Source organism: Stegodyphus dumicola, chromosome X2, assembly GCF_044657685.1.
Source record: "Stegodyphus dumicola isolate Sdum_Otavi_A_Nest chromosome X2, ASM4465768v1".
NCBI classification, from domain to species: Eukaryota; Metazoa; Arthropoda; class Arachnida; order Araneae; family Eresidae; genus Stegodyphus; species Stegodyphus dumicola.
The window spans coordinates 161,556,941-162,133,656 of record NC_140781.1 but is presented as its reverse complement, the minus strand read 5'-3'; the positions used below and the strand labels follow the sequence as shown (position 1 = coordinate 162,133,656).

The 576,716-nt window shown below is 32.3% G+C and overlaps 1 protein-coding gene and 1 non-coding gene across 4 annotated transcripts; both read left to right on the top strand.

The window, feature by feature from the left end:
• Window positions 1–163,546: 163,546 nt before the first annotated feature.
• LOC118184174 (neuroligin-4, X-linked-like) lies at window positions 163,547–478,160 on the top strand. Of its 3 annotated transcripts, none has more exons than XM_085809801.1 (8): window positions 163,547–164,884; window positions 373,959–374,108; window positions 419,729–419,914; window positions 420,986–421,775; window positions 443,398–443,519; window positions 447,226–447,734; window positions 475,794–475,919; window positions 477,110–478,160. In XM_085809801.1, exons 1-8 carry the CDS (start codon window positions 164,443–164,445, stop codon window positions 477,425–477,427), a joined length of 2,643 nt encoding a protein of 880 aa, XP_085665927.1. In that variant the 5' UTR covers window positions 163,547–164,442; the 3' UTR covers window positions 477,428–478,160. The 3 variants fall into 3 exon arrangements, with proteins under 3 accessions (XP_085665927.1, XP_085665926.1, XP_085665928.1); XM_085809800.1 differs by having other exon boundaries at window positions 475,695–475,919; XM_085809802.1 differs by lacking the exon at window positions 475,794–475,919.
• On the top strand, window positions 381,703–381,775 carry TRNAI-UAU (transfer RNA isoleucine (anticodon UAU)). The gene has a single exon. It is a non-coding gene; the product is annotated as a tRNA-Ile (tRNA).
• Window positions 478,161–576,716: the final 98,556 nt, after the last annotated feature.

Sequence of the window (576,716 nt, the reverse complement as noted above, 5' to 3'; positions counted from 1 at the left end):
CTTCTATTTGTCATCTAGACATACTAAACAGCTTGAATTACAAACTCTTATGAAAACGACATGCAATAATTCCTTGCAACTCGATTAATTTAATTTAAATTTTTGCCTCTGCATAATCATCTCTGTATTAGCCATAAAATTATCCATTAATAAAAGCTAATTAAACAAAGAAGCTTCCTGAAACTCTTGTGACATTTCTATAATGGTGTAATGAACTTTCTTTGAAAGAGATATTAGTAATTTAATATAAAAGTAACAATAATTTCCTTTATTTCTGAAAATGAATTTTAGGTTTTAATTACAAAAACAAAATGTAGCAGAAACAAGTTTGACTTGTAAAAATAGCATATATAAACTGGTGTGCAAAAATTAAGAACGAGACGGTTTTTTTCAATATAACTTTGTACAAAAGCTTTCCAAATCAACACATTTAATACCGTAAAATCCCCAGTACGTAAGGACATGAGTAATGTAAGCAACACTTACTAAAAGAGAAATCAGAGGGATAAAAAGAAGCTTTATTGAAAACGTAGCATGGAGCGCAATGCGACTGATGGCCGAAACATCCCTGTGATGGATGTCCAGCAAAAAACATCCGGTCTTTAATAGGGAATATGATCTCCCCTGACTGCTAGGCAGGTTTCACAGCGTCTGCCCATGCTGAGAATGAGGGTGTCAATGAGTTGTTGAGGCTTTGCTGCCCATTCGTCTTACAGCGGCAATCGAAGCTCCGGAATCGTTATTGGTGGTAAGGTACGAGCTGCCAAGCGTCTGCCTAGTAATCCCATACATGCTCGATGGGATTGAGATCTGGAGATCGTGCCGGCCAATCCATACGTTCAATATCCTCACTCTCTAAGAGCTGTTCGGCAATTACTGTGCGATGACATGGTACATTGTCGTCCATGAAAAGGAACTGCGGACCCATAGCGCCTCTAAAAAGACGCACATATGAAAGAAGAATCTCGTTACAATAACGGGTCCCGTTGACTGAACCTGCGTCGAAGATGTGAAGGTCTGTACGACTACCAAGTATGATGCCTCCCCAAACGAGAACACCGCCACCTCCATACCTGTCCCTTTCAATGATGTTCGAGGGATGATTGCGGCTTCCCCGGTCTCTCAAGATGAGTATGCGATGAGAATCGCTACTCAGACTGAATCTGCTCTCATCTGTAAAGAGTACTCGTTCCCATTCATTGTCTCTCCAATTCCGGTGTTCCCGGCACCACAGAAAACGCCTTCTCCGATGGGCAGGTGTTAGAGGTACACACCGTACAGGGCGTCGTGCAAACAGACCACCACCGTGCAGTCTTCTGGCCACGGTAAAACGCGATATCGGTCGTCCAGTCGCCTGTGTCGTGTGTCTAGCGATTTCTCCCGCGGTCTGCCGCCTTTTTTTTCTGGCCTGCGGTCATCTGCGGTCATCATACCGGTCATCTGCGGCGGTGGTTCTTCGTGGACGACCTCTACTAAAACCCCGGATAGCTGTTCCTGTAGTTTGAAATTGTCTCCAAAGTCGTGAAACGATGCTGTGAGCAATTCCGAACTCTGCAGCCACACTTGTCACACTGCGGGCTTCCTCCACCTTCCCAATGATTCGACCTCAGGTAAAAGCATCCAGATATCGTCTAACAGATTGATTATTCGCCATTTCTCGCTGAGGCAGCAACTCGGTGTGATTTTAACTGCTATACGGCGTGCAATCTCTTTGCCAGAAATACTGATCTTACACCGACAACATGCTTTATACTACTCAGACACTCCCCCATTACGTCTACCTGCATATCTGCGCATGTGCTACCGTACATCATCTTACTTTATCTCCTGATTGGTCTTTCTGTCTGCTCTGCCTCTTCATTCAGCTGATATGCTAATTTTTCGACTTCGTCCTTAATTTTTGCACACCAGTGTATAGCAGAAGAAAATTTATATCAGAAATAAATATAATGTAAAATGTCAGTGCATAGCCAAGAAATGGCATAACTTGCAAACGTATATCTTTCTTCAGAAGAATGTATACCATATACTTATTTGGCCGTTGAACAACAGGCAATAATCACAGTTTATTATTCTAAATAGCTTTTAGCAGTTTGATTCTCTTCCAATATTCACATATAATAAATACGCTTTTAACATTCTTTTGTTTTTAACTGTAGGATTCGAAATCTTAAAACTTTGCCTCGAATTTTTACTTACTACAATTTTATAACTAAGAAGCTTAAAACTAGCAATTTGTTCCTTAATACCTTATGAATTGAATAACTCCATCACTTGAATTAGTGCAGGTAAATCCATTTCACTGTTAGTTCAGTGAAAAAAAAACTAGCAATTTGTTCCTTAATACCTTATGAATTGAATAACTCCATCACTTGAATTAGTCAGGTAAATCCATTTCAGAGTTAATTCAGTGAAATATTAACCTGTTTTGCACTAAAAATGTCTTTCTTTTTCTCCTTGCAGATTTTAGAGGATTTTCTCATAAGTTTCAAATCTTTGAATCATAGTTTATGATGAAGTGATCAGTTATTTTTCAAAAATGCACATCGCATTAAATTATAACAATATTCGAATAAGACTACATGCAGTCTTATAAGTGAAGTCACAATCTTTAGGTCAGCACATATTTGGTTGTGTCAAAATTATCATATGCCTCTTATATTTTTGCAGCTAAGGTTGATGAAATAAAAGGATATTCATTTACATTAGAACGTTAGGTTTCTTCTTCTTTTGAAAGATGCGAATTAAAGACTTGAAGGTTTGAGTGCATGGCCAGCTTATATTTTTTCTTTCCTTCGTGATGCCATTGGAAGCACGCTCGACGCGTATTTGAGGGTGTCCGCCGATAACATCGCGGACGAAATCGTCGCGGAAAAAACAACACAAGGTGAAAACGTCATGCTGCAAAACATCGTGGGAGATATTATCGCAGATGTCCAGGTTTCGAGTCCCGGCGAGAGGCACAGCACATTTTCACGTCTCCTGCTTCAAAAAAACTAATAGCTCTACAAGCTTACCTGACCATCCAGACAAAATTAGTTTCACTCACATTTAGTATACAGTAATGTTTTTACTTCTCACATGTGCTATATTTCTCGCGTTTTGTATAGATAATTACAAATGATAGCTTGACATTTTACCTATGCCGATATGTTTTACTTCAATAACTGTCCTGTTTCTGCTTGAAATTCCATTTTAGAGGGAAAATGTTATTTTACAGAAATCAGAAGCCTTAAAGTATTTTTGAGACCACATTCATAGTAGTAGATTTTAATTTATACTGAATATTCATTTGTTTTAAAGGAATTATACCTCTTCAGATCAATATTACATTATTATAAAACTGGTTGAAATGGAACTAGTTAATAAAATGGTCTATTAGGAAATAGAGAACATGTTTTACCAGGAGATAATTTTATCCTCACATATATAGAATTTGTATGCATGAGTGCATCTTTGACCTAGATTTTCAGTCTGTATGTACATCTGTAATTTGGAATTCGAATGTCCGTACAAGATGGTGATAAAATATCTTTCTCGATATATGTTAACCTAGCGGCCTATCCTCTCAACCAATCGAAATGAAATTATAAATATTACTTTTGGAATGTATGCCCTCGAGATTATGGTGACTTAACACAATAGAGCTATCACATTTAAGGTTACAGTGAAAGCATTTTGAAAGTTTTGAAAGGAAACGCCAATGGTTTTACCTACGCAAATAGACTAGAACAGCGGTTCTCAACCTCTTGAACAACGCGTACTATCTAAACAAAAATTGAAAACCTTTAGTACCGCTATTACAAAGTACTACTACCATCACCACCACCACTCTTAAACAAAGCTCAGAACGCATAAATTTACGAGTGTTAGAAAAAAACTTATTCAGGATGTTGGGGTTTTGAAGTTAAAAATACTTTGCTTCTTTGCGTACCACCTATTTTTCTCTTGCGTACCACCTGTTGAGAACCCATAGACTAGCGCATTGAAAAACCATGAATGGAGTTCCAAAAGTACACATATGACCTAAATTGACCATTTCCAAAGAAAATCATTGTAAAAAGCCAATGGCAACACCGGGAGGAGGTGCACTGACGCACATTGCACATCCAGATGTTGCTACCTGGATATGAGCAACGGCTTGCCTACTTACGTAGCCTGGAGACGAGCAACACCGAATTAACCTGGAAACGCGCCGACTTAGCGAATATTTTCCTCATCTGATATGATGAAGAGAGCAGGCTGGCCATATTATGAACGGGTGAAGCATATTTCTTCTTAACTGAAAACGTAAATTTCAAGAACTACTTTCACTGGACTGACGAAAATCCACACGATGTGGCATCAGCGCCTTTACACGAAGCTTAAGTGACTGTGTGGAGCACATTTGTTCTCGGTCCGTACTTCTTCGAAGATGTCACTTCCATAGTTATGAAAAAGTGCTTGATCATAAATGCTTGATGTACAACAATGTTGCAGAATTACCTAATTACAGAACTGCAGCAGGGAAATGTCGTTAATGGTATTATATGGATGCAAGAGGTGCTCCTCCATAGCTGGCTACGTGTGTTCGGCAGTGTTTCAACAGCACTTTGGATATAGTGTTATCTCTTGTAAATTTTTAATTTCGTGGTCACCGAAATTCACCGGCACCAATCCGATGAATTTCTGGTTCTTTATAATCTGAAATATAAGGTGTATACATCAAATCCACCAGATCTGACAGAACTTAAAAATACCATGCAACGTGAAGTTATACAGATTCCTCCTGCAATGTTACATTCGTCATTGTTGTCAATAATATCCCACATGCAATGCATTATCATCTGAAAATGTGGGCAAGCTGAAAACTTGTAATTCTAACAAAGGATTATTCTCTCTCCTCTCTTATGTTGTCATTGTTCCTTTACAAATAGTTTACGCCTGCAGTTTTTGTCGTACGTATATCACTTCAACGCAGTTTATGGATTTTCAATTCACTGATCAATTTGCCCAGGAAAAAAACAGTGGGTGTTTCTATTCGAAAATTTCGAAATATTTTAGCTCTAACCGTAACAGGCTCAGCTCTCTCTTTTTTTAATCATCGCAATCTGTAGAGTGTACCTTCAAATAACAATACCTGAAATTTCATTCCGATTGATTGAACGGATAGCCCGCGAAGCTTTCATACGAAACGGTTTTTTTATAAACTCCCTGATTAACATCTTGATAGTTCGAATTATTATGTAAAACTGCTTATTACAAGAACATTTCAGTGGAATGTTTTTCTTTAGAGATTGGAATAATATTTCTCCAATTACCGTTGTAAAGTAAATATTTAAAATAGTTCGAAGTGAATTTTTTATACTTTTATAATCGCTATAATAATGGTCTTGGGAAAACAGATCTTCGTAAGCTATTAGAGCTTTTTTAAAACGTCAATATTATTTAATTAAATTCATTAATGGGCATTTTAGATATAATGCCACTACCTGCGTTATTCCGGAAGCATAATTACCTTTAATTTCCTCACAAATGCGCCAATTTATGTGGCGTAATTGAGGAATTTAATTATTGTTATGGAAGGTATATTAACTTAACGCGAGCAGTTTTCTGAAATAATTGTTGACATTTGTGCCAATCGTAGGAGTATCCGAGTTTAAGAGCGAAATTATACGTTCGTTTGTTATATATTTCTTGTCTTAGACTTTCATTTTAATGCAATTTTATTAAATAAATTAGTTCTTAAGAAAAATAACTGCGTCAGAAATTAATAGCGTGTGTGTGATTATGGCGAAGCCTCGAGGGCTATCTGCTTAAGGGAAGGGATGCCTTCGTGGAGGACGTTCTAAGGGAAACTGGCTCGCATACACGTTACACATGGGGAAAACCACGAAAACGCCCATGCAGCCAGCCCGTTCGCGGGATTCGAACCTCGGACTTAACTACCAGTGTTCAGGGACTTTACCGCTCGGCCGCTGGTGGGCCCCAGAAATTAATAGATTTTCAGACTAAAACCTGGACAATTCAGGGTAACGCTCTTCAGTTTACTTTTATTAGCATGTTCAGTAGTAAAAACATATTCACACTTACTGGTTTTAGAGTTTGGTAATTTCAGTGCATTGTTTTAAATGCTCTTACACGCGAGTCCGGTGTTCTCTTTTAATACGGTCTGTAACCGTGATAATTGAAATTGCTAATTTCACAGATTTTGAATTCGCAGTTCGATTAATTAATGTCGTCTTAGAAACTATATGCAGTTTGTGGAGGCTGACTGTTATCGTGGTATACCTCGTCAACCCTGCACATGATAATGAGTGTAGTTGTGAATACCGAACAAGACTGTTGTGTTTGCGTTGAATGACAAAGATCTGTCTATACCCAAGTCCCCTCAAGTAGGTGTCGATGAATAAAGATGTGTATGAGATCATTGAATTAGATACCCTGAGGATCTCTCAGTCAAACCTATGGTGGATTTTTGGCAAATATCACTCTTATGCTTTACCTCAATTAAATAATTAATCTTTTAAGAAATAGATTTAAATCTGTCATAATTTCTTTGTGCTTCAATTGGATATGAGGAAATAACGAACCTAGGGGGATAGGCTTTATTGGACTGCTTCCGATGGGACATTGGCTTATATTCGTATTGCCTATTAAAGAAAATTCCATCCATAGATTGGTTTATTTGATTAAGGTAAAACACATGAGGTCTAATCGTATCTGCCTAAGGATAGGGATGTCTTCATCTAGAACTTTGTAAGGGACACACGCTCGTATCCAAGTTAGGCACTGGGAAAACCTCGAAAACGCCTATGCAGCCAGCCTTGTTAATTTGAAATGAAACTCAGGTCGAACTACAGTGTTTAGTGCCTTAATGCGTCAGCAATTACCAGTGTTTAGTGGATGCTCGGCCGCTGCTAACCTCTCTCAGACAATAACCCCGTTTACAGGAAACTGAAAGCGGGCGAATTATTATTGCTTTTTCACACAGTCACTTGCAGGCACCGCGTGTCATTTGAATTAAATTCGTTGGCAAAATTAGTTTACCCTATAATTTATTCTTATTTTCTTGTAATCTTAAACATTAAAATTTTTAATTATGTTGATTCACCGTAAAGAAGGAGAATGACATGACACTAAAACTAACTTTAAAGATTTATTTTATTTTATTGTCTATGCTCTGAAACGATTGCGTTTATCAATTATGACATTTATAAAGCGCTTAAAAGCATAAATTCATAACTTGTATTGGGTTAATTTCGAAGTCCGAAAAGTCATTTCAGAAGGGACAATAGTCTGATGCATTACGTATGCTTTGCCATTAAAATGTATCGTCTTGGATAACATTTCCTTCTCTGTTTGAACAATAAAAGCCAGTCCTAGTTTAAACTAAGAAAACACATTAAACTGTGTCAACTGGTTGTTTCAGGTAATATAGTAATTTTATTCTTAGATTATATTCTTGGATGAGGGAATACATATGATTTATTGATCATTTCAGATTTTTTCATGTGCGTAACGTAAAACTGAGCCCATTTCCTTTAAAAATTATCCAAAGCATCTTTCTCTCTACAAAGGTACCTTTCAAATGATTTTACTTTATTTGCAAAGTACATTTTGGAGGGCATTTAGGTTCTTTTTAATTCTTTTCGATTTTGGGTATGATAAGCTTTTTTCTACTGATATTTTTATTTTATTATTGCGATTATTCATTCAGAATATGAAATAAATATTCCGAATAACGTTATTATGGAGTTATTGAATTCACCTTAAGCGTTAATTCAACTGTAAATTTCTTACGAAAAAACTTTTATGTCTCTTCTTTTACTTTAGATTTTTATCTTTGTTAAATTGTCCAATAAACTCTGAATGCATTTGGGTAATGGGTAAAGCAATAAATTCTTGCCTTCTGTGAATTACTACACATATAATTTCCTCTGAGGCGTGAATTAGTTTCAAGATACATGATTGCAAGAGATTCAGATCGTATACGTAACATGCCACTTCTCTTATTCGGTCTTAATGAATGAGATGTGAAAACATTGCTCTGAATTCAGGAACTCTTGCATTTGGTGTTATGTATGTGTTGTGACTTCGAACGGACAGAAATATATGTTTTCTTTAGGTTAACAGAGTCAAAGACTATTAAACCAATTTTTAAGGGGACAGTGGACGTTCAAATACTTTTTTTTTAATTATTGTCATAGAGATATCAAACTTTGATTGCATATATATTTTACTTTAGTTATATCAAATATCTTTGAAAAACATTTCTGGAACATTTGATTTTAATTGAAAAACATTCAAAAACATTTAATTTTTTTATCGTTTTAATTGAAAAACATTGAAAAACAATTTGTTTTTTTTATCGTTTTAATTTAAAATTTTTTTTTCAAAATTCTCCATGCGATTTAATTTTTTTCTGTTTCTTGTAATTTTTGCTTTATTTTTTATTGAAAATGCATTACAAACCCAACTTAGTATCAATTAGTGAATTGCATAAAATCTTAGTTTTTAATTAATATTTCTTTCACATATACCTAAATTTTGGACAAAGTTTCCCACTTTAATACACTTTAATTGGAATTTTGTCCTCTTAATGAACTTTTTTCAATTTCGAATCTCGACCTTCTTTTAAGGCTCACGGGTAGCGAAAATTCGAGAACTCGAATGTTCCATCCCCAATAAAATGTGTAATATTCCTATGTCAAATATATCCTAACATTTAAACAAAAGTACAAAATAAATCTATGGTATTCTTTGATTATATCGTTTATGATTTACCATTAAAGGTTTCGTTAGGTTTTTAAAATTGTTTTCAAAAATATGTATTTCTGAAGTCATGGAATTAGCGTTATTGGTACTTCATTATGTTCGAAAATTGCTTGGCTGAATCTAGATTATAAAAAGAGCGAGAAATTCTTTGCAACTTTTTGCATGATAGTAAACGATGAAATGCACTCGTCATACAAGAAAACCAAGGCAGACTACGTATCACGGGTTTATATTTAAGGATATAAAAATTTCCCAATATCGACACACGGGTTTTCTTGGAGCTTGCGATTCTGCTGGCAAAAATCAGAATAAAATATTTTAATGGTATATAATGCTATAGAATTTTATATATGGTATGAAATGAAAATCATTTAGAGTATAATGGTATAAAATTAACCAGAACAGTTATTTGAAATAATTTATATAAAGGTATAGAATTTTATGGTGAAGAATTGTATAAAGGTATAGAATTTAATATATGATATAAAATGAAAATCGTTTATAAAATGAAAATCATTTATAAAATGGTATAAAATGGAAATCATTTATAGAAATCTATAAAATGAAAATCGTTTGTAAAATGAACTAGAAGAGTTATTTGAAATAAGTTATAAAATGAAATAATTTTATATAATGGTGTAAAATGAAAATCATGTCAAGATGTCAAGTTTTAACACTAAAATAGCTTACATTTTCCTCTTTCTGTGATAAATGTACAAATCCTTTCATCAGATAATTTACAATTAACAACTTTTAAAAGCGCTACTGCTGCCGAGAGCTAAAATGCATAAATAAAATATTAGACATGTGTAATACGTTAATGGTAAATGTATGTAGAAATAGATACGTCATAATGTCAGACTTTATAATGACGGAAGAAGGGAAGATTGTCACAGTCAACTTGATCGCATGTAAAAACTTTTGTTTTTTAGTATAAAAATGAGAAAATTGTTTTCTAAAATTTCTGAAATGATTTAGTATAAGTATAAAGAAAAGCATTCAATAAAAGATCTGCTACATAAAGAATTTCCTTCATTCTTATACTTCGTAATAGTTTTTTAATAATTAGTACTAATTTAATTGCTATACAGGTATAGGAGACATATACACATTTTGTATATTTCAAGAACGGACTTAAATGAACGCATTAAAAACATTTCAGATCCCAATTAGCAGCTTTAAAGATCTTGAAGCTTTTAAAATGAAATGTAAAATTACAAAACTAAAAGAAAGCAATAATAGAAAATTTAAGAAAGAGGCGCTATACTTCTTAAGCAGAGGAAAATACCTTTAGAAATGCCTTGATATAAATTTCTGTTTTTTGAAATATAAGTTTTTATGCTGTTGTATTTTTACATCTATTTAAGACAGCCTAAATTATGCTTTGAATAAATTATTGCCTTAGTTCAGATCAGAGCACTAATAAGGTGATATACAGCAAAATTTTTAAGTATAAAACTGCAGTTCTCATTTTTAGGAATGTATTTTTATTTGCCTGAACGCTTTCAAACCTGCAATCAATAAATAAATTTACTGCATAATTACGAGAGTACAAACGTAATTTCGTTATTAATTAAATTGAATTTTCATTCTCTATAATCAGATTGTACCTTTTTCGACATAGCTAGGTATATGTTACACTTCTTACATATTTCGTGTTTTATTTCTGCAGTTTGGGCATATGGTCGGAACGGTTTTTAACAATTATTAATTGCATCTTGCTAAAATATGCAACTGGATGTCAGCCTTGCATAAACACGGCTCTTAAACCTAACGCATGATCAAAATCCTACACATCCGTTAAAATTTCTAATTTGTCGTCCACTTCAGGGAATTTTAAGACGGGAGCTTACATTAATGCTACTTTTCGTCTCCTAAAAGCCGTATTTATTTCGTCCACCAGGAGAAACATTTTTTTTTTTTTTTGTTTAATAGTGGCTCTGCTATATGAGCAAAATCTCTGATAAAAGCTCTAAGTAGTTGGCTTTCTTTATTGCTATGATTTTAGAATATTCTATCTCGATTGCCTTTTGAGATATGTTATAGCCTAAGTAACGAAGTTCTGTGGTCGCAAATTTTAGCCGCATTTATTTTTAACACTGCTTCTTTGATGCGAAAACTCTTCGTGTAAATACCAACTATGTTTATCAATTGCGTCGCTAGTAAATATTATATCACCTAAGTAAATGAAAGCAGATTTCCCGAAGACAGGTCTCAGAATAATATCCATACCTCCAAATGGGAGTTCACAGAGTTTGCCCTAAGCGGTAATAAGTCTCGTCCCTTCAACACCAAACACTCTGTACCATTTAAAGTTTTTTCAAAAATCAGTTCCTGCCAATAAATTATTTTGCGCCCGTGTATCCAATAATGCATCTATTGGAACATTGTTTAATAAAATTTGCAGCACTGGCAGGGACAAATTTTTTACACACACTGTGTTTAATTTAATCTCAGTGGGATTTGTTACATTCTGGAATGACTGCAACCTCTTTCGCGATCGGTATCGTCGGGTGAAAATGTTTTTGTTTTGTCAAAACGTATATTGCCATCAAACCGTGGGCTTTCTTCCACTATAGATATACGAAAATGTCTACTGCACCCCGATGTACAGTGCGCAGAAAAAAAAAAAAAAAAAAGGGGGGGGGAGGGACATTTTGATATCTCCCGTTCTACTGGGCCGATTGACGAAATTCAAATTGCGTTCTTCATGTCTCGAAAGCGCGACTTAGAATATATATTACATTTATATATAGCTCTATTCTAACATAGTTACTTTGACACAAAATTTGACTTTTTCTGAAATAACATATCAGTATTTTTCCACATTTCGATTCTACGGCTCAAATTATGCCTAAAAATGTAATTTTGTAAAATTTGGTGCGAAATTTACGGAGAGATTCACAAATTTACCTTGGCACTTTTTTTTCAGTTTGCGCCAAAAATAGCTCACTTGGCGAACTTCTTAATATATGGCAACCTATATTCCTTTTCCATGAGCGGGGGGAAAAATCAAACATTCTTTCTTTCAAACAATGTTCTTTATATTATATTTTTATGCTATTATTTTATTTTTTTTTCTTTTTCGAATTTCATTTTAGTTGTTTAAGTTGCATGGTATCTTTCGAATAACTCTTTTAAAAATTTCTCTTTACCCATTCGAACTGCGTAGTTTAAATAAAAGGTGCATCGCTTATTTTTTTTTCAAATAGAATTCTTTATAATTTATGTTTTTCCACAGTTATTATTTTAGTTAATATTTAAACTTTTAGACTTTTTTTATTGTTTGTGTTGCATTATCTCTTCAAATTTCCTATTTTTTCATTCGAACTCAGCATTTTAAATATATTTATTAATATACATTTTCCAGGATTTTATTTATTTAAATTGCTTTTCTTTCGGAAGAATACTTTGTGCCCCAGACTACGATGCATCTGAAAACTGAATATATTAAAAGAGAAAATACAGTAAGGCACACTTAACACGCCTTTCAATGTTCCGTTCAGTAAAGATATATAAATGAGAAAGCTGTGTAACCGACATTTTAACTCAGGATGGTGATGATGTATTTAATCATGGCAAAGCACATCTGCCTGGGCTATCTGCCTAAGGGGAAGGTTGCCTTCGTGGAGGACTTTCTAAGGGTAACTGGCTCGTATACACGCTACACATGGGGAAAGCCACGGAAACGCCCATGCAGCCAGCCCGTTCGCGGGATTCGAACCTCGAACCGAACTACCTGTGTTCAGCGACTTTACCGCTCGGCCGCTGGTGAGCCCTTTTAACTTAAAATGACTTGCATATATTGCTTTAAATAGCTTTACTATTGTGCTCATTTCGTTACACAATTTTATCATCCTACATTTAGTTTCTTAAAATGTTATTAGTATTTTAGTCAAATATTTTATTTTTGAAATCGCAAGAATAAAATATCATGAGATTAAAATTTTTAAATTTAAAAAATAATAAATTTTATGCAAAAATTAATTATTTTTCTTCTTAATGGCTTACTCTTTTTCTTAAGGCATTCTGCAAGTATATTAAAAAGCATCCAAGTTTTCGAAACATCTTGGTATTTTTGGCATTCATTTTAAATAAATTTATCGCCTTCCATTCCATTCAAGCCAGCAACGGCCGAGCAGTAAAATCGCTGAACACTGGTAGTTCGCTCTGGGGTTCAAAAATGGGCTGTTTGCATGGGCATTTTCGTGGTTTTTCTCAGTGTTACGTGTATGCCAGCTGGTTTCCCTTAGAAAGTTCTTTACGAAGGCGTTTTAGGGCAGATAGCCCTGCTTTGCCGTAACTTAATAATCCAATTCAATCCATTTCATCAGTACTTGGACTGAGCCTTTATCAGTCTTTAGAGGCTAAGCATTTTAAGGCATTAGATGAAAGAAAAGACTGGTTTCAACAAGAGGGAAAACGTCTTTAGGTGACATCCACATACATCACTGGATAAATTCATTAATATTTAAATAATTTGACTAAGAAATCATGGGATTCTCTGTTTATGATGATATGATATTCTATAACGTAATTTAAATTTATACAACTGTTTAGTCGAAAACCAGTCGCTTTTCACTTTAATCTGCAATGATATTGTTTTTGTCTTTTCCGTTAGCACAAGCTCAATTGAATGTATTTTGCTGGTGTACACTCAAAGTGTTTTCTCTTTAAATACCCAAATTCCATGAAGTATTCTGAAAGTATTTATTCAGAAGTCAAACAACAAAAATCAGCGTTAATTTACAAAATTTTCACAGGACTAGTTTCGATGGTTTTACCGAACCATCATCTTCAGCTGCAAAACCGCAAATGAACAAGATAGGAAATAATGTTTAGATAAGATAAGAAAGCCTGGACAAGAATAAGCAAGTGGCGCCATCTGTTGGCGAAACCAGAACTAAAACATAATTTCTCTAAAAGCCGAAGGCAAATTTGGATTGGAATTAGGATCGTTAACTAGAACAGAAAGATTTTTATGAATGTGAAATGCCTCTAGAAAATCCAGTTCTCCAATGGAAGATGTTTTTTGAATAATTTTGGCAGCAGAAAAATTGAAAGTGTGATTTTCGGACGAACAATGTTGAGCAACAGAAGACTTCTGTGTTTCCTTTTTTCTAACATATGCCTCATGTTCTTTGACGCGAAATTTTAAGGCTCTCTTAGTTTGGCCAATATAAATTAAACCGCACTGGCAAGGAATCCTATAAATACCCCAGTAATTCATATCCGGAATGGGGTCCTTGAGTATAGAAGTTGGAATTTTATTGATGGGAGAGTAAACAACCCGAAAGCTAAATTTCTGCAAAATATGTGCAACTTTATAGCTAATTGATGGAAAGAAGGGAATGACAACAGAATTTTTATAATCTCCTAAAATAAGAGTGTGGCTTTTAGTGTGTTGAGATGAGAATTTTTTAACTGCTTGATTAATAATGTTGGGTGAAAAGCCCCTGTCAATAGCTATTGCTTTTAAATAATTTAGTTCTTCATCAAGGGCTAGTTTGGAGGAGCAAACTTGAAGAGCACGGAAAACATAGGAATAAAATGAAGCTAACTTTTGTTTAGTCGGATGACATGATTTAAAGTGTGGTGGAAGGCAAACCGATGAAGGTTTACGGTAAACTGTAGTACTGAAGTTGGATGTGTTACGTGTGACCAGAATGTCGAGAAACGGAAGAGAATTGCAAGTCTCAAGTTCAAAAGTGAACTGAATAGCAGGATCAATAGAATTCATTGTTGAAAGAACTCTATTTAAATCATCTTTATTACCTTCAAACAGGGTAAAAGTATCGTCTACGTTGCGGAACCATGCCGGGAAGTTTAAAGTTTCAAATAATTTTGATTCATAATAATGCATGTAGATATCAGCCAGGATGGGACTGAGGGGGCTTCCCATGGCTAATCCCTCAGTTTGCTTGTAATATTTATTTTGGAAAACAAAATGTGTTTGTTTCAAACAGAGTTGAGTGAGAGAAATTAGCTCATCAATTTCGATGCAAGAGAAATGAAATTCGCGAAGTCTGGTTTCTAGACATCTTAATGCACCCTCCACTGGGACATTGGTGAATAATGATTTTACATCAAAAGAAACCATGAGTAAATTACGAGGAGAAATGGTTTTAACCTTTTTTAAAAACTCTATTGAATATTTTATGGTGTAAATGTTATTGTCTAATAGAGTGGAAAATCTAGAAACTAAATATTTAGCTAATGGATACGAGGCAGTACCTAAATTTGATTAATCAAATTGAGTTATTAGCGGCGTCATCCGAATCGCAGTGTCTGTTCTGCGGGAACACAAATCATAAATCTGCGGATTGCGAAATTTTAAGTGTAGAAAAGAAAAAGGAGATCTTAAAAAGTGAATCGCGGTGTTTTTTATGTTTGGGTCGGTTTCACCGGATCCAAAATTGTAAACAAAAAATAAACTCTGCCTTCTGCTTTAATAAACACTCGAAAGCCATTTGTTATTCATTCCATCAGAAAAAAGATAATGAAAAACCTGAAAAGAAAACGTCGGATTCGAGCGTTATTTCCGCTGTTTCGTCATATAATTCCGATGTAAATAGATCTAATAAAATATTATTACAAACGGCTTCTGCATTGATCCGAAATAATGATAAATCTGAAAATGTCAGAATTCTTTTTGATAATGGCTCAATGAGATCTTTCATAACTAAAGATGTATCTACTAAAATGGAACTTCCGATTGTTAGAAAAGAATCACTTTCTGTTTATTCCTTTGGTGATAAAAGTGCGTTAGAAAAAACCTTTAATGTTGTTAGAGCAAAACTAGAAAATGTAAACGATCCTAATCTTAATATATATATTGAGCTTCTTGAAACCGAAAATATATCCAATACTGTTATCTCTCCTCCAGATTTTAACTTTGCTAAGAAAAATAAAATTTTACAAAATCTACAATTAGCAGATTGTTGTAGAAAAAGTGACAAAATTGATATTCTCATAGGGGTAGATTTCTACTATTCTATAATTACTGGTAAAATTAAAAGAATTTCAAGAAATGTAGTAGCCACAGAATCTTTATTTGGGTGGTGTTTGCAGGGTAAAGTAAATAATGATCATAGTGAATTATTAACTATGAAAGTAATTGTAAATGAAAACTTGATATCAGATCAGTTACAACAGTTTTGGAAGCTAGAAAACTTGGCTTTGGAAAGTGATACTCAAAACGACAAAACTGTTGATTTAGAAATTATGAAATCTTTCGAATCTGATATCAGGTATAAGAACAGCAGATACCAAGTAAAATTACCTTGGAAACCGAATTCAAAACATTTAATGGAAGATAATAGGGATATAGCACTTGAAAGATTTAAGAAATTGAGTAACAAATTTAAAATTGATAACTCTTTGTTTGTTCAATACACAGAGGTTTTAAAGGATTACGAGTTAAAACATATTATTGAACCAGTTCAAGAAGACAATCAAAATGATAAGACCCTATTTTATTTACCTCATAGAGCAGTCATCAGAAATGATAGAGCAACAAGCAAACTAAGAATAGTTTATGATGCTTCAGCCCATAAACCAAAAACACTCTCTCTAAATGACTGTTTATATACTGGTCCGAACCTATATCCTGATATTTTTGATTTATTGATAAAATTTAGACAAAATTCGATAGCCTTTACAGCGGACATTACACAAGCATTCTTACAGATAGAGTTAAATGAAGAAGACAGGGACGTTACACGACTCTTTTGGAAAGATGATCCTAATGATAACAATGAGAGTTTGAAAACCTTTAGATTTACAAGAGTTTTGTTTGGAGTAAAATCTAGTCCCTTTCTCCTAGTTGCTACTATTAAGCATCACCTTAAAAAATATTCAGAAATATATCCTGAAACAGTAGAACTCTTAAAGAACTGCCTGTATGTTGATGACATTATTGATGGTCAACAAAATTTAGAACAAGCCCTGAAAACAAGTTTAGAAATTGTGAACATTTTTAATGAAGCTAGCATGTCACTACATAAGTGGCATACTAATTCCAAAGAACTCAAAGATATTTGGCATCGCAAAGAATTTTCGATGCAAGAATCTCCTGAAGTTGTCCCGATCAAAGTGTTAGGAATTAACTGCGATACGGATAATGATAATTTTTATTTTGACACTCAGCACTTGACAAATTTTATTTCCTCGTCAATCAACTCAAAACGTTTTCTATTGCAAACCGCAGGCCGTATTTTTGACCCTTTTGGATTTTACGGCCCTTTCACTATAAGAATAAAGTGTCTGATTCAGGAAATCTGGTCTGCCAAAATTGATTGGGACGATGAACTGCCACCTGATCTTAGTTATAAATGGAAAGCCTGGTACGAGGAAATTGAAGAACTGAACCACCTCAGAATTCCCCGCTACTATTTAGAAGGAATATTAGATGCAGATGTGAAACAAATAGAACTCCATAGCTTTTCTGATGCTAGTTTGAAAGCTTATGGATGCGTGGTATATCTGAGAATAGTTTTGAACAATGAAACTTTTCAAACAGTTTTTGTTGCTTCCAAGAGTAGAGTTGCACCTCTGAAATCCCTTACACTTCCTAGATTGGAGCATTTGGGTGCGCTTTTATCCGCTAGATTGAGTGATAAAATAGCAAAATCTTTAAAATACGAAGTAATCCCCTTCCACTGGACTGATTCTCAAATAACGTATTTTTGGATTCAGGGATCTCCCGAAAGATTTAAATCTTTCATCAAAAACAGAGTTTATGAAATTCAGAAACTAACTGAAAGCAATAATTGGCATTATTGCCGTGGGAAAGATAACCCCTCCGACATCATATCACGAGGAACTACTGTTGCTAATTTAAGAAATTGTTCACTTTGGTGGTTTGGACCAGAATGGTTGCAAAACAAACGTATAGACTGGCCAGTTCAACCGAAGTTTGACGTGGTAAGATATCTGTTTATGACGTTGTTGTGAAAAGAGATGATCAACTATTGGATATAACAAAATTCAGTAATGTGCTGAAATATCTCAGAATTATGGCATGGGTTAGACGTTTCGTTGCTAAGGCAAGAAAACTGCCTGCTAATAGTGGAACATTAAGTGCTTCTGAAATTCAGGACACTGAAATTTTTTGTGTTCGTAAAGCCCAGATGGATTTCTTCACACCTGAAATTAAGGCTCTTCAATCTAACAAGTCAATTTCTCTAAGCTCTGATATATTCAGCTTGGCACCGTTTCTTGATGAAAATAAAATTCTTCGAATTAAGGGAAGATTAGAAGAAACCGAATATACAGTTGACGAGAAGCATCCAGTTCTTCTTCCTAAAGATTCCAAATTTACTGAATTAATTGTAAAAAGGGAACATAATAACGTTCTGCATGCGGGAGTTGCAGCAACTTTAGCCAAACTAAGACAGAAATTTTGGATTCCCAAAGGCCGTCAGTTGGTAACGAAAGTCTTAGGGAACTGTTTAATTTGTCGGAAATACGCAGTAAAACCAGCGAAACAAATGACAGCTCAGTTACCTAAAGATCGAATTCTTGAAACTCCACCTTTCTATGTTACAGACGTGGATTTCACAGGTCCAGTTTACATCAGGTCTGGAAACGACATTCAGAAATCATACATCGTATTGTTTACGTGCGCTGTTATACGAGCGTTACATCTAGAACTCATTTCCAATATGTCTGCAAACAAATTCATTTTGGCTCTCAGACGTTTCATTTCGAGAAGAGGAAACTGTCGCACCTTTTATTCAGATAACGCGAAAACTTTCAAATATGCTGCCAAAGATTTACAGTATTTTTACAGCATAATTAAAGGTACAGACTTTCAAAATTTTCTAGCAAATGAAGGCTTGACTTGGAAATTTATCGTCGAGCTTGCTCCATGGTGGGGAGCTTTTTATGAACGCCTTATGAAAACCATAAAGGAACCATTGAAAAAGATATTAGGCAGAGCTCAATTGAATTTTGAAGAATTTATGACTGTGTTGACAGAGGTCGAAAATATTGTGAATAGACGTCCTTTGACCTACGTTTACAACGATTTACATGAACCTGAACCGCTTGCACCAGCTGATTTTCTATTGATCGGACATAAGGATGAATATCCATACAACTTTGCTGAGATCCTGAATAACTCTCCAACAAGAAAGAGTCTAATAAAACGAAAAGAATATCAGACAACACTTATAAAACAGTTCTGGAAAAAATGGAAAAATCAGTATCTTCTTGAGTTAAGAAATGCTCACTTCTTCGGTACACCAGAAGCCAAGAAAAATCTTAAAATTGGTGATATAGTTTTACTTGAAGGAACAACTAAATCTAAGTTCCTCTGGGATTTAGGTCGAGTAATTCAAGTCTTCAAAGGACGTGATGGTCTTGTACGATCATGTGTGGTAAAAACTAAAAAAGGGGACCTTAAGAGACCTGTACAATTGATATACCCCCTTGAACTATCAGACTGAAAATGAACTAATTTTGTAACCTTTTAATTTTACTTCTTATATTTCATGTTCACTAACATTAATTTTATATAGTTAGTTTAGTTATTACTAATAATTTACTGTTTGTAATTTGAATTAATATTTACGTATTGAGTAACATTTGAGTTGATGCAGTTAACTATATTTGTTTATTTTATAGAATTTTCTTTTGCAGTTTATATTTACATCAGTTGAATGTATTTGATATGTAAGTTGCTTTCTTATATTTTATTATTTGTATGCTGAAATAGTGATAATTTTTGCAGAAATTATCAGGTGGGGAGTGTGGAAAAATTCCCCAAATGATTTATGTATCGCCGTTAGAGGGCGCTTCGCTTCTGAAAAGGAATGTTAGTTTTTAGTTTGCGACGTAGTTAGTTAGCAGTGAACCTTCGATGCAACGAAAGTTGCTTTGTAAATAAAATGATTATTTTTGTAGATTGTTGAAGTATTTCACTTCATTTAGAATTAGAATCACCTTTCGCATTACACCTTGGTATTTATGACAACCAAATTTCTCTTCAAATTTTTGCTTACTTTTCTCCCTAATTTTCTTCTTTCCTTCTACATTTATTTTCAGTGCTCACCACAAGAAAATTAAGATTTTTAGATTGTTACACTTCCATAAATTTTGGATTCTTGTCATTTTTTTAAAATATCAATTACATCAACTGTGCTTCAGTTGAACACAACTTTTCATTTTCTAGTCATTTTAACTATAAATAAAGTTTAAAGCAAAGTCCAAAGGATAAATATTTTAATTAAGAGATTTTTTTAGTAAATGATAAAGAAATAAAACAGTCCAGCAATGTTTATTCTGTACCACTGAGTAACACGATTATTATATCGGCTACAAACAATCTAAATCATATTTAAGATTATGTTTTTATACAATCTATAACACAAGAGAAAATTAGCTACTTAAAACATTCTTTCGAAGAGGATTAATGTAAAAATTTATCCTTATATATATAATTTTTAAAGCTGGGACATGACCCAAACTATCAGCGTCCTGTTTGCTTAAAAACATTGTGAAAATAAACATAAAACGAACTTTCTCAGTTTTAGACAATTCAGTTTAAATGCAGTCCAAGTAAAGTAGCAGACGATAACACGGCGAAGGTAAAAATTTACTCTTACAAATACTTTAAAAAGTTAAAATTTGAATAATATCATCTATAATTTAAAAAATAATAGCTTTTCATATAGTATTAATAAATACTTATTACGCATCATTGAGGGAAATAATTTCATAATTAATTCTCCCTAAAAATTTATTTGAAATCCAAGTTTAAAAATAGTTGTGGCAAGTCAGTGTCACAAAACTCATAAACCACATTTGGCGTTATTATCGCTCAAAAAAAAAAAAAAAAAAAAAAAAAGATGCCAAATTTCAAAAGGCGAAAATATGTAAATTCGTGTATATCTTAGAAAATTTTGAATAAAAAACACTTAAGTTTTTGCAGGTATGCTTAGAAATACGTCTACTTTAAGATGATGGTAAAAATGTTATAGGTTATGATTTAAAAATTTTTTCGAAAATTTTATAAAAATTATTTAAAAATATAAATTTTAAAAATAAAACACAAAAATGGCTGAATTTTATTGAGAATGAATCTAAATTTCGTAATATGAAAGGAAAAATAAAAAAAATATGTATATTAATAAATATATGCCAAATTCAATTCACATTGAGGAGCTAAAATTTTGAGAGCTAATTTTTTAAAAACTACTCCTACGATTTTTACAAAACTTGCAGTCTGGCATAATGTCAGTCGTAGAATCAAAATATATAAAAAACATTGGTACGTTATTTCAGAAAGAGTCCGATTTTGTGTCAAAATACCTATGCTAGAATAGTGCTATATATAAATCTAATATATATCCTAAGTCGCGCTTTCGAGACATGAAAAACGCAATTTGAATTTTGTCAATCGGCCCGGTAGAACGGAAGATATAGAACTGTCCCATTTTTTTTTTTCGCACTGCACATGTAGTACTCAGTGATAAAAGCTTTCATTCAAACTTAACCGTGAGTTCAAATACCTGTTCTAATGTACTTGGATTTCGTAATTCAACAAAATCCTGAATTTGGTACTCCGAAACTGAGGCAGGATTATTTAAATAACCTCTGTATTGGGTTTTTTCCAATAATAGGTTTACGACTACTATTTTCCTTAATCTGAACCTGTCAACTCTTCGACATTAGTGTTGTATCTTCCAAGCTGTTCCCCTCCTAATTTCGCAGTATATTTTACCGCAGGGAGGTTTTTAAATACATCATACTTTTAATTCTCACTCGTTGGTTTACAAAACACAAATTTAGGGATCTATTTGTACCAGTTCGATGCCTATCCTCTAAGTTCCGCTGTTGTTATCGTGATACTCTGTACTTCTGCAACTCCATAAAGCAGAAACTGAGACTCTTATTGCTCCAAAAAAGTCATTACTAAACTTCTTCCCGTTGTGGATTTCATTAACACTCGCATCGTATCTTCAGCGGGTCCCCAAACCTTCAGAGTTCCTGGTGCCGGTAGAGTCTGGAATCTTAGAAGGCAGTCAGACTAAATGTTGCCTTATCCATTAGATGATCCGTAATTTATTCGGTTGCCCTTACAGGGTTTTCTTTGATCTGGTAAAAGCTAATTAGTTACAAAACCCTAACATACGTGAACCGAATTATCCATGTGTCTGAAAATGAAATGTATGAAAGGTATGCATCAATAGTGTCTACGCATGTGAATCCAGAGTTTCGAGCACTCAGAATGTCACTAAAACAATAGAGCTGAGAATTGTAAGATATATAAAACCAAGGATTTTTAACTTTTAACGATGAGATTTAGTTTAACACCTTAATTGCCGCGTGATTGTGGATCATGATAGGTCTTTTGGGGTCTCTTGATTCACCGGTGGGTCACAGCAGCGTTCGCGTTTATGGCCACATGCATGACTGGTGAGTCACCTTTTCTGCAATTTTACATGGGAATATAAATCTGTGTGGCCTCCAAATCACGCTGCTCAAATTTATCCCACATTAAAACATGTATAGTTTATTAAACTTATTTCTTTATTACTCGTAAAAATCCAGAAAATTCTAAAATTTTAGAAATAGCATTCATTTTGTTTTCTTACAATTTGATCTTTAAAATATATGCATAATATGCTGCAAATTTTTGAAAAACATAAAGTATTACTCAAAAGTAATTAAAATTTATATAAAATACTATGTTGCGTTCTATGCATAATAACGTGCAGTTAATTGTTTTCAAATTTATGCTATAAATTAAAAGCATATTTAGGTCATGCAGTTGCATATGCTATAAATTAAAAACATACCGCTCATGCTGCTTAACCTTATGCGTGTCGGCAGTCAGTGTGTTAAAAAGGAAGACTTATGGACAATGGAAAACGAAGAAATAACGAAACATAATTGTATCTTATTTAGCTGTTATTGAAAGCATGTCGAAATTAAAATTGTTCACCAATTTTCGTTTTTACCTAGCCAACGTTGGGGTTGCTGTAGTAACAGTCCAAATGAGTTAACCAAAATGCTTATAATTCAATTCACTTCTTTAAACTGTCTTTTAATTACTTCACATAAAAAAGAATTCTGTTTTTCGTTTTATTCAAGAGGTTAGGTTATTTAATTACGGCAAAGCCTCGAGAGCTATCTGCCTAAGAGGAGGGATGCCTTCGTGGAGGACTTTCTAAGGGAAACTGGCTCGTATACACGTTACACATGGGGGAAAACCACGAAAACACCCATGCAGTCAGCCCGTTCTCGGGATTCGAACCTTGGACCGAACTACCAGTGTTCAGCGACTTTACCGCTCGGCCGCTGGTGGGCTTTTATTCAAGACAGCTTTGCTTATTGTGAATAACGATGGCACAAACGTAATTTCTGGATGGAACTGCAGACACCCATTTGGCGGGTTTTAAAAACTAGAGCGAAAACTGTATTGTTGTTTAGAATAAGCTACATCTGTCATCGTACCTAATTACCTGATAAAGTGGATATCGACCGTCAACCCGACAGGTCTTTTGAGATTGCTCCGCCATTTCAAAAATTATATTCAAATAAATGGACTCTAAAACTGTTTCATATTTTCTTGATAACGTGAAATATTACTTTGTATAGATGATCGAGTAAGTGAAAACGAGAAAAGTACATGCTTGGTTAATGAGTTATCCTACATTTGTTTATATTGCCTAGTGCCATTTTGAGCCTTCTCTTCTTTTGTTAAATTCTATAAAAAATAATTCATGTTTAACCTTCCAGCACGCGCGTATGTGCAAAATTTACGACAAATTCAGTTTTGCATTGCATTTCCATCTCACTAACATAATAACTTTTACTTATATTTGAATGCGATATCATTTGTATTTTGCAGTAATAAGATTAATACAAGTATTTTATTTCTTAACAAATTTATTATCAATATTCACTCATTTCTGTCGTTTTTCGTGCCCAAAACGGTAAAATAACGGATACCGTAAAAAATACGACGCGCGCGTGCTCATGTAAAATTGCCGAGCGCGCGTGCTGGAAGTATAATATTGTGAGCTCGTGTAATTGAAGTCAAGAATATAATTAGTAAACAGTTAAACTATATTTACTATTAAATAGTAAAAACGTAGGTGCTGATTTGGGATATAACTAAATATTTGACACGAAATTAATAATTACAGATTTGACACGAAGTTCGAGTTTAAATTTTCGCCATAGAATTTGTCTCCTGTAGATCTCAAATTTTGTTTTTATTTTTAAGCATATCAGAAATTCATTATAAAATGTATTGCTATTTTATAAAGCAATACTAGTTTCAATAACATATTTGCGCTAGTTTCTTAATTTTTAGAAAGTCCCTGATTTTATATATTTGCTTACCTTAGCAAGCGTCTATTCTACAAAATAATTCAGCATTGGTATTCCATTCCGTCAAAGAAAAAATAAAATGCTTCCTCATCCGTATCAGACAATCGAAAACTTTAAGCGAAAGCGTTGATTTCGAAGCCAGATATTCTACAAACCAAACCAAACTCCCAATGCAACGTAATAAAACGCAGAGGACAAGGAGCTTTAAGGGAAAAGGATAGTATGGCTTGACGCTACTTTCTCAGAGTCTGTCCCTCAATGCGCCTCTCTACGAATGTCTCTGGTACCCTCTTGAAAGCCTGGTGAATCGCTAAAACCAAGAGTGATGACCCTTGGCCTTAATGAACAGAATGAAAGGAAGCTTCCTAACTTTCTAAAGAGCAATTCCACATTTGTTTTTCTATTTCTGCTCTTCGCATTACGGCGAAATGCTAATAAAATATCTAGGGAAAAAAAATTAAATTCTTCTAGACTTCGCATATGGGCTTTGCATACGATCACTGATAAATTATAATTAAAATAAACTTATTATGCTCTTTTAATCGTTTGCTTAATAATGCAAAAGACTAAATGTTCTATTATCTTCTTTATTTTTTTTAATTTGCTACTGTGTCTGATGCGAGTTCAGTTGAAACAAGAAGTTTAATGCTTTAATTGGCTTACATTTCATGTAAACTGGATTGAATACATTTCTGTTAACACGCCGTGGTAAAAATTCTGTGATTAGAGAAATCAATAAACGTATCAGAGTAATCAGATTTTCCGATTAGATTAATCAGTAGATCATGTCCTGAAGTAAATTTTTCAACTATATTTATTTTATATTATTAGTATTATAATCAAAGACATGATTTTTTTATACATTTGTAACCGTCTCTTAATTCTCTTTGTCAGACGCTTAAAGAAATCTTGTTTAAATCTAAATTTTAGGAAAAGATATTTTATTTAAATTTATTTGAATATTTAAGATTCGAGACTTACGTCTCCACCCTAAATGCACTCATTATTATTCAAAACCGTGTGTGATGTAAGTATTTGTTGCATTTTTCAAATTACAAAGCAGCATTTTGCGGAATAAATGATGTGAAAAATTGCGTATGAAATATCGAAGCTGTATATTTCTAGTGAAGTGTAAAAACTATAATTTTATTTGTCTCTCTTTAAAGAAAGTGATAAAATTTTCATGATCACATAAATTTGGCTTAGACGTTTAAAATAGCTGCTATGTCATAAATACGTAAGAAAATTGCCTCATCAAGTGATGCATGTTTTGACATGATATGGGACATAAAATGTTTCTTTGATAATGTTATTACCAACATTTCCTTCAACATTTTTGGTTTACTGCTGCAAATTTGTTTTCTTAAATGGCTGTTATGGCAAAGGTCTGAATCTATGTCTAAAGACCTTTAGAGAAAAATTAAAATAATTTTTCTTTTCCTGTGGAGACATAATCTATGACTGAAAATTTCTTTGTCAAGAATTTTCGATTTTGCTGTATTTGCATACTGTAAACCAAATGATAATAAAAAATTTCTCGAGCTTTTCACTTGAAAGGTATGAGCAGAAATATTTCAAACGCTGTAGAACAAAAATATACTAACAGCGAACTTTCTATTGCTTAACATTAAACCTATTATAAAATATTTCAATGGTTATATTATTTAAACTTAGCAATAAACGTAAATAATTTGGCAGAAATTTCGTTAATTTTTTAATATACTGCTAGTAGAAATAATAATATTCGTTTAAATTTTAGTTTTATACTGCAGTATTAAGATTTGGGAAGTCCAACGTCATCATTTATCCCATTACCTTGGATAGTTTAATAAGATTTTAAACCCCGGTATTTACAAGTATATATTTCCATTTTCACTCATTCAAAACTATAAATTTATTCATTTTTATTAACTTGCTGCTCCTAAGATTTTTAATTCTACGTATTCAACTGAAATAATTTTCGAACAAGATTTCTATGTTAGCTCTTTCGCTTCCTTGTTAAGAAGTTCAAAAAGCGTGTAATTCTCAAGCGTATCATAAGCTGGCATTCAATCCAATTGCAATCAAGAGATATTTGGTCTCATATGAGATTCGTTTGTATGTTTGAGAATCATTAATTCTCTTTTTCCCTTGGCGCCAAATATTTATAAACTTGGGCGGTTCGCATAAAATAAATGATTATTATAGGAGCGTAAGAAATAAATATTGAATACATTCAGTAGGGAAAACTAAAATGAATCCTTTTATAGACCAGGAGCCATCGATCATTGCTCCAACAATGATACGCTTTCCTACATCAACTTTATTTAATTCTTTACAGATGAAATAGAGCGACAAAAGCTGGAGGAAGACAAAAATTACAATAATAAACGATATATAGTAAACACAATAACAAAACATGCGTTCTTTCAAGAAATTTGGGAACTAAATACAAATGCAATCGAGTCTTTCTTAGATCTCCAGTTACTGCAGGCTTTTCGAAACTGAGTAGACTTGAAAGTAAGTACAGCAAATTATTCGTCAGTTTTTCTGCTTTATATTGATTGACATTCCGTAATCAAACTAAGCAATTTTTTTGTGAAAACGGACTTCACTTGAAAGTTGCATACAAACATTATTTCTCGAAGTCTTTTCCACAGTTGTACTGCCAATTGTTACCGAATTTATTCTGTAAATTTGTGATTTCTGTCTGAACTCCTTTGAAAGCACTGGAGCTTTACTCTTTTCTGAAATAATAAATCATTACGGAAGGCTATGAATTCATTTTGATACTTGGTAACAGAACAATGTTTATATATTCTACAGATTGACCAGAAATATCTTAATATGTAAAAATATTTCTTGTAATGTCACATAACTATTTAGACAGATAATAAGAGAGTTTGCGCTGAAATTTTAGATTAACTTTGTTGTGTAAAATTTTATTCATCTTTTATAAAAGGCGTCTAGTGCAAGGTCTCATTTTGAGACCAGGTCTAATTTGAAATTGAAACCTGGTTTTATTGAAATTTTCCTTATGCATATGTTTTTATATCAGTGTTTCTTATGCGGTTAGAATCAGAATACCTTATTATTAAAACGATTTTGAATTAACATGCATGTTATGCTATGTCCTGTTATTTCCTGCACGAGATAATTTAGAAGCAGAATTAATGTGAAGTTATATATTATTTCATACATGGAACAAATATATTGTTGTAACTGATTTGGTTTTGGCTTAGTTGATTATGGCGAGGCACAGTAAAGCTATCAGGCTAAGGATGTGGATGCCTTCATTGAGCAATTTCTAGGGGAAACTGGCTCGTATATATGGTAAACATGAGAAAAATCCACGAAAACGCCCACGCAGTCGGCCCGTTCTCCTGAAATCGAACCCAGGTCGGAACACCAGTGTTCAGCGATTGTGCTGCTCCGTCACTGGTGGGTGTAATTATTATAAGTGATTAGAAATAATGAGGTCTTAAAATTTCCCTTTCTAATTGTGTATATTCATGAGTAGCCAACAGAAATACAAGTTTTCTTCAATTACATTAATGACAGTTTGTATAGGCTTAATGTTTTATGCAACTGAAATAAAAACCTTTTCGTTTATTATGCAGGTATAATGATGTTATACGCTTAGCAATTTATGCTACTGAAATGAAAACCTCTTTGTTTATTATGCATGTGGGCCCACCAGCGGCCGAGCGGTAAAGTCGCTGAACACTGGTAGTTCGGTCCGAGGTTCGAATCCCGCGAACGGCCTGGCTGCATGGGCGTTTTCGTGGTTTTCCCCATGTGTAACGTGTATACGAGCCTGTTTCCCTTAGAAAGTCCTCCACGAAGGCATCCCTCCCCTTAGGCAGATAGCCCTCGAGGCTTTGCTATAATCACACACACACTCTTATTATGCATGTGTTACGTAGAAAAAACAATTACTTTTACACGCATTTATTTAATCTTTTAAACTGACTTCTTAACTAATTTTCTCTTTGGTGCCGCGACAAAAAAAAAAAAAAAAAAAAAAAAAAAAAAATAACTCAAGCTAAAACTGAGTTAAGTACTTACTTGCTACGTACTCTCAGATTCAAAGACTTAAACTTTATAGTTTAAATCAAAGAAATAAAGGAAAATATCCTCCCTGGTGTTTTGGTAAAAGCAAAGATTATTTATCAAAACCAAAATGCGAAAAGGCATTTCCACAACAAAATCATTAACACGCTATCTGTCACTAAAATAACACTAAATCAGATCTCACCTGAAAACACATAAATTTTAACACAAAACTCTAGAGATAACCCTGAAACACATTACATTTAAAAAGCAACACAGAACTCTTCAAAACACCAGAGAAGGATAAATCTCACATTTAAGAAGTCTAGTCATCAAATCGAAATATATTAAGTAAGCCGATCGTATAGTCACAACGCTCAAAACTGATTTTTTCTCTACTACCGCAATATGGTTACTCAGGCTCGATTGAATAACCATGTTCTGTAAGGATCATATCGGTGATCTACAGTAGACCACAATTGATACTCAAAATCAAAATACAATAATTAAATCAATAAACACATTTATTAAATATTCCAAATATTATAATTTTAGATAGTTGATCAGACTATCCCTACAAAACATACTCTTACAATGTACTCATTATTTCAGTCTGATAGTTAACATTATTCAAATTATACTAAATCATATTGGTGAGGTGTTGGTATATTTAATTATGGCAAAGCACACTAGGGCTATCTGCCTAAGGGGAGGGATGCCTTCATGGAGAATTTTCTAAGGGAAACTGGCTTGTGTACACGTTACACATGGGGAAAACTACGAAAAAGCCCATGCAGCCAGCCCTTTCGCGGGATTCGAACCTCGGACCGAGCTACCAGTGTTCAGGGACTTTACCGCTCTGCGCTGGTGGGCTCTAAATCATATTGAAACACGTCTTAGTTCTTAATCTTTTTAAACAGGAACTCAAGAAATTTAAACTCGTTTATAAAAGCTAAATTAGAATAAATCATCTTTCTTTCAACTGTGACACATCAGTATATTCATCCTCGGTCTATTGAAATTAGATGAATATAGCACTTAAACATTAAAACAAAAATTCACTTCCTCCAATTAGTTCAATTAACTTTAGACAACTGAACATTAAGCTAGAAATTTAGTAACAATAAATATTCAATTTTCATCTACTTAAACATGACAGCTCCAGTATTAAACATTTCCAAATTTATAAAGATTAATTATCAAAAGGAAAGCACCAATGAAGATATAAAGTCACTCACGAAATCCTCGTACACACTTAGGGGCTCGGGGAACTGCCCGGATCCAGTCACAAAACGTCGAAACAGTAACTGCCAAATGTTCATCGTTTTCAGGAACCGATACTGAAGTCTGTTCAACGGGAAGCACAAGGGAAATTTTTCATAGTTCCAGCACTAACCTCCGTCAAGCAGCATTTTAAATCAATAAAATCAACTTCCCTAAAATTTCGAAGTTCCACTGAAGATAACAGAAGGAGGTCGAGACTTGAGGCAACAAACCAAAGCAGACCTCAAGAGATGACAACTTCCCCCTTCCCATATTTTCCAAGCAAAACAGGAACTCCAGCACGAGCAGTTCAGACTCTTCCACAACTGGAAAAAATATCAGCGACGAAATCGAAAATAATAGGCTGCAGGACAGGAATCGCTGCCGTCCAACACGAAGAGCACCCATACTATCTCGGATAGGTCTCCGCAACCAAAATCTGTACAGCTTTAACTGTAAACCGAGGAATCAAACCTGCTAAGAGTCTGAAAAATCTGCTATACAAAAAAATCTGTCAAAATCTGCTAAAAATCTCTCGTGCCACGGCTTAAGAAAACTCGGTTGACACTCACAAAGAAACGCCTCTAATTCAGCATTGACTCAAATAATAATAAGATTAAAATTTAACCAACCTTAAACAAAACTTGAACTCTCTCTAGTTAACTAGAACAAAGGTAATAAATAGCCTCAAGAATTCGTAGAAATTCAGAACTCTCTACAAGATGACAGATGCTTTCTTTTCCACGCAAAGAGGAGTGTTACCAACCTATAACTGTGTCAAAAATCGCCGCCCTTTAGAACTATTCGCCTCTGAACGAGCAAACCACGTGTGTTCAACCCCCACGAAAAAGGAAATTTCAGCTGGCCGCAACTGACCGCTTCGTGGGAAACGGAAGTAACAAGCCTCACTCTTTTTCCTGAATCATATCTTCAGCTAAACTTAAAGCAACTTTGCCGTAATTTAGTTTAAACAATACTAAATACTATGCATTAATTCTTAAATACGAACATTACAAATTAATTGTTCACAGAAAAATGATATAATTACTAAATACCTTATGCACAGTAAAATAATACATAATAATTGTACACAACAAATAATTCATAACAATTTCCCATAACACATGTATACAGGTATACAGGTCTAAAAGAGCTTTTCTAATAACTAAACGGAATGCATTTTTTTTTAAAGAAAAATCCACAAATATTTTTAGCCATAAAACTGCCTTTCGCTGTTTAATTCACAAGGTTTGATAGAGTTAAGGGTAGGTAACTTTCTATGTTTTAAGTTTCATCAGAACTTTGGCTATTTTAGTTAAATAGAGATTAATTTTTCTGCTTTAAACAGTGATTAATTTTGCATTATTTGAATTTTCTCCCGCAGTACTTTTCTAGTACATTCGTCTGGACAACTTAACAACTGTTTTGCAGTATAGGTTGTATTCATTTGCTTTCTTCAGTGCGAAATATATATACGCCTTCATTTCCTTATGAGCTAAATCAGAGCACAAAATATAGACCTTGAATATGAAGATTACTCATATGGTTAGAATGTGGATATTCTAAAGTTATAAAATTTTGGGGAACAAATGGCAAATATAATATCTCATGTCAATCCAATAAAATATTAGAGCTATAGCGCCTCAAAGTAATACTCTAAGTATGGCGCCTGTGATTCTCAAAACAGCTAAAATCGTTTACTATATTTATCATTACTATATTTACAGAAAAAGCTTAAAAATAAACCTTAAATATTCACTATAAAGTCAGTGCATAAAAAATTTAACAATGAGGACATTTCATTTCTCTTCCTAATTTAGGCTAATCTTTGGAATATGGTAACGGGTAGTTTGGCGACATTTCGGTAGGCGATAAAGGTTACTACCTAGGACTTTGGGAATAATGTGAGAAGTACTCAGTTCCGATTACACATTATTTTGTGTGAGGGAAATGAGAGATCATGAGATAAATCATGTGACATTAATGGACGGATTACAGTTCTTTAATCGAAAAAGGGGGAAAATTTGGAAAAATATCCGCAGTACTTTATAGCATTTTGTATTTAGCTTCATTCTGTGTTGTGTGAAACAGTGTTGGTTAATTTTTGGATTCCATGGCCCTATCTAAAGTGAATTCGAAATGGGTATTTAGTGGGATTGAAAGAGGTAGTAATAAGTGTTTTTTTAAGGTTGTGCGAAATAGAAGTAAAGATTGCTTATTAAGTTTTATTAAGCAGTATATTCTACCTGGTACAATTCTACCTGGTACAATTCTACCTGGTCTGATTGCTGGAAGTCATATGTCTGTTTGGAGGATGAAGGTTTTCAACATACTGCTGTGAACCATAAGTATGATTTTAAAGATTCTGAAACAGGCGCACATACGAATACAATAGAGGGCACGTGGAGTGCTATGAAAAGCGCCATTCAGAAGCATTATGATAAAGAGAATTTTGCTTTTTATTTAGCGGAGGAAATAAGAAAAGTTTATCCGCCACGTAATCAAGATTCTGAAGGAGATTAGGTAAGTTAGTATTTTTAATTATTTGAGGATATTACTCGTATTTTTATGCATTGTTCTAAATGTAAGGAGTAAATAAATTAATATGTTATTATTGGAAAATTGTTTTTAAGCAATGATTTTGTTTAAAGTAATTAGGATTGTAAGCTAATATTTATTAATTTAATGTATGTGCTTATTTATATTTTAAGTAGTGTTTTTTAATTTATTTATATTTTAATTAAATGATAATTATTTTGTGAAGTATATGTTTGTATCAATTTGGTATACGTTTCAGTGGATGTAAACGTGCATGGAAATAATTTAAATATTTTACACTAAGTATTTGCAACCATTTTTAATGTTTGCGTTATAAATTCGTTGGTGACGTTTATAATAGATAATTTAGAGGTAAAAGTTTTTGGATATTTTATTTATTTTATACGTGCAAATGTTCATCCTTGGAAAGGGTATATACTTTTTCGCGATCAGGTAATTTCATATATGTCCTTTTTACCGAATTTAAAGATTCACAAAATTTTCATGCATTTTCGTGAAATTTTTCTGATTTATGAGAAAAAAGCAGTGTACATGCATATAGTGAAGAGTGTGCGCAGTGCCATTTTTGTGCAATTCTGGGATGTTTTTTTAAGTAAAAATAAGTCGACGTGTACATGGTTACTGTGTATGTGCGATTCTGAAAAACGCGGCAAGGAGTTTGCGACTCTGCACTTTTTCCCAATTTTGCAGTTAATATTTGTCATGATTAAGCAGTTTTGTTCCATAAAATTTCTAGCATAAGTGTAATTCGGCTAGCAGATTGTTGGAAAAAGTGTTGAGTAAATAAAAAGAAAAGAAACATGTCTTTACTTCGTGAAGACAAAATGGCGGCGAAAAAAAAAATAGAGGGTTGCTGTAGCAGAGTTTGTAGCTGTAGCAAATTTTAGCCAAAAAATCGCCAAGTTACCATAATCCAAAGATTAACCCTAATTTATTTTACATATTGCGTGTACAAGTAAGTTTTGAGCTTTTTCTTTTTTGTATCTTTGAAGCTTTATTCAGAGAAATTGGAATAATGTATTTTATTCAATATATTCTCCATCGTTAACTATGACTTTTCCCCATCTTTAGGTAGCATATGGATTCCGCGTTTAAAATATTCCTCGTCTTTTGAGGCGATCCAAGAACCGACTAAATTTTTTGGCTTTTTCGTATGAAGTGAAGTGCTGCTCGGACAAATCATGAGTCATCGATCAAAAGAAGTAGAAGTCGGAAAGAGCAATATCTGTTGAATACGGCGGGTGGGGTAGGACATTCCATTGAAGCACCTCCTGAGGTTCGAATCCCTCGAATGGGCTGGCTGCACGGGCGTTTTCGTGGTTTTTCCAATGTGTAACGTGTATACGAGCCAGTATCCCTTAGAACGTTCTCCACAAAGGCATCCCTTCCTTTAGGCAGATAGCCCTAGTGTGCTTTGCATAATTAAATAAACCAAACCAAACCTATTGAAGCACCTCCAAAGTTTCCTTGACGACTTTTCAGCATGTGGGCGAGCGTTGTAGTGCTGAAAGATCACTTTTTCATATCTTTTGGCACACTGGGGGCATTTGAGCTTCAATGTTCGGCCCAGTTGCATCAATTGTCGTTTGTAAAGCATCCCGGTGATAATCACTCCGAGCTGATCCTACCCAGATGCACAGCATTAGCTTTTTCCCATGGATATTCGGTTTGGCCGTTGAAGTTGATGCATGGCCGGGCTTACCCCACGATTTTCTGAGCTTTGGTTTGTCGTAGTAGGTCCATTTATCATCCCCTGTCACGATGCAAAAACCCTTCGAATTTTTCCCTTTGGAGCAGTTGTTCGCAAATGGAAAAAAAAAAAAAAAAAAAAAAAGTCTTTCGATGTTTTTTCGCTTGAGCTCATATGGAACCCAGTTTCCTTCTTTTCACACCATACCCATGGCCTTGAGACGCTTTGAAATCGCTTGTTGAGTTGTAATGATTTTAAGTTTTACTAAAGATTATTTTATTTTAAAACTTTGCTATTCTCTCTGATTTTCCATTTCCTACCAGAATAAGCGCGAGTAGGAATTTTATGTTATTGAGTTGCAAATTGTAAAGGTATTTAAGAAGTGGTTTTTAGCCAAGACGAGAGGGAGTCATGTTGCTGCCCTGACACGCGCGTGCTTTTCTGTCAGTTCATGTCTGACTTTGAGGGCCAGAACTTAGTTCCTGCTGATATACTAAAACGTATTGTAATATTTTGCATTTCCCTCACGACATACGTATTGTCAAAAGGCTAATCTTCGCGTTAATAGTCTCTGTGCAGAATTTAAGTTTAATTCTTATTTAGTTAGTTCTTATTTTCTACGTTTTAGACCAAAGTGTTGGTCTCTATATTCTGAAGTGCGGGAGCGGCTGTACGCTGTGAGAAATAAAGGGTAAAGTTAACCCTTCTTACTTGTGTTGTTTGTTCTACGCAAACACGAGCATAGTTTGAGTAAGCTCCCTGCTCCCATTCAGGATTACTAAATGTTCCCCAAGGCATTTGGAAGAAATAGCAGTCCTGACAGGGTCATTCCCAAGTTTTGGCGAGCTCCTCTTGAGTTTAGCATGAATCTTGGTCCAATAACCCCTACAACTCAGCGTCTTCAAACTTTACTGGTGACATTTTTTTATTGATGGAGCAGGCGATTGCATTTATTAGCTCTATATTGAAAAAATATTCATAATCTGATAAATAACGTTTGATTATAATTAGTAGTTATTTGATTTAATAAGTACTAGTTTGTAATTTATTCTGAATTTTAATAACTGTTTTGTAGGCTTTATAATGTTTTACAAGCATTAGTACTTCATGCATTATGCAATATATTGCATTATGGATTCATGAACCTTACATGCCTTTCTACAGGCATTATAAAAAAGCGTAATTCTGAAGGTTTTTTCTTTAGGTATTAATCTTGTGTTATGCTGCTATTCGCGGAAGATCTTGTCCTTAAACATAATAAAAATAAAGCATTTTAAAGTATAAGTCAAATATTTTACGATTAGAACTGCAGTTAATGAACTGAAAAAATGTAGTTTGTCTCTCGCAAAATTTCTAATAAATATTTTTGTTTGCTTTGTGTGACACAGATGTTTATCCTGATTTATTGTGAAAAACCCATGTAATCAAGCTGTTAATTTCGCTAAATAAAGTATCATACCATATCTCCGCAAATACTGTTTTTCTTTTATTTGTAAATGGTACCTTTTATTAAAAAAGTGTTAGAAAGTACCGTATTATTTTCAAATGTTATGAAATTCGACTTCATTTTGTCACATTATTTCACACTATGTTCAGACAAGGGCTGTAAAAAGTGTCAAAGATTTGAGATTCTCTTAATTAAAAATGCTTAATGTTTGTTTTGTCATGAAAGCATAACCGAAATACTGAATATTATAGCTGCAACTACCGTTTTCAAAATTCTGAAAGAAGTTTCGTAAACCCGCGTAACATGCGTTCTTCTTAAAACACTTTCCTTTTTTAGCTAACATCAAAATACAGATTTTCAGGTAATGCTTTTTTCCATTGTCATATATTCGGTGAGTGAAGTGAGTAATGAAATAAAGCATTTTATTTGATACAAGATTTTAAACAAAACTGTAGACATTCAGCATAAATTCTGAAATGTCAGTTCCTTGTAAAGCAAACATGTCATAGATATATGCACTATATATTTTTCCCTCCATCACCCATTTCTTTCTGAGACGTTTGTTTTATTTAAACACATGATCTGGACAAGAGGTTGACAGCCTGTGGCATTCATATTTCATGGGCTTTTTATTTGTAGTATTATTCATGGCTAAAGGTGGAGAATCTGTGACCCTTTTATTTCATGTCTTTTATACACCATTTGCCTTTTATTTCATGGCGCACCAAAAAGTCTTATATTTTTAATTTAAAAAAAAAAAAAAAAAAAAAAAAAAAAAAGAAAGAACGAAAGAAAGAAAGCTGTGTAGAAGGGAGAAAATGCAATGTTGGACTTGAAGTACAAAGACGTGTCATACGCTTGTCTGTTTATAATATGTGTGTATATATCAAAATATTTTGCCGATTTGCAACAATTTTGAAAATTACCAGATAAAACCTTGTACTACCATATGATGAAGCCAGATCAGCTAAGAAATTTAAATTTAATAAAACGTTAGTACAAAATCATTTTAAAATTTCCAGTTGCACATCAGAAAGTAACAGAAATATAAACATATCTATATAAAGGTATAAACTTAGGATTAAAACGTAGAGGATATCATAAAACTAACTGCGGGATTATATTTATGATTTTGTAAAAACTTAGCCATCCCATTTAAGCACTACTTTATATATCTTGAATACTTATTTAATATAATCCTACTGCTAATGTTTGCCTGAAGAGTGTTTCAGTGCTGGAACAAAAGTATTTTCCATGGTTCTTGGCTATTTGTACAGTATTTAGAATACGAAAGCGTTAAATACCACAATAAGCTCCATAAAAAGCAATTTTAATATGCTTGAACTGCTCTCAAAAAGCACAGAAAATCCATGAACATTTGAATAAAATGTTTAACTCTTTGATATGCATTGTAATAAAATTCAACTCAACATTATGAATATTAATACAGTAAATCATAAAAGTGTTTTATTGACTGTGATTATTAATTAGCCTGCAAACCAGGCTACGGCAAAGCCGTTATATCAACAGCAAAATAGCTTGGTCTTGCAGTACAATTGTTAACCAATTGTTTTTATATCAATATATGAAACTGTTGAATTCAGAATTAACACTATCTTTTCAGTTTTAATTTCTAATATTATGTTATTATTTTTAGTATTATGTTCAACATGAACAGTGTTCTGTAATGCAATAATCATGTATTAACGAGCAAACAACTCCATTTATCTTATAAGAACACGGAGGAAAGTTACAGAATCAACAAATACACTACGTACTGTAGATACATATTTTCTTCATTATGATTGTTCTGAAAGATTTCCTCTTCTCTTTCTTTTATAAGTTATAATAATGACATAATATACAGCGTACGAAATGTGTGTTATATCACTTAAATGTGAGAAAGCCTTAATGCCTAACAGTAGCGATGCGTTTTCGAAGACTTTATGCGAGAAACTGGCTGATATTCACGTTACACTCGTGGAAAAGCACGAACACCAACCATATAGCTAACCTTTTTGCCTTTTTTTGGTTGGAACCCAAGGTATGTTTAACTGCTAGTATTCAACGGTTTGAAGCACTCGGCCACTAGTAGGCCAAAAATCGTGTGCTGATAGATAAGGTTTGTGCTCTCGGTAAGGTTTCTCGAATATTACTCGTTACATATCTAGAGAGACAAATAATATAGCCTGATTTACAACTGTGCGCCTAACCACCTCGCAATTCAAAGATAAACTCTAGATGAAAGTTAATAACGTTTTTCTCTTAAGTCGCATAAGAGATCATAGAATAATCAACTAGAACAAGATTTTCTCAATAAGTAATTTCTCAGTTTGTTATGAAATAAGAGCGCATGGAAGGAATGTCATGGTTCTTAGCACTTTCCCAGCAGCCGAGGCAGCAGGAATTTTGCGGTTGATCAATAATTGACTATACTCTTTCCTTAAACATGCTTTTCTGTGAACAAGGTTTGACATAAACGTATCATAACTCTTCTCGAGCTTGAGACTTCAGGATCATAGGATTGATAAGCTAGACCTACAAGCATATGAGACAAATAGTTTTTGTAAATACCTGTATTGCATTTTGCATGATCTCAGAAAAGGTAATGTGAAGACTTTCTGAAATTAATACAGGCATCGAAACAAGGCTAATACGTTAATTAGTAAAATGTTAGCATGTGAAGCATATCTCAACGAAAAGCAATCTATATTTCTTACGGAATTCCTAAGCTGAAATAAGAGAGAGAGAGAGAAATAACACTTTGAATTAATCGAAGTTTAATTTTTGGAATTTAAGCAGTTTTCCCTCAGAAAGACATTCAGTGTTTAATTATGAAACAATTATTAATTACTTACCATATATCTATATCTATTTATCTATATTGACAGGAGTACATTACATTATAATTATTTAAATTATTATCGTTATTATAGATGTATTATTATTATTTAAATGAAATACGTCTTCACAAAATAAAAAAAAAATGTTTCGGATCATTGGTTTTTTACGAAGATATATTTTATGTAAATACACAATTTGGAACAGAATTAATTACCTTTCACTATAACCTATTGCTAAATAGTTAATTTAATACCTTTCATCATATTTGCAAACAAAATCTATGATGCACGGATCACGGAAAAAAATTACGTGATTTTTGTATTTTAATTGCTCAGCAAGTATGGCATTCTTACAGTTCACTTAAAAAAAACAAGCATTTTGCTTTTTATCTGTATAGGTTAGTATTGCAGCTTCAGCAATATATTAACAATGCAGCATTAAATTAAAAAGTCAGACTCTATGTTTCTTTTATAAGCGAAGTAATTAAAGCAACAGTAAGTTGCACGGCTGATTAAGATCTTTGAATTGAAAAGGAAATCTATTCTTCCCTTCTCATGTCCAGGATCTATTTTTAGAAATCAGTGCAAGTACAAAATTACAAATACTACAAACAATGAAATAAGCACTTCATATTGTTCAACCGAATATATTTTTGCCGGTCCACTTCGACAAATTTTTATTGACGAAAACTATCGGAAAACTGCATGCAAGTAATTTTAAACGATGGTGATAAGAGGATGTTCACCTTTCGAATGGCAAAGTGTAGACTCAAATACCTTTTAAAATATAGATGTTATTATATCATAAGTCAGACAGTAGCAATAATGAGCAATAAACATAATATTTTCTTATAAAAGCTGGAACTAAAAAGGAAATAGCCACTCTTGTATTTACTTAAGAACTTGACCTGGTACTAGAAAGCTTGTCAATTTGTTTGTTTTAAGGAAAAATTAAGCGAATATGTTTCATGGAAAGGGGAAATAATGTACTTAGGTATAAATCAGCATTTGCATCTTTGGCTCGACACGTATGATTAATGATGATTGAAAATCTGAAAGATTATTTCTCTTCTCGAAGCATTCATATATGTATCATGAGGAGTATAATGAGGTGGTTGAATAATTACTTGAAATGTTAATACCTGCAATTACCGGTCCTTTGAAATGCTTGACTCCAAAAGACCGGTAATTGCAGGCATTAGCTTTAAAAAAAGAATTAATTTCTTAGCAATTTGGGGAGAAAATGTATGACAACTTGATGAGATGGGAAGAAAATACTTAAATTTATGTTGAGTACGTAGTTGCAATCAATTATACTCGTACATGGATATGCCTATGTTAGAATGTTCAACTATTTAAACGATATCTGAAGATGCATGAACCGAAGATGTTGATTAATCAGTAGTAGTGAATATTTATGAGATGATTTGAGAAGAACTGCAACGTTCAGGCCTGTTCTATAACTAACCGAATTTCGGAAGGATATTACAGCCTAATAATATAACCATTAAAGTTCTTGGAATATCTTTCAGGCAACAAAGATGTCTCCAAATGGCGGTACTGCAACAAAGAGAGGCTGCTTTCCTCATTATTATATTTAAATAGCTTCATTTCTCTACGTGCATTTTTAAACATTTCTAGCTGAGACTTCTTTCATGTTCGCACTGAAAATTGTATCCGCATTCTCTCAGTCATTTTCTCAAAATGGTTTCTGTATTATGTGAACAGCTCTGGGAGGTAAACTTCTATCTTCTATAAAATAATATCAGGTGGTTCGCTTATAAAATTTACTTACTTTATACATCTACACGGCTTTCCTTTCCTTTCTTTTCTTTTTTGCTATTAGAATTCAAGATTCTTAGGTTGTAGAGATATTAGGTATTTTTTTGCCAGCAGGAAAGTTGAAAAATTATCAATTCCTTCGCCGGGAATCGAACCACGGATCTCTGAAATACGCGCCCAGCGTACAGACCACCACATCACGAAGGAATGCGAAGAAGGCGAGAGAAATGAAGTTATGAATCATTCCATATTGGCTTTGTATTTTTTCCTAAATGCGGAATATTTACTTAGTTTTCGTAATAACGTAATACAATTTATTTTTTTTTATGTTTGGATGTAAAAATAAGAAGAAAACGTATTGCTCTTTACTTCGTACTGCTTATGTGGAGCTCAATAAAATAATAAAATATTCCTCCTGTGTATTATTATGTGTGAGTGTATTATGTGTATGTGTTAAGTATTTTGTGCCCTTCTATTTTAGATAATAGTGATAATATAAAACGGCGAGAATATAAAATAACCCAACAATATGATAGTTTCATTCAGAGATTACAATATATATGCATGAAAACATTTTTCTATTAATACGAAACCTGCGTCATAAAGAAATACAAAAATAGTATTGAGAAAATCGTTGTGAGTGAACATAAAAATGTTGGCCATGAAATGTTGCCAAGAAATTTTACAAATGATGAAAGCGTGGAATCATTAATTTTGTTCTTTGTATGACGTTTTTGAGAAGGTTTAAAATTCATTTAAAGATATAAGGATTTCCTGTTAATTTTTTTTTGATATTGTCATACCATATTTTTTGTGGTCTCTTTTGAATTTACACCAGCCAAATTTGCCGCTCTCTCAAACTATATTTATATAGTTTTATTTCTAAGTATATACTTCTTTATTCAATATGTCAAAAGTTTTATTCAATAATATCATTGCAGAGGCATTAGAATTTTTCGATGTCAGGAACCTGAAGAAATGCGCAAATTCTCTCCGAGATTTAACTCTGGACCTCTCGAGTCAGCGTCCAGAGTGCTTTCAGTTACGAAGGCATGCGGAAAGGAGGTAAAAGATACCTTACAGCATGTTTTCCACTTAATGGGAAGCTACTGAATAAAGATATATATCTAAGTATATGTGTTCTTAAACTTAATATGTTTCACAAACAATAATCAATCAACAAATGGACAGTATTCCTACACTTTTATTTGATTACACTAATTATAAATAATATGTCAGCGATGCGAAATAATTGATACAAAATAAGCGAGCCATTCTACATGGCTGTCACAAACACAATTCTATCAATCAATTATTTTGTTGCCACACATAAAGTTCAAAACTAAAGGAAGAAAGACAAAAGGAATTTACGCTATTTGCAACAATAAAATGAAGCAAACGATACTCACATAAACATCTTGGCCCTCGTTGAAATCCCATGGGATTTCAACAGTTGGAGCATTTTGAAACTTCTTAGTCTCTAATAAAAGATAAACATAAGAAAAATAATACAAAATATTATATGCGAAGCAGTTCATAGTTTTTTAGTCTGAATAGGAAGAGAACACAATTTCACGACTGGTCGTTTTATGACACCATGACCAGTTTTAATACTAACAACTCTGACTCTATGATCTGAGCCCGGATGAACAGCAATTATTCTCCCTAACCTCCATTTAAGAGGCGGAAGGTTGTCTTCTTTGATGAGGACTAAGTCATTGACTTCTAAATTGTTTTGACTTTTTTGCCATTTAGGTCTTTGCTGAAGCTGAGACAGGTATTCTCGACTCCATCTTTTCCAGAAGTGTTGAAAAATAAACTGTCTCACATGCGATTTGTCAATGTGATTGAAGGAACTATAATTTAGGTCTGGTTCAGGTATGGCAGTTAAAGACGTTCCTATTAGGAAATGACCAGGTGTTAATGCACTTAAATCATTTGGATCAGCCGATGTTGGACACAATGGCCTAGAGTTGAGACAAGCCTCAACCTGCGCTATCAAGGTCTGAAATTCCGGATAGGTCAGCACAGTATCACCAACAGTCCTTTTTAGATGTAATTTCATTGACTTTACTGCCGATTCCCACAGTCCACCAAAATGGGGAGATGATGGCGGGTTGAATATCCCTTTTATTTCCTCTAAAGACAAAAATTTGTGAATTTCTTGATTTTGCTTACATTGCAAAAAACATTTTCTGATTTCTTTGTCTGCACCTTTAAAGTTAGTACCGCAGTCACTATAAATCTCAAATGGTTTCCCTCTTCTTGCAATAAATCGTTTCAATGCACTTAAAAATTCCTTTGTTGACAAATCTTCTGCCACTTCAAGATGTACTGCCTTGATTATAAAACACACAAATAAGCATACGTAACATTTAAATGATTTTTGTCCTCGTCCTGCACGATGGTTAATCATGAACGGTCCAGAAAAATCTATTCCAGTTCGATGAAATGGTCGCAGTTTTAGCTCTAAGTTTGCAACACGTGATACAATATCTTACTACTTTTCGGATAGCAGATCTAGCAGCTATGATCCAAAATTGTTGTCTAATTAAAGATAGAAGAAGTTCCGGTGCTGCATGCAGATATTTGACATGAAAGTGTCTAATTATGATTTCTGTCAGATTGTGTTTTGAAGGTAATAAGATTGGATGTTTTTCATTTTCTGATAGTTGCGCATTTTTCAGTCTTCCTCCTACATGTAACACTTTGTTGTCATCTAAAATTGGACACAAGCTAAGGAGGTTGCTGTTTGTAGGTAAGTCCTTTCCCAACTCCAAACATTGAATTTCTGTAAAAAAGTGAAATCGCTGTATTATTCGGACAATACAGAAAGTTGCAGCTCGAATTTCATTACTAGATAAAAAAGACGTATTTCTTTCTAGATATGCTACTTTAGAATTCGATATGAATCTTAATATCCAAGCAAATATGCGTTGTAACTTTGGAAATGAAGATATATTTCATATAATAGCAAGTTCCTGTACAGGTTCAGAAACTACAAATGAGACTGTTTTACGTGCATCTGGTAATGCCTCTTCACCTACAAGAATATTTTTAGACAAGGCAATCTCATTGCACTTTAACCAAGAAGGACCATTCCACCACAATTGATGAGATAATAGTTCTGCAGGAAATAACCCACGTGAAGCACAATCAGCTGGATTTTCCTTTCCATCAACATGACTCCAGTTCTCAGGTGGTAAGATGAATTGTATTTCAGAAACTCTATTGGATACGAATACTTGCCATTTTTTAGGATCTGACCTTAGCCATGACAACACGATTTGTGAATCACTCCAAGCTTGCACTAAATCAAAATTTCTAACTAATGCAGCTTTTACAGACTGAATCAAGCGTGCCAATAACACTGCTGCACATAATTCCAAATTATCTTGTTGCCACACATTAAGTTCAAAACTAAAAAAAGAAAAACAAAAGGAATTTTCGCTGTTTGCAACAATAAAATGAAGCAAACGATACTCACATAAACAATATGGGTATAAAGAAATTCAGTATTTTCCCATAAAATTAAAAATCTGTACAACAATAATGATATGATAAAAGTATATTAACTTTAATGATTTGAATTATAAGTACGTACACTATTATAATTAACTATCTGTTCAAGCAAATGTATTCACAATTAACAAAGCCATTACAATTGCAGATCCACACCACATGTATTTAGTTAAAATCTCACCGTAATTTCAGTTGCAATAGTAGTCCACGAGCGGCCGAGCAGGAAAGTCGCTGAACACTGGTAGTTTGGTCCGAGGTTCGAATCCCGCGAACGGGCTGGCTGCATGGGCGTTTTCGTGGTTTTCCCCATGTGTAACGTGTATACGAGCCAGTTACCCTTAGAAAGTCCTCCACGAAGGCATCCCTCCCCTTAGGCAGATAGCCCTAGTGTGCTTTGCCATAATTAAAAAAACCAAACCAATCAGTTGCAATATTATTGCAATATCCGTAATACACTACGTATAATTACGTAATCTCAGCTGCAATATATTTACATATACTGCAGTCAGAACTACATTATACTTGCACTTACAGTGTATTTATTTATTGCAAAAATTGCACTGCAAATGATCAATGTTCAACTATGTCCATTGCAAAAATTGCACTACAAATGATCAATGCTAAACTATGTCCATTGCAATAAATTTTTCTAATATTGCTGTTCAAAGTTACAAGTCTAAACTATAAATTACGTTTAAACTATGAATTACTAAACTAAACGTTACTAAACTATCAATTACGAAAATGTTTTGTTCTTAGATATATGCCAGTCGTTGCAATACACTTTAGTCCTATTTAATTACAATCTGCTACCAATATGGATTCACTATATACTTTCGTTTCGGTCTATCATAAGTATTTTCAAATCATTTTCTATTTAACAAAATTCCTAATATTTTATATTTTAGCTCTGGCAATGTTACAGATGTGAATAAAATGTCAACTACCCTATTTCTCAACAATGATAATATTCTCTGAAAACTGACCTCTTTTATTTATCATTAGGATATTGTGAAAGGATCCAGCTGTCAAGCACACTTTGAGACGTTGACTGATGCGTTGATTTAAGGTCTCCATAAACATATCATAGAAAACATAAATGATCAGTACATTACTATTTCGTATAAGAGGTTGAGTAGAAACATTTCAAAGCAGGAAATTTACTAGATCCTTTCTTACTTACTTTGACAAACTGGGGATCCATTTTCTGGAATGGAGTAATGAATTGTCTTAGAATTTAGTCGGAGGCATTCTCGTGGCAGCTTTTCATCTATCATAGCTTGATAAATTATTTTTCTTAGCAGAACTTACCCTTCTGAGAACTAAATGGTCTTTGGTACAACTGTAAGGCAAAACTGGATTGAATGTCAAGCTTATATTTAAAGAAGAGATTTGTTCTTATTCCAAAATTAAAGATAATGTATAAAGCGTTTTTCTACACTTTTATTTTACAAACTGTGCAAGTATTCTTGTGTTAAATAATTAAACACATTGTATAAATAATTGCTTAATTCTCAAAGCGACACTGATATGTACCATCTGAATGATGGATGAAGTTCAAGAAGTAACAGAAAAATTTATAATCGCCTGATTTGTCATCTCTAATCTGTAAATGTGTAGGAATTGTATAAAATGCTTTTCTTGTGAAATCAGATGAGGTCACCCCAGAAAGTACTCTTCGTCAAGAAATTAATTTTGTTATTTATGCAACGATAATAAGAGCGCAGTCATTACACTTAATTTAGGTACTACAGGGTGGTCATAAAAAACCCTTTCCTGAACCCTAGCGACCTATCCGCTCAACCAATAGAAACGAAATTTCAGATATTGTCATTTGAACTTAGGAGACTGCACTCGTAAGAAAGAGAATATATTACTCGAGATTGCAATGATTTAAAAAAAATAAAGCTGTCACGGTTACGGTTGTGAAAATATTTCGAAATTTTCGTAAAGCAACACAGATTTTTTCCCTGCCCACACTGAACAGCGCATTAAAAAACCATAAATGGCGTTGGAACTAAACTAGTATGGGGTAAATTGCTGGCGTGAAACTTTTTCAGAAAAGATATTACCATCTTTGCTCAGGAGGTATGATGAAGATAGCAGGTGGCAGTTCCGGATATTATGAACGGGTGAGGCGCATTTGGCCTTAACTGGAAATGTTAACCTTCACTAGCCTGACGAAAATATTCATGATGTGATACTAGCGCTTTTAAACGAAGCTAAAGTGACTGTGCGCTGCGACATCCCAAGCACATATGTTCTTAGTCCCTACTTCTTCGAGAAAACTACTTCCACATGTATGAAAACCTGCTCCATCATAAGCGATCGGTGTACAAAAATGTTGCAGAATGACGTAATTCCAGAATTGCAGTAGCGAAATGTTAAAGACAATGTATGGGTGCAATATGGTGCTCGTCCTAGCGTCGCCACATGGGTTCCGGAAGTGTTGCAACGGCATTTTGGAGTTATCTCTCGTAACTTTGCAGTTTCGTGCTGTCAAGAATCTCCCGCATGCAATGAACTATCGTCTGCGAAGATAAGCACATTGAAAACTTTTGATTCCAAGAAATGTCTCCCCCTCTATCCTCTCTTTTGTTATCGTTGGTCCTTTAAAATGCCGTTCTTTGCAAATGCTTGACGCCGGCAATTTTCGTTATATCTGTATCACTCCAACGCCATTTATGTTTTCATGTTTTTTTCAATACTCTGATCAGTTTGCTCAGGAAAAAAGTAGGTGTTGCCATTGGAAAATTTCGAACGTTCTTTACTACAACCTTAACAGTGAGAACTATGGTTTTACATTATCACAATCTTGAGTGCATACCTTCAAATAATAATATCTGAAATTTCATTTCAACTGGTTGAGCGGAAAGGCCGGTAATGATATTCATATATCGGAGAAGATTTTTCTATGCCCACCCTGTATACAATAGCCCATTTTATTATTATGAATTCTGCAGGTTATGTTGTTTAAACTCAAAAACGTAAATCAAAATTTTCACGAACAAATTTATAATACAAATATATTGATTTTAAGCCCTTTTAATCCCTTTGCGACTAAACTCGTATGAAAGAGCTATAACTCTCATATGAAATGATATATGAAAGCATTGCTATAAGCTTATTTCATTCAAAAAGTGCCATCTGAAGATACATTCCGTTTTCAGAAACTCACTTGCCTTTCATGTAAAAGGAAAGGAATATATAGTATTTTAATGGACATATGATTTGAATAATCAAACAAAAGCTCATTATTATTATAAAGTACAGTTTTAAGCCAGATTTCAGTGATGCATTCATAATTTCGTATAGGTGATTAATTAGATAACATGTTTTATTTCTTCTCATGAATGTAATCGGGGTGAAGATTTATATTTCAATTACAGTCTAAAAGTTTTAAATGAAGTGAGATATGAACTATTACTTTTATATCGTACACTACTTTTCATCTAACATAAAAGGCATCTGAATTCATTTCATATGAAATTAATTTTTTTCGACTTATTTTAAAACATATGTATCAATATCTACATGAAATTAAGTCACACGTATTTTTCTTAGAATGTAATATTTCATCCCCAAAGTCCTTTATAATTCTTGTGTGTGCGAAGTATTCAGGGTTATTCATAAAAATTCTCAAATGATTATATGTTTGAAGTTTTCAATGCAAAATATTTAACGTTACATTTTACAAAAGAGAAAATAACTAAGATTCCTTTACTTCTCTCTTTATAAGTGTTCTATACAACTACGACTTCCAGTAGTTACACGATCAGAGAAGAGGAGACATTCAAATCCATTGCTAAATGGCTTTAACGAATCCTTTGTAACGGACTTACTAACAGTTCACAACGTTACTTTTGATCTAATCCAATGTTTTACGTAACATTCAGCAGTTCGCCTGTCAGTTTCTAACAACCATCGATACGCTTATAAATCGTCAGTTTATTACTCGGGTTATTTGATAATTCTTTTGGTAACGCCCTCTAGGAGTCCTATATAAAGAAAGGGAGACATTCGTGGGGAACTTACTAAGTAACACTAATTGATATTCACGATATACATGCGAAAAACAGCGAAAACAACTTAGCAGCCTATACATTCCCAGGTATTTAAATCTGGGTCTAGTTACATCTGACGACATTAATGTCTTTACCGAATGCTTAAGAATTCGGTAGACAGCAGAAGAGGTTCATTTTCATTCTTGTGGGTCAGTGACAAAGGACTAACTGGGAAGATTTGGAAGATGCATTCGATAAACGCCTCAACGCTTATTTGAAAAATGTGGAATATTATGCAGAGCTTTTGAAAAGGCAAAACTTGCAGAATTCTTCTTTTACTTCATTCAGTACTCTTCGTTCGTAAACTTCCAAGATATTCTCATTTGAAAATGGACGTAACATTCGAAATGACCTTTCATATGGAAAATTATTTTGAATTTTCTTGTACTGCACCTGAATTACTCTGCATAAAAGATGAAAAAATTAATATGAAATTCAACCATTCTCAAAGCTGATTATTTTATTTGCAACCCTATTTTACAATTATTGTTTTTAACAACAGGAAACAACAGGAAGATTTGTTAACTCTTTAACCGATAAGTGTTACTATAATCTTATTTTGAATCTGTGAAAAAATTCTAAGAATGAAAAGTATAGCTTTAATTCTCGTATTTTTTGTGGAAATGTGAAATTTATTGCTATGATTTTTGCTGAGTACTTGATTTATGAAATCAGTAAATGTAGTTTGCAAACCAGACGATTATTCAATGTACTTATTTTATAATTTAACTTCAAGTTATAAAAATACATTTTAATCCTTTTCCTGTTCTAAAAATGTATCCTATTTGTAAAGATGATTGCATATTGAAAAATTTCGACATTTAATGATGCATTTTGAAGAGGTGGGTAATAAGGTTAGATGGTTTTGTCTCTTAAATGTTAAAAGACGGTCAATTGTGATGTTGTAATTTGTTTAAAAAGAGTAACTTAAATTTAAGATTTAAGTATTAGAAGATTTAAATTAGAAGATTTAAATTAGAAGATTTCAGGATTTATCATAGTTTTCGCTGAATTCTCAGTTCATTATTAACTTTTCATGTTGACAAAATAAATGTAATTTTAATACAGAAACGTACAAAATTTCTTTAAATTATTTTATTAAACTTTAAATAAATGCACGCTTGACGGTACTTCAACAACAAATATTTCCAAATGAAGTAAAATGACCAATCTAAGTTCAGTTTTCCAATACGGAGTAAAAACGTGCAACAAATACAAACGCTCTCAGAAAGACTAAAAAATTGGAACGTCTTCCCAATCGATCTCCAATTTCTTTAACTGAGTCACTTGAATCTGCGTTGTGGTAAAGCACACAGTTAAAAAAATGTCTTCATTATCAGCGAACCATGAGAGGCAAAGATGAAGTCTAAAAGAGAAGCAGATATCAGAGTGAAAGGATCGCGGTAGTTCGAGTGCCATTATCGTAGAGACGACTGGTTTCCGCAGTGAATAGAAAGCAGTTGTAGTGCCTGTCAGTAGTAGCTTAGCCTTAGAAGTATTATTGGGATTTTCTTTCCTTGGATTTCACGGCAGAATAAGCACGCTTACTTAGGGCAAAATGAACTAACTTTATGGAAGCGCTGAAGTTAGTATAAAGACAGGATTTTATCTTCCGTGTCAATATTTACAGCATGTATTTGCAAAGACCCAAGCATAAGCTGACAAACAAATCAATAAAGGATTTTATCTGAAATGTACATCTGTGTTAATGGAATAGTTTTTTCACATTCATGTCAGTCAAATTTGCAGGACTGTTAACATTCATGAGATAATATGTATCCCTTCTTTTTATTATTTTTCATGATATGGAATGTGGATATGTATCGATACTTGCTCTTTTAGCTCTATTTCTTTCTCTATAACTTACTTAGCTTTATCTGCTTACCGATTTGGCCACATCTTTAGGTATGTAATTGTTTTTCCAGTCGTGTGTGCAGGTAGTAGAAATTTTCAGAAACAACAAACTTAATTTAAGGAGATAAAGCAAACTTAATTTAAGGATATAAAGCTGTTGTTACTTAAGGGTTGGATGTAAAATAAATAATCTGTTACATGTAACATCGAAAGATGTGTTACTGCCCCACCATTTCAAAAATGTTCGTGCAAAAAAGCATCATTTTCTAAAAAGCAAGGAAAAGCAGTAAATCTGTAAGCCGAAATAATTTCATAATCAAGAGTATTTCAGATGCTAAAAAAATGAAAGTACAAACGACAAGTAACCAATTAACATTCAAATAAAAATAAATATCCAAAACTTAAGATAAATGTCTTCTAAAATATAAAACATAAGAATAAAAACATTTCAAAATATATTTAACTATTGGTGCGCTATATTTTACAAGGAAACAGAAATGTAGGCTTTAATTATCAGGAAATATTTAAAATGACTATATATGGAGCCAAAATAATTAGAAAAATAATCGGAATTATTATTAATTTAACTTCAAATTGCGTGTTAATAGGCGAGTAAATTATGTAATGACACTATTTTCTAAAACAAGTGTGCAAATGTCTTTTCATTGTGAAGACAGGCACCCAAAAGAAAACTTCCCCGCTGCGTTACCATAGAATTACAGAGGCAATGAATACTGCAATCTAAGTTTTAAGAAGAGGTATATAGTGCTTGCAATTAATTTCTTTTAATCAGGAAAGCATGCTTTACGGTAAATCAGTTTTAAGTCAAATGAAAAGCATTTTACTCAAACAGATAAATAACAGATATCATGCAATGTTTTTAATCAACCATGAATTTACTACTTTTTTCTAACTGAAGTTACTAGATGAACTAATGAAGGCCAGAGTTAACTGATGAAGATAGAAATATTCACAAATTCCAAGAAACAGTAAAAGTAACTAGTGAAATAAAGCATAAACAATTCAATTATTTAGCCTTTGCTAAATAGTAGTAGAAGAGAAAAAGTCAAAATAAGTATGTTATATTATAATAATGTAACCACTTGAGTTTAATGTTGCAATATTAATTTTTTTTCTATTTTTCAAAGGAAAGGGCATGAGACCGTGAAAGAAAGGTAACATTGTTATACAAAAGTGATCCTTAAAAGATAAAAGTAAAACTTCAGACTCTTAAATATCATCTTCATAAAAAATGACTGGTGTCACGTAAGGTAATGGATTGTTTCATTAAGCGGATTTAACAATCTGGGGCGCATTTGAGAAACATTTGATCTAGATATGGCTCCCAAAGGAAGCAGAAAGCCTTTTTGACACACAAAAAATTGAACGTGCCATCTTTTTGGTAGCAAGAAAAAAAGATCATAATAGAAATTCATTAATTAATGCAAGCGAGGTACACTAAAGTTCATAAATTGTGGAAAATTCTGTAAAATAATTTAAAATTGCTTTATGTATCATTATAAGTTTCTAATAATACAATTGAATGACCTATCTCAGCGCATTGACTTCGTTTTGTAATTTGGCCCAGTGGTGGAAGTTGCTGAACACAGGTAGTTCAGTCTGAGTTCGATTCCAGTCGTATAGGCTAGCTGGATGGGCGTTTTCGTGTTTTGCTCCGTGTATAATGTTGGATACAACCCAGTATTCCTTGGAAATATCTCCGCGAAGGAATTCTTAACTTAAGCTGGCATCTTTAGTGTTCTTTGCCTAATCAAATAAACCAAACAAAACAAAACCATTTTGCGGCACTCCACAGAATATACAAGGGATGATCAAATGAAAAGGTACGAAACGACACGGTGGGTACAAATGTAGACTTTATTCAAAATATACACCATAGGCCTGAGCACAAAGATCCCACTGATGAACAAGCCGCAGGATTCCTTGTTCCCAGAATTCCTGTGGCCGTGACGACACAGCGTCCTTGAGTACATCGTCCGTGTTGAAGCACTTCCATTTCAGATGTTTCTTCAGTGTACCAGCATGGAAATCGCAGGGCGACATGTCCGGACTGTAGGGCGGATGGTCCAAAGTCTCTCACTTGAAGTTGGCCAGTTCCATGTGTGTGACTCTGGAGACCTGTGGACGCGCGTTGTCATGGAGCAGAACCACACCCTTCGTGAGCAGCCCCGGTCTTTTATTCTTGATGGACCTGCGTAGGCGTCGAAGTGTCTCACAGTACACATCGGAGTTAATGATATTTTGTGCTCGAGGAATTTCACAAGTAGCGGACCTTGAACGTTGAAAAAGACGGTGAGCAACACCTTATCTGCTGACGGCACAGCTTTGAACTTTTTAGGGGGAGGTGACGACGCATACATGCTGTCCCGCTTTGTCTCTGTCTCGTAGTGATGGCACCAGGTCTCATCACCTGTGATGATCCGCTCCATGAAAGCGAGGTCTTCCTGATACCAAAACAAATGTTGCAGTGCTAGCCCCATACGCAGTTTCTTTTGCTGGTGGGTGAGCTGCTTCGGAACCCAAGCGGCACACACCTTCCGATATCGCAACCTGTCGTGAACAATTGCCCACACGGTTCCATAGCTGACATCCAACTTCACCATTCGCAATGTGACACGCCGATCACTTCTCACTAGGTCGTCCACCTTGTCAAAATCGCTCGTGATGACAGTGTTTGCCTTGCCTTGTCTCGGGTCATCACCCACACTCTCACGGCCTGCACGAAAACGAGCACTCCATTTTCTGACAGACTTGTCACTGCCGCATCATTTGGACGCCGCTTTTGATAAGAGCTCTGCTCTCTCCTGCGCATGCGGGCGCCAGCGCATACTCTGATCCCATTCAGATATTCCAATCACATTCCAAGATGTCTTGCTACGTTCTCCCATGGCAGAATATGCAAATATTTAACTATTACGTTTTTACGTCGTTTCGTACCTTTTCATTTGATTACCCCCTTGTAATTTGATAGCTAAAGAAATTAACATTAGTTGAGCAAATGTAGTTTTCTTTCTTCTAAATGAATATACCTGCTTAGAAAATATATTCTTAGTTCTATAATTTAGAAACACAATTAACAATATTTGGTTTACCAGCTGTGACTTCATTTTGATTCATTGGTATCACTCTAAATTTGGTCTTATATTTTCAGAGAAGCCACCTTTCAGTTTGCAATGAATCTTCAATGAATGAATCGTATTTTATGGATCCTTTCTTTGGAAATTTCACTTTAACTTCACAAGGGATAATACTTTAAAATTTTAATCTTTACATTACATAAATGTAGGAAAATTATCACTAATAAATATTACAAATAATCATTGCTAAGACTGATCGAGTTATTACTAATTTATGATTTATTTACACAAATTAAAAATTAGGAAAAAAGAGAAAAGAGCAGTTGCTACATCCCGCGTCAGCATTCATCATCGTTAATGTCTCCTTTGCTCTCTGATTTAGATGGTGCGTGTCCGTATCTATAAAAATGTCACTCGTAAAATAACCTATTTCTTTAATTTTGTCATTATCGAAGCCAGTTAATATATTGTCACAGATTTTCGCATTTAAATTGCTATTTTTAGTAGAATTTTAATTAAAATTGCTTTTTATCCCTGTACAATGCAGCACGAGATTTCGTTTAAGAGAAAGCTACGCCGGAAAAGTAAAAATACAGGAGCACGCTCATTTAGCATTTAATAAATAGATATCGCGTAATTTATATTTAAATTAAAATAATGCAATTTTGTGTTAGCTTTAAGTGTAATTCTACTCTTTTGCTTTCAAGAAAACTCGGGAAATTACAAGAAGCTTCTCATGACTGATTAAAAAGCTTATAAAAGCCGGCGAACAACAACTCAGTTCAGTTGTTTACATATTTGTTATTCTTGACGGTAGCGAATTCGTGGTGAGATCGAATTAGCTTTCTCTGCACTTTGAATTGTGTTCTGTTTAACATTTTGGTAGTTTAAACTATAACTACTGTGTGATATTGCACGAATATATGTGAGGAAAAATTTCATCACGTTGTTTTATTTCTTGTGATAAGAATAAATTTTGTTGACCTTTCATCGGACTTGTGCATTCAATCTATTACGAACCCGTACGTACGCAACAACATTATGAAATGCAATTAAAAAAGGATTTCCTATTTGTTTACTAATCCTACATCAATTCTTTAAATTAGTTTAGTCGTATTGCTTCTTTCAGTAATACGTTTTCGTTTGACCTTTTAAAATTTTATTCAGAAGCCATGGTTTACACCTTAAACAATTTTGCATTCAAATCGGAAGTTTTAAAAGTAAAAAGGTCACCTGTAATCCTGTTGAAAATGGCTGAAAAATGCTAATCCACGTGCGATGGTAATATGAATTCGATCAGGATCCGTTGATAATAAGAACGGTACATAATTCATGAAATCGAAAGGAACTTTTTTATCGGGCAGGAACTTTAACACTTCTGGCACCAAATTTATGTAGAAAAACATCACTAATAACTATCATTAATAATCAACACTAAAACTCATCAAGTTATTGCTAAATTACGATTTATTTAAATGAATTAAAAATAAAAAACGATGAAAAAATAGTCATTACATCAGGCGGCAGCATTCTTCTTAACGTCTCTTATACGCGCTCATTTGCGCAGACAAACAGACAGACGAAGTAGACAGATGTCTTGTTTTGCTTCCGCTAAGTCTTTCTGCACACGTCACACAGTTTCAGTTACAGTTGCATGGTCATTTTTCACATATACGCCTCTGTTCTGTCTTAAAACGGGACGGTGCGTCTTAATCAAAGGCAAAAGGTAAAATTTAACATAACTCACATATTTTTTTAAGAATAACCATTGCATCTAGATTATCCAAGTGGCTACATATAACTTTGCTATGTGTTAAAAATTATTACATATAATTGAAATGGATTGGAATAATTTGAAAAGCCTATTTTGCCAAGCTCTGGGAAATAAAGCCTTGAATCATACTACTTAATTACACACAAAATATTTTGTATGTCTTTAAATCAAAACATGATCTGCAAACGTTTAAGGTCAAATTCAACGCATTAATACCATTATTTGCCTAAACTATAATCTTTAATTTAATTTAGTTTTAAAAAGTCTTAAAGTTATTTAATGCTAATTTTTCCATGAAATTTTACTGACAAAAATTTTTATTTAACGTATTTTCGCAATTATAGTTAATTTAAATTATTGCATTAATTTTTATATGTGCTAAAAGTGAAGGCTGTATCTGAAACGTTTTAACAGTATCACGCGCATGTACGTATCATTCTGAAACAAAGTGTTTTGAGAAACAAGGTCGTTTAATGTTAAAAGTTCATTTTTGAAATATTAATTTAAATTCAATAACGAAAGAATCACTTTGTTTATGATAATTTAACACCTAAAGATAATACATACTCAACGATATTAGGGTGGTAAATGGGAAATACGTTTTAAAATAACACAAAGTGGGTTACCAAACTACAAAAACCATTAATTATTAACAAAAGACATACATACCTATCATTGAATAATTATCGTAATAATGAAAAACACCCGCCATATTGTATAACGTAGCTGTCCATAATGCTTGTGATAGTACTGACAAATAAATGTTTGAAATTTTACATACAAGTATTTGTGTACATTTTGATAAAACATTTTCATAGAAACTTAATTTACTTTTTAACAGTTTAAAATTTTCCATCTCCACAAACAACTCCTGCTTATTCTTGTAATATTTCTAATCAAGAAGTATTATGTAAATATACTTATTCGAATAGCCAAATTGAATTTAAGAGAATTTTTATAGTCTCAGATACTCATTGTAGTTCACGCTATTTTGCTGCTCCTCAAGAATGCTTTCTAACCCTAAAAACAAATTTTGAGTGATCTGTAGTCTTCCATTCATCACTTTTATTAAGTGATACAACCGCTTCATTTACAGCTGTAACATCAGTTATTTTAGTTATAAGCTTGTTTGGGAAAAGAGTTTGCATACATTATAATTTACACAACGTTCATTGGGATTCTGTGTTCCAACATCAAGGCATTTTTTAAACCAATAGGCATAAAAAATCTAATTGTTTTTAAATTAGACTTAAAAATGTGCACTAGATAAAACATAAGGCTGCAATGAAAACTAAAAATATGAAAATGCAACGTGATTTCAAAGTGTAAATGAACTGACATTGCCAGCAGACGAACGGCATCTAAATCCGAAATCATGAAATGCGATTCTTTATTTCCTTTTATAACTTGATAAATAGTTTTCGAGGAAAAAAATTTATTAATATATTTAGAATAAAATTCTCTATCTAATCACATAAACTTCTAAAAATAGGTCTTTTAGCGATTTTTTTACAGATGCATTGTCCCATACCTTAACAGTGATTCTGAAGGAATAGCTAAGCAACAAATTCGCTTCAAATCCGACATCTAAAGATTAAAATTTGTAAAACAAACACAACTGATTGTTGTGTAGAGAATTTGTCTGATAGCGTTATAAAAACTAGGTGAATGATTTTCTGATTTATGGAAATCTTAATTTTATTTGATTCTGAATTATTTATTTTAAGGCTTTAATTTTGGGGAAAAACAGATGCTTCTGGGAATATTATTTAGTTTAAAAGAATATTATTTATTTTCTTTTATTTGCAAATTTTGTACAAGCTTTGATTCATTGTGAAAAGAAGCAGGGAAAGGGAAGCAATTTTTTGCTAAGTCATGATTTCGCGCTCTTTGTCCTTTAGAATGTTCTAGAAGTAATTTCATTGTGTAGTTGACCTTAAGAGAGGAAGTACGTGACAGAAAGGTCAAAGGTTGCTACTTGACTTTCGATGTAAGTCATTCAGGTTTTTGGCGATTGAGGGTCCGGTTGTTGGCTAAGTGAAGAAGGGCGCGCATGCGCGATCAACCTTATTTCCGCATTCAGGGGTTGAAAACGCAAATTTTGCCAAAATTAAGGGGGCGATAATTGAAGCCATAGTGGGAGCCCGCGTTTGTGAAGAAGACGAAGGAAATTCGAGTTGGAATCACTTTCTGACTGGCTTGCTGAACTTACTTTTGGAGGTTACTCTTGAAACTTGCTTGAAAAAGATGTAATTTACGAAGAGAGATGCTTCCCTGCCGCGTTCTGGTTAAAAGGCGAAATTGAACCGGGCGAGTGACTTAAGACTTTCAAGACCAGGCGGATAGCCGTGCTGGGCAGCAGTGCACCTGTTTTCTGTTTTCCAGAAAAAAAGTAGCTTCGTCGTTACGAAAACCAGTTACCTGCGTGTGTGTTTCGCCAATAGTGCTAGGACAGGACGATGTCTTCTGAAACTTCCATTTGTGACCGTAAAAATGAGCCCCGCCGACGTCAACGCTTATTAGGATACGAGTCCTCCACTTCAAGACCAGATAATTCAATTTTTTTTTGTGTTTGAACTTCAAGTAAGGTTTCAACGATTTTCCTTGGAATGTAAATAACAACGTTGAATTTTAATTTAATTCACAGGCTTTCAATTGTTTCCCTTTCCCCTTCTAAATTACCAAGACAAACCTTAAGGTTCTTATATGAATTTAAATGTAAAAAAAAAAAAAGTAAATGACAAATTGAAGAATTCCCCTTAAACTCTCTGATGAGGATAAGGTTTTATTTTTTTGTGATGAAATTGAATAAACTGATATTTAATCTGGAAACCTATTACAGTATGTTTTCTTTATATATTTAATATGTTTTTCCTATATATCTTGTATATGTTTTCAAGGATCGAATCAGTAACTGATTTTTTTTTTGAATTTATTTATTTTGTATAACTTACTGTTTTAAGAAGGTGTTAAATTTTATGTGTGAGGACTAATTAAGGTTTTGATTTGAATTATGTTTGCTTACTGGTTACTGCGGGATATTAATTCTGTAATTTAATTTAAGAATTGAATTTAAGGTTAGGTAAACTGTTTTGGTATAATATTAACCAAAAAGATAGTGTTTTAGTACGTGTGATTCGATGATTTCATACTGTGCATGTTAGGTTGTTTACTAGTACAAAAGTATTAGGTTTTAAGAAGGTTTGTGAATTTCAAATTTTGAGGCTTTCGAAATACTCAGTATATTTTAGATGTAATGATCGATACTTATGTTTTCTGTAAAAGTACCGGAGTTGTCAATGAGTGGAGGTTTTTTTAAGTTTTGCGCGTAACTGGCAGCTGATTAAATTAGCTTGACAATTTGGAAACTTTTTGAATGATTCAAAACTATTAGAGGGCGATATGTCGAAGAAAACGCGCCGTTCTACTAGACAGCCTGACCCATCAGTAGAGATGTTGGAAGAGACAGCCCCGGGCGTAAAGTTTACTTCAGTTTTTGGCTTGGACCCACTGGAGTCAGTTCCTATTTTTACGGGAGGAGAAAATAGCATTAGCCTAGCTGATTTTTTAGATAGACTCGAACTGATAGCATCACATGTAGGATGGACGGAGTCAGATAAAGTTACGGTAATTCGGGTTAAACTTGGGGGGAAAGCCGCGGAATTTGTTAGGAATAATCCGCGTTTGAGGAGCGAAGCAGGTTTTTCCTACCTGGTAGGTGCCTTGAAGGACAGGTTTACAACAGTTCAAAGTCTACATTCCCATATTCGCTCCCTTATACAGGCATTTCAAAAGCCGCGGGAGTCAGTCAGACAATTCGCTGCGCGTATCGAGGCTTTATCTTATAAAACAGTGCCAGTAGAAAGGATGGGCGATCCGGCAGCAGAGACTCAGAGACAGGAATTGCTATTATCTGTTTTTCTAGAAGGATTGCATTTGCACCTTAGACGTCTGCTTTTGCCCCATAATCATAAATCATTTGTAGCAGCGAAAAACCACGCAGTTTTGGAGGAAGAGATGTGGATAAAAAACCATGCTGAGGCAGATCTTCAGTCAGCTGAAGTTAAGGCGGTCCATACTACGGGTACGGTAAATTCCAAGGACACTCTTTGCGTTTCGGGTGAAAATGTAGAGCTTGTAGAGGCTATTAGATTGCAACAACAGAACTTAACCTAGTTGACACAGATGATGAATACTTTGCAGAGCCAAATGTAATTTTTGATGGTGCATAATCCTCGGTCGAGATCCTTACAGCCTAGATGTTTCCGTTGTAACCGCGTAGGACACATAAGCAGAAATTGTTATGTAAATGGCAGGTCTAATAACGAGCAGGGCAGATCAGATCACAGATTTCGACAAAGAGAGGCAGGAACGGCGAATACACTTAATTCTCATATGGCACCCGAACATTTGGCGGTAGCATCTCAGGATCGAGGTGCAACTGGTAGCAAATTGAATCACCAAGCTCAGACATTTAATTTAAACTAGAAAAGGGTGGATAGAAACACACTTCCATTTCATCCTCGAATGCCCTTTTGGAGGTGCCATCCGTCTTTGTAGTCACTACAGGAGAATCTTCATTACCAACAGTAGAGGGTTCTATATTACAGACAGAAATTAAATTTTTGATAGATTCGGGGGCAACGGTTAATATTATAGAGGAAAAAATTATTGCAGGGTTAGGGAATAAAGTTTCATTTTCTCCTTGTAAACTTTATTTAAAAGGAATTTCTAATCAGAATGTTCTAATCACACGAAAAGTTTCACTTCCCGTAGTATTGCAAGGCAGGATTTTTCCTGTTGAATTTCTCATTAAGGACAAGGATTTTTCTTTGCACTATGGTGCCATTTTAGGAACACAGTTTTTACTTGATAATGCACTCATTCTGGATTTTAGCACTAAACAATTACTTGGGCAAAATTTTGCTTTACGTTGGTGTGACAGTTCAAATTGTCTCTTTCCGAGACCGATAGATTCCTTGGATTATTGCTATGCAGTTCGTAAACATAAACTTTTGCCGTTTTCTGAGAATATAGTAAAGGTAATTGCTCCTACGTTTAATGATTCGCATGACACAGTCCTATTAGAGCCGATTGATAAAAACTCTCATAGTAAATTCTCTGTGGCAAGATCAGTTAATTTAAATAATGATTCTAAGACATTTAACGTTAAGATAGCAAATTTTACTCCACAGACTATTCATATTAACAAAAGAACTAAGTTAGCATCTATTCTTCCTGTTACTGTGTCTTCAATAGAAACTGCTTGCGTGAATAACACGACGACCATGGAGAAAGGAGAGGATTTTGAGTCTTGGGGGGGGGAGAATTTGACCTTTCTCACTTGTCACCGGATCAGCAGCAGCACCTGACTAAGCTTTTAAGCCATTACAATGACATTTTCACTTCTTCTGTAACTCAGCTAACGGGGTGCGATACAATTCTACACAATATTAACCTTAAGGATAGTATTCCGGTTCGACAAAAGCCATACAAAGTGCCTTTTCATCTTCGCGAGGAATTAAATAGGCAAATAACAGAATTATTGGATTCCAATATTATTCAAGAAAGCGATAGTCCATATAGTGCGCCGGTTCTTTTTGTAAAGAAAGCTGATAATACTTATAGATTAGTGACGGATTTTCGGAAACTTAATGAAAAAACTGTTGAAGATTCATTTCCTCTTCCTAATATGCTCGAGCTTGTGGAACAATTGGGTGATGCGAATTTTTTTTCTAGGTTGGACTTAACTTCGGGATTTTTCCAAATGAAGATCCACCCAGATGACACATTTAAAAGTGGTTTTTCGACCCCTTCCGGGCATTACGAATGGCTTCGGACACCTTTCGGTATGCGCAATGCACCCAGTTCCTTCCAAAGGCTCATGTCTGTTGTCTTAGCCAATCTGTCCCCGTTAAAAATAGGCATATACATAGATGACATTGTGATAGCTTCGAGTACTTTTGACGAACACCTTGAAAAGCTTAAAATAGTTTTTGACAGACTCAGAAATCATAATCTTAAGTTGAAACCGTCCAAGTGTCATTTTCTCAAAAGCCAAATAACTTATCTAGGATTTAAGGTATCAAAAGGTATCTTACAACCAGATGACAGAAATTTAAAAGTTGTACAAGCATTTGTTCCTCCTCGGAATGGAAAAGAAGTTAGAAGGTTTCTCGGGCTTGTAGGTTTTTATAGAAGATTTATACCTAATTTCGCACAGAAGGCTCTTCCTCTTACACAGCTAACAAAAGAAAAAGTTGTATTTAAATGGACCAATGAAGCTCAAAATTCCTTTGACACTCTTAAAAATGAACTTTTAAAGGAACCTATTTTAACTCTACCCAATTTTTCCAAACCGTTTTCGCTTTGTACGGACGCTTCCAATTTAGCCTTAGGAGCTGTTCTTTGTCAGGAGGATGATACTGGGTTCTTGCATCCAATTTGTTACGCAAGCCGGAAGTTAAAAGATCCGGAGACCAGATACAGTACAGTTGAAAGGGAAGTTTTAGCAGTAGTTTGGGCAACTGCCTTTTTTCGCCAGTACCTTTTAGGGAAAAGGTTCACAATTTATTCAGATCAAGCGTCGCTGTCCCACGTACTAAAATTGAAGGATCCCACTTCCCGGATAGCTAGGTGGATTATGGGCTTATCCCAATTTGACTATACAATAATACATAAACCAGGGAAATTGAACGTAACAGCTGATTTCTTGTCTAGAGCAGTAAATGTAACGCATCTTGTTCAAAATTCTGTCAGTCCAGACTTATTACAGCCGTTCAAAGAAGAGCAGGGTTCAGATATGCAGTGTAAGCAGATTATTTCAGATATAAAAAAAATTGACTCCTAGTCCTCGTTTTTTGAAATTTTTTATGCGTAATGGCATTTTATATTGTGAATATGCTAAGCAACGTACCCGTTGGCAAAAACTGCACAGGTTGGTTGTTCCACGATCTTTAGTTTCACGTATTCTGCAAGAGCACCACGATTCGCCGGTGGCGGCTCATTCCGGGTTCCATCGCACACTGCAACGTATTCAAAAATCCTTTTATTGGAAAGGCATGTATAGGGAGGGACATTCATAATTATGTAAAATCGTGTCATTCCTGTATCGGAAGGAGGGGTCACCGGCCTTCTCACAAGGCTCCTCTTCTGAGAATGCCTGTGGCTTCTCGTCCGATAGAAAGAATAGCCATGGACATTGTTGGTCCCTTACCCATTACTTTACAGGGAAATAAATACATCTTAGTTATCACTGATTATTTTACGAGGTGGCCCGAGGCTTATCCTTTGAAAGACTTTACTTCTGAATCTATCATAGAAAAACTGGAACTTTTTATTTCGGCTCACGGTGTGCCTTTACACGTAGTTACTGACAGGGGCTCGAATTTTATTTCACATGCAATAAAAGAAGTATATCAGAAATTAGGCATCGATAAGCACACCACCACCAGTTACCACCCGCAGTCTGACGGAGTCGTTGAACGCTTAAATGCTACTCTAATAAATTCTCTCAGCCACCTTGTGAGCGAGACGCAGGAAGATTGGGACAGACATTTGCCTTTCGCACTTTTAGCGCACAGAACTGGAAGGCATAGCGCATTACTGGACTGCCCAGCATTTTTTCTTTATGGAATAGATTTAAATTTACCTATTGATTTGTTGACACAAACAGACTTTAAGACTTATCGTGACACAGACACTTATTCAAGGGATTTAAATTTAAGACTCCGCAGGGTTTTCTCTTTAGTAAATAAAATCTTAACGGAGGCGGCTGAAAGACAGGAAAAGATTAGAGATAAGGTTGTTTTTTCAAAAGATATTAAAATAGGGGATATGGTGCACTTTATACTCCTGTGTTGCGGCATGGATTGACTAAGAAATTTGCGAAGTTTAATAAAGGTCCATTTAGAGTGGTCGAACAGGTCACCAAAGTGAATTTTAAAATTGAGTCAGTTACGAGCCCACAGCAGTCGCAGGTAGTACATGTGGATAGACTGACAAAGGTACCTGAACGTATAAACTTTCCTTCATTGCAGGCGTGCAAATCTGATGCTCCAGAGAGAATTCATAATCAAGGTGCTGATATTCCTTATAACCTGAGACGTAGGGATTCGCAGGGTTTTGTTGCTTACTAATGTAGGGCTTTGCAAACATTTATTTTTGGACTCAGTAAATCAATATTTAGTGAAATATATATATATATATTGTATATAGTTTGATTTTTTCAGTTTGGCCAAACGTTATTTTGTATATGCATTGGGTTGTATTAGTATTATTTTTGTGTGTTTTGGATAAAATTCTAATTGGTATTTGCACAGCGTATTCGTTATGCTATTTTCGGAATTGATTTTGGTTGAATTGAATTTTTGGACAATCACGTTTTCCTTCTTTCTGATTTTTTGTGTGGGGTATTTTCGGCTGGTTCCGAGGTTCCTTGTGTTGTAACGTTCTTTTCTTTTCTAATGCTGGGCCCTGATCAGGCCGCTTCTGTTCTTAGACGTGATTGTTTGAGATTCATTCTTGGAAGTTATTCAATTTCGTAGTACTTAGGGGTCTTTACTCCTAATTTGAATACGTTCATGTGACATATTTTATTTGGAATTGTTTGAATTATTAGTGTGTTTATTTTCCCGGGAATGTATTTTATGTATCTGCGGCGCGTTAATTATCTTACTTTTATTTATTTCATTTTTTTGGTGTGAACAATTGGATTAGATTATTTCTTTCTTCGGGTGTGTGTATCCGAACACATTCAGTGGCTTATCTATCGTAAGGGAAAAATTGACAGATAAAGTCTTCTTCAACTTTGAAAGAGTGATTGTTCTTCCTTGGTCGAAGGTGAGACGTAGGGGGGTGAAATCTGGTTTCTTTTAAGGTCAAGTTTCTTGACTTGTATTCTACTAAACGGTCAGTCAGCTGTTTGTTTTTCGAGCATTGTGATCCTCTACTAAAGCTATTGTGGTGCTGAGTTCTTACATTACGGGGTTGTTGCTTTCACTTTCTCGCGTTGAAGGCTGCAGGGGGGAGTTGCTAACACAATGATTTCTAACTACAGGGTTTTCCCTCGCTTGCATTGACAACTCCGTACTCATTTAATGTACTCCATGATTGTGCTCAGCAGAAATTGTCACAATAGTAAAATGTTCGACCTCAGGTGAAATTGTTTACATTAATGGACTGAAAGGAAAGAATGAATGGATAAATAAACTTTCAGAAATGTGGCCACACAGGGACTGCAAAACTAGTGTGATGTAATTAACTGAAAAAAAAAGAAAGGAGAAATTCTTTTTGTCATAAAATTATGGATTCATCTTAGACATATTTTGTTTGTGATTAACGCCTTATTTTTTATTTATATTTTTGTATGTGTTCTTAGTATTTCTAGGTTTAATTAATTAAGTGATTTAATTGATGTTTATGGATTAATTGTTTTTGATGATCTTCCTTGAGTATTTTTATTAGTAATTGCTTTGATTAATCTTTTTGTTTTCCTTGCACATTTTGGACTTGAAATTTAATGTGTCAGTAACGTCACTGTTACCAAGGAGTAGTGTGAAATATTGTTACATTATGTTATCCTTTAGCCTTATTGCACAGTATGAGTCATGGTATTTCAAGAAGTGTCTGTCTTCTAAATTTTGGTACACCAAAATTTAATTCCTTAGGGGAAAGGAAAATGTTGTGTAGAGAATTTGTCTGATAGCGTTATAAAAACTAGGTGAATGATTTTCTGATTTATGGAAATCTTAATTTTATTTGGTTCTGAAATTTTTTTTAAGGCTTTAATTTTGGGGGAAAATGAATAATATTCCCAGATGCTTCTGGGAATATTATTTAGTTTAAAAGAATATTATTTATTTTCTTTTATTTGCAAATTTTGTACAAGCTTTGATTGATTGTGAAAAGAAGCAGGGAAAGGGAAGCAATTTTTTGCTAGGTCATGATTTCGCGCGCTTTGTCCTTTAGAATGTTCTAGAAGGAATTTCATTGTGTAGTTGACCTTAAGAGGGGAAGTACGTGACAGAAAGGTCGAAGGTTGCTACTTGACTTTCGATATAAGTCATTCAGGTTTTTGGCGATTGAGGGTCCGGTTGTTGGCTAAGTGAAGAAGGGCGCGCATGCGCGATCACACTTATTTCCGCATTCAGGGGTTGAAAACGCAAATTTTGCCAAAATTAAAGGGGCGATAATTGAAGCCATAGTGGGAGCCCGCGTTTGTGAAGGAGACGAAGGAAATTCGAGTTGGAATCACTTTCTGACTGGCTTGCTGAACTTACTTTTGGAGGTTACTCTTGAAACTTGCTTGAAAAAGATGTAATTTACGAAGAGAGATGCTTCCCTGCCGCGTTCTGGTTAAAAGTCGAAATTGAACCGGGCGAGTAACTTAAGACTTTCAAGACCAGGCGGATAGCCGTGCTGGGCAGCAGTGCACCTGTTTTCTGTTTTCCAGAAAAAAAGTAGCTTCGTCGTTACGGAAACCAGTTACCTGCGTGTGTGTTTCGCCAATAGTGCCAGGACAGGACGATGTCTTCTGAAACTTCCATTTGTGACCGTAAAAATGAGCCCCGCCGACGTCAACGCTTATTAGGATACGAGTCCTCCACTTCAAGACCAGATAATTCAATTTTTTTTTGTGTTTGAACTTCAAGTAAAGTTTCAACGATTTTCCTTGGAATGTAAATAACAACGTTGAACCTTAATTTAATTCACAGGCTTTCAATTGTTTCCCTTTCCCCTTCTAAATTACCAAGACAAACCTTAAGGTTCTTATATGAATTTAAATGTAAAAAAAAAAAAAAAAAGTAAATGACAAATTGAAGAATTCCCCTTAGACTCTCTGATGAGGATAAGATTTTATTTTTTTGTGATGAAATTGAATAAACTGATATTTAATCTGGAAACCTATTACAGTATGTTTTCTTTATATATTTAATATGTTTTTCCTGTATATCTTGTATATGGTTTCTTATGTTACGATCCTCTCACGGCGCGGTCCCGGGATGCCATTTTTACAACGTAATGCATTAAAAATTCACTATACGATCACTAAAAGTTTGGTAATTAGCAAAAATTCTTAAGAGTTTAGTTTCCTCCCTAAGAGGAAGAAGAGACCTCTCACGGCAAGTAGTTTCTTATTTAACAATGGTGCCGTGAAATAAAATTCATAACATGATCGTCGGTTATTAATAGTGTACATAAAGCTAAAATTTTAAAGTTAATTTCCTACATTTGAAAACTATTTTTTCCAAATTTAGGTTTCTTTATGGATAATAATTTTCTTCGACTAAGGAAACAGTATTCGTTTGTGTTAAAAAATGTTTATCTGAAGTGGTTAAAGAACAAAAAATGAAGTTTATTTAAAATTTTTTGTCCATATTTTAATGAAATTACAAAATTCCAAATTTTGCGGTAATGAGTGTACATTTTAACCTGAGGAATAAGTAATATTATGCATTGTTATAACAGCCATTCAAATCCTAATACTAGTGTCCCAACAGACACATTAAATTAGTTTCTGTTTTCAGATTACAGTAATAAATATTTAACTCTCTGTATGTCTGCTATCACCCAATTTGTGCGCCATTACGCCTGTGGTAATTACTGAGCAACAAAATACCTGTGTATCTTATTTCCGCTTGTAAATATAGAAAACTAAACTCAGTTGTGCAAGAGCCCTAGTAGGCCAATGCCTGCAGTGCCCTTTTTCTGCTTTCTTGACCTTTGGGCCCCGGGGTGCATCAGCATATGCCCTGGGCAAGTGGTCAGCTTGTCGCAGGATCCCCCGGTGTTTAGTCCAAGTTTGCTTGGTACTCATTTTATCAACCCACTTAAGGGATGAAAGGCTGAGTCAACCCTGCCCGGGCCCGTGGTGCAGCTGCGACGCCCTAGCCCCTTCGCCCTGTAAATATAGTAAATCTGCTTAAATTTACATGCTTCTCTCTTAACTTAGAAATCTTACTACTTTCATTTTCTCTTGTGCTTTATCAATATCTTTAATTATGAAACCGGGAACTCTGGAGAAAATTAGAAAAATATATACATATTTGGATTAGTATTTATTTAAAATGTTTCCATGCCTGAACTACTCATTATAAATTTTAGTATTGTAACTAAATCCTTTACGTTTACAAATAATACTAGTGTGCATGCCCTATAGTCATTGTTTTGTTGTATCGAGAGACTTTCTTTAAGTCGTGGAATAATGTGATGATTAATATCACATTTTAACATGCATTCACACGAAACAATTGGTAACATTATGGGGTTTCCATTAGTTCAATTAACCAATGGTTCAAATTTTTGTTATCTTTTCTGAACTTTTCAACTTCCCTTCGCATTTCCTCTCCAGGATGCAAATTTCAAGGTAAGTGAGGTGAGTATTTAAAAGTGTGAATCTTGGAGTTTATTCAGAGCCTATTTTCGCTAGCCAGCACAAGTTACGAGTCTGTTCTTGCTCATACTCCTTTTTGGCTATTTAAATATTTATCACGCCAGGTAGGTTGTTGAGTCAACCTAGCTAGCTTTAACTTAAAGTGTTAATTCAGCGCTACTCTTTAGCCTTGAATTTATTGTGTAACGATTCTGCAGTTCCACCGCAAGTTGTCAGTGTTATTGTAAGCACAAAGTACGTGCCTATTCTGTTCAGAGCTTCAATAATAATAAAGGTTATTTTTACCCTTATCCTGTGCTGGTATCATTTATGCCTGTGCGAGAAGTCGCCGGGTTCCTTAGTAGGATCTAGTAGAGTTTGTTACCAAACAGAACGGGATCCTACAACATAAATCTATTGCCGCGTCATTGGGTTTGCCCATAGATTATTCTTGAGTAAAATATTACGTTATTAGACGAACCGACATAAACTTTGGCATTCTGATATTGTGAATAATAATGAATACAGCGACAAATTTCTTTTAAATATGAGGCATTTCGAAGAATATCGAATTTAATTTTAGACTGTGCTTTAATAATTATTTAAATTCAGGACTGGTTTCCATACTTTTATATTTACAAACGATTATATTTGCTCATATTTATTCAGAGTATATTATTTATCTTCGTTGCTTATGAATATTGTGATGCATGCAGTTTGCTGTTACAACTTCTGACCATGTGCGTATCATCTTCGCTCAGCATTGAATGCACTTCGTTCAAAATTCTGTATAATACTTTCAAACATTTGAAGAAAGACCTGAATAATAAAATAAATTCAAAATTTTCAATAACACAAAAGTAAAAATAATTTATTCAATCTTCTGAGTTTGTAAGACGGCTTGAAGGCATTCAAGCTTCTGCATTCATAGCAGCTTTCAAATTGCATAAATCTACAAATTACATATTTCGATGTAACGTTGTCAAGTTAAAATTACGAAAGTACTTACTGACTTCAGACAACGTCAAACAGCACGAAAGTTTTGACGGATCTATTGTCCTTACTTTCCAAATTTATGGAAAACATTTGACATAGCTTGTTTTATTACATAAATTAATTTTAATTAAAGCTTATCTTCTCATAGTACTTTAACTGGGAATTAATCTGCAATTTTAGCTGAAATTTTAACTGAGAATGCACTTACACTAAAATTTATAAATGAAAAAAAAGGATAAGGTATTCTGAAGGGGAAAATGTGTTAAAAATATTGTTCAGGTGACACTTTATGATAAAATACAAATAAGGCATATCTATTAAATAAATTAAGCGAAGTTCAAAATTTTAAACATTTATCGCATTATCTTACCAACATTATGAATGAAGCCAGAAAGTGTTTAAGACACTACGTGAGGCCCAGTATCTGCATATGCTGACTGGAGAATGATTAGGCATTTGAAAAAGACTGAAAAATTAAGAGTTTAAAATGGCACAAAGCCTTAATAAATCAGTATACAGTTTGTTGAAGAATGTTGCAATAGCTGCTGTCGAACAATGAATGTCGTATTATTCTACTTTTTAGATTTCAGATTTTCTACTTTTCAGTGTTTCAGATTTCCTTAACCAATAAAAGAATCTAAACTTATCATTCTTGCTCGAGTTTTTAAGGCTGCTGGCTTTACGATGTATTCCGTAACCTTAACCAAATACTATAACATGCCATATATGTTTGCAATGAATGCAATGAAGGAAGCTAACGTCTATCATCTTAAAGCAAATTATCCGTTTTCACTGAGCAACATTACTGCTCACTGAGCAACATTATTGTAGATTAAAGGGGGGAAATTCAAGAATGGCTCATTGCATCAATTTTATTTGAGGATATACTGTAGTTTTGCACCCCATTTTTATACATAAGCCTATTATTAGACTGTCTGGTCACACCGTAGACCGAATCTCAATCCCTGCGATCTCCCGCCATGACACCGACTGGAAGACTTATTGAGGAAGAGTAGAAACATTGCCAGAATTTTATTAACTTATTTGTCTGCATCTGTTAATTATCGGATATACTTAGTTACAATGAACTGCAAAACACACTGTTAATCGCCTTCAAGTTGTCCACATTCAATTTGAGGAACACATTAAACATATTCTCTTAGAGCAGAGGTTCTCAAACATTTTTGCTTCATGCACTCCTTTTCACAACTGATAGAAGATCATTCCCCCTTCCTTTCTATAAATCCAAAAATACATGTACATTTATTTTGATTTAGATAATTTTAAAGCCACACTGGAAAGTAGGGGGAGTCATGCTGACCGCATTCCCTCCCTGAAACTATAAAATCCCTGAAACTCTGGATGGAATTCCCACCCCTCTGCCTGACATCCCCTGCTCTAGACGGTCCTGAATTAGCAGAAGTGTAATTGATTATGCGAATCACACGTTGTTCTCTGCAATTCATGAGTTTTATGCAAATCAGATATCTTTTTTCTTTGATTTTTGTGCTCAATGAGGCATTTCATTGACTGTATTTGCAATGCTTGTAAATGCTATAATAAATATTTAAAATAGTTTTGTGGTTTGCTTCATTTACTAAATCGATTTCTTTTTTTTATTTTATTGTTTCTTTAATCTTTTTTCTCTTGAAGAATTCTTTTATGCACCCTTTGAATAGAGCGTGTAAAATAGTTCAACTGCCTTTCTAAATATATAGTTTCAGTTTATTTAATGATAATAGCTCTGGATGTTAGATGCCTGAGTTTTATTATAATTCTAGAAGAAAAATAAAGAAAAACTTCAAAGTAAATACTAAATTTGTATAAATAAAATAAATTTCTTTGTGCCTATCGAAAGCGCAGCAATTTTGAAAACATGTTGCTAAATAAATGTAAACTTTTTCGATTATTGATATAATTCAGGATTTCGATGCTCCCTTTTAAGATAATAGAAAAGATTTTTAGTTTGCATCTTATGCGTAGCATTTGATCTTTGATATTAATATGTTAATTGAACAAAACCAAGTGCAAAAGTAAATGAGCTAAATTAAAAAAAAAATATTGAACACAAAGGGTTACTAAACATCGCTGAATAAGTGAATAAAAGTACAAACCTTGATGTTAAGGAAAAAACAAACCGACTGGACATTTTTTTTTATTTTAATCCTTCATACATTTTAATGTATAATATATTGTACCACCTGTATATATTCATCAAAATATAACCAAGTCGATTGGTAGAATAAAGGGGAGGGGAAATGTGCATAATCCAAAGAAATCAAAGAATGGCTAAAATGCTGAAAATCGCGAGAAAAAAGGAGAATCGCGATGTAAAAAATATAGAAAAAAAAAAAGAAATTCATAGAATTTTAAAATAAAATATTTAGCTTGCCTTATAGGAAATATACGAAATTAAGAGCTTTCTAGCTTTTGTTCATAATGACTTATGTTATCGCAGCTAATATTATTTACTGCACTTTATGTGCATGACAGTTAGTGTTATACACATAAATAGTAGCGAATGCTCAACTTTTTCCCATATACGGCATGTCTCAATAAGATGTACATGAGTATGCCAATAATATGCCAATAATTGCCTGTAAATATTATAGTAAGTGCTTAGCTTGAAAATGTATTAAAAATACCAACAGCGTAAATTTTCATACTCTATTTGTGTTCAATTTCGAATTATTAGTAGTGATTACGCATATTTCAGAAATCTCCTCTCGTTATACTTACTACGTACTCTAGGAATAAAAATATTTGCCAGTATTCTGTTTCGGGAAATTGTGTTCATCTTCGGTGACATTTTCATGCGCATTTCAAACAAAGTGAACGACGATGAGGAGAAACAGAACAGTACTGCGCCATGAAATTCTCACAATAGCAGGTTTTTACTTCTTTAGAAGCAAATTAAAAGCTAAAATACCTACAAAACAACATCATAAACAGTTATGCATGATAGCAGCCAATCGTCATTTTGAGCACAGTTGTGAGAAGGATATATCGCCATGTAAAGTGTATATATTGAAAATCATGGTTTTTGCTTTCAGCATCTTCTGAAAAAAGGACATTTTATATTCCTTCTTATATATTATATATTTTATTAGTTCAACTGGCTAATATTGCACACTGAAAATAAAAGAAATCGTCAGTAAGATGTTGTGAAATATCTAGATTAAAATAGAGAACTATTGAACCGCAATCTATGTTCTTTTATGATTAATAATTTAAGTTAAACTGAAATTACTGACACTGTAGATGAGTTTCCAAACTAATATAAATCTGTTTGTTGATCCGGAAATACCGAAGACTAGATAAGACGCTAACCGTATTGCTTAAACCTTTTAGCGCTGCGCATAAGAAGGCATAAAAGAAAGTGCACAGTTCGTTAGCGTTTTCCCCTTCTTTAATTCATACCTGTCCGTGTGTCCATTCTTTATAGCTCTTACTAATGATATAAAAAGATCAGTAACCATCTCCTCAAGTTGCTAACGCACTATTGTCTCTCACACTTTGCGAAAAGGCTTGTTATTTCTCCGCTTCATAGAAAAAATCGATCTCTCTTATTTCTTTCACAAAATTCAAGTCTTTCGCCAAACTACTTAAGGTTTTGTATTTGTTTGGCTTGGCGTTATACTGTCTAAAGTCCTTTCGTCCAGATTTAAGAATTTTATAATGAGATCAGAATGTAACTTTCTTTGTTTTTTAGGTAATTAAGAGGTACTTCTCGTGTTATTGTTTCTTTATATACTTTTGATACCATTTTCTGCCATTTGAGTTTAAGGCTAAATCTTCACTCCTTGCGCACTTTATTTTCCCAGCTCAGTTTGAAAAATTCCCTTCTTAGATAAATTACCGTAGCTAAAATGATTTCAATAAAGAGCAGTAAAGCACGATTTAATTAAAAGCAATTTTGAATGTGGAAAATCTTCACTAATATTATACAGATTTTGTAAACCTGAATTTACACTTTTTCCCATCATCAATTGCTAAAGTCAATTAAACAATTTACATTCATCTTAATACTACAGGAAACGTTATCTCAACTCATATGCAGAGGCGAAATACTTGGCTAGTACAATTAATTGTTCCAACTAGGAATTATTAATGTAAAAATTAAATTTTTCAGAATTATCTTTATAAAACCAAATTAAAAAATATTTAATAGCAACATAGAACTTTTTAGTGGTCTGTTGTAACTATAATGCAAAATAAAGGAATAATCTTATTTAAATTTAGCATTATTTAATGTTGTTTTAATGCACATCTATCTTAATTTAATATATAGATATTTAAATTCTCTCAGACCTTATAGTTATCGATATATTATAAAATTTCTTTCAGATTTAGAGCAGGTAGTGCATTTAAACTAAATATGTATTTATTTATTATTTTATTCTCTCAGAAATTACCAGTGGAATTAAGTCCCACACAGATGGAATTACGTAATTTCGCCTATTATATTTTAGCATTTCTGGAGTAAAATACCCATGGACATTCATTTAACCAGCATGATGCTTCTGAAGAATTTTGTCGCACGCCTTTTTAATATTGATTTGAGACGTGTTAATAAACTGTTTGATTCGTTATTCAATTGTGAAAAGCAAGCGAAATCGCTCTGCCTAAGGAAAGAAAAGTTATCGCGCAGGATTTTCCAAAGAAACGTGGCCCATAGTCAAGTTACTGATATGAAAAACACGAAAACGCCTCTGTCCGATTGCCAGGAATACAGCAGTAGAATTACTAACACAGATAGAATTAACACAGATAGAATTACTAGTAACAGCAGTCTTGTAGTGTCATTAGGTTTTTATGAAGCATGAAAAGTGTGCAGTGCCCTTACCGGGACTCGAATCCTGGATCTCTCGAATCCACGTCGAATATGTTTCCAATTGGATCTCGAAGGCATGTGGAAAGAAAGCAGAAAATACCCTATAGCCTTTTCTAACTAAAAAACTACCTAAAACACATAATTAGGTCTTGCTCCCTGATTAATCTTTCGGTGAGTAATTGCTTTTGACAGATTCTTAATGAATTTTATGATAAAATTTGTGTAGTCGCAAAGCTAAAGGCAAAACACTGCTAGTTCATTTCCAGTGGTTGGATGAATCAGTAGAACTTTCCATGTTTTATCTAATAAAGAATGTATTTTAAGTTAAATTTTAATTTAAAAGACCTTTAAGAACTCATAATTTTTCTTAGGGAGATAGCGTCTGAGCTGTCTACCTAAGGTTCTGTATATTGTTAATTCAGTCCAATATTAACGCACATATATTATGGCGGGAGGGGGGAGATTTCGATTGACAAACTAAAGAAATAAGAAATCAGCACCTACCACTTTGCACTGATAGTGCAAACAGGACAAATTAATTGACTTAAATTCAGGTAACTAAAACCTAGCTACCTCTGACCTTCATTTTTCAATATTAATTAAATTAATTTTATACCACATACTACGACGAAGGATAACTTTTTGATAAATTAGTAAGGGTTGCTATTAGAATCAAAACATGTTGGAAGATGGATCGGAGAGCAAACAAACATTCTCCTCTAGATAAACCAAGCAATAATTTGGGCATAATTTCATATTTTCTGAACGGTTCTTAAATTCAACTGCTTATTTGTTGAAATTGGGAGCAAAAAGGTGAAATGAAATATCGGGAAAATAAACTAAATATATAAAACGGTTTAAACCTAACAGTGTCGTTGCATATATCACTTGACTGCCTATAAGGGTTAAATTGAACAAATTTCTAATATCGTACATGTTTTAGGTAATGCTGTAGAGTCATTAAGTTGATTGGAAGCAGAAAAGATGAAAAATATGCAACTGCCTTCGCCGAGAATCGAACCACGGACCTGTGGAATACCAGCCCTGCGTGTTACCGTTACACCACGAAGGCACGCTAGGGAAGTGGGAGAAATACCTTATAATGTATATTGAGCTTGAGTCATTATTTAAAACATTTATCAGTTACAAATACGTTATTAACTGAGAATCAAAACTTTAACATCAGAACATTTCAGCAAAGGCGGTTTAAGAATAAGGTTAAAAAAGAAAACCCATTGAATTTTCAAAACAGAGTTACACACTACAAACACAAATGTTCAGAGTTACTGTGTACATGTGATCGTACGCATTTTGTTTACAATTATAGCCTAAAAGTGGTGCTTGATTTGTTATGACCTACCACTCTGCAATGAAAAAGCATTTTCAAGCCGAAATTGAGCTTTATTGAGATATCTCTGAAAAACTCATCTTTCATACTCATCAAACAGTCCCACGTGGAAGGGTAGTTCGACATCAGAATTAATGAAAGCTTACTTTTCCATTTCAGATACTCTTCCATTCGGTCAGATAACTTAAGATGAGAGACCAGTGTTTTTAAAAATTTAACTGCAATCGTTGATCAGATATATTTTTATTCTAATTTCTTATCATCTTCTTCCATCTTGCAATATTCATGTATCTTTTACTATGTCTCGGATCTTTCAGCCAACGAAAATTTCAGAGCTTGTTCTTTTAAAACTTACCATGAATGATTTATCAGATATTCCGACAGAGCACCATCTGCTGTTTACAATTGTATCTAAAGCATATGCGCTATATATATTCCGAACAGAAACCCACAATTTAATACATATATGCACTAACAGCGTTAGTATACACTAAAAATAAACAAAAATTGAATTTGTTTCAGAGTTTAAACTTTTGGATCATTTGGCTACTTCATACACATTACATCATTTATTTGTTTCGAAATTGCTATCGGTGCTTTAAGCCGATTAAAATGTTTTTGAAGTAATTCTAATAACAAACGTCTATAGACAATACGTGCGTGATAAGTAGAGAAAGATATCATGGCTTAGCAAATGATATTTCCTTCTTTTTCATTTCAAGGAGAGTACTTTTTTTATGTAATTTTCGATATAGATCCCTCGATTCTTCATCCAATACCTTCTTTCGCATTTCCGTTTCTGACAACATATTTTGTCTTTCATTTTCTGTTTCGTGTTTTCTTTTCTAACCCGCATATGTCTAAGAGCGCTGGAGGCTGAGAAGGCGTGGACGAAGTGACCATCGGAAGGTCATTAGTCTCTTTGGTCAAGATCCAAAAAGGCGGTCGTAACGGCCCATCCAACTATCTGCGTTGGAGCGTTAGGGCGTCCGTCTGTCTTTCGCACACAAATGGACGCCTTCGAAATTGATTTCATTCGGCTTTTTGTGCCCAGTTCACTTTAATTGGAGAAGATTTTCATCCGATGTTTCAAATATCTTTTTGTTTTCATTTCTGCTTAAATCTGTTTTTTAACTTGCACTTACGACTCTTGCAAAAATGTTTAACATTTTAAAATTTTAATTATCTTGCAGAAACTATTAAACAAATTCTCTTGCTATTCGTTAAATACATGGGCAATGAGTGTTTGTAGAACTACATGGCGATAGTAATTGTATTTCTGATGGAATTGTATTTCTGATTGCGAAAGTAATTGTATTTCTGATTGCGAAAGTAATTGTATTTCTGATTGCGAAAGTAATTGTATTTCTGATTGTACGTTCGAAAATAATGTAGTAAAAAGATTAATAATATTTGAGTAATAATTATGGTAAATATGCATAGCGAAAACAATGTAGAAATTAAATCTTACGTGATTCTTTTATCAACTTTATACTGGTGCTAACTGGAAATGAACGAATGTTGGTACTGAATCAAAAACATCAGCTCAGCATTTACATCCTACAGAGAAAGAATTAAGTATATATGTTCTCAAATATCAGACACATAATAAGCAGCAGAAAATGCCGTTCCAAGCAATTTTAATTTGCTTATGTGACTTTTAAGTAAGTATATGTAATGACTACTTCGTCTGATGTACATTTGAAATAGAAAAATAGAAACATTAATTGTGTTTTACACATTGCTAATTTTAGGCGTTACTATTTTTTGTACTTGTCTAGTTAACAGCGTAAAACGTTAAGAAGAAATATTACTAAAATTCTTATCAAGCAGTAAGATTAGGCACCTTTGCAACAAGACAACAAGAGCTAAACAACAAGAATAAGCTTAAGGAAGCTTAATTCAGATACGTATTTTTACTTTTTAATTAGCTGGAAATTGATAATAAACTGCAACAGGCGAGTGCAAATATTTAATAACACATATTAGACGGTTACTGTTATCTTTTCGTTTTATATCAATTGGTAATATTAATCCACAGTTGATGCAAGAGTTTATCCACAGTTGATGCAAGATTACTTTTATTTTAAGCAAATAAAAAATAATTTTTAATAGCAAAAACAAAACAAGTCTATTATGTTCAGTTTTAAGTAAACAAAAACATTTCAATGTTTTATTTTAGCTGAAAAATAAATAGGTTGTGTGTCTAGGCAAGTAAAAATAACCCAGTTGTTTAATTTTCTCAAATAAATCGTATTTCATAGTTTATTTTACACAAATAAAGAATAAGTATTTAATTTAGCTGTGCAATCAATCTTCGTAAAAATATAAAATATAAATGAAAAAATACAATTCCCTGATTTGCAATAGCGTAAGCAAGTATTAACCTATATTTAAAAGAAAATGCAGCTAACCGGATACTTTTAAATTTTTACATCGATAATGATCTCATTTGTTCATATATTTGGATTTCTACTACATTTCCATATTTTATACTAGTGATCTTGTTATTGAGGTATTTTAATATATTGATTTTCAGATTTACAATAAAGTATCTACCGTAACGATTGCCTCATTTAATATAATCTTGGTTTCATAATAAAGTGAAAAGTCGGTGTCTTTAATCTAGTGCTAAAAAGCAGTTTTTTTAGAACTTAAATTGCAATAAATAGGGCATTTTCCATATTAAAATTATGTCTAATACATTTTACCGTACGTTACCTGCAATTTTACGTGGACTTATTTCTATAAGAATAATGTCAGTCAAATTCAAAAGAAACAGGTAATAACAAGCTTTAGTAATTTTAAAAGTAAGCAGAAAACAATCTTTATATGGCATAGATTTTCAATAAAATATCGATTTCAAGGGCTATCACACGCATTCATCTTTTTCAGGTGCAAAATGAATTTTGTTTTAGTTATTTACGTTTTTATCCCTGAAGAAAGGGACCTCTGTTTGATCGCCTTCAAAATCGATACATTTTTGTTCAAGATCTACACCAAACTAAGGCAATTTTTGGATCAAATTTCAAATTTTACACTGGGGCATTTCTTAAAAATTATCAAGCTTAAATACCTTTAAGAAAAATTCTAATATCTCCTTTCTCGTCAAAACTACTGTACAAAAATGATACTCATTAGTAACTATTATATTTTCGTGGTTCTAATATCTGATGCAATTCTATTATTAAGAACGCAGATTAATAGGATTCCTATTTCAATAGTTCGTAATTAACCTCCAAAAATACTTCATATCTTTTTCTTGGCCGAAACACAAATTCCTCTTCTCGTGCTTTGAAAGGTTTTATAGGGATTTCCTTTATCTTCCTAACTTTTATTATTTCGTTAATTTATAACTCACAATAAACTTTTAGCTTAATCGAAGGCCAGTTTTCTATACACTTAAGTATTTTGCTAATTTTCGCTCGAGTGATATGTAGCGCACGTAAGGAAACCATACATTTGCCCAAGAAATGAGAACTGACTGTTTGTTGCTCCGAAAGGAGCTCTATAGAGGAATATCTATTTTTCTCATGAAGTAAGAATAACTGGATTTCGTGATTTTTGTGACCTTGAAAATCAGATGGATGGAAGTGTTTATACTAAACTTCTTATTACCGGTAGGAAAAAATCGTGTTTTTACGGAAATCAGCTCAATTTTCTCTCTCATTCAGAGTAGTATCCAGGTTTCGTTCATACCAACATTCAGTAAAGCATTTGAAAATCATAGCAAGAAATTCTAAAGTCATGTTTTAAGGATGACGGTGTACTAGAAATACATATACATACATACATATACAGTAACAAATACACGCGGTAGTGAATGCCGTATATATATACTCTTGAGAATAGTCATCAGTGAAGCTTTAACAATTAAACAAGAATCTGCGCGTTAGCTGTTGGATTGTAAAAAGATAAAAATCAAAAAGTAAAGGTCGGAACGACAATGAATAAAATTCTGTTCCAGAAAAATGAAGGTGTTATAAGGTATTTCTCCCGCCTTCCTAGCGTGCCTTCGTGGTGTAGTGGTTCTGCACACTGGGCTGGTATTCCAGAGGTCCGTGGTTCGATTCCCGGCGAAGGCGAATGCTCATTTTTCATCTTGCCTGCTTCCAAAAAATACCTAATGTCTCTACAGCGGCGCCCGAACTAAAAGGGTGTTGGATGATGATTCTCCTCACCCAGGATTTCGCGCTTGGGTCCCCTAAACACCCCAGTCGCCCTTTAAAAGGGGGAGTATATAAGGTATTTCTCCCGCCTTCCTAGCGTGACTTCGTGATGTAGTGGTTCTGCACGCTGGGCTGGTATTCCAGAGGTCCGTGTTTCCGATTCCCGGCGAAGGCGATTGCTCATTTTTCATCTTACCTGCTTACAAAAGATACCTAATGTCTCTACAGTGGAACCTTCTCCCTCCGGCTAAAAGTTACCAAGCCGAATAAATGTAAATTAAAGAAACGTTAAAAATGAGAATCGTAAAACGAAAATTAAAAATTAAAATGGATTTTTTTAAAATACAGATGATACATAACAAAACAAACAGCACACTAATTTTGCTCCAAAAATGATTTTTATTAATCGTCTCTGTTTAACACTTCAAACAGAACTTGTTAAGGGAAAAGGGTTTTGAAGCCTTAAACCAAGTTGATTAATGAGTTACCAACACATGTTTCGTTCCTCTGAATCATTTGGGGCTTAAAACCGCTTTTCATTGCTAAACCACCATTTTGAAACAAATTTTTAATTAGTTTCAAATTTATATTTTATAGAGTTATATTTTCAATTTTTCCAAATTTTATATTTTATAGAGTTATATTTTCAATTTTTCACTGTGAAAATTTGAAAATATAACGCTGATTTTTGTTGTTTGACTTCTAAATTAAACCATTCGTAATTCATCGTTCGTTGCAATTAGATAATGATTTAGTGTTGTTAAATTGCTACGGAAAAGTTACTTAAACAAAATCCTGTTTTCAAACTTCAACAAAAACTGCTATTAAATCAATTTTGGGATGAGTTCAGTCGCTTTCACTTTTCGTACATGTTTCATGTTATGCAGATTTTATTCGGCATGAGGATCTAAACAGACATAGTCGATCGTTAACATCCATGATGACTCGTTATAAGCAATGGCTTACGGCGAAGATGCAGGAAGCAGGATTTTTCTAAATAACTTAAGAAACAGAATAAGGAAATGCCGAATGATATCCTTTTGTTTGACAATCACATGAAACACAACATAAATATCTTTTCCCTAGAACATAATGAAATTTTACTCCCTTTAGAAAATCTTTACTCTCAAAATTCGATCAACTGATCAGCGGATTTTCAAAGCTATGAAAGAATATTACTTGTGTTAGAGAAATATGAATTTAACTGCAAAGAGATTAACAAGTTGAACTAACTTTATTGAAACTGAATGTATTCCACCACGTTATCTCAAAAAGAAAAATTAAAAAACAGTTTTTAATAAATGCAGCATGGCAGTTTTTTAATAAATGTGAGAATTGTTTAAGATAAAGGAGAAAATGCGTCATTATCAAACAGCGTGAGTTGTGCCGCAATTTGAAACTTGAATGCATGTTGATGACAGATCACAAAACTACCATTGACGTTAGAGAAAGACAGCTCCCAGTCGCTAAGTGAGGTATTTTGTCTCTTTACCGCTTGCCTTCGTGGGGTAATTGGAAGTCTGTCCTGCGAGAAATCGGGAGGTCTGGAGCTCAAACCCCCTGCGAGTATATAACAGATTTCTCGTACTTCCTGCTCTAAAAACATTTCTATAAATGACTTTAAAGTGGAGCCCGAACTAAAAGGTGACGAACGACAAGTCGTCATCATCACGGTTTGACCACTGGGTCATTTCCTTCTCAGTCACTCTTAAAGGGGAAAGAATGTAAGATATTTTTTCTCTCCTTACCATGTGCCTACACGGTGTAATCTGAACTGTAACCCAGCTAGCAAATTGGAGGTACGGAATTTGAACTCCAGAAAAGCACTGACGATTTCTCACATATCCAGCTTTAAAAATCGAGAAATAACTCTAGCTCACGATTGCCTCTCACTTAATAATGATATGAGACACTTCTGTTTCAATCAGTTTGGACAAGCATATGTGCATAAATGCAGTGATAAAGAGAGACAGCTATATACATCACAACTGAAGACGCCCATGCGTGTTGAAGCTTGAAATAGCATTATCGGGCAGAAATTTCTGGTAGACCATGTACATATTTTCAAGAATTTACTTTCTTGTTGCTTAATGCTATGAAAATAGTCGAGACAAACGTTATCACATTAAGTGATAACTTCCTGTAACATCATTTCTTTTATGTGTGTTCCCATTTGAAAGCACCTTTAACTAATGTACGTACATTCTTCCTTTAATGAATACAGTTATACTGAAGATAATCAAGCTAGTCACTGTGCGCTAGAGTATTTATTAAGTGATTCCTTCTTAGATGATTTCTAAATCAAGAAATTGAAAAAATCAGAAGTGTCACAAAGTTGTTCTCTATAATAAAAAAAATTAAATGATAATTTATAATAATAAAAAATTAAATGATAATTTTTTTCAGTAAACCATTTTGCTTTAAAGACTGTTTCGTTCAAATTAATAAATTAAATATATTGTAGTACCACTGAGCAAAATTTAAAAGATAATGAGTTTAAATATTTTACATGTTTTTATAATTAGAAACATGGAGAGGTAAATAGTTAAATGTTTTTATACTTCCTTGACATAGAAATATGCTACTTTTGATTTCAAGCATTTAAACAGCATGTTAAAACATGCTATTTTTGAGAATTATTATTCTTATTATTATTGTAGACTAGACAAATTTTCTAAGAAATTGTAGAAAGGAAATGTCATGTCACTAATGTAACTTTCTATTCGAATTTATAGATCTGAATGCCATTTTAAAATTTGATTGGAGAGTCTTGATCAGGCATTTTAAAGCATTAGTATATTTAATTGCTGTCTGATCGTTTTGAGTTGATTTTCTTATATTGTAAATCCTAATTTTGGTAACTTAATTCGGTAATTAACCCTAATTCGGAAGTATTTATAGTTCTTCTTTAAAACTACTACGGCTTCTTTAATTAAATATTCCTTACAGTGAATTCCTTTCTTTAAATTAATCCAATAATAATTGCTCTATTTCCTGCAAAAATAAGCAGAAAAAGTAGTCAGTTAATTATGAAAGATACTAAGACCGATAAATAAATTTATAGAATTCTCATACTTTGAAAAAGAAATTTTACTCATCGTCCATTAATAAATTATCATTAACTCCATTTTCGGATGCAAATAAGTAAACGGTCGTATCTTGAGGAAGTAGGTCCTTTGTAATCAATTGCAACTAAAATGTATGAAAAACTATTTCTAGTAATCAGTTCAACTATCATGCTTAATCCGCTTCTGCGATTTCCGTTAGAATATGAAAGAGATTGTATTCCCTTATTGTCAGGAGAGATTTTATCATTAATATAATTATTTCTCTGGCATATGACACCCGTCACAAGATATTCATTAACTAAAATTTTGCTATCTGACCAAAATGCTGCCAACATTATTCTCTTTAGTGTCTTTTTAACCCGTATTCCTTCATCCATACATGATTCAATTCGCTGAATTCAGTCAACCGGAGGTTCTTTCAAGCGATTGGTTTGAGTTCAAAAGAATGTTACTACGCTCTGTAGCGAAACAGTACTTTAACAGCTTGCCGATTACTTAGTTATGAAGGCGACTGCTCATTAGTAAAATATAGTCAGCAGCCACTTAAATAGACCCAAGCTTGTAAAATTAGATAAATTTCTTTTGACGTTTAGAGTACTTTTTACTCTCTTGAAGTAATAAGACCAAGAGGCAAGTAACTGAAAATTAAGGTAAACAAACTCATAATAATCTGAGCATATTTAGTAACATGCTTTCCATATCTTAGCAGAATGTTTTCATGAGATAGTGAAAATTAATCTAATATACTTGCAAAAGTATTTCATGTATAATTTAACACAATATTCAGTTCCAGAAAGCAGTACTCAAGTTTTTTTTAGGATATTTCAAAATTTTTCAAGTGCCTTTAAATTCACATGAAGAATTTTGCAATAACGAGGAACTGAGAAAATCAAGTGTTTATTTTTACGAAATATACTTACTATTAATTTACTTGGCTACAAATTTATTGCCTATAACTTTATTTTTATAATAATTAATTTTCTGTTGATTTATTTCATCTTGAGTTAAATTATTATTTCATCAAACAAACCAAAAATTATATTACGAAGCGTTAAACACTCTAACTAACAATGAAAATGAATAATAATCACATATAAATTTAATGCAGATATACACTAAATGAGACAATGCAATATGTCACAGCATTAGTATAGGCTTAGATATATTTCTGAAGATATAATTTACAAAAACCTAAATCTGTGATCTCTAGGTCTGGAGAAAGAGGCTCAAGCGTCCTTGAATTTCTTCTGTTGGTGGTGGTCTTTTCGTTCCTCCTACTGTCTTTTTGTTCTCGTGAACGGCGGCATTGTTTGCTCCTGACTATCTGGCCCTGGAAGTGGTTTTCTCGATGCATAATTTCTACTGCGGTGCGTTGTAACTGGTCTTTTCCTCTTTACCAAAGATTCTTTACACGGCGGCTTTGCTTTCTTGTATTTCTTAAATGCTGCAGTCTGAACATTTTCCTTTCTTCTTTTCGGTACCGTCGCATGACTTGTAGAAGGGCTAGGTTCCTCTTCTCTTCTCTGCTTCTTGGGTCGTGGAGCGGGTGACGTTATTTCTGGACCTTCCACTTCTTTTGTGCTTGAGTCCTGCAAGAAACTTTTAAGGATTTCAAAATCATTTTGATTATAATATTTTTTCACCTGGTCGGGACTTCCTTTACAGATTTCCCCTCTCTCGTTCTTAAGGTACAATACGACTCCCTTGGTTTCCTGAATTACATAGGGGCCTTCAAATTCTGGAGCTAACTTTGCAGAAAAATTGTCTGGGGCACTTGATAAAGAAAATTTCCGCTTCAACACTTTATCCCCAACTTTAAAATCTGCTTCACGGCGTTTTATATCATAGTACAATTTCTGTCTATTTCTTGCCGTATCCGAGCTTTTAACCGCCTGATCAATGATTTTTTGTACATCTTTTTGTTTGAACTCTTGCTCTCTTTGTTGCACAAAGAATAATTTATCTAGTGGCGTAATTAACTTCCGTCCTAAAAATAATTCTGCTGGAGTTTTCCCCGTAGTATCGTAATTTGCTGTTCTTAAAGCATAAGCTAACTCATTTATGTAGCCATCCCAGCGCTTGTGATGTGTGCTAACATAACTTCGAATTATTTTTACAATATTTTTATTAACTCTTTCTTCTATGTTTGCCTGTGGTCTATACGGAACCATTTTGATATGGCGTATGCCAAGTCCAGTGCAAATGTTTTCAAATATTTGGCTAACGAATTGTTTACCGTTATCGCTAATGACTTTTATCGGTGCACCGTATTTTAAAATGTATCTGTGTAAGAATGCATCTGCGACTGTTTTGGCTGACGCGCGTTTAAGTGGAACGATTTCTGTCCATTTTGAAAAATGATCTACAATTACTAAAAGAAAACGATTTTTATTTAACTCACTCTGGGGGAAACTACCAAGAAGATCTATGCCTAAAATTTCATTCGGAAATGTAGCGCGAATGCTATTTAAGTACCCGGCCGGGCTGTAATTAATATAATTTATTAACTGATATTGATTGCAGGACCTGACATACGCAGTTACTATTTTGTATAATTGCGGGAAATATACCGCCTCGAATACCCTTTTTAAAGTCTTTCTGACCCCTAAATGACGCGCTGTTTTCGCGTCGTGTAATTCCTTCAAAATGCTTAATCGAAGCGAGGCTGGGATGACTGGTTTGTATTCGAAATTTTCGTTTGTTGTTTTCGTATAAAATAATAAATTATCTATTATTTCATAGTTTTCTGCTCTATTTCTTATCGCATTGATATCTGTGTGTTCAAAGCTTTCGGGGTCTTTCAAATACGCATAGATACTTCCAAATTCAGGATCAGCTTTCAATTCAGCAATAATTATTTCTCTAGGATCTTAAATTTTTGAAGTCAACACAGCGCATTTGAGTAGGTTGCCTTCATCGTCCAGTTTTGTACGAGAAAGTGCGTCAGCTACATTGTTTTCCTTACCCGGTTTATATTTAACTATGAGGTTATACTCTTGAAGTTTTAAGGCCCATCTTATTAACCTGGGCGTTAGATTTTTCCCCGAGTAAAGTCTACCAGCAGCCGCATGATCCGAAAAGACTGTTACTGGCGCTTTGCCGAAATAAACTCGAAATTTGTGTACAGCCATTAATACGGCTAATGTTTCTCTCTCTGTAGCTGTATAATTCCTTTGCGTAGGGTTCAAAGTTTTACTAAAAAATGCCAAAGGATGGCGATTTTGCATGAGAACAGCACCTACAGCATAGTCCGACGCATCTGCTGCAATTTCCAGGTTTTCGTCCCCTTCCGGGAATTTCAAAACAGGGGCATTGCTAAGCGCTTCTTTTAACCTTTCAAATGCAGTATTTGCTTCTGCTGTCCACGTGAATTTACTTTTCTTTCTTTTAATTACTAATAAGGGTTCAACAATATTCGCAAAATCTTCTATGAACGAACGATAATAAGAACATAACCCAAGGAAAGAAGAAAGTTTCTTGCCGGTGTTGGGAGGTGGGAAATTCTTGATGGCTTTTACTTTTGAATCCTGAGTTTCTATACCCTTTTGCGAAATTTTATAACACAGATATTTAAGTTATTTAGTTGCGAACTTGCATTTTGATGCGTTAATTATAAGACCGGCCTCTTTTAATAATTTAAAAACTTCTTCTAAGTCTTTAATATGTTGTTCCAACGTACTACTCGTTATAATTATATCATCTAGATAGATTAAAGTCGATTTTCCTAGGACAGGCTTTAGAGCAATGTCCATAGCTCTCTGGAATGTTGACGGGGCCCCACACAACCCAAAGGGCATGCGTAAAAATGCATAAGTGCCCGATTTTGTTATAAACGCGGTTTTATGTATGTCTTCGGATCTCATAGCTATTTGATAGTAGCCAGACGTTAAGTCCAAAGTAGTCATCTATCTCGTAGACTTAATCTTTCGAATAATTTCCTCTATAACCGGCAAAGGGTAAACTGGGAATTTAGTAACACTATTAAGCTTTCTGTAATCGATAGCAAACCTCCAAGCCCTTTTATTCGAAGGAGGAAACTCATTCCTTTTCCTACATAATACGACTGGACCTCGCGTACTCACTATTTATGGGCGTTATTATCAGGTTCCTTAACATTTCCTGAATGTGTTCTTCGATGATTTGCTCTTTCTGCTTATCATACCGGTAAGGTTTAGTCCCACAGGGTTTGTCGGCAGTTAACTGTATATCATGTGTAACAATTTGACAGTTACCAGGCCGTTCTGAAAATAAGTTCGAAAAAGTACTCACTACTTGTTGGATGGCTTGACTTTCATGGTCATTCAAATGGCTAAGGTCGACTTGCGGTTGTTCCACTGGCTGCACCACCCTCCGATCCATCTCCAGCACAATAGAACTTTCCTGAAAATTCAGTTTGGCCTTCGCGGCTTTTAAAAACTCCATACCTAAAATAAGTGGACTTTGCAAATTTTTTACTACAAAAATTAATACTTTAAGGCTTTCGTTTTTAACCTATATTTGTAATGATAATTTGCCAATACATTGACAAGTTTGTCCTTGCGCTGCTATGATTTCTGTGTTTTTATTTTTAAATAATCGTAACCTATTAAAATTCTTCTTAAAAAAAGTATCACACATAAAATTACCTTCTGCTCCTGTATCGATGAGGGCTTCTACTGGTACATCGCCAACCAGGATTTGTATAATCGGTAATTGTGAGTTTTTTACGACGACCGTATTTAAGTATCTTCTTGAGAGTTTTTTCGAAACTTCCGGGGTCTGGACCCTCGCTTTTACAGGCCCCTCTACTCGTTTAAAGCTTTCCTTTCAACTTCTGCCTTCTGGGTACGCGGACGGTTGTATTCAAATTTCCTTTTTGGGCCTTGACCTTCGAGCTTCGATGAGTTAGCTTGATAGCTCTTTCCCCCATAAGAGCGATTTGTGTTTCTGGCCTGTTCAGTTGAAGGTTGCCTTCGGAGACCTTGAGAATACGATTCCCCTCTAGCTTTTTCCGCTATTCTGCGATTTTGGAACTTGACCGCCAACTCGAAGAGTTCCTTCAATGTGCTTGGGTTTGGGGTGCTTGGGCTTGAACAGCAGGTAACAATCTTGGTAAGATTATTTCAATAATCTCCGCGTCGGGTTTCTTCCCATTCAGCATATCCGTCAGTTTAATTTTTCGCAGAATTAAGTCCGTCAACTCTGCTATATTCCGTTGATAAAAACTATATAGTTCGGCTTCTAGCTTTGCTCGGTCTTTCACTATGGGAAAGGCCTTTAATAATGATTTTTTGAAATTTTCAAAGGTATATGTTTGGCCTCCGAATTCCCCTAATAAAAATTTACCTATATTCTTCCACCATAGCGAGGCCTGTCCTCTTAGTGCAGATGTGGCAATGACAACTTTTTGTCTTTCAGGCAGAGGGTAGAGCTGGAAATGGTTTTCGAGACCTTCTAAGAATATTGCCACCAAATGTTTTCCGTCGAAATTGACGTTTGGCTTGATTGATGCTCTCATCGTCTGGACCAGGTATCCAAATCCTTCCAATTGGCTCGCCATTTCTTGTTGTTGGACTTGTCCAGGAGCTGCCATCCAGTTTTCGGCCATTACAGTTCGAAAAAGTGTTCGGGCGCCAATGTGGTGTTGCGCGGCCCCAACCTGCACGCAACAATAATAGTGACTGCTATGAACTGGAAAGTACGCAAACTCTTAAGAAGAGTTTAACTCCCTTTTTATTCCACTTTAGAAGTTACAGATGCGTGCACTTGACGCTCACAAACTACGCCGACCCGGCGGTAAAATAAAAATAAGAAACTAAAAATGAATGATAACAAGTTACTACCTACGAGGCTCTCTAAGCGTAACTAACCTAACCGCGTTCTAAGCTACAGCTGATATTTCAGCAAACTTTCTGAATATTAAGTTGAAAGATTCAACTATCTGCCGAGGCAAACACACAGGCCGAAACGCGCGGTTCTTAAATTTCTACCTAGCAACCTTCACGCTCGTGAATCAAGAAAGCACACTTACGAACTCGTTTCCCTTCTATTTAACTCAAAATACTTCTGCTAAAAATTTGAATACTTTGCGCGTTCTACTAAAATTTACATACTCTGGCATTGGCAATTCCAGGGGAAAGTAAGGCTTGACAGGAAAGATAGCTTAAACTTAAAATAAATGTTAATTAAAATAAATATAAACCCTAGAGTACATTTTCCCAAGATATTAGGTTACAGTTTTGCGTATCATTTATGTAGGAACTGACAAAGAATTAAATAATTAGCTTAGCATATAAATCAGAGGAATATGTAATTTTAATATATTTAGACTTATTAAGAATGCTTTCTTAGTGTTGGCAACAAGATATAAATTCAAAGCTAGATGTAAGATGTCAACAGTTTTCTATTAGTATCTTGCATTTTGTATTTTGTATGCCGTATGCGTATTTAGTGTGTGTTCTGGTCCATTAAAATGTCTTTCTAAATCAAAACGCCTCATAGATTTAACTTGACTCACATGGATTCTACAAATTATCAAAAGTGTGATATACAAGTCTACAAATTATCAGAAGTGGGATTTACAAGTCTACATATATCTAAATAGAAATAATTTATCGTTTTAACTCCGTAGATCTTGCACTGTAGTAACTATAGCAGTCTTTTATTTCCAAATGAATTTTCTAGCCTTCAATTTTGTGCACTGCAGCATTCACGTGTAAATTAAATTAAGGGTAATCATTACGTTCTTGCAAATAAATAATTGAAATAAGGCATAGTGTATAATTAACACTGTAATTAGAAATATATATTTTATAACATGTACTGTTAAATCAATCGGATATATAATTGAATGGTATAATAATTAATCGCAGAGTTTCTTAAGAACTGCTCTGTAACTTCTTGATTGCAATAGACAGTAGCTGTAAGTAACAGGCAATATCCATAAGACAAATATTTAAACCAGTATTATTTTTAAAATATTATTTGAATGAAGTGAAAATAACATAAATCGAAAAGAAAACTACTCTTCTCCACACATAATGATGATACATAATATGGACTCTGATAGATAATGATGTAAATTGCTTTATTAAAATAAATATTAGCATATTTAATCATATTTTCAAATTGTTTCATAGTTAACTTAAAGGAGTTTTATTTATTACTTTATATTTAGTTTCAAATAGCAGCAAATTAATGGTAAATAGAAATTCAGATATGTTAAAATAAATGTATTTTATACAGATAGAATGCGCTGAAAATAAAACTTTTCAAGCAAAATCCTGAACATAAATTAATGAAGTCTCATCCATTAAAATGGAATCCTTAAAATGAAATTTTTCAAGCAAAATTACGAATATAAGCTAATGAGGTATCAATCTGTTCCGCCCATTAATTCCATTGCACTTTTATTTTGTTTCCTACTAATACTGTGTTGCTATAAAGTCCTGAAAATCTCCCTATCCTGACATTAAATATAGTCTGACCTCCAAGTAAATGTCCTTTACTTTCTATCCTACACCTTTACAAGTTTTTGCGAGCTGAAATCCCTATATTATTTCTTCAGTGAATTAAATGGTTTTCGGAGGACTTACAAAAAAGAAAGGGAACTCAAACGCTTTCAGGAAAAGGACATCTTAATCTTTTATCAACGTGATTATCTTTTAAGAGAGGACAACATTATTAGCAGCTGAAACTTCGCCTTTGGAACACACCTCAAGTGACTTTCAAAAAACGCATGCAATGCCAGTGTTGGAAAAAGGAAACATTTGTGTAAAAAATCTTAGGCCTAGCAACAGTTACAATTTGGATTCTTAGGAAGTTTCTGGAAAGTGTCATTTCTCTAATAAATCTGTTTAAACGATTTAACGTTTCCTGCTTTTCATGACATATAAATTAGCATCAGATTTTTTTCTATGGTTTCTCATTTCAGGTATTTACGGAGATCATGTTTTGGTCATAAATCAAAAGGAAACAATTTTGAAAAAAGGCTTTCTATCAGTTATTATTTTATGAATCTGTGTGCACATCAAAGTACTTCAACGGATTTACAGCTACAATAGCTGTAAGTTAAATCCGACATCTTAAACTTTAATCTATTAAATGAAACCCTGCACTTGTCTTATGGAACCTTAAAAACGATCTGGACTATGATTGTTTATGAATACATTTCGAAACAGATATACGAAATGTACGAAACGTCTGTAATACGATTATGAGATTATTTTGGAAGTGTGAATCTCTTCTCTTTACTGTTCTAAATGTTAAATACTAAAAAAATACTACAAACTGTGCATTCTTCAAGTATTTACTTTTTACCAAACAGGAGGGCAAGTTTATCTTTGTTGCTTTCTTTGCAATGAAAAGTACGAAGGTTTAATGAAAGTAATTCATCATACGTTCAAAAAAGCAATATAATAAAATTTAGAAGAACACTTAATAATTTTTGCTTGCATCAGTGTTATATTTTATGGCCACATAAGAAATGGTGCAACTTACGAATCGCTTTTCTAACTATACCAACAAATTCTGTTGCTTTTCGCGTAAATTCTGAGAGATTATTTGAAAATAGTTCTATCGAACATATGTGTTATAGCGAAATTTTTTGAAGTAGCTTTATTAAATAACACAAAAATTTTTATTTTTCAACATTGAAAAAGAAATTTAATCACAAGCGTTTAGAACATGTGGTATGCCAGAAAAGCGTCAACTTTGCAGAATTGTATTACATACTGATGGTAAATGAAATCCCAACATCAAGAAGGAGTTATGCTAGATGAACAAAATTTGGGAGGCATGCCTGAAGGATGACATCTATTCCGATTTTGTTGTCGACGAATACATGTGGTTGGTGCTAGTAGCGTCACTGTGAACTGTCGCGTTTGCTTTAAATACGTGCTTCGTGTGCTTTATTCAGATTCTGGATTGGGAGCTGTGAGAGATATTTGAATCAAGAATTCATTTGAGGAGACGGAGAAGCACTACCAGCAGCTCGCTTAGTCTCAGTCAGACCGTTTAACAGGGCAACGAGATGGTGGATTTTTCAATATTCATGAAAGGCTTTTCAGAAATGCATCCACTATGCATGCGTGTTTGCAGCAGCTGTCGTGGGAAGGAACTATATCAAGAAGGCTGGGGTCCGGTCGCACTTGTGTCACCATTCAAAGGGAAGACCGTCATATTCACAGCATGACAGTGACGCGTCGCGCTGCATTTGCAGCAGACATTTGAACTTTTGTTGGCAGTACAGTGACACAATAAATTCTAATAAATCAATTACTTGAAAGACAGCTTCCACCTAGACGCCATTTTGCAGCCATACCACTAACTCCAAATCACTGCCTTATATGTCTTCGCTACTAGAACTCATAGAAAGGCGTATTGAAGATCTTTGCGTTCTCAGATGAGAGCCGTTTCTGTCTTAGGGACAGTTATGACAGTATGCTGGTCAGAGGGAGGCCAGATAGGTGCTTAGAACTAAACTGTCTGCGGGGTAGACACATTAGACCTACACCAGGAATTATGATCTGGGTAGCAAATTCCTTTGGTAGCAGAAGCACTCTCGTCGCTATCCACCATACCTTGAAAGCAAATGTTTACATGCTGCTGTTAATTAACAATATTCCGGAAGCGTTTTGCAACAGGATAACTCTCGTCTTCATACCTAACCTTTCACCCGAACGTGCTCTACAGGATATCTACATGTTGCCTTGGCATGCGAGATTACCCAATGTTTCTCCCATGGAACACGTGTGGGGCATTATTGGATACCAAATCCAACATCATCCACAACCAGCATGAACCGTTGTTGATTCGACTGACCAAATGCAGCAGGCATGGAACTCAATCGCACAAAAGGACATGAAGCTCCTGCACGAAGTAAATTTATACGCGTTTGCAAGCATGTATTCAACTTCGTGGAAACTACAGCGGTTACCAGTGTACCACCATTTTACATCTGAAATGGCTCTCCTAGCGCATATATTAATGTGTGACATTGTAACATTGATCAAATAAAAATTTCACCTTGGCAAATGCTTTACCTATACTTCATTATTCTAAAATGATTTCTTGTGTTTAGGATTTCATTTTCCATTAGTGTATTATGTTTTTTTAATTCTATAACGTACTTCTCATTTTGCAATCACATGAATAATGTGTAACAGGGAGAAGGCAGCCATCAAGGAATACATTTGTTCCGGGTTTACTATGTCATACGAATTCTAGGATATATAATATCCAATGTCAGAAACAATGTCCTTCATAATACGATAATTCAATTCATAGAGCTATTGTATTTCATTAAACTTAAAATTTAAATACTTATCCCTTGAGTGATTTGTGACTCGAATTATTCGTCTTTCATTTTCAGCATAAGAGCGTAAATTAGAGACTTAATCTTTAACCCGTTGTGCGGAAATGTAACCTTATACATTTTAGTAAGTTCTTTTAATTATTTAAAGATATATTTTGGATATTTTTATTTACATTAACTTTGCATTTTTGAGCAGCTATTCCTGTTAACCATATATCATCAGAGTAGGGGATATAATTGATGTATTGAAACTTTATTTAAATTTGGTTGTTTACAAATAAACTTAAAATATACTCTGGCTTAAAATATACCCTAAAACATACTTTTAAAATAAACACAAGGTATGAAAAACATTCTCTAAATACCAGTATAATGTATATAACATTAAATTCTAATCTTTAATATGTATGTGAAAGTACATCTAAATATGTGCTGTAAGAGCTTTTTTATCACACTGCATAAAAAGTGAATAAATGAGTTAAGCTATGAGGATACCATGCAGTGAATCATGCCGCAGAAAATGTATATGAAACTGTCTAGTAATAAAATTTACATTAATTTAAGTATTTGCCGGGATAAGTAAGGCATAATAATTACCAATTGTCGGTTGAAGGAATTTGTGTTGGTGCAAATATTTTTATTCAGTGGCAGAAATATTCTTTTGCTTCATTCTGTTATTATTGATAAATAACTAAAAACGCCGTTAAGTCACTACGTTAAAAAAATACGGCATCGATATCGAACTAAATTTGGTATTCTTTTAGATGTCTGGGTATATTTAAATGACTCGAAATAAAAATGTACGACTAGAGAAAGAACTGTGAAATGAAGCAGTTTTCGGAAGGGAAGAAGGAAACAACGAGAGTAATAAAGATAAATGAGAATCCTATGTCCTTCGATGCATCTTTCTCAATTATTCATCCTGGTTTTTGAAGGGGAGCTAATGCTGTCATCCAGTTTCTCTCACTGCACGGATGGCGTTTCCTTATTTTCCTTTTCAGATTTCTAAATGCGAAAATCTTAATGTAGTTCACTCTAAGTCTTTAATGATCCCAATGCATAGATAGTTACTGTTGAATATTTAACTGTATAGTTACATATTATTTTCGGATCCTAACGCTCAATGTGTATATCAATTTATTTAAAAATTAATGTCTGCTTTGAGAATTATGAAAAGATAGCGAATTTATTATCAAGAGGCTTTTTAACGAATAATCACTACATAAAGTTGTTCGGTAGCATTTCCCTTTTCCTTTCTGCATGTGTAACGTGTATATGAGCCAGTTTCCCTTAGAAAGTTCTCCACGAAGGCATCCCTCCCTTTAGGCAGATAGCCCTAGTGTGCTTGGCCATAATTGAGTAATCTCAATCCCAATCCCTTTTCCTTTCCGTACAGTCGCTGGGAAAATAATATTCTCAGGCGGTTTGGGAAGAATGTCGTATCACCATATCTTGGACACCCTGAAGTGTATAAAAGATACGTTAATCAACAATCAATTCTTTGTTGATTTAAGATATCTTGTATCTTAGACATTTTTATGTTCAGATCAAATTGCTTGAAAATTATTAAACAAGCACATATGCAAATATTCGACTCAATCAATCAATAAGGCAAAAAGATAGAAAAATATAATTTGAAAGGCTTGGGTGAATATTTTTGGACAAGCTGTGAATCATTCGAAAGAAGCTTTAAAAAGGTATAATGAAATACATTAAATGTACTTATACTTAATAGATAAAATACATTTAGAATATAAAAAAATTAATAATTTGGGTTAATAATCCAAACATGTACCCAATACCCTTTGATGTAAATATCGCTGTTATATCTCTTTTATTGCAGCTCTGTTCCTTTGCTTGCAAAAGAGCCTTGTCAAAAGTGACATAATTTATAAAAGTAAACTGCAGTTTAATGCTAATATTCGTGTTAAAATAATTTTAGAAATTTAAAAAAGTTTAATACTAGTTTAATTTTGCCTAAAATCATGCGGTTAATGTTGAAAATAGACGAAAACGCGGAAATGATGAATACGTTTAAGTGTATTCATCATTAGTTGTAATTTACTGGCTAAATATTTAACTCGGAAGCAAGATTTATGTCAAAGAAATAATATCTGCAGAGAATAATTATATTCTAGCATGTTTATTTAATGTTATGTTGGTCGGTATTACAACTTTTAGAGATGCGTAGAAAACATGAATAATAAGACGTGTAGTCACCTCAGAAGGAAATGCAAGCTGTATAGCGATTTTCCATGCTGTGTATTAGAATGCCCACACGTTTCTACGGTATTCTCCATGAACAGCATTTTGAAGCTCCTAAATTCTGATAGGTGATGGCTGCAGTGAGGCAAGTTGGCGTTCTGGGTGTGTTCCAGACATGTTTTTTTGGATGCGGGTCACTTCATCTTCAAGCGGATCCCTTTGCCTTCAAGCTAATAGGTCTCTAGTACACCACGATGGAAACGACCATGTCACATAAATCTTATTCAGAGACATGAAGATGCAGATTTCATTAATTTTATTTGTACTGGACAATAAAGAATTAAGCTCCGTTGCCAGTTTTTTGCATTAAGAATAATCGCTTTGTTTGAGAATACATTAATATGTGAACAACTTTTCTCAGAGTTGAAAATTAAAAAGAAAAGCAACCGTCTGACCGATGAACATCTACTATCCGTGATGAAGATAAGTCTTGTGCTTTCTTTCCAGGGCTACAAAATTTATCAGAATCAAAAAGCTATACAAAATGAGGAAATTTCTAATTATTCGCATAAAAGCATGTATAATTTATATATGCATCTAAAGAAAGTTTATTAAGTAAGGAAAGGAAACTAGTTCGTTATTATTTATCTCCAAATTTTGTTCCTCTTCGTAAATTTTTCCTGTAAACTTAGAAAGTTTTCATGATTTGTCTATTCTTAGTTTAAATTAAAGTAAGTTACTTAATGGCTTTTTTAACATGTTAGAATTATTAGAAAGAAATGTCAGTTTAATAATTTAATATTTAGCTGTCAATATATTTGAATTACAAAATGAAACCAACAAAAATTTCTTACATGTACCAGAAAGTTTAGATTTTTATATAGAAAATACATATGAATTGGAATTTTATCCCTTAGGAATATTAGTATTATTTTTGTTAATGTATTTTTTGATCAATATTTATCGAGAGAAATTTTAAATTTAAATAAAATATTTATTTATTTTGTTAGGAAAAATTTTCATTTTGTTAAAAAACGTATGGCTTGTCAACTATTTTCAAATTGTGAAATCGACTTGCATGAAATTTGAGTTTAAGACCACTGACATACCTAATGTACCAAATGATTCTCGATGTCTTCTAATTCAAAGCATTTTTACTCAGTGCTTGAGAAATCAGATTCACGGTTTTTTTTATGTTTAGTTTTCGTCTAATTTACTCAAGTGCTCATAATATTCTTTCTGCGTTTAGAAAAAAAGATTAATTCTTCTTCAGCTTCACTGAAAAGTTAGTGGTTTTTTAGCTTATTTTACATATGATCAAATATATTTCATGTACACCGCTCAAAAAAAGTGGGACAGTTCTATATATCCCGTTCTACTGGTCCGAGTAACGAAATTCAACTTTCGTTTTTCATGTCTCGAAAGCGCGAGTTAAGATATGAATTATATTTATATATGGCATTGTCCTAATACAGGTATTCTGACAAAAAATCGGACTTTTTCTGAAATAACATACCAATATTTTTCCATATTTCGATTCTACGACTCAAATTACGCCAAACTACCAAGTTTTGTAAAAATCGCACGAGTAGTTTTTAAAAAATTAGCTCTCAACATTTTAGCTCCTCAATGTTAATTGAGTTTGGTTTATATTCATTAATCTCTCTTTTTTTATTAAACTTATTTAATTCTTCCTTTCACATTTAGATATTTAGGTTCATTCCAAATAAATTTCACCTTTTTTATGATTTATGTTTAAAATTTATATTTTTAAATAATTCTTATAAATTTTTCAAAATAAATTTTGAATTATAATCTATCACTTTTTACTATCATTTCAATGTAGATGTATTTCTAAACATACCGACAAAAAATTACAGTTTTTTATTGAAAATTTCCGAATATATACGTAAATTTATATATTGACGCGTTTTGAAATTTGGCATATTTGTTGAAAACGATAAACATCAAATCTGGTTTATAAGCTTTGCTAAAATTATTTGGAAGTAGAACGATGTCTCTTTTTTCCGGTCATGCACAATGTTAAAAAGTAGGAACGAGGTACCTGTCCTGCATAATGGAAGGGAAAGAAAAATTGGTTGCCGAAAAAATTGTGCCAATATAAATTTTTGAATTTCTCCGTTAAATTTCGCACCAAATTTTGCAAAATTTAATATCTAGGAATAATTTGAGTCGTAGAATTGAAAAATGGAAAACAATTTGTATGTTATTTCAGAAAAAGCCCGATTTTGTGTCAAAATACCTATGTTAGAACAATGCCACATATAAATCTGATATATATCTTAAGTCGCGCTTTCGAGATATGGAAAACACAATTTGAATTTTGTCAATCGGTCCAGTAGAACGGGAGATATAGAACTGTTCCTTTTTTTTCGCAGTGTACAAGTAAATAAATTAAATTCATGAAAGTGACGGTTAGAGTATACGAAGATTTTTAATCCGAGATGCCAGATTTAAAGCTGTAAAATTATTTAAAATTTAAATGCAATGGCAGAACTTGCAATGGTACTTGTTGAAATTCTTAATTAATGCTAGATACTCTCTATATTACCTTTTGTATGCTGCTAAATTAGAAAATAACCATACCGAAGCCCTTCTTCCACCACGAGGACAGAAATCAAATACGAAATCACCACTGTCCATTCCCTTGACAAGTGACTGAATTTAACTTGCTGACATAATTAAACCAGTACTTCAGATAATTAGTCATCAAATGATGTCACAATCGCCCACTAGTGCGAAATACTAGCGTCCTTTTTAGGCGGTCGATGCTGTGAGGTTTTCTGTCGTTCGTACAAATTTTGCTATATCTTCACATGTAGAATATTGTTTCTTTCTAGAGCTGTTAGGTTTTCAAGACTTATATCATTGTAGTTTTATGATGATGATTTCTAGAGCTGTTAGGTTTTTCAAGAGAAAAGTCTGACGGATCAGGTACATACTCACCTGGATTTAAAACACGTATCTTCCGATAGTTATCCAGCCGTTCTATTGGTTAAACTTCGAAAGCACGCATTAGGGAAGACGATAATGCCTTATAAGCTTAAGGAGTTTTACTTTTCGGTCCGTGTTTCCTTAAGAAAATCGGATGAGAAATAAGATATTTTTAATTCTTAAGGATTTCATTAATAATTAATTAAATTTCAATAAAGTTTATTACTTTCTAATGTTATTTTAGTTTTCTTCAATTTTAAGCCACTTGTGCAATAGTAGGGGCGGTAGCGATGAAGATACAAAATTCCGTGAAATTTAAATTTATATAATGACAGATATTTATAAATTATTAATAAAAATAAATTAAATGCTTGTATTTCATAATTTCTTCCCTGAAAGTATTTGCCTTTGTACTGAGTTACTGCGGCACTGGTGGCTGTAACGAAATTTTATCTTTAATAAAAGTTTAAAACTGGGCAACTATATTAAAATACTGAAAGTCCCTAATTTAAATATTTTAATTTCAAATAAATAGTTCAAATATTAATAACTAACGTTAATTTACTAACGTTGTAATTTCGCATTCATAATTTATTCATACTGGGTTATGTATTAATTTATGGTATAATAACTGAAAATTAATATTGAAAAATTTTACATATATTCAGTTCGGCACTTTTAATGCATTTAATCTTAGTAAAATGAAAGCTACATGAAGTATTACAACTAAATTTACACATCGCATTCAAAGTGTTTGAGTTCAACTTTAATAACCTTACAATTAACTATCAAAATGATAAAGAACGTAGTTAGATTTTCAAGCATTTTTATGGCCAGTTTTATGTCATTTTAATTTTTACTTTTATTACTCATTTATTTATTTATTAAAATATCAAAATCAGTGGTAAACGAAGAAGGAAAATACGTTCTAAAGTATAACAGTTTTTAAGGGCTGTAATTCTTTCTTATATATAGAAAAGCAGTACTATTTACACCTTAATCCATCATGACTCTCCGCACCACTCTCATTTTAGATTCTCAATCCATCATAAATACACATAATGCATGCGAGATTTTATACATTCCAGAACAAAAAATGTGACGTTGCATGCACTGGAACTATTTACCACTGATAAATTTAAGCATTGCGGAATATAAATCTACCCTTTTTACGTGAGACAAAGTTTTCGTACTTCATTGTTAACATTATACTACAAAGTTATAAAAAATAATATTTCAAGCAATGTTTCAGCTTAAGGCTATTACTTAGTTTCTTTTCATTCTACTGAAAATGTTAATAATTATATATTCTGCTACAGTTCAAGTACATATCTTGAACAAAAAATATGTGGAAGACAGAGGCTGAATATACTAAATTAAACTAGTGAATCTTCAGTTTATAATTATAGATTCTTGTCTGAGAATGCAAATCAATGATTTGTTTAAGTAATGCTCAAGGAAGATTAAGCGAAAGCTCTCATTTAACAATTTACCTCTTTAAGGAGGATTTGAATTATTGTGGTTCTCCCAAGCAACATGATGTGTTGCTTCACCGAAGGAAGTGGAATGCCGCGTTAGGTTAATTATCTTGGTGTCTTCAGGGAAATGCTTCTCTCCATACATTTATAGTTATAAGCAGATTTGGAATTCAAGCTCTCACTTCAAGTCATTCCAACCTCAGATACTTGATTGCTAAACATGTCTTAAACTCGGATAGAGTAAATGCAAATGATCATGCGTTTACAAATCGAAGTAGGATCATTTTCAGACGCATTTAGAAATACATCCCATTCAGAATAATAATTCAAATTTGAAATTAATGTCATGATCTATTGCAATACTTTATAGCATCCTTCGAAAAATAATGTCATTGAACGTGAACACAAAATTGTGATGTAATCAAAAATTTAAATTGTAATAAAACAGTTCTAAAAACAAGTAAACACAACTGTTACATAAATGTTATTGTTAATAACAACTACTATCAATCCAAAGCAGTAATGTTTGACGAAACAATCTCCTTCTTTCTAGTACTTACGCTGTTGAAAGATATAGACTGTAAATAATCAATTCATTATACTTTCTGCTTTTACGATTTTTGAAAAAAAAAAAAAATCATAAATATATTTAGAACTGCGTAAAATTAAGCAAAATCATAAACTTTATTTTGGATCAGTTTTCAATAATCCTTTACACGATTTTCACTTTAGCCATGTTAATTCCCGATTAAGTTTTACATTAGCATGTTACTTTTAATATTTGGAACAACTGGTTATTATAAAAATTAAGGCAAACTGAATTTTCTGTTTAAAAAGATATTTTGCATTTTTAATGTTTTTATTACTTTATTTTCGTTAGGCAATTTCATTCCCCTTTGTGTCTGCTGAGTGCTAAAGAAGATAAGTATTATATAATTCCGTGGTAAAAATTAAGAAATGTGTGAAGACTGTGTATCGTCCCGATTTACGTAGCATGGACGTGTGCCATTCTGGATATCGACGAGGCCAACAGCCATGATTCTGCCCAGCTTGATGCGGCGATTTGATACATGGAATCCTGGAGTATAACTGTCGTAGACTACAATGGGACTAGTAATTTAACAAAGTGTCCCGGACAGCAATTACTATGAAGTAACTCATGGTATTGCAGCCATGAAACTGCCGAACTAATGTAATGGGCAAGTAGACCCTACTCATCTAACGCAACTGTTTATACCAGTCAAGTTAATTACCTATTATTCATCTTATGTTTTTACATCATATGTCAGAAGCCGACATTCCCTACTCATTTATTTTGTAAAGCTCAAGAGAAAAAACCCATTAAAATCCTTTGATTTCACTTACACTAAATATGCTTCTTTGGTTTTAGACATCCATATTTTCTACTACGTATTACTCTCAAAAACACTAAAAAACAAACAACAATAATGAAAAAAAAAAACAATAAAAATTATTTGACTTTTATCAAAGATATCTATTTATTAAATTATTTAATGTTATAGTTTAAGTATATCTCTTTTAAGATAAATATACAAATAACATGAAATATGATTTTTAGTTACCTCTTGAATGTTTTGGGAGAACTAATGCTGTCAAACTGAAGATGGCGGCAAATGCAGTTCTTCCTATTCTAGAATTACGCTCTTGTTAGTAACAAAGGTAAACAAAATTAATATCAGAACAGAAATATCAAAAGGCAGAATTGCAAAGAGTTTTAACTAAAAAGTGTTTGAAATAGGATAATTAACGCATTTTGACCTTGTGAAACTTATCGATGATCAGCATATAATAGTAATACTTCTCCAAGAAATGATTTCCTGATATCAGTAATTTCATTCTGCATTCGTTTCCTCTTTATTGTTATTACTATTGCAATTAATGGAAAAGGAAGGTAGGAAGCTTAAATGCCAAAACAAAACTTGAGTGAGAAAATGAATGATGTTAGAAAGAGAAGAGCAGGCCTCACTATACGAAATGTTCAGCTTATAAAACAGTTTAACATTACGTAAATGTTTCTTTGTATTTATGTATGTATACATATTTTCTAAAAAGAAAAATTACTTTGAAACATTAAAGTAGCGTATATATTGAACTATTTGGTTTAATTTACTGAAGAAAAAGTATATTTTCTTCAAAAGTGTATTGTTCAACATGCATATTTTCTTTCATTATATGCAATACGTTTTTATGTTTCATATAACATCATTAATTTGAAATCAATCTTTAAATATGTTTCCTTACTCTTCAGTACTCTTTTACCCTCTTTTTAGTTTAAATATATAAATTTTCATTTCAAAGCAAGCTTTATGTGCAAGTGTTTTAAATATTGTATATTTTGGTATGTTAATGTCTTTAGTATTAACGAGCTTATCTGCTGCATTTTACATTTCCAGAAAGTGGCTTTGAGAATACGTTACTGAGTTCACAATAATTAAGATTACTGGCAGTTCTCACAAAATGATACAGGTTCAGAAGAAAGAAAGGTTTTGCATTTAGTTTTCCATTTCCTATAAAAGAAAACTTCGAATTAAAAAAAAGAAAGCTATGTCCGATGCAAAAGCATTTGGCAATATTTCATTTGCGATTAAAATTTTCAACAGAAACTAGAGCACTGAGTTTTAATCTGTGGCAGAAGCGTTCTCTAATCCAATTAGTGTATATTAAGATTCTTGGGAGATTTAGCCTTTTTCGATACTACAAAAGGCATAAGTTAACTTCATCTCCACCAAAAACAGCCATACGTGTTCAAGTTCAATAGTGTGCTCAATACTCTTCAACATACCGCCTTCTACCCATGAAATGAAACTTGACTGAATATGAAAGGTGGGCACAGGTTGTCCTTCAGTGTAAAGGAAAAATCAATCTGTTGCGGTTAAAATTAAAAAAAAAATATGAGTTTTATTATTTAGATTCCTTAACATTGCTAGCATTCGTTTTTTCTAACTACATTACTATTCAGTATGCTTCTGGAATTCAGAATTTAGGATTTTGGCTCCTAAATTCTGAATTCCATCAGCACGAGCTGTTGCGAATTAAATTTATCGATCCTTAACCATCTCGAAATGATTTATATTTTGCTATTGCTGAACGGAAAGAACTTAACTGTTCGAACCGACAGTCATGTGACTTAATGCGCAGTTTGTATTTGTAATCTATAAATTTTAATTTTTAGTGAAGACTTGATAATAACATGTTTCGTGTAAAGTCTGACCAGACTCATATTAGCAGTTTGGTTTGGTTTGGTTCATTTAATTACGGCAAAGCATTCGAGAGCTACCTGCCAAAGGGTAGATACCTTCGTGGAGGACATTTTAAAAAAACTGGCTCGTATGCACATTACACATAAGGAAAACGTTCTTGCAGCCAGCCCTTGCGCCGGAATTCGAAGTACCAGTTGTCCGTCACTCCACTGCTTAGCCGCAGTTGGGCTCTTCTCATTTTAACAGAATTCCCTAAATGACGTTAATTGGATAACCATTTTGAATTTTTCCTTTTCTAAATACTAAACGTTTTCTGTAATTTACTTATTGAATAATTACTTGAGTCAACGCAATTCTAAATGTTCTTGAATCTGAATTTTAATATGCTCCCGAATCTCTCTTGAGACCATCATATAAGAATAATTAGAAGCAAGAAAGATCGGTGCTTATATTATCCTGTCGAACATGAACGCTTGATGCCAACAGATCTTGAAAGTTAATTCTGCCATAATTCAGTCAGTCTTTCCAGCGTAATTGTGAAAGCTTTCGTCGATGTTTACTATTTTGCTAGGTCCTCCGCTGTGAACGCTGTGGATAAAATGTTTTTGCAGGTAACTGTATCTTTAAGTGTTTTGTCGGCCACATTCAGTTGACCGTATCGTATACATTGATGCAAACACTTTTAGATGGTACGATATCATAACTTTGAATAGAATAAACTGTTTGCTATTTTGTACAAGGTAGGTCTCCAAATTTCAGTCAGTGTTTTTAAAACAACGGGGAAATACAGCAACGATAGTTAATTTAAATAACTGTTCATAAAAATAAAACGTGCCTTATCTAGAATCAATCGGGTTTAAATCTAACGAAAGGGCAGGATGTTGTGACGTAACGTTTAAACATAATTAGCGTTAAAGCGCGCTGCTTGGCGACAGTTTCATGGTGGAAGGGATAATACGTAAGTGCCAGAAAAACATCACACTTCAGGTTCAGGATGGGATCGGATCGGATTATTCAATTACTGCAAAGCACACGAGGGCTATCTGCCTAAAGGGAGGGATGCCTTCGTGGAGGACTTTCTAAAGGAAACTGGCTCGTATACACGTTACACATGGGGAAAACCACGAAAACGCCCATGCAGCCAGCCCGTTCGCGAGATTCGAACCTCGGACCGAACTACCAGTGTTCAGCGTCTTTACCGCTCGGCCGCTGGTGGGCCCACTTCAGGTTCAATTCAGACTTTTAGTTAAAGTAGAATTTGAAGTTTATAGTTAATGAAAAATACATTTAAGAATGCAGTTGTCAAAAATGCATCTGTATTTATTAAAATACAAAGTAAGTTTAATAATGAAGTGCATAATTTAAACTTTTGAATCTTGAAGTAGTTTGTACATACTATGGCAGGACTTGCTAGAACAGGTGTTCTCAGCTATGGGGAATCCCATAGTTTCGGGAGGAAATGCTGTCAGCCTTCTATTCACCCGTTAAATATTGTTGTGTATAAGCGTACAACATATTCAGATATCATTAAAACAAGTGAGCAAAAGCCAAACTATATCTAGTTGTTCAAATCAAAATAAGAATTAAAGTTTCCGAAAATTTCGACTGAATTAGCTAGCTAGAATACTGAAACAGTATATCACTCAAAGTAGTCAGGAAATAATACTGGTGATTTAACCCTCCAAGGGTTATAGACGCAAAATTCCGCATAAAAGCATGGCTTTCCATTTCATTCCATACAAAAATTTCTACAAATTCCTTATGAATTCGATTTCGGGTTTGATGTATATTCGAAGAAAAGGAATGAAAGTACTAAACGAGAAGGTAATTTTTGAATTATTAATAAAGGAAATACCACTTGTTGATGACATTTTGGAGAACTTTACGGTTACAGGGAAAACCCGTAACGTCACCTCTGAACATTATACGCTTGTATCGCTTTTTTATTTAACTAATTTATTGGACGTCAATAACTGCGAGTTATAAATATCTGAGTTGAAACGTTTAACAGATCCTTTAGAATAAGATTCTAAAAAGAAAATGCGCGAAGGTTTAAGTTTTCGAATATCGACTTGTATTTAGTATCGAATATCCTACCTATAATGAATAGGAGATATCCCATCCTTAACGTTAATGATATTAAGAACTTACTTCGTATTGTACTTGTATGGTGCTCAACGTTCTTGCCAACGACAAGCGCAACCTTGCATTCCTTGCCACAATGGATTTCGTGGATTTGTTCTGATGTTACTGCGAGGCAAGTGATATACGTCACAAAGCACCAGAACTTACTTAATGGACTGAATAACTTTTAGCAGTCGAAATGCTAAATTATATTATGGTATGGTCTCATGGTATGCTTGAGCTTTTTGTTTTTTATTATTGGGGGACTAAATAGTCAAGCATCATGAAAGAAAACATTAACAAATGAAATAAATACCCGAAAAATAGAAAGATAACGTAATTTTAAGAATAATATTTGTAAACTTTTACCACTGAAAATCTCTAGATTCATAATATGTTGTTAGAACCCAATTAATTTGGCTATTACGTATATTTCATTCTAATTTGTTTCTCTTACGAAAGTCCCTTTTATAACCATTTTACGAAAGTCCATTTTGTGTCACGATTTGCTGAAAATGACACACCAATTGTTATTATATCCATCATCCAATACGGAGTTATGAGAAATGTTATTAAATAACTGCGGTAGAATGTTTCCTTAAATGGTACTTAAAATACTCTTTTACTTTCGTTTTCAGGTAAAATCTCGACAATTCAAAGGAAACAGTAATCTCTAACTTCCTTTAACTATATAAAAAACCAAAAAAATTGTCTCTACAGTTGAATGCACTAAAATTTTATTTTATCTGGCAAAATAGAAAATAACAATTGCGTTGAAATGAAAGTGCATTAGGTTTTGAAGCGATAACAATGAGAAAATAAAATTTTCTAGATGGTAAGAAAGAAAGCTCTCTACCTTTCCACTTCTTCCAACAAAAGTTGTGTTAGGAGGCCCCTGGTCTCTCTTCGGAATCTACTACAAACATTTACACGAAATTTAAAGCCTCGGAAATTGATTTCTCGCTAAGTATTGCTTATGGAGAGACGTCCTTAATATTTTTCTCGAACTCAGAGGTATCTGAGGGAGAACTCAGAGTATAGGATGAAGAAATCACTTCGCATTTGCAAAGCGTTATCGTATTCGGAAACTGATTCTCACGAGACTTTATATATGCTGAAAATATAAGAAGCCGTTGAAATAACAAGGAGAATTCTAATTTTAAGAAGTACTTTGAATGGGAAAATTTATTTAATGATGTGAAAGAATGCAGTGGGGAAGAAAATAGCATAGATGCGTAAATAATTTTACTAACAATCGTGGAACGAAGAAAAAGAACCAAAATAATGCGAAGACGCTAAAGGAATTCAAAACGTCACTAAAAGAAGAAAAAAATATTGTTAATGCGTATAAACTTCCAATTAGATAAAAAAAAATACGGGCTATTTAAAGATTTCCACAACTCATGCCCTAATTTACTGAAACTGCTTTTATTCAAAATAAATTTTGGCATTTATAAGAAAGTAATTATTATCACTTAAAATATTCTTATATTGCTCTGTGTAGCATTATTAGATTTTAGTTAGGTAACAGGTTTGTGAACAATAGCGGTATAATTGGATCACTGGGAGGAACAAATCTGATTTCATTATCACTCTGGATATAGAAATAATGAGACATTGTTAAAATTAAAAATAATTTGATTTTAGAATAGCTACTGAACCACTCTTTCGCGCAAGTTTCTTCATTAGCTGTCGGGATACGGCCAGACATAGTAAAAAATAATCTACAAATTTTAAAAGGACTTCCTGAATCATCCTACTCTTGTTATTCATCACTGTACTCATGTTAAATTGTTTAAATAATTGTTGCTTGGTTTTTAAAATTGCGCATATATTCTGCTATAAATCTGTAATTAATCCTACTTGTTTATATTAAATTGAAAACACTGCATTTGCAATTTAAAATTTAACTTTCTAATAAAAATGACATAAAATGAATTCCTTTCTACACCGTTGTCTTCTTTAACGAGATCTTCATCAGGTATGGAAATACAGCTGTATAATTATTAACTAAATTTTGAAATTAAACTCAATAATATGTATTTGACTTATCTAAAAGTGCTCATCAGAGCTTCAGAGCTATGTTTTGGGCATTTGCTAATCCAGTTTTCTACAATCAGATTGAATGCTGTTTCTCATAAAGAATTATGTATAGATACGACATATCTATTGTGTCCATAATGTCATATATGCATTATTTGTGTTATATCGTTATAAGCAACACAAGCCCATTCCGTAAACAAAACGTATTGTTACGAATTTGGTATTTAAAAAGCTAATGTTAATTCAATTATAAATTAAATGGTTTTATTTCTCGCGCAGTGCAGCGCGTGACGAATATTAAAAGAAAGCTAAGCCGGAAAAATTAAAAATACAAGAGCGCGTGCGTTAAATAAATAAATATCTCTTTTTGATTTCGAGAAAGTGCTGGAAAATTCTAGCGCGTGATTTTAAAATGTTATAAAAGGAGGAAAACATCTCAGTTTGTAGTAGTTGCTTAGTTTGTTGTTGTTTAGAAAACTGCTCTTGTTGATTGTAGCGAATTCGCGGATTAGCGTTCTTTAGCTGTTTTGAATGACGTTCTATTGGACATTTGAGTAGTTAAAAGATAACTACTGTGAGATATTGTAATACTGCATGATAATTTGAGAAAATTTAAGCATTTTTGTTGTGATAATAATAAATTTTTGTTCATTTTTCATCGGACTTGTGCATTCATTTCATAACGAACCCGTACGCACGCAACAGTATTGTTTCACTCGTTTTCACTGCCTTTCAGCATCCTATGAAATGATGTTACTTCATGAATTGATTTAGGACTTAATTTACACAAATTAGTGATTGTGTAGTCTGTGCGCATTTCACCTGTCACCAGTAACTGCAGCTAATCTCTTCTCAGTCTTTAGAGACTGCAAATTCCATTTACTAGGTAAAGTGTAGTTTCTTTTCTATTCCCAACCTGATATTTTCTTTCAATTAAGCTTTGGGGATTCTGTTTTGAGCTTGATATATATATATGACGAAGCATATTCTTTAATCGTACCGGCACTTTCTTTTTTCCTATCAATTCTTTTTAGAAATAATACCATAAAATGTGATTTTATTCCTTAAGCATTTCCGCCTTCCTTATTTGTGCAGCGGAAGAAACTCTTATCAAGGCCAACTGCATAGCAATTTTATAGTTATATTTTATGATAGATTACTAAGATCTCTACAGTATCATACTCAGTTTGCGCTGAAATGTATCGAAGACATTAACATTAGCATAACATAAAGTCTAATAACAATTTTAACTTCACCTAGGTAAGTAACATTCAAAATCAGCGTAGCTGGCAATAGTATAACATGCTTGATGAAGCTGATGAGATATATAACACATATACAGTGTCTCAAAAAAGTGATGGGACACTTGTGCTTTACAAAAGGAAACTGTAGTAAAATAAATTTAAAAAACAATAAAAATTTTTTGTGGGTGTGTTTCATATTTAAATTTAGTAACAATTATTACATAACATACATTTTCTCAAAATATTAAAATATTAATTTAATAAAAATGCAATTATTTAGAACGGAGCAAAAAATGGCACACATAAGTGATGGGACACTTACTTTTCCATCAAATATTTATCCAAAAATTTTACTTTTTAAAAGGTACAATATTTTGTTGGATTTCCTTTTCCTTTTAAAACATGATTTAATATTCTTGGGATGGATTCCACTAATTTTTTTGTGATTTCTGGAGTGATTTTATCCCATTCTTCTTGAAGCACCGATTTTAATTGTTGTTTTGAAGAAATGGTGTGTTTGCGAATTCTTGATTCCAATTCTTGCCAAATATTCTCTATGGGATTTAAGTCTGGAGATTGTGGTGGTGTTTTTATTATTTCAGGACAGTTATACAGCAGCCAGAGTCTAACGTTCAAAGCAGTGTTCTTAGGGTCATTGTACTGGTAGAATTTAAAATTGTTATGAAAGTTGAATTTTCGTGCTGAAGATTTCAAATTTTGATTTAAAATGTCAATATACTTGTACTGATCCATTATACTGTCAATAAAAACAAGATTATCAACTCCAGCGGACGACATACACCCCCATACCATAACTCCTCCTCCACCATGTTTTACTGTTGGCACCAAGTTCTGTTTGCGAAATTCTTCCCTGGGTTTTCTCCACACCAAGATTCTACCGTCAGAACCAAATATATTAAATTTACTCTCATCAGCAAATATAACTTCATTCCAGTAATCAGAATTCTTATTTATGTTGGATTTTGCGAAAGCGAGTCTGAGTTTTCTATTCTTTTCACTTACGAAGAATTTTTTCCTGGCTGCTCTACCGTGATATCCAGCAAATCGAATTACTTTTCTAATAGTCTCAGGATTAATAATTACTCCATATAATGCTTGTAAATCAGCAGCAATTTTAGGAGCACTCATTCTTGGATTTTTTTTTAATATTTCGAACGATAATTCGCTTTATTCCATTGGATAGTTTTGATGGTCGGCCAGGTCTTCTTTTATCCTGGATCATATGATTCTTTTTATATCGTTTAATGATATTGAAATCTGTTGAAGGACTCAAGTTAACTGTTTCAGCTGTTTCTCTAATAGATTTTCCACGTTCAATATGCAAATTAATAACTAATTTTCGAATTTCAAGCAAAGTTTCTTTTCGTTTAGCATTCATGGCTGCACAGAGCTAAAAAACACAAAAATTACAAAACAAACCGGAGAAAAATACTGCAGATGATTTTATAAATTATTGCCAATTGCTTTTGAGTAAAAATAAGTACCCCAAAAGATATTTTTACTTCTTACTTCAGACGATTTTTGTTGCATAGTACGTAGTGTGCCATCACTTATGTGAGCTATTTTTTGCTCCGTTCTAAACAATTGTATTTTTATTAAATTAATATTTTAATATTTTGAAAAAATGTATGTTATGTAATAATTGTTACTAAATTTAAGTATGAAACACACCCACAAAAAATTTTTACATGTTTTTTTTTAATTTATTTTATTACAGTTTCTTTTTGTAAAGCACAAGTGTCCCATCACTTTTTTGAGACACTGTAGGTCGTTTGCCAAATCATATAGTCACACACCCTAAACAAATATGGCCACCGTAAAATAAATATGTCCCCTGTAGTGAAATTAAAATGATCCTAACCCACATTTTAATGTAAACAATAAAAACTGAGATTCAATTCTATAAAAAATGGAATTAGAAAATGGAATCATTGAAAATAATTTGTAATATCACACTCATATATTTCATATCTCCTTTTTGGTTTCTTATATATTAATTTTTCGCTGAATGTATAAGGATTTTAAGTTTTACTAACGTCTATTTTATTTTAAAACTTTGCTATCCTCTCTTATTCTATAATATCCTTTAAATAAAACTGACTAGAAGACTTTGCCGTTACCTAAAGTATTCTTAATCAGGTTAGTGAAATTATTTGTCATCCGTTGCAGTTACTATCCTTGGTAGTTTGCTCCAAGTCTGTTAATCTAGTAAATGAAACCTCTACACTTTTTAATGCTTATGGAAGTTGCCTAATAATTTTATAATTGTTTCTAGTTTCAAAACTGTTCATTTTCAAACGTACAACTCGCTTTAATCGATATTTTGCTTACTGCTTCACTTGCTGAATAACTTTCACTGCCGAATCTTAAAAAAAGAAATTTAAATTTTAAAGTTTTAAAGTTTGAGTTTGTTACTCTAGTTTGGTGTGTAAATTTAATAAATTTCTTTTGTATAATTTTTACCCCTCTTTCTGGTAAAATTATGAACCATATTTTCTGACTCAGGTGGTAATTTCGATTAATGTAATGAAGAAACTTTATTAATAGAAATGAATACTTTTCTGAATAATTGTGTATCTATATTATTTCAGTTATAATGAAAATATATGTATTTAATTGCTCAGGGAGCATTGGGCAGCAGTCATAATATCCTTATTTTAATGGTCGGCACGAGACATCATGATGCAAGTTATTCTCTTCCGTGATTCAGGTGGGTTCCAGTCATCCATTCTTTCTGACATCTTGTATATGAATGAAGAAGGGTCGAAACTTTTAAATGACGAAAAGTGTGTGTCAATACCTCCAACCTACGGAAAAATATTATCAATTATAAATATGTCAAATTATCTCGAACACCCTGTATGTATACTCGTACACCTTATTCAGTATATATTGTATATGTCTTGATAGTTTTGTTGAGTATATTATCACATTTATTTATGGCGCCAGTAATATTCATAAGCAGCATTGTATTTAACATACTTATAAGCATGCATGCTCTCTCCGGGATTCAAAACCGACCCCAAGAATTTGGCAGTCAGCCTTCCGACAAACATGCCAATAGGGCAGCTTATGTTGCTATGATTGATCCTTTAAATTCATAACTTACGAGTATTAAGGCCAGCTTGTTTACAGATCTTTTTGCTTACAAACATCTTCTACTTTTTAGAACATTAAAAAACTTTAAAAGTATGTTGTAACATACTTCTTAATGACGTATTACCTTATTAGAAATGTGTTATCTGCTTTAAAATGAATTATTATATAAAGCATGCTATAATGCACGCAATAGTTTGGAAACAAAGCAATTCATACCCCGTTTTGCAAAAAAACTGAAAATCCTTTCTTTAATGCTTGATTAAAGATAAAAAAGATAAAGAAAAAGATAATACAGATCCATTTGAGAGAATAAAAAGATAATGATTTTTTCGAATGCTTCAAAAATGATTCAAATTTAATAGAATAATACTTCGACCTTTCAGTAAATTACTGAAATGAGGAAGAAATCAAAGTTCCTATCTCACTAACAGCGTTTATTTAAATTCCTTTTCAATAAAATATCTTTAGAAATTTGTCTACATAATTCATAAAGTCAAGTATTAAATCAGAATTTTATTCTTAATGTTTTTAGCTATTTTTTTTTTTTCCGATTCTAGAAGATCGAAAAATGTGTTAAACTTCGTACATTTATTTCAGTCTGGGAAACTGACTACACCTGTACATCAACGATGAATATAATTCTTTTAATCCAATATCATTTTATTATACGTCTACATGATAAACATAAATTTGCATGAACAAGTCCTTAACGAAAAGCATAGCTTTCCAAATAAGGTAGCGAAAAACTTTTATTGTTTTTTTTCAACATATCCTTATTTCGATTCTATCACGAGACATGCAGGTACAAGCAGAAGCCAGGTCAGCACTTTCGTACTACCATAGGTAATTGAGATTTTGCTGAATCTAGCTGATTGTTAAGCTTCCGCCGCAAATGTAGGGAAAAACAACCCGTTAGGGCGATCCGAGAGTCTTCCATATGTCTTCCCTTACCAACAACCTCTCGAGAGGACTTTCGAGTGGCCTTGTACTTTAAGTGCCCCCATGTCGCACAGACACCATACCTACGGAATACCTTACAAACATCCTTACAAACCACCATACCTTACAAACATCCATACCTTACACCATACCTTACAAACATCCATGCCTTCTCCGGCATTCGAACCCGGGCCCACAGATACGGCAACCAGAGTCATCAACCACTATTTCGGCTGGGCGGCAGCGTGAGAATCTTTGCGGTTGAATTTGCAACATTCTATTCACATCACTTATTGTCTGTTTCTGATTGTGCTCTATTATAACCATTCGCTTAATTTTCCATCTTTCGATTGGGATTTTCTTGTTGTCACAGTTATTATATTTGGTAGAGATCTCTACCAATATTTTGCAATTGTTTTATTATTTTGCTTATGTTTTCCCTTGGTCGTTTTGTTTTAATTAAACCCTTTTAAAAGACAAGAAGTAAGCATCAGTGTAGAGGACTTCACAACTGAAATATAGTGTATCTAGTTTTCTTATATTTGACAATCGTAATAAGGCCCACCAGCGGCCGAGCGTTAAAATCGTTGAACACTGGTAGTTCGGTCCTCGATTCGAAGACTGCGAATGGTGTTTTCATGGTTTTCTCCATTAACGTGCGAGCCATTACATGCGAACCAGTTTTCCTTAGAATGGCCTCCACGGAGGCATCCCTCTCCTTAGGCAGATAGCCCTCGAGGCTTTGCCATAATCACATAAACCAAACCAAAACGTAGTTAGATATGTTTTGAAATACACTTTTATTTTAAAATGCACACATATTTTAAATTATTCTGTAAAATAAAATGAACGAAATCTTAACGTTAATTAAAAATACATGTTTAATTTGGTATTAACAATTAAGGCTATAAAACACTTATGAAATAAAAAATAAAATTGCCGTTATCTGTTAAATAATAACTGCTCGTTGGATAACATCGAATACAACATGCATGAATTTTCTAGCTTGATCTTAGAATTTTTTAATCCGAAGCTTAGATAATTTTGTCATAGCATGATGTCTCATATTGCTTGTACGAGCTTTCTTAGAACGCAGCTTGGTGTTGTTAGATTAAAGCTTTCTAATATGATTTATTTACCGTTGATATTATTTTTTTGCAATTGAATTATTTCTCTGTTCTCTCCAATTTGTCATAACTAACTTCGAAACTGCAGTTCTTTAATACATACGCCAGCCATATGAAGGCTATGCGGGAATTTCTCTATTGTTTTTCTCATTACATTTCAAAACACAGTTAAAAATTGCTTTAAAATGAATCTCTGAAAATCTAAAGCAGAGACTAGCAGTTTTTAACACTGGAAGGGCATATTTCAGAAATGCTAGAGCTCGATGGGTACCTACAATAACAATAGAAATAAACGTAAAATGATAATAATACAAAATTTGAAAGGTTTCAGATTTCAAATTACGTCCAAAGGGGCGCTTTTTTAACGTCTTTTGTGCTACCTTTATTTATTAAATATCATGTTCTTTGCACTTAAACTATAAAATTCAGTTCAACAGCAATGTCGCAAAATAAATTTAAAGTGAGCATATCTTTAAAACTTCCGATGCACAGTTCCGCGCGCTGGAGATAAAAAGTGTTTTTTTCCCTCGTAGTGTTGCCATTGCTCTCTTTTAAATCGTTGAGTTTGTTAATCAAAAATTCGTTAAAGTTTTACAAAATATGAAATCAATAATAAAACGAATTCGAAATTTGAAATTTGGGCTTTCAGATGCCCACATTCGCATTAGGATTACGTCATTCAAAATTGGATGGCTCTAGGTACCGGTGTGTTATCACAATGCGAGAAACATACATACATTTATGCAGATTTTTCATTATTTAATTTCTTCAAATATAACACAGGGTGATCGTATTTGGTGGCAACGATTTGAAAAGTGATACGGCATTTATAGGGTTCCGACGCAAAATCGCAAAACGGAAACAATAGACCTTCAGAGACAAAACCCCTTTGGACTAATAAAAATATCTAGAGAGAGTTAATATATAGTTAATTTATATGAATTGTAAAAAATTATAATGTTCTAACAATTCGTTTTGTTATTACGAAAACGTTCGTATTATGAAAAAATATTGCTATAGGATGTTGTTCATAAACGCTGCTAACTAAGCAAGAAAACTGCAAACTGTTGTTATTATATAAATCAAAATATTTTCTTAGTACCAACTAATGCAAAAACAATGTTGTCTGTATCTTTTCATTATCTTTTAATTCGAAGGGAGGAGCGTGTACTCTTCTTAAAACTTGAAACTCAAATTCATGAAATGATAGATTTATGGATGAACAAAGGTTACGGATAAGCATATCACGCCATGGTTAGATAAACTGTACAAGGTCTATGGGGAACGAAAATAATTCACTGTAGGCGGAATCAAGACATATCTAGCAGTCGAAAGAGAATGTTTAATAAAATTATTAATTGAAATTACGTTGTGCAAACATCTAAAAGTTCGATTCGATGTTTGAACGGTGGACATTTTGAAATTACTTCGCGTGCTCTTTGGTGCCTAAGTTTAAAGTTTTCGGGAAACTAATTAAAAAATACGGCTTTTGTAGATGAGGTTTATTTTTATTTAGTCTCAGTCTCAAATATCTAAAAGAAAAATCGTACGAGGAGATTTTTTTTGAAGACTTTTAAGAAATTGTTCTCTCTTCCCACCCTCAAGAACATTCTTAAATGCAATGTTTGATTCCCGAATAACATGATGGATTTCTAACTAATTTGGAATTGATTTAATTAGTTTTCTACAAAAAAGTGTTACTGAGCTGTAAAACAAGTCAAAACGAATAAAATAAGTGACTTAATTGTTCAGAAGTTTTTACGGTTACTGGAATTTAAATGCAGCAGGAAATGATTTGATGCATACTTTGTGACTAAAGCAGGAACGTTTTGTTTCTTTCTTAACCCAATTGAATATTTTTGGTAAAAACGGAACATTTGCTTTCACTCTGGCATATAAAACTGCAATTCTGAGGCATTTCCTTACTTTAGTTAAAAATGATATTAAAATATTTTATCACTTTAAATTAAAAAATTAATCTATCTATTTTTTTATTCAGTGGTTTATGTTTCTATTCATTCAGCTCAGAAATCCGTGTTTCTCTTTGATTCTTTTTTAAGGAATGTTCGCATAAATATACTTTTTTGTTAATGAAACAAAAATGTAAGGAAAATCCTCAAATCATAAAAGCTACACAATTCAGTTTGACCCACTAATATGGTAGTATATATTTACCTCAGCATTAGGTAACTAAGCATAAATATCATTAAGTTAATTCATCACATAAAAATTGATATTACAGCTCTTTTAATGGATGCTTGAAAGTTTTATATAATTACTCTCATTTTCATATAGCCATTTGCTTAACAGTCAGGATTCTAATGGAATGGAAATTATTCATAAAATCTACCAAATTGTTCACAGTAATTTTAACTGCAACAGTAATTTTATACTGCAATCTTTAGAGATTAACACGAGTTTGCGTATAAAAATCGCATGTGTTTTCATATTCTTCTGCACGTTCCTTCTATTAGATATTGATTTTTGAGAGTTCTTAAAAGTTTTATCAGTTTTTATTATCTATTTGAAGTTTAGTGCGTGGTGACGGCAAGTTTTGTTTTCATTGACAAGCCAGCTCACATAAATTTAATAGTAAATGATACAGACCTTATTAAAAGGGCCCACAGTCTTATTTTGAATCAACTATTAACGCATATTAATGTCATTCATACAAAGTCCAAACTTTTCCTAAAACAGACTGTGTAAGAGTTTCTAGATTTAGTCTTGAAAATATACATAATCTGGAACGTAGTTACTTCAGAAACGCATGAAAACATTAACAATTAACGCATATATGCTATTTTCACAAATTTCAGTCCATTAACTTTGCAAAACGTTGATGACAGCAAAGAGGAAAAAAATAACCTTTTCCTATTTTTCCCATGCTAAAATAGGTTTGGTATAAATGAAAGAAGTATTTAAAATTTAGAGAATAATTTCAGTCTTCTTCTTGCACACGAAATGAGTTTTTTCAATCACACATAATTCTTAGCAGTTTTAAATAATTCCAGCCTAAAATACTGAAGTTCACATCATCAAACGTGACGGGGAACTTAATATTTAGATCAATTTGACTAGATTAAAGAAATAAATTACACCATCACTTTTTATAAAATTTAAGTTAGCTCAAGTTAGGAACACTAGAAAATTATTTGCCGTGTTATTCAGTTTTTATTTTCATTGGAAAACCGTATAGCAAGCATTTAACATTTATCAGTGGACTCTTACAGAATCATCCAGTTTCTAAATCGCTAAAAAACGACCCTTCAGTATACACCGAATTTTAAGAAATATCTGGAACAGCTAGCTTGGATTAAGAACCAAAAAATCTTCTCACCCCTCTTTAGATTTATCCTTAGTACTAAAATGGATACTCCCAGCAACATAATCGTAAATCTTCGCATATCCTTGCATATCCAAAAAACACGACCAGCCATAACTGTAAACGGCTTTCGTATTTGTGGATAAATATAGATGTATCCGGATAAGGAAGGCTTTGCGCAACCAATATCCTCTCCTTTTCAAAATATGGGATGTAGTAGCGGCGCATAACCCGCTTTTATCACGCATATATCCATTTGATGGCGCGTAACATGGAAATTATGCCTAAAGCGCTTGGTTGCAGAAGACTGAATTCGCTCGCTCAAAAGATCCGCAAACAAACACTGCTCCTTTTGAAAGGGTGTGAAAAGAAACGAGGTTTTCCCGTTTTCTTTTTGCTATAAAATATCCAGCAAGAGGTGGTTTTTGCGCTTAGGAATCTCTAACTTCCACCACAGATTAAAGGATCTAAGATTTTGCGGCGTTTAAATCCTATTTTAAAGATATTATGCACATTCCACGGTAAGTTTAAACTCGTCTACGTCGCTGTGATAAATTTGGATGTCGTAAAGTTTTATTTTCAGCTTTAAAATATGTTTATAGCCGGGCTTAAAAAATTATTTGGTTAGAAGAGTTTGGCAATAGTTACCACAATGCCGCACAGCACACTTACTTTCGTCTATTTTATAGAATTACAAATATACATCAAACTAGTTTATTTAGTCTGAAGTAATACTTATGCTTTAAGGATGAATTATGAATAGTTCAGTTAAACTAATTAATGAATTTCTGCATTTGAGTAACTTATTTCAATATATATTTTTGAAAATTTGCATCTGTTAGCCATAGTTAAAATCATAATTTACCTACCATAATTTTAGTAATTAATTTGGAAGTTAAATGTTGCAGGGATCTTAGAACGACGAGAATATTTAGGATAGTTATCTATTTTATGCAACAATGTGTTTAATACGAGTATTTTTACTTCTCCCTATCATGGCTTATTGTTGGCCTGTAGTTGGGTTTATACTAGCACGTTTCATTGAGGATGTTTTGAACTGGTATTAAGCCGGAAATAAACAGCATTTCGAATATTGGCGCGACTATAAAAGGCTGTTTATAATTAAATCTCCTTCTCAAAACCATTACTGTGGTTAAAAATATAAAACAAATTTAAGAACATTTACTAATTGCCTCTAAAATATTTTGTTAAAAAGTTTGAATTTAAAATTTTGCTTCCAAACTGTTTATGTTCCTTATAGAAAACATTCAATGAGATCGTATTAGCTAGACTATTTTCTGTCAACCCTGTTTTCATATTGTAGAACAATTTCAAAAAGGAAAGTTTCTTTTATTTAATTAACCATCTGAATTAGAGCAAATAGGAATTTAAATAATCATCTGAACTAGAGTTTATAGGATTTTTGATCATTCATAAAAATTTCAGAGTTCTGTTACTAATAACTTACGATATATCATTTTCATTTTTAAGTAAATACTGAACAGCAGATTTTTGGTTTAGAAAAACATTTCATTAATTCTTAGATACTTTTATAAGGCTGTTTTTGACTAAGCAATGAAAGCTTTTTTTATCGAGATTCCATTGATGCTAATAGCCAATGTCACAAGCGCATATCAATTGTTTTCCTTAAGCTGAATTACCAGTCATTTTGGATCACTGAAAAGATTTTTTATCAACAAAATTATTAAACGCAGAGACAAATCAAACTAGCTTAAAAACAAGGAAATTAACTCCATAATTGGCATCTTTTTCTCTTGCGTATCTTGAAGAATCGATGTAAATATGAATTGTTGCTAATAAAAAAAAATTACGCGAAGTAATGGCGTCTCTGTCTATCTAAAATTAATCACTCTATCTCATAGAAGAGTACACCTTGGGAACGCAAATAACTGCTATGTTTTATGTGAATAAAGTAGTAAAAATAAAAGGAACAAGCGATACATTTACGGATTTTTTTTTAATGGAGGCTTTGCCTAGTGAAATTAAAGATACGGTTTCTGAATCCTTAAGACTTCTTCAGAAAATGTAACTAATCCTTTTCCACGTTTAACTGGGCTTCATGAAAAGTTTATTACGAACAGTAGATAGAAGAATGTACTTGTACTTTTTTGTCTTCCGAGAATAAAATTTCCAATCATTACTCAAAATTACGGAAGGCATTTTTTTGTCTGCTCCTAAATTGCGGGACAATTGAAAAAATCTGATTTTCAAGAATCATTGAATACGAATCAAGAGTCTGAACTGTGAAATGAATTTTGGTGTCACAAATAACGAGTATGAAGAACAGTTTTCATCAGGATATATATTTAGCGCAGATAAGTTACGCAGAAAAAAAATTGTCTCAAAATGTTAGTTAGTTAATGTTGAAGGCTGATTTAAGGGATGTACTAGGGGGCAAACTATTAAAAAAATTGTACTATAATTGCATTTTAAGGTAATTATCACTATTATGAATAAAAAAATTAAGGTATCAGTGGTTTTGTTTAGAAGATATAAAGATCGATTGTTGAAAACAATACCTGATAGGAAGAACTGATACTAAAATAAAAAAATTAGCTCCAAAAATTGTGGTTGCTTTTCCCTTTCGTCTGCGCAAATCTCGCCAAGCAGACTTTATTGGCGACAATATACAGTATACACATAAAAAGTGTTGACAAATGTTAGTTCTAAGAATTTTTAATTTTAAAGGTATTAACATTTTAATGTCGTTTAAAATTTTGTGAAAAAGACAATAAATTTGTAAAAAGACATTAATTTAAAAATTTACTATGCTTTCATAGTACAACATTCTGATTCGCCGGTTTATATCACGTGACCCCAAGTGATCTCATCTCACGTAAACTATACTACAAAAATTTAATTCTCTCAGTAATTATCTACATTAATTTCAAGTTAAATCTTAATTTGGAATACAAGTTTAAACGCAATAATTATTTCAATTCGTACGAATAGTTTACTCAGAAATTATATAAAACCGCAGTGCTTTACTTCGCTAGTGCATTCTCATTAGAATTGATGAATTTAACCCTTGACTTTTCTATATTTTCGCCTTCGGGTGAGCTATGTGATTGCATCCTAATTGACTTAATTACCGTGAATGGTCTTAGGGCATAAAATTTAACTATCTTTTAAAATTTCTATGTAATTGTATGCCAGTATTGATAGAAACAATCAATCTGATTAAGAAATGCCTGCGACTTGTTTTGAAAATGAGGAGTAAAAGGTTACCAGCGAGGATATTCCGTTTGACATCGGTTGTACAATTATTCGCGACGTTATCGTCTGCGCCGGCAAAACGGAAAAGTACCAAATTGTTAAATCCAGCGTTTGAAATATCTGCAGCAAAATATATGTCTTAGCGTTTACCAGTGTAGTAAGCAAATATAATATGGTCATATGCTTCTGATAAGTTATGAAATGCAAGGTTTTCAAAAATACTCCACGCAAAACAACATACTGGCTATTATTTATGAAGCATTTGACATCAAATCTTACAGATTCAAAGAAAGAGGAAAGAAAACTATTTATGTATATCTGAGGTAAGCTAATGCTTATCTCAGATTTTGAACTGAGATTAGAAAGATCATTTTCCTTTATTTCAAGCATTTTCAACATCTGAATGTTTAAAGAGAGCAAACATTGTACGATGTTTTATATTCTAAAATTTCATTTACAAGAATCAATAATAAAATGTCAAAATTGGTTAATTTTATTTCACAAGATAACAAACATTATATTGCTAACTTCCAAAAATACCAATGGTGTAATAACGTTTCCTTTGAAATTTAACATTTCCTATTTTGAATTAATTGATCTGAATTATTTTGGCTCTTGAAGGAGAAGAACCTGTGGCTGATCGCCTTGGAAATAATTAACATTTTATTCAATATCTATAATAGTCGTAAGATGTCGTACTCGTTTGAATCGTTAATAATCTCTCGTAATCTTTTGAGTTATTTCTGATATATCTATATCACAATTATATTTTACAGGAGCTCTTTTAAGCATCCTTTCTGTATTTCATCTTCTATTTAGAAATGATAGCATTAAAGAAAAAGCCTAAGTAGAAGAACATTTGCAGTATGCAACATATTAAAATAAATTTGCTTAATTTACAAAATATTGTAGTCTCATGTATATTTGACTTTTTGTTTCACAAACACAGCATTTAACTCACATAAAATGTAATGTTATTAGAACCAAGTCTTATTTCAAGAAGGATTTAATGTAAAGTAATTTGAAACACAGTTTTTTTTTTATTTAAAATAATCTTAGATATGTTCATTAAAGAAGAGCAATAACGATTAACTGAGCAAGACGATTAGCAGCGTTCAGCAAGACGAGAAGACGATTAGCAGCGTTGAAAAAGACGATAAGCAAGTTGAGCAAGACGAGAAGACGAGAAGCAAGTTGAGCAAGACGAGACGATTAGCAGCGTTGAGCAAGACGAGAAGAATTAATTGAGCAAGACGAGAGCAAGACAATTAATACATTTAGAAACAAAAGAAACTATCAGAGTTGTTGAAAGTTGGACGAAGCCTTACCAACTGATTATGTTTCTTATTTCAAACTAAGAATATGCTACTAACTTGATAAATTTTACTGCGAATTATCCCAGAAGGGCTATTAATTTTGTTTTGACATTTTGCGTTGGTTCACGATAAATGTCGGTTCCGTTTTCAAACTGTTGCCACCAAATATAACAGTCCTGTATTACATTAAAAAAAATTAAATAATGAAGAATCGGCAAAAGTGTATGAATATTTCTCGCATTGCGATAAAACAACGGTACCTAGAGACATCAAATTTTGAATAATGTACGTTTCCACCCGAATATGGGCATCTGGAAGCCTAAATTTGGAGCCTAAATTATGTAGCTTGATCTAAAATAGCTAGTTAAAAAACTAACTTTTTGTGGATCAGCTTTTTAACAGCTAGTTAAAAAATAGTTTTATTATGCTGCATACTGACCAAAAATTGAGTAGGAACTAGACCATCGATTGTTGTTGTTTTGCTGATTTCATTAAAAAAAAATTATAACAATTTTATGGATATCAAACATGAAGATGATGTTATGAATATTAATATTATAGGCATAGCGACATAATGAGTTAAGTTAATATAAAGGGAGAAAATGAATTTAATAATAATTTTGTTAAAAGCAAAAATAATTCTTAGAAGTTAGCCTGAGTATTCATCCAAAACCGATTAAAATATCTCACATTATTTTCATGGAAATAAGCAGCTCACTTAAAAGAAAATTTATGGAGCTCTAAAAGGGATATGTAAAGATACAAATTAGTTTTATATTTCTGATATCTTGGAAATATAAAAATACAAGTTAATGGGTCAAGATATAAAGGTTACTTTTTAAACGAAAGGGATTACAGAACGATGGAATAGAAACATTGATTTTTTTAATAGTATTATTAATTGCAGCGCTAAAAAAATAAATATCATAAATTTACTTTTCAAACTTGCGTTGATTAATCTAAATAAACTAGCGGTATAAAATTAGTTATTACCATAATAAACATCATTTACTTCTAGAAAATTTATTCATTTAATTTATGTTAATAAAAGTATTTATTTAACAAAAATGTTACCGTAATAGCGTCATTATGTAAGTAATTAAATCTATACAAGGGAAAACCATTTTATTAAACTAGTTTGCAATCAATTCAAAGTGGCTTATTTAAGTAGTCAATGAATAGAAGACTTTATCAAATAATGGCTTTTTGGTGGCACACGAAAGTAATCTTCGAGACAGTGACTTCTGGATGCCATACGATTATTTAAGTGACTTAAGGAACGCAGCTAAAGGTTAAGCACGTCTGGAATGTTCTTCGACAACAAATTGCGCATCTCACTTTAGTTTCGTGCTGCAGAACACCATGAGTCAAAGCAAAGTATTTTAATTGACAATATTTTGATCGGTCGGATGTAGCCTATTTATTCATATAGCATGAAGTTTCAAGCTTTATTAAATCATGTTAGTTTCATCTATTCATTTCTAATAATAAATTTTGCTCATCACTCAGACTTTTCTACACTAATATGCATTTTAATCTGCCTATCGTTTACTTATTAGCTATTAAAAGCTCATTGCTCTTTTTCACGTAAAACATAAATACATTTCATAGCGTCGCATAATATTCGTTTAACTATTCTTCCTTTTAATATTATGTATATTTTGAACACTTGCACCATGTGTTGTATGTATATATGTATATCATGTAAGCAAAAATTTAGTGACACTTCGCAGAAACTAAAGGTCCTGATCGGAACGTCTGTGGAAATGATTGCAATACTAGAAATAGCTGACCTGACAACTTAAATGAAGATCAGTCATTGCAAAGTATATCTTGCAGAATTCAGTGACTTTGCGTATGCGGTGTTCATGGGATTTCGGGATTATAAAATTTCCCCAAGTCACGTGGGTAATGAAAAATAGCAAAATGCAAATGAAACAGAGAACTTAATATGAGATAACCGATATTAAGTAACACATTCTGGGCATTATTGTTATATAGAAAATTTTTATTTTGGTGTTTAAATACCTTTAAACTTTAAACTTTGCTGCCGGACAAAACTAACTAAAATTAAAATAATTCAAAGCATTCTCATTCATGATCTATTTCATAATATTCATATATCATTTCGACATTCTTATAAATATTCGTATAGTAAATCTACCTTGTCGCACAAAATTCTCACAAAACAAATTGCCACAAAATTCTCATAACTCACAATTCTAAAATTGTCTTAAAACACTACACTTCTACTGTTTAACCATTTCTCACCAACAGTAATCACTAATCATCAAACTACAAAACTCAGAAATTAGGTGGAATCTCAATTACTACTTGTACAACTCATTAAGCCAAACCACAACCACAGAATAATTGAACACACAAAAAGCTAAACAACTTCACTCAAGCTGATAATCTAAACATTTCCCTAAAATCTAAAAAAAAATCAGTCAAATATCTCAACAGACTTGGATTAGAAATGTGGATTTTATTTTGAGTAATTGAGTTGCTTTCTTAACTTTAATGCGCGTTAGTTTTTTAAAGTTGCGAGGGACCAGTACGATTGATTGATTGATAGATATGATATACGATTGATTGATAGATATGATATACGATTGATTGATAGATTTACTATACGAATATTTATAAGAATGTCGAAATGATATATGAATATTCTGAATTAGTTTTTGAATGTATTTGTTATTTAATTTTTTTTTTGTTAATTTTGTCCGGCACCTTGCAGCAAAGTTTAAAGTTTAAAGGTATTTAAACACCAAATAAAATTTTCTATATAACATTATTACACCATAGTATATCTACAGAAATAGCAATCAAAGGAAATATTCTGTAGGAAAACAGCTTATTTCTACAGTTTGCCATAATGTATTAAGAAACAAAATTCAGAAATGTCTGATAAGTGATAATACTTCCAAATAAAGATACATGGTTGCCCTGCAGAATATTGCCTTGAAGCTAATTTTATTTCAGGAAAGGGGATAAAATGCCTTTATATGCATTTTTTAATTCTTATTTAGCAAGCATAAGTTATATTCAGTTGTTTAAAAATACGTATTAATGTCTTGTATTAATTTAATTAATTTTGTACTTCAGATTTCCGTGAAAAGAGTGTAAGGTATATCCTAATTTTATAACAATTATTTTAAGTTTATAGCACTTTCCTATATCTTTTAGCTTCAGCTTACAATACCTTACCAAAATGAGGTTTTAGATCGCGTTAAATGCAAATGAGAAGCATAGTTGTATTTAATTCAAAGTTCCGCTGACTTCGATAGAGAGAATTAGGATTCCCGAACAGCGCGCATTTGCCTTTTGGCTACGATTCTCTAAATTTTACTACGCTCGGCCGTATTACGTGCCTTTGGATAGCTTCATTAGCTAATTTATTATTACGGGCCAACTAGTTTGTAATTTGTGTTTGCTTCGGCTAAATCTCTTTAGCTAGTCATTAGTTAGGTCTTATTTCTTACATTTTTAAGCCCAAGTGGAGACTTATTTGCATGCCCCGAGAAAGGAGCCATTTGTGAATCTTTATTTTGAGCAATAAAGTGTAATTAACACTTCTTGGGTTTACGTTTCTGTTCTTGCGAACTACTAAGTGGTTATTCTCTTAGTATTTCACTAGGTTCTTCAACAATTAGCTAATAGATAAAAGAGAAGAACATTACAAGTGAAAGAAATCATCAACGATGGTTTATGGAGCGTGCTGTGTTTTCCGTATGGCAAGATTCACTGTTAGTTATTTTATAGTCGCCTCAACATCCTCTTCTTCTATTAAATATCTTTTTAGCTGTGACATTATTTGTTGAAATACATAATGTTCCGGTCTCGTATGTGTACATTGATATGCAGATAGAGCATAGTTTTGCAAACTGTTCTTGACACTGAATTCCAGTGAATTCCACCTTCCAGCGAATAGAAAATTCCAGACAATAGGGGTGCATTCCAGCGGAGATCCAGATAGACGAAGTTTGTAGAGTGAAGAAATGAAAGGGAGGTTGAGCATCAGACTCGATAGATTTAGCTGCGTAACAGGTTGCGATTCTCCCCGTTAAAGTTGAGAAGTGAACCTTTATTAATATGTCTTCCGTTTTATACACAATTACAATATACAGTCTCATAAACCTTTTTTTGAAGTATATTTTTCAAAATCTACATTATGATCTAAGTTGATGGCGGTATTTTTGTTAACGAATTATATAAAAAGAAAGCTTTGGGAAACAAACTCGACAAGTTTTAAAACTTGTATGTTTTAACAACTAATTGAACATAATAATATTTCACTCGGTTTTAAATTCGGCAGCTTATCTGAATACATCACCGTTGTCATTCTATATCTTCTTTAGGTCTTAGCGAGTTTGCTTGCCTTGCAGAATTATGCTGTCGGTATTACTTGCTCTGGGATAGCTCTATAAACGGCTACATGAAACTCCTTATTTATACTAGAAGACCAATTTTACATGAATAGAGAAATATCCCCAAAGCAGCACGTATCGCTACCCCTGTTTCAGAAGGGCATCTGGTATTTCGAATTAAATCTGGAAATTCAAAATCATCTGACATAATGGATGCCGTCAGTAAAAGTCATCTCATTTCTTATTCAATGTGTCTGTTTCATAGTCTTTAATCCACAATAATCTTGCTTTTTGTGAAACCTTTTTTAAAAATTTCATTTTTCGATACTCAAGAGAACTAATGACAGGTTTCGTCTAATATCTTGCGTTGGAAACAAAACTTTAAGATCATTTTCGCTCTCCAGTTCTCGTTGAACATCGACGATAGCCTTACGACCAGATGAATGTCTTTTTTTTTTTTTTTTTTTTTTGTTTAATCTATGAAATAGGTAATACGATTGATTGCTCTTGCTTCCATGTGATTCTCTTTATTTACATACTGCATTTTCGGTATGAGTGACCGTGATTCTTGTGATTGTGGATAACTACGTCTCTTCCTTTGTTGTGAAAATCAGCTTTAAATGACATAAAAAATGGAAATCCAAAACCAATATTAAATTGATTAAAAAATACTGATGTATATTCAGTGTCTTTATCGGCCTGTGATCCGATATTTTTCGTTGAAGTTTTGTGCAGGGGTTTCGAAACTTGAAGAAATTACCTATATAATTTTGACATACGTTTTGTGACTGCTGCACAAACGTATTTTGAGCAATAACTTCATTAATATTCATACTTGTGTGCTGCAGGAGAGGTGTCACGTTATGATAAGCGTCAATGTTTTCGGTATAACTGAAACGTGCGTCTAAAGTACAGGTGGCTAGTTTTTAGCTATTGAGAAAAAAAGGCTTTGGGTTGCAGAGAAGACTCTCAAATTTCCTATGTGCAGTTTATAAAATTTATATTGAGATATGGAATAGCAATATAGAATTGCACATAACAACACCGAAAAGATCTTTGTTATAAGTCAGCTTCAAGCGTTAACAAAACAGCATATCTAGAAATACAAACATACTTCTAAGTACCTCCTTAACGTATGCAAGGGAACAGTATTTTTATCTTCTAAACCTGAATTTGAATTTGGAAACATTCAAGCGAGTTTCCTTCGAATGTCGCGCTATTTAATTAATTACTAATATAATTCATTTAATTGCGACAGAGTGGAAATTTTGTTTTCTTCTTACAGTATCTCTGTACCATGTTGTCAGTCAATGTAGGTGTCATTTATCTTGTCGTAATTAACGATAAATAGCAAGCATCATTATTTCACAGTCGTTTGGGCCCTGCGCAACAACAGTGAAGGATATAAACGACCTATGACGAAATAGCAAATAGTATTTAAAACTGGTTCTTATAGCATAGCCTACTTGATAGAAAGTTAGTAAGAAAACAGAGAATCTTTAGTCCAAATCAGTTTCTTTTCTGACTTATTCGTATGATACCCCGCAGAGAAACCATGACCGTGCTAATATTATTGGTTTCAAAACCTTCTTTAATTATAATATGGTGAATGTGTTACACGTCTTCGGTGATTCTTCATCACCCATTTGGTATTTGGACATGTTCCAAAGAATCCGACATGCCTGAAAAAAAATCAAATATCATAATATCGGTTATGCAAAGCGAGAAATGTTGTCATGCGTAAAGCATAGATAGAAATTAAATAGTTAATTGAGAATAAAAATAAATTTTGCTTTATACGGAGAGATAAGCTTAAACGTTAGTTTAAATTAGTAACATAGAGAACATTGCATTTTCTGGTATGTATAAAGCTGTGCAAAAGTATTAGAATAGTTTAACATTGTTATATTTATTTATTGTTACTACAGTTATTATAATATTCTTTCTTATTCTGAACAAAACCCATCTGAGTATCTAGCCTATTTCTGTGCAGACATTGACAGTCCAAAATAAATGTAAAATAAAAATAAATAACAATCTTTTTTTTCATCATTTTTAAATGTTTAATTTTACGCAACTTTATTGCTTTCTTAATCCCAATTGATTCTGCAGTCTGCTTTGTTGAACGGGAGGACTTCTATTTAGATTGTTTGCTTATGTTTCTATTTAATATTTAAAATTCTGATTCGTGTTTAGTTATGCCGTGAGGGCAAAGAAAGATTTTGTATTTTGGTGCATGAGCTACAACTAAGCATTTTTAAAATGCCGATTATTATTTCTAACTTTTCAGTGTAAAACCTTTCGAAATAATTCAATAATTTCATAAAAAATGTCTGGAAGCATAATAAAAGAGTTGGTAGATTTTTGCTAGAAAGTGAAGAAAATTGTAGATGATGTGAAATACTCATAATATGCTGTATGTAATTATTCATTTCACTCAGAGAACCTATGAACTTTCAAACAAGAAAAAAAAGATAGCAAAGAAATAACTATGTTCAGTAGATTCGAAAAATACGCTTACAAAACGAAACTAAAACAAACTACGAATTAATTCATTTTATTAACATATTTCTTCCCGTAAACATTTAATGCAAAACATTGGAAACTGTGTAATTTCCACACCTCCTATTTCTAGGAGATCTATGAAAATGAAATGTTGGAAGTGTCACTAACCTAAAAATTCTTATACGAAAGCTTAAGAAGAAGAGGGGAAAGTATCTTGAAGTTATATAGATTAGACAATTGAATAATGGATGAATACATTTCCTATAGATGGAGTCGAATCTGAAAAAGTTTAGTTCAAAATTGAAGCAATATTTTAAACGAAGATCAAATGAAAAGAACAGTCAAGAGTGCATAAACCCCTATGAAATATGTATGCTCATGTGTTTTTGTTGAGAGGTGAGCAAAGAAATTAAAGATATTCACAAAATTTACTATAAAATGGATTACAAATGTATCGTTACTCTCACAGCTTTTTTATTGCTCAGTCTTTAATAAAAGGGATGTATCAGGTTTTTGCTTTAACAAAAATGACCCCAGGTGTCTGTCCAAGCTTTTCAAAAATTCTCTAGGAAAACGAACAGACGCTTGCTGTATTTCACATAGCCGCTTACCAGCGAGAACAGACCTCAAACTCAAGATGCTGAAAAATATGAACTTATATTAAAGGCAAACATTTGGGACAATTATATGAAATTTGAGGAAGGCTAAACGAAAAAGGCAGTTGATTTTTTTTGGATTTACCCCCCCCCATGGCGGGTACTTCCCTATAACGGCATTGGCCACTACTAAGGTCAGAAGTAGTGGCTATTTTATCGTGCAGGTACCTAATAGACGGCCGCCGCTACCACCTGTGAAGGGACAGACAAGTTTGCATTCATGTCTTCTCCGGAATTCGAACTTGGGCCCCTTGGTATCACGGGCAGGGTCCCCTACCCACTATACCTTCTGGGAGGCTTTCTCTGAAGGTTACTAAATTGAAATTGATTTCATATAAAACGCTAATTTTCCTTGTTTTACTCTGAATAGTTCAGTGTATATAGCGATGCTGTTTAAATTCTGAAAAAACGTCCTTATTTATGACCGCATATGTTTCGTCAAAGACAAACGTGTTCCAATTTATGATGGCATATGTTCCTCGTTAGTCTTCGTATATACTCCTAAGAAATGAAAAACGTGACTTTGTTTTGTTCATGTAAGGAAAAGATTTGCTGCTTTGAAAGCTCGGATTTATGTTTCAGTTCTTCTTTAAAAACAAAGTCCACTGTTTCCCATTCCTTATAAATTTTATTTATTTATTATTTTTCTCCAAGTGAACTTTATCAAAATATTCTGTAAACAGAAGTTATAAAACCGAAAGCAAATACTCATGATAGAGAAAGAAGCTTATAGGAAATCTAGTACGCGTCTCATTTACTGAGGTTTTCAAGAATAATTTAGAAATAAGAAAGACGGACAGAAGTGTATTTGTTTCCGACATAGCTTTCTAAAAAAGTAATTTATATTATTTTCAAGTGATTGATTGTGTTTTAGTAACTCTCTAAGAATGTGATACTTTTACATTTTACCGTCTTTAAATGGGTGTTTCCCCCATAAATTCTCCGAAGTCTAACTATTAACCTAACATGATGTAGTAATTATTTATATGATTTCTTAGATATTTCTTCGAACGCTTCATAATTTTGGCATCTGGAACGCAAACGAATGTTTATTGAAATGTTTCGTAATTTATTGTAATGTTCGTAGCCTGTTAAATTTGAAATCCGTTGCAAATTAGTTATAATATGGAATAAAAGTATCATCAAACTATACACTGTTTTTTTTTTTTTGAATTAAATATCGTCCAACTATACACTGTTTTTTGGAATTAAATATCGTCAAACTATACACTGCTTTTTTTTCGAATTAAATATCGTCAAACTATACACTGCTTTTTTTTGGAATTAAATATCGTCAAACTATACACTGCTTTTTTTTTGGAATTAAATATCGTCAAACTATACACTGTTTTTTTGAAATTAAATATCGCCAAACTATACACTACTTTCTAAAAGTTAAAAAAAGGGATGAAAATTTTGAGCTTCGAAACGAGTGCTTCAATTTTATATGGTTACGCCAAATTCAATTGTGGAATACGAAAATAAAATACGATGAGATGAAATTGGGATTGACATTTCACAAATATACAAATTATTCGTTATTCGATGACTTAGCCTTTCTGATTTCCTGTATTTTTGAACTCCTTTCTTAATTATGATTACTTGTAGATTAAGCAAAATCAGTTATGGATAAAAAAAACCGGATCCTTCTCTACCCTGGAGTTCTATCTACTGGTCTGTAGCAGGAAAGCATAATACAAATGTCGCTGTTTTCTTCCATGTTAACTACGAAGCAACCATTCACATTTGGAAACACTTTCAAACGAGTAGATTAGCTGTCCGGAGACATGTTACTTGTCCTCTACTGATTACATTACCCTCTAAGGGAACGTGTATGTATTATTAGTTAAGCGCAATTGCTGAGAGACCACGTCACCTGTAAGAGCAATGGAAGGTTAACTGAATGGATGGTTTTGATGGTTTTCTCAATATGTAACGTAAATTCAAGCCAATTTCCCTCAGAAATACTTCCTTCTATTAGACATATAGCTCTTGTGACTTTGCCATATTCAAATGACCTAACTTAACCTAAGACCATTGACTACTACAAAAATCGGACAAAAATCGGAAGATGCTAAGATTACACTTGGAAGAAATATATGCCCAGATATCGTGAGTACATTTAAGTATCGAAGTGAGAGTTCTAAGTTAAAATTTGAGAACTAAGCATGCAAAACACCAAGCAACAAGTGGGTTTTTGATGAATCACCAATTTCCATGAATACAGCAATAAGTGTGTGTCGATCTATTGGAGTGATTAGATAAAACGGAGAGAAGGAAAAAAATTAACAGTGTTATCATTTAATACCATGTCTTTCAGTGCTATCAGTGTAATTCTGGGGGCTTTGAGGTATAGCACCAACTTGAACGACTTTACAGGAGATACTATGATGGTTCGAGCTTATCGGAAGTAAAGTCTTGACTCCGCTGGAACATTCTGTGTGGTACAGCGATCAGTACAATATTTATGTTTACACACAATAATGCACGTCCAGATACCGAGATCCTGATGGATATGTATCTCAAGAGGAAAGGCATGGTTTGCGAGCAGTGGAGGACTCAATATTAACCGAATTTTGATCTTATAGGATATCTTTGCATTTGCTAGCACTGCCCTTGAACACGGTGATTATATTTCATCTGTTACATTTTTATATCTTTTTTGGAATGCATAAGGTGTGACGTACAAATTATTAATGAATACAAACGCATCTAAATATAATTTACTTTCTACAATTTTTAATCATTAATATTAATCGAACTATCCACCATCTTGCATAAATTGTAGTTAATCAATGCATGACTTTTTCAATTATAATTCAAAATATTATTTTCAAAATAATTTAATATTTAGATCAGTTTTATCACATATACACCGTAACCTTGTTCATAGGTTATTATTTTAAATGATAAATAAATATGCAAAGTGGATTCATTTCTTCACTATGGTTCGTCTTTAGATCGCTGCCCTCAATTCTTGCCCGGTTTCTTTTTCAGAACGGAGTCAAGAAAAGAATGGAAATAATGTAAAAAGTAACTTTGCAAGGAAATATTACATATAACACAGATTTCGCATAACAATTAAACGGAATACTCTGAGCTAATTTGCTAATGAAAATGTTTGCTAATGCATCTGCAAATGGGTTACAAAATAATATCACTGTATACCGCAGAATAACAAAACATTACCTACTAAACGTAAAACTAAGGCTATAGCCTTCATAATCATGCATCGAAACAGCATTAAATCTAGAATGACGGGGACAAACTTCTAGCTCTTGACAGATTCTCTCAAAGATTAAGCTTTAATCAAACTAAATCTTATTCCGAGTAAATCAAACTTCACACCGGACCTTTAGTTGCAGCAGCTAATTAATCCTTCACAGGTAATCTTTTTTGCGCAAGAAGAGCAAATCTATTTAGGCTTTGCTGTTCTGTCTGCCGCCTTCATTATGTACGGCTTTACTTACCGCTTGATTCAAGTACGCTTGAGGCATTTTGGAGGCTTTGAGAAGAAATACTATACGAGTTATTGCATAAGATTAAGCAAATTTAAAAAATAAATAAAGGTTACCACGACAGTAGTTCGAACTGAGGGTAGAAACGCTCGCTTTTCTTTATATAGGGAACTTCAGAGTTTACAGAGCGTTAGTAAAATCATCCCACAAAACAACAACTGATTTTTATTCATTATTCCCTACGCCAAATAGTACTTAACTATTTACAGTTACAACTATTTACAAATATTTTAAAAATGTCTGAACACTACTTTTGTCAAATAACGTTTCCACTGCGCCTCACATTCTTGTAAGAGGTGTTAGAAGAAGAGGTGCCTGTTAATCGTTGTGGTATATACAGCAGTTTTTTTGAGATCTTTGAATTAAATATTGTAGCACAATATATTCAAAATTTCACTTCTTGGGGAATGTAAGTCGGTATTCCAGTTATCCCCACATCTTATTCAACACTTACGCTGTAACAGTTTACATAACATATATTATTTTACTTTTGAAAATATCAATGTCTCGAACTGCTAGGACAAAGTCTCGGTTCTAGTTATGCCCTCTATCCGACTCATAAACGTTCTCGACAATATCATTACTTACAGCAGGCCTGTGATTTCTTCGAGCGTAATTATTGCTACCAATTTCTTTAAACCTTTTCATATCAAATCCTGCAGTAGAGGACTTCGTAGAGGACTTGTAGAGGACTTCGTTCATACAAAGTTCTAAGTCACCACTGGAGAGTAATTTAGATTCATGTTAGTACAAAATAGGCTTAGTCGTTTCTTTTAACAAAGGAATTTCGTTACTAACCATTTATTTCTTGTCTTCTATATTAACTATAGAACAATATAACACTATACATTAATCATTTAACATTTGTAACATTACGTGATTTTAAACATGTATGGTGTGGTAGTAGTTAAAAAAGTAGCTATTTTATATGCAAATAATAACACATGTCAATAATAACACATACTGTAAACTGGTGAATTGCTATGGGTAAATATGTTCAAATTCAGTACAACATTTCTAAGAGAGCATGGTAGTATAACATGCAAGAAATGAGGTGTGCTACAAAACATATAACAATTCAAAATTTCAAATACAAAAATATCTAGTGTCTGCGTTGTTTTGTTAACACTAGGGCAAAAACTCATTCATAAATTCTATGGTCCAGTGACAAAATTAATTAAAATTAAAACAATACAAAGAAGAAAACAATCTAACGTTTATTTTGTGACATCAAAAGTTTAAGGTTGCATTTTAAATTGGTGGGGGCTGGTCATCTAAGTATTTGAAGAAACAACGGGAAAAAATTGCAAAAATATACCTTTAACATATATAAAATTACACAATTCGAAGATACCACCCTCCTCTAATAAAATATTTGATTAGCACAAAGCATCAAAATATTGAAAACATTTAAAATAGTAAAATAATTAAATAAATGAAAATAAAAAATATAAAATAAACAGAATTAATCAAAATTTTCTTAAAACGACAAGATCTTGCATGGCAAGGTGTAATATGTATTCTACCAAACACCTGAAGAGATTTAACGAGATAATGTTGTGTCATCTGTTGTGAAATATCTGGAAAGTTATGTTTCTGAACTACGTTTTGAAAACTTAAATATTGCCATAATTGAAATTCAAATCAACACATTTCTACAATTTTGCATATAAAATAGCTACTTTTTTAACTACTACCACACCATACATGTTTAAAATCACGTAATGTTACAAATTTGACCTAAATATCAATTTAAACAAATTAATCCTGGAAATAATAAAAGTGTTACAAAGAAAAAATAATGAATGAAATAAAAGCAACAAAACAATTAAAATAATCAAATCAAACTGACGTGATTTCGGAAATTGTAATCATCATGAAGATAATCCAAATATAAATAGCAAATTTAATGAAATATGAATTCAAAGATTAAATAAACGGGCTTATTGCAAACTGAGGGAAATTTCGATCATCCAGTTTTAGTATTTAAGATGGTAAAGTGACAAAAAGATGTAAAGTATATGTATATATACTGTTTATTTAAAATTTATTATTTATTTTCGAAAATTATAAAATCAATGATTAAGTTATATCACATTATAATTTCCTTTTATAGGAATTATTACAATACGCAGCAGTGGCGACAATATTAGTAATACTGGAGTACAATTACTCAAAAATAGGATTTTAATGTTTAATAAATGAGGGGATCAAGCTGGGTGGATTGTTAATAGGTTTTCAATATTAGGCTTTAAATTTGTTTATATAAATCATAAAATATAATCTCAGCGATCTGGTAGAGATTGGTTTACTTAGCAAAAGCTGACACCATGTGATGTCGCTACTGACAGGACTTTTTTGACGTCTTGCAGCCTATATTCACGCTAACTTATTCAGCGCGTAAGAGTAAAAAGGAATGCAAGTTTAAAAACCTTTCTAGTTATAGTCTGATTAGCCAACACCCGTTGCCACAGTTGAAATGAAATTTGGAATGAAAAATGTGAGGGAGTATCTTCACAGGAGTATCTTACCAAACCAGTGTTCTAAGGAATAAGTCGTACATTTACTGCACAGTAGAAAAAAATAATTTCTTTGCCTGAAGACCAAAAATGGTACACCGTTATACTCCATTGAAAAGGGGAACATTAAAGCAAAATGTGTTGTCTTTAAACTTTTGCCTTTAAGATAACGTTTTGAAAGATGAACTGAAGGAAAGAGTAAATGTTTTGATCAACCGCATTATTTCGTTTAGGCAAAATGTAAAATTAATACATGCGTGCGTATGTGTAACTTATTGGTTATATTATATTTTTTGAAATCATATAATAGGATAAATGGTATTACCAAAATATTAATAAACACCCTGACTCAAAGCAGGCTGTCAACCAAAGAGTCACACACAATTTTTAGCATTCATGAATTCAGTTGATAAACTTACCAAGCTAGTAGACAGCAGCTTTATCAGTTTCATTTGCTTCCACGTAGGTTCAGGAAATACACGCATGTTAATCTAGATTTTCTGTTTGGGTCAAAGTTTCTAACCTGAAGCAGTTGCATAGGATTTATTAAATACGTCTACTAGAAGGGCAGGCAATAAGTAAACTTCTATAAATGCACTCTGTTAAATACTAAAAAGGCTGATATACACTAGATAAATGGAGACAGACATAACATGCAATTGCTTATATTGATAATATCAGCATAGAAGAGAATGAAATATAGATAAATAAAACGTAAAAGCATTTCAAAAGAAAATAAATGATAAAATGTAATTATGAGTAGAAAAAAGAAATTTAAAAGTGGACCAGATATTCTCTTACGAACAAAAAATAAGCTTCTCTTGACAGTTCAAAATGTAGTTAAGAAAGAGTTTTAGAGTAACACACATGAATTGCGGCAGTACAAATTACCTCATAGTCTGTTCTTCTCTAATCGAATTTTTAAAATAGAGAAATTCTAATTTAAATAGCTAAAAAATTATCGAGTTTCGATTCCAGTAACACCAGAGGCCGCTGTCGTACTCAGCTTAAAAAGGCTTTAAATTCAACCAGCCATAATTGCAACTGAACTAAAATACTTAATTTTAAATAAGGAACTTTTCTATATTATTTTTCTTCTGCTTGTCTACTTCCCATTGGGATACAAGTAAGAGGGAAAATGGTTTCTTACACGGGCTTGCAAAACTATGAATTATATATAAATACCAAACCATTTTGATAATTAACCAGACTATCATTGAAAATAAAACAAAATTCTTTTATCATTGAAAACATAAACAAAATGAAACGGAAGGTTTATTTTGGCAAATTTATACATAAGTATATATGCACATGATATTATAATAAACATTGTCCATTTATATAAAGTTTGACGATATGTATTTTTAAGCCTTGTCGAGTTTGAAACTAAAATTTTTACAACTTGTTCATCTGAAATGTTATCCTGTGTGTCACTGATGCTTCAAGATTCAGTATCAAAAGTTACCGAAATCGAGCAGATAAATGGTGAAGAAAAAAGTTTGTAGTCAGATATTTTGTAACGGGTTTATTAATATACCGATATTATTAAGTTATAGTAAAATCAAGAAGAGGGCTTTGGATAGGGAATTAAAGTTGACGATAAATGAGCAAATTATTTAGGAATATTTAAAACGCATTTCTTTCAATACCCACAATGAGATAAAATGTTTAATTTTGTCAAATTTATTTATTTTTATAATTGCTGCTAAAATTGGGGCATAATTTTTTCAGAAATATTTGGGCAATATGTGATTGACAAATTCACGACCAAGAAATTACGAATTGAAAAAAATGCACTCAATTTACAGGATAATTAGAACTAAACAAAAAAGGCATTTAATATAGCAAACATATATTTATACCCACCTCGTCCAAAAATTCCTTTTGCACCTTTTTTTGTTGCAGTTCTTCCAAGCATAAAGATGCTTTTAATAATGCGAATATTTTTATTTTATCAATTTAAAAAAAATAAATGTTGTAAAAATTACGAAATCTCACTTTTGATACGGTTTCCCACTTTCTATAATAATATTTAGAGAAATTTTATACTCATTATAAAAAAATAAGCCACTAAATATTTCTGCATGACAAAAGATAATAATTATTTAATTCAAAAATATGGGATTATTGACATTTTCAACTTGGCTTGAGCGTTAGTTAAATAAATTAAAATAATTTCAGGTTAAAGTTTTCGCCTTATTAGTTCACTCACTGATATTCTTTAGTGATTTACTACTGTGTACCTTTCTTAAGTTTATAAATTTGTTATGTGTATGCCAAAGAAATTTTCATACAAATAATTTATGTTATCAAATGTTAAAAATACATTATTAATATTGTCGTATAAATTTTATTACTTTAGAAAAACAATATAAAAATTATACAAAAAATTATTAAACTAAAAATTTTTATAATTTTAGATTTATGCAAATAATGATACAAGTTGGCAGTGGGCCTATACTAAAGCTTGCCTGTGTTTTTTAGAAGAACGAATTCTAAAAGATTCTTTGAGTAAGACTTCCTGTTTGGAAAGTAAGTAACAAATAAGCAAGAGTTTATATATTAGGAATTAAGATCATAAACTACTAAAGTCGGGAAATATGCTGCGAAATTTATTAACTGATCAAGATATATTAATTCAGAAGTCAAACAACAAAAATCAGCGTTATATTTTCAAAATTTTTACAGGACTAATTTCGATGGTTTTATTCAACCACCATCCTCAGCTGCAAAACCGCAAATGAACAAGATAGGAAATAATGATTAGATAAGATAAGAAATCCTGAACAAGAATAAGCAAGTGGCGCCATCTGTTGATGAAACCAGAGCTGAAACATAATTTCTTTAAAGGCCGAAGGCAAATATGGATTGGAATTAGGATCGTTAACTAGAACAGAAAGATTTTTTTTGAATGTGAAATGTTTTTCTAATCATTATTTCATATCTTGTTCATTTGCGGTTTTGCAGCTGAGGATGGTGGTTCAGTAAAACCATCGAAGCTAGTCCTGTGAAAATTTTGAAAATATAATGCTGATTTTTCTTGTTTAGCTTCTGAATTAATATTTGTTCGGCGTGTTATTGTGTCTTAATGATCAAGATATAATTATTAAATAGTTAAATCATAATTTCGGTGGTTAGCAGTCTAACCGGAAGAATGTACATGAAATTTGGAAAAAAAATAGAACAAATAAAAAATTATAATGAAAATAGTGTAATAAAACAAATAGTTGAATGTTGATTGGTCTTTTCTAAGGAGCAGCAGAAAAAGTGTCAGTGTCACGTTTCTGAATCATAAATCTGAAATAAGTGCAAAATAAAAAAAAATAAGTTAAATAAATAATGTTAAGTCCATTAATTTTTTTAATAATGTAAAATTGAATGCATTAAAATAAAGTAATAAATTTGCTTTTAATCTTTTTAATAAGTTATTAAGATATAATAATCTGCTTCGACATGACCCCAAACAGAAAATGCTGTATAAAGTTTTAACGGTATGGCATAAGAACATGAGAAAGTAGAAACCAGGTAAAAAATTGGTTAAATTAGGAGCAAGAATCTAAATTAATATTTCTCAAAGCTTCTGAAACATTGTTACAAATTTTAAAAATATTAATTTTTTAAATATTTAATGAAATGCTAATAGCCTAAATTGTGAAATATTTCAACAAGCTAGAGGAAAATCAGGAAAAGGAATTAATTTAATAATAAATTACAATTTTTTTCGAGAAATTAATGACTAAAGAAAGTTTTATAAGATCTCAGAATCCATCCATATGACGTTGAACAAATTAAATGCAATAAGCCAAATTAATATTTTTCAAAATTTGTAGAAACTAAGAAATGGCTAAACAGCTAAGAAACTGTTAAAAAAAGTAATAAAAGTAAAAGAAACCTAAGGAAATGAAGCAAAGTTACTTTTGTCGAAAATGCAAAGCGACAGCCTAACATAGGAAATATTTTCAATGATAAAAGGCCAAAAATTATAATAAAGAATAAGTTTATTAAAGCCGCCCAAACGGGAAAGTTGTTAGTCACTATCACTGCCGAACCGACTGGCTCGGGTCGAATCCCGGAGAACGAATGGTTATAATTATTTCGTCTTTTCGTAGTAGGCAACGGTGGCTCACTTATTAGGTGCCTCCATAATAAAGAGACCACCGTTTCAAGCCTTTGTAGTGGCCAACGCCTACAAATGACTAGAGCCCGCCATTGGGGCAGAAACAAATATTAAGAATTTCAGTTATTTAATAAATTAATTGAACGGAAAAGGAAAAGGTAAATTAAAAATCTGTGATAAAGTTATTATACCTTGGTATCACTGGGCGTATTCCATGTGACTAAAAAGAGAAAATAACTGACATTAAGTGTTGAATCGAGCTGAATAGTCGGATGGCAGTTTGATAAATCTTGAAAAATAAAATTCGGAGATCTGAGTTGTGTAATTAAAAAGTCGTCATCTGCAAAAACGAAAAATAAAAATGGTGAGAGTCCAGTGAAAAAATTGGCAGATTTCATTACTGAAATGAAATGTTTTAAATTTATTAAAATTATGAAAAGTTAAAAATTAAAATAAAACTGATTAAAATTTTAATTAAAAGAATTTTTAAATAAATTTTAATTGTGTGGTAAAAGAACTAGATTTCTTAGAAGTGCTTTGTATCTACAGTAATCGTTCAGTTCTAATCAAGCCTCTGACCGGGGTTTCGCTAAGAAATGACAAATTTCCAAAAACATTCATGAGAAAGAAGTATTTTTTTATTTTAATGCCAAAGTGTCTCTAGTACTATATATCTAAATTTATGTGTATTCTATATATTGCCTTTATTTCTTGGTCATACTTCAAGATGCACGTATATTTACTTTCTTAAAGACACCAAAAAATATTCTACACCGTATTTATACTGCTTTTCCTGTTTAAGTATTTCAATTCTAACTAGTCTTTAAAGAATGTATTTCATAACTGTTTTCGTTTCTAGTCAATAGATGAAACCAGTAGCTTCGTTCCTTTCCTCAGCTCGATTTCTCTCGAATTTTCTGTTTATATTTATCGCGTGAACTCAAACTGATGTTTCGTCATTTTCACTCTTGCAGCTGAGGAAGTTCTTATGAACCTTCAAACCTAGTCACATAAACTTATCCAAATTAAGCTGAATCTTGTTGCAATGGCATTTTCAACATTTGTTGTTTGACGTGTTATTTTAGTTAATGTTATTTAAACGTACTACTTTTCGCATTTAACATGATAATTAATACTAATTAGTAACATTAATCAATTGTACTAAGAAAGGCATAGTTTCATATTACCAGAATTTAACTTTCATTATAAGTTATTGCTTAAAGTAAACTAGCAGTTCTGTATTTCAAAGGGTTATTGAAAATTAAAGAACAGTTTCTCTGCTATTGTATACACCATTTCACATTTTATCAAGTTTACTTTAACTGGAAATGATACTCCATAAGTTTTCTGGAGTGAATAGGAAGGCTAAAGCTGCACTAATAAAAATTAAATCAAAAGAAATGAAAACATTATGTTGAAAATATTAGATTTGAAAATACAGAAATTTAAAATGCTACCGTTAAATTAATTCAATGAATTAATACTCATTCTAAGAAGAACTTTTAATATTGATTGTTTAGGAAATAATAGCTAAACAAAAAATAATTACAATTCAGTGATAAGTAAATTAATATGGGTTATTTTTGAAATTATCATGCCTTTTGTTACATGCATCTAAGAATCTGCTTTATCCCTTAAGGTTTTTCACATTTGATGTCAAATATATAACTTTCAGCATTAAATCCATAAATCATTATTATTTTCAGCATTAAAGTCTTAGAAATCTGAAACTTTTTGAAACGACAGTCGTGTCAGTCTGTATGCAAACGAGCGAAAATGGAATCCAAGTATTCAAATCATCTCGTTTCATTCTGTATGAAATATGAACTACATGTGCAGAAATATATGCCTTAACAAGCCTTGGAATACTATGAATGAAATAATTAAACATATTCTGAAGAATGATTTGCTATTCTGTGAGAACTTAGTTTTGTAAAGCTTTAAGACTGGTAACTGGTGTTTCCCTCTGCAAGATTACAGGAGTCGATCCACCATGCATTAAAATGAAAAAAAAAATATTATTCCATGATGAGTGTCGGTATGATAGTCTCTCGTGGAGGTTTATAGTTGGCGATGAACATGTGGTCTCAAGAGAGATTTCCCAATCATCACTACTCCTGTAACAGAAGCGATACACATTGCTCAAGAGAATAGTCCTTTGTTCTTGTCTCTATTTCTAGTCGGATGATAACAATCACTCCTACAAGAAGTGGTACCTAGGAATCAATCGAAAACCTATCGTAGGTAGTTTGGCTTGCAGCCTAATACAATGCATAAACTTTTTGATGGTTTATGTAAACATTGATGTATTTTCTGACCTTAATATGTGATGCTTACTCGCAGTAGAGTAAGAATCACTACCAGCCAAATTTCTAATCCATTAATCTATCCAAACAGTAGCTTGCCTTTGGTCCCCGCTTCCTGATTTCTAAGTTTATCTTTGTTCTGGAAGTCAGGAAAACACTCAATATTACTGACATTTTGACCTAAAATTCTAGTGATTTGCGGGATTGATAAACCAATAACTCTGGGTTAAAGATTCTATCTCTTTTCGTTTGGGACAGATGATAATAAATGGCACGTTTAAGAAGTCAAACAGTCTCATTATAAAATCACAAGATTTAATCCTCTTTCTAAAAGTCTCATGTGGCAGGAAAAATGTGCATCCAGTCAGGCTTTTAAGCCTACATATACTGCTGATTGAAGGCAAGCATTTAAAAGTGTGATTATTTGCGTGTCCGAGCTGCACTCACATTATCTAATATGCACAACCTTAAGACTTTTTCTTCTTCTTGTTGCAGTTTCGTACATGTTTAGGGTGCTAAAATTATGTTCATTTGAAGATGCTTTGTTCATCATAACAAAGATGCTTTAATTTTACATTTTTATTATTGAATATTAAGTATTTAACACGCAAAACGTAAACTTATGCAGCCGTATTAAAGATAACTTGTCTTTTGACATTTCTACAACGTAATATTTTATCGATAACTACGGTATCATCGCAGTATATTGTTAACTCCGGATTAAATTCGTTTATGTGCCACATCTCAAGAAATTTTCAAACTATATTAATACTTAACCAGTAAATTTTTTTTTAAATGTTCAACTGTTTAAAATTTGAAAACTTTTGCGTTTACTGCGAATTAAGTAAAGTGATTTGTTTTACATGTGCATTTTCCTATACCAGTTATGTGTTATATCATAAAATGTAGATAAAATATAAATCATAAGCAGCGCTTCGATAAATTATCGAATTTATTCGATCTAGTGACAAACAATTTCATGGTGCTAATTAAAATAAGTAAATTATTAAAAAGATCATAAAATAAATTTTCATCAAGACACAGAATGTTCATACTTATGCATATATTTACATGCTTAAGCATATACATAAAGCATCTTATTATTATAACTTTAATTTATAGCTAAACAATAAAAGTAATTTGCTTGTTGATCGTCTGAAATCCACTTAAGAAAGAGATCAAGTGGTGATTCTTACTCTGTTTTTAATTTTGGTGGTACTTGATGTGGTGATTACAGAAGCATTTTAATTGATGCGCCCTAATTTAATTTTTAACAACATTTCAAGTACACTAAACCACTGAAAGAGATATTATTGTGGAAATATTACCTCGCGAACATTCACTTTTTATACTGTCACGTATGTTTCAAACGCTTGCTGTTTTATTTAGTACTTTCTTCCTTTATTTCTCTCAGTTAATTACTCGGCAAAATTTAAATTAATAATTACTGAAAATTATTTAAAATACTGAACTTACCTCTTGATGCCCTTCAAATGTACAAAGTAATGAATATCCTGATAACATTAATTATCACACTAAACTTCTCCATTAATTAGCACCATATTTTATTCACTAAACACAAAATTCTCATGCTTACAAACAACGAAATAATTAACATTTTGTTACTCATTAATTAATACATTAATTCTAACTTATGCATGACGCTGATATTCATTCAGCAAATTAAAATATCTGAAAACTGTATGGTTAATTGGTCTTTCAAGGAACTCTACGAATTAGTATCATAGCTCTCCCATTATGACCCAAATCCTCATACAAAAGTATAATCTTTCGGACCATAACTGGTAACATCTCATTGTTAACAAGAAGCGTTATTGATAGCTTAAGATGTCGCTTAGCACAAATTATGTGTATTTACCTCTAGTAGATTCTGTACTTCTTGCAAGACAGAAACAAAATTAGTACTAATGAGGAAGGTCTTTCAACAATGGAATCCCACGTAGATACTCTACTTTTTGAAAGAGAGAAACGAAATTTTTACTGACGAAGATGGCCTTTCAATCCTGAACTCCTAATTCTTCCAGGAAATATACACTGGTGTGCAAAAATTAAGGACGAAGTCGAAAAATTAGCATATCAGCTGAACGAAGAGGCAGAGCGGACAGAAAGACCAATCAGGAGATTAAGTAAGGTGATGTACGGTAGCACATGCGCAGATATGCAGGTAGACGTAATGGGGGAGTGTCTGAGTAGTATAAAGCATGTTGTCGATGTGAGATCAGTATTTCTGGCAAAGAGATTGCACGCCGTATAGCAGTTAAAATCACACCGAGTTGCTGCCTCAGAGAGAAATGGCGTATAATCAATCTGTTAGACGACATCTGGATGCTTTTACCTGAGGTCGAATCATTGGGAAGTTGGAGGAAGGCCGCAGTGTGACAAGTGTGGCTGCAGAGGTCGGAATTGCTCACAGCATCGTTTCAAGATTTTGAAGACAATTTCAAATTACAGGAACAGCTATCCGGGGGTTTAGTAGTGGTCGTCCACGAGGAACCACACCCGCAGATGACCGGTATATTGCCTTACAGGCCAAAAGAAACAGGCGGCAGACAGCGGGAGAAATCGCTAGACACACAACACAGGCGACTGGACGACCGATATCGCGTTTTACCGTGGCCAGAAGACTGCACGGTGGTGGTCTGTTTGCACGATGCCCTGTACGGTGTGTACCTCTAACGCCTGCCCATCGGAGAAGGCGTTCTCTGTGGAGCCGGGAACAACGGAATTGGAGAGACAATGAATGGGGACGAGTACTCTTTACAAATGAGAGCAGATTCAGTCTGAGTAGCGATTCTCATCGCATACCCATCTTGAGAGAGCGGGGAAGCCGCAATCATCCCTCGAACATCATTGAAAGGGACAGGTATGGAGGTGGCGGTGTTCTCGTTTGGGGAGGCATCATGCTTGGTAGTCGTACAGACCTTCACATCTTCGACGCAGGTTCAGTCAACGGGACCCGTTATTGTAACGAGATTCTTCTTCCATTGTAAGGATCTTAAGTTTTACTAACGTTTATTTTATTTTAAATCTTTACTATCACTTCTTATTTTCTACTTCCGGCCAGAATTATAAGCGTGAAGGAGTTTATGCAAAGTTGTCTGGCGAACGCCAAGTATTTAAGTGTGGCCTTTTTGCCAAGCAGAGAGAGGAAGCAGTGAGTTCGAAGCAGGCCGCTTACCTTAGAAGTTACGCAGTTGCTATTTGCCTTCCAGGCCAGAGGTTTTAATCCTCTTGATAAATTAAACGTATTGTAGTGTTCACAGTCTCTGTGCTACATACGCTTCCTGTTATTATAAGGCCAATCTTATTCTAAAGTTAAATTAGAGTTTAGTTTTATTTTTATACCTTTTACGTTAGACCCCGAGTGGAGGGTCATTGTATTCCGAAGTACGGAAGTCATTGTATATAAAGAAAAAATAAAGGGTTTTGTATACCCTTCGTCTGTATCCTGTCTACTTACTACAATTAGTGAACATAGCTTTAGTAAGCTCTCTGTTCCTAGTCAGGTCCGAATGTATGTTTCCGAAGAAGGTTAGAAGAAACATTGAACCTGATAGTGGCGCCCGACGAAGAATAACCATGGCCGAATTTCAAGAAGAACCTGTGCAGCCTGCAGAAACGGCTCAGAATCCAGAAATGCCAGCTGCCGCTCTGGAAGGATTTGGGTACATCGTCCAGACCATGCGCGCTTCGATGAAACCAGAAGCAACGTTTAATGGAAACTCACAGGTAACCAGTTTTTTGGAAAAATTGGATGACCACTTCATGCTCTACCCCGTGCACGAGTTTCAAAAAGTTACCTTAGCTACCAGCGCTTTGAGGGACCAAGCGCTTAACTGGTTCAAATGTATCGGCAGAAGTCTCTTGGGTCAAGCAGGAAGTCCCACCTATACTTACGAAAATTTCAAGACTGCCCTACTAAAAGCCTTCCCTGTTGTAAGGGATCGTGCGAAATTAGAAACAGAACTTTTCAGTATATATCAACAAAGAATGGAAAACCTCTCGAGCTTTATTTTAAGAAAAATTCACGTTTTCAAGCTCTTGTATGGAAACCGTCCGGATCCTGAAATAATTCAAGTGATTTTGCCGAGGTTACTACCCCAAGTGCAAGACTTTATTGAATTACGAAATCCGACTACACTGGAAAAGTTATTTGAGCTAGCAATGCAGTTTGAAAGTAGAAGAACGGCGGACGTCGAAAGAAGACGCCAATATCAACAGCGAAACCAATTTGGTACGCCAAGACTACAGCAAACTCAAGCACATGGCTACGGAGAAAAAGCGAATCAGTGGGCAAGGAAACCCGAGCATTCAAAAACAGCCGCCGAACGTCGACAGTTCAATAGCAACCCAGGAAAAAAGTCTCAAGGCCAGTGGAGAAAGAAGGAAAGCACCGAAAGGAAAAATAATTTAAACTAAAACGGATTTCTGCTGACGAGAGGGTGCGGAAATCTGAAGGCCACGAAAACCCCTCTTCCTACAAGTTAAATACAGTAATGGTGAAAAATTTAACTCTTCCGAAGATTGAAGTCTTGGTAAATAATATCCCGGCCACCGCACTCCTGGATACCGGCGCGCAGTGTTCCTGTGTGGCAGAAGTCTTTTTTAGAAAGTATTTTCGCAAATACCGCATATATAATGCGGATAATACAACAGTATTAGCGGCTCAAGGAGAACAATGTAAGTGCGTAGGTAAAGTACCTTTGTACATCCGTATCAAGGACGAACAAGTAAAGGTGATGTTTTTTATAGTAAAGAATTTGCAAGCAAATTTAATCCTAGGAATAGACTTTCATTCAGACGCACAAGCTACACTGGATTTCAATGCAGCGTCCCTTAAGCTGACGATGAAACCAGTGCGTGTAGAAAAGTTTGAACCGCCAAGGCTAAATCTTGACCACCTGCCTAAGGACGAGCAAGATAGAATCCGACAAGTGGTAAGTGAATTTGCTTCCTTATTTAGTGATATTCCAGGATTTACTCAGGTTACTAACCATAGTATTGACACCGGAGATGCATTGCCGGTTCGTCAAAAACCATACCGGTATGATAAGAATAAGGAAAAAATTATAGAATGGCATTTTACCGATATGCTACGTAAAAAGATCATAACGCCTATCTCAAGTAGTCCTGCTAGTCCGGTGGTTTTATGTAAGAAAAATAATGATTATCCTTTGGAGCATCCAAAAAGGTGGAGATTCGCTATTGATTACCGTAAATTAAATTCCATAACGAAATATCCGGTATATCCGTTACCGATCATAGAAGAAATTTTAAGGAACATAAAATCAACCAAATTTATGACGACTTTAGACTTAACGAATGGTTATTTTCAAATAGGGGTCAGGCCTGAGGACGTGCCTAAGACTGCTTTTATAACCAAGTCTGGCACTTATGCATTTTTGCGTATGCCGTTTGGCCTTTCAGGCGCCCCAGCAACATTTCAACGATGCATGGACATTGTGTTAAGACCTGTTCTTGGAAAGTCCACATTTATCTATTTAGACGATATCATTATTCCTAGTGATAATCTCGACCAACATATACAGGATTTAAGACAGGTGTTTTCTTTATTAAATGAGGCCGGTCTAAAAGTTAATGTCGAAAAGTGCAAATTTGCAGCCCCTGAATTAAAATATTTAGGTTACAAAATATCGCAAAGAGGGATCGAGACAGATGAATCAAAAATAATCGCTGTACAAAAGTATCCGACTCCAAACACGGCAACGAAGCTCTCTTCTTTTCTAGGACTTTGTTCATATTATAGGTCCTTTATAAAAGATTTTGCGGCTATCGCTGAGCCATTGTTAAAATTAAAAAGGAAAAAGGAAAGATTCTCGTGGACGGCTGAAGGCAATAGTGCTTTCGAAAAATTAAAACAAGCATTAACGCAAGCCCCTGTGTTGAAATTTCCTGAAAAGGATGAAAATTTAGAAATTTCAGCGGATGCTTCGGATTATGCGGTAGGAGCGGTACTTTCGCAAAATCAGCAGCCCGTGGCATTTTTTAGCCGAACTTTAAATCAAACACAAAGAAACTATTCCGCGACCGAGAGAGAGGCACTTGCAGTTCTGTTAGCAGTGCAAAAGTTCCGAGTCTATTTTGGAAAGGCGCCGATAACAGTATATTCTGATCATGCGGCGGTAACTAGATTGTACTCAGGGAAAAATTTATCCCCAAGGTTAATAAGATGGGCACTCAAGCTGCAAGAATATAATCTGGTAATCAAGCATACCCCCGGAAAGGAAAATATCGTAGCAGATGCCCTATCACGAATTAAATTAGACGAACAGGGTAATACCGTAAAAGTTGCAATGCTGACAGCGTGTACAATAAATTCCCGAGAAACTGTAATAACCGAACTGGGTAAGGATCCTGAGTTTGGAAGTATTTATGAGTATTTGAAGGATCCTGAAAATTTTAGCCACCAAGATATTGTGGCGATAAGAAATAGGGCGGCCCATTACGAACTAATAGATGGTCTATTATTCTACACAAAAACTACGAATTCCAACAACGAATTTCGACCTGTTATCCCAGCTAGTCTTAGATTAAATATCCTGCAAGAGCTCCATGACAGGCCTTTAGCTTCTCATGCTGGTATTCGAAAAACTATCCAACGCGTACGCGAGGCAGTCTACTTTCCTGAACTGCAAAAGTTAACAAGTGCGTATGTCCAGTCCTGCCCAACATGTCAAGCCGTTAATTATATTAATTTCCGCCCGGCCGGGTTTCTAAAGAGTATTAAATCCGAATTTCCAAATGAAATAATCGGCATCGATTTATTGGGCCCTTTCCCAAAAAGTCAGTTAAACAAAAGTCGCTATCTCCTTGTTATGGTTGATCATTTTAGTAAATGGACCGAAATTGTTCCCTTATAACGAGCCTCCGCGAAATTAGTTACTGATTCTATTTTAAATAAATATATTTTAAAATATGGGGCGCCCCTAAAAGTTATATCGGATAATGGTCCTCAATTTGTAAGTAATATATTTGAAGACATGTGCGGAAAACTGGGCATACGTCATTTAAAAATGGTCCCGTATCGGCCGCAATCAAATATAGCGGAACGGGTCAACAGAAATATAGTGAAAATTATCCGTAGTTATGTTAAAAATTTTCATAAAAGCTGGGATAACTATGTCAATGAATTTGCTTTCGCCCTTAGGACCGCAAAACATGATACAACGGGAAAAACTCCTGCTGAGTTATTTCTAGGCAGAAAGGTTATAACACCGTTAGATAAACTATTTTATGTGCAACAAAGAGCCCCAGAATTTAAAATGGGTGATATAAAAAAACTAATAAAAGAAGCAAAAAAGAATACGGAAGTAGCACAAAGAAAACAGAAGTTATACTATGATCTGAAACGACGGGGAGTAACTTATAAAGTAGGGGATGAAGTTTTAAAAATCAAGCATTCACTTTCTTCAGCACCAGAAGATAAAACTGCCAAATTTTTTCCACGCTTTGAAGGACCATATTTTATAGAAAAAATAACTCACGCTGTTGTAGTGTTAAAGGCAAGAAATGGTGAAACCTGTTCCGCAAATATTGATCAAATTAAACCCTACTTCGATCGTAATAAAATGAAAATCTTTTCAGATCTTTTGCAGGATCCGGTACGGCAGACACCGCAGGTACAAGTTCCAGAGGTGGGAAAACGACAAGTACAAGGGCAAGCCAATGAGAGACAGAAGCAAGTGAAAAGAAAATTGCCCCGCGGAAAAACTGAAGGTAAAAAGAAAAAGAAGCTGTTCCACCGTCCAGAAAACAGAGTGCACGAACACCCCCAGAATGAAGAAGGGAGAAGGACGACGTATGTGGAAAGGACCGGGAGAAAGGACGGCAACTATAACCCGGCTGTGAAACGGAAGATTGACTCATCCGACAGAACTCTCCGCAGCAAAAGTCGCCGAACTGCGGAAGGGCCATCAGCGGCGGAGGAAAAAGTACAAGAAAAATTTGAACGGCCAACAACGAGGTCCAAGCAGGATCACGACAGAAGTTTCCCGGTTCCACCAAGACCAGCTGCCTTCAAACGGCCAAGACCACAAGCAGAGCACAAAAGGAAGGTGTTCAAGGGTGGCCGTACTGGTGAAAAACGGAAGCTTCCAGAGGAAAGCACTGAAGGGCGAGCCCGTACAAGAAGGAGGATCAACCAAGCTACTATCAGCTATACCTTTAAAGACTGGGCCCAGAAAAGGATGTCTGAATATTACAAAGATAAGTAAAATTTTATGTTACTTTACAAACTTAAGTTAATCTTTCATTCTTACTGCAAATGGCAGATTTCAAGAAGTTTTACCTCATGCGAGGTCTACCTTTATCGCCAAAAGGGCGAGAAATGAGTTGTGACCGATTTTCTTATTATGTTTTTCAATTACTCGCGCGTAAAACTAAAGTTGATGTATAATAGCGTTGTGTAAAGACTTAAATATTGTAAAAAGTTATTGTATAAATTTTATTTAAAACATTCTAGCAAGAAAGAAGTTTTAGTCTGAAAGACTTTTTGAAATGTAGTATTATTTCAATGTAGAAAGAATTGGCACTTGCTTTGAAAAGAATAGAAGTTAACAATGTACTACTAATGTATGTTTTCAAATGTGTAAAATTAACGGCATGTTGTTATGTTCTTATATACATGTGAACTGTTATTTTAAATGTTAAGAAATACCGTGATATGGTAAAAGTGAAAGTAATGTTAAAAATTTGTTATTCGTGTGACTGTAAAGATTAAATCATGACGAATATATGTTAAAGGTTGAATGATGTAGTTAGGCTCTCTGACGCTACACTTTAGAGTTAGCCACTTTTAGAATAGTACCTCAGGGTTTAGAGTTGAAAAGTAGGGTGTGTTAAGAGGTCTCGTATGTTGAATTTTAACACGTTAGTGTTTTGATTGTAGGAGGAAGTGTGGCACACGTAGACAGAAACACATTCGTGTTTGGTGTTTTTACAACACATGTCAGAGAGCACGGGGAGAGATAATTAAAATAGTCATGAATGAAATAAGAATGTTAAGAGAAGTATATTCTATATGTTATTTGCAATGTCATTCTGTAACATTTCATTAAACTAGTTTTCCTTCCAGATCTCTGGAAGGAACCAGAATTGAATAAAGCTCCTGTTTAGATGCAGTACAGATGAAAAAAAAAAAAGAGAGATTGTTGTATATTCCGGGAGCTGCTATTGTAACAAATTTCTTTCTTTTAAATTTTCTAGTTTCTAGCTAAGTTATGATTGTAAAAGGTTGGCCTCGCGTTAGTTTCTAGAGCTAAAAGTTTTCAACAAGGTCGTTTTAGACCTCAGTTTCAAACTAATTAACTCTGGCGGGAAGTATGTAAGGATCTTAAGTTTTACTAACGTTTATTTTATTTTAAATCTTTACTATCACTTCTTATTTTCTACTTCCGGCCAGAATTATAAGCGTGAAGGAGTTTATGCAAAGTTGTCTGGCGAACGCCAAGTATTTAAGTGTGGCCTTTTTGCCAAGCAGAGAGAGGAAGCAGTGAGTTCGAAGCAGGCCGCTTACCTTAGAAGTTACGCAGTTGCTATTTGCCTTCCAGGCCAGAGGTTTTAATCCTCTTGATAAATTAAACGTATTGTAGTGTTCACAGTCTCTGTGCTACATACGCTTCCTGTTATTATAAGGCCAATCTTATTCTAAAGTTAAATTAGAGTTTAGTTTTATTTTTATACCTTTTACGTTAGACCCCGAGTGGAGGGTCATTGTATTCCGAAGTACGGAAGTCATTGTATATAAAGAAAAATAAAGGGTCTTGTATACCCTTCGTCTGTATCCTGTCTACTTACTACAATTAGTGAACATAGCTTTAGTAAGCTCTCTGTTCCTAGTCAGGTCATTGTATGTTTCCGAAGAAGGTTAGAAGAAACATTGAACCTGATACCATATATGCGTCTTTTTAGAGTTGCTATGGGTCCGCAGTTCCTTTTCATGGACGACAATGCACCACGTCATCGCACAGTAGCTGCCGAACAGCTGTTAGAGAGTGAGGATATTGAACGTATGGATTGGCCGGCACGACCTCCGGATCTCAATCCCATCGAGTATGTATGGGATTTTCTAGGCAGACGCTTGGCAGCTTGTACCTTAAAACCAGTAACGATTCCGGAGCTTCGATTGGCGCTGTAAGACGAATGGGCAGCAATGCCTCAACAACTCATTGACACCCTCATTCTCAGCATGGGCAGACGCTGTGAAACCTGCCTAGCAGTCAGGGGAGATCATATTCCCTATTAAAGACCGGATGTTTCTTGCTGGACACCCATCACAAGGATGTTTCGGCCTTCAGTCGCATTGCGTTCCATGCTGCGTTTTCAATAAAGCTTCTTTTTATCCCTCTGATTTCTCTTTTAGTAAGTGTTGCTTACATTACTCATGTCCTTGCGTATTGGGGATCTTACGGTATTAAATGTGTTGATTTGGAAAGCTTTTGTACAAAGTTATATTGAAAAAACCGTCTCGTCCTTAATTTTTGCACACCAGTGTATGTATATATATACGTGTGGGTGTATAAACCAATAAATCATAATAATTTACAATAAGGAAACTTTCCATATACCATCTCCAAGGGACACAAATTCAAAAATTCAAATTAAAACAACGAATCCAAAACCTTTTTTCCTATATATATATGTGTATATAATATATATGTATATGTATTATATGTATGTATATATATATATAGTCACACATTTTTGTAACGATTTTGAAAAGATTTATGTATAAACAAACCAAAGAATTTTATTTTCTGATATGTTAGTCTGATAGTCCTTTTGTTAAACTATACTATTACATCTTGATTTCCAATATAAAAGTCCTTTTCTTAAAACATCCAGGTTGATTTTATTCCACTCCTTCTTCACAATCTTCCATAGTCCATGCAATGTTTTGGAATGCCGCTTATAAAGAGCTTGTTTTCAAAGTCGAAATGTACAGTAATCTATGAGAGACACATCAGGGGATTTGGGTGGGATGCATTTAAAGGGAATAGCTTCAATTTCGGTTTCACTATCAGGTTCAATGCTCCGCTTTAGTTTCTTTGGGAACATGCAAAGACCCTGACTCGGAACAGGGAGCTTACTAAAGCTATGCTCAATAAATGTGAGAAGTAGACAGGATACACAGGAAGGGTATACAAAACCCTTTATTTTTCACTCTTTACAATAATTTCCGTACTTCGGAATACAGAGACCAACTACTTGTGGTCTGAATGTAAAAATATAAAAATATTTAACTAAACTCTAACTTAACTTTGGAATAATAAACAAGGAAGATTGGCCGTATATTAACAGGAAGCCGTATGTAGTACAGAGAACTGTTAACACTACAATACGTTTAAAATTATCACGAGGATTAAACCTCTGGCCTGGAAGGCAAACAGCAACCGAGTAAAACTTCTAAGGCAAGCGGCCTGCTTCGACTAACTCCTTCCTCTCTCTCGCTTGGCAAAAAGACACAACTTAAGTACTTGGCGTTCGCCAGACAAATTTTGCATAAATAAGTTAACGCTTTTAATTCTGGCCGGAAGTAGAAAATAAGAAGTGATAGTAAAGATTTAAAATAAAATAAACGTTAGTAAAACTTAAGATCCTTACATACTTCCCGCCAGAGTTAAATAGTTTGAAACTGAGGTCTAAAACGACCTTGTTGAAAACATTTAGCTCTAGAATATAACGCGAGGCCAATCTTTTACAAACATTTCTGACTAGAAACTAGAAATTTAAAAAAAAAAAATTGTTTTTACAATAGCAGCTCCATGGACAACCAATTTTTCATCTGTACTGCATCTAAACAGGAGCTTTTATTCAAATCTGGTTCCTTCCAGAGATCTGGAAGGAAAACTAGTTTAATGAAATGTTTTACAATGAAATGGCAAGTAACATGCATATTTATATTTCTCTTAACATTCTTATTTCATTCATGACTATTTTAATTATCTCTCCCCGTGCTCTCTGACATGTGTTGTAAAAGAACACCAAACACGAATGTGTTTATGTATACGTGTTCAACAGTGTCTCCTACAATCAAAACACTAACGTGTTAAAATTCAACATAACCAGACCTCGTAACACACCCTATCTTCAACTCTAAGCCCTGAGGTACTATTCTGAAAGTGGCTAACTCTGAAGTGTAGCGTCAGAGAGCCTAACTAGTACATTCATTCAACCTTTAACACATATTCACCATAATTTAGTCTTTTTTACAGTCACACGAATAAGTTTAAAATTTTTGGCATTACTTTCACTTTTACCATATTATAGTATTTCTTAACATTTAAAATAACAGTTCACATTGTATATAAGAACATATTAACATGCCGTTAATTTTACGCATTTTAAAACATACATTAGTAGCACATTGTTAACTTCTATTCTTTTCCAAGCAAGTGCCAATTCTTCTACATTGAAATACTACATTTCAAAAAGTCTTTCAGACTAAAACTTCTTTCTTGCCAGAATGTTTTTAAATAAAATTTATACAATAACTTTGACAATATTTAAGTATTTACACATTCCTATTATACATCAACTTTAGTTTTACGCGCGAGTAATTGAAAAACATAATACCAAAATCGGTAACAACTCATTTCTCGCCTTTTTGGCGATAAAGGTAGACCTCACATGAGGTAAAACTTCTTGAAATCTGCCATTTGCAGTAAGAATGAAAGATTAACTTAAGTTTGCAAAGTAACATAAAATTTTACTTATCTTTGTGATATTCGGACATTCTTTTCTGAGCCCAGTCCTGGAAGGTAGCGAAGATTCTCGTTTGATTTATCCTCATTCTTGTGCGGGCTCGCCCTTCAGTTTCTTGCTCTAGAAGCTTTCCTTTTCCTCCAGTTCGGTCACCCTTGAATACCTTCTTTTTCGCCGCTGCCTGTGGTCTTGGCCGTTTGATGGCAGCTGGTCTTGGCGGAACCGGGACCCTTCTTTCTCGTTCCTGCTTGGACCTCGTTGCTGGCCGTTCAAATTTTCCTTGTATCTTTTCCTCGGCAGCTAGTGGCCCTTCCGCAGTTCGGCGACATTTGCTGCGGAGAGTCCTGTCCGTTGAGTCGATCTTCCGTTTGGGAGCCGGGTTATGTGTTCGTGAGCTCTCTTTTCTGGACGGTGGAACGGCTTCTTTTTCTTGTTACCTTCAATTTTCCAACGGGGAAACTTTCTTTTCAATTGCTCCTGCCTCCTAATGGCTTGTCCTTGTGCTTGACGTTGTTCCACCTCTGGAGCTTGTGCCTGCCGTGTCTGCCGTGCCGGATCCTGCAAAAGATCTTTGAAAATTTGCATTTTATTACGATCATAGTAGGGTTATATTTGATCAATGTTTGCGGAGCATGTTTCACCATTCCTGGCTTTTAACACCACTACAGCGTGAGTTATTTTTTCTATGACATATGGTCCTTCAAATCGTGGAAAAATTTGGCAGTTTTATCTTCTGGTGCTGAAGAAAGTGAACGCTTAATTTTTAACACTTCATCCCCTACTTTATACTCCCGTCGTTTCATATCATAATAAAGCTTCTGTTTTCTCTGTGCTACTTCAGTATTCTTTTTTGCTTCTTTAATTAATTTTTCTATATCACCCATTTTAAATTCTGGGGCTCTTTGTTGCACATAAAATAATTTATCTAACGGCGTTATAATCTTTCTGCCTAAAGATAACTCAGCAGGAGTTTTGCCCGTTGTATCATGTTTTGCGGTCCTAAGGGCGAAAGCAAATTCATTGACATAGTTATCCCAGCTTTTATGAAAATTTTTAACATAACTACGGATAATTTTCACTATATTTCTATTGACCCGTTCCGCTATATTTGATTGCGGCCGATACGGGACCATTTTTAAATGACGTATGCCCAGTTTTTGGCACATGTCTTCAAATACATTACTTACAAATTGAGGACCATTATCCGATATAACTTTTAGGGGCGTCCCGTATTTTAAAATATATTTATTTAAAATAGAATCAGTAACTAATTTCTCGGAGGCTCGTTTTAAGGGAACAATTTCGGTCCACTTACTAAAATGATCAACCATAACAAGGAGATAGCGACTTTTATTTAACTGACTTTTTGGGAAAGGGCCCAATAAATCGATGCCAATTATTTCATTTGGAAATTCGGATTTAATACTATTTAGAAACCCGGCCGGGCGGAAATTAATATAATTAACTGCTTGACATGTTGGGCAGGACTGGACATACGCCCTTGTTAACTTTTGCAGTTCAGGAAAATAGACTGCCTCGCGTACGCGTTGTATAGTTTTTCGAATACCAGCATGAGAAGCTAAAGGGCTGTCATGGAGCTCCTGCAGGATATTTAATCTAAGACTAGCTGGGATAACAGGTCGAAATTCGTTGTTGGAATTCGTAGTTTTTGTATAAAATAATAGACCATCTATTAGTTCGTAATAGGCCGCCCTATTTCTTATCGCCACAATATCTTGGTGGCTAAAATTTTCAGGATCATTTAAATACTCATAAATGCTTCCAAACTCAGGATCCTTACCCAGTTCGGTTATTACAGTTTCTCGGGAATTTATTGTACATGCTGTGAGCATTGCCACCTTTACAGTATTACCTTCTTCATCTATTTTAATTCTGGATAGGGCATCTGCTACGATATTTTCCCTTCCGGGGGTATGCTTGATTACCAGATTATATTCTTGTAGCTTGAGTGCCCATCTTATTAACGTTGGGGATAAATTTTTCCCTGAGTACAATCAAGTTACCGCCGCATGATCAGGGTACACTGTTATTGGCGCCTTTCCAAAATAGACTCGGAACTTTTGCACTGCTAACAGAACTGCAAGTGCCTCTCTCTCGGTCGCGGAATAGTTTCTTTGTGTTTGATTTAAAGTTCGGCTAAAAAATGCCACGGGCTGCTGATTTTGTTAAAGTACCGCTCCTACCGCATAATCAGAAGCATCCGGTGAAATTTCTAAATTCTCATCCTTTGCAGGAAATTTCAACACAGGGGCTTGCGTTAATGCTTGCTTTAATTTTTCGAACGCACTATTGGCTTCGGCCGTCCACGAGAATCTTGCCTTTTTCCTTTTTAATTTTAACAATGGTTCAGCAATAGCTGCAAAATCTTTTATAAAGGACCTATAATATGAACAAAGTAAGTCCTAGAAAAGAAGAGAGCTTCTTCGCCGTGTTTGGAGTCGGATACTTTTATACAGCAATTATTTTTGATTCGTCTGTCTCGATTCCTTTCTGAGATATTTTGTAACCTAAATATTTTAATTCAGGGGCTGCAAATTTGCACTTTTCGACATTAACTTTTAGACCGGCCTCATTTAATAAAGAAAACACCTGTCTTAAATCCTGTACATGTTGGTCGAGATTATCACTAGTAATAATGATATCGTCTAAATAGATAAATGTGGACTTTCCAAGAACAGGTCTTAACACAATGTCCATACATCGCTGAAATGTTGCCGGGGCCCCTGAAAGGCCAAACGGCATACGCAAAAATGCATAAGTGGCAGACTTGGTTATAAAAGCAGTCTTAGGCACGTCCTCAGGCCTAACCCCTATTTGAAAATAACCAGTCGTTAAGTCTAAAGTCGTCATATATTTGGTCGATGTTATGTTCCTTAGAATTTCTTCAAAAATAGGTAACGGATATACCGGATATTTAGTTATGGAGTTTAATTTACAGTTGTCAATCGCGAATCGCCACCTTTTTGGATGTGTCAATGGATAGTCATTATTTTTCTTACATAAAACCACCGGGCTAGCATAACTACTTGAGATGGGCGTTATGATTTTTTTACGTAGCATATCGGTGATATGCCATTCTATAATTTTTTCCTTATTCTTATCATACCGGTATGCTTTGTGGCGAACTGGCATTGAATCTCCGGTGTCAATACTATGGTTAGTAACCTGAGTAAATCCTGGAATATCACTAAATAACGAAGCAAATTCACTTACCACTTGTCGGATTCTTCGTTGCTCTTCATTAGGCAGGTGGTCAAGGTTTAACATCGGCGGTTCAGCCTTTTCTTCTCGAACTGGTTTCATCGTTAGCTTAAGGGACGCTTCATTAAAATCCAGCGTTGCTTGTGCCTCTGAAAGAAAATCTATTCCTAAGATAATATGTGCTTGCAGATTCTTTACTATGAAAAACATAACCTTTACTTGTTCGTCCTTGATACGGATGTATAGCGGTAATTTACCTATGCACTTACATCTTTCTCCTTGCGCAGCTAACACTGTCGTATTATCCAAATTATATATGCGATATTTACGAAAATACTTCCTAAAAAAATCTTCTGCCACACAGGAACACTGCGCGCCTGTATGCAGGAGTGCGGTGGTTGGGATATTATTCACCAATACTTCAATCTTCGGAAGAGTCAAATTTTTCACCATTACTGTATTTAACTTGAAGGAAGAGGGGTTTTCTTGGCCTTCGGATTTCCGCACTTCCCGTCAGCAGAAATCCGTTTTAGTTTAAATCATTTTTCATTTCCATGCTTTCCTTCTTTTTCCACTGGCCTTGAGACTTTTTTCCTGGATTGCTACTGAACTGTCGACGTTCGCCGGCTGTTTTTGAATGCTCGGGTTTCCTTGCCCACTGATTCGCTTTGCTTCCGTAGCCGTGTGCTTGACTTTGCTGTGGTCTTGGCGCACCAAATTGGTTTCGTTGTTGATATTAGCGTCTTCTTTCAATGTCCGCCGTTCTTCTACTTTCAAACTGGATTGCTAGCTCAAATAACTTTTCCAGTGTAGTCGGATTTCTTAATTCAATAAAGTCTTGCACTTGGGGAAGTAACCTCGGCAAAATCACTTGAATTATCTCAGGATCCGGACGGTTTCCATACAAGAGTTTGAAGACGTGAATTTTTCTTAAAATAAAGCTTGAGAGATTTTCGATTCTTTGCTGATATATGCTGAAAAGTTCCGTTTCTAATTTCGCACGATCCCTTACGACAGGGAAGGCTTTTACTAGGGCAGTCTTGAAATTCTCGTAAGTATAGGTGGGACTTCCTGCTTGACCCAAGAGACTTCTGCCTATACATTTGAACCAATTAAGCGCTTGGCCCCTCAAAGCGCTGGTAGCTAAGGTAATTTTTTGAAACTCGTGCACGGGGTAGAGCATGAAGTGGTCATCCAATTTTTCCAAAAAAACTGGTTACCGGTGAGTTTTCATTAAATATTGCTTCTGGTTTCATTGAAGCGCGCATGGTCTGGACGATGTAACCAAATCCTTCCAGGGCGGCAGCTGGCATTTCTGGATTCTGAGCCGCTTCTGCAGGCAGCACAGGTTCTTCTTGAAACTCGGCCATGGTTATTCTTCTTCGTTGGGCGCCACTATCAGGTTCTTTGTTCCGCCTTACTTTCTTTGGGAACATGCAAAGACCCTGACTCGGAACAGGGAGCTTACTAAAGCTATGTTCAATAAATGTGGGAAGTAGACAGGATACACAGGAAGGGTATACAAAACCCTTTATTTTTCACTCTTTACAATAATTTCCGTACTTCGGAATACAGAGACCTTTGATGTTACTTGTGGTCTGAACGTAAGAATATAAAAATATTTAACTAAACTCTAACTTAACTTTGGAATAATAAACAAGGAAGATTGGCCGTATATTAACAGGAAGCCGTATGTAGTACAGAGAACTGTTAACACTACAATACGTTTAAAATTATCACGAGGATTAAACCTCTGGCCTGGAAGGCAAACAGCAACCGAGTAAAACTTCTAAGGCAAACGGCCTGCTTCGACTAACTCCTTCCTCTCTCTCGCTTGGCAAAAAGCCGCAACTTAAGTACTTGGCGTTCGCCACACAAATTTTGCATAAATAAGTTAACGCTTTTAATTCTGGCCGGAAGTAAAAAATAAGAAGTGATAGTAAAGATTTAAAATAAAATAAACGTTAGTAAAACTTAAGATCCTTACATCATTTTTATTTTTTTTCAAAAAATAGAGCAGTAGATTTAGAGGTATAGCTTGGAGCCTTATCCTGATGGAACTTAACACAACGAAGATGGTTTGGATAAAGAGATCGAAATTCTTCTTTAAAAATAGGTGTTAAAACATATTTCTGATAGTAATCCGAATTAATTTTGTCATTTTTTTATACTTTCCTTATTTTAAGTTTTCCGTTGTAAGAGAATTCAGTAATAATTATAAAACCTTTAGAAAAACGTTCCTTGTTTTTTCTGAACCAACATATTAAGTCCTTTTCTTCTCTTTTTCGGAAGTAAATCGATCTTTTTCTATAGCAATCAGATATGTATATCCAAGCTTTTTCAATTATAACTATATATTTCCATTTTTCACCCCGGCCAAATAATTTTCATACAGCAAACTGCACATAGTCTTAGGCTGAGAAACATGTTTCGGCGTTAGGCGATAAATATCATGTTTTTTAATTAGCTTGTAGAAACATTAAATTTTTGAAAGCAGGAATGATGAAAAATGAGCATCGCTTTTGCCGGGAATCCAACCACGGACCTCTGGAATATGCGCCCAGCATGCAGACCGCTAAACTACGAAGCCACGCTAAGAAGGCGGGAGAAATACCTAAAAAGCATTTAATCAGACTTTATAAATTTGTTCTCAGTTCTTACAGAGATATTTTAAGATTTTGGGATAGCTCTTTGGAGGGTTGGATTTTTCTTTAAAACATGAAATGCGACTTTAGATTTGATAAGAGCTCTAACTACCTTTGCTGGGTATGCATTTTTTGTCTTTTCCCCAGTCAGATGTAAACTTTGATGTTTCTTTCCTTTTATATTAATAAAGTCACTTGTACGTGTAGAAATATGAAAGCCATGCTTTTTATTTCTTTTTTTAATAACTGAATAAGAGTATTTCTCCTCTGTTCAGCGCAAGAATATATCCTTTGATTCATTGTTTATTTTTCAGCGACATTTTAAAGAAAATAATATTTTTAATGCTTCGTACCATAAGTAAACGTTATCCCGATTTGATGCTAGCCACGTTTCTATTTTAAAATTAATATTTGAATTAATGGAGAAAATCAAATTCGTTACAAAAATGTCTGAACTCCCTCTTTATATACATATATGTATGGGCTTATTTATCTAGACGTGTATAAGTGTGAAACTTTATCTGATTATGTTTTATAGACATGACCATGGGCTTAATATGTAGCACAGATGAAATGCAGTAAAGGAATTTATCAAGGCAGTAATGCGTGCTGCCCTAGGTGCAGTTGTGAAGTGTTTACATTAAGAGCTGTTATTAACAACTGTGAATAGGATTATGAGTTTCAGAACTGCAAAACCATCGCGGTAAAAACTATGAACACAGGAAGTTCGATGAGGATTAAACTCCTTGTGAAAGTTATACCCCTATAGGAACGTAAACTGAAGCCAGATTCGCTTAAGAAGGTCCTCCTTTTTTTTATGTTCTGTCTGCAATTGCTAGACATTTGGAGCTCTTTACCGCTGTAATAAAAAAGCAGTAAATTTTTCATATGACTAAATTTATTTTGGCTTACATTGCAAGTTACATTTATTTTGTTTCATGTTATGCCAAAGGTTTACATTTTCTTGTTATTCTCTGATAAAATTTTGAAGCTTTCATTGTTTTTAGATTCATTACCTGAAAATTGTCCAGTGAAATTAATTTTCACATTTACTCTCTATTTCATTTTAAGGGTCACTTTCTTCAATTGGCTAGGATTTCTTTTATTACTTCGAGAATCATAATTTCTTTTGGAATTTCTTATTTATTCCAAATCTACGAAATCAGAATTTTTAGTTTAATATCATCTTCGACAAGGTCTGTTAATTTTAAATCCCTGACAGTAGAGTCTTGGAACGACATCCAGATCAGGTTTTGTATATTTATACATCTGAAAAAGTCAGAGTTTTAAATTAAAAGAATATATAATGTGTCATTGATTGTTATACCTTGGCAGTCAGCCTGACTTTGATTTGATTGCTAGATTTTGAAAGTCAACAACTACCAAGGTTCTAACCCAAGAGAATGGGCTATTTTACAACGGTCTTCTCAGTTGTAATATGAATACTAGCTAGTTTTCTTTAGAAAGGCCTCTCGCAAAGTCATCCCTACCCTTGGACAGATAGCTTTCGTGTCCATTCATATAATGGAATAACCTTGTACATGAAATGTGTTTGTAAATTTATGTATTATAACATAAGTAAAACGAAAGAACTTCGGTTATAATTGACTTCAAAGAATTGACTGGAGTGTTTTGAAATGTAAATTTTGTTCGAATATTTTGGAAAAAAAAAAGGATTCTTAAAGAGCGGCATGAAGAAAAGCTAGCTTTTGGTGGCTAAGGAAATTTTGTTTGACTATTTTCGTTTCATCTATAAAGAATTTAGCATTTAATTTTAACTTCATAGCTTCCTGTTTGATTTTTTTCAACTGAATCCCCCTGTTTAATGTTAAAATTTTGTAATGCCCAGTTCCTTTAATGTTAAAAAAAGATAGAAACTGTATGTTTATTAAAAGAACATTAAAAAATTCAAATATTACAAATAACATAACACAGTACATAAAAATTGCACTTAGAAGTAAATGACACTAAAAAAAAATGTGATAACTGCTAAATGAGAGGAAAGAGTAAATTTAAAACACCCCAAATCTAATATGTATTTTGCGACCCAAAGTTGTTGTGTGATTTCATGACGTTAGAAATTTTGCCACTTGCAATCTAAAATTTAAAATGTAACATTTCTTTTGATTAAGAGTAGAGTATTCGCATGTAACGCTTTTACAAACGTCTATTTCTAGACGAAGAGATTCATATATATATATATTATTATATGCATATATTATATGTATCTATACTTCTCATATATATATATATATATATATATATATATATATATATAATGATTTTAAAACAGCTTAGATACTGCGTAGATGACCGAGAAAACTGTAGTGGCTTTAAGGTGGCAGAGTGAAAAGCATAATGAAGCAATTTAGCACAACGTATCTTGAAAAATCACAATCTTTACTTTTTTTACGTATATCAAACCATCATTTTGCAAATAATATGTTTCCTAATTATATATGAATACAGTAAGTTCCAATTTGAAGTACGACGTCATCTTAAGCAAGTAAGCAGCAGCATGGATTAAAGCGTCTTATCAGCAGGCGAGCTTATGCGAAAAAAGGGAGAGTGTCATAACACTTCAAGAGGAAGAAGTTTGGGAAGCCGAAAAGTTTCAGTTCAGAGTTTTGGTTTACAATTAATTTGATTGGACAAAAGGAATCTGCATTAAAACATTACGTAAGATAGAAAAATCTGGAACCTGTGAGAAGAGATGAATTTAGGATGAATTTAGGGGCAGATCATCTCATTTAGAATGTTAATTTTGAGGTCGCCAATTACTTTTTTGAAACAGCTATCATATTTTCTTATATCTTACCTATATACCTATATATATCGTACTAATTAAATTTCTGTTCCTTGGAGATAATATACGAATAAAACCTTTTCTAATATATATATATATATTAAAAATATTTGAGATTTCGAGATTGAAAGATTTTCCTTAAAAGAAAATAACAAGGAAGTAAGAACACATTTATAGAACTGTATTGTGCTTAATGAATACCTAAATTTATATTTTCTAATTGCATGATGAGTCATCTGTCTGTTCGTTCAACAGTAGTGTCTTATATGGTACAAAATACTGTTGACGCTGTGCTTAGTACTAACGCTAGTTAGCGTTAGTAATATATATTTAATAATAAAATATTTCAAGGTTAGGTTTGTGTATATTTAATGTAAGGGTAGATGACAAAAGAATTGCCCCGCCATGTAAATAAACAAGATGTTTTTATCTATTTTTTAAATTTATTTTCTTTTTAAAATTTAATTTAAAATGACTTTGGAAATAAGAATCGAAATGGAAAACGATCTTTTGATATGTAGAATAGTTACTTACGTACTGTGTTATGACATTTCTCTCAGCGAGTCTTCATTTCACCCTCTTTTGTAAGTCTAGCTTGCATGTGAAAATGTCAGATTCAATCAATGTTCTCGTTGTATGCGAAATCAGCACTGCTGTTAGATTTCTTCAGATTGAAAGTGAAAGTACAGTTGAAATTCATCGAAGAATGTCTACAAAAAAAAAATGTTTGAGTGTTATGAGTAATTTGTATCAGAGTTTTCAAGATGACGACCAGATAAAAAGTTGTCGAGATAGAAGCCTGCAATGCCTGAAGAATTCTCTAAAAATATGTGATTGGTTGTCACGAGAAACAAGGTTGCAATTTTATGAGATAAAAGCGCGCAAGAACAACTGAGAGTTTGAACAAATGGTTTAATTGAGAAGACAGACGATTAAAAAGATAACATAATTATATGCGTCACGTTTGCTGAAGTAAAATATTTTTAACATTCCCATTTTTTCCAAGCTTATCGAAACAAATTAATTAAAGAAAAATACTCGCATTTTGAGCAGCCAAGATATGCTATATTAAGATTCCTAAGCTAAGCGGTTCACCGCAGAATTTTTAAACTGTAGAAAATTTTTAATTAAAAAAATAAGCATACTTAACGAGGAAAATCCCCTTAAAACTGGAGTCATACCTACATCCGTATTTTTCAAGAGACAGCCACATAAAGGAAATAACAATATGGGTGATATGAGACAGTTAAATTTAATTTCACGTGAAAGAAGTATACATTGTAATGTATTTTTATAGTTATTAAAACACCGGTCGCTCAGTAAGAACTACTTCCATAATCCTACACGGAAAAATAACTAAATACCTTTTATAAATCGTCTTTGGAGTCACAATGTTTTAGAGCAACAAGAATTTGTGACCAGATTCTCCCTTCTGCTCTTACACATAACTCCCTCGCTGAGCTATCGAAACTGGCAATCAGCTTCGACACATTTCTAATTAACGATGGTAGTCACCCGATTCCTTTCTTGAAATTTGATTTATCCATGTGTACCTTTGACATTGTGGCATAACATTCTGGAAAATAATTATTTTAATAATAAAAGTTCTAATGTAAACTCAACAATAAAAATTCCTTATTTATTGAAAAATTATATCTCTTGAAACAAATAGAATCTTTATACACAGTGATGCTAAATAATGCATATGAGGATTTCTATATATCCGATGGTCAAGGATTATCTATTGGAGTGCAATATGATTAGAAAAATATTTCATTTTTCATTCAAATGATTAGAAGAAAAATTTGAAAATTGCAGAAAAAAGAACTAAGTCGTATTGCGTCTCATACGTGCAATTTCTTACGAAGCCTCACATGCACTTTTAGCTAGCATTAAGCTTGCACAGTTTTGAAAAGTAATATTTTAATTAGTATCCTACTGTGATGATTAAAAAAGGTTGTACCATACTTTAATGCAACATATTCCTTTTGAAAGTGATGAAATATCTCTTTTTTACATTGAATTTATTAATAATTATGTATAAACAATCCTACACATTTCTTAAAGTATTTATTGTATGTTTGGATTTCTCGCTTAAATGAATTTATTTTTAGAGCACACAACTTATAAATGTTAATAAAGATTTTAATAAATATAAACTGCAGCTAGACATACGTTTTTTTTTTCCTATTCCGTACTCAAACTTTCGGAAAAATTTGCGCATTCATACCTCTGGAAGAATAAATTTTTTAAATTAATAATAAAGCAGAGAAAGTTTACATGTATATGGTGCATGAAACTTTATTTCATTTCCTTATCTCTTGAGAAGAAATACACGAGAAACGACAGGTAACGATTTCGAGTTCTATAAAGGCCCGCAAACAGTCCGCTAACTCTCAAAAGTTTATACATCCCACGAACAGATTTGATATGTAAGCTGCATGCAGTAACTCGAAAATTTAAGTGACGAGAAGTGAATTTTTATCACTATATTTGGGATTCATATTTGCATAATTTAGTTATCAGATATGTGGATTTCATAAGCTCATTTAGTAAAAGAACTTATCAGTGCATCCAGGGCCAGCTTCTCCTTACCCTCATACCAGTGGTCCGCTCCTGAGGTTTCCCGTGCACATGCGCTAACGGACCGCCCCACCAGCAGCGTTTGCGCTGCAATAGATGTGTTCCGATTCTTCGTCGATCATCCACACGTAAGAACCTTTCTCTCCCTGTTGCCCAAACCTGCGGACAAGTAAAGCTATTTCTGCTCTCTGTACGCACTTTCTCCTTTAGTTGGAGTAGCGCGAGTTCGGAGAAGTTTTGGAAGGAGTGGGCTTCCGAGTCAAATGACTCAGGGGTTTACATGAGCGTAACTGAAGTGTGAAATCTTTGCGGGGTTCAAATAAAGACAGTTTTAATTTCATCTCATCAAAACGAAGAAGTGAAAAGTTTATTTGAATGATAAATTATCATTCACTAAGCTCTTGTCTTCGTTACAGTATCTTGGATCATTTGCTATTAACTAGTTAAAAACTAAGGGAAAAAACATCAAAATATGTGCTATTCTCAATGAAAATCATTAGGAATAATATTATTATTATGTGGTATACAAATGTAATCTGAAAAAAGTTTGCATTTACTTTTTTCTTTTTTCGGCCTAAATGACTAGATAAACCTTGAATCAAAGTACTTAAAATTAAGTTTTTTAGAAGAATTGACATCTATCACAGCAGGAGAAAAGTTTCCATCTGTTATATCTGCTGGTGTGAAAAAGTTTTGGCGGTTCCGTTTTAAGTAGATAAAAAACTATCATTACGAAATCCGTTATAATTTCTAGTTGAAGCCAAAAAACTTTTCCTTTTGAGTAATTTGTTCTTCAGAATATATAAACATACTTTTTCATCGGTTATGTGACCAGCGAATGGCAGTGATTTCATACAGTTACACTGGCATCTATCAAAATTACGCTGAGATTATTAAACAGTTCACATCTTTGGAAATAAAAGTTGTAAAACTTTTTGTAAGAAAACTATCCATTATATAGGCAGCGATATTCATTATTATAAGGAAAAGGGATGTAAAAGTATCATGCATCCCAAGATGTCAACGATTCGAATACTCCTACGACTGATTTTAATGGTCAGCGTAGTAAATGCGTCATCAGTGGAAGCCCGAAAGCAATCATTTCGAGTGGTGACCACTAAGTATGGATCTTTGCGTGGTCTTGTAACCACACTTCCAAATCGACAATGGCGACCCGTGGAGATATACTTGGGTGTGCCTTATGCGAGTCCTCCAATAGGTTCATTGAGGTTTATGCCCCCAGTTACTCCTGCCCATTGGAGAGGGGTCCGAATGGCAGATCGCTTTAGCGCCGTTTGCCCCCAGAAGTTTCCTGACATCAAAAATGAAACTGAAGCTTTGAAACGAATGCCATCAGGAAGGTTAGAATACCTTAGAAGACTACTCCCACTTTTACAAAATCAGAGTGAAGACTGCTTGTACCTCAACATATATGCGCCAGCCTTAGGTAAGCTTCTTTTGAAAATTTTGAATTCTCTAAAGCATGGATGTTCATACATACTTTTTATAGTCAATTATTTGTATAAAATTAAAACCATAAATGTACCAGAAATAGCAAACATGTTAACTCAATCATCTCTTGCTCCCGAGAAAACTCTCCCCTCCTCTCGCACTCTTACATATAGGTATTTGTAATTTAATTTTTTATGCATACAACAATAATAGCAACAATAGCAAAATACTTCTCATTAGCTCGGACGCTGCAGCTCCTTTTAGTTGGCTAAAAGCTCATTTTAAGACATTAAACCTTAGACAGAATAGTTCAGTGAGAGGAAGATGAGCTTCACTTTGATAAAAATTCTTATTTTTCTCTTTTATAATCCAGTTACGAAACCATTTCCAAGCAGTTTAATCAAGTATAAAAACAGATACCTTTATCTATATCAAATGTTTTTGAGAGTTTTATAGAAATTTTTCCTGTTTGTGTATCATGAAACTTGAAAGTTATTGTTAATATAGAGAAATACTAGTTTCAAACCATGAATCGAGTAATAATGTTTCCACAAATAATAATTTTTCATGTATTTCTAATTTTATTTTGACATTCATAAAATCAAATGCGTTAGTAACTTTCATTATAATATTCGAATCTCGCAACATTGTAATTTAAGCCAACAACTAGAAAGTATTTTTCAGATGTTTTTCTTTGAGTTACGAAATTAAGATTCAACAATATTTTACTTCCTGTCAAGTTTTATCTAAAATTATATTTAAAAAAAACTTCAATTCATATTTGGGTATATAAATAAATCACTTTAACATGTTTATATGCAGCAGAAAGCAAATTAAAGTTTTACTACATATTAACATAGGGATATAAATTTTCTTAACATGTTTTTTGTCTTATTCCTTTGTTTAAAGTACTTAATTTGCAAGAAAATGTTTACAATAAATGTAGTACATGAAATATTAAAAGCAAAGTAGTATCCGACTAATTATATATAGATGTTTCTTCACATATAAAAAAAAAATGTCAATAACAGATTCCAAAACATTAAATTCATATGTGCTTACATTTATATCGTTTATTACGTTTATCATTATTACGTTTTTATCCTACAAAATAATTCGCCTATATTAGTTATAGTGTAATTTCAGTCTTAATTATATATACGCATAATTTTCAAAGCACTAATTGTATCTATTCTTTAGAACAACAGCGGTTAGTTTTAATAATACACCTATAAATTGTTTTTAGCCCACTGTGATAATTTAACAGTCTCTAAATAAATGAATAAAAGCATAATCTACTTTCAAAAACAGCATTGACACTTGAAAACTAAATGCCTAGTACAAAAGAAAGCTTATGAGGAGGTAATTATACGCAAGTTTTAAGGTGAATCAATAATGTTATTGTTTTTTCAAATTTAATGGTTATGAAACCCATATTTTGGAAATCCATGCTTTAAAGAATGAATAAAATATGATATGTACGCAAATGCGTCTCATGGAACTGCAGATTATCATCTAAAGGTAACAATAAATAAAGCTAGAGCAGCTTAGATGAATTTCTTAATTATTTATATTAAGTGGGAGAATTTTAGAATATATATATATATATTCAGTTAAAAAACCCATATTAGTTTTTAGCCGAAATATGCAAATTTAATGAGTTAAAAGAAAACATTTATTATACAGCATAGTTTTTATCTAAGACTAATTTCAAAATTTATTTAAAAAATTAATTTCTAAATTTAAAAGTCACTTTGTTCATTTTCCAGATATATTATTTAGGCAAATATTTTTGCTTCCCAGAGCAACCGAATAAATGTAACATTCCGTTAAAATGTCTTTAAAGCACACACTGCAATTTATTTGTTTAACTAACTGCATAAGTAATAAGTCTCTCTTTTTACTGTTTTCATTCGAGAAAACAGTAATAAGTCTCTCTTTTTATTGTTTTCGTTAGAGAAAAACCAAGCCTCAAGGGGCATTTTGAAAAACGAGGTCTATAACAGCTAAGTAAAAATTTACAATGCCTTTAAATTTGTTAACGCTAATAAAACACGTTTAAGGATTTATGATTATCAAATGCTAAATGTTTGCTTCATAAATTTATTTAATTTCTAATCTTAGTGCTTATATTTCAGTAGAACCCTTGCTTATAATGAAATTATGCAATTTTATACATAATGGAGACTGAAAAAAATTATATTTCGCTGTTTCAAAGATTTTAAAAATAAAATAATTATTTACGTATGTTTGTAATCAATTATGTATAATACCTAGAAGTCTAAAGATAAAAGTAAAGCAGAGGCAATTTATTTCCAAATATCATAAGTTTTCTTTCTTCATATTCCTTATATTTATGAAATGCCATTCCCTATACTAAGTGGTTTCTCTTTTTCTTTGTTTCAAAATTTAGTTTTAAGATGTAAGCTACCTGTCCAGTTCATAGTTCGAAGTTGTAGTGTACATTTCAGTTTTTTATAAACTGTTTAGATATTAAGAATACAAGCAGAATTTCTTAGTTGTGTACAATAAGTAGGATATTTTGTTGTGTAAAAAACAAATGTGATAAAGCTCTTAAAATGAATAGAATAGCAGTTAGCTCCAAGCCACTGGTTTTAGTTTTAGACATGAATCAAGTAAGATATGTTTTAATGGATGACTACTTTGGTCACGTGATACATATTAGTTTTTTAAAAATACAAAATTTTAAATTCATGGAAAGGAAAGCAATGGAGAAAATAATATATTCTCGTACAGGTTTGACTATGGTGAGACAATATTTTGAGTTTTAATATTTTGGAATTATCCAAATATTCAGAGCCAACAGAAATATTGCCAACAGAAAAATTGGCTTAAAATTTCTATTAAGAATTTTTTCTGTATCACTCTAACTTCGACGCAAAAACTATAGTTATTTGAAAATATAAACCTTAATATCAGATAATATACTGCCTTAATTGTACGGAATTAAACTCTTTTCGTAAGTAATTCGGCTATGGAAAACATTTCTGTCATTGACTTTACACCTGTTCAGAAATTTTATTTTAATGTATTTTTATTGAAGCGTGTAACGTGACCAAGAGTTCTGGGATTTGTAAAACTTATTTGATACATTTCTTAAATTGAGATCATGGTTTACACGACTAGCCCTCCAAGAGATATTGAATTGTCCAATTATTTTTAAAAAGTTGTGTATTCTATGGTACACCGCAGACTTCGTTCCTTAAATGCGGTTCGCGTTATAACAAAAAGCAGTCTTGCGAAATATAATTTGAAAGAGAAACTATTTTATGATACATCTTTTTATCAATTCGTAATTCAATTTTTAAAATTACATTTTATGGTGAATAACTTTAAGCAATTTCTTACTGCTTGTTGCGTGCTTATTTTCAAATTAGTAAAATAAGTAAAAATTATTTCATTTCCGTCTAGTTGTTGTAAAGATGTTTCTTTTATAAAATATAGTGGTCATCGAGACAAATGAAAAGGCAAATACATTGGCAACAGCATTATAAAGGTACTATATATAAGTATATATAGTTGGAAGTGCGAATATGTATAGTTTCTTTCACTGGAAAAAATTATTAGTCCAATCTGCTTACATAATTTACATCTTATAACTTAATTAAATGATTAACGCTAGATCTCATCTCCATACATTTGTCTTCACGGAAAACTAAAGTTATATTTTGAGTGAAGCAGCAAATGTTTGATGAAGTATTTTCATTTCTAAACCTGGTAAAATTAAAGATCATTTAAAAATATCTTTAGCATCTCCTCGCAGCAAGCACAATCTCGTTTCATTATTTTCTTTATTTTTTTCCCTAGAAAAGGAGTGAGTATGGATGAAGAACAAAAATTGGTAGTTTTAATGTTTCAAAATACTGCATTGTTCCACAGTCGTATGAAAATACATTTACAAAAAATCATGTGAAATCCTTGTTTATTTTTTAATTTGAAACTGTTTTACTCTTTTTAAAACCATAAAAATATCCAATTCAGCTCCTGAAATGCTCTCTAATTCCTACATGCAGCTTCTTCTGCAAAGTTTGGCCTACTCTTGTATAGTAGATATGTATTACATTCATGATTATACATTGAAATTATATCTGTGGAAATTATATCTGCAGTTCGCCCAAAACGTATAGAATATCCGTAAAATATAACGAAAGTCTGCGGCGAAAGCAATATTTGTCAAGAAGGTTATTTCTACTTTAAGTGTGATATATGCTTTTTATGACAGTGAAACATGTATTTAATCATACGCACGTATGTATGTGCGTATGTATACGAGTCAGATAAGAAAATAAGTGGTTTTATTAATAAAAAATTACCTAAATTTGAAACTTAATATTATAAACGCTGATATTATAAAAGCTTTTCTTATAAAGTAAAGCATTATTGTAGCTGCTAGATGTTAGTCAACAACTAACATTAATTTCATACGTTGGTTAGGCTACTCTCATTTGCAATTTATTAGATGATAAAAGGCATGGATTGGTTGTTCTAAAACGCATTTATTTATATTTCTGTACTAATGATGCCTATTTTAGTGTGAAAAGGAAAATATGTGAGAAAGGTATTTATTGAAATTAAATAAAAGAAACAAACCATGAGTATAAGGACTTGCGTATTTCTTCTCAGTGTTATAGTTTAAAATAAAATGCATTAAAGCCAGGTGGAATGTCAAATGCTTTTACAAAATAAGAAAAACTTCTAATAAATGAAGCACAAACAAACCATATTACTACAGGAATTGGTTGAGATGTTTTCAAATTTTTTTAGAAAATATTTCTAAAATCATATAAGTTTTCCATTGCATATAGTAGAAATTGCATTCACGACCTGGGTTTTGAATATAACAGCTTTTAGCAAAATCAGAGTTGCCTAATATAATTTCGAAAACCCTTAATTTTAAATAAGCATGCACAGAATCAGAATGCTCCATAATGCAAAAGAATTTCTTTTATTAGCAAAGCACATAATTTACTCTTTAAAACCAGTTACTTGATAATAGGTTTTTTTTATGATTTAGTAATTTTGCAGTGTTATAATACTTTAAATATTAAATATTAATAATACTTTAAATTTTACGCAACTTTCCCTCATCAACTCAATCGCAAAAATCTGGTAGCGAAACGGATGAAATTACAAAACGTTGGCATTTTTCAGCACTTTTTAGTAAATATCCTGAAAATATTTATTAAATATTAAACAGTACAGATCTTCCTTAAAATACGACTTAAATATTAAATACTAAGCCAGAACTAAACATAAATTTCAGAAAACAAATTAAACCTTTTAAGGCCAACAGTTCATTCATCGAAAGTGTAATAAATTTTAATCTTTTTAAGCTCCACATATTTATCGAGATAAATGTGACCAAGAAAACTAACAACTTGATACCTGCCTAACAACTTGATACTGCATCCTCATATTTTGAAGTGTTCTGGCTTTCCAATAATCCAAAAATGAGTGTGAGGTTATTTTTGTAATGCGCAAAAAGTAGAGCTTAGAAATTATTTTTATAGGCTTTAATTTTTCATATCAAATTTAAATATTTAGTCTTAAAAGGTATGACATAAGCTTTAATTATACATAAAGGTGTTTTAAACGTATTTAGTTGTATGAAATGTAATTCCGAGCTCTCTGAGTTAAAAAATGACATAGTAAATTGTGTATCGCGTACTATTTGTTTATGAACTATCCCCATGATATTCCAACGGTAATTAGGATGCTTAGTTTCAAGTGATCATACACATTTGATAAAACAAAATAAAAAAATTAACCATGGACTTGAATTTTTGCTGTATTTCAAATACTTCAACTTATCAAATTTTAAGTTTTTTTTCTAATTTTTAAAGTTACTTTTGTAAGATAAGATTTGAAGTTGCTTTTTTTTTTTTCTACTTTCTATCTTCTGACTAATCTATACAAGTCCAAGAAAGTTTAAATATCAGAAATCATTCCTTATGCATGCAAAGCCCAATGACGAAACTGTGATTTGTAAAGACGGCTGCATATCTATACAAGGCTGCCATGTAAATGAGAGAATACAGCAGAAAGTCCAAGCTGGTCTCTAAGAAAATCTGGAAATTTTAACCTGGAAATAAAATATTGAGCTTCAAAACTTGGTGAACAAAGGGAAAACATTTTTTCCGTCGGTTTAGATAAAAACTATGTGTTATGGGCGATGTGTGAAGGTATTCACAAAAGGTGGTAAATTCTTTCAGTATCTCTGAAATGTTCCTTTTGTTGACGGACGCTAAACTGAAGCCGCTTCGTTAAACTAGTGAATATATAAGCGGAATAAAGCAAAAAGTATCGACATTAAGAGCAAAAATACTAGCTACTTAGAAATTTTCTTTAACTAATGTATCGAAAACATTTCATATCAACCCTAGTTATTAAACAATCTTTTTTAAGATTGCTTTAGATAAAAGTGGGTCTTATTAAAAAGCATGTGAAGGTATTGATAAAAAAGAAATAGTCACTTTTAGTACCTCTGTCTCTTAGAAACGTAATTTCATATGAAAATTTCGAAAGTTTCGTGAATGGAGTTTAAGCTAAAGTTTCGAATGCCATAAACAGTGCTGTTGCTGACATGGGCAGCACACGGTCTTGTATTTTCCAATCTTTCGACAGAAATAGAGAGCCCTAAAATGAGTACACCATTTTTGCTAGTGCTTACTACTCATTCCTGCTTAGCAAACAAAGAAATAAAGTCTAAAATACTAAGCAACTCTTATATTGCTTTAATTCATTAAACTGCCGAACATTGAAATGTGTAGAATACTTGTATTCTTCATTGGAAATCACCTACTCCATTATTTTCTGTCCCATCTCACATGTTCTCCTACCAAACATAACTAAACTGTCTTATTTTATAATATCATAGAATACACAAAGAAAGGCTTCTCGCAAAATACCGTTGTAGCTTTCGTTTCACAGCTGAAGCAAGTATCCATCTTCTGCTTACTATATAATATTCGTCAACAAGTATAAATGTAGCTGAGCTTCTTTTTCTTCTGGCCCTTTGAATTCCAAAGGCATCATTACAAGAAGACCTGATTATCTAATCAAGGGCTGAATATTATCAACTAACTCCAACTTCCGCTGTATGCCGAAGATTAGAATGAATGAATGAATGATTAGAATGAATGAATGTGTTCCGAGATTAGAATGAAACGTTCATGCTGTTTTCGGGGTGTCATATGTTCGTGTCCCATAGAAGGGCGCTTCAGGTAAAATGAGCGAAGCACAGTAAATCCAGGAGGATAGGATAGAAGACGCCGAAGGGGAAAAAACTGCTATCCTGATACTCGATATTTCCCCCTAATAATTAAGATAATTAACTTGTAATCATTTGCGGGGTTGCGACCTTGCCAACCAAAGATGTGAATTTGAGTGTTTGCCATCAAAGTCTGAGCTTGAATTAACATTCGAACTCCAAGTTTTCAGTTTCATCCGTTTCGAGCACTCTCTCTGAGTTTTTCACTAAACTGATTGTGAAACTTTTGTCTCGTTCATTTGCTCTCCCGACACTGTTGTAAGTTCAGGTTGGAATTCCAATATCTCTCTTTTCTGTCTTTCAAAGTGGAATGCGACCCTATGTTCTATTGCAATTATTGCTCATCTGGATGAGTACTATCACCCATCCTAATTTGTAAAAACAATTTAGAATCACTCAGTATAGTTATTTTCACTTTCACTACTTTAAAGCATTTTTCCGAGCGAATTCTCTGTACAGAAAAAATAAAATAAATGATAAAGGGTTACATGCGCCAGAAATGGGTGTAGTTACGTGAGCCCTATATGTGTCATTTGTAATAATTCTATATTTTCCATTCATCAATTAGGCTTCCAGAAAACTAATGAATTCAAATAAAATATATTTTATCTGAGAACTGTATGCGTTCACAAAAGCATCGTTTCTAAGGTTCCTTATATCTGTGATCTTGAATGAAATTCATCTGCTTGGCTATAAAGTAAGTACCTCTTAAGTAGGGCGTTCTATCTTTTAGGTGCTAGGTATTAATAAGGACACTGAGAATGCCGCGATATCTGATGCTATAATACAAAAGTAAAGATCTTTATGTTGTTCAGTGAGCAAAAATCTTTACCCTTTCAATTTCCTTAAACATTTCTTTGTAACATCTTGGCGCAGAAAGAAAGGAGAACGCGAAACACTTCCAGCAAGTCATTAAAAAAACGCAAAAGGTTAGTAGGCTATGCATAGCATTATATATTTAAATATGCAAAATATTTTATTGAAGTCATTTTATTCGTCTTTTTTCATTATTCAGTACATAAGATTGTAATGACCCACGGGTAGCTAATAGGTAATTAAGACAAGGCTCATATCTCGGCCATTTGGATGATCTCAGCCATTTGGAGCCGTCAGAGTCTTGGTGGATATTTCCATTGGTAGCATAAATGGGTATCAGTTTCCCTTAGAATATCCTCAACGAAGGTATTTCTTTCCATAGCCAGATAGCCCTAGAGTGTCTTTCCGTAATCCAATTAATCCAATGCAATCTAATCCTTAGGGTTACTCAAATGTGACATCAAGAAAGGATGTACACAAATTGCAATAAAATTGTAAGTGAATAAAAAAATAAAGGCCATTTTTAGAATTCAAATTAAACCCAAAAAATTTTTACCAAAAATCTTTAATATAAATTTTTCATGCACTTGTCATCAGATCTGCGTGAATTTGAAGACTAACTCCTTTCTTGTTATTGATTCTGAAAAACTTATTTTTTCAGTGCCGAGATGAACATACTTCTTCCTAGCATGTTTACACATTGTGTATAATTTTGTCACTTCAAGCATTTCAAGAAATATTTAAATACATATTCATTTTGCCGTTTTGATTGCTAGGAGAGGTGTTTCTGTTTTAAATGCATTTCTTTCAATTGAATCAAAAATGATTATTCCGCAACTTCCTATCCAGAAAACACGAAAGATGCGTGTAAAAAGTGTTCTATGATTGTTCTTTATGTTTAAAAACAGTTCCCGCTGTATCAAAAAGTCAAAGTTCATTTTAGCGTAAGCGAAAACAGGATTGAGGCTGCAGTACATATTTCAGTGAATTATAAACTGCGGCTTTCCAATTATTATTTTATATATAATCAGAGATTAGTGGTATGGTTAAATCAAAAACTAAATTAAAATAAAGAAATAAAAAATATGATTAGAAGTTGAAATTTTTATACTCTTATAAATGTGTTTTTATTCCATACAGTCTTAATTCTCACACATATACTCAGGTTGCATTCGCGAGTTAATAATGACTTAGAAACAAAGAGGACTTGTCGCTCACCAGAGGCTTGAGCACATTATAAATGATAGTACGACTTTTGTCCAGCTCCGTCTTTATGCTGCTGGAGGTACTTATCCAAGGGTTTTTCGCCATATTCTCAATTTCTTGAAGGATTTTTCAGTTAAATTATATTTTAAGTGCCACCCATGCCATTACAAAATTATATATTTACTAAGATTTCTTCTTCGAGATTCGATCTCAAGACAAACTATATAGCAGAACATCTCTAACCAACATATCGAAATAGTCGGCTTTATAAACGTAAGTTTGGTTAGTATAATTTTATCTCTCTAACAAATCAAAGTTTAATATTTATCAAAAAGTATAATCACTCATATAAAAAATGCAATATTTTTCTTATTTTTCAATAAGGTAAATTTATTTAAATTTGTTATATTGAGGATTGTGATTAAAACACACACACATTTAAAAGCATGTAGGAGACGGCTATTTTTATATATATAAATATAAGATGCTATAACAAACAAACTCCGAATTATGCAAAATACGCCGGTGGTACTCAAATCAATATTAGTATGCTTAAGTTTGTAAATATTACGCAATTTTGTTATATTATAAATCATTCAATTTCCATAAATTGTCGTTGCATTTTATGATGATTTAATCGTCACTGGTGGTTGAATAGATGTTGCATGTTAAGATCGTTATTTCAGATAAATCAAGTTGTTAACAGCATTCATAAAATTATTATTAAGCAAAAGCAACAGTGTATCCGCAGAACTACGATTGTTTCCTGAAAATGTAGCCTCAATATATGAAACATAGATTTCTTCAGCATTCTTCCACTGAAATCTTGTTCACTTTAGCTTTGGAAATGCATAGTTGAGAAGTCATATGTTCGTGACACTATTTATAAATATAATGCTTTTTTGATATTATGAATTCCTGATGTTGAACTAAGATATTAGTTGAAACAAGTCTGATTTATTGGGTTTATATAGTGAAATTCTCTTATTTTTTCGCATTCTGATGAAAGAACAAATGATGATCCTTTTCTTTCCCAATGCTCGCATTGTCTTTGTTGCCCTTACGTCTTTGCAACAGTGTGAATATTATCCATTGAACAAGTCAGTCACCTCTTGACTTGCTTCATATTGGTCTTCGATGCCCTTCGTAGTCTTGGTTATAACAGAGTGCTTCCAAAATAAAAATTCGTTAGCATTAGATGCAATCTCATAAATGTGTATTGGATTACGCTTAAAATAACAATGAAAATAATAGCTGTAATATTTTATAGCAGACGTAGGCAAGAACCTTTATAAAATGAAGTTATACACACTCAAAATATTGATTTCTTTAGAGATAACTTGACTGAAAAGCTTTTCTTTCTGTAACTTGGTGGACCATCTGACAATATGAATGATATCAACACCGTAAATGCTGTTGCTACAAATGCTTTTTTCCATACTGCTCTCTTGAGAAAAGATGAAACTTAGCATATAATATATGCTTGTACTATGTGCTGAATATGCCTCTTATCACGAAGTCAGTTCTATCCCGAAGTAAGGTAAAATTATTTACCCTATAACAAATGAAATTTGAAGTCTCATGTGTAACGTCGTGAATTCTTGAAAGGCTTATTTTTTGTAATAACTTGTTTAAAACATGTTTGCAAAACCATATTTTACAGTTATAAAATTTTCAAGTTTACCTTTATGCTCTATTTTATTTAAACATTCATATTTTGTCTGCTTTATATCTGTATTGCATTAGAAGATTTTCGAAGAACATGGGGTTAAACTGTCAGATATCAAGGGGTAAAAGTTGACAGCACAATTTATTTGAGCCTAGGGAAGTTTTAAAGAACCTAGAAGTGAAATGTCAAACTCTGACTTCGTTTACCACCTTTCTTAAATTCTTTTACGATTTTGGAGGCGTTTGAAGATCTAAAGTTTTACGATTAATAGAGTTTGAGTCATACTTCAGCTCAGACATTGAAATTATTGAAATACCTATTCAGGTATGTGATGTAAACGTAAAATAAAGTAAAATAATATGCGTCAAGTACATACATACATACATACACACACACACACACATATATATATATATATATATATATATACATATATATTATACACACAGACACAGAGAGAGAGATGAATAGATAGACACACATTATTTACGTATGCGTTTCTGTTATTAAATGTTCGTCTAGTATTGCTAATATTATTGCAAAGTACATATGGTTAACTTAAAAAAGAGATAAATACGCTATCAATGTTTATATAAAGATATTTCTTGCTATCATTGCTGCGAATGAAATAACTTCAACTAATTTTAAAACTTCATATAGGAGTTTGAAATTCTGCTGACGGTAGTATACGTCTTTCATGCAAGGTATAAATAGCTCTTGACAGTTTACAGTCTGTCCTATTTTAGCTTTAATTTCCCTTTATATTCTTAGATGGTAGAATGATTGAAATGACGTCAAAGATTTTGAATATATAAGCGGAAAGAGGACATATAACAGATTCGTTTTTTAATCAAAAAACTAAGTTAACACTATAAATATATATATATATATATATATATATATTCAAACAGAATCGATATTAATATTGACCAAACGCAGAAGGGAAAATAATAAGTGCAAAAAACCGTACAAATCAAAACTTAGTGTAAGTAATAATGAAAAATTAAATGTCAAGAATTCACATCTCTCGGCTTATCATCGTCAGGGAGTAAATAGATCGAGAGAACTAAATGGGGCAGCCTTGTTCTGAACTGGCAATGACACAAATTTACGAATTAAAACTTAAGACCATTTGTGTCTTTATCTGTCCAACTGTTAGAGGCTGAGATATGTAAAGTGTAATAGCCAAATTTTCCACGAATCCTCAAAGTACAAATAATTGTAAAGAAAAGCATCAGAATAATTTAGTTGGTTAAATATAAAACATACCGCGTAGACTGAGTCTAAATGTAAGTAAACTGCACAGGGAACACTAAACATAGAGAAGAGTCAACTTGACTGAAAAGCTTTTCTTTCTGTAACCTCGTGCACCATCTGGCAATCTGAATGCAATATTTTTCATATACTGCAGCAATTCAGTCAAATGAAGGAAGCAACTATTGTGTCGATTATTAAATATAAAGTAAATTCGAAAAAGCAAACTATAAAATATTGCGAATAATAAATCTTTGCATAAAAATGTGCTGGGTAGAAATAACCCTATAATGGGCTGTGATGAGCAATAAAAAATCTAATTTAACTGTAAAATTAACGTTAAACGTCTCTCTGAATTAAAAATAATCTTAATGAGGTGAAGTGAAAAATAAAATTCTAAATAGAAAAGGAAACTAGTGAGTTACCTTAGTTTTCACTGCACTACAGCTGGAAGAGTGGAATTCCAAACACTGTTTTCATCCTGCCTAACTATTCATCTCAAACGTTAAAGCAGAAGTTCTCTAAAAGGAAGGAATTTTTGGAGTGTTTAGTTTCAAAATTAATTTTAAAAAGCGATTTGAAACGTTATGTGATACGTAAATAAAAAGTATTTTAAGAAAAAATAGAGTATGACAAGTAAATTTAATGTTATAAAAGAAAGTGAGCAAAACTTTCAGAAGCAGGTTAAACTTAGAAAAGTTAAGCGAGGATTTCTCCCCAACACTACAATTCATTTGGGAAGTTGTAATCAACCTTAACACTGACACTGTTTCATTTTCGAACGGAAGGTGTGATGCAGAACAAGGTATTGTTTTACTAAAGAATTTTTCCCCCGGAATTTGAACCATAAACTCAAAACAGAAAGTCCTTTGAAATCCAAAGCGGCGTACTTGATGAAATATTTTCTTATTTATAAAACGCTTCATTGGGATACTTGAATTCCCACAAATCACTTTTCTCTTACCAAAAGTAGTTCGTCCGCTTATTTCTCGCAAGTGAAGAGGAAGTGTAGCAAATAATTTGCTGAAATAATTTCGTTTTTCCACGTTGTACCATCAATTGCTGTTTCTTGACCTTTTAATTCATTTTCTCTAATTTACGTGCGTTTTGTTACTGGATTGTGGCTTGCTCCACGCGTTTTTTTTTTTTTTTTTTTTTCTAATTTTTGTACCACTACCACTTTCTCATCCTTGCCTAAATTAATGCTTAAAATTAAATCTTAACCTGCACAGCTTTCTTTTGCTAGAATTTAACATTTTGTATCAGTGCAATATGGAGATGATGAAAGAATGTAGAGACCAGATGGTGAAATATTATGGCAATTGTCTTTTGAAAAAATAATAGAAACAGCCATTTGATGAATAAGATTCACTTGTTGTAGCAGGAATAATTCAATCTTCATCAGATGAAATAGTGTAGATTCTTGTATTTGATTCTTCATCAGAACAAATATCTTAAAGAGAAATATGCAGATTCGGTGATTGCCAATGTGTTATGCAATGGACGCATTCTGGAATTCCTCTCTGTAGTGTTGTTTAAAGTGAGTGTGGTTTTTGAGAGTGATCAGTAATCTGTAGTATTGTCTCAAAGGCGTCATTTAGGTGAGAGTAAAAAATGGCGAATAATTGGTATAATCTAGGGAGGTCAAACACAAATGGAGTTCTTCCAAGATTTGAATATCCCTCGAAGTGTCACATCAAAAGTTAGGAGGCCACGTTTCAAACACTGGATCAGTTGATAAAATGGTTTATTTGTCGTGTCGGCTTGAAGAAACTGCAAAACGACAGCAAAAGATTTATTTTAGACTTTCTGGCTATCACAGGAACTAGAATTAGCCGTTTTGTTGTTGCACGAAAGTTTAACGCGATTGGACTGCATGAGAGAAAACCAATGGTTTGTGTCCCACTTATTCCAACTTGAAGAGGGGAGCATGTAAACTGGTGCCGTCGTCATGTTCAATGGATCCAAGACGACTGTGCCCGAGTATTGGTTACTGATGAGTCCCGATACAGACTGAACAGTGATTTTTGACGTGTTCTGATATGGTAAGAGGAAGGAACACGCAACCTGCCTTCCCGTGTTCAAGGAATATCCTGTTTCCGTGACTTTGGTATAATGGCTTGGGAAGGAATCATGATAAATGGCTGCACCGACCTGCATATCTTTCAATTGGGTTCTGTAACTGCTTGGAGGTATATGGAGGAGCTATTGAAACCACAAGTTAAACTATTTAGGGGTGTTGTTGTCCCAGAGGGTTTGCTGATGCATGACAATTCTCAGCCTCATCGGGCATATGTGGTGTCAGAATACTTGCAGACAGAAGATATCACTCGAATGGATTGACCACCTTACTAATCCGATTTGAACCCGATTGAGCATGTGTGAGATGTCTTAGAACGCCGAATTTCAGCGCGCTAAATTCCTCCTGAGACCTTCCAGGAGCCGAAAGGTGCACGTTTAGAATAATGGTGTGCAATTCCACAAACTTGATCAACACTTTGGTTTTGTCTATGAAATCAAGATGTGACGTGTGCATATCTGTCCGACGTAATCATACACCATATTGCAGAAAATGTTTTTTGCAAGAGGTGAATTAATTCTTGCCTCATTTTCCACTTCCCATAAATTTGGTTTAATTTCAATATTTTGGGAATAATCAGCTGCCAATAATGTAATCTTAATTTATGATTGATTTTGTACAAATATCTATTAATAATATTTTTATTACGTATCAGTTACGTTTCATTTCTGATATTATCTTTTAATACTGATGTCCAGTGTACTGTATTTATTATAATTATATATTCATAATAAAATCTATGCAATATATTGTAATTTATATATATACATAAATTACAATAAGTAATATACGAACTCTTGCTAGATGTTGGTGTCTTCCGCGTTTAAATACCGCGCTTGCTAGAAAGCAAGAAAACAGTTTAAATTGAACCACTGTAAAGAGGGAAGCGAACTAAATTGCATCTTTCCGTTTTGTGGGTCCTAAATGGAAGAGAGGTACAGGACGTAGCAGAGAGCTGAAAACAAGTATGAAAAAGTATGAAAAGCTCTCATTTTCAAAATCGGTTTAAATTCATCTAGTGACAGTTTCAGAAAAACGACTGGATTCAGATTTGATAATGGCACCAAATTCTGACAAAGATGTTATCTGATTTAATCTAATTTATTCGCATAAATTTCTTTGCGTTTTTTGTTCACTTTCATATTCATGCACAGTTTAATTCGCTTCCGTTTTGTCTAGAATATTTTGATTATTAGTTGCGTTTTTGAGTGATGTTGATTTTTTTAATTAGTAAGATTTCACATGAGGTTATTTGAAAGATTTTTAATAACTTTTGTTTAATAAGTTACATACCATGTTTGCTGCATGCTATAATTGAGCATGTAAGTTTGTAAATATTACCTGTTTTTAATATTTTATGCCTTGATTATTTTTATTATATATATTTATATATATATATACATACAGTTATGTGCGATACCCGAATTCTCACTTTGCCAAAACATAGATATACAATTAAACATCGTACCTATGTAAATAAATACATATGCATATATATATATATGTAATGATATTTTTAAAGCAATTGATTAAATTAAATTCTATTAATATTGCTTAATAATGTGTTGGCGATTCTCTACCTAAATTGCATCCCTGTTCCTAAATTTTGGCGAAATCCTTTCTTTAGTATAAAATATATTAACCTGTTGGCGCCCGCCAAATCGCCAAACTCATAAATCTGTCATATTACATAAAGTACTTAAGAACACTCCTGATGAGAAGACAGCGTCACCTCGTGATTTCAATTAATATCGCTGATTGGAGGAGCTTCGTGACGTACACATATGTATAAGTAGGGCTTCTGCTCAAGGTACGAGGAGAACGCTTACAAGATGGATGCTGAAATAAACCTACCACTTTATATTCCAAAATTTGTCTCATTCCTGTTGCCCCGGCTGCACAAAACAAATAATGTATGAGAAATTACATTTCATATATATATATAGTTAGGCGTGTATATATATATATATATATATATACCCATATGCCCCCCCATATGCACATGTATTTATTTACATAGGTATGATGTTTGAAGGTATATCTGTATTTTTGGCCAAGTGAGAATTCGAGTATCGCATATAACTGATTTTCATATAATGAAAGTGATATAGCATTTCCATTTGACAAACATAGTTTTAGGATAAATAATAAACTACAGTTTTATTTCGCTTCAAGCACAGTGAATATCAAACAAAATAATTCTAAGTATTCTTGAGAATAACATGTTTCATTACGGCACACTTCTTTCGTCATACAATCCTATCTAATTTAAGAACTTATTTACAGTTTTAAACAGACTGGTTTATAGACCTCTTTTATTCCTTAGGATATCCTCTTCCCATACACTGCACGTCATTTCTAGAAATATATTCTCTTTTCAGGATAACACGCAAGGAATAAGAATGTAAATTTAGGGGTATCGTGCGATAAGATTGAACCCTTCTCCATTATGTCAAAGGAAAATCGGTAACAGCTTGACGCCTAGAGAGACGCGGGTCTTCAGGTGCGTCCCACGGGATATTACGTTCGGAAAGCTCCATGCCCTCGGGCATTTCCTCTATGTCATTCTTAATTATGCGCAGGATTCGACTTCTGCTGATTGCGTCAGACTAAGATTAAAGAATGTGATTAAACATATAACGGTTGAGGTAAAGGGAATGCAGCGGAATTCATCTTAAGCGCTTCATTTCGGTTTCTCTCAACAGTTGCCTGAAGCCAATGTTATTTAATCTTTTAGAAATTGTTATATTACTTGGTTTCTTTAATTCATGTGCACTTAATTATTTTGCTCTTAACGAAGAATGATTTTTAGAGGTAGAAGAACATGCTGATGCATTAGCCTGTTTAAAAAGTTCCAAAGTCAGCAGTCAATTGAAAAAAAAAAAAAAATGACTTTTGAGTAATAGCTTGAGAATTTTATAAAGTCGCATATGAATTAATTCAAAATTCTTTCAAGAGCACAACTGAGATCATAAAAGCCTTTGCATGTTATTAGTTTTAGCGGGTCATTTCAGGGAATGATATCTAGGATGATAAAATTCAAAGAAATTTGTAGAATACAAATAGTAACTCTTTAACGATATCCTAGAATACAACTCGGTTTTTGAGATGAACATAAATGATAAGTTAGCAGTACGTAAGCAATTAGTTTTATAGATTCTACGGAATGTTATTTTAGATACTTGATGGTCGATCCCAACACAGAATTATTACATTTAGTTATTTGCTAATACTTTGCATGTTAAGAAAACTTGAGCAAGGAGTATATATACACATTTTAAATAAACTCCGATAATATGCTATTACAAAATTCAGTACAATATTGGAGGAATTAAGGAGCTTCTAATATGATTCTAATTATTAAAGCTTGCAGAGTAAAATTCTCTAACCTCTAGCAACATTCAGGATCATATGTCAGTTGTCGATTAGAAGTCTGTACAACTGACTGTTTGTCTATACGAATACATGACTAACTATGCTATTGATTGAAAAGCTAATAATGTCGGTGACTATCGAAATAAGCAAATGTCGTTCAATGGTTGAAGTCTTCACAAAATCATCCACACTGGCGAATATTAATGAATGTAAAGGTTGCAATATCTAGTAATGCTACACTTGGCAGCGTCATAAAAGAAAGAGAGCTGCAATGTTTAAACAAGGAAATGCATCACTTGAAAATGATCTTGACAATCGAACAGAACGGAGCAGGCTGGCAAAGGAATGTATACGAAAGTCGAAGAAAATGTAAGGAAAAATCAGTGTGTGACAGTTTCTCAGATTATGATGTAAATAGGCATCAGTGTTGGATCGGTGAGGAAAAACTGCATGAGGGGTGGATATGTCAAGGGTAGACTCTGGAGATGTGTTTTGAATGCTGGTTACGGAAAAAGGTAATCTGCATTGAATCTTCTCGATAATTGATCTTTATTATAAACAAAGATAATTTTTTGTCTACTAATTGTAACGTATCAGTGAAGGATTTATGAACTGGTGTTTCCTCCTCACTTGCAATATTTTTTTAGTGGCGTGGATGATCTTAAGACACACGATATTGTTTGCTACTTTTTAATTAATTATCCCAAATTAAATTACTTTATCCCCTTAATCAAGTATTTAGAAATTTACTTTATCGTAACTATTATAAACTTTAAATTATAATTTACAGACGCAATGTAATTTACAAGAATTTCCTCCGGGCCCAAATCGTAGTAAACTTGTCAATGATTTCATTAAAATTCGCATTATTCAAGGCTTTATTATTTATGTATAGTATTTTCTACCTAATTACCAGAAACTCGTTTTTAAAAACTCCTCGAGTGCGGCTGAAACCATCGGTCATTTAGCTGTTTGCTCATCAAGAACGTTGCCTAACTGCATCCCAGGGTGCAACTTACATGAAGAGGAGGGAGGAATGACATGTTTTACGCGAAAGTGAAATCCACACCCTTCGATAAAAAACAGTAGTTAGATTCCTAAGCACCATCATCCAAGGCTTCCTACCGAACAAACTTGCAAAGATTGTTTGATGAAGTATTGATAGTAAGTAGATTTTTAACTCTTTCAAGACCACTAAACAATCTTTCTCCACTCATATTAATATGTTAGTAAGAAAAGAGTAAGGAAAAGATAGTTAAAAAAGTTTGAAAATGATCTGCCTATTCGAAATTCCCTTCCGATCCATTGCATGCAGCTTGTAACATTTTTTCCGGCCGGGCATAAGATTAATGTTTTCCATAAAGCTCATAAAATGTCAGAATAGCAGTAACTCGTCAGGGAAAAGTTTTCCATATATGTTACCGAAATATATTTTGGATATATTACTAAAATTCTTTTTTGTAGAATGAGAGGGGTCAACAGCAAAAACATTTTCAAAAAATGACGTGCGCTTTCTAATTTGCTTTTTCCTTTTTTCCTGTTCAATTTTAAACTGTCATAAATAATAATCAAAACATTTTCTCGAGTTCAGTTACTTCCAGGGGGATGCGTTTCATCATTAATACTTTCAAGGACTGACACCAAAAATTTTCATCCTATTTTTATATCTACGTTCTGAAGGCAACAAATTTCATTGCCTATGAATTTCAATTGATGCATTTAATAATGAAACCAACAGCTGAACTTAGAATAGATTAGAACGAAGAAATGACAAAGTTACTAACATTTCTTTGAGATTCATTACAGTAATCCAGAACATAATTTGTTTTGTTTCTAATTAATATGTGTAATGATAATACGCAATGATAATCATACTAAGTTTACTGAAGTCAATGGGAAGAACTGATTTCTTATTAAATCTTGAATTTTTTATGTACTCTTTTATTGGACGGTAATGAAAGTTGCTTAAAATACACTTTAAACTAAACTCACATGATACGACAACAAGAATATCCTTCTACTAATAATTTTCTTAACCATCAATATTATTAATTCCTTTTAAATTTCGCTTTCTCCCTAGAATATTAAAGATTATTGCCACCTGCGTTAATAACTTTCTAGTTTGAAATTCATGAATTCTGCTGCATAGCATTAGATTTGGGTAACTAACATTTACAGGAAGCTTTGGATTTATTTTTTTCATCTCTAACCACGCCTATATAATTGGCTGTCAAAAGTGAAAGTGAATATTTTCTACATGATTATATAGAAAACAGTCCTACCCGAATACATCATGATTAATTTATACAGAATATAAAGCCGTTGGTTTACAACGTGAAGCCCATTTGCTTCCACATAATTCATAATTTGAAAATATCAAAAAACAATATGGTTTCGTACTGCACAGGCTGCCAACGAATTCTTTAAAGGTTTTCATGTCTGCAGAAATTCGTCAGCTTCTTGCTGGAATCTGAAACATATATTACTTCTGAAAGAGAAAGAAACCATGAAGGTCATCATTTGCCTCGAGGAGTTTCCACCAGCTTTATTTTCTTCGCTGGAATGAATAGGATTTATTGCCACAAGACCTCCAGACAACACATAAATGGTATGATTAGTTCTTCTTATTATTGTTAGTTACGTGGGATAGTCACACGTCATAATACATCTATTCAGTTCGCAAGCCCATATCTAAAGAATCTAAATATTTTTGTGCAATTTTTCTTACAGTGATGCTTATATGTTGAACTCCTGCTTTATACCGTAGATTCATTTATACTACATAAAACTACTAAAAACTGTAGTGTAAAAACAGAACTAAACACTTTCGTTTGAGTTTGCATTAGAAAAAATCTTGGGTAGTACTTATGAGCATGCAAACAAATGCATTCTTTACTTGTTCCAGGAGAACAAGCTTTAAAGTTTCACTGCAAATAGATATATCAAATCTTTATACATTGAAACTACTTTAAATTTTCAGAGATTTTTGTAAATTAATTATTGCTTTTCTTGCTATTCTTATTCTCTTCAGTTTAATGCACCACCACCTTAACACTCTAATATTACATTTTATGATACTTTATAAGATATTATTTTATGAAAATAATTCTTCACTCATAATTTCATAAAATGCTCTATTTTGCAATTAATCTTTTCATTATTTGTTTTTTACTCCTTGACAGTAATTACTAATTTTTTAAATTTTAAATAATTTGCTTAGGCTTGCTATGAATTAAATGTTAAATGGTTTTATCGTATCCTTATAAAATCTTAGATAATTAGATTTCAGTTTTTTTCTTAATATATATGATGAAAAACATTTATTAAAAAGGAATAGGATAAGATCAATCTGCTTGCAGAGGTTTTGAAAGAAATCTGATTGCCTAAAATTAAGTTACACAACGTGTAACATTCATAAATTATGCCCATTGGCTTTTACGGAGATTAAAAGGGATTCTAAAAGATGAAAAATAACATGACATTTACCAGTTTTTTACAACACGCTGAAAAACTGAAACGACGCACGAGTTGTTTTTGTCATATCGTTAATTTATTTTGATTGCTTTTGGCGTGAATTGCTTTCATCTCGAAAACAAATGCATTCTCATAAGAGCAATGGTGTACTAACATTCAAACCGAGCATCGTTTGGATTTCTTTTTTTTTTTTTTTTTTTTTTTTTTTAAATGTGAATCGCTGAAGCTTGGATAATAATGGCTTTCTTTTACGAAATTCTCTAATGTCTGTCATTATTCTTTTTACAGTGTTATAATAGCAAAAAAAAGAATGATATTATACCACGAGAGTTCTCATTAACAGTTTTAGCTCCTTCAGTTGCTCGAGTTCTATGGGAACTCAGGATCTCTTTTGGTTAGTTTTCCTGACAAAACGCAATTTTTACCTTATCCTCCTCGAAATACAAAAGCTATGCAAATAAAAAGAAAGTTGTTGAGCTTCGTGAATAATTAAGGTACTTCGCAACAACTTGCAGTTATTCCTTTTCCCTTTTCAAGAATCCTTGGGAGCCGCAAAGAATAAAATAAGAAACAATAAATGAATATTTTATATTCAATAAGTCTTTTTCAGTGCCTTAAATAAGGTTGGATAAGACACTTGCATAAAGCAAACGGTAGATTGTAGCAACTCTCTCCATTCGAAATATCTATATTTTCAAAGCAACAAATGTCACTGTGTATGATTTCAGCTGATGTGCTAAAATGAAAAAGTTACTAACATTTCTTTGAGATTCATTGCAATATTGTAACATAGAATGATTTTTGTTTATGGTTAATATTTGTTAAGATAATACGCAATGGTCACAGCAATTATTTTACTTTTATGGCACTCAGTACTATGACAAATGAGAGTTATTTCAATATACTATCTTAGCATTTGTTCTTATTACATTATTCTCTTTAATGTTAAACTTTCATTATCATCGAGTCCTCGTTAGAAGCAATAATAAATAATATTTAATAAATAATACATCTGCAGCTAAATGAAAAGTATATAAATACATGTACAAATTTAACAGTTAAATAGTAACCAGTTTCATTAGTTATCGTATGATAATGTTTAAACTTCTTTAGGTGACAGTTTCATTATCAAAAAGTATTTCAAAACACTCTACCGGGGATTTTCCCCTGAGTTTTCTAATGATATCATTTCGCCTTGTCTCTATAACGTCAGAATTTTCATATAGTTTCGAGTAATTAGGTTGCTTCTTTTTCCAATTGGAAGTCAATACTTCTTTTCTCTTTTTAGCAGGTGGTAAGCCGGTACCTTTTGTTACTTTATTTGCTGAAGATTCAGTTGCATTCACTAAAACATTTTCCTCAAATTCTGCCACACGGTGAATTTCAACACACACGGGAACATCAAGTGGTTCTTCAATCAATTACGTTGTCATCCATGTCCTCATTATTTGAAATCTCATCAACCCGCTCTGGTGGAATTTCAACAATATCTATGGGGTTATTACCGTCGTCATCGTCAGATACCAAAAAATCATCAGAATTTACAATTTTTTCTATTTCTTTTAAAGAAAGATATCTTTTACTCGACATTTCCTGGAAAAAAAAAAAAAAAAAAAAAAAAAAAAAAAAACATTTTTTTAAAAATTTTTTTAGTCAGTATCAGCCATCATTCCCAAATGGGGATCGATATATCTAGGTTCATTGTACCCATCCAAATTACAGTATGAGGATAAATAATATATAAATACATTAATTACTTACCAATGATCAAGGGAAATTCAGTACAACAAAAAGTAATTGTTCCTAAGTAACTTTTTTGTGCTTTGAAAATAACCGTATTATTTTCTCGTGTTTGTTTAAGATTTCTACCCATAGTTGCAATATTCAGGAAAGCATGACCACCCGTAAGGGACCACCCAGGTGCAGCATGACGTCACAATGTATACAAATGTAGGCGATCCCCATGTGGGGATCATGGCAGGGAATGGGTTAATCAGATAACGTTTTGTGTAGGTCAAATAGAGACCAATTCATATGAGTGAATTTAGCTACATTTTATAGCCGCAAGCTATACAAGTTATAGCTAATAAGTAGCTAAAATATTACAGTTCGTTACACCATCTCAGTAACTGGCATATCAGATATGCTTTTGAAATGAGAATAATATTGCCTATAAGCCGAATCAGTGACAAAAAATTATTAAATTGATGCTTGTTTGTACTTGAAGTGAGAGTTAACCTGATTAGTTCCTTTTTGTTGCGGTTTAATTTAAAACTATCTATTTGTCTAAATATATGAATAAGTATGTGTTGCCTTTAAGTTGTTTCTTTTCAGCTTGAGTTACCATCTTAGAATACATTATATCATAGGCACATGTAATGATTTATGTTGAAATTTATAATTTTAGTTGACAAATCAGTAATTAGTGTTTAGTGTTACAACCACCTCTGAAACATCGTATGTTTGCATCTAGAGAAGAATTCTGTTACCATAGATGTTTCATGAAGTAAAACATTATTTCCAAATTTAAGACAATTATTTTCAAATTTGCTATTTTTGTTACTGAAGTCCATAAACGTAGACAAGAATTTCTTTCCGAGGGAAGCGATCTCTCCAAAGCAAATTACTGTTTATATCATTTAATAGTTTTAATACCTTTCAAAATCTAAGTTGGAGATTGAAAAGTATTACGTATTAGCTGTAATTAATGTGGAATGATCCACTCAGAATCCAAATTCCTTTGGCTTAAATGAGGTGGTTTCAAGTTAATATTAAGACGGAAATATATAACGCTTAAAGCTGAACGTTACTTATCAGTTTAAAAACATTAAGCGAAATGTAAAAGATAGTCTTGCTTTTATATAATCCAAAAGAGAATAACATTTAGCCAAATAAATGTTTTTAATTCTCTTTAATAGCACTGCCACTGTAACTTTTAAGGCAATTAAGGGGTATCTCAGCATTTGCTCTTAATTCATCCTTTATTAATTCATAATAATTTTCTATACCTAATTTGAATAGCAATAAGAGCCAATAAGTAATTCATGTTTTCATGCAAATGGTCATAAAATATTTTTTCACACTCGAATTTATAAACTGCATTCATGCTTCAAATACAGAAACGCTTACTCTTTTAATGAAGACATTATTAATTACACGCTGTAGGTTTCAAACGCTTTGATAGACCAAAATTTTGTCCCGATCTCTAAAGAGTATTCTAAAAATACTCGGTGATGAATAGTACTCCGCATAGTTTTTCGAATATTAATGAAATGAATGCATACGTTTTAATGCATCTTGTCTTAATTGACCCATCAAAACTATTTAAAGTGTACCTAATAAATAACTCAAGTATTAATACTTAGTAAAATGTTGGTTTTTATTTCAACTTTATTTGCTTATTCAGTTTTCCAAAAATATATTTAAAATACTCTATATAGGAACAAGAACTTCATGTATGAATTTGGCAGAGCGTCATGAGAAGGAATTATGAGAAAAACGCTAAAAATGTAATTTTATCCACCGTTTTCTATTAGTTTGCCTTCTATCGAAACTATAAAAATCTAACAATTTACCAGAAAAAATAAAAAATATGTGATACACGGTTGCCCTTTCCTTTTTTTTTCTAGAATAAATACTATATTTTAACTATATTCGATGCACCTAGAGGAAAATACAATCTGTAAAAATGTTTGTAGTGTTACTGCATTTTTTATTTTTATTCATTTATAGAAAGATTTAAATTTATTCATTAAAATTTAAAAATATCAATTTATTCATTTACAGAACAATTTGTTTTGCTGTTTTACGTACATTTTAGAACAGATTAGAATGATTTGGACAGATTAGAGCATTTTAGAATCATACAGATTACTAATGATATGAAAAAGGTGCTAAATTCAATCAAATGATATTTGCTAAACTGTAGGGAATAAAACAGATATGTATGGATCACAAACAAAGCACGAAACTGCAATACAAAGACCATTGCAATGTCTGTTCCTGGCGTTTCTATTACTACGTCTTGATATTAGGGGACATTTAACCAGGAGTTGAAATTGGTGTAAACTTTCACCACTTCAGGCGACACAAACAAATTGCTTTATGCTTCGAAAATGGCGGTTTGGATTTTTATCATCTAATAAAACAGTATTTCAACGCGTCCGGAGTATTTCCACTCACAGCACTCTGAGTGCAAAGTGAGAAGAGAATGTAGGTAGAGATCCTTTCATTTTCCTCCAAAATAGCTGCATAAGTAGGAAAATAAAGGCAAAATAACGTCCTTTGATAAAGTAATTGAAACGCAGAATGCGCAACTCCATCTGGGCATTTAGGCGAAAAGGCGCCATGTAGGCGCTCCAAATGAGCCATCCAAAGAAAATTTTCGATTTACAGTGTGCTTTCACTAGTGGCCCTTTGAGGGCACCGTAAAGAGAATGTGTGTTAAATATTTTTCTCTTGATGAACAAGAATATCTTGGCTGGAGCCTGAAATATAAATGGGCTGGAATGTTAATCAAGCTGTCAACTGAGCCGATCATCAAGGGCCTTTCTCCCTTTTTACGGCAAATTTATTCGACCTTTTACGACCGAAAAATGTGTAACATGATATATTTGGAGACTGAAAATTATGTAGCATTAAAACTAATTTTTGTTGCTTCACTTAAATTTATTTTTCATCCGTTACTTATCCATATAGTTACTTTTATAAAATCCATGTACATGTGTTATTCGGGCCCACCAGCGGCCGAGCGGTAAAGTCGCTGAACACTGGTAGTTCGGTCTGAGGTTCGAATCCCGCGAACGGGCTGGCTGCATGGGCGTTTTCGTGGTTTTCCCCATGTGTAACGTGTATACGAGCCAGTTTCCCTTAGAAAGTCCTCCACGAAGGCATCCCTCCTCTTAGGCAGATAGCCCTCGAGGCTTTGCCATACTCACACACACACACACACACACACTATACATGTGTTATTCTTGTAATACACAGTACATTTTCAGTGAGACTAAGAAAAAACTCGTCCTTCTGAATAATTTTCATATTTCTTTAACTGCTTCGGTTTAAATCGAGAACAAATATGCGCTCAAGATTAGCTTAGCAAGAGTTTATTTATAGTCCATAATTAAGAGTACAGTGATTTGCTACAAAGATAGTTTTTGTCTCGCTCATTTAAACATATAGTCTGAGCAAATGTATAATCTTGCTATTACCTTTCACAATTTTTTATCAGTTACAGTCCCTGATTATTAAATTCTGATATGTGACGACCAAATTAAATAATATCTTTTTCTGTAACGTTTTTGGTATTTCTTTTTTCCCTTCAACGATTTTCCTGATGAAGCATTATATTTGATGTATTTGTTTTTAGAAGAATTGTATTTCTATTAATTTTGATTAATTTTTTTAACCATCATAATAAAAGAGAAAAAATGCCACATTAGTTGATTAGCTAACCATATCTTATTTGCAGTATTTTTAAATGATCTATTGTTGTTTCTTCACACCATGTCAAGGTGCAATACTTGGGAAATTATTTTTATTTTAGCATTCAGCAGATTTCTTTTGCGCCTCATTTTTATACTCCTTAATTAATTCATTTTTTATTGAATTTCTCTGCTTTCAGTGTCTTTTTATGCCATTAGAGAGCTTCTTCTTGAGCGATGCCTTTGAGTAATGCTTTAAGATTTTGGAGATTGAAAAAAACATGAAAGGAGAGCATTTGTTCTAAAAATAATACTCTTAAGCTTGTCAGTAAGAAAGTATTTGTTCACATAAGGGTACATTCTATTTTTGTATTACTTAGGTTTAATTTAAAGCAATCAAATGTTACAATTATATTTTAGCATCAGGAGTATTTGAAAAAGAAATTATGCTACTTAATTCTGAATTGAATTAACTGAGTGGAAGAAAATCGCATCTGCTAGAACGTGATACACCTATTTTGGCTAATGTTTTTGATCTACATATGTATATATGTTCATATTATCGTTTTATTCTTTTTAAATGATCTGAAGTATGACATGATAAAGTTAAAATACGATCCTAGTCAGTATGGTGGTTAGTGGTGCTGGCTTCCATTGCGATGGTATCGGGTTCAAGCTCGGAAAAGGCTTAAACGTTTGTAATGCATAGTAATATAACCTGCTGTGAGGTTTACTATTTGTAGTAAACTTTACTGTGGATACTATACGTCAATTTTATGTTTTCACAATACTAATAAAATACAGAAGTTCTAAGAAATTAATTTTAAAGTAATAAATTCTTACAACTAAGACATTTTAGCTAGTATGGCAGCCTGTTGTTGGATTAAATCTTTTTCCAGAAAGGCTAAGCCATCATTGCTGAAACTTTTAGAATGGGAACGAGGGGAATACGCTAATAGCATCAGCGTGAGGTGCATTGGTCAATCCAAAGTATCGCATCAATCGTAAGTCTTAGCCCGCATGTGGCAAAATATTTGCAGATGACCTTATAATTAGAATATGGAACTCTTATTTTTTTCATTTTTCAAAATATTTTCTCCAGTTAGTTAGTACTTCTTATTCCAAAGAGTAATAGAAGACATTAGTGACTAATTAATCAAGAAAATAATAAAAGAATTAAAAATTTGAAGACTTTCGATTTGGTTACAATGACACTTAATTAATGATATACGTTATGATTAATATACTGGAATAGCCACCGCAAATGTTGATACCAATGCGCAGGCTCAGATTTTTTTCAGAATTCTTGTCTTCGTAAAAGGAAGAAAGTTTTCGAAGCTTCATTTAAGGTATATTCTTTGAGTCAAGAATTCGAGGATCAAAGAATAGAAATATTTTTTTGAATTTTAGTTTTAGTTTAGTTTAGAGTCTAGGTACAAGCAAGCCGGCAGCTATCTCACTTCGCTCGAAATTTAGAGTTTATTCGTTTCCTCCAAAACTAGTTGCAGCATAAAAATACTTCCTCGTTTTTTATTCTAGCTTATTTTATGTGTAAAACAAAATACGAATTGGTAAATGACAGACAGCCCAGTGAGCCAATTTAAAGTGGTAATAATTTTTGTTACTTTGCTCATTTCTTGGAAGTAAATACTTGGCCTCAGCTGTGGCCGAGATTTAAGACCGCTGAATAGCGGGTGTTCGACTTGGGTTTGATCTCAGGTGAATCTACATGGCTTATTTCTGTGGCGCTCCGTAAATGCGAGCCAGTTGCCTTGGAAAATCCTCCACGAATGTATTTCTTCCCTTAGCCCGATAGCTCTCATGTGTTTTGTCTTCTAATAACCTAACTTTAATAAAGAACTGGCAACTGACTTTCGACAAAGAAAATAGTACAAAAGTCATTAAAATGCTACAAATTTCCATTTCCTTCTTACTGTCTATTTACATTTCTAACTTGCCGCGGCGCTGAGAGTTGATGTTATGAATCTTTACTATATAAGCGAGTATGACTTTAAGGCTAATGAATCTTTACTATATAAGCGAGTATGATTTTAAAGCTAATGAATCTTTATAAGCGAGTATATAAGCGATATATATAAGTCATGAATCTTTACTATGTATTCCAGGCACTTAGTATAATTCAGGTTCTTCTGCCTTTCTGTTCGATTTTATGGTGTCTCCGGCTTTCCTGTTCGATGCTTCAGTAACCTCCGTTCATGCGGTGTTTGCACAGTTTCTGTACCGATCAACCAAAGCTGCTACATCGTCCCAGTAATAACGTATATGCTGTTACCTGGAATTATTTGGACAGCAGAAAGCAGAATCGATGTTCAGAGCTTAAGAGTTCAAGTAGCGACAACTATTTCGTGTGTTGAATTCAACAAAAAGCGTATTCTTTCTAACAGAAAGTGAGGACATGAACTGTTTGTTCTATTAGGGATTATCTTATGTTATAAACAACTGCTTTTTAATTCTCTTCTCTAGCATTAAGCTTCTAATATGAAAGAGTACTAGACAAATATTCTTTCACACTTCGTTTCAGTCGGGAAACGCTTTTGTGAAACCGTGCCAAAATGTGTAGTACTTAAATATGTTAAACGCTTTATAAAATGCTGAAAACTTATAATTATTTCTCAAAGATATTATAACGTTGTCAATTTGTACAACTAACGAAAACTATCAACTTACCGATGTGATTTATTTTCAAAATATATCCAAATTACGTTACATGGCATATGTTTATTCTGACGTTGTTATGTACTTAGAATTATTTTATTTATTTTTATAAGGGTTAAATAACGTAATTTCTCATTAAAAGTGAAATGCTAAAGCAAAGATTATTTTTTAAAGCAAATGTTTTAAAAGGTGGTCTGTCTATTCAAAACTGTTGCAAGAATATACATCGGTTTGTTTCTAAATTTTTTATTTGTAGAGCAAATGTACATGATAGCTGTCTATTTCTTGGAAATAGTGTTTACATTCCTGGAAAGATTACATTGGGAGATTTTTTTTTTACACACAAAAAAAAAAAAAAAAAAACTCCGAATGTATGTTTGCTTTTGTAAAGCAAATAAATTACTCTGTTTCAATTAAGCAATCTCGGTGTTTGTGCTGACTTTAATTTAACGTCAGAAAAAATGAATATTTCTTGTTGAAATACGTATTTTGCTTACATGCTTTTACATATGCAATTTGAAGCGTGTTAGGATATTAAAAAATGTAGTAAAATGGATCGCTCTTCTCCTACTATCAGATTATAGAGTTTCGTCTAACTCATTTCCTACTCACAGAAATTTAAATATGGAATTATATTACTTAAACTAATTTTTAAACGTGAGCATTCAGAGCTTCGTATCAAGTGTCATCACAAATTCAATGTTTCAATCAATGAAGTTCTTGTTAAGAGGTTCACTCGTATTACATGAAGGACTTCTGTAACATCCTTTCATAAACTGTTCGCAGTTTATGAATATCTTTCATTAGAGAATACGGAAATAACATAATAATAAAGTGCTGTATTGGTGAAAATCAAATTTCAGTTTTAATTTATTGAATTTTTATACTTTCGTTCGCAATGAACTAAGATTTCAAAATGTTGTGTATACATACGGATACACAACTATTAGCTCCCTCTCAAAAGTATTTTTTGCACTGAAACTAAGTAGTTTATTTTAAATGATAAAAGAAGAGCACAACATTTTGAGAAAAAACAGTTAAGAGTAATTGTGCTTAAAATGCTTGCGTTTTCAGCCTGAGTTAATCGGCAACCAACCCCAACAGAAAATGAGCATTCAACCAACGGAAGCTCTTAGCTTAGTTATAGTGTCAGAAGTTATGAAACCACCTTGACCCTTATTGATAACTGTAATGCTAGAACTTGGAAAAAATAATTCAAAATAATGTAAAATTTTTCAAATCTTGATTAATGCTGAAAAAGTGACTAAATTTTTTTTTATCTAATTTCTTAGTTTCATAAAATTTAAATAACGTAAATAAATGAGTTTATGGTTTATGAGCAAAATGTTTAACCTTTCATGAAACTTATGTTTAAATGAAACACAAGATAAATATTTTCAGTTTATGAGTGTTAAAGACACGGGTTTTGACATTATAGTTTAACTGCTTGGTATAATTCATACTTGCAATATTTAGAAGTGCCTAATGAGAACACTTAGCGTGTAAAATAATTTTATCTCATTAAGTTTTATGATTTTGTAATAAAAAAGCGAGGAATCTTTGGAAATGATGATAGCTTAATTGGTATTTTTAATTCTTATAAGTTGACATCCGTAGCATATCACTCCCTTTTTATTTTCAAACAATAAATATTTCTTGATAGAATATTAAAATAAGCGTATTTGGTAGAGTGGACCTGAATTTTATTGTAACATTTGTGAATTTGCCAATATGAACGGCATTAAAAATTAAAATCCATCTACAGTCAAGATATTAAGTAAAATTTAGGGTCTTTATGTCATTATTAGTTTTTTTAAATATTGTGCATGAATAGAAATCTGGGAAATCAACACTACGTTTACCTCAGACCTAAAACTTCAGAATTTGCCCCGAGCAACACACCGCAATAACACTTTCGAGAAATGCCTTTAAATTTTTACAAAATTGATAACTTGTGAAATAAAATAAATGCATAATCCCTCATTTGCAGGGTACTCAGGTAACGTAGTCTAGTTGTATTCAGGTATATGATGTAGTTTAGGGTTGTAGAATACTATTTAGCATGCTACACTTAATACATGAAATCATCATTCAAAGACGCAAGCTGTTGGTGAAAGATTAGACTGCGGGAAAGTGTTGGTAAAATTATGAAAGACTACTAACAAATGATGTTTGATATAAAAATTTAAAACACTGCTGCCAACAATTCTTTAATTCAAATTTTTGTCTGATAAGGTGAATTGAATTAATTACGACGCTCTGCAAATTTTAATCCAAGAAAATGTTTTCAGAATGTGCACAGTAGTTTTCAAAATGTCGTACCTCGGAGTAGTTTTCAAACTTCTTTCTGTTGAGATTAATGCCAAGGGTTACAGTTATTTTTACTTGAAGTCCAATTCTAAATACATTAACGTCTTCGCAAACAATTTAAAATTCCTTTACTACTTTGTCTCATCACGGTTTTTCTTTTCGTTGTTTTAGTTATGCTTTGGGGACTAGAAAATTTACAGAAAGAACTATTTCGTAAATGTATAACGGAATAAAGCTCCGTAAATATGTAACATAAAAAGTCTAGTTGTGATTTCAGCATTTTAAGTTTTTAGGATCCTTCTGTTTACTTTTTGTGATTAAAAAACCTATGGCATTTTCTTCTTACCAAAACTGCTAAAATGCTCCCTGATCTTGCATTTAATATATTTTAAATTTTGCTGCTTTCTTTCATAAAAGCATAAATAATATTTTAGCAGTGTAACAAAAGATAATTTTTTTTAAATAAAGAATATATGTCTGAAGCCAAGTATTTAGGTGCAAATCAAATACTGAGCAGTATAACATGATCATTAATGTTTAATGTAGGTCAGGATTTACCCTACGTTTTGGTTTAAAATATAAATCCATAGACAGCTAATAATTTTGTATTTCCTTTACAATAATTAGTTTTTTTGTGTTATGCAGGCAGGAAATGGATTAATTTAAGAGACGAAGTAGGAAATTATTTCACTGCAGGTCAGGCAGGAAGAATAAACCCATGTCTTCCTAACTTGCCCTAAAGTAAAATAATTTGACTGGAAGCAGTACTTCATCAATGGGTTTACATGAACAATCTCACCGCATGGTTTTCTTGGAACAGGAGACTCAAGTTTTCAGGTATAATAGAGAGTGTCGGAGATAAACACAAAGCAGTCATTTAGGATTTTCTCCATTTACTTTTGAGAGACTGTTTTTCCACCGAAAAAAAATCCTTTTCATTGTAGATATTATTTTGTTTCTTGTTTGTGGGACTTTGAACAATGTTTTACAGAACCTAGGAGGCAGTGGTCTAGGAGCCTTGCATTTTATTTCCTTTATAAGAGGACAATGGCAAACATTGTGTTCAAGGAGCACTTCTTTTCCCAAACCAGCACAGATCTGTTGAAGTCAAATTTCGTTAAAATAATGTATAAGGAAGGAGGCCTTGTCTTGTGGTTAATTAGTTCACAAAAACATTCATCTAAATTGCTTTATATGAGACCTTGTTACGGAGTTATGTATCAAATTTTCGTAATAATCTTTTAAGAATATTTTCAGAAATTTGATGTTTTTTTCAGGGATTAACTTTGTGTGTTTTGCTTAATTTTCCAATATGTCAGTCATTATATTCTCCTTTATCTTACACAAGCTTTTACTTGAAGCAGATTAACAGTAACTGCTAATTTTGTGTTAGGATAACAAAACTCTGTTGGACGATGTTTGAACTATTGTAGTAAGTTGAGTGTTTAAATATTTAATTGTAAAATTAATAAAGACTTATAAAAATGTTAATTAAATATTCTCTTTGTAAACTTACATTTTCGGAAAACTAAAAATAATCATCTATTACCATGCGGTTTTAATATCCTCTACCGTTTTGTAACTTAAAAAAAAAAATATCTTCGAAGATGCAAAAGTTCGTGCAACGTGATAGATTTAAATCTCTGTGGCACATGAATAGATTTCTAAAATAAAGTACGTTAAATTAAAAAAAAATCAGAGACTTAAACTTGTAGAAAGAGAAATCTTAAAAAAGAATCTTTTTATTAGTAATTTTTCCTTTAAAAATCATAGTTTGTACTCATGATTTTTTTCGCATCTCGTAGAAAACTAAAACATAAATATTTGTGTAAGTGCTCTAGAGTAATGCCATTCAAAGAAATTTAGAAAGTTTAAATAAGGTGTTTTCCATGTTTTTTTAAGATAAATTCGAAATAAATCGAAAGAAACAAGTTATTTAAAAACATTTTTAAAACGTATTGGAGAAAATTGGTTTAAATGCAAATTGTGCAAATATTTTTTTTTTTTTTCATTTCGGTAAACGATTATTGCAATTAATCCTAACTGTGCTTTTACAATTTAATAGCAGTATATCTATTGCCTAAATTTTAACACTTATTATAGATATATAGATAAGCGTAGATTTTTATCCAATTTCAAACTCTTGTTACTCGAATTTCAGTTCTCCAATACGAGGTGTGATTTTAACCCATCATGTCTAATGTTACCTGATTTACAAACGTCAGGATTTTGTATCTTTTCTTTCGTGAAATCACTTTCACTATGATTTTTATAAGCAATCATGCAAATGTGCCTTGCAAATGTATTTGCCTTTCCTCAGTAAAAGAAAAACTAATAGTTCTTAGCTGACATTCTTTAATTAATAAATTAAATTATTAGTTTTTTACTAATTTTATTGTTAAACTAATATTCTTTTGTATTTGGTGTATTTAATTATGGCCAAGCACACTAGGGCTATCTGCCTAATGGGAGAGATGCCTTCGTGGAGGACTTTTTAAGGAAAACTGGCTCTTATACACGTTACACATGGGGAAAACCACAAAAACACCCATGCAGCCAGCCCGTTCGCGGGATTCGAACCTCGGACCGAACTACCAGTGTTCAGCGACTTTACCGCTCGGCCGCTGATGGTTAATATTCTTTCGTATAGCACGTTTATTTACATTAATGATATATGATGTACAAAATGACATTAATTTTTAATAGAATCTAATTGCATTTCTTTGGTATTGTACCATATCTCTAATTATTTTATTATATAATACATTAACGAAGTATATATGAAATTATTATCAGTAACTGGGTGAGTATTATAATTAATAATCACTGAAATTTCATGATAAAAACTCATTAACATGCGTTGTTAACAGACATGCAGAATGGCTTTATCTTTAATAAACAAAATGTGTAGTTTTAGAATCCCCTTTGTTTTTTTATCAATTTGATTGCAGTCGAATTCAGAGTGGTTTATGTTATATTCGGTTTTTAAAGAAAATGCATAACTTTAGAATCCTTTCTTTTTTTTATCATTTTGATTCCAATCGAATTCAGAAATATTTCTATTATATTATTTTTACAGATTATCTACATCTAGACTACCCCTAGAATTTATCAGCATGTTCATTATATGAACTTACATATTGATTTTATAATGTTCAAAATTATGCTGCATTTAAAATAGTTTATTAACAAAGTTCTAGCATGTTAAAAGAAAGACAGCAGTTTTTCTCTAACGCTATCTGTTAATGCAGTTTAGAAAACTATGTTAAACAATTTATTTATAAGAGCATGAAAAATTGCTTTGCGTTAAAAACGAATACCTGTTTTTTCAAGTCTATAAATGTATAAATTATGAATCTGAAAATATTTGATATAATCAATGGTTTATAAAAATAACTGGTTACTACTATCCGCAAATAAAGTCCATGCATTTGAATAAAATCTGTGCCATAAGATTAAAAATATTGAATACTATTTTCATACTTCTAAAGTCATTTCTTCAAGAAAAGAAAATAAAACTGACACACGCACGCGTCGTTATTGCATATTGTTATTTTTGGCAAAATAATATTTTCTTGTGAATGGTTTATAATAACTCACTGAAGAAAATATTTTCCTGAACGTCGCGTTTTACAGTAGCATTCAGGACGTTTCATAGTAAATTATAGAGTTTTTATCTCTTTTTGATTAATATCTTAAGACTATTTCCTACTCTGCTAGAACCTTATGAATATTTTAGAATTCTACTGCTTGTGAAATAAGTCTCCTTTACTATTTAGGCTTTATGGAATTAAAATATTGAAACTGTGCGACATATTTACATGTATGATACTTAAACTTTGCTTTTTTACAGATTCACTAACATTTTCCAGATGAAAACTTCCACACATTTAAAGATTTATTTTTTGGAATGATAGATGAATCATTGCAGCAAATAATTAATTAAATGTTTCTTTTCACCTCAGCTGTGATGGTCTTCTAATTAGTATGTTTGCAAATATATATTATATTTTATATTTTCTATTATAATATAATTATATTGCTTTGCAAAGTTTATGCTAAACAATTAAAATCAAATAATTAATAGGCATAAATGAAGTAATTTTTAAAAAATTCGTAGCTTTTTTATAGACGAGAAGTTTCTTTAAAAGCAAGACATTTCCCCACTAGCCACTTTTAAGTAATTCTTTAGAGATCACTAACTTGATGGCTTAGAGACCATTAACTTAACCATATACACGCTTTAAAAACCAACTACACTCTTTAAAAAGAAAACAAAAACGCTTTTGATTCATAGGAAATTCTTTATGTGGTAAATACTCAAAAATCGATCACCGTTTTGTTATTAAAACTATCATATTAATAGAAGTTTCAAAATCAAGGTTCATGGTGGCCCGCCATAAAGTATGAAAACGTCCATTGAAAAAGATATACCGAGATTAGAGCTTGAAGGATCTTGATTGCAGTTAAAATTGTATGAGTATATTCATTTGCTAAACCACCTTAGAAAAACGTTTTCGTATTTGCCCACAGAAGCAAAGACGCCTATTGATAAAGGCTACATCATCGAGTTAAGAAACCCATTGGGAGTACATCTTTCTGTTACCAGATATATTTGAAGCAATTTAAACTGAAATGATGTACGCGCTGTTGAGATTGGAATCCCCAGTCTTGGTACAAGAGCTCCTTTGACGCTTAGGGAAAGGACAATATGTGTTTAATCAGCTCTTGTAGAAAGTGCGAGAGCAATATCTGCCATTTATGTTTTTATCATCCGGGGTTATAAAATTTCCATAGTATTCCAATTTATCGTACACATTATGTTATAGACACAGCATCCACACGCCATTTTGGTTTTTGGAACGATAATGATCTGCAAGACACGCTAGAATTCTCCCAGCATTGTTTATCGCCATCCTCCCGTAGATATTCCTAATGTACAGTCCTTCCTGATCGAACATATTTTGCAGTTGATTAGGATCAGAAACCTTTTAACAGAATGTAGAGCACACAGTTTATCCATGTCTGTGGTGAATTATACGCAGGACATCTATTCAAAATTCTATGCATCTATGGTAAATTTGTAACCGATACAAAGGTCGCACAATAACATATTGCCTCTTTTGTAATTCTGTAGCTGATTCATCTGAATAATGAGCGACATTGCTCTGGGATTCAAATGTCTTTTTTATGTGCACTGAACATACCGATTTTCAGCGATTTTGGTTAACTGCTTTCAAGTGCTTGTGTGTGCTTTTTTTGTTAAAGAAGATAGTATGATTTTCATTATCATCACAGTGTAGAGTCATTAGGATTTTTTTTGAAGCAGGAGACATAAAAAATGAGCAATGCTCTTGCCTGAACTCGAGCCTGGACCTCTCGAATACGCCCTGAGTGTGTTGCAATTAGACCACGAAGGCATGAGGGAAGGAGGGAGAAAATACCTTACAAGAGTTTCACTGTTATATTTGTTATTATCTGATTGCTATTGTAAACAAAATAAAAATCTAATTATTGATGTAATAATATTTGATTCTGCGCCTTATTAAAGATATTTAAATCCTTATAAAGGACTGACGTAATTATTGATCTTTTAAATATTGATATCATAAAATCTTCTTTCGGAATGAAATAAAAACTGCATTTTTATTTCCAGTGTAAATTAGCTGCAGTACATAAAATTTCCAATGTTTTAATTTAACTGCTTTAATTCACATCAATGAAATTATACCTTTGCAAATTATCGCTCTGAATTAGTTTTGCTGCTTCTTTTTTATATTATTACCTAGGTACTTCGTTTATGACGAACGAATTCTTGTTTTACGGAACTTCCTGTGTACCTTAAAAAATACATTTGTAACTAATAATAGCTGAAATACTAACTAGCAATTGGTAGCTCATAGTTTTGCAAATAAACTAATGACATTTAAAGGTCTTTATGCTGCGTGCAGTTTGACAAGTACTGTTTGCTTACATTGCATTTGAAGTAATATGAATTATAAGTGATATCACAAAATTTTAGAACTCAAAATCAATTTAAGTTTTAACAGCGGCGTCGGTCAAAAAAAGCACTTTCCAGTCTCATAAAAAGATCGATGGAGATTACCCCTACATGCTTCTTTACGTGTTAGCATATCTCTAATTGCTTTGCATTTCCTGATCTAAGTAAATAATTAGAATGTACTTCACTGTGCTGAATTACTTAATCTGGTGCCAAACGGCCTGAAAAGCAAGGCTATGTAATTCAATGTCAATGGATTAGTGCTTTATAAGTTACTTGTCCACTAAACTGAAAAGTAAGCCAAATTTGAACTTAAATAAATTTAACATAATTTTTTCCTGATTACAGTGTGTTGTAAGACATGTATATCAAAGTATTAAACTGAAATTAAGAAGCTCTTCTTATAATTAAAACTGCTTGTTATCAAATCAAACAGCTAACCTTAAGAAATTAAATGTAATTGCTTGTGAGTTACTGCCTCTCATATTGTTTACTATGAAATGTATTATACAACTTAAACATGAAATTTATTATCGAATTTTACTTTCCACCATTTGGTTATTAAGAGCAGCAACAAAATACACTTAATGGCAGCAACAAAATAAATAATGCGATATCTCTTCGATTATCAACTGCACCCAGTGGCTTATTGAACTATAGTTATTGATGAAATTGCGGTTCTAAAAACCTGTTCAGAGTTACAACAAGAACGGATCGGATGGAAAAACCAAACCACCTTTCAAACATTTTGCTAGAGAATTTGACTGGAAATTCATACACGTTCTCTGTTTACTGCATTTGGCTAACGTGGGACGCTTTAACATCTGCCCTGTGGGAGATTCTTCGCTGGAAACAGCAATAAGACAGCGATAGTTCTACTGAGATACCGATTAACTTACACCCTAGTTTAACCTGCGCCGCTTATCCTGCAGTCTGCAGCGAGTCTGCAGCAAAGCAAGTAGGAAATGAATTAACATAAAGCTAACTGTTATTAAAATTTAAACCATACGAGTCACTAATTTAAAGTTAACATAAACTTGCTTGTGATACACAGTACAATGCAGATTGCAATGAAAATTACTTTTATTTGCCAGTATAGGAGGACCTACAGTCCCAGAACTAGGTGTCTTTCACCAAAGCTATTAAACAGAAATCTATAACTTACCGTTTTATTGTCTCCTTAAATCAACTTTTCTCTCTTAATTAGTAGCCAGGATATAAAAAACGGTAATTTTAGCTGGTATCAGTTCAGAAAACAATAATTAATTAACATGTTTCAGATATGAATTTGGACCAGTATACAGCGAAAGATTCTAAAGTAGCGAAGCATTGATAGATCATCATATATAAATACAGTAGCCTGTGTGGAGGTTTAGCAATTTTTTCCTTGCATGATGTAATCCAAAATATTTTCACTTAGGAATTCCTCCATGAAAGTCTTTTACCACTGACCAAGAGATGAATTGTGTTTTGCCACAATTAAATAATAAAATCCAATTAGATTCAGACACAAAATATAACAAAAGAAATAAAAATGTATTATATGTTTCGAAAGCTTGAAATGCTTAGAAGGTTGAATAAAAGTAAATTAAAGGGACATGTAACAATTTAAACTTTATTTATGAGGCAATTTCTCCCTCCTTTTGGCATACTTTGGTAGCGTAACTGGAAGCACGCTCTTCGTATATTTGGACGGTCTAAAGTTCGAATCCAGGTGAAGGCACTTCACTTTCTTCACGTCAATTTCTTGACATTAAAAAATATATAAATGGAGTCCGAACTAAAACGTGGTACAGGATAATTCTTCATCACCGGGATTTGTCGATTGGGTCTTCTCATCCTCAGTTGCCCTTTAAATGAGGGATTTAAATTAAAGTAAGGAAACATGCTCGCCATGTATTTGGGATTTCGAATCCCGTTGAGGGCATTGCAGATTTTGTTTTACATTCCTGTATCGATGAAATTTAATAACTCTACATATTAATTTACCGCATTTGATTTTCGCAATTAATATGTTAACCCCTATGAACTGCAATTTAAATTATTTTGGGTATAGTCTAACAGTTAATAATTTACAAATTACATTCCGTACTATATTGAATAATTATGATAAGATTTTCTCTTCTAAAGGGAACACCATTCTGCTTCGTCAGAGCTGGGTGACACCAGGTTATATGAATATAATTTAATATAATTAATAATTAGAGTCATAGTACTAGAAAAAATCTGCAAAATAAGATTTTAACAGACTACAGTATGGAAATTTTACATCGGTATTTTGTTTGATCTCTAGCTCTTTAAAAATTATGCATTGATCCTTACGTACCATAAATAAAATCGTATAGGAGCACATAGTAAAACTTTTATTCTATTCTCAACGAAAATACTCATCATCAAGAAATGAAACAGATTCTATCCATTGAAGAAACAGTGAAGCAAGCTTTGAATTCTTTTATATAAAAGTATTTGGCCATGTATTTGATTCCTATGCATTTTTGAATAATATTTCGACAGGTTTGTGTCAAGACTTGGATACAATACCACTTGGGAGCATCCATTTCGCTTCATCATTCCATGCTTCTTTTTTCCCCGTGTCTGTTCCATAGGCAACAAATGATCGTCCGGATGATAGTGATGAAGAACTTGGAACAGTCTGTGCTGTTGTTCCCGCTGTCATGATTGATGGTGAAATGAACATCGCTACCGTACAGATGGAACATCTTACTTTTGTAACAGGACAGTGGCATCCGGTCGAAAATTTATTATTCTTTCTGTTGAGGAAGGCATGAATGGAAATTAAGGTTTTGCCATCCATGCGCCGCGTGATTTGACGGTAATGCATTGAAATCATTTTTATAACAAAATATTCACAATCCTCTTGACATCATTTCGTTTTCCGCGGAAATGAGTTGGTGATTAACAGAATAGAAGAGGTGCTTCTAAAGTAAAATTTAATACTTTCAAGGTTAATAAAATACCGTAGGATTATATAACATCCTATTTCTTACAGCTATTCATGTAAAAATCCAAGTCTTTTTATTTTTCCATCTGGGAATAAATTAAGCACATTTTTTTCCAACTAATGTATATATTTAGGTACATATGTAGATACTCCCTTAGGTTTTGTTTTGAAATTGAAATTTAGAAAAAAAATGGATACATATATGTAATTATTATTAGTATTTATTAGAAAATTAATTCTAGATTGGAAATAATGAATGATATGTATTACGTATCTTTAATCATCTTTATTATTTTATTCTATCTAAATGTTTCTCTTTTCTGAAGCTTTTAGAATTCATTCCTAACTGAATTTTCGTTAGAAAATAAAGAAATTTTATTTTCTAACGACTGTTCTGAAGGATGATAAAAATTCTTTGCTCTGTAACGGAATTAGATTATATTCTATCCCACATTCTTTAATATATTTTTCAAATCATAAATTACATAAAAAATTTTTATCATTTTTAGCATTTCTTTAAATGTTATTTTTTGGATAAATAATAAAAGAAGCTAACGGATTTCATCTTTTTGACAGAAATAATTACAAGAAGCAGCATAAATGCAAAGGAAATGTATTTCCCATACAGTACGATAAATATCACGCTTTACAAGACTAATAACAAAATTGGTAGTTTCCGTTTAATATCACGTTTTGCTCAGGAATAAAGTGACGAGAGAATTCAGAAAATTCTTAACTACACATTACTTACATGTTCATTATATTCAGAATTCACGAATGAATTTGCGTGAAATTGTTAGATAATATCTACTTGAAGAAGCATTTAAGATTCTGCATTTTTTTATTCTTTTGTCACATAATGTAAATACGTGTAAGATTGCTTTTACGATACATTCGTATGTAGTGCTTTTTAATCTTCCGTATGTGACAAAACTAAGTTTTTTTCAGCTTCATGAAATTGAGATAAGATGTATTGCGTTAATCAAGGTAAAACATTTTAGGTGGATTTTCAAATTTACAATAACAAAAGAAAAAGTGAAAATGATTTTCTTTTTATTCGTCTATCTTTTAAATTACAGAAAGTTAGAGTATAGGAGGATTCGGAAAAAGTTTTATATGTTTAGGCATCAGAATTGCAGTTATGTCTTCCCACTGAATTATGGGAAGCATAAGGTTCAAAATTCATTATTATAAATAATAACGAAGTGAATGGAAGAAAACTTTTAAGCTCAAAAGAAAGCACTCGACCAAGAGAAAAACTTGAAAAGAAACCACTTAAAAATAATTGCTGCCGCTTTCAATATCGCGAAGTCAAATTTCAGAGGAAAACGAAACAATAAACCCCAGAGATGCTAACAACAACAGAAATGAAAATATCTTGTTTTCTTTGCTACCCGTTTAATAAAATGACTGCTGCTATGTAGTTTGTTTGATTTAATAAATTCTTTAGCATCATATTTGGAAGCGGGATTAAGTGTTTTATATGAAGAACGTTGAGATTTGGTTTGCCGCTTGAGCTCGTCCCCAGAAACAAAAGTTTAGTATGAAATAATTCTGTGAAAAATATATAAATTTTCTCTTATGTTTGTGATTTCCAATTTTAAGATCAAAGAAGATGCATCTTAGTCATTAATCAGAATATTCTTAAAATGTGAAGACCTTATTTAAATTAATTGAATTATACTCTTACGTATATTTACTGAAAACTCACCAGGTAATGCAGTTTAAGGGAATTTAATTTATTACTTTTCAAGATTAAAATATCTTCAGTCACTGTCTCATTTCAGACTAAGGTATAGCAGCAAAGCAATTAAAGCTAGATTGTGCAACATAATATGATGCGCGAAGTTGAATTTTATTCTCCTTTGGCATCTGACGTCTTCGTACGAAAATGAAAATATTTATTTAAATAATGTTTAATTTAGAAACTCAAGCTACAATGCTGTAACGCAAGTAACATATCGATTAAATAAGTAAGTTATTGGAAATATATATAAAGGAATTTTGTGTACACGTAATTCTGATTTTGAAATTTAATATATTGCTACAAGTCAGAGTAAGTAAATGAATCAAAGGTAAATAAATTATGAGAGTTTGTGATAAATGGATTACATCCTATTGTCACCATTCCAATGTTATTTAATCTAATAATTATACTAATCCCTTATTAAATAGAAAATAACTTCCATCATGAAGAGTTTATGATTAAAACAGCGGTAAACAAAGCTATTGTAATTCCCAGTATCATTTGCCTAGAAAACTCGCTTGATAAAAAGAACTAACAAGATTTGTAAACACAGACTCGGACTTAAACCTTCTTCATGGTTTCAGGCATAAGTCTCCTCACAGATGAATGGCTTTCCAGTTCCTTACGCAAGAAAATATTTGCCAGAACTTGATAGATACGATTTGACATTGGATGCATTTTTGAAGAAAAAGAGGCAAGGTACAAAGTGAGAAGGAAATATAATCAAGAAAATATAATTTATTCATTTTATTTTGGAGAGTTTTAGTGTTTCAGGGCAAAAGCCTTGACACATGGAAGGGTTAAATGATACACAGCTGAATTTGTACTACTAATTTAAAAGATTAATCTTTCTTTTATATGTAAAATGTAAATTTTAATTTAGTGCACAAACAATATCATAAGACAGAATTATGATTCCTATATACTATGGGCGACAGATCCCATGTGAATTGTGAGAATTCGATTTTCAGGGATTATCAGATTGCCGCATAGTAAGCTGATATGATCTGAAAATTCATGAGACACTTCCTGCATTATAATGCATAAGCTAATTCCTAAACAACTCTAAATGAATCTAATCGAATTCAAATACGTTGCGTGAAATTAATATATTTCAGTCTTCTGTTAAAATTGCTGAAAGGAAGCCATTTGCATTGAGGCGTATCTGGGAGGAAATTGATCTCAGTAATATAACAGATCCAGCTATTGTATCCAAATCTATTTGTTCGAAATGTGAGTATTATGCTTAAATAATTTTAATACATATTTCAAGTCCAAGTATACTTTATACTTGTCTAAATATTATGAGTTATATTAACCTATTATCTTATTTTAAGGTGAGATCACAAAGGCTAATTGCTTAGAAATAATTAAACCTTTTATACTCAGAATTATTGATTTGTTCTTACATGTAAATGTAACAAGAGAGACATTGCCATGAGATTCTGTAAATTGTCTTGAAATAACACTGAAATACTTTAACTAATAAGAGAATTTTATTAAGAATCGTAAGAAATATTTTTGGCTCTAATCAATATTAAATAATGTCAAATTTATTGCTTTATTTGAAAAAGAATTTATAAGCGTTTTAATTGGCTGGTTACTTGATTTTCGGTCTTCTTTTTGTTTATTTAGACCAATCTACTTCCTTAGATAAAATGTTTCCATTTATTTTTTCACAAGTTCTGACTAAATCTCAGTTCCAGTTGTTTTTATTAAAACCCATATTATATAATATATGTTGTTATGACTATCTTTCGGCAAACAGAAATACTGTAAAAGCATAAGGAATTTGCACAAAGTAAGGCAGAATATGTGTTTTAAGTAAGATGCTATAGAATATGTATTTGTAAAATACTGAATCGAAAGACCAAAACTGAAACTATATGAAAATATTACTTAACTGCTTGAAAGAAGGAATGAAACAAACATGTCGCGATAAGGTATATATAGATGTACGGGCTGTGTTTTGAATAAGGAAAACCGAGACATTGAAAAATAAATTTGAGTACATTTCCAAGTAATATTAAAGACGTCCAAGAATATCTATTATGTTATGAAACCAATAGAATATATTATGTCTTAAAACGTTTTGATTATGCGCAATAAGTCCGTTGTGTTAAACATTAATCTGTGTGTTTAAGAAGATATGTTGCACAATTAATAGTTGAATCCATAGCACTTTGCAAGAAAAATTAAAAATAATAACAGAATTTACTGTAATTCTTGTTTTATCGCAGGAAAACATAAGCCTTAGCTTGATAATTACGTATGGTGCTTCCATGCAGTAACGTGGTGTGGTGTATTTAATTATGGCAAAGCACACTAGGACTATCTCCCTAAGAGGAGGACTTTCTATGGGAAACTGGCTCGTATACACGTTCCACATGGGGAAAACCATGAAAAAATCCATGCAGCCAGCCCGTTCGCGGGATTCGAACCTCGGAGCGAACTGCCAGTGTTCAGCGATTTTACCGCTCGGCCGTTGGTGGGCCCATGCAGTAAGGAATAAATGGAAAGCGCATGAATAATCGATATTGCAGCAATATGACAACTACTATGAAAGAGTTTATTGTTCACTAGTGTATATTTAAATGGTAAATGATGTAGGTGTCGATGGATGCCTATTGAAACACTTAATACCTTAGTTGAGTACCAGAATAAGCCTTTGGTGGTTAATAGCCTTTGGTGGTTAATACCTTGAGGCGAAGATTTGTTTCGAGCATACTATATGCATAAAATCTAGAAAGCAAAATTTCTAGGGAGATCACAATGTTAAATTTTCACGCATCCAAACTTTGTTCGGTGCATTTCATTACGCATACTTTATTCAAATCATTGCAATATCAAAGCTCTAGGATTTGTTATCGTACTAATAACTAACAATTTTGTATATATTTAAGGGGTGTTCATATGAAAAGGTACGAAATTACACTATGGGTCTAATTGAAGTCTTTATTCACAAGTAATCTCTCTAGGCAAGACCACAAATATACCACTGTTTAGGTGCCGAAGGATTTCCTGTTCCTAGAATTCCTGTGGCTGTGACAGGAACCAGACTTCCACTGTGTCCTTCAGTCCGTAGTCCGAGTTGAAGCGCTTCTCTTTGAGATGTGTTTTTAGCAGACCAAACACATGGAAATCGCAGGGCGACATGTCCGGGCTTATGCTCAAGCTGTTCCCACTTGAACTTGGCTATTTCCCTTTGTGTTACCTTGTAGACGTATGGACGCGCCTATCGTAGAGCAGAATGACTCCCGTCGTGAACAGCACAGGCCGTTTGCTCTTGATAGACTTGCGTAGGTTACTGAGTGCCTCACAGTACATTTCACTGTTAATGTTTATTCCGTGCTCGAGGAATTTGATGAGTATCGGACGACGGACTTCCAAAAGGACGGTGAGCATCATTGGTGCTGAGGGCACAGCTTTCAAATTTTTAGGGGGAGGTGACGACGTATGCTGTCCCGCTTTGTCTCTGGCTCGAAGTTATAGCACCAATTCTAGTCGCCTGCAACGGTCCGCTCCTCGAAAGCTGGCTCTTTATGATAGCGGAACAGCTGTTGCAGTGCTAGCTATATTCCCAGTTCCTTTTGCGATTCGCTGAGCTTCTTCGGAACCCACTGCGCGCACACCTTCCAGTAACCCAAACTGTAGTGCACAATTGTTCACACTGTTCCAACGCTGCCTCCCCACCATCACATCCAACATTCGCATTGGGACACGCCTATCATTTCTCTCCAGGTCGTTTACCTTGTTGATGAGTTCAGCTATGATTACCGTATTTGCTTGGCCTGGTCTTGGGACATCCTTCAAACACTCCCGGCTTTCACGAAAACGGGCACTCCACTTTCTTACTGACTTCTCGGACACTCAGTATCCCCCGTATACGGCCACCATCCACTGGTTAAATCCACTGGTTACGAAAACGGGCACTCCAATTTCTTACTGACTTCTCGGACACTCAGTATCCCCCGTATACAGCCACCATCCACTGGTTAAATCCACTGGTTAAATAACCACTGGTTTAAATCCATCAACTGTCAGAAATCTGATAACATCTCGCTCTTCCTCGCAGTCGTAGAAATTTGCAATGCGAACGCCATGATATCCTCACATGCACTGCCGCATCAATTGGACGAAACACACAAGTGCTTGCTTATCTCCTGCGCCATGCCCGCGCATGCGCGCAACCATGACGGACACTACATTTGCGTCCCTAGATGTTTCACTACGTTATCACAAAGCGGCATATCCAAATTTCAAACGTCCTGTTTGTTATAACCTTTCGTACCTTTTCATTTGAACAATCCTCATAATTCTAATAATACTCTCAATAACACGTCAGTTCTGATCTGTAACGATAAACTAGAGGAGCAAACCTAGACAACCATCGTGAAAAAGTAATCTCAGGCAGCGTACTTCATAGAAATTGCAGTGAGCTATTTGTTGTTTCAGTTTCTGCAGCATGTTAAAACTCCTTATTTGTTTTTACTTTTCGATTATGTATAAAAGTTCGCTGAGAAAATTCAAAACTCTGATACTTTACAAGTGTTAATGGTTTAATTTTTAAAGGCCCAGCTTCATCTTAAAACATTAATTAGTTTGATATTTTAAATCCAAAGAATTCTTTGTAAGAGATTTTACTGTGTGGTTAAAATAAATATTTTAATTCTTCTAAACAACTGCGTTAAATAGCTTCAGAAATATTGACTTAAAAAGGTGAGAGTGGAAATATAAGGTTTAAAAATGGAGAATCCGAAATTAAGATAACCATTTGTATACATGCTTTGCTTTTTTTTAAAATGCAAATTCAGTTTTTATGAATCCTGCAGACACAAATAAAATTTTCGGAAGCCTAGCTCTTAATACGACTATTATTTGTTATTGCGAGTACTATTTCCTGAAACTAAAGTTAAAAGCCAAAAATGTCAAGGTTTACTTTAAATATCCAAATTGGCATCTGGGATGGAACATAACAATATTGATAAAATATTCACATGCCAGAGACCAGGTAGAGAGTTTGGCATGTTATGCATATATATTACGTATGGCTAGTTACGGTTTTTTATTTCTGTGTTACTAGAGGCATATTCAGCATTCTGTTTTACGTGTTGCCTTTTTCTTTAATCTGATAGTTTTGAGCGTACTCAGATACGAAATGCTTAGAAAACAAAACGAAACGAAAACCACCTTATCTCTTCAAGCTGTGAAAGAGGAAGTTCCCGACTTTTGATTTTTTTCTTTAAATCTTCAAACATCTTCCATTTTTGAAGGTTTCGCAGCAGGGACGTTATCTTAGAGTTCTCAAAGATGATCAAAACTCCCATCTCTTGCGAAACGCTAAGGGGAGATAAAGAGGTATGGCAACGTAATAGAGCTCTGGGGGAAATGTGAAAATAAATCATAGGTATTGAAGCTCATTAAAATAAGCAAGAAAAAGGCGCATAAAATTTGAATATTGAGATAAAACTGCAGTGTAATTAAACTATTAGCCTTATAGACTCAGCGCTTTTTTAAATAGGCACTTCAGCTACTCAATATTATAGCTTCTAAAAATAAAATATGTTTTATAAAGTTTATTTTACATTTTACAGTTCTATAACACAATGTATTCCAATACTGAAAGAAAATTGTAAATTTTTCTATCACAATGTGAATCAGGTTTTATGTTAATGAAGTTGACATTTTTTTAAAAGTGTCTAGAATGAGAAAATTATTGTGTGCATTGCCTATACTAGCGATGTTTAGCTGCTGTTACTGTATACATGAGTTTTACTGATAGAATCATCTAATGTATTAATCGTAATGCTGTTGATATAAACGCATAGTTTGTATTTGATACTATAGCTTTATTTTTATTAAACAAGTTACATACAAAAGATATGTAGCTCGCTTCTGTGTGCGCAATGATATCAAGTGTGTGGATGGCTAATTTGGTGAGCTGCGCATAAAACTAAAAAAGTGCCCTATCAGTCCAAACTAATGATTCAATTTGTTAGTAGCCAGTTGCTGTTGCTTTTCTTGGCTGCAATTTGTTGCGCAGTCCTGTTAGACATTCGTTTGCTGTTATTTAGCTAGTTTTTTAATCTTTTCGTATGAATTTAAGTAAATGTAATTCGCTCTGAGGAAAAACCTCCCCTTTAACACAAATACAAAGTAGCAACTTGATCAGGAGGTAGGTTCTCTGTCTTTTTTTTTTTTTTTTTTTTTTGTAAAATAGTACAAAACCTTAGCCAGTTTCGGATGAATTTCGAAAGCAATGCATAAAACTCTAGCAGGAAGCAAACCATAATCCTCAAATTACTTTTACAGAGCAGTTTTAAAATTTAACGAACAAAGCAATATCATTGAAAAGAGACAGAAATGCAAAAGCTCTGAAATGTTAAGAAACGAAAAATGTGTGAGAAATGGACAATATCGTGACTATAATTCAAAAAGCGTTTAAAAATTAAATTAATATAAGTGATTCAGTTACAAGCTGAGGCGTAATGTAATATAAACGCAACAAAAGTTTTCAGAGCATAATTTTAAATTAAATATATAGGGCTAATTTCCTAAATCTTGCATTACAATTACTTCTAAAATAAAAGGTACTACTGATTTCACAGAATGCTGCTAATTTAACACAGAAGTTTAAAATGCCTTATAATTTGAGTCCATACACATATTTTAATAATTATTAGATTGTGACTTTTTGTAATGTTACATTCAAATGCTACATTGCTTATTGACATCAATAAAATAAAACTAGAGGAAATTAGAATGCCAGTTTTGTTTTTGCAGTTTACGAGCTATCGTAATATCAGTTACAAATACCGTTATTTGTTCGCTCTACTTAATGGCATAGTTCCTAGTTGAAATGTTCGTTTGTTTGTATGTATTTTCTTTAAGTTACACTAATTGCATTGGTAAGTTCTTTTTTGGTGCTTTATAATAGTTCGTAGCAGACTTGGGACGTTCTTCTCAGTACTTCATGATAGATCATAATAGACTTGCTGGAAGATAGTATTTACTAGTGTTGAAAAGGCCAAGGTGCTCATGGTGTATGAGAAATGTTAGAAAGTGCATTTCTTTCTTGTAGCTTTTATGTTGAAATATATCCCAACAGACGTAAACCGTCTCAACAACTATTTGTGAACCTTCTTAACCATTTAAGGAAAATTGGAAGCATAACATTTAGAAAGGCTACAGAAATAAGCAAGTGTTTGCAGAAGTGTAAAGAAATTAATATTCTAGCTATTGTTGCTGTAGATTTGTGAGCTAGTCCCTGCAATACCGCAAGAAAAAGTGGCATTAATAATTCAAATGTGATAAGTATTTTCCACTATCATAATCTCAATCCATTTCATGTTGCTCTTCATCAAGAGTGCATCGAGACAATTTTCAAACTGAAGTTTTGTACTTGGGCATTAGGACTTAATACACCAGACTTGGCATACATCTTACTGATGAAGCAAATTTAACACAAAGCCCGTCTACTTCAGCCGTAGAAACATGTACTATTGGTCAATACATAATCCTCATTAGTTTCGCCAAGTACAGGCTCAGTGTCCATCGGGGGTACATGCTGTGGTGTAAAATCATTAGCCAACATCATCTCAAATCCTTTTTCATTGAACTGGTAAGGTTAAATAGAATTTACCATGTACTGCTTTGATCTGTGTTTGGAAATGCGTCCTAAAGCGTTGGCTTTTAATTTAAATTTAAGAGCGTGATGCGCACTCGCCGATTAATCGAAAAAATGGATAGCTATGCCACTATCTGGTGATACAAAGATGTTCGGTTTAGGTTTAGCTGATTACGACAAAGCACACTGTGCTGTCGGTCTAAGGGAAATGATGTCTTTGTAGAAGACTTTCTAAGAGATGCTGATATACACGTTAGACATGGGGAAGAACACAAAAACCCTATGTAGCCAGCTCGTTCGCCTGGCATGACACAGGGAAACTTTTAAATTCCATTGATTCGACACTACTCCTGAAAAATAAAAATAAAAATTCTTGGTTAAAAATCAGGATATTAGTACATAAAATTACGTAACCACCTGGAAAGACGAAATGCTAAGTTGGAGAGTTAAATCATCAAAATGTTAAAAAAGAGGGGATCTAGGTTTAGAAGGCGCAAGCTAGTCACCTGCAGGAAGAAAGTTTCGCTTTTAACTACTATTCTAAATCTTCGCTGCTTCAGAAGACTGGAAAAGCAAAGTCACCTATCAATCTGACGTGAAATGTAGAATGCATTATATAGTGATTTTATATTATTATTATTACATTATTTGACCGAGAATTTCTACCATTTTTATTGCCATATAAAACTTTGATTCTAATGTATTTGCAAATTTAAAGTCCTTTTCTATACTGAGTACTTTCTCAACAGAGACTACGATGTATTTTCTTTAGAAAAAAGAGGAAGTATGATTGTCATTATGTTTTACCTTGTCGCTGTAGCATCCTTGTCTCTCCAATGGATTTTCTTTTGTGAACCTAGATTTCATTATGTGGATTTTTGGTGATTTTCAGAGCAAGAAAATTCGTGTCTTTATACTTTGCTGGGATTTTTGCATATCTTGCTTCTGCTTTCTGGTTAGGGCGGTGAGTTGTTCTATTCATCAGTTTCGCTTCGTATCTCTTGTATGCTTCACAACCACGACAAGAAGAGCGTAGGTGTTTTCTTTTCTTTCTTTCGAGAAGTTGCATTCATAACTTTTGCGGTTTGAGCTCCACGTCACACACTTAGGTTCGTTGAAACGTAGAGGTCTATAAATGCCCGTGTTGTAAACAGCAGCAACGTTGCGTTTGTTTCTTGGGCGGCTCAAATTTGTCTACGTTGATACGAATGATCATGATTTAGGTAGTAAATGAATTTGACTTTTTTTTGTTGGAACAAGCTCCAGAAAAAAATTATGGTGGTGTCGCGATCATTTCTTCTGCTTGGTTAGAGAATTGCTTCGCTTTCAGTATTGGGTAGTTATATTAAAAAAATTCATTTTTATCTCTTCTTCTATTTTATTCGCGGTGCAATTTCTAATTACTACACCAATGTTCTTTTCTGATGGATGCACGTACATATGGAAGGATATCTTCTATTCGAACAGTTATCTTGAAGCGCTTGCATATGATTCTTCACTATTTAGATAAATAAGGATGACGTTTTCATCACTCTTGCTTCGTTATCAGCTACGAAGATGACGATGACAACTTATGGAAATTCTGGCCAGCCTTGATGGTGTCATCAAGGCTGGCCTCTTGATCAAGGTGTACTACTTGATGGTGTCATCAAGAAGTACAACTGGTCGTGTCTGCTCCGAATTTTCTTCTTTTCCCTTGAATACGCTATTTTTGCAGTTCTTCTGAGCTTTTGGTTTGCTAGGTATTGGTGAGTTTTCCATTTTCTCGTTTCTCATTGTGAGGGATGGGAATCTGTTTCCGTCGTCTACCTCGAAAATATCTTGCTTCAACTGAGTCATTGGTGTCTGTTGCAGGGCAGTACAGTTCTCTGTTTCCCGAATTGGCGCACAAGGGTCTTTCATCTGAAATATAGTATCTTTTATATTTTACTTCCTTTAATTAACATCAGTCTTCCCTCCGTAGACATCAGGGATAGATATTGAATTTATATTTGTCTCACGGTGATTCCCATGAGCCTCTCATTGCATGATCTTGGGTTCCTACTTCGGGCATTTTCATTACATCTTCGTAGAACCTTGTTTTCTCGCCCAGTATCTGGTGCTGAGCATTTTTGGCGATGCACCTTGAAAAGACTTTTGTCATGGAGCCTGGAATCGAGGAGTCAGATATTCCATGAGTTTTTGGTATGTATCCGTGCTCATTTTTCCTCATATTCTCTTGCGTTATTGTTTTCGCAATTTGGTAGTGATTTTCTTAGATAAGCAGCCGTATCGTCATCTGCATCATCAGTTATTAGGCTCTCTAAATGGAGCCATTCTGTAACAAACATACTAGCCAAGGGCTAGAAAACAATTTCAGATCTGTACCAACTACTGTCATACATCAGAGTGGAAAATGAGCCTGTTGATTGGCCGTCCCATCCATCAGATTTGACTGCGTTAGAATTTTTCTGTAGGGAAAACTAAAAGTCTCTGTCTGCAAAGACACATCGACTACAACAGAAGATATGAAACGAAGTATTACTTCTGCATGTTCTGAAAATTCGGCTGAAATACTACATCGTATGCAGCAATCTTTACCTGATAGACTAGAGGCTGTAGAGTGGGACTTGTAGCTGGTGGTCATCATTCTACCTGTGAATAACAGAATTCTTTAGAATCTTCCCAATTTGTTCTTCACATCTATATATTTTACTAAAGTGCTCATCCATGGTACCTGAGAAAAATTACAAATTGTAAGTGTTTTATTGCAAAATCAGCAGCACATACACTCAAACACAAAATCATACATACAAATATACCCGTAACTACGCCGTTAAATGGAGCAGACATTTGTCTGTATTTACAGTTTTGATACTACGAAAGCTTATAATCTACTTGCGCTGGAAATCTGCATAAAAGCTTCATTGAAATTCTTTACTATAAGCTTATTTATGTAAATATTCAACTCTATATTTAAAAAATGTAATCTTGTTTAAAACATACACAATCTAATAATTATTTAATTCCGTGTTCGAGTTGAAATTATGGCCCATTGCTTAAACTTTCATTCTGTAAAATTAGCACATTAATAGTACTTTTTATTTCAAAATTGCTCGCAAGTTTTAGGTGATTCAAACTGCTCGCAAGTTTTAGGTGATTCATCCAATGTATCATGTACAAAGCTTTGATTTCTCGAACTTCGATAAGTCAAACTGAACTTCGAAAGAAAGTATTCGAAACTGGTGTTAACATTTCTATAGATCGAGAGAAGTTTCAATTATTAATTTATTTTCTACTTTATTTATCATTAGCTTACAGAAGTATGTATATTTGTATGGATATTTGGGCACGAAATATTTGTATTATATATGTGAATTAGGGATTAAAATTTATTTCTCTAAAACTGTGATACATTAAAAATGCTAGAAATCTGTTTTAGGGTATTACTGAATATACTTTTCAGAGATTCTGACAGAAATGTACAGATGTTAATAGCATATTTTACAACATGAGGAACTGAATACAGTGGCTTATTTGGATAATTTAGATGAGGTAATATTAATGCACAGCAAATAGATTACATTATATGCATACGGCTATTGTAAGGTAGAATTATGAATGCAGAAATACTACGGCTGACTTAAATAAAGTGTTTTCATTGGAAGAACGAATTAAAGTTCATGGCTATTGTAGTTTAGGCTTATATTAAAAACAACTGTTTTGCTAGATAACTAAAAACTAACCTTTATTTATTTTTTTTAAACTAACAAATCGCAGAAAATTACTTCACCAACACTTTTTGAAATTTATGCATTATCGCACCACACAGTGTATTACATTGTTCAGCATTTATTTTAATTTTCAATTATAGCAGATGTGAAAATAATTTTAATCAGGTAAAATAGAAGGTGAAAAAGAGTTAATTTGCTTAACAAATATTTTAAAACAGATCAAAGAGAACGAATTCATTAATATAAGAAACTTAGAATTAATTTCTTTACACAATAGAGGGAAAATTTGGAAAAGTAATATGAGTGTATTTTCTAATATGCAAAAATTTAATTAGAAATTGTAAAGGTGGTAACCTTTAAAAGAAAATTTTGTACATTTTTATATCAAGTCTATTGCAGAACTCTTAATATTAATTAATATTTCAATACGAAAAAGTCTTAATGCTGAGTTACTCTATTAATCAAAATGTCTGCGAATTTAATAGAGAATACTTCTGCAGATGACATCAGAGATCGTGATTTTACTTACATGAAGTAACCAAGATCCATCTTAAACGGTGAATTTAGGAAACGCGTTTGCTGAGTAGCTGATACAGTTAAAAACTGTGTTATGGATACCTCTGATTTTTTAACTTTTCTTTATTTCAAAAATAAGCCATTAATTTTTTTTCCCAGAATGCAAGCAACTTTTCTGCTGAATATTATCTTACTATTATTCTCAGAAAAGGTGGACTGAAATTCATCTCTTTAGTCTAAGCAAAAGGATTGCATGTATATTCTGCTGTTTTATGGCATGATTTATGAAAACTCAATAACTCCAGAAATGCCAAATGCGTTTTCTCTGACTGGTTCCAATTGTTCTTATGGCTCATGGAACATGAAAGATCTGTCTCGTAAAATGTTCAGTCCGCAGATTGTGGCCAGAGTTCAAAATAAAGCTACATATACTTCGCGATGTAAACAAAGACAGATTTTGAGCAGATCAGATAAAACTAAAACTAGTGTCCCTTGCTATGGTAAAAATTACATTACACAGAAATAATCTGATAAAATTCAACTACGTCAAAACCAAAAAAGGGATGATTTATTAGCTTGAAATAAGAACCATGTTCTTGGATATAATTGAAATATTTAAAATTTTGGAATGGATGTTTTCTAAATAACTAAATCATGAAAGTTATTATTTTGCCTAAATTAGATAACAACATACTCAAATTATTTGCAGAAAATAAAAAGTAAATGAACGTTTTTTTTTCAATTATTAGGCGACAGGATATAGTTCCTTAATCCCTACTATGTTTTGATGCATTAATAACGTGCATTAATGTGACAATATAAATCTTATTTCCATATAATTGCATTTTTCTTCGTTCAAGATATTTCCGTAAATCTATCAGCTCTGTATCTTTATAAAACATAAAATATGTCATTTATAAAAAAAATCGCAGAAAACACGTTATTAAAATGGCATCATCTACAAAAAATTATATATGTACATTCATTACATTATAACGTTGCGCGCCTCTAACTAGCACGCAACCAAGAGGTGACTGTGAAAGCTTGTATAAACCACAGAGTCTTATAAAGGGTTTAAGTCCCTTTTTATTCAACGTACTAAATTACAATTGCGTCCTCTTGACGCTTACAACTGTGCCAACTAGGCAGTCAAATAAAAATAAAAACCTGAGAAGAAAGTAAAGACAATATTCTAACTACGAGGCTCTCTAAAATAACTAACTCACCGCGTTTTACAAATACCGCAGCTAATTCAGCAGACTTGAAGCTCACTGGAACAATTGCAACTACTTCCCGCCAAGCACATAGGCCGCAACGCGGGGTTCCTTAATTCTCGATTTCTACCTCCGCGCTCGCGAAGTAAGAATAACTCTCTCACCGAACTTGTTTCCTTCTATTTAAATCATACTACTTCCGCTGATAATTTGAATGCTTGCGCGTTCTACTCAAATTTACATATTCTGGCATTGGCAGTTCCAGGGGAAAGTAAGGCTTGACAGGAAAGATAGTTTAAACTTAAAATAAATGTTAGTTAAAATAAATATAAACCCTACAACATTTATGAAGGTATAATTTATATTCTTCCTTCTTCCAGCATGCCTTCGGTGTGTAACAGTAGCTCACACGACGCGTATTCGACATGTTCAGGTTCAAGTTCCGACAAGGGCATTGCATATTTTTCATTTCTCCTACTTAAAATAACCTAAACCTTAAAATAACCTTAAAATAACCTACTAAAATAACCACAAGTGGCTCCCAAACTAAAATGCATGGTGAACGATTATTCATTACCACCAGGATTTTGCGACTGAGTCCCCTAATTCCTAGTCGCCCTTTAAAAGGGGAAGTATATAAGGTATTTTCTTCCTCCTTTCCGCATGCCTTCGTGGTATAATTGGAAGCATACTCGACGCATATTCGAGAAATCCAACGTTCCAGTCCCAACGAGAGAATTGCGCATTTTTCATGTCTCCTGCTTCATATTAACCTAATGACTCTACAAAGGCATTACCATTTTCGTCTTCTCTATTAATTCTTTTAATAGAAGATATTATTTCAGATATGAGCCGACACATAAAGTCTTGTTATTTCTTTACAATATCTATTTTTGCAACTTTTTTAAGAGAAAGCACTTTCATGTTTTTCCACTCTGTAAAGTTACCTTCATTATAGTCTTAAGTAAAGTTGTGAGGAAATAAGCCTATTTCACAGTCTGTTTGTGAATCATTCAGTTCCACAATTCTGTCACTAAAATGTTTACTGTATCAACAAAAGAATTATATTCTGCTTCTCTTTTATGAAACTCATTTTGTAGTCATCTTAGTATTTCCTGTGTTTATAAAAATTTAAATTATGACAAAAATGGTTTACAAAATCAATATTACTGTCATCGTCACTGTCATTTCAAGACTCGACTTCAGTTAAATAAGAAAAATAAAATGGCGTTTAATTTTGTGAAAATATGAGATCATTTTGTGTAAAGATATAAGAGCACTGGTTGACACATCCTACGTTCACAAACTTAGTCTAAAAAAATTTCTGATTTTTTAACTTTTTTCAACAGCTTTGATGTTAAAAAGACTAAATTTTTGCAACAGCTTTTGTGTTAAAAAATGCTGATTTTTTTTAACTTTTCGCAACAGTATGGAATTAATTTAAACATATAACCAACGAATTACATTAGAAACTATTTTTATTTAATTTCACCTTGATTTCATTTTTAATATGTCTTTTTTAATCTTTATTCCATTAATATTTATTAGTTCGAAGAAGAAATGCATCTATTATAGAGAAGGGAGTTTTACGGAAACCTTTACCATCCTCCCATTTGGAAATGCATAATATTTAACTAATGAATTCTTATGCATTACTCAGGCATAAACATAATTTACCGAGTATCGTTAAGTAATATGAAATTAAAACTATACTATCTTTAGAGTAAGTCTTTCAAATTCCTATGGCTTCTACATCAAAATACTCAAACGAGATAAGAGATATCCTCAAATGAATATTTAAAATAACAAACAAAAAACAAGCATGGGATTTTACTGAAGCAAATTATTTTAAAAAGCCATTTTCACTTAATTAATATATGAAATATATGTAAGATCTAAATTATTTCTCAAAACGTTTCCAATTAAGAGCACTTGTATGTAAATGGTTAGTAAACTGCTTGATTATGCTCATATATGTCTCTCTTGTGTTTTAATTTGCATCTTTACATTTTAAGAAATGCGAATTAAATTTAATTTTTAAGGCTAATTACTGTGTAGTCAACAGTAAATTTGGAAAATTTAATTACACATTAAAATTAACTGAAACAGTATCAATATCTTTAGCAAAAAAACAAATATAAAAGAAGCAGAAAATTGCAAGAGCAATTAATTTGTGTGGAAAATGAAAATAGGCGAGTCGTGCTTAATTAAAAAGACAGAAACAGAAAGCCAAATAATTTTTACTTAATTCTAACATGCATAAATAAAAGACATAGAACAAACTGAATTGTAGATTATTTAATGCATCATATAAAGAGAAAAGCAGTCATTTTTATCAAGTAAATTAATAAGTGTTTCCCCTTTTCCTGCATTAATATTTATACAAGATTCTCTCTTTCACAGTAATTTTTATATTAAGTCAAAGGGAAATCTTTATTTTAAGCCATATTTTAAAGTATAAATGCATTTTTAACTGCTATACTATACATGTTCATGAGTTGACTACTATCTTGTGCACTTCTTGTACATTAGTTAGTACCTTGTTTAACTAGAAGATAAGTTTTCAGTCATCGAAATTGCTATTTCCTTCCTTCTCTCCGCGTGCCTTAGTGGTGTAATTGGAAGCATACTTGACGCGTATTCGAGAGGTCTAGGGTTTAAGTCCCACCGAGGGCAATGCAGTATTTTCACGTTCCCTGCTTCAGTATCGCTCTATAAGGTATTTCTCCCGCTTTCCTAGCGAGCCTTCGTGGTGTAGTGGTTTGCACACTGGGCTGGTATTCCAGAGGTCCACGGTTCGATTCCCGGCGAAGGCGTTGCTAATTTTTCATCTTTCCTGCTTCCAAAAAAAAAAAAAATCCTAATGTCACTGTAAGCTATGGCTATTTATTTTGCTAATTGCAACTGGTTATTTTCCAAAAAGCTAATTCTATTAGTAGATTTATGGGGGATTTCTTATTATATAATAAAGGATAATACATTTCCGTAAAGGAATGAGTTACTGTTTCAATATTTTTAAACTTCAGAATGTAGCTTCAAATTTCTATATCTTTCCGTCTATCTGTTTATAATTTCTTAACACGTATTTCACATGCTATGGTGTTATTAACATAATGTTCTAGGAAGACCAGATCATAACAAAACAAAAAATGTTATTTTATTTACTATGATGCAGCTGGTGTTAGGCATACAGATTTTCGTTTGAATGCAACTGACTAATTAATATGTTATGCTACTCAACCTTTCCCTTCTTGATTTTCTCGGATTTATACTTTTGACTTCAGAAATATGAAAATTAAATTTGTGAAAAAGAAGAGATGAAACTCGGTTAAGAGATTTAGTAGTCTGAGTATCTTGTAGGTGTGGTTTGCTTTCAGCTTGCTACATAACTGCTACTATTGCTTTTTAACAATGTATACTCACTTTCATATCTTGTTAGTAGTTTAAAATATTACGTTGCCATTAAGTAAACGGATGTAATTTTTGTTTAGCTTTTGCAAACTTTAGCGACAGTTGCTTTTGCCCAGCAACTGATAGGTCTTAGGTCTTGGATTGCAAATAATTCCTTGTGTCTCGGCAAGTAGTAAAACATTTTAAGAGTCATAATACTTTTAATTACTATTACATAGGTGCAAGTCATCAATAAATGCTTTTCTCATAGATAGATTTATATTTATATTTCTGCTTAAGATTTAAATTTTTTATGACAAAATCTCACGGGTACAATGAGACGTTAGCTAAAGAAATGCTATAATTAAAGGGACATAATTAAAGACTATACTTAATTTACTAAATGCTTAGAACTGGGGATGTTTCTTGAATCGCTTGTGTAATAGTTGTATGTGTAATATTTGAATGTGTAATAGTTTCGTAAAAATAAGAACTAGCAGTGTCCATTTTTGCATTCATACAGAGCTTGCTTTAATTTTTCTTGTCTTTTAACCAAATATTGAAATTTCTCCAGCTGTATACTACTTACATGAGAAGTAAACTTTTGCTATCATGTAGTTTTGATCAGATGCAAGAGAGCTAACATTTAACTATTGTGAATTAAGATCATTTAAGTTTTCCCTTGAATTTCTTTACATCTGTTCAAATGCCGTAAGAATTTATGCCTTACCTTCTTCCGATATGTGAATCTTCTAAAGTGTCAGCGAAGTAAATTTACTAGTAAAAAAATTTTGCGTTGTCAGCGCTCTTCTTTCAGCTTCACCTAACAGAAAGTCATTTATTAGCTTCAGTTTATGCTTGCGAGAAATCGAACGTAAGATTGCTCTTCCAATCCCTAAAATGAAGAATTACTTCACCTTCGCTACCTTGACCTACATTTTTCGTGATAGTGGAATAATTATGGGCAGTATCCGCTGAACTAAGTTGTTCTTCTATACATTAAGATATTATAGAAAAAAAACTAGTGTTATATTTTATCGATAGAAGTAACTTAAAAATATTGTTTAAGAAATTCTTATGAATAAAAACCGTAAAGACAATATTTTATATACATCTTGTTACCCGAAACTGAAATTTTCTGGACTGAACCAGAACTTGAGCAGGGTTCTACTTTAGTTCTTGTAGAATAGTAAGGCGGAATTCCAGTCAACCAGATTTCACTTATCCGGAACTTAAAAGCATTTTAATTGTGATAGATTAATATTATGATTAAATTTTATGAAAATGGCTTAGCTTAATAAGGAAATAATGTCTTAGCTTAATTATTAGTAATACGAGTATATTAAATTAGACATGTATTAGGTGTTTTTCTCTGCTCATATAAAATTACTGGATTTTATATTTTTAAGGGGAGAAACAAATATTTAATTTAAGATCCTATGCAAAAAATCATCATTTTATTTTAGAAGAAATAAAAACAAGTTACGTGATTTTTCAAAAAATATTAATTTCACCGTTTAATATTGTTGAAAGAAATAAGTGTACTTTTAACGAAATAAAAATATTTTCTCCTATAATCTTTATTTAAATAAGATACAATTAAAATTATCTCATATGTATTTTAGTGAATATGCATTTAGCTTACACAGGAAAGGCCATCTGCATTTGCCGATCATCCATTTGGATTATGGTCCAAAAAGGTCTGAGTGATTCAAATTACTTATTTTAGTATGTGAATAAAAAACGTACTCCAGAAAAAAATAGTTTTTTTTTGTATGTAAATTGACTGCAATGATTAAAATAAAAACTTTAATTAATTATTACAAAGAAAATGAAGAAATCAGAAAAAAATGTACGTATATTATTTTTCGTCGTAGTCCCCATGACGTGCAATGTACGAATTCCAGCCCTCCAGAACTACATGTGCGTCACCAGTGGCCAAATAGTTAAGAACTTTGGGCTATTCAAATAACCTATGGGAAAGGCATGGATAACTCGGGAGAGGAATTATTTTGGTGGATACACGGCCGTTTTCGTCTTTTCTAAAATACTTGCCAGTATGCGGTCCAACACTGTGATGCACAATAATACAACTGGAGTCTGAAATATATCAGCTGCTCTTGATTGCAAGGCGAAGGTGATTTTGGAGCAGATCTGCTCCGAATACACAGTACAGATTACTATTATCCAGGGTTCGGTACAGATCACTTGCATATGTGACCACAGACTATTATTACGCAATACAGATCACTATTTGGAGCAGATGTGCTGTAAATAAGTAGTACTTACTACTAGTACCCCTTTTTCGATGTAACGTTTCAAAATTATCTCATTTGAATACGAGAAGAGCCGTGAGCATGCCTTATTTTGTTAATGGGACGAGCAGAACTGGCCCGCTTTTAAGCTTCCTACATCGTTGGTACATTTGTTGATGGGACACATAGAAATCATCATACTGCACTTTCATCCTGCCATGTATTTCAATTGGTTCAACATCTTCCTTTCTCAAAAAAGCATAATTCATTGCGGCTCTAACGCATGTATGTTCACAATGGGATAGACATCTTTGCACTAATGCTGTTTTTTTCTTCAGTGATACAGTATCATACTATCATCGGTCGGTCATTCATTGAGCCACAAGAATTCATTCCCTTCTCTTTGGCAGATTATGCTCGTATGATTTTCTGTAATCAAAATAAGCTAGCCTAATTTTTTGCTCTTGAACCATGATCTTAAAGGTATTAATAAATTTTACAACGAGTTACCCTGATTAATACAAAATATATTTGGAGTAACATTTTGGCTCATTCTTTAGCTCTCTAGATTTTGACAACAACAACAAAAATAAAAACTGATAACTGAAGGAATTTTACTCTCTAGCCTTCTCATGTTTTGCATATACATATATGTAAACACAAGCATATATTCATATATGTGTATGTAATATAATGTGAAAACAAAGGTGAATGAAAGAACAACAAAAGAAGCCTTTTTGTCATACAGGCTGTTAAAAATAAAATTATCATGTGATCAGACGGCGTGATTAACGGTCGTCTGAATTCTTTTCCCAGCAGGCCTTGCGGCAAATGTTTATGAAAATAAGATTTGGAATTTGGGTGTAACAATATTTCTTGCTTACTAGGCTAGTTTTTTTCTGTTCTCGGATTAATTACGCATTATTGTTAATCTTAGATTAATTACTCTTCTAGGATTAATTACGCTTGGATTTTTCAGTCTAATATGCTTTTTGTGTGTGATGTGAATAAAAATCAGAAAAAACTAGACAACATGATCTTCATTCAAGAATCTCGTTCAATTTTCTAGTGATGATATTGTGATTTTTTTCACAGGCTTTTTTCATTAAGCTTTCTGTATACAGTTTGCGATTATACAATTGTCCCAGTGGCAGTTGCAAGCTCTGAACTTAATTACTAAGAAGTAGAGTTCCTGTTTCTTCAAGAGATATTACCAAATATCGTTTTTGAGAATCAGCTGTGATTCTTTTATGACTTGTAAAGGTTTCTTCAATAACTGCAATACTGAAATTGTTTTCTTGGTGTGGAGACTGTTTTCAAATATTCGTACATTTCATTGCTTCCGTTATTGTCTGCGTTGCTTCTAAATGGATTATGATTCCAAACTTCTCAGATTCTTCCAGTTGATACTTCGTAGTTAAACCGCTTGGGTAATTACATACTAAAATCAAATGCTATATTTTGAAATTTCAGTCAGATATTCACTTTGCCCAAAGCTCTTGACTCACACACAGATGACCTAATGCTTTGTTTTTTATATCAGAAAATTTTTAATCGCTTTTGATTTGGTAACGCTAATTAGGCTCCTCTTTCACATATTCCCTGCAAAAATAAATTATATCGATTGGATATTTCACGCAATATCATTATTTATGGATATGTAAAGCCAAATTTGTACATATGTACAGATAATTTAAAAAAAAGTAGTCAAAAGCTACAAATGCATTCATAATAGAAATTTTCTATTATAAGCCATCAAAATGGGGGTGGGGCACAACACACAAGATATATTCAACCATTACTAACCATGTTTCTGAGAGTACATCTTCAACCATATGTATTTTGGTAAATTTAGATACAAAAAGTAAAATAATCAGGGTGTAGAGACATTAACATTTTTTGGAACAAGAGAGATTGAAAAATTAGCAATCGCCTTCGCCGGGAATCGAACCACGGACCTCTGGAAGACCGGCCCAGCGTGCAGGACCACTACACCACGAAAGCATGCTAGGAAGGCGGGAGAAATACGTTATAAGGAAATAAATTTTAATATAATAAACAGCTTCCAATTTTATTCTGATATCTATATTGATTATGAAGAAATCTCAATGTAATTGGTATGTATAAAATGTGCCTTGCATTTTTGAAATCTTAGTTTTCTTTTACATGCTGTTTGCATTCTGTGAAAGGTAATTAACTGGATATATAAATACATTGCATGCGAATTTACAAACTATTTCTTTTGATGTTTTATAAATTATTTCTTTATTATTATTTGCATACTATTGTTTATATTTTTAATCAAAATTTTCAGGAAAAAATATCAGATTTAAAATTTAAGTTAATTATTTCATTAAATGATATGAGGCGAAAAAATGTCTTTAAGGTGATATTCAACTCTTTGTCCAAACGTTTACTAGCAATAAAGAAGACAAAATCCAGGTCAGATGAATTCCTTCTCCTTACTTCAAAATATCCATTGAGGATGCCTTAAGAATAATCAAATAATGAAACTGCCACATACAATAAACGCTAAAATCTTATATAACGAAACTCTCTATAACAAGTGACGAAACTACTAACTGTCAAAGTTTCAAAATTGCACGCACATCTTCATTTTATGAGCACTATTCACTGGGCCAAAATATTGTTAAAATGGTTAAGGCTATCCATAAAAAAGAAGAATGTGGTAGAAGGAAATGCGCATTAAAACTTAAGTTAGTTTATTTATTAATTCTTCGCATAGCGAATTACCGGTGCATTGTTGCATTTAACGTCTTGCATAATGCAATTACAGTTCCATTAATTTGTGACTTTTCCTGAGAGACAATGCTGACCTTTTTGTTTGGGTATACGAAAGGAGATACAGTGAAATAAATTTTAACAGAGCTTTTATTTATGTAGGTAGATTAAAGGAGTGTCATTTTCTTACCTTAGCTTTCTCAAGTTTTCTGTACCCTATATGCAGTTTCTTACTACAATCTAGACCAACTGACTTTCGCACTCATATATCGAGGATTTTCATGCTTGCCATTCATCCGTAATCATGTGTTTCACACGGAACCCGAAATGATAAGAACTTTGAGAACAATAAATAAGGATTCCAGGCGAAGGCAGTAAGTCATGGTATCGGAAAGAACACCACGACATGGTATCAAGAAGTTTTTTTTTTTTCCATCCAACAATTCTTCTTTTCTCTTGGAGCCAGTGGTGTTTTTCTTTCGTTTAGAAGTATCACGCTTTTTAAAAAGACATTTGCACCTTCTTTTTATCTCAATTGTAGGGAATAAAGGTTGCTGGCAAGAAGCCCCACTTTGCTTTTTACCTTCATGTTTAGCTTCAAATTTAGTGCCTCTCTAATGAGAACACTTAGTCTTAAAGGGCGTTTTTGAAAAAGGGGAATAGGAATAGCATTTCGTTTTACTCTGAAAATATAAAGATACTCAATAAAAGCTTCTTCTTTAAAGTAATTATATTTAAAAAGACAATTTTGCTTCCAAAACATTCTTTTATCTTTTTTCTTTAGGCATAATTCAAATGAAAATATTTTTGCTACGAAAAACCTTGTAAGTTATGGCACTTTTTATGATTATCTGTTTTTCGAATATCTTAAGCATTAAAAAGAAGAAAAAATAATTTTTACTTTTCGGAAAAGGGAAATTTTAGGCATGTTAATGGGCATTTATTTTGATCTTTAAGAAACTTTCAGCTTTTAGGGGCGCCAGCAAATCACTTGTTAGTAAACACTATGAACTGCATAAAATAACGCGCCAGATATAGTTACACGGTTTTGTTTTCACAAGGTTATATGCTTGCAAAATTAATTATTACTTTGAAACTGCTCTGTATAAGTTTAGAACTTGAGCATTGAAGTTAATTAGAGTATTACTTGAAGCAAAGTTCAAAACACAGCTAATATTCATGCCTTAATTAGGACTCCAGTATGGCTTTTGTAGAGGGAAAATCCTCAATATTGAGGGAAATATTTCCCACTCACGTAAACGTGAAACTATATAATCTATTATGAAGCGCGCTGTTATCAAATCATATTTATACATTTACCTAATTCGTATTTAAAGTAGTGTTAAGACTTTTAAATATAGTTAACTTTGGAATGCCTAGGTTTTGTCAAATTGAGTTGCACAGATAATGGTAAATATAGTTCTTATGCAATTATTCTTTACGTTATTTAAAGAACTGCTATAAACGTTGAACGCCTAAAATACATTAGTCTTAACTCTGTTTAAAAAGAAGTGTAAGAGAAGTAAATTTTCAAAGAAAATTTGACAGATCACTAAGATATCTAAACATAAACGAAAGAAATAAAAATCCTTAGATTGAATTACAAAATCTTGAAATGTTTTCCGCTCCCAAGAAGAAAGACCTATATCACCTCTAAAGTTGGTAGAGTTTTATTAAGTATATACTTTAAAATATGGTTGTTTGTTCGTCTAGTTTTACATCATTTACTGGCGTGCTTTTCCTCCATATAGATTTTAAGAGATGTTGTGATAGATTCTTTATAAGACAAATTATACTTAAGCTAATTGGCTTTTAATGCATGGAAGGCAAAACTAACAGTATTCAATGGTCTTCAGTATTCGGCTAATAGTGGCCATGCAGAGTTTTACACAACATGTGTATCAGCAGAAAAATTAGCAGAGAAATGAAAGACTGATATTGATGGCATGGCGTAAAATAGCTCGTCGTATAAACAGAAGACCTTAGTTTAATTGTAGAATTAGTAAGACGAATATGTATAAACTTTTTTTTTTTAAATTTTTCTTTATTTTTTTCTCCTAACACAACTCTGGGAATATACGTATGTATAAATATGGAACAAATTGTGAAAGGTCGTTTTTTGAAATCGTAATGCTTGCTGCTTTTCTCTGCATCGCCTTCATACCAATCCAATGGAAAAAAATCAAAACATCGAATGCTTTAATTTACAATGGAAGTTGCCCTCCAGCTCTTTAATCCAAACATTCTCACGTTCGCACACGTCTTCAGGCTCCGAACCTTGTGCAGAGGGCACAAAACCTGGGTTGAATAATATGATATGCTTCAAATATAATATCAAATAATAGTAATTTATAAACTAATGTTTTACATATAAACACACATAGCAGCCAAACAAAGTAATCTAATGTCTAATTATTGGGAATTATTTCAATTAAATAATTAATTTTCTGCCACAAACTATTGAAATACAAAAATTTATTAAACTGCATTTCACAATTTCTTTAATTTAAAGAAAGGCTTGAGAACATCTGTGCCTTCAGGATTTATAATTACCATCTACATTCGTTCTAATGCTTGATAGCAATTCTATGTTAAGCTTTGTAATGCATGTACTATCAACAATTTAGATACAAAAACAGAAAGCGTAAAACTCAAATAAAAATTCCCCAAATTGCAACTAATAAATAACTTTATTTAAAAATTGAGCTTGTATAATGTATCTATACTGGAAGGCTTAAATTCTTTTACAATTATTGGATTTCAGGATCAGCACAGTCCTTAAATGAATTAAATAAAACCAATTATTCCAGTTAACCAATTTCCTTTCGTTTCATCAAAAGCCTTCCCTAGAAGCTTTTATTTCTTTAAAAACAAATTTTAATTAAAATGCGACTCTGCGAACATATTTGTACAGTAAATTCTGAAGTACTCGCGTTCTTCTAAAAAAAAGTCTCTTTAAATTCAAATAAATGCAATTATATGTTAAAATTTTTGCAATACTTTAGTTTGTTGATCCCGGGTTTAAAAAGGTTTTCTACTGCGAATCGTGTTGTCTATTAATTTCCGCGAAACGATTCCAAGACACAAATCGATTGGCATGCAGGGATAAATCTTTTACTTCATCATAGAAAAATATAAATACTTATTTATTCAGTAATGTATAAAATGTCGCAATATACTTAATTTGCAGTCGCACTATACACAACACATATTTATTTTTTAAAAATATTATTTTACGTAAAATCTCAGCTAAATCTAAATTTCATTTATTTCTTACTTTGCAATGCTAATAAATAAACTACAGCATTACACACAGACTCTGCGTACTTATTTCATCGAAAGTGCAGCAATATTCAACGCAGCAAGAATGTATCAGTAGTAAATCATAGTTACTGCCCTCTTAAATCTTGGTCACGTTGCAGTACAAACGCTGTTTGCGTCTGCTTTTTCTTTCACAATCGTATACTATACATAAATCATAATTAGTGCTTCTAATTGATCGATGCTTTTGTAATTATGAAAATGACAGCATTAAGAAACGGATTTTAGATTTTAGATTACTGCAAATAGCATCAGATATATCAGCCTGATTGTATTGACTTTTTTGAACAGGGCTCTTATTCACGTTGCACATGGGCGAAACAACGAAAACCAAAGATTTTTGTGAAGTTTTCAAACATAAGAATAAATTTCACATCTTAATTGACTTTCGAAATTTTAAGAAATTTGTCGTTGGTTTCTGTATAGCAATTGTAGCATAAATCGCAATGAAATTCCTGGTTGGAGTACCAGATGCAGTCACATATTTAATACCATTTAAAATAAATTAACAAACATATGTAAACATTTGAAGCGAACGTCCTCTTTGTATGGTAATGCGCGAGCCGGCTGCCATAACCATGTCCTCAGCCTAGAATAGCGGAGAAGGCATGGATTTTGCGGGTGTATGCGTGCACAGGACACTTAAAATACTGTCGAATCATGAACAGCCAGCACGATCGCCTGGCTTGGAACCCGGATCAAGCTACCAGTACTCAGAGATCTTAACCGCTTGGCTATGGTTGGGAGAAAATCAGTTTTTAACTCAGTAAATTCAAGCATTTTAAACAGTCAAATTAAATTAGAAAGCAATATAATATCTCAATATAGTTAAGTATGTCAAAATGATGCACGTGGTAAAACGATATAAATTTTACTTTATATAGTTAAGTATATTTGCAAAATCAATGTTAGAGATTTGCTTCTCGTTCCTGCTCCCTCTCTTTTCACAAAATCATTCTAATATTGAAATCCAGCAGAGAATGTTTTGATCATTATCCAGTTCCTCGATATAAATGGTTGTAGTGCGACATTGCATAGAAGGCTAAGAGTTAAAGACTATCCTCACAGAAGAATAAAAGTGCAAATACGCAAAGGAAACAAGCAAATCAACAAATGGGAAATTAAGAATGACTAATGGGAAAATGATGAACGTGCAAAGAGAGGAAACAATGAAAAAGTCAATAAACCAGACTTATATCGAGAGGATGAGAATGAGCTTCTTCATATTACTCATTTTACATTACAGACATTTCGTTGGATATTTTGAAGTTTTTATAATTCTTTATTTAGTAAATGAACTTCTGATACTTCAACGGGTATGTGCAAAAATTATTTATTCCAAACATTTTCTGATTAATATTACACAGAGGAAGATACCAGAAATTTCGGAAGAGATATCCACATAATTTGATTGACAGAGGTTTCTCCAGTTTTGTCTATATTGACCATCCATTTGGTTTCTTCGCATTTTGCGTCGTTGTTTGTATTGCAAGATTTCACCTTAATTACTTTCAAATAACCGTTTTACGATTCCATTTTATCTGTAATACGATACATTAAATTCTAGTACATGCTTTTTTATATCAAACCTACAAATAAATTAAGTGATAGTCAAGGGAAATACCTTAGACATCAAAATATACATTACGTAAGAATGAGGATTACTGCTGTTTATCTCTTCCACCCTTTACCTTTATAATAGGACCTACTGTCCCTAGTAATTAATTTTTTGTGAATTAATTCTGAGACGCAAGCTAAGAGTGCTTTCATTTCTCTGTGTATTATGTAAGATAAATTTAAATTAATGTTTAACTCCGAGAATAGAAAAGATATCAGATATAAGAATATTTTCAATACAAAAGCTCCTATTGGGCTTGAGCTATTTTTTTGTTGATTCGTATTCTCAATATTTGTCTGTGCGATTGTCAACTTGCGGGCAGTAAAGCTGTCGTTTGTAAATTACCATTCATTTACGTAACCGTCAGGACTTAGGTATACGTAGCCATTAGCCGCTTCGCTTTTTGGTTGTTTTTTGTACAGTTTAAGTTAGTGCTGTCAAGCTGGTAACTCACTACATGAAAGAGTGTCCATTAAAGTTTTAGTAATAGAAAGAGTGAGGACCAAACTAGAGTGTAGGATACAATTGCGTTGTGTAAGCAAGGAATTTCTTTGCAGAGCCCTCCACTAATTCATCGAAATCGATGTCACTAAATCCTAAGGCAAATACGTATTCCTGCACTTGTTTAAATATTGGGGATTAACGAGATAAGGGAGCATTCGAGATGTAACACGCATTATCACTGATCTCTCTGTTACGTATTTAGGTTATATGCACAACCACGTATCATAGGGAAAAGCTAACGTTAGGAATCTTGTTGGAAATCCTTCTATCTTATTTATCTTGTGATACTATAGATAGTTCTGTGAGAATATTTATTTGCGTACCAGCAAACGATGGGTTCTTCTTATGATTATAAACATAGGATTACACGTTGCATATACCGCCTTGGCACCATTTCACCACGTAAGTTTTAGTTGCTGGATTTTTTTCTTTTTATAAGAGTGAAAAAATAAGATTTCTTTCATATTCATGTTCCAATATATTCTTGTACGCAGTAATCTTTCTAGAAAGACATCTTATATTTGAGTGAACGGATTATAGGTGAATTAACTAATGAAAAAACCCTGTTCATTTCGAAGAGATTTATAGCAAACGTTATTCATATCTACCGTTTTCTTCATTGCCGTTTTATGATTTTATTAGCTGTAACCTTCATCTGACAAGTATTAGTGTAATTCGTTCTAAGTACATTTGAAGTATCACATCCAGATATTTGCTATATATTCTAAAATATTTGGAATATTTCTCAGGAATCCTTTATTAAGTACTGAATAAATGTGATCTAGCTTACACTTTAGGAAATTCTTTCATCTTCTAATATCATAATTATTAAACGGATAAAAAAAAAGATTTTGAGTTTTTAAATATAACAACTGCATGATTATTATTTCAGAAATTACAAACAAAATACGTATGATTACATATGCAAACATATGTATTTGTAAACTAATTGTTTTAAAGAAACTAACCTTTTTTAGTTACTATTCTATCAGACATATTTCTTAATTATTTTTTCTTAATTCTAATTTCTATTTAGTATTCTATTACTCATATTTCTTATATTCTTGTAACTATGCTATCAGTCATAATTAATTATATATGAAAGAGATGAAATCTACTCCAAACACAGGAAAAAGAGATGGGGTTTTCTAAAGGTCGCTACGCTTTCCTTACTATTTCTGTTAGTACAAGAGACATTTAAAAACACTTATAGCCCAAAAAAAAAGTTCTTTCCTCGAACTTTGGAAATTTATGCTTTACTAAACCACTATAATATATTACTTCTTGTTTAAATTCGAATACAAAAAAAAAACTCCTTTCTTCCTCAACACTACCGCAAAGTTACACTTAGAGACAATATAGAATCAAAAGCAGTACAGTACTGATATTTATACAATTCTAAGCAAATATGGGATTTAGTAGTTTAGGATAAGTATTATAATAATTAGTTTTATTTTTGGGATCTTGGTTAAGTGTTATGATGATGCCAATCATGAGGATTAATATCAAAATTTAACTGGATACACAGTTTTATTTAAAATTTTACGGACACAGATATTGATAAAGCAATATATATAATGAAACTTATGAAGATAAATTTGCTTAGAACGTAAACGCATCTTTAACAACTTGCTCTCGAATATTTTTCAGGTTGAGAGATGCTAAAGCTCATTTCATATTCTAAGTGTCTACTCTAAAGAAATAGTATCTATTTTTTCCAGTACTATCCATTTATTATAGAAATAAAACTGTTTTATGCTACATAGGTTTAGTTGTTTTCTTGACAAGACACGATTTACTGACTCTTCCCGAAATATTTCCCGATGATTTAATCTCCAAATGTATGTGAGATTTTTCAACGATCTTCACACACTTCAATGGAGTTTTCACTGAGCGAGAGAATTGAAGTGTTAATTATAGTAATTTGGACTAATGAACTGGAAGTTGTTATTACACTGAAACGATATTTTGTAGTGTTGCTTTTTTTCAGTGCATTTCTGAAATTTTTTTCAGTACACTAACGATTCAAGCAAAATTATTCTTTCAGCGAATTTTCCAGTTTTGTTTAGTATCTATACATATGTGCTTGGCCCAATTAAAATTCTTATTGCTAAGTGACGAGATTTAAAGTTAAACGATTAAGAGATTGTTAGAAATTAGGGATTAAGAAATGACTACTTGAATAGTGAAAACTTAATGAGAAATGTGATGTCAAAAATATAATACGGTAGTTAAAATGTGTTTTACGCGTAAATGTGTTTTACATTTATTGAACTCATTCCGCAAACTTAGTACTATAAGCTTCGGTAATATCACTAGGAATGCCTTTTAGCATTTTTCCCTGTGAAATATTTCTTATTTGTTGTATTAATTTTGAAAAGATTTTATGAAGGGTTAAAGGAGCAAAACTCAGTTAAGATTATTGAAATACTTCCTGAGAAATCAGCTCTAGAACCTCATTAATGGGATAATTTTATGGCGCTTCTTTCTCGGGAGAAAGAAAAATGCTGTCATGGGTGCCATTTTTCAATATTGAAACTAAAACTCAAAAATGCAAAGAAACTTTCCCAATCTGAAGACGTCTTCCCCTCTTCCCCTAATTTCTCTTCTTCGGAGATGTGCTAAAAAATTAAACTAGTCCAATCATGCTCAAAACATAAAAATGGAAAATGCCATCAGTAATGATAATATTTCATTAAGGATAATTAATAGAATATTTGTGGGGTCAAGTTTGATGAGTTGCGTAATAAGCATTCAATGTTACAGAACGGGTCGATATATCATTAACGTTGTATGAAGAAGTTTTTCATTTTATCCAAACTAAGGCTAGTTTAATGTCCATAAACGATATTTAAAAAAATGTTAACTTTGCCGATGATGAGGAAAAAAATGTTCAATAATTGAAGAAAAAAACCTAAAAAGTTATGCTCCGTTCAAAAGCTTTTGGCACAAATCATTAGAAGAGCATTAAAAAATAATAAAGTTAATTTAGCTCATATATACCAATTGATTATGACTGGAGATTTCCATCGATTTCTTGACAAGAAAAATGCAGTAATCATTTCCAGTAAAAAGAAAATGACTGCGTTATTTATAGGCTCAAGAAAGGCAACAGATTTATTGCTATCTACATTACATTAAAATAATGTTTCGGAGATTCATGCTTAATTTAACATCTGATATTTTCGCTCGGATTAGGAAATAAAATATATGCTTTCTCTACAGAATGACAAAAGAATGGTTATGAGGCTGCTTTATAGAAGGATGTCGTGTATCGTATATCATAGTTATGCGAATAGGAGAAATATCAACAGAAATTAAGCCGCGTTAAGAATTCCAACACACATAATACACATTAAAGTTATACGACACACATTAATGTTTCAACACACATTAAAGTTATACGACAATCAATATGTTTAGTTATTTATAGGAAGAATAATCAGATTTATATAGCAATTCCATATTTAAAACATAGTTTAATCTTCTTTCTTGTAAAATACAGTTTTAAACTTATTTCGTCAAACGAACACAATTTTTTCCATTTCAGTTTTTTGTATTTCACTCAGAACAAATGTGATAGATCACGATAAACAGCACTTCTGGTTAATCGGAGCAGCTATTTATTTGAGACAAATTTTAAAGAAAATACACTGACAGCTAAATTTACCAAGATTTTCTTTGCTTATGTGAGCCATAAACTACGATGGGGAAATATCTCACATTAAATGTTTTGCAAATCATAAAACATTTAATTGCGTTGCCTAATACTAATCGTGTGTTTACAAAAGTTAGTAAAATACTATCCGAACGTTTACTCTGTCAAAATGGTTTTCGTTGCCATTTAATCAAAAACTGATGATGATGCATTTGAACTTGGATGAGTGATTTCAAAGGATGCAAGAAAATCTATCGATCATTGCTGTTGCAATTTATGCAGGACGACAATGAGTGTGGCTATTTCTTCCACTTCATAGACATTTTGTTTACTCAATAGATGGCACATAGCAGAGTATTCCAAAAAATTGGCAATAAATCGTGAAAAGATCTCTAAAATACATATATGATAAGTTTGAGCAAATTAAGCGCTTATAAGAACCGATTTATTTATAAAATTATGTGTTTTTTATTATAGTGCGATTTATACTCGAAGTTATTTTAACAATCCATTCCGCATACCTTCGTGGTGCACCTGGAAGCAATCTCGAAGCGTATTCTGGAGGTCTGAAAATCAATTCTCGGCTAGGGTATTGTGGATTTCTTCAGTTTCCAGACATGGAAAATTTCTGTAAAGAGTTTATAGTGACGCTCGAACTAAAGGTCGTGGATGATACTTCGTCACCACCAGAATTTGGCTACTAGGGTCCGCAATCCTCATTTGTCGTTTAAAAGGGGAAGTCTATAGGGTATTTTCTCCCTCCTTTTGCTCATGCCTTCGCGGTGTTACTAGAAGCATTCTCGGCGCATATTCGAGTAGTCCAGAGTTCGAATCGTGTTGAAGGCATAGAGCACTTTTCACGTTCCTGCATCGATACAACTCAATAACTCTGCAATGTATTTTAAAGAGGAAAACATGAAAGAATTTTGCATATACTTGTATGGAAAACGAATGTACTAGTACTAAAAGAAATACACATATAAATATTTTTTCAGCTTTTGACAAATATTAAATGCTGAATGAGTCAGTGCTAATCATAAACTTGAAAAATGAATTAGCAAAAGAAAATTTTACATGTAGTTGATTATTAAAAATACAAAAAAAAAAGGAAATCGAAGGTTATTTTGAATATTATTCAGTTGTATCGCCAGGGCTGTTGCATGTTAACAGGTGAAATTTTTGTTATCGTTTTTGAAGACCGTTATTATAAAAAATAATTAAATAACATTTCACATTATCAAATTATCTGACGAGAATTTTCGACACAAAAATCTCCCTACTCTGTTTAGCTTTTCTCTTTAAATACTACATTAACAGATAATAGTATGTTAAGGATGTTTTGTGATGTCATCATTTGAATCTTAAAACCTTCCGTATTAGATGATGTGTATCTATATCGATATTATTCTTAATAAGATAGGGTTTTACAAAAGTTTGGAAACTGCGTATATGTTAATGTGGTATTCTATGATAATGTATAAGACACAACTAACAGCGAGTATTTATTTTTCACCAAAATGTCATACAATTGGTCTCTTTACTAGTATAGCTACACTCTTGAAGCGTCATTAGGCTATTTTGAAACAGGACACGTGGTACATGGGCATTGCAATCGGCGGCACTTGAACTCTGGAACTCTGGGTCACGCATCGGGAATACTTCAGTTACAACACGAAGACATGCGGAAAGGAGAGAGAAAACATTATATTGTTAATTTAGTAAAGTTGATGAGTAACTGTCTAAAATATGTTTACTTGCTTTAGGAACCTCGTGTTGACTAAACAAGTATTTCCTTACATGCTATAGGAAGTGAACTGCAATAAAGACTTGCAGACAGGAAATTCATGATAAAACACAGTTTTACAGTAGAATTTACGGCTACAAAACACAATTATTTCAAGTTGCTCATTTTCTGATAAGCGACTAATTTCAATTAAGTGGCTTTCGTAACCTCATAGATGTCAGAAAAAAATAAATTTTACATACGAGGCTTTTTTTAATTTAGTAAAACAGAGATAGTAAAAAACGTACTACCCTGTAGTGTACAGGACAGAACTATACTCCAAGGGAAAATAATAATTTATAAAAACAGAGTCATAAAACTTATTTTTAAAAAAGAAGATTATAAATTTTAAAGTAAATTTGCATACAATGCATTAATTTGATATCTTTTAACTTTTCTTTGTGTTCCATCAGAGTAAGTTTTCGTTAATAACTTTCTCGGGAAAACTCAAAATGGAAGTACCCTCAGCTCGTTCATCCTATTTCTGGCTGCCTCGAATATGTCCCCAGGTATTTCTGGAACACTATTCATTGGAATGATGTGTGAAAATCTGTCTACCGATCTAAAAAAAGGGAAAAACTCAGCTCCACATATCCTCCCGAGGGAAAAATTAAATTCCTTAAACTCACACCCCGCAGAGCAATCGTGAATTCAACGGTATAATTTATTTGCTAGAACATCGCGTCCCAAGGGTTTCATTATTTAAGTTTTCAGAAAAAGAAGGTGTGAGCTCTTATTACTGCTTTGTTTAAACATATCGACCATTTTCATCTGGGAGTCACTGAAATTGTTAATGTCAGTTTACTTCAAATGCTTTCGTATCCACAGGAGGGTTTAATCTCGAGTAGTTGAGCTTCCTTCTAAAATCGAGGTAAAGTTTGATTGGGTTATTCGTTCAAATCATTACTGTCTTAAAACAGAGCATATATTTTATTTGGAAATAAAACAAATGCAAACTGTATTTGCTACCTATCCTTATTTATAAACTTCCGATATCATCAAATTTTACTAAAGTTTGTAATTTTAATATTAAAGATTATTACATTTTGCATTGGTTCGCTTTTCAATACAAGCCAGATGAAGCAATTCCATGAAAAAAAGCCTTTCGTTCTGATAGAAAGCTGAAAATTGACGTTTAGTGGATTTCTTAATATTTCTTGAGGAATGACAGTTCTTCACCTAAACGGTTACTGTTAAGGAGTAAATAAATGTCATTGAGTTACCTATAAAGCTCGCCGTCGAGTGTCGGTGGTCATTTGAAATCTTCCTGTGGCGCATTCACGGGCTATGACTGACAAGGAAAATTTGCAAAAAATCATTGAATCTAATTGAAGCAAAATGGAAGACTTTGTTCTCTGAAAACGATGAAAATGTACAAGCGGGAGACATTTGATTTATCTGAAATGAGAGCATGACAATATTAAAATCCGCGCCATCCTCTTTCCGGAGGGTTATGACTAACAAGAAAAATTTACTAAAACATTGGAAAGTCATTGAAGCAAGATGGAAGATTTTGATCTCTAAAAAAATGAAAATGTTCAAACGGCAAACATTTCATCCAGTGTCTTCATTAAACTTCATCATCTTCTTAAAAAACCTAAATTAGAAAAATACGGGTTGGACCAATTAGAAACAAAATGGAAAATTATTTGCTTTGGGAAAGTTTATAAACATAATAATAATATTCTGCTTCTTGCAAATTTAAACTAGCTGTGTCAAATAAAAAGAAAATTTTTAAATGCAGCATAGAGATAGCAAAAATTAATAACGTTAATAACTAGGAATGTTAAATACAATTTAGTCCGCTAACAAAACTGGGTCTTGATCTGGAGTTGATTTCCAAAAGCATTCCAATAGCAAAGACAATTACTTTCTTCGGTTTAATTCCTCCAAGAAATTACTACGCAGAGTGATGCAGTTCAAACTTAAAACAAAAATTATACGGTATTTCTCCTGCTTTCCTAGCGTGCCTTCGTGGTGTCGTGGTTCTGCACGCTGGGCCGGTATTCCAGAGGTCCGTGGTTCCATTCCCGGCGAAGGCGGTTGCTAATGTTTCATCTCTCTGGCTTTTTCAATTAACCTATTGTGTCTACAGTGTCGCCCAAACTAAAAGGGTGTTGGATGAGGATCCTCCACACCCAGGATTTGGCGATTGGGTTTCCTAAAGACCCCAGTCGCCTTTAAAAAAGGGCAGTATATAAGATATTTCTCCCGCTTTCCTAGCGTGCCTTTGTGGTGTAGTGGTTCTGCACGCTGGGCCGGTATTCCCAAGGTCCGTGGTTCGATTCCCGGCGAAGGCGGCTGCTAATTTTTCATCTCTCTGGCTTTTCCAATTAAACTAATGTCTCTACAAAATGATAACATTCTTCTCATCACTAAACACTGCTGGTCTCACAAAACATTTTATTCTATAGTTGCTTTTTAAACCCTCCAAATGATTCTAGAGGATGGAGAACTAGATTATGCTACAGCTATTTAAATGTATAAAGATCTGCTAGCATTAATCAACTAATTTGTTTCTACCAAGAATTCTCTCCAACCTTGTTTGCCTCTCATGTCTAATAAGATTGCTTTGCTTTTTCTCTTTCAGCTTAATTCAATAAATACCCCTACTCATTCATTAGGTAGTTAGCTAGCAATGACCATAGCTGTGGATTAAAAGAGCCTTATCTCACAAACTAGTTTGTTTATTAAGAAAGGGTGGAACATTTTCAATAAAAAGCCATCAAAATAAAGAAAAATTCCTACGGAAGAATTCCCCCCCCCCGAAAAAAGCCAGGTTTTACAGATGACGTCAATGTAACTTAAGACGCTTTTTATCCACAATAGTACGTAATTTAATTGTGCATAAGCTGGAATAAATTATCACGATAAAATATTCATTAAAATACATTGCTAAATCGTAAAAATTAATAAACGCACAGCCATTAATCTTTTGTTTCCCGTTGACTACTATCGAAATACAAGAGTAACATAATCAGAAACAATTTTCTTTCTGTTTTTAGCTATGCTTTGGTTTTAATGCTGATTAAACTTACGTAACTTAATGAAATTATTTTCCAAATTAAACTGCTTAAAAATACAGGAAAATGGTTAATTATATTTTTCTATTAATTGTAATCTGAGAAATTCCTCTATCTTATGTTTATATTAAGCAAGGGGTGGATTACCCAGGATCTCGGGCTAAACGTGGACTTCATGCCACGTTATCCCTAGTCAATCAAGAGTCTACTGTATTTTAAGCGGAAGAAAACCTGAACAAAATAATATGCTTCCAAAAGATTGCGTCAAATTAATTTTTCAGTGAGTCATATCCTTAGAAATCATGTTCCCTGTATAAGGTTAAATTTCGTTATATCTAATTAATATGTTGCATCTAATTATTATCTTTAATTATTTAAGTATTTTTTCTCTCAGAAAAACGAAAGCATGATTCTATATAGATTATGTTCCGCTAAATATGTTAGGGAATATTTGAATTTTGCATAACATTAACATATAAGTTTCTATTCAAGTAGCTAGTTGATTCTAGAGCATTTACTACATTAACATAAAAGAAGATGAAGTAATTTCTAATTATATGATAGAGTATTCCTGGGTTCCATGCATTAATTTATATTTTGTGATACAAAGTTTAGAACTCCAGCAACTTATTTTCATAAATATTCTATATATACATCATAAGGTATTTTATGTTAGTTAACTAACTTTTATGATTTAAATCTTTACTATAATTTCTCTTTTCCATTAGCTTACATCAGGATGCAGATATGATTGAAGTGTATTTAATGCTAGGATTTTGAATGTTTTAGAGGGATAGCTTTTATCAGCGAGAGTTGCAGCTTATTTTCGTACGCTCCGCTCTGTCTGTTAGTGTTCTGCTTTCGACTCTTTGCCAGCTGACGTTAAAACACGCCCTTAAAGTTTTGAGTGAGCTTTGTTAGGGCAAATGTGTCTAGTCTCCAACTACCATACTTCTTAATTTGTAATATCAATTTTTGTTGTTCTTCTACTCGCAAATCACGGAGTTTAGTTTGTACGTAGAAGTGGTCTCTTCTGTTTAAAGTAAAATAACAAAAATAGTCATTTAAAATCTCCATGTGACTTCGTTGTATTCACATGTCAATATACTAGGGTCTAAAAAACAACTGAATATTACACGTTTACAGCCCAATAATATAAAGGATATTTGACTGTTTTCAATTAACTCCGATTTCTGTCCATGTTGCTATGTGAAACCCTTGAAGAACTCTGTTAACTCATGCCTCAAGTTCTTCCTGCAACCAATGTAACATTACTTTGCACACCGCAATTAAATCCACATTTTAATTTTCTTGCATTCAAAAGCATGTACTGAATAGGCTTCCTTGGAGTACCGCAAATTTCTACTTAAAATTTGCTGTAGTCAAATTCTGCTGCGTACTACATAAATTTCCAAAAACTTTGCATTTATTCTGAATTGCAGAGCTTGGATTTAATATGTGTATGCACAAGTATATCAAGACCATATCAATAGTCTTTCCACTTACAAATATGTCTTAAATGACGCAAATGATCATGCTGTGCCTTCATAAATTTAAAGAAATGGGCTTTATAAGAATTATGAAATGTAACTGTTTATACGTTCCTTGGCTCTCTGTACTCATATTTAGAGATGGTTGACTCAATATCAAAAGAATAAAATACAAAATGTTTGATGCCCGTATAATAAAAATTGACTTAATATTAAAATCTGAAATTTGCGATTTGTGATGTCATTTTCAGTTTGAGATATAGTACTAGAAAAACTTCATGACTGCCACGGTTTATGGTTCTGAACGAAGCACCTAGGCGTTATAGAAACTAAGACATCATGTTAATAGGGATGGAAGCAGATATTAACATCATGTTAATAACATCATGTTAATATCTGCTTACCAACTGCGAATGCATCTAAAACTGGAACTCATATACTGCATGTTATACTTAGTTAATAGCAGATTGTATTTATCCTTATAGTGCAGATATATCTTATTCAAAATAAAGACGAGTTTCTTTAAATTTAGACTAAAACCAACCTTTTAAATCAATTTTGTTCTTAATAAATTATTCATAACGCGTTAACGACAATTTGAAAGAGTGCATTCTTGCGTTTAGATATTCCTAACTTCTAAAATTCACTGGAAAACTTCATTGTGACAAAATAACCAATTTAAATAATGCGAAAAAACCTTTATCGTATATTTATTCAGATACAGATCATTAGATCCTTCTAGAGTATCTCATCAAGCTCTTTCTGTTGGTACTGGCTTTCTGCTGCTTTGCATTTTGGATAATATTGTGATTTGCTAATATACGCTTTACTTTTACGGCAAATCCACAGGTATGTTATACAAATAATTTAGATGGCACTTTTACGTAGATCTCTGCATATTTCTAAGTGACAACACAAACTGAAAGAGCAACTGTGATTTGAAATTAAATTGCACTTGAATAACTCAATCCGTTTTCGAGTTTGGTTCGCCTGCCCAGCCACGCGTATGCAAGATGCAGATTTAAGATACGAACTATAAGACACGATCTCTAATGTCAACGGTTTAACGTACGCTGACTGAATAATACAAATGTGCATGAATGAAAAGCATTCGCTTCTAACAGGCCGTCGGTTTACCAGTCCACATGAATAAACTTCGCAATAACCAATCCTCTTCCTTATTTAAATGGTTATTTCCAATCAAATATGAGACAGCTGAATGAAGCATTCAAATATACTTGCATATATATGTATTTATGTCTTTCCCTATTCTAGCTGAGAATAGCAGTACTGTTAGAGGTAATACTATTTAGATCACGTGCTAACTGGGCCATCGATGTTAGAATTTGAGCTGCTGTTGGCAAGAATACTATTCGCAATCAATATGCCTTATTTGTATCAAATTCTTAAATATTTACATTAAAATAACAATACGGAAAACAGAATATAAAATAGAATGAGAAAGTTTGATGCGGAATTGAATTAAGTGAAACTAGACTTCAAACGAGAAGTTTTTATTACAGCAAAATGGCGTCATATGTAAAAAGAAATAGCTTTCGTATTTCTTGGTATTTTTTAGTTATGCGCTAGCACAGCTGATATTCTTCTCTTTGGGCTTAACAAATTTAAGCACAAATTTTGTGCTTAACAAATTTAAGCACAAAAATTTAAGCACAAAGATATAAGTGAAATGGTTTCGAAAACCTCTTTTTAAAGCCCTGATAATTTTCTGCCCATTCGTAAATATAACACGAATATGAAAATCTGAAATTTAGTTGTTCAAAGTGATTTTAATTTGTCTTCATGTAGACGACGAAAATATGTTACTTTAAACAGACACATGTTTCCAAATAGGATGTTGAACTGAAACGCTTGAAAATTCAAATGAACCTTCAGCATTTCTCGGTAGGATATTTTTAAATAAGTTTGCTTATTTTGAATATTTAATGTAATTCAGTTTACTTTTTGTGCTTAAATTCGTTAAATCCAAACTTGTACATTACAAAAACTCTCTCTCTCTCAAAAACGTAAATAAAAAATAAGTATAACGACGAATAACTGAATATTCTGAACATGTTTTCGTTACGTTATAATTCGATATGTATTAGCAGGGAGTTAGTTAAAATTCATCACTTGGAATTATGCTAGATACACGAAAATTCGTAGGCATATTTATACATTTGAAAGATGATAACTATTCAAGTTTCGGGGTAGGCAAATAAATTAGGCGCTAGTAGGACCACTATGAACATGAAAATCAGGTTTACTTTAAATACGAGCTGCAAAGCTCGTTAGCGTTATTTATTGTTTAGATCTGATGTAGTGAGTTGATATATTAGTTAAGAATAGCTTTAAAAAGACGAAGAACCCATTATCAACAGCTCAATGAATTTGAACGAGGTCGTGTAATACGGCTGAGAGAAGGTGGATTTTATTTTCGCGATATTGCAAAAGGACTTGGCAAGAATGTATCGACTGTGTATGTTTGTTGGCAGCAGTGATCAAGGGTAGGTACTGGCTCAAGAAGATCGGGTTCCGGACTGCCAGGTGGCACTACTGAGAGGAAAGACCGCTGTGTTCTGCGCATCGTACGGCGTCTCAACAGAAATTCGAGCCTCAGTGAGCACCACAGTGACACAACGAACTTTTACACACCGGTTAATTGAAGGAAAAAGCCGAACCAGACGCTCTGTAGCGTGTATTCCACTGACTCCAAACCACTCGTTTTCGACGTCAGTGATGGCAAGCCGACGGAGCTCATTGGAGGACGTAGTGGATATCTGTTGTATTTTCTGATGAAAGCCGATTTTACCTTGGTGCCAGTGATGGCTGTGTGTTGGTTAGATGGAGACCAGGTGAGCACCTGCAACCAACCTGTCTGTGGCCTAGACACACTGGATCTACACCTGCAGTTATGGTTTGGGGAGCAATTTCGTATGACTCTCGTGGTTATCCCACCCACAATGAGCGCAAATTATTGCGTCAGTGTAGTGAGTGAACAGGGTTAGTGTAGTTCTGCTGCCATTTATGAACAGCATTCAAGAGAGTGTTTTACAACAGAATAACGCTCGCCCTCATACAGCTGTTGTAACCTAGCATGCTATACAGAGTGTTGACATGTTGCTCTCGCCTGCTAGATCACCAGATCTTTCTCGGGACATGTGGGATATCACTGGACGACAGCTCTAGCGTCATCCAAAACCAGCATTATCCGTCCCTGTATTGACCGACTAAATGCAAGAGGAATGGAACTCCATCCCAAAACCTGACATCCGGCACCTGCATGACACAATGCTTTCAGGTTTGCATGTTTGCATTCAATAATTATTACACCAATTATTAATGTACCAGCATTTCACATTTGAAATTGCTCTTTTCGCGCTTGTTGAGACTTGAAAATTTAATCAATTAAATATGTTATCTATACAAATGTATTGCCAAAATTCATTACTCTACAATAATTTTTTTTTAGTGTTGGGATTTTTTTCCGTCAGTGTATTTTTATGTTGTTGCTGTTGTTTCTGACCCTATTAATCTGAACTAATAGCCAGATCAGGTGAAAGAATTTTGACTCGGAAAGGGTTATGCAGATCTTTGGTTTAGACATTGGAAATCTTGTAGGTAACAGCAAAATTTTATCCAGCTTCTTCCTTAGCTTGTAGAGAATCCACCGGTGTATAGACCTGAGGGATTCCTATCTCTCTTCCTTTTTCACCAATTTCTGAAGAGGACTTTCATTTCAATAGCATTTTCAGTAGCTACATTTCGCAAAGACTCTGTACTCTTACAATCATCAGTTCCTTCTCCGGATAGCTCGAGCTAAAGGTTATGAAAATTGGTTTATGAAGAAAATTCCACCTCTATGCCGGGAGGGGGAAATATTTTAATTTTAGTAATCAATGCAAAATGGAAAACTCTTCAAATTATTTGAGAAAATTTTACGTATATTGTTCATAAAATATTACTTCAAAGTTTTCAAACAATTTGGACAGCACAATCACAGCATGTATCTTCGAAAATAACAAAAGCGTTTTCTGCGATGCAAAATTTCTAACAAACCTCATTTCGGAAGCTGACAATGCTAATTAAATCAGAAAATTCAGAAATTGGAAAATGATCCATTATTGCAAATTAATTAATTTAGAGCAATTTAAATGTGTCTTTTTTCCTCAAAGAGATTAAATCCTTGTTTTGAGAACAATCTTAGATTTGATTAGTTTATTTAATTGTGGCAAAGCCCTCGAAGGCTATGTGCCTAAGAGGTTGGTTTGGTTTGATTTGTATGATTGCCTAAGTCGAAAGGGGAGGGATGTCTTCATGGAGGACTTTCTAAGGGAAGCTGGCTCGTATACACGTTACATCTGGAAAAATCTGCGCTTTCAAATTTAACACAAGTGCACAAGTAAAATTTTTGAATTTAAAGACGGCATTGCTTTCATAAGGTAGAAATCTGAAGACTTCAAGATCTGCGGATTTACCTTATTTTCTGTTACATTCTTTTCAATTAAATACTTGTTTTTTCCTTGCTTTACTTGCATCTAACACACCTGGTAAGATTACAATTGAAACATTTCATGAAAATGAATTAGTTAACCAGAAACAAACGTGTATTATCTTGAAATGGAAACTTCTTTCCCACACCTCGAAAGCTCAGTAAGGTCTATCTGTTCAGCTTAAAGTTTGTTGGTATATATAATATTATTTAAAGGTCAAGATTCTTTTTGAAATTAAAGTATTTCAGCATATACCACTGGCTATCTTGTCTGAGATTCAAATAATAGAAGGATCAAATATAAGCCAAAAAAGGAATAAATTCTATTGCTGGGCTAGACAATGGTATTCTAACACGGAGAGAAAATTTTCGCAAGTGCACTACATAGCATTAAATTTAGATATGAGCCACTATTGCTAACAAGACCATCGACTAATTTTAGAAATATGTTATATAAAGCTGCCTGAAACTACAGTGGTAGAGTTTCTTGAATGTAGAAGTATTTTCAAAAATAAATCGCATGGAATAACTTCATTTATAACAAATTTTCTGAAAATAAGATCCGGATATTTTACATTCCCGAAATCTTGAAAAATAAATTGCATCACTTGAATACAATCAAGCTCATAGGATATTTACTAAATGTTGCCCTTAAAAGAGCTAAAATTTTCCATTTCTTAAAAAAAAAAAAAAAAAAAAAAAGCATTTGTAAGAGCTAAGCATTTTGGAAATACCTGCAGCTCAAACATCGCTGAGTGAAAAGGATAACTTTGCAGTAAATGTCGTATGACAAAGAAAGAGCAAACACTTCTATCATAAGAAAGCTTCCGAAGCACCATACAAGTTTAAATTACTGAATGTAACCTTGTATGCAACATTTAGTTAAAGTTGTCATACACAGGTATCACATTTAGGGAAAATTTTAACTACTCTCATTAGTGCAGGAAAGAAAAATAGATTTCTCATTGATTTTAAAATAACTGGTAAACTTCCTAGTTAAGATAAAAGCTGTATTTTGAGTTTTAATAGTCTTTTAGATGTGTTAATTGCATGAATTTTAAATTGATGTTCCTCCTTTCGTTCAAAATTAATGAACAGCCTTTCATTCAGATTTTTCTTGAAAATTCTTATTCAAAATAACTTTTAGTCTCTTAAATGAAGTACACGATTCAAAAAGTGTAAATTGCAATAGATCATGACATTTAAAAACGAAATAATGTAATCTTCAAAATCTTATGCAGTATTTAAGGAATGCAATTTGTCCCTGATAGTGCCTGGCCAAAGGAAACGGGGAATGTCAATTCTCATTCAAACATCCGGTGAATGTTTCCCACATATCCCTTAGAAAGAAACAAATATTATTTAGAAGAATAAATTTCTCAAGCAAATTGTACCAGATCTCTCTAAATATTTAGCATTCAAAATAAAATGAGAATCCATCAGTTATTTTTAGATTCTGAAATCCCTTTGTGCATTTGCAGTCGATATAAACTAAAACAAATTCAATCGTTTTTATGCAAATTCATTCTCAATAGGTAATTTAAATTTACTGGAAACAAAATATCGAAACAAAACGTTGCATTTTATTTCCGCAATCAAGCATTTTAATGCAGTTTGAGATTTCGAATGAAAATTTAATGATCAAAATTTTCTCTCTATCCTTCTTTTTTTAACTCTGGTTCTGCCGTTCAAATCAGTAAAGTTTAATTTTTTTCGAATAGTCTATTTTCTTCATAAAGCTGGCATGTAATTATGTTTTTCTTATTCAAAAATCCCTTTATTGCAGTCTCATTTTAATGGTTGAATTAATGTGGTGGTGTATCAACTAATAAATTTCATTAAGAATCTGATGAAACTGAATATTTCGCTTTCGCGTGCTTCATAAAATGATGAAAATGTTTACGGGGTATCAGAAGATGGTAATTCAGTTATATAAATGTTGTGTTAAGTTATATCGCATGTAGGTGCTTATAGATTTAGTTATGTGTTCTGGAGTACTTTGAAAGAACTTATTGTATTTTGTACGTAAGGCATATCATAAATTGCGTTTTTTTCCATAAACATTTTTAAGACCCAGAAAAATATGAAAATTTTTGGAGTTATCTATAGAAGTTCATGTAAGTATAAAGACCAATTTTTGTAGAAGGACATGCACTTGAATACTAAGCAGCCACATACATTTAACTACCGTTGAATTTAAAATGCATTTTATATCTTTTTAGTCTCAGCTGCTTGCTGACATATTAAGTTGTTCAAATAGGTGGTGAGAAGGAAATAATGGAGATTTTGGTTCCAGTAAATAACAATATATATGTATATATATAGATAAATTTTCTGAGGCATTTTTATTTTTCACAAACCAAGAATATTCAAAAATCCTCTCACCTTATCTTTCAAAAGGTCATAGAAGCGCTGAAGGACATTTTAGCAATTGCATAAAATGTGTTAAAGCCTTTGTTTTCCAGAACGTTGGATGAATGAAACCGACCCATTCCTCACCATACTCAAAGTTTACCATACATAATTCCTCTTCAACTCAAAACACATTTTCAGATCAAAGATTCGAAAGAAAAGAAACAACGCAGCAATGACATGGTTTAGGTTTTGAAACTCTTGTTTGTGTGCTTATTAAAGGTGAGTATTCCCCCTGTGCGTGTGTCACGCTGGATATGGACCACTCATAGAAAATCTATAAGACATTTCAGAATCTGTTTGCAAAAAACTCAAAAATATCTCTGTAATATATTGCGAAATATATGTTACTTTATATAACAGTAACAGAGCCCATTAGCTTTCCCCATTTTATAGCGTTGCGTTTCCTACGGGTTCGTGGATTTGGATTAATTGACGACAACACTTGATGGAATATCAGAACACAATTTTTTAGCCAGTATTACTCAGTACAGCTCCAAAAACACGTTTACAGTCGTCGGAAAACTACGATAAACACGCTGAAACAATCAGCAAAATCTTTAACCTATCAGGTTATAACGGGGAAGAAAGCTTCACGACAAAGCACTACTAGAGTACAGCTCCCGCATCGGTTCTGTCTTTCTCGGAACTCAACATACTCTCGAGACTCTCCACGGTACAACTCGCGATGCACTCGACGATACACTCGATAGCCTCAACGATGCACTAGATGAACAACTCGACACTAGATTAGACTGCTACTCCGCGTACAAGCAGGGTTTATATAGCATTTTGGCTTGCCTTCGAGAACATTCTGGGTCACCGCTAAGAATTTGTTCTAGAATATTCTTCATCCATCTATGACATATCGCCAATTTTGTCGCCAAATGTGCGATTTAACGCCAAGTCTAGCAACCCTGCCTTCTCTTGGAATTTTCTGGCAATCCTAAAACCACCTTGCGGGGGAAGCTATTTTACCGCAGCTGGACATTTTGTAACACTATTTATGCAAATAATAATGATTGCGTTCGGAGCAGTCATAGATGTTTACCATCTCCTAATTTAAAAATTACATAAACGAGAAACGAGAACTTTATATAAAGCTAGTGTGACATCCTTTGAAATTTACCTTTGAATGTTTAGAGCCTTACATATGTTGTAATAGAGCGTACAATTATATCAATTAAGTCCCACTAGTTTCGAATACACTCTAGCTGCGGTTATTAAATCATATTACGGGTTCGCTTATATACCTACAATCAATTAATATTCCATTACAAATTGCATTATGCATGTATAATTCCTGAAGCTGCAACATAATTTGATTTGTTCTGATTTAAGTTCTGTAATACAAATATTAATTTTGAGATTGCCTTGTTATACTGTTTACGGATTAAAAATGCGCTTCTGTTTCCTAGATTAATCTTTATTTCCGATACAAAAAAGACATGTTCTTTGACACGTTGAGTGCCATACGAATAAGGAAATTCTCGTCGGGACACTCGCGCTGCTTAGGAGTTCTCGGGCATTAATAATTCGGAGCGTTTAGCATAGCTATGCTAAACGCTCTTATGAGGTTGTTAGTTAAGGTTAGAAATTTTGTTACGTTTATATTCATTCATTTCTCTGTGGATATAAAAATCTTTCTTGAGCCTGGAACGTGAAAATGTCAATTGCATGTTGGGGGGACAAAGACATTCCATCTAACAATATTGCAACTACTACTAAAAACATCTCCAAACAACCCAAAGATATTGTAAATTATGATATGAAGAAAATGCGGCACAATTTAGTAGAGAAATGACCAGAAAATTGACTAAACAAGTTGCCACATTTTGCAATATCTGCTTTTTATTTTATATCTTATATATCACTATCAATCACGGGCGATTGTCGTGGTCTGAACGGAAAGTTTGGTGTCAGTCACCGGCGAATGACGCGGCATGAACAGAAAATTTAATGTCACCCGTGACTGACGTGGCACTCAACGTGTATAAATGGTCATAATTTCACATTTCTTCAAAAGAATTGAGCAAAATAACATGTGAGATATTTTTAAATATTCGTCTCTCACATCACTTGAAAATGAAATTTGTTATAAAAGGTATTATACATCAAATACCTAGACAGAATTTAGAACTTGAAATGTGCCTTCATTTCATTATAATTACTATCATTTCATTATGTTTTATGCATTCATAATTCATTTCATTACTTCAAAGTTCATCTGAATTATAGTTCAGAGAAGCAGCACTGTATTGATATACCTGGCTTTTAATTCAGTCTTCCAAAAAGTATGCTTTAAAGCACATTTCTGTGAGAAAGGAAATTTCTCACACCACGCAGTTCATAAATCATATGGTCCAGTTGGACTAGGTGGATTGGGTCTCCCACGTATTTCGACCACGCAGTTCATCATCATCGTAACATTAATCGTAATCGCAGAACTGCACGTGCATATATAAACACCGGTCAAACGGGTTCTTCCCTTCTTAAAAAATATGTAAAAATAAAAATAAAAGAAAAAAATGTGTATTAGAAATCTTGCGCATAATTTTAGTTTGCATTCTGTTGGAACTAGCGTATTTTCGATCGATTGGGGGTAGTGTCCTTTGACCTAGACACCCCGGTGGTACACCATCACTCGTTGCGTACATGTTTTTCCCTTCTCTCTCGCTCTTGGCTGACGTCGTGGTCGCATGGAGTACCAATTTCTCGATCATGGAGTGTCGTCGTTCTTTTGCATGGAAAAGAAGCAATAGCTAAAAGATGGCAAAAATTAGATGAAAATGTTTAGGTTGAAAATTAATCTGTCTTGATGCCGTACTAAAATTTTAATGAAACATCCTGAAGTAAATTATTAATGTGTATTCGCATCAAGAAAGTGCATTGTCATCGATGTGTCTTCATTTGGTGATTTTCGTGTGCCAAACAGAATGTGTGAAAAAACGATCTTGCCCGTGTGTGAAGTGATGTTGGTATTGTACGTAATTAATGTGAAAAGCATAAATGAACGATGCGAACAGATTGTGAGTTTGTGTTATAATCTTCAGTTAGACGGCGCCATTTTCCCATTGTGCTTATTTCCCATTATGCTTATTTTCGCCATTATGCAACGTTTCTTGTGATATTATTTTTTGTATGCTGTGTTGATATATTTAATCCAGAAAATGTTTTTGATGAAATAAATATGAGTTAGATGAAAGAAGTTGTCTCTGAGGTATTTATGCAAGCTATGTGGGTAAGTCAAGCATTTTATTATTCTTGATATTAGGTTTCATGACGCAATGTACTCATTTTAGATTCCAGGCCAGCAAATATTAGGCACGTGAAAATTGATTGAATACTTTTAGGTATCTAGTTAGGTAGATTGTCACACTACAACACCACAATTTCTTAAACATAAATTCACGACCATGTTCCTATTTTGCTTCATAATTTGAGTTCTCACCACCAGACTAGCAGCTAAAATACTGAACATAGGTAGTTAGACTCACATTCACATCACCCTTAAAGGGCTGTGCAGGAGTTTTCGTGATTTTTTCCATGTTAACATGAATACGAGAGAGATTCCCTTAAAATGTCCTTAACGAAGGTATACCTTCCACTAGGCAGATGACGCTCTTGTGTTTTGATAAAATCTAATATCGAATTCAAACGTTAATTTTGATTCCACGTAAATATTTTATCTAGCACCTTATTAAGTATTATTTATCTATTAGTTAAGTCAAAAGATTTTTTTGCGTGGCATGTTGCTGACGCGTTATGTCAAAACAAACAACTCATAGTCGGCCTTTCTTATTAATAATTTCTTTTATTATATGCCTAATTTATGCTGAATTTTATTTGTGATTCTGTAAATACACTCGAGGAAAACTAAAACACTTAACAATTTAGGAAAAATTAAAAACAATTTACAATCGCTTAATATCGATCTAAAATATGAATTAATATAATAAAGCCATAAATACATTAACTTTGTTCCATCTTAGCTGCTAGGTTGGTTTCACTTCTGCAACATCGTAATCCAGAAAGTCCCTAAACTTCTGCTATACACAAAGCTTCCATAAATCATCATTGAAACGTATCAAATAGAGAGGTTTCATTATGGCTGTCCGATGCTGTTATCGGAAATATTATTTCCTATTATTAATCATATCATTGGATCATCATTCTGTGAAGCATCAAATTCAATTCCATGGCGCATGAACTTATTCTGTTCCTCAGAATATAACGTTCTCTGTACTGATTCTTTCGGCTAAAAAATAGGAACCAGTTATTGCTAGACATTAGATACTTAACACATAGACAAATGTAAGAAACTCATTAATAGTGACTTTGCTTTAGTTAATCAAAATATTTTTAATAACTGAAATATTTTTTGTGTGTAAAAGCACTTTTACAAGTTACAGGTATTTTATTAATGAAAGAACGATATTTTCTAACATAAACTCTACTCGCTTTTATCATAATTCTATACAATTTATTATATAATCCGATTTATTGTCCTTACCCTTAAGTTATATATTATGTTGGTACTCTCTCTGTATACATATATAGAAATATATACAAAGAGTTACAGAAGTTATATTATATATACAAAGAGTTACAGAAGTTATATTATATATACAAAGAGTTACAGAAGTTATATTATATATACAAAGAGTTACAGAAGTTACACATATATATATATAGTACTTCAAATCTAACGAATAACCACGCACTTATCAGTTTAGACTGCAAAAACATTTCGTTATGACATAAAAATTCGAAACTACCCCCAGATATAAAAATCATATAAATTTACACATTCAAAGCTTTTTTAATTATCATATTGGCAAAATTAAGAATGCCCTTTTCTATAAAAATTACATTTAGTTTTGGCTGGTTATGTTAATGACTATTTTCTTTAATTTTCAACTCATGAACGAATAGTAATCAAAACTATTTCAAGAGTATTGCGATATAGAATTAATAAAAGTATTCATGCCATTTTATGAATGTCGGTTTCTAGTTAAATCTAAAAATGCCTACTAATATGTTTCCTACTTGCAGATGATAAAATTAAAATTAAAGGATACATTAGTGCCTTATAGAAAAAGAATCAATATCTATTTCGTAATTTTTGCAAGATGTTCTTTCGATTTTGACAAGATTTGAATCACAGGCACAAAATTAAGAGAAATATTTCTCCAACTTTGAATTGTTTCCTTATTAAAAACGATAGCTTTCAGAAGTTCACCGAACAAAGAAATGGTAAACGAGTTCAATACTTTTTTGTGTCTGCAGATTTACTAGCGTATGCAAAAGAATGATTGTCTAGGTGCATATTTATTAAAAATAGGACTTCATCTGAATATGGTGTTTGATGAGTATAATACATTATTATAACTAAACTCTCAACTAATGGCGTTGCGTTTCTTAGAGAACCATGGCCGCCAGTGCCCTGATATCTGCTTTCTTAACCGTGGGTTCCGAGGTGCATGAGCATATATTCTGGACAAGTGGTCAGCTAGTCGCAGGATTTCCGGTGTTTAGTCCCCAAGCGAAATTGGTACTCATTTTATCGACCCACTCAAGGGATGAAGGGCTGAGTCAACCTTGCCCAGCCCGGGGATTCGAACTCCGGACCTGCGACGCTGCTGTGCGACTCGCTAGCCGCTGCGCCACTAAGCCTCTATAATACATTATTGGTCATATTTAATCCTACGGACTTTATCTCATATCTCTCACTTTTTACATTTTCATGAAATTTATGATATTTACAATTTGCTTTTCATTGCACATGTTTATGTTATTTAATTTCATCATCGTTTTTTTTCCCTAGTACAGCATTCAATTCGTATACATCTGCTTCAATTTGAGATTTTTAATCAGAAAATAATGTCAGTAATTCACAATTTTTTACTGATTCTCTGAATAGAGTATTTATCAGTAGGACCCAAAGGAAAACAGTTTAATCTTGCGAAGTGTCTTCGCAAGTGTAGGGGAAGTATATTTATTTGGTGCATGTTAAATTGAAACCATACCTAGCTGAGAGATTTGCATGCATGTACTTAATGAACTGTTCCTCGGGCTCTGTATAACTTACATGGATTTGGGTAACCAACTACCCATTTATCGTTGGTTATCCGGAATACTCCTTTCATTATACCTAAACAGGAACATTGTCGGATTCATATGCTTCTCGTATCTTTCTTGAAAAATGATATCTCTTACGAATCCGGTCGTTTTACGGACTTATAGATTAAAATATATTATGCTCTTTCTCTAGTTTTGAATAACATTTTATGGTCGATAAAATTTTTTAAATAAAAAAAAATCTGGTTAATAAATATAACTTAATGTATGCTTAAAATGATATAAATTAAAATCTAAAATTCGCTTCCTAAAAATAGCTTTATATTTTCAGACATGTTAAAAGAATCCTTGAAAGTTTACGAGAATATTTATGAGCAAATTATTCAACTTCCCTCAGATGATTCAACTGGCTTGCGTTTTACGTCATTTTTGTACTGTATCTTAATCAATAGCTTAGATTTTTAAATGCATAATATTAAATATCTCATGCAACTCAAATTTTGAAAGTTTAATAACTTAACACTTTATATGACTAACATGCTGAAGATATGACACTGGAAAAACATTCAAAGGAGCTTCATTTAACGGAAAGGAATTCACTTTATAGCTAATGTAGTTTGTCGGATTTTATTTTATTTCTTAATAAACGTACATTCGTGTATCCAAATTTTAAGTTCTTCAATATCAACAATTAATTTGCCAAGCAACATTCATGAACATGATTAGGATGATGGCATTTGTATTAAAGCTTAGTGCTCGATTTCGAAGTAACTTCCGCTTCTCCTTTTGCAGTAAACTAAGTTATTGAATTAACAGTTGCTTTTGTTGCTTATTTGCAAGTCTTGATTAATGCTTAGGCCACGACGCCCTAGCTTAGACACACAAATCACTATTTAACGTTTCATAACCCTGTTTTTCCCTCATAAAATTAAGGACAGTGAACTTTAAGAGGGGATGGTCTTGAAAGAACCGCTTGAAAGAACTCTATGCTTAGGATTATAAGATTTCCTTAATCGGAGCCTACTTATTCCGATTCCTGCCATTAAATTCATGAGACTATCAAGAGTAGTGCATTGAGACTATCAAGGAATTGCCTCCGCAACCAGCAAATGTTTCTGGAAAGGCGTATTGATAGCTAAGCTCACAAAAACCACTAGTTCCTTTAAAAAAAAAATCTCAATGGATCTTATGCGCTGCTCATGTGTTTCCGCTTAGTAGTATAAAGTTTAATAAGTAATTTCAGAATAATATTATAAAATTTATAAGATCTAAACAGCAACTGTACGTAATTTCTACTGGACTATATATTACACTGAAAAAAAAAATTAACGAATCTCTAAATAATGTTTCATCATACCTTATTCAAATTTTATGCAATGTTTCGGTTCCTTATAAGTTTTAAGACTTAGAGAAGTTACTTTTGAATATCTTGGATAAGCTTAATAAAATACTGGATTATTTAGAGAAAAAAGTGATCATATCAGAATAGTGAATTTCACCTTAAGTTTGATTAGGTTTTCGAAATAACCAAGTAAATATATTTTTACGGTTGATGGCTTTTAACGTTATAAGGTTTTTAGCGCCTTTTTTTAATTAAAATATTTTAAGGTTTACCAAAAACGAAGATATCAAGAATAGCTAAATCTTAAATGTGATTTTGAATGTTAAAATTTATCTTAATGGATTACGTGTTTCATTTTTCAATAAAACGCTCTTTCCAATTTTGCGCAAGTCACTTTTTTTCCACTTTCCGCGCAGATATTAATATTAATTACCTCATGTTCCGCGCCTTAAGAAATGCAGATTATTCACATTTTTCCTTAAACCAGAAAATAAGGATGCGTTTTCATGTGAAATAAGATAATCCTACGGCATTTACATGCATTAATTTAATATGTTTCAAGCTTCCGAAAGTTCATTAAAAAATAATTTAAAGAGAAACTGATACATTAAAATTTTAAGCAATACGGATATGTTTTTCGTTACTATTTCCTTTTCTTTTCAAAGTAAGCATATGATGTGTCATTTGGTTTTAAGCACCTGACACTTTGATATATTTTCAGTTGGGAAGTTCAAGATTATCATTTTATTATTGATAATTTTTTTAAATTTCAAAATTAATCAAATTCACTACGAATACGTTTTAGTACGTGGCATAATTTCAAACCTATTTTTTGAAAAAAATATTTAATCTCTGCAGTTAAAATTTAGCAAAAGCATGTGATTAAAATTTCATAAAACATATAGCTATTTATTATCTGTACCGTCTCCAGACTAAAACGAGCAATGTTTATCCACCCTCACTCACTTTCAACAAAAGAAAAAGAAATTGTACTAGTTTTTCACAGTTTATTTTATTACATAAATGAGCATCTTCTTCCACTTTCTTGCAATATTACATTATACGAAATTTTCCTACATTTCATTTAAACATATTGAATTAACAGTTAACGAATTTTAATCGAATTAAATCCACTTCGTCGATAGCGCATAAACCACTGTAGAAAAAAATGCACTCTTTAAAGTTCACTATATTTATTTGCCATAGCGATACTTCGGCGGTAGGTTCACTTAACAGTGTTACATCTCATTCATTTTATAACTCAGAGTGCACAAAAATTATATCATCTGAAGAATTACCACATGTTCTATTCAAATACTTTAACAAATCTAAAACGATGTATAAAAGAAATTAAACAAATTAAAAAAATAGTTTTTCACAGACGATTCAGACCCGCTTACCTAATGCGCATGCGCTACTAATTAATTCAGTTCTCACTTCGCGGCAAGGCAAAAATGCACAAAAATTCAAAGTATTTTCATTAAAAATTGAAAGATATAGAAAAAGATAAAATACCAAGTACAGTTAAGACAATTGAAGACAATTTTTAAAATTAAAATTATAGTTTCTACGCAAAAACAAGCTAATAACTTAAATGATAATTCCAGAATGAATTAAGCATATTTTAATTCTCAATTATTTTGTTGTTGCGAAGCTTAATTTCTCTAGATTGGCAACAAATCTACTATTCTGCTAAGTTTCAGATGCAAACAAATATGGTTGCGATGCTAATCAAAAATTAGGCTTAACCGCAGTTAAAACACTTTTAAATTGTTGATAGTTCCACAATTATTGCATGCAGGTTAACTAAAAGCATAAAACCCATAACCGGAAGATAAGAACAACATAATTCAATCATTTTTAAAGGAAAAATGCTCAATTTACAAACATATAAGAATAAAGAAACTGAGCTGAGTAACAGAGTGGATATAACTGAATATGCTTATGTTGGAGTTTTTTTGGAGCCACAGCTTTTGATAACTTTTTGGCGAGCTTACTAAATTTATCTTCTAATATTTACATATATTTATATACCTTTGGTGCAGCCGATTGCAACCAAACTGGGATATACATCTACATGCTGTAGCAGTCCTTATATACAGAATTCCAACGTTCTGAGGCTACTCATTTTTGAGTTATGCGAGATGCATACGTACGTACGTACAGACGCCACGAAAAAAATCTCTTCAGAATTCATTTTAAATCAGTTTTATATTTTTTTGGGGGGAAAAGAGTCCTTTATTCTGTCTTTACGTTCGGGTGTCATGCAAAAACATCGTTAAATTGCATTCGATAGCGGTCAAAATGGATATTTTCGTTGAAATATGTTTCCCGAAATTTTTCGCGATTACAATACTTCCTTTTTACTTCGTGCAAAAAGTAAAAAAGCAGAGAGATACATTTCATCATAGTCTGTTCATAAATACTTCTGTAAACACAGAAATTAAATTGATGCCGTTAATCTAAATACATTAAGCCTGTGCTGTCTAGATACGTTATTGACAGAACGATAGCATTAAATTAGCAAAGTAATTACAAAACAGGAAACCTTATTAAAACTTTTGATATAGTTGCAAATTGTAATCTCTAGGAATGACATGAAACGCATTTGCTTCAACAGATCTTAATCACTGTTTACATTGCTTCAACATTCAAACTATGTCTTTAATTTCATTCTCTAAATGAAACTGTATACGGATATATTTAAGGACGTGAAAGTAATACTCATCGCTTATCTGTTTATACTTCTCTTTCAAATTTAAGCAAGCAACATTTCATCCAAGCATCTAATAGTCTTATACCTAGCAATCAGACAGCGTATGTTACGTTTCTATGTCGATATATAGCTCAACAAGTTTCCAATGTAAGTTTTATATATGTGTTGAGGAAATGTATCATATTTTTACACCGTTTTAACTTGGAACTAGTCTCTGAAGTATTTTAATAGACTAGTATACATTATTTATTTCAGTAAAAGGCAATTTTGATTTCTTTCTCTAATTAATCGTGACACGTTTTCTACGTTGCAAAGGAAAAGTCATTCTTAAAAATATAAAGTTATTAGCAAAACTGTTACCAAAGCTACTCATAGCGAATACTGAGGAGATATACTTCAATGAGACAAATAAGTTTGATCTAACAATCATTCATCTATCAAATAATCTATGAAAATATAAAACTCAAAATATAAATATTGTTTTATGATTTAGTAGTTTTGATAGAGCGATATATTTTAAAAGGTGTGTTATAATATATTTAAAAGATTTTTGTACTGTTTACATGCAGATGTGATGCAATAAGTTATTCAGTTAAGCGATCTTTGTCGTGATTTCATGCTTGATAGCAACTCTACATAAAAGTTAATTTACGCAATTAATAACTTAATAAGTGTTGTAGCTTCTAGTATATTAAAAACATCACACATTGGCTTTTGCTTTCAAAATGCGATTCATTCTAAATTAAAAATTTATTTGAAAACATGTAGAAAGCAAAAAATATCGTTTTACAGAAGAAGCATGTTAAATATCAGAAAGATTTATAATTCAACTTACGAATTTCAGCTTTTTTTGCAGATGACAAACCACTATTATATCCTGTGAAAGCTACATCACCTTCAGTACCACTAATTTCCGATAGAATAAAAAATCTTTTAATTAAATATAAGACTCAAAACACTTTTAGTAATAGTAATTAAACCTGAGTAAATTTAAGCCGAAAGCAGCGGAGTAGTTTCGCTTTCATTCATTTCTCTTTTGATTAATCAAATACGACACCCAATTACACAAACAGAAGATTCTGGAGATTGCAATGAAAAGGAGTTATCAGGAATCTTAATAACACTATTTTACTACATTTCAATGCTCTAAGATCCAGAATTTTGTGAATTTTAATTAGAAAGGATTTCCTTTGCTTTAACATTCAAACTATTTAATATAAGCTCGAAACACTTATTTGTGACACCTAATATAACATCAAGATAAGCTTAATTAGAAAAATAAAGAAAAATAAAGATGGTGCACGAGCGTAAAACTTGATTAAATTACTATAATAATCAAATATTCATATGAAAGTGCTGAATTACAAAAAAATGATAAATAACCTCTGTCCACCAATGAAACAAATAAATAAATCTCCTTTATTAATTCTGCTATTCAGGAAAATAGTATAATTTACCATTTTCAGTATACGTTTAGCCTTTTTTAGATTAATATTTGTGTCACTGTGTATCATAATAATTTAAAAACAATCACAATTGAATTTATATGAATCATGGTATCCAGAGTTTTACTTAATCAGATTTTTTTTTATTTACGTGATGGATAATATAATAACACTGTATGAGGTTTAAGTGAAATGATAATATGCCCAGCAGGAAAAAATTCGAAAGAAAGTAATTAACGATACCTCTTTTTCAAATGTATAATTTGCTCAAAAATGCAATTGCTTTACATAATTTTATCAAAGAAGACTTCAGGGTAATTGTCAAAAATATTAGTGGAGATAATTTATAAGTATTTTGAAATCATCAACTGCAGGAAATAACAGGAAAGTGACGTTTCGTGTTATTTCCCGCTGTTAAAAAGGAGGAAGGCATTTGTATTTCATCGAGTTCAATTTCTCCCTCTTCGAGGTGATTTATTACTCCTGTGGGAAAACTGAGTGATTTTTCTCCTTCTGTAAATGTGGACTAGGGTCATCCAATAACGTCCGGAAGTTCCTTTTAACAAACCGCTGCTTCCTTCGCTCTTTCCTATCCTCAAAGAGAACAAACAGAACCTATTGACATAGTGTAGAACAATACTGATATCCCTCGTCAGTGATGAAACCATTTAGGATTCGCCTCTTTCTTTAAATTTAATGCCGCTGGAATTGTATACAATAACACACTCAGAGCTTTCGTGTGTATGTAATAAGCTGAAAATAAAGTTACTATAAATAAGATTAATTTTTCAACCCATTTTAATGAACAGCAGTATATTAATATTGTTGCCTCTTTAATTCGTATATTATATTTCCAGCAGTCTGCAATGTATTTTCTTAATGCTGGTACATAGATTTTGAACTGAATTAAAGAGCTTATAATTCGATGTTGCTCTGACATTTCAGTTTTGATGACTTTGAGTTATCACCCATTTCAGGAGCATGCAAGATAGACGCAGACTAATTAAGGGCTACGACAGTTAGTTATTTGTAGCTAGTGTCTGCTACCAACTAACTAACGAATGCTGGATACTTTGCAAATGTCTTGCTGTTTGGAGTTAAAATTTAGGCTTAAGCAGATGGAGCTTTCTTGTTGGTGGGATTTTTTTTTTTTTTTCGACATTAAGCTTTAAAATTTAAGACAAGAGTTAATTTTACGCTGCAACAAGCGGTTAATAATTCAAAACTAGTGTTTGTTAAAATGAAAATAGTAGAATCTTTATAACTGTCCTTAAGTTTACTCATGACGTTACAAGTAACACGTATCAATATATGTTTAAGTTAATGTTACATGTGTGGTAATATGATCAAATTTCAGTTTTAAATTGTGTTATTGTGAAGAGGGGCCTGATATATGCAACCGAGAATAGTAGAACATGGTGATGGCAACCTAGAATAGTAACAGAGTTATACCTTTAAATTTTTAAAAACGACTACAAATTAGTAACACTTTGTTTATTAAAATTCGCCTGTATTTATTAAAAATATAATTTCTTTCAATCACTGAACTGATATGATATTAATATTCCTAATCTTCTTTACTCTTAAACTTTCTTATATTACAACGATTGATTGGTAATGTAATTGGTATGCTGCCTTACACGCATCTAACTTCTTTCACAGATGATGCATGAAAGATGTTAAAAATTTCCTTTTTATTAGCTTGCCTAAAGACGTTAATAACACACTTGTTATATTCATTTATCAAGATGATATTACGAAGATGGTAATTTGTATCAAAGCGACAAAGTAATTTATGATTATTACGCTTCACTGGAAAAAATGCTGAGAATCTGCATTGAATGCTAATAATGGTAAGAATCTACAGTGAAAATAATACTGAGTATTAAAATGCAATAAGACGAAATACGATGTTTTGATAACATGAAAATTCTCCCAAAATTTACTATTACAGTACAACTTTACCTTCCCATGGCGTAATACTTTTAAATTGTTATATTTTGCAGTTAGAAAAGATAATAGCACTGCTTATACCTTCAAGTTGTAGAAACTAAGCATTCGTCATGAAACAAAACGTAGTTTTCTTTTCTGACATTCAGCCAACATTTTTTTTAATTCAAAAGATATGAAAAAAAGTACAGCACAGTTTAGTTTTTGCTAAAAATGGTATCTCGATGAAAATAAGCTATAAGATGACAAAATGAAGGAATAACATTGAAATCTTAATGTATTTCTGAAATTTACGAGTTGCACATGTATCATGAAAACTTATGAAACTCCTTCAAATTTTAATGCAGACATTAAAGATAGAATGTAGATTATAGAAATCTACGAAGTTAATTTTAAATCGATAAAAGATTCATATTATTTAAATGAAACCCCCAAACAGGTAGCACTAGGATTCTATGTAACATCAAATGACGGTTTTCTCTGGATGGAAATATTTTTCGAGTACATTGGTGATGCAAGACCGAATTTAACTCCACGGTATTTACAAATGCATTTAAGTATCAGCCAGTTTATCTCAGTTTCTGTACGTGGTATATGTTTTTGACACGAGTACATCTATCTTTATTGATATCCTAACGTTATTTTGTTGGTACTTGTCCTTAACCACTACAGATACAAGTATACAAAGCTTCAGTATGAAGTTTTCTATCTTAAAAATGTTCAATATACAGAATTAGATTCGAGTTATGTTATCAGTTTCATTTATTTTGTGACATTTTATTTGATTTTAAATAACAGTTAAAAGTTACATTAAATATTTACTTCTTTCTTTCTTTTGTTTTACTAATTTGTTACTTTTTTCACATTGGGAAATGAACAATGTGCACAAAATTGAGTCAAAGGTTGTTTCTAAGTTAGTAACAAATAAATTATTGCATTAGGGTTGGGATGACTGAACAAAAAACAAAAATCGGAAAATTTTAAGGCGATTCCTTTATTTTGTAAAACTAAAGAAATGTGGAGGACGGACTCATTATAAATGAATTTGTTTGTAAATATGTGAGGTGGTACAGTGGTAATAAAATCATATACCAATAGATATGCATTCATATGAAATAAACATTCTAAAATTTCCTTTGATTTAAATACTTTAGATTTGTTTATATTTGTTTAAAAGCTTTATTTTAAGCTTACGATATAGTTCTTTAAATGCATTTAATGAGTAAATGTATCCTGCGTATATTTTGCTGCTTTAAACTGGTTGTTCATTCTGAAAGCATTTAAAAAGGTTCGTTTTGACATCTGCATCAAGTTAATTTTTATTTTAATAATTAAATATCATATCATAAAATAAACTATGTGCTGGATATGTTTCTTAAATAAACATAAAGACAGTTATAAACCTCTAATAAAAATCATCCGCAAAACTACATGTATTTTTCTTAGGAAAAAAAATATCTAGAAAACGCACTTCTTGGTAGTCACTAAAAGTCTTATTCGCATAAGGTGCATGTCAGTTTCTACTCTTTCTCAATCAGTATTCCGTCTTTCTAAGAGTTTTAATTTTAATTATCTGTGAAGATTCTATTTTAAAGTACGATTGATACGTTTTTAAAAAAGCGTCGAATACATTTAGGCTTATAAAAATACAGAAGTCTAAACGGTGACTCGGTATACATTTACATAACTGCTTGTTAGTTAATAATATCTTCACTAAATAGTTCGGTTTGGCGGGAGATATCCCGATGACTTAACAAAAAAATGAATGAAATATACTAACTTTGAGCTTTCAGTTCCATTTCTTTTTCTCTTTAAAGATGAAACGAAATACTTGACTAAGAATTTTAATATTCTCAGCGTACTACTTTTTAAAAGCTTACGTTTCATTTTAAAATGCATTTCTCAGATTTAATCTTACAAAGATATACGTCTTCATGGATTAAATCTGATAAATAGACGATTTATCTATGTCTGATTAAATAACTTGTTAAAATGCTGAAGATCTTTAATTCGTGACTGTGCTTGTTAAATACAATTCAATAATATAAAATGCCCGTAGGTGCATTATAAAAAGCCCAACACTGATGAAATTTATTTTCTTTGCACCAGTAGTTGGCCCGAAAAAAAATTAATACCTTAATTCATTTTGCTTCAAAGTTATTTTTGATTGTCTGTTGAAAATCAAGTCATGGAAAGAAAATTATAAAAAAAGTCAAGATAAATGAAACACAAAAATAAGAAATCAAGAAATACACAGCTGCTTCCTTACAATCTGGTGAGAATCAGAAATAATACTCTGATTTTGATCAATGCAATGAAAAAACGAGTTTCAAATTTCTAAGAAAAACATTAGAGGCCAAATTTAAGAGGAAAGAAATAAGGAAACTGTGCAAGGGTCGTAAGTGAATGTTTTACAAATTGATAATTTCTAAACAATTCTTTTCGTAATATATATAAATATATATATGTGTGTGTGCTTGTATGTATGTATATTTGAACACACGAAGCACATCAAACTGAAGAAATCAAAAGATTTGTATTTAATAACACAAGTACTTGGAAAATTCGCGAACGATTAAATCAGGGTAAATATAAAAATTCGAATGGAAAAAGAAACACTTTAGAGTTAAATTAACGATTAGAAAAAATACCTTATTTTTATGTAGATTTCGAAAATGCCTCAATCGATTTTGGGCCCGATTAGACAAGTTTCCTTTACGTCGAGAGCAAAATCCATGTTGCCAAAATTCAATTAAGGAAAGGTATTTAAATAAATATAGTCAGTAATAGGCATCACAATAAAATTGTTTCTAACATTTTAAACTAATACTAATCTGAGAGAGAACAAAAGAGAGCGAGAGAAATCCTTAATATTTTCAAACAAATGGTGCCTCCATGATACCTACCTGAAAACTTAAGTAATATTTAGATGACACTTACAACAGAAAATTGAAGAAATACATCCCGTAATATCCGAGAATGAGGATGACCAATATGTTTTCCTTTTCCTTTTCCTTTGTTCTATGTGTAAGTTTTATGTAACGTGATGCTTGTTCATAGCAGCAGGGTTTCGGTACGAAAAGTGAAAGACGTAAGTCAGTGGCCTTAGTAAATTTTCTCTTCATAAAAAGAAGAAGTGTAAGAACAGAAAAGAAACGTTAGCTCTTTGTATATACCTTTAAAAGAACCTAATCTGATTAAGTTAAAACAGTAGTATAAAAGCGTGCAATGTTTCGTAAATGAAAATTATCGCAAGCAGAACTTCTGAAATTCCTAAATATGTGTTATGCTCTTATATCCCTTATTTTACAAAATATAGAAGTGAGCTGAATACCTGCAGCTTGTATACATAGAAAAGACATAAAAAGTGAAGCATGTATCAGTATAGTTGCATATATTTGCTTTCAGTGCAACCATAGACCAATTATTTCTTAATAATTTTATTTATAAGGAGAGAAGAAGTAAGCTTTGGTAAAATATTCGGGCATATTTTAACTCAATAATTTTTTCCCTCACCAAACTTAATAAGGTTTGTACTATAAGCTGAGAATGTATCCAAAAATACATTACAAGTATATGGAAAATGAAAGGGATAACCAGAACTAATAGGAACATAAACGCGAAAATAAAGTAAACATTTTATCTGCTCCAAGCTGCGCTGCAGGATGGCTCTTATATCCTCGATTTTCTCTCATTTCGTTTAGAAATATAATATTTTGCAACCTGTATGACACAAATGGGAAGATTTAAGATCTTTTAACCATTGCAATGGTAATATCAGAAGCAGTCTTACCAGAAATTTTACGAAAACTTTTATTTAATCGTTACTATAATTTCCTGAAATCATACCATACACAATTTCCAGAAATTATATTTTGGTAATTTCCAGAAATTAAATTTATTTCCAAAAATCATACCAAACTAATACAGTCGAGTGTAAATAATGTAGTAGTTTTCGATGCGTAATCTACTGAATTTGTTTAATGCGAGGAAGGAACATCTTTCCATCTCAAATTGGAAAAAAAGTAGCAGAAATCTTAATATGGAAGAATTCGCGAATAAAGCAACTGCGTCACACAGTATTTTGAAAGGCCTTTCACCTTGTTACACCGAAGAGCAATGGACATATAATTGAAATAAAACGCGTTTTAAACTTTTCTTTCATACATGATTCATACAATATTTCAAATTGTATGAATGTCCTTTCAATCTTTGTGACTTTACTTAAAGAAAAGTAATTTTGAATTTTTTTTCCCTTTTTGAAGCAATAGAGTATTAAAAGACATCATCTTATAGTTAGAAAATTATGTGATGGTTGAACAATTAAACGGAAATTTTCATTACACGCAATAGGTACAATAGTAATAAAAAGTGCCTATAGAAGAAAAAAACTCCTAGGCATTAATACAGCTTAATTTATTACAAAAATTAAATGCAGCTAAGCCGAACTAATTTATAGGTATTTTCCTCATAAATATAACTCGATGGAAAAACAATGCAAGGCAAAGACAATTTCTGCTTTCCTCAACAAATAACGGAATGAAAAATGTAGCACATTCTTAAAAATCTTCAAAATTATATCTTTCACGCAGTAGATTTTCTTTTATATTTAATCTCTCATCCACAAAGAAACTTTAAATGCTAAACTAGATATATATAAAATATTTAGCATTCATCAAATTTGCTGCATTTAACCAAATTTCATCTTAACTGACATTTTTTCCCTATTTTCTTTTTTTCATTCGATTTGTGTTAAATATGTTGACCTTATACGTCCGTTCACATTTAAAACAGTTTAACAATATCACATGGAAATAATACTTGAACCTGATGTCTCGAAATGCACGGAATCTATTCTTTCGAAATCGAAGTCAAATAAAGTCTAATTTTGATCAGGATTTTGAATTAAATTTGTTTCGCAAGCGAAAGCAGCTCAACTTCTACCAGGATACGCTTATTGTGTTGCATTCGCTTATTGTGTTGCAAAATACGATTTAAGTTTTAATTTAAATCTGCATTAAATCCATTTCATGCGTACAAAATGCACTGTAAAGTATATTTTAAAGCCATTAAATTATAAATTTATTAATTTGAACATTATTTAACTAAATATTTATATTTAATGAAACATGCGAAATCAGCACTGCAAATCGTTCTTTTTATATTACATTCTTCATATATATATGTATATTTATTATATATATACATTTACGCATTCAATTTTCAAAAGTTTTCAAATCTTTTAGACAGACGATGTAATTAAATTTTAAAATTTTAATAGAAAATTAATAGCTTATAGGAACATTACCTGTAAATAAAACAATATCTACAGATTCTCTGAAAGAATTTCCTGTTCTTGGTTTCAACGTCTAAGGCAACGCTAGCTAGAAATCCCTTTAAAGTAATAACAAATTATTAAAAAATAACTGAAAACGAAACATCTGTACTTTAGAATATTAATAAAATGAAGGATCTCATTACCATAACTCTATTTAATAGCGGCTTTTATGAATTTAAAATGCAGTGTTATTAAAATTTCCGTATTTAAAAAATGGGAATTTGAAATCATAAATGTTTCTAATGAAGGAAAATGCGTGCTAGAAAGAGAGAAAAATATTATTTGTCGGAGAAAATGATACATTATTTTTATCCTTCTCCAAATATGACTACTTAGTGTAATAATAATCTCATAATGGAAGTTAATATGGTTAAACATTAATTTTGAGGGAAAAAATGCATTTAGAACGTAAGAATCGTAAAATTTACTGTGGTCTTGCGGAGTTTAGTTCGGATCTTTTGAATAACAGAATGATGTACTGACCGTTTCATCAGAAAAGCTCATGGAGGATGGATGTCTTGTATTCTTTAGAATATCTCTAGTCTGAAAGTGACTGAGGCCAAAATGACCTCCGACCTACATATCTATTTTTGGTGACAACTTATGAGGCACCAATTTGCTATGAAAGCCAAATGTGCAGAAGAATCGATCTTGTGAACTCGAAATATTGAAATATTGATTGTACCATTTCCCGAAGTTCAGTCTGATGCATTTGCTACCAGACTGATGTTGGAGACTACTCAAAACTTCACACTGGAGAACTATATCAACTGATTTTAGAACGCCTAATTGCACATATGTATACAAATAATAATTTTGCAAGCAGATCATCTTTTAAAGCGTCAGTTTCATATCATAGCAAAGCATTACACTATAGTCTATAACTCCTTATATTGCTACAGGAAAAGAATAATAACAATATAGTATAACCATAAGTGCAGTCTTTGAACGGTCTGTTTTGTATATCAAACATTTATACGATTCCAAATCAGTCGTCGTACAATCTCTTTACACCATGTATAAAATTACTTAGAGACCTGTGCAGAAGAATTTTATATCTTCACAGCAGACGTCAAATGTTTCTGTGAAAATTAATTTTAAGTTGCATTAATTCATGTGCACTTCTGTTACAGATGGCATAGCTATAGTGACCCTAATTTCCATTTTATAAGTTCATTTTTAAATTTTTACTAGAGAAATGCTTTCTAGTCTTACTAAATTACCATTGCAGTATGAAATCTTTTTAACTTTTCATGCATGAAACAGCAAAACACGACAAAAGTGTGCTGCGTAGATATAAATGTCGAATTTTTTTATATTGGTTTTCAGTAGATAAAATGAAACACTACCAGGGGCCTCGATAGTGTGCTATCAGTTATTCAATACTACCTGACAATATAAATCAATATGCAGTCTGCTTGAGGTTTTCAATAAAAATGTTTTGCTTGAAATCATGTAAATGATAGCTTTGAAATTTTACTTTCGAACTTTCACGTCAAGATTTTCTTTCTAATGCACTTCATCTGCTGCTTCTTTTTACGTTTCAACCATTCAAATACTGTACTTAAGATTTGAAAATCTGAAATCTTAAGCTGTCATTCCATTTGATATTTTGATTATAATACTTAAAAATAAAATTCATATTAAGGTTTTTATACTAGAACTCTACCATTAAGTATTCCATACTGATCTTAGCTTCAATAATTAGATTTACCAACTCATTATTTTTTAATTTCGCCCATAAATTGTCTCTTCCCCCAGTATATATTTTTTTCTGTTTTTTCATGAGAATTTCTGTTACTGCTTTCGCGGGATTTATCCAAGTTGTTCTAAGTATCTACATGCATTATTCATTCAAGCAAACCTCTTTAATTGAAGGCATTAGTTAAGGTTAATTGAAGCCTTTAGAGACTGACACTTTCTGTTACTTAGCTCTCTATAAGATTTCTGCCTGGATTATTCGCAATACAGGTACAAATAAAAAATGAAATGTTCTGATATAATATCTAAATATAATTTATTTTGTAAAATATATCATTTCCTTTGACGTTTCGTGAAAGGGAATGAGAACTTGATATTCAACCATAAGTGTGTGTTCTGCTTTTCGAATGTGGGATTAATTAACATACTTTTACTCACATTTAGAAGGAAATCGGCAGTGTTTAGCCTAATTATAAATAAATGCTTATTAGTTGATTATAGGATGAAATTTGGTAAGACATATAATGAAATTATCAGCCACTTATGATCCCAGAGCAGCACTGCCAAGAATGCCCACTGGAAGAATACCAAAAGGCAGACTAAAACTAATGTGAGGGGGGAAGGCAAACCTAGATAGCATGGCTGAAATAAGTTCGAAAATCAACAATATATACGAGGAACAGAAATATGCATGGATTAGAATTAATAAAAATTAATTCGAATATAGGATGTTGAAGCCAGTTGATAAGCAATTTATAAATATGATTTAACTACATTAATATATTATAAATAAATTATGTACAAATTTCAATCTATAATTGAGGAGAAGCCGAGATTCTTTCCTTTGGGATGATTGTTAAATGCAAAATGTTCTTGGCAAGAGGATGGAATTAAAACAATATTTCGTGTAAAATTGAGGAATACCTAAGTACCACATTTGGTGAATGTTTATCAAATGTGGCATTTAGACAGGTTAGAAAGTGTCAAAATAAAGCATTTGAAAACGTTTATCTGCACGCTGTCGGATAAGTTAAGATGCTACGCAATGCAAAATAGTTTAAGTTTGCACTGAAATTTATTTTAGGTAAAAAACTGAATTAAATATCAATAGGAAATTTAAATACTGTTGTACTAAATGCACAAATTTTGAGCCTGTTTTAAAAGCATACAAATTATATAAAAGAATTTCCATCTGGAAACTAATTATACACATGAATCTGTACTTAATTTTAAGAGGTAATGTTACTTTAGTGTTTTATAAATATAAATATAAATTTTAACTATGCTTTATTATTTGTTACCTTTAGCATAAGAAGGCTAATAATAGTCTGACAGATGTAATTATTTGTCTGCCAAACTATTATCAGGCTTGAATCGTTAAATATTCTATTATTGGACTTAAAATGTCAAAGTCCCAAATTTCTGCATAGCCTTTTCATTCAACCTGAATTATGTAGTAATACACAGCTTAAATATTAAGCTTGAGTATTAAGTTCATTTAACGCCCATTCATCATGTGGTCAGCTTTTCGTGATACCCGTGTTACTGAATTACGGAGTTCACGCTAATAATTCATTATTGATTATTGATGTTTACTTTGTTGATTTCCTTACATAGCTCTGAAACTTAGAGTTTTGAGACATTTATTCATTGTTTCTGTTTAAAATAGAGTGCAATTTTTGTAGCTTTGAATTTGAAATTATTGTTGGTGTAATTTTTAACTCTTAATTTCGAATAATTTCTCGAAGTTTTTCTAAACAGTAGTCTTTTAAAGACTAGAAATATGCTTCTATTTAAAAAATTTTGTTGATAATTATTAATAATTTTGAAATTGAAATTGAATAAGATAATGCAATAAATTTCTATAATTGCAAAAATTTTAATACTTTTTATAATTAATAACATACAAAATATTTCTAAGCTCAGTTTATAAGGTATTTCTCCCGCCTTCTTAACATGCCTTCGTAGTTTAGTGGTCTGCAAGCTCGGCGCATATTCGAGAGGTCTGTGGTTCGATTCCCGGCGAAGGCATTGCTCATTTTTCATCTCTTTTGCTTCGAAATATCCCAAGTCTCTACTGGGGCGCCCGAACTAAAAGGGTGGTGGATGATGATTCTCCACCCCCAGGATTTGGCGATTGGGTCCCCTAATCCCTAGTCGCCCTTTAAAAGGGGGCATATAAGGTATTCCTCCTTCTTAGCATGCATTCGTAGTGTAGAGGTCAGCACGCTCGGTGCGTATTCGAGAGGCCCGTGGTTCGAGTCCCGGCGAGGGCATTGCTCATTTTTCACCTCTCCTGGTCCGGAATAACCTAATGTCTCTACATGTTTAATACGTTTTCTTTCAAAACTTCCAATGTTGACAGCAATTTGCTTAAACATCAGTTGTTAGAATCTGTTTCAGTATAATCTTTTAATTTTTATAGGAAAAACAATGCATCAAAAATATTAAACTTACTGAATTTAATATTCGCTTTTAAGCATAAGTAAAACAAAAAAATCTTAAGATAGCAACTTTTATTACAGCTGCGTCGAAGTACAAACGGCCATGAAAAAAATTTGAGTACACTAACTATCAAAATTACATTGATTTTGACTGAAAATTTGAAAAATTTTCGGAAAAATTACTTTGGACATAGATTCCGATAAGGCCAGAAGATCCTCCAGATCAGCAACATAAACATGTCAATATAAACATCCATCCCGTTTATTTAATATTTTAACAAATTATCGAAAATCAAAAATCGTCAAAATGCAAACAGATCTATTTACTCTGTTTACATTTATTACTTACTTTTCGAAGGGATATTCCATAGCTCCAAATCTTAAGTAGCACACTGCATAACTCTCCCGAATGCACGCGAAAGATGAACATAAATCGTACATATATAAAACATAAATCTTACATATATAAAAAAACATATAAAAATGAACGAAAGCTCACTTTTAAATTTATGAAACATAGTGGAATAGTTAAAAGATCCATTTACGGGGGTTCAGGCCATAATGAATTTACTGAATTGTTGCAAAGCACGTTTAGGCTATCAGGGTAAGGGGATGGGTTGAATACCCTAGACTGTTTGTAAGTCTAGGGTTATCAACCCTAGACTTACAAGCAGTATAAGGTTATCAACCCTAGCAACCAGTTTAGGGTTATCAACCCTAGACTTACAAGCTTAACAACAAAATTAGGTTTGTTTAAGCAGGTAACATGAAAAATGCTCAATGTCCTCACCAGGATTCGGAATCCGCACCTTCCGGCTGCTAGCCGGATGAATTCCAATTACATTACGAAGGCTTGCCGTAAGGAGGGAGAAAATTCCTTACACATTTAGTATGGGGATGCCTTCTTGGAGGACCTCTCTAAAGAAATTTGGTTTGTGTCCAGGCTGTGCATGCAATAAATCACAAAAACGCGCAGGTGGTGATCCCGTTTGTCATATTTTAAACCTGAGTCAAACTACCAGTATTCAGCATTCTTAGCCACTCGCTTATTGCTTCACGGGTTTTGGTTATATACATAAAAGATCTAAAGAACTCTTCATTAAGAACATAGCAAATATGAATTCAACAAATTCAGTAAGACACTGGGGATTAAATATAATATTTTTCGTATGAATTAGAAAGCAGTCTTAAAAATTACGTCTTTTACTTATTAGTTTTAATAAACTTAAAATTCATTTAATTTCCAAATTCAAATCTATTTAATTTTAGTGACTAAAAATTCAAAAGAAGGGAACAGAAATAAAATTATTTTGTTACATATTTTTATGCATAAACCAGTCAACATTTCTTTTCTTATAGTTAACTTAGTTGTTAGAAACTTGCTAGAATTATACTTAAAATTATTATGTATTTGTGCAGTACACATTTCTAAAGCATTCAGGCATTATTACTTAAGTAACGTTCTGAATCTAGACTATACATAATATGAAAATTATTTAAAACTGTACAAGGGAATATTTTAGAATTTTTGACTTCATATTACCGAAAGTTTTTGCTGTTTTTACTTTCAGTATTTACACGATATAATGTATTGAAGTTATTAAATTAACCTTGGGGGCTTTAATCCTCTTGAGGTATCTTTATGAGTTTAGATACAAAATTTCTTCTGAACAGAAAATTTAAGAAACGCCACCAATCGTGAAATGCTCCTGCCGTCAAAGCTTGTAATTTAACAAAAGGGATAATTTACGGTAGAAAGATAGCCACATGAAGTGATTACTTAAGAACTTTTCCGCTCTTTTTCATGGTTTTAAAATACCTTAAAGAGCTTTGTAGGAAACACTACACTCTTCTTTAACGGATTTTGTACCGGATAAGGAATTCATTGCAGCAAAAATAGAAGTAAACACTTTCCATTCACGCGAAGCCATTTCTTTTAGAGGGTTACAGTTTAGCAAAGGTTTCTCCGCAGGTTTAAGCGTCGTTGAATTCTTAATGATGCCTTCGAGGTTAAGTTTGCTTTTATTTTAGTTTTTGTTTTGTCCCATGAAGGGCGGGACATCAAATTTTATAGCCAAGTTCTGAAGGACATTTACTTCCCGAATACCTAAATACGGTTCGCTTTCTCCCGACCAGGTCATTCAGAAACCAATCATTGAGCCCGTCTAACTGCAGCTCTTCAAATAGCACCTGCGTCCCTCCCTCACTCATTTCCATTCTGCCTTTTCTTTTCTTTCACCCTAGATTTCTTTTCCCAGTTCTTTAAGTTTCTCTTTGTTCTCAGAAATACCCACAGTTACATTATTCTTTGGGCATTCTATTTTTTAAATGAAAAAAAAATGAAAATTTCGTTGTATGCTTATGTATGTCTTTAAGGATCTGGCTGTCTTAGAAAGAATTCATTAACTTTACACATTTTCCAATTCAAAAATTTAGTGAGCAGCTGAGATTTATAGAAATCGGATCCTTTAAATAACTATAATTGCCGCCTCTGTTGTAGAATTCGAGAGTTTTTATCGACCTTCACATTTGAAGTAAAATTTTAAGTTAAATAATACACGAAAAGCTGGAAAATGTACTTGTGTAAACATGCTGAAATATGATAATGATAAATTAAATTACTGTTTAGTTGGTTGCCAATTTTAATGTGTTAGTTATGTGACAGTTGATATCTGACATTAATTTTGAAATGCCTCTATAGAGCACTGGACATCGACATTTGGTACTGTAACGACTGACATTTTGTTGAAGGTTTAGTTATAAATTTCTACCTTTTCCGGAATGAATTCCACAGTATTTTACCTTATAGAATTTTGTAAGTGAAATTCTGTATGCAAAGCACTATTACTGTTCCATTAAAAAGGCAACTATACATTTATTTCATTTTAAGAATATTATTCTTTGACTTAGGCAGTTTCGATGATATATTATCGTAGAAAACAAATAGGTTTGATAGTTAAGGTAAAATAACACGGCGAACAAATATTAATTTAAAAGTCAACAACAAACATCAGCGCTATGTTTCCAAATTTTCACAGTTGCGATGGTTTTACCTAACCATCAAAACTAGTCCTGTGAAAATTTGCAAATATAACGCAGATTTTTGTTGTTTGACTTTTAAATTAAAATTTGGTAGTGCTGATGAGTTTGAGTGTTTTTCACAGCTATTTTAGATTATATTTTAGGGCTTTAATTCTCATAATGGGGTATCTTCTTTTAAATAATTACTGATGGTAAAGAGCAAACATTTCATCCGATCTCGTTACGGCTTTCAAAATATATTATTTTTTAGGAAATGAAAGACCTCCTTTCATGTGATTTGTGAAATGATCATCAAATTCAGTTTAAATTGGAAGATATTAAGCTCCATTTGTTGCCTGAGCATCATTTATTTTCGGAAATTCCTATTTATAGAAAACCTATGCTCACAAGTACCATAAATTTCTATTTGCAGCGAAACTTAAATAGCATGTTTCACCTAAAGAAGAATAAATGCAATTCATTTCATATATGCAAGCAGAACATTTTTGGATTGAAAACAGAATATCTTTGCGTGGTGTTCATGAGAAGAAGTTGTACTCCTATAAGGTTCTTCTAACATTTGCAGAAATTTAATAGCAGCCCAACGCTTTACTGAATAGTAAAAAAGAATCTCGCCTGTAACAGAAACTTAACAGACTTAAATACCAAAAACAAGAGAGTTTCCTTAGCAATTCCTGCATCCTAAATAAACTTACTATAACTAAAAGAAAACAAACCCGAAAAAAGTTCCGTACTTGAATAAAATAGGAAATGGTGCTACACGCGAATTCTTCCGCTCTTAGATGGATTTAACTTTAAGTGATTATCACGTCTGTATTCAAACACATAGCAAAAGGGAATTAGTTTAACTCATTAGTGAGTAATCCAGGCCATATCAGCTTTAAAAATGCAGTACATCTATTCAATTACTAAATATTAAGATAAATAGGCCAGTGGGAGGACACGTAATTTAAGGTTTGTTTGTTTTGTTTTTTGTTTTGTGTGATTATGGCAAAGCCTCGAGGGCTATCTGCCTAAGGGGAGGGATGCCTTCGTGGAGGACTTTCTAAGGAAACCTCGCTCGTATACACGTTACACATGGGGAAAACCACGAAAACGCCCATGCAGCCAGCCCGTTCGCGGGATTCGAAACTGGGAGCGATCTACCAGTGTTCAGCGACTTTACCGCTCGGCCGCTGGTGGGCCCTCGTAATTTAAGGACTGCGAGGAATGTTTTCGGGGAATTTTTAAGCGCTTCTTATCTAGCTACATACTCTTATTTTTTACGGGACAACAGCGTATGAGGATTTTCGGTGTAAGAGAGTTATTTATGTGAAAGAATTCAAGAAAGGAGCTCGACAGCAAAAATAATAGTAGTTGTAGTATATTTTTTATGCCTCATATAGAAGCTTATCAAGGGATGGAATTTCTATATGTGTATCTACTGAATTAAACTTTTTATTACATTACAATTAATTTCGCAAAAAGGCGGTCCTGATCCTGAAGGGCAAATACAAAATAAAAAATATATATTTAAGCAAAAACTCTTTAAATACAGACGTTGAACAAAAGCATAAATTCTAACTAACTTTTCTATGAATCGATCCTTATTTGGGCATTTGTGAAGCTTTGGAAATGACCTATATAGTTAAAATTAGTTGTGAACATTTCATATTTTTAATTTAAACATTTTTTTACGGCAAAGGCCATGAGATGAAATTAACAAGCTAAAGGTACTATCAAACTCTGTTTAAAACTGCAGTTAGGTTAAAAAATTGGAACACGGTAAAACTGGAACACGATAAAACGCGCGAGGGCTTTCTGCTAAGAGAAGACGTACATTTATGATATATGCAAAACTCATTTTTGGTTAAATTAGCATTTAAAATACTACACTCTGTCTGATGTATGTTCAAATTTTGTTTTGTGCTGTGCGTCTAGATTATAATTTAAGTACTGAAGGGAGTTCTCAAAAACTTACCAGATAAACATCAAAACACTTCATTAATAAAGTAAACTTTATTCTCAAATAAAGTAGGCCATATTAGTTCTTTGTAGATTAAATTTCTGCAAATATATTCTCGCCATTTTAGAGCTCCATTGGCTGAGCAGTCAAGGTCTTTGAATACTGCGTTTCGAAGTATGTTCAGATATTATCAAACGGTTTGTCTTTATGCATATTTTCACAGTTCTTGCTGGTAAGCATTTCTCTTCTTATTCAAGGCATAGCAAGATATTCTTAGCAAATTCCAACCCTACAGAGCACATTCCGAATGAGAAATCCACTACAAAACTTTTCTTTTATGCAGTGCTTTAGATGTCGTTTCTCTCTTCTGCGTCGTCTAAATGCGCTGAAATACTAATCATTTGCATATCCCAACTTCTTCCTTTCACGTGATTTTGGCGTTCGTCAGATTATTCCTTCCAGGTGTCGCAATTTTGAGGTCCAGCAGTGTATTATAGAAACTGACAAACTCAGCAATAATTAGTATTACCAAAAAATATTACATGTAGAAAAACTCTGAAAAAAGATACATTAGTTATCAAAATAGTGGACTTATTAAAATATTGACAAAATAATATACTTTCTAGAATTTGGATTAAACATACTTTTAACAAAATTTTCAGTTACAAGTTAAACAGTTGTAATACTAAGCGTTAAAAATCGAAACCGGATTATAATTTAGATATGATCAAGATTATATGAGACATAATTTACCGCAACCAAATATTATTGCAGGAATTGCATGTGTTAACTCTCACAATTACAAAAGAATAATATGCAATGAGTATTTCTGATATGAATGTTCATGATAAAACCGGTTATACAGGGAGACGGTGAATAAATTTCAAATTTTATTTAACTATCCACTATTTTACCATCAATTACCTAAGACCTTGATCTACCATTTAGGCACTAATCTAAGTTTTACTACTTCGCTGGTGGAGACCTTTTATTTCAGTAGCCACATCAAGACATCCATCGATACATCAGATGACCAAATTTCTAAAATGGAAGGTAAGTTAAATAATATGAGTTTTTCCCTTTATTTCCGAGGAATCTTTAGACGGCGTGCTTTCTTTCATCAGTCGTTTTACAGTGGCCGCTTTCATCTTCTTTCTCTTCCTCCCCGTGTGAAGAACAGCACTTTCCCTTCTCACTTCTCAGTTTTGATTCTCGGCGAGAAACTTCCCACTTTCTCATCCAGCAAATCCAAGAGGGTCGCCAACCACTAACAACATTAGTAGAGCCTTGACTGAGGGTCTACCAGAAGTTGGTAAACATCGCTTTTACTTCCTCCTCCGCAATCTAAGGACTCCAGACAACCTGACCATCTCCTCCCGTCACGTAGGCTCCCAACTTTCCCGCATTTTCAAAAACAAGACATTCCGATAACTAGCCTCTACACCAGTGCCCATTTTCAGGAACGCTGAAAATCCCAATTTTCGTCCGCAACCGAGGTCATGTTGCAGAATAAAAGTATACAAATTTCTACCTCTCGGCAGAGTCTCATTTCTACTAAACAACATGCTTTTCAAATCTGTAAACCATACAAAATCAGCTTGAAGAGAAAACTACCCTTCCAACTGATGACAGACCAGGTATTCAGATCCTGCTTACAGTTTAGATAAAAACGTACTTTTGAACAATTCTAAATACCAAATTCTCTATAACATAAAAGTTTTACGAACTTACAAAAGATCGAAAAATACCACCTGAGTCAGTAAATAATGATGCAATAGTTTTACAGGCAGGATGGATAAAATTTTGAAGTACACATTAAATTAGCGAAACAATTAAGTTTAAACACCATTCAGTGTAACAAAAAATCAAAATTTAAAATTAATAATTCTTAAAGGTCATATCAAACAAAACAACAATTAAATCAAAAAGAATAAACCCAAACTTAAATTAAGTTTTTCAAACTGTAAATAAATATAAGTTCTCCTTAAAATTTTAATAAGATTAATCATTACTAAATTACAGCTCAAATCATTTAGATCTCAAATCAAAAGTTTTAATAACCACTTTAAAAAAATAATCAATCACCAACAAATAAAAAATAAACAATAATTAAATTAGCTAACAAGTTACACAAACACGTCTAAAGTATGGAATCTTGGTTTAGATTACTAACACTTAAGTCTCATAGCTACAGTTCTGAAGCCACTTAGTCTAGATTACCAAAATTAATGTATGAAATGTATGAAAAGTTTGATAATTATTTGCTCCAGTTTTGAACCTAAGCAGAGAGGGATAAATTTTGAAGTGTTATTACCGATTTTTAGTTACAATAAGAGCCTTGTAATTTTCCGTTGTTTAAAACTGAAACTTGTAATAATATGAAAATGCGTAAATAAAATAAAAATAACTACAGTAATAATAATTTACATTTATTCTTTAATTTTGATTAAAGCAAATTCTGCATCTCAGGTTTTAACCATTTAACTGTTGCCTTATGAAGACTGGAAACTTGAAACATAATAAAATACACTATTCATAAATTCAGTTACGCATGTATACTACATTTAATCCCAAATCAAATTCTTTTGGATCAAAATATTATGTAACATGAGCATTTTAAAATTGTGAAAGTATAGCATCATGAAACAGCTCAATTTTTTAAGCCAAATTGCCTTCCAAAAGACTTAATTGCTAAAAGCATATACATTTTACTTTTTTATTATTTTGATTAAAAGTGAGAATAATTTTAAATATTTTTCTGCGATGGTGGTAACTGCAGCACTCACTTTCAAGGAATACATTAATTATATTTAGAATTAACTACATAGCATTAATTTAAAAATTACGAACGACAGAATTATATTAATAGAATGAAGGTTGATTTGAGATTCTCTTAATGCCGAGACCAGTGTTGACAAAGTATAAACAGAGTTTTAATTATAAAAGAGTATTTTTATTTGAAAGAATGTTACTTTAATGATTATATAGATTAGGATATGCATTTGACTATCCTTTATAAATATTTAATCTAATTGCACTGGAAAGCATTCGAGATACTAATTGCCGAAAACAATGTAAAGATTATTTTATACAGTTACTGCTCATCGACTCATTCATTCCACTTGGGTACCATGTTAAATCAGTTGACAATAGACTCTTCCAGAGATTTGTTTTTACAAAGAGACATTTCTACTCTGTATTTCAGATGTGTCATATAAACTTTTCTTATTCCACTGCTGATTATTATGTATAGCGGTTTTGAAAATGTTTCATTACAATGGATTCCATTCAAATTACATGTACTCGAACAAATCATATTAAATTTCCAAATCGAAGTTATTAGTTCTTCGCTAGTACTATGGGAAAAATGCATGCTTATTGGAAAATTATTAAGGCATGAATCGCTAGGTAAGGAAACAAATCCATATATTTCATTATTCTAATATTATTAGGTGAAAAATTTATATATTAAGGTGTATAATAAAGTGTCGAAATTTTTGAGTGTTTTTTATAAATGAGACCTCTTGCGTTTGAAAGGCTGTAATTCGTAACCACTCATTTTAAAACAAGGGAAAATACTTATTTCCGAATGAGTGGTCTCTATTTTACATTATGTTGCATTCAATTTATTCACACAGACTTTATAAAAAATGTGATTACGTTAATTTCGTTTATGTAACTGCATTTAATAAACGTTAGTTATAAGACGGGTCACCTAACAGTTTTGGAAGACAGCATACTGAATACATCTCTTTTATTCATTTTTAGCTGTTTTGTCGCTAACTATTAACCCATTTTACGTATTATTCTTCAAATTATGCGAAAGTCTCTGAATCATCAACCACTACCTTAGTTCTCAGAGGTGTTATAATCTCTTATCCAAGTGTTTCGGGATGATAAGAGTTGAGTCCAATATGTCTACGACGTCGACGTGGCATCGTTACATCCTTCAATGTCACCTCTGCCGCCACGGCAATTTTCTTCTTTCTTGCTCATCGGGAGAGTTTTAAAGGGAGGAAACTGTTCTTCTGACAGCCTAATGCCAAGCTTATAGATCGAATTTTTCATCGTAAATTTCATTCTTCAGCAATTATTTTTTTTTTCTCAGGAAGACATTCCTGATTATAAACTGGAAATTTAAACTACCTGTTATAAATCTGTAAAGACATAAATCTTACAATGTAACTACTATTCCACTAAATTTTAGTAATTACTTAGGTTCCAGTTTCGTTGTTTCATTAATTTTTAAGATGTGTTTTTAGAAATTTATCTTTTGCCTTATTTTAAAATGTCTATTACCATGTTAAAAGCTTTCAAACAGCCTATTACGTTTGGAGCTAGTATGAATTAATTTAATTTGCCTAATTGTTTGGAAAATACAGTTTATTTAAAAAGCACATTAGAGGACTCCAGCATTGGTTTAAAATATGCATTTGTACCTACATAAAGTTTGTGAAACTAAAGAACACAAGCAAAAATATAACTATCTATGTATCCATTGTTAGATAATAATAATAAAAACAAAAAGAAATTTTTACTTTTTCCATTTACAGAATTTTGTAGTCTTTGATTTGTAAACGTAAAATTAATTTTGAATCATAAAACGGTTATTCTTTGGTAGAAAGTATATATTCATAGTGTGAAATTTTCTGACGCTTAAAATGTTATTACTTGCTAAACAACTTGCATGCAATTTGAATAAGTCAAAAGATTTTATTTACAAATTAAGTATCTTAATTTTATTTTCGAATAAAGAAATCATACGTACATATATACCATACAAATACTACGCAAGAGCCTTAATTATTTTTTTTTCAATTTATTCCTGCTGCTTTCAATACTAAAATGACTTCTGATGCTTATTGTAAAATTTGAAAGTACCGGTCGAAATATTATCACTGCTACAGCTCAGAGAAACCCGATTTTATTTCTTTCTCTTTCTACTGGCCTAAGAAATCTATCTCATGTCTTTCCTCTCTCTCCTAGAGGACCAATAAATCAAAGAAATGACCATGCCAAAAAGACCAGAATAGCCCCGATAAGACAAATCCATGATTATTCTCTCTCGTTCTCTCTATTTTCTTTGCCTTAAAACCGATAACTTCCAAATTAATCAAACCTTTTTTTTTCTTATGTTGTTTCGTGAATATTTAGAGCTGTGTTTTATTGATTTTCACATCTGTCTACAGGAGCCGCTTAAAAGCTGATGGATTTTACATGTTCATTTTTTGGTAACTACTCACATATTAGAATACCCTGAGATAAAAAAATATTAATCCTCATTATATGCTCATGCGTTTATGAATATTTTCCATAATGTGGCCTGCAAGCATTTCGCTAAATAATACTTTACACAGATGTAACATAAGTCACTCAATTACTAAAAACTGATATAAATATTAAATGCATTTTTACAAATTGTTTTTGATTTAATATGTTTATTCCCTAATCTGAGCAAACAAAGTTTATTGAAAAAAGTAGTGTATCTATTAACCTTAAACATTAGACATGTTTATGATAGATTTCAGAGAGAGAGAGAATTAATATACCATCACGTTTATTAGATTTCTAGCAAAAATTATGGAAAATCTATGTATCTACTCTGAATATCGTGGATATTGATGCAGATGATATAATTGCAACGAATACATTTTTCTAAATAATTACAATTTTTAATTTGAAAGATATATTTGCTTCATATAATCAGAATATTACCGACTGCAAGTTCAGCATGTTTTGATCATGTTTCTCAGTATGTAGCTCTTGCCTTTCAGTATGCATTGTTTTATTCTCGAGTGAAAATACGTTTAAAAATAATTGTCGCCATTCATTTCTGATACATTTTTGTTTTAGTTTTGAACAATCCAATTAGAATTTCACAAATAAATGTAATTTTTATTTCTCTAGTTGTTAATAGTTTATTATTAAATATAGTAAAATCTGATTAGGGAAATAATTATTCCGATTTTAGTCAATGATGTTTTTGAATTTTAAAATTTTACATACATATAAAGATACGATATTAACTATTTTAGCTAAAAGTATGTACTTCTTTAGCATTTATGTTGGATTTCAATTTATGTTGGATTTCAGTCTATGCTAGACTGTTCTGAAAGTCATAAAAAGGAATAAAACATAGATTCTACAAATATTTTGAATTCTCTTTAGATACAAATCATATGTAAACACAAAAATAGGCTTTTCATATTTGTTGCATTAACTTCTTTCCGCGTACATAAAAGGTTTCTATTAGAAGGCTCGCGATTATGATATGGAGGGAGTTTAAGGATTATGCATTTATTTACTGATAATATTTCTCTCAGATAATTTTCTAAAATTGCCTTGAAATATATAAACACAAATTTTCACCAAAATCAGTAAAATGTGCTTTGAAACATATAAACAAAAATGTGCACAGAAATCAGTAAAATGTGCTTTGAAACATATAAACAAAAATGTGCACAGAAATCAGTGGCTTGACATAGTTATCATCAGATAAGGATACATATCTTTGTCTAAGTATATGCAGTTATTCACATTGAGATACTTAAAGAAGTGGTTGTAATCGTAGTGGCCGATTTAATAATTCTTCATTTTAATTTTCAAACATTTTTCAGTTAACATACATAAATTGGTGCTGTAAGCTCTCTCATTCTTGAATCGATTATACGCGTTTAAAATCTGAAGTGAAGCTGCTGTGATGCGGCAGGTTGCCAGACCGGAAGCGAGAGAGAGAGAGAGAATGAGACGTGTTCATGATGAAATTCTGGTTCATAATGATTTGATTTAGGTTTAGCTGTATATTGATTCGTTAATGATATATTACTAAAACAAAATTAAGGAAGACTTATTTAAGTATCTGTGTCATTAGAATTATTCAAGAGCCATACGATTCATTTTGAAATAACGCAATTCTTAAAGATTTATTATATGTAGTTGTTGCTATTTTTAGGACAGTAAGGAGAAAAAAATGAAACTAAAATGGACAGGAGCCATTGCAAAGGTTGAAAATTTCGTTCTTATATAGATATATAAGACTGAAACTCCTAACTTTATATATATATATACATACCATTCCAATGTATTTTTTAATGTTATCAATTCACCCGAAAACTCTGCTCCTCCCTTGATCAAGGAAAAATAAAGCAAAAATAGAAAGTAAAATCATAACTGAAGATTTTCCCTGAATTCAAAATGAAACTTTCTAAAATTTGGAAACTTACCCATAATACGTAGAAAAAAGTGGAAATATCAAATACCATCACTGAAGAAATTCCTTAAGATTATAAAATAACACACACATACACAACGTAGCAAAAATTTAACGCAAAACTGCAAGAACCTTCTATTAAACACCAATTCGAAGGAATGAAAATTACCGTTAGAATCTAAGATGCCTATGGTTGCCAGTTCGGCCTCTTTGGCGAAATTAGAAACTGCAGTCGAAAAGGCCATCTCCCACAAGGTAAATTTAAAGCTACAAAGCAAAGAATTTTGAATTTAAAAGCAAACCCTTTTATAATTAAAATCTTGAAAAAGCAAAAATTTTAAATTAAAAATAAATTCGAAAATTAACTGAATATATATAATAAAACTAATGAAATGAAAATGTCACCTAATAAAAGTGCAACTTAGCCATAAACTAGGAATTTCAATTTGAATTCAACATCAATCCCAGTCAACTATGCAATTTAAGTAACCATTCCAAAAGTTCGAAATTAAAAGTAAATTTAAAATACTTTTAAAAGACAATTTAATAAATTTCTTAAAAATAACTTAAAAGGAAATAATATATATATATATATATAATGAAATTCCAGAAATATTTTAAATGCCTAAGCAAATTTGGAAGAGCTACTTGTTAATTTGTTACGATAATTGTTCTCTCAAACTGCAAATGAGCCTTAGATTAAATTAACGGCATTGTCATTCGTAATAGGAAAGCAAATTAATACTTCAGGCGTCACTCAACGCGACAGTGGAATAACTATTTTGAAAATGCTACTAGTTAATGAATACAATTTGGTATCTCAGTGTCTCATTTTGTAATATTGACAAATTGCTGCGATAAATAGCGTAAATTATACATTTTTCAAATTTAATAGTTCTTATTCGTTGACTGTTCTCATTTTATATCACTCAATGTTGAAAACAAATAGCCTGGAGAAACAGACTGGGAATAAACAGTGTGGAGTACGAATTTCAGTAACAGCATATATATCATATATGAAGACGTATCATTTAAATATAGTAACTTTGAAATAACGAGAATGAGGAAATAAAATTAATGCACTAATAATTAATATACATTATAATGTACATTTATCACAGCTGCCTTTCGAATATAATGCATAAAACTTAGCAGAGATTAATTTTAAGTTGGTTTGGTTTTATAGAATATTCTATAAAATATTAACTTGTTAAGGTTTAATAATGCAATTGATGCTACGGTTCCTTAGAACAAGGGCCAACCTCCGCTTATATTTTGCAAATTTTATATTTGATATAAATTCGTATCTTTATACAAATGTTAAACATAATAAGAATTTTCTAAAAACTTGGAAGCAATTTCAGGATTTAGAAAATGACTGTGCCACTAAACATAAAATGCATTTTGCAAAATGTAATCACACATTTTATACCAAAATAGAACTTAGAATCTTCCATGACTCTTGAACACAGCACAAACGCGTAAGAGATACTTGTCCGAAAAGAAATTCTGATATGAGGAAAGAATCAAAAACCTGAGTACCTTGTAAAATGAAAAAAACAAAATCCTGAAAGAACTGTAATACAGAGAAAGCGAAGAAACAAAAGGGAAAAGAAGTAATACATATACGTGTAACTAAATCGTAATATTGTTGTAGTTTCTAAATTTTAACTTTATCTTTAATGCAATATTTTTTAAAATTTAAATATCACTTTGCTATTCTTGTTCCGCCTTGTATCATATTTTGAAGATCACTTTTCTGTGTAAATAAACAAAACATAAATAAATAATATAAATTATTTTTGAATGATGTACATAAAAAAATAAATGACGAGTTGGGAGCGTTTTACAGCAAATGTAACTTAAAATTAGCCACTGGATAATGGAAGATATGCCTCAAGTAGCACATTTCGAAAGCCTTAACTAGCGTATTTTGAAACACAGTTTCTTAAATAGAATACCAGTTGCATTTACTAAACATCCGTGCAACAGTACTGTGAATAAGTTTTTTTTATTTTTTATTTTAGGAGCTTAAATCATATGTTTACTTTAAATATGAGGTAAATTAATTAAAGAAAATCTGAAAATGCTGAGATATTCTGATGTGAATTTAATATTTTTATTACATTCACACAGAATCAACATTTACCATTTTGGTAAATACTGTTTTGTTTTACCCGTTTTAAGTAATCAAACAAATCAAAATGACGTATTGATTTCAGAGATGCAGTGTCTTTTAATGATTGTTTGGGTACTCATATGTGTGGAAATGAATTTATTACTTGAAATTAAAAGAAAATGTTTAATGAAGCGGATTAAATTGACATGTTTGGGTTATGATTTGTACGGCAGCTATCCCCTATAGAAAACTAGCTGCTTTTGTTCTCACATTCAGAGTTTTAGATCTCAGAATTCAATGCAAGCCCATTGATGATAAGCGACATCTTTAGAAAAAGAAGTCTGAGAGTAACTTCTCACCTAAAAAATTTAATCAACGGAGGCAGTGGGGAGGACACATTACACAGATGACATCGATCTCCTTCCCGCTGGGTCGAATTTCCCATCCTCCAATGAAGGGTTACTGCCCGATTATATTAGGGTTTAATTATAATAAGGAAATTCGAAGTATTTCTTTTGTCAAGAAAAACATCTTTTTGAGATTTTATCTCTCCGAATAGGCAATCTCCTGTCCCATATTAACTAGATGTTAAAAACCACTGTTTAATTATTTTTACCGACTGTCGTGTTAATTTAATGACGGTTTTTAGGAACAGTGGGTTACTTCAATGAGGCATGTACTTTAAACAGGAAATATGACCATTAAAAATAAGGGAGGAATAATACTTAAATATTAATAACTAAATTCATTAAATAAATTAAAATAAGGCGGCACCGTTACATTTGCACTACTATGCGTATTTCTAGACCCCTTTTTGCAATAAATACATATTATATTTGCTTTTTAATAGTTTACTAATTAGCATCACCTATCTTAACGCGCCCAACGGGATAGCGATTAGTGATTCTGACTACCGTACCGAAGGCCTCAGGTCGAATCCTGGAGAGCGAGCCGAACGTCTTCTCGTGGGTTTGGTGCATGAAGTTAAGAATAAAAGGAGGGGCCAACCCCCACTACGACTGAAGCAGTGATCCCGGCTTTTGTCTCCAGATGGGGGGTTTTGTTTACATCCAGAGCTTCCTTGACAGCGCTTTGATAGTATTTCTACCCACGGCAGTTCAATAGTTTAGAGACATTTACGCAAAATTCACATCTTGGTTATTTTTCGATAACTTGCAGTCTTGCAACAGCGATTTAGCGGTACCTTTAAAATTATATACGTCTTTCGATATCCTTGATAAAGTATTCACTACTTTTATTTTATGTTCCAAAACACCAAAATGTGTTTAATAAAATTCATGAATTGTCATCCACAAATATCATTTCATTTTTATATAACTGAAAAATAATCATTTTTGGGTTTACACTTGGGTTAACTAAAAAATGAAAAAAAAAATAAGTTCTGTCTCTCTTTTTTTAAATTTTATTTAGCAAAATGTTTAATTAATTGATAAGTAAATGTAATACAGAATTATGAATGAAAAATCTTTATTATTCAATACGTATACTTGAGTGTTGGTTTGCTATTTTTGAAAGAGTTTCAAGACATTAAAAACGCATCATCAGTGTTAATAATCGGTATATTAATACACTTATATTGTTAACTTCTGGATTACCTCGCAGTATGAAAATTTCAGGTATTTGTGAATTTATATCAATTAGTCGTTTTAACTGTTTTAAAAAATAAAGCAACATTACGCAGAGTAAGGCAATCAAGATTGCTATTTGATGACAGTGAGGTTAATGTTTAATGCAAAATGGATAGTTATTATTTATTATATTATTAAAAACTATTAAACTGGGTAAAATCTCTAAAAGAGGTATTGAATGTTCTGCCAAAATATATTTATTAGAAAATTTGAATTTGTTAATGAATGTATCCTAAAATGTGTTTTAAGTCAAAAGTTTGAAACTTTATGGCGAAACGTAAATATAAAATTATGCATGTTAAAATATTGTAATTAGGAAATGGGTGAGGTTAAGTTTCTATTAAATAAGGTAAGGCATATAAGGGCTTTCAGCGTAAAGGGAGAGATGCCATCGTGGAGGAATTTCGAAGGAAATTTGATTTAGATGTATTAAAAATAAGGTAGAGGTATTAAAAATTAGGTATTAAAAAGGGTATTAAAAGAGAGGGTATTAGAAATAAAGCATGCAATTTTCATTCAAATTATATTTCTACATATTTCTTACGTAAAATATTCTGGTATATGCTAAATTATTGTAAATTGCTTTACTTGAAAAAAATAGTGAATGCACAGAAATGAAAGATTTGCACATGCGAAAATGAAAAATATTAAATACATGTGAGTATTTATGCATAGGCTTGCAAAAAACATGTATCTGCCTTTAACAATTTTATTAAATTGTATATTAAATTGTTATTATATATATATATATAAAATTTTTGTTGTTACATTTTTTATAAATGTATTTGGAAATGAAGGATTTATTCATTCATAAACTCCTGTGAAAGTTACTGCGAAGAAATCTCATTATTAAATATATCTAAATGTATAATGTTTATAAATATTATCTAAATATATAATAACCTTAACATTTAATTGTAAACATAAATTGAAATTCTGTTGAAAAATACCTTTAAAAACTAGTTAAGCAAGAATTGTTCCTACTGGAAAGCAAATAAATATGTATTGTTGAAAATAAGGGTAAAAAAAATCTGATTAGTATTGAAAGCATTATTTCCTTACATATTATAATAACTCAGTTACAAGTTTTGAATAATATTAAAAAAAAAAAAAAGCATTTTCTTTTTATTCTCTTTCAAAAATACTCATAGAAAGTTAAGTACATGGAAATTAACACCAATATTTAACGTATTTTACTATTAAAATAAAAGGTGCTCTAATTTGAAATTAACAAAACAGAGCATTAATTATTCATTCACTCAGATTTCTGATTTAAAAGATGCCTCAGAAGTTAAAAAATCGTTTCATATTTGGTAAAGTAATTTAGGAAGAAGCTCTGTAAATAGAAAAGAAATAATGTGTAATTTTAACATAATATAATAAACTTCGATCTTAAATTTTTGTAATCCTGAAACGAATAAACTCGAATTACCTTAATTTTTTTCTAATGTAATTAACGAAAACTTGTAACAAAATTTTCTTTCAAATTAAACTGTTCTGGGAAAAGTATAGCGTTTCATTCCGTTCAGACTGAAATGTTGGTTAAAACTACATTCCTTTCACATACTTAGGACTCTGAAATATTCGCATTTATACGTATATTTACGACGTAATTAACAAATGTTTACATCCAATAATTTCAAAGTGAATTTTAAGTCACTGAATGTTTTGGTCTCCGGGAGGGGATTGCCACTGCTTCAAAGCAGTGAATGGGAAAAACTTATTAGGGCCTCTCCTCTTACTTCCTACTTCCATGGGTTTTGATGGAACGGGAGGAGGAGTGGGAGAGCCTGGAGTCGACACTCGCAGGGTGCTCTCCCTCAAAATTGGCGTGAAACTAGGCAAACTCGTACTTTCGTCTAGATAATGCGCAAGGCTCTTGCCAACGACAAACGCAATCTTGTACTCTTTATCACGATAAAATTCGTGAGCTTCTTCTGATTGCATGAGCAACAACAACAACAACATAAACAATAATAACATATCTTAGAACTTTATTCAAAAGTAATAATATGCAAAATAATAAGGGAAAATATACATGAAACGTAAACGTAATGAATTCTGTCTGAATTTTAAAACTATCTACATGTATATTTATGTATGGCTGTCTGCGCGCGTGCATATATATATTTATATACACATTGTCTTCACAAATGTCATTATGTGGCTTTATTTTAGTAAGCATTGGTCGTAGGCCTATACTTCCAGTTACAAAAATGTTTCAAATGAAGCAAATATTCATGTTTCGACATTGTTTACTTTATAAAAACATGTTTGTGAAAGTTAACAAATCCAACTTTTTGATAATTTCGTGGCCCTTGTAGTTATATTTAGTAAAATTTATTAACATTATAAAAAATATATGTCACTTAAGGAAAGCCATTTTTCTAATTAAAAAGTTGAATATTATATGATTTGTATTTATTTATTTATTTATTTATGATTTAGGCTCTGATTATTTCTGTCGTTTATAACGTTTTCTCTACATCAAATTTCTGTTTTAATGAAACTATGATCAAAGAGCTTCTCGTTTAGCATATTTTGTAACATCAAATAGCTCCTGATATTGATATCAGGATAACTTAAAGTTGGCTAAAATAAAATATTAAAAATACAAAGATTCTTCTATATCCTAGCATTTTGTGCCTTTCAAGATGTGTGAAAGATGACAACTTAAACAAACAAGTTCACAGGTTCACGAAGTTAGTCTATCCCGTGCTAAAAGTAACAAGATTCATCAGAACTGAAAGAAATTAGCTGAGAACCTTCCTTTCGTTTCTCCTTAAATTAGGAAACCAAGAACAATTTACTGCAATTTTTCCTAACTCCTCTCACGTTGATTAAATGCATTAGTTATTATGTCTGGAATAATGAAACTTTAAGCGAAAGCAACATGTTAGAACAAAAGCGAAACTTTATTATATTATGCATTTCTTCAAGGGGAAAATATCAAGGGAATATTAAAATACTTCTTTTTGTGGCGAGAAAAGGAATAAATTTAGGGTGAAGATATGGTAAAGAAGGATGATGCATAAATAATAATGCATCCAAACGAATATATTTTTAATTACAAAATAGGGAAAAGTGAAAAGGATTTTCCCCCTCAGTACGTTCGCTCTCTTTTTCTAATAGAAGCACTTAAAGTCAAGCCGAAAGATAATAACAAACCTCTTAGTTTCATATTATTATCTTTAAAAATCATAATTACTTAAGTTTCTTATTTTTAACTTAGAAAAAACTTAGATTAAATTTATTTTTACTTTTCATTACCTTATATTATTCCTCTAGTAAATTTATTTTTAATTTAAATTGCAGGAAAATTCACTTTGATACATCTCGCAGAAACTTTTAATGTGAATTTCGCCCTAAAAGCAATTAAGTACCCTAAGATTAGAAAAAAGAAAGAAAAATGTTTAGTTTTCAATTAAATAGTATAGCATATTAATTAAATCATACAGATTTCTTTGCTGTGAAATTTCAGGACACTTACAATTTGAGATAAGTGAAGTAGGTAAATGTGATGTATTTTTAGATGGAAAAAAGGGTCAAAGAAACATAAATGCAAAGATAGAATTTTTTACGAAAATAAACAGTATTTTTGCTGTATATCATATGATGTAAATTGCAGTATGTAAATATTGGGTAGAAAGATCTTATATCAAATTAATCAAAGCTAGTAAAATGCAGTAATAGCGTCAAATTAAAAAAATCCCAAAATGATGAATGTGTTTAACACGTAGTGTCTAGTTCCTTCATTCTAATGAATGTTTAAATACATTATGGCGCTCTAAACTCATTTTGTTAAGCTGATATTTTTTGAAGTGTAAATAGTTAAGAAACAAAGAATAGAATTTCAGATCATTTTTATTCTAGAAATGGTAATTATTTTTATCCTCAGTTCAGTATTTCTTAAGAATTTATTTATAAAAGTTGATCTTACATTACAGCTGGAATAGTTAAATCTTAGAAACCATTTTATTGAAGATTTTAGATAAATAAAAAAGCTGATTTTTGAAAGTTATACAAAAAATGGCGTATTTTCTACACTGAACTTTAACATAAGATATAACAAATGCTAAATGATCCTGAAGTTACACTTGACAAGCAATCCTGCTATTCAACGTTAATGCTTAAGTTTCTAATTGTATTATATTATTATAATAGAATTACTCTTATGCTTGAGTATTTTAGTCTTAATAAATATTTTCATTTTGAATATAAATTTTAATGTGGCAAGTTTCTTCATCTGTTACAACCAGAATAAGTAAATCATTAATACTAAGCTTGTCAGTCTTAAGGATCTAGTATATTAACTACTACATCTTAAGCTAATAGGGGACTGATAGTTTTACATTTTTTACCTTAATTAAAAAAATAACTTAAGCAACTATATTTTAATATTTTCTCCATTAGGACCAATTGTTTATTAAATACGTGTTTGACGAAAATAAAACTCTGAGAAAAGAGGCTAATTAAAGAAAATTTTCTCATAATAACAGATACTGATAGATCTAATTATGTGGTTTATTTTCTCAATCCTTCGCTGAGAATATTATTGGCATCATCATCATCATGAATAATTTGACTAATTATGTTTTATAGCATAAATAATGATATCAGTCTTTCTAGTTATTATCAATATAATAATTTTTCTGATAGAATTTATAGGAATATCATAAGCTGACATTGTATTTTCAATGAATGGAATTTAGTTAATCAATGTTTTTATGCTTTTGACGAATTCCCCTAATTGAAATTTACTTATTTCACGGCAGCTCTTATGTGCTGTATTTTTTGTAAAAACTTAGAAACATAATAAAGCTATTCTGTATAAATATTTGGTATGTGTTTAGTTTTTAATGATTATTTTCTAATGTTTAAAGTTTGTTCCTTCTGTCTTCTTTCATGAATGAGATTGGTCATTGCGATTCGAAAATTAAAGCTAAACTCGATAACACGAAAGAAGTTAGATCATATAGAAAGAAAAAATATTGATTAATGGGTAAGTAGATAATGTGTACAAACGGTTATGTAATATATAAAGAAATAAATTTTTCCTTTAAAGAGTAAATGAATAATTTATAGAGCCCTTTGATTAATTTATAACACTCCACATTTTCCTTATTTATTAATTATTTTAATTGCTCTCAATAGTACGCATATAGCATGGATAGACTAGAAAGGTCCTAAACTTAATTTAAAATCTGAAACGGTGGACATAAATATAAAGAATTAAATTAAATTATGAATATATATGAAAATTAGAAAATCAACTCAAAGAACTGGGGTTCATCAATGAAATTCCAGCCAAGGCTTCCATCACTGTAAGGAGTTGCTTTACCGAAATGGAAAAATTATCCTTTTCATTAATAGAGCTGAGCACTTGCAAAAACTAAAAAAACAGTAGCTGACTCTTTCCGAAATTCTGCTTGAAATTTCATGCATCTCGCTTATGATCATCAGTTAACCATAATAACGCTTCCATTTGGGTTACTTTGATCAGCAGTGAAAGATTACAAAATTTGTTCATTGTGACACATGGTGACAAACGACTGACGAAGTACTTTAGTTTAAAGTACAGTACATTTAAAACTATAGAATTTTTGCTGATCATAAGTGAACGAATACAAAATTTGTCCAGTGTGACTTGGTGATAAACGATTGATGAAATATTGTAGTAAAGTGTACAGTGCATTTAAAATTACGGAATCTATGATAAAATAGTTTAATAATTACAATTTTGATAATTGCAATTGTTAGAATACTTAATGCGGCTTATTATAACAAACGAGTTTATCAATAGTGTTTTATTAAAATATCATTTGGAATAATTTTAAAGGATTCCTTCTTTAAACTTTAGAAATTATTTTCTTTGTGACCTCCCATATAATAAAAGGAAAATGGTCAGATAAGAAAATTAGTTTTAATTTAAATATCTTAAAGGTTTGTTTAAAATTATTGCAGAATAAAACATAAATTTGCAAACGCATTATTGTATCATAGTAGCTAATATGATTTATACAAGCAAAAAGGTGTAAGGAAAGAAATTATTTTCAAATGGAGAAATCATCTGCTTCTGTATGATTCCTGATCTTCAAATTCTTGCAATGTATAAGGACATATAAAAGTAGCAAGTATCATATTTCACTTTTATTCCTTCTTCTTGTTAAGATTTGTAACAAATAAAACTGAAACGTGTTCCACAGGCAGCATTTATAATGTGAGAACATTCACATTGACCCTGTCGCCTCATCGATTTTTGGTTCTTGATCCAATGCATTCATGTAAATGGGTTGGATGATGTCTCACTTTACCCTGAAGAAGTAATTTGTAAGCAGGGAAATTTCTGCTTATAGAGCTATTCCCTGTAAGGGTCATTTCCTCATTATGGGCTCAGCTGTTTCACTATTGTTTTTACTAGAACCTCTTACGGTGAAAACGTTTTCTCATGTTCCTTCGTTAGACGACCTCAAGGGTTATTTATCTTGGTTTCTTCTCATTTCTTTTACTATTGTTTTTGGCTTTAACCCTCGTCTTTCTTAAGAGACCTGCTCAGCACGATTTTCAAAAGCGGAGATGTAAACTTAAAAAGGACGTCCATAAATGAAATAACTACTTATCACCTTACGTTTCAGCTGCGAACTACTAAATTAAATTTCCAAAGAACTTTATGCAATTTATCAGATATTTAGGAGTGTTAGGAAAATAAATTTATATAAATGTGCATATTATAAGCTCATTTGAAATGCTTTACTTAAACGAGTTGTATTAAACAAATTATTTAATTTACTACAATCGACGTTCACAATAGCTATCATTCGTTATGATAGCAACCATTTCTTTACAACGTTCGGTATAAGAAGTTTTCTATTTATAAGAGGACATTAAATAGATTTTAGCTAGAGATATCACTCATTATAACGAGTTATATCTGCAGTACTTAAGAAGCCGTTATAATGACTGCCGTAAGAGAATAACAGTTATTTGGGTAAAATAAAAGCATACAATATTAATTTGTCAGAATAATAATGTTTGAAATAAAAGTTTCTAGGAAAACAATTTTTAGATTTATTTCTTTTAATAAAAAGTAATAAATTATAAGGCATTTTCTCCCTCCTTTCTGTATGCCTTCGAGGTGTAACATTAGCACACTCGGCACGTATTCGAAGGTTCCAGGTTCGAGTCCCGGCAAGAGCATTGCTCCGTTTTCATGTTTCGTGCTTCAAAATCCTAATGAATCTAAAAAATAATAAAAGTTAAAATAATGAAAGTTCCTAGGAGGAAAAAGCTTTAAAGTTTTAAATTTGATTTTTGAACTTATTTGGTTTTGTTATATTTCAGTAAAACACATCAGACCTTTGTCAAAATTTAAAATATTTATATCTAAATCCGAAAAAACAACTTATGATCACAAACTTTTATTGAAAGCGAGATTTAGTGGCACGCATGTATATAAGTTTGCGTTTAATTTAAATTCCTAGGAATTAACAAAATTCGAATTATGAAGTATTCTGATAATAATTTCATCCAATGGAGATTTTAGTAACGTCAGTTCTTGCGCTATTTTGCCGAAATCTCAAATTAATGAAAGTTAACAGTACTTATAATGTAGTAAGAAATAAATAAGTGTTCCACGAATATATTGTGATATTTTACATCTTCTTCAACATCAGAGAAAGTTAAATTGTTTTAATTTAAAGAAATTTTAGTTGAAAATTAGACAAAGCTACCATGTTGACATGTTCCATATAAAATGACGTCTACATCATGAGGTCTTTTTCAGAATTTTATTAATGTTGTATATTTTTATCCCAGACTCCATTTAGATGCTTTACAAAATACTTATCAGAATTTGAAATTTACAATCATAATATTTTGACAGATATTTGAAATAATTAAGCCCTTTTATAAATTATGTTTCCTAAAATATAATACTAAATCTGTTTCACTTAAATACAAAAGACATTCCAAATTTATTTTTAAGTTGAATTAACCTAATTTCAGAATTGCATGTATGTCCCTTCTATCAGCAAGGAAGTCGTAAAGTTAAAATACATATCTCTTTACATGTATATATATATTGGCATTCAGAACGGATTCAGGAGAAGGTATTTGATATGGATCATACGTGAAGAAATCTCGTATTTTTTTATTTGATCAGTTTCTCTTCTTGTAACCTAAGAAGAACGACTAACATATACTCAAAAAAAAAAAAAAAAAAAAAAAAACACCTTTAAAATAAAACCAAACTATGAGACTACAATAAGAAGGAGAAAAGAAAAATTTGAGATGAATGAAGAAACCCCATGGTAGAAGACTTTAAACATGCCGACTAAGGAAAGTAAGAATACTAAGATAGAAAAGGCCTTACATTTCAAAATTGAGGGATCGAGTAACTACTAATGTAATTGGAAAAGCTTGGGAGGTTCTTGGCTACCACAAGAGAATATAGATCTGGAAGTGGGTTATTTATTTTTGACTCAAATTTTGTTAAAATAGATATTATTACAAAATTGAGAAGATATATTCCGATGTCAAAATTAGGATGCGTTGCAGTAATTCTTTGAAGAGAAATATTTGTCATCTGCGAGAGAATATTGGAAAATTATTATTAAAAGGAAAACAAGAAAAGGAAAAACGTAAAAATAGGTGTCTGACTCTTACATACTTCAATTAATTGTCTAAATACCAGGTTTCTGAATCTGAACTTAAAAGGAAATGCTTTCACTTTAAGAATATATATATGAAAATTTTCTAACATATCACAGAGAAAACCCGGAAAGTAATATAAAAATGGGCATGTTTTTATAGGTAAACATTTCTCACGTTCATAGCCTTAATGAATTTAATATGTTTCATGAACGTTATATTCATATTTAATATACGTGTTGCTGATCCTTGTATAATTGTTGAATATTAAGAAATATTCCACTAATTTTAAATTTTTAATTACACACTTAAAGACATATGTACATTTTATTTCGTAGTCCAACCTTAGCCAAGTAGTTAGAACCATCTGATCAGCTGAAATGTCATTTTGATTGTCAACAACGTACAATCTGGATGTACTGAACTTGAATTTTCTGAATTTATATGGTTGGGTGATTGTTTCTTTGAACTAGGCAAAACATTCTAGAGCTAAGAAAAGAAATACTTTCGTAAAGGATGATTTTATGCTAACTGGGTTATTACATGCACATAGGAAAAACAACGAAAACACCCACGCAATCAGCTTATTCGTCAGGATATGAAACCGGGCCAAACTATCAGCGTCCAGCGGTCTTAACAACTCGAGAGCCAGTGGACCCCACGTATAAGATATCACCCAGTTTCCCTTAAGCCATGTGTAAAGGCATTCTTCTAGGCAAATACCATATATTTTTATCTTACGTCTCACTGTTGTGCATACTTAATTAAGATAATGGGGTATTCAAAACATATGCTATTTGGGTAATATTATCTACCTTCCATCTCTCTCTCTCGAGCATAATTCTTTAATTAAGAGAATTCTGTATTCAAAGTACATGAAATATGGAGAATGTAAATACATTTCAATTTAAAATAACTTGCAATTTCTAAAGTTCGTTTAATTTGAGTACCTTAACTGCATGTAATGCAGGAATAAAATTTTAGTTTACATAAGCTTGGTGATTTCCTAAGATGAGTACCTGCTTTTTGTCTTAATACATGAACTGAAAATGTCAGGGAAGTTCTTAAATATCGGATTCTAAAATATGCATTATTTAATAAGTTATTTCATCATTTAAAAATCTATTCATTGGTGGTAAAAGCAAATAATTGTGATGACTGTCTGGGAATATTTTTTGCTATCTCAAAAACTCGCTTAAGGACATAGGCGATTTAAAATACAATGTCAAGACAGTCATTAATATTCATAAGTTAAAGGAAAAAATAAAATTAAGCTTATTACAATTTTCCATTGGTTTAGTTTTCTTTTAATTTCGAATTCCTTGGTAGCGAATAATTGTTCGGTTTCTCAATCAACAACTTTTCCCATTCAAATAGCTTGTCTCTCTTTAACGCAATGCTTTCAGCGTGGCATTTAATTCAAATGGAAAAAAAAATGTTACGGGAGAGAAAAAGTTGTTAAATAAAATTAAATAAAACTTCAAATTCTCACTGCGTAATCTAAAAAATATTTAAAAGAAGTGGAAAGGCAGTTTTTTGGGGAGAAAAGAGCAAACTATTTCATTTTCTAAGATGTGAAGTATACGTTCTACTCTCCTGAATAGTTTTTATTTATTTAAATTATGGAAGTTTGAGTGTTAAATACAAGAATATTTTTTGAGGAAGGGTGTCAGATGTGATATAGTAATATACTTAATTGGCCACAGAATTATACATCATTAAAAAAATAAGAATTAAAATTTCCAATAGCTCAAATTTATGGAATTTGTTACACATGAAATGAAATTTTCAGCATTGCATGAATAAAGTAACTGTGACTTATAAAAGTGAAATTTATTAACTTCTCGGTAAAATGTTGTAGATATCACACGAATTTTGAAGCGGGGTTTGTTTTCAAAGACACTATTGTACTTTAACCTAGAAATGAACCTGATAATTCAGATGTCACTACTAATATACTGAGTATTTCTTGATAATATTCAAATATATGCAAGATAAAAAAAGCAAATCAAAATTATAATTTTAAATGCCTCTTTCTTGCTCATTTTTATTTTGGGTGCTTTCTGTCTAGTAATAACTTTCTCTAAACTGCGTCATATCTCAAAACTAATTCCGCATTATGTCATCTTAAACTTCTGCATTGCCTATAAGTTTTAGCCAATCAGATTATCGAAATCTTTTACCATAAATACCGTTGAAACCCAATTACCCTCCCTCTTTCTCTGCCCATGCTTGCTAGCTAAAGGCCATCTCTTGCTTGGCTGGTTTTGTTAAAAGTGTAATGCGTCATTATCAAAATTGTGGGGTGCAGATTGGCTCTTTTGGGAAGTGCAACAAGTAATCAAGATATTTGGAATATCAAGTGATTTTGTGATTCTTGAAACGTTCCCGGCATCTTTTGCTACCCGGCATATATATATATAAGGTAAAAAGAAAATTATATATATATATATATATATATATACTGCTCAAATGTATATTTGCATTCATAATCCATTTTAATGTTCCTTTAAATTTGTTGTTAACAAGCAATTTTAGTCAAGATAGGCAAAGTGGCACGACAAGCGTGCCTGTTGTAGAAATTTTAATATTTTTGAAGACAGTAGGCAGCAACAAGTTAACCGTAAGATAAGATAAGATACAGGCATTCCACACTCCGCGAGACTTAACCGCTTTATGAGTCCCTTCGCCCGTTAGAACGAGGCACAAAGGTTCAGCCTCCGCCCTCGCACCTTGGAGAGAAAGACGCATCGCTTTTGCGACACCAGTCGTTGACTATGATTTGCAACCTGCCAGTCCCTCGGGCTGCCCGTTACAGAAGGACATTACCCAGTGTCCCCGGGCGCCACCCTGGGTTACTAGAGCCATCTACTCTAGGACTTGCCGCGGGCCGGCCAATAAGTGATCTTTCCGAAGCCTCCAGAACCACTAGGTGAATAAATTTTATACCCCGTGGCCGAGACTGCCTAGGTCAGATCTTATCCAGTATCTTCGCAGAGTTCTCTACGTCGACCCCCGGGGGGGATAAAAGTTGACCGTCAGGAAGCGGAAAAGCAAATGCGCTGCGTTCAAGATGAAAACCTTGCTCAGAATGATTTAGTATCAGTTCTGATGGCTAATAATTAATTTCCATAATTATTATTTCCCAAGATCTTTATGTAAGTACCTACGTCATTAGTTATATGGAAGAATCCTATTACAGTTGCTAGTTTTAAAATGACGCATTTGAAAATGGTTTATTATAATCTGCTACCATTTTTAAAATGCAAAGGTGGCACACCCAAATTTAAAAAAAAAAAAAATTAAGGGACTATTTCAAATTAAAGATAGAACCTGTTGTTAAGCATAAATTCATCAAAAATAACAGCAAAACGTAACATATGTCAACGAAGGAAAAGGCGCATTAGTCTTATTGTTATACTTTCAATTAATTAATCGTTACATTGCAATAACTTATTGAATTCACATAGCTTGGCTTAGGTAATCTGGTTTGCTAAAACGCAGCAGCCCAGATGCTTCTGATTATGGGTAGCATGAAATAACAGAATTTATACCTATAAAAGAATTATGAGATATATATATTTATCGTTCGTTTTATAACCATATAAGGTATTTTCCCGCCTTTTCAGAGAGCCTTCGTGGTGTAGAGGTCTGCACGCTTAGTGTGTAATTGAGAGGTCCGCGATTGGATTCCCGGCGAAGGCGTTGCATATTTTTCAGCTTGCCTGCTTCCAAAAAATACCTAATGTCTCTACAACCATGGTATGCGCACTAAGGATTAAACCTTTATGCACTATACCAGAACACGATTCAAAATTACCGATATATGAAGCATTGTAAGCTCTTCTGTAACTGAGTTTTCTTTTTCCTCCGTGATAAGTACTTATTTATATTTATGCCAAAAAAAAATTATTTTTTATTTTACTTTATTTTATTTCAAAATATTATATGGTAAAAAATATTTTATGGTTAAAAATATTTTTTTTTTTTTCGTGATACAAAATAAAAGTACTCTTCCCGCCGAATAGAGCAATGAAATTATCAGTTAATTCTGCTAAGCCCTATTTCCTATTTTCACTAAAATAAAACAAGGAAAATAATGCTTTCTCATGTAGGCCTTAAAACTAAACTCACAATTTAATCTATATTAGAAGCTCTAAAATTAGGCAATTTTTTAAAATTTCTATTCATGTAAAGCAAGACGCATATAATATTTCTATTCAGTTAAAATTAAAACAAGGCGCAACTGTTATTAATGCCAAATAGCAAAACGAAATCGCTTGAAGAGTAAGCCTGCGCATATATGCAGACATTTCTCTTTCACTAATGCTGTGGGTTGCGTATTTATCGAATATCTTAAGCCAGTCAACGTTTCATACACATTCATCTGGATTAATTTAATAGCTTGTTTATAAAATGCGTACTGTAATATGTTATCTGTTTTATTATATAAATTAAGGAGAATTTTTAAGTGAAAACAAATATCAATAATTTATTTTTTTTATCCAAAGCTAAAAAATGAAAGATCATGATAAAGAAATTCAGGATATATGTTCTGTGGATAATTTTAGATAACATACTATAATTTGATTTACTTCAACATTCATTCGTTCATTGCACGACATTATATTCTGTGAAGGTCAATATAACAAAGCTGAGGAGAATATCTTTTCCATCTTTCTGAAACACGCATTTCTCGTCGAAGTGTTTTACCGCCCGATTAACAAATGAGAAAACTCTACCAAAACATATCTTCATACTTTATTGTCTTACCGAAAGCTTTCCATGTATTAAAGAGCCCACTAATGTTTCTAGCGCTGTGGTTAGAACGAGAAATTCTAATGAAATGTTTGTTATCTTTTAGCACCAAAACCTCGTTATCAAATGGAAATAATGCATTGCGTTCGTCAAATGTTTCCTGAGCGTTCAAGCAATAGTCGAAAACCGAATATTTGTCACGCGATCTGAAGATACTGTGCTCCCTGGAGTAGCAGTACGGGTATTTTCGAAGTGTTAGGTGATAACTCAGAATATGCCTCATGACATTTAATTATACTTTGCTCGTTAGTTTTCCAGGTCCAGTAAGGAACAGCGGAAACAAGATGTATTCTGGAAACATGCGCTGCAAATTAAGCACTCCAAGATATCTAGCAATTAGTGGATATTTTAGGTGTCCCTCTCCGAATATGATCTTTAACTCCAGTATCATATATGTATACATACACACACACACATATATATATAGTGAGATAAAAATGGTTAAAACGGTTTCTAGATTTAACACGTAGATAAATTTATCCGCTGCGATATTTTGCACAGAACTTCCAATATCACCTTTTTATCTTTGTGCATTACTTGGATTAAATATTTGCATTGAATAATTCAACAAGTTCCAAACAATCAGTTTCATCTCTTTGTGTCACAAAAGCATGTTTATTCTGAGTGTTTCTGAAGAATCGTATTAATGCCAGAGAAATATGCATCAATATAGTTACATTAGACTAATTTTATCAACATGCTTCACATAAGTATTGTATCAGCTTATACTAAGGAATTATTTCTAATAAATCTAAAGTAAATATACTTAAGTAAATGACATTCGATTACTACACTAATATTTGTGTATTAAATCAATTACTAAAAGCAGGATAATTAATGACAAACGGTAAATATTTGTATAGAATTTTCCACTGGTGTGGAACAACAGCACAATCCTGAAACGCCTACCACGTTCTAATATGCTGTACAAAAATAAATCTGAGCTCCTCTGCTTCAATTCTCCTCTCCTTCCTTAAATTCCAAATACACGGCATTTCCTAACTTTTAGAAAAACATTTACAATATGTTACTGAATGAATGATGTAATTAATACGGCTCTCATACTTCTACTATTTTCGTAGGAAATTGTTTAAAGCTTCTTTAGATTTCCGAATAATTGCATACTTCTGATTTTGATTTCCTGGCGACAATTACATAAATTAAAGTATAAAGTACCAACTTCTGAATGTTGCTAAATATGTTACATAAGTGTATTTGTAAGACCCGTGACTATGCATATGTAGTTTAATTCCTTATTGAGTTTCAACTAAAATAATGCATACAGGCGAAAGTAAACATAAAGACTGATGTGCAAACCTTAAGCAACAACTTCAGTTTTCAACATGCAAACATGAAACTGTCCAAACGGTTTTTTTTTGTAATAAGTACAATAAAAAGCCAACTCAGTCAGAAGGTGGTTCATGTGATATATATTATTTATTTTTATTAGTATTTCTGCACTGCATAACTATATTTTGAGCGGTTGCTGCTGAAAGAAACTTTTCATGCGCCATCAAACATTTGCTTTTCAGATATATTATGTTTCATTATAGTTTCATTTACCGCAGCATATTCCAAATTTCAGTTAGTGAAACAATCTTCTAGTATGTATAGCTTATATTTCAGCACCACGCATCTGTATTTTGCTTGGTTCTGCTGAAGACGTATTGCAAGCAATACTCTTCATGCACAACCCAAATTCAAAGCTTGCCGATGCATCATGTTATCCCATCATTTCTTGCTAGAAATTTTTACTTCAAATTTTAGAAGCATTATGTTACTCGTATAAGATCGAATGTCAGTTTATTATGTGCTAGAAATAAAAAGTTTTGCATATACAATGATACTTTAAGTGTAAGTGTTATTTTAACCTTTTCAGTACACTCATGTATTGACAAATCGATAGAGTTGACAGCATAAAGAAACATAAAACACATTTCAAAATGAACTATTTCATAACAACACATTTATGCTGCTGGTGACAGTATTTTGATATCTATTTAAAACTTCTAGTAAGCATAAACAGAAAATCTATTCTTTTTTCCTTTTAATTAGTGAGTAGGAATAATATATAAAACCTTAATAATGGAAACCAAACGCTAAATTGATGGCTCTTATGTGGTTAAATTAGGAAAGAAGAGAGGAGAAAAATTATATCATTGAGCAAATCTCTAAAGGATAGTTGATATATGGCCTTAATTGTTGATTCAAGCTTGTAAGTGGACATCATGTACGTGGAATATTTATGAACGGTAGAGTATATCCGCGCTGGGATTTCAGGACATTTGATTCAAAAGAGTATAAAAGGAGTTATACTTTTTTTTTCGCGCTAAATGATGTTTTCTTTTTTTTTTTTTTCTTAGATTTTCATAGGCTGTATTTGGTACTCTTACTCTAATAAGCGACTGGAAAACTTTATTTTGAGTTCTAGTTTTTTTATGTTTGTTTGACAATTTTGTTTATTTTCTTTGATAAAAGCAATGTTAAAATGTCTTCTAAAGAATGTAAAAGTAATGTTATTGATGTAAGTTTTAATTTCAATTAACCATAAGCTGTATCATGAACGCATAGCTATGTTTTCTAAATGTTGAAGATGATTTGTTTCTTTAAACTTTAATTCCCTCATCACATATTTTTAACGGTTGACCATTTATTTACCTTTCCTCAACATTTTTATGATACGAACGTGGGCAAATTCTGCTGTTGCAAGTTTCAGTTTCCAGTTTAGAAGGAAAAATTAATTCAGATAAAAGAGAGTATAATTTATTTTTTGAGTTTCAGTGAGTTAAAATTAATAAAACATATTTGAATCTGCTTAAACATTTATTATTGGAAATCTATATTGATATTTTAGTAAAAAATAATTTATTTAATTTAAAGCCTAAAAATGAAAACGTGTTACATGTTGAAAGGTGTTTATAGAAGCGAAATATCCTAAATTTTGTTTTATAAAAGTTTTTGTTTATTTGGCTTCTACCAGTAAAACATTTGCTTAAATTTTAACTAGGCAACGATAGACAGCTTGAATATATTTCAGATACGTCAATGCTAAGCAGTGGAGATTCATATCAAACAAAATTTAGAGACTAGGTGAAAGCGGGAAAACCCTTTTAATGTAAGCGGCATGCTTTTACATTAGAGCAATTGTTTCCCTTACTTAGAATGTGTATATAACAGACTTAGAATGTTTATATAACGATAATCCTTTATTTATCTTTGCTACATAGCTATTTAAATGTGATATCATTTAAGATATAATTTAACTGAGTTTTAATATTATATTTATATATACAATTTTTTAATATATATATCAATCAGAGATTTATTCCATGTTATATCTAAATTTATATTCTGTAATATTTTTCCAAAGACGTTCGTACCAAAGCTTGATCTATAGGTAGCGAAAACGTAAGAAGTTTACTTTCTTGAAAATATCTATCACTTTTGCAGCCTTAATGGTCAGATAAAAGATACTACTTTTTTATTTTTGTAGAAGGTACTGGCTATATTTTAAAATTTATAGGGCAATTTTGTTAACTGCTCCTTTTCTAGAGCACTAGAGTTTTGATATATTTTTAAATGAAAGAAATTTTGTGGCAGTTTTATTAACACAACATAAGCCTCGTTAGCTGCAAATGCTATTTTTCCCTCTCTTAGCTTTTACTAGCCTTTAAAAGATTCAATTAACTTTACGTTTCACTAACTGCCTAGAATTATAATAATAAAAACAAAACTCTTTGAGCAGCACATCTTAATTTTTTTCTCTTTTCGTCTGTGTGTAGTCTAACTGTACTTAATTGTCGTACCTTAGACATATCGAACAGATTTTCAGAAAGATTTGCTAGCAAGATATATCTTAATTTGCGGAAACATTAGAGAGAAATATATAACTTTACTTTTTATTAACTGCCTAGAATTTTAATAATAAAAACGACTTTGAGTTGCTCATTTTTTAATCAATTTTTTTAAAGTGTCGACAATTAGAATATAAGCATAATATAATGGCATCACAGCGACAAATCAATTGCATTTTCAACAGTTTTTTCGTGAATATTTCACATTTAATTAATGGGGATTATTCTTAATTGAAGATCTGTTAAAAACCCGCATGGGTTTCAGATATTTCGTTTATTAATTCTCCACGCAGTGTGAACCGTGCATGAATTAGGGTTAAAATTACTCATTTATAGTGGTTCGTAATTACTAAACTATTGAAGACTAATTAGTCTCTGTGAGGAAATGTAATCAACCTAGAACGAATGATTTGCTTCACTGTAACACGGGAAGCGAAAGTCTTTTAAAAAGCTTTGTTTATTTCCAGTTATGTTTTAAGAATTCTGGACGCATTTTGGATTTAAATTTTAATTATGGACTCGTTGAGCAGCATCAGAGATATATGTTTTTGACATACGTGTTCAAAAAGTTACTCACACCGAGAACAAGCTACAAACATAGGAATATCACATATAACTCTGTAGAAAATTTTATGAATTTAAGGAATAAAATTCTCGTAATCTGAATCGAGGTCCTTCAACAATAATACACAATCTACCAAAACTGTGACAGTTGCAACGTAATATGGTACGTTACTTAACCACGTACAGGAGTTAATTTATATTAGACGTATTTTTATTGGTTTTTATACAGATTAAAAGAACAGAACAAAATATAGTTCACCAACACGGGAGTGTGATGATTCAAAATATAGAAACAATTTCAAATCTGAATTGAAATCACATTTGAGTGATTCAGAAAACTGTCTCATACTTCAAAAAACAATCGAGTCTTCCAAAAATACTCTACGTTTACGAAAATGTAGTTCTACTTTATTTCCGAAATTGTTTACATCTTTCAGCGAAACAATATCGCATTCATTTTAAGATGTTTTCCCAATTCTGTATCAATGAAATTTGAGATGCGAGTGCCATGCCAACAGTATTTCATTCTTTCAACTCCGAGGTAAGTAAAATAGGCATTTTCTCAATAGTCTACTGGTAGCATCAGCACCTGTGGGCTCTTTACATATATTTTCTGGAATTCCCACAGGAAAAGGGAAACAGGAAAAACAAAATAGAGCGAAGTCATCTTGGAGCCGTCACTCACGTAGAGTGGAATAGAAAGAATAGACATTTTTATAGTTCGCTCGGACGTACGTAGCATCTTTGTCCCTGAATATTTCATATACTTCCCAGGTTGGGAAATGTTCCAATTTTGTAAAATGTCAACAACTTTAAGATTTTTTTGTTTTATTATTCTTTTTTTATTATTAGAGGTTTGCATCTGAGACAGATTTTCTGATATTGACATGCCTCGGTTTAAAATCGAAGAAGTTATTTTCGATGAAATTCCTCTCGAAGTGAAGTACACGTGTTGAAAGGTCCCCATTATGTTTTTAAATAAATGATATACGAGACTGTAGAAAACTTAACCAACGATATCAATGTTCAAATGATTCATCTGGGACTTCATTTCATGAGAAGAACAATTTTTATCGCTTGAGTGATTTTTATTCGTCAGTGGCTGCGGAAGATAACATTATGAGATGTCTGCTTATCAAGAAAATGCTGTCACTGCATCCCGAATGAGTGTTACAAGGAATTTATTTGTGCGAAAAATTAGTGACTGTATTCTACTTCTAAGGCGAAAAAGGTTGATTTATTTTATATCACTAACCATGGTTTATTATTGGTGTTCTTTTGAATTTTGTTTTCGCTATACAGTATTTACTTATGGATGCTTAGGTAAAAGTCAATGATTTGAAAAATCTCTTAATGATTGCAAATGTGTGACATCTCTTTGAACAAAAGAATTAAAATTCAGATTTTTGCTACTATCAGTTAAGTGTTAAAGATTTAGGTACAGAAATCAACAGTATTTAATTTTTCCATAGTTACAACCTCTGAGTCACTTTAAATACTTTTCCCAATTGGAAAATGGCATACGTTGTTCGATGAACAAATTCATGATTTCTTGTAAATGCATTTATTTTCTCATAAATTGATTTCTCTTGTACCTGCAGATGTGATCCTACCTTGCACTGAAATTCTACTTACTCGTTCTCCACCTAAGCTAGGTAAAACATTTTTTTTTCTTCTGAATTTTTTCCAGATTGTGAAGTAGCGAGGAATTTCACTACTGCAGTTTCGATACTTCAACTCAGATATTTGAAATTATAGAGCAAAATAAAATAAACCCTTTCAATGACTAAACTGTATTAAGTTGCTCGTCGATATAAACTGAAGATATCAGATATTTTGTTAACAATGATGTGTAGTTATCTATAGCAGGAAATTAAACAAAAATGACAGCGCAATTATACGCTTGGTGTAAAATTGAATAATTTCTATACTAGTATTTCTAAATCTAGATGTTTACATTTTTAGTTTCAATTGCAATAAAAATTCGTTGATGCCATAATGATGGTTCTAAGAATTAGCAGATATTGCGTATTATTACAAATGTCTGTTGAAAATTCTGATCTTAATTGGCATTGACCATTCAAAAACCAGCAGTTTTTCTCCATGAAGTCTTTCTAGGTAAACGCATGTAAATGGTAAGCTTCTTGCTTCAATCCTGAGCCATTAAGTACAAAGAGAGCGAAATCGGAAAACGATAATTCAGATAAATAATGTGTCGGAAAACGGCAGTCCAAAGACAGATAAATAATGTGTAACTGATATGAGAATAACGAGTTTTGTAAATATAAATTGGTCAAACATCTTGCATCTGTATATTTCAAGCTTGAATCTTCGTTGGAATTTTCAAGCAAATGTAAATGTGAGAAAGAGAAGTAGCAGAGCACGATCAAATAATTATTAAAGATATAATCATTTTGTTCATAGGGAGAAAACTCTAATTTTTTCACCTAATTTTCAGCTACGCTAAAGAATTGTGAAATTCTGCCAATTTGAAATAAAAATAATCTTCTTTAGTATGAACAAGGTAAAATTTTTCCTCGATTTCAGCACTGCTAAACATAAAGTTACTTCTCAATTCATAAATTTTCTTGTGTAATTCGTATTTTAAAGTTAATATCTATAAATCAGTGAAGGACTGTTTCCCAAGTGTTGGAATTACTCTCGTCAAATTTTGACTTAGATACGTCTAATTTTGAAAAATACTCAGCTTTCACTTTATTGAATTTAACATCAACAGTAAGTTTAATTTTACCATTTACTAATACATAGGGTTGCTCTTAGGTTCACACAATTTGTGGGAAATGTGTAAGAAAACAAATTCAATTATTTGTATACATTCATATTTTTCTAGTTCTGTAACAGATTAATTCGTTTCCCATTTGCAATATGAGTTAAATTTTTATTATCCTATACTTTTACAGTTTCTCTGATGGCAAATATTAAATTCTTAAATCCAAACTTGGTGCTATTTTGGAAAACTTTTACTGGAAATTTAAAAAAAAAGGAAGACAGACTATACATCCCTTTACTTCTTCACTAATTTTCAATACTCGAATTAAAACACAAATGCCTTTTATATACGGTTTTTATAAAATGCAAAACTCTCTAATAATATGAATTTTCTTAAATTATTAATGTAGTCCAAGAAATGAAAAGAACTTCAAGTATAAATTCTTTCTGAGGATTATATGTTCAACTGAATGTTTATCATCATTCATCCATGGATATATATTTCTAGTCAGAAATGGACATTTATTGTGCAATTAAAATCTATGAAATTTTAATTTCATCTCTGTTTCGTTACTGCATGCCTTGTACCCTTATGCAAGTACACATACAAAATTTTTGAAGAGCAAAATATTCGTTCATCTCTGCATGCTACTATTCTGAGACTTATATTTCCAATGTGCTTAGGTACCATCAGCCAAGATAGGGAGAAATCATTATTAGCATATGCATTAAAAGTACCGTTCAGAAATCTACACTCATTGTATTTCTCGGTCTCATATCAGGTAATCTGAGCGGAACCTCGGCCTTGTCATGCATGTGCGCCTCAAAACATTAACTCTCGTCATATTCTTCTGCTTGAAAATGCTGCTGATTTAGTGTTACATTTAATCTGCATTTCCGACTGATTCTTTGTAAAAACATGAAAAAAGATCTTGTTCGAAACCAGTGCATTTAAATCATAGACGCACCTTGCTCGCATCTTGCTTGTCAAATATATATTACTTTTGTGCTTTGACAGTACCATGTTGTATAGAGTCTGGCAGGAACTGGTTTATCGCATTGATGTACACCGTATAACCAAGGGTTCATACACAGAACATACGTAAGGCCTGGAAATAAAAAATTAATTGTTTCTATATTTCTTTCAATGTTCTTTTTTTTTGTTGTATTCGTCTTAGAATTTTTACCATAGACATTCTGAAACTCCGGACGAAATTATAAATAACTCAGTAGTTGTAGAATTATCACTAACTTAAAAATTTAAGTGGCGTTAGGCGTAAAGAGGCAGCCATTTGTTTGCATTTGAAAGTTCTAAAGTAGAATATGAGTGAAGAACTAGAATGGTGAACTCAGTTAGTGCACCCACTTCAATGTCTTTTTGCCTTGTGGGGCCAAAAGTTAACTTTCAAATTTGTGCACCTAAAATTGTCTATTTCTGCCCGTTGTTCGAATTGCTTGTTCTGACACAGAAATATGACTTATAAAAACTACATTTTAACAGTTTTAAGGATTTTTCTGTATTTTACAGTTTTTAATGAAGACGTTTTGAGTTTTTATGTATTTTTGACTTGCTACGAAGTGAGATTGAATTTACTGAACAAGTAACATATCTCTTATGAAATAAGTTAAAATGAAGTCCAGCAAAAAATGTGTATAATTAAACAGACCGTGCGAGGAAGTAATGTGGTGCCCGAATCAGATTTTTTAACAAAGAGTTGAGGTAATAAAGTTTTCATTCGTTTCGGAACATCAAAATAATTTGGCATGATATCAAGGCGTTGTTGTTTAGTACTCTGTTCATACAAAAATTTGCACTATAATATATTATATGAACGAAGAAAAATGGAGGATTTCAGATTTTTACACTAAAAACCGACAGCTTCAAATTTTCTTCTATCTACATAGAATACAGTAGCAATTATCCGAATTAAGGTGACTAAATTTTGGGAAACACTTTTTTGGATGACCCTTTTGTCCGGCTCATTTTCATAAAAAACGGAAAATGATGTGTTTTGCATGCAACATATTCAACAATATTATTATTACTGAATACATTTAGAAAAGACTAAAATTAAAAAATTGCATTTTAAATGCATTTTTTATTTTAGTTAGTTTACTCCAACTTCTTATTGAAATGGGTTGTGCTTAGCAAAGGTTTTGATATGTAATAGAAAGAAATTCGCCATGTGTACATAAATGCGAATCACTTTCCTTATAAAGTAATTCACGAAGGTTTCCGTTTTCTTAAGCAGATAGGTATCGCATCACAAACCAGCAGTTTGATCATAAAACCAACTACAGGAATGAGAACAATAATGAAATGAACTTACTATTAAAAACCAAAATTCCTTTTATAAAATTCCAATTACTCAGCTATAATTTTGCAGGGTTCATTCCTATAATATGTTTACCATAATGCAAGACCACATTAAAACAAGAATCATTTAAATCATTTCCATTACACATTTAAGAGCCAGTGCCCTTTCACATAAATACTGCCGCGGTAATTGATAGAGAAACGTTGAGTTATGAGTTGTGAAATAACTTATAATATAACAAAGCATTTGAATTAACGTGTAAAACATACGATTCCTAAATGCGAATGAATTTACGCTTGAGTTCGTAATACACATTGTCCTGTCAGAACTGCACAAGCAATTTACATTTAGATTTAGATCGCATCTGAAATGATTGGTACTGCTACTTCGAGAATGATTGTAATTTGTCCTAAAATCACCTGTTTCATGCATTGTGTAAGGGAATAGATTCACAAGTCTCCAAGTAACAGTCGTGACATGTATAAATTGCTTCTGCAATCGCACTGTATTCATTCCGTCAAAGATATCCAAACTGTAACATGTTAAGTTCGTCGCACCATTAATATAAAATGCACTTCACTAATTTTCCTTGTACGAAGGCTCTTTGACTCTTTCTTTATTTTTAGCTGAGTACATGCATGTACCTGCATCGAGCCGCTGTAAAATGTGGACTTAACAATGCAATGAAGCATTACAATACGTCATGAATTTAGAATCAGCCCCATATACTTAACACTTTAAAATCTTGAGTTGCTTCAGTTTGTGTTTCATCAGGCCCTAATAGGGATATTTTGGAATATTATGTAATTGTAAAAGTTTAAAGACATCATGCCAAAGTTTTAAGACCAGTCTTAAGATTTCAGTGTTGAAGTTATTCTTCCCCACTTGTTTCCCCATTGTTTTAGTTTTCATTAGCTCTGAAACTAAATTTATAGATCAGAGAGACCACACGCTAAAATGTCAGTGAGTTAGTGTTCTAGATATGTAATGCGTGCAATATTTTATCTCACTCAGAAAAATTCTTTATTTTCAAAGAAAATGCACTAGTTTGGCAGTTTGCCAAAAGGTAAAGTTGCTTAAAGTTGTAACATTTGTTGATACTAGGGCAATTTAACAGAACGCACGCTGTAGCAAAAGCTTTTAACAATTGAGAACTAAACTTGAAATGTACGTGGGAGCTCTAAGTGATAAATCTAATGTACACCTTTCTGTTCGTTCTCAGTAGTTTATATGACACTCACCTCCCTCCCCGTTCAAAACTTTAAAGCTTGACTTTATTCCATTGAAATACGGAAGCATAAATTTGAAATGATTTTAAAATGTATTTCTTATATACATATTCAAATTTACAGAACTTTGATAAACACAAAGAGTTTTCAAACGTATGTTAACAATACGTTAACTTTATTTTTACTTTCTGCTACGAAGTAAAGGAAGTTTTGTAACCGCGAAAAATTTCAGGTTTCATATCTCAACGGAAATATCCATTTTGACTTTTCTTGAATCCATTTGGATGGTTAATTTGATTGAAGTTTGTACGAATGCACAGGGTAAAGGATTCCCCTTTTCCAAAACGAGTTGTAAAATGGATTTGGTAAAGGATTCCCCTTTCCCTAAACGAGTTGTAAAATGGATTTAAAATGGATTCAAAACCGATTTTTTCATGATGTCTGTACGTGCATACGCATGCTCTTATGTATGCATGAATGTATCTTGCATAACTAAAAAAAGATTAACGTTGAAATTTGATATACGAGACTGGTATAATATGTGGTTGTGCGTCTGTTTTTTCTATTATAATCCCAGCAGTACCAAACCTTATATATGTGCCCATCTCCTTACTCGGTTTAAAAATCCTTACCCGGTCTTTATTTTCTCAATCGTTGGTCGTAGTCATATACGTTCATTTACAGAAGTGTTTTTAATGACGAAAATAGTCACAACTTGGCAACAGCAAATTAAAAAAATAATTTTCGAAAGCTAATAAAAAGTAACATTTAATTCGGTCTCATTGTTCCTAGTCTTATTTTTCTAAAAGTTTTATATTCGTTAGGAAAAAATAAATTATAAGAAGTTGGGCTCCCTTACGGCAAGGATTAACCGAGATATTTAATTTCGAAATTCGCAGCTTCTGATGTCATTTTCATCTTTCCTTGAGAGATCGGTTAAACAGGTCAGAATAATTTTAAAAAAATAAGTGTAAATGAAGTGGAGCAAAAAAAAATGTGTATAAATTAATGGCCAGTAGAAGGAAGTCATGTGATGTCCACATCATATACTTTAAAATGTTTAAATGTTTAATTATTACTTAATTTTGTAATTAAATTATTAAGTTCTTTAAAATCCACACCGGATACTTGAAACCTTTGGATTTGACGTTATGACGTTGAATATGTTACAAAAATTCGTTTTCTTAAACTAGAAGAACTAAGATCATCACTTTATAGAATAATTTGTGTTATCACTGTATAGGAAATTTTAGAATATCATCTTTCTCGAAAATTGGAAGTATATGAGATCAGTTTTGTGTTAATGTTGCTTATGCAAGTTCTCTTAAGCGAATTTAAAATGGCAGTTCACAAAAATTTTATTTTTAGTGTTCAGCTGTGTTTTACAGTGATTGGTAAGCTCAACTGGTATACTTTTCATTTGCAGAACAATTTAATAAGTAATTCTTATGTTAGCTTAAGCCGACGGTGTAAAGAAAAAAGGGGCAAAAATACAAGATCAATTATAAATCACTGTTCCATTCCTATTGCTTAATATTTTTTCTGTTCCATTTTTTGATATTCATTAATTAAAAGCTATCATTAAATGTTAAGCAAAGAAAATAAACGAAAATATTATCATTCCAGTAATATAAACAAAATCATGCACTGCATTTTTCTTGCATGAATATTTTATTATCATTTCTCTCTCTATATATATTTGTTATAACTCGGCAGACATTGTGTATTTTACAATTTGAAGCGAAATATTTATGCTTATTGACGAAGTGAAACTGTGCATTGTTTCATTACAGGCTGAAATATGGACATTTAAGGCATAAACCATTCTATAGTATCAATAATGTATACATTGTAATGTCCTTCGCAACCTTCAATTAATTCCTAGTCTAAATTTCAAATCCTACTTCTAAAGAATTCCACTTTACAATAAGATAGTTTTCTATCCTGTAAAGCAATAACATAGTTCGACTCAGTAATTTAATTTTCGATGCAATTTCAGAAGCGCAAAAGAATGAAGTGTAATTCCCATTGTTTAAAGCTCCGTACTCTATCTTATCTCTATCCGTACTTTATCTTGTGAGCTCAAACTTATTCTAAAAGCAGCCAATATACACAATTTTACGATTTGCTTTCAAACGCATTCAATAATGTCACTTTTCTAGAAGGAATGTGTTTTAATACACAGTAAAATGAATGGACATTCTTCAGGTAAATATATACAATATCGAAGATTTAGGTCTGCTTTTCTTAAAATAAGTCTCTACAAATCACATTTCTAAATTTTCATCTCAGAACAAAATTAGTAGTTAATTGCTGAATGGTTTTGGAGTTTTCTAGTGTAACAATTCTAGCAACGTATGCTTTCATATACACGTTTTTCTTAGTTAATTGCTGAATAAAACCTATCGTCTATTTCCTTGCAAGACAACATCAGATTTCTGTTTGAACAATCCTTTTTGAATATCAGTTGCAGATGAAATCACAAGCATGCTTCTGCAAGGGTAAACACACAATACTTTCTGCTTAAAGTATTTTATTCTCCCATTTTATGTGCGCACGGATAATCCAATCCAAGATTGCGACAGATATTTTACGTCGTTTGAAAGATGTTCCTGGAAACTATTTCGCTTGGGAGCGTTTAACATTTATAAATATCTAGAGTGCTTTGCCAGCAAAGTTTTCATTTTGTTGTTCGACACATTAAAGTAAGGAACGTCGCTAGCTAGCTTTTGTACTCAGGTGCCAACACCATCTGCAGAGGTATTGATTTTGCATCAAAACGTTGTGAAAGTATTGAAGCGATGTTGAAAAAGTTCAAATACAACTTCTTTTAAACAAATTTAACGACCAACGCTTTTCTGTCATTTATTTATCCGTAAAGCCGTTGTGAGCAGAAATTTTATGAGTCATGTTCTTAGATGAGAAAGCTGCAGAAAAACATATTCAATGGGCTCAGTTCATAATATTATGATGCAATCCAAAGCGAACTAGTCATCATTCGACTGATGAAAATCCTTTCTATCAAATGTTTGTGATGTGCTTCTTAGATATATGCTTGATAAATGTATTCTTTCCTCAAGTTCCCTACTCAGAAAAGAATAATAAGTATAAGCTGCTAGATTATTTCGAAACTTTATATTTGTTATTTAAATGCCGTGAGAATTCGAGTGCGTTTTTGATTAAATAATTTTAGCGTTGAGAAATTTATGCTGTTGGTAATTTTTTAACTTCCACTTATAAATATGAGGTCTCCTAAGTTTCCTCAGAAGGCATCCAGTTTGAATTTTCACTGACTGATATTTCTGCATTTCCTTTTGTTGAAGGCATGTGCATTGTTTCAAGGAAACGTGAAATTCAATAGACAAGAAGATACATTAATCTTATAGTTATGAATATTTGATGAAATGTAATAGCATTTGATCAAAGAGCAAAATTAGCTCAATCAGCATCGCTAGGAATTTACGTTTTTAATAATGTTCAGTAAATTAGCGGATATTACTGCATCAGTAACACTTTACGTTTTTGATATAGCGGATTTTGCTGTAAAAGTAACAATTTAATTTTTTGATAATGTTTAGTTAGTTATCGGATTTGATAATGTTTAGTAATGCTATTAAATTCTCAATTTCGATAAATAATTTTAATTCAACATTTAATTCTTATAAACACCCACTTTCTCTAGCATTCTGTCTAACTTTTCCTCTTCATTTTTTTCATCAATTGATGAAATTTCATTGCTACGTTACCAAAATGAATATCGAATAAGAAATGTATAAGTCTTCGTGTTTAAAACGATATTCACTTGAAGATTATCGCACTGAAAACGCCTTAGTTTTGTAAATTTGAAAAATAAATAGTTTTCGTATTCGACCAAAATGGTGAATGTTTTTAATAAACCATCACTACAAACAAAATGGTGTCAGGAGGTAGCTGCTGGGACCGTAATTATGAAGCCAGTCTTCATATTTCTCTGAAAGTATTTCATCTTGTTACTAAACTCAAGTAATATTAAGATGTTGTAAAGCTGAGTTTTTATATTAAAGTGTCAAATTGATTAACAAGATTAAAGCGGTTTTCTTTTTAAAATTGAACTTTTGAAATAGAGTGGCAAATTTATAACGCAATAATGGAAAATTTAGATTTAAAAATTTGAGCTCTTGTATTAGAAGTATATCGTTGTGTGAATAAATTGCAGCTCTTGTATTAGAGGGGAAATTTATTCTGCAATATTCAAAGATTTCCGTTTTGAAATTTGAGACCTTGTATTAAAGTCCCAAATCAAGGATTTTGTTGCGTGAATCAAGGCTTGTAAGCTTTTAAAGTTTTCAAGCCTTTCAAGCCTTAATAAAATAAAAATCTAATAAAATTCTTAGATTTTTATTTTCAATAAAAATCTAAGAATTTTATTAGATTATTTTCAATAAAAATCTAAGAATGCTTTTAATAAAGAAATTATAGAAAAATTTATAGAAATTTATTCTATAATTTCTTTATTAAAAGCATTCTTAGATTTTTATTGAACAGAAAGCAAATATTTTATTGCACTGGGTGTTTTCTTTGAATTAAAAGAATTTGTGTTATATTTGAATTTTTAATTATATAGCAAAGAAACAAATTGTTAGAATGAGGTAGTTGATTTGAATTTTTGAATATTGGCTAAAATGCTTTTCAAATTAATTGTTGTACGCTATCCAAGTATTTTTTATTTGAACAATTTCTTTTCTCCCCAACGGTAGAAAGCAAAGTTTAGAAGTAGTCGAAGAAAAAGGTCAGGATGTGTCGCTCTCTAGTAACGTCACAAAAATTAACAGATTATCATTGGAAGTCAAATATATAATGAAGAGAAAGTTAATTCTAAACCGAGTAATTGCTGATTGAGAAGCTAAAGCACAGGAAACGAAAGAAGCAAGAGCACAAGAATTAGCAATAAAGAAGGTTGAACTGAAAAATCAAGAAATACGAGCCAGAGAATTTTCAACGAATATAGTAGAATCCAGCAATAAAATCTATTTACCACAAATCACTCCAGAGTTTAATGAAAAATGGTTGCAATACGATATATTTTACAAATTTCGAGAGAATAGCTGAAATGGCTCAGGTTCGTAAGAAACATTGCCAGTCTTTTGGGTGTTTTACCTACAAAAGTCTCCAATATATTAACCAAAGAACCGTCTGAAGATGGAAGCAATTATTATGATGTGAAAAATTTAATGTTAAAAAGATATAAACTTAATAGAGAAAAGTTGAAATAGTTCTTTTATCTACATCAAAAGAAACTGTTGAAGAAATTAGTCTCATGAACTTACAGTTATTTTTGAAGTGAATCGAAGATTTAGAAATTAAAGGATTTAAAAAACTAAAAGACGTAATAGTTGCTGAGCAAATTAAATATCGAGTTCTAGTAGAAGTTAGAGATCATTTTACTCATACATGGATGAAACTAAAAACTCCATATGACCTAGCAGAAAAATTACACGAGTATGAGAGTATTAAACAAAACTTTAAGAAGAAAAGAATTAAGAAATTCCTCTCTCTCTCTCTCTCCATCATTCGTATCTCTAACTGTAAGGCTGCCTAAGTTGCGCCAGGTCTGGGTGCACTGTATCTATAAGTATAAATGAATGTATACTTCTCCATGATAAGATTCATTCTATGGATGTATCAGAAAGGTATGTAGATAATTTTGTGACGCGAAGAAATAACTGCTTTAGAACTTTTGTGTGAAAATGGAAGTGTGTCTAATGAAATTTAAGACTTTGAAAAGCCCTTTTTTTAGATGGCAATGCACAAAATTCTGCAAAACAGTCCATATAAAGATGAACCGAATCTTGATGAAAATGATATGAAACAGAATTTGATCCTGAACCCATGATAAGAAAATAAAAGTGCTTTCTAATGATGATTACTATGCTATTCAAGAATAAGAATGTTATAAATTTTCTTAATGAGACCTTTGGACTGGACCAAGTAAAAGTGAGATAAAGAACAATTTGAAGAAAATGCTTCTGAAGAATTGGATGTTGAAATTACAAATTCAAAAGCGATTTTAAATCAGAATTTGAGAAATAAATGATTTAGTCAACTCATACAGGAAGGAAAAGTATTAGAAGGAAATACTGGTTTGTCAAAATAATTTTTAAACATAAACCACTTTTGGTTTCGGATGACAAGACGTTAAAAGAGTATTTTAGATCAGATTCAAATATGGAAAGGTGGTGCTACATGACTTTGACATATGATGAAATAAGTTCCGAAACTAACAAAAGTACTAGGAAGAAAGCGAAAATAATAAAAAAAAGTGTGTAATTAAAATAAATCACAAAAAAAGCTGAAGCTGTTCCTGATACATTAAATAAAAAATAAGAGGAATAAGAGGAAACTTCATTTGAAAACAGGAACTTAAATGATGAGAAAACTCAGAGTAGCACAAAATCATCGAAACGAAAACGAAAGAACAGTTTACATCACCAGTCGTATCAATTTAACCGAACACTTCTCAAATAAATAATTCACTTCTTCTAATAAAAGAGACATTTTGAGCTGCCTGTAGGAGACAAATGATTTGCTTTCTGTGATGAAACGTTAACTGCATGTGGTATTAATCCAAACAAAAGAGCAAAATAATATATTCCCAAAAAAAGGTTCCATTAATAATTTCTTTTATTCATAAAAAAATTTCTTTGAAAAGTTTCCTGCGAGGGAAGGATTTTAAAACTGTAATTTCTTTGCGTTGCTACAGTAACAAAATAAATATCGAGTGAGAAATGTGAAAGTCCTGGCGTTTGAAAAAGATGCTCGTTTGAAGATGTGTTGAAGTTCTTCGTGCTGAAAATGTCTTAGTTTTGTAAGTTTGAAAAATAAATAGTTTTGATGTTCAACCGAAATTTTGAATTTTAAAACATCTCACTACAATATGTACAAACTATATTTAATTCCAACTAAACTGTCAGAGTAAAGGAAATGCGTTAGTGAAGTGATATAGTGTAATGAATTAACATATCCTGTTATGCATGTTCTGGCGGTATAAATGCATGTCAGGCTAGCATGTAGTTTGGACCTCAGCGATGACGCTGCTGATTTTTCACTTTTATCCCTCCAAAATTTAAATAGACTACTGTAGAGCTTATAAATGTGTTGGACGTTATCACCCGGATTTGGTCTGTAAGAGTCTCGCTCCTCTCCGAGTCATATTTGATTGGAGGAGAATGTAATAAATTATCGCAGTGTCTCATGCGTGCTTTCGTTGTGTAAGTGTATGTAGGTACATTAGAATTTTTGGGAGCAGCAGACTTGAAAACTGACCTGCGCCCTAGCCGGTAATCGAACCACGGACCTCTGGAATACGCGCCAAGCGTGCAGACCACTACACCACGAAGGCATGCTAAGAAGGCGGGAGAAATACCTTATATATTCCCCCTTTTAAAGGGCGACTGTGGTTTTAGGAGACCCATTCGTCAAATCCTGGGAGTGCAGAATCATCATCCGCTATCCTTTTAGTTCGGGCACCACTGTAGAGACATTAGGTATTTTTTTGGAAGCAGGCCAGATGAAAAATAAGCAACGCACTTTCCGGGAATCGAACCACGGACCTCTGGAATACGCGCCCAGCTTTCAGACCACTGCACCATGAAGGCACGCTAAGAAAGCGGGAGAAATACCTTACAGGTATACTATGTCCAGCTAGCAAGTGAAAGGTCCATATTTGAAGTCCGAGAGAGGCCAAAGTGAACTCTCATGTTTCGATCTCCAAAAATTGAGTAGTATCTACTCATTTTCGCGTGATCATTTCATCTGTGCTTGCAAAAGTTTTGCTTGAGACTCAACATTTTACTGAAATAAGAATATCTCTTCGGTTATGTTGTGGAATTCGGTTTTATGCTCATAGTTAAAGTTTCAAATTCATAGAGGGAACTTCGTTGATTTATTTCATTTTGCTGGTATTAGGGTCTTAATTTCAATAGTTTTGTTAGTGGCAAATTCGATTTTAACGCTAGAATTATTCTCAAAGAAATTTTCCATTAACGTCGGTTGATTACATTTTGGTAGTTATTAATAGACAATCTATATAGCCTGTTTCTCTGAGAATAATTTATTATATGTAGAAAGGCCTTCAACTTTCTTTCATTATTTAATTCTACAAGGATTAATAAACTTATTGTTGATTATTATGACTTAATTCAAGCCGCACAGAATACGTTATCTGTAAACGGGGACTTTATTATAACCTTTTTATTAGGTAGTTCAAATAGAATATAAATATTTAATATATATCTTTAATTGTTATTCGGATGTGATAACGCGCAGGTGGCATAAAAACTGAAGCAGTCTTCTTTGATACGGTAAAAAGGCTGATCCTGGGGTAGATGTCACAAATGCTGCAATAAAACCACTAAGTGTACAAGTTTATGTATGTTATAGTTTCAAAGCAGTGTTCTTCACAAAAACATGCATTTCCTTTAAAAAGTCCCAGATGGAAAGCATCTCTCGCTAATACATTTTTACGCATCCCGATAATTTATTAACTGCACTTTAAAAAATAACAAATTATATACTGTTTAAACTAATTTAAATATAAGTATACTATTAACATAAACATTTTAGAGTTTTATAAAAGGTAGTTTTTATTACATAGTACCCAATAAAGAAGTACTTGGAATCTGAAATTTCAGACTAACTCTTAATGAGACTCTGCAGAAAACAGTGAAAAACAGATAACTCAATTGCGAAGCAATTTAAATAAGATTTCTCGGAGTCTTGTTCTAGTTTTGCCAAATTTAAATGTTCTATTCTTAGAATATTGCATTATATATTCGGACTGAACATAAATAGTCAAATTCTAAGGCAAGAAATAAAAACGAAGCTAGGTATATTGTTAATAAAATGTGGCAGAAACTAATTTTGTTTTCTTTAAAGAATTTATACAATCTAGCTTTTAAATACCTAAAAAACGATCTATTTATTTACTAAACTTGAAAGATTACGCTATAATTTAAGCTTTGATTTAGCTTAAACTACCAGTAATATATTTTTATGTAAGAAACATATTTCTTTTTTATTCTCTTACAAATCGAAAATTCATGGTATCATGAAAACTAAAAAAAAGTTGCTGCATTTCATTATCAGGTAATTCGTATATCAAGCGCATCAAAAAAGAATGAAAAGAAAAGAAATGTATTTATATAGATTATTTTCGCAGCTAATACGAGTCAATATATGTTAGACATACATTGTTCAATAAATATTTAATAAGACAATCTGCTAGAAAAAATTACGCATTAATATTTAAAAGCTATATCGTGTGAAAAGAATAATCAAATACGTTTTATCTTCCTGAAAAGGAGGTCGGACCAGCTGAAGAATAAAGTGGATGAATGCTGCTATTTACATACTCTTTAAATATATCATAGAGTTTGGAATACTTTTATTTTTGTGGTTATTAATACATGCAACAAGTATAGAGTTTAAATATGTATAAGATATATAATGATATTATTGTGTTTCTTATACATACTTAAACTGTAGAATGATAAGCATTTATACCACATTTGCATTGGAATGAATAGCAGATTTCTTGAATGCTATTTAAGAAAACTGGTAACAAATAGCTTAAAGACTTAATGAAATTTAATAATAATCTGCAAAATACCTTTTTAGTTCTACCTTTCTTTACATCTAGAAACATCTAACAATCTTTGGTTAACTTTATTTTGTCCAAAATTGATGTTCCTTCATCGCTTAATATTTTCTAAAAAATAATGGATCATTAAGTTCAGCTTTGTTTCAGATATAATTTCACAATTTCTTAGTTCGAATAGACATTATTACAAAAGGACTAGCATTAAAGTTACAAAGGCAAAACCTCAAGTGTTGCGTTTCAAAAGGCTGGTGTCTAAGTTGTTTAAAATATATGCTGGCTCTGTAGAGTTCAACATAGCTACGCAAAATAAGATGCAATAATAGGAATATTAATAAGGCAAAATGACTTATTTTATTCAACAAATAAGAAACAGTAATGCACACAAATAATAATAAAATCATTCATGCACAGAAATAATTTTACTTTATAATATCTTATACAGAACTGACTTTGGATTAAAATGCATTATATTCAGAGTACTGGTTTCCTAATATTTAGCTTAATATAATTCAAGATCAGTAATGAAATATTTTTCACAGTACTGTTTGTTGTTGTTCTTTTCAGGTTTGATATGGTGACTTTATTTAATAGCTTTTGCTGTTATATATATAAAAAACTGTGAATCTCCCAGTAAACACCATTTGTATGTTTTATGATTTTTACTGACAATATGAGTATATGCACTATACAATCAATGATAGTAAAGTCCAACCAAAACTATCATTCTTTTAACAGCATATCAAGTACGCATTCATTTATTCGTGTTGTGTTAGATGAAAATTTAAAAGTTCTAAATTTACCTTTTAACACTAAAGTTAGAACAAATATTTTTTTGAATAACAACACTCAGACTCGGAATGCATTTTTGTTTATTTTAATTTGTTCTATATATATATATATATTTTTTTTAAATTTAGCTTCTCTTTTTTAACAAAAGTGTTTTTAATTAAGATCCGTGAAGAAAACAGAACTGTGCATGAAATTTGTCTCTATAAAACATCTGAAAACAATATAGATAAAGTTTTCGCAAAAGCAGTTTATCTTTGTTAAAGCGAAGGAATTATTAGGATTATAAAATACATCCATTTCTGCGAATTCCCTAACTTGAGTTGTCTTCTGCTGTTTTATATTTTTCAGATTCGTTTTATTCATCTTCTTTTACGATTAATCCTTAATCAGTTATAAAGAACCCTTCACTTCCAGTGCGCTGTTGTCTCTCTTTTTTGAAGTACTATAAATAAATAATATATTTTATTGCATTATAACGGACGCAGAATAAAATCGCAACTAATTATTGTAAATCTTTTAATTATATGTGGCTGAAATAAATTACTGATGCAATAAATATAAAAGCTGATAACACCTAATATATGCTGAAGAAGCTAAATCGTTGAGATATATCATAAAGTGTCCTATAAAAGCACTGTACCCAGAAGAACATGCTTTCTTCCAAAATAAATAATGTAACAAGTTCAAGGAAAAAGGTAGTAAGGATAAGTGCAGGGTAATTCCATTAATCCTTCGCTTACTCATCCGAAAGCCCGATAGTGTGGAATCCAAAAGAGCTGGTTAGTAGTGAGACATCTATCTAAAGAAAAGTACAAGATCGGTTTCCTTTTGTTTTGTATTTCAAGAGAAATGTAAGCACTTATAGGGGACTGGGATTTACATTGGTCAGCTCAGTTATATTAGATCTAAGCAGTTTCTGAGTCTATCCTGCTGAATTTCTTCGTTTGTAGTGTGTTGTTGTCAGTTGCGCATTTTGACTTATCGTAATGTATTTAGTCGCGTTTGTTTTTTTAACACAGGCAGATATAATGTATTTTATGCTATCAATTAAAATAAAATAATTTGGAATAAAAATGATATTTAGATGTTCATAATTTTGATGTTGATAAAATATATCCTGCCCTCCAAATGAGGCATGATAGACATGTCGTTGGCAATGTAGTGTTTAGTTTAATTCCTTCATGTATTACTTCATATAGGTAGATATTTCACTACAGGATAGGAATAAATGTGGTATTAATACGTTGTAATGCTGTTGGTCCTTATTTTGTAATGCTTGTAGGATGTATAAGCAAATGCTTTTGCAATGCATGTAGGATGTGCAAGCATCCGCAAGCTTTTGGTAGGAAGTACAAGCAAAAGCTGCGGAATTAATGTGTACGAAAGATTAGTTTTAGAAAACGGAAAATACATTTACATACGTACAACAGATTAATATTCCGATTCAGGGATGTCGTGTTTGATTTGACCTAGTAACAATGGCATTTTGTCACTATCAGCTCATTGCGCAACTTGATAGCAGCTTAGTTGACATGGAGCGCTACACAACGGAACGGTGAGTTTAGATTGTGAAAATGCACTGTAAAAATGACGAGTGTTATACACAGACCGTTATAAAGCTTCGGGCAATCTTTGGACGGGAAAGTGAACCTAATGAAGCAACGGTTCGGAGATTAATAAAGAAATCTGAGGGCACAGATTTGACAGCAGACACTAAATCACCATGCTCTCGATCTAGGCGATCTGCTGAAAACTTGAAAATACTGCTGTTTGGCGTAAAAGTGTTACTGCAAAACCCCAAAATTCTGATTTTAAAGAGAAACCATGAAAAAACTGAATGCGTTATTAGACACCTCGATATGCAGACACGTGAAAAAGCAATTCCGAAATTCGTCCTGAGAATGGGACGCCGCAATTCAAGTCGTAGAAGAGATTATTCTTCATGTTTAGATCGGAACATCGACATGTTATGAGTATATTAAAATATTTCCCATTATCTGAAACTAAACCATTTTATTGGACATATTAAATCCGGGGCTATTGTTGGAACACCCTGTACTATTCTGCATCATAGGTTACCACAGGAAAGGCATTAAATACATTAGATTCCGTGAGTTTGAGAAGTAACTCGCAAGTAAATTTTGTTAAAGTCAATTATAATGCAAAAAATTGGTCGTTCTAGCTTTAAATAATATATACTAGATTTTCGGAATAAGAAAATTGCAGTATAAATACTTATGTGCAAACGCCGACCAGCGGCCGAGCGGTAAAGACGCTGAACACTGGTAGTTCGGTCCGAGGTTCGAATCCCGCGAACGAGCTGGCTGCATGGGCGTTTTCGTGGTTTTTCCCATGTGTAAAGTGTATACGAGCCAGTTTCCCTTAGAAAGTCCTCCATGAAGGCATCCCTCCCCTTAGACAGATAGCTCTCGAGGCTTTGCCATAATCACACACACGCTTATGTGCAAACAAACAACATCTGCGTATACAAATGCATTACGTAGATATGAAAGCAAAATAGTATTTTTTAAATAAACCTTTTACTCAAAAAGCAGATTAATTATCTAAATACAGTTTAATGTTTAATTTTTTCCAACGCTTAGAAATCTGGCTTTAATATGACGTTAGTTACAATAAAAAAAGCTCTAAGGGAGTTTGATGGACAACGTCACAGATTTAACATCTCACGGAACAAGATCTCTTAAGTGGGTGCACTAATTAAAAATCTATTGATGCAAAGTAACGGACGCATAATGTTACCTACCGAAACAAAACGTAGAGAAAAATCTTCTGAGATAAAGCGTATTAAGTTTATTAAATGATATTGAATGAAAATATTGGAAATATAGTTCTTTCCAATTCTAACTATGTTTTACTCTTTACAAAATCATAGTTTCAAAGCTTGCAATTAATTTAATATAGAAAATTTAATTCATAAATCCGTAATCAAATGAAACAAAGTAATTAAGTTAATAAATTAATATGTTAGTATGACATCATGCTGTTACTGAATTAAGATAAGCAGAAACATCAGCACTGTATAATTTTTATTCTTTTTTATACGGCTTGAAACTGAGATTTGAATATCAACGTAATAGAATTTGTTTGTCAGAAAACATACCCGGCCTGAGTTACAATTTTAAAAATTAGTTATTCGCTTCTTCAGTGGCATCATTCTGAGGAAGAAAGTTCTTGTAGGAAAAAGTATTCTCACTCTAATGAAACACAGCAGATGAGCTTAAAGTCATGGAAGAATTCTAGTTTGAGCAAATGTTTTAAACTTATTTATTTCCACAACATAGGTCATGCAGAGCTGTTGGCGCAGTTACTTAAAAGACTGGATTTGAAAGAATGCTAAACCACTGGTGAGGGAAAGGTTTAAAATAAATAATGCTCCAGCTGAAACTTGATAATGCTAATCTCTTGATCGATTGCTATCCCAATATTAGCAGCTGCAGAATTTCTAGAAATATTTTTACATCTTCTTTTCCATATATAGTTGTGTCTTCAGTTCAACGTATGATTCAAGGGGTAATACAAAAATGTACTTTCAGAAATATTTTGTTTTGAAATTGAGGAAATTTTGGTTGCAACACTGCATATTAATATATAAAAGGGCTTTAATGCACAACATGATGTTAAGGACCTGTGTCCTACGAAAGGAATTTCCGTAATTTTAATTACAGATCACCAAGCAATACAAAAATAATGAAAGTTTAACGATATAATTTGTTGGAGTGCAGTCCGTCGACATTCATGAAAAATGTACTGATCTGTTTAACGGACACTAATGTCATTTCACGAATTCACGAATTACGAAATATTCAGGTTTTTACAGAACTTGAGAATAATAAAGAGTAGACACATTAGGAATTATTTTATGCTGGGAGACATGAAAGATGAGCAATACCCTCACCGGTACTCGAACCACGCACCTTTCGAATACGTGTCGAGCGTGATGACCACTACACTACAAAGGCATGCTAAGAAAGAACATTATAAAAGTACATGGGAATTTTCAATGAATATAATAATAGGGCTTTCTTTAATATTAGATGGATTCGTATAAAAACGGGAGCACAACAAAAATTATAATATTTGTCGTAGCTCATGATATACACAGAACAAACAGCACTTCTAAATGAACTGATAAACTGATATCAAAATAAAATTTCAAAGTGCATGAGAAATATAAGCCTCAAGCAAAAATTGTATATCTGTACAAAAGTGTATTTTTGCTGGACATTTTCGAATACATTCCGCCGGTTAATCTAACTAAAATCACTCTACATTTAAGACAAATCCGTTTTTCCTGCTGCTCCCAACAAATAACATAACAAAAGCAATAAACTAAAACTAAATCAATCTACTAAATGTTGATTTATAGAATACTTACTAGGGTTTTTTACACATATCAAAATATTTTGACATAATATGTCATGTTTATCAATAAAAAAAAAGACAAAATTCACGTGGCACCTTATAGCACCTAAGAAAACGTATGATGCAGTCTAATGAAAATTTAAATGCTATTTAAATCACGAGTTTGATAAATACCTGTATTTGTCGTCTTTTTATCACAGTCTTAGTTTCATGCAAAATCTTGCCAAGATATTTACTGAAATTTTCTAAAAAAGTCGAATGCTTTAAAGATTTCAAGCGACTGTCAAATTTAATTGTATTTAGTTGTAAATACTTAAATAGGTAAATAAATAAAGGAAAGTTGGTACCAGCGTTGTTCAGCCTGTACTACAGAAATACAATCCAATAAATATATTTATTTAATTATATTATTTCTCTATAATTTTTTTCAAATTAAGAATATTAAAATCTGCTACCAATGACAAAACTGTTGTTACAAAAGTGATATTCGCATAAAGTGACATTGGAAAATTCTCTGAATCTATTGTGATAGATAAATTTAGTCCTATGTAAAACTTGCCCTTTCCTATGCATGATTTCGCTTAATTAGAAGAAATATAATATTTTTGTAAAACCTCTCTTCTTCTCTTCTATAGTGCAATGTTATCCCACGTTTCAATGACATGAATAACACTTCCTTAAAATGCTTTTTAGAAATACTTTCTTCCTAAAAACCTGCAAGCAAAATAAGTTATTAAAGATTTATTTATTAAAGATAAAAATATTCGCCATATATTAAATAAACTGATAATATTCACAGAGCACTTTGATCAGGCACCAAATAAACCTTAAAGATTATATACAGATTAATAGAATGTATGTTTACCTTCCCTTAAATTTATACCAAGCTTTAAAATTCTAAATTAGAGAATATACTGACGTTCCAGATTATGTAAAATGTATCTAGACAAAGCGAATAAGGTTCACTCCTCAATTTATATTAGTGAAAAGCCATTTGGTTTTCTCTTCTCAGTGTTGTGGAAAAAGAAACAGGTATAGGTAAATAATGTGTTATAAAGATGAAGGAGTTAAATGTAGAAAGACGTAAACGTAATAAGAACTAAGGTGCAAATAACAGCAAACGTACAATAAAGTAATAAAGGTGATTAAATCAAAGGCAAGAGTAGTAAGACTTCTAAGATAGTAAAGGTAAAGATTTGTATAATGTTTAACAAGCTGCTATAGGAAAATGTAAACAATGTTTAAAACGAAAAGTGTGCTTGCTCCTGGTTTCTAAAACCGTAGTGTTTTAAAATCGAAAGAAAAAGTACTTTGGATATTATAAAACTTGATTCAGAATTGTGAAGCTAGGTTCAGTGTTCTATCAGATTTCCAACTGTTTATCCATATACAACTATGACAGTTTCTAATATAATCAGCATAAATCTTGCCAAGTTTTACTAGTTTTTTACTAATGTTCACTTATTTTGGTTCATGATATTTTCATTAATTTGAAGAAACAGTGATAAACAAGCTCAAATAAGAAATATTTCTTCAATGAATAATTAAATCATTAATTTTAAATAACTAACAAAATAATTATAACAAATCATTTTAAATGCACTTTATTTCGTAATTTTAATGGTTTACTTTGACAAAAAAGTTGATAAGTTCATAATGGTAGTCCGAATCACTGTCAGGTTTTCCAAAATTCAACTCAATCAAAATTGTTTCTACCTAAGAAGAATTTGAATTTCAGAATTTTCGTATGTTCGTATTTGAATTTAAATAGAATTTTATTGTGACTTATATACATAGTATTAAAAAACAAGGCAAGTGTTCGTTTTTTCAAGTAGCATAGGAAGGAATCGAACCACAGACTTCTCGAATACGCGTCAAGCGTGCTGACCACTACGCCACGAAGGCATGCTAAGAAGGTGGGAGAAATACCTTATAAGCTAAGTAAAAAAACAATTATTATTTTAGTAGTAAAGTGCTCTAAGTATTTAATTTTTTTAATCACGATTGCTCAAGAATGGCAAGGTTGTAAGAGCAGAAAGGACATCTCGATGAGTTAAGTGAGTGAATAATAATATTACTGTATTGTATTTAGTTTAAGTTATGATCAAGCATTTAGTTTAAAATTAAAATTATGACTAAAGTATTTGTTTCCAAGACAGTAAAAACGTTATAGTTCATATATGAAACAAAATGCAATGATATATGAGGATTACACTCTATCAGAGATATTGCATTTATTTTTATCTCGTAACATATTATTCATGACATGTTAATTTATCCTTATTTGCCTTTACTAAATTATGTATGATTTCAGAAACTAGATTATTTAACAACGACAAAAATACTGATCATAAAGAATAGAAAGCCGCATTTTTTCCGGGGGAGGGTAAGAAAAATTAAAAAATAAAGTTTAAGAATTCTTTTTTGTTATTTTCATTTTTTTCTCGTAGTTATATAGTGTAAGATATTTTTAATTAGTAACTTATTTATACATACAAACGTAAAAAAAAGAACTAAAGTGTCTATTTAAATATCTTTTAGAAAATGTGTGTTTACTTACAGAGAAACACATTTTGAACAAATTGAATGTGCAGATTGTTGAAAATAGATTATATTAAAAATATCCAGCATCATAATAATTTCGGTAAAACACATTTGTTGCATACTGCTTCATTTTTTACATTTTACCACTTTTTATTTGCTTGACGTACACAGTTTTTTGAAACTTATACAATTTCTAGAACTCAAGCATAATAAATTAATTTATTATGGTACCACTCCGAAACTCCGAAAACGCATTGAAACTCCAAGTTTTCTCATTTACAATTTTGAATTCGAAAATGAATATATTTTGCAAGGATATTTTTTTCAGACACATGTGTTAAAATTGTATTTTTATATAAAATTATATTTATGGTATTATATTTTATTTAAAATTATATTTTATATAAAATTATATTTATATTCTGCGGATACTGTGAGTTTGTCGACTTCAAGTAAGTAATGATTTCATTTTCCTTTAGTTTTAAATTCTTAATTCTATTTAGCATACCAAATTTTTGAATGCATAGAACACATACGATGTTCCTTATTGCCATTTTACCTCTGACTATTTGTGAAAATAAATTTCCCTGACACATTTGATTTTGTCATCTATTATTGACATGTTTTACAATGTACAACTGATAGAAAATTCGTATAATTCCAGCTTCGGTTAAATGATCTCATTCAGGTATTCATCAAACCTCTTCATTTGCTTAAAAATGCGTAGACTTAAAATCTCTGTTAAGAAGCGTATAGTGAGAGACGAAGGTAACGAATAGAAGTGAAAACATGGGGTAGAAAATTCCTATCAAACAAGATAAAACCTCGAAAGAAGCGGCCTTTTAAATGCGAAGACAGTAAATCTTGTTTAGTTTTTATAAATCTGTAAAAGTGTTGAGCTTCGCAATACTTTTTTTATAGCATACACGTTTCTACATACTTTTTTTACAGCATATACATTTTTACATACTTTTTTACAGCATATACGTTTTTACATGCTTTTTTTACAGCTTAAAATCGAAAAGTTTAAAATTTGAAATATAATGATATGCCGTGTGTTCTTAAATAGTCTAATCTCTGTGAGTAAACAGACTACTTCAACATTTAGCTTAACGGAGATCACGTATTTGTTCAAGGGCATGCAAATCGTTATGATATTAAGCTAATTAAAATTGTGGATACTTTTGCTCTCTAATAAAATGTATTAATACTCTGTAGCTTTAATGAACGTTAATAATTTTATGATAATTCTAGAGAAATTTTGAAGAATAAAAATAATTAATTATTCTAAAGAAGCAGAAATTTAATAAAAGTTTTCATTATAAATCAAATTATTAGGAAAATCGTTAATTTCCTTTTTTACAATAGCTTTTGTTGCGAGCGTATATTACGCCATTTCAAAAATCAGCGTCTCCTTTCAAGAAAGTCATTTAGAATAACTCAAAGTTTATTCGAAAAGAAGAGTCATCAGTAGAAAACTGAGCCGTAAAAGTTTTCGATATGAAACGTTTTTCCAATGGAATGCACTCTTCAATAAATCGATATCCCTCCTGCTCACGAAAATTGAACCTGACTTGAAGACACTCTCAGAAACAGAGGAAAAAGAAGGAAGACACGCAACGTCTTAATAGTAAGACAAGTTCTCCTTTAACCTCTCATGACAGAACTTACAGCTGTCAAGATGTTCGGAAAGTGAAGAAACATCTGCACATTCTATCTCAGGAAAGAACCTCTCAAATATTTCGGACGTTATTACTTTTTTCTGTTTTCCCTTCTGTCAACCGGTAAAGTTGCTGAAAGATCTATACAAAAATATGGAAAAACGTTTTTAAAATTAAAATTATTAAAGTTTGTTAGAAATTTAAATAACTAAACTGAATCTTAGCGCAAATAGTTGCAAAGATTGTAAAATATGTACATATTTTAACTTCCAAATTTAAAAGTTGCGTTATATATTGTGTCTCCGTTAGACAGAAGACAGTGTATAAGCTATATAAATCTGTCTAGGATGTATAGAACGTTATACATTTTTTCTCTGAACGTTTTAGAGACTAGGAAAAATTACTAACCCTGTAACCCTGTGAAAAATGAAACCTATCTCATTTGTGCACTATACAAATGTTATTAAGGATGTAAATCACTCATTCGATAATTTATATTAAACGTATAATTAATTGCCATCATATATTGTCTCAGTTTTGTCGCCTTATTTACGTTTGGTGTTATTTACATTAGGGCCGAAAAAGTGCATTTTAAATTAGTATTGAAATTTTCAGAATAATTTTAAAGGAACACGTAGCACAGATTTAAAAAAAAGAAGGTAACATAGAAGTAAAAAAGTGACATAGTTTCAAGGTCGAATTCCTATTTAAAAAACAGTGGGAGGTCGAAAAAGTGTATTTTAAATTAGTATTGAAACTTTCAGAATAATTTTAAAGGAACACATAGCACATATTAAAAAAAAGAAGGTGACATAGAAATAAAGATAGTAACAAAGTTTCAAGGTCGAATTCCTATTTAAAAAAACTGTGGGAGGATGCAAATAAATAACAAATGTGCCACATTTTTACATCTTAACTTGATGTAATAAGTCATCTTTTAAATAACGAATTCAACAGATATATAGGAATTAAAACTGGAATTCAAAATTTAAATCAATCTGAATCATATTAATCATACCCAAAATCAAAGTTACATAATAATATCTTAATACTCGCAGAAATTATTTTCGTTGAATTACTAATATTATTATAGACATTATATATATAAATCTGTGTGATGAGAGGTTAAAGTCAAAGTAAGTTCTTTAAAGATATTTTTATTTCTTCTTAAGTAATGTTTAGAGAAAGTGACAGACACAGTAGATGGGTGAAGATTTCGATTAGTAAAATAGTTTTATTTCATGGAGTATTTATGGTAGCTATGGCTCTCTGTGAATCAAATGGATAAAACCTATGCACCACTGTAGAGGGACTTTATCGAGTTCGCGTGCGAAATATCTTCAAATTGCAAATTTAATTAAAATGGAACATACCCAGAGCTTTGGTATCTCCCATGATGTTTCGATGATACTACTGTTAACCTCCTTCTAAATGGCGATGTTAGTTAAGGAGTACAATCATTATCCGTCGTTATTTCCATTGGAAAAAATTTACAAATTAAAAAAAATTCCGAAACATTCTATTACGCTACGCTGAGAATGTCATATATATATAAGATTCTGAAACTGAAACTAAATTCAGCGTCACAAGCAGCCCTTAGAGAGCCATGGATGCAGTGCCCTAATATATGCTTTCTAGACCGTGGGCTCCGAGGTGTTTGTGCATCTTTAGCCCTGACAAGTGGTTAATTTTTTGCAGGACCTCCGATGTTTAGTCTCCAAGCGAACTTGGTACTCATTTTATCGACCCACTCCAGGGATCAAATCCTCTTTATTTAAACTTTGCTGGATAAGTTTGCATATGTTTTCAAAGCTTGTCTAATGAAATGTTTGTTTTAAAGGATGCCGAAATACCACCTTTCGTAGATATAAATAAAACAGTGAAGTGTATGTTTTTGTGGATACTTGCTGAGAGGCTTATACTGCATGCATATTTATTAGGTCGGTCACAGGTCATGAAATAAGAATTCAGGAAGTTAGAGTAAAACCAAGAGTTTCTTAAGGCAAATGTCGAGAACTGAACTTAAATTGATGCCATACACTATTGGGGCCAAGTTGATCAATTCTATGCAACAGCAACAAACACTTGGCATCTCTGATATAAAAACTACATTTTGGAGCGTTTCTGTGCTTAACCTGTATTTGTTGAATAGGTGAGGAGAATAGACCGTCTATGTTTAAAATAGAGTGGACGAAATACATACATTACCTCCTGATAGCGAATGACGTCATGTGTCAGGTAAAATGAATCCTGCTGATTTGTTTTCTCGTGGATGTTCTTCTAAATATAATAAATGTCTTTCACTTCTAAATATAATAAATGTCACTGTGAATCACATAATGATTCACGTTGGTATGAAAGACCGTATTGGCTGAGAGAAACGTCTGATTGTTGGCCCATGGTTGAAATAATAAGTAATGAAACACTTGAAATTGCTTCTAAAAGGAGAAAGGCTAAACATTGTAAAATAGTTATCAAAAGTTCAGTTGCTATGGTATGTAGAAATATTCTCCAATTTGCATTCGATCTTGAGGTTAGTAGCTTGGATATCAAGATTTGTTTTGTAATATAAAATCAGAACATAAGAGCAGAAAAGGGAGATTTAACGTTACAAAATATTAAGGATGTTGAGTTTATAATAATACTAGAAGTGCAGAAGGAGTGCTTTAGTACTGAAAAAGAAATTTCACACATATGTACATTCAAAGATGAAGAAGAAATTATTCGTGCAAAAACTCTAACGTAAAGAATTTATGAATCAGCAGAGCTTATATCACCAATTTTATTGCCTCAGAATTCTATATTTACACGAAGTCTCATTGAGCCTTTTCATCTGCAAAACTGTTATAGTACAGTAACTCAAATATAACTTAGCACCCTATGCTAAAATTATTGAGTCCTTAAAGTATGAAAACAATTCGAAATACGTATTTTAGTCTCAGTCATTAATGGCATAAGTGCATCTGTGTTTGAAACTGCTGGAATAGATTTAGCAGAACTCATTTAGACGCTTTTTAGCGAGACGAGGACCACTTAGAATCGTGTATTGTGACAGGGTACACATTTTAAAGGTGCTTGAAGTTACCCAGAAGAAATAAACTGGGGGAAAATAAATCGGTTAGCTGATGTTCGACGTATTACGTAAAAGTTTCTTTCTCCCACGGCAGTCTGATGGGAGAGACTTGTTCAAAGTGTTAAAGATCTTCTAAAAAGATCTTTAGGAAAAACTGTCAAGATTAACGAAGATTTAGTCAAAATAATACCTGATTGTAAAATACTCATAATTTCCCGATCTTTATCATATTTCAGAAGTAAGAAGACATGGGAAATCTGGTTTAACTCGGCCATGTTCTTAATTGACCGACCGTATTCAGAAGTTGCAAACTTTGACGAGTTTGATGCTAGCAGAAATTTATGGAGAAGAATGTAGTATCGTGCTAAATGAATCGAAGATTTCAGATTACGCTTTAAAAAGGAATATTTGAGACAACTTTCGAAGACATCGATAAAACCCTCAAATATATCGCATTAAAATTGGCGACATTGTCCTAATGAAAGATAATTTCAAAAAGCGCTTGGACTGGCCTTTAGTAGGAATTATTCAATTATTTCAAGGTATAGATGGTAAAGTAATAACTGTAAACTGAAAATCCAAGATAACGTACTAATTCGATCTGTTCAAAGAATGTTTCCTCCAGAGATTCTCAGTCAAAGCTTTCCCGTAGAACCTGTTCTTAGAGAAGTTTCTTTTGCAAGTGACTGGTCAGCACAGACCCTGGATCCGGATAATGACAACTCCACAAACTCTCAAGAAACTGAAATGATTGAATTTAAGTTTTTATTTGACTTACCAATAAGCAAGAATCAAGGACTGATGTCGCGTGATGAACTGATACTTTTAAAATCTTCAGAATGTAGAGAGTTTTGAAATTTCCCCAGCAACCAGATGCAGTCATGAAAATGTCTGTATGTTTAATATAAGTTTTCATATAATTAAATCGTGTTTAATTAGGTGTCATACAATATCTTCATTTTGGGAGATACCGAAGTAACGTCGTGTAGATGTTATTTGTTGTGCAATATTTTCAGAGTTGCCATCATTGCGATATATGCAACACTTGTAATACAACATCTTCATTATGTATACCATATATGAACTGTCCATGAGAACGTGCCCTGAATGCCCCTAAGCTTTGTGTGATGCAAATTAATAACCTCTGTAGTCTCTTGTTTACTGTTACATTGGTAATGGCTTTTATGGATTTATCTAACTTTTATTCAGGAACATAATTCTTATAATACGAACCTGCGATTTCTTGACATGTTTAAAGTTTAACACAGCTTATATCTCTACTTTAAGATTTTTAACCGTATTATGTTGAGAAGCAGTTTCTGGCGCATTTACAGAAACCGTAAATAATTAGTCTACCAATTTGATTATTTCTGTGGTATGCCGTAGAAAACTAAGTATGTATTTCAGTATTGCGTGTACATTTTAATCGCTTTTATTTACTTATCTTAAAAAAATTAATAACAGCAACTAAGGTAAATTTTCTATTATAATTACTGTCTTTATTTTATAATCACATATTACATTTGATTCAGTAATGTCAAAATGGGTATGATCTGTATGTATATTATATTGGTCAAAATTTTGATTATTCTTCGAAATGGTGAAAACTTTCAGTCTCCTCAGAAATGTAGATTTCAGTATTCTTAAACGTTTTTCTTCAATAATAATAACAGTGCCTCAACGTTGCTTTCCAGTTGTAAGGAGATTTACTTGCTTACATTAAAAATGCAAGTGCGACGATTAAAATTTCATTGTTGAAAGCGAGAACGAGATTATATTTTTAAACAGAATCGTGAGGTTATTCAGTACTTCCAATGCAATGTGAAACCTTTCCCTCAGCAGCTAATTACTTTACTTATTTTCTTATAAGATTTTGAATTTGACTCTTTATTCTTTTAACTGCGTAGCTATGTTTATATCATGTGCTGCTGCATTATCTCAATTCCACAGGTCTTTAGTGTCGAGAATATAGCTCCTAATGAAGAAGATTCAAACTGACACAGATGGATGAACAAGGCTTAGATGAATGGATTGAAACTGACCGCTTCCTATGAGCTCGCCTGCTAATTGAAATATGTATTAGACATCAATTTCTAGGCGTTCAGTTAAGCCATTTGACTCGTGCTTGAATTATACTATATCTACATCCTCAGAAGCTTATTGATCGAAAATGTGTATAATCATTCAGAGAATGTTCAGAGCTGGACAAGAATTATGCAAATGAGTTATGAATGCCATCTATTCACGTCTATAATAGAATGGAGGATCTACTAAGCCATTTGCACTTTGTTCAACTGCAGAGTGCATGCGAACGAAGAGTTTATCTTAGTTGCTGTCTTAACTTTAAGCATTTACTTAACGTAGCTCTGGTACAAATTTACTTCGCAGCTCAGCTGAAAACGTTTAATGTAGATTATTTCATTTTCATATCTCATATACCAATTACGAAGATTTGCATGATATTTCAATTTTTTAAATACCACGAAAACTTCGAGATAAAGTCTAAAAAATTTCAAATATTTTAGCGAAGGTAGAAATATCTTAACTTTTGACAGAATGTTAAAAAGAATTCAGCAGCAGTTTTTAAAAGCTTGTATTTACTTTCATGTGATAATTTCATGTGATTTCATTTGTAAATAGGGAGGAAATATACGTAGGCAATTTTGGAGAGAAGTCTTAAAGATGTAACAATAATTTCAAACGGGAAAATAATAATGTCTATTAAACATAATTACTTTGAGAAATCATATTATTTAAAAAAAACTCATTTCTGAAGTTCTCATTTAGGAAACGGATGTGTAGCTTATAAGAAAAGAGCTAATCAGTATAGTACGGATTTTGTCTGAGCATGTTTTCATGTCTGATTAATTATACTTGCAGCGCATCCCATGCACTTCAGTCGTTTAGGATTTGGGAAAGTCTCTAATTTAAGCATGTCAAATCAGTTAAAAGTTTTAATAGAGATGCACTGAGCAGTAACTATGAATATGATAGAATTTGCATTCCTGTTGCTACTGGTATCATTAGTGCACTTATTATTGCTTTATTTTTTGTGATCTAGGCTCTGGTTGCCAGGAATTGTTATTAGCTTATTCTTCTGTCTGTGAGTTGTGCTAGTTTTAGTTTGTCTTACGTTTTACTGAGGAATAGCTCATCTGAAGAAGTGCTGGTTTTAAGCACACAGAATTTTTGCTATTGCTTTTGCTAATAAACTCTAATCGCTATTATTCGTTCGTTTTGCCAGTATGAAAGAAAAACAGCTACGATATTAAAATTAAATGGAGTATTTCTGGTGGTTTAAAAATAATATTTTATCCTCCTTGAAATCCAAAAGGAGTACATAAAATACTTCTATTGTTTCAAAATGAGGAAGCAAAGCTATAAAAATATACTGTATCCGAAACCGTCGGTTAAAATGAACATCACTAACACCAAGGATGTCTGCTAACAGTAATGTTGGATATTGAAAAAACGATACTACCTTCAGCTAAATTCGGATTCTATGTAATGATGTAATCTCTAAAGCTATGTAATGATGTAATAAAATTAGGTATTTTCAGGTGCTAGAAATTAAAACAAAGTTGAGCTACTGAATCTACAGTTGAATATATAGCATGACAGTCATTCGATAATGCTTGCAAGAACTTTCTGTGAGAGTATTCATCAGAGAACTATTAAGATATGCGAAATTATAATATTATATGCCTATAAAATTTGATATTTTTATTTAGATATTTTACATCTCTAGGTATTTAAGAGACATGATCTCTAGGGCAACTACAACCCCTCTTAGATGATGTCCTGCTTTGATGCATGCACAAATTGGTGAATATTGACCTCGAATTTATGTCACAAAACTCTATGCATAATAAGGAAATTTAGCTACAATAAGGTCATCTATTTTTAACTTATTAAAATACATACTGTTCTCACTTGATGTAATGCTTTATAAATTTCTATTCTTTATAATGGTATTCTTTCTATTGTTTATAATAACTTTATAATAACGAAATTATTCAGAAATACTTTACAGTAAGAACAGAAACAAAGTTACGGCTTTCAAAGAAAACCATAAACTATTTCTGTTATTTTTAATGAAGATATTTATATTTTTCTTTTACCTTTCTGTTTTATTAAATATAATGCAATATAATACAACTTCTTAAATATATTGTAATATACTGTAACTTATTATTAAACTATTTTGTCGTCTTGCTTCAGAATTTTCTTATTTTAGAACATAAGGTTTCTTTTTTTAAACTGTTAGAAGGCTTGGCTTTACCTCACATCCGTTACGAAATTCGTGTGACTGTAGATTTTGAGGAGTTCCTTAAAGCTTAGCTTATTTGTTCTGCACGTTTCCTAAATATTTTGAATACATATTCAACAGAATGCACTTCCTCAATTATTGTTTCGGAATTTCAAATTCTTTCCTCATCATAAAATGATCAAGCTCATCTGTTACCATGAGAAAAAACTAAACTATTTAGTATTATCAGAGTTGGTTTTCACGCATACACGAACAATTTAAACTGCATCTGGAGCTTTATAACTTTAGCATATCATTTTTCAATTAAATCCTTTTCACTTTCAAATAGTTGTAAGCTCTCTATATATCTCGTTTCATGATATCGTTTCTTATGACTTCGCAGTATCCAATCCTTTTAAGGTTTATCTTTTAATGAATTATATATGTTCCGGCTTTTAGCGTCTATTATATTCAAAGTATAAACATTTCACTGCAAAAAAATCAGATCTTTTCCGATACCATGAAATTCGACTATGATGAAGATGTACTCTCTTTTTAACGTAAAACGAGTACATTGATAAGCTTGAATTTCATGTAGGTAGTGAAGATTTTCTAATACTCTAGGATATTTCCATTGGCTGTTATATGGATTTACAACATTTTGGATCAACTTAAACGTGGCTATTGTTAAAATTTTAGATGTATGCTAAGTTACTAGGTATGGTTGTAATTAGTTTTGTAATTACGAATATACTTGCGCTTCAAAAAATCTTTAGTGATTCAATTAAGTTTATTTTAAACATCTGAGCCTTTTTACTCAGCAATTTTAAGTAAATTAATAGTTAAAACGAACTGAATATTCTTGCATTGGCCAGATATGTACGAAGCTTTAAAATATTAAAATTTTGTGCCTCCGGTTCAAAGATAATTAGCTTTGTATATTAGGAGAGTGCACAAGTCCTAGGATAAATAATCAATAAGCTGAAAGGACCAGACCCCGTTCCTTAAAAGGTATGTGTGCATGAGTTTTAACTCTTAATATAAATAATGCATTCTACAAATCTTTCTGAAGTATTCCAACATTTCCTACCTCTTAATATTTTTAATATTATTTTTAATCCTAATAAAAATTGCAAATTATGTATACAGTCACAGTTAAAGTTAAATCGCATTATTCGGGAATCCTTTTATATAACCAGATGCAAATCCATAAGGTAAATTATTTTTTTATGATTTTAAATAACTTAAATATGCATTTAATGGCAAAATATTCAAACGGCTGAAACGGCTGCAAGAAAGGTAAGTGAGTAGTAATTCTTATTCAGGTTTTAAAATCGATGGTTTTATTCCACTTTTCTACCATATCCTAAGAATACTGGATCGTGTTTCCTTTTTATGGTACAGCAGTCTAAAGAATCCTTGCATTATCGAAAAACATTTTAATATAAAAATTTAATAACGCATCTGCACAACTTATTTTATTACACCTTGCGGATGATCGTAGTAACACACTTCAAGTTCTGGATTATTCATTCTAAGCAGGATTATAATAAAAGTTTATCGCACTTATCTTATTACAGATATGTAAAAGATGTACCAAGATTATGCTTCACACAAAATGATGCAGTAAAGGACTGAAAGAAAGAACTCGCTTTGCATGCAGCAGAAAAGATTTAAATCTGATATTTTTATGTTTCTCAAACACATGAACAGCAAACATCTGCCACTAAATAACTGGAAGAAAAGCATCAGAACAGAATTTAAAACAATGTGTTCATTATACTATCTACTGATGCAATGTAGTGCGGGACGGCATTTTGAGATTACACAGGAGTAGGTGATTGCATGAAATATTGTTGATTATTTGAGACATCAGCACAACTGAAAAATCAAGACAGAAGAAGGAAGAATACCAATAATGTAAGTTTTGTTTATACGTATTTCAGAAAAATGTAAATAAGTTTAATTGAGAAAATTTATTTAGTAATAAGTGATAAGGCATTAGCAGATACTTTTTTTTTGAATTCTTTTTATGCTTAAGATCCTCTACGAAATGAAATGAATATTGTCAGTAAAAAAAGTATGATACTCTCCTAAAAGTGATACGTTTTTGTTTGGAAATTTTAGGACAATCATATTTAAATTGATATTAAGTTTATATTTCTTTGGAGGATGATTAAGGATTGGATAAACGATGTTGATAATTTTATTACTATAGATAAAATTATTAAAAATATATACTACACAATTTTGAAACTATATTTATGAATATCTGAATTGCTATAGTTATATATAAAATTATTACTACAAAATGAACGCTAAAAATTAATAGTACTAATTAACAAATCTGATCTGTTTTTCTTTATAAGTTTCACCCATTCCTGAAATTTTGTATTTATGCTCTTATGACTGATGAAATGATGAAATGTATCAGGATTTGAAAAAATATTTTAGTTATCATAACTTACGTATAATTAACAAAAAACTGATAACATAGTGCTACAACTGCGCTGAATCTCTGGTAAAGATGAAAGATAAATATTTGCCACAGTACATTTAATCTGTGAGTACACCTGAATTTTTTTCAAGTTTTTCTAGTTACCTTGTGAGTTATCATATACATCGATAAAAATTATTCAATAGTAAAACTGATAACTTTTGTACGAAAGATATATTAGTTACTTTCTGATCCGTACTGTTAAGCTGATACCCCAAACTGGCCGGATTCTTGCCGATTGCAACAAAAAGTATGTACGTTTTAGTTCATTGTTAATGTGCTGTAATTAGAATTTGCTGGTAATTGATTACATTAATTTTATTGGTCATTGAATATTACAATGTGAATGCAATAATCGTATAAATTAAAGATTAATTAGAAAAGTTTGCTTGCTTACTCAGAAGGATAAATTTACAACTTATACAAAATGGAGAAATAATAAAATACTTGGTACCCTCGGTATGTGAGCTCATATATATATATATATATATTTAGCTTTGTAAGTGCCGTTAAAATGGTAGATAATAATAGATTGCTTGTGATTGCACATGAAAACTAAATTGTTTAATATATACGTATAAAATTGCTGTGAAATTGCCAAGAACCTCTTTTTAAACAGAAAAAAGCTCATGCCGTTGCAGATCAAAAGAACAGATTATGCGTCGAATTTATGGGATTTGGTAGCAACCGAAAAAGATTGAAAAAGCAGATAATGAAATGTGATTCATTCAAAATTGATGACTGAATAAATACATTCCGAAATGGGCGTTTAAAACTAAGTTTTTATTTTTTCACCGACGAATTTGTTTTTATATGTTCGTTTTAAATTTTATATTTTTTGGAGATTTTGTCTTTATTTTTCAATATTGGCAAGGTAGAATTTATTTAATTGAATTAAACAAAAATATGTTACTTCATTTCATGACATGATGTAAAATGGTACCTATCTTTGAAATGTGGTGGTCTACATTCGTAATAATATCGCTGATTTTTTTAAATAAGTCAGGTTTACGCATGGTTACTCATAATACGAATCTTAGGAGATGTTCCATATTTAACAAGAGTGCTAATAATAATAATATCCAAGGCATTTCATTTTTAAATTAAAGGTTTTATAATAGCTACAAACAGGTGTTTTGTAATATAAGGAATCTTTTGCTTCAGTAATATATGAAATTTTAAAACACAGTGGTCATGAATGCCATTGTCAGATAAATGATTTAATTGTATTTAATAAATTAGTTCATTGAACATTTTAAGGATTTTAAACTGACACAGTTAAAATTTTAATTGGCTCACAATCACCTCGTAAACCTGTAAAAGTCATTAGATTTGTCGAAGCGGAAGCTTGAAAAGTGTTGAATGCTCTAGACAAGATTTAAACTATCGTGATTGTTAGCCGGACGTGTTTCCAATTATTCTACGAAGGCAACCGATAAGGTGGGAGAAATTAACTTACAGTCTCTTCTATTTACAGGGCTACTTGAAAAGCGGGAACCCAGTCGTTAAATCCTGGTGGTGACGAATTATCTTCCACCAAATTCTGGTTGTGGCGCCATATGTAGAGTTCATTAGAATTTTTATCGAACGAAGAAATGTGAGAAATGTATGCGTTTGTCGAGATTCTAACTGCGGATATCTTGACTGCTAGTCGGACGTGCTTCCAATTACAATACTGTTGCAGACGGTAGAAAAGGAGAAATTACATTGCATACTTTCGTATGACACCAGCAGATGATCAGATATTTTATTTAGTTACTTTCTTTTTGCTTTTCTGTTTGTTTGTTTTTTAATGTGGCAAAGAATAGGAGTTCTAACTGCATAAGGAGATGATTGATGATTGAGTTCATGGCAAACCTGCCGAGGAAAAGTGGTTTCTTTAACTTCTTAACAAACTTACCGTGATATACAAATTGTTTGGTTTATCAAAATGCATTTCTATCATGCAAAATTCGTCGATTATTATTACGTGCAACTCTTAACTATGAATTAAAAATAATTTACAGTTTTTCCACTGGATATTTTAAAATAAGCTCTGCGCTATTCTATGCATTTTATCTTATCTTTTACCACTATTTTTTTAATAGCTTTAAGTATACAAATTAAGTTTTCTCTATTTTACAATTTCGCTAGCTTTTACCGTAGAAAAGAAGGTAAATTCCGATATGTATTAAATTTCTCAACTTTAGGAATATAGTAATATTAAAATAATTTAATGACTCTCAAATGTTGAGTTGTACCTAGTAATTTAGTAACTTACTTAGCAACTAGTAAAATTAATATGATACATCCTGCAACGATAAAATGCAATTTTTTTGCCAATGTTTCCTTCCCAAACGATGAAAGATTTCTTCGAAATAACTATCGTGAAATTAATTGCTTAATATTGAAAATGTTTGATTCACGAGTTATTGGAGTAGTATACTAATTGAATGTAATAGCTGTAAATTAAAACCATAGAGAAAACTTAAAAGTCAAAACGCTTTGAAGGTAATTGAACAAAACTCTTTCGATTGCGAAGACGATCGTACACTGGTCTCTCATTTTCAGGAGAAAAAATTCTGCGGAAAAATTTCAGGAGGGAAAAATGGAATATTTGACTACGCATCTGTATCTAAACAATGGGCGTAGCAAAGAAAACACAAGCACGACGCCCTGTTGACAAAAATAATAATTAAATGATAAGACCTATGCAGTTAAAACACTAAAAGAGTTTAGGAAAGACTAATCAAAGATGATTTTGTTTCGCCTATTTCTTCTATATATAGAGAGTTATTGCTCATGACATTTTTCAAGATATTTTGCTTCTGACGAAGGGCTTGCAATGTCTAATCTTTTGCGAAATCAATAGACTTTTATTCATTATCAACGCCAAAGTAAGGTTGCTTTTTTGCCTAATTTTAAATTTTACATTGCCATTTTTCTCTTCCAAATTGGGTCTACGCTTTTATTATTAATTTTATTTTAAAACACACAAAGAGATAGAAATCTTTCGAGCTGTACGTCACAGAAGCCTTCACATGTGTGTCCCGAACATTCAAAGAATCTTAAAAGAATTATTTTTATGCAACTCATTCTAACTTTATGCACTTTGCTCACATTAGTTTTCAGTTCGGCGTCGGTGTGTTAGTTAAAGATAACTAAAAGCTATGTTAGAGTTCTGTTTGTCTCAAAACATGGCGGATATGAAGATTTTAGGGCGTTACTATAGGTTTAGTTTATTTGATTATTAAAAAGCACGCGCGGACTATCTGCGAAAGGAGAGGGATTCCTTTGCGGAGAACTCTGCAACGGAAACTGTCTCATATCAGCATTGCACATGAGAAAAGTTTCGAAACCGCCCATGCAGATTTGAACATGATTTGCCATTATTTGAATATACGTCGAATTATCAGTGTTCATCGATCCTAACCATCTGTCCACTGGTGAGGAACACTTAAGCTCTAGCAAATTAAATCATAATAGGCAGCAGGAATAGTAAATTAATCATAAAACATGGACATTAACTGCATTCAGATTGCTATCCTATGACCGATGATGTTAGTGAATTAATTTTTTCCCTGAAACCTGTTGTTTGAAGAGTGCACACATACGGAATCATTGCTAACACACATAATATACAACACGTTTGTCTTTCGAAATTCAGACACATAAAATAAACATTTCACGGAGCACTTTCTAGGAACTGGATTACGGCGCATACTATATCTGAACTATCGCGCATTTGTACTTGGATTATTCAGATGCTGTCAAGCAAAAGTGTCATATGACATCCCATGAAATGGCATGCACTTAACATGTCTACACAGATTTCATATTACAAACTTAAAATCTGCGTGAGGTTATATGTTCACACAGATATAATTATTGAATAAATCTAGGCGTAGTAATTTCAGTCGATGTTGGAAAAACTTCCAGTTTCTCCTCTCGATATAAGAATTACCACTGTTAGCCTAATTCTGTGGTAACATTCAAGTTTCAAAGCGCATTTGGTGCTGTTTAGTTCTATTTAGTAGTAATATGAACGTTACTAAGTATTGAGATAGTATACTAGAGACTATGAATCAGCTACTCAAATACAAATACGCATTCGGATTCATTCTGTGGAATGATAATATTATCAGCCATTGAACTAATCTCACATAGGAGTTAGTGGGCAAATAAGCAGAATTTATGGCCTAAAGTGACCATCTTATTCGCCCATCCAGAATTTCGTGCAATACGCATATTGTATTACACCAAAGGGATTTCATTTTAGAATACGAATTTACCAAATGCTTACAGGAACCGCGAAAGATTAGTGTGCTAGAACGGATTTAGTTCTTATCGGATTATTTGATTTCGAATACACATTATCTGCTGAAATTTTAGTTGCAAAGGTGAATTCCTCCACACTTAAAATGTCCGATTTCCGTTTATGTTCATACATTCTGCAGATTTTTTTCGGGGGGGGGATAAGCAAAATATTTTGATCCACATTAATTGGGATTGTTTTTAGACTTTTATGACATTGCATACTAGGAGTTTCTCACTTTAAGATTTTTCATTTAAGCATGAATAATAAAAAATATACTGACTTGTGTTTAAGGACGTTTACTGTCTTGTAAATTTTACAAAAAAATATTTATCGTAAATTAGAAATTGTAAGCTGAATTTAAATAGCTTCACAAAAATTATAAAAATCTTCCATGAAATTTTTATAAAGTTGAATCTGTGGTTTTTCCTCATATTTTGATTTTTAAGGAATTTATTAGAATAAAAAATTATCCTGCATAAAAGGGTTTTATATAGATCAACTAAAAAAGATCGTGTCCAAAGAAAGCATTTATAATAATTTTTATTGAATGTTTATATATAAAAAAGCTTACTCTTAAAAAGTATTATTAAAGCTGTTAAACTATTTTAATAACAATAGATAAGCAGTTAAGAGATCTGCCAAACAGTCAATTTACAGATAGCCCTTCTCAGCTCATAAACTCACGAAATGTTTTAATAATTTAATTGGCATTATATTTGTAAAGAAAAGGAAGTAACTGACCTAAGCAATTATGATGAAATGAAGCAAAATTGCCAAAGAGTAAAGGCACATTAAACTTTGTCGCAATAACAAGTCTTAAAGGAATTGCTTTAAACTTAATTTAAAAGAACTCTTTATAATAGCAGAAAGTTGCATCCTTCGAAGCATATTTCTGTTGACTCAGCTGATTGATATTTGCGCATATTTATGTTGACTCAAGTGAAATATGCAGTTAATAGACTATTCAAGATACATTCAAGATTGCATAACTGTTTATCCATAGCTAAATTAAAATTCAAAATCTCTGTTTTAAAAATTGAAACAGAGTACATGCGTGAAATGTTTGGTATTATTCTGATCTTAGTTAAACAAAAGTACTCTTATTATGTTTGTAGTTACGAATGATAATTCAAAATGATGTATTTCAATTCTTAGTTTAAGGCCTTTGATTGATTCACATGTTTTAATTTTTCATATATGTTAAAGCAAATTTTGTATTATTTATGCTACAGGAGAAAATGTCCCTTGTTTCAAATTATAGTTTACATGAATGCAAAAAGAAAGAAATTGTATCTGGTGAATACCCACATTTATAAAATAAAACCAATATTTATTATTTTATCATGTGTATTGCAGGTCAGGGCAATGTATTTTGCATAAGAAATATTTATAAAACTCCTTCTGGTATTATTGTCTTCACTGTAGAGATCTATCACATTCGATTATCACATCGACTTCCATTTTACACTATGCTTCGATCACATAAGTTGCTAAAACTTTCACTGAGGATCAACAATTAATTATGGTTTTATTAATTTACAGAAATATTTACTATTATTAATTGCTTATCGTGCTCTAACCTCGCAATACATAATTAAATATTATTTTATTTCATTAGTGTTTTCTCGCATTCACCTTCATAGTGTGTATAATCTTGCCACACCAAATAAAAGGCATCTACTTCATAACTTCACTTTGAACGATATTATCTAATTCAAATTCTTATTTCGAGCATTGTACTGTGCACTGTAAGAAACATCCCTGCATATTTTCCAGTTTAATTTCATGATTACTATAATGAAAGTTTAGATCCTGTTCACTCCTTTAAAATTAGATATTTCTAATTTCCTAAGAGTAATATTTTCGAACAGCTTCGTATCTTCATATATTTGGTTTAAGATTTAAATGTTAAAAATATCGAACGAGCCCAACATAGAAATATTATTTACAGGATAAAATTTACTTGACTTTTTTCCATTGTCTTCCTGAAACACTAAGTATTTTCTAACAATGTCGCCTGTTATTGGAGTTAAATATTAACAACATTGTTTATAATATGTTGTCATATACATATTTCTAATAAGAGATAAAATAGAACATAGAATATCTGTTTAAAAAACAACGTAAGTTCATTCATATTTCTTGAAATCACCTTTCTACGGATACTGCAGTAACTGATGTTTCGGGAATTTTATACTTCAGATATGATATTTATTAATAATTATAGGATTTAGTGCAAGTTTCAATTTGCATAATGCTCAAATTAAAAATCACGGCTACAATAAACGTTTATGAACTCATATAAGATAATACGAAAATAGTGGATGGGAGTAAGCTCCTCATTTATGTTTCTAAAGAATTATATCTTTATATATATATATATATACAAATACCATAAAATATATAAGATAAACTATTGACATTTATTTAAAATAGCCATGCAGCTCCCTTTACAATTTGGTTATTTTTTCCTTCTACCCTAAAAGAATAAGTTCCTAAACAAAAGTAGCTTCTTGTAATAAATCTGTTTATACTGCTTCATTTCAAAATTAACCCTTCTCGCATGACTCTTACATACTCGTAATACTTATTATGCAACCTCTTACATAAGGTAATCATACTATTGGAATTTACGAGTGGAACTTTATCAAAATCAAAATGCACTTAAAACAAAATGGAATCAATCTTATCAAGACCTTTGACGTATCATCTGCGCATTTGTTCTCTGCTTCTGTCTCCTGCTAAATTCGTGTCACCGCTTTGCTTAGCTAACTGCAAATGCGTCATGAAAATGCAAAAATATATTAAAGTGCTGGCTCATGTCTTGCATCTGTTTAGCTATTCGTATTAATAAACTGGTTTGCCAAGTAATTAAATGCATGTGTGCACTATGATCTTTTATGCATCATAACTTCTCCATCAACATGTAATATATTACGTACCCACACATTTCTCTGTATCCTTCTCTGTATAGTATATACATATGTGTGTGTGTGTGTGTGTGTGTAACAAAACGTTGTAAGTTTGAAATTAAGATGAAATACATTATTAAAGTCGCGCAGTATTCTGCGAAAAATTAACTAAATAACGTGGCTATGAACATCTTTTGGCTGCTCCTTGAAAAAGACCAAGAAATTTCAACAAAATTGTATATTTTATTTTAGTTTTATTAATTTTATTGAATGCTGTCTTTCTATTTTGAAATTTCTATATTCTGATATATACATGTGTGTGTGTGTGCGTAATCAAAATAAATAGGTCATTAAAGACCAAACACATTTGGTCCTTTCGGGAATGGAATTCGTTTTTGATGAATTATAATTAATTATTTTTATTTCATTTAATTAGTTTAATATAAAACATCTACTGTCGCTTTAAATTCATTCGTTGACAATTTCAGAAGAATAAACTGATAAAGTTTAGGTAATGCCAACTCCTTGGCGACGTTATATGGCTTAATTCTTTTCCTCGTTAAGATTTCTATGCATTCGTTGTTCACTTTGCAAAACGTTACAGGATTTACGTCATTTATTTAATACTTGTCTGTAACGTAATTTTTGTATTTTTTAATTTTGTGTTCGCCATGTTTTTTTTGTTTTATTAATAACATTTTGTTTATGAGATGAGTGGTTTATTTGATTATGGCAAAGCTCTCCACGACTATCTGCCTAAGAGGATGGATACCATCGTGTAGGACTTTCTAAGAGAAACTGGTTCGTATACACGTTACACACGTGGAAACAAAAGTGTATACGAGCCAGTTTCCCTTAGAAAGTCCTCCACGAAGGCATCCCCCTAGGCAGATAGCCCTAGTGTGCTTTGACGTATTCTCAATACACCATGTGGAAAACCACGAAAATACCCATGCAGCCAGCCCCTTCGCCAGAATATGAACCGCTGGGCTACTGGTGGGCCTTTATTTATGAAGTATTTTAAGGGTTTTTTAATTTACATGTGTTGTACACATATACAAGGAAAAAACAGTTCAAACTTTAATTTATTACAAGCCTTCAGGTCTCCTTTTTTAATTTGATTATTCCATTTTTCCCTTGTAAAATGCTTACTATGAATCTTTTAAAATGCATTGTTTCCTATAGGGAACATATGAAATGTAATGTAATATACGAGTGTGCTGTAACCATCCTGGCCGATAATAATCGACCTCATGGTTAATGCAGAAAACCCAACACAGATTTAAACAAAAATACAGTTAAAAACATCAAACCAAAATTCCCAGTATTGTTTTATAAAGTTCATTAAATCCTTTGCAACTGTTTCTTGAGGCAATGGAATTTCTTTATGTTATGTTTCTCTCTAACGTGTCACAATAATAGAAGTCTGCTATAAAATTTCGTGCATTGCCTTCAGCACTACACAAACTACAAAGACTATTATTCTGCAAACTAAATCGTTTCAGGTACGCCGAGAAACATGTCCAGTAATTATTTGATTGTAATCAAAATCACATATGATTCTCATATTTTTAGAAATTTTAAATTTCAACAAATTACCTTTCTTTCTTTTTCCGGAAATGTTTCCTTTCTCTTGACGGCAGTTATAATAGAAATCCTTGAATTTAGCACTAACAATTCTTTTTGATCGCTGAATATCGAACACATTATCTGCAGCCTGTTTAGCCAGCACGTCAGCTCTGTCTTTGTCTATAACACCAATATGGGCTTTCATCCAGTTCATTTTCACTTCATGTATTTTCGTAACTTTTACAAAGAAATTTTATATATTTTTGATACCACAATATTAGTGTTATCAGTGTCTGCTAATGCTTCGAAACCAGATAATGAGTCGGCATATATATATTTATACATGTTTTTACAGTCAGGTTTTCATCAATCCATTTACAAGCAAATATGATAGCAAACAATTCGGCTTGAAAAACCGATTGTAAATTTCAAGTCTAATTTTGCTATAGTCTATTTTTGTACCAAACAAGTAAACCACATATACTGCCCCAATTCCATTGTCATAATCCGAACCGTCAGTAAATACATCCAGTTCTCCAACGTAATTTAGTCTCTGATATTGTACTGCTTTTCTTAATGTAGAATGTATACTGGTGGCATATGTACTTATATATACCGGAAAAAAAGGGAAATTCAATTCAGCCTTCAACTGAATTTCAGTTCAGCCTTTAATTGATTATCAGTTCAATTGAGACAGAGCTAAGGAAAGCAGGACTGTCACCATGAGGTGCTCAACACCTTGGCCGACCAACAGGAACATACTGGCCTGTGGTTGGTCAAAGATTTTGCCATCTTAGCATTTAAGGATTCATGAACCTGACCAAGATCTCAGATTAGGAGGATGAGTACCAACAACACTTATGCAAGTTAATTCGTATTAAGTTAACTGCATTTGATACTGAATAATAAAATATACACTTACTTGCCTCCGTATATGAGAGATATTGATATTAATGCATTTATTTTGACATTCTTAAATATTTTAAATTTTGAAGTTAAATATATTGCAAAAAGATTAGCTGGATTACTAATTCAGAAGTCAAACAAGAAAAATTCAGGGATATATTTTCAAATTTTTACAGGACTAGTTTCGATGGTTTTACCGAACCATCATCCTCAGCTGCAAAAGCGCAAATAAACGAGATAGAATATAATGATTAGATAAGATAAGAAAGCCTGGACAGACGACAAGCTGGCGTCATCTGTTGATGAAACCAGAACTAAAACAATTTCTTTAAATGCTGAAGGCAAAGTTGAATTGGAATTAGGGTCTTTAACTAAAACAGAAAGATTTTATCGAATGTGAAATGCCTCTAGAAAATGCCTTCCAGTTCACCAATGGAAGATGTTTTTTGAATAATTTTGGCAGCAGAAAAATTGAAAGTGTGATTTTCGGACCAACAATGTTGGGCAACAGATGACTTCGTGTTTCTTTTTTGTAATATATGCCTCATGTTCTTTGACACGAAATAAATGACGCGTTGTTTTAGTTCTGGTTTCATCAACTGATGGCGCCAGCTTGTCTCTTGTCCAGGCTTTCTTATCTTATCTAATCATGATATCCTATCTCGTTCATTTGCGCTTTTGCAGCTGAGGATGATGGTTCGGTAAAGTCCTGTGAAAATTTGAAAATATAACGCTGATTTTTGTTGTTTCACTTCTGAATTAGTATTTGTTCGGCGTGTTATTGTGTCTTAATTAGCTGGATGTTAAGTGTAATGTTATTTTAATTCATTTGCTGGAGTCTACTCCTATAGAAGACAAAGCTGTATTGCTTATAATTTTTTTTTCAAGCAAAGTGAAAGTATTTCTTAGCTATTTTAATTGAAGCACCCAATGTTCGACTGATGAAATCAACCTGAAATGTTTGCAAAATAAAGAACAATAATCATCGTTTCCGAAAACGTTAAATATGCTAATCAATTCCTTGTTGAGCGGTGCTCTTATTAGTTTTCTCAACTCACGGGGTATATTCTAATTTTTAGCTGGTGCAGTAGGTAATAGAATTAAAAAGTGTCAGGTAGCTTTAAATTTTTCTCCATTTTGATAAACTAAATCGTTTACCGTCGATATTAAAGCATCACTGCTGCTTCCCAAGTAGGCTTCTTTATTTTTTCACTTTTAATTTTTAAGGAAGTTTTGAATGAAGAAACAGCTTCTACGTTATTATTTCTATCTCGGCACCTCAATTAGTTGATGTAAAAATATCGCAGTGAGAAATTTATAACAGAAAATTAATATTCTGACATCTTGTCGCTAACGCTCTTCATTTTATCCGGAATAAACGATCAGCAGGGCAAAAAATAATAATAAATTTTGACATCCACCACACTGCTCGAACGGGGAAGGGAAAGAAAATAATGCTACTTTTAAGTCATTTCCCGATTAACTTTACAGCTAATTAACAAAAGCAAATTTAATGAACTTCTGAGCGATTAAATGCGAAAAAGAAGATCTTTATTTTTTTTAATAAAAAGTTGTGAAAAATTTACACTTATTTTTTTTAAGAATAACTTGGTAATTAAGGTTTTAATGTACGGTAGGAACATTAGCGACGTCTTCGATTATTTTGTATTTTATTCTTATCATTAAGATTTTCGGAAACTCATTTCACAGTAAAGTAGGATGCTTTGAATTCTTTCATTCTTTATGCACGGTTACTGTGTTCATTCAAATAAGCTGACATAATTTGCTATCGCATAGGTTTAATAGTGAATCTGCCTACTGGTTTTATATATGAGGGCACAATTTGTATTTCTAGCACCAATGTTTCATGCTGACATTCAGTAAAAATTTTTATTTCTCAGTCGAGTTAAATTTATGTTTGAATTCTATGGATAACAACAATACGTTAAGGAATTATCTTCACTAATTAAAAAATTTGCAAAGTGTAGATGATGCTTATTAATTGTTGGTCGCTAATAACATTTATATAAACATGAGAGGCAATTTTTAGCCGTGAGATAAACAAGTAATATAATTAAGTTTATACGAAAGCTCATTCTAAGCTCCATTCTTAGCCGTATTATCGCAATTCTTAGCAATATCCAGATTTATTAATATTTCCAAACATAAGGTAACAGCATTACAAAAGCGACTGGTGAATATTTGAAGAATATTACGATATAAAAATGCAGCTGTTGTAGATGGTCATTATACATGATGACGCACAGAATATTTTCTTTTGAATTAAAGAATTCAAACTAACAAGCATTTAAGGTAATAAATATAAAACCAAACTGCGAACAAAAGCAATCAGAATAAAAATTATACTTGGGAATATAAAATACTGCAATGGTAAGTGCATCATTATTCTAAATGCTAACATGAATTCATTCTTATTTCAGCAGGTGATAAAAATGCGTAAGATATGACGGGGAAATGGCAATGGTCTTTTTTCTGTTATAACATTATCATTACTAAAATATCATTTTTCTAAGCTCCTATTATTGCTCCTATTATTCTTTCTGTACTGAATTTTCTGTGAGGCAGAAAACTGTTATTATTTATTCTTGAGTGCGATAAGATATTTTATAAAGCCGTAGACAATTGATGCTCTGAGACCTGAAATTTTTGCACTCATATAGAGCCTCATGCTTCCTTATAAATAACTATTTATTTTATTTATAAGAAATTTTAATCTTATATTAATTTTAATCTTAAAAGCGGTGCAAAATTGTCTGGTGAAAACATGTCTATTTTTTTTTTTTTTTTTTTTTTTTTTTTTGAGAATTTAAGCAATGGTATATTTACGTAGCTTCAAATTATTTGTACATAAAATACGGTTTTTTAAAAGCCTGTAAAAATTTCTGCTTCTTTCTCACATTGTATCTTACCTAAAATATCTCTTCTGCCATGAGTCAGATATTCCGTTTAATGAATGCTTCCAACAATCGTTTTGTACATAAGAAAAGAAAGGGATCTATAACAAACACATGCCAATTTTGTCTATTTTAATTATATATGCTTCAACATCATTAAAAGTAAATCTGATGCTTAAATTTAACTTTTTTACGTCTTGTGATTACTAACTTCTAATCGGAGGTCCGAAATTACGTAATCTTAAGATTTCCGATTATCTGAAATGTAGAAATACAATTTTAATCTGAAGGAATTATTTCATGTAATAATGCATTTTTTAAAAATCTTTTTTCTATATTTCATGTAGCAATTTGAAACAAATCATACTTCACCACGCTTTTCTGGAACAAACACATCTTAAAATCTACGCACATTTAAAATGGAAAATATGTGCTTCCATATTAAAATATGACTGAACTAAATAACAAAATGTTTTTCTTCTCAGATTCTGAAATATACCATACTTTTAAAAATATTTCAATTAGCAACAAGAAAGAAGCGTCCAATTTAATTATAGGAGGTTATAGAATTTTCAAGTTAAAAAAAAATATGATCAATTTGCAAAAGAATTTCTTTTGAAAATTCATTTTCTAAATTAAACAGGTATTTCGAAACAATAGTGTTTTTTTTTTTTTTTTTTTTTTTTTTAAATATCGAGTAATTTATAAATACTGTAACAACCATCAGATTTTTAGAAAACTAGACATAGGAGTATAAAGGGATTAGAAGAGGTTAAAATATTAACGAATAAACAATGAATGAACAAACAAACAATTGTTCTTGCCAACAAAAGACATCGATTTGGATCATGTAACAGTATATTAATTATCTCTGCATTTTGTAGCCGAGTAATTACTTTTTAAAATCCTATTTATCGTAAATTTCTCTGTTCCCACCTTTAACACCTAATGAAAAAAATTATCTGAAGAAGAATTAAAAAGAAAGAAATTATCGTGCTTATAACATGTACAGTAATTTAAACTCTAAATCAGAATTAACAGACATAGTTTAAACTTTTTAAAATATACACACAGATGCAAGACACCTTTCTGTTGCATTTTGTTAAAATAATTTTATTAATGCCATTTAAGCGTGCCTTCATTTCATGAGGACCAGTATATGTTCTTATTATGTAACATATTGATGAATTAATTAATTTATATGTAACATATTGATGAATTAATTAATTATTAAGAATTTTAATTGTAGTACATTTGAATTCAAAACACTTTGGGTCACAAAAATTTGAAATTATAGTTTAAATCTTATAATTAAATTTGAAGTTTTAAAAAAGTCTTGCTTGAAACAGAGCAGCATTTCCGCTTTTTTCCTTCATAGCAAATATTTTAGACTAAAACACATTACTTTGCATATATACAGAATCCCACGTTGCCATGACGATACATCTAGGAATTGCAATGTATGTAAAATATAGGGTAAAAATACAAATAACAAATATTCAAAACTGTTCGTGATACATAAAAACATTTAAAAACATTTTTACAAATCACTGATTTTCAAAGAAATAATAATAGGTACGAAATGGTATTTTCTAACTCATAATTTGTACGAAGAAATGTACAAAATTCCATTTTCTACACTTTCTTCGCTCTTGTTTTGATGCATCAATTTATTCACTACTGGCACCAAGTGCAAATATAGGTTTATTTAAAAATATGATCACATGGATGTCAGTTCAGCCTGTCATGAGTTACTGAAGCGGAAAACAATTAATTCACAGATTTATAGTAATCTACATTTTGCTAGTGGCTAGCATGTTTATATCGCAATGAAATCGTAATAAATCTTATTAATTAACAATCATTGGTAGAGCCTGTAAACATTGTTCTAAATGGTAGAAAATAGCATTATTAAGCACCCATGTCAGATCGTACCGTGTCACCATGTCAGATTATCCTAAAAAGGATTTTTTCATATTGTTCAATAAGAGACTTATTCATATAGATGTACAAATAAAATATGGAAAATATGTTTTTACTTACAGCTACACAGCAAAGCGATAAACTGTAGTGTCAACTCTAAATTTTCTTTTGGAACTGTTCCTTTTTCTAAGCCGAATCAATAAAATTTAAATAACGATAATATCGATCGGGTTTGGAACGAGTTAAAAGCGGCTTCAAAACGGCTTCAAAACGAAAATTAAATTACGTGGAATGTGTCCCGCGAAGTACTTTGTCCCAGCCAAGTGGCCGATGTCGTCTTGGAGCCACGCTTAAATTTTGCTCTTCTCCTTTGTTTCGTCGAGTTCAAGCCATTTATCACGATATTCTTTCTGGTTTCCAGGATTCTCGTGAACTTGATATGTAGAATTGACAATTGGCGCCGCATTTCCTCCATCTTGTGGCTGTGACCCAGATATTACCCTGCGCCCAAACGGAGTCGTTTTAAATTTTCTAAATGTCCTATTTGAATGTCTCAGAATCTTGTTCCTGAAAATGGGGAGGGGGGGACGAGATCATATTTTTCGATTCGTGCGTATCATAAAACATATTATTTATTGCAAACTTAAAATGTTCGAAGATAGTATTAGATACTAACATATTATGTGCAAAAGTACAAAAAATAAATAAAATATTTATTCAAAATATCTAATTTCTTACGGTAACTTCGTAACAGACTTATTTAATACGAAACAGCATGAAAATATTACTTACTTAGTTAATCTTGAGTAAACATTTTTTAAGCGGAACGATCAAAGTGCGTTAGCTTGAATTTGTACCACGCTTTCATCTTTCTTTTCATATTTTTACTTCCTATATGTGTCAAGGAAAATCATTATCAGTTTACTCTTTTCCACTTTCCTTTAAAGAAACTACATTTAATAAACTATAATTCAGCTGACATTATCTAATAGTTAAAATATACCATTTAGGTAGCAGGTTGAGTGGTATATTTTAGCCTATTTTAGCATAAATGTAAACGCTCTTACTTTAATTGTCCAAAGAAACCTTTTAACAAGTCTCTTTAAAACACAGATATTGGTGCAATGTGCTTTTACAGAAAGTAGCTAGTTATGTAACTCAGACCAAATGTAACCTAAGGCAACTGACAGTAAAAAAAGGGTACTCTCGTTCTCATATAAACGCGATAGCGTTAAACAGAAAAGCTGGTCAATGTTTCATGGACTTATTATTTTTCTTTCACGATATATGTTTTAGCTTCTTTGTATGAAGCTTTTTTTTCTTCATTTTCCTGTTTTAGCTTTGCATACTTTAGAATATTAGCTTGCTGTTAAAAATTCAATAAATTTATTTGAGCAAATTAGCATGCGAGTAGAATTTTGAGTGAAACCTTATACCATCGATTAGGATGAGATAAATGATCATGTGCGATATTACCTTGTCTTTACACACTTTGTCTCTCTTAACTTCCTAAAACCAAAACAAGCAGTGTCATTGATCAGTACTCCATATTAAATGAAGCTTAATAGACACTGACAACTATCATGCCTTAATACCTGACTTAGTATCTAGACTGAAAATTCTCAGCTTAATTATGTAACAGTAAATGGTGTAAGTTTTATAATTTTCATCGTTTTAACAAATTTTAAGAAGTGACAATAATTCAAATAGACTCTTGCGTAGAATCGTTCATTGTTTTTTCCCCTTATTCAATTTATTCTGTATAGCTTAAGGGAAAAGTGTATGCTAATCTCAACTTATTTTACTAGGAGAAATTGGGTATTGCTTAAAGTGTCATATTCTTTGTCAAATGGGAGGGAAAAAATCAGTATCTTTCTGCTTAAATTTCTGTTCAATAAAGAATAGAATGTCATCTATTCACACTTTTTCCTTGCTCGGGAGGAAAATTGATTTGAGCAAATGTATTTTTCAGCCTTTTTTCATTCTTACATTTCTATCTTTATTTTCTTTTATTTCTTTCATTGCATTTGGCCTCTTTTGAAGGCTACATTCGTTTATCGATTTCTTTTGCGTTACTTACATCATCTTTGTTTTATACATTTTCTGCAGAGCGTTTAACGTCACTTTCTTCCAAATCTTCTTTTTGAATCATTTTCTATGCCTATTTTTATTTGAAATTTCATGGGTATTCGAAAAACAAATTGCGAATATCACCCTTATCTCAGTCGGATTATATAGGAGTACATTTACGAAAGCGTAGGATATTATTTAAACTCCTTCAATTTATGAATACATCGCAGTAAGTGGAATTTGATTCCCCTAAATAAAGATTATTATTAAAATCGCTGAAGTTTGAAAGTGCAGTGCTACATAGCCGTTACTAACAGCAGCTTCTTTAGCAAAAATAAATTTTAATCACCACGCTGGGATGATTAGTCTCATTCTATAATTAATTGAGGAAAACTTCGAATATTAGATGCGAATATTGTTTAGTTTTGTAATCTTAATTGGTTTCAAGGAATGAGCTATGTTTTCTAGCAATTAAAGCGTAGCAGTACATTTTTTACATATTATACCGTTAATTATCCTTCTTCTTATATATTTCACCAAGTTTTTTTTCACTTTCGTGTACATATTTTGTTGTTGCTTTAATATTTAAAATTATCTTCTCATCGTTAGCCGAAGCTCAGGAATTCCCATAAATTATTTACCTCCAATATTTTATTATTTTCCGTTTTTTCTTCCGCTGAGTATTGAAAAGATCTGATGCTCTGCAAGGCTTGCTAGGATTAATGGAACGCGATACTCGGTTGGATTAATGATGCTTGTAGTTAGAACTGCATCGTAACTAATGAAGGCTTCTGAAACTAAAATTACTTCCTCACGAATATCAGTAAAGCTCATCTTAAATGTGAATTATTTGCAACTGAATTCCTGCTGTTATTAATAATTTATTTATTTATTTATATATGTTTTTTTGTAATTAACGGAAATTAAAATAGAAGACTAATTTTAGAGGAAACATAATAGAAGTTTCTGAGTTATTACTGAACATGGCGAAAAGATCTCATCTTTGTCATGAGATCAGGTTAAAGCAATAGATAACCTTAAAGTACAGAATGATTGTTTAAACTATAGAAATGAAATGATTTTTTTAATGCTGACAATGTTTCTGGTAAATGCATTAGAAAATCGGGCAAGTATAAAATTGTCGATAGAGAACGTTCCCTGAAAAAAGTAAATTCCTTATTATTTGTGAAATGCTCATTGGATCAAAATATTGCAGAGCGTAACTCAAATTCTTAACATTATTTCTGATGAATTTTCGCTAAGATGTTATAGTAAGTAAGTAACGAGCTTTCTATAAGAAAATTTTAGGTTGTATATAAAGAAATAAGAAACGGGGTACAAAACCGTCAGTGTAAATACAATACCTAGAATCAATATTTAGGGAAATAAAGTCTATAATTGTCTTCGAGGAAAACTTTTTTCTTTATGTATTTAACACACAAAATAAAAATGATATGAAATGTTTTTAAGCAAGCAACCGCTCTTTAAAAAGAATTGAGGTCATAAATTAACAGGAGGTGTAGAGTAAAACGTAAACAAGTTTTAATAACTTGTTATCTAAGAATTAGTAAGAATGGTTAAACGTTGAAAAGAAATTGATTGGTCCACATGGTCCTTCCTCCAGGGGTGGAATAATGTCAATGAAAGAAATCTTAAAAAGCTAAGTTACTGAAATTTAAAAGTACAAAAAGTAACGAGGAACTTTATTTTAAAATGCATCACACAAATTTCTAAACATTTTAATGCGCAACTGTGATTTGGGGCTTAAAAAATGGACTACTGGCCTAATGAATCTACAGTGGCACCCGAACTAAAATGTGGTGAAAAATAATTCCTCGCCACCAGAATTTAGCGATTGGGTCCCCTTATCCCCAGTCGCCCTTTAAAAGGGAAATACATAAGGTAGTTTCTCCCTCCTTCCAGCATGCCTTCGTAGTGTAACGGTAGAACACTGGGCACGTATTCAAGAAGTCTAGGTTCGAATTCCGGAGAGGGCACAGCTCCTTTTTCATTACTCCTGCTTCGAACTAACTTAATGACTCTACAACCTAAGAAAATCAGCATTTTCTTCCAAGGAAAATTATTATCAGCAATAATTTTGAAAAGATAGTTTTATTGACTTTGATTTGAGGCCTTTGAAATAAAAAAGGGCCTCATTTTTGCAAATTTAGTACTACCAATATCACCTAAATGAATCTCAGCCTGCTCCCACTGTTACTTCTACATTGCATGTGTCCTTTTAAGAATTTTTAAAACAAAAATGTTTTAAACTTTTATTAACTTTCTAGGGATAATTTAGCTTTGTATTTTTACTATGTTCAAGTGTCAACCCATGAAAGATTTTCCCTCTTTTATATTTATTTTAATTAAAAGGAACATGGAAAATACGAAAGAAATCTGAGTGTTTATAAAGAACTTATTTTTAAATAATGCTGAGAAACGAGCATTAAGATTTAAGAGTTTTAATTATACACTTCATTTCCTAAATTATATTTATATCTTCTAAATAAATACAGAAGCAGAAATATTTAACTCTGTATTATTAAATTTGTCCTTCATTAACTATTTTTTTTTAATTTAAAACCTTTAAAATGAAGATTTTTCTTCCATTTTTTTTTCTTATTACTATTCTTATATAAAGGATTTTAGATTCGATATTCAGAAGTTTCGAGAATATCTGAGGTTTTTCATTTCGAATCAAGAAAATTTAAGATTCTTCAGATATGTAATATTGATACTGTTATACATGAGTAAGATAAAGTTAGGTGTATTATCAGTCATGCGGTGTCCAGAAACTTCTAACCCCAGTACAAGAAATTACTATGGCTATTTAATTAGACATTTACAATAACTTTATTTTATATAAAATTATGGATATCGTAACATTTGAAACTATGAAAAACAAGTAATTGAAAAGTAAGGAACGGATTTGAGTCTTTTTGGAGTTTTTTTATTATTCTTAAATTCTACACTTATTTAATTAATTTTTTCTTAAAAGTCTACCCAAAGTTCAAAGAAAATGTAATATGCTTTATAATGCGTTTGTAGTGGAGAATCTTAAAAGTTTAGAGTGTTTACATAATTTTTATATAAACGTAACCTAAAAATTCGTCATTTGTCCTGTTTTTTTTTTTTTTTTTTTTTTTTTTTTTTTTGAGAAATTTTCTTCACAGGCAAATTTTCAATTTTACTATATCGATTTAATTAACTGGGCTGAAATTTGATAGCATCAACAATTCATAAAGCAAACGTTTCTTAAACAGAACAGAATTGCAACAAACGATGTGATATTTTCCCTGCAGCGAAATTCCAGTATCGGTATTTATGAATAGCAACGTTTATCAGCACGCTTGCGTTTTAACTAAGGACATTTTCATGTAATGAAGTAAGAACTATCACTAACAAAGAAAATCCATTTATTTCTTGAAAATAAGAACATATTTCCCGGAACTGATGAATATCAGATTCAGTTTTTATCTTCTATTTTTTAGTGGAATTATTCAATCTCCGAGCAGCGAAATGTGGTAAGAGAAAAAAAGGATGAAAAAAGAAAGGAGGGGAATTATTGAGCATACCTCATTAGTAGAAAACTAGTTTCTTTCTTTTTAAAAGTTCAGAAATAATATCAAAGCACTTCTTCTCTAAGCGATTTATCTTCTATGCTTAAATTGATTATGCAAGAATAAAATCCTGATAAAATTAAGAAGAACATTTGATTTGAAGACCTATAATAAGTATACAAGGAATAGATTCAGTGAAAACACTCTTTAGTTGATAGCAGGTTTTGAAGAACGAATTTTCTTTTTAAAATGTCATGAAGATTATTTTCGAGTCTTTCTTGGTAATTGTTGTTAAAATATTACTCCTTCTTTATCATAAAATTGATATTTATCATTTCAGTTAAAAAAGGCAAATGTTATAGGCTTGAAAGAAAACTTTAAATGTAAAGAATTTCTTTAGTATTCAGTAAAATGTATTAAGAATTCGATTTCTCTGAGATAAAGAAATATAGTTTAAAAGGCTCCTTTAAGTAGGAACAATTTCGAGCTGAAGATGAATGCCCATGATTAGATCTATTTCGAGACAATCCATTTAAGTGTTTCGGCATATGGAATAACGAATATTGTTTGCAAGCATAACAATACCTTCTTCATTCAATTTACACTTTGCTCATGTCATAATTGCTGAAATATTTGAAAATGAATAAACAAAAGATTTATAAATGTATTCTCACCTGAAATTACTCGATTATTTTAATTATAACTCCAAACTGAGCTGCAAATCACGAAGCAGTAATTTTATCTCGTAACTTGAGTTAAACCTGTAAGTTACTTTACTAATCTTATTTAATTCAGTAAATTAAAAAACTATCTTTTTTTCGCAATTTATATCCAATTAACAATACAATTAACTAACAAAATAATAATACGCTAGGTCGGAAAGCAAACTAAAATATTTATTGAAAATAAAATTTAAACTACAACCTAAAGCTTTTCTGCAACATATTATAAATTTACAAGCTCAAATAATTTTGGAAAGGAAGTTTAGTTAGCAACCCTGAAGCGTTGGGATAAAATAAGCCTCGCTTATGCTAATAATTAATCATCTGATACATTTATAACAAAAGGTGTATTTAAATTTAATATAAAATTATGGCCACAGAAGCTGTGTTAGATCTTTTCTTCTGGTGAATTGTGCTGGTAATCCAAAAAACGGTTGAAGGTCACAAGAGCAAGACAGCTTTTATTCCTGTATGTTAAGAACTGTACAGTTATATCGTACAGTACTCGGTGTTCCCACAAAATAACCTAAAGTTATACGTTTTTGGAATAGGGCTAAATTTGGAAGGACGGGAAAAATATATCAGAATTTGAAGGACGTTTTATGTAAAAACCATGCAGAATATAATTCTTAGAAAATAAATAGTAGTATAATAAATTAAAAAACTTTTCTTTCGTTTCTGAATGAATTTATATATTAAATCTATTTTAAGTATTTTAATTGAATAAAATATAGAGGTATATGAAAAAAATACGAACTGTTATCTACCAGATTTCACATAAGTAAGGCCTGATGTAGATTCTTAATGCAGAATTGACAGAACTCTTTTGAAAAAAAAATAATTACAGAATGAATTACAGAAAAGAATTGCGGAATTACAGAAGAGAATTAAAAGAAGCTTTAGTAATAATCTAAAAATACATGTATTCAGAATTCAAACTTACTACACTATAGGAAAAATAGTGATACAGAAAAAAGTAAGTACGTTAGATAAGATAAATATATTGTACAAAAAATAAATAACTGATGTTACTAAAAGTGAAATTTAAGAAAATGTGTTTTTTAAATGTAAGATAACTTTTAAGAAGAATTTATCGTGAATGAATTCAAAGTAAGCAGAAAGTATACCTTTCTTTTTATTTCCTGTAGTAGTCGTAAATTTCCGTAAGCTAAACATGTTTGTTTTTACGTTATCTTATGAAACCTAGGTAATTAGAAATTAGTTTTAGACATAGAATTTTTTAATCGTTTGAAATTCTTTCTTTTTTTGTACATGCATATGACACATTTATAAATCATTATTTACAGGAAATCAACTTAAAAACGACGTATTTTGAAAAAAGTATCTAAAATGCTTCAAGAGCTATTTACCTACCTTAGTTAAAATATAAAAGGAATCGACTTTGTAAATGTATGTTTTCGGAAACAACTTATTAAACTTGAGTGATGTAAAAAGGAGATTCATCTTCTATCTTTCAGGTTAAGTTCTTGTCTCAAATATAATTCATTTATTCATTCCTATCTTTGGCTTTCTTACATTTGTAAGATATATAAGAAATATATATATATGTTCGAATAACATTAGTAAGCAGTTGCATATACAAAGAAAACGATTCATTAAAATTCACATCTGGTGAATCTTCCATGTCAATGAAGTCATCCATCATGAGTTTTTGTTTCAGCCGTTTCTTTGGGAGAATATTTTTAAAATCGGTTTACCATATTCTCTGTTGAAATCTTTCTTAGAGAATTTATTAACATGTGTATACCATTAAGAAAGAATAAAGACATTTTTCTAGCTGATTACACTAGAGATGTTCAGCCTTCATATGTCATAAACATTAAGGCACGAAACATTCTTTAGGAAACTTTTTTCTTACATTGAACGCGAATGTAAACACAGTCAAAAGGCTAGCTTAGTTTTTCAACGTTGATCTCTAATGGACTGATTCATTAATTTATTTAAAACTATTTCAAATTTATAAAACTTTTAAATATATAGTTTATGTTTTATGTATTAATGAAAGAAAGTGACAATTGACAGCTAAACTAGCCATTTATTATCTTTTATTAAAAATTATTTATTAAGTTTCAGAGCTCTTTAGGCTTTTGAAACTTAATGGCCTCCCGTATGCCATAAATTAAAAAATATATTCCTAAGAAAAGCATGCCATATACATGTATGAATGATAATATTTTATATTTTTTCACTAGTTTTGTTAGGAACTGATGCTAAGCATTACAGTGCTCTGTTATATTTAAAAATATTTTATGTAAGCTGCATAACCGAATATATGCATAAACTATACATATATTTATGAAATGTTACCTCTTGAAGTACATAGATATTGACTTGTCAATAACTACTTAAACTTGCACACTAAATATACATTTTTTATTTGTGAAATGTGATAATGAAGTATGTATGAATGTATGAATGTATTTACTATTAGTTTCAGCATTGATAAAAAGCTAAAAATTAAACTTTAGTAATCATATCAAAAATAACTCTTACATGCCTATTCATTGATTTAGTTTACGTAAGTATTTGGTTTAGAAAATCTGCGTATATTAATGTTGCAAAAGATGTGTAATACCATAGTAATTACTTAATTATATACGTATAATTTTTTAACCATATTGCTTGGTATATTATTCATTTTTAAAAGTAATAAAAATGCCCAAAAGCATATAATATCTATATTAGTTTAGAGAGCTAGTAACTCTTTTAAGATTTCAAATTGAAATTACTTAGGACTGATATGCATAATACTTTTGTATCTTCACATGTGTCCAGGATATATTTAAAATGGTTTCTTTGAAGTACCTGAGTTTCTCACATATTTTAGTCCTCCATTTCTTTCATTTTATTTCTTTGAACTAAATGAGTATCTATCAATCATTTATATAAAACTATTATTTTATCTAACATGATGATCGTAATGCCGCTCTTTGGAAATGTATATTTCAACACTTAGAATATAACAAAAACGTATGATATTATACACCATGCGTAGGAAACTACACTGCTGGCCTTTCAAAATACAGCACGAAGAAGGACAAGAGATATCAAAGAAAAATTTATTTCAGAGATTACACGTAGTATCAGTGCTAATTAATGCCATGTGTAATGCAGCCTTCTTTGAGTGGAAGACGAGAAAATCTGTAATAAGTGTTGTCTTCACGTTTGTTAATAACCACTGCTACACGCCGAGGCGTTGAGTGAAAGAGGTTTTGGATGTATTGTTGGGGAATACCAGCCCATGCTGAATCCACATGTTGCCATCTGTAGAAAGTTCATTTAGTTACCGTCATGCCTGGCTAAGCGTTCTCCAGTCGTTGACCAGATATGTTCGATGGGCGATAAATCTGGAGAATGGGCAGACCAAAGCAACAAACTCAGAGATATACCGTTGGCTGGTAAGTGTACGCAATATGACGATGCATCACCCAACTGTCGAGCTGCCTGAGTTTAGGGTGTCTCCAAATTATAACCTGACCATCGTGATACTGCAGGCAGGATTCGTCCGAAAACACAATGTCATGCCATTCGAATGATGCCCCACCAGCGGCCGAGCGGTAAAGTCGCTGAACACTGGTAGTTCGGTCCGAGGTTCGAATCCCACGAACGGGCTGGCTGCATGGGCGTTTTCGTGGTTTTCCCCATGTGTGACGTGTATACGAGCCAGTTTCCATTAGAAAGTCCTCCATGAAAGCATCCCTCCTCTTAGGCAGATAGCCCTCGAGGCTTTGCCATAATCACGCACACCACACACACACATGCCATTCGAATGAACATCTCCGCTGTTCAGTGCACTATTGCAAATGCAAAAGCCTGTGGTTTAAAGTTAAAAGTAAGCGAAGCAATGGGCACGTAGCGGACAGGCCATTGTACTGTAAAAGACGTCGAATTGTTCGTGCAGACAATGATTGTTGAGTTACCTGTCTTGCCGTGGATTGGCGAGACTAAGCAGCTGCAGTTCCTCCTGTCCGTCAACCGTTCCCTCTTACATCCATCGATTCCATATTCGCATGACTGTTGCTTGCCAATGTCTGACATTATAACCGATTTTCCGGAAGGATACTCCTCAATATATATATATGCATGGATTCTGCCTCGGTCGAACTCAGAAGCGTACTCGAATGATGCTCATGTTTCTCTAAGAGGCATACTAAAGCTACTCAAAATATATATATATATATATATATATATTCTGACCGAGAGAGCAAATCGCATTATTCAAAGCAACAACCTTTCCTCCCTTTATATGCGGATTATAAGGAGCGCTGAAATCGTTATCATTTGCATATTCCGTCGCGCTATACGCATGATGCAAGTGTGATGCTGTTTGAATGCTTCCTTCATGGCGTTGCATTTTGGAAGGCCAGCAGGTTATGTCGAGAATTACATATTAAAACTGTGTGCATGTATATATAAATCCATGCACTGAGGATTCAATATGTGTGTGATAGTATAGTATGTCAGTGACGAAGCTAGTCTACAATTTGCTCATAGCAGAGGTACTTAAAATGTGAATACGAAAAGAAAATTTTAAAATATTTTGAGTTTATCATTAAGTAAAGAAATAAAATATCAGTTTTACATTTAGCAAAGGACAAAAGAATATATCTGGTATCTTAATAGACTATTCAGTAGATGCGTTTTGAAATTGGTAACTTCACAATGTGAGAAAATGGCAGTCTTAGTCTTAACATAAATGTTAACAAAAAAAGTGAAAGCTGAAAAACGTTAACATTTGCATAGTACTGTGACACCCTCTTCAAATCTCCCTGGACTAATTAGTTTCATGGATCTGAAAATAAATTCAAGGGAAGGATGAGGCTCATAGGCAACATTACGGCTCCTGAGGGGGTGACAAAAATTACAAACTCATAAATGCTATCCATGCTTTTAGAAGATAGCGGAACTACAAAATATAACCGCGCGCTAGGATCGACTTCTCTGTTCATTTTTATAACCTGTTCAATAAAAGTATAAAATTGTTAACAGCTATCGTCAACCTTATTGCTATAAACGGTAGTAATAATGGGTCAGTTGAGAAAATTTATAGCCGCTTTTGTTTTGTTCCATTATAGCCTGAACCAGTGTTCCGAATACTATTATTTCAATTTGCTGTTCCGTGTTGCTCGTAAAAGGACAATTCAGTTGTCGCTCGTAACCTAAGGGCAATTTTTATCTCTTTTAGCACAGATGGCGGAAATAAGAATGATAGAAAAATTTCTGCAGGTACTGCGATTAATACGTCGTTCTGAAGTGAAAATGGATTGGCAATAGCGTCTCTTCAAAGCCGAGCTATTTAAGTTGTTATAATTTTTTTTCACTTCTCATGCTTGAATTTCATCACACTGTACAATTGCCCACAAATTTCAACAGCATATTTATAACACTAAAGGTTTTACATATAGCTTTGCATTGCTGATTTTTTTTATTTAAAGCTTATCTCCATATGCATCCAGATAATTTATAGCTTAGAATCCCATATACAGCAACGGGTTGCACGATTTTAGATACCTAGCTTTCATTCTTACCGATAACAGAACACTATATTAAATTTTTAAGAAGTGAACTGATAATAACATATTAAAATTTGCATTGCAATACAGTAAATTACATTTGGGAATTTAATTACTATAGTACTACTAAGTGGCATAATGATTTAGCGACAGAGCAAATTCAGAAGAGCAAACAGTTCCTAAGCTTGAACTCCTAATGCAAATTAATATCAGAAAATAATTCTCAAATCAAAAAAGTTTAAGCTTTTCAATTTTTAAATTACCAGTGTTAAAACCAGTTAATTAAACATGGAAGTAATGCTACTAATAATGAATACATGTTTAAAATAACACCATAGAAAATCACCATAAGATAACACCATATCCTCTTTAGAAATTTGTAGTTCTATATCCAAATCGTCTCCTTACCTATTTGCACCACTAAACAACTCTTTCACGTCATATTTTCACTTTTTTACGCTGTGATAAATCACGTAATAAAATTAGATGTAGATGTTAAATATTACCGAGTGAATACCATTTTTCAATCAGGCCTAGTTGTAACTTCAATCGGTATAAAACTAGGTAACATCTTAACAATAACTTATCATGGCTACCTTTCCGTCTTGCCAGTGAAGCTGTACTGATTGCCTTGCTCTTCTTGCTTTGCTTCCGGATTTTCACGATGCCGGATCTAGAAATAATCTTCCCAATCATAGTAATGGTCCAATAGTTTAGGTGTTCATTTCCCTCTTCTGACAGTCTTGTTGAAAGCTTTTTCTTTGTCCTCAGCTACTGAGCGTAGATTTTCCGGAGTAAGTCCAAATGCTGTTACAGAAACTGATGCTCATAACTGTTTTAATGTTCTCTCAAAAATACGACTTTTCCCAACAAGTTTTCAAACTTAAGCGTGTATGCAAGTTTTGTGATATTCTCAAAAAATTGTATAAATCGTACTTGTAAAATTCCTACAGTCCTCTTTTTCTAATTTAGCTGTTACAAAAAAGACGTTCTCGTCAGAGGTTTGAAGAAAATTACCTTGGTTTTGGTAAGTTAGAGAAGCTTTTGCAGTGATACATAAATTATTTCCACTAGTTTTTAGTACATTAATTGTTGCAAAAGGTAATTTACTATTTAAGGGATAACGTATGTATTTTCTTTTAATCGATAAGAGTTTTAAGCAAATATATGTTTTCAAATTCTCCGAATACATTTGCTATTTCCTCCAATGCTTGAAATATATAGAATGACCACCAAAACGAGAGGAATATTTGTATCCATTAGGGCAAGGAACAAGTTTCAGACGTCTTCTAAAAGAGTCCAAGAAATGTTCACCTTCACCTACCTTTGTACTTAATGCTAAATTTCTGTATCAAATCAATCAGTATCATTGGAGAAATTAAATCACCCACCTGGGAAAATTAGGAAGCTTCCTTTTTTTCCCTGCTTCTATCGAAATCTGTAAATGTTCCCTCCGCTGATAATTCCTCTTTCTTTTAAAAAGAGCTAAATGTGTGGAAGTATTATTGCATAACCTGTATTTCTTAATAAAGTGTTTATTTCAGACAAAAGAACAATTGGTCTTGTTCTGAAACAGCTTTCTTATTGTAAAGTAATCGTGAAGTTTCTGTTTATGGTGTACATTATTATTGGGCTTCTTGAGCTTAGTAAACAGAAAAGCCTTAGAAATAACTATGAAGAAAAGGTATTAGTTCATTAAAATGCTGTGCCTGTGTCTACACAGGATATAAAAGTCATAACCCGATATCTATAGTTAGGTGTTATTCATTAAAATTGTTTTTTAAAATACAGTAACTGTAAAAAAGGAACGAAAGACGTGAAATTAGAAGTAAATTTGTATTCATTTTACTGCGTATGTACACCTACGTTCTTTTACACCTACATATTGATTAATTCAGTTACAGACAGCATAACGAATATGATGGGAATGTAACAAAATTATGAGCAATAACCTTTTAATGACGTATTGTTCTTATCAGCTATATATTTATTGCATATGAATAAGTCATCATATACTTTGAAGGATATTTTTGGAGTATGTATCGAGGAAAAAACCGAATTTAAATGAATTTACCTAGGCATCAGAGCTGCGACAATATACGTATAAGTAACTTAAATAAGAATATGTAAGCATGCTAAAGCGTTTTTTGTAGAAAGAATATGTAAGCATAATTCTTAAATAAGAATACTAAAGCATGCTAAAGCATTTTTTGTAGAAACATGTATCTGCTTACTAGGATATATGTATAAATACTTGTCAAGAATATTTGTTGAAGATTACTGAAATATAGCTATGCCCTTTCTATTCATGCTTTAAAACGATGTTTCATAAGCTCATAAAGGGTAGGGACGAATAAAATGCATTAAAATGAAATTTAGAAATTAATCCAAATATTGTTTCTCTTGCAATTTCTTTTAAATAAAAGCAATTTTTTATGTAGCATGGTAATCCTATATTTGTAAATCTGTACTTAAATTTTCCACAGTAAGTATTTCCGTTCCTGTGACTGAGAAGGGAATGTTGTTAAAAATAATATAGTACACTGACGGGAAAAATTAAAGAAACTGCTATAAAAATGAGCTTTATCTTAGTTCTGGTTAAATTAACTAGAATAAAAACAGTTGGTTAACAGGTCGAAATCAGTGTTATGACGTAGTGAAACGGGATTCACCTTTGCTAGAGAGAAATACGCATATATTTTGCTCTCGTTCTTTCGATTAGTATGAAAAGTAGAGCAAGAAAGTGCTTCAAATTCTGATTTCAAAGATTATACGTATAGCTGGACAAAGGTGAGTGCAGGTTTCATAGTAGGCCTTACGGTGTCAATGATCAATCCAAATCTGTCCATGGAATTAAGCCTAGTCGGCGGAACTTGTGACGATGAGGGGGGCGAAATACACCTTGGAGTTTCACCTTGGAGCCACTATATGGTCTCGTGTTCTTTGGTAACATCAAATATACGAGACCTCTTAAGACTAAATGCGAATTTTGGCTATGACTAGTACCACAGAGGTAGAGAAAAGTTCTATAGAACTCTTTTATTTGACTCAAGGTTAACAGAAGGCACAGCACATGCTTTCAAAAGCCAACAATTATGTTTAAATCAAAGATAATGAATTTAACTAAAAGTAAAAAAAGTAAGTTATAACAATTAGAATACACGCAAGCTGGCTCTGACCCAAGGCCAGCGTAACTAGCCTAATGGCAATAACGTAACGCTGTAGAATACTACTCGCTAGGAAATCAAATTAGCAACGTGGTCTTCAACAGGCAGAACACGCTCTGATTCTACCCTCTGAAACCTTCCTTTAAATGTTCTCTTCTTTCTAAGTCATTTGAATATTGCGCGAGCTAGAAATTTACATTCTGGCAGGAAATGATTGAGATAAGAAAGTGGTTTAACATAATATAACTGATTGAAGAACTTATCCGAGTCGTTATTCAGAGGAAACTGAAGTACGGTTGTACATATTTTTTTTGGCAATGATATATCATCAGTTGACCACAAATCATAATAAAAATGTGCTCCTTATTTCTGAAAAATAGATAAATGTATTTCAAATTCTCTAAAGATATTTTCGTCGAAAACCTGATATGATAAGATACATTCTCTCTTTACAGAATGCATAAAATATTTGCATTTTTTAAAATTTCACTATTTTACTCATATTTCGAGTATCAGGAATCAGTATGCTTAGTTCAGATCTGAATATAAGTAGTGGAGGTTTTCTTCCATATCTGTCTTGTTGCAGTTTATCAGATGTTATTCGTTTTCTTTTTCTTTACTTTTATCTTTCTTTTATTTGAGATGACAGTACATTAAAATATAAAAATTTAGGGTGCAAGGCTTTTCTTTCATCTGCTACACCGAAATATGTTAAAAAGTACGCACGATTGAATTATGATGATTCAGAATTTAATATACTTAGCATTCATAACTATTGTCTTTACGTAACAAAGGGAAAAATAAATTTAAGCTTAATTTCCTACAGATTTACGTGTCACCTTAGTATTTATCCAGTTTCTAACCGCTTACCTCAAACATAACTTATACCGCATAACTCAAATTTACTTATACCTCAGAAACAGATTTTATGACTTTTTGCTTCTCTAAAATCAGTCAATTTGATTGCTATATCAGCCTTTGTTTTATGTTTAAAAGTAGATAAATTGCTTTTAATGTTGCTCTCATCCATTGCAGAGTCTTATAATATTTCCATCTCAAATTTGTTTATATGTTGTTCCAATTTTAAAATCTCGAATGAAGGAAACTAAAATATTTCTTAAATACAATTTATTAATAATTCCCATTTGCATTTTACAGATTTTGATACTTTACTTTTCTGCTGATATTTTGTTTCAAGCGTTAATCGTAAAACTGTTAACCGAGTGCGAGCTCTGACTATTACACATTGTTTCACATGTGAGAATAATGACTAGTTATTTTTAAAATATGCTCTTGAAATCCTTTTTACGCAAGAAATGTAAAATAATTAGCAATGAAATACAGCGTATTTTTGCTTAACTGTATTACTTGCTTTTTTGCTACGTGACCTCATATTTTGCTGCTAATTAAGAATATGTAAATATTTAAACAATGCTTTTTAAACATATGTGATAAATAAACTTTGTTCTATTTTCTAGTTGGTCGGGATCCTTCAAAATACCCTGTTTTGGTCTTCATTCATGGAGAATCATATGATTGGAATGCCGGAAATCCTTATGATGGAAGCATTTTGGCCAGCTTAGGAAATGTCCTCGTTGTCACAATTAACTACAGATTGGGAATTCTAGGTGAGTTTTTATTTAATTTATTTCAATATTGTTTAATTTACAGTAGAATATTATCACATCATGGGGGTATTCCATTGTATCCAAATTTAAATAGTACGTGGGGTATGAGGAAAGTTTTTTAATTGTTTAATTTTTTATTTAAAGAATTGTTACTTCCATTAAGACTAGGAGAATATTTAACGCATAAAGTCTGTTTTACATACAACCAGAAGAAGTGTCACCTAACTATTTATTCTATATTCTTCGAGATGTTTAACTGGAATTTTCTTGAGCACGTTTATTTTATATGAGATTTTTCAATCCAATGAGAATTCACTTCTCATTGAAAGAGTACTAAAATGAATAATGTGCTTTGATAAACTAATGAAATAAGATTAAGAGAAAAAACTAAATTTATTACGCAAGATTAAAAAACAATTGTTCAGTCTGGTGAAGGCCATAAAGCTTAAATCATTGATTTAAAATATTTTCATCTTAAAAAAAAAAAACGCAAATAAACAAATCAGCAAAACAAATTAAATCATAGTTGGTATATCGTTGATCATTCTGAGACTGAATTTAATACTCCAATTTAAATGATGAGTAATGTTTTTCAGGTTTGTACAAATGAGAACATATGGAATAGATCTCTCTTTAGTAATTATTTCCATAAACATCGTAGGAAAGTTATCGAGACCACAGGATTGTGATAATGGCAGTTAAGCTAACGCATTGTCGTAACACGCTTTGAAGCTTGCATTGAGCATGTTCCGCAATGATATCCTGTATATAGACCAGCTTTTCTTACCGCTTCGCTCTATATAGTTAAAAGGGCCACCAGCGGCCGAGCGGTAAAGTCGCTGAACACTGCTAGTTCGGTCCGAGGTTCGAATCCCGCGAACGGGCTGGCTGGATGCGTGTTTTCGTGGTTTTCCGCATGTGTAACGTGTATACGAGCCAGTTTCCCATAGAAAGTCCTCCACGAAGGCATCCCTACCCTTAGGCAGATAGCCCTCGAGGCTTTGCCGTAATTAAATAACATAACCTATATAGTTAAAACAAAGGTTATTGTTTAAAGTTAGAACTACTACTTCATTACACTGTGCTTCGTACACTTTTACGTATTACAAGAATACTTGAAGAACTAAAATATAGCCCTATAAATTAAATTAATTTCAGTTATAAATGTAATGAAAAGTATAAATGGTTTGATATACCACCAGTACTCAACAACTTATTTAAGATAGTTGTAAGAAGCGACGAAAGGTAATGTGTCACTCGAGTAGAACCAACGCAACTCGAGTTCTTCCCATTCGTATAAATTTCGACTACACTTCGAACGGCATCAGGTTTCAAAAGAAGTAAAATGATATTAATTTTCAAACTTTTTAATGTTAGGTAGAATATACTTGAAAGCCTTATGTCTTAAATATTAGGACATTAAATAATTTAAGGCTTGATAAAATTAGAGATAGTACTTGAGTCTAATGAAGATATGCCTCACAATATAGTCTTTTAAGCTGAGTCTTTCAAGCTGTCGTTAACAGGCTAATTATTCTTAATTATTTAGAACTATGTTATTTATAGAAATATCATTTTCATTATCTATAGGGACTGAATCATAGTTAACTTGCATGAAAAGACTGTGTAAGAGACAAAAATCTTCAATTTTATATTGTTGTTACAGGGAACATTTATTTAAGGCACCGGGCCATGTCTATTTTATTGCTTTTAAAGATCTTATATCATGCCCTTTCCTCTGAATATTTTATGTACAGGTAGTCTGATCCCAAGAGTACCATCTCTCATTTTATCAAGCCTTATGTTATTTAAACGGTCATCTGAATGATCCCTTAATCTATTTAAATTCTTTTGGAAGAGAACTCTTATAGTCGTTTATGTGTCAAATTTATTTTACGAAATACTCAAACATACTTTTGTCTGGCGATGTTTTATAAAAGATCTACGACATGCTAAATTAATTTGTCCGTAACATATTTTCTATCGATGGGTCGCTTATAACTATGTCAAATTTCGCTTTGCAGAACACTCTGATAGTTTTAACTACTTATCTCTAGTTCCTGCAATGACTTTTAGTTTCATTACATACAGTTAATTTTCGTCTACTAGCTATTTAAACTTGGGATTTATTTTTTTTCAAATCAATAACTTCGATGATCGAGTTCAATATACTATTACTCTATTACTATTAATAAACTACTTCTTTCAGACGTACAGGTTTCACATTTATGACATAAAACGAAGAATCAGAGCGTAACTCTAATTTATTATTAGTGGTAGGAATCTAAACGTTTGATTAGGTTATCTCAATAATACCTATTAAAGAAGTGACAGTTAAACAAAAAGAATGCTTTTGAAACAAAATGTCCTCCAGAAAGTAGATCGAGTTTTACTACCGGTGACAATAAAAAAAATTGACGTATATTAGAACTTGAAATTTTTGTAAAACCATCTGCATATTATTTATTCTTTTGGATAAATTATATCAACAAATTTAGTTTATCGTTAATAATTAATTTCATCATACTAAGTCTTTTTATGTTATGGATTTTTCATTACGTTTATGGAATATTTTATATAAGCATTCATATACTGGATTTAAATCAATAACTTAGTTAATGCACTCTTTTTCTGAAGGAATGCACTCTTTTTCTGCAATGTATTTAAATATAATGGCCACAAGCAAATTAAATTACTGTCACAAACAAGATTACTCTCATCTGAGAATATCTGAATTTATCACAATGCTTTTGTTTCAATATAATGCTTACTTAGTATTTACTTCTAGATTCAACATCTTACGGAAGAACAGATTGTTCGAGATAAAGGAATTGTTTTATTTTCTTACAAATCGTGTAATAATTCAATAGCAGTTAATGAAATGCTACTTATCACTGAGAAAGCGATTAGGTATTGTGTTAAAGAAAAATTTCTCATTTCTTTCTGCTATAACAAAGTGATCTTAGAACAGATATATATTTAAACTCTTGAAACTCTCAAATATAAGAAAATTATAAAAACCGTTAATTCTGGAGCAAATGATGAAAGCGCGGAAACAAATTTCTGAATTACAGTGTTTTAAGATTTGCAGGGTCATTGGAATTTTTCCATGTGAGGAAACTGAAGAAATCCGCAGTACTCTCGCCAGGATTCGAACTCCAGACCAAGTGAATACGAATCGAGTGTGCTTCCGATTACAAATCGAAGGCATGCGAAATTTATATACTCAAAATTAATAATGTTCCAGTTATAGGATTGCATAAAAACTTGAACACACTGACTATTTTAAGTTTTATAACATGTAAGGATTTGCTTAAAATCACTTTGATGACTACGAAGTACGCAACAGCTTGGTGGATATGCTAAACCTGATTTAGTTTTTGCAAGTATATAAATGAAATGGTAAATTTGGACAGTTTTTATTTGTACAGCATGTAAAATTAATTCCCGAGTATATTTGTTGAGCCTTAAGACCATCAGTTTAATGAACGATCAGATTCTAAGATAGAAAGACATTTTAAAATCCTTATCTTTACAATAGTTGAATTTGACACGTGTCAAATCATGTTACCTTTTCCTCGAATCTATTGCCATTATTCTTTGGTCTTTAGTAGAAAAATGTCCACGTCCTGTATTCTTAGCGAATCAAAGTTGGTCATTATAGTTAGCAGATAAAGCTTTCTTAGTTTGCATTAATCTCTCTTGTTTGCATTATCCAAAGTAAATTTTGCATTCTGTTATTGATATTGTTCAGGAATTTTCCTAAAATAATTTATTTGATTATTTGTGTTGATACTGTATATAATTGCAAAGTCGGGAAAATGTTGGCTTCTCTTGGAAGCTGAAATTGTTAAAGATTCATCATTTAACATGGATCAGGAATTAGTGATCGTACATTTTGTAACCATCAATTATATGTTTACTAGCAATTGTGGAAATACGGAAAGTAAGAAAGATGAAAAACGATTGGGTAGATTTGCTGGAAAGGTTAAGTCACAGAATGGGAAATACACAAGTTTAGAGAAAAACGTTCCAAATTCGTATAACTTGAAATGATCAATTTCATTTCACAGTTTCCAGGATCTAAAGAGAAAGTAATGTGAAATTACTTTTCTTCACCTTTGTGAATGCTGTATTATTTAGTAAAAGTTAAATCTTTAAATCTTGCTTCGTTTCAGTTTATTCGTTTTCTGAAAGTGTTAACGTTGTCATATATAGTATGAAGTTAATCATTTGGATATCTATTTGTTAATTATGACGAAACATGTAAGATATATAATATTTCAGTAGGATATTTAAATTCTATTAATAACTATAAGTAGCATTAATTTTCCACACATTTGCAGTTTTTTTTATTCTTTCTTATTTTTTTATAGTCAGTTCAGAAATATTCAGTATAAAATCAATAATAATAAAATATACGGTAATGTATATAATATGCATATTTTAGAATCCTTAGCTTCCTAAATTTAGTCAAAACATTTGCCCATATATTTGTTGCTCTGTAATTCATTATTTACGTGCAAATAATCACTTTCATTCACCTGTATTCATTGCCACTAGCAAATTTGTGCAGAAAAACAAATAAGTATTAACATTTTAAATGAACGAATGTGACAATAAGTGAATAAGGCTGCAAAACTGAAAACATGATGAAAGTGATGAAACAAAGTGATGTTTTACTAACATCCCAAAAATTATCTCACTTTAAAATTTATAATGCTAGTTAAGACAACCAAAGCATTCAAGTAAAAATGAAAACGTAAATTTTAACTTGCATAATTTGAAAGCTTAAAATAGATGTGTAATAAAGCTTGCCATGTACTAATGCAGATCTGCGTTAATAAATAATCAAAAAATGTTTTAATATATGCATCTGACGTTTAAAAGCGCAATACTGTGCAAAGTAAGAGGCAATAGTGTCAAATGCGTTATGTAAACTATTAATTATGCAAGGGTGCAGTGATTACAGTTACAGAGGCTTCGATCTACAAAACATAAAATATCAGTTTTTCTTATACCAACCAATAGGGGCAATAACTGCATAACAACCAATAGGGGCAACCAATAGCGGTATGGAATCGAGGAGAAAAGTCCATGGACATTTGTTTGTTGTACTCCAGTCCACGACATTTTGATTTTGTGAACATTCATTCTTATTGTAGCATCAAGTGAACTGTAATACAGGTATTTTCTTCCTTACGAACTATACAGGTGTTATAAACAGGTGTTATATACTTAAGAACTGTCTTATAAACGTTCGTTTTATGAAAAACCTATATTAACACATATCTTCTGCTCTTGAAAGTGAACGGAAGAGGATTTTCGCTTTTAAGGAAATGCCATTCAATATTCGGTTTACGTAAGAGTGCAGAAATATATGGCCTTTAATTGTGAAACGGTATGGAATGGAAAATCATTTTGCAGAATAATTTGAACGCATAGAAATAACTGTTTAATACAAAAAGTATCATAATCTAAACTATAGCATATTGTCGTAATTCTCAAGCAAAATAACCAAAAAAATATGAAAAGAGCCTCAAGCTAAAAAAATAAAGAAACAAATAATAAAAAAGTAATAAATAAATAGTTTGTAGCTGCAATTATATTTAAACTAATTCCATCAGTAAAGGTAAAATCAATAAATATTCAAAAGAACCCATGAGTCATAACAGATTTGTCAAATATAAATATAGGATTGGTTATCTGTTGGAACAAAATTTGAATATTTACATTTAGTATAATCACAATGAAGCAAATACGCAAAAACAGCAAGTTCAAGCAAAGAAGATGATGAATGCAAATTCATTGGTTTATGTTATTTTGTCCAGAGTATAGTAGTGCAAAACTTACTGCTAACTTTACAGTGCATTTAGTCTTAAAATAAGATAACAGTGTTACAAAAATTGATTTCAATTTTAACGCATTGATAAATGGCAGGGTTGGAAATATTTCTTAAAATCATTATTCCCCTTTTTCTGAAATCCAAATTTAAGTATCGAGCATTGCCTAAATTAACATATTTTCGCGATAAATCAAATATGCCACACAGATAACGTATTCATACAATTAAAATAAATCCGCTAAATGGAAGATATTTACAGTCTTCTTTGTATAACATATTGAAATATCGCCATGCGTTTTCGTTGCCAGATGTTATAAAAGAAAGATTGTTAGCCCAGATGATTTCCTTTCTGATGCAAATGAATTAGAATTAACAGATAAGTTTGAAATCTTAATTTGTTACTTTAAGCCTGGTATGACCGACTCTTTGATGCTTCTGACTCGCATGATTTAATAAGGATTTTCAGAAGGAACGCACCTTCCGAGTACAGTATGCCTAAGTCCTCATGCAGAATTTAACATCTAGTAACGATTAGAATTACAGCCTACATTACCATTACGTCTGATAACGTTCCACTTACTTTTCAGTGGAAGACACAATTATTAGAAAACAGATTAATATGGTAGTTTAAATGTATATATTTAGCATCTTCCTGAGTATCATGGCATGCATATTAATTTTATTATTTTATGTTTTTCAAATTTAATAACAGTGGTCTTCAAATTTTTGTTTTACGGAAAACACATTGTTTGGAAATGTACATAATTCCAGAAGGACACTTTATAAGATATTTTCTATCTTCTTCCAGCATGCCTTCGTGGTGAAACGGTTAGCATACTCGGCATCTGTTCTAGAGATCCAGGTTTGAATCCTGGGCATTGGTAACTTTTCATAATTCCTGCTTCAAAATAACCTAATGATTCTACAACTTCGCCGGACAATCACCCTCTTTAATGAAATGAAAGTTTATGTAGCTATAGATTAATAAAAGTTCAATTATGTAAATGTTTTGAACGTTTTGCACATATTTAGTTAGTTGCTTACATTTATAGGCATTCCATCTGGATGTCTGCCGGCAGTTCCTATGGTTACTGAAAAGAGCGAAAGTACCTAGAGTAATAAAATCCGTTTGGTGCTTTTTGAAATCTTAAGAAATTTTCTCTCAAAATCTTTTGATGCAAAAATTGATGCCGCATATTTTTTGCTGACTTTTTCTAGAGTTGCATACTAAATTAAAATTTTGCTCTTAAATTGAGACTGGTTTAATATCAGTTTGCATTTCAGTGTCTTCATTCTTAGAAATATTAGTCTTTAATTACTTTTGGCCTTTATGAAGGCTCTGGTTCATTTAAATAAACAGTCGTATACAGTAGCTTTCAAACTCAAGACCACTCACTCATTCACTCAAACTTTTATGAAGTTTATGCAATTTTTGGTTTTCCGGCGAAGGCTATAACTACATGAGCTCAAGTGTGTCGATTGGGCATTCGTGCCTCAAGGGAAATAGAAAGTATTTGAAGATGGTATCAAGTAGAACTTACTTTAACTATAACTAAACTTTTTAACTTAGAGTTACGATTTTGAAAGCCATTAATGAAAAAAAAAATAATAATAATGCTAGTCTTCGCACAGTCATGTTAAATAGCATATTAAATATAAAATATTAAGATTTTATTTTATCTGTTTGTTTACGGATACATTCTTTAAACTTTTTTCTATTATAAGGTATTTTTTCTGTCCTTTCCGCATGCTTTTGTAGTGTAATTGGAAGCATGCTCGACGTATATTCGAGATGTCCAGGGTTCGAGTCCCGGCGAGAGCACTGCGAATTTTTCACTTCTCCCGCTTTAAAATAACCTAATGACTCTACAAGTGGCGCCCGAACTAAAAGGTGGTGGATGAAAATTCGTCAATCCCAGGATTTGACGACTGTGTCCCGTAATACACAGTCGCCCTTTAAAAGGGGGTGGTATATAAAGTATTTCTCCCCCTTTCCACATGCCTTCGTGTTGTAATTGGAAGCATACTCGGCGCGTATTTGAAAGGTCTAGGGTTCGAGTCGCGGCGAGGGTGCTGCACGTTTCTCATGTCTTCACCATAAAGGAAATCTAATAACTAAATTAGAAAACGTTTATAAAAGTGATTTTTATAAAATACATCCTCTTACCGACATTACATTATATGCAACTCACCACAAAGAGAAATGTATTTTATTACATTAAAGTAGTATATATATCTCAATAATGTAACAGAATACATAAAAATATAATTATATTAGCGTTAGTTAAAAGTAATATAGTATATTATTATATTCAATTTTACGAATTTATTACATTCAGTTTTACAATAATGGAATTAGAATATGCATACAAAATTCGCAAATTAATGTAATTTTATGTTTAGGTATGTCTGATAAATAACGATCCTATATTTAACCTCAGTGAAATAAAATTTAATAAAAATACATTTCATTAAAATAGCACCAAGGAACCGATGTCAAGAACCTATATCATTTGACGAAGCATTTTAATAATTAATGTTCCAAAATTATCTAAATTATCCTAATGCCGTGTTATATAATATATTACGCTTGAACCTAATATCATGTTATTGCTTAGGAATTTTAAAAGTAATTGAATTAATATTTTTAAATGTTTGAACTTGCTTCTGAAAAAAAAAATCTAAGCAATTACGTTCATTTTGTACCTAGCTTTTGCTGAAATTAAGCAACGTACTAGTAAAACTCCTGAACCCTTTAGCTTCTTACATTCGCAACTTTTAAATTACCATTGACATTTAAATTAGACTAAGCTTTTGTTTAAATATCTTTCGTTAATTCTACTTGAGAATTAAAATCTTAAAACGTTATAATGTAATTATTTAGTTAAAGCAGGTAAATCTGCACACTTTAGCAGATTTATTCCTCTCATCAGACAACATTTATTTTTATTTTAAAACTAAACGCTTATTTATTCGGAATTTCTCCCGTTTTCAATAATTCTTCGTTAAAGGTATCATTAATGAAAAGAAATAAGAAATATTTCATTTATTTTATTCCTTCCATTTCCAAATAAAGAACGTTCCGGTAATGCTTGAAAGATAATAATGAAAAACATAATTAAGAGATGCAGAATTTTTCAGGTTGCAATTCATGGTTTTAGATTTAGTAATATAATTTATTTTTTAATTAATTAATAAGTAAGTTAGTAATTTATTTAGTAATTTATTTTTTAGGCAGTCAGGCTTCAATACTTCATTTCATTATATTTAGGCATTAATCAAGTTAAAATTTTTTAAAACTTACTTAACGTTCGTTTAAAAATAAAATTACTTATTTAGCATTGTTATGTGGTTTCTTTCTCAGACAGTATTTACAGGAATTATGTACGCTTGATTGTATATATGAAATATATATTGTATATATATATTATAAAACAAGATATAAGGGAACCTGAATTGTATGATCTTCTTGAAAACGGTAATACTTGCATTATTGATAAACTTGAGTAGCAAACGACAACATTAATACCTTCGATGAAGACTGTAAGGAAGTACAAGGCACCTTGCACCTAAAACGCATGGTTTCTCTTATTATTCACCTAAATAATATCAAAATAGTATAATAGCATTTTCGGAGTGATCAGCAGGAAGGCAATACACCTGACGACACAAATTTCTACCATATGGATCAAATCTGCTTGCGGGTGTGCACGAGTTGTTACGATTTAAGTGATTTTTTAATATTGTAGTAGTTGCAGCTTGAGAGCTATTACAACAATTTGACAATATCTTTCACAGAAAAGCAACATTTTCACTTATTAATTTCTCGGATTTTGTTTCTCAAATTGAATTCCTGTACATAAAATTGATGCTTAAGTTACGTACTTAAATTAAGTCTCGAAACTTATCTGCTTAGTATAAATGGGTTACTTCCTGTCGTGAAGAAATTTAATTTTTGTGTTTATGATATCTTAAAACACTTGACGCATTACTTTTCTTGATTATCTACAATAGCAAACATTAAATATCTCAAATCATACACTTAAGACTAAAAGAAATGTGCTTCTTGACAAATTCCTTGAAAATATTTTAAATATGTTGCAAACATTACATACCGAGAGAATCAGCGTAGTTAGGTTTGAACGAAAAAAGTGTTATGAAAAATGCAACTCTTAATAAAAGAAATGAAATTAAGAATGGAAATATAAATCTCTTAAAGAATTGATGTTTTTTTACAAAAATCCGTAAATATATTATTACATACATATGCCATGACAGAAATGTCAGATTTAAAATTTAAATTAATTTTTACACTCTATTCCCTGTTTACTTGGTTCACTTTTTCCTTTTATTAAACTCATCTTGTAACCCACAAGAAATTATGTAATGCAACATAATTTTGCATAATTTTATGATCTGCATAAAACCGATGAGTTGTTAAAAATGGTTCATTTGTTTATGTTTTTCTTCTCTTTTGAACAGAAATAATGGAATCTGAAAGTTACATAAAATATTCAAAGCTAAATTCCCTTTTCTTCCCTTTTGAAAACCAAAAACAAACAAAGAAAAGATAAAAAGAAATTTATGCTTGCGCCTTAGATGGTTCAGAGAAAATCTGGTTGAGTTGATGATTACCTTGCATAAAATGCTCGAGAAAACATTTGAAATTTCTAATTAAAATATAAAAAGGGAATGATGAATACGTTCATTACTTATTTAACGCGACATTATTTTTATCAGTTGCTTCAAATATACAGTATCGTATTACGAATGTTTCATCAGCAACAGAAAAAAAATATAAATAATACAAAATAAAAGAATAGAGCGTATCATTAAAGAAATCAGGGAATGATAATATAACAAATATATTAATGTTCTTATAACAAATATTTTCATATTTTACTGTATTATTTTGAGCATTTTTGAATCAGATATTCCAGGGATATATTTGATACAAAAATAACGAATATTTTTATAATTTTCCTGTCACATTCAGCTCCAATTATTATGATCTTTTTACTTCTTTATTGCAAATATTACTTTATTTGTATAGAAATTTTTAGCTTTTATTTTTACATAATAGAACAGACTGAAAATGAAATATTTTGTTTTTAAATGAGTGTTTTTACAATTTATACGATGTGTAGTCAAAATAATGAGATCATTGATATTTAATATGATAAAATCCAAATACTCATTACACATTGCCGTTATTTGCTGAAACATTAATAGAATAGAAACTGTCTACAATGTTATTTTGGGATGTATCTTATATCTAGCTTAGCTTTCAGAGACGTTCAAATAACTTGAATTATTATAAAAATATTACATTTATGAGCACAAATAGATTACTAGAGTTCAAATAAATTTTTAATGTTTCGTTCCAAACTACTAGAAATCAAATGACTTTTTATATTTCATTTCAAACTTACAGAATTCCAATTAATTTCTTTATATTTACTTCCAAAATTCTTGTTCTTTTTATTTCTACATTTATATACCCTGTGAATAAATACGAAATATTCAAACTTATATTAAAGTCGTTTGTTAAATGCTATTAGATAAAATAAGAATTCGTTTTTCACTTATTTGGTTTTTTTATGTATTGATCATACCATAATGAAGTATTCAGCTGAAGGCTGAAAGTTATTTCTATATGCAAAGCACATGGGTGCTATGCTATCATTCTAGTTCTTTATCTAACCAAATTAGTTTGTGATTTATGTGATTTTATTGCGAAATACGTTACTTTATTACGGATCGGGAAATTTATTTTAAAGAATAACATATACCTGATATGTATAAATTATTAGAAAATGGAAACATTCTACGGAAGCAACTGAAAAGGAAATGCTAAGTGTTTCCTTAATGTTTAAGTTACAAGGCATTCTTAAAGACTTAATACATCTTTAATTCTATGAGTTTAATTATTGCAGCAAATATTGAAGATGCCTTTATATAATTTCAAATTCTTCAATGTTGCTTTATCTCATCCGTTATATTTTTTACGAGATCTTGAATGAATTATTAAAAACAAATTTTACAAAGACTGACTGAAAGGTTTTAAAACGTAAGCTGTTTCTCTTAGCGATATTAGCCACGCAGTCCTTTATTGGACTTTATCAAAGCTACACATCAACGTGTTTGAATATACAGTCTGACAACCATGGCCTTTTGCATTTTGCTATAACGAGATAAAGTAGCTAAATTTTTGTTTTCGTGACGGGTTAGGAAAATAATTCATTAACTTGCCGCCAAAGGTTCGACTGAATTATAATTTTCTTTTTCTTTGTTTAAATATGGCAAATCACTCGATGGCTATCCGCCTATGGGAAGGGATGCCTTCGTCGAGGACTTTCTAAAGGAAACTGGCTCGTATACCCGTTACATATAGGGAAAATCCTCGAAAACGCCCAAGCAGCGAGTCCATTCTTAAAGACCGAACAAACCAGTGTTCAGCGGCTTAACCGCTCGGCTGCTGGTAGGCCCGATTGTATTATCCATTAAACTGAAAAAAGCCGAGATGGCTAAGGTGTACATAGGATGAGGAAACAATTAACTATATTTCAGTAATTCAGTAACACGCGAGTGATTGACAGAATATGATTTGACAGATTAGATTCTGTGGTTACGAAAGTCAGCACTGCACACATATTGCAAACAGTGAAGAGTGCCTATAAAGTAAATTATACTAAAACTATTTGAATACAGCCATAAGGAAGAAAACACCATAATTGACTAAAGGACAATGATTTTGTCCAAGGTTGCATGATGACGCCGTAGAAATGCCATATCCATGCGGCTGCGGCTGCATTAGCAGTGCTGCCCAAAATTAACCAGTTAACAGTATCCTGCAAATAATCTAAACGAAATGCTATGTGATTTCTAGGTATAATTTCAATATTAAGAAGGCAAGAGAAAAGAGGTACTTTTGAGATGGAAGTGAAAAATGCTTTGTTCGCGATACAAAACGGGTTTTCACCAAACAGCCTATATCATGCGTCTGGTTATTTTATAAAACGCTGCGAAAAGTAACTTATAAGATAAAAGACTCACGAAAAATACACTTCTATTAGAATCGTTTGTTTTCTGACTAATGCAATCAGATTTCTGAATCATCATATTTACTTTTTTCACTAAATTTTATTATGTGTATTATGCGAATTATATATATATATATATATATATACAGAAAGATCAAAACCTGAAGAATACTTTATTAAGTAAATGCTATTAATATCACTCAAAGTTATGCGAAATGAACTAACAAAACAAGAAGGACATAAAATAAATTGGATGCATATCAACAAAATTACTAAACTATCTAAGAGAAAGGCAGAAATTAAGAAAATATGAAAGAAAAACTTAACAAACAATCTTGAAATCCGTGTAATGAAATGCAAAAGCAAACAGCAAATAAAATATATTAAATTTTAATAATCTTTTGGTTTTTTTCTAGGAACAGAAGTAAGAATGATCAATAAACCCTTGTTCTTCGTTAAACCTAGATTAAATGTAAAAGAGAAGTAATCAAATACAATAATCTTTTAAAATAAAATGAAAGTTATATGAGAATAAATTTATATAAAATTTATGTAAGATTAAGAGGAAATTTTTAATATAATTTAAAGGAAATAAAAAAGTTTAAAAAAATATATAATATATTTATGGTATTTCGATCTTATATATATATTTAATCAAGAGATGTAATTAAATCAAGAAATATAATTAATACAATGCAATAATTGTAATACTATAACAAAAATATTGCTAAAAATTCGATGGTCATTTTTCAAGGAGCAGCCGAAGAATTTTCAACACAGCCACATTTTCAGCCATCGCAATTATTTGGCTTGAAAATATATTTAAAAGATAGTTGTAAATTAAAAAAAATAGTTTTATAAAAAATAAATATTATATTAAAACCCTTCAAAAATGGAAAAAGTGAAAATTATTTTGACTTTAATTAATTTTATTTAATAATTTTAATTCGTTATCAACATATAACCTGCTCCGACGGGACCCTAAAATAAAAATAAAAAATTATTGAAAGATTCTAGAAAGAATTCTTTAATAAGAAATGAAAACGAGAATATCCATTGGATAAATCAAAAGCAATGTGCTAAATAAAAATTAACTACATTTGGAACGAAAGAAAAAGCAAAATTGCTTAAAAACACTTTTCAAAACAAAAGCAACTATATTATAACAAAGACAAAATCATTTCGGTCAAACTATTGAATAAACTAAATTTGTTAGAATAAATTAACCAAAAATATCTAAATTTCCTAATTGAGGAAACACGAAAAACGGAAATACCCACAGAGAATGTTTACGGTATAAAAAGTTTCAGCAGTAACTTATTATATCAAATGGGAAACATCGTCTGCTAGTTTTAAATGTATTTCAAAATATCGCATGTAAACAAGCTGAGGATTGAAGGAAATGTTTTTATGCTTTCCGAAGAGAGATATTCCTATTACTATACTTCAAAAAGGTTGTGAAATGCATGGTATTAAAATTTCTATGTGCAAAGTAAGCAGCATTACTAATCGGAAAAGGAAAACATTCAATCGTTATTTATACATAGAAAGATAACTCCAAATGAATATCCGCAAAAGATACGTACTCTTTATAATATTTCTAAAGTTAAATTATTGGTGACAAGAGAAAATCTGCAAAGGGAAAAATTGCTCTGTATATTTTATACATTAAATAAAAGCCTCCTAAATCTTTCTGAAGGTTTGTGAACACCGTAGGCATATGAAACTGGAAGGCTTATAGCCTAAAATGTAAAAGCAATAATAATTAAAATTCATATTAAAAGGGCAATATGAGTATAAATGGTAAAAATTAAGTACAACTGATTTAATTAATTTGAGTTAATTTGAATGGAATTTGAAAAAGAAAATACAGTCGGTATGAAGCATAGCTTCTTTTCGTGTAACGATCGAGAACTTTGTTTAAAAGAAACAGACAATTGAGTTGGAGAAAGTTTTGTTAAAGGGAAAATTAAAACGCAAGAAATTATTTAACGCATAAATCTAGAACTTGCATAAAAAGTAAATTAAATGTTAAATTTTAACTGCAATTAATTTGGTAATATTAAATTTAACCAAGAAAATAATTAATTTTAAAAATATTTTTAAATAGTGTGTAAGGTTTGGAAATAAATGTAATTAAAAATTGTTTTGATTAATTTAAATCAGAGGGAAATTAATTTTTACAGTGCATTTAAATTAATTTTTATGTGAAATAAATAAGTATATGTGAAAAGGAACTTTGAATAATATGGGAAATTGGAAGTAGTTAAAAAAATGTGAATTACAAAAAAAAAAAAAAAAAAAAACCTTCGTCTGTTTGGCATATCTTTACCCTAGAATCGATTTGACTATTTGTTATTAACAGAGACAGAGAGGTGGTTCAAAAGGTTTTACAGATATATTTATAATTGTTACGCATCCAGTAAATACCTCCAGCATTGGTTTAAGTAAATCCTTTAATTATCCTTTCATAATAATTTCATCTTATCATATACTAATCCTTTCATAATAACATTTCAGAATAATAATTTCATCACTTTCATTTCTTGATTTAATTATTATCTCTTGAGTATTTAATTAAATTCGTGCACAGTGAGATTTTAATAATTTATTAATTTAATTTTAAATTTCTATATCTATCTATTTAGTATCTATATAGATAGATAATAATTTTATAAATTTATATTGGACACAATGAAAAAATGCACGCATAACCACAGTAACAATTTTTTAATATTACGTGTACATCAGATAATAATGATAAATTATATTTATTGTGAATTCTATCCAACATCCTTTAGAAATGCAGCTTCCCTTTAAGTACTTTGCCGCATGGTTTAAATACTAACAAACAATGAATTGCGTTTAGTACTTTCCATCCAACATCATACAGAGAGGAAAGTAAATAGTTTATCTTTATACAAAAATATAAATATTTAAACGCATTAGTTTATTAATGTACACCAAAGAGTGGCTAAGTAAAATTAAATAACGATTCATAAATTTATTAATTTTTCAACTATTTCATTCAGATAAACTATCTTCAGGACACTGAATCTGAAGTGTTATCGATGAAATATGAAAGCATAGTAGATAATAAAAATTTTAAATCTCTTAAAAAGAAAAGAAAAGGATTTAACCAAAATTTTCGTTCAAGTATTTTCAATTAGAAAAGACAATGGAAGTTATTCATTAAACAAAGCGCAAAGATGCCGTCGAGTTTAGGCAAAGCAAAATAGAATACGGTTACTGATTTTATTGTATTTAGATTTCAGTTTCAAATTGTGTTACAATAAATGCAAATTGATTAAGTAAGACAGTCAAAAATGTAAACAAAAGCTTCTTTGTTGCAGTAATTTAATTTACAGGTAACGTGAATGAATGAAATTCCTTGACACTGTGGAAGAAAGCATTTTGTAAGCTAAATAGTTGAAATTAACCCGCCAAATATGTATTCGTTTCAAAACCACTGTATCATTAAATTTTGTTCACATTTTATGACAACAAATTTTATTTCTTTACTTTTATTTTTTGATGTAGATACACAAAAATTCTTTCTTAATATATTTGCGCTTTGCTGATATGGCATAGAGTTCTAAAAGAGTTTTCTAAAATAAATTATGTAATACATATTTTAGAACAAAATATTTAGCATGTTCTTAATTCAGAAGAATTCAACATCTTTCGAACTGAAAGCATTTTATGAGGTTAAAGTGATATGTAATAATAAAACAGTTTTTACCTTGGGCCTTTTTTTAACAAAATATACTTTATTATAGTTACTTACATTACATTTAGTTGCATCTGAACTGATTTGCAGATTTCTTTGTCTTTTCCACAGAGGCCTAAAATATCTTAAAAGGATGATGTTTCTTTTTAGAAAGTTTAATGTTATTTCTCTTTCCCTTTCGGAATTTTTTAAACCTGTCATGAGATTGTATTACCTAACCGTTTTACTATGTGCCTAAACCTTATGCTGCTCCTCAGATCGCTACTTATTTCTTATATATTGTAACCTTAAAAATGTAATACTATTTCAAATAGATTTTGAGTTTAATTTAAATTTAAATTCTGAAATTCAAATATATTTCGAATACAAAACTTCATTTACAAGTTCTGAAAGAAGTTAAAATAGATTTGAAAAGAATGCGTATCAGTGATTGATATATAAAGACAAAAACCTAATGATATCGAAAGGACAAGAAAGTGGAAATGTCAAAAAGAAAGCTTCATTTTGCCATTCGAGAACAAAATTCATCAATATTTGAGGGGGAAAAAATGGGAATCAATAAACGAAAGCGATATTATGGAAGACGTAATTACCAACACCGAAGATAAGCAAGACATAAAATCTGAAAATCCTCTCAAGAAGAAAAGTAAATCTCTCTAAGAATCGCAGTTCCTGACCCGCTCTTATTTAAAATTGATGAAAAATCAATTTTATATTGATTACACAAAGTCTCAGCAAAAATAAAACTCTCAGGATTTCTATGAGCGTATTTCAAACCTAGTTTGAAGACGTTATGAGTTAAAATGAAATGTGATAAAAATAACATTTATTTAAAATTCAGAGCTTTAAATCTCCATGGAAAAATTAATTGAAACATTTTGATGGAATTTTCTGTTTCTGTACATATATCTGCGTATGTATGTAGGTAGGTGGCTAGGTATGTATGTATGTATGAAGGTAGGTAGATAGATAAGTATGTCTATATTATTATGTAAGCACGTATATATATATATATATATATATATATATAATTTTTAGTATTATTATTTAATGTAATTAAATCCTAAAAAAAATGGGAAACTTCCTAACAGAAAAAAATAAAATTTAAAATAAAATCAGAACTGACAATGGAAACAAAATCAAAATAATACTCGACTTTAATAAGTAATAATTCTTAATGTTGAAATTTCTAATCAATATATATATATGTTTATAATATAGAAACAAATTATAAAGAAAAATCTATAATCATTCCAAGAATTTTCGCGCATTATGCCGCTGAAAAATTGATCACTAAATACATAAAGAAAGAAATTTAGAACCAATTTTTCACGAAGCCCAAAATTTGAAATTCAAACAAATAAATAAATTTTAAAATATCCTATATAGGTAGAATTAGAATACTTTACATGTTAAAAGAATGCTTAAAATAAACCATCACAAGAGGGGAAAAAAACGCGAAAGAAGAAGAATCGAATTATAACTGTTAAGATAAAAAAAAAATATGTTCTAATGGTTCATCAACTAATTGTGCACCAAAGAAAAGCGAGGACTTTCTTATGGAAGAGGAGTTCGTTGTATCCTCCTCCTGACGACGTTATATCAGAGTTAATAGGATTCCTCTTCTTTCCTTTTTTTTTTTTTTTTTTTTACTGCTTTTTTTTCCTTGTGATGGTTTATTTTATTTTTTTAACATTTAAAGTATTCTAATTGTACATGTATAGATTTTTTTGAAATTTATTTATTTATTTGAATTTCAGTTTGTAGTCTTTGTGAAAAATTGGTTCTAAATTTTTTCTTTATATGTGCATGTTTAAGCAGTCGGCTGTAACCATTATAAAGCCCTCTCAGCAGTCGGCTATAGCACTGGCAGGGATCTGTACGCCGGCAGTCTCGGCAATCGGCCAATTTAATTATTTTATAATATAAAAAATGTCAAAATAGCCTTTTACGATAACGCACATTATGACATTTTATTCCAAATAATATAATCTTAACACTGCGTTAAAACATTTAAATTTATCTTCCAAGTAACGTATATGTGTTACTGCTAAAGCTCGAAAGTTGTTTAATGTGTACGTTACCTACCTAATCTCCATATTAACGTAAGTGCTCAGTTAAAAGACGGAATTAAGAGTTGCTTTTAATATTACATTATAACGTTTTGTATTGAATTATAGTTTTGGCTACGAGAATTTAATATATGCGTTGTATTTCACAAATTTAATGTAAGTGATTTCTTGTGCAAATTTTAAAATGAAATATTAAATCTTAATTTAGGCATCATGTAAACAAAATTTAGGCATAAATCTACAAATCAGATGCTAGTATTTAAAAGAAATATTTTAAATTCTAATCCATGGTCTATCCATGCCCATAAGAGAGGGTCTTAAGAGTTTTCACAATCGTTTCGTTATTTTACTTTATAAATTATCTTTCCGAATTTTAAATTTATTTCATTTTGTAGCATACACAATATAAAAGGCAGAAATTTACTTTTCTTAATTTAAAATATAAATTTTTTATATTTTTAATGACCATGGCATCTATTATTAAAGAAAATTTGAAATAAGTGAAAAAAATTGATTTTAAATCGGGAAAATAGTTTAAAAATATTTTTAAAAAAACTGAAAGTTTTCAGATTTTATATTACACTCAAAGGAGCGTTTTTAAAGGTTTTGTGTGTTACCTTTATTTATTAAATATCATGTTCTTCGCACTTAAACCATAAAGTTCAATTCAACAGCAATATCGCAAAATAATTTGAAAATAAGCATGTCTTTAGAATTTCCGATACACAATCTCGGGCGCTGGAGATAAAAATGTTTTTTTTTTTCGTACAGTGTTGCCATTGCTCGCTTTGAAGTCGTTGAGTTTGTTAATAAAATATTCGTTTAAGTGTTACAAATAATGGATCGATGATAATAAAACAATCTGCAAATTAGGGCTTCCAGATGCCCATAACATACATTTATGCAGATACTTCATTATTTAATGTATCTAAATATGATACAGGGCTCTAAACAATTTAAAAAGTGATTCGTCGTTTATAGTAATCAACGCAAAATGCCAAAATGAAACTAATAGTCCTTATGGGAAAATTGCCCCTTTGGTCTAATAATAATTTATGTTAATAGCAAATGATGTAACTCATAGGTGAAATTCATTGTTGATTTTTTATCTTTATCTTTTCAAAAATCATTAGAATGTGCTACATCTAATCATGTGTCGTCATAGGAAATTAACTATTTGGAATAAAACTAAAACCCCTCTCTAAGAAACAATAGTCCGTAATTTTTAAAGAGTTTTATTCCGTTGAAAGACAAAGTTAAAACTAATTCATTTCAAAGAAATTAATAATAATTTATGTGTTTTTACTCGAGGTAGATAAAATGCATATTAACTTTAATAGAATTTAATTTGAATAAATCTCCTCTCGTAATTATTAACACTTCCATTTTCTCGCGAACGTTGTTAATTCTTTTCTGCTCAGTACTTTGTTCAAATTTAGACATATTGTGACAGTTTCCTTAAATTTGTAACCGTATATTTGTGTGTTTTAATTGTCTTGGATAACTGCGAGTTGAGTAAGTTTTTGCTTTGGTTTGATCTCAAAAATTGATCTCACAAAACGATTAAGTAAAGTAATCTTCCAATTATAGAAAGAAAAGAGGTGGTTGTTCAAAGTCTTAGAAAGCACATTTTAAGGGAATAAAAGTTAAAAAGCATGAGCGATGGTAAAATGTTGTTATTTTCAAAAGAACAAAGCCATTAAGAGCCAAAGGTATTCAGATTTGAAATAATACTTTGTTTTTGTTAACAGACATTTTAAAACTTCTCCATCTGTTAGAGTATACGTATATATTTTTGTTTGTTTATGTGCATGTAAGATAAAAATATATAAATCGAAATACTAATTAAAATTTGCAATCATTTTGCATTAGCCTCTGAACTTTTTATATTTCTCTTTTCTGTGTTAAAAATGGTAACTGCTTTTAACAAATCTATATAAACTGCGTCATTTCCAGATTAATTCATGTCATATCATTTACATAATTCTGCGTTTACAAATGCTTACTCAAACGCTTTACTCTGTCACAAGACATCTGAATCTAAGTTAACATTGCAAACCAGAATTCAGATATATTTTTTTATTTCCTTTCTTAGCGATGGTGTTAATCTCGGGAAACACATTTTGTAATTTCTTATACAAGTAAATACGTAATTTAACTCATTATTTTATGCATAAATGACAAATAACAGAAAGTTTTGAGCAAAAGATGCAGAATTCGTTTTCTCTCTGTGAAGTATTTATACTGAAGAAGAAAGTCTTTTTTTCAGAATTGAAAGAAGGAAGGGTATCATAATGTTATAAATATACACTGCTTAGAGTGAAATAAAGCATTGAATTTAGTAATTCGTTTTAAATATATTTGCTATTAGCATAACATATTAATAGTCGCAAGAATTTATTACCATATACTATTTAACGTTATTTCATATGCGAAATATGAATTAATTTTATTTGCACTCTCGAAATGGAATGTAGGAGTAATAATGAGTACAAGCCTACGTTAGATGCTCATACAGATGCCTATGTTACTAACTTAGTAGAAGATCTGCAAACTGTAAAATTCAGGAAGTGATAAATAATAATTTTTCATCACAGTCATTTACGAGCAGTAGTGTTAATTTGTAAACTTTCAATTCAAAAATGAATCAAATACATTTTTATTTCAATATCATTTGCTCCGACAACAACAGATCAAAAATAAAATTCATTGCGTGGGAATTTCGTCAATTTTTTTTCATGATCTACAATATATCGAAAACAGTTAGTTGTCTAACAATTTCGAAACTCGGCCAAGCTTATATTTGTATGGTACTGCCCATTGATGCACAGTCAGAAAGAAAAGATTTGCTTATTTGAAGAATACTTTTTCTTATCAACCAACATAGAATGCCAGTATTTTACAGTGTGATATCCAAGATCCCTTCAGAAATTGTGCTTCAGCGTAAAACTATTCGTGATAATGGGAAGTAAAGCTTTTGATTCGAACAATAGTCAAAATAATAAAAAGAATTACTGCAAGTCATGACAATTTTTTTTTGTATAGTCAGAAATACAAAAGAAGAAAACAAAGCATATCGCCTTCAGAAACCAAGAAACCGTGAAATAATCAAAACCAAGATGTTTGATTCATAGAGCCAACATCTGTAGAAACATATGCGTGGTATAAAAAAGAGGACATCGACTTTATATTTGTGAAAGAAGGGAGCCCTCTAGCTATTGATGCATGTACACGGAATAAAACTCATGATAAAGTCAACGAAGGGAAAAAAAATCTGAAAATGAAGGAACAGACGATGAAGATAGAAGAACAAATATGGAAAAAAGAAAACTGACAGAAACTCTATTCAAAGTGAAATTTGTAAAGGTGCTTCTAAAATCGTGGCATCATTTCTGGATTGATATCAAGTGTCCGTCAAAAAAAGGGGGCAAATAATGTACTTATTATGGTGAGGTCTTATAACGTATAAAGGTTCATTTGCAAATCTAACTCGAAAGCAGAAGGTTTATAAGGTATTTCTCCCGCTTTCTTGGCATGCCTTCGTGGTGTGGTGGTCTGCACGCTGGAAGCGTATTCCAGAGGTCGACGGTTAGATTCCCGGCGAAGGCCTTGCTAATTTTTCTTAATTTTTCTTCTTACTTGCTTCCAAGAAAATCCTAATGTCTCTACAGTGGCGCCTGAACTAAAAGGGTGGTGGATGGTGATTCTCCCCACCCAGGATTTGGGGATTGGGTCCCCTAGAGACCCCAGATGTCCTTTAAAAGGGGGAGTATATAAGGTATTTCTCCCGCCTTCTTGGCATTCCTTCGTGGTGTGGTGGTCTGCACACTCGGCGCGTATTCCAGAGGTCCGCGATTCGATTCCCGGCGAAGGCGTTGCATATTTTTCATCTTTCCTGCTTCCAAAATCCCCAAATGTCTCTACAGGGCGCCTCAACGTTAAAGATGAACTACCGAAACCAATAGGCAACGTTTCATTATTCTTATTTGATTATTCTTACTTAATATAATTTTATAATTCTTCTTTTCTTCCGAACTTTATCTCTAAATGACTCGTTTTGTGCTTCACAATACTCCCTTATGTTTGCCTGTCTTCTTGTCTAGGGCTTTCATTTAGTCTGATGTAGCTATGAAATTTGGCTTTATCTGAAATTCGAGCCTAAGCTTTTTCATGCATTCGAAACATAATTTCTATTTTAAGATAGGAACTTATTAATTACTAGCTGGACGTTGACAAAAGAGTGTTGGTTGTCAGAAGGAAGCCGCATCCTGGTAAGGTATTATCTATCTCCTTATGGCGTACCTTCGGAGACTAACTGGAAGCACGTTCAGCTAGCTGTCGGGAGGACAGGAATTTGAATCTCCGCCAGGACACTAGGTATTTTTGATATCATCTGCTTCGAAAACCTGACTCTACATCCTTTATACCGGAAACAAGGTTAAGTCTGTGGTCGCCTTTTCGTGGATTCTGTTTTACACTTGAGAAGCAGTGTAATGAGTTTGCCATTCTCAGAATTAGAAGTCAGGGCTTCCCTTATACTGATGAATGGGAATGCTTGAGGAATGGAGAAAGTTGGTGAAAGATCTTAAAAATGTATTGAAAAAATAAAATGTTCCTATCAAATACGGATTTGAAAAAAAAATAAGCTTTCGCGAACTTGAAGAAAATAACAGCAACAGTTAGAGTATGCCATCGATTACATGAATTCTGCTTTAGTTGGAGAGAATAGTTCCGAACATTTGTTAATTTTATTCACTAAATAATGTCATTACAGTATACTGCTATATTTATCCTCTATTATATATGGAGAGCGAGACACTCCCGAACCAGCTTCGACAGATAGTTGACATAAGGCTGTTTTCCACAACAAAGCTGCTAAATTTAGAAAAGCAGCTAAATTCATTCAAAATGTGTTTGCCTTAAATTAAAGATGCAATGAACATTTGTGGTGATAAAAATGAAAGTTTGGATGAAATTCAGTAAAACGTTATTCATAAGAAATTAATGCGATTATTTTACTCGGCCGATTATTTTTTTAATGACCGTACTTGAAGTACTCGGTAAGAAATCTTATAATCGTTCTTTATCATAAGTGACATATTCAATTATTAGATTTTAAGTTATTTTACAGCAATTATAACTTAACACAAATACATGCGAATGAATTCCTTTGCATTTATCATCATAAAGCTTGAGTTTCATCAAAAAAATCTTGTTCTTTTGCTTACAACTGGATTTCTGAATATATCAATAAAATGGCTTGAGAAGAATTTTTAAACAGAGTTGTCTTTGAAATATAAGAAGGATCTTAAATGCAATAAGCTAAAAGGAAAAAGAAAAATAAATAAATAAAGTTTACAATTCTTTCGGACGTTGAGCACAAAAGCATGGTCCTAAAGTGAATCAGAGGAAACCTCTTGTAAGCTTGAGTTAACGCAGACGAATCTGGGAATTGCGCAGCCAAGATAAACTAGGCCACATTTGTGTTTCTGTAACGGAAGAGTCCGTATAAATAAAAGCCACCCAACTGAAGAAATGGTTCCAGAAGTATAAATGCTGACTGCAATAGCCATCTCTCTCTCTCTTCTCCTTCCTTTTTTGTTTTGTTTTGTTTTTTTCGTGTATTGTCAACTTCTTGAAAGCATTATAAGAACAAGATGACATTAAGGAAACAAATTCTTAAATAGCAGTTTTCTTACAATATTCTAAGGAAAAAATAATTATTGTAATTGATTTATCTTCGTTCCTAGCTTCCTGACAAAGAATATTCGAATTCATTATTATTAATATTTTCAGTTATCGCAGTCTTTTATGTAAACATGTATGAAGTACGATTCGCTTCACTTCATGCTGTACTAAAAATTAAGATGCGAGCAGAAATTTCCTTTTAACTTAATTACCAAGCAGCATATATTTTACACAATGGCGAATTGTAAGGTAATAAAGTTAAACTCAAAAAAATATTCCCTTACAAAATACATATTTACAATTTGATTATTATAAGCGTTTTCTGTGAATTCAGACTGTCGTTAAAGAATCAAATCATCGAGCGATGTTTTGACATACGTTGAGCAAAATATTTAATTAGCAGTGCCCTTTGAACGCTAAGAAAGCTTTTTTTCCTCACGAATTTTGTATTCACAATGAATATATTAAGTATTCACAATATAAATATTTTTCAATGAACTGAATGTACTAACAAAGAAATTTCTTTTTCAGTGTTTGAACATATATTTTAGCTATGCAGAAAGCAAGTACTTATATATTTCATATTATTGAATTAGTAAATTCAAAACGAATATTCATTTTAGCAAGTAAACTCCATTTTTCAACAATCGATATAGCTAGAAATTTTGGGGCATTTTTTTTTTTGGGTATTTTAAAAAAATACCTGAATGAATTAAAAAAAAACGATTTCAAAGATTTTCTCCGATCATAAATAAATCATTACCTTGAGATTAATTTCGCTAACGCTATAAAGCTAGAAGTAGAGATAAAGGAAAGGGGGACATTTTCCTATTTAAAGCTGTGCTGTTCCGCGCCACACAACCAGCTGCTCTGTCTTCAGCAACCCATCATGAGCATTCCAGGCATTAAGATCTTAATATTTGGTATCAGGAATTCATTAAAGCACCATGGTTAATAATATCACTTTGCATGTTATATTATGTAGAAGTGAAGGTGCCACCTAATATTTACCCTAAGTAAGTAAGTATTTGCCCCACACTCTAACTAGAAAACTAACAACATTCCGGCATCATTCCTTGAGTCGTGGTGAAAATTGTGACTCCAGCCAGCACTAGAAGTTCTGCCACCGCTGGCGACATCAACCGCACTCCCTACCTTGCAGCGTTAAATTAGCTCAAGTAAAACAGATTACATTACAAGATATATATTGTGATATACATAGTTGTACAGGTACATGTTTCAAAATGTTATCTACTGTAGTGGGTACAGGCATCATGTTTCGAATATCAGTTTGTAGTAGAAGATTAAAGAGTTTGAGTAAAAGATCTGAATTTTGGGTTTGGAAATATTTTTTATGCCTTGCGAGGAAATGGAGGTTAGGGCGTGCCATTGACAAGATAATTTTTTGTAATAAAAATTTGTGTAGCCAAAATGCAAAAATGTAAATTAGACATCAAGTTCTTCATAGCAAGAACTAAGGCTTTAAAAACTAAAAGAACTGATCAAATAATAGAAAGTAATTCTAAAACTTTCTTCTCTTCTTTCTGTTTTATACTTACTATATGTCTGATAATTAACTAATTTAATGTTTCGGGAATTAACACCACACGTTATAAATGTGGTTTCGTAGGACATTTCCTCAAAACATTTAATTCAAAGCTAGGGAACTTAAACTATAAAGCGCAATCAAGGGAAAAATTTCATTACAGAAATCAAACACATAACTTTTGTTTTTTGAATGTTGCTTTCGGTTTTTGAATATTTTTTTTTATATATTTGCGAATCTGTAATTCATAGAAATTTCCTTAATTTTTCCCCATGGGAAGTCTGCAAGTGACGTAACTTCTACTCCGTTATTGTATGAGTAATGGAAGAACCTGTTTTAAGCTACATTCTAGATTCTTCTAATTGAGCACTTCAATTCCATTTCATGTCCGATTGGATAGCGAGAATATTTGCGTTACTCTTTGCATTTTTAGATGAAGGTGAACTGAAATTCAACAGTACTCCAAACTACAGTCAGCATGAAATCATCCTATTTTTTTTTAGAAAGTTTTTTAGTATAGTTTATTTAAAGTATTGTAGATTTCCGTTGCATTATGTTACCCTGTCAAGCATTTATCATAGTGTAAATAATATCCAGAGTATTGTCACTGAATGTGAAATAGGACCATTAGTTTATAACTTAAACTAGTGCAGAGACATCAGGCATTTTTTGAAAGCAGAAGAGATGAAAAATGAGCAATGCCCTCATCGGAACTCGAACCACGGACCTCTCGAATACGCGCCGAGTGCGCTGACCACTACACCCCGAAAGCAATCTAAAAAAGACGGAAGAAATACCTTATCCTATAACTAATTCCCAAACTTAGGAATTCAAAAGCAAAAAATGCTTTTCTGAAAATTTTTAATCTATTTCAGTATAACTAATAATCTGATTCAGAAGTCAAACAACAAAAATCAGCGTTAATTCACAAAATTTTCACAGGACTAGTTTCGATGGTTTTACCGAACCATCATCTTCAGCTGCAAAACCGCAAATGAACAAGATAGGAAATAATGTTTAGATAAGATAAGAAAGCCTGGACAAGAATAAGCAAGTGGCGCCATCTGTTGGCGAAACCAGAACTAAAACATAATTTCTCTAAAAGCCGAAGGCAAATTTGGATTGGAATTAGGATCGTTAACTAGAACAGAAAGATTTTTAACAAACACATTTTGTTTTCCAAAATAAATATTACAAGCAAACTGAGGGATTAGCCATGGGAAGCCCCCTCAGTCCCATCCTGGCTGATATCTACATGCATTATTATGAATCAAAATTGTTTGAAACTTTAAACTTCCCGGCATGGTTCCGCTACGTAGACGATACTTTTACCCTGTTTGAAGGTAATAAAGATGATTTAAATAGAGTTCTTTCAACAATGAATTCTATTGATCCTGCTATTCAGTTCACTTTTGAACTTGAGACTTGCAATTCTCTTCCGTTTCTCGACATTCTGGTGACACGTAACACATCCAACTTCAGTACTACAGTTTACCGTAAACCTTCATCGGTTTGCCTTCCACCACACTTTAAATCATGTCATCCGACTAAACAAAAGTTAGCTTCATTTTATTCCTATGTTTTCCGTGCTCTTCAAGTTTGCTCCTCCAAACTAGCCCTTGATGAAGAACTAAATTATTTAAAAGCAATAGCTATTGACAGGGGCTTTTCACCCAACATTATTAATCAAGCAGTTAAAAAATTCTCATCTCAACACACTAAAAGCCACACTCTTATTTTAGGAGATTATAAAAATTCTGTTGTCATTCCCTTCTTTCCATCAATTAGCTATAAAGTTGCACATATTTTGCAGAAATTTAACTTTCGGGTTGTTTACTCTCCCATCAATAAAATTCCAACTTCTATACTCAAGGACCCCATTCCGGATATGAATTCCTGGGGTATTTATAGGATTCCTTGCCAGTGCGGTTTAATTTACATTGGCCAAACTAAGAGAGCCTTAAAATTTCGCGTCAAAGAACATGAGGCATATGTTAGAAAAAAAGAAACACAGAAGTCTTCTGTTGCTCAACATTGTTGGTCTGAAAATCACACTTTCAATTTTTCTGCTGCCAAAATTATTCAAAAAACATCTTCCATTGGAGAACTGGATTTTCTAGAGGCATTTCACATTCATAAAAATCTTTCTGTTCTAGTTAACGATCCTAATTCCAATCCAAATTTGCCTTCGGCTTTTAGAGAAATTAGGTTTTAGTTCTGGTTTCGCCAACAGATGGCGCCACTTGCTTATTCTTGTCCAGGCTTTCTTATCTTATCTAAACATTATTTCCTATCTTGTTCATTTGCGGTTTTGCAGCTGAAGATGATGTTTCGGTAAAACCATCGAAACTAGTCCTGTGAAAATTTTGTGAATTAACGCTGATTTTTGTTGTTTGACTTCTGAATCAGTATTTATTCGGCGTGTTATTGTGTTATAACTAATAATCTATTTAACCTATTAAATTCAAAACACATTTTACAATATATGCCACGGATAATTATGGTATTTTTTTCCATTATTGTAATAAATTAAAAATACTTGTAACGCAATATTTTAAATACACTTTTGCACAAAAAAAGGGGGGGGCAATTTCATATCTCCAGTTCTACTAGACCGATTGACGAAATTTAACTTCCATTTGTCATGTCTGGAAAGTGCGACTTATGATATATATTAGAATTATATATAGCATTTTCTAACATAGGTTTTTTACATATTACGATTCTAAGACTCAAATTATGCCAACCTGCCAAGTATTGTAAAAATCACTCAAAATGTTTTAAAAAATTAGCTCACAAAACTTTAGCTCCGCAATGCTAGTTAAATACGGTATGGATTCCCTTTTTTACAATTCGAAATTTAGGTTCAATTCAAATAAAATTCACAACTACTTTAAGAATTGTTTTTTAAATTTGTATTTTTTAGTAATTTTTATAAGTTTTTCAAAAAAATTGAAACACAACCTATAAAATGTTTGCCATCATCTTAATATAGATGTATTTCTAGGCAAAGCTGCAAAAATTTAGAAATTTTTATTCAAAATATCAGAAGATATACGCGAATTTATAAATTGGCACGTTGGTAAATTTGGCGTATTTTTTATAATCGATAATACCGATTTGTAACAATAATGATGCACGGTTTATTCTGGTCGTGCACAAAGAAAGGGAAATGAAAATGTGTTACCATAAATTAAGAATTTCGCCAAGTGAATTAATCTAATTGCGCAAACTAAATCTAATCTAATGGCGCAAACTAAAAAAATGCACCAAGACAAATTTTAAAATTTCTCCGTAAGTCTTCATTAAATTTTGCAAATTTACTCTTTAGGCAGATTTTGAGACGCAGAATAGAAATATGGAAAGAAATAGTTATGTCAGTTCAGAAAACGTCCGATTTTGAATCGAAATACCTGTGTAAGAACAGTGCTGTGTGTAAATCTAACATATATCCTAAATCGCACTTTCGTGACATGACAAATACAAGTTAAATTTCGTCAATCATCCCAGTAGAACAGGAGACGTTAAACTGTCCCATTTTCTTTTTGTGTAAAGTCTACCTACTAACAGAAACGTTTATTTTATGTTTAGATTTTATTTTATCTTAGTAGCTCTTTCGAATTACTATTTATACGAGTTTTGCAATGCTGCATATAAAAGGAAATATAAAAGTACAGCTTGTGTTTCAAATATAACATGGGCCCTAACAAACGCCTATTCTACATATTGTTTTCGAAAGTTCATATCATGTACGGGATATTTGCCCTCTGAACGTACTCAAATATAAAATCAAAAAGCGTTATTTCAGATTCAAATCAGGATTAAAAAGGGAACTGGTTAGCCAGCTCGTAAATATGCTTCAAGTTTTCTATCTTCTTACAAAACCTTCAATATTAACATTACATGTATATGTTCATTTCAAGAGTATAGTCTCAATTCTTGGAAAACAAATGTTTGAATTTCGAGTAAACAACAGTCATACGAGAGAGAGGAATCTGAAAGTATTCTTATTTTCCATAAGTTGATTTCTACATTTACTTTAATAAAAATGATCAACTGTAAATAAATAAATAATAATTTATGAAATTAATTTTTATAAATATATCAGAGTTGGACATATTTCAAAAAGCAAACAGAAGCGATCCGAAAAAATTACATTTATTGTACTTATGATTATTTATTGTATTGTATGATTTATTGTATGATACAAGGGAATTCTTAAAACGAATAAAATTTATAAATGAAAGTTATACAAGTACACATTTGAAAATCGAAAATATATATGAGCACAGTCTTTTTGCTACATGATGGGGATAAGATTTGCGTTGCTGACATACTATATATTTAATCAAACTACTTGTTTTAACTTGTCTAAAAATTATGTCTTGAAGTTATAGCAATGCCTCAATTACGGAATCCTTAAAAAATTCAATTTATAATTAGTTCCTGGAATAAACCATAGTAATAATTATTTGAGAAAACTGTCCTTAAAATGGAAAATTCTATGCTAACATTTCTGACGCAGACATGAACACATTTCTCCATTACACCTTGTAAATATACGTATAAAAGTATTTTTCTGTTTATTCTTCTTTTTTTTAATACAAGATATGAAGCTTATCTGCTAATGGGATAATATGTTTTTTTGTTGATTTCCTAAGGCGAACTGGTTCGTATTAACGGAATAAAAGGAGATAAAAGGAGAAAGCCTCGAAAGCGCTATTGCAACCAGTTCTTCGATGTAATTTGAACCTACGCAGAACTATCATCAATGTTCAGACCATATTTACTCAACTGCAGTTAGATTCAAGTTCTTTTTAATGATATAAAAGAAAACAAAATTTCCCGAATTTGAGAAAAACTGCAAATGCGTCAAAGGCTTTTAATTATTCCTTATATTAAATTGAGAAAAAATGCTTGCCTAGAAAACTAAACTTAGGATCGTAAAACGTCACAATAAACATCCATAGTTACATACAAATTATGGGAAACGAAGGGCCAATAAAGACATAAAAGTTTTAAGCCTCTCATGAAATGTAATCCCCAAATTGAACGGTCATCTCATTGATTTGGATTGTCTCTATGGTACTATTGTATACGTTAACTAAAAGAAAATTCTATAACAACTCAGAAGTGGTTTGAAACTTAGTACAACGAAATGAGCAAATTCAACAAAAGTAACATCACCACTGCATGGAAATGATCGCAAAACTAAATCGCCTGTTCCGATCATAAAAACGATAAAGCAGTACGAAGATGTTGTTTCCCGTTGAGTAAGAAGTAGTATCTACAAATCCTCAACAGAACATTGTAGGTTTAGGATAATAATTCTGGAGATTATTGTGCGGTAGGTGGAGCTACCAAATGATTCGCTGTAAATCATTCAGAACCACTTAACCGCAACGTCTAGACATTAAGATTTAGAGTCTCACTCGTTTTGGTAACATACACTAAATACTCTAAGGAGAACTAAGCGACTTATCGCTACGTCTAGCTAAGGAAACAGAAACGTTTAAAGGGTGTAGATTATTACATCAAAACCTCAAATAGTTGAAGGCACTCCCAGTGCTTACAAAATCAGCCAGCATTTATGGCGTAAACTGAAAAAGAAGAATTTTAAATTAAAATTGAGTCTACATTTTAGTTACTCAAAGGCTACGCAGAGAATATTTAAACGCACAAGTTGGCTCTAACCTACACCGGCGTGACAGCCTTATTTGCAAGATTAAAGCAGTGCCATAGATAGGAATAATAATATCGTACAATATCAACTAGTAGCATGGCTTTCAACAGGTGGAACGGTCTGATTAAAGCACTCTCAAACCCTCACTTAAATACGCGCGAACTAAAATTTGCATCCTGGCAGGAAAATGGAAAGGGAGAAATGGCAGTAAAGTTTTGGGACGTAAAACAACTGGTTAATTAAAATGAATACCTTACAAAGTATCATGAAGCTTCTTTGCAAGAAGTTTGGCCAAGGCCTGAATCTCGCTTTTGGGTCGATTACAGTATCTACTACAAATTTCTGGGATCTTCGATAGCAACACTCACACTGCTTTCGTAGCTCTTTTGCTTAATGCACTAAGTTCAATTTTACAATTATTTATATTTTTCACAACCGCAATATTGTTATAGACACTTAATAGAACATATTAATATGCTTATTTGCCCTATTTCTTTGTGCTTCTACATGTACACGTAGAAGACAGACCAACACTTCTGTAAAACTACACGTAATTGAAATATTTCTGAACCTAGATACTATTAAACTTCCTCCTCAATCTTGAAAACGCACACCCCAGGAGGTGGGTCAAGGGTTTTCACACCTTTTCGCTAACATCAGCCTGTTGATAGGGCTTTCGGCTTTCGTATATTTTGAGTGCCGCTTTCGTATATTTTGAGTGCCACCTTACCGTTATACGGGAATCTAACCTGGGATCATCGAGACGTCAGTCAGCGTTACTAACCACTATACCAGCTAGATACACAAAGACAGCATCTCATAATTAAGACACTGTCATTGTTGTTTGACTTTTGAAACAACATCTCATATTGTTCCGTTATACAGACCTGATTCAGATCCACTTCGGCCCAGTAACTAGTGATTCAATAATTGTAAATGTGGCCAGTTTTGCCAAAATCACCAAGAATGTATTGAGCTATGACAGTCCCTGGGGTCATGACTATGAAAAATGAGATATAACCTTCAGTGAAACATAATTAGCTGTTAAGCACACTTTTCATGTGAACGAGCGGGTTCGTTGAGTTTCAGAAAAGCAAATTATTTCGTAGCTTTGAATGCATTTGGTTCGAGCCGTATCGTACTCACCAATGAACCACTCTGACGCGTGATATGTCCTTCACACACCAATATTGCAATTTGGGGAGTTTTTTTTTTTTTTTCATGATTCTGGTGACTTTTAGTAATCATTCGTACCATTAACCATACGTTGACTACATTTTCTGATCTACGTACTCGAATCCCCAAAACTGTCACATTTCTTTGAGGTATCATTCCACGAGAAAGTACTCGTTTTACAAGGCTGATTATATAGCGTATGCCTGCATTATGAAAACCGATCAATGCCTTGTCACATTTCCAAACAATTCTTCAATCGACGTTACAATCATAATCATCTTGCAACGTTTGTAAATTTGATGAGCTAGCATATTCAGCCGGATATCAATCATTGTTTTTGTGAGTCTGTTCTAGCAACAGGATTTTACGTTTCTATTTTACGTTTGTATAGATAACGCCTAAATTAACGCAAAAAGAAATTATATTTTATTAACTATACTTCTTGAGAATAGGCCTTCTTCTTTATTTAAAAATTAATTTGTTACTTTTATTGTAATTCTCAGAAATGGTTTATAAAGTAAATTTAAAACAAAATAAAAACATAAATCTGCACTAACTGTAATCGGAGAAATAGATGGTCATTTTCCGTAAAATTTATCTCTAGTTACACTTTTACACTTTCTTTGAGCGGTGCAATTTATTCGAACTTAAGATTATAAGTATGTTATGTTTATCGATAAATACTTTTTCCTGTTAGGAAATGGTCTAAATAAGATGTTTCTTTTGCATTTGTCCGTATAAACATAAATCAGTTCGTTCACCAATTCAATACCCAATATTTTAAAATTATGCTGGAATTTTACTCGGATGTAAATGCTGAAATCAAGTGAAGGTGAATTTCCGTTTTTCTCTCTGCTCCCCTCAAAGCAGTTTTTGTAATGACTCTTAATTTTCCCCCCTGTTATTATTAGCATTTATTCTTTCCTTATATGTGTCAATGCATTTTTAATTCATATGACTGAAATTTATAATCACTCTTTAACTTTTTTTTCAAGATTTAGGCAATTAACACTTTTTTTCTATTTGACGTAATTAAAACTCTAAGAAATGCCTTTTTTAATTAACTGTTTTGACGTGATAACTTTTTTGCGATAAATTCTATCTGGATAAAAAATTTTATTGGAAAAAAAATTCAATGCTTTAGATTTCCAGCTAGAGTATTAGAAATATTTTAAAACATTATCGATTAACATTTAACAACTGGAATAAAACTTTTAAGAATATAATTCTTCGTAGACATTTTAAAGTCCAGAAAACATTTTCGCAATCATAAAATATAACTAAACTGTAGATAGACTAGCAATAAATTATCGCTAAGTAAATAAAAGACTCTAAACCTTGGGAAGGGTTTAAGAAACCCTTTATTTGAAACTAAACATGATTAAACATGAACAAAAGGCACTTTTGCCATTTGCAACTCAGCCAACCACTTGTTGTGAGGTAATTTAAATTTACAGAAAATCTAATGAGAATTTTAATTTAAATAAGCTAGCAGCCAAAGGTTACACAAATCAGTTAACGCGAAATTAGCTCAAAACTTTCACCCGGCATGGTTATTAAACCATCCGCATTTACAATGCAACACCGAAAATTATAAATCTTATCTGTTCTAACAACCTACTAATGTGGCTTAGGGAGGCAGACATGCGTTGCATTAGAATCTGAAATCCTCACCTTAAATACAAGCGAACTAGTTTGCATTCTGGAGGGGAAATGGAAGGAGAAGTGACAGCAAAGAACCAAAACATAAAGCACCTGGTTAATTATAGAGAGCCTGACTTTTCATTTATTTCATTCATACCGCAAGCTTTTACTTTAACTTGCTAACTTAAACATTTCACTCACGCGTCAAGAATTCAGCTTCTAAAAGTGTACAAGTATCTACTTTATGTGTTTAATACAGAGTTTAACAGAAACATTTACGTTTACAAAATTTATGAGGTATTTCTCCCGCCTTCCTAGCATGCCTTCGTGGTGCGGTGATCTGCACACTGAAAGCGTATTCCAGAGGTCGGTGGTTCGATTCTCAGCGAAGGCGTTGCTCATTTTTCATCTTTCTGGCTTTCAAAAAATATTCTCTTGTCTCTACAGTGGCACTCAAACTAAAGCGGTGGTGGATGTTGATTCTCCACACCCAGGATTTCGCGATTGGGTCATTTTAAAAACCCCAGTTGCCCTTTAAAAAGGGGAGTACATAAGGTATTTCTCCAACATTCTTGTTATGTCTTCGTATTGTGCGGGTTTGCACTCTGGGCGGGTATTCCAGAGGTTCGTGGTTGGGTTTCCGGCGAGGGTGTTGCTTATTTTTCATTTCTCCTGCTTCCAAAAAAATACCTAATGATTTTACAAATGTAATATTTACAATTCATTTACGTTAAGAAAACTCTGTTCAATTTTCATTATACATCACATGTACATTAATTACATAAAAGTACTCTACAAGCACGCGAAACTTTCTCAAACTCAGTCTCTTCGCATAAAACCAGAATTCCTATATTTAATCTAAACTTAAAATCATTACGATAAATGCAAAATTAACTTAAAAGCTTCTTTCTACATAATAAAATTGAAATTTCTTCGCATAAGGCAAAACTTAAGATAAATAACAACTGTTGCAATTTAGGCATAATTAACAACTAATAACTTGAAGAAATTAAATTTCACGTATCTTTTGCTTCGCTGGTAGTCGCTTATCCGTTTGGAGAGAAAATCCCTTCCAAGGTGGATAGATGTTAGCTGGTTTACTTTTCCCCGTCTTCTTGGCCGTGGCTACATGTCTATTAGACCTGAAAACTTGGGCTTCTCTGTTAATTGCTGGAACTTCTTGAATTTGGATTGGTCTGTGGGGGGGGGGGAAATTCTTAAGTTGCGGATCGTTTCCTCGTCTCTAGCTTAGCTGTCGTCATTCCTGGTTTCTCCGACCTTTCTCTAATGGTTAGCAGGTCTAATGGTTGCCTTCTGGTTCTTGTAAACTTTATTCCTCTGCGGTGAGGCCCACCAGCAGCCAAGCGATGGGTCAAGTCGTTTTCTTTTGATACAACAACCCTTGGTTCCTTCTTTTCCGCTCTATTATTTGTAATAACGGTTCTTTTCCTTTTTGAGATTTGCATTTTCTATGTCGCTGGAAATTTCAAAGCGGTTTAGAAGACGTCCGGGGTAACTGTACTCTCTTACTTTATTTACCCTTTAAGAATTGAAATTGAAGAGTGAGTCAATGTAAGTTAACGGCCCAATTTTGCTACCATGATCTAGCTAGATAATTTGTATTAATTTTGATATAATGTTTTACAGTTTTGAAGTACTTGTTTTAATAATTTTACACTGACTTTTATTAATTTTATACAGTGTTTAATTATTATCTCAGTTTCAGACTTGCGTTTCCTTTGTTCTTATGATATCGCTTTTTCATTCATATCAAGGCTTGGTTTGAGTACATTCTTTATAATTAAAGCAACAAGAGCGAATGAGGTAGAGATAATTCATTCCCATTCACGAATGTGTTATATGATAAAAATGCAACGTATATATCATTACTTCAGTCTTTTCTTGAATACATGTAAATGTGCTGGTTTGATGTTCTCTTCGTTTATGTAAATGTGTTCTCTGGATGAACCTTTTAAGAGAAAATGATTTATTTCTATAGTCTATGAATAAATATCCTTTCGGTAACAGAAGTATTCTAATGGACAATGAAATTGGTAATTTGAATTAATTGGTAATTGAATTAATTATCAAATTCATAAGTATTAATTCTGTAATTGTTGTTTATTATTAACTTTCATCCAGATGTTTAATACAAAGCTGATCAGTTCTATAAAAGTCTGAAAAAAATTCTTTATTGAGTATTTTTATTTTCTATTTAAAAAGTATTTGGTGTAACCTTGTTAACAAGGTTAACAAAGAGACCTTTTACAGAGTTTCAAAGAGGTATCTTACAGATATTCTCTTCAGAGTACTTCTTTTCATGAAAACACTTCTAGACTTATTACTGCGAAGTGTACTAAGAGATGCTAGGAGAATGTGAGCGCTCCGTTAATATGAAAACTGTATTATTAATAAGTTAAACATTTCCACAAGAGTAATATTTCCATGGGCGAAATTTTCGGGATTAAGATTTTCCTGATAATGTTTTCTTTCGTTTCGCGTTTATCAACACTGAACTCCAAATCCCATGAGAAGCGATGAAAATCACTTATTTGTCTAGTTAATTAATTTAAGCACATTTACTTTGTTGATTTAAACACACATTGCTAATTTATAAGGGAGAAATTCTTTCTATTAAAATGATAAAAATAGGAAGAAGGAAAACAAGCATAATTTTGAAGTAATGAGCTTGACACTTATATTCATGTATATAAATAACCAACAAATGTTTCCTTTGATAACGAGACAGTTAATAAGGGTATCCGCTGAGGAAAGAGATGCCTTCGTGGAGAACAAAAATATATTTTGTATATGTGAGAACAAGGTGAGTGAATGTATTTTCTAAAAAAGAGTTTCCTAGATGATTTTATTAGCTTAGCTTATTTATTAGGTAATTTTATATAAGGTTAAAGTGAGAAACGAAATTATAAATATTCAAAAGCAGAATAATCACTTTTCAGAAGTCTGTCTTTTTTAAATATTAATTTTGCTTATTATATTTTTTTATATATTACTTGTTGTTATCGTCATATATAAATTAGCAGAAACAATAATATATATCTCAAGTTATACAGAGAAATCTTATGTACAGAAATAGACAACTTCAGAAAATGTCACAAAGAGCTTCTTTAGTTTCTGAATGTAAAGCTGCCACTGGGGTATGACGAAGAAGATTAAGAATGTACTAAGACATATGTCAATGCATACTGTCTATTTCTATACATGACACATCAGACACTGACAACAATAAGTTTTATATAATATTCTTCAACGTAAAATTCCTTTACCTCGCATTTCTAACGTGGTTAATGAGAATCTCAAACTTGCATATTTCTTCCTTTTTATTTAATTCTATAATCAACGTACTTCATAAGTCAAATAACTAATCACCAAATGTATACGTGAAATGCTTGAGCTTTATATTATCAGGTTGTGATGCATAAATAAATTGCAGACGTACTTATTTATGCGACACATATTTTTGGAAAAATAAGACAATAAGACAAATACGTAAGTGCATTTAGGAACTATATTCTGTGTAAACTAAATATTCCTGAAAATATACCGTACGTAAAGAATTGAAATTCACATAGATTCCTTATTTCCTATTCAATCCCTGAGCTGAACCGAGTAATTTAAACATTTGATAACAATGCAACATCTCCACTTCTGAACTTAATACACTTTGCATAAACATTTCAAAACAAATGGCAATGAAATCATGTAATTTGTATCTCCAGTTTGAGGGAAGGGAGTAATTTTAAGAAAGATCGTGCAATGTAATTGAAACTAGCTTCTGGTTGAAGTTATTATTTAGTAATTCAACCCATATTGCTTATGTTAACTATCAGAAATTTATTTAAAGCATTTTTATCTAGTCGAAGTATTTTACTGACATTTATTCTTATAAATAAATTTCATGACTTAAGTACATAAATATAATTTATGTCATGAATTTCTCCGAATACGTTTGGTGAGTATCTTAAAATATTGTTTGAGCTACTGTGTAATTAATCAGAAATAGAAATAAATGTTGCTCAGGTACATTGAAAGATGTTTATTAACTTGGAAATATTGAAAGAGAGAAAAAAATTTAAATTGATTCAATTACTATAATATATATGAAGCAGACATCTAAGAATATTTCCTTTATAAGAGCTAAAATGCAACAGAAAATTATAATTGTTTTTCTCTTTAAATGTGTTAGATTATTAATCCTCTATGTATTCACGAGAATAATACTAACATCATATATTCAAAATAAATTGCAATATATCAAATGGAATGCATCATTTTTATAATCATCAGCTAGCTGTTTTTTAATTCAAAGGTAAAGTAAAAATTAAGTCTCGGAAAACTTATATAAAACTTACAAAAATGCACATATTATTTTTTTCCATTAATGCTGGTGTATTTCAATGCACGATAGCAATTTTAATAATATAAGTATCACGAAATAAATAGCATTTTAATTTACCTAAAAGAAACTTAATATAACATAAGCTTCAAATTCTCAAATGTATTCGTTAGTAGAAGCGTTGTTAATGATTTTTATACTGTTTTTTGTAATCCTGGACAAAGAATGTGTAACAAATTATCTTCTAAAAATTTAAAACAGTTATCTGTTCAGTCTTGCTTATTTCGGATATGTTATAAGCGTTATTTATTTGGTGATGATCTGTTTTTTGGCCGAATTTCTTGTGACAATATTGCACATGAAAAGCACTTAAAACGTCTGCACAGATATTATTAAAGAGTGTACAATATGCGACCGGTGAACAGCCACATTGAGGTAACATCTTCGCATTTTTCAACTATTAGGCGGCTTAAGGTTACTTTTATGGCTTCGTGTTAATCTAACAGTCATTAACTATATTGATCACATTAAAAGTAAAATTGCAATAGTGCTATTTATTTCAAGATACATATTATTTACATTTAGAGGGTTCCCCCCCACACACAAAAGTGTATATGTGACCGTATAGAAAAAATAAAATAATTCGAATATTAAATTCTTCAGTTTCAAACCATTTTCAAATCAAACTTTAAAATTTTTAGACTATTTCTCGTTAAATGAAAACATGAAACTATATCCTTTTAAAATAGTTCAAATATTCTCACCAGAATATTTAGAGTTTATATTCACATGATTTTATAATGTTGAAACTGCAATTAAATATGCATTTCAAAGAGTTTTTGAATATTTGGTGACTAACTGTATTGTTTAATGACTTGGATGAGAGGGTAAAAGCTAGTTGAGTTATTAACATTACGATGACATGAGATAATTCTCGACCTCATTAAATATATACCACTTTAAATATATTTTCTTTGAGCAATTATCGAAATTCTCATAGGCGTAATTTAAGGATGCAAAACTATAACTTGACTGCTGGTTTAATTAGTCAAAAGAGTTTAAATTCTTTCTAAATGGCTTCAAATCCCAGAGCAGTCATTTATTTTATTTACTCTAAAATGCCTGAAGCCATGAATTAATAAAACACCTTAGTGTGGATATTATTACTAAGCAGTCAGTCCATTACTTACAGCTTACTTGTTTCTCGAAAGCCAAAATATGAAACTAAACATGTGAAGTTTTAATTATCTTGTTCAATTTTAAGGCAATATAAGAGTAATTGAACTGTGGAAATGATTTTGCAGGAATATAGTACAGCATTGCTTTTATATTCTGGGAACCTCATTTAAAGAATGTAAATAATGTGGGGGTAGGTACGATAATATTACTTAAATAGTAACTTGTATAATACATTAACATAGTAAATGCAGTGCAAACTAGAGTTTTCTAAAAGCAATGAATGAATAAGCAGAACAATGCTTCTAAACAGAATTCCAATGTTATAAAATTCCATGCTATGATAAATTTTTACGTATGTTTTTTGCATAACACTAAAAATTTCACATAATTCGATAATTAAAGAATAAATATTTTAAATACTAAATAGGTAAAAAACTTTTCATTACAAATTATTAATCTAAGTAAGTAGTTTATAACAGAAAGAAGTATGCGATCAAAAGTAGGTGACAATAAATAAATTGCAATAGGAAGCAAAAAAAAAAGCGCAGTTGTTCTGAAGATGAGTAATTCGTTAATGCAAATTACTTCAAATTCAAGGTTTATATAAAAGACGTTTGCATGGGCTTCATCTGATTGAGAAAGATATGCGATAAAAATAATTTCAGCGCCATTTCCAAAAACGGTTTGTAGGGTTTACACTTAATTTGGTAATGCTAATTAGTTCAGTAACAGTAACAGAAGAAAGCTAATTATCTCTATGTCTGAAGCAATGACAAAGTCGTGAGAAGTAACATTTCTATTTACTGCAGAATTTCGACTACAGACTTTTTATTTATTAGAGAATTTAAAACACAAAAACACTCTCTTGGGTTACAATATAACTACAGCTCGTCGTGATGCAAAAAAATGTCAAATTTTATTCTTTGAACAGTAATCAAAGACTGCATATATTCTTACTATACTAGAAGCTGGCTCACAACTCTAGTAAGCATCAGAACTTAAATGTCAGCAGCAAAAAAACACAAAGCCGAATAATTGCAACTGTCGGAGCTGGCAGGAAACTAAAGAATAGCGTGCACGAGATGCCAAATACATACTCTATCTTATAATCCAAAAGCTTCAGTTTAAATACTGGGTACTCGTTTACACACTGGTGAGGAATGCAGAAAGCAAAAGCTCTAGTGGAGGCTTAAATTTTAAATAACTAGTTAAATAACATAAAATTTCCTACAAGTTATATAGTTTAAATTAGCAAAGATATTAGATTTTTCCAGAAACGTTGGAAGTAATCTGTAATATCTTATAATTCGAGTTAACATTTCTTAAAAGGTAGAAAATGTTCATTCGATTCCTCGAAAATTTTAAAATGCTGAAAATTTTGAAGCTGAATTTTTGACTATATATAGACGATTTCATGCTTTAGAAGTTCGAGACCTGACATATCTCCATCAGTTTCAATTATATTTGAGTAATCTTGCATAATCTTTATCTACTCTGTAATACTGTATTATTAATAAATAACCTGCTCAGTTTTCAAATTCGATGGTTATTAAATTTAATGAACAAAAGCATTTAATTTACAGTATATTATGGCAAAATAAAATAATATAATAGGTAAGAAAACGTATGTGAGAATATGAATATAGTTTTATACAGTCCATTTGTGCTTTATTAAATGAACTATTTATCTTTCTTTGGGCATAGGCTCCGCAGCAGTAAAAGTTGCTGAACTTCCGTAGTTAGATATGGGTTCAAAACGTCGCTACAAGTGCGGTTTTTCCATGCGTAATGTAGATACAACCCAGTTTTCCTTAGAAAATTTCCCATAAGCATATCTTTCGTTAGTTATCTTGCATGCTTTGCCGTAATCAAACAAATAAAACTTTATATATATAATGTAGTTATATATATATATCACAGGCAAATACATTAGTTGATTTATGTAATGTATATATACACAAATCACTGTTTAGCAAAACACGAGAATATCGTGTAATACAAATAGTTTACTACTGAAAATATATAAACGGGAATATCCAAATAAAACATTTTTCCAAACTTTTTATGTAGAAAAGTGTAGTGCTACTAAAAACATTTCTGTGGAGTTTTCACTTTTCTCCTCTCTTGAACACATGAACTATAACGAAAAATGTGATCACTTTTTATAATTTAGTAATTTAAAATATGTGTAGCATGTAATTTCTTTATGAATCTGCTAAGTAATAATTATCTTTAATAGCCTATTCCCAAAAGAATTCAGCTATTTTTCCTTTGTGAGAGTGTAACATTTTAATATTAATGATAATATTCATTTAGAAGCTTTCATTTTTTTCTCTTCTTAACTTCATCAAAAAATATGGGCAGAAATAGCTGCATGTTCTTGAAGCGCTTAGCTTGTTAAGAAAATGTTATCCTGATCGCTTTCATTCCAAAGACAAAATGAACAATGCCGAGATGTCTTATCCCTAGAGCGTCTGAAAAATATCAGAAAGAAGAAATGATATTTCTTAATGACGTTAATCTATATAGCTTTAGTCATTAATTGTCCCTGCAACGGCAGTGTCATGTCCAGCAATGTCAATAGCAATTAACTAAACCACTAATATGAGAATAACCTTCTGCTGTGGGCACGGATCTATACATCAAATAAAAGACTCTCCGCGAATGACATCATACTGTCAGTTTTAACTCTGCCATCAGAGGAAAAACGTAACGACAATATTCTTATCAATTATGTCCATAAATATAGTACCACGGCTTTGCACAACTAAATATTGGGTACTTAAGTGTGCATGTAACTGATAGGAACATAAATGGAAATAAATAGTATCCTTGGTATATATATATAATATGCAATTTTATGTACGTTTGAAATATTAAGCAGAGCGTACTGTAGTCAGATGTGCTCTAGCCTGAGTGAATCGCTAGCCTGAAGAATACACTGGTATAATGTATTAGACTATAAATAGTTTTCTAATATGCATAAGTAGATAGAAATTTTATCAAACTAGGGCATATGGTAGCAAAACTACCCAGGAGGGAATGCGGTGAAGGCACGAATCCTTCTATACTGACAGTTCGCTTAACCGTTAAAATCATCCGTGTTAAAAAAAAAAAAAAAGTGACAGTGATATTTCATCATTTGATTATTGGTGTTCGATGGTTGATATAACCTCCACTAAGCCTTACGTGCGAAGCTATTTATTGTTGATTTTGTTGTGCACAATTTTGTATGATTTCCTTAAATTGCGGAAACAACGCTCAATAATATCTCAAAAGGGTATCTGAAATTTCTTAAGAATAAAGATTATCCCCAAGACTATCTTGGTATTATTATTGTAAAGTTGATGGATTGGTCAAGGAATTCGAAGCTCGTTAGGAGTTTGCTTAAGCAAATGTTGAACTTCAAATACTGTGGATAGCATAGAACGCCATTCCGTTGCGCAAGCGAAGCTATTGATTATTTTTTCCTAATTTATGTTTGAATTTACTGGGCTAGATAAAAACCTTGAAATCTCGTTGTCGCACTCTGAAGAGTCTTATCTACAAAGTGTAAAATGCTGTGTAATTTTTTATTTAGTTATTTGTTTACTTCTTGATTTTTAGGATAATAGTTTTAGGATTGTTTTATGTTTAATCGAACTTGTGGCCATATGATTTCGATATAAATTCTTATTTCTATAAAGAATTATAAAGCTTTTATTTCTGAGGCCAACAACGTTTAAATTGCAAACCTGGCTCAGATTAAGTCGAGATTAGGGCAAATACGTGCCTAGTGAGCATTAGCGATACCTGGCAATCCCTTGTTAACTTGGAAACTTTCTGGAAGATTTTGGAAAATACATTTTCCAAGCTCTACGACCTATTCTTCAGGAAGCTTCTAGAAGCCCATACTACACTATGAAATTTACATATTAAACACCGATTATTTTTATTTCTCATGATGGTTTTATTAGGGTAAACTATTTTCAACAGAAGAGCTTTAAAAATTAAATCTTGTTGAAAACAAAAGAAGGTGAAACATAAAAAAATTTAGAAATGTTTACAAGAGTCTGAGTAAATTTATTTTTAAAACTTCTTTTATTTTTCTATTCAACACTTTACAGCTTTATATCAAATTAACATGTTTGTTCTCATATTTGCCTCGAGTGGTGGAGTTAATAATTTTTACTAAGTCCATTTATCTTCTGTGTTTACAATTCTTTTTAACTAAACTTATCTTCTTTAATAATTTCTTACGTTTTTCTGTATAACTATTGTTCTAGTTGCAAAACCGAATAGACCTTTAACAAACTTGCGAAGCAAATTTGAAGCATTTTCTGCGAAAATTATGTTTGTTGAGTATTGCTGCTTCTTTTAGTTACTTACCGTATATAGAGACATCATATGTTCTTATTTTATATTTAAATATTTTTGACTTGCATATTTAAAAAAAAGACTCAGTTAGTACAAAAAATATTCCAACACACTTTTAGCTATTAAAAGTGCCTTTGAAAAATAAATTTTTATAGAAGTTGTTTGGTAATTCCGTTTGTTAAAGTGTGAAATTGAGAGAATTTTTCGCTCACTAGCTAAAACGCATGAAGAAAGAGATACCTTGAGTTTCTGTCATTAGTTTCACACAATAAAAATTCCATCACAGATGAAGATGAAATTTATGTTTGTCATTTGCATTAAAACAGTTTAATCTTTAGTTCTCATACTTACTCTATCTTTTTCGTGAATTGAACTAATTGCGAAGACAATCCTGAAACGTATCACAGGTGGCAGAAGACGGGGATATTAATGTCTAACAGGTCTAAGCGTGTACGTATCCCACGTATTCCATAATATGGAAATACTAAGGATACTTTACTGATTGCGGATACTTCCACAATCTGTACATGCGTGATATCCCTAATAACACTCTGTCGGAGCGTATTAACAATGGATTTATACATAAGGTACAGAAAGTGGCAGAGATTCTGCTCATATAAAAACTTATCACAGTAAAGTTAGATTTTTCATCAAATTAAATTCTAATTTATTAAGAAATAATTATTATATTTTGTTACCGATGTTTCTATGTTTTCAGATAAAATAGTGACATCTAAATAGAATAATATATTTGCTATAAATGTGTCTGTTTCTTAATCCTTGTCTGCACAAAGTTCCTTATTTTTTTATTAGACTCGAGATTTCTTTAAACATAAGCCTCGAAATATTAAAAAGTCTCTCCTTAAAAATAAGCTCTGAAGAAAACGCAATAAATTTAGAACACTAAAAAAGGCGTGAAGGAAGATGACCATAATTTGCTGTTATGAGCAACTCGTAATTTTATAACACTTCTCAAATGAATGTCCATAAATTTAAAATGCCTCTAAGATAAAATATAAAACAAGACGTTCACTACTTTGGAAATAAAATGTCTTTCTTGTGTTAAAATTATTTTAAAATTGTAAATGTAATTAGGGCTAATTAGGACTGCTTTTTATGTTAAGAAATAATAGCGTTCGTTGATGAAAAACGAAGACTTGGAGTAAAAAAGCAAAGGATGTTGTAATTTACAATCTAGCATTAGTTTAAAATTAATTACACTTAATAACATTTATAGGTATACTTTCAGTAAAGATAACCTTAGCATATTGATTTTATCTCTTATTTTGAATTTTTTCCAGGTTTCCTTCCTGCTACAGAAGGATCTGCGAGGGGCAACTATGGTTTAATGGATCAAGTAGCAGCACTTCATTGGGTGCAGGAAAATATAGCAGGCTTTGGTGGAGATCCGAAAAATGTAACAATTATTGGACAAGGGCATGGAGCTGCGTTTGTTAATCTACTGATGATATCACCTATGGCCCGAGGTTTGAAAATTTATTTTTTTATTACATTATTGCTGTTTATCGGAAATAGCAAATCTAATGAAAATAATTTGATCTAGAAACTATGAGATAAAGTTGGAAAAGATATATGAAATATGTCTATCATTTAAAGTTCTGGTATAATGAGTCAGCCTGTGACATATTTTATTATATTTAAGAAGTATTACATCAATTCCATCTTCTGATTTTCTTAAAGCAAGCAAACTTAAATCACTAACTAATGATTCATATAATTCCATTAAAATGCTTCGAAGCTACATATCACTGTAGGACAGAGTGTAAATTCCTGACGTATCGTATATAAAAACGGTTCATTTGAACGCCCAGATGTTTTATTTATGTTTTGATAAACTTAGCAATAATAATGAAATGCCCCTAAAGCAGCAAGTTTTATGCAATTAATTATAATAGGAATTTAGAGCAAAACACTTTTTAAAACACGTTTTTCGATGAGTTATGTGTTAAAGTGCATATGCAACGCGTCTTCACACTATTTTCACTTAAAAGTCACTAATCAAATACTTCATTGAGAGGTAAAGTAAAATTCGTTGACAAATTTAATTTAACTTCATCTGCAAAATTACATATTTACTGATTAAGCATTTTTTGTTTAGTAATAAATTATTAAATTTACGTGCTATTTTTTATATTTTAAAGAGATTAAATTATTCCTAAATCCATAATGATCACTTGTCAGTTCAGTGTTAAAATAACGTTAACATACTCTTAGTAAGTTTTTAACGGAAGTTCTAGGTAATAAAATTTGGCATGTTACGTTTAATTAATATCTCTTTTAGCAAATATAATGCAAAACAATAAATCATATAGTCTTATAAATCAAAGTTTATTATATAGTGGATGGTTTTATTTGTAAACAATTTGAATTTTATCATACACATTCGCGCATGTCTTTAAAAAATTGACAAACAGCAAATCTTTAAACAATCTGGAATAAAATATGACAGCAGTAATAAATCCTAAATGCAAAATATATTAATTGATATTATATTTCTTTCTGCTAGAGGCAAGAATGATACCTTGGATCTCTTTCAGGTCTGTTTCAGAGAGCAGTCATGCAGAGTGGCTCCGCATTAAGTCCTTGGGCAATAGCTCATGATGCTCTAACCTACGGTCGTCAGGTATGCGGAACATTAAAATGTCCTACTGAAGAAAGTGCACCGATGTTGGATTGCATGCGACAACGCCCTTTAGCTGATATCATGAAGGTTCAGGTAGTAGTTCCAGAACATTTGTCAGCATTTGGCCCCACAGTCGATGGGATTGTTATTCCCGTGGAACCTCTGAAACCCATGCAAGAAAAAGATAGCATATTTGGCCAATACGATCTTTTATTTGGAGTTACTAAAGCTGAAAAATTTTACCACCTTTCTTCAAATGAAGAAAAGCACGGTATAGACCACGAAAGAAGAGATAGGATGTTGCGAACCTTAGTACGAAATTTGTTCAATTATCACATGCAAGAGATATTCCTTACGATAGTTAATGAATATACAGACTGGACACGGCCTGTTCAACACCCAGTAAGCATATTAGAAGCGACATTAGAAGCATTGGGAGATGGATTAACAGTAGCCCCAATTATTCGCACTGGTAATTACCATTCAAAGACGCATTCGAAAACGTATTTTTATGTATTCGGCTATCAAACCGAAAATGGGGACTATCCGCAGAGACATGGCTGTGTTCATGGCGAAGATTTAGCTTATCTGTTTGGTGCGCCTCTAGTGGCAACTTTATCACATTTTTCAAGAAATTTTTCTAGAGCTGAGATATCTCTTTCGGAAGCTGTAATGTCATACTGGATTAACTTCGCAAAGTCTGGGTAAGTAACATTGTCCTTAATGTTAAATCTTCTTTAATGTCAGTTAAAATGATCTTTTAAATTTCTTCGATAGCCAGCAAGTAGACAGCAAGTAAAGATTTAATATTAATTATATTCATGCTGCTTTGTTGTAACTGGAAATTAGAATTTAAAAGCTTCGGATTAGAACTCATTACTTACTTCTGTTTTTTATAAAAAGAGTAGATTCATCCTACTCTGATTGCAAATGGTAGTAACAATAGAATGTTTGAGATCGCACTCTTACTTCAAACGGTAGTAATGATTTGTTCGAGATCTAATAGAAAAATTGTTTGCGTTAAATTAATAAGAAGAGCAAAATGTTCCAATACTACGCTTACAATTCACATCATTATTCACATTTATTATCTTACGTTACTGTTAATTAGCATTAATTTATTCTTAGTTTCAAAGAGTTAAACTTTCTCTCAGAAGGAAAGAGACTAGTTTCTTTAAGTCGCTTCAGAGAAATTACATCTTACGAAAAATGATTATATAAAGTTGTGATTTATTTATAAATATTTATTTATAAAGTATATAAAAGATTTTCTTCTGAAATTTAAAATAAACGATGAATAAATAGGTTTCAGGACAAAGAATTAAGAAAACTTTTATAATAGCATAACCATTAAAATATTAAACTAAAAACTTTGTAATTGGAGCATTTTATCTATTTTTAAGAGGGAATGCATTTTAGTTCTAAAAATTCTGAAGGAAAATTAAAAACTCGTTAAATTGCTTATTCCTTCAAATTCTGGAATTTGTGTTGCGGTAGAAGTGAAAGAGTTATCGCAGCAGGAAATCCCTGTCGTAGGCACTGAGATAAACTAAATATCATTTGTAACCCATACTTTATAAATTTATATGTATCCGTTTTATATTATAAATTTATATTTTAATCTTAGAAATTTGAATAATGTACGCAAATTTTCTAGCATTTCTTTTGTCACTTACAGATAAATTCACCGTATTTAATTAATAACCTTTTCTCATATCAATACATTTTCACCATGGTTGCAATCACCAAGTATGTTATCCACCAATACGTTCTGACAGCAAAGAGTTTTTTCCATACCAATAGTAATTAAAATATACTTCAATGAATTTTTAAAATGCAAAGATTTTTGTTTCACAGTTTAAGCATAACACAGTTTAAGATTCACAGTTTAAGCATAACAATCAGAACATCAGGTTACTAATAAAAAAACCGGGTTTCCATTCCTGACAAGTCTACAGATAATATCTCAACTCTCCTTCAAAAATCCTCACAAATTATTTATGAAGTGTTCAGTAATTTGTAAAGGCATTTGTACTGAATAACAGTTGTTGACCTTTACGGCTAAATTTACATATCACTAAAGAAAACCTTACTGGTGTTCATTTTAATCCAATTCGACAAAATAAAAGGAAGAAAATTACAAATACTTAAGTCAAAGCAAAGCATCCTGAAACAGCATTTTAAATGAAACGCATAGTTGTTATGGTTGTATAAAAATGAGCTTTTCCATTGCAAAAAAGAGTCAATCTATTCGAAATAACAATTACTTATTCTATAAATATAGGCAGAGTATTATAAGTGGAAACATTTATAGCATTCATTTTGATGCGGGATTCAGATAATTTCGTTTAAGAACAATTCGATATACGTGAAAATCAATAATAGCAATTGAATGAAATGGTACAACCTTCCGTTTCAAAAGAATTGCATTAATAATTTAATGATTTTTTTAAGCTGCGCGAAATTCCGATTACCATCCTGTAAGTATCAATTGGTTTTAATTCTACCAATACGCTTAAAATAGATAAAAAAGAAAAACAACCACACCTGTTACAGTGAAGAAATATTGCTAGAATAACGTTATTCATGATATTTAATCTGTTCCTTTATGTATCATGAATTATTTAGCTCTAGGTATGACTTATGGTTAAGCATCTTTGCATATCATCTGAATTTCCCGAAAATGTGCGTTGACGCATTAAGGAAACTGAAGACTTAAATCTGGATATTTCAATACAGGAAAGCAGATTATTCCCACTTAAATTCTCTGATTTAATTTCAAACCTCAATCTAGGGGAGTAGAGGCAGCTATGTGAAAAGAAAACTGAGTTAATTTTGTTAGATTTAAACAGAGTAAAGGGGAATTTTAGAGCATGCTAAGCGTTCTAAGGAGCAAATTTAAGCATGATTGAGGCTGATCCATATACTAAGGAATGAAGTTTTCAAATTCACTAAAAATCATTATAAAACGATAATCCGCTATATCTGATAAAATAGAAGACATTAAGACATATTAAGACATCTTTAAATTTTAACAGGGAAAAGTAGTTCATTTCAAATTTTTATATATTAGATAAAATTGCAGCAATAGAGCTGTGTGAAACTATGTGAAATCACAAAAAAACGCCATCTTCCAGTATATGTTCAAATTAGTTATTTTGGAGAGTTTTCTAAACTAATATTTCATCTGGCTTTCTTTAATCTTTTTAAATATATTTTAACACTTTTTAAGTTCCCCATAGCTTTATAGTAATTTAGTTTAAATTTACCCAAACATATACTGACATATTGACTGAACAAATGGATTTAAGATTGAAAAGCAATATTAGAAAACTAAGTTTTCTTTTTTATGTTAGTGCGTTATATGTCACACCATCGAGTAAAAGATAATTACCCTCATTTTTAAGTTATTCAACTTATTCTATATCACTGAGATTCATGGATTTTTCTTTTATTTTAAAGTGAGAGAGTGCCAGCGGGATGTCATTTAGCATCCCTGTGTTGTGTAATAGGGTTTGATAATTCATTACAGGAGAAGCACCGTTAGCAATCCATCAAAGTCATCTAGTGAGGGCCCGCTCAAATTTATAAATATTCCCAAATGGAGTAGTATAAGTTCCAGTTAATTATTTTAATTTTACACTTAGCAACTTAATCAATCTAAAGTTTCACAAGAGGGATCATTAAACTTTAGAATAACTGAAACAACGTAACGAGACATCGGCAATTCTTTTGGGTGTGAAAATGCTATTTTACAGTTTATTTTTAATTTAATTAAATTCATTTGTAAACTGTCTGCTTTTCTTAATGATCTCTGCTGGGTTCTAGATAGTTTCCTAACATCTGACTAATATCTAAATAAGAGCTGCCACAGATTTTCTTTAATCACCATTGAATGAGTTATTTATAGATTAGTGGAAAACTGTTGTTTGTAAAATTGTATTCCAGATTAAATAATTTTAGTTAATCTATGTTAAAATCATCCAGTTCTTGAGAATATTTTATTTTCTGTACCCAACCGTAAGTGCCAAGTATTCATTTTCAAACACTCACATTGCTGAGGATATGAGCGACACGATTTGTTTTTTGATAAATAAATTATATTAGCTACCATTTGTTTTCAGACATTTGTATTTTCGAATATACTTGCATAAATCTTGTGCCGAATACTGAAACAGGCTTCAGATGTTTCATTATTAGATCAATTTTCTCTATTTTAAGCCCTTAGCAGAACATGTTAACAGTTACGTATCTAAAGTGAAGATAACGAAACGCTACAAATTAACGACAAATTCTGTTAGAAATTTAAAATCTGCTCAGTTTAAATTCTTCTTACATATTTTTAATATATTCGAAATATACAATATATTCATATTCAGTGAAGTCTGGAATCCATTCTAAGATAACACGAAGAAATCAAAGATTTATCCAATGAAAAATCAAACTAAACCCAATAAACAGTGAAATAAAACTTGAAAGGTATTTAGAAAAACAGTTTACAATAAATTTTAACTCTGTTAGAATCACCATTACAACAAATTTATACAATAGGTGATCAACAAGAAAGAAATTCTTCCTCTTAACGAGTAAAATATGTCTGGTCTTGGCCCTCCAAAGTCCACTGTAAGCTAATATTTATGCTATTGGAACAACGTTGTATTTTTAAGCGAGTCAAAATTTAATAATTTTTGGATCCGATGGAAGTATTATTATGAGGCCCAACCCAAACGAATGCTTGAACACGAAAACGCTATTGCCTATTAATTAAGTACGGAATTGGAGACGTAATGTTTCTTTGCCTATGGGAAGGAAAATTTTGTTTTTATAGGAAAGAATACGCATCAGCTTAAATCTCTAAATGTTCTTAATGTAAACCTGAAAGCAAATGCGTGAAGACGTGAAATGCAAAATGCATTAACGTTCTACCTGGATAATTATCCTAAACATATAGCCCCGAATGTCCGCTTGGAGTTATTATACAACTGTTCTGAAGTAATCAAAGCACCTCCATATTCTCCGTATTTAATTCGTTTCGAATATGTATGGAGTGAATAAAAGAAAAGTGTAATATTGAATGTCACGCTAATTTCACATTTTATTAAATATAAACTTTTTAGTCTAAGTGTCCGAATATTTATGTCAGTTCCTTTTCAGAATATTTTGAATAAATTATATTTTTACTAAAAACGTACTGAATAGTATTTTTACAAAATAAGCAGATTTTAAAAATGAGGTTCAATATTTGAAAGAACAATAAAGTCATTTCACTAATATTTAGTGACTACTATTCGCAAACAAACCTGAAAATCATAAGCGGCCGAATTTAAATATGAGCCACTGTAATAATTCTGTTCGAATCATTACAAGGCTAGTTCACTTTTTGAGTAAATCTTGGGTCGTATCTAACCTACCTTCACTCATTTGATCATTACTCATTCATTTAACTTAATGACTCATTTGGCTGAATGTTTAGGAGACAGAAGGAGCCTTTGTAAAAAGTGTTAAATAGCTTAAGTTCACGCCGGGAAATAATGTTATGAATCTTACTTCACGGCACCAATGTTATATCTTAAATTCCTATATTGTTAAATGTTAAATATGAAACTACTTGCCGTTAAAGGGAGTGATCGTATAGTGAAACGTGTACAGCATTTTTGCGTTGTGAAAAAAATGCATTCCGGGACCGCGCCGTGAGAGGATCGAAAACATAAAACATATACAAGATATAAAGGAAAAGTTCATATTAAATATATAAAAAAACATACTGTAAGAGGTTCCAGATTAAATATCAGTTTATTCAATTACAACACAATAAGAAAAATCTTAACCTCATCTGAGAGTCTGTTCATTTAAATTCATAAAAAAACTTAAGGTTTGTCTGGTGATTTAAAAGAACGGAAAGGGAAACAATTTAAGGCCTGAGAGTTAAATTTTAGATTCGACGTTGTTTTTTTTTACTGCTAAGGACGTTTTTGAAAAAACTTGCCTAGGGTTCAAACACACCAAAAAAAAAAAAAAATACAACTTAGCTTGAGGGGACATCTTGAAGCGGAGGACTCTTATCTTATCAAGAGTTGATGTCGGCCGGGCTCATCTTGACACAGGTTCTAAAAATGTAAAAATGTCGACTCCACTTCACTACTGTAGAACAGAAACAGGAGCACTGCTGCTCAGGGCGGCTATCCGCTTGGTCCTGAAAGTCCTATGTCCACACGCAGGTAACTCATTCAAATTTCGCCTCTTTACCAGCACGCCGCAAGGAAGAGGGTTTTCAGGCTCAGGTCAGAAACGTTTTTTTTCTAGGCCATTTCAGGTCGCCTGTTCTTACTCATCCCAAGAGCAAGCTTCACGAGTAACGACCCAAGTAAATTCCACCCACCAGTCAGTAAGGGAGAGAGTCCAACTCCAATTTTCTTCAAGCCAGTTTTCAAGAGCAACGTCCACAAGACCAGCAACCCGAAAGTCAGCGAATCCAAGCGTGAGTGCCTAAGCGAGTCCAAGAGTAAGTGTGTAAGAGAGTCTCGCCTCTTAACCAAAACGCGGCCGGGGAGCATATTTGCCGCTCCCCGCCGGAAAACACCTCTCGGAGTCACTTACATTTTGTCCAGCAAGCCCAAAAATCAGCGAGTCAGTCCGAGAGTCAGCCAAAAGTAAGTGTGTCCAACTCAAATTTCCTTCTTGTCCTTCACCAAACGGGCTCCCACTATGGCTTCACTTATCGCCCCCTTAATTATGGCAAAATCTTCGTTTTCAACTCCAGAATGCGGAAATAAGGGTGATCGCGAATGCGCGCCCTTCTTCACTTAGCCAACAACCGGACCCTCAATCGCCAAAACCTGAATGACTTACATTGAAAGACAACCTTTGACCTTTCCGTCACGTACTTTCCTCTCTTAAGGTCAACTAACAATGAAAATTCTTTCTCGAACATTCTAAAGCGCGCGAATTCATGACTTGGCGAAAATTGCCTCCCTTTCCCTGCTTCTTTCACAATGAATAAAAGTTTGTACAAGATTTACAAATAGAGGAAAATAAATAATACTCTTTTAAACTAAATAATATTCCCAGAAGCATCTGTCTTTCCCCAAAAATCAAAGCCTTAAATTAAATAATTCAGAATCAAAATAAAATTTAAATTTCCATAAATCATAAAATCATTCACCTAATTTTTTTATAACGCTATCAGATAATTTCTCTACATAACAAAAGGATAATATATATATATATATATATATATATATATATATTAGTAGTAGTAGTAACGTTGTAAGAACAATACAAAAAAGACCAATTTTGGTCAAAAGTTTTGCGCAATGTGCTGCAACATTAAGGAAATGAGAAGATAAATTGTAGTTAGCTCGCCAAAAGTTACCAAAAGCTATATTTTCGGAAATTTTAACACAGTATTAAAAGACTAATCAAATTGAATGAGGTAATATATTAGGCTATATGCGAAATAAAAAGTAAATTGTAAAACACAGTAAAATACTAATCGATGGAACAAGTTGAAGGCAAAAACTAAAACACAGTAAAATACTAATCGATGGAACAAGTTAAAGGCAAAAAATATATTAGAATTGAAAATTAAAAATTAAAAATTAAAAAGCGGAAAATGGTAAATTAGCCCAATTCGAGGTTCATTCTGGCTTTTCAAGGGAAATTTCTGAATGAACATCGAACTAAGCTAACTCCATTACGCGTTTCGCCGAAACAGACAATTGAAACTTTGCGTTACAAAATTTTATATATATATATAATTTATTTACTAAAGAAATATTGATTATATTATCTCCTAATATAAATCAAAATGAAGTAATCCAGAAGTAAGAAATTTAATTCCGAAAATTTTGTTAAAGGTACTTAAATTTAAATCATGGAAAATAATTCCGAAAAAAATTTTTAAAAGTACCTGAATTTAAATCCTGAAAAAACGAAATTCAAACTTTAAAAAAGAAAATTTATAAACCAAGCAACTGATCGGAAATTAGCTGACTTTTCAAGGGGAACAAACTAACTCCCGTTCAATGAACAATAATTAATAAATGCGAAGGTGTTTCGTCCTTTACTCAAGTAAGAATGATGATGCCAACCTGGCAAATTTAGTAAAGGCCATAATTGTAGTTACGCTCAAAGTTTGAATTTCGTTTTTTCATGATTTAATTTCAAGTACCTTTAAAAAAAATGTTTCCGGAATTCTTTTCCGTGATTTAAACTCAAGTACCTTTAAAAACATTTTTCGGAATTAAATTTCTTACTTCTGGGTTACTTAATTTTGATACATTGTACTAAATTTATGATAGGGAATGATATAATCAATATTTCTTTAGTAAATAAACTATTATTATCTTACTTTTCAACTATTGCACAAGTATTAAAAAATGCTTTACAATTTCAATGAATTTCAGTTCATTCAATACTTGGTAAATATATATAATCAATTTAATATAATATATTCGAATGAAAAATGCGAAAAGGCCCACAAAATAATTCTTTACTCAACCTAGTACCACAAATTTCCTGAATAGGCTAACACTCGCTGTTGTCACAGTAGTTTTAGGGATGTGCTCTAAGCGATCTGAAAAGTGCTATTTGAAGGCATCCTGAGGACAAATACTTTAAAAATCACTGGAAAGATAATGTATAGAAATGTGAAAAAGAAAGAGGAGAAGAAAGGAAGTAATTTTATTTGAAGAAGATATTTATTTAATTGAAATATATGAGAATTTGAAGAAATTTTTGAAGGAAATATATAAGAATTCGAAAAAAAAAAATTCAATGAAATAAAGAAGAATTGGAAGAAATTCTTGAATGAGAAATGTAAGAATTCGTAGAAAATTTTGATTGAAATATATTTGATGCAGATATGAATTTCATTTAATTTAAAAACGAATGAGACGAATATAATTTATTTAAATATGCGTATTTTTCTAGTTTAAATTAAATGCTTATGTTAAAACAATAGTTCAATAAATTACTCGCTATATATGTAGCAGAATGTAAAATATTTAATGAAATGTAAAATGCCTTTCACAAGCCTTTGCTTAATATTATGCAGCCCGGATTATCCGTTTCAGCTATAAAGAAATTGCGAGAAAATATTTCAGTATTTTTTCTAAACATGTATGCTAGAGTTTAAGAAATCGGTCTCCTTCGCTGGATCCTTATTTGACATGCAGTGTATGTAACTTTGCGGATGATGATTCATTACTTTATTTCCTAAATTCTACAAATGTAAGTCGGAATTTCTGAAGAAGTGGCTACTTGCTTACCGTCTTGTGCTGTCGACAGCAGATGATGACACTGGAAGCTTTTGTGTTAGCCCTCCTCTGCTGTGTCATTTCATTTAAGTGACAATGATAAATGTTGGTTTCCGCTCCAGTGTGCTGTTATGAGGTCATTATCTTCTGTTCCAGAAATGTTGGCAAATTGACTTAGATGCAAAGATTCTTTTGAAAATTGTACGTGTAAGAATAGTTGTTAAGAATGACATTTAAAGCATTTATTTGGTGATAAAATGAAGAAGATAATTTAAAACTTATGAATATAGAATCATAATATATATATATATTCCCCAGAATCCGATTTTTCTATGTATACATTCCCATTTAACTTTTTACAAAGGCAGATTAAACCAATTTTCATGTAAAACAATCACTATGACAATAGCCTTGAATCAAAAACCTTAATATATTTCAAAATACAAGAAGATAATGTTTTTTTTTTTTTAAATAGATCCTTATATTCTAACTTTCTCCTGAAGACGAAAATCTTAGAAGACTTTTCTTTCGAAATTACAGGGGATTTTTCATTCGAATTCCAATCACGAAAAGACTGCAATTTACCAATTTTTAAATATTTTGAGGTTATTCAAATTTTTGTAGAAAAATTGTTTTATCTTCAAGAAATCGCACTTTCACGTCTTTTTCATTACGTTTCGTTTTCCATCTTCTTCGTATTCTGCATCAACGTGATAAAAGTATATTTTAAACTTAGTATATTATTAAAGAGTATTTAAGGATCTACATTTGAGCAAAATAAAATATTTTGTCACTGCTTCTGAAATTTATCTTAACTTAAAATACACATATACGACAGATAAAATTACACATAAAGAATAGTTAGCTATAATCCTAAATATTTGGCAGGTCTCAGAACTGCAAGAGATAAGCCATACCATGTCAGCGTCGGTGTTTGATTTTGATTTGACGTCATCGAGGTTTTACTTTTTGAATTCTGGTATGAGAAAACTGAAGGAAGTTTCTTGAAAATCAAATGTCTGGTTAAAAATAATTTTTAGGAATGCTTTCTTTATAATGAACAAAAATGTTGCTTTGGTATACCGTTGTTACACGCTAGAAATTTATCCTGTATGTTAAGTCAAGTTCTGTAACGTACATTTATGGCTAAAACTGCTTTGCGTTCTATCTATGTATTTATTCCTTACTTTTCTATAAAGTAGATTCAATGTCCTTACCTTCCTCTATTTGATATTTGATTGCATCTCTCAAACTGAATACGTTAAATGGAAACTACTGCAACAAACCTGAGTTACTTAACCACAGAAAAATTATCATTGCTTTTCTCAAAACCGAATTATATAAGTTATTTAACGATATCCGTCTGCTACTGCAGCACACTAAACAAGTAATCTATCTGCATTACACGTTTAATATTTGAAATTGATGATGTATATGTCTAACTCCAATTGAATTTATCCCTTAATAGAACTCCTAAACATGCATCTTTAGAATAAAACAGATCACTGTATTACAGAATGCTAAAGTGAGTATATAATGCAAAGCTGGTTCATTTGTCACATGAATATTGATGTCTTCATTTTAGTACATGTGTATTTGCTAAGGTATTCAATTCCAATAGTTTACCTAAAGGGTAAAACATTCTGTCGGAACTGTCTAACTAAACATACAAGGATGAAACAGATGTGCTAATCGATTTCTGATTTCTTTTCATATGACAAGCATATTATTGACAAGGCATACAAAGAGGTCTGGCATTATTGATTTTGATCAAGCTAAAGAAAACTTAGATGAACGCATAACCACAGTTTAATGAATTCGTTATCCAGTTAAGTTTTCACTTCAAGCGAGTGGCTTATTTCAAACGAAGATGCATTCTTTCAAAATTAATTTCAAAATAACAGATAAATTATCGCTACTGCTATGAATTAGCTTGCTCATATTGGCAAGATTATAGGTCCTTGTCAAAGGCAGTAACTCTTCGACATTTTCCAAACTGATGCACTAAGAAGGGGTTCCAAAGCACATTAATAACTACTGACTCATAATAATTCTGCGTCTCGTCTAAAATTTTATTAGAATTAAATTATTATCAGTCTGCGTGAAGTATGTTTTATCATAGCTCAGATATGATTAAAAGTATTAAATTCTAGGATTCCAAAAGCTAATCGCAGATACTTTCTTCAGTTTTCTTTTCTTTACAGAAATACCTTTCACATAAATAGAGATGTTGAATAAAGACGATACACGCGAAGCAAAACAATGCAGGATACTAGACAAGAACTTTGATGGAGTCTGAGATTTCTCTGAAGTAATTCTACAAAATATATTTTCGACGAAAAATGGCCGTTCGTTGAGTTCAGGCATCTGAGAGAATAACAACGGCTAGAAAAGCGAATTTTCTGGTCGTTCGAAAAATGATTAAGAAAATGGAATATCTCGAATAAACATTCTGAACGTCCGTGAGCGGAATTCCCTCCAAGCTTTGTCTGGTAAGAATCATTCCGAGGCACCATTAGAGAGTAGGGAAATAAAGTTCTCTGCGTCGTTTCAGAATGCCAGTAAAGACCCCACGGCTTCCATTTGGGAAGCCATCAAGTAACTGATCAGAATTAGAAGTGGAATCGGAATTTCTAATGAGGCATTTTGGGGACATACGCATTTCTGATGAAGAGTTTCATTCAAATCTTTAATATCAGGCCGTGAACTCAGCCATTTGTGTGTCGAATGCAAACTCTCCATTGAAGGCGTGCCACAATTAATGGAGCTAGGATTTAAAATTAAAAAAGAATCTTTATGAAAATTCTGAGTAAAGCTGAAAGTATGTGTTACCCCAAAGCTATTGCACCCCAATTGTCGCATTCGCTGACATTCAGTTAATTTAAAACGATTTCGAGGCCTTTCAATAATGATTTATAGTACAACTTCGCTTATACGTTTATTTTATTAAATGCATTTCAAATTAACTGTTTTCCTTCTGGGATAAGTTACATTAAACTCTTTCTTAATAATTTTGTGTATTAGAATATTTAAGATTAATAATTTCCTTCTTTAATACACAGTTTTTCTTTCTTGTATTTTTTTTTTTATTTAGTGATCTTAATTTAGTAAAAACATAAAAGAAATTTATTAAGCACGCATTATTATTCCTTAATATTTCATTTAGTTAATTACACATTTAATTAACCCGCGGGAAGGCGCGTGGGGTGTATCATACCCCAACCCTACATAAAAGTGGAATATTCCTAACTTGTGAAACTGAAATTCTGTGCTGCTTTCAGTAGATGAGTTTCTAGTTGTGGTTGACATTCAGAACCGCTTTTTCTTTGCTTGTGTGTTTCAGAAAAGATTTATCGGTATTTTGTTGGAACTGGGGTATGACACACCCCACGCGCCTGCCCGTGTAAGTGTTTTTCTGACTGAATATTTAGTTCAGAAATTTATTTCTAGAGTGAAACAGTAAATATTTCTACTCGCAAGTGATTTTAAAGTACTTGACATTAAATTCTTAAAAATTTCTAACTGCATGGTAAAAAGAATGAGTCCCTATGAACTGGAGATGCAACGCATGCGAGATTTATTAGAAATATTTGAAAGCGATGAAGATTGCATTTCGGAAACTGAAGATGAAACTAAGAATATTTTCTACAATGTTTTGGTTTCGAAAAAGATAAAACATTAATTCCTGATGTTCGTAAAAAAAGGGAAAACTGTTCTTATGCTTTATATAACGATCATTATAACATTATAACATTATATAACGATCATAATATAGATGATACTATTGGAGAAAATAAAACGTTAGGAATTATATGTTTTAATAAAATGATTAAAGGAGCAGTGGATATGGGGGATGAAATGTCAGCCTATTATTCAATTGCCAGAATAACGAGAAGGTGGCCAATGGTAATTTTCTTTCCTGCACTGAATGTTGCTGTAATAAATGCTTGAATTATATTACATTCAACTGCTAATCCTCCAACAAGAAACAGAAGTCTGTTTTTGAAGGACATAGCATTACAATTAATGAAAAAAAGTATTGAACAAAGATCAGAGATTAATACTTTTACGTACTGCATGCAAAACCAAAGCAGAAGTTTCGATGAAGAATTAAAACGAATACATGAAATTAGAAACAACTAAGTATGAAAGATGTGTTAAATTATTTTGCCCTCGCGCCAAGGACAGAAGAACGTGAATGCAATGTGTAAAATGTGAAAACATTCTGTGCCAAGAACACATGAATGTATTTCGTTCAAAGTGTGAAGAAATAAAAAAAGCATGGTGTATTAGAGATGCAATGGAACTTAGAGGCATGATGTTTATTATTTTCATTTATCTTAATTTTAACTCTAAGTTTATTTCGGAAATTAATTTTTTGAAACCCAATTATTATTCACTTATTTATAATACACGAGAACAAAAAAAAAACAGTTTTAAAACTAAATAAACTATTTTTATTGTATTTTAAATATTGGGGTATGTGATACCCCACGCGCCCGTTCTAGTAACTTTTCTTGGTGCGCCTTCCGCCGGGTTAAATTTGGCAAGTTTTCATTTAGAGTACACGTTAAATTACCTCGTAAGAGCAGTAAAAAGTTATTCACATTCGTTAGTATTGTTGTTTGATTTACATAGCATATACTTTGTTTATCGAAATATGGCTTAATTTAATTATTTATACAAACATTAACTGATAATAATTTTAATATATTTTGTAGAATATCACATAGAGTGCTAATAAAATAACATCGGCTAATACAAATGAAGGCAACAGTGAACTGCTTCCGTAAGGCATGTTTTCTAATTTCACAATAATCTGCACACTATGTTACTAAAAATAAGACCAACAGCACATCTAAAATAACCTTCAATTTCACGAAACATCTATCCGCAAAGATATTTCAGTGAAGCATAATAAATTAGATTAGCATTATTTGTAATCTCAGCAGCTGCAACTCCTTAAGTTCGGAGAAATTTTAAATTTACAGTTTGAATTTCCTCTTAGATATAGACTTGTACGAACTAGACATTGAAACGTTCTTGAAACCTCCAACAAAGGGCAGGTGAAAGTTATCAGATGAACAATTTATTTTTTTCTGAAAATGCTTTCCCGGCTTAACAACGGAATGGCATAACAAACTACTTTAAGTTCAGGAAAGATAAATTTTGGAATCAAAGGATAGACTGGTTGTACTTCGCCGTAAGCTCATGTGACTTTTTCCCCGTATCTTTCTCTCTTTAGTCCTGGGAGATCCCAAGTTCCATTACCCATTGGGTGCCAAGCACAGCTTGCTAAAAAAATCATTGAAGTCGTCGAGCTTTTGGCAAGATTTATTTTCTTTGAGAATGTTTGACGGGAGAAACTGGGTCTTATTCGTGATATTTTTAGCAGCCAAGTCTCACAATGAAGGAAGACTTCCTCGATATTGTCACGACGTGTCATTTACGGTGAGCCTTTAAGGTGTTTGTATCGATATATGGGTTCTGCAGTTTGTTTATTTTTCTCGAAATGATTGAACCCTGCTACTCTCCGGCATGTGTGCAAATAACTAATGAAGACAGTGGGAATGTTTGTGGTAGAATACTGTCCATAAATGTGATAGAGAGAAGAATTTTTTTCCAGTAAATTCCCATACTTGCGTCGGTTTTTCCAATTTTCCCAAGTAATTCCCTAATCAAAATTATGTTTGTTTAAAGCAACGTATTGTTTAAGGCAAGCGTAAACAGCATTACCCACATTGCTTTATTTACATTTTGAATAAACTCCTGAACAAAATACTTTAACAAGGAATAAAATACCATGCTTGTAAAATGTAAGCGTAATAGAAGGAAGCTTAGGCTACATAATAACTAAAAGGTTCAAATTCTTTAGACTTAAATGTGAACTTTAATGTCAAATTAATTCGTCAGCTCATTTCCTTAAAAACAAATGAAAATGAAACAAGAGAAACAGTACCTTTGTTAAAATGACGCATGTACAAAATATTGCTACTTTCGGTGGCCAGGTCAGAAATATACCTATTTAATGACTGTAGTTTCACTTATTTTAGGCATGTGAGTTACAAAATTAATAAAATAATCCTAAGCATATGTATTCTTGATTGTACGACTCGTAATACTTTATGAACGATTTCTAATGTTCAAACATTTATTATTGTTTCATCCTATTTTCATCTCAGTGATCAAAATCATATCTCTGATATTATAATAATCTGATAAAATATTTTATTTGTTCTGGTTATGGAGCAGTTAAAATCCTCTTCAAAATTTCTTTCTGTGTGGGAAAGAATGAACAGGATGTTTCACAAGAACCATGATGGTTTAAGGACTGGTAAAGGTAGAGGTAAAAATCAGGGGAACACCATACGGTCACAATTAATCACTAGGTAGTATTTCACTAGCCATTCTAGATTTGGAATATTTGGAGCGAGAACCATGGCAAAGCAAATATCTTCTCACCGAGACGCCAAACATTGATAGCCTAACTGCTAGTAGGATGTGTTAATATTTACACTATGAGAGCACGTACACTGGAATACCATAATTATCCATATAATGCAAACATGAAATTCCGATTGCAGTCTAAATTCGATAAGCCGAAAATGTAAACTTTTCTCGATAAATCACGTTTTCACGTATTCCGGCTGCTTTGCGTTTTGGTTTATCAAACTGTTTATTATTTAATTCGAAAGCACACGAAAATAAAAAAAAAAATTAAATTCTCAATATGCGTTATTATGTATCTCTTTTAACTATGTAAATGCTCTTCAGTGTTTCTAGATTTGGAATATTTGGAGCGAGAACCATGGCAGAGCAAATATCTTCTCACCGAGACCCCAAACATTGATATCCTAACTGCTAGTAGGATGTGTTAATATTTACACTATGAGAGCACATACACGGGAATATCATAATTATCCATATGATGTAAACATGAAATTCCGATTGCAGTCTAAATTCGATAAGCCGAAAATGTAAACTTTTCTCAATAAATCACGTTTTCACGTATTCCGGCTGCTTTGTGTTTTGGTTTATCAAACTATTTATTATTTAATTCGAAAGCACACGAAAATAAAAAAAAAAAATTAAATTCTCAATATGCGTTATTATGTATCTCTTTTAACTATGTAAATGCTCTTCAGTGTTTCTAGATTTGGAATATTTGGAGCGAGAACCATGGCAGAGCAAATATCTTCTCACCGAGACCCCAAACATTGATATCCTAACTGCTAGTAGGATGTGTTAATATTTACACTATGAGAGCACATACACGGGAATATCATAATTATCCATATGATGTAAACATGAAATTCCGATTGCAGTCTAAATTCGATAAGCCGAAAATGTAAACTTTTCTCGATAAATCACGTTTTCACGTATTCCGGCTGCTTTGCGTTTTGGTTTATCAAACTATTTATTATTTAATTCGAAAGCACACGAAAATAAAAAAAAAAATAAATTCTCAATATGCGTTATTATGTACCGCTTTTAACTATGTAAATGCTCCTCAGTGTTTAATTTTAGTTGAAAAGTCTAGTATAATATAAGCAAAGAGCATTTCTGTTAAGAAATTTACAAGTTAAATCATATGCTTTATTAACAATAGGTAGCTTAAAATGTATAACCTTAATAAAAAATAAGTACTACTGAATTAAATTGGTACAAAAATAAATGGTTAAAATATGCAATTAGGAAATGCTAAAATAAATAAGAAAAAAATCACTTCCAACTAGGCTCAGATCGTCGTTGTTGAAAATCAACTTCATTCCATACGTAATTCAATTAAAGGCAATAAATCAGTTATTAAAACGCGCGCGCATAAACTGTGTGGCAGTCGCCTTAGCTTTCATTATCAGTTTAGGTTTCTTCTCCGGATTCGAGAAATGCGTATAAAATAGCTAAACGCCGTCGCGATAAGATTAAACTCAGAGTATGTTAACGCCTTTTACAACCTATCAGGTGAAACTCATAACTGTACCTTAGAGAGCCAAAGTTATTACGCATGAAACTGCTATTTCAGGCAATTACTTTGTTATCACTAGCTTAGGTAAGCTCGGCTAAAGAGCTTTGTGGACAAGAATTTTATTGGGCCTTGCTACTCATTGCTTTTACGATGCATTTTCATGGTTTTTGTTGCTTTCCTTCAAAGAAAGGTGGATTTATAGTAATCTTTGTTAAGATCGGATTTTTAATTAGAAGTATTAAGTACTACATAGCGAAAATAAGGGCTTAGATAATAAAATGAATTACGAGACTAATTTCCCAGTGGGGATGACGTATAATTAAGTCTACAGGGCTTACTATCCGCAGGCATTAAAGTTTTCGGAAAGCTTTGATTATTAATAATTAATATAGTACATTTTTAAACTTGAGATATATAGTTACTCTTGAAATTTCCTAAAATATGGCACAAAAAATAAAAAACACACTCAAATTTTAGAAACTCTAATTGCAAGATTGATGTTAGAATTCCTTTCTGTGTTTAAAGAAGATTGGGAGCATGCAAGGAAGCTCTTTTATTACTACGAGAAAGTTTTAAATCTGTAACAACTGTTTTAAAGAACGGGGCACTAGTGTTTCTAATGATCAAATTACAAGAATTTTGTAAATATTCAAATCTGACTCTGAGATGAATATTTGTTTTTAACAGTAAATTAACTCTAGAGATCGATCATATTGTCAGACTTATAAATAATAATAAATTTTGTTTAACAATTCATATTTATTATTTATGTAGTCTTTCCCATTTTAAGAAAAGTAAAAGTCCTTAAAGTTCGTAAAATATTCAAGGACCTTCGAGAAACTTATGAAGGTTTATCTGTGAAACAACGGAAATTAACATACTAATTTCTAATATACTTTTTACGTTGTTTGACGTGGCAGCGATGATTCGTTAAAATTACATGCAATTGCTTTATCAAAGAATAAAAAGAAATCAGCAAAATATATATTTACTAATATATGTATAAACTAAACTACTGTGTTACTAAAATATGTACTTACTAATTGTTTTTGTCTAAAAGTACTAATTTCTTCAACATGATCCAGTTTTATATTTTTTATATAAACGAGTGTATTTTGATTGCTATTTTCATTTCATGCACTCAGTTTCTTTTTTAATTAAGCTTGCCAAATGTTGACTTAATATATCTTAATATATTACATTTTGCTAATATATTTATCTTAATATATTTCATCATTTTGCGAGTACAATTTCTCGTTAAAGCATTATTAAATACGTTTCTTTATCCTGGGTTGATTTATAATAATTCATAACGTTGTTTTGTCAGGACAATCTTTGCATGGATAACTTAGCTATCTGTTTGCTAATTCAAAATTTATCACATTTAACACTGCTGCAGAAAAGTAACATATATTTTTTCTGTAGCTCCTTATGCAGTTTAAATGTTTTCTATTTGTGAATAACATAAATACTTATAAATTTAAATATTTTTTTATATTTTCGATCCCTGTGTTTTCTATTTCATTTTAACTTACAGTATATGATGTTTTGTTAAAAGCATAGATGAATTAATATGACCGTCATCTTGAATGTATATGTGGACACATTAAGCGTAATACCTTTAAATGACTTAAGGGCAACAACATTCAAGCTATATGGGAAAAATTGTAGGAGAAGTTTTGGTAAGATCTCAACACTTATGTCACGCGATACGCTGAGGACTTGAAACATTTCATTCTGTATCGATTTCCGGTATGCACGTTTAACTCTGTTTCATTACAATCACTTTCAGTAATTAAAACTGAATTGAACTTGCAAATGATTTAATCAGTTCACTAATTCTTTGTCCTTGTCTGAGGGTCATATAAAAGTTAATCCTTCCTAACTCTCATTAATATGTTACTTTAGTAATGAAAAGTGACAGCAACTTTTATAACAGATTTTTAGAAATAAAGCGAATCTTAAAAAAGTCAATAACATCTCAGTTTTCAAGTCTGTCATTTGGCAGGCAGCCAAAGAATTCCAGACGTCGTATTTTTTCATTAGAAGTAACATATTCTGCTTTTAGTATTCTGTATGAGGCTCTTTGTCTGCTGTAAAACAAGAATAGGCATTCTTAATGCAAATTCTTATTTAATAATTTATATAAAACTGAAAATATTCAACAGAAGACTCAGTTAAGAATTAATTATGCCCAATTTTTTATTACAGAGCATAAAAGGATGGTAGCTGAATACAGATATATTTTCAATTTAAGAGTATCATTTCGCCTGCAGACCAATCAGTTGATTTTATAACTTATGAACAAAATCATTTGTTACAATATTCTTTACTTCCGTACCCCTAAATGGTCTTGAACACGGCCCACGGAAAAGCTTAGGAAAGTGATTTTTTATTCAGCTGGAGACATGGGAGCATATTTGATCTTGTCTAAGTAACGACAGTAATTAAACCAGGATAATCCCTTACAGAGTGAAGTATATGATTTCTTTATGGAAAAAATACGCATATGTACACTTTGCACCAAAAAAAAAAAAAAAAAAAAAAAAAAAAAAAAAAAAAAAAAAGGTGGGGAGAGGCAGTTTTACTTGCGTTTTCCACGTCTCGAAAGTGCACTTACGACATATATTACATTTGTAAATAGCATTATTCTAACACAGGCATTTTGACACAAAATCTGGCTTTTTATGAAATAACATACCAGTTTTTTCCATATTTCGATTTTACGACTCTTATTATGCCTAGATATTAAAATTTGTAATTTTTAGTGATAATTTTATGGAAAAAAAGTTAAAACTTTATCTTGGCGCAAATGTTTCAGTTTGCGCCCAGAAAAATAATTTACTTGGCAAACTTCTTAATTTATAGCAGCATATTTTCCTTTCCCTTTTTTCATTGTACTCGAGCGGAAGAAAAGGTCATCGTTCATACTTTCAAATGATTTTATCAAAGTGCGTAAACTACATTTGGCGTTATTACCGCTTGTAACGAATACGGCAAACTTAAAACGCTCCAAAAATATAAATTCACGTATCTCTTAGGAAATTTTAAATAAAAAAATTAATTTTTTGGAGGTATGCTTAGAAATACATCTACTTTAAGATAATGGTAAAACTTTTATAGGAATTCGAACTTTTTTTCGAAAAATTTAAAAAAATGATTTAAAGATACAAATTTTAAAAATAAATCATAAAAAATAGCGAATTTTATTTGGAATGAACCTAAATTTTGAAATGTGAAAGGAAGAATCAAATAAGTTTAATAAAAAAGAGAGGAATTACTAAATATATACGAAATTCAACTAACATAGAGGAGCTAAAGTTTTGAAAGCTAATTATTTGAACACTACTCATGCGATTTTTACAAAACTTGGCACTTTGTCATAATTTGAGTCGTAGAATCGAAATACAGAAAAAAATTGGTATGTTATTTCAGAATTGTCCAATTTTGTGTCAGAATACCTATGTTAGAATAATGCTATATATTAATCTAATATATATTCTAAGTCGCGATGTCGAGACATGGAAAACGCAAGTTAAATTTCGAGAATCGGTCCAGTAGAACGGAAGATATAGAACTGTCCACCCCCTTTTTTTTAAATGTGTTCTCACAATAGGCCCGGCGGCGCAGTGGCTAGTGCGTCACGTAGCGGGGCTCGATCCCCGGGCTGGGCAAGTTTGACTCAGCGTGGCATCCCTGGAGTGGGTCGATAAAATGACTACCAAGTTCTCTTGGGGTCTAAATACCGGGGCTCCTGCGACAAGCTAACCACTTGTCCAGACAAAGATGCACAAGCATCCCGGATTGCTAATCCCGGATTGCTCCCGGACACAAGCATTGCTAATTATAAGATTATTAAAATCTACTTTTGAATACTGAATCAGTTTTAAATGCGTAAATAAAAAAAGAAAATCTTATTTCATTTCAATTTTTATTTTATCTTCCTACAATATACAAAAGGAAAACATTGTGAATTTCAAATTCCTTTTAAGTCTGGTTTCAATAAATTTGATAGTTTTATTTCAGTTGTCAAAACCCAAGTTAAACTCTTAAAACATTAAGTAAAAGTATTTTAACTACACATAGTAAAGGGAAAAAGATTTATATTCAGTGTGGAATCTTCTTATCAGTTCTTAAAAATGTCTCGATAAAAACCTAAAGTAATTCTTGATGTCTACATTTTTTAAAGCACGCACGAAATTTGATATATACTTTACAATTATAAAAAAATAGATTATAAGGCATATTTGATTTAAAACTGTTTTATTCACCTCGAATTATATAATAACTGCTTTCATAGTTTAAATATGTTTCTGAAATACGTTAACACAGTGTATCTATAATGGTGTATATAAATGAAAAATGTTTGCCCAAGCGTTATCTAAATGCTTTTTAAGAGCTTTTACAGAAAACATTTAATAATATATTATTTCAATTAAATATTAATTTCATTTCTACAGTAGTATATGATCCAATGCACGTTAAATATTGCTATTTATACTTCTTAATTAGAGTGTTGTTTTGCTAATTTTTAGCATCACATTGTAACAAGCATGGTAGATCTTATAAATGTTTACTGATTTATTTTTTACAAATTATGATTATGGATACAGATTGAGAACAGCTTATACTTGAATTAAATACTAAGGTTATCTTAAATTTTCTTATATATATAAAACACAGAATCGCATTCATTTTTATTAAAAATACTTTCTGCATCATATACGATTTGCTAAACATATGAAAATATATCTCCTAATAACATATGTTTGGTATCATTTGACGCCATAGGACCAAACTTTGGTTCCATAATATATTGGACGTTACAGTTTCGTTTCTGCATATTTCATATTTATTTGCCTTATGATTTAACTAATCTTTCATCAAAGACTGCCATTTCTCTAAAGCAATCCAGATTCTATAAAGAAGTGTATTTGATATAATAAATAAAAGAAACAAATTAAAACTTGTTGTAGATTAATAGCGATAAAAGACAAAATTGATGTAATGAACTTCAATTTAGTTTGTTCCAAATTTTTTAATCATTAGTTTTAGGAATTTCATTAACATGATTTGATGTATCACCTAATTATTTTATTCTAGGGATCCAAACATCACACCGCACCAGGAATTGGAGATCTTGCAGTCTGATAAATCCAGAAGCCGTTATGAGAAGTCTGTTTGGTCTCAATATGAGACTGTGCAGCAAAAATATCTTTTTATTGGTAAATATTATATTAATATTCAAACAAGCTGAATTTTTCAAGAGTATTATCATTCGCTTGTCGGGAAATTGTAGTTTTATAATTGATATAATGCCTTCCGACTGTAAAAATAAATTCTAAAGTTTTGCATATATCGTCATCTCAAATTTGAAAGTGACAAGCTTGTAAAACAGAATTCAAAACATTGTATTATACTGATTGTTCTGCATTCTCTTTAGACGACTGGGTATACTGAGGCTTCCGAATAAAAATCTTGATATTTTTTTTCTGCCTGGGTAATTATTAAGAAAAAATGAATACTCAACTTTCATTTTTCGAATAACAAAATTTATTTTTACTTGAGATAATTTTTCATACTTAACTTAAACCGAGATATATTTTTAGCTTTCCCGCGCATTCGCAAAAAGCAGGTTTGAGAAATGCCACCTACACTGCGCATAAATGGGAAAATTGTACAGCTGGTTTCTCTTTGAGAAATCGCATTTGAACATTGGTTGTTTGTTGAATTTTAGTGTTATGCCTCGTGTAAAAGAGAGAAACGTTTACCAATACGTGCAGGGATTCGACGCAGGAGGATCCTGGCATATGGGGACCGCAGTTTATCGTTTCGCGACATTGTTACTCATGTTGGTCAGGATCCCATGTTTATATGAAATCGACAGGTCAAGACCGTCCATACTGAACGCCATACAGGATCACAGTGGCTTGGGACACTAACGCCCATGAGGAAGGGCACGTTATCCTTTCGGCCTTGTTATCCTTTCGGCCAGGACACGCACACTGTTTCAGGAACTCAGCTCGTGTGCAGGACTCAAGTGTCCGCACGGCAAGGCGCACATACAATGGTGCTAGAACGTCAAATTTCGAAACAAGAATGGGACAATGTCGTCTTTTCAGATAAATCCCAGTTCTGAGTACAGCATTAAAGATGTAACCGTATGTGGAGACACTAAATAGAACGGTGGAGACGTCAATTAAAACGAATGTTGCCAGTTTGCATTCATCATCGTAATACAGATCCAGCAACTGGCATGCTGGTTGGGGGTAGCATTAGGTACAAATCTAAGTCACGTTTTGATCGCATAGCCGTTACTATAGGTCCCTACATTTCTGAAGTGAAGCCCAGTAACTGTGCCTTATCTTTGATGCGTGATTGATGATAATTTCAACAGGAAAACGCACGTGTTACCCATTCCGACTTTTCTTGATGCAGAGAATGTTTGAATGTTGACCTGGGCAACACGTTCTCCTGATCTCTCATCCTCTAAGAACAACTGGTCATAAGTTGAGAGACTGGCATGCCACACCTAGCCATCCACTATAGTTGATGAAATCTTGCATGGTTTTGAAGCTGCGTGGAATAACGTATCTGTAAATAGTATCCAACTCTAGTTCGGCTTGTTGCCAGTCCTGATTACATCGTTTTTACTGCCAGAGGCGGCAGCTCTGTGCACTGAATTTCGCACGCTGTGTACAGCAAATTTCCTTCAAATTTTAAACATATCTTCCTCTCACTACACTGTATATGTATACGAATACAATACGCTTTCATTTTCGTGAATGAAAATAAATTGTTTCACAACTATAATCTTATCAGCTAATAAAAAAACAAAACCCATCGGTAACTGCGTACTTAACTAGCAAAAGATGTTTGCAGCTAACTAACTAAGAAAACCGTTCGTATTTCTGTTCTACATTTTTCTGGCTTATAAAGCTTACAGGAGTTAGAAAGTAATTTACCGTACATTTTTTTCTTCAGGTAATATATCAGAAATTATGTATGCGTAATTTATCACAGTTATAAACCTCTCTAAACAGTGAACAATATTCTGTGTGGTATATATTAAAAGTGATTTAGTTCTCAAATGTCTTTGATTTCTAAAAACGTTAACGGCCATTGCTTAATGTTTCAGATAATCAATTACCTAGCGCTGTTCAGAAAAGTCTTGTAAGGAAAACTATTCTAGGACGGATTTACACGTGTAACATAATCTGATTAACCGAAATCAGCTCATTATCACTTCGTGTAGAGTCATTCTCACTGAAGATATTTCTTAGAGCCAGAGCTAATTAGATGAGAATTCTTACTGAGGAAGTTTTATGTACCTAACATGATTCCATTACCTTTAACGAGTTCTTGATCAACCAAATCATGATCATTTTCTCCATTAGATGATTTACTTCTCTAAATCATGTGATATTTAAAGAAGAAAATAATACTTTTCTGGAATGCATTTTGATGAAGTTCGACTTCAATTACTTTGCAGCCACTGCTGAAATTTCAAGTTTCATAAATTTTCTAAACCCCATGTACAGATAACATGGCGATGCAAGCTGAACCTTTTATTTCAGTATCATTATTTTGAACTTAAATTATTTAAGTGCTTATAGTAATAATACGAAATTATGCATCTCAGATAAGATATTAAGATCCATATCCAATCATTAAATGGTTACCATTGTCTAGCCATAAAATCTTTCTTTAAAGTAAATGAAGATTGTATATTCAGTGGGTACAAATATTATTCTTTCGTAAATTAGATGACCTGTTAAAATTATAACATTGCGTTTCTGTAGGTCTGCTCATTGCTGCTAGTGCTATCAGACCAAATAAGTGTTTCTGTAAAAGAGAAAATTATTTACTGATTTTTGCCTGTACCAAATTTAAAATTAAAATTTGTAACTTTCAGACATTAGTATATCAAAATGTTTAATTCTGTTGTTTTGTTGTTGTGAATAATCTCACTTGTCTGACCTCATCAGAACAAGCCCACGAAATTCAGCATGGCAAGGAGTACAAGATTACGCCTGTCGCTGACTAGAGCTTTGGGCACCAAATAGGTGACAGTGTGATTTTGCCCAATTTTACTCCAATTTTTGAGGGAAAGTACCCACCCTTCTTTCCTCATCACCAAACCACACGAGAGGACTTTCGGCTCGCCATATATTTAGAGTGCCCTCATGCCACAAAGACACTATATCTTTACAAACCTCCATGCCTTCTCCGGAATTCGAAGGGACAGTAGTCAGAATCACTAACCATTATTCCATTAACTACTATCCCATTTGGGTGGCATATTTAATTCTTCCCACGAAAAAGCAAATTTACAAAATTTTGCAATTTATTGTAAGCCTCAAGTTGTATTCATTTTTTTCCTTTTCTTAAACTAAATAATCAAATCAACATGTGAGATATAATTATCCTCTTTATTTAATTAAAATTGGCTCTTAAATAAGACTTCGATGTTAATGTAAAAGCGCTCAAGTACAAAGGATATATCATTTGACACTGTGACCGAATTGCTATTGTTTGTTATGTCCACCAAATTAATCTCAATTTTTCCACACTGACAAAAATCGAGATTATGTCTTAAGCATGTAAAATACTATACTTGTGGATGCGTAACAATTAGAAAAAGACCAGTCCTATGCAGAGATTGTTTACAGCCATATGGAAACTCGTTTTAGAGTTCTGGAGAATAATGAGGAATTGTCCATTATGTACGTGAATATGTAATATTCAAAAATATTCCTTAGTATATAAATTTTCCGAAAACAAAAAAGTGAATAAAGCACATAGCAATAATACGTAGATAAATAACAATAAAATTGATTTTTAAATCTTTTTTTTTTCTATATTTAAAGTAGTCTTACTGGTAAAGAAAATCCTTCAGTAATTTTGACTAAACTTCATTTAATCTTGCAGGAATAAAACCAAAGGTTCGAGATCATTACAGAGCACATCGACTCTCATTCTGGCTGAATCTCATACCTCAGTTGCATCGTCCTGGTACAGTATCAGTCATTCCGCAGCATCATTTACTAGACGATCACAATAATCCTCTTTCCTATGACGGTGTTGTACGACCACTGTCTGACGAAGATGAAATATCTGCGACGCTGTCGAGTACGTTAGTTTCTTCCACTCTACGCCCCACAGCTTCAAAAAATGCTACTTTGATTAATGTTATGTCTACAACTGAAGCATCGCAGAAGGTTTTTAAGAAGAAGCCTGGGCCTACTTCTGAGACTGTTTCTAACCACACGGGAACTCGCTCTGTCTTGATTCATCAAAGTTCCTATTCTACTGCTCTAAGCGTCACCATTGCTGTTGGCTGCTCCCTATTGATTCTTAATATTCTTATCTTCGCTGGCGTCTATTATCAACGAGATAAGAATAGGATGGAAATGAAGTTGCAGAAACGAAACTATAAGGTAAATTTAGTAACCAATATTTTACATTATAACGTTTTTTTATTTATTTTAAGATTCTTAATTTTTATGAATATGTTTTCTTGCGTTAGTAAGAAAGAATTCTTAGAACTTGATTCTTAAAAGATGAAGCTAAGTTTTGATTATCAGTACGATCATATATTGCTATATACTATCAACAAAGATAGCAAATTTTACATTAGGAAAAATCGTTTTCTTTTTATCTAAATGTATCACACTAATTTAAATATAATTTCATTAAAATATTGCCTTTATTTCTATGAAACGGGAGTGCAAAATTCCTTTAAAAGCTCGCATTTGTGCCTTCTCAGTGTTTAACAGGGAATTCTTTATTTGCCATGCGATATTTTTGTCAGAATCTCTCCATCAGCTGATCAGAGCCATTCTATACAAGAATTCAAATGGCTCCACAGATTTCTCTTAAATAAGAAACACCGTTTCACTTCAGTTAAGGTTGAGTGCGTGAATCCTGTCAGACGTTTTGAACGACATTGAATTTATCTTTCCCAGTTTTCTGAAAAATATCAATTTGAATGAGAAAAAGAGCACAAAGTAAAATATATAATGTTGTACACAATTAATTCTGTACTTCAAAATACAGTGATCCTATAAGGTATTCTCTTCCTCCTTTCTGCATGCCTTCGTGGTGTAATGGCCAGCACACTTGGTGCGTATTCGAAAGGTCCGAGGTTCGATTAACGGCGAGGGCACTGAACATTTTTCATGTCTCCTTCAAAATAACCTAATGTCTCTCTACAGTGGCGCCCGAACTAAAAAGGGTGGTAGATGATGATACTCCACCACCAGGATTTGGAGATTGTGTTCCCTAATCCCTAGTCGCCCTTTAAAAGGGGGATTCGTCCGTCTTCTTAGTATGCCTTTGTGGTGAAATGGTGAGCACATTCTGCGGGTATTCTAGAGATCCGAGGTTCGAGTCCCGGAGAGGGCATTGCTCATTTTTCATGTCTCCTGCTTCGAAATAAACTCATGCCTCTACAATGCTTTTTATTCTTTAAATTTAGTTTGTTAGTAACACATAATTTCTTCCTAAATTTAAATAAATCATTTGTTGATAAATTATGATAATACGTTTAGAAGTATTAATATAATGAAACTGTAATTGTAATTGTAACTCTGCTAAAGAAACAGGATAAAACGTGCAAAATATTGAACTAATGCTAACACGTTTCACTTGGACTGTTACTACCTGTAAGTTTGAATATGAAACATTGTCTGAGATAGCACCATAAGTTAAATATATTTTCAGGAATTAGCCTTACGAAGGTGTGAGTAGGAGAAATCTCCTTTCAACACTCAGTTGAGTTTTAAGTGACCACTTCTGTACAGTGTCGATAAGAAATTGTGACATTAAAATGAGTTATTAAGTTGCCTGTGTTTACTATCGTGCTACCACGATAGCAAACCGTTTCCATCTAACATGTCCATGTCCAGCTAACATGTGGAAGAGGCGTGGCAGAAATTCCAGCGAAGGCATAGACGATATTTCATGTTTCTTGCTCCAAAGATTTATAATTTCCATAACTTAGTTGGAAACCATCAGTTCAATTACAATGTTCTTCTGATTTTATTATACGCATTGTTTGAGAATCTTTCATATAAGAAACAAATGTTCGCTTAATTTTGGGTATGTTCTGTTTGAAATTGATTTTATAGTTCATATATTTGCTTCGTTCATTTAGTGCTCATGTATTTAAAATCGTTGATATAATTGCTTCTAAAAATCTTCTGGTAATTGCAAAGTTAATAGGGCTCATATTTTACAGTTTACCGATATGTATTATTTACTAGATAAAATTTCAAGAATTATTACAATAAAATTTTATTTTGTGAGTACAGAGTTTAGAAATTTTAAATTTTTGCAACAGTTACATTATCTAGTCTTAGTGGCTGCTATGTCTGATATCCTTCTGGCCAGACGAATTTTCTTTAACTTCCGTAAAAATTTTTAATTTACTGTCCACATATTTCGGATCATGTAGCGGAGTACATGACCGATGGTCTTCAGTATACATGCATTACATTCTCAGTTTAGATATCCAGTATTTTTTCGGAGCAAACTTTCTAGAACTACTTCCTCTAGCTAGAAATAAATAAATATATGAGTAAAGTCGAATACATATGTACTTTAAAATATGAATTCTGATATATTTTGTATTTGATAGTGACGTTTACTTCCCTGAATAATCCCAAATATTTAGAGTTAACGAAAGACTGTCTTACTGTTTTGTATGAAAGAGTAAGATGATCTTTCGTTTCTTATCATTTTATACGGAATGGTAAGACACTAAAGTAGATTTTACGAAAATGATTCTGAGCAATGGAATTTTATTCCAATAGGAGAAATATAGTTTATGAAATATAAAGTCCAACTTCTTAGAAAAGCTAGAACGAAGAATTCTGGTCTTCGTCCTTACTCTATGGGTACAAATCAATACAAAAAGACTTGCTTCCTATGCAGTTGATTCTTTAGCTATTTTTCTGTGTTATTCAAATTTTCTTATGTTTAAACAAAAAGAAAAGACGATAAAATAGAAATCGTACTTTATCGAGAAAACAGTTTGGAGAATCTGAAGGGAAAAATTTAATTTATTATTTTCATGCATATTTTCTATACAGAAGCCTGTTTCTAGGCTATTATTTTGTTCAAAATCTGGCTAGCCGTCACGAATCGGATTAATGCTGCATTTTGACGTTATATTTTTCAAGAAAAACTACTTTTAACATTGCTCTAGATATTTCATTTCATGAAATTTTCAGCTCAGAATAAACGTTTGTATTATTTCAAAGGGCAGCGAATTTGAATAACTTTATCTTACAAGAATAATCACAGAAGTGGTACACATTTTTTGAACGGCTAATAATAATAACTCAGACTTTCTTGACCTTTATGTGCTCTTTTTCACTGTTGATGCACTGGCCTCCATATGACAAAAAATCTAGAGAACACTAACTCAGAAATCGTTGCAGCTGCCCACAATTTTTGTTGTAGAGATACTATAAAACGACTTGAAAACTATTTGAAATATTTTCATAGTAGGATGTCAACGAAATAAAAAATGCATTTGGTTCAAGTTGAGATTTCCATGGCACCCACGGTGGTGCTTGAAAAATTTGATTGAATGTAATTTATTGTCGTTCTTAACAGAAGTTCTTGAAATTCAACAAAATATATATATGGGCATTTCACGTAAAATATCATACATACAGTAAGTGAAACATGTACATGAGGAAGTTATTTATGATTCATAACATGAGCAGTTTAAAAGAAAGGTAATCAATCTTTCCTGATTAATCATCAAGACCATCAGAAATCTAAATGCTTTTCTGATATTTTTTATTATTTGCTGTTTCAAAATTCGTTCTCCCCAAAAGGTACATACTTGTTTTCCATTATTTATCTGGGTATCAGTTAGAAACTCTGAAATATTTTATCATATAAGATTAGTCAAAGTTTTAACTGTTCTGCTATTTTCTATTGAATTTTTATCTAGGAAAAAATAAACATTTGATTTACTCTTTAGGTAAAGCACTTACGAGAAATCTAAGTTTTAGGAATTGAGTTCAGGCGGAAGCATAGAAGTGATTTATAATTTATTTAAAATTATTCGGCAATGTTAGAAAGGTTTATTTTGAATTGCATTAATTAGTTAATTTTCTGTTTCCATGTTCTTATTTTTCTGAATCACACTAAACTTCTCAGAATTATGCAAATTATGTATTATAAAAGAAGTGGATGAAACATGGCTGAAATTTATGGCAAGTACAGATATTGATAATAGCCCAAAGGACAATTCTGTGGCATCGGACATCAGATCTCCATATATATAGTTCTTATATGCTATTCATCCAGAGTTGTAGTACTCAAGCATTACTTTAGGAACAGACATTTTATTTCCTGTTTGCTATGTTTTAAAGCTCAATAAATCCACGCGGTATTGTGAATTGGGGTATTTACTTTTATGTTTGCTAATTGGAACAGAATTGGTACAGACATGAAAGTTCTAGAACTGCTTAATGTGGGTCGTCTTCCGTTTTCCAGATATTTCTTTCAAGAACCCCCTTTCATGTTGATTTTCTTCTTTCTGAGGGGCCCATTCTTATTAAGTAATGTTTTATATGTTATGGCTTCTCACGGAGGTGGTCTGCAGTGAAAGTTTCGAAAAGGATTAGGTCCCAAATGGTTGGGTTCCTAAAATAATTCCGAAAATGGGTTTAGATCCTAAAAATGATTAGCATACTTCTTTCTTCACAAACGTCCGCCAGCGGCAGAGCGGTAAAATTCCTGAACACGGTAGTTCCGACCTGGGTTTGATTCCAGGCAAATGGGCTGGCTGCAAGTGTTTTTTTCATGTTTTTCACCATGTGTAACGTGTATACGAGCCTGTTTCCTTTGAAAATCCTCAACGAAGACTTTCCTTAGGCAGATATCCCTACTGTGCTTTGCCGTAATCTCAATATGACTTGTAAGGTATTGGTTGATACAAAAATTAATGTACTGCATAGAACCATCAACTGAGAGAATGAACTCCTGAATATGTCTCCTTGAAGTATCCCACTCAGCTTGCCACGAATATTCTAGGGAAGAATTAATAACATATTTTGTATGCCACTTTGGCTGCTGAGTATTATCCTGAACAGCATTTTCACCTTAGCAGCGTGTCTGGCGAAAGAAGCCGCTTGTTTGTTGTCCTCTCCATATAGATTTGGATTCAGTTGAGATATATTTTCAGATCATTGTTATTCCACGACAAGTTGTATTTTTGTTTCATTTTTTGTGAGGATTTATTTAGGATTTACTATGGCACAGGCAATAGAGAGTTTAGCTGCAAGGACATTAAGTTCAGAACTTTTTATAGAATCGGTGAAACTAATCACTTCCTGTCGTTAGCTCTGCTTGAATATATTTCATTCATGTCCAGTTTCGTCTCATTCTAGTAAAACTTCAGCTTAGGCAACATCGAGCCGGAGATAGTTTGATCTTTCTGGTATTTGAGACTCAGTTTAATCTTTTGGCAGGATGCCGTTGATGATAGTCAAGCTAATTAATTATTCCTCACGGAACAAAGCATGCAGAAATATGAACTTTTCCATAGTACTAGTTGTTATCAAGACTATACCAAAGAAACTTGATCTGCAATCGCAGTAATTTCAGCTAGTGATTATTTTAACAGCGTGTAATTGATAGGATAGTAGTCATCGTTAAATAATTTAGTTACCACTAACTTAACTATACTGCTGCTTTAAAAATTTGAATTATATTTTTGAGGTGATATTTGCTCTTAAAATAGTTCAAGTCAATCTGAAGATGAAGAAGAAGAATTAAAATCTAGATTGCATGACACTACAGTGAGAAAACGCCTGTTGATAAACTTGACTAAATTTTTTTGAATTACTTATGATTAATATCAGAGTAATGTGCTAAATTTCTTGAATCATAACTTAGTGAATTTATTGAAAGACTGCATTAAAAAGCATTTTCCTTATTACTTTTCTGAAAAATATTTTTTATTCTGTGTTGTAAAATATTATTTAATAATTTGTCAATCGTATAGATTAACTCTTTTAAACTTCAGTTAAGTTCAATATTCTTCAGGGAATATATATGCCCTATTGTTTTAGAATTGCACTTACTGATAGCCAGAGCTGGGAAAAGCAGATCAGACGCAATTATTAAATACATGTTAGACTATGGTAATATTTTTCCTAGAGGGACTGTAAATAGTATTCTGAAAAAAGGGGCTTTAATGGTTTAGGCCAGGGATTTTTCAGCCGGTGGTACGCAAGAGAATAATAGGTGCTACGCAAAGAAGAAAATAATTTTTTAACTATTTAATTCACAAATTAAACCCCCAACATCCTGACTGAGTTTTTTTCCTCTAACACTCGTAAATGTATGCGATCTGAGCTTTGTTCAAGTGTGGTGGTGGTACTAGTATTTTGTAGTGGTGGTACTAAAGGTTTCCAATTTTTGTTTAGACGGTACGCGTTAGTCAAAAGGTTGAGAACCGCTGGTTTAAGCCATATGTGTACAATGGACAAACAATTGTGAAAAGGAATTATATGTAAGTAGTTAAGGATACCTTATGTCTCAAAGTAGCAGTATCTTATGCAGTCATGTCCTATGGTTACTTAGAATTGCATCTTAACACATAGATTGGGTAGATTGAAAATAATTAAAGGTGAGGTGAATGATTTTAGTTCAATTCGCGTACTAGGGGTCAAAATTCTTCATTTATTACTTTGTTATAGCTGGAAAAAAATAATTTTATCATTTAACCTGAAAACGAGTCCTGTTATTGGAAAAGAATTGTACATTTAAATGATTTGCTTCTGAATCGAACAAAAAGGATTGTGATTGTCTGCGTATTAGAAGGAATTCAATAAAATTCCTTTTAAATTCCAAAGTATTAATTATAAATATGCTTTACTAATAATACAATCCCAATGCTCTCATATTGGATTTAAAATTAACCGCATTCCATCTGGCTTAAACGTTTTATTTTTCGAGCATTATTAAAATTTAAGTATAAATTAACCAGTCACATAAAACTAACAACTGCTGATAATTTCGAACACTCCTTGAGAGATTACTGAAGTTTGTATAATAATAAAAATTTCAGAGGCAAGTGATTTACAAGCTATCATTGACCTAGGCTGGTTTACACCTTCCTTGCTTAAAATTTCTAGATTAATCTTATTATCATCTTCAGGTGGAAAATGAGACGAGATTTTCGTAGAATAAAATGCATAGTTTTTGAAAGTCTAATGTTAATTTCAAACACTGTAACTAGAAACAAACGTAAAACTCTTAAGTATGATGTGAGTTGACTTTTCTCAACTTACAATAATTATATACAATTTGTATTATAAAATTATATGAAAATTCAAAGAATTAGCAAAATCCTGAATTGAATTTACTAATTTTGTTATAAATAATTCTTCATTAGCTCCCTTGAAATTAAGTTATAAGTGAAAATATTTTTTGGAATTGCGACCTAATGACTTTGAAATTTCTTACAGAATATTTTCTTACGGTTTATATCTTCTTTTTCATTTTTTCAGTGAGGATAGTATCTAAAAAAAACTAAGTATAGTCCCATCTGCTTTCAATTTAAAAACGTAATCTTTCAAATGCGATAAAAGCTTGAGAGGTTTTACAATTTGTTTCTCTGAATTTACTTCAGCTTCTAGAATTGGAACGCTTCACAATAAATCGTGTTTTTATTTCTGTTCCCACTCAAGAGTTCTCTTAAGCCATTAAAAGTTCGCATTTAAAACTTTTAAAATTACAATTAAGATTAAGTATTTGTAAAAGCATTCATTTCTCCGTCAATCTGTCGTTCGTTATTTTTTTTTTACATTTTAACCTTTGAATTTTCAGTATAAACCTGTAATAAAACAACGTTTTCCAAAGAAAAAAAAAAGAAATCAGAGATAAAAACAAATAATTATCTTTTTTCCTTTATAAATAGATTATAAATATAAAAAAATAAATGCTTTCCTTTAATGTAACTTAAAATAACTGAAAGTGCGAGCGTTGAATCTAAACGCAATGTTGTTTAAATCTTGAAAAAAGAACTTATTTTATAAAACTATCCAACTTGTTGCTCTGTTGTGCTTATTTGAATGAATTTCGTCTTAATGTAAAGAATAAAGGTATTCTTTCCTTCCGCTTTTAGTCTCAGCCGCTAATAAGAAAATCGTGTGATTGGCTTTCTTCGAACGGGCAATGAAATTTTCAAAATTTCGTGTACCTTGAACGGATCTTGTTCTCTATATATGCTTCCGAACCAATATGGTAGCCGACAATCTGTTACTAACTTAAACTGGTTGACTAGATTCGTTTGGCATTTTCCTTAACGGCCTTTCTATACGCAAAAGATAAACAAAGATATTTCGAACAGTGTGTATGTATATCCGAAGATCCCATGTTTGACGACGAGCGAGAGCATATTTTTACGGATTAATCTTCTCGCCAAACCCATAACAATACAAAAGTAAGTAAAATCAATATTACGTTTATTTAGAGACATTAAAGGTTTACAGTTACAATTTGTTTAATTTGTTGGTGGCGGTCATCAACGTTAACATTTATGGCTGACATATCAAAATAAACTGGAACATGCCTTATAATGATTTAACATTCTAAAATTATGGGAGAGGACACCTCCGAAATGTTCACTGGTATTCTTACTTTCTAAATTTCATACTGCAGTTGTAGGGTACATTACCGGGAAAGAAAATCAGTAAAACAAAAGAACAAAATAAAAGAATATTAGTTAAATGCTGATCCCGAGGCGGCGGCCTGGAACTCCGCCATTCTGCAATTCCCCTCAGGCTGGGCTGCTGGTCCCAAACCGTCATGCTAATTTCGGCAAAACATTAAACCTTCAGCGGCGCAGTGGTCTTTCCAGTGGATCTACTGCTTTATCCTCCAAGGTTCTGCATTATTCTCGTACTCCGCAGCCATTCCATATTTCTCATCTTCATATAGAACTTTTTCGACTTCTAAAGAGGTACTGTGACGATCACGCTGCGATGCTTCTTGTTTTCGCTCTCTTCTTCCTCTCTCTCTCGTCATTTGTTTTTGATACTCTTATGCCGGGCTGTCGCTGTAGAGCACGCGACGTTGCCGGCTCTATGACTAAGTATCCCAATAGGGCACAAGACGTTGAACAGTCTGGACGGCAGTGAGAAAGCGTTGGAAATGGGGAAAGAGGAGTGACCAGGGTCACAAGAAGAAAGAAAACCAAAAAAGCCGTGGGCATGGAGAGGCTAAAGACTAGTGGGTGTCTGGTAGTGTTGTATCATGATAAGTAGGTGGTTAAGACATGAGATTCGTAAAAGCATTCATTTCTAAATAAGTCTGAGAAAAATTAAATAAGTCTGAGAAAAGTTTTATTATTAAAATCAGATATCGTAAGGTATAACATATAATACAAATACAAAACACAAAATAAAAGATACAATGATACATAACATATATACACTATATACAAATTTACACTATATACAGGAAAATCCGTGAAAGCGAACTAAGTAGTGAAATTATCGTCACGGGTGAGGTGCGCCGCGTAAGGTCTGATGCAACTGTCTTCTCTCAAAGGTAGGTAGTCAAAAATTTTAAAATGATGTAAAAAGTCGCATTGTATGGCTTTGTCAAAAAAGTTTTTTTCATTTTATTGAGGTATTTTTCAACAGTATCCAGTTTAAGGTCTCTGTGAAGAGTGCCGTTTGACACATAAAAATGTGCGTTTGTTATAAGCCTCATAAACTTGTTTTGTAGCACTTCCAATTTATAAAGATCTTTAGTAGTAACTGTAGCCCAACAGGGGATGCATAGGAAAAAATTGGCCTGATAATGGCCGTATAAAGATGTCTTTTTCGAGAAAGGTCCAATTTAGAGTATTTACCCAACAGGGGTGGACGATTGTTCATTACAGTGTGAGCTTTGTTTCTGACCTTAATAATATGGTCTTTCCATTTGAATTGCTTGTTCAGGACTACACCAAGGTAAGTAGCTTTCTTAACTTCAGGTACAGTAATATTGAAAATTTTAAGTTTTCTTCTAGCAGGAGTCATTATGCGTTTTTTGTTAATTAACAGAAGTTGTGATTTTTTAGCGTTGATGGAGATGCGCCATTGCTTGCACCAATTTTCAATATCAGAGACAAATCTTTGCATATTTTTAATAGCAGTATCAGCGTTAAAAGACTTAATGGCGACGGCCGTATCATCGGCGTAACAGCGGAGGAAGGAATTTATATCAGAATTTATTTTAGGGAAGTCAGAGACGTAAAAATATACAAAATAGGTCCAAGTACAGAAATTTGAGCAACTCTGGCTTTGAGTGTCTTACAATCAAAATTATCGTCATGAATGTTGACAAAGAAACTTCTATTTGTAATAAAAAAAGTTGATGAGGAGAATGATGTATCGACTAAAATTCAGAGCGATGAGCTTTTCAATAAGCCCCTCATGCCAGACGCGGTCTTTCGCCACGTCTAGCATGAGTAAAGCAACTGTCTGATTGTTGTTTAAAGAGGCTCCGACAAATTCGGCTAATCTAACAAGCTGCTTGATAGTGCTTAACTTTTTCTGGAAACCGAATTGCTCGGGTGGAATCTTGTAAAAATTAAGTTCAATTCTCTTTAAAATAATACTCTGAAAAATTTTGCTAAAGCCAGGAAGTAAACTGATGGGTCTAAAGCCATCCGGTTTAGTAATATCCTTGCCCGTTTTGGGCAGCAAGATAATTTTGGCAGTCTTCCATTTTCTAGGAAAATAATTATTGGCAAGGCAAACATTAAGAATGCTAGTGAGTTTCGAGATGATACTCGATTCTCTCGTCATCCACTGCGCAGCCACTTTTATACCCGGCGCGCTTTTGAAAAAATTGGCGAAGTATGATGATCGGAAGAACGCCAAGCACAGCAACCCAAACAAAGAAATCTTCATGGGAAGGGCTTTCCTGACTACCAGAAGACTATCGCGGTTCAACCACTCTGCTGAGTCAACCTCCTCTCTGCTGATGGAAAAGGTGGGTAACTAGCCTCGTCTCCAGGTGCAGATCCAACACTGCGAGCTTCCTATCCAACGACTTTTTACTCTCATATACAAGCTCTTCATAGAACATGTTCCAGCTAGAAATGTCACAGCAAACGGGGTCCTGTTTAAATAAAAACTCCAGATGGTGCGGTCATCAGAACATGTGTTACAACGCTTAGCGAAAGAATTTCGGAGTGCAGTAATCCCCAGATAAGAAATTCTGAGAAACAAGTTCTCAGCCGACACTTTGGATGTGAAAATTTTTCAGAACCAAGGAATAGTTTTTCAACCCAATAAACGACGGACAATAAAAATTAAACTATTACATAACAATTAAATTCATTAAAATGTCAGCACAATAATAAATTGTTTATTCAACAGAAAGTAGGTATACACATTATCCAGATTGAGTTTCGATTACTATTGATTTACCTTACCACCAGTCAGAAAATATGAATTCGATAAATTTTAATAGAAAAGGGGTCAAAAAATTACCTTAAGTTAAATTTAAAAAATTAACACACCAAAAGTGCAGCAAACAAAGCCTTAAAATAATTAAAGTTAAAAGTTAAACAACCTTAAGGATCAAAACAAAAGTACAATAACCAAGTAAACTCAAATTAAAATTAAGCAACTTCAACAAAAGAAAACGTTTAAAGCAACCAAACCTAAATTTAAAGTTTACAAAAGTTACAGTTTAAACTTGCAACCAACTTTAAACAACTAAAGCAAAAATTAATGACTTATGTTACTGTTCAAAACTGAATTAAGTAAGCAAATAACTTAAAGCTTTTAAATAATAACAATTAATACATAACAATTCTATGCATTATTTCTAACTTCATTTTTATAATGGCAGTAATACATATACTGTATAGCATATTAATTGAACAAAAATATTTTATTTATTAATTTTGCATGCCTATATATCCTTTTGTGGTTAAAATTACCAAAAAATTGAGCGAAAGTTTGAGAAAAGCATTTTTCTTTTATTATTAGTCTTTGCTTGAGCAATATTTATGGCTTTTTTAATCTTTAAATTTTATATGAGAGCTTGTGATTGAAATTTGAGAATTATTGCTAAAAACAACAATAGAGTGAACAGAACTAAACACGTCCAAAATTTAATCACCGTGTTACATAAAACAAGAGATCGTTTTACAGGAAGTTGAAAGAATTGTTCAGTGGGACTCATCCACGGACTCAGGAGAAATAAGTTCGTGGCCAATAAACAAAAGAGAAGATATGCACAGATTCTGGTAATATGGTTAAGCACCAAATAGTTTTTACGAGAAGCGACACCTTTGTCGATAAGCCTGTGGTGAACGTGCGATAAGCCATCGATAATAAAGTGACTTGTCTCAGGTGCCTCGGGTAGGGTCGCTCTGAAATGCTGGATGCAATAATTGTATGCGTTGTATAGCTCGAAGATATTCTTTCATAAGCAAAGCTATTGATATTGAGCGAAGATATTCTTTCATAAGCAAATCAATATATTTGTAGTTTTTGAAAAACGCGTTATTTTAACTCAAGATTTCTAGAACTGCGTTATGTGACAGAGAGAATGTGAATTCAATATCTTCAAAGGTTATATCAATTATTATGTTTGGAGAAATCTCAACATCGATCATCAACACTAAAGCCATTCTTACTAACACTGAAATAGTTATTGCGCATTTCGGGTGCTGCACATCGGCAACAGAAGTTGGAAATTTAATGTTTATTTACTGCATCACGAATAAAGATAATTATCTTAAAACGATGAGAAATTTGAACACCTAGAATACCTACAGCTTTCCATTTTTATTAGAATTTATTCCAAATTTCTAATGATTAGAAGCTTATTGCAGTCAATGCAATTTTAATATTGAGAATGACAGCCAACAAACTAAGGAAGGATGTAAACAGCTTCTGAATGATATGGTTTAGCACCAAATAATTATTCCATGAAGGAAATGCCTTAACTAATGTACAGATTAGCCTACGATGCGATCATCATCAAAATAAAGAGGTGTTTCTTAAACGAAATTATCCACACAGTCATTAGAAAGGTCTTGTATTTGAAGAAACATTTTCAAACAAACAGACCTCAAAAAGCAGGCATTTTCAGATGTATAGGAATATAGCAACGTTTACAGGAATCTCTAAACCGATAAACTATTCATTAACTAATACCAAACGGAATTATAAATCACAGCAAAAATTCAAAATTTAGTTATAAAAATAAGTTTTAGATATAAATAGTTTGCCTTTGTTGTGAGTTCTAATGCTTACGAGACCAACTAGAAGGCATCAGAAGATTTTAGCCAAACTACACTTGAAAATACCCCAAAATGTATTGCGAGATTAAATCTGCAGGAGAACGTTTTCTGGCATTTAGTCCTGTGTGCTTAAAACTAAGCATTGTATAAAATTAGCATATGTTACGTGGTCATTTATTTCGCTTTAAGCCGAGAGAATCCTATTTTAACCTCTACGCATTTGCCGCATTACTTTGCTACAATTAATTTTGGCCAACTGGATATTTAAAATGACCAGAAGGCAATTCAGCAAAAGGAAATAAGCGCCAATGAATGGTGCCCTTTATTTCCTTTAGTTAATTCCAAATATTAGGCCTTACACTTAGTTGTGTTAAACGTGAAATTAATTCATTCTCACGTACAGCCCTAGTTTCAAAACTTTGAGAAATATCAATTTGATTGAGATGTACAATTAGGCTATTAACACATAGATTATTCTAAAATTCTGTAAATTCTTATTTATATAAGCATTAGAAATTTCAAATACAAAGTCAAGGTTTGTAACCTAAGCCAAGGTTTGTAACAGTTTCATTGCACTTAAATAATAAAGCTTAGGTTTCTGACTACAGTTTTGTCAATTTTCAGTTATATTCAAATTTGTCAATACTGACATAGGATTCCTATTAAATTACTAAATTAATATTCAAAACTCTACGAACGAATCTACGAAAGAGATAATTTTTTAAGGGTGCACTAGCGATTTTATACTTTGGCCACTACTAAGGCCAGAAGTGGTGGTTATTTTATTATATAGGCACCTAATAAGCGCCACCATTATCTCCTATGAAGGGGCAAAACATTTACATCCATGACTTTTCAGGGATTCGAATCCGAGTCCTTCGGTACGGAGTTCAAAGACATTAACCACGTTCCCGTCTGTACGGCGCGGAGAAGATTTAAGCGAACAGAACTGTTGCATAATTATATATAAAATAAAATAATGTAACTACTAAATAATAAAGTATATGTCATTAGTGGATAAAACTTAAAACGACAAATGGAGGAATTTTCTTAATGTCAGATTATGATAAATATAATGATGTCACATTAAGATAAATATAATGAAAATGTAAATTTTGTCCAAAGTTCAAGGATTAGAATTTTAAAAAAGGAACATAAAATATATCTATATATATAAAAGGAAGAGTTTGTGTGTGTGTTCCGTTCGTATTTGCGCGTAAGATAATAGACCCAGGGCTACGAAATTTTGTACATGGGGTGATCTAGACAAGACCATACGATTTTTTCAAAATCCGAATGAGTTTTTTGAACTTTATGTTTTTTGATGAAATGGCATCAAATCGATAATTCTCTCTCATTATATCAGCACTATTGCCACTCGGAAAGACAGAAGACAGAAGGCAACAGAAAGTTGGTTAATTTATTTATTAGGATGATTAATATTTGTATTAAGGGATATTTCTTATATCACTGTAATTTGTTTTATATGTAATGCATTTTTATTGATTTTTTCTTTTTTTTACTTCCTTGTACTAAGTATAAAGGAAGTATTGTAATCGCGAAAAGTTTCAGGCATCATATTTCAACGCAAATATCCATTTTCACAGCTATCGAAGTTTTTGCTTGACATCTGTACGCAAGGATAGGATAAAGAACTCCTTTTCCCCCAAAAAATTGTAAAACTAATTTAAAATGAATTCTGAAGATAATTTTTCGTGGTGTATGTGCGTACGTACATAGGTACGTATGTATCTCCCATAACTCAAAAACGAGTAGCCTCAGAACGTTGCAATTTTGTACATAGGACTGCTATAACATTTAGATGTGCGCTCGTATTTTGGTTGCAATTGGCCGCACCAAACTTATATAAATATATATGTTATCGTGAAAGACCGAAATTGGAGAATGTCGACTTTCACCGGAGAATGTCAACGTTCACCAAATACGTCGGCGAAAGATCGAATATTGCTTTACATTCTTGTACATTCGGACCCTCACCGGTGTATATCGACAATCGCAGATATGCTCTCGTGTACGCAGTATATAGGCAGTACATTTGGGTTTCAAGTCACACTTTTCGGTAGATCTTTATCTACCCACTCTACAATTTTCTCAAATTGACATTTAAAATGAAATGTCTAAAATTACTAATTATGAATAAAAAATGGCACTATAAGAAAATGTAAGCAATATTATATAATGTTTACTATGAGAAATTGTACTAACTTGGAAGCAGAAGTAGCAGCCATTTTCCAAATAGCAATGCTTTACTTAGTGATGCTATACAGCCATCTATGATTGACAGTTGAAAGTTCTAATAATATAGAATGAATAAACACAGGAATGGAATCTGTTAATGCATTTACAGAAGAACAAACTTAAACTTCTGTCTACTAGAGTAGACATAATGCAACAAAGGGTTAATATTTCGTACAAGGAAGTCATGTGGTGCACACATCAGGTTTTTTGATAAAGTTGCTCTGCAGAGTAAAATTCTGTGCAATTTTTAAATTGTAAAAGGCATTAAAAAGGCATTTTTCCTTTAGACATTTTTTCGGTACATTTAAAAGCACGACGAAGGCTGGCCGTCTAGCGGCTAGTATTAAATAAACGTGATGAGGAAGAAATTAAGCATAATAAAGTCATATCAAAATTAAACACATCAGATAAGCCTTACTGTTAGAAAACAGCAGTTTTCTTTTTTTTTTTTTTTTTTTTTTTTTTTTTTTTTTTTTAAGATTTTAAGATTTGTCCCGGAAGAAAGGTACAAATTTCAGACATTACATGTAGAGTAATAATTAATGTATTAGAGAAGATATGTATCCCTCATGTGATTTTTAACGACTGACTCAGCAAAGTGGTAATTAAAATTAACTCGGGGTAAAGAATTTCTCTAGCTTAAATTTCAGCCACAGCCGTCTTTTTGAGACTCTGAAACTCTAGCCTATAATTAGGTCACACGTCATCTAATCGGTAATAATATATAGCGAGACACACAACGTAAGAAATTTAGAACCAAACCCAGAAAAAGCACAAAAGAAACATAACTCAAAACCCATAAAATCCAAAATTTCCTGTAAATATTTAACTATAAGTCTTCTGGTTTGGTGATTATTGGTTGAGTTTTTATATATTTATAGAAGATTCTGGACTTTACTGGTTTTGAATTTTATTTCCTTCGTATCTCTGTGGATTTGGTTCTAAATTTCTTACTTTTTTTTTTTTTTGGTCTATAATTGATTAATTGGGGCGGACATATTGGGCGGAAATGATATTGAAATAATTTTGTTTTAAAATAAAAGTATGTGATACATTCTTTCTCTCTCTCTCTCTCTCTCTCAGTATATATATATATATGTGTGTGTATGATATGTATGCTTACCACATATATATAAATCATATAAATTGCCGTAGCGTATAACTGTTCACTTTTGTTTTCATATGCCGAATTTTGTTATTCGAAATGCTTACGTACTTCCATTTAGCAACCTGATTTTGACCCATCTGAGATAAAATAGTCTCACATTTCCTGGAATAACTGAAATTCTGCGTTATGGGTGATTAAAAACGCATGCTACAGCTAATTTTTAAATCTGCAAATATTGAGTTTTTTTGCGAGGGGATGGTTTGGAAGTATCATTTTATTTATAGCTTATTTATAATTTTTGTGCATGGGGAGATGAAATGCTTTGCGAAGCCTCTGGAATAAAAATTTGAGAAAACAATAAGCGTAACCCCCGCATAAATCGTCGGAGATGACCGGGGAGACATCGCAATATAAACACCCGCATCCCTAATAGCGGTTTCTGTAGCTTTCGCCGGCAGCATGGCGCCTTGCTTTCACCCCGTTGCATTAATATGCTGAGGTTGTAACTTCAACTCTCATCCCTTCGCCAACAAAAGTACACAATTCCGCATAGTTGATGGGCGTTTTTCATAATCCTTCGTTGGAATTCGAAGCTAACCTAGGAACTGATGAAAAGAAAAGAAATTTTTAAAATATTGTAAGCGCATGAGTTGTTCGTGAGTTTTAATCTTAACGTTGATTTGATATACATTATTTTGCTAAAACCCTATACTTACAGTTTTACTTAAAATAACTGAAAGAAGAAATTTAAAATAAACAGCCATGGAAGTAAAGTGAAATGCCTAAAGCAATTAAGTGGATAGTCTATTCAAATATTTTTCTTCTTTCTTTCTACTGCTGTTCCATTTTGAGTTAACTACCTTTTTGAGAAGTTCCAATGAAATGGCCTGCATGATACTATAATTAGTATTCAGTTTTAGGTAAGATCATGTCTTTCAAAGCAAATATTCATTGGAAGGTACGTTCAAATATATCAAACATTTCGCACTGTAACGCTATGAAACAAATTAGCCTTGCTGCCTCCATTCGTTGAAGCAAATTTACCTCACATTTAAGAGAAGCTCAGTTAATTAGCGCTTGTTGAATCTTTAATAATTACATCTTTCTTTTTATTCTATTAAAGTCGCAAATTGTTTTCCTATTTAATTCTTGGTAAAATTGGTACGTTTAAATTTGTGATTTTAATCGCAATTTTTTTTCCTACACATTAACGGTGTTTTATAAAGTTTAGAATAAAAATAGTGGGAATTGCTTAAATATAAAAATATTTGGAAGTTTATTTGTCATCTGAAAAGCGAAATGTATGAAACAGAGCTGTTAAGTATCAAGAAAACTTAATTGCAACAGCAGAAAGTTTTAGAAAAAAAAAATGTTAGCAAAATTTTAATCTTCAGTCCAATTTCTTTCACAAAAAAAAAAAAAAAAAAAAAAAAAAAAAAAATTGCGTTCTCATTCTAAAGTTTCATGGGTATAGAGATGTAAAATTACATGCTCATTCAAAGACAAAATATCAAATAATGTTTTGAACTGTTAGAAGTAAGGATTACGCACATACATGTAAACTAGAAAAAGCATTTTTAATTCGCTTACTTATTGTACTGGGCATCAACAGATAAGTTTTAAAACTAAATTATGCTTATAATATATCAACTATTCTAATATATTTCAATATCCAAAATTTTTTGTGAATTAAAAACTCTTGCCTTACTTTGAAATGTATTAGTTTCATAAGATTTAATGCATAAATACACCTTTCTTTGTGTAAAATAGTAATTTAGAAATTGTTATCTAAATAAAGTATAAATTTACAAAGTATAACTATTTTTTATATTTAAACTTGCGGTAAAATTAAAAATAACACCCTTTCTTTAACGACGTTGCTACTGGATAAGATTTCATGGAACAACTGGAGGTACTGATACGCATATTAATATTAAAAGGTTAGAAATAAATATTCGTATTTCTTAAAATTGTTTCCTTTCTTGCTTCGAATAAGGTTTACTTGAACAAAATAAAGTTCTGGGAACATTTCCAACCACTTTTCAAATTCTGATGAGTATAATAGGAAGATAACAGCAACTTAAATTTATGAAAATTACAATATTCTGTCACAATATCATTAATCGCACTACACGAAGATATCGTTTTAACGGAAAAGATAACAAAATGAAAGTGTTATCTGTTAGTTTCAAAATACATTTCTTTCCCTGCACAAACAAGCTACCTGTACAGAGGATCAAGGAATTTAGTTGCTCTTAATAATGTGTTAGATCAATTAGATATATGAAAAGAAAGTGCAAATTGGATGAAGCACTGACTTATGGAATAAAAGGAGAATTTAGATTTAAAGCTTATGATGCTAGATATAAATTTCTGGTTTACTTCCACTTAGCAGTCGCGAACCAAAAAATAGTATAAATGTTACATTTTACATTAAATCTCTTTTTAAATTTATGTAAGCATCTAGATATAGTTTCTATTTAATTCTTAGACTTTGATACGCTTATATCTTTTTAGGATTCTACATATTAAGCAATGAATAAATCAATAAAGTCTACATCATTCCAAAGCATATCTGTAGCGCGTTACTAAATACGTCATATATATCACAGCACATTAAATTCGTTTCATGAGATATAATTTAAATTATCTTCGTTCTATATGCTTTGCTGTACGCTATTGATAAGTCTGCTTTTACTTCTTCTCATTAAGTATTGAAGTTATCTTTTCTTCAAATGATTTCTTCTCACCGTTTATCATTAGAAGAAAATCTGAGTATCATTAGAAAAAATCAAGTTTCTGAGAACTCCCTCACACACCAAATATCCGTGGTCTCATTTCATGTGCACCTATTCCCATCTTTGAATTAGGAATACATTTGCAAGATCAAGCATCGTCCTGATCGTTTGCATACACAAATACAGTAATCGATGAGCATTTCCACAGCATAATTTTCAGCATCATAATCATCACCTTGCATAATAAAGCTATATTAAATCTAATGCACATAATGTTCTATTCAGCTTGTCCTGACGGGTAGACAGTCCTGCTATACGTTACATACGCGCCGGCTGTAATTCCTCATCTTTCAAGGATGCTCCAACTACCGAAGCTATAAATCTTCTATTAGAGACCTAGTTTAGCTATGCCCTGGAAAAGGCAACCGTTTTTATTGCTATTATACTCAACAGTGTAAGTTTAATGCATAAAAATCTATCATCCTCTAACATCTGAATCCCATAATAGAACATTAGTCATAATATTTATTTTATCTATACTTTAGAACAATTACTCAAGACATTTTTAAAGCATTTGTTTCATTGATTAAGATTTTTAGCCGAAACTTTTAAATAAAATCAATAAAATTAGAAATAATTATGAATTAGACAAGTAAGTATCCTGCTTCAGTAATTGCGGCATTAAACGAGCAAGTATAGTTGTTTTTGTTGGCTCATTAAACTAACTCTCTGGCTTCATTATGTAGTTCAAGAGCTCCATGTGTTTAAAATTTAAACATAAAGGTTAGAATAATTACCTAGCTCAAACACTGAGAAAAAATGAACTTTGAAGGGCTGTACAATTGTGGAAAGCAGGATTTAATGAAATTCTGTGGGTGAAAGTATGTGAAACTATCGAAAATGAGCGTGAAAGCAATATGACACAGCAAACGATTTCGACATGGATATAGCGCTTAAATATTGTTCTTAATTACTCCTGTTGAGGAATATTAACCCTCATGAGAGAAAAGAAAACTATCGTTCAGCTTAATAGATTTTTTCTCTTACTTTAACTGATAGACGTCTGAGAAAACATGCAAGTTTTAAAATGAGAAACTTAGTCTTTAGTATTAAAAATATGCTGAAGGTGTCAACTGATATGTGAGGTAGGTAGGTCTGATTGGCTGGTTATTATGCAAATGTGTGGAATCACTGGAAAGCTATTTTATCTGAAAAGTAACTAAAGCTCAAGGCGGAGTGTATAGACAGACTTCATACTATGGGACAGATTTTCATTTTTCGTTCTTAAGATGAATTGTGTGATATTACGAAGAAGCAATCTCAGGGGCCTTTTTCCAGAATTTCAAGGAAATTGGAAGAAATAATTCTTGTATTAGATGTGATTAATTGATTCAGATTTGAACAAAATATGATCTCACGGATATAGAAACAATTTTTAGAACACGGATTAGCTTCACAACATACATTGTTTTCGGCCACAAAAACCACCCCACCAGGAAAGAAAAAAATGGTTGCATTTGTGCAACAGTGAGATGATGTTATCCTATAAATCCTCAAAAATTAGTAGATAGGCTACATTTAAATACAGGAAAAAAAGCATGCTGCATTAAATTGTATTTAGTTGTTTAAATTTGGTTGGATTCATTAGCATATTAATTACAGCAAAGCAAGTGTGATTGATGGTGTTCGAACAATTCAATTATATTCGCGAATTGTTCAACAATGTTTTATTTATGCATGAAAATAAATTCTGTCTTTCAGAAATGTAAATTTAAAAGTGTGCGACAGTATGAAATTAAAACCAAATTTATGTAAACTGGAAATTGGGGGAAAAATCAAGTTACTTCTTGAGAATAACATTTTCTTTAATATTTTGTATGGTCATCTCGAACAGATATGCGTACTTCATATCTTGATTTCACAGGCTTTACCAAAGTGTTGATCAAGTCTCGTGGAACTGCATGCTATTCTTCTAAATGTGTACTTTTCAGCTCCAGGAGGCAGGAATTTGGCGCCTTAAGGCGCCTTATTTTATTATTTTTTTTTCCAATGGCAGATTGTGAACAGTTACAGTGTAACCCAATCCATTAATCTATACAAGGCCAGATGTCGTGGTCTGTTTATTATGGAGGCCCTTAATAGGTAGGCCACCATCGCCTGTTATGAAGGGACGGACAGTTACAACCATGCCCTCTCCGGGATTCGAACCCAGGCCCTTCGGTATCGCAGTCAGGCTTCCCTAACCACTATACAGTCTGAGCGGCCCAAGGCGCCTTATATATGTATATGGCAGAAGAATACATACACATACAGGGTGCGGCAGCGTTCATAGAAGGGTATTAAGAACACACCATCAGACAGTAACTGTAGTTTATTACTTCTTATGTTAATTAATTGTTAAAGCTATTCCATTTACTAATGTGTGAATTGTCCATTGTGTGGATTAGTTTTTTAATATGATGCCTGTCAAATGATGCCCCCCCCCCTTGCACAACACATTCATCTAAGCGACGTTGGAAGCTTGCCATAACTCGGCGTAAAGCATTGCCTGGGACACTGCCGACAGCAGTTCTGATGCAATCCTTCAACTAAGAAATGGTGGCACAACGTGTTCGGAAAAATTCTTGCTTCAAGTGGCCCCAGAGGAAAAAGTCTGCACATGAAAGATCAGGTGAGCGAGCGGCCAGGAAATGTCACTAAAACGGGAAATTACTCTACATGTAAATGTCTGGCCCAAGAAATCCATGCAAATTCTGGTTGTGTGCGAGGTCGCTCCGTCTTGTTGAAACCATAATTTTCCACTGCTTCTGGTGTCCGCACAGTTCTTTCCTATCTTCCCGGTTTGCCATTGCAAACAAAACCTGTTGTTCGAAATGCACTTACCCACCTCACAGCGGTCCGTCCACCTGGAGCTTTCCCATGACGTCCCAAGTTGAAATGTTGCCGAAATCGACGCTGGGTAGCAATAACAGAGTAGTTATTCTTGAAATAACTTTCAACAGGAAAGGCACGATGCTGTGCACTCCTCCACCAATCCATATCAATGTCACACTCAAAATGGCAGCTCATTAGTACACGAATGCGGCACGAGCTGGCGCGCATTCATGCAGTACGTGATTGTACGACGCAAGTCAAATTACGCTATGAACGCTTCCGCACCCTGTATATATATATATATATATATATATATATATATACGTGGCAGAATAAGAATGCATGCACCCACACACACATAATATATACAAAAGGAAGCATTATAATTGGCCAAAAATGAAAAACAAAAAGTTTTTAACCAATCCTGTGCTATAGCTGCAGGATTGAAGTAAATTAGAAAAACGCATCTGAAGTTAAAGTTAAATTGGAATCAAAGCAAGGCAATTCCTCAACAATATTACTAATTGCAACCGTGGATAAGAGGTTTAACACTGTATATCAAAATCAAAATTAGAATTCATCAGTATAATAAACTCGAAAAATAAAAATGCGAAAATAAATGTACAAAAATTATAAAAATACAAAAATTAATCTCCTCTTACTGAAACTCCAATTCAGAACTCTTTAGTAGAAAATGAATTAAAGTTTCATAAAAGTCGATTAATATGTTTCGAATACATGTTTCGTACTTCTAGTGCATTTAATCAAAAACCAAAACATGATACAATTAAATTTTCATTTAAGACATTAAAATTCCTTTAAAACCGAAAAATCGAATCTCAAACGTATCCAGAATTTTCCCTACACGTATTCAAAACACTTGGAAAAAAGAATAAAACATTACATTATGCCAAACTGACTATTCAAAAAAAAAACAATAAAACTTTACATTATGCAAATTGACCACTTAAAAAAATAAAATTGGTCAAATAACATTATATGTAAAGCCGGCATTCAAAAACAATTACAAATTAAAGAGCAACTGTGGTCGATAAAATCATCTTTCTGAAGTCGAAACGAATGCTAACGAGGATCTGTGGGAAGCAGAAGATACTTTTCGTGTATATCCATGAAGTGTTGAGCATTCAAGATAACTGCTTCGACTAATTTTCTTTCAAAGATATGATGTCATATTGTCAAGTTTAAAGATATGATAACAAATTGTCAAAAATATGATGTCATCTTATCGATTTCAACGATATGATATCAAATTCCATAGCATATTTTCACCTCGGCATTGCGTATAGAAGATTAAAATTACAGTCAATGCTCAAAATTCTGTTTTCTGAAATTAATAATTCTGATAGCCGGAATTGTATGGACCAATGTTTCATTTCAGATGAACATTTGGCTTTATTGATCATCACTATAACAATACCATACACATACACTGTTTCTGTTCGCGTTTGAAAATAGTCTGCTGTGCGTTTTTTGCTCATCCTTTATATACAAATAAAGAAGACAGCAAAGTTCACTAGAAGAAAATTCTGATTTCACCTGTTCTTGTACACCCCTGCCTGAGAGGATAAAGTCACTGTCCGCTTGCAGTTTCATTTTGGATAAAAACGGCAAGGTCCTATTTTAGTGTGCCATAGTTTTCTGTGTTTAACGCAAACATGAACGAGTTTTCTTTACAAAATTCATAATGAAAGCAGGCCTTTTTCCAAGTAACTTGCAGTATTCTCCTTTTGATGATTAATGTAACTTTTAGTTAGATGTATAGAATTAATGCAAGAATTTTTATAATCGATTCAGATACTTCAGAAATTAACGTTACTTTTCTTTAATTCCAGTATTTAAAATAAAATTATTAAAATCACTTCTGCTTGTTCCGGACCATGTAAAATAATTGAATATTTCTTGTACAAAGCTATTTCAGACAAAGATATGTGTTCAAGTTAATCAAATATAAATATTTGTTGAAACGTAATGAGAAAGAATGAAATGCGGTCTCTCAAAGAAATATTTTCCTGTAAAAAAGTAATGTATATATAAATATATTGAGAAAACTAACAATCTTAGACAAAGATTTAATTTTCTGAAGAAACTTACGGCAGAGAGTGATATTTTTCCTCAAATCTGGTTTAGTTTGGTTTTTAGAAGTATATAAAAAGGCCATATCACTTAAAATAAGAAATTAAAAAAAGTTGAAAACCGAAGAAGCATTTAGTGTGATGTTTTTTTTTTTTTTTTTTTTGTAACATCGTTTCCCTAGGAAGTCTGAACGACCGTATTAAAAATATAACACTGATATTTTCATACATGAAATTTTGATATATTTCTATCTACTAAATTTAACGTATGTCAACTGATACATAGCAGCATATTTCGGTATATGGCGAAACAAAAAAAAAACTATTTTAGAACATATATGGGAATTTCTTTATATATTATATAAAATCACCATACGTTACAAAGTCACGAATTGATAGAACTGGCATTTTGGTGTATGGGACATAAAAAGCCGAAAAGATATTAATTCACATTCAGATTCTTATTTGTAGAATGCATCACTTCACTTTCATCCCCATGTATTAAGGTTTGCGAAGATGAGGCAATTTACGTAACCTAGTTTTACGTTTTGTGGGTCAGAGTCTATCAAACGCATTCATCATCTTCTTGAAAGTAATTGGAATGCGCATGTTCAGATTTAAAATTCTTTCTAATAAAAAGATAATTAAAGTTCATTTTTAAGGTAATGAGGATTTATAACCTTCAAAGTGGCACAGCAACTCATCGCGTTTATTCACACCTCAAAGGATGTCCTTGATCTTATCAATTTGGGTCATGCTGCGAAGTTGCCGCTATGATAGTGCTCAGAGCCTTCTCATACGATACATCAAGTTCTTAATTTTCTCTGAAGAGATACGCAAACATTAACTGTTCCCAAGATATAGCAGCTGATTACTGAATCCTTTTGCGATTTTCATATTTCAAGAAAGGTGTTACTCCAGTAAGACAGTGCATCTTCCTATGTAACTATTACTTATTTTTCAAAAGAAATAGATCTGAGTTAGGCTTATTACTACCTTCCAAGATACTTGAATTTTATAAAATTTGCTTGGGCATTGTTGAACAAACCAGTAGATTAATGATTTTGATCTAATATCTAGAATGGAGTTCCTGAATTTTACAGCCCACGTGTTTTCAGTTCCTCCTGGAAGCCACTAGCATATGAATTGGCAGATGCAGGTTGTCATTTGCATTAAAAAAAACACTAACACGTTATCAGGAAGGTGATTATTATGTGTACCTTCACAAAATATGCGCATGCATTTACATTACTGTGTAAGCGTTTTAGATTTATACCATCATTTCTACGGTATTCAGAATTCCTTGCAAAGCCATACATGTTGCAATATTAGCCGCAAAAACTCAGATACCTTTTGCTTATGAATTATTGTGTTAAAGAGTTATGTGTAATACAATTTACACAAAGCTCAAGTTTCTCCAATTTCTTATGTAGGCTCAAATGTTGTTATGCAACAACAGGAGGCTTGGGATTTGGGGAAGTCTTGGAAGTTAACTTTGAGCACTATAAAAGTACTTTTGTCAAGAAATATGGGGTGAATTACATTGAAATACAGGCACAAAAATTTGATCTATTATACTGTTTCAAAAGATACCTTTAAAGTTTTGGTTGTAGATTCATAAAATTAATATTATAACACATAAAAATAAGATCGTATCTGTCAGGGCAAATTTAATCTAAATGTCTCAAGCACTAAGGGATTGAAATAAATTCTTATTGTGTTCAACTGAACATGCATTTAAATATTATGTTAATACTATATAGCAATATATGATTTCACATAACTATTTTAATGAGTGTATGATCTACCAGATCTTTTATGAAATCTGTGATATAAATATTAAATGAACTTCGAGTTCAGCTAGAATATGTTATTAATAAAATGTCATAAAATAATGAATACTACGGATTTTGAAATTGTTTTTTTAGTAAAAAAAGGTATTTGGAAAACTAACAAACAATGTTGTTAAACAATACTCTAGAAATATTTTATTACAGTATTTTATTACTCTATTAATGCATTTTTTCTACGTATTTTGTGCAAGCAAATCCTTTTAATTCATCGCCCGTGTTTATGAAAAATTTATATTGCCATTGTTATCAATTTAACAGACTGTAGGACACTCTGTTAAATTAATAACAATATATATATATATATATATTATTACCAAATGAGAAAATTATGTATATAGGAATTTCAGAACTTCCTGTATGTATATGTATACGTATACTTGAGATGTATGTGTATGAAGTCCAGAATGAATTACAAAGTTAAAATAGCAATATGTATATATACATATATATATTAGAATTCAGCTACGCAACTTACTTTTGTATTAAAATAATTTAATTTCATAATTCTTAATAATGGTGAACTTAATTTTTTAACTGTGTAGTTTAATTTCATTACCTAATTAATTTTTACCTAGGCTGAAAACCGTAACTGGTTTTTAGCTTTATTTATTCGGTTAATTTATTTGGTTATAGCTTTAATGCGTAATTAAAATGTAACTTTAGTCATTAATGAGAAAAAAATTATTCCCTTTGATTAAGTAACTATGAATCTCATATATACAAATGAGGGATAAACGCATTGTATAACATCCGGAGCAATTTTTGGAGACATAAGATAACATCTGAAAAATTGAACAGACATACATCAAAGGAGCATAATTCTGTTACATCCTTCATATATTCTAGATTTATGCTTTATTTTTTGTCATTCACATTAAACTTCCGTAGTCTATGTACAACGGTGAAGGCAATGATGTGAAGCGTAACATAACTGAAATGCTCTATGTGAATCTTTTAATTTTGCAAACAGTATCTCATAAACTGAACGTCGGACTCTAATCTTGTAGAACGGAGATGTGAGTTTCGTTTAACTTATATGCACGTAATATATATGTATAATTTTATTTTATGTGAAATTCTCACAGAATATTTTTATTTAACAAGAAATAATTTAAATATCGCTATTTCTTATTTAAATTGTATTTATTGAAAACCGAAATAGATAATCCAACCTGAAAGATATTTTGTAGAACCTAAAATTGACTTAAATATGACAAAAACTATTCAAAAAACAATTTCGTAACTTATTTCTTAGAGATAAATCAAATTTACTAAAAATTAATTTTAGACTTAATAAAAAACAGTTTAAAATTTATTCAGGAAGTGAGTAATTTTCAAGTACATTATGTAAAATAAAGTGAATCCTTTATCAAAACCATCAAAGAAGAAAACAATTCCTTAAATATTGTATAGGTCTTAATGAGACTATCCTGAAGTTTTGAAGATGTAAGAAGGAAAGAAAAGGCAAGTGCGAGCATTGTAGAAAGCGACGTCTCGAGTATGAATTTTATATTTAGGTGTTTTAAAATAAAGGGGAAAAAATAATGATCAAAATTTCATATTTAAATGCTAAGGTAAGAAAATATTTTAACATAATACTTATCCGACAACCGATGAATTCTTGAGGTCTTTCTAAAAAAGGCATTTTAAGAGAAAATATATCGCCTTTTATTCGAAACTTCTCATTCTCTGTACTAAATTTTGCTTTTTTAAAACTCTGTAGTAAATTTCCTAACTCATGCGGAGACCTTCTCTTATAAATACCAAAAATATTTTCATAGATTTCTTTTCTACATATTAACAAAGAATTTTTAAGCAGATTTCGTGCATTCCTTAATTTTACTTTTGTGGAATATTTTTATTTTTGGCTACTATTTTAACTAATTCTAGACGCAGATATTTTTTAAATCAGACTGTTAAAGTCATTTCCTCAAAACAAGCCTTCGAAAAGAAAAATAAATTCATGAAACATTAAAAAAAATCAAGATGCAAGCTATTTATAGGAATTAAATATAATGCGGACTGTTTGTTTAAATGCATTCTTCAATGTCTTCTAAGTAAAACTGTTGAAAAGAACAGAAACATGTTTATAAACGAATGAAAAATTAACTGAATTAAATCTTCATTGACTACTTTGTTAGAACAAGTAGTGAAAAAAGTCAGTTTAATAAACATCATCTATTTCAGATTGCATTCAAGTCAAAATCCTGTCGCCGTGTGTTTAGGGAACGGGATGATAGCCTTACAGGAGCAGAAAAATCCAGAGTAACAATTTTTAATTTGCAGGATGGCCACGTTTATGGAACAGATGGGGAGGAACAAGGCGATGAAGAGTCCTTTCACCAAACACACGGCGGCAGTGATAAAGATGTTAATATTGATAGGGATAAATACAATATCTGGGATTTTGAAGTAAGATATTTACTTTCTGTTATTGGTGTATATTAGTTTCCCTGTTGTCAAATAAACCCCAATGAAACTCATTCCGCATCTTCGCATGATTAGAATTCCTTTCCTCACCTTTTGTGAATGTAAATAGCACACCCTTCCTATCATGCTATGCCATTGTATGCATATGACATTCCTTAGTAGATGTAATATTTCCGTGAATGCCCAAGATGCATCCGTAGATGTTCAAGCATTTAGAACTGCATTTTGTGGCGTTCTTTTAATTTCGTAATGTGATGTGGTATGCTGTTCGTGAATTTTATGTATTTGAAATGTGTATCTTCTGATACTATTCATCAGTCATCCATTTTCTCACTTTTTGCCTGTGAAAATATGTATCTTGTTCTTTTATCCTTATACATACTCAATCAAGTTACGAAAATAAAAGTGTATATTTACAGTTAAAAAGGATGATTATAAACACGACATGCTAAGCGATATTTATTTAAGTATAGTTTTTGAGTGATTTAAATTTGGGTTTTCAAATAACACAGTTTTTGACAGTAAATGTAGAACTGTGTTTATTATCTCAAATAAATTGGCTATATAATAAACATAAGATATGCTTTTAAAATAGAAAATGCACTTATTGCAGGCGTGTTCTAGAAAATTACGCTAAATCTTATTTAGGCCTCTAGAATCCAAGTGACATTTCATTAAAGTATACTAAATATTGGAAACAATAATTCTGACTTTCAGAAATGTATGATACATTTGGCAGAGATAAATATATAGCTAAGTTAGCCTTAGCGAACAGGATGAATACTTCGAAATGAGGAAACCGCCTGAACCTCTCTTGATGTAGACAAATTATGCTACAAGATAAAAATAATTTTTAATACCGCTTAAACTATTACTGCCATTTAAACTGCATGTTTTATTTCCTCAAATTATCAAGCTCGAGCTTTTGAATATTTCAAGCAGGTATGTTTGGGCGCAAAAAATAAAATTTCTTATAAACACATAACGAGAACTGCTGCGGTAAATTTCAGTGCAAGAGGCAAAAATAGCTTTTGCTCCTTAGTATATACTTTTTTATTTTTAAGCAGTAGGTCTTAGAGTAGATATCGCAATAAATAGTAGATTTTAGAGTAGGATTTTAGTTTAGTAATTAAAATACATGTATACTTTTAGCTATGAAAATATGTTTTTAGGTTCGTCGAGCTGGTGAACGCGAAGCAATCGTGATACCACCGTCTCAGACTAAGCCAACTCCGACCGCTGCAGCGTCACCGATGGCAATCTGTCCTCCAGGTCTTCCTCCGGACTATACTCATCACCACCATTCGATCCACAATCCCTCCCAGCAGGGGGTGCGCATGTTGCCCCCAAAGGTACCTCCCAAACCTGTAATGGTGCCGTCTCCAGCTTCGGATAATGCTCTACCTGAGGCTCAACCTCTGCTGCCTCATTCCGGCATGCCGAAGCAAATTTCTGCCCCCCAGCAGCAATCCCAGGAGATACCAGTGTGAGCAATGAAGCAGTCTGCTTTGTTCGAGTGGAGAGGGGTCGAAATTTCGATGTGGCAGCAGAATCTTCTTACACTGCTGATCGTTTCTATATTACATTTGAAGAATATACAATCTGCTTTTACCGCAAAGCTGCGATGGACCCAATGGAATAAAAATGTTATGTGTCATAATGATGTGCTGTTTACCTGAGATGTGAAAGAATATTTAGTTCTTGTTGTGAGAAATCGTTTTCCGCAAAGTAAGAGTTGTTTACATGAATGTATTGAAAGAGATAATTTTATGAGGCTTCCAGTGCGAAAGAGGTGCTAAAAAGAAATATTATGGCCCTAAGACTTTATTTTACTGGGAATACTGCATGAAGCATTTGCAAAATGCACGAGCTTCTTATTCTTCTACTCTCTAACTAAATATGGAATATTTCTTACTACACCTCGGTGCTCATATTATGGTACATGTATCTCAAAGATTTTTATATTTTACAAAGTTAATGTCATATCCTTCACCGATCAATAATGATAATTGGGGAATACGAATAGTTAAATATAATAATGTATATTGATGTATTTCTTGTACTGCTTAAAAGCTCAGTACGGATTTTAAATAAACTTAAAATATTATTATTCATTACTTGCAATGAATATCTCGTAAGTATAAAAACGTTTAGCTGAAAGTCCTTTTGAGGGACAGACTTTAATCTAAATTAAAATTTGGAATTTGAAAAAAAAAAAAAAAATGTGAGATGTAAAGAAATAGATATCGTAATTTAACAGGACTAAAAGCTTTCCTATTATTTATATTTAGGCTCCTAAAACTTATTTTGCGAGTTAAACCATTGACAAATTAAAATCAATATAAAACACTAACTATTTTCGATATCTTGAAGTGATCTCGCTGCAAGTGTCTTTATTTTGAGATTATTCATGGAAATAGAGTAGTAAAACATAAAAGATAATGCCACTAAGAGGTTTCAGACTGTTAAAGGAAAAAAATGAGGTATTAAATTCATTGTCAGGATTATTATGGGAGATGCTTTTAAAATGTGTAGTAATGAGAAGTGAAGTCATGTACGCCTTCCTAATAATTATCATTGCTACATTTTTATTCTGTCTCTTAAAATTCTACGCCACCACACAGTCACTTAATACGCATCTTCTCGTGTAGTAAAATATAGTTCCAGCTGCAGGAAATATGCATTGAAAAAAATATTTTTCTTGAGCTTTTGAAACAAAACTTCATAATTTATCAGTTCTTACTTCAATTTTTATTTATATTTATTTAAATTTTATTTCAATTCAATATTATTTTTTCGAAATAAAATAGTGCTTAATACCATATAATATTTGTTCAATATCTTAAAGATTTTTGTAAAAACCTATACTTAGTTAATTTCGGATAGTCATAAATTTTTATGCAATCAGTCTGCAACTGTATGCTCTGTGAATTTCAAGTTACGTTTTATATAGCATTTAAAATACAGAGAGACAGACAGAGAACAAATACTGAGTACTTGGAAGGAAGCCTAAGAGAAAACCACAATTTTCTTTAATCATTTTGAGGCACGGCTTTAATTAATTATTTTTTTACCTCACAAAACAATCGTTCTGAAATGCATTCAGTAAAGTAGTATTTTGTTATCATAAGGGAAGAAATAAAGTCCTTTTACGGATTTAATACTTTAATAATTTTGCTTTCAAGTCCTTGATACAAATTTGTACTTGGGTTTTTCTCAAAGCCTCTTTCAATTATGAATAAGTTAGCAAAATGCACGTTAAACGTATTCCAAAGCATGAAAAATCTAATGGTGCGAAAATGTTCTAACTACTAATTCACTTACTCTTGATGTTTAAGGAATACCTTTAAATAAAACATTGCTTCATGAAACGTTTTCCGAATTATTATAACCCGTTTATATGTAAAATTCTAATAAGAGGAAATTTGTCGTCGTTAAAACGTAGTTAATGAATAAAAAGAAAAACAGGTTCATCAGAATATGCCTTTAGCATTTATAAGCAGATATGTGAATTTATACCAAGAAAAGACCTAAAATTCTTATGAAAAGAAAATAATATAACAGCGTTTGTTACAGGGAAGGTAAATACGAAACATATGCAAAATGTAGACTTTAGATCAAATAAATTTGCAACATAATTTATTATAACCACATCTCACGTAAATAAAAAAGATATTTATATTTACGTTACAGAAAATAATAAATATGAAGTCATTCGTTGAACGTAGTTTTCAATTTTAATAACTACAAAATTTTAATATTAAAGTATTTCAGAAAATAAACGAGCTTTGAATTATATTTAATGCTTTTCTTTTATTGGCAAATAAAAGAAAGCAGATAATCTAACTTTTAAACCGCTTATTTTGTGATGGACGTCGATAGATATATATAAGTTTAAACTCAAGTTAAAGTTGCAGTGCTTTGTAAGGTATTTCTCTCGCCTTCTTAGCATGCCTTCGTGGTGTAATGGTCAGCAAACGCGGTGCGTATTCAAGAGGTCTGAAGTTCGAGTCCTGGCGAGAGTATTGCTCATTTTTCATGTTTCTTGCTTCGAAACAACCTAATATCTCTACAGCTTTAAAACAATATCTGGATAATTTAATATTATCATCAGGAATGCCAAATGTGTCATTAATTGAACTTACATTCATATTAACAGAAGTTTAAGTAGCATAAAATTGAAACAATGAATGCATTTAGGATAAAATAAATCTCCGTTCAGAACGTTTCTTCGGCCAAAAAGGTAAACTCATTGATATTTTCAAAATTAATAATTTAATTTTGGAGCAAAATAAATTAAGAGAGATTGACTTCATTCCTTCAGAATAGATCAAATTTTAAAATACCATGCTTTTCCAAATGCAGGACGCTCAACTCCTTCTCTATACATAAACAATTTACTTAGTTTGCTTATTACATTACGAGAATCATATCACAGTTCTTTAAATTCCTTTCAAAAGCAGAACTTTTGTATGTAGATTTATTACAGAGCAGGAACAAATTATAAACTGAGCATTTAGATTTTAAAATTAAAATAACACCAACCAAATTTCAATAAAACTTTTTCCAAGAGGATGTACAATGAAGCATGTATTGACAGGTTACATGTAAAACCGTGGTAGGAGTTAAGGAAATTTATTAAACTAGATCGTGTCTTAATGAAGCCCCACGTAACATAGATTTGTATATGTGTCTCATAGTGAAAAATGGAGAATAAAGAAATGCTTTTCGAAATCAAATTAATCAAGCAAAAAGGAAACATAGCGTCCCTCCTTAAACAATCAAATTACTTGATATATTCTTAAATAATATTTTGAAGTTCACAGGTAATTATCGGTAAAAAACAATTTCTCATTCGAACATATAGTGTAACACAAATTTTACTAGGTTTTGAAAAATATTTCTTTAACCATGATACTTATATTCCATAACCTTACCGCTTGTAGAACTGTTCAAGTCGAAGAAATTATCCGAAAAGTTTCAGTTTTATGCAGCCTCGAAAACTGACGTTTTTTTATCATTTCATTTTACCAAAGAGTGTGGCTGACATTTTTTTTCGGGAGCCAGTTTTGCGTACTATGTAACTGAGATTTTTTTGAAAAATCGAGAGTAAAGAAAGAGAAGGGGTGACTTGGTAATTTCAACTTCCTTTCTGTATGAAAGTTTATGTTTTGCTTAAATGAAATGCCAGAAAAATTCATTTTTTTAATATTTTCATGAAAGGACTTTGCTTATTAAAAACTACTTTATTCTTATAGCCCATCCTGCTCTACTTTGTAAGTTCAAACCATGGGAATACGTCTAACCATTCAAGAAATACTCAATTGTGCATATTTTTTTAAAACTTCCTTGATGCTCCTTCATTCAATGCTCTTCGAATCACCCATATAAGGACAAAATATTCGTTAATAAAAACATCATTTTATTCAATCTAAGAGTGCGAATGATGAAGTTTGCAGCTTCTTCAAGTCCTCCTCATACGAACAAAGGAAACAGTGAAAAAAGTAGGGAAGAGTTCCAGCTAAAAATAATGAAAACAACTGAAGCAATGTTAACCATTTGAGTCATATTTTTAAATATCCATTATTTCACAATGGCTACCCTGATGAAACTCAGATTAAATTTTTAATAGAGATGCAGTTTGCTGAGTTAATTAATTGAGTAATATTAAAAGTTTCACTTTACATTCATTAGGTGCTACATAAGGTCTATTCCTATTGAACTTTATGTTCATAGTTTGTTGCCCAATAAGCGTGGCGCTGTTGTTTTTGAACTTAAATACGTATTTCATTTTTGCCATCTGCATGGAATCATATTTAGCTCTAAACTAATGTGTTTGCAAGGCATCTACCATGGGCCATAGTATTTCGCCTCTTTCTATCGTGTCTCAGGTCTTCCCACTGAAATGTCTGTAGCTGTTTTCCTTTGCCAGATTGAATTGCTGTTCTTATGATATCAGCCAACTGGGCTGACTTTTTTTCTATTAATGAATGATCGCATTTTATAAATATTCGTGTTTTCATTTTACTTCATGTATTGCATATTACGCAAGAATCTTTTGTAATGCCCTAATTAAAGGTGTCACGTATTCTTTGATTCTAAAAAGCCAGTGAATTAATCTTTAGGGAATCTTCTACTTACATAGAAATGCTTGTTTCCAAGTTTAAATATATATGAGCACTGAAAATATGTTGTGGTAATATAACGTTCTAACGTTGTTTCTTGGTAAAAATTATATAAAAATATTCGGTGTTGTGTAAGTGAAACGTGAAGGAACATGTTCTAGATTTATTATTTTACAGTGAATAAAATGTTTATCACCACACAGTCTTTGTTTGTATTCTTGTTTGATGTTTTTGCGTACCTTTATTTTTTTAGTTCCTTTCAGTAAATTTAAATAAGAAACATGAAAATGAAACATTCATTTACATAAATGGAGACCACCAAAGCACGTTTTACGTAGCTTCGTTTTTACGTTTCTCAGTGTAAGCTTCTCACTTCTCTTTCAAAGTAGTATAAGCATAAATTTTAAACGGATTCATTATTATTATTGCTTAGAAGAACATGAAAAAGAGAGAAGAATCTAAATATTTTTTAATTTACTTAAACCTTGGCTAAATAAGTTATAAAAATAAGAACAGCTCATTAAAACAGAAGCATTTATTCATTTAATAATCATGTACACAAATAAAACTTAGAATTATGAAATTAACTTTTTATTCTTCGTTGAAGGGAAATTTGCCATATAAAAAGTACATAGCGATTTAAATATGGCAATGATGATTCTAATAATAATGCTAAAGTGATTATTCGATGGATTTATATACATCTAAATGTTCGCTGACCATATAATTAAATTGATAATATTTAATTATCTTTCTTTGAAACTTTCTTTCAACAGAATTGTTTTTTACATCATCATAATTTAATTTGGATGCCATATCTCCTTTTAATGATAAAAAGGCCAGTATTGAGAGTTAGAAATCTATGAGCAAAATTAAAATCTCAAAAAAAGTTTTAAAATCTTCCCATTACAGTTTGATACAAACAACGCCAAAATGAGTTTAACGTTTTAAGAAAATTTTACATTACAATTACTCGTTAAGTTTTTTTTTCGTCATAATCCAGATCAAATAAACATTAAAGGTGTTTACGAAACTTAAATTTCTTCTTATACCTTACATATATATATATATATATATATATATACCTTATAAATATTTGTATTTTAAAAATTAGAATTGACATTAAATACCCTTCAGAACGTAAAGGCCTGGGGCGCGTGCTCCGTTTACCCATGCCTAAATCAGGACCTAGTGAAAGTTGAATCTAAATTAATGATTTGGATCCTATCAAGAGAGAGTTACCAGCAATTTTAGGCAGCAGTGTTAGTAACTGAAATAAATTTTCAAAAGAACAACCTTCGATCAGGAAAAAGATGTAAGTTTATCAGCTCAGTTTCTCGATGCAGAGGGTTATCGCAACTGCAGAGATAATGCTTCCACAGAAAGTTTCACTTTTGATTTCAAGTGTTCTACAGACTTATATGAGCCTTCGTTTTCCAATAAGAAAATAGTTAGAAAATAATGCAGCAACAGTTTCATAGTTTTTTTTTTATTAAATGCGCAGACGGTATAGTGATCAGGGTAGCCCACTGAGATACCGAAGGGCCCAATTTCGAATTCCGAGAAGACATGTTTGTAACTGTCTGTCCCTTTCTAGCATATAACGATTGCCGCCTATTAGGTGCCACCACAATAAAATGGCCACCATTCCTGGCCTAGGAATGACCAATACTGAATAGGCAAGTGCCCGCCATTTGGTAAAACAAAACGTCTTTATAAATAAATTCAAAGAGGCCTAACAAATTACTCATTGTAATTTCAGAATAATGTGAGAAAATGCTACTGCTAACTTTCCAACTAGTTAAGATTTTACAGTTCCAAATATTTCCTTAGTATAATAAGGAGTGATTCCTGTAAGTCTATATTTTATATTTTTGCGTCAATTTATTTCTACGTGCATGTAGGTGTAAATGTAATGTAGTAATTCATTTCATGTTTATACCTTACATATATGTTGATATTTTAATAATAGATAATAGCAACATGTAAAACATTAAAAAATACATGAAGCAGATAATTGCATTCCTAAATACTTTAACGTCGAAAGTAGCAAATTAAAATGTAAATTATTTCGCATACATATTATCTGTCACGATCACCGACCAGGCTGATTTGTTATTTTACCCTCAGATTCTCTTGCAATGATAAAGGAATCCTACGAAAGGAATAAGTGCTGAAAACACATTTGAAATCATCAAGTGTGGAAAATTTGATGTCTAGTGGCATGTAACAACGAAGACAACAACAAAACAAAATGCTTACTATCAACGAACAGCAAAAAGGAGCATCTTGGAAATTTGCTGTAAATCAGTGTGTCAGTTTTCGTACTTACTGTGAAGTGTTTCCTTTAGTTCCATTAATCAATTATTCAAATTTTTTGTTATCTTCCTTAACTTTCCCTCGCATTTTCTCTGCAGGATGCTAATTTAAAGGTAAGCGAAGTGAATATTCAAACGGGTGAATTTTTGAGTTTATTCAGAGCGTGTTTTCTCTATCCAGCACACGTTACGATTCTGACCTTGCTGATACGCCTTTTGGCCACTTAAATAATTATCACGTCGGTTAGGTTGTCGAGTTAACCTAGGTAGCCTTAACGTAAAGTGCTAGTAGGGCCCTACTCTTTAGAACTGAACCGATTTTTATAACAACACTTTAAGTTCCACCGCAAGTTGACAGGGTTATTGTAAAACACAAAATACGTGCCTTTCTGTTTATAGTTGATAATAATAAAATGTTATTTTCACCTTTCTTCTGTGCTGGTATTATTTCATGCCTGTGTGAAAAGTCACCAGGTTCCTTGGTAGGGTTTGATAGATTTTATGTGGCCAAAGATCCTGTCACTGAAAAGCAACGAAATTAAATGAGATATTTGAAGACACTATAGTAAGTTTGAGAACAATCTGTCTTATAAGACACTAAGAATTTAAGTATACTGAAAGCGCATTGGATGATTTCTATTATATTATATTTGGATCGTACATTATTTGACTTTGTTGAGCTCTTTTGTTGAGCTCTTTACAACTGACATCCGAAAATAATTCTCAGGCAGAATAATGGAATGGAAGGAAAATAATATAACGAAAATATGTGTACCTCTTTAATAGAACAGAACAATTCAGAATGAAGCCCCAGCGCTATTACCAGCAATACATCACGTGAATAACAAAGGAATAATAATATTTCCTCGCGTTTTTCACGCACCATGCTATAAATATATCGAGCTTATTTCCTTTTACATACTGAATATATCTAACTGTAGGTAAAAATTTAATTAGTTTCAAACACATAAATACTTCTTTTATGGAAAGAAGTGCTTTGTAAAATAATTTCTTAACAAAAACTTGCCAAGATCGTATTATAGTCTATTGTTTCATATACAGATAAAGTTTCAGGACCTACAATTAATTTATTACCGATGGTTTCAACACTTATGTTAAACCTGTTAGGAAAGCGGTGAAACTGCTAAGATTTACTACTGCATTCTTAGGCATTGGTACAATTAAAAAACAGTACCCGTAATTATACTAAAAGTGTAAAATGTAGCATAGCTGCTGAATTCAACATATCTTTGTACGTTAGCATTAGTGTTCCTTGACCATGTGAGATGAAACTTCAAAGAAGAGAATCGTCTATAACATACCTTTAATAGGCATACTATTCCACACTAAGACTGCGATGCTATAGGTCTGAAGGATACAATTAAACCTCTTCCCTGAAATTCGCTGAAGCGTTTAAATTTTCCCATTTGAAACACAAAAGGGGCACTCAGCACTTTCTTCTGGAAGGAAGTATTCCATTACTGGACTCCATATCTCAGAGTACAGTTCTAAATTTTTGCTGACATTTCTATTCTTATCGCATGTATTAAAATGTTTCTATTTTGGCAGGTGATATATACTTGCATTTGTGTATGGATTTTGCTTTTATTTGATTCAAAGTATCGTTTCTCCTTCTAAGCAGACTTATTCAAACTCAGTGTACTTTTATTTATAAATATTAACTTCTTTTGAGGTTTAAAGCAGATATTATTCTTTTACATTTTAGGTATTTTAATCCCTCATATTTCAATTACTTATTATAAGGGCAGCAACTCGTTTTTCAAGAGATCAGTAAAACGTACTTATGTGATAACTCAAATTTTAAGTTATTAACCGTATCGTGTACGTTAGATATGAAACTGGATCAAACTGGAAAATCAAAAATTAAGTAAGATCTTCTTTTGTCATTTGAAAGGCGGACATATATTTAAATATTGTTAAATAGTTCAATCATTTTAACATTATGAGCTGAAACAAAACTTGTGCTTTATTTTTCCTTCTACGACAAATATGTTGTAGCATTATAAAATTTCTACTTAAGAATAAAATACATATATTTAGTACAAATCATATAAATAATTTTTAATATCCAATTATGCTAAACCAAGCCTATTAGTGATTCCAACAGTAATGTTTTATAACATGCATAATATAGACACATCCTATTAAATACACAGTTTATGCTTATCTAGACGAATATTATAAGGTATAGACATTTCACATATGCTTGAGAATGTTTCATTCCATGCAGTGAAAATAAAATGATAAAAACATAACGCAACTACAAATATTTTTAGGTAAAAGGATTCCAATAGCATCTGAAAAGTAATTTCCAAAACATACCTTAATTATTCTGGTGCCCATCATTTCTTTAAATTTAGCTTTAAACTTGCTTTACTCCCTTACTTAAGGTAACCTGATTGATTGCCATTTGTTCCATCCTTACAGGACTGATATAAACTATTCACTAGATAATGTTTAATCAATACACGAAAACGATGCATCTACTATATCGTTACGTTAATAATTATTTTGCATTTAAACTAACTCTCCAGATAATACGTAGGATCACTGACTATAACAGTAATTTAATTACGGAATCCACAAATTAATCCCTACAAACATATTGCTGCTTTATCCCCTAAGTAGCATTAGGCCCAAAATTAACGAGTTATAACAAACATTGGACGTATAATTACTAAGCTATCAGAACTCAGAGTTAATTCACATATCATTATATAATTTGAATTTTCTAAACAAAATATAGGATAAACTCTAGTCAGTAACCAAAATACGTACTTCAATGAATTGGGTACTTACCCAATTAGCACGAAACTCATAAAATCACAGGTTTAAGTATTTATGCAGTTTTTTTTAAATACATATACTATATGTGTGTCCTCAGATGGCACTTCATCTGTAAAATGACACAAAATACTTCCAAAATGATACTGAATGGGAGACACAATTCGTGTATCGCCAAAATATGAGCTGAGTTATATGAACAAAATATACAGCACTGCTTTAGGGATATTTTATTCACAAGCCTCTTAAATCATCATTGACACTTAATGATATATGATTCTATCTGGCTTCAGTTAAACTCAGAAAAAAAATCACACAGCTTCGCGTCAGGAAATGTGGGTTAACATTTATGTTGGAAATTATGGATCCTCATTGCGTTCCTTTAAAGAACTGAAAGTAAGAAGATAGCAGGTTACAGGGAAGCAACTACTGTTGCTCCATCCTGTATGGAAGCCATTAAATCCAAGACTTAATTTTCTTTAAGTTTACTTAAGTTTACTTAAGTTACTTGAAGTTTGTGTCCTAGCAAATTAGAGTAGTGCTAGCGTATGACAGTGACAGCTCAAAGTTCGAGCAGGATTCAGGATTCCACTATATAGCATTGTTTAGTAGATGTAATTTTATTTGAAAAACAAACAAATGTACAGTGTCCAATCATCTAAGAGAACCTGGTAACGATAAAATGAGCGCCTTATTGATTTCAACAATATTGTTTATATACAGTGAGCTGCCAAGATGGCATTATTCCTATAGGGAATTGAATTCCGCTCCAGCAGAGTATTTTATTATATTTAAGAAATAATAAAATAAATACATGAAATAGCATAAAACATAACCTTAATACATTCTTCAGTATTTCATAACAATGGAATTAGAAAATTAACGTAATTATCACTGTCAATGTAATTAATTTCAGTTGTTTACATATTCAATATTAGAACAGATCTAATTACGCATAATGTTAAGTAGAGCATTATCATGCTTGTTACTAACATCGAGTATACTAGAGGTGGCCAAACTTCCTGTCAATAAGCGCCGCATGTTGGAATTTAGGAAAGTTCGACAGCTGAAACTAGATTTTCCAAAATCTACAAGTCCATATTTACATTATTTTAGAAGTAGTGAAACAGCAAATGGAAATAAACGTATGATTGTATACAGACATTCATTGACAGTTTGACTTCAGCATATGATGATGCGTCGAGAGTAACATTAATTTCTGTGTTGTCAATGTTTTCTCTAATTACAGCTGACACAGAAATTTTTCCGACGCTGTGCATGCGTTTTCTGTTCCGCTCATAGATTCTATACCTCAATTTTGTTTCTACCACTACTAATGATTCCGAAATTCAGCAGACCGTTCCTGTAAAGGATTCACAAGCATCCCTCCATCCATTCATAATGTGCCCATGAACAAAGCTAACTTTTAATGATTTTCTTTTACGAAATTCTATCAGAGAATGAGTAAAAAATTATTTTTATTTTATTTTATTCTTTTGAATAACATTAATACATTTCTTAACTAAAAGAAATGAAATAAAATAATTTCGTTTGGACACTGATTAGTTTACGTTTACTAATAGCTTTATTCTAATAAAATAAATGAATTACTTTCTTTGTACAGTAAGTAATTTTAGTTTAACCATATTTCGCAGATATATTTTATTTGCACAAGGGCGACAGCCATACTATGGCCACCACTGCTATATACACAAACACATGGAAAACTAATAAGAGAAGAATAAAAACAAACTGATTTATACAGGCGAAGTATAAAACAAACTCGGATTGTACAGAGGAAATAAAAACAATAAGTATTATACGGGCAAACTGTGATACAGTACATGTGACAAGTAAAGGAAAAATAATGCAAAATACATAAAATTCGATACATGGTGTTTGAGATCTAATGAGGAGATTAATGAAAAAATATTCATGCATTTTAAAGTGTAGAGTTTCGACTGACAATGGAAACTTCTCTCCTACGTGAAAGCACAATAATTAATAGCTCTTTCAGTCCTGACTGAGTTGTGCAATTTTATTAGTAAGAGATTTCTCTATTTAAGACTCCAATGGTCAGGAGCTGGTGATTTGATGTTGGTCCATTTGGAAGAGTATTCATATATGAAGTGGTCAGGTTTGCTAATCCTATCACATTCAGAAACGGCCTTGTCACTGTAACCTAAACGGCTTTCGTAGGGCCGATAAAGCTGTGACCTGCTAGAACTGAGTAGGAATTGAAACTAGTGAGCTGAATCAAAGAATTCGCACATTATTTCGAATTTCAGATGAATTAATGGATATATTGTAAGGAAATTTGTTATGAATACATGTTTATAACAGAGATGCACCATTAAAAATCATTTTCTGTAAGCATGAGTATCAGTAAAGCTCATAGCGCAGGTATGTTCAAAATCCACGTTGTGATGCCGAACTGAAAATGAGTCTAATATGGAGTATCGTCTCTTCTCACAGCCAGACGTATCGCACAGCGTTACGGCATACTGGACAGGAGGCAGATGAGGCGTCCCTGTGACGATTGATCTCACTCCTGCAACAAGGAAGCTTTTAACTCAGGGATGGTTCTCAAAGGAGGATGGCGATATGAAATTGCAATTTCAAGAGCGTCCCAGACATGCTCTACAGTTAAAGTTCAGGGGATCTGGCTGGCTAGTACACAAGGCGAATATCCTAATTTTCGAGGTAATCATCGACCAGCAGAGTCCTATGCGGAGGAGCGTTAACATAAACCTAAGACTAACTGCGCCTCTAAAAAGTCGACCATATGGCTCTACGATGTTTGCTTACCTCACAGCGGTCAGGATTCCTTTATCAAACACATGCAGGGGTGTGCGGCCGTCCGACGTAATGGCCGTCCAAACCATTACACCTGAATCACCGTAATGATATTTTTTCCTTATGAGGAAGGGATCGTATCGTGTTCCAGGGCCTATCTAGATATGGATAACGTGAAGGGTTGTGGACACTAATTTTTTAACCATAGGTAATGTGGTTATTCCCCAACCGCCCTAATTATCCAAATAACAAACACTCACAGAATCCAAAGGGGCCCCACCTGGCGTTACCGTGTTGCATAGCTCCGTGCATCTTGTGAACAGGAAGTTTATTATGTTCATGATTTCCTTTCTGAGTTGAATGCTCTTGATACCCTAACTTATAAAATGATTTATTTCACTTTGGAAGTTTTAGATGATGTCCAGCAGCGAGACAACATTTTAATAAGCAGTGTTCGGGGCAGCCTCTTTCTCCACATACACACTGATCTGCTGTAGCTAAGTTCCTTGCATAATAGCATGGAAAGGGACCATGATCCGATATGAACCACGTTATTTCTCTTGTTATTGAACTGTATGAATTGCCTAATTAGGGACCAATTGATATATCTTCTCCTTTGTCCTGCATTATCCCATCGGTTACGCCATTCAGTTTTAGATTCGTCGGTTGTAATTTTTGAGGTGCGAGCTACGCCATGGCACTGAAAAGGTGAAAGTGCCAAACCACAGTCTGATTCGTTGGGAATATTGTCGGCCTTGTCCAGATGTTCTCAATATTTATCTAGTCTCCTGAAACTGTTTCTACAAATTGCAGACTGTAGTGAAAATATTTGTATGTAGTAAAAATACTTATATATTTTAATTTCTTATGTAATGAAAAATGTGTTAATTTCTGTAGGCTATGAGAAATATTTAATATAATTATTCAGGTGTATAAGTGATAACCAAAATTTTGAATATCAATTTTATCAACGATGAAATTATAACAGTGATTAAGAGTACATCACGTTGTTTCCGCAATAACCCGAATGATAGGGATAAAATATGTGACCTACAGAGGTTAGCAAAATAAAGTACTTACCCCAGACGTTGTGATAGTTGAAGAAGAAAATACAAGTTATTCGTCCACAATTTACTCTATTTATTTTTCCTATCAAAAATTTTATTGCTGAGCTCACACAAATAAACAAGAAAATTAAATAATCAGATCATAACTATAGTCCTACTATAAATACAGAGCGTCCACTCGATTATCGATACACTACAGAGCACTATCCATTTGCATCACTTTCTATAAATCACGAAAAACCTGGAATCGAAGATATATGTAGACCAGGAATATACTTATCTTGAAATTTCCTTTGATTTTGAAGCATCTACCAGTGAATTAATTTGGAGCAGTGCACCACGTGGCGATAGACAATGGATGAGTCTTAAATTGCACAATGAGATCGTTCATGATTCGTAGGTGAAGAGACAGTCAGTGAAGAGACAGGCCGAAGCCCGTCCTTCACCCTTGAACTCCCAGCAACAAAGAGAAGGAAACCGGTCCAACAACTGCCACCAAGGGCTTGGACGAAGCGATGACGATTCTTGAAGCGATAGTTTGATGACAGATGCCGGCTTGCTAGCACATTCCCTCCGGCCAAAGAGAAAGCACAGATCACCGCATGAACACTGCATGGTAAATTTCACCGAAACACAGTTCATTGCACGATAAATTTACTGACGCACAACACTCATTACAAGTATGATCTGGTATAATAGTTAAATCAAATGAAAAATAGTCAAAAATTATTTTATCATAATTTTACTGTCTGGGATAAGTGCTACACATATGAAGTACAATCAAAAATTAATAAGTAATACATATCATACAAGTTACTCATATAGTTACAGCATACACTTTCATTATAATCTGTAGTCAAGTTACAATTTTCTCTTTGTAAATGGAAATTGTAAGCTAATACCTATTTTTACATTCATACATTTTCACTGTTAAACACAACTCTGCATTAATGATCATTTTTTGACAAGTTTCCAATTATACAGATTCTATAAATTCTTCTGGATGACATCAATTTGCCCTTGAAATTACTAAATTCATCTAGACCAATTACTCTACAATTTCATTTTTTTGAACACATTAATTTTCTTCTTCCTGTTTTTATTATTGTTATATATGTATATATATATATATTTTTACTACTCAAGCTTGTTTTAGTAGCACAATTTTCATGTCTAGCTCGTTACTTGTAATGATCACTAAGTGTACTGCACACTTTTTTTTTTTTTTTTTTTTTTGTAAATTCCATGACATTAGTCAACCCGGACCAGCCTGCAGCCAACCAAACGTATGAGTGAAGGTGGCCAACCGACACCCAAACTAATCATGAAATCTCAAAAAAAAAATTTTTGTTGTTGGAAATTAATCCACTAAATTCCTAAAACTTACAAATGTGTGTATGTCTTCTGTTTATATATTTTTTCTAACTTAGTGAACAAGAAAAACAAGCTCGATGAAATAAATGTTCTTAATTAATCAAATTGAACCTTGGATCAAATCTTTTAAATAATTTGCTACAATGAATTTTTTTAGTTTTGTGGTCTTCGATGTTTTGAATTAAGTAGTTTTTATTTCGAAAAATTTTTATTATTTTGGAAGGTCCATTGAATTTTGGCTGAAAAGCATGAGGTGGTTGTAAAGCCTTTAAAAATACCTCATCTCCAATATTAAATTTTGGTGGTTCTCTGCCTTTAACAACTTTATTTTGAGACTGAAAATATTTTTCTTCGTTTTGTTTCACTAATTCTCTAGTTGCTTTAATGTGTTCTCTCTGACGTAAGAAGTATTGTGAAGGATTATCTACCGTTGCCGGTTCATTATTTGTATCTAGAGGTGTATTTAGTTCTCGCCCAAAAAATAACTGTGCGGGAGTAAAACCTGTAACTATGTGTTTAGAATTGTTGTAATATAGTTTGAAAAAAGCTAATCTATCTGACCATTCGATTACCTTATTGGATAAAGAAGCTATGCTTTCTTTCATAGTTCGATGAACTCTTTCTATGATTCCATTAGACTGTGGATAATAAATGGAGCTTTTTCGGTGTTCAATATTGAGAACTTTTAGAAATTTTTCAAATTCAGCTGAACAAAAATTTGAAGCATTATCAGATAAAATTACTTTTGGAATACCAAATTTTGAAAAATAAAGATTCATACACCTTATTATTGTAGCAGATGTAATATTTGCCAGAGGAATGGCTTCTAAATATCTTGAATAATGATCAATAATAGTTAGAATGAAAAATTTGCCATCATGTGATCTGGGCAATTTACCCACAATGTCAATTGCTAACATTTCTCCAGGTGCTAAATCAGATTTTTTTATATTGCTTGTAATTGTTTTACATGACCTTGGTTTATTCTCCAAACACTGTTGACATTTTTCACAAAAGTTTTTTGTATCTAAAAACATGCCCTTCCAGAAATACTTTTTCTTAATGAATTCATAAGTTTTACTAGTACCAAAATGCGGAGCATGAGCAATCTCTAAACAAGGGTTTACTAAAGAATTTGGAAGTATAATTTTATTTTCTAAATGCTTTGTCTTTAAATGATGCGCTCTAGGTCTTAATTTTATCATTACTACACCATTTTTTTATCAATAAAATATTTTCCACAAATATCAGCTTTATTATTGTTAATTTGGCTTAAGATATCCTTAATATTTTTGTCATTTCTTTGGTGATTAACTATATTTTGGATGCTTAACTGAGTATTATCTGAATGAAATAAGTTGATATTGTTTACACTATGAGATGCTTCAGGAAATCTAGAAAGAAAATCTGCAGGATTGGAAAAACCAGGTATATGCTTTAGAGAGTAATCAAAATCTTGTAAATACAACAACCATCTGGCAACAATGTCAGGCTGCTTATCCAGCTGCATATGAAAAGTGAGTGGTCTAGCATCAGTTAAAATAGTAAATTTTTTGCCATATAAATGTTCATAAAATTGCTTGACAGAAGAAAAAATAGCATAAAGCTCACGCCTGATCGACGGGTATCTAGACTCAGCAGGAGTGAGAAGTTTCGAATAAAATTCTACAGGAAAGAATTTATCATCAATCTTTTGTAACAGAATACCACACATGGCTACTTTAGAAGCATCAGTGATCAAAAATATCTCATGATTATCATCAATGTTCCTTATAGTTGGTTTGTCCAACATTATTGATTGTAATTTATCAAAAGCATCTTGGCAATCTTGATTCCAAACAAAGGGAACATGTCTTTTAGTTAAGTGTACTATTGGCTGAGTGATCTCAGCAAAATTATGGATTAAATGTCTAAAATAGTTCATCATGTCAAGAAAAGCCTGAACTTGTTTTACATCCTTTGGAATAGGAAATCTTGTAACCTTTGAAATATTTTCTTCAGAAGGAGAAAAACCTGCTTGTGAAATATTGAAACCCAAATAAGTTATTTCAGATTTACAGAGCTGCACTTTAGCTGGATCTAGAGTTAAATTAAATGATTTTAATCTGTCGAATACTTTTTGAAGAATTACTTTTAACTCACTCATACTATCAGCTGCAATAATAATGTCGTCTAGAAAAAATTGAACATTACTACCTTTAATGTCATTTAAACATTTTGAAATTAATGTATGGAAATAAGAAGTGCTATTGCGAGCTCCAAAGGGAAGTCTACAAGGATGAAAATTACCCAGTTCGGTGCAAAATGCCAACTTTTCTTTATCAGAGTCCTGCAAATTGATCTGGAAAAAGGCTGACTTCAAATCCAGTACACAATACAATTTCCTACCAGCAATGTTATGCAAAATCTCAGAAATTTTTGGTAAACAAATTTTGTATGATTCTGTGGTACAGTTTAATAGACGATAATCTACAACCATACGAAATTTTGGTGCATTTTTATCTTCACCAGGTAAATTCTTTTTCCTAACAAATATTACAGGAAAACTATATCTTGAAGAAGAGGGTTCTATTATGCCTGCTTCTAATAATTTTGCAATTTCTTGTTGAGCATACTGTTTTGCAATTTTAGGAATAGGGTAAGGTCTAGTTTGAATTGGGAAATTGTGAAGTAGTTTAAATTCTGGTACAACTTTATCAGTAGATCCTAAAGTATTATATGATTTTGAAAACACAGCATAGTTATTCATTAGCAATTCTGTCATTTCATTTTCTGCTTGTTCATTTAAATGATCTAGTTTAAAGTCTGATACATTTAATTCCTCTTTTCTAAGTTTAATTACTTCTTGCAGATTTAGTGTGTTCATTTGTAAAGTCTCATGATTTTTGGGACTAACAATATCCTCAAAGTGAAATGGCACAGCAGTTCCAATAACAGAATTCTTCCTAAAAATTAATTTCTCATTGGTGTTGTTTTCAACAATAGTTTGAATGTGGTTGTGACAATCAACTATATGTAAAGATTCATTGATATGGAACTTATTTTGTGATGGCTTTGGAGAAAGCAAAATTTCTTTAAATTGTTTTAAAGCTTCAGGAACAGCTAAAGAAATGATTTGAGATTGACCTGGCTGGACAGTTATATTAGAAACCATTCTTAATGAGTTTAAATTACAATTTTTTCTTCTTACATTAACTGAGTTGCTTAATTTTTTACTGGGATAATTTTCTTCAAAGTCCAAATGAGTATTATCTACTATGAGTTTCTTATTTATGGAATCTAACAAAATTTTGTTACTTTGAATGAAGTCATAACCTAGGATTATCTGATAAGTAGAATTCCAATTGTTTTGGGTGACATAAAATAAATTAGTGAACCATTTACTTTGAATTTTGAATTTTAAATTAACTGCAGACATGTAAGGAATGCATGAATCTTCAATAGTTTTTATTCTTACCATCCGAGAAACAAATTCAACTTTAGTGAATTGTTTAATTTCCTCAATAACATCTGGTTGGACTAAAGATAAATTTGCACCAGTATCAAGAAGAGCTTCATAAGTCTGAGAACCAATTTTAAGTTTGATTATTGGCAGATAATTAGAATTTTCTGAGTTACAAGACATCAACAATTTGGTTGAGTTTCTATTATTACATCTTTTATTTTTTGCAGACTTGTGTTGGACATTATTGCTGTTACTTTGGATCTTTTTTGGATTATGATGTCTATACAGGTGTTCTTTATAACCCCAGTCTCTGCGGATTCCTGCAAGGGGTCTAAAATTTTTGTTGTAAAATATCTGGCAAGAATCCTTAGCTAGTTTAAATGCTTATTCAGACCATTTTTGTATTGACTATTATTTCTGTAAGGATGATAGTTCCTCCGCCAAGTGTTTCGAAATTGTCTGTGTCCCCTGAATGTGTTGTTTCTAAAATTATGCTGGTCTTGCCTAGGAAAATACCAACAATCTGTTGTTAAGTGTCTTTTGCTACATATATGACAAGATGCACTATTAAAGTTGCTAGAATTTTGAGATGTAGAAGCATTGTGATTTATTCTTGTATAAGATGTGTTTATAGGCTTATTTTGAGAAAGTTGATTTACTTTATCTGTTAGCTCCTGAATAATTTTATTCTGTTCAAGTCTTTCTTTGAGAAGATTATAAATCTCTAAATTTTGCTCAACATTTATACTGTTCAAATATGTTTTCTCATCATTCAATGCATTTTCTATATTACTTGCCAATTCTACAGCCTTATCAAAGGAAGATGGACCTAATTTCTTAACTTCAATCCTAATGTCTGTTCTGAGGGCCTCAAGAAATTTAGTGAGCTTCATTTTCACTTTTAATTTATGTAAACTAGAATCCTCAACCGAATCTTCATTTATGTATTTTGTCGCTGTTGTAGTAATCTCGTCAGCTAATTCCCTAACACATTGGTTACACTTTTGAGAAATGTTTGAGAATTGCTGTAGAATGTCCTGAAAAGATTCAGCTCGTGCAAATTTATTCTTTAATAATTTTTCTAAATTTTCAAATTTATTTTCCTTAGCCACTCTTGGATCATTAATTAGGAAATCTAGAGCTTTATCCCTACAGTTTATTTTCAGAATGATTATTTTCTTTTCATCTGACCATTTTTCTAATTTAGCAACACTATTTATTTGATCAAGAAAGAAATTTATATTTTCAGATAAGTTGCCACTAAATGTGGGCAGAGCAGAAGCTAGGGAAGTTGCCATACCAGTGTTAGATCTACCTTTAAGCTTTGACATGGATGAAGAAATATAGTTACTTATGTTGCATTACCTTACAATCTGCTATTTCTATTTTAATGTTATTGAGATCTACATTATTTTACACAAACACTTAGCACTCTCTCTGATAATTTACATATGCATTTACCAAACATGCATATAAGAGTAGATAGCAAAGTTAAGGTAATTTTTTTTTATTTAGTAATTAATTTGGATCTCCTGTAACTTTAACCATGCATATATCAAATTAGTGATGCAATATAAGTACATTGATCATTAACACCTCTGGATTCTAATACTTCTGAACATTATTTTGTCATTACATACCACAATCCAATGAAATTACTGAAATCAGCTTTTGATTCAAATATCTTAAAACTTTCATTAAATATGCACATATATATAACAATACATATGAAATTGAATTTTTGAATTATCCAAAATAGAATTACTCTTTTATGGCATATTACCCATCATTTATCATAAATTTTCAACAATATAAATCATATGTGCAGCAAATATACTATAGGTCACACATTTTATTTGAATTCTCAACCTGAACTAAATGATTTTAAGTTATTTCTTTTGTCACGGCACCATATGTAGTGAAAATATTTGTATGTAGTATAAATACTTATATATTTTAATTTCTTATGTAATGAAAAATGTGTTAATTTCTGTAGGCTATGAGAAATATTTAATATAATTATTCAGGTGTATAAGTGATAACCAAAATTTTGAATATCAATTTTATCAACGATGAAATTATAACAGTGATTAAGAGTACATCACGTTGTTTCCGCAATAACCCGAATGATAGGGATAAAATATGTGACCTACAGAGGTTAGCAAAATAAAGTACTTACCCCAGACGTTGTGATAGTTGAAGAAGAAAATACAAGTTATTCGTCCACAATTTACTCTATTTATTTTTCCTATCAAAAATTTTATTGCTGAGCTCACACAAATAAACAAGAAAATTAAATGATCAGATCATAACTATAGTCCTACTATAAATACAGAGCGTCCACTCGATTATCGATACACTACACAGCACTCACTATCCATTTGCATCACTTTCTATAAATCACGAAAAACCTGGAATCGAAGATATATGTAGACCAGGAATATACTTATCTTGAAATTTCCTTTGATTTTGAAGCATCTACCAGTGAATTAATTTGGAGCAGTGCACCACGTGGCGATAGACAATGGATGAGTCTTAAATTGCACAATGAGATCGTTCATGATTCGTAGGTGAAGAGACAGTCAGTGAAGAGACAGGCCGAAGCCCGTCCTTCACCCTTGAACTCCCAGCATGAAAGAGAAGGAAACCGGTCCAACCACTGCCACCAAGGGCTTGGACGAAGCGATGACGATTCTTGAAGCGATAGTTTGATGATAGATGCCGGCTAGCTAGCACACAGACCACATTCAGCGTTACACTGAGTTGTGTAGCTGCCTGTGCTTGTGACTGACCTGCCTGCTATCCACCGATTATTTTCCATCTCACTCCGTCATTCATACGTTCGTGGCTACTCATTTTATCTCATAGCTTATAAAATTCACTCAACTCTTGCGAGAAACATGGCGAATGTCGTGGGGGACCCGTGCTGCGCTTATATTCCCCACACAGTCACAGCTCACAGACATGCATTCGTAGGCTTTCGTCTTCAATTCTCATTATCTGCGTAATTCTTCGGCTTAAAAATAGTACCTTTGGTTCCATACTTTTTGCAAAAATAGACATAATTTTCAAATTCTCTTAATTTTGCATACGAGGGTGAACTGTCAATTTGCAGTTCGGAACTCAATTTCTACTTTAGCTGATGAGTACACCTGCCTGTCATTGCTGAATACACTCATGTCCATAAATTAAGGATAATTCGGAGTCACACGGAAATCGAACTCTAAAATAAATATATCACCTGTAAAATCACAACACATATCTTCAAGAATCATATGCAAATTTCAGGAAGTAACCAGATGACACCGATGGTACGTCACAATGACGAGAGTGTAAGAGAGTGATATATAAGGAATACAGGCAAAGAAGTAAAATTGTTCGGAGGCGCTTTATAAGCATTTCAGTGCAATAACCGAATAGTTATGACACAAAGGACGCATTTGGATGATTTTTTATGTGGTAGAATTATCGGCCGTCTGGAATGTGGGCATACCCAACTGGAAGTATCAGACGAACTTGGAAATGCGCAAAGTCTTCTCCAGGCTTTGGCAACGATTCCTAGATGATGGTAATGTGAGTAGACGTTGCAGCACAGGTCGCCCCAGAGCTACAACGCCGAATGAGGACCGGTATTTGGCAGTTATTGCCAAAAGAAATAGGCGGAACACAGCCTCAGACCTGTCTCGTCAGCTCTCTTCAGCCACTGGTGCGACAGTTTCAAGGCAGACCTTGTACAGACGCTTAGGGCAGATTGGTCTATATGCTCGTATACCTGTCAGATGCGTTCCACTTACTGCAACTCGCCGTCGCCTGCGGTTAGCCTGGAGTAGAGAGCGGGGACACCGCAACAGTGGGCTTGTGTGATGTTTTTCGACGAGTCCAGGTTTAGCTTGCAGTCTGATTCTCGCCGGACTTTCATATGGAGAGTTCCAGGTACCCGTTACCACCAAGAAAACATCATTGAACGACACCGTTACGGTGGTGCAGGAGTGCTCGTCTGGGGTGGAATTATTCTGTGTTCCAGAACTGACCTGCATGTTCAAATTGGAACCATGACAAGCCAAATCTATCGGGACATCATTCTGGAACAACATGTACGTTTGTTTCGGGGCGCCATGGGCACACAATTTGTGTTTATGGATGATAACGCACGTTCTCACCGTGCAAACATGGTAAGCGAATGCCTTCAATCGGAGGATATCACCCGTATGGACTGGCCAGCATTCTCAGCGGACTTGAATCCAGTAGAGCAAGTGTGGGATATGCTTGGCCGACAAATTGCAGCCCGTCAACCTCCTCCTACATGTCTACCGGAACTTCGGAGAGCATTGCTTTTTGAGTGGTGTAATATCCCACAAGATCAGATCGATAATTTGATACTCAGCATGCCTAGGCGTTGTACGAACTGTATTGTATCGTCTGGGAGACATACAATGTATTAACAATCATACCAACCATGTAATATTAGTTTTTTGTAAATAGGTTTTTTTTTGTAATTTGCTCCAGGGAGTAAAATCGCTAATTTTGTTAAATTATATCAAACATATAGCATCTTTTTTTGCTCCTTACTTTTTGTTTAATAAATAAGCTTTACAGATAAGTCAAATTTGTTTTGCTTCTAACTCTTCCTTTGCCTGATTTTGCATTATCCTTAATTTATGGACATGAGTGTATCAGCCTTATTGCCGTTGGGCAAGAAGACACTTGTGAGTGGACTATTTCAGATACGTAACTATAGTGAAATTGGATTCTTCAGAAAGGAGGAGCTGTTCTTCGCAATTTGATCTGCCCTCTGCCATTGTTTCCCGGAATACCAGTGTAAGCCAGCACCCAGAAAAGAGTAGGCCTTTTATGGACTGGATTGTCAAGTAGTATTTTTCTTTTTTGAATAACTAAGAGCCTTCGACTTCACTTTGTTGAGACTACGGCAAGACTAGAGGCCGAGTCGCTGTATCTCATTGTAATATCCTGTGGATGTTGCTCCAAATAGTGAATCGCCGTTATTAAAGCTACGAGTTTTATTTATACAGTCTATGATGTAGGTATGCTCTCAATTAAGCATATTTTATACACATATTTGTATGATTCCTATAAGGTATCGTCTTTCACTAATAAAAGAACAAATACGAGGAAAATTTAATTGTTATATATTAGAATTCTAAGCTTCTTTTAAACAAAAGTAGTTTATGCATTTATGTGTGAGTTTCCATACTGTATATTATAGACTTATTGGATTGCAACTGTTTATAATTCTTTACTAAATTTGCATCACTTGGTGCACAGAATATTAAAAAACAGCTATTTAGCCTTTCTATAATATTACATAGCAACAACTGGAACCTGCTTGTATGAGAACCTCTGTCTGACGTATTAAATTTGGTTGATGAAATATATTTTGTTATCTTATTATAAAGGAACTGCATACTTTAAAATATTTCATAATATCGATACATAGCACTTTATGAAGTATTGCTAGGCTTTACATAAACTTCACTTATTATTATGTGTAATTACTGGAGCTCTAGCTTTAAATTCAAACGTTTCATGTAGCAAGATTCATTAATATGAAGGAAAAATAATGCTTTATAGCTGATAATAAGTCGAAGAATGGAATTTAAATTATAAGCTTTTTTTTACTTTTCCCTCATGCTTTTAATTTTAGAATTTAATGTAAGGGAAGAAATCTGAATTGAGGTTTCGAGAAATGCATTTTCCATATTTTCATTCGGTTTTTCTGCCGACGATGTATTGCCGTTTGCAGAAAAAATACAAACCGCGGCAGGACTTATTCAAATTTTTTCCTAGAAAATTTCCCTTGAGTCGTTTCCTCTTCTTTTTAGCTTGGGGGAAAGGGAAAGTTTACATTAAGAGCTTGGTTTTATTACTGGAGCGATGACTTCCTTTCCCTTTGAGAACTTAAAGCATTGTAGTCCTTTATTACGGAAGAAGTTCAAATTGAGTACACACACACTCACACATATACACACCAGAAATATTTACATCTTTTTCGCCTTAAATTCTGTAGTTCTCATAATTTTTCTGTGATATAAATTTATAATTCTTAATCATAGCGCAGCACAGAGTTAAAAGTTTTGTCATTTTTCTCAATACACGTAAAGTATACGCAGTGAAACAGTAATTCCTAGAAATTTTTGGCAGGTGTGTTTCGTCAAATTTGAGGTATCCAAATAATAATCAATATAACTTGGTTGTTTGGTTAACAATATATTATTTAAACTCGTTTTTCAACGCTTGTAATAGTCTACTCGTAAGCTAGTTTTAACTGTTACTTGACTGTTGGAATACGAATCGCAGCATATTAAAAAATGTGAAACACATTATGTTATTAAGCTCTCAGCAGTAACACATAAGACTTTAGTCTGAGATAAAATATATCATTGAAGTAACAATAATAGCTAAATAGCCTCTTATTTTTTAAATGATTTCTAATATCATATCTAAACAAAATTCGCATTCTATCTAAACAGAAGGCATGCTTTTAAATTTTTGATTTATGCAAGTGCAAATTATTTAAAAATAAACAGATTATCATACAATCAAAATGACAAAATAATACTAGATGCAAAGCTAGTAAAAGCATAAAACTATAACAAAAAGAGTCATGTTTAAGAATTTGTAATATTCTTGTCAGTGGAAATTTCATCCTCCATCCAAGTATCTTTCTTTTTCGTAAAATACGTGTATAAAGTATGTTCTCCCCCCTCTCCTCATGCCTTCATTCAACACGCATACGGGAGTTCCGCAATTCGAAAACACTGGAGAGGACAGCATTGCACATTTATCAGGCTCCTGTGCCGATAATGTCTAATGACTCTAAACTTGACAAGCGAAAAATAGAAACAATAAAAACATTTAAGCCTTAAACTTGTAGAAATTAACGTAACTATATCCTAAGCTCCATTTAAGGTGAATTTTATTAATTTCCACATTAGAGTTTTGATATAAATGCGTTTGATGCAAATGCATGATATTGAATAATTATTGAATTCATGCCATTGTTCGGAAACAAAATCAACATGAATGGGATATTTGCTCTATTTCAGAACAGAGTAACGTATCTTTAATTTTGATTTGAGGATCATTTTGAATAAGCTTTTGTAGGCCTTTTTGACAAATGTACTTCTACCAATAAAATAGTTAAAATCATGAAACTCCCTAATTTGTCCTCCATTTTATTCCAGACACCGTTTTTCAGTGTGAAAGAGCTCACTGCATTAAGATTCCAACGTTTCTTTCCGTACGCAAAATGAACAGAATCCCAGTTATCTTAGAATGCCTTGCTTAAAGATAAGCATTTTTAGACAGCTAGGCCTGACGAACTTCAAAATCATAGTTAGGTATAGAAATCATTCTTATTCTTATTTTACTGACAACTCAGTTATTTATAGTAATGTCTTTCCTTAGTTTGATGTCACTGTATGGAATTATAATAAAAAAGGACAGATTTTTCTTTCGTAAAAAGAAAAGAAAGAATCTAAGTAAAAATCTGAGTATTATTTGTTATTAATAGCTAACCTTACAATTTCTATGATGTAAATAATTTAGAACTGCCTATCACAACATTTAACGACTATCCACAGAAGTTATGTCCAATGCTTAACGAGTTATGCCTCTAGTACTTAGAACAATAACCTAACTACACAAGACGCTGCAATCAAAATGAAAAGTTGACTTTCTCATCACTTAGCCGAGGTTAACAAAAATTTCCCACTTGCATTTTCGCATACAGAGCAACTCATGGAATAAGATCTGAAACCCCCCACAGTTAAGATTATATCCTACACCCAAGTACCACAACGTCGTCGTAACGACGTTGCAAACTCGTCGCGAGTGTCACTGCAAAAAAACGTTGCAATATGTCGACTTTAAGACGCCCAGATGTCCACGAACATCCACTTTTTTGCAACCGTTGAAAAGACGTCTTTATTACGTCTTTGCAGATGAGGTTTTTGTCGCATAGACGTCGTTATTGCGCGTTTCGCAGGTGATATTTTGGATATTTTGGTTCGCAGGCATCTTATCATGACGTCTTAAAGACAACTAAATGTTCACCAAATTCCACCTTTTTGCAATAGTTGTGAAAATGTTGTTATTATGTCCTTGTGTTACATATTGATTTATGCAGAAAAACAAGCTTAATAATTAATATATTTTTCTTCTTTTTTAAAATTTTGTATTCCTTGTATTTATCTAAAGTTTAAATGTTTTATCATTTCCTGAAAACCAGAAGATAATACAATTTTTTTTACTAAATATGCATAATTAATGGTAGCCTTAGTTATTTTCAGTACTTTAAACTATATTTTTTAAATAACTTAAATTTTTAAGTTACGATTACTTAAGATTTCATTATTTTTTCCCCTTAAGTGAGAGTAATTATGAAAGTGGTTATTGTAAATGTGTAACATTAATAGTAGGTTTTAAGTAAATAAAACTCAATTAGACATAAATAAAAGTAAAGATACATATGTGTGTTATAAAAAGAGAGTTTCTTACAACAGCATTATCACATTTATTTCTGTTAAATCTCAGAGGTTGAAATTTGCCCCTGTCATGATAAATTAGGAAGCGGTTCTTAAGGTAACATAATCAGTATTTTACCTGAAGTCAAGTATAAATTTATTCGCGTTTCACAGTAAAAAATATAGCCATTAACTTCTATATCTCCAAGATATGCAAATGAAAGACGGTATAAAGTAGTTAATAAATGTGATCAAAAATACATTTAAATCTAATAACTTCCCATATTAAAATCTAAAATGAAATAGTAACCTAACGAACAACGAACATGACACCACTATTTAAGAAAAAACATGAACTAGTAGTGTTTGAAAGTGTAAATAGCAGAAGGAAGGTAACAGAACTAAAATTTCCAATTAATAAAAAAAATGTCTTTTTTAAATACACAGCTGGCCACCCAAATTGCAACACCAAGAAAAACAAGAGCTATCACAACAAAATTTATTCAGTATATAACATGTTGATCAAGTATCAAATGACTAAATTTATAGACTTTTGTGAAGTGTGGTTCCTTCCAGAATCAGTAGTCAGAGTAGCCGCCATTGTTGGAGATCACCGTTACCACACACCTCGGCACTGATTGAAAGAGACTTTGGATGTGTTCTTGGGGTACAGCAGACCAAGCAGCTTTCACACGTTGCCAAAGTTGATCTGGTGTGGCAGCTTGGGATGTAATCTGGGTCAATCGTTCAGAAACCATGGACCACATGTTTTCTATCGGCGAAAGATCCGGACAGCGAGCCGGCCAGGGAAGCAATGCAATCTGGCGATTGACGAAGAACGCTTGGACAGTGCGTGCCAGGTGTGGTCACGCATTATCCTGTTGAAATATGGCTGTGGGCAAGCCCTGAAGGTAAGGAAGGACAACTGGCTCCAACACCTCGGATATGTAGCGCTGGCTGTTTAAAGTACCGGCAATGCGTATTAGAGGAGTGTGAAAGTGATATCCAATACAGCCCCATACCATAATACCCGGTGCAGGCGCAGTGTAGCGGTGCATAAAGCAGCTGTTCAGCATCCTCTCTCCACGGTGTCTCCAGACTCGAATCCGACCATCGTGGTGTTGCAGACAGAAGCGTGACTCGTTGGTAAAGACAATTTCATTCCATTCTGCCTTCCACATCCTTCTTTCCTCTCACCATTGGGCACCATTGGCGGCGGAGACGTCTGTGGTTCTGCGTCAAGGGTAGACGAAGCAATGAATGTCTTGCGGACAGACCACTCTGCTGTACACGGCGTCGAATGGTACGAGCAGGCACTTGATGCGTTACAAACTAAATGTGCTGTGCTATGTTTCGTGATGTGACTGAGCGATCCGTCACTGCCATGCGCACAATGTTCCTGTCATCACTGCGGTGGATGCGATCGAACACGTCGGTCCGTCGTACCCTCCTGCATACAACTGTCCCATATCCGCATTACAGTTGTTTGGTTTCGTCTAACACGACTACCGATTTCCCTGAACGATAATCCATACTTTGGGTAGGCCACTATCCTTCTTCTGTCGAACTCGGATACTTGATCAAACGATGATCGCTGTTTACTACGAGGCAAAAGTGATCGTTTTTTTTTTTTTTTTTTGGAAAAAAAAAAACAAGAAAAACACAATTGCGGAATTTAAATCGTCGAAAACTCCAAGCCTTAAGTAGCGTTTTGAAGTGGCGCCACAGGCGTGCGTGATGTGCGTCTGCGCTGAAATTCTAATCGCTTGCATATCTAACCTGCGCTAATGCATGTTGTAAATTTCATGTTTGCATGCTTCCTTCAGGGTGTTGTGATGTTGGAGCTACCGTGGCCAGCAGTAAGCAATTAAATGTGCAATAAGTATGGATTTCAGTATTTACTAGTAATGCTGATGTTTCTTAACACCATTTCTTTCGATCATATGTAAATGTATTTACTTACTAGTAATTTCTACATTTTAGAACAGTGTAGATTACAATGATCATTTCGTGCACTTGTTATAATCAATAACATTTCTTTTGATACTGTACAGAAATAATTTAAATAACATAGTATACGATAGTAAACTAAGTACGTTAAAGCTCTTCGTTAAATAGCGCGCGATGAAACTTTTTGTTTTATTATGAATTTCTTTGTTATCACATGCACATAAAATGTAAGCGAAGAAAATAGAATATACTTAAATTTAATAGAGAATAAAACCTAATTTCCAACATTCATTTATTGAGATAATCTAATCGACATACATAACAGCAATATTTAAAAAAAACGCGAATCACACAGTGTTTGGAAGAAAGCTACCAAACGACAAGTAATAAAACTGCAATTTGAGATCAGTAAAAAATATTTAATGTTTTTTAATATTGCACACTTAAATATCGCCATAATTATAGGTTACAATATTTCATACTAATCCTATAACACTATTTTTTCGATCATATGCGGAAAGTCTAGGCACCAACCTGTTCGTTTAATATGAGTGATATACGATATAGCACTTTATACGTTATAACCGAACCCGGGTATCCAAATATAACGATAATCAATGTATCCAAATATTGCACCGCTGGAGCTGGAGCTACTGAAGATTGAAAAACCACAGTATAATTTTAATCACCGGAAAGTCATAAAACACCAAAACAAAACACTATTTCACTGTAGGACGTAGCACATTGCATTGTAGAACAGATATTCATAAACAAAATAAGCAGAAATTCGGCATTACCACTTTGATTTCTCCTCAGTTCATAATAAACTGCCATCATTATATTCTTTTCCATCGTTCTCTTGCTGTATTGAAGCTCTCCAGTATTTAATTCCGACGGTGACTTATAAAACCGTGAAGAAAATATTTCTGAAAATAAAATGGAGTATGAAATTATTGCCCCGTTAACTGACTTGTTCGAATTTGCCAGCTAGCCAAAGCGCGCAAGCCTAGACCTCAGATGTTTCTTTATATAATCATCCAGGAAAATGGATATGTACATGGAATGTCAATCTCTCGAACAGCAGTTCAGTCTAAACTTTTCAGCGGTTTATACGAGGGCATTAAACCTTTCGACGGTTCTTCTGATAATTTAATAGAATCATTTTTAAAGAGCAAAGAAGAATTATTTCAACTGAATAGAATTACGAACAATAGTCACAAGATTATATTTACAAAAAAAAAATATTTATCGGGCTCGCTAAAACATTTGTAATGTCAATATCGCCAAATCCCGAGTGTGCCGTATACTAGGATTAAACCAAGCATTTTTATATTCATGGAGATGGACAAAAACGTAACAAACAGTTCATCAGAACTTTTATAGGTAATGAACTTCGTATTTTTGTTCACAGTTTCTCTAATTTTGATGTCAACATTTATTAGTAATTTATCAAAGCCATTAATTTTGTCGTTTTCCAATAAAAGTGTTAATATTTCTTTCTCCTTTTCCATTAACTTTTTCGTTCTGTTTCTTCTGAGATATTTTGGACAGCCGTTAAATATGCATGAATATGCAACGTCTTTTAACATTAGACGTTTTCTCGGAATTCTTAAAATCATCCCATTTAAAATCGTGAATACATCTTCACGTGCAATCATATCTTCGCGAAAATTGTACGTTTTGCTCTGTATGTGGTAAAATTTTTCATATTATGTCAACATATTAATTCAAATAATACGTCCTTACTTCAGAAATAATAAATAAAGTCATATTTCAGCAGTAAAATAATTGCTAACATGTGATTTGCATTGATTTCGGAAATATGATTTTTTAAATATATAAAATGCATAAAAAAATTTAAGTATTAATTATTTTAACAAAATTTTAACAATACTTTAGCACGTATTTTTAGTACTAATTAAATTTAATAAATCAAGTTTTTATATTAAATCTATATTTCATTAGATGAATCTACCTTAAATTAATATATTTAGATGAAATAAAGCAATGAAACATTGCAAAATAAATCTTATGCGGAATTCAGATTCTTGAAAGGGCAGATTTAGTCTCTTTTCATTCTAAAAGTAACGCTGATGAACTATGAAAAAGATGCTAAAACGACCACGTCTAAAAGCGGACATATCATGACATTTCAGCGACGTGGACAAATTGCCAAGATGCAACGGGAAATATTTTGCTTCTTCGCAAATTTGTAAAGACGTCGTAAAAGTTACCACGACGACTTTGCAACCTCTCGGACCAGTTTGCAACGTCGTTACGACGTTGCCGCGCTACTCGTGCCTTTAAGTATTCTGCAGAGCATTCAGTTTGCTCAAGCATCTTGTATGAGCGAGTATCGTGACGAGCCAAGGAGTATCGTGACGAGCATAGGAAGTAAATCAGTAATTTAAAACTAATTCAGTTAAAGCCTAATTATCGCAACTTCTGTTAACTTCATACATATTTTATTAACCTGGAGGTCTGATGTCTCTAACAATGTAATCCATCAGCAGCAAAGCGCATAAAACTGTCTTAAGCTTGTATTTTTTATCCAACTTTGGTTCTGGTGAAGAAGCTGGCTGCCTAGGTATTTCCGTGTTTTTCAACATAGGTAACATTAATACCAGAATTCTTTCATAAAACTCCACGAAAACATTCTTTCCTTTAGATAGATGGTTCTACCAGTGATACACTGATAAAGACAGTTAAATATTGGTAGTTCTTCCCGGGTTCGAATCCAGACGAACTGCTGAAATCAGGAGTGTTCTCGTGTTTTATCGGATGAGCAACAGAAATACCAGAAAATTTCCCTTAGAACGTCCTTCACGAAGGAATCCCTCTCTCCTCGTATGCTTTACCATACCCATATAAGCTAACATTTGGCTAGGTAGTCCTCGCATGCTTTTCCAAATTCAAATTATCCAGATCACCGTCAGTTAAACCTAATATGAACGTCAATACAGAAATAAAAGTAATATATATATATATATATATATATATATACTATATATTAGATGATAAAGGATATTTCATTATTTGCATTATGATAAGGCACTGGAGGGCTATCTGCCTAAGAGAAAGAATATCTTAGAGGAGGACGTTCTGCGGAATACTTACTGATATTTACTTTACATAGATGAGAAAACACAGGCACCTCCACATAGCCAGCCCACTCAACTGCATTTGAACTCAAGTCAAGCTACTAGTGCTCATCGACCTTTGCACTCGGATGCCGGTGCACTCAGATGAATTATGCACTTAGTCTACACATGATTAATTTGAATTCCAGAAAGACGATAGATTTGGATTTCCTCAAAGCAAAGCCAAGATAAGAATACTAATAAATATTATAGCGTCTGAAAGACTAAATGCTAATTTTAAATGCTTAGGAGTTTAAGAATATATATGCTGAAACGCGCTACATTTTAATCTTTTTTTTTTCATTTACTTGTAATAGCGACTTATGTATTAGAATATAGTATCACTTGGGAATTCTCGCAACAGATGACCTATTACCTTTTTGCTGCTGGCTATCGAAATGTATGATATATATGACGAGAGAGTTTATGTGACTGTTCTGTTATTATTTTGTTTCTAATCCTCATGTTGTTAGAGGATTTCTCTATCAGATCTGCGAATTCATCATGGCCAAGATACGCGCTTACTATATCTATATACTATATCTAACGACATACTATACCTATATACTGTACAGTCGTTGGCCTAACGACAGTCGTTGGCCAAGGCCCTGAAAAATATGCAGACGGTATTACGACTTTGACCAGTTCTTTCCAAGTTTTCAAAGAAACACTGGATAGATCTGTGGATCTCCTACTTCTCTTGCAACAGTAATATCTCGAAAGGTAGTATTTTAACCCATATCTCGTCATCGCCCTAAAAATAGGACAGAACACATAAATGGTCTTTGTACAAAATCTTTGAAATAATTCAATCTAAATTGAAGACGATTTATTATTTAAGAGTCATTTAACTATATACGAGTTAAATGTATGTGTCTTAATCGCAAGTTAGATTTAATTTAGATCATTTATTAATTTTTTAAAATGGGGATATTTGCAGATTTTTTGCTTATGTTTTCAACTTACAAGTTTATTAAAATTTTGAGAGCTCTAAGAAAAACATACATATAAATTTACTGAGATAGTATTCCATACTTTTATACCAGTAAATACATTATAAAAAATTTACCTAAAAAATAAATTTTTCTTGCATTTTTAACTGTCCTAAAAATAGGACGACGGTAAGATCCACTACTATCAAATCCCTATGTCTTTGTAATGGAGATAACCCTTTGTACGCATCTCTGTTACATTCCAAACATTGTTGTTATACAACTAACCCATGCACTTTAGTCTAGCTTGCAAGTGCATATCTCGTAACATGTGTGAAATGTGGGGGGGGGGGTTGACATTAGTAATAATACATTTAGTAAATAAACATTTCTTACTAACATACTAATACATTACTTCACTTCAAATGCGCAACATCAGGTCTGAAATACCAAAAGAAGCATAAAAAACTTGCTAAAGAAACTGTTCACTTGGTTAGCGTATTTAATCAAATTAAATGTACATACTGTAATTATTTTTACACGATTCCTGATAAAATAGGATAAGTTATTTAATTTGATCTAATTATATTGCAAAATAAATATTAATATACACAGATTCATTATCTTTTATTATGTTTTATACTAGATGTATTTCAAACCAAATTTATTTTGCTGAGAATGGTATGCTTGAAACATGTTTTCGAATTTAATTATGAAAACAGTAGTTGCTAGAGGTTTCTCTAAACACTGCATGACATGGAAGACTGCATAAGCCTATATCCCGTTTTTTATAATCTGGACTACGTTGCTGATTCTCATAACCTCTGATATACATATATCGTCCCGTGATAGTAAAAAAAAAACTTCAAAACTCATTACAAAATATTTTTTAAGTAGCCTCAAAGGTTTAGCTACCAATAAGTTATTTAATCCACTTTGTAAAAATAATTTGGCAACCAAAAAAAATCTCCAATTTTGACAACTTAATTCAATTGCGAACTAAATAAGCTTTCGCAGAATTACCTCTTTATTACCCCATTGTATTAGTTTGTTTAAATTTTTTTCCCATGAAATAATCCTTTCAATAAAGTAATAATGCTCTCTTATTTGAATATTTATTTTTTCAACTGCGTTTTAGCTCATCCTTGTCTTTGAAATTTCGAAAATAAAATTTTATTAGATGATTTAACAAGAATTATTAGTGATTTTAAAGGAAAATTTATAATAAACCACAATTTTAAAAGAATGAATCTGTGGGTACGTAATAAACTGAACTTTCCTAGGCCTAACATTAGACTCTTTATATTTAGTTTTGTCATCTGTTCAGAGAATAATGGCTGAATATTTTAAATTTCCTGGAAATATATGCTCCTGAAACTGAATAAATAATTTTAATTATTTTTTTTTCCTCCTTTTCTTTTAATTCTCTGCAAATAAACGTCATGTTTTCTTAAAAGCAGGTCCAAAAACTACACAATCTCTAAAAGTGAAGTTTTTAATTTTTAAGTGGAATTTTCAACCTCTAAGTGAAATTTTCAATCTCTAAAAGTGAATTTCTATCAGTTTTTCGAAAGGAAGAATGTCTTTTAACTGAATCCCTCGCAGATATTTTATTTACGTGTTTTAATCTTTATTGATTTGCTTTATAATACAGTAGAGTCTCGAAAACTCGGCTTAATGTGAACCGAAGTGTGGCCGAGTTTGTGAATATTCCGGGTTATCGGGAAAAAATAAAAAAAAAAAATAATAAGTACGAGTCCTTCCTCAGAAACACAGTACTTGTATGTACTGGTTGGTTGAGAATATAACAATGTACAAAATAATGCAATAGCGTACCTCAAACTGCACAAATGCTCTTAAACAAAGTAAAAGTACGTACTTTATGAAGTTATAGAGCATTTACTAAAGAAACGGAATGATTACACACTGTGCAGTGAATTTACCTGATAAGACAGACCGCAGAAAAATATTTTACGAAGGCCTAAAGCTGTCTATCATGAAAACTAACTAGCCGACTCTGCAAAGACTGTCTACGGTTTTTAAAGAAATGCGTAACATCCTGTTGTTTCCCGCGCTGCACTGTGCGTTTGCTGTTTCATCACGAAGACGACGAGAGGACAATAAGCCTATTGCCGACGCACTTTGTTATTCAGAATATTGATAGACGGTTTCGACGACTTTCAGTTCCTCAGTATTTAATATTTTAAGAGCTTGTAAGGTGGATACCTCAACGCCAACGTCTTCATCATTTTCCGGCATTTCGTCATTAACTGTGATAGCAGTTATAATTTCTGCATTGAACATAATGTCTTGCTGGGTATCATTCTGAAACCACTGTTCGACGTCATTTTCATCGCCTTCTGCACATCTAAGAAATCTTTTCAGGAGGTCGAGTAAGTTATATTTTCGCTAACATCATGTTCAACAAATTCATTTCTTTGGTGAGGAAGAAGTTTTCGCCAGGAACGAACTAGTGTTAATGACTCTAACTCATTCTAGACGTCCACCATCCATCTAACAACATCCAATAGGTTAATTTTCATTAAATTCTGGATAAGACCTTGAGCATAATCTTTTGCAGAAAGAAGGGACGATAACAGTTTGCGCCTATATCTTCTCTCGAGACTAACCAAAACCCCATGAAACACTCCATAACGCTGTGATATTGGGTGGTAAAAACATTGATCGTATGTCACCATTTTTTAACTCTTCAGTGTTTGGGTCCAAAGTCAGAATAGCTTTCCTTGGCAGGATTTTAGATTTTAAAAACCGCTCGACCGATGGAACTACTTCATGAAACCATTATTTGTGTCGAAAACGGAGAGTATATCCATTGCAATGGGATTGAACGCACAGGGTATCATTCATTTGCCTATGTCACTATGTCACCAAGTTATAATTTGTGGTCACCTGTTACATTACCGCATACTAGGATTATTACCATCTTTTTACTCCTTTTAAAACCAGGGAATGACTGTTCTTCCTTGAAAGCAAGATTTTTCACTTCTAATAATTTATAATTTAACCCTGTTTCATCACAATTGTACAACTGCTCTCCAGTCAACTTCGATAAATTTCTGAAAGTTTACCTTAAATTGAGACTTACCTTGATACCAAACAGGTTTTCCACACAAATACCTATCTGTCGGTCTCCATATCGTTTCTTCCAGCGATCAAGCCAGCCGGTGTTTTGCGATAAATTTAGGCTCATTGTCTTCTTTTAATTCTTCATAACTTCTCTTGTAGGAATGGACCACTAATTGGCGTGCCCTTCTTTCTTGTTTGGCGAAACCAAATGTAAAGTGCTTCATTTACCGCATTACACTTTCCTTCATACTTTTATGCTTCGGTACACATTATCTTAACAAACCATGACTCGATTTCCGTCCGCTTCTTCTTGTCTCCAGTTGTACATGTGCCGACTCCCAGCTCCTTAGCCACTGCACTGTCATTTTCTTTCTTATTGTATTTAATGCCCCCAACTTTTGCTCCATAAACAAGTTCACTTGTTTTCTTTTAACGAAAGATGCCATTACAGAGTACTGTCAAGCTCCCACAAATTTGGAAACAGCTCTGAACAATACAGTACAGTCACTCACATCGAATTACGCGACGAAGTTAAGAAATAGACTAACTCTGGCTTAGGCTACGGGTAAACTGAAAGGCTGAGCGCGTGACGGGGCCAGTCACGTTTGAAGAACTTCGCAAATATTTGCAAAATTTGAAAATACCCACTTTACTGAATATTTGCTTTAGAGTTGAATCGTGGTGGATTTCTATTAATTCCATCTGTAAATGGAAAGCCAATTTTTCAGCGTGTGTTGAAAAGGGGCAGAAAACAAGGAAATTTCATCTTCGACATATCTGATACCACGGAACATTTTTCTAATTTAACCTTCAAACCGAAACTTCTAGCTACAGGTTTTCTACAAAACAGATTCTCTTTGGTGTTATTTCTTAAACCAAGTTTTTAGTTTTTTATGAATGAATCGAAGACCCCAGAAAGATAAGTCAAGTGCGGCGAGTTTGATATACCTATATAGAGCGATGTTTTTTTTTTAAACCTCATTTGTTAGCATTAACTAAATCTGCTAGAATATTTTTACTGTTTAAGGGGATTACTGTATTACTGGTTCTTATGTTCTGAGAAGTCTGGCAAAGAAGAAAAGTCTAGATTGTACTCTGTTTGTATTTTATCATATTTCTGATTTCCTATTTTCAGTAGCTTCTGGCTTTTCACTAAGCTCTAGCTAGCTCGATCGTTTGTTAGGTTGGTTCCAACTGAGTTATTTTCTGATTTTTCCGCTAAAAGCAAATATTTTACTGGGTCTGTAATTGTGTAGTTAGTAGAATATTATTAATATAAAATTTTATATTATTACATGTAAAACATAATAATTTCATTATATAAATATACGCAAAGTATAAAATTTTTTAATCAATTAATTACATAATTATTTCATATTAATTATATAAATAATTACATAAGTATTAGATTTTACGATATTTATCGAGTGATAAAATTTCCTTTTTTCGTACACTTAAAATATGTGCTATATTATTAAGTGAAATTAATGGTAATGTATGTTTTATTTTATGCTATTTATGAAATGATTTATTATTTTTTCTCTTTTATGCAAATGAATGATTATATATACACATGCACGTATGTAATTAGAAGGAATGCAAATTGTACTTTTACATATAAGATTACGAATGTATTTCTCTTTCCTTCTTTTACCTTATAAGAATCACTTGCTTATCTTCTAAGTGACAACTGTAAGTGTATTAAGTACGTGTAGAAAGTACACAGGAGAAGGATTAAAAGTACCCTTTATTAAACTCTTTAAAATTCACAATGCGTAGACATGACGCTAACACACTACTCCTCGCTTGGGGGGTAACTGAAATAACAAGAACTAAACTAAAAAGTCGAAGATATTAACAAGTAGTAGAAATTCTCTACAGGGTTCAGAAAACTCCTGTTACTTAAAAACCGCGTCGAAAACTAATGACAGCAAAGTAAAAGCTATTATGCCACGTAAACCAGCAATAACTGCAGAAATAGAAGCTCACGGTACCGAGGTGACGGCGAATGCCCACAACTCTAAATTTCCCTCTGAAACTCAGTATTTAAACTTTTTCTTCTTAAGGTAAAATTTGCATTACTTCACGCGCGCTACCAAATTTAAATATTCTGGCATTGACAATTAGGGGAATGAAGGCTTATAGAAAAGAACGTAAAATTAAATTTAATTGGTTATTTTAAACAAATTTAAATTCCTACAGTCTTAAAATAAAATTTCTAATATAAATATAATATTAGAGATATAAATTATAGTTTACTTCCTTACCTAGCGAATTTTCACATGCTTTTAATGATTTAAATCATATGCATCGTATCTGGAGCAGAGATACTGTAATTTTGATTTTGTGTTTCAAATTTTTTTAGTGACATTTTATTATCACTGCCCTTTCTTCCGAGAAAATTTTCTTTTTTTAAAATAAAAAGTAGTTTCATTTTGTGTATGAATCACTTTTATTTCAATTTGCTTGCATTTGACTAATTGAATAAGTATGTGGAAATATATATTTAACAAAGTTCTAAAGGATGTGAATCTCTCTTTTTATAAAATAATCTTGAGCATCAGGTGGAAAACAAATGAAACAACTATTTTGTAAATGAGCGCGATGCCTTCGAATTATATAAACAAAAAAGGTAATATAATTTAACTTTAGACAACAAAAATATTCTTATTCAAATAAACATTTTTTTTCCTTTTCCACTTCAATAATTATTTTTTTATAATTTACAATATTTATTTATTCTTTATATTTCATATTTTTAATCAATGTTTAGCCGGCCTCCTAATTAAGCCCCTTATTTATTATTATTATTTTTATTATTACTCGTTTTAAAAATTAAGTCAGAAATAAAAAATATCTTCGAAGATTTTGCAAATTATTATGTTTCTTGTGAGAGTGATATGTCCTTGGGTACAAATCACGTTACACACATTAACCTTTTTGATTGGCTTAGGAGCTGAGAGCAACTTTAGAACAAAATCGCCCTGTGTAAAGGAACTGCTACCAAGCAATAAGTTTACGAACTTATTGCTTGGTAGCAGGGAAAACTTCTTGTATCGTTGAGCAACTTTGTCACCTCGTCAAGACAGGACTTAAGGTTTCCCCTCCGAGATGAGCGGATGAGCCCCCAATATACTGTCCGCGGTGTAACATGAGTAGGGCGTCTTTTACTAAAGCCTAGTGTGTACGGGATAGTAAGAAGAACAACACCTGGATCATCTGTTGGTAAATATATGGTTCCGTCTACTTGTACATGTACCTGTTATTAAATTTACATGCATTGGATGCAGGATAGCTGGTTCTACACACCAAGCGTAATTGTACAAATGTAATTCTTTTGGATTTCTCCCTATCACAGACTCGCTACATTAAAAGCAAAATCTGCGGCAAAGTAACATGTCAGAATTCTTTCCACATAGAAGAGAAACGCGCTGTGTAAAATTTAAATTTAGGAAATAGAATTTGATATTTAAAAAGCTAATGTTAGTTCAATTATAAATTAAATGGTTTTATTTCTCGCGCAGTGCAGCTCGTGACGAATATTAAAAGAAAGCTAAGCCGGAAAAATTAAAAATACAAGAGCGCGTGCGTTAAATAAATAAATATCTCTTTTTGATTTCGAAAAAGTACTGGAAAATTCTAGCGCGTGATTTTAAAATCTTATAAAAGGAGGAAAACATCTCAGTTTCTAGTAGTAGTTGCTTAGTTTGTTGTTGTTTAGAAAACTGCCGTTGTTGATTATAGCGAATTCGCGGATTAGCGTTCTTTAGCTGTTTTGAATTACGTTCTATTGGATATTTGAGTAGTTAAAAGATAACTACTGTGAGATATTGTAATACTGCATGATAATTTGAGAAAATTTAAGCATTTTTGTTGTGATAATAATAAATTTTTGTTTATTTTTCATTGGATTTGTGCATTCATTTCATAACGAACCCGTACGCACGCAACAATTTTTGGTGTCAGGAGTGGGATTTTGAATGCCAATCACAAGAGCGATGGAAGAACAGTTAAAACAATTCATGGTAGCCTTTGCTACATTTAAAGAAGAAATGAAAGACTCTGTTAAAGAAGAAATTAGGTCCGTTAAAGAAGAAATGAAGTTGGGCCAGGAATCCGTTAAAGGAGAAATGAAATTGGGCCAGGAATCCGTTAAGGAAGAGATGAAATCTCTTAAAAATGAGATGAAAGCAGGTCAGGACGAAATGAAAAGAGAAATTACCTGCGTAATAGAAATTAAATTTGAGGCTATGGAAGGCAGAATAGACGCGGTTGAAACTAAAGTTGGACAAATAGAAGAAAGAGTTTCTTCGGTAAAAGAACAAGTAGAAGAAAGAATTTCTTCTGTAAAAGAACATATAGAAGAGAGAGTTTCTGCCGTCGAACAACAAATTGATGATAGGGTTTCTGCTGCCGTCGCCAAAGAAGTTGACAGCCTAAAGAAATGCATAGCGACGGTAGGAAACAATTCTGAAGGTTTAAAATTCTTATCGATGCCTGCTCGTCCATCTCTGAAGATATCCACATATGATGGGAAGACATCCTGGCAAGTGTATAAAACACAATTTTCTATCGTTTCGGATGCGAATGGATGGGATTCCCAAACTAAGGCCTGTCATCTCGCCGCTTCTCTGAGAGCAGACGCAGCGGATATCCTGCAGACACTTCCAGAAAACCAAAGACTTGACTTCGAAGCTCTATCCGGCGCATTGGAGCTGCGCTTTGGCGAGAAATGTTTAAAGGACTACAGCAGGCTTCAATTAAAATCCCCTCAACAGAAACCCACCGAATCACTCCAGGAACTCGCCAAGGATGTTGAAAGGCTGTCCCACCTCGCATATACGGAGTGCCCGAGAAAAACGAGGGAAATTCTGTCGCTGCAATATTTCATCGATGGCATCCGGGACCCTGAAATACAGAAAGCACTGCGAATGGCAGATGTAAAGGATTAAAAAGCGCTCTGTTGTACGCCGTGAAATTGGAGGCAGCCCAGCAAGCAACTCTTAGGGATCGCTACCCAGTCACAGCTGTGCGAGTCCACGACCCAGGGGACCAATTGATGGCTCGTTTAGATGATTTATCCAGACAAGTCGATGCTTTGATACGGAGTAGCAGTGAGAACAAAGTGGCTGTAAAATGTTGGAGATGTGGTTCTGAAGGTCACCTAGGACGGCATTGCAGAACACCCCAGGGCACGGATAATGAAACGGATGAGTTGACAAGACCAGTGAATGCTTTAAGACGGAATAGTGGTGAAACAAAACCGACCCTAAAGTGCTGGAATTGCGGTGTTGAAGGCCACCTACGAAGGAACTGCAGAACTCCCCAGAGCACGGAAAATAAGGCATACGATTTAAACAGACAATTAAATGCCACGGGAAGGAAAAGGACTGATAAGAAACCAAAGTGCTGGAACTGTGGAGCTGAAGGCCACGTACGAAAGAATTGCAGAACACCCCAGGGTACGAAAATTGAGACAATTTCTGAGCAACGACGCAGGAAACAAATTAATGACCATATCAAGGAACGGAGGTTGCCAGATAATGAAAAACCCTGTTTTAAAGCGCTTAAGATCTCTGTAGTGAGTGGCAACAATAACGGACTGTCCATCAATGGGAATATCGATGGAGTTCCTTGCAATATGATCATTGACACAGGAGCTAATGTTACCATCATTAGGAAAGATTTAGATGAACAGTTTAAAGATAAACTTATTTGGATGCCATCCTGTGTTCCCCTTCAGACTGCGTCTGGTGACAAGATCGACATAACTGGGAAGTTAAACGTAAACATCACGTTTGGAAGTGCCGCCTACCATCACACGGCATATGTGGCGGATATTACAGATCCATGCATACTCGGATTGGACTTTTTAAGGAAATACAATTTTTCCTTATATTTCAAAAACAATAAGCTGCTTTCAGCATCTGATGGCATGACTATCCATCCTCAAAAGGGATCCTCGCCTGGAAATGTCGATGCCTTGTCCGAAAGATCGAGCTCGGGAAGCTGCCGAAATCATACCAGGGTCGAAAAGAAACTCAAGACTACCAGCTATTCTCCATCCCAGAAGCTCTTCGGTCGAGACTTTCGTCTGCCTTGTGACCGCCTGTTTAGTCGCCCTACGGATGCGCCTTCATCGCCTGAGGAACACATCCAAGATGCCCAGGCCCGGTTTGAGGGGATGCACCGTTCTGCACGAAAACGAGTCAACTTGGCGACGGAGAAAATGAAGACCAGATGCGACACAAGAGCTACTAGACAGAGATCCAACAAAGGAGACAATGTGTGGTTGTGGAACTCAATTCAACGAAAATGACTGAGTCCTAAATTACAGTCACCTTCGGATGGTCCATATACAGTGCTGAACACGAATGACGTCGTGGCTCGGATCCGTGAGTCTTCGAACTCTTACGACAGGTTAGCTCATTACTATGGCCATAGTAATGTAATTACGTAATGTAAATAATTGTAAATAGTATCAGACCATGGTCCTTTTTGTTTATAAATGTGTATTTGATTTGATTTGTATTTAGTATTTGATTTGCATTTAGTATTTGATTTGCATTTAGTATTTGATTTGCATTTAGTATTTGATTTGTATTTAGTATTTGTTTTGTATTTAGTATTTGATAGCATTTGATTTGTTTAAGTTAGTTATTGCATTTATTGTTTATATTGTTTGATATTGTAATGTAATGTTTATGCCTCAGTTGCATTTATGCCACAGTTGTAAGTTTAGCTTCCTGTCCAGGGATTGTACTGCCCGGGACGTGCAGTCCTTGGGAAGGGGGCAGTGTTACGAATTTGGTATTTAAAAAGCTAATGTTAGTTCAATTATAAATTAAATGGTTTTATTTCTCGCGCAGTGCAGCGCGTGACGAATATTAAAAGAAAGCTAAGCCGGAAAAATTAAAAATACAAGAGCGCGTGCGTTAAATAAATAAATATCTCCTTTTGATATCGAAAAAGTACTGGAAAATTCTAGCGCGTGATTTTAAAATCTTATAAAAGGAGGAAAACATCTCAGTTTCTAGTAGTAGTTGCTTAGTTTGTTGTTGTTTAGAAAACTGCCGTTGTTGATTATAGCGAATTCGCGGATTAGCGTTCTTTAGCTGTTTTGAATTACGTTCTATTGGATATTTGAGTAGTTAAAAGATAACTACTGTGAGATATTGTAATACTGCATGATAATTTGAGAAAATTTAAGCATTTTTGTTGTGATAATAATAATTTTTTGTTCATTTTTCATTGGACTTGTGCATTCATTTCATAACGAACCCGTACGCACGCAACAATATATATGCGTGTAAGATAATAATATGTTCTAAAACTAGCAACTGCTTAATAACATATTCTGGACTACGTCATTTCTAGAGTAAACTATTCATTCTATTCTATAGTTTCATAATGGTGATGACATAGCTAATTCGAAACTTAACTCAAAATTTCGAGAATGGAAACCTTTTTTTTTTTAAAGTTGCCATGTTGAATAACCGCGCACTTTGCTTTATCTCTGTTCTCACTTGGCGCTGCTTGTTGCGTTTCTTCCTATCGCAATAATATCTAACATGTAACTACTCTGAAACAGGCATGATTTACGTGCCTAATGACTTGTGGCAGCAAAATGTTTATCTACTAAAGAAGTATGATTTAAATCTGCTACGACTGATTCTTATTGTATCTACATAACTTCCAAGTTTGTTCTTCCTTCCAGATTTACATGTATGCTTCAATATCTATCTGCGTCTTTCCCAAATCATTGCAGTTATAATATAGCTGCCAGGAGTTTCAGCTGTCTCTTGAACTTCAGTGGAAAATGATCTACCTTAAAGTGCAGTTTATCTAAAAAATTCGAATAAGTGTTCTTGTTTATCTGCAAGCTCAAAAGTTCTAACGTCCACTAAACTGAAATATGGAATAACTGCATCCAGTGAAATCTAATCTGTTCAGGACATTTTGTCGGTCAGGTCTGCAATATTTAGAGATAAAATAAAATTATGCTTTAAATCATCAAAGCGTTTGAATACTTAAAGATATTCATCATTACGTTGGGTCCAAAGTCGTCGATCTATGTTTAATGTGCTTCAAATATGTGAGCCAGGACATTACTATTTATACTTCCGCTTTTCCTAATAGCGTTTCGTCAGTAAGAAACTCAAAATTATTATCTTCGTGTGAACTTACTCAGGTTTATTTTCCAAAGAAACAAAGTTATTAAATATGCTGCAGACTCTATCTATACCTGAATTTTGTTTAAAATTTCTGTAGTTTGATTGTGTTGTTTCGGAAAAAGACGTAAAATCATTGTTAAAAAATGAAAGCATCAAGCAGCTTCTTAGCGAGAACAGAGGTTGAAGCAAATTGTGCAGTTATTCCAATATGGCAGCTTTTTAAGAGATAGGTTTCGGTTTGCGAAATTTTGAGTTAATTTCCAAATTAGCAATGTCTTCATCATTATGTGAAAACCACATAATATGGTTTATTCTAGAAATGACACAGTCCAGAAAAAGATATTAAAAATTGCTAGCTTTAGAGAAGAAGGAAAAATACCCAAACTGAAATGAAAGAATTAATGGGCTATTACTAATTTAAGTTATTATTTGATTTACGTATTTTTTATCTTACATGTTTTTCATAATTATTCTTAATAAAATTAAATAATGAATTTATAGATTTGTAATAATTATTTCTTTTTATTTATTAAGGTTATTTATAAAATAACCAAAGGTTTTTGTTTTTTCAGCACGAAGTTTCTTATTAAAAATCGCCGATTATTTCGTCCAAGCAGTTACGTCAATATACCAGTAAGAGCAGCCTTTTTCCTAAGGCGATCTCTCTTGGCCTTAATCAATTTACGTTCTGAGGTTTAGAAATATAAGTCTTTCGTATTTCTCTGGAGATACTCCATTTCGTACAACGAAGAATAGATTTATACAAGATATCAATTAATTTAGAAAGGTGTTTAGAGAAATCCAGCTCCCTAAAGACTTAGTCCTCCTCCAGTAAATTTAGTAAACCGACTCCAATTAGCCCTGAGAAAGTTCCACGACATCCTTTTATAGGCACCAAAGCCAGATTTAGGTTTTCATAAGTAGACGGTTTCACTAAATTGTCCACTGCTCGATCCTGAATCTTTATTGACCCTCATCTTCGCAGATGCTTCCATATCAGCAGAGGCACAAAAAATTTCAGGGGCTGTAGATGTGTCATTATAATGCAAAAACGTTTTAGGGTTGGCTGTACTGTAAATATGCTCCAGAGTACTCGAGTTCAGTAAATCCTCGACCTCTTTTCCAGCCGCATTAGAGTCATCGTAACGTTAAAATCTCCAATTAATATTGTTTTTCTATCAATAGTAAGAGTCGAGAGATCAGGCCTGGAGGAGGAGGGGATGTAGAGTGAATAGACTATAAAAGAATGGACACCCATCCACAGCCTAAAAAATTGGGAATCTGTTTTATCCTCATTATCACCAATTTTCTTTATGGTTCCAAATTCAGTAGTGAGTTGATTTCTTATTCCTATTAAAATGCTACTGGCATTTTGTATGAATTTAGGGAGTATATAGAGGTTATATCTCTCAAAAGAGTTGAATTTCAGAGCTTCTTCCGTGAGATTTACCTCTTGGATTGTAAACATGTCAGTATAATGAGACGAAATAGTATGTAGGATTTCAAGTCGCTTAGGTTGGGATAGCTCTCCATCATTCCACAGCAAAATACGCAATTCAATAGGGCCTTCGTTCAAAGGAATTCCAAGGCGTAAAAGCAGCATGCCGAAGGCTATACTTACGAGTCGTTACTTACTTATATACTACTTATATTATACTTATTACTTACTTATATTATACTTACGAGTCGCCTTTTACTTACGAGTCGTTACCCAGGTTATAGCGCGTGGAGGTGGGTCTATATCATACCCATAATTTATAATATTATGGTAGGAAAATATTAAATTGAAATAACTATAAAGAACGGAGTTACTGATTACATGCAAATACGAAACTAATAATAACAATTCAATGAAATATAAAAACATTTGAAGTAATAGTATACATATCAGAAATTTTCTTTTACTGCCGTTTATGCATATGTCACCTTTTTATTTTAGTGAAATAGTTGGATACAAGCTTCTTGCACTCTCAAAGAAAAAATTATAAGCGCAACTTTTCTACATCTGGGTATATTGTCAAAAGAGGATACAATTCATTATCAAAATTTGTCTATGATGATTTCATAAAATTCTTGAGAGAAAGTGAGCACAGAAGAAAACCTTTGTATTCACAAATTTATTGTAGTAAATGGAAAAATAATATTTATAGTTTTTTTCGCCGATGGATGGAAATTTTGATTTTGCAATCTTCTAGAAATGAGGTAACGTCTTTAAACTCAACTTGAAGGGTATTATCACTTTTTTAGTCAAATAATCTTTCCTTTTCTTTCATATAAATTTAATGTTATGTGATCTAATACAAAAGCAAGTGGATTTCGCACCCAACCGAATTTTTCTGTCTTCAATAATTCAAGCGCAAATGAAGCTTTCTGTCAAATAGGTGTTGATCGCCAAGTTATAGAAGTTGATTTTAAGGAAAACAACTATAGTACCGACTGCAAATTTCAAATGAATTATTTTTCATCACTTCTTTTTAAGGTCTTGTTTTAGAATCCATTAATTTTGTCAGTGCAAAGCAATGTATTCTCAAGTGTTCCTTGCATTTTTTGATTATGTTCGTTTAAGTATATAAATATGCCTGCTTAGTAAGCCAGGTTTCTTACAACCAGCAGTTGTCTTCCAACTTAGTTTAATAGTGCGAGTTACCCTCGAAAATTATTTTAATCCTTCTTTCAGTCCAATAACTTTGGACAACACTCTCCTTCGCGTTATGAAACGAACTTCAGCATAAAAAAGCTATAAGCAAAATAAAAACATCAGTATAAACTTCAGGATGATGCCCTGATCCAATCTGATCGCAGAAAAGCCAAAGAAGGCGGGACTGAATTAGTCTGCGTTCGACTATATTAACAATTTTTAATATCATAAAATTTAGCTTCTAATTCTAAAGGTAAATTCTTTGTATGACTATATTATTTGAACATCAGGATTTTACGGTGCATCCATCATAGAGCCTAACTGTCTGGTGCCGTAGCCTATAATCAGGACTTTGCGGTTAAATTTTTAGCAGCGTTGAGGAACATTAATTGGGAAGCACTGCTCTAGATAATCCTTCATTCATGTGACAATGCAAAATATAAAACAGTAAATCAGTGATACTTTTATGCAGATTGACATATATTTGAGTTTTGCTTGCTTGTTTCAAAGCATTAATGTTTAAGATAGTTCATTTGCTACAATAGATTACAGAATTTCAAACTCGACAGCCCATCATGTACGAGCGAAAAAAGCAATTTTTAAGTTGTTTTCCGAAAACGTCATTTCCAAAATGAGTTTTGAGAGTATGAATATATATTCAGATATAACTTTTAAATACTTAACTAATTTCTGACGTGGAGAGAGCATTTTGAATAATCACATCGCTCTGTTAAATGATGGTTTCTTTTTCCAATGCTACTCACTCTTTCTTTTCAATGGTTCTGAAAAATATTTAGTGTCATATTCTGAAAGTATTTGGAATAAATCTATTTATCGACTGTTCCTCTCACAACTAAAACTTAGTATCTTAAAAATTAAGTTATTTAATAAATTTTATATTTAAAATTGTTAAAATAATTTGCATGAGTTAATAGATTTTGAATTTAAAAATCATCTTAAAGTTTAAAACGGCAAGGATACATTTTGCTTCTGCTCACAGCAAAACCCATGAATTTCGTTTTTTCAAACACAACTCTCGTGATCTCTAGCTCGAAACTAATGTACTAACTAATTCAGAAGTCAAACAACAAAAATCAGCGTTATACCTACAAAATTTTCACAGGACTAGTTTCGATGGTTTTACCGAACCATCATCTTCAGCTGCAAAACCGCAAATGAACAAGATAGGAAATAATGATTAGATAAGATAAGAAAGCCTGGACAAGAATAAGCAAGTGGCGCCATCTGTTGGCGAAACCAGAACTAAAACATAATTTCTCTAAAAGCCGAAGGCAAATTTGGGTTGGAATTAGGATCGTTAACTAGAACAGAAAGATGTTTTAGTTCTGGTTTCGCCAACAGATGGCGCCACTTGCTTATTCTTGTCCAGGCTTTCTTATCTTATCTAATCATTATTTCCTATCTTGTTCATTTGCGGTTTTGCAGCTGAAGATGATGGTTCGGTAAAACCATCGAAACTAGTCCTGTGAAAATTTTGTAGGTATAACGCTGATTTTTGTTGTTTGACTTCTGAATTAGTATTTATTCGGCGTGTTATTGTGTCTTAATTAATGTACTAACTGTTTATTTTTCAAATTATATAAATCAGCTAATAGAGTAATGATATGCACATTAAAAACCCTGTTTCTCGATTTCGCTACATATCACGTCAGTCACTAATGTGTTAAAGACAGGCATATGTTACTTAGGCGAAAAATATCTAAAGCGCTATATACAAGGGGCAAAATAAAGGTTTTTGTATGAAAGCTCTAGTCACACAGATGCATTTTAGTGCTCGTATAGACTCAAGATACGCATTTAGATGCACTAATATAATAGTATGGTATTAAGACCATTTTCATTTGGGTAAGCCAGATTAGTAAGACATCTTAGCAGAAATCTATTGACCACTGAACAAACGCGTCTTATATACAATTCCATCTACAACTTCGGTGATATGGAAATATCATCCTTTCAGGGCTACTTTTAGTGAAATGTGGGTGAAAAGTATTTCATGGTAAAATATCTGGTCTAGAATTGACATATATTTTTCATAAAGATTGCAATTTACGGGTCTTGACCCTGACAACATGAGAATAAGCACTGTCAGGTAATAGAATATAAATATTGCAACAGACACTTACCGCTAAGAAAATTTTGTTATTTATCATTCATTCAAATGTATTACATTGCGACGATATACATGATAGTATCTTTTATGTCTAAAGGCAGCCAAAACTACAAAGGGATAGTAATATATTTACTCGCTATAGATGCTTTAATATAATGACACAATCAACATGTGGATACATATTTTGCCCACATTTCTTTGGTAAGAAAGCATCCTTTAGCCATCTGACTTTATCAAGGCCTTCATATAGCCAAGGACGTCAAATTGTTTAATTTGCGACGCCTTTCACTCAAGCAAGTATTTTTGTTACTCTAGGTATAAGAAGTATAGAAATTAGGAATACAAATTCAAACATTTACTAAGTATAAATCACAAAAAAATTTCGAAAGCAAATCTTTGGAATATATACGAATATAATTTTACCATGTGTTAAAGAGAAAGCTAAATATTAATAATAATGAGTAGGGTACACTTGTTTACCTTTACATAAAGTCTTAAGTCTCGGCTGAATAATTGATGCTGCAGGATTTGTAGTATGTTCTACATTTTGTTCAGTTGATCTGTTTTTTTTCCACAGAAGTACGACAGAACTAATGACAAAATTCTTGTGTCTATCCATTTTTTGTTATATCCTGTTTTAAGACAGGTTTGAACAGGCAAGCTAACAACAAGGACTCTTTTTTTTAAATTGCTAATGACAAAATTCTTGTGTCTATCCATTTTTTGTTCTATCCTGTTTTAAGACAGGTTTGAACAGGCAAGCTAATAACAAGGACTCTTTTTTTTTAAATTATTATTTTCACAAATAAATGACGCTATTAGCATAAAAAAAGCATAAATGAATTAAAATTACTCTGTATATATTTCTTTGCATTTGAGAGTAAATTACAGTGCTATTATTAATGTAACAATCTCTCCTGAACTTTCAGATGCATAGTCTTTGGAAAGACTCTCAACTGGAACATTTTAATGACATTATTACTATAATGACAAGTGTCGTTGAACCCGAAATTATACAGTAATTTCGTAGTGTTTGTCATATTTATTGAAATATGTAAATGTAGTATCGAATGTCTACAATATTTAGACTTAGTAAAATATAGATTATTCTAATTAATACTTTATTTCTTATGCTGAATCTTTACTGCAATCCTGCTCTTTCATCTTCTCAACCAGAAAATGCAAACAAATTAAACGAACTTAACTAGTGTGTGTAAGTCTAAGTTTAGAAAGAGAGCATTTGCAAATGAAGCCTGGAATGCTGCAATATTGATTCAAATTGCTGGAGTGTTGCGATTGTTAGTGAATTAACATTTTATTAGGAGTTTACGTAAGAAAGCCCATCAGCAGAGGAAGGAAACACTTCGTCCTTAACATTTTACTAGTAAATAATTGAGCTACTGTTGTATTGTACGGTTGAAAGCAGACAAAGTAGAGTTTTGTTAATCTCCTTTGTTGTAACTTCAAGTTGAAGTATCAACAAATATTCTAACTGATTGTATATGTTTGTTTTCATCAGTTTGTGTTTAAGGGTTTAAATGTAAAATGCTACAAAAATTCTGCAGTCTATTAGGTTAAGTCAACATTTATATTTAATGCAAGTGGAGAATAATCTTACAGCAAATTGAATATGATTCCTTTGTTCAATTTATTGAAAGGATGCAGAAATAATTTACCAGTGCCTAGTAAAAGTGATACTTGTTCTAATAGTTATTACTCCTTCGAGCTTTGGCCAATTAGCTAATGAAGACACATTATGCATAAGCGTTTCCTTGCAGAGAATTCAGAATAATAAATATAATTATTTTGAATAGCTAGCCATCCCTTACTTACAGACCGAAGCAAATACACCAATGAAATCATGGAAAAAAACAGAAAGCTATTTTAAGTGTCATCGGAAATAAGTGGGTGTTAGAAATAATTCATAAATAATAACTATTACGAACATTAATAGCGAATGAAATACCGTTACAATGGTACACTTTTAAAATTTCTAAAATTTAACAAAATTTAATTCTAATTGAAGCCCGTGGGCGCAGTAGCTAGCGCGTTGCCCAGCAGCACCACAGCTCAGAGGTTCGATCCCCGGGATGGGCAAGGTTGACTCAGTCTTTCATCCCTTGAAATCAGTGAGTCAATAAAATGAGTACCAAATTCTCTTCGGGACTAAACACAGAGGGTCCTGCGACAAGTTGATCACTTTTTCAGGGCATATTCTCACGTACGCCGGGGTTCACGGTCAAGAAAGCAGATTTCGGGTACTGCAGGCCTTGGCCCACTAGGGCTGTTGCGACAGTGAGTTTAGATTTTTTAATTCTAATTACAAGACAATATTTCAGTTCAGAAAAAAGAAATTACTTTTTCTACTGTAGACGTCAACAAATTCATGAATGTAATGCTTTCATTTGACATACTTTAGAGGGGTTTATGATTACTATAACTGTATTTGGATAATAAGTAAGAAAATTTATGACATATTTATGCCTTCAATAAATTATTTGTTACATAGTTATACATTCAGTTAAATATTCATACAGATACTTCGTCAAGTCCAGAAAGCACTGGTAAAATATTTAGGCATCATTGGAATATTAAAGATAACAGTAACCAACTATTTTATGAAAAGATTAGGCATAACAATTTAACTCTAAAATGCACTCTAAAAACATTCAAGCTTATTTTAAACTAAAATTGCCAATTTCACTCTTCAGAAGAAAAGAATTCAAATTCTACATTTTATATCTACTATTTTTCATTGCTTGCACATAATTTTATAAAATAAACCTGCCATATGTCAAAATTGTTTCAATTATTTTCATAATAATTGCTTTACCCTGAAAGGCAGTGAGTTTAGTCATTAAAATCCGTATTATTCAACAGTGAGAATTTTATATAGAATTACCTTAAAAAAGCAATCTTTCTTTCAAGAGATTTATAAGAAAATTTTCGAAAGCCATTAACTTAATGATCCTGTCAAGTAAAGCTTATAAATTATTTTCAACGAAACTTACTCCTTAGGAAAAGAAATTTAGTCTTAAAATACTTATCAGTTTAAATATACGAGCATCGGCTAAGAGTGGCGCAGTAGCAGAGTCCCCGAATTCCAATTCTTACAAAAAAATTTGTTTTCTTTTTCTCCCCTATATAAATATAAAGTATCTTAGTGCATAAATGACATAAATTAGAAACGCAAAAGATGACTGATAGCGTCTTTCAGTAAATACGTAATATAGTTATGCTTTTGTGTAGAAATCATAGCTAAGAAAGGAGCATTTTTATTAGTTTTTTCATTTTCTTCCAAAATAAAATTCTTATTAGCAAGAGTGAATAGAATTTTAAAATAGGAATGAGTGGAATTTTGTAATTGAAATTAGAGAATGGAATAAAGGACGAAATACTTTACTGGAAAATAATAAGAAGAAATAAATTTACTAGTGTGCTTCAAGCTTGTTATTTACAGGTCTATTATTCGTAATTAATCTTTTCAGTCATTTACCTCGGCAAATGAAAAGAAATAATTCATCAAAACAATCAATGCAAATATGCCTAATTTTATACATTTATTTATTTTTTTGTCAAATGCCAGTTACTTTGGCCGTTAGGCCATTAAGCTCCTTGCTTGCCAATAGCGCTGAAATCTACAAGAAAAATTGTCAGTGCTTCACACTCGTACGAATGTTCCGCCGTCATTGGCCGTACACTATTACATAAAATACACAAGGGCGAATCAGCTAGTTCAATGTAAAATAAATTATTCTGTAGACAGTCATTCCCCATCAATAGTCTAAAAGATGCAACTGCAACTGTTCGCGAGTGGTCAGGAACAAAAGCTGCGTTCCTATTTTTATACAGCTCACCAGCGGCCGAGCGGTAAAGTCGCTGGTAGTTCGGTCCGAGGTTAGAATCCCGCGAACGGGCTGGCTGCATGGGCGTTTTCGTGGTTTTCCCCATGTGTAACGTGTATACGAGCCAGTTTTCCTTAGAAAGTCCTCCACGAAGGCATCCCTCCCCTTAGGCAGATAGCTCTCGTGTGCTTTGCCATAATTAAATACACACCACACCTATTTTTAAACAAAGGATCGTGTTAGAAATACTTAAAATGGTTGAAACTTCAAGGAAGAAGGTTAATTACAAGAGAAGGTTATTTGAGGATGTAGTACATCGCGTCAACGCTCAGATATGAATTCATAAATACTGGATGATTCAAAGAAAGGAATTTAAATCGCTGTCCTCGGCTAAAATATGTCTATGGACAATGTACTATCATATTTGTGCTAACCCACTCAAACCAAGGTAGTGATTTATGAAATAGACGATAATTCATTTCAAAGGTTTCTTGCTTATAAATCATTATACATTGATAATCAGTTTTAGTATTTTATAATTACTTAACCTTAATTAGATATAATATTCTGTTATAAATAATTATAGTGTGTTATTATAGCAAATCAATATTTTGGGAACATTGCTCTTGATAAGCACAGTTAAAAAGGATTAAAACAGATTAAAAATATTGATAAGGCGACTTTGTTGATCAGAGTATGATTATTACTGATTAATTAGATAAATCAAAACAAATGTTCAGTATTCTACTGTGTGTAATAATCGTAAATGCTGTCAGAAGGCAGAAAGTTATATATTGAATTATGTCACTAATGTCAAGTAATGCTGTCGGCAAGTAACTTAGGTGATGATTCTCATCACAATACCTATGAAATTTTACATACCCCAGAGGTAAACTGCTGCATGTACTCAAGTCCTGAGAAAATGATCCCGTATGAATGATAACAATAAGTTAATTATTTAAGTGATATCTTAAATCTTTATCGTGCTGTGTCACAACTGGTGTTGTTGCACCAGTTGTGCTAAGAATATTGCTGTGTAAAGCGACCCAAAAAATGACAGGTATAAAGAAACAAAACGTTCAAAACACCATTTCAACAGACTGCGAGAAAGGTAACTTTTTCTCTGATATCTACTTTCACTGTCTTTCTCTTACAACAAGTAAAGTTTGCCCAATTTCACAAGAAAACGTTAGAAACAAATTTAAACTAATAACCGAGGAAACCTCTTTCCTAGATCGAACCCTCTTCCAAAATTATTTTTTGATAAGACAAAATTATCTGAATAAGCATTTGTAAACGAACGAGAGTTCGCGAAACGGACGTGTGGCGAAATTGGAATCTGTTATATCGGAAGAATTTTCAGCCGATTTAGTTAAACTCACGCTGTGCGTCTTTTGTACAAAAGCTTCCTTATTGAAGACGAAATATATATACGGAGAGATGCAAGATTTCTTCAAGTATGCAAGGAGGATCACATTTCTTACTGAGATTTCAGCACATTGCCACTTGACCCTTAAGCAGGTAGAAAGGTACTAATTCTAGCAATTTCTAAGAACTTTAAATTAACAAATTCAACTCTAAACGTCTTGAATTAGAAACCACATTTTCCCAAATGTTTAACAAGTAACTTTAATTTTAACTAAATGTTTTTGTCTTCATCTTAAGTGTAATTTAAGTATATGGTGTCTACATTCCATGTTTGGCAGAAGACATTCAGATTCATAAACGTTTGTGGAGTCTGTTCAGTTTCACATATTGTAAGTATAAAAAACCATGGTGTGTTAAAGTAATGTTATAACCATGTCACTCTGTTTAAAAGGTTACTTTATTATTATAAATACGCACTATACTTAAGTCGGCTTACTGAATTAATCAAATCGGACTAATAAGGACTGGGACTATCGAGCAACTATATTTACGTAGATGAAAAAAGAGATGATTGTGACGTAATTGCTATTTATGTCAATTATTTGATAATTCTAACTGAAGTCTTCGATGATAAAAAATTAAGAAAACTCTCAATAGATATTTGAAAAGAAAGGAAAATGCAGCAGTTAGCTAATTACAATACATGAAAGAACTCTTTATGCAAGGGTGTAAGTTTATGTCAACACCGTTAGGCTCTAACTTTGCATTTTTAATCCACGATTTCTTGCCAGAATGATATTTTAGTTTCGTTCATTATGCAAAATAGGGTAGAAAGCTACTATTTAAGCCGATATCTGTGTTACTTCAGACACAGCGTGCTGAGACCTTGTCTGCCTTTCTGCCACGTTGTTTCTTTGTTATGTATGTTCGCTATTTTACGACCGTGCATATTAATAGCCTGTTAGTCTAGGTCAGTGGTATTAGCTAAGAGCCAATTACGCATTTAAATATCTCTGTACAGCTTCAGTTGAGTTATTCAACGTAGGATTATTTTAATTTTACGTTTCCTATTTTGAGTTGCCACCAGAAGTATTGGCGAGAAACTGTACGCACCAGGAGTGCCATCTGTTCATATTGATCTTGAGTTGAATGAAAGGGTCTTTTCACCCTTCTTATGTGTACTCGTTTCGCAGTTCAAGTAAAAATATAGCCCCAATAACTTTAAATTAACTAAATCTTACATTTGACACTCGAAAGGTTTACCAATCACGTCACTGAAAAGTGGAAAATTTAGTTTGGTTGCTCTAAGGCTTCAGGATCCACTGGCACCAGCTAACCAAATGGAAGGATTTGGTTTCATATTCGAGATCAAGCTGGTCGCTATCAATACCACTGCCACTTTTGAAATGAAAAGGTTCCGTTATGTCATTTCTGGAACAGTTTGACGGGAATTTCATATTATATCCTAAACTTGAAAGGACAAGAGCTACGCTAGTACAAGATCATGGATAACGTGAGTCAGGAAGTGAAACCTAAACTGCGAAACGTTTAACAATGTGTTATTAAACGCATTGGCCAGTTGTAAAGGGACCGGCAAAGCTACAAGGCTAACTGTTAAGCTACAGGGTGAACTAAAGGGAGAAAAATAATGCGCACAAAACAATAATTTTCCGAGATCTCCAGAGTAAGCAACAAGAAAAACTAATAGCAAAAGAAAAGAATTTTAACTAATACGGGCGACTAATGATAAGCTTATAAAGTCGCCACTGAGGAAAGAACATCTATCTACAGTTAAATGAAATAACAGTGGCAGTAAAAACTTTAGGCTTTGGCATAAATCCAAATTTCGTTAAATAACGTGTTCAGCTAATGCTGCGTTAGACCCTGGGGCACAGTGCAGCGTTTTGTCGCAGGATTGTTTATAGAAATATTTTAAGATATATCGTGATTTTAAGGTCATGGAGAAAAATAATCGCCGCTCAGTACAGATTCCCGAGACAAGCAGTGCATATGTCTCGGGAAAGTGGGGCTGAATGTCCAAATTAGTTACTTTCCTCTTAGTAAAGAATTTGATAGCACAAGTAATAGATTAAGAGCCAGGATTTTTTACTTGCGACAGGCTTAAAGTTAAATTTTAAAGATGCTACATTGCAAGTACAAATGGATAAAATACAAGAAGAGGAAAGCCAAATCCCGAAGTTCAACTTAACCACATGCCCAAAAGAAGAAAAAGCGAAGTTAGAAATTTTGGTAATAAAATTTTCCCAATTATTCAATTCTAAGCCAGAATATACGCAATTTGTAAGTCACGAAATAAATACAGAAATCGCTGCCTCTTTAAGAACTAAAGCGTAGACATAAAGTTAAGGAGAAGATAACATATTAAACAGATGTTATAAATAAAATTATAATCTCCACAAACAGTTCATATACGCCACTCTTCTAGTCTTATGCCGCAAGAAAAATAACCTTCAACATTCGGATCATAAAGCATGGAGATTTACCGTTCATTATCGTAAATTCAATATCTAGTACACCCGCTGCCAGTAACAGATGAAATTATCCTAAAATAAAGTCGATAAAGTACATGACGACTTTAAATTTAATTTCAGGATATTTTCAAATCGATGTAAAACCCGAGGATAACCCGAACATAGCTTTTATCACTAAATCATGCGTGCATGACATTTTACGAATACCATTTGGAATATCCTGAGCTCCAGCAACATTCCAACCGACAATGAACGTTGTTTCAAATACCTAGATGATATAATTATTACTAGCGAAACAATCGAAGAGCATGTAAAACACTTAAATGAAATATTTTTGCTGTTTAACAAACCTGGCCTCAAAATCCATGTCTAGAAGTGTAAATTCGCTGCAGAACACCTGGTTACATAAGGTATAACATTTATCCGAAGGGTATTGAAATTGAGAATTCAAAAATAATAGCTATTAAAATTATCCGCCTCCAAATACTAGAAAGTAATTTTCATCGTTTCTCGGCATGTGTTCTGTTTCAAAGATTGTTTATAAAGGACTTCGCGAAAATTGTTGATTTTTTACTAATTTTGAAAGGAAAAAGGACTAGATTTTCAGAGACGGCAGAAGCCAATACGGCATTCGAACAGCTTAAACAGATACTAATTTTGAGCTTAGAACAGCAAAACATGATACTATTAGTAAAACACATACTGAACTCTTTCTCGGAAAAGAAAAATGTTAACTCCCTTGGGGCAAATTTTTTTTTGTGTAACAGAGAAAGGCATAATGAAAAATTCAAGATATTCCAAAATTATTAAATCGGCAATAAAAAGCTCGGATATGGCAAGGGGGAATCAGAAATGTTACTATAATAAGAAGGGAAAGCATGTGGACTATAAGACTGGCTATAAAAGTATTCTTCTAATTCGAATAAATATTAAATTAGATTAATTAAAACTATAACGTGATAATTTGTACTTTAAATTTTACTATCCTCAGTGTTACAAAATAATCTGACAATTACTAGCAGGCGAGCTGTGAAATCTTTAAAGAATACACGAGAGAATCGGTATAACACTGAGGTCCCTAGGTCAGAGACCTTACCCCATTTCGATTAACTTTAACTTAATAATATATTAACCTTACCCTGCTTCGAATAAATACTACAAAATAACTGAGCTAAGACATTTAAATAATTAAGAAAATTAAGAAATGCGCTTAAATAGATTAATAATTAGCTGTAATTTTTTTCACACATGAATTGATTAAATAGAATGTAACTGAAGTATTTTTTTATTTTTTAAAGTAGGTTATGATGAGAAGTAAATAGAAAATTGGAGTGTAGGCATTCACGTGATTCAAACAGTATCAGAAAATGCCAGAAGTATATGATCGAGGTGGTGACGTGAGCTGAAAACATAGTAAATATGCAAAACAAGTAACTAAGTATCGAAGAAGTTATCAGATATAGGTAAGTGCGAATTCATGGTGCATTGCAACTTAAGAACTAGATATATTAGTACGTATATAGGCAAGATACATTAAACAGTATAGATATATAAGATATGAGAAAACATACATGTTTGTAATACAATAGCAAAATATAGTATCTATTTAATCAGGTTGATTACTCAGAATGGCCATGGGCCTTTTGATGTAATTAGAATTATTAACATCATATGTGTACACACTAAATGCTTGATTATCAATACGATTTTGTTTTTCATAAAATTTTTAACTACACGACAATAATAAAATATGTGCTTAATTCAGAAGTCAAACAACAAAAATCAGCGTTATACCTACAAAAATTTTTCACAGGACTAGTTTCGATGGTTTTACCGAACCATCATCTTCAGCTGCAAAACCGCAAATGAACAAGATAGGAAATAATGATTAGATAAGATAAGAAAGCCTGGACAAGAATAAGCAAGTGGCGCCATCTGTTGGCGAAACCAGAACTAAAACATAATTTCTCTAAAAGCCGAAGGCAAATTTGGATTGGAATTAGGATCGTTAACTAGAACAGAAAGATTTTTATGAATGTGAAATGCCTCTAGAAAATCCAGTTCTCTAATGGAAGATGTTTTTTGAATAATTTTGGCAGCAGAAAAATTGAAAGTGTGATTTTCGGACCAACAATGTTGAGCAACAGAAGACTTCTGTGTTTCCTTTTTTCTAACATATGCCTCATGTTCTTTGACGCGAAATTTTAAGGCTCTCTTAGTTTGGCCAATGTAAATTAAACCACACTGGCAAGGAATCCTATAAATACCCCAGGAATTCATATCCGGAATGGGGTCCTTGAGTATAGAAGTTGGAATTTTATTGATGGGAGAATAAACAACCCGAAAGTTAAATTTCTGCAAAATATGGGCAACTTTATAGCTAATTGATGGAAAGAAGGGAATGACAACAGAATTTTTATAATCTCCTAAAATAAGAGTGTGGCTTTTAGTGTGTTGAGATGAGAATTTTTTAACTGCTTGATTAATAATGTTGGGTGAAAAGCCCCTGTCAATAGCTATTGCTTTTAAATAATTTAGTTCTTCATCAAGGGCTAGTTTGGAGGAGCAAACTTGAAGAGCACGGAAAACATAGGAATAAAATGAAACTAACTTTTGTTTAGTCGGATGACATGATTTAAAGTGTGGTGGAAGGCAAACCGATGAAGGTTTACGGTAAACTGTAGTACTGAAGTTGGATGTGTTACGTGTGACCAGAATGTCGAGAAACGGAAGAGAATTGCAAGTCTCAAGTTCAAAAGTGAACTGAATAGCAGGATCAATAGAATTCATTGTTGAAAGAACTTTATTTAAATCATCTTTATTACCTTCAAACAGGGTAAAAGTATCGTCTACGTAGCGGAACCATGCCGGGAAGTTTAAAGTTTCAAACAATTTTGATTCATAATAATGCATGTAGATATCAGCCAGGATGGGACTGAGGGGGCTTCCCATGGCTAATCCCTCAGTTTGCTTGTAATATTTATTTTGGAAAACAAAATGTGTTTGTTTCAAACAGAGTTGAGTGAGAGAAATTAGAAATTGATGAGCTAATTTCTCTCACTCAACTCTGTTTGAAACAAACACATTTTGTTTTCCAAAATAAATATTACAAGCAAACTGAGGGATTAGCCATGGGAAGCCCCCTCAGTCCCATCCTGGCTGATATCTACATGCATTATTATGAATCAAAATTGTTTGAAACTTTAAACTTCCCGGCATGGTTCCGCTACGTAGACGATACTTTTACCCTGTTTGAAGGTAATAAAGATGATTTAAATAAAGTTCTTTCAACAATGAATTCTATTGATCCTGCTATTCAGTTCACTTTTGAACTTGAGACTTGCAATTCTCTTCCGTTTCTCGACATTCTGGTCACACGTAACACATCCAACTTCAGTACTACAGTTTACCGTAAACCTTCATCGGTTTGCCTTCCACCACACTTTAAATCATGTCATCCGACTAAACAAAAGTTAGTTTCATTTTATTCCTATGTTTTCCGTGCTCTTCAAGTTTGCTCCTCCAAACTAGCCCTTGATGAAGAACTAAATTATTTAAAAGCAATAGCTATTGACAGGGGCTTTTCACCCAACATTATTAATCAAGCAGTTAAAAAATTCTCATCTCAACACACTAAAAGCCACACTCTTATTTTAGGAGATTATAAAAATTCTGTTGTCATTCCCTTCTTTCCATCAATTAGCTATAAAGTTGCCCATATTTTGCAGAAATTTAACTTTCGGGTTGTTTATTCTCCCATCAATAAAATTCCAACTTCTATACTCAAGGACCCCATTCCGGATATGAATTCCTGGGGTATTTATAGGATTCCTTGCCAGTGTGGTTTAATTTACATTGGCCAAACTAAGAGAGCCTTAAAATTTCGCGTCAAAGAACATGAGGCATATGTTAGAAAAAAGGAAACACAGAAGTCTTCTGTTGCTCAACATTGTTGGTCCGAAAATCACACTTTCAATTTTTCTGCTGCCAAAATTATTCAAAAAACATCTTCCATTGGAGAACTGGATTTTCTAGAGGCATTTCACATTCATAAAAATCTTTCTGTTCTAGTTAACGATCCTAATTCCAATCCAAATTTGCCTTCGGCTTTTAGAGAAATTATGTTTTAGTTCTGGTTTCGCCAACAGATGGCGCCACTTGCTTATTCTTGTCCAGGCTTTCTTATCTTATCTAATCATTATTTCCTATCTTGTTCATTTGCGGTTTTGCAGCTGAAGATGATGGTTCGGTAAAACCATCGAAACTAGTCCTGTGAAAAATTTTTGTAGGTATAACGCTGATTTTTGTTGTTTGACTTCTGAATTAGTATTTATTCGGCGTGTTATTGTGTCAAAATATGTGCTGTTCAATTCACTGTTCCTCTTGAATTTTGTTATTCCTCACATATCAATGTGACTTTGTAAACTGTCTTAATACATAGTTTTGTGCAGTTTGCAATTTTTTATCTTTAAACACTGATAGTTTCACCCGCAGTGAAGTTTGAAATTTAATGCTATTTTCCATATGTAAGGTGAATACTGCGCAGTTCCGTTTAAAACGCTCTCCACGAAGGCAACCCTAACCTTAAGCAGATAATCCTCGCATAATTTGGCTTGATCGCAGTGACCTAAACTCTTCAACTAACTTGAAACAGATATTTACGGAAAATCAACAGTGTCGGATTGAAGTTTACCTACGCAAGGATCTGTTAGCTAATCTGATTCCAAATCGAAACTCTGAGAACTAAATTTATAATTTTGCAGAAAAATTACAAACACAACTAATCTACACACTATCTTCATTTCAAATACTTGAAATAAAAGGAAAATCTTAGTGTAAAAGATTGTCATACAGAATTTCTACCAGGATTTAAATTATAACTTTACTTTCTGCTACATGTAAATTTCTTGGGGAGTGTAAACCTTGTGATTGCTAATTTATGGACAAAAAAATTCCTTTTCCCTAAATACTTATTTAACACATGTTCTTAGTGTCCTATTACTAAGTCTGAAAATTATTTTCATTGTTACCTAAGGATGTACTCATTATATTTGAACGCTGAATTTTCTAGCTGTTTTCTTTCTTGCTAATCAGAGAGTTTCTCCGTAGACACATTTTCTATGTGAAAAGATTTATTTTAACTAAACGATCAGCACTATTTTTAGCAAGGAAACGAATAGCTAAGAAATACAAGTAAATACTATTTCTAACAATTTATGAACGTTTTATTATTATGACATCCAAATCAAAATTCAGTTTTATTATTATCATTACAATTTCCTATATTTTTATCAAAATAATGTTAATCTGGAACTTTACGAGACTTAAATTAATAATTTCTCAGTTTTTCCAGTTTCAATGATTCGTCCAACTGGTTTTGTTCCAGAGTTGCCTGTAAAAGTATTTTTTTGCGATGCTGGCCATTTAGCAGGGAAACACACAACATACTAAGAATTTATCTTTTTTACAGAAGACATCTAATGTTTGCGTTAATCTAATTTGGTTAGACATTAAATATTGTTTGTTTCGGATAAAAAAATACTTCTCAATATATCAATACCTTATCGGTAACATACTTCAGATCAATATCTTCAGCAAATCTGATCGGTTGATAAGAAAGTAACAAGTAAAATTCTGTCAATTATGGTTTGAGATAGTGAAGTCAGAGTGTTTTTGCCAAGTAAAGGGCATGTTGCTAGGTGTGCTATTCTACGAGAAGAGTTCCTGTCTTCCACCGTGCACTATAATTGTCGATAGTATTTAACACTGTGAAGATTTAACATTTTCACACCGTTAGAAGCCATAATATGTCCCTTTCAAACATCTGAAACGCTCCTTTATGGGATTTTTGTTGGAATGGATGCCCTTCCCCCATACCGAATAGAAAGCTACAACGTTAGTACTTAAATGAAGCAAATACTTTTCTATTGGGTATCTTTGTGCAATTTCGCCTACTGTGTGCAGTTTCCCGTTAGAACAGGACTGCAAATGCGAACATCAGCAGCTAAATTTTGGCGCTAAAATAGTTGATGAAAGGCACATTCAAATAAGAGAGCTACTTTTAGTCGCTTGAAAAGAATAATTGGTATGTCATTTAAAAACTCCCGAAACCAATGAGCCATACTCTAAAATGATGGTGGAAAGTACCAGTTAGAAAAGGGACGCAGGCGCTTGGGCGATCTGCCGATGTCTGCATGCACAGGCGTTTCGCGCGACTTCACTATGAAAAAGCTAAGAGGCAACTTCGCGATTAATTTACTCTGCGTAGACTTTGGGTATTAGCTTCTTTATGTTTGCATTGAATTTCTAATTTCAGTTCTCGCCGCAAATGCTGGCTGATTTTTAAGCACCAAATGTGCCCTCTATTCAGCTTACTTAGTTTTAAAATAAAGGGTGTTTATATCCTTCTCAAGTTTCTGTACTATTATGAACACATAGCGACAAGTTGCTTACAGTGTTGTTTAGTGGGAATTTTTTCTTCCTCATTTCTCTTTTCCTTAATCACCTTACAAGTGATTAAGGAAGAAATGATTTCTAGTACTAACAATTTATAAACGTTCTAGAATATCTTCAGCAAGAAAACATTTTTTCAATTAATCTGCAACACAGCCTTCAGGACTTATAACCTACATTTACACGTTTGTAGATTTGTTAGTTTATTTGTCGTTATAACTACAGCTGAGCTTTTTAAAATTTCATCTTATTTGATATTCAGGTAAATAAAGGTTTTAAATTTCTTTCTTTTATTTCGAAATTCTGTATAACGTTGATCTGTTTCTGTTTGATTTAAACTGTCGTATATTTTTATTCTTATAAAATTTTCCAGTTTTTAATCTTATAACTTCCTATGTTTTCATTAAAATTGCCGTTAATCTGGATCTTTTGCCAAAGGTGTTGTTAAGAATCTTGATTCCTTTAATAACAAATTAATATTTTCCGGGTTCTGTCCAGATTACCCAGTTTCAATGATTGATCTGTAAACGTATTTCTCTGCGATGCCACTTAGCAATGAAACATGCTACGTGCCAAGAGTATATTTTATTTACAGAAGATGTCTAAAATTTGTTCAACATAATTTCGTTATACATTTAAGTGAACATTAAACACTATTTGTTTGGTAAATAATATTTCGAAATCTATCAATTCTGTACTGGAAATAGGCTTCACTCCATTATCTTCATCAAATTCGTTCGCACAAGAAATTAACAGGAAAATTTCTCCAGTTATGGTTGACTTAATCGACAGTGCGAGTTCTTAAACTTAATAAAGTAGCAGATGAATTTAATACAAACCGTACACATTTTAAGGATAAATAAAATATATTAAAAAATTCTTGAAAATTTAATTCATTTGCCTTCAACTTATGTGTTTTCTAGATTGAAAAAGAGTTAGGATTGCCTTGTTGATACCCTTGTTGATTTAGCAATGTTGAATGAGTTTAGACTTATTGATTAGCTGAAGAAGGTTACATATAATCTATAGCTAAACTGCATAGCATTTTTGAAGCACCTATCACTATAAATCAATCTCAAGCTCCTGAACATCCTGTAACTGAATATTCAATTTCTTTTTTCTACTCAGAAATCTTTATAGTGGTATATACGTGTTCCCTTTTCCTAAAATCTTCTCCTTATTAATTTTTAACGTTCTACTGATCAAATATCACAACTAGATCCTGAGCTCTTTCTGAAGCCAATACTTGACACAAGATCTACAGAACTTTAGCACTCTCAAAGTTTCATGAAACCTTACGCTACAAACATGCACCAGACATCGTGTCTTGTGATTCTAAGGCCAGACCTATACTGTTTCAGACTATAATTCTGAAAATTCAAGATAATGATTTTGAGGACGAATCAGAACTACTACCAGTAATATGACACGATATCTTTTGAAGTCTTGGAAGAAATCTGTAAATGAATTGGACAGCTTGGTATAAGAGCTTGTATGCATCGTTTTTAATAAGATCTGAACGTAAAATTTTGTCTTTGTAACTGCTGGAGAGATGTAAACCCTATTAACGAATCTAAATGTGTTTTGAGCTGCAAACTACGAAAGAGAATTTTCAAAATAACTGTTTGCAACTTTTTAAAAGCGTTACACATTTCATATGCAAATATGAGACAAATGTAGAAAACATTTTAGAGACCAGACATTTCTACATACTTCATGATCGCTAATTTATGGACAACAAAAAATTTCCTTTCCTTAAATATTTATTACAAATTTATGAATGACTAACTTTTTATTCCTAAAAATATAACTTTAGTAAACTAAGGAACTAGTAAATTTCTTTTAACTGTGAAATTTCCATTGATTTACTTTGCTGATGAACGAAGAACCTATTAGCAATTGCATTTTTTTCAGTGAAACTATTTGATATATTAACGAGACATCAGATGAGCAGCATTTATTTAACCAAGAAAAAGCTTGATTAAGAAAAAAATGCTACTTCATTCGTATATGAATTACTATTGCTATTATAATATTTTAGAATAACCTTAGCATTCGACTTTAAAGATTAAGTCACCACTTTAAAGATTGAGTCACTTCCTGTAACTTTGCAGTACCGTGGCTACCGTGATCCCCGGAAGTCAGTTTCTGAAATGTACATATCAAATGCATGAGATTTGTCAGAACTGAAAGATGACCTAAAAGTGAAGTTAAACAGATTCCTCCTGCGATGTTATTTTCGTTATTGCTGTCAGCAATCAAACCCATGCAATGCGTTACCTTCTACGAAGGTGGGCAAGTTGAAAACTTATAATTCCAATAAAAGATTTTTTTCTTCTCCTGTCTTGTTCTGTCAATGGTCTTTTACAATGCCTTTCTTTGTAAATGTTTTATGAAGGCAATTTTCGGCATACGCGCATCTTTCTAACGCCATTTATGGGTTTTCGATGCACTGATCCATTTTATCAGGAAAAACGTGAGTGTTGCCATTCGAAAAGTCGAAATCTTTTACTGTAACAGTAACCTTGAAAGCTCTATTGTTTTAAATCATAACAGTCTTGAGTGCGCATGCCTTCATATAACAGTATCATATATATCGTTTCGTTTGATTGAGTGAATAGGCAGCTAGCGATTCATATATCGGAGAAGTTTTTTGTGACTCCCTTGTATATAAGTTCCTATATTTTCATTAAAATTATCGTTAACTGGTAACTGTTTTTCAAGAAATTGTTACAAATCATAATTACTGTTTTTAATTACAAGGAATTTATTGGTTCTTTTCAGTTTATGCAGTTTCAATCGTTTGTCTGTAAAATTACTCTGCGGTACTTTTCACTCAGCTGTGAAACACACTACGTGCTAAGAGATTATTTTATTAAGAGAAGTTGTCTAATGTTTGTTTCAGTCTAACTGGGTTAGAAATTTTAATGAACATTAAGCACTGTTTGTTTTGGCAAAACATATTTCGCAATATAACATTTCTGCGTTGGCAATAGGCTTCAGTTCAATATCTTCATCAAATTCGATCTTTTCATAAGCAAATTTCTCCTAATTATGGTGCTTCGGTTTGGTTTAAACTGCCGGATACTTTAAAATTCAACTTTTATTCTTATATTCATAAATTCCTAAATTTTCATTCAAATTACCATTATTTTGGAACTCCTGTCTAGGGTAATGTTAAAAATTTTAATATATGGCTTTCATTACAATTAATAAATTCATAGTTCTTTTTAAATATATGAACTTTCAAAGATTCGTCTAAATCATAATATTAGAATGTTGACTTAATATTAGAACAATGCGTTCATAATGTATTGATCGGATAAAGATATGTCTTAAGTAACACAGAATATGCGACAGGGATAAAAAGACTGACTGAATTTTATTTAGCACTTCAAAAGAATTTTCGATATATACACTTCAACTTGAGCACCATTAGCTGATCGGGGAATATAAATTCTGTTCTCGATTTTTCTCCAGAGGTTATTAAACATTTCAGGAGTCACAGTAGCCGTTTCTGGGGTGATACAAGTTTTCAATTTTTTGATGCTGAGAATACCTTTGCAGCATAAACTCGTCTCTTTAGGTATCCTTAAAAAGGAAGTCGAGTGATGTGACGTCTGGAGAAGGGCTGACAATGACATTGCCGTCATACATATTCGTACAACAAAAACATATTCGTCAAAATCGAATTCCTTTTCCATTAAATTATGGGTTTCCATATTGAAAACGAATTATAATTGGCTGCTCAACAATTCCAAATCCAATCTACAGCTGCACTGCACGTCATTTTGCAATCTCCAATCACTGCAAATTAATCTCAAATTAAACTCTTGAACATTTTGTCACTGAAGCTACAGTATCTTTTCCCTCCTTAGAAATCTTTATACTAGCATATTCTTGTGTTCCTTTACCTGAAGTATTGAATTTGTTTTAACAATAAAAATTCAAAACTAGATTACATAATTTTTCTCAAGCCAACAGTCGATATAATATAATTTGAACACTTGAAATTTCTATGAAGCAGTTTACTGAAAACTTAATCAACATACCTTCAATCTACATCGTGTGTTGCACTTCCGCTACAAATGCAGAAATATACTATTTGAAAAGTCACGTAGCTAACACACCATCTTTCTTACTGTCTGAACCTCAAACTCCTTACTCTGCAGCATATATCTAAAAAATTTTAATTTATTCAGTCAGTGGACCATTTAATTTGGAAACGCCCTAACGAACAGCGCATTTAGATATCAGGATACGAAAGACTTACCAAGATACAAATGTTACGTAAGGTGGAAATTTTTTTTTGCGGCAGTCGAAATACAATGAACTGGTGACTTACAGAAAATCAGCTTTTACTGCTTGAACTTTTTCTAAACCAAGCATTTGTTTAATAATCTGTCTTCAAATCAAAATTCTGAAAATTCAAAATTATGATGATCTTAATGGACAATCAAAACACAAAGAGCTGTCTAAAATGCTTTTCTATAAAGTTTTTTTTTCTTCCTGCTACATATAACTGTTGGAAGAGTCTAAACACTATTCTCCATTTTAACTATATTTTGAGGTAAAAATTGCTCATAAAAATTTGTTGAGCACTAATATGCGATTGTGTGAAAGTCACTATATATTTCATATACGAATACGAGGCAGAAGTAGATGGAATTCAGTGATCACATATATCAATTTTGTTATATATCTTCTTTGATCTCTAGTTTATGGAGAAAAGGAATTTCCTTTCCGAGAGAATTTGCAACACATTCCTGAATATTTGCCTACAGAATTTGAAAAAAACGTTTTTGTTATGTTAGGAAGTAGGGATTTTATTTTCCCGTCGAATTTCTCTTTAATTCCCTTTGTTGATAAACGAAGGTCCTATTAGCAAACACAATTTTTCAGTGACATTATTTGATCAATTAATTAGATATAATACGAGTCCTTTTTTTAGAAAGAAAAGATTTGATTAAAGTTTGCTATTTAGCCATTATTGCTAACGATTTATAAGTATATTAAAGTAAATAAGCAAGAAATCTGCTTTTCATTTCCACCTTGCCACAACAGCCTTTGGGACAGATAAACTCATTTTACACATTTTTAGATTCAAGAGTTAATTTGCCGTTATAAATGCAGCTGAGGTTCAGCAATATTTTTTAAATTGTGTCTTATTTGAAATAAGGTTAACTAGAGGTATTTAAAATTTATTTATTGTTTCCTCTTAAAGAGTTCTTTTCAGAATTGTGTATAAGCTGGTGTCCGTTTCATTTAAATTGTCGTAATTAAATTTTTTGCCTAAACAGTACAATTTCTTACATTTTTTTAAACAAGCTTTAATCTGGAACTTTCATTCAGAGAAATGTAAAAAAAATAATTTCTGGCTTTAAATTAAAATTAATGATTTCTTTGTTCTTTCCAGGATATCTAGTTTCAATGACTTGTGGAATTTTCAGAGTAGCCTGTAAAAAAAACTGTTTATATGCGAGGTTTGACATTCATCAGTAAAACTCACAACGCGCTAAGAGTTTATTTCATTAACAAATGTTGCCTACATTTTGTGCCAATCTAATTTTAAAATCTAAATAATTTTTCGTAACAGTTCAATTAAGTAAAAAACGAAGGTGTTAGCTCAGTATCTCCGACAATTTCGGTCAGCTTTATAAGTCATTTCTCCCGCCTTCCTAGCGTGCCTTCGTGGTTCTGCAACTGGACTGGTACTCCAGAGGTCCGTGGTTCGATTCCCGGCGAAGGCCTTTGCTCATTTTTCATCTTGTCTGCTTCCAAAAAATTACCTAATGTCTCTACAGTGGCGCCCGAAATAAAAGGATGCTGAATGATGGTTCTCCTCACCCAGAATTTTGCGATTGGGTCCTCTAAAAACTCTAGACGTCCTTTAAAAGAGGGAGTATATAAGGTTTTTCTCCCGCCTTCCTAGCGTGCCTTCGTTGTGTAGTGGTTTTGGACGCTGGTCCGGTATTCCAGAGGTCCGTGGTTCGATTCTCAGAGAAGGCATTGCTAATTTTTAATCTCTCCGGCTTTACCAATTAACCTAATATTTCTACAGCTTTTAAAAAAATATCAGAAAAAGTTCTTCTAGCGTGTAAGACACAATAACACGCCGAATAAATACTAATTCAGAAGTCAAACAACAAATCCTATCTTTTCCTATCTTGTTCATTTGCGGTTTTGCAGCTGAGGATGGTGGTTTGGTAAAACCATAGAAACTAGTCCTGCGAAAATTTTGAAAATATAACGCTGATTTTTGTTGTTTGACTTCTGAATTAGGAAGTTCTTGTTTTGGTGTTTTTCGTATTAACATATCTTTCACATTGCAAATCTCTGAACTGAATAAACTATTGGAGGTCTTTAACAAACACCTTATAAAATACAGAGTAAATTAGAAAAAAACAAATTTCAAAATTTAATTCGTTGGATAGCAACTTACGTGATTCTCTAATGAAAAACAATATCCAACTCTCTACAGAAAATAAAGTGGTCAGCAAATAAGAGCATTGTGTGACTTGTTTTATGATACAAAAATAAAAGTAAAATTAACTAGACAGAAACGAGGAAAATGATATGAGTAAAAATATGAACTGCTTCTCATAAACTAATTTTAGGTTATGAGAAGAAAAATATCCAATAATGTGTTGGAGGACTTGCAGAGTTTCGCACTAGTATTTGAAATGTAATTCGTATCAAGAAAAATCTTTATTAAAAATCAACTTTCTGTAATTAATACCTAAAATTCTTGAATAAACAAAACTTTTGTCAATGTGCATGATTATTATCATCACTCATATTTAAGGCTGTCAGTCATGATATTAGTGGCGCGTTAGGTAAGTTATCAAGAATTGATTTCTTTGTTCGCTGTTTAAAATATTTTAAAGAAATGAAAGATTCGTTCCACTTCTTCTGCAGACTTTTCCTATTCCTTCTAAATGCGAAAAAGTAAAAAGAATTCATAATCTGAGTTTGTATCCTGATAGGATTTGCTCGAATCACAAATAGATGTTTATAGCAATCCAGCTGTTGACGCAAAGACAGGTCCACGTAAAATTAGTGCACATGTTTTTGTAATCCAGGCTTAATTAATCTATGAAATTATTTCTAAAATCCCTTACGAACACTTAGAAAAGCTCTGTTATACTTCCGATGCTAATATTACAACAAAGCAATTCAGTTTCTTACAATTTGAATTATATTTTTGGAGATTAAAATCTAATATCGCTAGTAAAATCCTAAATTGAACGAAGTGTGTTTCCGCTCGACCATTAAAATACATAACACTAAATCCAAATTTATTTTCGTATTCTTACTACTCAAGAACTATCCCTTTATTTTTGCAACGGACTTACCATTCCAGAGTATATTATTGCTTAAAATGCGACTTAATTGAGTGAACAATTGCTTTATAGTTTTATGGCCTGTTTTGCTGTTCAAATTAGTACATATATTGGAACAAAATTGTATAGCATTAAAAAAGATTTATAAAATATATAAATCATTTTCCCTTATTCTTGTTCATTTTCCCTGAATATTCCCCCTAAAGCACGAATGCATCTTATAAGACCTTCCCTTTTAATCCACGTGGAGAATTAAAATATACTGGAAACTCCACGATTCCAATGAATCTCTTCCATTGGGGATTTCATGTCATCCTTCATTTTCGAATAAGATGACGACTTCCTCGAGTCAAGCTCTTTAACTCAATTATCTTTGTCGACCAACTTCTTAATGAAGAGAACTTTCTATTCTCTTCGGAGCTTCGTCAAGGGTTTCCATAGCTGAAGACGATTTGAATAAAATTTTCAAAATGTGTAGTTTGGAAATTTTGGTATTTTATATATCAATATTTCTTGCTTCATCAAAACTGTTAAGCTGTGAATTTTACTTTTTCCCCCATTTTTCCCCTCTTGAAATAATTAAAACACAGTGTTAGCCTAAAGGGATCTGAGACATTAAATGCTTATAAATCCGAAAGTATTTCTTTATATGACGAAGCATTTAGTATCATTTTAGAGAGGAAATCTTAAAGATTGCGCTCTTCTCTCTTCATTTGCTTTACTGCCATCAACATCCCTCAAGTTCTCTGGAGGTCCGTCGAGTAGTATGTCCTCTAACCATGTACCAAATATTTTATTTTTATGCAAAAAAATTCTTTCTATTGTAGCGTGTCATTTTAGAATACTATGCGGACTAAAATCTGCCTCGGCGTTGAACTGTTTGTCTAATATACTCGAGCATGGCTCTGGTATGCTGACCATCAAGAAATTCTGATTTACTACTCTACGACTACATCTCGCGGGGATACACCAAGGACAAAATTTTTCCTCGCTCTTCCACAAGCAGAATTGGGTAAAATATAATTGCAGTCACAAGGAGTATGTAATTGCAGTTACATTGTAATTGTAATGAGATAATTCAATTAATTTGTAATTACAATTAAATTGCAATTATTTTTCCAATTAGAATTACAATATAATTGCAATTAAACTGTAATGATAATTACATGGTAATTAGGAAATCTAATTACAGGTGCAAAGTAATCTTAATTACATTCCAATTATAATTACAAAGTAGTTGTCTAATCTAATTAGTTATAAAATAATTGTGATAGTAATTGTATTTATTATTTAATTTCAATTGCATTAGGTGATTATAATTACGTAATTAGTAAAGTAATTACTCCTGATAATTTCAGTTACATTGTAAGGATCTAAGTTTTACAAACGTTTATTTTATTTTAAAACTTGACTACCCTCTCTTATTTTCCACTTCCGGCCAGAATAAACGCTTGAATATGTTTATTTAAATTGTACTTGCTAACGCTTAAGTATTTAAGTTGTGGCTTTTTGCAACGAGCAGGGTTAGATGGGGAGAGAGTGAGCCTTCTTGCGACTATACTTCACGCGAACTTCAATCAGTTGCTGTCTGCCTTTAAGGCCAGAGGTTTTAGTCCTCTTGAAAGCTAGAGATGCATTGTAGTTTTCCGCAATTTGCGTACTACATAGGTTATAATTTTAAAGTCCAGTCTTAGTGTTAGTCATGTCATTTGTGTAAAGTATTCAAAGTTAACTTTTATTTAAATTTCAGTTGGTCAGTAGTTCTTATATATATATATATATATATATATATATATATATTTTTTTATGCTCAAACCACAAGTGGTTGGTCTTTGTATCCCGAAGTGCAGTAGCGCCTGAAATATCGTGGAAAATAAAGGGTAATTTAACCGTTCTCATCTTGTCATCCTTGCTACACTCCATAGGACATAGTTTGTAGTCAACTCACTGTCTAGTCAGGACACGTCATGTTCGCCAAGCAGATTTGGAGAAATACAAGTCCTGATAGCATAGCCTAGGGAAATTGTAAATGTAACTGAAAATTGCAATAAATGGCAATTTATCCGAAATAGCTCACCAACGAGTTGTTAAATAATACAAAGGGATAATCACCTATAAGGAGATAATTAACAAAATATGAACAACAACCCTGGTTAAGAAAGCACGTGCTAGATAAGAAATCATAATTATAATGCCAAAAACAATCTGGTAAAGCTAGTTTTATTCATTAGATATAGCACAGAAATAAGTCAATGGCTTTCTCCCGGGAGGAATAGAAAAAATGTTTCAACTGTTTTCTGAATTGCTTAACATGTAAACATTAAGACAAATAATCATTTTAATTAAAATTTTTTACTCAATTAAACAATTAATTATCAGTGGTGAATATAACAAGGGACCAGCACTGGATGCAAATTGACCCCATCTCCTGGGTAGAGGTTAGGTTAGGTTAGGTTAGGTTAGGTTATTTAATTACGGCAAAGCCTCGAGGACTATCTGCCTAAAGGGAGGGATGCCTTCGTGGAGGACTTTCTAAGGGAAACTGGCTTGTATACACGTTACACATGGGGAACACCACGAAAACACCCATGCAGCCAGCCCGTTCGCGGGATTCGAACCTCGGACCGAACTACCAGTGTTCAGCGACTTTACCGCTCGGCCCCTGGGTAGAGGAAATGTGGAGCAAGATCAAAAAATTTTACTTAGACATATCTTACCTATTTGGCCTTTCCCCAGTACTTGATTCGTTAGAAATTCAGAACCGGCGACGGGGCTCCTCGAGTTCAACGCAGACATCATCACAGACTAATTCGGTGCAAAGCAGCAACTTCGAAGAAAGGAGCATCAGGTGTCGATAGGAAAAACATTCCAGAGTCCATTAAGGCCTAATACGGCGGAGTGACAAACTTCGCTGAACCCGGCAGCTGGTTGACATTACCACCAGAGTCAGAAAATATGGATTCATAAAATTTATCAAATAGAGAGGTAAACATTAAACAAAAACTAATTAAATTTACATACCAAACTAGTGTAACAAACAGGAAACTTTAAAATTTACAAGTTAAACAACCTTAAGGGTCAAACCTAAACAACCTCAAAACAAAACAGTACGAATAAAACCAGGTAACTAATTTTATGTTTTTAGACGAAAAAAAAAAATTGAAAGTTAAAAACCAAACTTCCCTTTAAAAGGATAAAATGATTAACACTACCAAACTTAAAGTTAACAATTACAGCTTACAAAAAAAATAACTTTTAACAATTACTTTAAACTGAAAAAATAAAATCCAATTAATAAAAAACAATTACTGAAAAATACTGAATTAAAAAGCAGTAAACAACTGACAAATTGAAATTAAGAAACAATATTATATAACATTATTCTTTACAGTAACTAGATGCAGAATGCCGATCAGCAGCGTGAGACACTTGTTTTCAGGCCACGGAGAAGAGGATTTGAATTTTGGAAGCGGAACATACAGGTTGTGCGTGCTGGAGGTCTTATTGTGACCTCATGCTGTTCACCTTTTGCGATAGTGAGGTTTCTTCATTGTTATCTGATGATTTTGCTCTCTTGAGACAGGGTATTGTTTCTATTGTGCTAGTGTGCTTTGAAGGGCATGGAAGGAAACGATTTTCTGCCGTTACCGGAAGAATTCAACAATAGCTCTCCACCACGTGGCTCGTCTCCCTGAGGACTCTTGTTCTTACGGGAACCGGATATTGGAAGACAACTGGCAGGACGTACGAATTATGTGTTAAATGACTATGAACGTGCTTTGCTTAATATGGAAACACTTCCTGGGAATTTCGTTAAATTCCTTCTGAATGCTTGGGCAATTTTCTTACCGTGTTAGAGTGAAACCGTGTTTCAGGAGGGTTCTCGCATGGTACAGGATACCGTCTTGTAGGAGGACAACCTGTATTAACTTTATTGCTTAATTTTATCAAAAATGATGAATTTTGTACTTTATTGTTCAAAAAAGAAAGTATTATTTATTTGTGAAACCTTTATTGAAGCAAATAATGGCATATAAAATAGTAAATATGCAAAGAATTTGCAGAAAAGAAAGCAACTTAAATTGTTCGAATATCTGGATGAGTTCTACTTTTTGTTTGTTCGAGTAAATGGAATTGCCCTGCAATACTTAAAAATAAATCAGAAAACGTCAGATGATCACCTAATACCCAAAACAAAGTTTGCTATTAAAAATGCTAAAAAAAAATTTTAATGTTTGATAATTAAAAACTATAAAAAATTAAAATAAAAATGCATTTAAACATTTTCCTCTATTTTGAAATGAATGTAATATTTACTGCTTCCAACTAATGAAACTTCACTTTCCTTTTCTAAAAGATTTGCTTGTGCATAATGTTAAAACTCTTAATTAAAATTTTGCAGACTTGAAAATAATATTAATTATATAATCTCTAGCGCAGTGTCTCTTAAACTGTGGGTCGAGACTACCAATGAAGTAGCAAAGGAAATGTTGGTGTGACGAAAATTTAATTAAGATACATGAATTTAAAAAAAAAAAAAAACATGAGTCACAATCTATGCACTATCTTTAGTTAAATAAATCGCATTTTCTCAGTATTTTTCTCATCGCGTCTTTACAACCTAGCGTTTCAACGCCAGCTTCTGAAAATTAAAAAATACTCGCTTAGTTTTTGCCCTTCCTCAGTGCTTTTAGATAATATACCGGATATTTCAGATAATTATAAATAGGTAACACTAGGCAAGTTGAGCTGTAAATTCTGTTTACATATTGAAAAATATCATTAAACGCATCCTGATAGTGGTGTTACGTTACAAGTTAAGCATATGGGCTATTTCCGAATCAATGTGTGCAGACGCTAGGAATTGTGCGTTACCACACAGGCGAGCCAAGAATTAGCTCGGAGCTGCTGCGACTAGCGTAGTGATAACGCTTTTCTACTACACTTCGTTGCAACAAGTAAGCAACATCGGAAGAACAATACATTATTGTATTTTACTGTTTAACTCTTGTAAGATTAGCATTTATTTAAATAATTATTTTGAGATATGTCATTTTGTTTATTTTTAGGATAAAATTATTTTTTACCCATTGATGAATTATTGAACTTTAGTAACAAAGTTAGTGAAATTCGTGAAAATTCTTTGTCAAATGACACTGCTGCTAGTTGAATCTCTAAACTTAGCAACGACAAATTCGAGCGATTTCTTACTAGACTATATAGTACCCAAAACTCACAAACTTAAACACGCAGAAATAAGATGCATGCCAAGAGGGCGAAGTTTAAGATAATTTAATTATTAACAGACGAAATTACTATTGTATTTTTAATCGAATTTCTGATCTTGCTGCCCTTTTTCAAAATAATTTATGACTATTTAAGCTGTGCAATTTTTCGGATATTTTTGAGAATTTCAAATGATCTCAACATGTCTATTTAAGGAAAAAGTAGCAATATATTTACTTCGAGTGACAAAATATAAGATTTTATTAACAATATTAACATTTGGAAGAATATGGCGGAAAATAATTCATTCGAAATGATTTCGAATATCTATAATTTCAGACATGAAAAAAATAAGTGTAAAACTTTAATTGCAAAAATTGTTAGAGATCACTTAAAAACACTAAAAACACAATTTTCAAATATTTTATACCGAATTTAACTTCCAAAATTTTTCTTGGCTACAGAAACCATTTTTGATTGACGTTAATAAAATTAATCTCTTGCCATACAAAGTATAAAATTAATTTCTTAAGCTATCAAGGGACTTAAAAATGAGTTCCCAGAAAATTCCTTGACTGAATTTTCGATCGGTCAACTGAATATCTAACAATTTCTGAAATGGCATTAAATGTTATTTCCCAGTTCATCATTACGTACTTATGTGAAACGATTTGATCAGATTTAACATTTATTAAACCATGTTATTGTTCAACGATGAAACGCCAAATATTGCAAGATTTAATTTGTTATGCGGCAAAAAGCAAGCATATCCGTCTCATGAAAACGTGATTTAGTTTCATTAATTTTTGTATATCTGAAACAAATCCCAAAACTACCACTCTTTATATGTACAAGATTTACCAAAAAAAAAAAAAAAAAATATTTACAGGAAAATATTTATTTTTATATCTTTATTTTATATTTAACTAGCTGTACCCGTCCGGCGTTGCCCGTGCATTTAGAAAATGCAGATAAGTGTGAAAATGCAGGAATAGTAGTGTAGGACATGTAGACTGTCTCTCTCTCTTCCCCCCCCACAAGCTACAAAAAAGAAATGAATTGTAATTAATCGATTTAATGTATCGTCAAAACAGCAAACTAACGCTAGAATAAAGAAATCAATTGTTACAATCGAACGTTATTTGAAAACAAATAATAATATCAGTGAGTCAAAAAAACCGTGATTAATTAATTATAAATAATTTTTTTAAAATTTTTCTAATTCAAAAATCGAAAATCGGGCTTCGAGGTCTGGTGGCCAGCCCCTTTGTGCTTCCGTATAAAAAATTCCAGGTCCCTGCGTGCGATAGATTTGGCTGGAGAGCTCGGTCAGACAGACAGACAGACACATTACACTTGCTTTTATTATTATAGATATATGTGGTCACGAAAATATCTTGATGATGAAAAGGTGTCATGAATGAAAAGGTTTAAGAGGAGTGTTTCAGCTTAGGGCTGCGTTCAGACGGCGGTGCCAAGGCAACCAGTCTGTGGCATAGTCATAAGGCATACAGGCATAGTCATAAGGGCATAAAATACAGGAGTTCCGTTCACACCTGCGAGAACGGGGTGTAAGCCGTGGCCAATGAGAGAAGCTAAATTTGCGTATGCGTGGATGTGTCTACGACTTCCCCGCGCTGTTCTCCTGCTCGATTGATTTCCCGCGAGCGCTCGGCTTGTTTTGTGACAACGAAATCTTCTGCAGATTCGTTTTAGCTTCGCTCTGATTGGTCGACGCTTATCCTAAACTCCGCGTAAATTTGAAAACTTTGAACCCTATGCCACGAGTTCTAAACCAGATTTTGTGACGTAGCACAGACTGGTTGCCTTGGCAACGGAGCTCGGCTTTAACCACTTATGCCCTTTGCGCCCCCGTCTGAACGAAGCTTAAGCTTCGTTCAGCTACGTCACAAAATCTGGTTTAGGACTCGTGGCATAGGGTTCAATGTTTTCAACTTTACGCCGAGTTTGGGATAAGCGTCGACCAATCAGAGCGAAGCGGCGTTCTACAGAAGATTTCGCTGTCACAAAACAAGCAGAGCGAACGCGGGAGGTCAATCGAGCAGGAGAACAGCAAGGGAAAGTTGTAGACACATCCACGCATGCGCAAATTTAGCTTCTCATATTGGCCACGGCTTACACACCGTTCTCGGAAGTGTGAACGGAATTCCCTTATTTTAAGCCCTTATGACTACCTCTATGCCCCTTACTCCGCTGTCCAAACGCAGCCTTAAGCTTCAGAGAAAAATGGTATAAAGAGAAAAACATGAAACTGTTACAAAAGTATGGTACTACACGAACAAAACTAGGAAGAAAAAGATATATAGGTTTTCAATCTCTACGCTAATTCAAAATTTGATTCATAATTATTAGATATTATTTTGAATGTAGAATATAAGTGTATATGCAATAGATTTAGAAATACTGCAATAGACAAATTTATAGTCCGTTAAAATTTTTGTTGCTTTCAACACTCATGGTAGTAAATAAAACTTGTTTCACTATATTGTTGAAACTCCAAGTAAAATAAAATTTTAAATGATTCATTTTGTTCTACTGATCAGCAAAGCACTTTTATAACATCAAAGATAAATGTAAAATATTACGAATCTTTCACTGACAAAAGGTTCTTTTTGAGATTTTGATCTCTGCTTGAAGCAAGCAGAATTACTCGCAGACTGAAAGCACTTCTCGAAGGAATGTTAACACCAGCGAAGCTGTTTTAGTTAAATTAAAAGTTCTGTCAAAATTTCTTGTATAAATTTTTAATTTTATACCAAAGTGCTTGTTTTCAAATGCTTGCACAAAGTTTAGATTGCAGAAAATTCCTTTTAGAAAATTTTCACTTATTTCGCAACCTTTATATTTTAAAACGTTTAAATATATTGCTTAGAATAGATGATTTCTCAATGTAAACTCTATATGCCTCGCAAATCTAACAATACTTAGAAAATACTTTTTGTTCTTGAAGTATTGCTTTTAAATTCATCCGCACATAAACATAACTAAAACCAAATGTGACATAGACATCTGTGCTGCGCGCAGTAAGAATGCAATAATTCTCAAAGTAAAAATAATTTCTTCCTTGTATAAATATTTGTATTTTACATTCTGAAATTAAACAGAAATGCTAGGTTTCTGAAAGTATTCTACTTCCAAACTTTACATTGCTCGCCTTCCTCCGTTGCTATTAAAAGCATGTTTATTCGGCATAATTGCAACGACTTTTTTTTTTTTTTTGTCTAATTTGCCATTCAGAAAATTTGTTTTATTGCTTTTTTACTGATTCAATATTTTTATGTTTTGTAAGAAATGATATTCTGTACTTGATCACGATTTTATTATTGCACTTAGCTTAACAAATCTGCATTATAGAAGTAAACATTCATAAAATTATTGCAAGAGAGTTTTTTTTAATTTTAGAGCATACTCTTACTCTAAAATTATGTACCTTTCGCGTTTTGTTGAAATCTTTACATTTCCGTGGTACACATTTCGATAGTTAAAGTTAGTATTTTCTTATTAAATATTTCTTTGTCAGTTTAAAAATTAAAACATTAATTTTTCGACGTCCGAACAAAGATGAAATTAAAAGACTTTTAATCAACATTTGGAAAATAAATGTATATTCATCAAATTAACGCGTAGCATTAAATACCATTAACGAGAACTTAGACGTTAGCACTCAGATAACCACAAATGCAAATTAAATTTTAATATTTGTTCAAAACTGCCCTTTTCTGTCTATTAGGACATTTATAGACTAGAAAACGTGAAAAATCAGCTATCCCTTCATCGAGATTCGAACCACAGAACTTCCATCTGGTAGCTGGCCGTGCTAACAACTTATACTACAAGATCGTTCGCGGAAGAAGGGTATGTAACAGTTCTGTAGCAGCTCCTCCTTTGAAAAGACAACTGGACAGAGGCACAGTGTTCAGTCTGCCAGATCCATGTAGTGACTACTTTCAATACATTTTAGTGAGGACATCCCATTAGAAACCATTACACTTTCCGAAATGAAACATCAGCTGCAATTTTGTTGAAGTTCAAGCCATGGATCTTTGAAACACTAGCTGGACGTGTTAATCACTTACACTGTGAAACGTGTAAAAGACAATATGACTATTCCTTCCAAAGTGGTTTTCTATATTACTTTAAAATATATTTCTGATGTTTTCATTGCACTCAAATGACTTGAGATAAGGGAATGCTCTTGAAAGTATAAATTAGAAAATAAATACATGTTGGCTATAAAAGTATTTTGTGGAAACATTCTTTCATAGGGATTATATATGGGCTATCAATTAACGCGTAAATGTTCTGAAATTTAATATCCGCAATAGCATTGAAATTCCACTTAAAAATCTAAACTTTCAGATTTCATATGATTGTTAGCTATCATAAATATATGGTTACTACATCTCTTTAATTGCAAATGTGTAGTACAAGAAAGCCCTTTCTCAGAATTTAATTAATCAATTAACATTTTTTACAAAACTTTCATCCGTTTTTATAATTTTCTTTTAAAGAACAAGGGAAATTTATATATTTTTTAAATTAGACTCAATGGAATCCAGCTTCTCTTTCGTAGATATCAATCACGCTGAAAGCAACGAACTTACTTTTTCGTCATTGAGAAGAAATTATCAGCATGTCAGTCTTAAATCTGTTGCCGTGGACCTTTTCATTATTTATCATACTTGCATTTTTATTTTATATTGTGCAAATGAATGTTTTTTACCAAATAACACATGAACTCATATTCTGAGCTATTCGACTGCTCTTTTCAAATCAATAGTCAGTCATTTTTAGTATGCAATTCTTGCCTAGCATATTTTTCACAAAGATGTGTAAATGTTAAATTTGTATTGCTAAAATAATGATAATAATCTTTGATTTATAACAATGAAAATTTCTTTTCCCATGTTAACGCCTTGAAACTTTACTTTGCACATTCCTAAGCAACGAAACATATGCAGTCATACGCGAACTTGGGAGAAGCTGCACTGTTTCGGTCATGGAAACTGATTTATACTCTCATCCATCATTTTGTTTTTCATCAGTTATTATTTCATATTGTGCGACGGCAATACTTTTCCTTTTATTTACTTCATTAATGTACAACAACATTTTAAACCATTAACCGTTGGTGTTACGTTGACGTAACGGTCAAAATAAGCGCGTATAAAAATATAATTACCAAAGATATATTGTACTAGCAGATGATTTTGTGTAGGGAATATTATGAAGATTGTTTCCGTAAAAAATATTCATGTTCAACTATGATTGTGTTTAAAATAATTAATTTCGTACTTGAAGCAAAATTTTCGACCAAATGTTTTTCGCGAAAACATTTAATGAAAGTATCGCCGTCTTTAGGTGCGGGCATACCAGCGGGTGTGCGGCAAAGTCGCTAAACACTCATAATTCGGTCCGGAGTTCGAATCCTGGCGAACGGGCTGGCTGCATGGGCGTTTTCTTGGTTTCCCCATGTGTAACGTGTATACGAGCAAGTTTTCCTTAGAAAGTCCTCCACGAAGGCATCCCTTCCCTTAGGCAGATAGCCCTTGTGTGTCTTGCTGTAATAAAATAAACCAAACCAAACTATCTTTAGTTGTGATCTATTTTTAGCCAAGGTTAGCACTTATCAGAACATCCCATCATTCAGCTGTTTGAATTTGTGTCGTGATGGAAGGGAAAATAGGTATTGCGCTGGTGCAACATCAGCGGGAAAAGATTATTCCTCTTTTTTACTCATGCCTTTAGATCCTCGGGTTGATATTCATTCCATGATTTAAAAATGCTTCGAATGAGGTACCTTACATTAGAAGAAGTCGTTCAAAGAATTTTTGATCAATATATGATGATAATGATAATAATGACCAAAATGAAACTGATATTTTTGTTTTATTCCAACAGAAATTGCAGAAGCTATTGATGACGAAGAAGCGAATCATAATGTTTTGAATGATGATAATGGTATTTTACCAAATGATACTGCGGGGGAAGTTGAAGTTCACGTAAAAAGTAAGTTTCACCCTTCTAAAAACAGTGCTAGTCGTACGCAAAAGGAACTTACAGGTCTCAGGAAAAAAATTAAGAAAAATGTGGAATAGACACTATAAAAGACAAAATACAAGGTAAAAGTAGTGGAGAGGTGTTCAATTTATTTTTGGTTCGGACATTTACTCTCTTCTCGTTAAAGAGACAAATACATACGCTCAGGAAAAAAAATCGCCCTGAATTTATTTCATCTGAATCTTACGTAAGAAGATTTATTAGAATATTATTGCTTACGGGAAAGCATTCTTTACACTAAGAAGAAATGTATTGGTCTCTTTATAAGGACATTTCTATTCCTATTGTAGGAGAATCGATGTCACGTTTTCAATATAGGAATATGAAGCAGAATTTGCATTTAGATAACAGCAGTCAAATTGAAAACACTGACAAATTATATAAGGTGAGACCGTATCTAAACTTACTAAATAAGAAATTCCAACAACTTGATATATTTTTTCACTATTTAAGTGTTGACAAGCATATGATTCCTCGTCGATTCAAATGTTCGGTAAAGATGTTTTTAAAGGGAAATTTATAAGATTTGGATACCAAGCATGGACTCTGGCGTCATTTGATGGATATGTATTTCACTCTGATATTTTCTAGATAAGTCGACAGCTCCGAAATTATCGGAGTACGAAGAATTTGGTCTGGATGGAAGTGTGGTGATAAATTTGCTTAGTGTTGTTGAAGTTCCCTCCAATCATACTATTTACTTTGATAACTTTCTGCGATCTAAAAAATAAAGGTTTCAGTGCTAGAGGAGCTAGTCAAAAGAACCGTAAGAAAGATAGGGGTTATTATGATTTTCAGTATGAAGAGAAAAACAAAATAATTTTTGTCCAATGGAACTACAATTCGGTTGTAACTCTTGGTTCAACATTTCAAAAAATTTAAAGGGTTTTCCGTTATTCAAGAACGCAAAGGAAAGAGGTTTTGGTGTATCTCAGCCTCATCTTATTGAACAATGCCGGAATTGGGAGGAGTCGATTTATTGGACAATTTAGTAGCCAATTACAGAATCGTGTTCGTGGCCAAAAAGATGGTGCTGGGCAGTATTTATTAAATATACTGATGTATCCTTGAAATAATATTACGGCTTATTTGAAATAATCTGATCACGAATCCTCGAAAATATCAAGACTTTTTGCTACAGGAAATAAAAAGTCTCGTTTATTGATGCAAAGTTTCTAATGTATCTTTACATTATGATTATAGCGAAGCTTTTCGTGCTTAAATCTTTCAACTGAAAATAACCTGTATGTGCAAAGTAAATATGTTATACATTTGAGTATTAAATTAATTACAAGTAAAGTAATTTATAGATTTATAAAACGTTATGCAGCTAAAAACGTAACTCGGTGCTTTACTCAAAACTTCACACGAGTATAATCATAATTACTAAACATTCGTATCCATATTCCTCTGACGTTGCGCGAATGCAACACTCGATTTTGCCACAGGTAAGAGCATTTTTTTTTTTATTTTCAGTGTAAATTCATGTTATAAATACTTAACTTAATAACTATGATTATTATGATTGGTGAGAGACAAGTACTACAACTATTATTATTTGTATAAGTAAAAAAATCAACTTTATAGTTTCGGCGGTTAATGGGCTAAATCCATAACGTTTTGTGTACCGTTCACTTTCGAGCTTCAGAGAACAAATGTAAACTGTATCGGGTAATTTGCCTAAAATGCAATAGATAATTATAGTACTGTCAAAAGGTTATAAAAATACGGAAATAATACCCTTCTCAAATTTGATATTTGCAATTATAATGCTAAATTGATCAGTGACATATAATATTCACAAATGAAAAAAATGCATAAAATGAATACTGGATATGAAATCTTTGAACCTTTGAAAGTTTATAAACTAATCTGCCTCATGCTTCAAATCGCAAAATTTGCGCTTCTCGAGAAGTGTGAAAAATCCATGTTGTAACAAATAGATACACAGAACAATACGAACAAATTAATACTTTGGAGAGCCGGAGGAATAATTAAGACTGCTAGAAGCCAAGTATATGTGCCCAAGGCAACGTATAGTCATGGCAACGTAGTAACATAGTAGCATTATGAAGGTGCATCAGAATCATTATCATAGATATCAGACGAATTCCAAAAACAATGCCGTCCGAACACTGGATCTGCTGTAGATGATCGTTTTCAAAATTAAAATGTTAAATTTCTTAGATCTCGAACGACAAAACAGTTTTCCCAACATAATCAGAATCTCGATTATGTGTACCCATAGGCTATATTTAGGTTTACTGTATGCATGGAGGCTATTTATTTATCAACAAACAACAGCCCGTATTTGTACTATTACACTGCTGTTGTACATAAATTAGATTTTTCAGACTTCCCACACTACTGTTCTTGAACTATGGTTCAGAACTGAATGTATTTCGAAATCACATTCGCAAACCTTATGTGTCGATTTGTTGCCTAATGTATTTCATGGTGGTCATTTCTGGAACATGTTTGTATTTCATTAATTATTGGCTGTTAAATAGTCACCATTTTAGCTAAAGATATTCGCTATTTGACTGAGTAATATTAATAATTTTGTCTGCATAGGAATAGATCCCGAAGTGTAAGTGAATTTTGCTAAAATGTTTAGTTTCTCTCCGGATTGGGGCTCAGGAAAAATTAAAAGTTGTAACAATATTCCTTATTTTCCCAAAAGAAATAAAAATAAATCATCATTATTTTCATTATTATTTTCCTACCCTGATTTTTTTCTCTTGAGAATTCACGTTAGTATTCACGTTTTAAATTCATTTTAGGCTATTTGGTAGATCGCAAAATGTTTGCATGATCAGTATGTTTATACGAAACTGCGTTGCAGCTAACTTCATTAGATGCCGAAGAGTTTGTTCTGTTTTACCTTGGAATTTGTGTCCTCGAAAACTATCAAGGTTGTTGCACTCTCATAAATGTCATTACGGAGTTATTATTTTCTTTTAATAAGAATGCTTAAGAGAAGCATTGGGGGGAATAGCACGTTGTGAGTAATAAGCAAAAATCGTTGAGCACTCATTTGAGAGTGCTAAAAGTGATCATGAAAGTAGCCTAATCTAGGTAACAAATCATCAGAGTTAGGTAAACGTTTTTATGCAGATTTGCATATCACATCACAAATATGTGATAGGATTAATGAAATACAAAGTTCATTGCTCCAGTATCAAAGAACTCAGCAAAACATCTTGTCAGATTAATGAGGGGAAAAAACGACTATTAAAGTAAAGGCATCTAGACTAGATACTAAATTTGGCTAAGATGAGTCTTTAATGTTATGCTAAAATCATTTTTCGTTTCATTTGTACTTTGTACATCTTTTAAATGCATAAATTGAGCAAATTATTTCTTGGCACTGATTCTGATTCTTTTGGGCGTTTCATAAAATTCATTTTTTTAATTAGGTTTTTAACAGATGGAAATAATGCTTATTTAGAAATAGACAGTTTGGCTGATTTCTGGTGCAGTTTTCACCTGACCTATTAATTTCACACTAAGGGTAACAGAAATTCATTTGCGACCAATTGTATTCAATTGAAATAAAAAGCAGAACAGTATGAACAACACGAAAATTTTATTTAAGAAAGAGTAATGCTAAGTAAGTATTGGTAAGAAGCTCTAAAAATACTATGCTAACATAATGCTAAGTAAGTTTAAAAATGTTCTTCAGGTTATGTGATCAGTGAGTTAATGTTGTTCATAAATGCTAACATTTTTACTTTCTTCATTAGAAGCGAATTTCCGTGGCCTCTTCAAAAAGACACTATGGTGACATCCACTTCTCAAATGCTTTAATGAAGAGAAATTAAATTGGGTGCTGTGTGATTGTTTGATACACGCTGTGGAATTTCCTTAGGGAATTACGCTCAGAAAAGACTTTTGATAATTTTTTTATACTGAAATAAGCGAAAAATTTAAACAGTATTTTCAGAAAATAGGTTTTCTTATCTGGAAATCATTCATTAGAATGTCTTGATAATGAATTTTAAAAATATTAACGTAAGGTTTTTTTATTTTAAAATCCAATGTAATTATAATATTGTTATGAAACTCAAGTTATTTAAAATTAACTGCTTAACATAAGAATAAAATTCGAAATTTGTGTGCTAAATTAACGAATTAATTTACGTTAGGCTAATTTGCAGCTATCGTAAATTTTATTTAAATTGTTCAAATGTAGAAAAGCGAAACAAAAAATTGAAAATTTTCATGAAGCTAATAATAATGTCATGACGCTTAAGATATATCAAAATTTGTATGTTAAAGGGTTAAATAGTACAGAGGCTTTTATTAACTATTATTACTGTACAATATGTAATACAGATCTTTATGTGCGCAAATATTTTCCCAATCATAAGGTAAATATTTACATATATATATACATATATATATATATATATATATATAAACTCAAAGAATCTAAAACTAAAAGTAAATTGGAGTCAAAGCAAGGCGAGTCCTCAACAATATTAATAATTTTATCCTTGTAAAGGCGTTAAAGAGTAAATCAAACATTTCAAAATAAAAATGATCATAGTAGTACAAACTCGAAAACTAACAATGCAAAAAAGGGAAATATATACAAGATAATAAAAATATAAAAATTAATCTCCCTTTATTGAAACTTTAATTCAAACTCAGTAGGGAAAATGAATTAAAGCTTCATAAATTTTGATTAATATGCTTCAAAAACGTGTTCCGTTCGCCTGATAAATTTGAGATAAAAAATCGAAAAAAAGAAACAAAGTTATATTACATTAAAACTCATATAAAACCGAAAATAACTGAATCTTAAACGTACCAGGATTTTCCCTACACGCCATCGAAACACTTGGAAAAAAATAAAACATAACAATGTTTCAAATTGACTAAACAAAAATCAAAACATTACATATTGTAAAATGACTATTCGAAAAAAAAAAAAAAAAATTGATCTAAAACATTATATGCAAATTCGAAATTCAAATTCAAATATAAAGATAGATCGCAATATAAGTATACTTTAAATCAAATAGTCATTTAAAAATATTCTAAAAATGTTTTATTATTAATATTGTTGAGGAATCGCCTTGCTTTTGACTCCAATTTAATTTTAACATTAGATGCTTTAAGTTTATTTTACTTCAACCCTGCAGCTGTAACACAGGTCGGGTTTAAACAAATTTACTTTTTATTTTTGCCTCTTATTAAGTATCTTTATGTATTTGTATATATATGTAACGTTTGTATATATAAATAGAAGATTATACTTCTTTTAATTGTGTCATATTTTCTTCCTACCCATTAATAATCCAAACAAATAAATAAAAAAATAAACACGTTTTATAGCAAAATAGCAATTTTATACAGATTTAAGACAATACTGCTGTATTCCAAGAAAAATAATCGATATTTTAACGCCTTTTTCGACTTTCTAACATCTGTTTAAAATGTAGCAGGCCATCCATATCCTTTTATTTTCTGCTTGTACAACGGAAACCTTTTTCCGATTCTAAAACAATGCGGTATTTTCCACTAACAAAAGTTTTTTTTATCGATTCCACATTCTTTTCGTCGCCAAATTCAGCATTTATTTTTTTCACGCTAAGACAATTTCACCTTTGAATTTAAATGTTCTAACTGCTGTAAAACACTTTTTATTCTATTAGAATTAAAACTCTATTTTTTAGCTCAGCCTTGTTTACACTGAGTGACCTTCTTGACATTTCAAAGAGAAAAAAGTATGCTTGATGCTCTTCGTTTAGCTACTTATGCATTTCAGAACTGATGAAACGCAATATACTATATAACAAAAATAAAAGGAATAACATTTGTTTTGAAAATTTTTATGATTCAGGTTAGATAAAAGGTATAATGCAAAGTAAAACTATCTTCTTGATTTTCGTGTTTTTTCTTTCGGATAAAATGAAGAAGATAAAAAAATTACATATGCTACTTTTCACCAATGCAAGTAGTCATCGGTACTTTACGGTGTACAATTAATTAATCAAGCCTTTTGCTGCAAGGTAAGACATATATAGAAAGTTTTGAACTGTTGCACAATAGGCAAAATTTTAAGATCTGGATTTTTTTTTGCGTATTCTAAAATATACGTAACATGATAAATTTGTTAATCACAAAAAATTGCGGCTTATAAATATACATATAATTCAAAATTTAATTTAATTTAAATAATAGGTTATTTCAGCATGGCAGAGCACACGAGGGCTATCTTTCTAATGGAAGAAATCCATTAATATAGTATCTACTAAGGGCAACTGGCTCATATTCAGTTACACATGGGAAAAATCATATAAACCGATATGGAGCCAGCCCATTCTCCTGGGAGTCTCTCAGAACTCACAGTATTAAACTGTTTCAAACAACTCGGTAATTGATGGCTTTGGTACGTTGGCTAATTTACAAAATATTGAACCCTAAATAGTTTCCAAGTGAAAATTTTGTAACTTATAGTTGACAGTGAGAAAAACATATGAATTAATAGTAGATAAGAAAATATTTTACCTAACAGCTATTCACATACATTGCTTGTGGCACGTTTAAAGCTATGCCATAATCTATACAGTTTATTTAACTCTTCAGAGGTTGCGCTATCAAGCAATTCTTTTTGACCAAATAAGCGCGATATCTGTCACCGCAAATATGTAATGCGAATGTGTTCTTTTGCGCCTAATGCGGTGCGTAACTGGAATGCGAGATGAGCTCGTTGATGATCGTCAAAAGGATAATAATGCATATGGTTTTATGAAATTCAATGCACAAATAAACTTAGTCAGAAAAAGAAGGTTACCACTTGTGCGCATTTCTTGTTTTTAATTCCAGAGCCCCGATGAATATTTCCTTTCTAGTACCCTTTAACCCTTTACGAGTATAATTCAGCAGCAAACGGTTTCAGTTCTTACCGATTTGGGAGTCTTCAATTCTAGAATTTCTAATTTATTTTGTATACATGGTGCTTAAAAATGTCTTAGTACAAACTTTAAAGGCAGGTTAAAAATTCAGAAGTATAACAATTTACTAAGAAACATCCGTAAATGCAGCATGATTGTGAAAGAAAGCCTTGTTTGTCATAAATTGTGTTGGATAGCATGAGTCATTATAATCAAGACGTTGATGCGGCCAGGTAGAAAAGATTTCCATTGGCCTCCACAATCATTCAACTTCTTCTCATAGATTTCTTATTTTCGGCTTATTTCAAACGCCTCGTGTGATACAGCAACACAGCCGTGGACCTCTTCGCAAGTTTTGCAGTTTCTTCTCTAATTTAATCAGTCCTTGCGTTTACGTTGCGAAAGATATATTGCTGCAAATGAAATGAATCATTACTGGAGTTGCACACATATATACGTCTAACATATTCTTCCCTTACTTCTAAAACAGTCAATGGAGTTTGCTTTACATAATTTTATGTAAAGAATGGCTGATTTATGAAGTGGATGAATTATCTCCCTTGAACTTTCGGAGACATTCTTTAAAACGCAAGGTATATTTATTACTTAAAAAATAATTAGTGACTTCAGAACACCTCGAAACGTAGGGCTTTAGGAAACGGAACGTGTACAATCTCAAAAACCTGTCTTTGTGTGTAAAAGTAATCCGTTTTTACTTTATTTACATACCTATAACATTTATCTAAGACATTTGGGAACCAATTATAGATTGGGATCATGATTAAGTGCATAAAATTAGTTCAAATTCTATAGTATTTCAAACAACTAAATTATTGAACACATTTTTATACTGTTGCTTCATAGGCTCTGAAAGTCGGTCACGTAGATGTTAAAAATAAGTAAAACTTTACTGTTTGAATTATCGAAGTGGAATTAAAGAAACCACACTAGAAATATTTCAAGGCAGATATGGCAACACAAAACCTTCAATTTTTCTTTCTGCCTCTTAGCGACACAATAATTCAAAGCGCTAAATATATTAGCGTTAAATTATCATAAATTGCAGTATTGAATCATAAAATTAATCACTCCTACTTACATTTAATTGGACGAATGACTTACATATAAAACAATTTAGCTAATTATATATAAACTTATTTAATGGACTTAATACTGTTATAAGAGATTACGGATTGAAATTTTGCAATCCTAACATACAAGTAACCTCTTACAGAAGCAAGTTATATGAAGGACAGAGAAGTGAACTGTAGCCTCAATCCTCAAAAATATCTGGTGAAAAAGAAGAATGATGTCAATTTAACACATACAGAAGCTTCTTTGAAATATTTGTATTCTTGAATGAGATATACACTGAATGTATTCACCAGACATTGGTACGCATTTTATGTATAAAAATTTACCTAAATTCACAGAAGTTAATAGGATTTTCTAAGATAAAGTTTAATATGTTGAATAAAGACTGAAATTTATGTTCTGCATTTCAATTCTTTTACTACTAAGCCGTTAGTTAAAATTGCAGATTTAATTTAAATGCAATGGGCCTGGAAATACTTTTGTCAAGACGCATTTCCTGAAGAACCGTTCTTAGTTGTTAAACGTATTGTTTGTGAAGAGAAAGAAAGTTGAAAAAACTATTTTCTTTGAGGAACGACTATTGCGTTGCTGTATGGTGTTTACCAGACTAGAGGTGGTCCCTGAGCAGGGACATTCGTTGAAAGTCCCTTAGGTCAGAATTCATGAAGGAAATCCCTCAACGAGGGCTTCATGACGGAAGTCTCTCAGCACTTCGAAAAGCGTGGATGTGAAAAAACAGTGTGCTACACAATTGGATGAACAGCATGAAATAAACAGAAAGCAGAAGGAGGATGTTAATGCAGTTAAATAAGTTAAGTCAGGATACATTTCCATTTCGGACATGCGAATTAGTTGCTTACAATTATTTAATTTGAGAGAATGTGTATAGTAATAACAGTATAGACAAGTATAATTTATCTATACTCTAACTAACAAAATGAAATATAGATTCATCAGTACATGAACGTATAATCACACGTGATTATACATTTCACACTGCAATCCCGCAAGTCACGCAAGTTACATTGGAAGTTCTAATCACATTGCAATGTAAGCACATCGATGGATGTTTATGTAGTATTTTATTTTGAGTATTTAAATATATGCAAAATGTTAAAATCTGTGAAAATTTAATGTAAATCCCATTAGACACTGTGAATAAACCATCAGAAAAATTTTTTTTATGTGCCTACGGAAAATAAATTCTTTAAAAATGCCGAAGTTAATCAATTCATCTGCTATCTGACAGCAAATTCATCAGATTAATTTATGTGAAGTAACTGTATTGCAGAGGATTATATGACACCTCAAATATAATGTTTAATGTATGCCATCAACAAAGTTTACAAACAACAAATTGAAGAAACGCAAAGAAATTCTCATACATTTAACTCTTTTTAAATGTCTCTTTCTGTGAAATCAACAGAAATAAAAAAAAATTGATAGAATACACCTTTGTTAGAACTTTTTGCGCCATATTATTTATAAATTATTAATCAAATAATGCGTCAAAAAATTAAGCGAAACTTTTGAATATTACTTTGTAAGATTCTCACTAGTGTATTTCTCAGTTACTGTAGAAAGTGATGAATCTTAAGAACTAGTTAGCGAATAATCGCTTAAGTTCGTGTAACAACAAACAACAAGATGGAAGGGTAACCAACCCTTTATTATTCCAATAAGAGTTAATAAAACTCCGTCTTGGAGTGTACAACAAAAGCCGACACTTGGGCTTGAACTTAAGAGACTAAAAATTAAACTAAAACTAAGATTAACTAAAAAGATATAGCCGAAGCTATCAAGATTCTAATCGAATTGGCCCCTTAACTCTATTTGACTACGAAGGCTTATCAAGGACCTGAGTATGGCTGAGCTTAATAACAGCTTTGAGTGAGAGAGTAGCCAAAAGGCAGACGCGAGCAAATCAGAAACTCTGATTCTGTCTAACTCTGCAAGTAGACTTCGCGGTTTAAATACCGCTCCTCCTCATTAAGTATTCAGAATGATTCCAAAACTATGTTCTGGCCGGAAGTAGCAAGTTGAAGTTAAAAATTTGACAGGAAAGGAATTTTAAAATTTAACTGTTAATAAAATTAACATAATTCTTACAACCTAAATATGAAAATTAAGATAGAAACACATTAATGAATATTAATTAAAAATACAGAACATTGATTAAACCATTAATAACAAAGAAGGAGACTATTTATCAAAAATTAGAACCAAGCTGTTTTCTTATTTTATTTTCTTTTAAATCTATCTCATTCAGATGACTTCCACTTGAATAACAGTTTACAGTATAATATACAATATCGTAATGTGTACGGATTTATTTGAATTATTTTGTTAAATATCATTCTTACATAAATGTTCGGAAGAACACAATTTCATCATTGTTTTTGTATAGTTATTAATCTTTTATGGGAAAATTCTCATTATTTTCACTTGCCCTCTCTCAGTATCTTGATGTACGTAATCATGTATCAAATAATTTTGCTCTTTACGCCGATTTTTAGACCTTCGGCGCAGCATAGATGAAAGAAACATATTTCTTATTAGAATAATGATTTGAGTGACGAAGTCAGTACAATTGCAAAATTTTGTGAAATTTGCGAAGTGTAGAATTTGTAGCTATGGATATGAAGCAGTAAATAATGCATAACTAAATATGCACTACATATACTATATACATAATATATATATATATTTACAAAACAATTCTTTAAAAAACATACTATAATCATGCCTAGTATTTTCCCGCATTAAGCTGCCGAAAAAGTATCATTAAAGACATAAAGGAAGAAATTTAAAATGAATTTTTCACATGACCAAAACTGAAATTCATAAGTAATAAATTTCAAATAATCCTATAAAGGAAAAAAGGAATTTTAAAAAAGTTAAAACAAAAACACTTCAAACAAATAATACCCCAATTAAATAACAATGAAATTTAAAGAAAAAAATAGAAGAGGAATACAATCAACTTCAATGCCACTCCGTCAGGAGGAGGAACATTGAAATCCATTGAAATCTCACTCCCACAAAAATTCTTCCTTTTTTTGTATCCAGAATAAGCCGATGAACCATTTATTCAATGTATTTCAATTATAATAGTTCACGCAAAAATTCTGGCCGCTTCCCAAAGGAAGGGAAAACAAAGTAATTTTTAATTAATTTCTTTCACTTTTAAATAAATATTATTCCATTCAAAGAATTGAAAACGCAAATGAAATAATAAAATACTTTAGGAAAAATTCAAACCAATACTTAATTAAGTTAAAACAAAGATGTGATTTTGAACTAAGGAATAACAAACGTATGAATGAAAAGAAAATAAAGTGTGAAAGGTAAGAAATTAGTTTCCTTCCCTCCCATTGAAATTATTTTCAGTCACCTTAAGCATCTTAAAAATGGTGTTTTAGATATGGAAACAGCTTTAGGCTATGCCAAAATTTTGATAACTTAGAATTACTTGCAATTACTTACGATACTTAATACACATGCACACATATAGTATATATATATATATATATATATATATATTTGCGTGTGTTTAAGGATTTGGGAATGACGCATGGAAATGAGACACATAGATGTTAAAGCACGCATATTAAATCCGGATTAAAGAAGAAACTTCGAAGTCATAAAGATACAATAATACTCAATCATAGCAGATTTAAAGCTTATTTTTTAAATGTAGTTACACATTTCGCGGCCGCAATTCACTAGGCATTAATATGCCGGCCTGTTTCAGAATAGTTATATGTTAGATATTGTTTCGATACAAAGAAAAGCATCAAGCAGCGTTTAACGAGAACAAATGCAGAAGCAAAGTCTGGGGTTATTCAGTACGGCAGCATTTAAAAGGAAAGTTTTGAATCTCGAAACTTTGAGTTAAGTTCTGAATTAGCTACGTTATCATCATTATGAAACTTCTTATGATATAGATTACTCCAGAAATGACGCAGCACAGAATAAGTTATTAAGCAACTGCTAGTTTTCAAACATATTTTTTTCTTACACACACACACACACACATATATATAGTGATATGCTTCTTTTTATAAGTAAGAATGGCAACGCGCTCAAGTAAGAAAACGTGACCACATTTCGGAGAGAGACGCGAGACGAGAGCAACGATGAAGTTTGAAAATTAAAGAATACTGAATTATGATTATTATGATGCTGTTCCGCTTTTTATGATGCTATTGCGTTTTAATGAAGCTATGCGCTGATTTTTTTCTTCTTATTTCTTTTTATTTTTATGTGTCATCTTCGTGTTAATTACGCACGTTATGTTTAGCTTGTGACACTGGGTCATAAGCCACGCTTATTAATGAAAAAAAAAATCATGCCGCAAGATTGGTTCTCCACCATTACATCCCTCCAAAACTACGTTCTCAGAAATTGGCCAAGACACAGTTCAAAGCATTAGATTCTTTCAGGACTCCATTGGAATTCAAAACACTATTTTACCTGCTAAAATCCATGCACTAAAAGATAACATGATTCCTCTTGATGCGACTATTGGAATCGACGTTTCGCAACATACTCAGTTTACATTTGATAATGACGGTTTTCATTTCTTCAAGAGTAATGATGATGAAATTTTTGTTAACATTGCTAATGTCACCGATGATCAGCCCTTTCCATTAGATCTTTCACATATCTCGAACTCGGAAATTCGCGAGGATGTTCAACATAAAGTTACGTCTTATATGAACCCCATAAAATTAATACTGCTATGAAAGATTTTAAAGGAATGAAAGAAAATGAAAATCAATTGAAAAAAACATTTAAAGATGACGATGGTGATTTAGAATTGGATTTGAATGATGACGACATGGATGAAGCTGATGCTTGATGACAATCACGAGACTGATGATCATAATGAACGAAGTGTGCAGAATAATAAAGAAGCTGTGAAAAATAAACTGAATCTTTTAAAACAAGATTTACAAAAAAGTGCTGGAGAAGTAAAAGGGAAAATACTTGCTAAAAGTGCAGAAACTCCCAAAAAAAGGAAACTAGAAAAAACTCCGAAGACGGGAAAGTCTCCGAAAACTGAAAAAAGGAACTTTTCATTGAAGGATCTTAATGATGAAGCAAGATATGCTAGCACACTCTGTCTGTAAATTTTACCTAGTGATATCACTACAGAAAAAATCAAAGCTTTGATTTCTGATATTTTAGATGTTACTGTGTAGAGACATTAAGTTAATTGGAAAAGCCAGAGAGATGAAAAATGAGCAACCGCCTTCGCCGGGAATCGAACCACGGACCTCTGGAATACCGGCTCAGCGTGCAGAACCACTACACCACGAAGGCACACCAAGCAGGTGGTATAAATACCTTATATACTCCCCCATTTAAAGGGCGACGGGGGTTTTGGTATTTTTAGGGGACCCAATCGCCAAATCCTGGGTGTGGAGAGTCATCATCCACAACCCATTTTTTAGTTCGGGCACCACTGTAGAGGTATCATGTTTTATTTTGAAACCAAGCAGGATGAAAAATGAGCAACCGCCTTCCCCGGGAATCGAACCACGGACCTCTGGAATACCCTCCCAGCGTTCAGAACCACTACACCACGAAGGCACACCAAGAAGGTGGGAGAAATACCTTATAACTGTATAAGGTATTTCTCCCGCTTTCCTAGCACAGCCGATAACTCTGAGTTTACCACCTATATATCAAAATGTACCGTAAGTTACATACAGGTGAAAGATTTAATTGAAACTTTTGAGGCAACAGAGTATGCTAACATATCTGGGAAAAATATACTGTTTTATATTCTTTAGCTGCTTCACGCCCAAAGAAAGGAAAGTAATTTGAAAGGACTCCAAAGAAAATTAAATTAGCGACACAGCGAGATGATGAAAAAGACGCGTTACGCATTGAAAGTAAACAGAATATACCACGTTTACAAAAAAAAAAAAAAAAGAAAAAGAAAAAAAAAAAGAAAAAGAAAAGAAAAGAAAATATACGACAGTATAAAAAACGTCGCAAACTTGTCTGTTAATACAAGCTCAGATACCAAGTGGCAATACAACGCACCCAGTTTGGACCTTGACTAAAACTTCGTCCCAAATGCTTCGGTCCTTATGAGATAACGAAAGTTCATCCATCTGATCGTTGCGAAGTACCAAAGATAGGAAGGCATAAAGGCCCCAACATAACGTCAACTGATAAAATGAAACGGTGGTGCACAAACTGAATATTCGCAACCAAGATATTGACTTTTTTCTCTTTTTCTGTTTTTTTGTTTTGTCTTTTCAGATCTTTTGTCTTCTTCAACCAGCCGTAGTGCTGCAGAACGGCCATGTGGTAATATGCTTCTTTTTATAAGTAAGAATGGCAAGGCGCTCACCAGGAAGATCACGTGACCCTTCTCGGAGAGAGACGCGAGACGAGAGCAACGATGAAGTTTGAACATTGAATAAACCTTGAATTATAATTATTATAATGCTTTTCTGCTTTTTATGATGCTATTCTGTTTTTATGATGCTATATACTGACATTTTCTTCGTATTTCTTTTTATTTTTATATGTCATCTTAAATTGCGTCCGTTATGTTAATTAATTACGTTAATTAATTAATAATTATTGCGTCCGTTCTGTTAGCGTGTTTTCGCAAATAAATTACTAAATATTCGTACCCATTGTCATCAATAAGACTGTTGCTATAGTTCGTAATAAATTGCTTTTACAAATTTAAAGGGGTGATAGTACCCATCCAGACGAGCAATAATTATCATAGAACATAGAGTCACATTTCACACGGAGATGCAGAAAAAATGAATATTTGAATTCCTAACCTGAACTTACAACAGTGTTGGGAAAGCGAAGAACGAGCAAATGAACGAGACCACAAGTTGCACAATCATATTTATTCTTTAGTAAACAAATTACAGAAAGTTTTCAAAATGCCGACCACGCGTGTTGTTGCACAGTTGACATCGGAAGGAACAACTGACGCTATGAGTTCTTCAGCCGAGTCCACAGTTGACGATCGTACAAAAATGCTTTTATCTGCCCCCACAAAAATGTCCAATAGGTTGAGGTCCGGTGAGCTAGGAGGCCAAGCCACAGGTCCGCCACGTCCAATCCATCGTGAGGGATATGTGGCAATCGAAAGGTTACGGACCTTGACGGAAAAATGTGCTGGGGCTTTCGTGGATAAACCATATCTCTCTGAATGAAGAGCGGAACAGCCTGCAATAAATTGGGAAGTTGTTCGAAGAAAGTAAGTATGTTGCGCCGGTCAAACGGTCTGGCATGATGTAAAGGACCTGCCAGGTAATCACCTAGGATACTTGCTATAATAGTACTTGAAGCGATGTTGTGGCTTTTTCAAGGACACCGTTTGTTCTGATTGGCTTTCTTCGGTACCAATTAAGAGCAAAATGCTGCATCTTCTTCAAATTTGCATACGGTTAATTCTTGATAATCTTAGGAGATGGATAGTCTCATTGTCCTGCCTCGATGCGTCTCTTCTTTCTTCTTCTCTGCCTCTCAGAGTGGAATGCGACCCTATGTTCTATGGTAATTATTGCTCGTCTGGATGGGTACTATCACACCTCTTAATTTGTAAAGGCGATTTAGAATCACCCTGTATATATAGAGAGATTTATTCAAGTAATTTTCTCCAATTCTTAAATTTTAATTTTTCGCATCGTGTTTCTCTTCTACGTAAGTTTTGACATGTTACTTTTTTGACAGATTTTGCTTACAATATTTTAAAAACATACAGATTCCTTTCTAATATTCAAAATGATGTTTGAGCATCAGATCGCTAGTTCTGTTGAAAATTTTATTCTAAACCCCAAAGGAAACAACTATATGCTCTGAGGTCACGCTTTTATACAAAATGGCAAAATCTGAATTAGCATCAACGAATAAGACTACCATAAATCTTGAGGTCTTTGCAATTTTTTATCGTAAACATAAATTTCTGCTTGTTCTGGAGGGGGGAGAACTCGAAAATACATTGGGATAGATGATATTCGTACTGAATTTCTGAGGAATTTTGGAGATAGCGAATCGGAAAGACCACTGTCTGTTTTAATTATGTATGTAATACGAGATTAGTCCAAGCTACCTGTAAAGTATCTCATATTCTTCCAGTTCTCAAGAAGGGTAAGGAAGCAAATTCCTTACTAAATTATAGACCTATTTCTCTTACCAGTCATATTAGTAAACTAATGGAAAGAATGATAAACATAAGATTAAATTGGTTTTTTGAGAAATAAGGTCTTGTGAACAAGCTGGGTTTAAGAGAATTAGCTCGACAAACAACCAAGTGACTCACTTCAGCCAGATAATAAAAAAATTAATTTGATAAGGGAAATATTCTCGCAGCCGTTTCGGTTGATTTTAAATCAGCGCACGAGTCTGTCTAGAGAGAACGGTTACTCGATAAATTGTCTAATATAGGTATGGATCTAAGATGCTTTACTGGTTTCGTTCATTTGTCTACCAAAAAGAAACTGTACTGTCCGCTATGGCAGTTTTTTATATAAGAGTTATTTTCTTCAACCTGGTCTACATCAGGGAGCTTTTTTAAGTTGCTTCTTTTTTTAATAGCATTTATAGTGAATATCTAATACAATAATTATAGTCCCAGGTGTTGACTGCCTGATTTTTTGCTGAGGACTTGGTCTTGTGGACGCAATCGTCAAAGAGGAACACCGAATTTTCAATCGAGGCAACTCTAAATAAAGCACGTATAGTGCTAGAGATAGAAACAAAGAAAATAATATGACAGTTAATCTAACGAAAACTGCAACTCAGACGTTTTCCTTGACGCACTAAAATTTAAAACCTGTACAATATTACCAAAATACCCTATTAGAGAGCTTGGGCACTTTTTTTTATCTGGGTAGTAAGTTCGACTCCAAAATTGTGTTAGGAAAAACATGATGACTATATTTCTGACCGCATACCAAAGGGTTTAACTACCATAAAAGGATTTACTGGCTGTCTTTGGGGATGTGAGCTTTCGAACCGAGTTACTATGTACCGTACTTTTATTCTGCCAGCGTTTGTTGATTGTTGTGAACAACTAATAACTATGCTCAAAAGTCTGATGAGCAAAACGGAGGTCATACAAAATCAAGCTCTCGAGCAGTACTGTGGAAGTTAAGACTAGGCCTATTGCCTCCATGTTATTACTCACAAATATTAAACGCTTGAAATGACGCTTCGAGAAGAAAGTTAACATTTTATACTAAAACTGTTACATCTTGATGACGTCTTTAAGAAAAACTATCAGAACTTACCTCGAAGTCTTAACACACAAGGTGTTTTTATTCAAAGAGTACGGGAGTGCAGGAGTTCTCTTTCTCTCCCTATAATAATGGATAAGGTTTTGAAACAACGTAATCCTTTGAATGAAATGAGGGTGAAATTATATTTTCAATAATCCGTTCTAAAATACGATACTGCTTCTAAAGTTCTTCGCATCCTCGCTTTGGAGATTTTAAACATCAAGACTGGCTAAGAGT

Bases quoted from the DNA above. Each gene is read 5' to 3' on its own strand.
- LOC118184174 (XM_085809800.1), top strand. From the start codon at position 164,443: ATGCATCCCAAGATGTCAACGATTCGAATACTCCTACGACTGATTTTA. The intron at 164,885-373,958 runs GTAAGCTTCTTT...TCTATTTTCTAG, and splicing joins CATATATGCGCCAGCCTTAG to TTGGTCGGGATCCTTCAAAA. The intron at 419,915-420,985 runs GTTTGAAAATTT...GATCTCTTTCAG, and splicing joins GATATCACCTATGGCCCGAG to GTCTGTTTCAGAGAGCAGTC.